The sequence below is a fragment of the Pan paniscus genome, chromosome 6 (genome assembly GCF_029289425.2).
Source record: "Pan paniscus chromosome 6, NHGRI_mPanPan1-v2.0_pri, whole genome shotgun sequence".
NCBI classification, from domain to species: Eukaryota; Metazoa; Chordata; class Mammalia; order Primates; family Hominidae; genus Pan; species Pan paniscus.
The window spans coordinates 155574625-156151340 of record NC_073255.2 but is presented as its reverse complement, the minus strand read 5'-3'; the positions used below and the strand labels follow the sequence as shown (position 1 = coordinate 156151340).

The following is a 576716-nucleotide window of genomic DNA, read 5'->3' as shown; positions in this document are numbered from 1 at the left end:
TTTTAACAAATTGATTACATAAGAATGAAGTAAAATTTGTATAAGATCTTTACATTTAAACTACACACTACTTCTCAAAGAAACTAAAGATAACCTAAATAAATGAAAAAAACAATGGATTTGAAGACCTAATATTGGCCATGATATAGAGAAGATTACCTGTATGGACAGTTGCAACTCATTTCCAGGATATTCCTAATGGATACCAGTGAAGGAAAACCCTCTCTGTGGGCAGGACCCTGAGACGTGCAAATGAAGTACAGCAATAGGTTCATACTCATGGAGTTCACTGTCCTTTTCGTGTTCCTCATTATTCTGAAACAGCTGACTTGATAGAATAGTGGTACGGCCTTGTGAAGACTAACTTACATTGCTGTGTAAGTGGTGATACTTTGCAGGGTGGGAAAAAGTCCTTCAGGAGTTTGTATATGACCCAAATCAGCACCCAATCTATAATGCTATTTACTTTCCCTCAAATCCAGGATTTACAGGTTCATTCAAGGGGCAAAAAGGGGAGTGCCATTAGCCCTAGATATCCACTTGCAAAATTCTGCTTAGATTCAAAGAAAAAGAAATATTCCACCAGGAGACACAGCAATAATTGTATTGAACGAAAAGTTAAAACTGCTGCCATGCCACTTCGTGCTTCCCATGCCTCTGAATCAACAGACAAAGAAGTGGGTTACTGTACTGACTGGGGTGATTTATACTGATTGCCAGTGGGAAATAATGCCCCTACTACACAGTGGAGGTAAGAAAGAGTATGCGTGGGATACAGGAGATACCTTAGGATATTTCTTAGTCCTACCGTGTCTTATGATTAAAGTCAATGAAAACCTATAACAACGTAGTTCAGGCAGGACGACACCAGTGGTCCAGACTCCTCAGGAATGCATATTTAGGTCACCTCACAAGGCAAAGAACCATGAACAGTAGCTTGCTAAGAGCAAAAGAAATATGAAATTGATAGTATATTTTACCTCAATTAAAAATTGAATTTCAAGTTTTATGAATCAAAGACATTCATATTTATATATTCAAGGTATTTTAGTCCAATTTTCTACATAAAATCAGCAGTTAATTGTTATTATCTTCCTACCTCTGAACCTAACTCACCGATCTCTTTTAACACTCCCTGACTACCCAACCACTCCCTTCCTGGAACTTGCTGTTGTTGGGAAATGTCAGCACTCCTCACTTTAGGGCCATTACTCCTTTTCTATTTGTCTGGAAAGCTCTAGGTTAATTCCCATAGCTCTATAAAGGTTTTACTCCAATTTCACTTAATCATCTCAATTTTACCCTGTAATTGGCCCTCATCCCCAGGTATCAGATGATTCACAGATGATTACTGTACTGACTGACTGACTACTTTCTTCCTTAGCTCTAGGCAGTCTCAAAAGTAGTTGCAATTCCATTCTGTTCCCATTGGTGGCTGCCAGGCAATTGGCTTCACCATAATTATGGTCTGTTGGTTTTTATGGCTACTATAGGGCTAGACAGGGTAATATGGGAATAGAACAAATTAAAACATCATGAAGCTGTCTGTTCTTACCAAAACTCGGCTGTTTTTTTGTGTGTGTTTGAATAAACACTCCCTGAATGGCTGCAAACCTTTGACAAATTTTCTAGAGTTCTGAAGAAGTTAATTCTAATATTTTATTTTGTCAGTTTTAGTAATGCTTTTGTAAAAGAATTTCCAGAAGTCCTTACTCTACCATTTACCCTAATGATTCATGAAAATTAGTTTTTAAATTGCTTTGCTTCCCCCCTTTTATTTATTCATGTGATTGACCTTTATGTCTTTTTTTAAAAAAAAATAATTTAACTTGTTAATTTTTTTTTCAGATAGTTTTTCTTTTAAAAAAAATTGTGTTCCTGGTGGCAAGAATCAAGACTGACAAACAACTTCAGCCACTAATGTATTTCAAAGGGAATAAACATGAACTAGGAAGATAGTCAAAATTTCACAGCTCTAAAAAACCATTTTTTGTCAGCTTCTGATAATCACCCTTACAAGGGAGTATGCCTTGATAGATGTTTAGTAGGTCTACTTGACATTTATGCAAATGCAATGAAAGCACGTGTTAGTATTTTACTTTTATCTATTTCTGTTTAGATAAAATGATCAAGCTGGATAATTATAGATATCAACAATGTATTAAGCATGTTTCTGAATACATGTACACCAGACATGGAAGCCAGGGGAAAAGTGACTTTGATAAATATGCCTTTTTAGAATTTTATGAATAAAAACTAGATTTGTTTGTAGTCTTAAAAAGAAAAAGCCAACTTTCTGAGAAAAGAGTAAAATGACAAAATTAACATATATTTAGTATTCTGTATATTATAATACTTCGGCCAGTGTCTGTTTCCTAATTCCCTAATAAATATTTTACTCCCTTCCCACAAACAGGCTATAAATTTGAGTAGAATTAAAGACTATGGGCATATTAAATTATAGTCATGACAACACTGACAACAGCAATTATATGTAACATAGCTTAGGAATTGGTTTGCCTAGGATAGGTCTTGTTCCTAGTCTGCACTTACATCTTCAGTTAGTTCATAATTTTATCACCCTTCATGTTCAAAAACACATACAATTTGTGTTTCATAGGAGAACAGTGTTACATAGTTTCGAATATAAATATAGAGAAAAAATTACCCACACTCCTTTGATATCTAATATCTGCTTACCTCTGCAGTCTCTTCTTATGTCACTCTGAACATATTCACCCTAGTCATTGACAACCTTTGTGAGCTTTATGTAAATACTCTCTGATGTCAGCTTTCTTCTCTGTAAGAAAGACCATTCCATCTATGCACTGGCCAGTGTCTACTCATCTATCAGATTATTTGAAATATTATTTCCTCTTCACTGCCCAATTGTCACCCGGTCTAAACGATTAGTTTCCTTTTAAATATTCTCATAATCTCTGCTCTTTTCCTACTAAAACTTACTTTTAATCCCTATTATCAATAAATTTGACAATCCTGATATTCCTGCAATAAACAAGCCTTTTATTTCATTCCATTGTTAATGCAATGTCAGTTACTTAGGGTACTAGTGGTATAACAGAAATACATTTACTGAAAAGCAGTTAGGCATTTAATTTTTCTACATTACATTAGTATAAACACAACAACTCTTATCTATCTATCTATCATCTATCTATATCTATCTATCTGCATCTAGATATCTATACATATATACACACATTTGTGGCATTACATATATTTATTACACACATACAAATATATATTATTGTTTTATTTTTTCCTTTTTCTCCAAAACTAGCAGTTTATCCATTGAGCTAATGATTAACAGTATGTTATCTAAATTTTAATAGAAAATTTGTAATCACATTTTAAAACCTGAAGGTTTTTTTTATTTGCTCAGAAGAAACACTTGAGTAAATGATATCTGTCAACAAACAACTGTTGGCATGTAACTAAAGTTTTAAAACAATATGGATAAAACAATAAACATGGTAGCATTTAAAATGATGCTTTATGAGATGGGTAGATTGCAAACATTTTCTCCCATTCTGTAGGTTGCCTGTTCACTCTGATGGTAGTTTCCTTTGCTGTGCAGAAGCTCTTTAGTTTAATTAGATCCCATTTGTCAATTTTGGCTTTTGTTGCCATTGCTTTTGGTGTTTTAGACATGAAGTCCTTGCCCATGCCTATGTCCTGAATGGTATTGCCTAGGTTTTCTTCTAGGGTTCTTATGGTTTTAGGTCTGACATTTAAGTCTTTAATACATCTTGAATTAATTTTTGTATAAGGTGTAAGGTAGGGATCCAGTTTCAGCTTTCTACATATGGCTAACCAGTTTTCCCAGCACCATCTATTAAATAGGGAATTGTCTCCCCATTTCTTGTTTTTGTCAGGTTTGTCAAAGATCAGATGGTTGTAGATGTGTCGTGTTATCTCTGAGGCCTCTGTTCTGTTCCATTGGTCTACTTCTCTGTTTTGGTACCAGTACCATGCTGTTTTGGTTACTGTAGCCTTGTAGTATAGTTTGACGTCAGGTAGCGTGATGCCTCCAGCTTTGTTCTTTTGGCTTAGGATTGTCTTGGCAATGCGGGCTCTTTTTTGGTTCCATATGAAGTTTAAAGTAGTTTTTTCCAATTCTGTGAAGAAAGTCATTGGTAGCTTGATGGGGATGGCATTGAATCTATAAATTACCTTGGGCAGTATGGCCATTTTCACAATATTGATTCTTCCTGTCCATGAGCATGGAATGTTCTTCCATTTGTTGGTGTCCTCTTTTATTTCGTCGAGCAGTGGTTTGTAATTCTCCTTGAAGAGGTCCTTCACATCCCTTGTAAGTTGGATTCCTAGGTATTTTATTCTCTTTGAAGCAATTGTGAATGGGAGTTCACTCATGATTTGGCTCTCTGTTTGTCTGTTATTGGTGTGTATAGGAATGCTTGTGATTTTTGCACATTTGATTTTGTATCCTGAGACTTTGCTGAAGATGCCTATCAGCTTAAGGAGATTTTGAGCTGAGACGATGGGGTTTTCCAAATATACAGTCATGTTATCTGCAAACAGAGACAATTTGACTTCCTCTTTTCCTCATTGAATACACTTTATTTCTTTCTCCTGCCTGATTGCTCTGGCCAGAACTTCCAACACTATGTTGAATTGGAGTAGCGAGAGACAGCATCCCTGTCTTCTACCAGTTTTCAAAGGGAATGCTTCCAGTTTTTGCCCATTCAGTATGATATTGGTTGTGGGTTTGTCATAAATAGCTCTTATTATTTTGACATATGTCCCATCAATACCTAATTTATTGAGAGTTTTTAGCATGAAGGGCTGTTGAATTTTGTCGAAGGCCTTTTCTGCATCAATTGAGATAATCACGTGGTTTTTGTCTTTGGTTCTGTTAATATGATGGATTACATTTATTGATTTGCATACGTTGAACCAGCCTTGCATCCCAGGGATGAAGCCCACTTAAGCAAAGTGGGCAAAGGATGTGAACAGACACTTCTCAAAAGAAGACATTTATGCAGCCAACAGACACATGAAAAAATGCTCATCATCACTGGCCATCAGAGAAATGCAAATCAAAACCACAATGAGATACCATCTCACACCAGTTAGAATGGCGATCATTAAAAAGTCAGGAAACAACAGGTGCTGGAGAGGATGTGAAGAAACAGGAACACTTTTACACTGTTGGTGGGACTGTAAACTAGTTCAACCATTGTGGAAGACAGTGTGGCGATTCCTCAAGGATCTAGAACTAGAAATACCATTGGACTCAGCCTTCGCATTACTGGGTATATACCCAAAGGATTATAAATCATGCTGCTATAAAGACACATGCACACGTAAGTTTATTGTGGCACTATTCACAATAGCAAAGACTTGGAACCAATCCAAATGTCCATCAATGATAGACTGGATTAAGAAAATGTGGCACATATACACCATGAAATACTATGCAGCCATAAAAAAGGAGGAGTTCATGTCTTTTGTACGGACATGGATGAAGCTGGAAACCATCATTCTCAGCAAACTATTGCAAGGACAGAAAACCAATCACCGCATATTCTCACTCATAGGTGGGAATTGAATAATGAGAACACTTGGACACAGGGTGGGGAACACCACACACCGGGGCGTGTCATGGGGTTGGGGGAATGGGGAGGGATAGCATTAGGAGATATACCTAATGTAAATGACCAGTTAATGGATGCAGCACACCAACATGGCACATGTATACATATGTAACAAACCTGCACGTTGTGCACGTGTTCCCTAGAACTTAAAGTATAATAAAAAAAGAAAAAAAGAAAAAATAAATAAATAAAATGACAATTTAGCATCTGAGGGTAAGATTTAAAATTTCTGTGAGGTTTAAAACCATATCTTCTTTAACAAAAGCTGTTCCTCCTCCTTCTTAGTCACATTTATCCGATCAAGAAAAACAAATGATTTTAAAGCAATATATTGTGCTTTTAGAGATATTATGTAAAGAAAAATGTCATTTGAAACTTTATGAGATAGTATATATAGATATGCTATAGCCTATAACAACTAATAGACATTCATATTCAAAGTTAAACTAGAGTTTAATAAAACTACTGTTTACATTAAAGTAAAGCAAATATTCTCAAGTTGGTGGTGTGGAGATTTCAAGAACGTTTCAGTTGTTTGAAACTGCCTTTTTTTTTCAGTGAACAATAGTCTTCCAGAAGCTACACAAAAATGACAATGTGATTAGGCCACTGCTTTTACAGCTAGTGTAATGTATGCATGCATATTTTTATAAAATTTCTCTGCTTTAATTCCTAATGTGATAAATATTGATAGATATCAACCCTATCAACAAAAGCCCTTTTTGCTCCACAATAATTTATTTACAGAGTAAAGTGATTTGGAGACTAAAAAGCTTGAAAACCATTTGTTTAAAATACTATGTATGTGTAAGTTCATATTTGTGTTAAGTGAAAGATGTATGTAAGGTTGTTTCCTGAAAATTGACTTGCTTTTTAACTTTAATTTTACTTGGAACAATGAAAGTATTTTAATTATAATTAGTGATGACAAAAGTTATTAAATGATCTTAGTCTTTCTCAAGAAGAGAAGAAAATCAATTAGACAATTTCAGACATATAGAAATATACATTCTTATTTTGCAAAAAAAAAAAGTTTCTAACAACAAATAGGTAATTTACATAATAAGCCCTGGAAGCATATGCTTAGGTATGTATATATTTTTAAATGGTGAAATTAATGAATTTTAAGGAAAAATAAGTTTATCATAATTTCAATAATTACATATAAAATGGCTCAGATACAATCGTGTATGTCATTCATTAGAGATCCAGTATTTTTGTAAAAGCTATGCTAAATTAAAATGGAATACCCAGTGGATACCATTTAAAAAGCAACTGAAGTTTTATTCTAAACAGTAGTAATTGATCCTACAGCGAGATTTATTCTGTAATCATGGAAGTCAATGGCATTTACAACTAGAATAAATTAAGGTAAATGAAGAGGAAAATTGTATTCTGTGTAACATTTAGTTCATTATAGGCTTAAACGACTATGTCAATCCATGTTCATCAATAGAAGTTATGGTGCTTGCAGACATAATTGAATGAAAATATTATCTCCAAGAAACAGCTAATGTTACACAAGCATAGAAATCATTGTTTTTTTAAACTGCTCTTCTTTTCAAGTTCTTACTAAAATGGATCAAAAATGTGAGCGATTTGTAAAGCTTTTGCATACTCTCTCTTTTGAATTTTAATATGAAGAGAGAAATTAAAATTGTTCTTTGGAGCTACAGGAGAACTTGTTCTTTTAAGATTGTTGTTTTCTTTTTAGAAATTATATTATGCTTATTTCTACTAGTTGGATTAATTAGAATCTCCGTGTTTAATTCAAGAGCTTGAACATATATTCTTGAAGAAACTATACAATTGAGATTTATACATTCTAATTCTGAATTCAAGAGTATTATTTACTAATAGGTGAACATTACGTTTACCAGGAGTTAATAACAGTAATAATACTAGTAGAAATAGTCAATTATCTGAAAGATCTCCCATGAATGAAGCAGAATTCTACTCCTATCTACTTTATGAGAATGAGAGAGTCTCTTCTTTAAGACAAATCACGATGAGATAATAAGCACTGAGCTGGGCATTACTCTACCATTACGTTATGATTATATATATATTCATATATGTGTATATATATGTATATACATATATTCTGAATAAATATATATTCATATATATGTGTATATATGTGTGTGTGTATATATATATTCTGTCTTTACTAGGTGGCTTTGTACATCTGAGTGGTTAGTATTCTAAAGCATATTGGGAGTTTTCCTGCCTATCCACCCATGTTCCCTCTTCATTTAAAGAACATACTCCTTTCATTTTTTCTTTTGATTTCTAGAAGTTAAATTTGATTCTTTATTAGATGTGTTTGATCATCCTATATAGGCCCCCATTCCATGTGAATGCATTTAAGCATGTCTTTTTCTACATTATATGTAATGAGTCTTCATTCCTGGCAAGAGACCAGGCTGAATAAGACTGAGAGTGGAAAGAAAAGTGTTGTTTCTTCGAGGCCCTCTAAGCTGACAGAGCAGAGGCATGTATGTGTGTATAATAACTCATGTACAGAAATATATCTATAAATATTTCTGTATGTAAACATTTTTACCTATATTAATCTGAACATTCCATACTGGTTTCTTCAGCTCTAATTCATTAAGGCATTGATAATTATAGCGTTTTCAATCTGCTCAAGTCTAACCTCCAATTCCAACAGTGAGAAACCTAATTCTCTCTATCTGGCATCCATTCCCATACTTGCTTAATTTCAGTATGCATATATAGTGCTTTCAAAACTGCTCAGCTTTGCCCTTAGGAAAAACAACTTTATCGTGAATGGACGCGGTGGCTCATGCCTGTAATCCCAGCACTTTGGGAGGCCGAGGAGGGCGGATCACGAGGTCAGGAGATGGAGACCATCCCGGCCAACATGGTGAAACTTCATCTCTACTAAAAACACCGAAAAAAAAAAAAAAAGAAAAAAGAAGCTGGGCGGGGTGGAACGCACTTGTAGTTCCAGCCACTCGGGAGGCTGAGGCAGGAGAATCACTTGAACCCGGGAGGAAGGGGTTGCAGTGAGCCCAGATCTAGCCACTGTACTCCAGCCTGGGAGACACAGCAAGACTCCGTCTCAAAAAAAAAAAAAAAAAGAAAGAAAGAAAGAAAAAGAAAAAAAAAAAAAAGAAAAGCAACTTTATCAAGTAGAGTGCTATGTATAGTTATTTTTACCTTTCATTTTACAATCACTACTCATTTCTAAGTTTTCTTAGATTAGCACCTTCTTCCCATCGCATTTATAAATTTGTAATACATTTAGAGCCTTTTTCATATTCCGTATTCATCTTGAGATCTCCAGCTACACAAATGACATGTTAAATGTGAATACAGTAAGGTTTACGTTTGGGGGCTATAAAGTTTTAGATTTAATAAATGCTTAATATCTTTTCTTTACCATTACAGTATAATACAGAATAGTTTCACCAGCCTATGAAAAATCTATGCTTCACCTATTCAATGTTCCTTCAACCCCACACCACTAGCCACTGACAATCACTGTTAATTATACTATTTCTATGTTTTGCCTTTTCTATAATGTCCTGTCATTACAACCATAGTATGCAGTTTTTAGACTGGCTGCTTTCATTTAGCATCATGCATTCAAGATTCATCTATGCTTTTTAATGATTGATAGCACAGTATTTTTTATTGAAAAATAATACACCATTGTATGGATGAACTGTGGTTAATTTAGACTTTCTCTTATTGAAGGACATCTTTGTTGCCTCCAGTTTTTGTTGTTTATGAGTAATGCTGCTTTAAATGTTAACATGCAGACTTTCGCATGGATATAATTTTTAAATCAGATGGGTAATTTCCTAGGAGCACAATGACAAGATTGTATGGTAAAAACTGTCAAACTGTTTTTCAAAGTGGTTGTATCATTTTACATTTTCAACAGCTATGAATAAGAGACTCTGTTGCTATGCATAATGGCATGGTTAGATTTTTTTTTTCATTGTGATAGGTATGTAGTAGTATCTCATTTTGGTTTTAATTTGCATTTGTCTAATGACTAATAATGTGGAGCATCTTTTCCTATGCTTATCTATAGTTTGTATATATTATCCATTTAGGTATCAGAATTTTGCCCATTTTTTATTTTTAATTATTGAATTTTAAAATTTATCTATTTTGGATACAAATCTTTTATCAGATATGTTTTGCAAGTATTTTCTCCTACAGTGTAGCTGGTTTTTAATTCTCTTTACAGTTTCACAGTGCAGTAGTTAGTAATTTTAATAAAGTTTACCTATCATCGTTTTGTTCTTTCATGCAGCATATTATTGGTGTTGTATCTACAAGTTAATTGACAAATCCAAAATCATGTCAAATTTTTACCGATTTTTATTTAAAATGGTACAGCTTTGCATTATGCATTTAGGTCTGTAATTGATTTTGAGTTAATTTCTGTGTAAGGTGTAAGTTCTGTGTCCAGATATGTTTGTTTGTTTTTCATATGGATGTCCAAATATCCCAGAACAACTTATTACAAAGTTTACCTTTCTTTATTAATTTTGTCTTCTCTTTTGTTGAATAGTTGTCTATGTTTGTATCATTCTAAATATAGACTTTATGATCATTTACTATGATATATGTTTCTTCTTTCGCCAATGCACATAAATTTACAGTGAGCTTTGAAATGGAATAGTTTCAGTACTCCAGTCTTCTTCTTTTTTTTTGACGGAGTCTTGCTCAGTCGCCCAGGCTGGAGTGCAGTGGCACGATGACAGCTCACTGCAAGCTCTGCCTCCCGGGTTAACGCCATTCTCCTGCCTCTGCCTCCTGAGTAGCTGGGACTACAGGCATCCGCCACCACGCCTGGCTAATTTTTTTTTTTTTTTTGTATTTTTAGTAGAGACGGGGTTTCACCGTGTTAGCCAGGATGGTCTCGATCTCCTGACCTCGTGATCCACCCTTCTCGGCCTCCCAAAGTGCTGGGATTACAAGCATGAGCCACCGCGCCTGGCCCAGTCTTCTTTAGTATTTGTTGGTCATTCTAGGCCTTTTGCCTCTCCATATAAACTTTAGAATTAGTTCACTGATTCTCACAATATAATTTTCTGGATTATGTGTTGGTATTGCATTGATGGTACACATCAAGTTGGGAAAAATTGCCATCATAAAAGTATTGAGGGGCGCAGTGGCTCATGCCTGTAATCCCAGCACTTTGGGAGGCTGAGGCGGGCGGGTCAAGAGGTCAGGAGTTCAAGACCAGCCTGGCCAACATGGTGAAACCATGTCTGTACTGAAAATACAAAAATTAGCCAGGCGTGGTGGCAGGCGCCTGTAATCCCAGCTACTCTGGAGGCTGAGGCAGGAGATTTGCTTGAACCCGGGAGGCAGAGGTTGCAGTGAGCCAAGATAGGGCCACTGCACTCCAGCCTGGGCAACAAAGCAAGACCCTGCCTCGAAAACAAACAAACAAACAAACAACAACAACAACAAATATAGTGCATTTATATATATAGTGCATTCATATATATAGTGCATGCATATATATATACATTTATATACATAGATATATCTATATATATATAGATAGAGAGAGCAAGAGTATTCCGATCTATGAACATGAAAGGTATCTCCAAATATTTAGAACTTTGAATTTTTATTATTATTTTATAGTTTCTCACATAGCCCCTGTACATATTTAGTTAGATTTGGACCTGAATACTCTATTTTAAGTTAGTTGGAGTGGTGGATTCCATTAATTGAGTTTTGAATTATTAACTGGTCTTGCATGCCAGAAATAATCCTACGTGGCATGATGTATAATTCTTCTATATATTGGTGAATTTATTGTTATTTTGTTGAACATATAAGTCTATGTTCTTGAGGTATATTGTTCTATAGTTTTCTGTTATTTAAACACTGTTATCTGTTTTTGGTATTAGGTTAAGGCAGAACTCATATAATGAGTTAGAAGTGTCCTCTAAGCTTCTAATTTCCAGAAAAAAAAATTCATAGTGTTTACTTTATAATTATTTCAAAGAATCACTGGTGAACGCATCTGGACCTGGCACTATTCGTCAGGTTATTGTTTGGGTTTTGCTGCTTTTTGTCATTGAAGGAATTGATCCATTTCACCTAAATTATCAACTATATTAGCATAAAATTGTTTATAGTATACTCATATTATCCTACGAATGTCATGAATTATTAGTAATGACATCTCTTTCATTTCTGAAATAGGAATTTTAAATAATTCTTCTCTTCCCACTCCTCCTCTCCCTTCTCTACCTTTTTCTTTCCTCATTTTCTTCTCCTTCTTCTTCTTTTCCTTCTTCCTTCATTAGCCTCACAGGAAGTACATCAGTTTTATTTACCTGTTTAAGGAACCAACATTTGGTTTTATTGATTTTCTCTATTGCTTTCCTGTTTTCAATTTCATTCATTTCTGCTTTAATTTTAAAAAATTAATTTTATTTTAGATTTAGGGGGTACTCATGAGGTTTGTTACATGGGTATGCTATGTGATACTGAGGTTTGGAGTATGGATGATACCATGTCCAGGTAGTGAGCATAGAATCCAATAGGTCATTGTTCAGCTGACACCCCTTTTTCTCCCCTTCCTCTCTAGTAGTCCCCAGGGTCTATTGTACCCATCTTCACATCTATGTATGCTTAATGCTTAGCTCTCACTTATAAGTGAGAATATGCAGCATTTGGTTTTCTATTCCCATGTTAATTTTTATGATTTATTTTCCCCTATATTCTTTAAGTTTAAATTTTTCTTTGATTTTGTGTGGTAAAAGTTTAAATTATTGATTTCAAATCTTTATTTATTTCTAAAGTATGCACTTAAGACTACAAATTTGACCCTGTGTAATATATTTGTTACACTAACAAATATTGGTAAGTTAATTTTTATTTTTATCTACTTTATTTTCCGTGAGACTTCTTTTCTATCCCATGTGTTATTTAGATGTGTGTTAATTTCCAAATACTTGAGGGTTTTCTAGCTCTTCTTCTGTTATTGATTTACTGTTTAATACTATCATGTTCTGACAGCATACTTTGTATGATTTCTTCTCTTTTAAATGTGTTTAAGTGCATTATATGGGTCAGAATGTGGTTATCTTCATATGTGATCTGCATGAGCTTCAGAAAAATGTGTATTATGCTATTGTTAAATGGAGTATCCTACAAAGGCCCAGGAGAAGTTGACAGTGGTGTTCAGGTCAATTGTTTTTTTAAATCTGCTTTATCTATCAAGAAAGATGTTGAAGTCTTTGATTATAATAATTGATTTGTCTACTTCTTCTTTATTTATTTATTTTGAGGCAGAGTCTGGCTCTGTCGCCCAGACTGGAGTGCAGGGGCACGATCTTGGCTCACTGCAACCTCCACCTCCCAGGCTCAAGTGATTCTCTTGCCTCAGCCTCCTGAGTAGCTGGGGATTACAGGCATGTGCCCGGATAATTTTTGTATTTTTAGTAGAGATGGGGTTTCACTATGTTGGTCAGGCTGGTCTCGAACTCCTGACCTCAGGAACCGCCCGCCTCGGCCTCCCAAAGTGCTGGGATTACAAGAATGAGCTGCCGCGCCCGGCCTTCTTCTATTATTTCTAAAATATTTTGATGGTATACTGTTAGTTACACACACACCTACAATCGTATTGGATTCTTGAAAATCAATTCCTTTATCTTTCGTAAAGCTGCTTATTATCTCTAATTAGTTTTTTGTTTCTGAAGTCAGTATAGTTTGTCTGAAACTAATAAAAATACTTCAGCTTTAAAAGTAGTGTTAGCATGGTGCATCTTTCTTCATCCTTTTACTTTTAATCTGTAGTTGTTGGGTAGAATGTCCTGTAAGTGTCTGTTACAGTCATATTTTTAATCACTCCTCCCCTAAAATATAAGTTCCATGAGGACAGGAAATTTTGCCTCTTGCCAATCTTGTTTTTTGCTTTATCTCGAGCACACAAAATAATGACTGGAGCACAGTAGGGGCTCCATAACAATTCTGGAACATAGAAGGAGCTCAGTAATATAAATGAATGCTATAATTTCAGACTCTGCAAATAAATGATTTGGGGAAGATTAGTCCCTGAGGCATAGGAGGAAGTATAATCCCCATTATTTTTTTATAAGACATAGATAAATTTTCATTCAACAATAAAAACCCACTGAATTTTTTACTTTAAGAAATGTTTAATTAAAAAAACCCCAGCAATCTCTATAAGCTTTTTTTCTTCCCCATTGTTTAATGGTAAGTCCTGTTTGTTATGAAAACAGTTAATTTAATCATTTCAAACATAAATAAAGTCAAAAGTAAAATGCATTTTCTGGCATGTACTCCACTAACCCTTTGATCTGAACCAGCTGTTTCTCGCTCCTTGGAAATAATCATATTAAGAATCTGAATGACAGAATTGTGGCTATTTTCTAGGCACACACAATTTGTGCTTTGAAACTTGATTTTTAACTCCGCTATCCTCAAAAGTTTTCCATCTTTGATCTCATTCTCTTAAAAACTGTATGTCATCGGTGAAACCCCGTCTCTACTAAAAATACAAAAATTTAGCCGGGCGCAGTGGCGGGTGCCTGTGGTCCCAGCTACTCGGGAGGCTGAGGCAGGAGAATGGCGTGAACCCGGAAGGCGGAGCTTCCAGTGAGCTGAGATAGCGCCACTGCACTCCTGCATGGGAGAAAGAGCGAGACTCCGTCTCAAAAAACAAAACAAAACAAAACAAAACAAAAACTGTGTGTCATTCCTCAAATTTAATACAGCCAATCATAATTTATTTAAACAGCTCTTGTGCCAGTTTTCAAGGGGAATGCTTCCAGCGTTTGCCCATTCAGTATAATATTGGCTGTGCGTTTGTCATACATGTCCCTTATTATTTTGAAGTATGTCCCTGTCCTTTAAATACCTAGTTAATTGAGGCTTTTTTCTTTTTTTTTTTTTTTTGAGACGGAGTTTTTGTTGCCCAGGCTGTAGTGCAATGGCGTGATCTTGGCTCACCACAACCTCCACCTCCTGTGTTCAAGCGATTGTCTTGCCTCAGCCTCCCGAGAGGCTGGGATTACAGGCATGCACCACTACACCTGGATGATTTTTTGTATTTTTAGTAAAGATGGGGTTTCTCCATGTTTGTCAGGCTGGTCTCGAACTCCCGACTTCAGATGATCCTCCTGCCTTGGTCTCCCAAAGTGTTGGGATTACAGGCGTGAACCACCGTGCACTGCCTAATTGAGACTTTTTAACCTGAAGGGATGTTGATTTTTATCGAAGGTCTTTTCTGCATTTACTGAGATAACCATGTAGTTTTTCTCTTTAGTTCTACTTATGTGATGAATCACATTTATTGATTTGCATATATCGAACCAACGTTGCATGAAGACAACTTGATCATGGTGGATAAACTTTTGGATATGCTGCTGGATTCAGTTCGCAGGTATTTTGTTGAGAATTTTTGCATCAATATTCATCAAGGATATTGGTCTGAACTTTTGTTTTATCTCTGCCAGGTTTTGGTATCAGGATGATGCTGGCTTTATAGAGTGAATTAGGGAGGAATCCCTCCTTTTCAATTGCTTGGAATAGTTTCAGTAAGAATGGTATCAGTTCTTCTTTGTACCTCTGGTAGAACGCAGCTGTGAATCCATCTGACCTTAGTTTTTCTTAATTAGTTGGTTGGCTATTTATCACTGCCTCAATTTCAGAATTCATTATTGGTCTATTCAGGGATTTGATTTCTTCCTGGTTCAGTTTTGGGAGGGTATATGTGTACATGAATTTATCCATCTCTTCTAGATTTTCTAGTTTATGCAAGTAGAGATGTTAATATTATTCTCTAATAGTTGTTTGTAGTTCTGTGGGGTCAAGGATGCCTTCTTTCACCAGTCCTATTTAATATAGTATTGGAAGCTCTGGCTAGGGTAATTAGACAAGAGAAAAAAAAGTTATTCCAATAGGAAGAAGGGAAGTCAAACTAACTTTGTTTGCAGATGACATGATCCTATATGTAGAAAACCCCATCATCTCAGGACAAAAGCCTTTTAAGCTGATAAGCAACATCAGCAAAGTCTCAGGATACAAAATCAATGTGCACAAATCGCTAGCATTCCCATTTGCAATTGCCACAAAAAGAATAAAATACCTAGGAATCCAGCTTAGAAGGGAAGAAAAGAAACTCTTCAAGGAGAACTACATACCACTGCTCAAAGAAATCAGAGATAACACAATCAAATAGAAAAAAACATTCCATGCTCATGGATAGGAAGAATTAACATTGTGAAAATGGCCATACAGACCAAAGTAATTTAGAGACTTAATGCTATTCCCATTAAACTACCATTGACGTTCTTCACAGGATTAGAAAACCTATTTTAAAATTCATATGGAACAAAAATTAGCCCAAATAGCCAAGGTGATCCTAAGCAAAAAGAACAAAACTGGAGGCATTACCGTATCTGACTTCAAACTATATTAATGGACTACAGTAACCAAAACAGCATGGTACTGTTATGAGAACAAGCACATAAACAAATAAGAAATAAGAACACAGAGATAAGACTACACGCCAAGAACTATTTGATCTTCAACAAAACTGACAAAAACAAGCACTGGGGAAAAGATTCCCTATTAAATAAATGGTGCTGGGAGAACTGGCTAGTCATATGAAGAAAACTAAAATTGGAACCCTTCCTTAAACCATATACAAAAATCAGCTGAAAGTGGGTTAAAGACATAAATGTAAAGTGCAAAGCTATAAAACTCCTAGAAGAAAACCTGGGCACTACCATTCAGCACTTAGGCATGGGCAAAGACTTCATGATGAAGATGACAAAAGCAATTGAAATAAAAGCAAAATTTGATAATTGGGCTCGAATTAAACTAAAAAGCTTCTGCATAGCAAAAGAAACTATCAACAAAGTATAGAGACAACCTATAGAATGGTAGACAATTTTGGCAATCTATCCACCTGACAAAGGTCTAATATCCAGCATCTATAAGGAACTTAAACAAATTTACAATAACCTCATTAAAAAGTAGACAAAGGATATGAACAGACACTTCTCAAAAGACGACATAATGGGGCCAACAAATAACTGAAAAAAAAGCTCAACATCACTGATCATTAGAGAAATGCATAGCAAAATCACAATGAGATACCATCTTACTCCAGTCAGAATGGCTACAATTAAAAAGTCAGAAACAACAGAACAGATGCTGGCAAGATTGTGGAGAAAAAGGAACACTTTTACACTGGGTGTGTAAATCAGTTCAACCATTGTGGAAGACAGTGTGGCAATTCCTCAAAGATCTAGAACCAGAAATATCATTTGATGCAGCAATTCCAATATATATATATATACCCTCAAAGGAATATACCCAAAGGAAAATAAAATCATTCAATTAGAAAGATACACTGCAGCACTATTCATAATAGCAAAGACATGGAATCAACCCAATTTCTCATCAATAATAGACTGGATAAAAAAATGGTACAGCCAGGCGCGGTGACTCACGCCTGTAATCCTAGCACTTTGGGAGGCCGAAGTGGGTGGATCACGAGGTCAGGAGATCAAGACCATCCTGGCTAACACAGTGAAACCACGTCTCTAGTAAAAATACAAAAAAAAATTAGCCAGGCATGGTGGCACGTGCCTGTAATCCCAGCTACTTGGGAGGCTGAGGCAGGAGAATGGTGTGAACCCGGGAGGTGGAGCTTGCAGTGAGCCAAGATCGCACCACTGCACTCCAGCCAGGGCAACAGAGAGAGACTCCGTCAAAAAAAAAAAAAAAAACCATATAAAACATGGGATACTATACAGCCATAAAAAGGAATGAGATCATGTCCTTTGAAGGGACACAGATGGAGCTGGAAGCCATTATCCTCAGCAAACTAATGCAGCAATAGAAAACAAAACACCGCATGTTCTTGCTTATAAGTGGAACTGAATAATGAGAACACAAGGACACATGGTGGAAGACAACACACACTGGGGCTTGTCACAGGGTAGGGGTTGGGTAGTAGTGGGGAGAGTATGAGGAAGAATAGCTAATGGATGCCGGGCTTAATATCTAGGTGATGGGGTGATCTGTGCAGCAAACCACCGTCGCACACGTTTACCCATGTAACAAGGCTGCACATCCTGCATAGGTATCTCTGAACTTAAAATAAAAGTTGGAAATAAAAAGTTAAATTAAATTAAAAAAATAGACAGCTCTTATGGAATATTAGGGTGTTTTCATTTTTTTTTACTCATTTTTATTAGTGGAATTAATGTTTCAGTATCATCCATTTCTAATGAATGAATGTTAAAATGGCATCCCTGTGTGAGTTAACCTTTAAGATAAATATTAGTATTAGAATTGTGGAGCCATAAGATTAGCCCTTCTGTTAAATACTGCAAATGTCTAGATATGCTAATATATAAATGTTTTCTTTTGTGTGTTTATCATATTTCATAAGGTAGTGTAGGTTGAATTATGTCCACCAAAAAGATGTTCTCACTCTAAGTACCTCAGAATGTGACCTCTTTGAGAAATGGGGTATTTACAGGGATAGACAACCTAAAATCAGGTTGCTAGACTGGTCCCTAAATCTAATGTAACTGTAATCCTTATAAGAAGAAATAATTTAGACACAGATACAGATATGTCCACCAGGAAAAATAAAAGCAGAGATCAGAGTGTTAAATTACAAGTCAAAGAACACCACAGATTGCTGGAAAAGCACCAGCATTTAGAAGAGAGGCATGAAACAGACTCTCCATCACAACCTGATTTGGTTTGAATGTGCATCCCCTCCAAATCAAATGTTGATGTGTGATCCCTACTGTTAAAGGTGGCACCTGGGGGAAAGTGTTTACGTCATGGGGGAAGAGCCCTCATGAATGTCTTGGTGCCTTCCCCATGGTCTGAGTGAATTTTTGCTCAGTTCACATGAAATCTGATTGTTTAAAAGAATCAAATTTAAACAATTGGGATCTCTCTTTCTCCCTCTCTCACCATGTGACACACCTGCTGCTCCTTCAACTTCCACCATGAGTAAAACATTTTTGAGGCCTCAGTAGAAGCCTAGCAAATGCTGGTAGCATGCTTATACGCCCTGCAGAAGCCTGAACCAAATAAACTTATTTTCTTTCTAAATCACCTAGCCTCAGGTATTAGCAATGCAAAATGAATTAAAACACAACCCTAAGAAGAAATCAACCCTGCTAACACTTTGATCTCACACTTCTAACTTCCAGATCTCTAAGATAATAATTTTCCATTGTTCAAGTCACTCAATTTGTGATACTTTTTTGCAGCCCTAGGGAACTAATGCATGCATCTATAGATATAAAATTATTCACTTATATTTCCTTCTGGAACTATGGAGATAAATTTTAACACTTTTATGTTATATGCATATGGCAGTAAAGAAAGTAATCTTGTCAGAGAACATTTTCGATTTTTCTTTTACAGTGAGAGATGAATATTAAACATGTGGTTTTATAAGGTTACAGAAGAAAACAGATGCTAACTCAATCTGTGTAATTTCAGCACCGTATAATAGAGTTTATTTATTTATAATTGTTTGGGAAGAATGTAAATAAACCAAGATGAAAGAACATAGTTACACCAAAGGTAGCAACTGCGATCCAGATAATATGATCTTTAAAGTACAGTCAAGAAGGAAATGAACTGGGCCACAATTTGAGACATAAAATCTTAACTTCTGAGGGGGGCATTCTGAAACACATTCTTGGGTCCATTTATGATTTTAAGAAAGTTGGAATGGTGAAAAATACACTTTATGCTATGATATGGCAATTTGTAGGAGCAATAATACTTCTAAGGTCTTAAATACCTTTGCCAAGAAAGTTTCAGAGACTAGACAGGTGGTCTTTCTACACAGAACAGCCATAGACATAATACCATATTTCTATGCCTGATCCAATGCTGATTTCAGTAAAGAATATTATTCCTATTTCCCAACAGATTGTCTGAGATTTTTAAATGTGTATTAGTTTCCTAGGGCTCCTGTAACAAATTACAACAAACTTGATGACTTCAAACAACAGAAATTTATTCTCTCAGAGTTCGGCAGGTCAGAAGTCGCAAACCAAGGTGGGTGTAGGGTACTCCCTAAAGACACTCTTGGGGAAAATCTGTCTCATGCCGCTTACAGCTTCTGGTGGTTGTTAACTTGTTCGGCTTATGGCCACAGCCTCCAATTTATGCCTCTGTCTTCATATCACTTTCTTTTGTGTGTGTGTCTACCTTTTTCTCTGCTTATCTCTTAAAAGGTCAATGATTATTAAATTTGAAGTCCACTTGGATAATCTAGGAAAATGTCTCCATATCAAAATCCTCAATTTAATAACATCTTCAAAGACTGTTTATTTAAATAAAGTAAGATTCATAGGTTCCATGGATTAGAATACGGAAATAATTTTGATGGCACCACCAATTTACACCACTACATAATGTTACTAAATATATTTGGATTAATAGATACTGGAAAATTAGCAATTAGGCTGACATACTCATATCTGATACTGCAGGGTGTACAGATTAAGGATTGAATGTATTCCCTTGATCTTAGTTGTTTATCTTTGGCCACTGGCTTATAAATGCATTATAAGTTCTAAATATTATAAGTGTTTTTTGCAATGTATCATTCAAATGTGAGTTCTTCAAAGTCTTTAATTATGCTATTTTGGCTTTGGACCTCCAAGCTAATCCAGTAAAAGATGATTGAACACAACGACTATCTAAAGCTGGTTGAAACATATGGCCATAGATAATTTTACCAGTAGTGCTTATCTGAACTAAACATTGCCAATAAAATGCAGTGTATTTTCCAGCCATGGCTTACCAATGATCAATGGGGACAACAGGAAAGCTAAAGAAATGCAATGGGGAAAGGATCTCCTATTCAGTAAATGGTGCTGGGAAAACTAACTAGCCATATACAGAAAACTGAAACTGGACCCCTTCTTTACACCTTGTACAAAAATTAACTCAAAATGGATTAAAGACTTAAATGTAAAACCCAAAACTGTAAAAACCCTAGAAGAAAACCTAGGCAATACCATTCAGGACATAGGCATGGGCAAAGACTTCATGATGAAGATGCCAAAAGCAATTGCAACAAAAGTCAAATTTGACAAATGGGAGCTAATTAAACTAAAGAGATTCTGCACATCAAAAGAAACTATCATCAGACTGAACAGGCAACCTACAGAGTGGGAGAAAATTTTTGCAATCTACCCATCTGACAAAGGTTTAATATCCAGAATTTACAAGGAACTTAAACATATTTATAAGAAAAAAAAATAACCCCATCAAAAAGTGGACAAATGTTATGGACAGACATTTCTCAAAAGAAGACATTTACGCAGCCAACAAATACAGGAAATAAAAAAAAAACGCAACATCACGGATCATCAAAGAAATGCAAATCAAAACCACTATGAGATACCATCTCATGCCAGTCAGAAAGGCATTAAGTCAAGAAACTATAGATGCTGGCAAGGCTGTGAAGAAATAGGAACACTTTTACACTGTTGGTGGGAATGTAAATTAGTTCAACCATTGTAAAAGACAGTATGGTGATTTCTCAAGGATCTAGAGCCAGAAATACCATTTGACCCAGCAATCCCATTACTGGGTCAAATGGAATATAAATAATTCTATTATAAAGACACATGCACACGTATTTTTATTGCAACACAATTTAAAATAGCAAGGACATGGAACCAACCCAAATGCCCCTCAATGATAGACTGGATAAAGAAAATGTAGTACATATACACCATCGAATACTATGCAGCCATAAAAAGGAATGAGATCATGTCCTTTGCAAGGATATGGATGAAGCTGGAAGCCATCATCTTCAGCAAACTAAAACAGGAACAGAAAACCAAACACCTCATGTTTTCACTCATAAGTGGGAGATGAACATTGAGAACACTTGGACACCGAGAGAGGAATAACACATACCTGGGCCTGTTGGGGGTTGGGAAGTGAAGGGAGGGAACTTAGAGTATGGGTTAGTAGATGCAGCAAACCACCATGGAACACGTGTACCTATGTAACAAACCTGCACGTTCTGCACATGTATCCCATTATTTTTAGAAGAAATAAAGAAAGGGAAAAAGAGAAAAATGTAGACAAACTGCCAAAGTTTATTTCAGCAACCACTTTCAAAGACTCAGGGATAATTCAATATTTCCCAAAGACACAAATTCATTTTCCATTCTAATGGCATATTCTAATATATGACAAATTTATACATTAGCAACAGAAAATGGATTTTAGACGACATTTCTTTAGTTTCCATTGTGTATTTGAAATTTGCTTTCTGGAAATATAGGGGGAACGAGACTATATCTGTATAAAGATGTATAGCCTGTGATCCACAGTTGCATAACAGTACATTCAATTATTGAATTCAGTATACTAAACAAAAATTAATTAATATTATTTTGTATTTAAGGTTATCTCATAAGCAATGGTATTCTATTATCTATTGAAAGTCTAGATTTAAACAGCCTGTTCTAAACATCAGCAGGAGGCCAGAAACACTTGAACTAATATAGAGAAAAAAGTCAATAATTCCAAGGGACTGGAATATGTATTGGATATATCATGCTCCTTCCTCTCTCCCAACTAAATCATGAAGCCATCCTATGAAACTCTCCATTCGTTAAAGTCTTGAAAGCTAGATTGGTGAGTAAAACACCACATTATCTAGAAACAGTTTGATTCACATTTTATTTTGGAATGGGAATGTTGGTAGGAGTAGGAGCAGAATCCCAGTAGATTTCCAATCATACTGAGATGGTGGTAGATACAATTAAATTCATTATGCTATTAGTTGATTTTCATTAGGGAGGAAAAATATCTTAGTCTTTTCAACAAAGACCTAACTTCAGCCTCTTAAAAATAAAACAAAGCAAAACACAAAACAAAAATAGTTTATGTCCTCCTGCCAGGTCACAGACATGAATTAGTTCTTAATCTAGATATCCTTGAATAAAATGAGGGCTGGGAAACTTTGGGGAAACAGCTTTCCATAACCAACAAACTTGTTCACTTGATCTCTCCTAAGATGAATTGCTGCCATTTTCTAAGGCAACTCTGCACTATGCAAAATGAATGATCCAAATATTTATGAGCTACTGTATACTGACTCTAACCTGGATCACATTCTGAAGAATCTTTCTGGCCAAGCGGTAGTCTTGGGGGCTATGACAATTACATGGTTAAGAAAACATTGGCTAGAAACTTACTATATTACTGATTCCCATAGCATCCCTATTCAAATTTATAAATAGCAAAATTTAATGAGATGACATTGCCATACAATAAAATTAACCAGGTGTTAATATCTTCTGAAGTAACCACTACAGATGGATTCCTCTTTCTAGTAAAGTTATAGACCCTAGTACCTGGTATGCAGTTATGGCCCTGGAAAATGGCTTTTCTCTGTTCTAATAAACTGTAACCCGTACCTCCTTACCCATTAGATTGTTTTCACCACTCCAGAATAGTAATACATCTTTGTCTATCTTCTTAGTAGAAGGCACATTATTTGCATCGTAAAATGTGCATTACGGGGATTCATTCCTTTAATTAATAAATAAGAACAATTTCGTACCAAATATTCTTTTAGCATCTTGTGATACATTCAAGAATAAATAAGCTGCTTCCATGGAGCTTACATCCTAGTGAGGAGAGGCCAACTACGAATAGGAGACATAAAAAGTAAATTACTAGTTTACTAAATGATAATATCACATATTAAATTAAAAAAATAGAAAGAAGGTGGAGGGGCTGGAGGGTGCCTGATATATTGAAACACATATTAAATTAAAAAAAATAGAAAGAAGGTGGAGGGGCTGGAGGGTGCCTGATATATTTAAACACACACACACACACACACACACACACACACACACACACACACACACAGAGAGAGAGAGAGAGAGAGAAAGAAAGAGGGAGAGAGAGAGAACAAAGAGGCTAGGATAGCTAGCTGCGATGAATTAGTAAAAGAACAGAAGGAACTACCGATGACCCAGATGATGCTGCGTATTGCAAAGCCTTTGGGAGAATTTTTGCTCTTACTTTGAAAGAAATGGGAAGTTATGGGAATGTTTTGAGCAGAGAAGTGACAAGATATCATTCATGTATTCAAAGGGTCACTTTAGTTTCTGTTTTGTAAATAGTCTATAATGAAGAAAGAGAAGAGCAGGGAAATTATTGGAATATAATTTGTTTTTCTGCCTGGATGGCAGCAGAATAACTGGTGAGAAAGTTGTGAATTCCTGGATATAATTCACAGGTAGAGCCTATGGATTTACTAACAGGGTGAATGTCTCTGACTGAATGTGAGAGAAAGAGAGTAGTCAGGAAAGAGTCTACGTGTTGATTTTTTTTTCCCTAAACGATCAAAGTATAAAATTATAAAGACGGGAAATATGATAAAAAGAGCATTTGAACAAGCATAGTCATCCAAGTACAGTTTTAATAGAGTAGAAAGCTGGGGACATGGGATTGGAATTCAAGGGAAGATTAATGCTAATGATAGGAATTTGGAGAAATTGCCATCTTATAGGTGGACAGTTACATCTCATTCTGGTCTTAATTTACATACTTATTCTCAATTAGGCTTAACATATTTTCAAATGTTTACAAGCCATCAATTTTCTCTTTTCTTTCACTTATTTGTCTATTTTATATATTTATATATGTATACACACACACACATTATATATATACACATATATCTTCTCCTATAGTTTCTTACAAACTTGGATTTTTCTGTGATATGTGTTTCAAACATATTTTCTATGTGTATCAAATATCTTTCCCCAGTTGTTAACTTTGTTTTTGTCCACATTCTTTGTTGTGTTTTTTGATGAATAGAGATGCCTAATTTTTAATCTAGTCAAATTCATCAATATTTCCTTGTAAGTGTTTTTCTACCTCTTGGGCTTTCCATAATTCTCCATTTAAACTTCATACTTAAAACATTTTCTATGTTTTGGTTAGTCATTGTAGGTGATTTGTCAGTGGGAATCACATCCTACTCTATATAACCTGTCATATTATTGGAAATAAATCCAAATTTACCTACTTTTGAAAGTAAATACTTGAACATGTTTGCAAGCTGAGAAAAAGCATAGATTACATAAACATAATAAAAATAAAATTTTTATAGTTTATGACAAAGTTAAATAAATATTTGTTAGAACTGTTATAAAAAATGTATCAGAATTTTAACCAATCACAAAAAGATTACAAGTCTATGCTGCACAAATTATGAAACTTTAGTGAATCATAGAATATACTGTAATTAAGATAAAATGAAGTGAAATTATTAATACTAAGCAAAACATACTTGGTTACTGTATATTGTGCATAAATGATTTGTTTAAATGTACATGAAAACATTAGGATCTCATATAGTAATTAGAAAAATTAAATGAAAAGTTCACTTCAAGCAAAAAGTAATGAACAAACATATGGGAAAATGCCATTCTAATAGTAAGCAAAGAAATTCAAATTAAAGTTGCAATGTTTTGCTTAATATATAAGCAAGTGATTCAGATTAAGAAATAGTAAGGCTTAAAGAAGACATTCAAATACTATGATGATATACTTTGATATAGCCTATTGAAAACAACATGGTAGTACAAATCAAAAAACATAAAAATGCCCATAATGTAAAATGAATACATTCTAGAGATCTGCTGTATGATATTGTTCCTATTGTTCACAATACTCTATTTTACACTTAGAAACTTAAGAGGTTAGATCTCATGTTAAATGTTCTTACTACAATGTAAGTTCACATATGAGCTACACAATTTCACATAAGTTTAAGCTGACATAAAAGATACCTGATTTTTTTAAAAAAAATTATCATATGCATTACTAGGCTCATATAACTAATAATCCAACTTCTATGGATTTATTTTGAAATAAATAATTTGTTATGGTTTGAAACACTAGAATAATTATTCCAATCAGATGTGGTAGTTTTAACTGTCCAAATAAAAAAAACAGAAAATATGTATATATTAAGTAAAATGAATGGTCCTAACAATGGACCAATGGGTGAATGTCATATACATTTTTATGCACATAAATTTTCTTGTATGTTGGAGGTGGAGAAGGAGCAATCTATAAGTTCTCACTTCCATGTCTTGCTTCTGTGTGAGCACATCCTGATGAAAAGGAAATTCTAGGCCAAATCAATCCCTCAGTGGGGGAAAAAAGCACAGTCATTTATAAGCAAAGGAACAAAGTCATTCAACTTGTTTAACCTAACAGCACTTATAGAGAAATTGCTCTTTCTGCCATCTAATTGAGTGATACCAACGTTGTTACTTATGGCCTCCAATACACTGACAAGAACATTGTAGAAAAATCTTCCTCTCGAGCAGATGGAAGAATACACATCCACAGGGTTGAGATTGCATTGTGGATTCTCTGAGAAGTAGAAAGATGCTTGACCAACAGACTACTGTCTTTGAGGTTTGAGCTCTTGTTTAAATGGTTGGATTGCTGAATTCTTAGACATCATCATGTAAAGACAATTGGTTTTGTTATACCACTACTAACCAGGCATATATGAAAACAGTATTATATTCACAATCAAAATGTGTTTTGAAATTCATTAAGCTAATTTGACAGCAATATAATATAACAGACAATGATACTCATAATAATCATTAGCTACCCTTCAATTTACCAATTTAGATTAGAATATTGTACAGAGCTATCTATACTCAAACTATACTAATTGGTAAAATTTCATAGTAAATCAGCATGGATTCATAACTAGGTATATGACTATTTTAAAGTATTAAATAGTTTATATTATGTGTGTGTATATTGTGTTAACCATGAGAGTCTGAATTTCTTCTATTATTTTAAGTGAAAAGGCAAAATGTAACAGGTAAACTATGATTATTAATTATGATAATTATATCAATTATACAATCATATAAATAGGTTATTGAGTACATCCTGCTATACCAGTCAGGAAAGTAATAATTATTTAGAAGAAAAATTATTTTATTGCAATGTGTTTTAGCATTTGCCTGGTTTTACTGAATTTAATTTTTCATATCATTGGTTAACATGATCAGTTATTTGGCTGTGTCTTTAGAAATATAAAACTGGTAAAATAATTAAAAATAATGAGACCTTAAACAGGAAAGTAAATGCACCAAATAGGTACATATACATGTTGTCATAATCTTAAGAGTGAGGTCATTTTCAAAGAAAGTATCTGTAGTTGTTCATTTTTCCCTGATTTCATAATCTTTGAAACATAATGCTTCCCAAGATTAAGTTAACTGAAATATCAGATTAGGGATACAGTGAATGACAGGTTTTTGTTCAGTCAAAATTGCATGCAGAGCATACCAATAGTTTTACCATTGACAAGAAATAATTTATGAACTTCTTTTCCACCTACAACATTATTCCTTTTCTTGACTTAATTCCTTGTTGACTTTTCCACCATAAATCTGACTAGCAACAAGATTTATTTGACACTCCCTATTAAATCATTACTTTGTATACAGATAAACAATTGCACTGTCAAAGATTGGTGCTAATTATTTTAGAAAGTAATCAACTTGTTTTCTGTATGTTCTGAATATACAGAACAAATGGAAGAAAATTAAATGTTATTATTTATAAAACTTCCATTAAGAATAAATATCCAAATAAAAGAATGCTGAGAAATACACTATACATATGGATATTCATTACCAATCTGTGAGATAAATATATATACATGTATATTTATGTAAACTAATTATGTTAATTACAAATGATCATATCACAGAAAACATTCAAATACTAGTATTTTCATGTAATTCTAAAAATAGAAAATAGATCAATGTATTGAGCATATGCAGTTTCTTTTAGTAAAATATCTTGAACATGGTCTTTTCACTTTGTTTAAATATAAAATTTTAGAGAGAGTGGTGTCCTAGTATCTCAATCTTAGACTTCCAACTCTATGATTAAATATGTGCTACACATAATTAAAATTATCTAAGATTAGAGTCTACATAGTTAATTTAACAATAGAAAGTTCATATAAATGGCTTCTCAAACTCTGTTTTGAAAATGTCAAGGATCACTTTAAACATTTTGTGAGAAGAAAGGCAACCAACTAAGGCTGTAGGATTTTTATTTTATACTCACAGTTTTTAGTGCCCTTAATTCTTTATAAACTAAATAAGATTTATCATTTATTGTATGAAAAAACATATCCCTCCCATTCTTAGTTGAATAAAGTAGAAATTTAGAATTGTCAAATTTCTCTTTCTTCATTTTTTGTTAGAAATGATTTTCATTTAAGAACATTTAAAGGAAAACTTGTTTTACTATAAATTAAAAATTCATATTGTCAAATATGTTGGTTTTAATAAATGTTAAATTAAATGATATTTAAATTGTAGTGAGCAACACTATTTCACCACTTATGTATATTGTGTTTGTTCATTTCAGTGGTAACATAATATAACTCATTGTGGAGAATTAAGGACACTATACAATTTTTCTAATGGCAGAATTATTTATAAAACATTGATCCAAAATATGTTTTATTTTTGTTTTTATCAAACACATAATTAGATAGCGCTGGTCTAAATATGGTTAGAAATTTTTTTGTTTTAATTTATTTTATTATTTATAATCACTATCTGAGTTTACTTTAAATATAAAAATATTTTGTAAATTGTTTGGCAAAGTGTGTTTTGAAATGTCGAAAAGATTTTAACAAACATGTTATGTTTTTACATGATAATTTTCTGTTGCCTCCCTTAAGTTTCCTTATTTCAATTCTCGTTTTTAAATCAAGTATTTCTTTAACAGATATTTAAATGCCTATATTTAAAGTGCACAGCATATATAAGTACAGCGAAAAAACAAATTCAGGTTCCTGGCTTGTTCTTAGGAATGTCTAAAAGTTCAAGTGCTGGAGACATATACACGACATTTCATTAAACCTATCATCAGTATAAAATGAATTATTCCAAAATGCCTAAAAAAACTTTAAAAAATCTCAATTTAGCTATATGAGTTACTTTATTTTTTTTAATTAATTAATTAATTTTATTTATTTATTTATTTTTGAGTCAGGGTCTTGCTCTGTCACCCAGGCTGAAGTGCAGTGGTGCGATCTCAGCTCACGGCAATCTCCGTCTTCCGGGTTTAAGCAATTCTTCTACCTCAGCCTCCGGAGTAGCTGGGATCACAGGCATGTGCCACCATGTCTGCCTAATTTTTGTATTTTTAGTAGAGACGGGGTTTCGTCATGTTGGCAAGGTTGGCCTCGAGCTCCTGACCTCAGGTGATCCATCCACCTCGGCCGGCCAATGTACTGGGATTACAGGCGTGAGCCACCGCGTCCGGCCTTATTTTATACTTATTGAAAAATTCCTTTATCATTTGGACAAACACTTTTTATCAGAAAGCATTCACGTGTGTACATTTAAAGAAACACATAATAGGAAATATCAAATAACATATACCTGCCACCAGATCTAAAGCAACCATAAAATACATATCATTTTAGAGATGTTAACTTGTGAAAAAATGTGAAGAAATATAGAAAATGACCCAATATGATTAAGTGAAAGAGAAAGAGATGGGAAAGCCAATAAGTACAAGTTAAAATTGAACCTACCTAAGTTTTTAACCTCCAAAAATAATTTTGATATTACTATCCAAATATTACCTCCTGCATTTAAAAATATTATTGTGATTATATGTAAATATAAAAATACTATTTGTTTATATTATCAATAAAATTATAGAAAAGATATGGAACATATGCATACATACTCCATAAATTTTCTAAAATATTTCCTATTAGTATAAATAAATACTATCATTCAAAAAATTTGTAGTGAAACAGTTAGCCCAGGGAATTAAAATATATCATAAATAAAATGTTGCTCTATGAAAAAATTTATCATAAGATTATTTTTATAGGAGATGCAGAGTCAGTGAAGTGATTTATTTAATTATCACTTGATATACACAATATTTTATTAACTGGACATTTTGTAAAAGTCATATATTCATACTTAAAATATCACTATTATTTTTGTATGTTCTTCATAAATGACTTTAAATTCCAAAAATTGAGGCCAAGATATTAGGTTTATTGCAATTTACCAAGGCTCTCATGACTTTCTTATGTATAGATACGCACTTAATCTTCATTCATATAGTATTTTAAAGAATTGACTGCAAGCCGAACATTCTGTTAGAAGAAAGGAACATGGAAATAAAATATAGACTATTATTGCCAAAATTTCATAGTCAGGTGTTGAAGAAAGACAAGTAAATGTACAACTATAATTCATTAGGTGTTAAGTCATACCTTACAAATATACAGGAAGTATGACAACTAAAATAGTAGTAGTTAAGCCTGGAGGAAATAAAAGGGTAAGGAAACAATATCTGAAAAAGATGGTATTGAAACAAACCTCAAGGATATGTAGAATTTTATTAAATAAAGGGACATGTCACATATTTTTATAGAAAGTAGATTCTGGCTATTAAGTAGATAATATTAAGGGTAGTGGAAGCACGAGATTTGAGGGGAGAGTGATTAGGAGGACACTGTAATAATCCCAGTGAGAAAATAAAAATGAAATAATTCTTGAAGATAGTGTGAATGTAAATGAGTTAAATATTGAGCCTATGATTTACCAGCAGGGCAATTTATGACAAATTGCTTAATTTTAAGATCTCAGGTTTCTTACATATAATATAGAAATACTATAGCTATTGCTCAGTGTTGTTTGAACATTACATAAAATAAACCTTGAAAAAAACCTGTTCACACAGTAATTTAACAAAAAGTAGCAGATTTATATTCATGAATTTTTTTAAATTAATTGCCATATACATTGTATTGCCTAACTCCTAATCAAGTATAAGTTGAACACTTACATATATATGAAGAATGTGACCTTTATTAATTGTATTAAGTGAAAAATTTAATTTTCCACACATTCAATTTATTCTTTCAAGCAGTCATATTTTCTTTGAAACTTACACTCAATTATTACCTCTAATCCATTTAGGACTTAAAATATGAAGAAACAGCACATGATAGACAAATAGGTCGTTTTGGAGAGACATGGTATACATTTAGATTTTAAAAAGGTGATTAAATATTGATCTTATATAGAAGTTAAAGGGGAAGTGCCTCCAGGAAATGCAAGTAAAACTGTCTCAAGCAATTGTGATGCTCAGCACAGTCATTATAGAGATGATGGGAGAAAAAGCAGCAAAATAAGACCGCCAACAAGAAAAGTTCTTCACTGCTAATTTGAAGAAGAATCAAAATGTCATATTAATATAGAAAAAAAGAATCTAAAATTATGAGGGAAAATGCATTCTAATGAAAAAACATCTCTTCATAAAATGATTAACACTTTATAATATCGTGTGCATATATGTGTATAGATAATCAAGTCAGTTTGATAAATATTACACGTTTGGAACAAGTATTTTCATTATACTCTTGTTACATGCCATTATTACTTTTTAACAATCAGGGGAATAATAAACATCTACTCTTAAAATAATCAAATTACCCAATGATAAGAAATAATAGATCAAATATACATCCACTACTTCCAAACAAAAATATGGTACCAAAAGAACAGTTCAGAACAATACAGATTACCAACAAAAAAGTCATTGAAATTTACTTTTTATAAATCAATGTAAAAACTGCACTGAAGCATAAGCCCTCTATAATACCTCAATTTTTATGTATTAGGTAGATACAAATGTAATTATGTATTATGCATTAGGTTGATACAAAAGTAACTGTGGTTTTTGCCATTAGAAGTAATGGCAAAGTAAATAGTATCTAAGTTGTTTGATTTACATGGTCATATTTCTGTGATCAAATAGTTTATATCAATCAACGAGCTATATACAAAAAATGTTGCAGGTTTATTGTATTTTGCTCACTAACTCATATATTTCAACTTCTATATAACTTGAAGGAAAAGTGAAATAACTAATAGAATGAGAGACAGAAAGACTGAGAGGAATAATTAAAAGAAGGAAAGAGGCCAGGCATGGTGGCTCACACCCGTAATCCCATCACTTTGGGAGGTCGAGGTGGGTGGATCATCTGGGGTCAAGAGTTCAAGACCATCCTGGCCAACGTGGTGAAACCCTGTCTCTACTAAAAATACAAAAATTAGCCAGGTGTGGTGCTGGGCGCCTGTAATCCCAGTTACTCTAGGGGCTGAGGCAGGAGGATCACTTGAACCTGGGAGGTGGAGGTTGTAGCCATAAAACTGAGTCCTACTAAGCTAATCAAATTCTCAACTACTTTATATGGGGGAACAATTGGCAAAACAACGTAATGGTTACTTATGAAATGCCTCAAACTGTATTCAAATAAAAGGGTCTCAGATTTATTATTATTATCAGAGTTTCATTGGCCACAGACACAGCCTCAGAAAGGGAACAAAACATGTTTCAAGCCACTTCAAAGTATTAAAAACTATACTGCATAAGTTATACACCTTGACTCATTCAATTACACAACAATAATTTGATATTTGCATGTTTTTCATTTTACAGATAAGAAGCAAGCAATGTATAGAATTTAAGTTGCCCAAAGTGTCACAACTAGACAGAAGAAGACTATCCCTCACCATCACCAATCTTGGGATCAAAATTCAAAAGACAATTTTTCTGCCGCAGACAATCTAGTCACCGTGGTCTAGGCTGTGCCACTCACCACTGTATGTTCAGAGATGTCCTAGGCTCAGTTGTTGGCTCAGTTGGTAAATAGATGAAAGATGTCCTAGGCTCAGTTGGTAAATAGATGAAAGAAAAAAATAAACTCAACAATTTAATAAAATTATAATAAATGGCATATTCAACTTCAATCTTGACAAAATGTGACATTTGATACCTTCAATAACATATAAGAATTCATAAAATCAACTACTTAAACTTGAAATCCCTATTCTCCCTTGGGTCCAGGCTTGTTATCTGATGTGCTATTAACTAGAGTTACCAAGCATTAATGTCAAGGCAAATAAAAACCCTAATAGAAATATCTGTAAATAGAGTTGATGAATATATGATTATGGAACATTTAAATACAGAAAAGGAAAAACTATATTTAAGCATGAGAATTTTCAAGCTATTTTGTCAACATGACAACTTGCTTGAAAGTTTTTATAAGAAAATAATACATGGATCCTACCCTAAAACACACATATTACACACTTTTGTACCATTTATACAAACCACCAAGGACTGTGAAAAGCTCATATTATTTGTAATCCATGAAAATAAATGTTTTACTCCTTTCTAGAGTTTCTTCAGTGCTTAAGTACTATTTTTAATACACATATTCCAAATTCTCATTTTTCCTTTCATAAAGATGAAAAGAAAGATTTATCTACAGTACATACATACACATTCATGTACACACAGACACACACACACATACATATGGAGGGGTAGATTATGTAATTAGAAAACAGTATATGAATGCCTAAGACTATTTCCCCAAACTTCTGAATTTTATTTTGTAAAATTGCCTAGCAAAATCCCATATAATGCAGCAGATGGAATACCAACGAACTTGGTTTTATTCCCAGACTGCCACCAGTTTGCAGCAAGTCTTGAAGAAATGAATTATTTTGTCTGTACCATTTATGAAATGTAGAAAATTTCATTGTTTTCCAGTTCCTGGAGATGATGTCAAGGTTAATTATAAAAATATTTAAAATTTAAATTTCAAAATGTATGCCTAACTAATTGAAATTTGAGAAGTATATTCAAGTAATTATTTTATTAGCATTGAAAAATATTATTATGAAGACCTCCACTACAGGGTACATTATATCAAGTTACAGAATCTCAATGTTCCTGATGCAATTAATAGAAAAGGATAGATTATTCTTTTTAATTTCCACTTTAATTTTAAATCATTTGACAGCTGTAGGAACAACGTAAACTACATGAATTGGGATTACACATGGTTAGGAGGATCTTCTCAAGGTGAGTTTATAATAAGTGGTCTTTCCTTCTTTGGGTATTGATATGGTTTGAATGTTGTCCCCGCTACCCAAATCTCATGTTGAAATGTGACTCCCAATGTTGAAGTGGGATCTATTAGGAGGTATTGTGTCCTGGGGGGTGGATACCTCATGAATGGCTTGCTGCTATCCCATAGTAATGAGTAGTAATGAGTTCTCTTGAGAGCGGACTATTTAAAAGGAGCCTGGCAGTTCCTCCACTCTGGCTGTCTCCCTCTCTTGATATGTGACAGGCCTGCTCCTCTTCTCCTTCCATCATAAGTAAAAGCTTCCTGAATGCTGGTGCCATGCTTGTACAACCTGCAGAACTACCAGCCAAATCAAACTATTTCATTTACAAATTACCCAGCCTTGGGTATTCATTTACAGCAAGGCACCATGAACTAACACAGAGACACTTGCCATATTTTGGCGGAGTAAGTATCAAATTTTGCCTACACACAAGGATATCAATAGGAGAAGGAAAAATCAGTCCTCTGGTCTTGAGCATGGTAACAATTTTTTAAACATTGCAGAAAAAATCCACCAGTATAAAAAAAAGATAAATAATACTTTATTAAAATTAAGAACTGCTCATCCACTTACAACATTAAGAAAGTATGTAAGCAAGTCACAGATGGTGAGAACATGTTTCCAATATGTACATCCAACAAAGTCCTCCTATTCAGAACATATATAAAGCACTCTAGAAAATAAAAAAATAGTTTTTAAAATAAGATTGTTCAAAATATATAAAAGACATAAACACTCACCAAAGTGGATACCCAAATGACCAATGGACATATATATGCAAATATTCCCAAAATTATTATTCATCCTAAAAATCTAAATTCAAATTACAAGTTATTCTAATCCCTCATCAGAATGGTTACAATTAAAAGGACTAAACATACAAATGATGGGTGAAGATATGGACTAATTAGAAGTCTCACACATTGCTGGTGAAAATATAACTGGTACAACCACATCAAAAAGCTGCATGTATTTAAAGCCAACTTTTTAACCTATATATTATCTATTTTATTTCTGATTCTATATTAAACAAATGTATGTGCTTAGGTCCACAAAAATACAAACACAAGAATGTTTATAGCAATGTTATTAATACTAGCCCCAAATTGAAAACAATCCAAATGTGTTGAGAATTGATAAGTACGTTATATACTACCTTGCAATAAAGACATTCATAAATTGCTACATAAAACAATATGGATACATTTCACAATGTTAAGTTAAAAAAGTCAAACTCAAAAAGTATATATACTATATGTTTCCACTTATATGAGTTTCAAAAATAAGCAAAACTAATATTTGATAACAGAGATGAGGAGATCAATTATCATTGAGTGGAAATATCAACTGTGCAACGTCATGAGGGGTTTGCTGGAGTTTTGGAAATAGCCTACTTATAAACTTGTAAGATATTGTCTTATTATAGTAGAATAAGATAGTATTTCATATATATGTATAAATTTACTAGGTTTATACTTAAAATATGCATGTTTTGCTCAATGTAATTTATACCTCAATATATAGAGAAAGAACTAAAACAAACAAAAAAGTCAGATACAAAATAAAGTTTTATTCTTTCTTATAATGCCACCAAAACTATAGCTCAAACTAAGCTACTGGGTTCAAAGAAGAGAAACATTAAATATCTGGTGGGGAAATATTATTGTAGTCAATTTTAAACAAATACTGTTCATTAAAATATCAGGCTTTGTGATACAAATAAAATATTCCTGAATAACTTAACAGAAAATGTCATATCACTGTATAAATTAAGCATGTAAGTCAGAGTTGTAAAAAGTGTATTTGTTCAGGAATAGTAAATAAATCTCATTTAGATGGTTGTTCAGACAAACAGCTTATAGAAAATATATTCAGGCGTATGTTTTATGTAAACTATAGTCTACTATCAAAAACAAAGTGGAGACTGTTATGTCTCTATTGTTTATTCATAAAATTAGAAGTACTGCAGAGAAAATTTCATTTTTTTTTAGTAAACATTGTCAATGTATTTCCGAAATTACTTTTCAAAGTTTTCACTTGAAAATATTTGTTTCTCTTATCTCTTCCCTCAACTGCTGCATTTTAGTTGTAGTTCACCAACTACTATTTCCTGAGGGTTTTATATCCATTTCTTTCTCCTTTATGAGACTTACTAGATCTTTGTAGAGAGTTTCTCCACAGTGAAAAAGGTATTATAGTAAGTGAAAGGAATTATTTACATGGGAACTCATGTGATAGAACTACAAGGCAGAACCCTGAGTAGCCATATTTTTACATCTTTTTAAGACTACGTTAAAGTTAAAAGCGCAGCTTCTTTGGAATATAATAATTTTAGTGCTGTCTGTGTTACCGGAGACAAAGCACAAAACCAATTTGAGAAATATATTCTAAAATAATAATCTAAGCATTCATTATTTACATATTATATTCACTGTATTTCTTAGTTACAGTAAGATAAAATTGGCATTAAGGCAATGTAGAAAGAAAAGCATTTAATTGAATTATTATATTGCACAAATAGAGCTTGAGGTAAAGACAGACATTAATTCAATATGCTCATAATAAACGTTTTATTGCTGTTACCTTAATATATGTATCAAGTCAGAGGCTTCGTTCATGAGCTCTGTGACATTGTAACATAAAACCTTTCTAGTGCATACACAATTGCCAGTCATTCTGTCACCATTTACTGATTAGGTATTGAACTTTCACTGTGTGACAAGCACTATTTTAGGCAATGAGGAAATAGCAGTAAAGGGAAACTTTCAACTCTCATGGAACTCCCATGATGGGGTAAAGAAAACAGATATTTAAAAATAAAAATAAACACAAGGGACAATATATACTATAAAAAGTAAAGATGGCACAGAATGATCTGGAATAGAGATGATTTGATTGTTTTTAAAGGTCTGTGTAATATATATATAAAAATTTACAGCACAGTTCCAAAAGGAGTAAGAGGGTAGTCATGTGACTGGAGGGAAACATTGGTGTTTTAATAAACAGTGACTATGAGTAGGTTCTGAGGTGGGAGAAAAAAGTGCAGTTTGGCTCAAGTTAAGAGATTGAGGATAAATGGTAGTTATGACTTGAGAAATTTAACGGTTATTCTGACAAGTGGAGTGCTATCTTATAAACTAAATAGTATTTTCAACTTTCAAATAATGTGGGTAAGATCAATATAATTTTTTCTACAAACCATTCAGATGGAAGTTTTGGCCAGGACAGTCAGGCAAGAGAAAGAAATAAAGGGTATTCAAACAGGAGACAAAGAAGTCAAATTGTCTCTGTTTGCAGATGACATGATTGTATATTTAGAAAACCCCATCGCCCCAGCCCAAAATTTCCTTAAGCTGATAAGCAACTACAGCAAAGTCTCAGGATACAAAATCAATGTGCAAAAATTACAAGCATTACTATACACCAATAATAGACAGAGAGCCAAATTATCAGTGAATTCCCATTCACAATTGCTACAAAGAGAATAAAATATCTAGGAATACAATTTACAAGGGATGTCAAGGACCTCTTCAAGGAGAAGTACAAACCACTGCTCAGGGAAATAGTGGAGGACACAAACAAATGGAAAAACATTCCATGCTCATGGATAGAAAGAATCAATATCATGAAAATGGCCATACTGCCCAAAGTAATTTATAGATTCAATGCTATCCCCATAAGGCTGCTATTGACTTTCTTCACAGAATTAGAAAAAAACTACTTTAAATTTCATATGGAACCAAAAAAGAGCCTGTATAGCCAAGATAATCCTAAGCAAAAAGAACAAAGCTGGAGGTATCATGCTACCTGAGTTCAAACTATACTATAAGGCTACAGTAACCAAAACAGCATGGTACTGGCACCAAAACAGATACATAGACCAATGGAACAGAACAGAGGTCTCAGAAATATTGAATTTTTAATAAAGAAGCTTAAGTTACTGGTTGTATATTTTCCTTCTTTTGTAGTGATTAATATTTATTTGTAAAAATCGTGTGTATATATATACTCCACTTAACTATCAATTATTTATCATAGTGAATTCAGAACTCTATACATTGCTTAATTAGGGAAATAATAAATTTCTGGTAGTAGCATAGAACATTTTGAGGAAAATGAAGGTAGAAAAGAAAAGCTTAAGTGCCTTGTAAAAACAAAACCATCTAAAATATACGAGATTGAAAAAAATGAAAACCAGGTTTTAGGTTTCTCCATGTTTTCTGTGGGAAAAAATGAAGAGGTGATGGAGAAAAGAAAATAAGAAACAAGCATCTTCTTAATGTGATTGAAAAAGGATAGAGGAACATCTCTTAAATATCACATAAGGCAGATGCTCGAATAGACAAAGCATTTGTCTCCGAATCACCTGAGGCCTAGTTAAAAACACAGAGAGCTGGGTCCCACTCCAAGCCTACTGAAACAGAAGCTTTAAATTTTTGGCCTAAAATCCACATTTAATCAAGATCTCTGTGTGTTTTATACGCACATTAAATTTGAGTAGCAGTCCTTTAGACAGACATTTGTCAGAGAAGCCATTTCACAAAGAAAGATTTCGTCGCCTTTCAAGAGATTATTTGGTAGGGACCTGGCTGTTAATTCAATTGAGATCCACCCTAGAGACATATTTGAAGTAATTTAAATCCTGCTAACTAAGGAGTTTGATGTGTGCTACAGATCAGCACATGGATTCAATTTATTTTGAATACTATCAGGACAAAAAGGCACAGAACTAATCAGAAAAAAAATTTGGTATTTTCCTAAAACTCGCTGAGTTGAAATAGTGTTATTTCTCTTCAGAATAAGATAGAGGCTAGAGGAATTTTGTTCTACTTTAACATACAGTAATGAACTAAGTGTATCCATTAAATAGTAATTTGGCTTGCAGGTTGCATTAAGAAATACAAATAAGAGGGTATGATAAGATATGGAATGTGAGATAAGATCATCACTTTCCTAATTTTGAAACTCGTTTAAAGCCCCAGCACCTCTCAGTCCAGCCTAAGTTTCTTTTATTTTTCTTTTCTTTCACCAGTCCAGAAATGATTTAACTTCCCACCAGATTACTCTATAACACAGTATGGTGTGGAGAGATCAACTGGACTCCTAAACCCACCCTCTTCTGCCAAATTTGAATAAATTCAGTCTTATTTTTAAACATGAGTAACTATAAGGGACTTCTGAAAGTTTAACAAAAATAACACATGATTGACAATGTAGAGAACTATGAGAACTCTTGAAAATGCCAGGATTTTTTCTTTCTAAATATCACCCAATTTAAAGAAAATTAGAATTTTTCTCCATCTCTAAACTAATTTTATTGTCCTTGATTTCACAAATATTCACTCAGTAGGCAGAAGAATGATTTATTAAGGTTCTATTAGTAGTTTGTTCCTCTGCATATTTCTACACTTCCAAATATGCTTCATTTAGAGCAGGTAGCCATATTTTGTACTGGCTCAGTGAAAGGAATATAACAAGTAGAAAATAAAATAAGAGTTTCTAAAAAAAACTTTCCCTCTAGGATACCTGTTACTATTATTTTTGAGATCTCGGAGTGAGAATTTGTTCTAAAGTAGAAGACAGTGAGGGGAAAAAAAAAACAGAAAGACAGAGGAAAAGACATCCCTATATTAGGAAGGAAAAAGGAGGTCCATAAATCCTATGATTATTACTCCTACGTGTCTCTGTCTATAGAAGGTGAGCTGGTAAAGAGAAATGAATAATCCATAGTGGTCCTATAAGTGGCTCCTGGTTTTCCACTTCAGCATCATAGGACTCTCATATCTAAGTAATTCAAAGTTTTCTGTGTGCTAATGCCCCAAGATTATCAGAGGAAAGACATGTGAACCAAACTTGGAGGCATCAGCCTTTATTTATTTTGGCTATACAGATTGTTGAGGAATATTGAGTTGGTAAAGGTAGAAAGGAAGCTCTTTTAAAGATTTTGTAATACACTTCTAGGTGATCCAGTATTATTAGAGCTTTTTCATTTATTTAGTAAGAAATTTAACATTTTTAAAATTTTACTTTAAGTTCTGGGATACATGTGCAGAATTTGCAGGTTTGCTACATAAGTTTACTTGTACTATGGTGGTTTGTGCATCTATACACTGCAAAAAATGGTTAAAATTCCAAACCTTCTATTTCATAATTATTCAAATTACTCTGTATGGTAATACAAAGCATAGTAGTCCTGGAGGACACAGAAAGATTGCAGAACAGAAGCCTACATCATTTATGCCTCCATCAAGAACACCACATTTTAACAACTATCAGCACACAGAAAACACTGTCAAAATCATCAAAAATCAGGTAAGCAATCACAGTACCTGGTTTTAACTTCATATCACTGAAAGAGCTATTGAAGGGGCTAAGAAATAGAATCTTAAATCACCAATAGCACCCTTTCCCCATCCCCTGGTAGCAGCCATGTGGTGGAGAGAAGAATCTGTACTTGGGGGAGGGAGAGCACAGTGACTGGGGGGTTTTGCATTGAACTCAGTGCTGCTCTGTCACAGCAGACAGCAAAGATGTGCTGGGCTTAACCAGTGCCCACACATGGAGGGGACATTTAGGCCATATCTAGCCAGATGAGAATTGAATGTCAATGGTTGGAACTTGAATGTCTTGGCACTGAGGGCCAAAGTGCTCTAGTGTCCTAGGTAAACTTGAAAAGCAGTCTAGGACATAAGGACTACAATTCATAGGCAACTGCTAGTGCTGGGCTTGGCTCAGAGTGAGTGGATTAGAGTGGCATGTGACCTAGGGAGACAATAGCAAAGGCAGCTAAGGGAGTTTTCCCATTACCACTCCTGCAACCCCAGGCAGTGTATCCCACTGCAATGAAAGTGACTCCTTACTTCTGCTTAAACAGAAGAGAACAAAGAGTATCCAGTAAAAATATTCTTTAAGTATGAATAAGAAATAAAGATATTCCTAGACAGACAAAACCTGAAAGATTTCATCAACACTATACTAGTTTTACAAGAAATGCTAAAGGGAGTTCTTCAATCTGTTAAAAAAAAAAAAAAGTATGTTAGCGAGCAAGCAGAAATTATCTGAAGGTACGAAACTCACTGGTAATTGCAAGCACACAGAAAAAACCAGAATATTATTATATAGTACATGTAGTATGTAAACTATTCTGAAGTAGAAAGACTAAAAGATAAACCAAAAAAAATTCTATGACAACTTTACAAGACATGGACAGTGCAATAAAACAGAGAGAAGAAACGAAAAGTTAAAGACTGGGGAGATAAAGTTGAAGTGTAGAATTTTTATTAGTTCTCTTATCACGTGTTTGTTAGTATGTTTATGCAGTCAGTGATAAATTGTCATCACTTTAAAAAATGGGTTATAAGATAGCATTCATAAACTTCATGGTAACCTCAAAGTGAAAAAGATACAATAGATACACAGAAAATAAAAAGTAAGAAATTAAATCCTACCATCAGAGAAATATTCACTAAAAGGAAGACACGAAGGAAGGACTAAATGAAGAGAAGGCCACAAAACAACAAAAAATAACAAAATGACAGAAGTAAGTCCATACATATCAATAATAGTATTTAATGTAAATGGACTAAACTCTACAATAAAAATACAAAGAGTGGCTAAATGGATAAAAAATACAAAAGTCAATGATCGTTTTTCTACAAGAAATACACTTCACATACAAACACAAACACACACTGAAAATAGAGGGATGGAAAAAGATATCCCATAACACCGGAAGTAAAAAACAAAACAAAACAAAACAAAACCAGGAGTTGCTATACTTATATCAAACAAAATAGATTCTGAGAAATAAAAAAAAGTAAGAAACAAAGGAAGTCATTATATAATGATAAAGTAGTCAGTTGAGCAAGAGGATATAACAATTTTAAATATATATGCACCCAACACGGTAGCACCCAGATGTGTAAACATTATTAGAGCAAAAGACAGAGAGAAACTTCAATACATTAATAACTGGAGACATCAACCCCCTACCATTAGCACTGAACAGATCTCCTAGACAACAAAAATCAACAAAGAAACATCTGACTTAATATGCATGATAGAATAAATGGACCTAATAGACATTTATAGAACATTTCATCCAATGGCTGAAGAGTACACCTTCTTCTCCTCAGCAGACGGATCATTAGCAAGGGTAGACCATACATTAAATCACAAAACAAGTCTTAAACATTTTAAAAATTGAAATAATATTAAGCATCTTTTCTAACCACAATGGAATAAAACTAGAAATTAATAAGACAAGGAATTTTGAAAAGTATACAAACATATGAAAATTTGAAAACATGCTCCTGAATAACCAGTGGGTTAATGAAGACATAAGAAAATGGGAAATTTCTTGAAACAAATGATAAGGGAAACATAACATACTGAACCCTATGAGATTCAGGGAAAGCAATACTAGGAGGGAAATTTATAGCTCTAAGTGCCTATGTCAAAAAAGAACTTCAAATAAATAACCTTGATGCATCTTAAAAAATTAGAAAAGCAAGAGCAAAATAAACCCAAAATTAGTAGAAGAAAAGAAATAATAAGAGGCAAAATTAATGAATTATAAATGAAATCAATACCAAGATTCAATTTAAAAAAAAACCTGTTTTTTAAAAAGGTAAACAAAATTGGCAAACCTTTAGTTGACTAATAAAGAAAACAAGGGAGAAGACCAAAATAATAAGGTATCGGAGATGATAAAGAAGACATTACAACTGACACCACAGAAATTCCAAGGATCATTAGTGGGTACTGTGAGCAAAGATATGTCAATAAATTGGAAAATCTGGAGGAAATGGATAAATTCCTAGACAGATGCAACCTACCAATATCGAACCATGTAGAAATCCAAAATCTTGAGAGACCAATAACTAATAATGAGATCAAGGCTGTAATAAAAGTTCTCCGAGTAAAGAAAAGCCTGGGACCTGATGGCTTCGCCATTGAATTCTAACAAATATTTTAAAAAGAACTAATACCAATCCTACTCAAACTATTTCAAATAATAAAGAAGGAAATATTTCCGAACAAATTCTATGAGGCCAGTATTACTCTGATACCAAAACCAGACAAAGACACATCAATAGAAAATACTACATGTTAATGTTCCTGGTGAACTTTGATGTACAAATCCTCAACACAATGCTAGTAGCAAAGCAAATTCAACAACTCATTAAAAAGATCATTCATCAAGACCAAGTGGCATTCATCTCAGTGATGCAAGGATAGTTCAACATAGGCAAATCAATGTGATACATCATATCAACAGAATGAAGAAGAAAATCCATATGATCATTTCAACTGATGCTGAAAATTCATTTGATAAAATTTAACATCCCTTCACTATAAAATCCCTCAAAATTGGCATAGAAGAAACATACCTCAAGATAAGAAGTCATATATTATATACCCACAGCTAGTATCATACTGAATGGGGAAAACCTGAATATTTTTTTCTAAAACCTGAAAAATGACAAGGATGCCCACGTTCACCACTGCTATTCAAAACAGTGCTGGAAGTCCTAGCTAGAGCAATCAAAAAAGAGAAAGAAAACAAGGCCATCCAAATAGAAAAGAAAGAAGTAAAATTATCTTTGTTTGCAGATGATATGATCTTATATTTGGAAAAACATAAATGTTCCACTAAAAAAAATACTATTATAATTGCTAAATGAATTCACTAAAGTTGCAAGGGACAAAACAACATACAGAAATCAGAAGCATTACTACATGCCAACAGTAAACAATATGAAAATCATATAAAAATTAATACCATTTATAATAGTTAAACATAAAATTAAATACTTAGAAATTAATTTAACCAAAGAAGTGAAAGATCTCTATAATGAAAACTGAAAAACACTGATGAAAGAAATGGAAGAGAACACAAAATAATGGAAAAATATTTCATATTCACATGTTAGAATGAAGTAATATTGCTAAAATTTCCAAACTACCCAAAGCAATCTACAGATTCAATGCAATCCCTATCAAAATACCACAAGAGTCTCAGAATAGCTAAAACAATCTTGAGCAGTAACAACAACAAACAGAACTGGAGGATTCACATAACCTGACTTTAAATTGTACTACAGACCTACAGAATTCAAAATAGCATGGTACTGACATACAAACAGACACACAGACCAATGGAACATAATAGCCAAGAAACAAATCCACACATTCACAGTGAACTTGTTTTCGATAAAAGTGCCAAGAACATACACTGGGGAAAGGAAAGTCTCTTCAATAAATGGTGCTGGGACAACTGGATGAGCAGAAGAATGAAACTAGAACGCTATCTCTTACCATATACAAAAATATAATCAAAATGGATTAAAGACTTAAATCTAAGACCTTGAACTATGAAACTACTACAAGAAAACATTGAGGAAACTCTCTAGGAAATTGGTCTGGGCAAAAATTTCTTGAATAGTACTCACAAGCACAAGCAACCAAGGCAAAAATGGACAAATGGGATTATATCAAAAGTTTCTGCACAGCAAAGGAAACAATCAAGAAAGTGAAGAGACAAGCAACAGAATGGGAGAAATCATTTGCCAATTACCAATCTGACTAGGGATTAATTTCAGAGGGTATAAGGAGTTCAAACAACTCTATAGAAAACAAATCTAATAGTCTGATTTTAAAATGGGCAAATGCTTTGATTAGACATTTCTCAAAAGAAGGCATGCAAATGACAAACAGGCATATGAAAAGGTGCTCAATATCATGAATTATCAGAGAAATGCAAATCAAAACTACAGGGGGATATCATCTTATCCCAGTTGAAATGACTTTTATTCAAAAGACAGGCAATAACAAATGCTGGAGAAAATATGGAAAAAAGGAAAGCCTCAAACACTGTTGGTAGGAATGTAAATTACTATAACCATTATGGAGAACAGTTTGGAGATTCCTCAAAAAACTAAAAATAGAACTACCACATGTTCCAGCAATCCTGCTGCTGAGTATATACCCAAAAGAAAGGAAATCTGTATATTGAGGAGGTATCTGCACTCCCATGATTTTTGCAGCACTATTCAGAGGAGCAAAGATTGGAAGCAAGTTAAGCATCCATCAACAGATGAATGAATGAAGATAATGTGGTACTTATACATAATGGAGTATAATTCAGCCATAAAAAATGAATGAGACCCTGTCAGTTCCAACAACATGCATGAAACTGGAGGTAATTATGCTAAGTGAAATAAGCCAAACACAAAACGACAAATATCACATGTTCTTATTTGTGGAGATAGAGAGTAAGAAGGATCATTACCAAAGGATGGGAAGGGTAGTAGGATATGGAGTAGGGGGAGAATTAGGGATAGTTAATGGGTACAAAAGACTAGAAAGAATGAATAAAAGCTAGGGTTTGTAACATAACAGAGTGACTATAGTCAATAATAATTTAATTGTACATTTAATTGTACATTTTAAAAATAACTAGAAGAGTATAATTGGATTGTAACACAAAGGTTAAATGCTTGAAAGAATGTATACCCCATTTTCATGACATGATTATTATGCTTTGCATGCTTGTATCAAAAGATCTCATGTACACCATAAATATACACACTTACTGTGTACTCAAATAAACTTTTTGAAAATATAAATAAGTGAAAAAATAAGCATCATCCTCATTCTCAAATAATTTACATAAATGAATAAATGTGCTTCACCATTGTAAGTATTATAAAATATGAACAAAATGCTATAGGATCATAGCCAGTAAAGAATTGCAGATATAGTTTTATTGAGTAACATGCTTTTGGTTTTGGGAGTGCACGTTTCCACAACTTTGTGGGAGCTTAAAAAATAAACAATTCTTCATGGGAAACATCAAATTGGTTAAATGAGGCTCAACTACATTTTGAAGATTATTTAAACTGAGATTAAAATACCATTTCGTTTTTTTAAGAGAATGATTTTCACAATGTTAGAAAAAGGAAGAATGTTCATCCCCTTGTGAAACTTGTTATCTAATCTATTCTTCAAATAGATTTTCCCAGATTTTGACATCATTATCATTACAACATTTCCATTACCACTTCTACCTTAGTCAGCACCCCAATACTACTATTCCCACCACCACTAATGACATAATCATCACTACCAGCATTGTTACAACTTTTACCATCATCACTGTCACTACCATCACCATCCCAAAACTACACCAACTACCTGACTGCAGACTATTCTGTATTCTATGCTTAAAATAATCTAGAAGTCTTAGATCCTATCATGGCTTTTATTTCCAGTATCCAAAAACCTTGTAGTCTGAAAATTCTTCGTTTTGCCGCAATATTTTTACTATTAATCTAATTTAGCCCAAATTAATTGTTTCTACAACTTAGCACATCTGGAGAATGATCCCCTCCCTTGTTCAGTCATACCTTAGTATAGTCAGTAGTTGACTGTTAATAATTGGTTATTTATGTAGCTGTAATAATGTTCTGCATTTATTAGCACACAAAATTCAGATATCAAAAAATACTTTATGTAACTTCTACATTTGACTACAATAGATATGACTGTATTGGAATACTCCCTGCAGAAAAACAACTGAAATATAATATAAAAACAGTTACCTGAAAGTATAGTAAGTCCTTTATAGCATTGATATGTTCTTGGAAACTGTGAATTAAAAAGGAACGATGTATAAGGAATCAAATTTTACCCTATACTAATAGATATAAAAAACTATTAAGTTCCTATGGCATATTTCTGGTCACAACAATCACCAAACTTCTACATAAAGATAAAAGTCACTTCTAATATTAAACATGAAATAAATGTGAGCTATCTATGCATTTGAGAAAGATTAATGAAAACAAATAAAATAAGAATTGACCCAATTTTTGGTGAATTAGTAAGTGATGGTGGTCATAGTGGTGGTGGGTTAAATCAAGCAATAAATATTTGCAAGGTGAAAATTGTAAGCAGCATGTCCTACTTCCAAGCAGTTCAAAAACCATAACAAAACACGGTGGTTCAATGAAAGTTTTTAGACCACATTGTTTATTATCATGCATTTGTATGATTATTGTTTACGGCAAATATTTATTTTACAATTATTCTTTTTTATTCAGTCATTCACTTTCCAACATGCTTAGTCCAGTTCAGGGTTGTGAGTGGCAAGTGCCTATAGCATCTCAGGGCTCTGAGTGGAAACCACCCTGGCCAAGGCTGTATTTAATCACAGCAGCACTCATACACAAAAATACATTCACACAGACTGGAACAATGAAGACACACCAATTCATCTAATATGCACATCTTTGGCAGTTGGGAGGAAACCAGAGTACCTGAAGGAAACTCACATACACACAGGGAGAACATGCGAACTCCAGGCAGACAGTGGCCCTAGCTAGAAATGACATTTTTTTTCTCATCAACATTATAATAAAACAACATTGAATGAAAATGATGTCATCGAGGACTCATTGTACTGGAAAAGGAACAGAAGAAGACAGTGCCCTTTGGGGACTGAGTATGTGAAGGAGAGCATATAGAGAACTATATATCTAAGGACTCCTCCCATTTAAGATTTTAGCCTGTAGCTAGCAGTTCACGATGCATGCAAAAATGTGTTGGAGACACTTGTGGAAATAATCATCCTTGCATGGGGAAAGAAAAGATTGTATACCATGAACACTGAAAAGAGTGGAGGAACCCTGGAAGGGAAAGGGCCAGAGAGGATAACATCAAACTCAGCCAAGAACATGTGATGAACCACATATTTCAACTAAATTGCAAGGATTTAAAAGAATCTGTTATAACTATGTGCAATACATGAAAATAAAGCATGATTAATAAAAATCTCAACAGATAAATAGATTTGAGCTGAGAGTTAGAAACAATGAAAATGGAAAATCTAGAACTGGGCAATGCAGTTTCTGGGGAAAAAGATGAAATTTTATAGCCAAATAAAATGGCAGAATAAAGAGAAAGTATATTGAAGATAGATTAATATTAAGGATCCAAGTAAATAGCAAACAGGAAAAATATAAAAAATAAAGACCTGTTAGATTATAGCAAATGGTCCTTGGACATTGCATAATTAGGGTATCACAAAGAAAACAGTTTTAACAAATGGAGCAAAAACAAGGTGAAGATACTATTCTCTACATGTTTTCCAAATTTGGCAAGATATGGAAATTTCTAAATCCAAGATATTGAGCAAATACCAACCATAATAAACAGAAGGAAGCGCAAGCTCAGGAACATCATATTCAGACTGCTGAATGCCAGAGATAAAGAACAAATATTGAAAGTGACAAATGAAAAATGACATGTTAGATATACAGGAACAACAATCTGCTTAATTGCTAACTTTTCATCAAAATTCATGAAGAAGGGAAGAGAGTGGAACATCTCCAGCTTTCTTTTTTTTTAAAAAAAAATCTGTAATTAAAGAATCCTATATTCACCTAAAATATCATTCAAGAAAGAGGAGTTCTTATAGATATTTTCAGATAAAGAAAAGTAAGAGAATCAATTTTCATCAGACCTGAACTGTAGGAAACAATGCAGGAAGGCGTCTAAGAACAGAAGAAAAACATGTGTGAAATGGAAACCACTCCTCAGAAAAGAAAGAAGAGTTTTACAATAAAAAATATCTGAGTAAATGGAAAATAATATGTTTGACTTTTTCTCTATTAATAATATCTTAGTTCCTGATAAGCATATGCTATTAAAAAAAAAGTAACACTATCTTATGTTGTTTATAATATACGTAGGAGAAATAGATGGAAAAATGTATAAAGCTTTCTAAGTAATTCAATCAGAAAAGAGGTTTTCTATAAATTGTATGGAATAACTGAATAGACAATAATCAACAATGACTCTCTTCAAACCATATACAAAAATCTAACTCAAAGTTTCTTTTACCTAAATGTAAAAACTAAAACTATCAAAATTCCAGGAGAAAATAGGAATAAATATTTGTGATATTTGGTGAAGCAAAGTTATTTTTATTTTAAAACTAGGCAACATAAATCCTATGTATAGAGAGAAAAAAAGGTAAAATAGACCTTAGGTTTATAATCTTTTGTCCTTCAAAAGGCATAGTTACAAAAACCAAACAAATTGACCAGCTGCAGAGTGGGAGAAACTTTTTCACAAACATGTATCTTTTAATTGACTTGTATACAGACATCTAAGGAACTAATATTATTTAATAATAAAAGACAAACAACCCAATTAACACACACCAAAAAGCCCAAAAGATTTGACCATTTTTCCAAAGAAGCTATGCAAATGGCCAATAATCACATTAAAAAAAGCCAACATCACTAGTTATCATATAATTGCAAATTCAAAAATCAAAATTATATGTCACTACATATTCACTACAATGGCTAACATTAAAAAAAAACGGTATCAAGTACTGGCAAAGAAGTAGACCAAATTAAACTTCCAAATGCTGCTGATGGGAATACAAACTGGTACAGACACTTTGGAAATACTTTAGCAGTATCTTAATTTAAATATGAATTTAATATGCTACCTGGCATTTTTGCTTATTGGAAGTTATCCAAGACAAATGAAAACACAAATCCACCCAAATATGTACGAAAAATATTGTTAGCTGCTTTATAGATCATATCCCCAAAGCTATAAATAACACACCGTTCCAACACTAGGAATGAATAAACACACTATTCTGTGTTCATCACAAAAATCATATGAGATAAATGTCATTTTCCCATGTATGGGTTGCATTGTTTCTCCAAATTCAAATGTTGAAGCCCTAATGCCCAATACATAATGATGTGGCTGTATTTGGAGATAGGGTCTTTGAAGAGGTAACTAAGTTAAAATGGGGTCATTAGCACGGGCCCTAATCCAATATGACTTGTGTCCTTTTCTTATGCAGAGGGTATTAGGATACAGACAACAGAGACAAATAAACCATATGGGGAAAAAGGGAAAGGTTGGCAATATAAAAGTCAAAGAGGGAGGCCTCAGAGAAAAGTAAACCTGCTGACACCTTAATCTTGGATTTTTAGCCTCCAGATTTGTGAGAAAATAAATTTCAGTTGTTTAAGCTACCCAGGCTGTGCTATTATGTTATGGCACTCTTAATAATATAATATACCCCCATTTATAGTAGAACAAGTGGAAGAAACATACAACAACCTCTCAAGTTGATGTGTTCAGAAACGTCTAATTTCACATTCAAATCCACATCTGAAATTTCAAATATCATTTTTATTTTACTACACTGTACTGCTACCTTTCTTTGTCTCTTTCTTTCATAATAAATAGTACTATTAAAATTGTAGTTTTCCTTCAAGATTATAGATTTGAGGCTTTTAGCATGTCTCAGCTAATTGGAAATAGCGTGATAGTCCATAAAGATAAACTCTGTGAGCTTTAAGTCAAAAAGGAAAATGGGAATCCACTAGATTTTTGAAGGAAACTCCAGGTCATGGGGAGAAGACCATGGGTAAACAGCCTCCGTAAGTGTCTGGCCGAGTGAGTAAAGCCCAGGAGACAGGCAGAGACCCTCCGGCTGTGACTCACTTTTCCAGTGGGGATCCAAGCAACTCAGGCCAAGGGAGAGCATGTTGTTTCTTTCAAGCCCTGGAGCTAACTTGCAGAGAGGCTTGGAGACACTGTGAGGAAAAGGCACCTGGAAGAGCTGCAGACATTTTCCCAGACGCAGGATCAAGAGCAGCACACCATTTTAAATTCAGGCACATACACAATTACACATCTTTTGGTGACTCGGCAGCATGGCTGCTCAGTCATTTCAGTCTTGGGCCAGAGATTGGAGTACCTAATCTGGAGCAGGGTAGAGACTTACACAGCCAGACCTGTGGAAAGCGCATCGGGAAATGTAAGTGCTGAAATTGTGCTCTCCCCCGTCACAGGCCTGAGGCAGGAGAGCTGCTACAGTGGTAGTTTCTCCTGGGCAATGACACTTGTAGCCAGCGTCAGGTAGGCAACCTGCAACCAGTCTGTGTGTGCCACTGCAGGGCACCCCAGCCGGCTCTCCTGAGACAGTGATGCAGCAGGGCCCTCTCTAGTCCACCTGCAAGCAGAAATCCAGGCACTTGGAGTAACTTCTTGCCTGGATCAGCAGTCTGAGATGCCCTACTCCTCGTGGAAACAGACTGTGGGACAGTCAGGACCTCGCCCCTCCACACCCAGGCATTCAGAGCAAATGTTTGCCTGGCTCAGCAGCCTGAGATGCCCCACCCTTCCTGGGCATAGATCGTTGTGTAGTGGGGCTCTCTCCACTCCACACCTAGGCAGATCTCCAGGCATTCAGAGAACCTACTTGCCTGGTTCAGCAACCTGAGTCACCACATTTCTCCTGTACAGAGATCCTGGTGCAGAGAAGTTCTCTACACTCCACACCCAGGAAGGTTTTCAGATATTCAGAACACACGTTCACCTGGTTCAGCAAGATGGGCTAACCCACCCTTCATGTGCAGAGATCTTGGTGCAGGAAGGCCTTCTCTGCTTCATGCCCAGGCAGATCTCCAGGAATTCGGAGCACTAGTTCACTTGGACCAGCAGCCTGAGTGGCCTACCTCTCCTGTGCAAAGATCTTGGTGCAGAGGGCCACTTAACATTTGACGCTCAGGAAGATCTCCAGGCACCTGAAACAATCTCAAAGACTAGTAGTTTAGGCTGCCCCATTCCTATGCAGAGACCCTGGGGCTGAGAAGGCTTCCCAGCTCTACTCTTAGACAATCCTCTGGGGGCTTGGTGGCTACTTTGGATTCTCCCTTGGTGTTGGTGATTTTGCCTGCCATCGGGGGACCTGTAGGCAGACCTGCCAGGTCTAGGCCCTCATCGTGGGCCTTGCCCTCCTAAGGATGAGAAGGGAACTCAGACCACTGTGCATTCCACGAAACAGCCCATTGCTTGAGGCAAAAGAGGGTTACTCACAGTAAACAAGAATAAAGTATATACCCATCTACAGCAACAAAGCCGGCTCTTACCTATATGCGCCATCTGCTGGCTGGTGGGTCAAACTGCACAGCCCAATATAAAACCTACTGACAGAAGTGCACAGGGCTGCAGAAGCAAAGCCAAAATAATCTACTCAGCATTCTCTACAGTCACACCCCATAGGTAGGGATGGAAAGGGAAAGGGAAAAAATATATATAGAGATATTAGTACAGGGGAAAAAGTAAAAAAAGATTCTACCAGTATGATAATAATTACATATTTAGGAAGGAACCAGTGCAATAATACTGGCACCATGAAAAATCCAAATGCAACGACGTCATCAAAGAATGGCATTAGTTATCCAGCAACGGTCCCTAACTAACATGGAAACTCATAAATAACAGAAAAGAATTCAAAGCATAGATTACAAAAAAGCTCAATGAGATCCAAGAAAAGTTTGAAAATCAATACAAAGAAACTTCTAAAGAAATCCAGAAAATGAAGAAAAAGATAAAAATCTTAAAATCACCAGACATTTTTAAATTGAGAAACTTACAAAATTTCAAAACACACTTGAAAGCTTTAACAACAGATTGGATCAGGCAGAAGAAATAACTTCAGAGCTTGAACACCAGAGTTTCAAACTAACACAGATAAAAATAAACAAAAAATTGAACAGAATCTTACAGGAATATAGGATTATGTAATGTGGCTAAATCTACAAATTACTGGCATACCTGTGAGAGAAGGGAAAAAATAAACAACCAAGGAAACTGGATATTTGAGGAAAGAATTCAAGATAATTGATGGGATAATTCATGAAAATTTCCCTAATCTTGCTATAGAGGTAGACATCCAGATAGAAAAAAATCCACAGAACACTTGCAAGAAACTATACAAAGTAAACATCACCAAGGCATATAGTCACCAAGGTCAACATTCAAGAAAAATTTTTCAATGCAGCTAGAGAAAAAGACCAGATCACATACAGCAGGCTAATAGCAGGCTTCACAGCAGAAACGTTAGAAGCCAGAAAAGACTAGGGACCATTTATTAGCATTCTAAAGAAAAGAAATTGCAATAAAAAATTTAACATCCCACCAAACTAAGCTTCATCAGCAAAGGAGAAATAAAATCTTTTCCAGATAAGCAAGCACCAAGGCAATCCATTACCACAAGATCAGCCTTATAAGAGATCCTTATGGGAGTTTTAAACATAGAAGCAAATGAACAATACCTGCTACCACCAAAAACACACTTATATGCATAGCCCACCACAGTACCTATATAGTAACCACAAAATAGAAACTACAAAGCAACCAGCTAACAACTTCACAATAGGATCAAAACTTCACATATTAATGTTAACTTTGAAGGTAAATGGTCTAAACTCCCCATTTGAAAGGTATAGACTGGCAAGTTGGATTAAAATAACAAGACTCGTTCTGTGCTGTCTTCAAGAGAACCAACTCATATGTAATGACAATCCTAGGCTCAAAGTAAAGAGTTATAGAAAAATGCAGATGTCTGTCTTCTTATAGTACATAAAACATACTTTAAGATAACAACAGTAAAAAATGACAAAAAAACTGCATTACATAAAGAAAAAGGGCTCAAATTCAACAAGAGGAATTAACTATCAAAAATATACATACACTCAACATGAGAGTACCTAGATTCATAAAACAAGTACTTCTAGACCCAAGAAAAGAATTAGCAAGTCACACAGTAATAGCACAGGATTTCAGCACTGACAGCATTAGATAGATCTAGCAAAAAATTAACAAATAATTTCTGGACATAAATTAGACACTTGACCAACTGGACCTAATAGACATCTGCAGAACACTCTATCCACCAACCACAGAATATATATTCTTCTCATCTGCACACAGAAAATACTCCAAAACTGACCATATACTCATAAAGCAAGTCTCAATAAATTCAAAAAAATCAAAATCATACCAACCATACTCTTGGACTAAGGTGAAATAAAATTAGAAATTAATATCAAGAAGATCTCTCAAAACCACACAGTTACATGGAAATTAAACAAGTTGGTCCTGAATGACTTTTGGGTAAACCACAAAATTAAGGCAAGAATCAAAAACTTATCTGAAATGAATAACAAAGACACAACATACCAAAATCCCTGGGATACAGCAAAAGCAGAGTTGAGAAGAAAGTTTAAAGCACTAAATGGATACCTCAAAAAATTAGAAAAATATCATATTAACAATCAATTATCACACCTGGAGGGGCTAGAAAAGAAAGAACAAAAGAACCCCAAAGCAAACAGAAGAAAATAAATTGCTAAAATTACAGCAGAAATGAACTAAATTGAGACCAAAAATCCATACAAAGAATCAAGGTTACCAAAAGTTGGGTCTTTGAAAAAATAAACAAGATTAATTGATCACCTACTGGAATAATAAAGAAAAAAAGGAAAAAAAGATCCAAATAAGCAGAAATAACAAAGATGACATTATAACTGATCGCACAGAAATACAAAAGGTGCTCAGAGACAATTAGGTACACCAACTAGAAAATCTAGAGGAAATGGACATACTCCTGTTATATGGCCTGGGTCTGTTTAACCACCCAAATCTCATCTCAAATTGTAATCCCCATGTGTTGAGAAAGGGACTTGGTGGGAGGTGATTGCATAACGGGAGCAGTTTCTGCCATGCTGTTCTCATGATAGTGAGTGAGTTCTCACGAGAGCTGATGGTTTTAAAATGTGACAATTCACCCCTCACACTCTCTCTCTCTCCTGCCACCTTGTGAAGAAGGTGATTGCTTCTCCTTTGCTTTCCAGCATGATTGTTAAGTTTCCAGAGTTCTCCCCAACCATATGGAACTGTGAGTCAATTAAACCTCCTTTATTTATAAATTATCCAGTCTCTGATATTTATGTATAGCAGTGTGAGAATAGGCTAATACAGACAATTGGTACCAGAAGTGGAGGTATTGCTATAAAGACCTGAAAACGTAGAAGCCACTTCGGAAGTAGCTAACTGGCAAAGGTTGAACCGTTTGGAGGGATTAGAAAAAGACAGGAAGAGGTGGGAAAGTCTGGAACTTCCTACAGTCTTGTTGAATGGTTTTGCCCAAAATGCTGATAGTGATATGGACAATGAAGTCCAGGCTGAAATGGTCTCAGATGGATATTGAGAAATTATTGGGAACTGCAGCAAAGGTCACTCTTGCTATGCCTTAGCAAACAGACTGGCAGCATTTTGCCCCTGCCCTAGAGATCTGTGGAACTTTGAACCTGAGAGAGATTATTTGGGTATCTGGCAAAGGAAATATCTAAGCAGCAAAGCATTCAAAAGGTGACCTGGCTTTTTCTGAAAACATGCATTTATATGCATTCACCAAGAGACGGTTTGAATTTGGAGCTTATGTTTAAAAGAGAAGCAGATATAAAGGTTTGGAAAATTTACAGCCTGACCATGTGGTAGAAGAAAAACAATTCTGGAGGAAGAAATTCAAGCTGGCTGCAGAAATTTGCATAAGTATTGAGAAGCCAAATGTTAATTGCTGAGACAATGAGAAAAATGTATTCAGGGCATCTCCAGAGATCTTTACAGCAGCCCCTCTCATCACAGGCCTGGAAGCCTAGGAGGGAAAAATGGTTTCATGGGCCAAACCCAGGACCCTACTGCTCTTTGCAGCCTCAGGACATGGCACCCTATGTCCCAGCCACTCTATCTCCAGCCATGGCTAAAAGGTGACAAGGTACATCTTGGGCCTTTGCTTCAGATGGTGCAAGCCCCAAGCCTTTGTGGCTTCCCCATCGTGTTGGGCCTGAGGGTATGCAGAAGACAAGTGTTGAGGTTTGGGGACCTCTGCCTAGATTTCAGAGGATGTATGAAAATGCCTGAATGTCTAGGCAGAAGTCTGATGCAGGAATGGAGTCCTTACGGAGAACTTCTACTAGGGCAATGCAGAGGGGAAATGTGGGGTTGGAGGTACAACACAGAGTCCCCACTGAGGCACTTTCTAGGAGAGCTGTGAGAAGATGGCCACCATCCTCCAGACCCCAGAATGGTAGACCCACCAACAGCTTACACCATATGCCTGGAAAAGCAGCAGGCACTCAAAGTCAGCCTGTAAAAGCAGCTGTGGGCCCTGTACCCTGCAGAGCCAGAGAGAGAGAGGCAGAGCTGCCCAGTGCCTTGGGAGTTTACCCCTTGCATCAGTGTGAACTGGAAGTGACACACAGAGGCAAAGGAGATTATTTTGGAGATTTGATATTTAATGACTGCCTTGCCAGGTTTCAACTTGCATGGGTCCTGTGGTGCCTATATTCTGGCCAATTTCTGCCACTTAAAATAGGAACATTTACTCAATGCCTGTACCCCCATTGTGTTTTGGAGGTAACTAACTTGTTTTCTATTTTAGAAGTTCATAGGCAGAATGGGATTGCCTTGTCTCAGATGACATTTTGGACTTGAATTTGTGAGTTATTGCTGGAATGAGCTAAGAGTTTGGGGGACTGTTGGGGAGGCATGATTTGTTTTGAAATGTGAAAAGTATATGAGTGTTGGGAGGGTTTGGGGCAGAATGATATGGTTTGGCTCTGTGTCCCAACACAAACCTCATCTTAAATTGTAATCTCCACAGGTCAAGAGAGGGACCTGGTAGGAGGTCATTGGATCATGGGGGTGGTTACCCTCATTCTGTTCTCATGATAGTGAGTGAGTTCTCACAAGAGTTGATGATTTTAAAGTGTGGCATTTCCCCTCTTGCATTCTCTCTCTCTCCTCCTGCCTTGTAAAGAAGGTGCTTGCTTCTCCTTTGCCTTCTGCCATAACTGTAAGTTCCCTGAGGCCTCCCTAGGAATTGTGAGTCGATTAAACCTCTTTTATTTATAAATTACTTATTCGTGGGTAGTTCTTTATAGAGGTGTGAGAACAAAGTAATACATACTGGAAACACACAATCTCCTAATTGATTCAGGGAGAAATTGAAACCCTAACAGACCAATATCAAGAGCTGAAATTGAATTAGTAATAAAAACCTAGAAACCAATAAAAGCCTTGGACCAGATGGATTCATAGCCAAATTACAAATAAGATCTGGTGCCAATTCAATGAAACTATTCAAAAAACTGAGAAAAGATTCCTTTCTAACTCTTTTCTGAAACCAGCATCACACCCTAATACCAAAATCTGACAAGTAAACAATAAAAGATAAAACTACAGACCAACATCATTGATGAACATAGACACAACAATTCTCAACAAAATACTAGCAAACAAAATCCAGCAGCACAACAAAAAGTTAATTTATCATTAACAATTAGTCTTCATTCTGGGGATGCAAGTTGGATTCAACATATGCAAATCAACACATATAAATCACAACATAAACAGAATTAAAAATAAAAACCACATGATCATTTAAATAGATTTGGAAAAAGTTCTCAGTAATATTCATCATGGCTTCATCATAAAGTTCCTCAATAATCAAGGCACCAAACAAAAATACCTCAAAATACTAAGAGCCATCTGTAACAAACTCAGCCATCCAACATCATACTGGACCAGCAAAAAGTGGAACTGTTCCTTCTGAGAACTGGAACAAGACAAAGATGCTCACCCTCACCATTCCTATTCAATATAATACTGAAAGTGTTAGCCAGAATGATCAGTCAAGAGAAAAAAATAAAAGACATCTAAATAGGAAGAAAATGTCAAAAATCTCTCTGTTCTGATGTTAAGATTCTATGCAAAGAAAGCCCTAAAGGCTCTGTCAAAAGGCACCAGTAACTGATAAATAATTTCAGTTAGTGTCAGGATACTATATAAAAAAATCAGTAGCATTTATTCATACCAATCTGAAAGCCAAAGCAAGGATGCAGTCCCATTTACAATAGCCAAAAACAAAATAAAATACACAGGAATAGTACCAAGACAGTGAAAGAGCTCTACAAGGAGAACTCTAAAACACTACTAAAAGAAATCATAGATGACCGAAGCAAATAGAAAAACTTTTCATGCTCATAGATTGGAACAATCAATACCTTTAAAATAGCCATCTGCCCAAAGCAATCTGCAGATTCAACAATATTCCCTTCATCTACCAATGCCATTTTTCACAGAATTAGAAAAAAAAGACTCTAAAAATCATGTGGAATCATAAAAGAATCTGAATACCTGAAGCAATCCTAAGCAAATAACAAAGCTGAAGACACTACCTTACCTGACTTCAAACTATACTATATGGCTACAGTAACTAAAACAGCATGGTTTTGGCACAAGACAGACACATAGAGCAATGGAACACAATAGAAAACCTAGAAATAAAACTGCACACCTGCAGCCAATTAATCTTCAATAAAGTCGCCAAAAATAACCAATGAGGAATGAAATTCTTATTTAAATGGTGCTGGAATAGCTATCTAGACATATACAGAAGAAATAAACATACAAATGACCAACATACATATAAAAAATCCTCAGAACTCATCATCAGATAAATACCAATCAAAACCACAGCAAGATACCATCTCATATAAGTCAGAATAGTTACTAAAAAGTCAAATAAACAACAGATGCTGGTGAAGCTGCAGAGAAAAGAGAACATTTACATACCATTGATAGGAATGTAAATTAGTTCAACCACTGTGGAAAGCAGTTTGAAGATTTCTCAAAAAAAAAATAAATAAATAAAAACAGAACCACCATTTGACCAAGCAATCCCATTACTGAGTATATATGCAAAACAAATTGTTCTACCAAAGAGACAAATCTATTCACATATTTAACAGACACTATTTACAATATCAAAGACATGGAATCAACCTAGGTGCACATCATAGGTGGATTAAAAAAAAAGAAAATGTAGTACATGTATACCATACTGTATACAATGCAGACACAAAAATAATTGTGTTCCTTGCAGCATCATGAATGTAGCTAGATGCCCTTATCCTAATTAATGCAGAAAGAGAAAACCAAATACTGCATGTTCTCACTTATATATGGGAGCTAAACATTGAGTACACATGGATATAAAAATAGATACAATAGAAACTGGGGACTACTAGAGGGGGGTGGGAGGAAGAGGGCAAAAGTTGAAAATGAAACTATTGGGAACTGTAGTCAGTTCCTGGATGATGTGGTCATTCATACTCCAAATCTCAGCATCAGGCAAAATATCCATGTAAAAAACCTGCACATGTACCTCCTGAATCTAAAATAAAAGTTGGAAAAAATAAGATAAATAAACAATTAAAATTCTACATTTCTCTGTGCAAGTCTTTGATCAGTGTGAATGGTAAAACGTTTAGATGCCCCTTTCTATCCACATACGCTTTTGCTTTCTTCATGCTAGACAATGGGACAAATCGTATGTGGTAGAATGATAACTGATAAATTAATTTTGATTTGTTCCCATTGCTCTGGGTGTATGGAAGGATGAAGAGATGAACTTCTATCTTCTTTCCTCAAAGATGTGTTAATGTCTTTAATCCAAGGAAGACACTTTCTACCCTAAGATATTAATGTCTTTTTTAAAGACAAACTTTGGCAGAATTTGCACAAGCAGGAGGATGGGTGTCTAAAAAGTGTCCAACAGGAACTAGGAAGAGAATTAAGACTTTATGGGTCATACCCTTTCTTGAGTCCCCAGGAATGACTGTGGTGCTGTCTCCTGGAGACAGCACTCAGGTTGTCCCAGCCTTCAGCTCTAAAATAATCACTGAATTTAAGCTAGAGTCAAAGAGATGAGAGAAGCTATCTCAAGGTACACTGGATCAATAAACACATAATTCCAGACTTGGTGTGGTGGACTGAAGAAGAGTCTTTCTTCTAGAGTCTTAAGTAGGATTATAAAAAAATAGGAATCTTCCTCATTTCAACCATTGTTCACGACTGAGAATGAATTTTATTCCATCCTTAAGAATAGTTGCATGGGAGAGCTTGAATTCGGTTTCAAAAATAAGTGGACATGGTATTTTTTTGCACCCCAGTATATTTATTGCACATATACTTACTGCACAATTAAACTTTAATTCTTCTGTCAGACCCACTGAGGTGGCGTTGTTCAGTATTGCTGTGGAGAGAAAGTAGAAGTCAGTAGAATGAAATGTGGTTTGTTTATATCGCCTTTCCCTTCACCCTTTGCAAGAAGTGAGATAGATGCTTCTGTTTAAGTGGTGACCAGCAACCAAGTGGGCCATTCACAGCAGATCAGAACATAAATGAGGAAACAAGAGGCTGAGGTACAACTTCTGAGCAGATCACATAGAAGTTATTTAAAAGAGAATATTTGTTTTCCATTTTTAATGTAGAAGAGAGGATGTTGACTTAAGAAAGTATGTGTGAGGGAGTTGGTGGCATTATTTTGAGAGATATATAGATGAGTCTTATTACTATTGAAAGACTTTTAATCAGTATGCCTAATTCCCTGGCCATGAAGCATAGCGGTTTACCCTACATATTTAGATTTAGAGTGTCTTAAAAACAACAACTACAAAACTTTCTGAGTTTCGTTGCACAACAGAATTATGTGGTGATATATTGGCTACTCAGAAATAGGTATTGCTTTGAGGACCAGGTTCAAAGTTTCTAATACATGTTTTTTTCCTATTTGAGCACTTGGAAAATGTATAGTTGTCCATTAAAACATTAAGGACAGATATTTGAATACAAGGTGTTTTCTATTAGCCCACCTATTACTTAATTAGAGAAATGTAACATTTGGCCAATTAAGAGAAAAAATAATAAAATAAAATGTTTAATTTCATTAGCTGTAACTTAATTACAGAATTTAGAAATCATTTTTATATTTCTACAAATGTACTGGGTTTTTATTTCATAATAACAAAAATGCATTGACTCACATCAATTAGAGCTAGTAAAGTCTATTTCAATTATTTAGTATAATTCTCTCATTTTTACAGTCACAGACATTGAAACACAATAATTAGTGAGGTATTTTCAATCAACAATATAAGATATTTTCATTATGGTAAATTCTTCATATGTCATCTATTTTAATAAAAAAGCATATTGAACATTTTTGGAAAGAGTTTGGATACTATTACAAATTAGTTTTATAAGTTAGAAAGATGTTTAATCAGAAATACGAGAGGATCTAATACTTTTTACTGTATTTAAAAGTTAAGTTTTTAAGGAAACAGATTTTTGAACCACAAACACTTCTGAGATTTTTTTCTGAGATCTTTTCTGAGCAAAATATTTCTGAGTTAAAATAGAGTTTTCCTTTTACTGACAGGAAGAAAGGTGGAGGAAAGGTAAAGGAGGCTGGATAAGAAGTTTCAGAGCCTCCACTCGCATTCTACAAAACATAGATGCATAGATAAGGACATCGATAGATTCATAGAGTACAATACTGTTTATCAATTTCTTATAACAGTTTTTAGCTTGAATTTTTGGCCTTTAACTCCTGTTTTATTGTTTTCTATGATGAATATTCTTCTCCATATCTTTTTGTGAAATTTAACATCTAACAGATTTCACAGAGGCTTACAATCAAGGCAAAAATTCTCAGTTCTTCTTTGTCCTTTTTATTTTCATAAACACCTGCATTGTTTCATTTTTTAAAATTTCATTATAATTTTGATCATATGGTGTTAATAAGAAAAGTTGCTAGCTATTCCCAAAGCAAGCCATTTACTTTCTTGCTTGTGTGTTTAGTTGTGCTCTTTCCTTTTCCTATAATTTCCTTCCATGTTTCTATGTAATACAGTTATCTCCTTCACCATAATTTTCCCAATACTTTCGCATGTAAATACCCATTCCTTTATTGGATATTCCTGGTTTCCTTGCACTCAGCCTAAACATAACATTAAGTTACCCTACTGTGTAATGAAGTGATTCATAGCACAGTATGTGGCACAAAGACATAAAAACATACTAATAATTATTCTAACATTTGTTGCTATTTCAAATGCAGAAACTGTTTGCTGCCCTACTGTAGATTTTTTAAATTGTGTTGTCTTTTCTATGTTGATAATTTTGTTTGGAAGCTAAAAGAACAAATTAAACGTATTAAGTACATGAAATAAATATGTATTTAAAAGTAACAGAAATTAAGAAAATGGGAAATAGAAAATAATCAAAATAGTCGCTTTAACAAAAATAAGCATCAAGAGTAATCAAGAAAAATGAATAATAACATGAACAGTATAAGTAATAATACTTATGTCATCACTAGTTGATCATGGCCATCAGGAAAAGTAATTCTGGTAATACATAATTTGAGAAGGGAGATTATATTAGTTACTCCCATGTTTCTCTGAACATTCTCTTGCTCTTCTTCAACTCACTTCTAACCAGAAAGAGAAAAGTGCCACAGTCACAGCCTGAGAAGTGATCATGGGCTGAGACTCATTACTGATTCGGGTAAGAATCACTACATTGCCGGGCGCGGTGGTTCACTCCTGTAATACCAGCACTTTGGGAGGCTGAGGTGGGCGGATCACAAGGTCAAGAGATCGAGACCATCCTGGCCAATATGGTGAAACCCCATCTCTACTAAAAATACAAAAATTAGCTGGGCGTGGTGACACGCACCTGTAGTCCCAGCTACTCCGGAGGTTGAGGCAGGAGAATCACTTGAACCTGGGAGTCGGAGGTTGCAGTGAGCCAAGATCGCGCCACTGTGCCACTGCACTCCAGCCTGGCGATACAGCAAGATTCCGTCTCAAGAAAAAAAAAAAAAGAATCACTACGTTAGGTAAACCACATCATCTCAGGGGCTGTTTCCTAGAAAACCAGACTTTATTCCACCAAAGCACTTAATGAAACATTGTGTCGTCTTTGAACACCTGCTGAGCCTACAGAATGTCAACACCTCAAGATGATGGTACTATATTCAAGAAGTGTCTTTGTAATTACACCCCCATTTTCTTCTCAGTTGCCCAAGTACAATCCTGAAATTAGCAAATGTAGAGAATAAAGTTGAATTTCCATAAACAAATTTATGTTTTCTAATTAGAAAGTTCTCTCTTTTACTATTGCTGTAAATGATCCTAAAGTACTCCAGAACAATGAACACGATTTTGTAAGTTTGGCTTATGCTAAAAAACTTGGTAATTATATACCGAGAATATTCTGTGGGCCACTGTGACCAGAGGACCTTTCACAATATGACCAGTGAGATCATAGACCCTTTGGTATCCAACCCGTGCAGACATAACAAGGAAATCTTCAGAGAAAGGAAAATAATCAAATTATACTTTTTGCATCAAGTGCTCAACTTGTTCAATCTTGTGGATGTACACATGAAAATAAAACAAAGTAGTGACAGTGTTTGCAAAAATTATACTAGTCTCTTTGCAGAGACACTGATTTCTATGTACTTTATTTGTTCTTGCCCAATTACTGAATTTGGTAAGTAGAAATGACTTTCAACACGCTTCAGTAGTGAAGAACGACTGGCCACGTTTTTAAACTACACTGATAAAAATATATAGATAGATAATGGATTTTCAAAGCCAAATTGTGTAGAAAAGGAACAGGAGCTGGCAGTGCTCTGGGAAATGAGACCTGCTCAGAGCTTTTTAAGTGACTTTTATCATGAAAAAATTATTCAGGAAAAGCTATTTAATTCTCTCACATAATATATTCTTCAGGTTTGGAGAATTATGACTATCTTAATACTTCACATGACATATTTCTAAGGCTTAAAGAAACAAAATGATATGAAATATTTATTGATAACCCACAAGGCAAGATATACTGAGGTGGTATTAAGTTCTTCTGAAGTCCAGAAACACATACTGGCATGATAATTGTGACTCTTAACTGCATGCTAAAGTAGACTCTGAAAGAAAAAGTAAATTCAGATTAATGACTAATAATGGAGAAGATCGTTCTCTGTTAAACACAAGGTAAACTCTTTTGTTCATGGGTTTATAAAAGAGTCATATGTAAATAATCAACTTAAGGAAGATTAGTCATACTAACATTTTTATCTCACATATTTTTTCTTCTTTGATTTTCTCATATTAAAAAGGGGATGGGTCTCCAGTGAGGCCCCACCTTCAGTCCAGGGAGGGCCTGAAAGCTAGGGACCAGGCTGCCAGTAACACAGACTGGAATAGGGACTGTGGTGCCTTTTACAGGCTTGCCCATGGAAAACTGGCAGGGCTTCCTGCCTCTCCAGGGCCTCCTCTCTGCTGAGAGCTGAACACTTGAAGGGATGACTTGCCTATAGAGAGGAGCTACCCACCTGCAGGTCTCCTCTGAGCTTTTCTAACACTCAGCAAAGCTCCTCTTCATCTTGCTTTCCCTCCACTTGTCTGCGTACCTCATTCTTCCTGGGTGGAGGACAAGAACTCGGGAAAAGGCACCGTCGGCCACAGAGGTTTCTGGCCAGAAAAGCAACACCCAAAGATCCCAAAACAATACCAACATTTTTATCTCAAGTACTTTTTCTTACTTCTTTGATTTTCTCATATTAAAAAGGCATTTGCTAATTGTGGACATGAAGAATGAGAAAAGGAATGAGGGTTATCTTAGTGTTAACACAAATCCTATTCTGTTAGTTGAGTAAAATGGATTTGACAACAGAATATTTTAAACCAAATACATGAGGTTGTCCAACAAATCCCCATTTTCTATGTGTTTTATGGGGAAATATAATTATTTGCTGTAAAAACCATCTGCTTTTCTTGCCAACAACTTCACTTTTAATCATTGTTTCAAGAGAATGAATAATAAAGAGACATAAAAGCAAATAAAGGGAAGAGCCTTATTTGTATTTACAATCTCAGAACCAACAACGCCTTACACTTACACTTTGTTTCCGAGAACATGAAATCTAAAACAAAAGTCAATCCCAAATAGGTTGCTCACTAATAACTTTATATGTGCTTTCTTCAAATCCAAAATAAATTTAAAATACCTAATATTTTATTTATGATACACTATAGTTAAAATTACAAAGTAATAATATCAACTACTTCATAAATCTGTTTTTAATCCATTTTGCTGGCTTTATAGGCAGAACCCAGTAAAGTTAAGGAAGATAAATACTAAGTACTGCAGGTGTTTAATCAACACAGTCCCTTTTGTATTCTATGATTTGGCTCTTCTTTTCATGATATATCATCATAAAATATGGATTTTGTTCAAAGCTTTCCATTAAGAATCCAAGATCATTACTGAAGGTGAGGATAGAAACGAAGAGTTTTTCTCCGGACAATCCTCAGCTCTGGTATACTCTTGCCTTTCCACCTCATCAGCTCTACCAAGTCTGAATTTCCTGACTTTTAAGGCACTATGCCAGCTCCATCTGTTTACTCACCTAATATGAGTTAAATTTGTTTAAGGATGAGTTTACCTACTAAGGGATTATCTTTTATTTGCTTATTATTAGTAGCAGGAAACAGTGTGTAGTTTTGTCCATGTTCTGTATATATGTGGGTTCAGAGGTTTAAATGATGGGAAATGGAATATATGCTTTTTTTAAAAAAGCAATATAATTTACATTAATTAATTTAACATACGGTCTTGGGTCCAGCCAAAGCCAGGGTTCCACTGTACAGTACATTTTCTCCCTAAAGCCAAGGAAGGAAATGAGAAAATCTGTCTTTGTGTGTCTTGCCAGCTTTTTTGTTCTTTTAAAAGTGTTATTATACCTTAGTAAGAAGCAAGCTTCATGTTTTATGTTTATCTCTTTTTCATTCATAATCATGTTTTCATATATTAGAAATACTTTGTCTTTTATCAGTAAGTCTATATTGTGAAATAATTTACTCAGCTCTTAATATTGACATCTACTTCAGGGATGACTGTACAATTTTTGACATAATATCAAATTCTTGCACTCATACACACACACAAATCCTCCAAATTTTTACAATATTAAAGTTTTAAAATTATTTTAAATACATTAGTATGGAGAAAATATAAGCATAAAATTATAAAATACTAAATGAAAGGCTCTCATGACAACAGTACCATCACTGCATTGTTCCCAAAGTAAAACTGATGGTCAGATGGCAAAGTGCCATCAGCATTAGTGTTATGTAACAGTTGCAAAGCTACCAACATGAAAAGGTTCACTTTGGACACTTAGATTTCACTGTTTGTTATAATATAAGTGAGAGGTCTCCAAAATATTAAAGATGAGCATGTTAATTAGACAGTAAGATGTTAAATATTTTATTTTCTATAGATTTGAAAATGTGTTACTGTTAAAACAAAAGAAGCAATCATTAATCAGGCTGGTTTAGAAGCCTTCAATAATATGATGTAATATAACCTAATTATTTTATAATTATAATTTATGTCCTAATCATTGCACTTCCAAATACAAAATTATGCTGTTTTTGTTTTCATTTTTCTCCCCTTGTAGAGCTTGAAACCTGTAAAATGCTAAGCTAATGATATTTTCCTTTTAAATGTTAAAAATATAGCTATTTATACTGGTTCAAAGTAAAATTTAAAAGCCTAAAATATTTTATCAACTATGAAATATTTTAATTAAATCATATTTATATTATTATGTGAATTAAATATTTCCATTATAAATATCATAAGTATATTTATACATTTCCATTATAAATTTTATAAATATATTTACATAGGCTTACTTTGGATATATTTTTGTCAGTTTTTCAGATGATCTGATATGACAGAATCATTTACTTTTCAAATAAACATGATGCAGCATTTCAAATGCACATTACTAATAATTCACTCTTTAGTTGATGGGTCTTTTATTGTATTTATTTCCAAAATCCCAGTTTCTTCTATTATCTTTTCCTTAGAAAGTAGATACATTTGAAAAAACATGGTTATAAAAGTAAATTTAAATCTCCCATTTCTCCAAAGATAGGAGAGAAAAACAATCAACCGTTTGTCCATGGAGAGAAAAATTTTCCATTCCAAGGATATAAACACCTTCATGAAGATTAATATTTTCTACCTAGTATTTAAAATTTCAGCATTGGTATTAGGGGTAAGACAGACTATTTGTTAGATCACTCTTGAATTAAAAAAATAATAATTGCTGTGAATCCAAGTAACACAAGCCTGCCTGACAAACAGAATGACATTTCATATTCTAAAATATGTCACAATTATATTTGAATCTAATTTAATTTTTCTCCTACCAGCAGGACATCTTAAAACAGATGCTTTTAAGAATGTCATACACATCTACTCTGTTTATCTCACACTGCTTTGCTTCCTTTTTGTTTTTAATTGATTCTCTCTATGTAGCAGCAGTCTTATAATTCCTGACTGTTTCAGTAACCCCATGACTCATCACATAAATTACTCTGTAAAATTGCTTGCACAATCTATACCCTACCTAGATATTTCACATGTTAGGGCTGACAAATAGAGACTATCACAGAATTAAACTTAGGACTGTGAACCAAAGTTAAAACTCAACTAAGTAAAACTGTATTTTGTGAACTGAGCTTAGGCGAGCTGAGGTTATTAATTTAATATTTCTCAGTGCACTTCCTATCTGCAAAATGGGAGGATTAGATGAAATATTAGTTAAGTTCTGAGTAAGAAGTTTGAATCTGGATTCTAGTCACTTAAAAGTTAGAATAAGATGACTTTGTCTATTCAAAAATACATTTATATAATTAATTTTCAAAAATTTTACTTTTATAGTCTTATCTTTAATACTTATGTATCTTTATGTTTAAAAATATTTTAATATGTGACTATATCTGAAGACCAAATAATTTGGTATCATCACCAATAGAAGTGCATCCTTCTGTGTTCAGACAAGAGCACTGAATTGAATCAGCTTTGTCTTTATAAGGGCCACCGGGTAAAAGTCTTACTTCACAATTAATCTCTGAAATTTTAGGGAAAGTTTTTATTCTTTATCTATTTAATGAAGAATTTGTTAAAACTGATTCTTTATAAGAAATTTATTTAGTCTCCTTTCTAGTTACAAATCTAAAGACTGAATATAGCAGAAAGTCATATATGTTCCAACTATGTAAGAAAACATACAAATGAATAATTTTTTCAAAGCATAACTCAGAACTAGGGTTAAATTTGAACCAGGTGAGTCAGTCTTAATAATATCCACTTATTATCATTTCTTAAAACCCTATACTGAAGGCAATCAGAAACCAGAAATATACTAGTTAAACTTGCATCAGTGCCTTTGAGACAGTAATTTCATTTTTATCAGTTTAACTTAAGTGCCTTTCTCAAATATGATAGAGTTTAAACATCCTTAAATGAAAGAACTCTGTATACAGTGTTTAAACAAAAATCATGGGCAAAATAAAGCAAATCCAGACTTATTCTGGTGTTTCGTTTGTTTGTTTACAGTCATTGAATTTTCTAGCAGCATTTATTTTACCGCCACTCTACCTTGGTAGTATCAGAAGCAATACAAAGCAGACATTTCCCACCGGGGAGATTAGGGTATCTGTAAGCATCAGCACTGCAGAACTCATCTGAAAATGCACATCTTTATTGTAATGTTATGTGTACACAAGTGTATGTTCAGTCATATGTATTTTAGGTATACTATTTGTGTGTTTTATAATTGTCTTTTCACTGAATTTTTATTACCACTTACCACTCTCAAAATAAATTACGGGGAAAATTTCAAATGGCAATTTTACAATGATGGCGTAATGTTCTTAAGGTATATATCATATAAGAAAAGCAATAATGCTCACAATTATTTGTTTTTAATTCAGTTAATTAAATTGAGAAACCAATGCAACAAGTGATAGAAATAATTGCTAACATGATGGTTTAAAAATGAATTTATTTGTGTGTTTAAAGAATACTTTGGTAAATGAATGGCAAAGAAGAGATAAATCTTTCTTACAAAATAATTCCAAATAATATAAGCAGATATTTCTTATTCCACAAGGTAGTACACAATTCCTATCTCCCCACTCTCCACTTTTGATGTTAGAGTAAACTTAATGATTCACTTCCAAAGAGAAGGCTAGAAAAGCAACAAATAGCAACTTAAAGAAGAAATACCTAGCAAGCACTATTTTTAACCAGGTGATGAAACACTACTGGGGCCATCAAGTAGATACTATAATAGGCCATGGTAAGATTACATCACCTATGTGGTATTCTGTCCAAGACCTCATAACTCCCATCTAATTATAAAAAAACAAATAAGCAAACAAATAAAACACTGAGGAAACTCAGATTGAGGCATTCTACAGGATACTTGGCCATTTTACCCCAAGACTATCAAAGTAAAAGGAAAAATAAAAAGGACAGAACTGAGAAACTGTCACAAACCACAGGAGACTGGGGAGACACAGTAACTAAATGCAAATAAATCCAATACTCTAGACTGCATTTTGGAGAAGAAACAGTGCAATAATGGAAAAGTAATTAGTAATAAAACTCAAATAAATCTTGGAGCATGGTTAATCAATAGTGCACCAGTATTAGTTTCTTAGTTTTGATAACTGTGCCACAGATATGCAAGTTGTTAATAATAGAGGAAACTAGGCAAGATGTGTACAGTAATTCTGAACTGTCTTTGAAACTTTTCCATAAATATCATATTATTCAAAAAAATAAATGTATTGAAATATAAAACAGAACCAAAACAGTATTTCGGTCACGGTACAATGTAACACATACAATCAATGGAAGCTCTCTTAGCTAAATATATCTTAATTTTCTATTTAGATTAAATCGTGTTGTTTATCCTCAGTCAAAACATATGCCCAGAAGCCTATGCCACGAGAACTCAGAACGAAGAAGATTTTCTGTCTCCCACCAGTGAAGTCTATGAAAATTCAATTTTGTTTGGCACCAAAACTTTATCCTACTTATATTTGTTTTTAAGTTTGCATAATCAAATTAACTACCAATAGCTTTGAGCTTCAGGAGCATTAATATTTTGAGAGCTATGTATTTTGTAAAGGCACCAACAAGGTGAAGGTGAAATACCTAAATTTTGCTGTTAAATTAATACCAACACTACCACTTTTCCATGGGAGAAAATTCTAAAAATCCAGGTTTATCTACTAATATTACTTCACAGTTTTTTTTTAAGTTCTTGTTATCCTTCAAATGAAATAGACCAGAAGGTAAGAGATCATATTTCAGGTGACACATAGCAAATATAGTGCCTAAGTAGAAAATTCATATTTAGGTCCAAGGTGAGGTCAAATTTTGTTTGCCACCGTCTAGCTGTGCAATCTTAAATAATTTTAAAGCTCTTTCTATTATTCACTATCTTCACCTATAAAATAATCGAACCAAACTCCTTGAGTTCTTGTGAAGATTAGATGTGTTAATATATGAATAATACGTAAACTAGTACAAAAGAACATAAATTCCATATAAGTCTTAGATATATTAATTTATTCAAAAAGACATAGTAGAACACCAATAAGCAGACTCATTCTCAAAAAACAGCCTCCATTTAAACCAACTGGTCAAATTCAGTTCAGACTACAAAGAATAAGAGGGTAATTTTGTGATAAATAATAGCTATAGAAAACTTGGCAATTCTAATGTATATCAATGTGACCAAAATATACTAGCCCATGGATCTGTCAATTATATTAATCTTACAAATATTAGTATTATTCCAAAATATTTTAATAGTATCAATACATAAATAACTTTTACAATTTAAAATATGCAGCAATGAGAAAGTGTGAAGCTATGCAAAATAAGTCACAATTGAAATATCTACTTTGGTATTGAAGTTAGCTAAATGGGTCTGCTTGTTCTGAAGCGCTGGTAAGAGTTTCACTAGTTTTTGGTCATAGATTACAAATTGATTCCATGATCAGGCTTTTCATACTGTTAAAGAAAAATTATTCAATGACACTCGTTAAAGCAAATAGTAAGGTAAATTTTAATCAGGACTACTGCATAGTATCGGATTTTGCAGTAGAGGAGAGATTGGGTTCAACTCAGAATACAGCATACACAACTGGAAATTTACAATCAAGGAGCAGGGGGTGGTAAGGGATGTCAGTGCATGGAAAATTACTAAGCATGAACCTTAAGAGTTAGTGGAATTCTAGCTGAACCGACCTAATAGGATTTGTATTGAAGGCAAGCCACAGTCATGAGACATCATCTGAGGGATACTGAAGGATAAGAAGCTTGATCAGATAGGCAGGATGATCAGATATCAAATGTTGGGAAGTTCTTGCCAAAGTGACCTGGCAGTGTTATTCTTCAAACTAAATTTTACAAGGAGGTGCAGAGATGGGCCTAAGAGAAAATTCAGGAGTATGACTGAAGTTTGATAAGCCAAGAGTCTTTGTGAATATCCCCTTACTGGTCAATGAAGCATGAATGGAGCTAAAGGAAGTTCTACCTACTACTGAAAAAATAAGATTAAACACCTGTTTTACTATCATTGATCATATTTATCATCTTCAAATAAGAAATCATCTGACATGTATAAAATCTACAATGCATTATAGTGTTGCCTAATCAAAATAGGCAGAATCTATTTTTCAATGTAACTTATCCCTGAAAGTATATGATAAAATGAGCAATAAAGAGTCATTTTCTCAAAGAAAAATATGCCATCAGTTACCTCTTCTCAATATATTTTACATAAAGTCATGTTAAACAAACCTGTATTAGGTATTTGATAGATTTTTCTTTGAATTTCAAAGAGTTGTTATCATATCTAGTGAGTTTTAATGTATAAGCAGAGGCTTACAAACATGGATGTTAGATGATAGCACAAACACATACACATTCTCACATATACACCTAAAATGTATATGAGATAGTAGAATTATTGTAAATTGCTCAAAGGTCTGCAAAGTGTTTTACTCCAAGTCCTATTGTATTAAAATACATACTGATTGTAAGAGATCACCTGATGCAGTTCAATGTGTACACAAAGAATTTTAGAAAATAACGTCAAAAAGAATAGAGACTTGAACAATATATGTATGAGTCAGGCTGAGTCCTTAAATTTAATAGGGCAAAAGATAAGAAGTGAAAAACAGCTTAAAAGATTAAGTAGTAAAACATATAGTCTCAGAATAAAATGTTTATATTATGCTAGGAAAAAATTAAAATTATCAGATGATATTTAACACATTTAATACCATTAGGAATAATCAAGTCAATGGATAATGCATGGTGAAATCAGGTTTCTCATTGTTGGACAGGAAATTTATAGATAATCAAGGGGAAGAGGCTAGAATCATACATTTATTAATGGCTTAGAGTTGAGACATTAGTAAGAAATCATGGGTAGGATAATAAAATTAAAGATGGTTACATATAGAAATATTTATAAATATGTAAATACATGGATTACTATATGCATATATATTTATACAGCATGAATATGTATATATGCTGTGTAAGTGAGTAAGTCTTCAGTGGCAATGAGCACACTTAGTGTAAAATTTTGGTTGTTAATATGATTATCTAATAAAGATCTAATAAAGGGATCTTTGGAGAAAAGATGGTTCTAGGACTTATGCAGGAACTATACATGATGAGATTGAAATACTTTAATACAAAGTAAGTACAAAAAGTAAATTTTTTAAAAGCCTACATCTTGGAACAGAAAACGACATTAGGTAAAAAATAAATCTGAATAAAATGTGAGCTATTTTTAGTAATACCAAATCAACATTTGTTAATTAATTGTGACAAATGTATCTTGTTAATGTAAGATGTTGACAATAGGGGAAACTATGTGCTATTTGGGCATTTTCTATATGGAAACTGTCTCATCCATTCTTATGTAAATATAAAGCTGCTTTAAAAATAAAGTCTATTATAAAACAATAAACCTTCTCTTACATTAAAAATAAACTTACAACACTTACATTACAAAGAAACTCCTCTCACCTTTATATTCTATGTCTCTAATTACTTTTCTCTAAGTTTAAATTGAATAAATTAAGAATGTTGATTATGAAAGTTCCCCAATAATAAACACATATCTGATACAACCATAGAAATAGAGACTTGAACTAAAGTTATGTTCGATAACAAACCAAAATTATTGCCAAAAGCTCTACTTAAGAACTACCTGGATTTATATAAGTAACTAGTGCTATTCTAGATTGTCATAAATTTATACTTTGTATCTTTGATCCCTATATATGTATATTTGGGAAAAAGTTAAATACCCTACTATAAAAAGTATGAATATGTGGCAATTATATATGCATAAAGGTAAAGAAAATATTTGAATGAAAGTGTGATATATAAGCTGTATCAACACTTAGCATAATGTAATGAAAAATTGATTTCAAATATGACCTTGGATTCCACTAGGGAAATTAACTCATGTGAAAAGTAATTTTTCAGTCTGATTCTGAGCAAATTAGTCAACATATAATAAGAGAGAAAAGGCCAAGTGTCCTCCAGAGTGAGGAAGACAAATGTCATAATATATTTTAGGTATTTTTGTTATTAAATTAAGGTTTCCATTTTATTTATTATCAAAAAGTGCATTCTTTCATTTTATAATCATTTACAATATATTTTTCCCTAAACTTAGCTTTTTAAAAATTTGAGTGGTCATACTATATAGCAACATTTTGTTGTCCTCCCTTTCCTTTCAAAGGATGCACAAATATTCCAAATTACTTTTGTTGCCTGATCACAGAGAAAAACAAAACAAACAAAACAAAACAGTTGCCAATTTGTTACATAAAATCCTTGGGGAAAAAAATGCACCCAGAGCAATACTGGCTTGCAGAACAAAAGGAAAATACTCTGTCTTTTCCATAATTTAAACTCTTTATTAAACAATAAATAGTTTAATATTAAACAATGAAGAGTTTAATATCCACATCAGTTCTCTTCTTAATTTATTAGTTTCTGCAGTCATTTAACTTTTGAATGATCCCTCAAATCTTAAAGAAGAGTCAGTGAGCTGAAGTTTATCTAAATAAATCAAGAATGTATATGACAAAGTTAGTCCTTGAGAGTCTCTAAAAATAAGAGACTACTTCTGCCATTCTGAGACTAGAAGGAAGCTAAACATATGCACAACTTAAGCAATTTAACAAAGTAACCCTCAGAGCAATATTTTTTATATAAATAATGTTGACTGAAGCTATAAGGCTAGCATTTAAATCACTGTGAGTACAGAAATAGGCAAATATATATCATAGTAAGGAGAACTTTAGAAGAAAATTGTCAGGATACAACAAAGAACCACCAGAAAGCACCCACTTACTGATAATCTCTCATCTTGCATAGCCTAGTCATTGAGTCATTGCTAGGTAGATAATTGGATCCTGCATGTGCCTGCATCACCAACACAATGCATTATGTAACACTATGGATAGTCTAAGGTCTCTGCTTCATGTTTCCTTTCTTCCTCTCCATCCCCTCTTTGAATAGATGTTTCTATGGCCAAGATTCTCAGCATTAGGAGTCTGAATCTCTCAGATTCTTCTCCCATCTTGCTTATCTCAGAGAATCTACAAAATACTGAGAACTTCCCTTGTTTAACAAGGGGACTTATGAATATATACATGACAGATTATTACATTATTAAGCTAAAATAGGACAGTCCTCTGATATCACATCAAAACTTAACAAAATATTTAAAATCTCAAATTAATCTAAAACATGAGTTAATCCCATGTAAAATATGTTTTTTGTATTGAAATTAAATTAAACTAAATTAAATATTTAGAAAATAAAGATTTAAAATAAATTTATTTTATTCAACATGGCTCATTGAAAATAGTATAGGAAAAATATGTCTTTAAATAAATTCAGTATGGATAGAAGAATGTATATTAATTTGCCCAAAAAATGTCTGCATCATTAAAATAATGCCAATGCAGAAAAATTAGTCAGTACGAGAATGCCATGTGAGAGCCAACAACAGTTTTTTAACATTACTTTTAGTTGCATTTAGATACCTTACAAATTTGGTATGTGATGTGACAAAACATGATGAAACTAACTTTCTGATCTTTGACAAGGGTGTCAAAAACACACAATTGTAAAATGGTAGTCTCTTAAACAATTGGTGCTGGTAAAACTGGGTATGAGTAAGAATGAAATTAGACTCCCATTTTACTCCATACACCAAGATAAACGAAAAATGCATTAAAGATTTAAGTGTAAGACCTGAAACTGTAAACTCTTTGAAGAAAACATAAAGAAAAATCTTGGCATTGGTCTCGGCAATGATTTCTTGGTTTTGACACCAAAAGCATAGACAACAAAAGCAAAAATAGACAAGTGGGCTACATCAAACTAAAAACCTTCTGCACAGCAAAAGAATCAGCAGAGTAAAAAGGCAACCTACTAAGTAGGAGAAAATACATTCAAGCAATAAATTGTCTATTAAAAATGGATAAAGGGCTGAAACAGACATTTTTCCAATGAAGACACACAAATGGCCACCAGTTATATGAATGGGTGCTCAACCTAACTGTTAGAGAAAGGTATATCAAAACTACCATGAATATCACCTCATACCTCTCAGGATGGCTGTCGTTAAATGAAAACAAGATACTTGATGGTAAGGATGTGGGGAGAATAAAACCCTTATACACTTTTGGTGGGAATGTATAATAGTGCAACCACTATGAAAAAAATAGGGAGGGTCCTCATTAATTAAGAAAAGACTTACCATATGATGCAGCAATCTCATTTCTAGGTACATATCCAAAATGATTAAAATGGGAATCTCAAAGAGCTATGTGCACCTCCCATTTTTTATTGCAGCATTATTCACAATAGCCAAGAGGTAGAAACCAGGTATATGACCGTTGATAGGTGAATTGACAAAGCACATGTGGTATATATGAACAATGGAATGTCATTCAGTCTTAATAGGGAAAAGATCCTATGATTTTTTGACAATACAAATGAACATAGGTGACATTATGCTATGTAAAATCAGTCAGTCACAGAAGGACAAATACTACATGGCTTCACTTATATAAGGTATTTAAAATAGTCAAACTCATAGTAACAGAAAGCATAATGATGGTAGCTCACTTTTCTAGAAAAGGAACAGAACATAAATCCTAAATAAAGATGTAAGAGATGAATAAATACAACAGAAGATAAAGAGAAAGCAAACATCAAAATATAGAAAATCATCAATGTAAATTATTTATTTGAAAAGTCTAATAATATTAATAAAATTCTAGGAAGACAGATCAAGGAAAAAATACAGAAGAAAGTATACACCAGTGCCAACAATGGAAAAATTAAAGAGTCTAAATATGTAAATAAGACAGTATATTTTGAAAAAGAATAAAACTTTTCTCCAAAATAATTGGCAAAATATTTGGAAGATACAAATTTATTGAAAAATATTACTTAGAACAGCTCTCTATTTTAAAGAAGCTGAATCTAGTTTAAAAATCTCATGAAGAAAAGTCTAACCTCAATTAACTTCATTGTTGAATTATCACAAAATTCTAAGGAAGAAATAATATCAATTGTACGTACTTATTTCCTGGGAGAAGGAAAGGAATAAATGTGTACCATCTAATTTTATATGATCAGTAACTGTTTTATATGACCAAAAAAAAAAAACGCAAAGAAAAATGATAGGTCAATCTCTTTCATAAATATTAGCAAACAATCCTAATAAATTAGTATATTAGTTTCAGTGATATGTAAATAGCATGCCATTGATTTATTCTAGAAAGGCAAATTTCATTAAGTGCTCAATAGTCAATGTGCACATCAAGTAAAAATAGAGGAAAAATCATATGATTGAGGAGGCACAGCATAAACATTTCTGTTTTAAGAAGTCTAAACTAGAGTATTTACAAAACAAACAGTATTAATAATACAGCAAATATCATACCTAATGGATTATTGAAATATTTTTTCTCTGAGGTTGGGAGGGAGATAAAGATGACTGCTACTACTTCCATTTAAAAAAATAAAAGCAGCCTTTACTTGACCTAAAGGTAAAAATAAATTTAAGAAAACATGCAAATACATACAGCAAAGACATAGCAATAAATAAAACTATCATCAGGCATGCCATAGAATTGTAAATAAAGATAATCCGAGTAACCACAAACAAATTTATAAATGAATTTATAAATGAACTTATCAGTTTGAAAAGACCACTAGATAAACAGTAAATACGCAATAAATCAAATTTTAATTTTATAATAACAAAAAAGATAAACCTTTGAGTAGTACTGAAATATCACAAAATATCTGGAAACTTTTTTTAAAAAGTTGTGCAAAACCTCCCAACTGAGGCATAATTTTTAAAAGTAAAATAAAAAGACAGAGAGGGTTACACAATGACTACAGTTTGAAGAATTCAACATGGAAAGATGTCAGATTTAAAATAATCACAAAGGAAATTCCATCAGCACAAAAATAGAGAAGGTTATTTAAAGAACAAAGCTGAAGGATTTGAACTAACAGATAGCATAATCCACTGTTACTAAGACAGTGTAGGTGCAAGAATAGTCATACTGACCAAGTACCCAGAATAAAGTAGAGGAACAGATGCACATATACATAGTTAATTTACGCCAAAGGTGACACTACGGTGTAGTTGTAAAAAAATAGAACTTCAACATATGTTAGTGGCTCAATTGTATAGTCATCTGTGAAAGAGTATGTATCTGGATCTTTATTTTACCCTCTTAAAATACACACACACACACACACACACACACACACACACACACACACGAACTGAAGATCTTAATATGAAGAAAAACAATAAAGGAAAAACATGGGAGTGTCTTTGTGAGGATAGAGTAGACAAGCTTTCTGAAAAGGGGTCAGAAAGCACCAATGATAAGAAAAAATTATAACTTAAATGAAATTAAACTATGTTCAAATGAAAAACTTCTCTCTAAACTCTTAACAGAGTGAAAGGACATCCAGGAAGTTGGAGAAGATACTTGTAACAAATTTTTCAGCAAGAGATTTAAGTAGTATACTGCAAGTCTTCCCTTAACATTGTAGACAGGTCCTTAGAAACTGTAACTTTAAGTGAAATAAAGTCTAGCAGACCCTCTAAAACAGTAATTTTATTATAATACTGATGAGAAATAAAACTTTTTTTAAAAAAAAATCAGTTTTCTTAAATGTATAGTTTCAAAGAAGTTATGGGTGATATTAAGTGAGGTTTTGCTATATATATATATATAAAGAAAAAAATAGAACAACCCAGTAAAAATGGTAAAAATTTGAGCTTGCACTCCGTTGATGAGAATATGCAAATAATCAATAAATATTTGAAAATATTACCAAGTTAAATAGATATTATTAAAAGAAATGCAAAATAACAATGCAAAATCCCTTTCTACCCACCAAAATGGCTGAAATGAAACAAACAATTACATCAAATTTTGAATTTGTGACGAAATTGGAACTGCAAATGCTTTAGAAAACTTTTCAATGATATCCGCTAAAAGTAAGCATTTGCGAATCCTCTGGTCCAGCAATTCCATAGGATACACCCCCAGTAAATGTGTTCACATAGTTTCTTAAAGATGCATACTATGCTCTAAAAAATAGTCTCTTGAAAAAGATATATACTATAATGTTTAAAGCAAAATTATTTTTAATGGATTCAAACTGGAAATACCCAAGTGTCCATCAACAGAAGAATGATAAATGTGTTGTGCTATATTCACACAAAGAAATACTGTGTAGCAAGGAGAATAAATGATCTATAATTACACATAGTTATGTGGCTAAATCTTATGATACAATGTTAAATGAAAAAAGCCAAATGCAAAACAGTACATTATGTTAGTATTTTTTTGTATCAAGTAAAAAAAATGGATGGAAAGGTGAGCTTCTGTGTGCTAAGTTTCTATTCCTTGATCCAGTTACTAGTTACATGAGTGCATTCCATTTCTGAAAATCAATTGAGTTGTATGCAATTAAACATGGAATTTTTCATATACCTTACAGTTCTGTAAGTATTATATAGGAAAACAAAGGAAATATAGGGCCATAATCAACTAATGTTGAGGAAAACTCTTGCCTTAGCACCTATGCATTCCAAGGATGTCAGCTCAGTAAAAACACCCTACTGTGGGATATTGGGTTGGAGATGGGTGGATGGAATTGTTAAAATCACTCCTTTATTCACAATATCCTTACAAATAGAACTTTTCTCTTATTATTGTGGTATAAAAAGTACTTATGAATTCAAACAAGTATTCTGACAATTAGGTCACATTATAAAACATTCCGCATTAAGCAATTCTAAGATAAATATGGTACCTATTGAAAGGAGGTAAGAGAAATCTTGGAAGGCCTGTTCAGTTACGTTAGTCCAAGATGAAGCCTTTAGAAGGTCAGAAGATGACCGGGAGAAGGCATTTTTCCTCTCTCTTAGAAGAGTTCTTTTGTGAAGAGAAAGGGCAAGCCGACCTTAAGTACATGAACTCCTATTAGACATGTGAAGGGATTGCTGTTGTAAAGATACTGTATAAAATATATAATAATAAGTACAGAAGGAAAAAATAGGAGAATTCTGTGAGTTTATGTTTTTTTATATGTTCTCCCAATTTCTTACGTTCTCATACATTGGGTATTTTAGAACCCCAGACTCACTGTAAGAAACCCAACATTATCTCCAAAATACCAAAACACACACACACACACACACACACACTTTTTACCTCTTAGCCTTCATTTGTTTTGATGCCTTTATATTACTGTACTCTAAAAAGGTCTAATTTATACATCCTAGGGTGAAACATGTACAATGACTAAGACTCAGGGAACTGAATGGTGAGCAGATGTAAAGGAAAGAAACAGGACGCAGTGTTTTGTGCAAAAACCATGGGGGTCATTTGAATAATGATAAGGTAGAAGACGGTTTAGGTGCTATTGCATGTTTGGCCAGGTAGTTTGCCTCTTAGATTAGGAAACAGACTGGGAGCAAGGAAGGCATTTAGTTACCTATGGGTATAGAAGTTCAGAAAATGGATGTTACTCACTGTAAGTTTACATGATACAGATACAACTCTCAGGGACTAAGACAGCTGTCCAATAGTATATCCAGCAGTTGCTCAGTCAACCAGGGAATCCATTAGTGATGTTTTACAATTAATATATTCTGAAAAGCTAAGGCTAGAGTCTGACCTTCTGAAAAATGTCCTTGATATGTTTCTGTTCTTAATATATTTGAAAAGTAATAATCTCAGATTGTCAAAATCTGGGAATTTTAGTATTTTTGCCCCAAACTCTAATATTAATTCATCTATCACACAAATAATTGAAATTTAGCAGATACTTACCACAGAAGACAACATTAATGAACATTTCCAATTTATCAGTGTGACCAATGTGGTTTATTAGTAATAGGTTTTTTTCTATGCTTCCTATAAATATTTATACTTGTAATACAATTGTATTAAAATATGATTTATTAGATAATTTCCTGATTATTTTACTTATGATTTATTTTCTACAATAACCTGATTGTTGGTATGTATTAATGTGTAGGATATATATTACCCTTTAAACTTTCTTTCATAAAAATAGTCTGAGTGCAGTGGCTCACACCTGTAATCTCAACAGTCTGGGAGGCCATGGTAGGAGGGTCACTTGAGCCGAGTTAGAGACCAGCCTGAGCAATACAGCAACACCTCATCTTTACCAAAACAAACAAACTAAAAATTAAGAATATTAGCTAGGCATGTTGGTGAGCACCTGTAACCCTAGTTACTTGGGAGGCTGAGGTGGAAGAACCCCTTGAACCCAGGAGCTCCAGGATGCAGTGAGCTATGACCACACCACTGTACTCCAGCCTAAGTAGCAGAGCGAGACCTTGTTTCTAAACCAAAACAGACAAACAAAAACTTTAGTCCATAAACGGCATTAATTAATTAGGTTTGCCTATGTTATTTATTGTATGCTGGCAGCAGAAAGTATAGTCAAAAATATCATATCACTTCTATGGGTTAAGAACCACCTACGTGATTAACTAAATTATTACTTTAAAAAATACAGTAACAGGTTATGAGCTATTTATATGGAAATATATTGTAGTATATGTTATGTGTATGTGTATGTATACACACATATACACAAATGTGATTTATACCTGTGTATATGCAGGTGTCTATCTGTTCTATTTTTTTGCTCTTGTCCTTTCACTCTCAAATTTCTCCTGATATTTTATTATGTACCCATGGTTGTCAAATCATTTCTGCCTGCTTGTTACTGATTTGGATCAGAGTACTTGTTCCTTCATTTGGGGTCCTCTCAATATCTATTTGCAATGGTTAAAATTTTGCTTTGAAATAACAAGTTTTTACCAAGAGTATTCCTGAAGAAATGTATGCCAATACGTTCTACAAATGCCACATGCCCATCTATCACCCTTGGCACAGCCATTTTTTATGGTTTCTTTAATTTGAGCTCTATATCCCTAGAACTTTGTGTGTGTAGACTTTGCACTCAGTAACACCCCTACTACACCCCAAGTTTTCTCTGCTTGACAGCAGATTAGTCAAGAAAGCAATGTGCTGTGGATTGAAAAGGTAACGTTTGTGGAAAGTTTTCAATCTGCCATGTACTGTTCTAAGTGTTTAATAGCGTTAGCTTATTTAATCCTCAAAGAACCCAATGATCAATTAACATTATTATTTCCATTTTACTAATTGGGGCATAGATCGATGTATCCCAGGCAGACCCTGCCTATGCAAGCAGCAGCCTTCCTTTGGAGCATATGCTCTGAGTCTGGCTGTGCTATGCAGCTTCAAATAACTTCCTGATTTGGTTTCCTAGCCACTAACCCAATTGAACACATTATTAGGTACTTTTGGTTGTATTCTCTCATGGGACTTTTACATGAAAAAAAAAACTCCTTCTGAATTTTTTCCTTGGCATAAAATCAAACAAAACCAAAAACTTCCCTTTCTACCTCGTGCTCCATCAGCCCCTAAGACTTCTATCCGTTTAGTCTATTGTTTTGTAATTGTGATTTATGCTTCCCATTTCTCACCTAGCCTACACACTTTGTCATGCTTTTGAAAATTCAGTCTATGCTTCCCTATGATTTTTTTAATGGTGTGTCTTCATATTGCTCTCAAAATAAACCCAAACTTTCCAGAAGGAATAATTTCTATATCCCCTTAGAAACAACAGCAGTAAACTATTTTTAAGTAAATTATTTCTTTATAACAACACCACTTAATTGAAGATGATTTAAGTAAACATATTTGTCTAGAATATTTATTTTCTTATAAAACAAAATTATACACATAGATAAGCTTTTGCAAATATTTAATTAAATTCCATGATGATTCAGTTCTATTTTTCATCTTGGTAGAAAATGGACCATTGATTTTAATTAAAACATCGAAGAAGTAGTAGACATAAAATAGTAATAGTTTATTCACTCACATGTTTTCATGTTTGTTAGGGGAAAAACAATCTGAATATTTCTTTGTTGATAGAACCTAAGTGTCTTTGGTCAAAATGTTTATAAAATGTTAAAAAATTCTAACATATGTAATTGCTTGATAAAAATGTATTCCCAAAACGATGACATTTAGCTGCTCTGTGTTAAAAATGAATAATTTGATAAATCTTATTAATATTATTGTTCACTAGCTTTTTTTAATTTTTACTACATGGAGTAACATGTATTCCTGATTCACATAGTGTTCATGCTGCCCTGAAGTTTCCCCTTCATTTGAAATATTCTGGGATAAACCTGTAAATATAAATCTATTTGGCTCATGCTGTGCTATGGAGGCTATATATACTGTGTATTTTTAGGGAGGAACTATTTGTTATTTTGCACATAAATAAGTTTAGATTTCAATTGAAACAAACTATTATTCAGTAGAGTCCCACCAACTCCCTTTGCATTTTTATAAAGTGAATATGACTAAATTATAACAAAAGTATTTCAGTAACTGGCTACAAAGTTTCATGAAACTATGTACTAGAATCTCAAAGATAATGGTTCATGAGTTTCCCTTTGAGAGTCTAATGTGCAGCCCATTTCATAAATGTTTATAGCTATGGATCTTTTTTATTCCAAAGATGCTATTCTTTTCTTATCCATGTGCGTATATGGTTTCAATATATATGTATATATGTACAGACATATACAGACATTTACTTTCATGCACTTCTAACAAGTATAAGTTAGATTTCTTTATAAGTTATTCATAAGAAAGAAGGCAAAAGTCATGTGGTTTATATTTTATTGCTACCATCACAACTGGTAATATTCTGCTGATATTTTTACACTTACTGTAAATAAATACTTTATATTGATTAGATATATTATTTTTATGATATTTATTATATCTTTTATCATACAAGTAATTATACAATTATCCCGATACCAGTTTTCTTTTGTTTACACAAAAAGAGATTTTTTAAATTTTAATTCAATATTTTTAAACGCACATATTAATTATGTTAATTAGTGATTTGAAGTTGGGCTGAAAAAACCAAAACTACTACCATAGCTGGGATTGATCAGATGATTAGATCATCAGTAAAGGTTTTAAGATGTCCAAAACAACTTCCCAATGTATGTGGGCAAAATATTTCAAATTCAAATTTGATTGAAGATCTACATGAAGTTATATAACTGCAATCCTTAGTCTAGGAAAGAGAACGTGTGTATGTGTGCATGCACGTACATGTGCATATGTGTATATTATACATAAATTTATATAATCTCTATATAACTATATATATTTGATCTCAAAATACATATGAAATTAGTGCAGCATGTATTCCCAACCTATTATTTTCCACCACCAGAGGAGTAGTAACAAAATAAACTTATTTACTACAATAGTAACAAGGACCAGATATTACATGAGTATAGTTTTAATTTATATTTATTTTTGTGCATGGTTGTTGATATGGTTTGGCTGTGTCTCCACCCAATCTCATCTTGAATTGTAGTTCCCACAATTCCCAGCTGCCGTGAGAGGGGCCAGGTGGGAGGTGATTGAATCATGGGGGCAGGTCTTTCTTGTTCTGTTCTTGTGATAGTGAACATCATGACATATGATGGTTTCATAACGGGGAGTTTCCCTGCACAAATTATTTCCTGCCTGCCACCATGTAAGAGTGCCTTTTGCCTACTGCCATGACTGTGAGGCCTCCCCAGCCATGTGGAACTGTGAGTCCATTAAATTTCTTTTTCTTTATAAATAACCCAGTATCCTGTATGTCTTTATCAGCAGCGTGAAAACGGACTGATACAGTTGTGTAATAGTTCTGTTAGCAGATTATCACAATAAATCCTCACAGAAATTCAATGTGGTAGATATTATTCTTATTTTTAAAATGACAAAATAGATGCTTTGTTATACTAGATGATTTTCCAAAGACAGAAACAAGAATCCACATAACTTCAACTATGCCATGATGCTTTTGCTCCTACCATTTTAACTCCATTATTTCATACGTTTCTCTTATAACTTACACATTAGAAATACAGACCCAAAACGTAAGATACTAGATTCCCAGATCATTTACTATAGTAGCATTAATTAGTACATCCCACCACAGGTGATAAAGGGAGTATGCACACATGAGTAATGTACATCCTCTTCAGAAGTCAAAATTGCATCAATAGATTTCATATTACTGCCTGAACTCCGCCTCCTGTCAGTTCAGCAAGGGCATTAGCTTCTCACAGGAGCATAAATCCTATTATGACCTGCATACAGGAGGGATCTAGGTTGTGCAGCTCCTTATGAGAATCTAATGCTTGATGATCTGAGTTGAAACAGTTTCATCCCCAACCCATCCCACTGACCCTGTCAATGGAAAAATTGTCTTCCATGAAATCAGTCCCTGGTGCCAAAAATTTGGGAACTGCTGTCTTAAACATTTCACATGCAACTATAATAATTCAACAACACTCAGGTCCTATTTCACTGAGAGAATTGGGCAAAAAAGACTTTTTTCAATTGTCAACCTCATATCTATCCATGTGCTGTCATCTATCTCTTACATTCTACCTTCCTGTTTCCATAAATATACTTTTCATGTTCTTATTCATGCTTTAATCCCCATTTGCTTAATCAAGGAAATCTTTCCAGAAACTATTTTCTCTTCCTTTTACATCAGTATTTTTACTATTACCCTATGCCCAACAACAAAATATGCTATTTTTTTCACATTTTATATTAAATGAGTAAAACAAGTTATTAATGGCACTTCTGCCAGTGAGTACTCAATTATTCCTCCCGCGGTTTTCAGCAAACTTCCTAAACAGTGTTTCCTATATCCATTGGTTACAATTCTTATCCTCTCCTTCTTCCTTAATCTGCCTTCAGACCGGACACTTTGCCTCATCAAGTCCCATCCTAGTTTTTTGCTAGATCACCAATAATGTTCACATTATGTGACCTGTGGTAAGCTTAATAATGGCACCCCAAAATATCCATACCTCGATCCTTGGAACCTGTAAATATTTTACCTGACATGGTAAAAAAATAAAAATGACTTTGCAGGTGTGATTATGGAAAGGGTCTTGAGATGGGAAGATTATCCTGGATTATATTTTGAGGTTAAAGATAATCACAAGGGCCTTTATAAGAGAAGTATTAAAGTCAGAAGGAGAGAATTTAAGAGTGGAAGCAGGGACCAGACACAAGAGAAGATAGAAGATGTTGCACTGCTTTTTCTAGAGATGGAGGAAGGAGTAATGAGCTAAGGAATGCTACTGTTCTTTAGAGGCTGAAAAACTCAAGGATACAGATTCCTTGCTTTAGACTCCAGAAGCATCAGCTTGTGGAAAACTTGATTTTATTCCAGCAAAACTGATTTCAAACTTCTGACTTCAGAAATGTAAAAAAATAAATTTGTGTTGTTTTATGCCAGTAAATTGGTGGTAATGTTTTATAGCAGTAATAGAACATTAATATGTAACTAAACAAGCAGTCCTCACCTATCAAATGAATTATGGGATAGATGACAATCATGAGGAGAGAGAAAGAATCAATCAGCAACAAAACTTACTTGAAAAGACTTTACATCATTCATATAATTTCATCTCCTGCTTTCTTGGATACCACATTCCTTACCTTTGCAATTAATGCACTCCATTTTATTGTTAATTATTCTACATTTCTTTGGCTATTTCAATTAGCAGAAACGTTCAGAAAATAAAAATCTGAGAAAAAATTATGCATAAAATTATCCAAGAGAATTTAATAACTTAGAAACCAATATAGCCTATCTATATCCTAATCTAATATTACACAAACAGTAACTTTTTAAATAATACAATTTAAAATTAAATTTACACTTAGTGTATCATAGCCAGTCATTGTAATAATAATTCCATTATTCAATTAATACATAATATTTGAGAAAAAATATTACTTTAGTTCCAAGATTTAGTTTGCTGTTGTTTTTATACTGAATCTAGTTTATAACTTTGAAAACTAAAAAATTTATACAGTCATCCAATATCATTTAGAAAAAAGCAATTAAATTTATTTAAGAAGATTTTGTTAGGAGGTAAATAGATACAAGTATAGCTGTAATTTAGATACAAGTATAGGTAGATTTTTAAAGAGATTTTGAGATATTGTAATAGATGCAAACAAATTGGCTTCAAAATTACTAATAGGTAGTTTAAAGTGAAAAATTGGTTTGCTTTTTCTTTTTAAATTAACAACAGTTAATGAAAGAATAATGAGATTTCAACTGAGACGCTTTACCATCTACCTACAAAGGCCTTTGCAAAATCTATTTTTATAAGAGAAAAATGCTAAACTGACAAGAGTAAAGTTCTTTTGATCTCATACAAATATTAAAATTAATATAATAAAAATAACAATTTGATTTATAAAAATAATGATCACATAAAGCACAGTAGGGGGTGAATAAAATCAATTTAAATATATTAGATTATCATTCTATAAAACTAAAATTGTAAGGGTGTGGTATTGGTGCAAGACACAAAAGTTGTTCAAAATGCAGAGCACAGAGATATTGCTGTGTATTAAGACCTGCATATAGGCCAGGCGCAGTGGCTCACACCTGTAATCCCAAGCACTTTGGGAGGCCAAGGCAGGCAGATCACTTGAGGTCAGGAGCCTGACGCCAGCCTGGCCAAAAGGGTAAAACCCCCTCTCTATTGTAAATACAAGACTTAGCCAGACATGATGGAACGTGCCTGTAATCCCTGCCACCCTAGAGACTGAGACAGGAGAATCACTGGAACCTGGCAGGTGGAGGTTGCAGTGAGCCAAGATCGTACCACTGCATTTCAGCCTGGGCAACACAGCAAGGCTCCATATATCAAAAAAAGTATAAACAAATTTTAAAAACTGTATATAAAATGTAAAACTATAAGTTAACAGAGAAAAGATATAACTGATTATCTTCATAATATAGAGACACTTCATAAGGTAAATCAAATGTTGGATTTGATTACTTCAAACTTCAAGAATTTTATTCCATAAAGGAAACATAGAAAAAATAGCAGAAAGATAATGCAATGATAGAGGACCTTTTCAACATTGAAATTATAAAACATATTTGGATCTCTTAAAAAACTATAAGACAGCTACTACAGCTGAGCACAAGACACAGAAGCAACTTAAAGAAGGGAAAACTCAAAGGCTAACAATCATAGGATGAGAAATTCAAACCCACTAGCAGTCAGAGAAACTGAATTCAAAACAACAAAATAAATGTCTTTACATCTATCAGAATGTGAATTATTAGGTAGCGGTATGCTATGAACTGTTGTCCAGGTATGAGGATTTGGAAATCTTTGTGCACTGCTGATAGAAATTTCTATGTGTGCAAACATTTTGGAGAGCAATCTGGATTTACAGAGTCAAAACTCATAAACTTAGTCCTAAAGTATCAGAAATTCTGCTCAAAGGTATATTTCAAAGAAACCAAGTGAAATACTGGGGAAGAGGAGGTTTGGAGACAACCTGGGATTTTAGTTTCTACTAGATATTAAACGTCATTGATGCAAATTACCATGGAGTGCTAACAGCAGATAAAGGAAAGGATAAGCAATAGACATAGGAACATGGATGTCACTTGAAAATACAGTGCTGAGTACAAACAAAAACAAAGAATAAGAAATATAGTCATAATTATAGCATAAAATTATGAAAATTAATATATGGTGTACACAGACTGAGAGAACATACATCCTAAGAACACATATAAACAAAAATAAACAAATACATGCATTAAAATTGGTACCTATGGAGTGGAGGGATACAAGACATGGGTTGAAGGAAAAATAAAAGGAATGAAAAAGAACAAATAAATCAATTTAAAACATTCCTTGAAAAATTGGTGATGCATCACACATTCACACACACGTACACATATAATACATACAAGAACATATATGTGTATGTTTACGATCAAATCTCTATAACTTATGACCAAAAGAAAGACCTAAATTATGTTTTTATCACAGAATTTTAAACAATTATGTTTATGGAATATTGTTTCTGAATACATTTCTCAAGCCCACTTTTACTTCTATACTACAAAATGTTGAAATTTGTAGTAAGAAAAAAATATTAAAGTTATCAAGTGATGATTGGACTTTGGGGATAAAAATGGCCTCCCATTGTTTAAGTTGAATGAAAATCTGTGCCAAGAAGCCATACAATAATTTAATATTGCTTATCATTTTTCAATAAGGGAAAGAAATAACTTTGATAATCATAGTACATAAGCTCATAACTCAGGAAATACACGGTGTCAGAACTAAAATATGTCCCAATGACACAGGTCCAACCTGGTAAGTAAAAATTAGGGAGAAGTTAATGCTAAAAATACACTTCCTGGGATAGTTCTCTAGGTTGCTCGGTCTCTTCCTTTGATTATATTGGCATTTACATCAAAAGATTCACTACATACGGAAACAAATTTCCTTTCTTCATATGTATTAATTTTGCGACAGATAAACCAAATGTTGCCACATGATTATAAATTCTGCAGCTGCTAACCTAGAAGGAGCACACCTGTAGTTACATGTTTTTGCAAATTTCTGGCCATGATTGATTGCCTCATAAATACCATTTTATGATTCATTTCATGTCCTTTTTAAAAAGGATCAAGCAGAAGAATAAAGAGGATTCAGAAAAATAGAGAAAAAAGAAGGAAACATTTTAAATATTGGAAAATTTATAAGGAAACTTTAAAGGTATTAGGTTTATGCGGACTAGAAGAGGGGAGTAAAATACATTTTTCACTGAACTGAGGAGGTAACCAATGATATTTTTTTTCTAAGGAGAAAACAAAATAATTTCAGTTGCAGTGGCACAATAAATCATTAGGCATTTCCCCATTGGACAAAAGAAAGAAAAAAATCCTCAAAGATGTAAGCAGAGTTAGCGGAAGTGTCTACCTAGAGTTCCACTGCATTTTCACTGTTAATGAATTTTCCTGATTCATCAGTAGAACACATGAACTTTTAAGACTAGAACCTTGTTTGGGTATTCTAATTGCTGACACATTATGTATGCACTGATGTTTCAATATAAAATGCCTTTATTTTACTATTTCCTTGAATTCCTCTAATTTAGTCCATCACAAGAGAAATACCATGTTCTACTGAAAACACAGAAAGTACTGGGGAAAAAATGATGGAAAATTCACGTGTCAAGAATTTGCTGTAACAGGTATTTTTTCTTCCCCTCTCAACATTCATTGTGAGTTTTATTATGTATTTTAATATCATCTTCTAAGATATGTTTCCCATGAAGAGCTACTCAGCTCACAAAGAAATACTTTGTAACCACTCTTCTTTCTGTATGCTAATAATTAATTTTGCTGAAACTTGGTCTAAATATGCAACAGCCACCTAGGTAACATTTAGCTACCAGGTGTAATTTCTACAAGTGGAAATTAGTCCTTGGGAACTTGGCAATGCTGGTATACTTGGCAAGGACAACGAGCCCAGAGTTATCATTTTTCTCCACACATATGTGCCTATTGCTTAATATTTACTATCATCCTCCAGTGAACTCCAAGATGCTGTGAGAGAAAAACTGCATGCCAAGTTATGACTTTTTTTAGGCTGGACATAACCAATATAATGAAAAGAAAGTAATTCAGCTTTTAGCTCCCCGCCTCATCTTCTATCCCCACTGCTTCCAACTAGAGCCTTCCAGGCATCAAAATCTGGCCTCAAGAAATAATCAATTTCCAGTCATTTTTGCTCTAGCTTAAACATGTAACTGTGTTTCCTCTCCCAAGAATACTAGTGTTTTAAGTCGTATTTCCAATTATACAATTAAATATCTTTTTATTGTCAAAATGATAGCAAACAATAGGAATATTATTATAAGAATAAGGCCATAGAGATTTACTTTGTTGTGGTTTAATTGCTTGTATATCAGGAGACATTAAAGAAACTATAGCTAAAATCATTAGAAATTTATTCTCATTTACAGCTTGAAACAATCAGATTCAAGTAGATTCATTTCATGTAAATTCTTATTTCTTACTAAAGTACTAATCCTTTAAAAACATTCCTTGACATTTTCTTTTTAGTATACATTAACTTCTACTTATCTCTACTTATTTCACATGAAATTTTTATTGTTCAACTGTAATATATTTACTGAGGAATTAGGAAGTTGGTTTTACATGTATGGTACTGAAAATGGTACTAGGTCCAGAGTAGAAGCTTGATAAATAATTAACAACTTCACTACCTTATTTCATCCTCCAACAGTAAAAGGCTATAGTAACCAAAACAGCACGGTACTGGTACCAAAACAGAGATATTGATCAATGGAACAGAACAGAACCCTCAGAAATAATACCACACATCTACAACTATCTGATCTTTGACAAACCTGACAAAAACAAGAAATGGGGAAAGGATTCCCTATTTAATAAATGGTGCTGGGAAAACTGGCTAACCATATGTAGAAAACTGAAACTGATCCCTTCCTTACACCTTATACAAAAATTAATTCAAGATGGATTACAGACTTAAATGTTAGACCTAAAACCATAAAAACCCTAGAAGAAAACCTAGGCATTACCATTCAAGACATAGGCATGGGCAAGGACTTCACGTCTAAAACACCAAAAGCAATGGCAACAAAAGCCAAAATTGACAAATGGGATCTAATTAAACTAAAGAGCTTCTGCACAGCAAAAGAAACTACCATCAGAGTGAACAGGCAACCTACAGAATGGGAGAAAATTTTTGCAATCTACTCATCTGACAAAGGGCTAATATCCAGAATCTACAATGAACTCAAACAAATTTACAAGAAAAAAAACAAACAACCCCATCAAAAAGTGGGCAAAGGATATGAACAGACACTTCTCAAAAGAAGACATTTATGCAGCCAAAAGACACATGAAAAAATGCTCATCATCACTGGCCATCAGAGAAATGGAAATTAAAACCACAATGAGATACCATCTCACACCAGTTAGAACGGCGATCATTAAAAAGTCAGGAAACAACAGGTGGTGGAGAGGATGTGGAGAAATAGGAACACTTTTACACTGTTGGTGGGACTGTAAACTAGTTCAACCATTGTGGAAGACAGTGTGGCAATTCCTCAGGGATCTAGAACTAGAAATGCCATTTGACCCAGCCATCCCATTGCTGGGTATATACCCAAAGGATTATAAAACATGCTGCTATAAAGACACATGCACACGTATGTTCATTGTGGCACTATTCACAATAGCAAAGACTTGGAACCAACCCAAATGTCCAACAATGATAGACTGCATTAAGAAAATGTGGCACATATACACCATGGAATACTATGCAGCCATAAAAAAGGATGAGTTCATGTCCTTTATAGGGACATGGATGAAGCTGGAAACCATCATTCTCAGCAAACTATCTCAAGGACAAAAAACCAAACACTGCATGTTCTCACTCATAGGTGGGAATTGAACAATGAGAACACATGGACACAGGAAGGGGAACATCACACACTGGGGCCTGTTGTGGGGTTGGGGGAGGGGGGAGGGATAGCATTAGGAGATATACCTAATGTTAAATGATGAGTTAATGGGTGCAGCACACCAACATGGCACATGTATACATATGTAACAAATCTGCACTTTGTGCACATGTACCCTAAAACTTAAGGTATAATAAAAAAAATTTCCAACATCTTTTTCCTGAAATACTAAATTGCATCCTACGATGAAAAATATGATAATACGTATCAAGATATCTAGTGACTGCTCTGCCTATGGAGCACTCTTTTATTACTTTGCTTTCTTAATAAACTTGCTTTCACTTTTTTAAAACATAAGATATTTAACAAGACACACTACCTCAATGGCTACATAATTCTAGCAAATAATTGTAAAATTACACTTTAGCTATGTCTGCAAAAAGATTACATGTTTGTGAAAAGTGAAACATCAGAAGACACTAAATATGTGTCTATATGATGTCCTTCAAAAATTCCCTGTGGCATTTGTAAATATCTTGTCCAATTAATAATTTTAGTCAAGATTATAAAAAGGTAAAGCTGAAGTCATACTGTATTAGCGAGTAATTCTGTTGAAGATATGGTTTGGCTGTGGTCCTACTCAAATCTCATCTCAAATTGTAGCTCCCACAATTCCCACGTGTTGTGGGAGAGACCTGGTCGGAAGTAATTGAATCATGGGGGCGGGTCTTTCTCATGCTATTCTCATGATAGTGAATAAGTCTCACAAGATCTGATTGTTTCAAAAAGGGTAGTTTCCCTGCACAAGCTCTCTTCTCTTGTCTGCCGCCACGTGAGATGTGCCTTTCACCTCCCACCATGATTGTGAGACTTCCCCAGCCATGTGGAACAGTGAGTCTGTTAAACCACCTTCTTTTGTATATTGCCCAGTCTCAGGTATGTGTTTATTGGCAGCAGGAAAACAGACTAATACATCTGTACTGAACATTATGCGTAGAGGAAGGATTTAAAGACATTACCCTAGGTCACCTAAAAAATAGTCTGTTTATCATAATCTAGAAATAACAAGAAACATCAAATTTGCACAACTGGATATACTGATCTTTTACTATGCCTATATGCATAAATGTTTATATACATACATATATTTACATTGTCTGTAGATAAACATATACATGCATATATGCGTATGTATGTATAGTAGTGCATGTATATATAAGCATGTGCATATATGTATATAGACACTCACATAGCCATTCACTACCTAATGATATTTTCGTCAACAATGGACCACATATTGAGCAGTGATCCCGTAACATTATTATATTGTATTTTTACTATACTTTTCTATGTTTAGATACATAAATACTTACAATTATGTTATAATTATCTACTCTATTCATTACAGTAACATGTTGCACTGGTTTACAGCCTAGGAGAATTAGGCTATACCATATAGCCTAGGTGTGTAGCAGGCTTTACCATCTAGATTTGTAAGTACACTCTATGATGTATGCTCAGTGATGAAATCACCTTACAGTGCATTTCTCAGAATGGATCCTGGTTGTTAAGCAACATATGACTGTGTGTCTGCTATATTTTACTCTATGGTGGGGTGGGTGCATGTGGGTGTTTCCTGACATGCAATTACTGGTCAAATTGTTTATGTTGATAAGAGAAACCACATTCAGAACTACTGCATGTTGTGGTGAGAGGAGAAAGCTAACTATGAATACTGGGTGCTGACTCTGCTGTCTTATCTTGGTAAACACGTGGCCTCAGTGAGCTAGATTTCTCCAGGAATCAGGAGGTTACTATGTCTAAAAACATTTTTTTTTTAATGAAGAATTAGGCTTATAGATTGTTTGACTGTATCTTTTATGAATAATTATTTAGGCCCTAAAAATCAAAGAATGTAACGAACCATAAAATGATGCTTCTCAGAACTCTCTAGGCCCCATCTTGCAAGGAGAGTGTCAGTGGTAGCTGTGAGCTCCTGTTCTGGACTTGGTGGCTTCTAAGGAGAGTATGGTGTAATTGGCTTCACCTATTTCTGCACAGTGTGGCCACTCGCTCCAGCCAGATTTATGTACACTTTGTTAAATGAATGCAGAACATTACCTAACTTTACAGTGTGGCACATACAAGTGTATGTGTGGAAGGGATCTCTTCCCAACAAGCCATAGTCCTTCCCCCTAAGTCACTGCAGTGAAATAGAGGTACTCTTCGTTCTATTACAGGATAGGGTTTAGGGAGAACTTGGAGTAAATCAGTGAGCAAGTGAGCATCATAATTAGTTATAGTTTCAGGCCTATTACATTTATGCATATGGATGTTACATAGCATCTGTAATGATTCTGCTGGCCCTTTGAACTTTGTTTACTTGGGGATGCACACATCTGAGGGAACAACAACAAAAACTAATGAGGAAAATTACAACCAACACAGTGGTTCTGAGAACCTTCTTTGTTATACCTGCTGCCTCAAGACAAAGAATTGTCTACTTGCTTGAGAAAGTTTGCTGTAATCCTCAATTTAAGATACTGGGATACATTGATTTAAAGAAAGCAGCAAAGTTTTTTGGCATAGGGTCATACAGTAAATGTAGGTTTTGTGAGCCATATGAGTTTTGTCACAACTATTCAACTTTGCTATTGTAGTAGGAAAGCAGAGGTGTAAAAACATATGCAAATGCATATTTATTTACAAACACAAGCACGTGACCACATTTGACCCATAGGCTATAGTTTGTCATCTGCTGGTTTAAAGCAAGTTAGGAAAGACTGGGGTATCATAGACAGAATGTAGGTCGGAAACGAGAAGATACAACAAGCAAAATGGCTGGGCACTGTGGCTCACGCCTGTAATCCCAGGACTTAGGGAGGCTGAAGTGCGCAGATCACTTGAGGTCAGGAGTTCAATACCAGCCTGGCCAACATGGTGAAAACCTGTCTCTACTAAAAATACAAAAATTAGCCGGGCATACTGCTATGTGCCTGTAATCCCAGCTACTTAGGAGGCTGAGGTAGGAGAATTGCTTGAACCCCAGGAGGAGGAGGTTGCAATAGGCTGAGATTGTACTACTGCACTCCAGCCTGGGCGCCAGAGCGAGACTCCGTCTGAGAGAAAAAAAAAAAAAAGCAAGTAAAATCATTACTGCTGTTTATGCTATTTACTGAAAAACCCCTATGTTTGGGTTAAACTGGGTTTCCATTTGAAAAAAAAAAATGTTATTACTGCTTAAATTAAGACACACTGAGTGACCTACTTAACCTGTTTTTTCAGGCCCAGTACATGGACTGGAAGTCAAGTTAACTAGGAAATATCATGGTTGCCCTTTCATATAGAGAACTTTAGAGAAGAATTGTAGCACAGAGAGCATCAGAGTAGAGTTCAGTTCTAATTCTGACCCTTAATAGCAAGACATTTAACCTGTCTGATTCTCAGTTTTCTAATCTTAAAAATGGGTATATATATGTGTATCTCTAAGAACTTCTATAATATTAGATAGTAAGTGTAAACTTCCTAATACAAAGTACTCAATAAATAACAGGAAGCATTTAATCCACAAAGTCCTTGTTTTATGATAGTAAGTAGTACTACAACTTAAACAACTGAATAGATAAAATGTTAAGGTCAAAGTTGTTTTGATTATAATCATTGGCATAAAAGGTATTGCTCTAAATCTGGGCCCAACTGTGGTTAAGGTCAGTTATTGTATACATGATCAATTTTAAGTCTAACAATATTTTTGAAGAACCAAATTAGAGCCTAGTAATTTTCTCTAGTTTTTATATTTATTTGAATAATTTATGTCCTATTCAAATAATTTCTATTTATTTAAGTAATTTCTATATTATTTTCTTCTTTTTACTTAATTAGCTTTTATTTTATTATTTTAATATTTCTATACTTTTTTCCTTTTACTTAATTAGCTTTTATTTTCTAGTTTTTTTAGGTAGAACTTCCAATTATTAATTTTAAATTTCTTTTCTAACAGCATTTAAATGTACTATAAATTATTGCACTAAGCATGGTTTTACCTGTATCACATACATTTTGATATGTTACATACTATCAAGTCCAAAATATATCTAATTTTTAAATATCTAAAAACCATTTCTGTCACCCAAAAATTATTTAGCAATGGACTAATTACGTTCCAAATATTTTCATTATCTATTTTCCCTGATCCTCTCCCTCCTCTCACCTTCCAACCTCTGAGAGCTCCAGTGTGTTGTTCCCATCTATGTGTCCATGTGTTCTAACCATTTAGCTCCCACTTACAAGTGAGAACATGCATAATTCGGTTTTCTGTTCCTGCATTAGTTTGCTAAGGATAATGGCCTCCATCTCCATCCATGTCCCTGCAAAGGACATGATCTTGTCCTTTTTTATGGCTGCATAATATTCCATGGTGTATAACTCTTTGATGAAGTAATCTGTACAACAAACCCCTAGACACGTTTACCTGTGTAACAAAGCTGCACATATACCCCTCAACCTAAAAGTTAAAACAAAAGTAATAAATTCCAAATGTTTCGTGAGATCATTGATTTTTATTTACCAATAATTCCCATCTTATTTAATAAGGATTTCAAATTCAATTCCACTGTGGTCAGAGAACATTTTCTGAAATTTATATATGTCCTTTAGAATTTCAGATACTATAGTTTTCAGTCAAAAATTTCTATTTTATTTTTGTGTCCTTTTCCTTTTGTTTTTACATCTCTTTATTGATGATATGCATCCTTTGTTTTAAATTGTCTGATACAAATTTATTTGTCAGTTTTATTTTTGAAATACAGCATCTGAGACCACAGGGTCTATTTATATGCTTTTTTAAAAAATTATGAGTTATATTCCCTGATTCTTTGCATATATAATGTTTCTGGTTAATTTTATGCCAACTGTTGTGGACTATACATTGTAGAGAACTGGTATTAACATTACTTTCCTTTAAAAAGCATTGCATTTTGCTTTGAGACACAGTTAAAATAGTGGAGGTCACTACTAGTAATGTCATGCTTGATTTTATGTTTTGCTAGAGCAAGTCTATTTTAATTTTGTGCTCATTCCTAGGATTTGGCAAATACTCTAGAACAAGAGTAGGCAAACTAAAGTCTGCAGGCCAAATAATCTGATTTTTATATGTTTAGTTTTGCTTTAAAATATATTTTTCAACATACCAATGCCTATTTGCTTATGAATTGTCTGTAGCATCTTTGCCAGTAAGATTGAAAAGCTGAGTAGTTGGTATGGAGATCATATGGCCATGAAAACCTAAAATAATTGCTAGCTGGCCTTTTATGTAAAAGCTCTGTGAATCTATGCTTCTAAACCACAGACTTGCTTTCTCATTAGAATATAGAATATCTTGAAGAGAATATCTCTACTCCATATGGCTTGGAAGTCTAGAATTTCCAACACCATGAAATCTCTAGTATATTTATTTAGCAGTTGGTCCTGCGGTAACTCTTTTTCTTTTTCTTTAAGCCTCATAACACATAGCCAAGCTTTCAATGAGGTCTCTAGAAGAAACAACAGACGTTTTGGAGACCTCTCTGGGTGTAGCTCTCTCCTTTTTGGTATAATGCTTGACAAATTCCAAAGTTCAGCACCCTCAAACTTCTATTTCTACTTCCTCAGCTTCTCAAGAGAGCTGTTTTCCAATTGGCCTTCACACCCTTGTTCTGCAGCCAGAAAATGCTGTAGGATGAAACCTCAGACATGTTTCCGTTCTCTCAAAAATCTAAGACCTGTGCTAACTATTGTAGAAAGCCTGAAAAATGTCATCTTTCATATCTGTTCAGTGCTATCATTGTTTACAACAATAAGGTAAACCCAGCACAATTATCCCGCTGTATCTAGAAGTGAAGCTAATAATAATAATTCACTATTGATTTATACAATGAAAATGTGATAAATTTCTCTTACAGTTAATAGTGAGATTTGGAGTATGTCGTAGAAAAATTGTGTGGTTACCTACCACGTTTAAACTTGCTAGACAATCTGTCAATGAACAGATAATCAAATTTTGAATATAGTCTACAACTCTGTAGGAATTAGAAACAGAAGTTATAGAGAAGATAATGAAAGTATAATTTTTTAATTAACAGAGAAAGTTTCTCAGTATTTATTTTATTTTATTTTATTTCATTTTATTTTAGATACTGAGTCTTGCTCTGTTGCCCAGGCTGGAGCACAGTTGCACAATCATGGTTAATAGCAGCCTTGAAATCCTAGTTTCAAGCAATCCTCCCACCTCAGCCTCCTGACTAGCTAGGACTACAGGTGCATGCCACTGCACTCAGTTAGTTTTTTAATTATTTATTGTTGAGACAGGGGGTTGCTATGCTGTTCATGTTGGTCTGAAAGTCCTGAACTCAAGCAATACTCCCACCTCAGCTTATCAATCAATTTGCTGGGATTACAGGCATGAGCCACCATCACCAACCCAAGATACTTACTTTAAACTAAATACATACAATAGCATAGTAGCTCAGTCCTGTGTCTTCTAAAAACTATGTCTTAATTATTAAATGAAGAAGTATATATGTATGATTTATAGATTAATTGAAGATACTTAACTTGACAGTTCTAATGTTTATATTAACAACCAGTTTAAATATAATGAATGCCAACAATACTAATAATAATTACATATAAAAAAGCATTGTTAATTTGCTAAAAAATTGTTAACATGGAAAATTACAGCTAAAGGAAATAGTTGCAGAATTTAGTCCTAGATTAAAATGACAGAATTGTGCTTTATATTAGGAGGGTCACATTTTCAACTGAACAGATGTAATCTTCAATTTGAGATCACTATACTTAGCCAACTTTTTCCAACACTCATCCATCTCAATTAAGCAAATTATATATGTAATTATCTTATTGAATTAGCCTTAATCATGTGCATTATAATCTTCAAAATGTCAAAGTACTAAAAATTAATAGTGTCTATATTTTAAGACTCATTAAAGTATTTTAAGATCCCAGAATTATTAGCTAATAAAAGGTTCCAAGCCATATAAGCACTAATCCAAATGTTTGAAGAATTTGTACCTTTATTTCTGAACAGAAATTGTACTGAATTTATAAAACCAATTGTAGATAATTAGTGAGTATTATTTGACCAGTTCTGGTAAGAGCTGAGAAAAGTATGTATGTAGGTAGGTAGGTAGGTAGGTAGGTAGGTAGGTAGGTAGGTATGTATGTATGTATTTTTGACAACATGCTTCTTTGGTTTAGAAACAGTCAAACTGGAGCTAGAGGCTATTATCCTTAGCAGACTAAGGCAAGAACAGAAAATCAACTACCATGTGTTCTCACTTATAAGTGGTACCTAAATGATAAGAACTTATGATCATAAAGAAGGAAACAACAAACATTATTAGGGTCTATTGACATGGGAGGGTGGGAGCAGGGAGGGGAGAAGAAAAGATAACTGTTGTTTACTGGGCTTAATACCCAGGTGATGAAATAATATATACAACAAACCCGCTTGACACGTGTTTAACTATGTAACAAACCTTCACATCTACCCCCAAACCTAAAATAAAAGTTTAAAAAATAATTAAGAAGATAAAAGAGAGAGACAGAGAGAAAGCTAATAGTAATTACATTGTTAAAGAAGCTAATAAGTAGCATACCAACTACTGACTGCTTATCATAATATAGTTTGCATTTTAGTGTCTATATTTTACTGTTTTACATTAATATCTACCTTTTCTTCTTTATTATCTTCCAAAATAGAAATAAGTCACACAAATCTTAAATGTATTTTTATAAACACACCAGGCAGGATATTTTGCTTAGCTTTAAGTAACTGGAAGTAATCTGTGGTACTAATTATGGACAAAAATGACAAGGCGGGCCATGTGAGAGACAATTTTTTTAATATATTGGCTTTCTGCAAGAATTATATAGGCGAAATACTTTCAAAGCTGTAGATAACACTGGCTTCAAAAGTGTAGAAAATGAAAACAAATGAACAAAAATATACACAACCTCAAACGATGGCATTGCTGGCTTTGGAGTCTCAATCACGGGATGCAAATACTTTCTAACAAAGCTGAATATGTTAAAATTTATTATGGAAAAAATTTAAATACCTACTTATCCCTCTCATTCAGTGCATAATAACAAAAAATGTTTGGTCTGGAGTCAGGTACAGCATGGAACAAAATAACCATTACTTACATTAAAATATAAAGTTAATTATATGAGTATTTTTAGCTCTGGGCATTAACAAGTACCAAAAATATTTGAATGCAACTTTAGGTGTAAATTATATATTTGATTATCATATTTAGGACTGATGTAAGTAAAATCCATATCGATCTGTATTTCTAAATAGGAAAAATTGGCTATGTGTCAATTAATTAATATTTTCTAATTATATTCATGACTGAGCTTATAAAGGGCATTCAGGAGAAAAGAATACATTAAAATCCTATATAGATTATTTCTAACTAACATTCTAATTATTTAAAAATCTGGTTGAAGAATACAATATAAAAATACTTTATTCATACATGATGCTGTTAAAAGAAATAAATATTCATTAAGAATGTTGAAGCCGGGCGTGGTGGCCCATGCCTGTAATCCCAGCACTTTGGGAGGCTGAGGCCGGCAGATCACGAGGTCAGGAGATCAAGACCGTCCTGTCTAACACGGTGAAACCCCGTCTCCACTAAAAAAAAAAAAAAAAAAAAAAAAAAAATAGCAGGGCATGGTGGTGGGCACCTGTAGTCCCAGCTACTCGGGAGGCTGAGGCAGGAGAATGGCATGAACCCAGGAGGCGGAGCTTTCAGTGAGCCGAGATCACTCCACTGCACTCCAGCCTGGGCGACAGCCTGGGCGACAGAGCGAGACTCCGTCTCAAAAAAGAAAAAAGAATGTTGAATATGGGTTCCCAATCTTTTCTGGCTTATACGGTTCCTACTGAAAAGTCTAATGTTAGCCTGATGGGGTTCTCTTTGTAGGTAACTAGCCCCTTCTCTGTAGATGCCTTTACATTTTTTTCTTTTACTTTGATCTTGGAGAATCTGATGATCATGTGTCTTGAGGATGATCTTCTTATGTAGTATCTTCGAGGAGTTCTCTGCATTTCCTTAATTAGAATGTTGGCCTCCCTAATGAGGCTGGAGGAATTTTCATGGACAATATCCTGAAACATGTTTTTCAAGTTGCGTGCTTTCTCCCCATCTCTTTCAGGGATGCTAATGAGTTGTAGTCAATAGGAGCTGGATATAGTAAGATTGACAAATAGGATTTCCCAGTGCTCTTCTCCTTGCAGTAATATCAAGTTAAAAAATTATCTGTGAACAGAAATACCATACAAGAGCTAAGGAAACAAAGTGAGAAATTACAGCAACTGACTGTAGCACAGAAACAAGAAAAAAAAAAAACATTAAAGGGAGTCAGTAGGATAATTTTACAATATTTTTGTTATCACTCTCCCAACCCCAGGTGGCAAAGTTTAGAAAGACATACCTTCCATGTGGGAAAGGAGAGGAAAATGAGCACCGGACTTTACCTCACACACTCACACTACGTCTGCCCAAGTAAAACTTAGTGTTGGGAAGACCCCCACAGACCCAGACAATGGCTACAGTCTACAGCTCTAGGCCCACCCAGTGTCAATCAGAATCCCACAGGCCCAGTCTCCAGGTGTGATAGGTAATATTGAGTGTCAACTTGATTGGATTGAAGGACGCAAAGTATTGTTCCTGGGTGTGTCTGTGAGGGAGCTGCCAAAGGAGATTAACATTTGAGTCAGTGGACTAGGAGAGGCAGACCCATGCTCAGTTTGGGGGCGGAGGGGCACCATCTAATCAGCTGTCAGTATGGCTAGAATACAGCAGGCAGAAGAATGTGGAAGGACTAGACTGGCTGAGTCTCCTGCCCTTCATCTTTCTCCCTTGCTCGACACTTCCTGCCCTCGAACATCAGACTCCAAGTTCTTCAGCTTTTGGACTCCTGGACTTACATCAGTGGTTTGCAGGGGCTCTCAGGCCTTCGGCCACAGATTGAAGGCTTTACTGTCAGTTTCCCTACTTTTGAGATTTTGAGACTTGGACTGGCTTCCTTGCTCCTCAGCTTTCAGATGGCCTATTATAGGACTTCACCTTGTGATCCTGTGAGTCAATAATCCTTAATAAACTCTTCTTCATATATACATCTATGCTATTAGTTCTGTACCTCTAGAGAACCCTGACTAATAGATCAGGCCTGTCAGCCTCTGTCTCTAGGACTGCCCTCAATCAGACCAACCCCAGTGCATCCGGGCTCCACGCTGGCCCCAGCTTTAGGTAAGCTCCAATCCAATGCCACTGAACTTTGGTCCCAACCCAGGACCAGGCCACCCCCAACAGACTCAGGCCCCAGGGGTAGTCCCAGGATTCTAGACTCCAGGTTAGTACCCATTACCCCAGGCTCCAAACTGCTCACAGCACAAGGCTGGCTGCATAGGCCTGGTCTAGAACCCGGTTGGCCACAAATTTCTAGTCATGAGGCCAGCACTCACAGACCTAACCCTCCGGTCAGCCCCTATGGATGCAGATTTCAGGCCTACCCAACCACAAGTAATCCCTTAGGCTCTAGGCCCACCCAGCAGTTATAAACCAACCCAGAGCCAAATCAGCTCACAGAGACCCAGGCTTCAATCCCATACCACCTCCAACTTGATATGTCTGATCTCAGACACCAGGCCAGTTCCATAGATACAGATTATAGGCCTGCTAAATGGAAGACTGCCCCACCTTCTAGGCCTGGCCCAGCTGTTCCATGTTCTAGTAGACCCAGATTCAGGCTCATCCCAGTAGTCCCTAAGCACTGAATTGGCACCTAAAGACATAGGCTCCAGTGCATACAATCCAAGGCCCCAGGCCAGGCCACATGGCTTCAGGCTCAAGTCTAACAGCTGCAATCCCAGTTTCCATATCTGCTCCCACAAACTCAGTTTCAGTGCCTGCCTAGAACCAGCCTGGCCTCATAATTTTATCCTGGTCCATGTGGCCCCTAGCTTTAGTGAACCCAGGGTCATGGTCAAGGTCCAGGCCTGCCCTAGCAGAGCCAGCACCTAGACCCACTCCTGTTACCCATGGTTCCACCAGCCTCCACAGAAAGAGGCTACAAGACCACCCCTGCAAACTCAGGCTTCAGGCCCTTCCCTACAGACTCAAGCTCCAGGCCCACCCCAATGTCAGGCCTGCCCCTGGGGACTCATGTTCTAAACCCATCATGGAGGATGTGGGCACCAGGGCTATCCCAGTATCTGGACAGCATCTGTATATTCATGCTCAGGGTCTACCTCAATGACAGATCAGTGTCTGTGAACCGTGGCTATGAATACAAGCTCCATTCCTATCCACACAGACTTAGGTTCCAGGTTCATCTACTCAGACCCAATTGGTCCAAAGCAGTCAGTTTATACTCCAGGCATAACTCCATTAACCTAGATGCCAGGCCTATCTACCTGCTGGCCCAGGAACCAGGGAAGACTACCTGAAGACTCTAAACCAAGTCTACATACTAGCTACTCCAGATGACTTCCCCAGAATTTTTGAATGAGTTGACTGGTCAAGAACTGTCTCAAACAAAACCAGGACACAAAGAGTGGAATAAGTTTCTACTTCTTCATATATACAGACATCAATGTAAGACAACGAGAAACACAAAAAACCGAGGAGATATAATACAACTAAAAGAACACAATAATCTCCCAAACTGACCTCAAGGAAATGAAACTATATAAATTACCTGACAAAAACTTCAACATAATTGTTCTAAGAAAATTCAACAAAATTTAAGAAAATAAAGAAAAGCAATTTCATGAAATCAGGAAAACAATAAACAAACAAAACAATAAGTTTAACAGAGATATTGAAGTTTTTATAAAGAAATCAAACAGAAATTATGGAGAGAACTGCATACAAAAGTATTTAAAAGTCAAAAAACAATAGATGTTGACATGAATGTGGTGAAAAGGAAATGCTTATACACTGCTGGTAGGAGTGTAAATTAGTACAACCTCTATGGAAAACAGTATGAAGATTTATCAAAGAACCAAAACTAGACCTACCATTTGATCCAGTAATCCCACAACTGGGTACCTTCCCAAAGTAAAGGAAGTCCCTATATCAAAAAGACACCTGCATGCATATGTTCATTGCAGCACAATTCACAATTTCAAAGATATGAAATCAACCTAAGTGTCCATCAAGTGATGAGTAGATAAAGAAAGTGTGATACACACGCACACACACACACACACACAATATATCATTGTGGTTTTAATTTGTATTTCCATGATTAGTGATGTAGTTACTGCCATAATTTTTTTAAATAACTTTAATATTCTCTGCTAAAGATATTGTCTTGGTTATTGTTTTTTGATTACACACACACAAACACATACATGCACACCATGGAATCCTACTCAGTCATAAGAAAGAATAAAATAATGTATACTGTAGCAATTTTGATGGAACTACAAGCCATTATTCTAGGTGAAGTGTCTCAGAAATTAAAAACCCAATACTACATATTCTCACTTATAAGTGGTATCTAAGTTATGGTTACACAAAGGCATACAGATTGGTATACTGGACACTGAACAATCAGAAGTGGAGAGGCTGGAAAGGAGGTGAAAGATAAAAAACTGCATATTATGTACAATGTTCACTCAAATCCCAGACTTCATCACTGTATTAGCCGGGGTTCCCTAGAGGGTCAGAACTAATAGGATAGGTAGATAGATAGATAGATAGATAGATAGATAGATAGATAGACAGACAGACAGATAGATACATAGATATAGATATAGATATCTATATCTATATCTATCTATAGATATATAGACATATATATCTATATATATCTATATATATCTATATATCTATATATCTAGAGATACCTATATCTATAGATAGATCTAGGACTTTGGGCAGCTCTGACCATGTAGTTTTGCAGGGTACAACTCCTCTCTTGGCTGCTTTCATGGCTGACATTGACTGTCTGCAGCTTTTCCCGACTCATGGTGCAAGCTGTCAGTGGATCTACCGTTCTGGAGTCTGGAGGAGGCTGGCCCTTTTCTCACAGCTCTACTGGGCAGTGTCCCAGTGGGGACACTCTGTGGGGGTCCAACCCCAAATTTCCCTTTCGCACTGCCCTAGCAGAGGTTCTCAAAAGAGTGTTCTGCCCTTTGCAGCATACCCCTGCTTGGACATCCAGGCCTTCCCATCCATCCTTTGAAATCTAGGTGGAGGTTCTCAAGCCTCAATTCTTCTCTTCTCTGTACCCACAGGACAAACACCAAGTGGAAGCTGCCAAGGCTTGGGGCTTACACCCTCTGAAGCCATAGCCCCAGTTGTAACTTGACCCTTTTTAGCCATAGCTGGACTAGCTAGGACACAGGACACCAATTCCCCAGGCTGCACACAGCAGGAGTGCCTGGACCCAGCCCAGGAAACCATGTTTTTTCTCCAAGGCCTTGAGGCTTGTGATGGGAAGGGCTGCTGTGAAGGTCTCTGACATTCCCTGGAGACATTTTCCCCATTGTCTTGGCAATTAATATTTGCCTCCTCATTACTTATGCAAATTTCTGCAGCAGGCTTGAATTTATCCTTAGAAAATGGGTTTTTCTTTTCTATTGCATCATCAGGCTGCAAATTTTCCAAACTTTTATGTTCTGTCAGCTCTTGAATGCTTTGGAATTGAACAATGAGAACACATAGAAATTTCTTCTGCCAGGTACCTTAAATCATCTCTCAAGTTTACAGTTCCACACCTCTCTAGGGCAGGGGCTAAATGCTGACAGTCTCTTTGCTAAAGCATAACAAGAGTCACCTTTGCTCCAGTTCCCAACAAGTTCCTCACCTCCATCTGAGACTACCTCACCCTGGACTTATTGTCCATATTAATATCAGCATTTTGGTCAAAGCCATTCAACAAGTCTAGGAAATTCCAACCTTTCCCACATTTTCTCGTCTTCTTCTGAGCCCTCCAAACTGTTCCTACCTCTGCCTATTACCCAATTCCAAAATCACTTCACATTTTTGGGTATCTTTACAACAGCACCCCCACACATGGTGCCAATTTACTATATTAGTTCATTCTGATGCTGCTATTAAAGACATACCAGAGACTGGGTAATTTATAAAGGAAAGAGGTTTAATTGACCACAGTTCAGCATGACTGGGGAGGCCTCAGGAAACTCACACTCATGGCAGAAGGGTAAGCAAACACATCCTTCTTTACATAGCAGCAGCAATGAGAAGTGCCAAGGGAATGGGGGAAAATCCTCTTATAAAAACATCAGATTGCATGAGAACTCACTATCATGAGACCAGCATAGAGGTATCCACCCCTATTATCCAATTACCTCCCCCTGGGTCCTTTACAGAACACGTGGAGATTATTGGAACTACAGTTCAAGATGAGACTTGGGTAGGAACATAGCCAAACCATATCATTGATTTCAAAATGTATTACAAAGCAATTATAATCAAAACAACATGGTATTGGCAAAAAAATCCTCTTCCCCCCAATAAAAACAGACACATTAACCAATAGAACAGAATATAAAGCCAAAAGATAAAGCTACACATCAATGGTCAATTAATTTTTGTAAAAGTGCCAAGGACGCACGGGAAAAGGACAGAATGTTCAAAAATGTGAAATAACTGGACATCTACATGCAAAAAAATAAAATTGGACCTTACTTCACGCCATATAAAAAAGTCAACTCAAAATCAATTGCAATACTTGAACGTAAGACCAGAAACTTTAAAACTACTAGAAGAAAATTTAGGAGTAAAGCTCCATTATGTTGATCTCAGTAATCTTATTTAAAATTTTATTTGATTTGTATAACTTTATGAGGTACAAGTATTATTTTGTTATATTGATATATTGCAAAGCATTGAAGTTGGGGCTTTTAGTGTCTATCTATCAGCGATTAGCATACATTATAGACATTAAGTAATTTCTCATCACCCACCCTCTTCTAAGTCTCCACTGTCTGTTATTTCACACACTACCTGTATGTGTACACATTACTAAGCTCTCAATTATAAGTGATAACGTGTTGTCTCTGTGTGTATTTCAATTAAAATAATGACTTCCAGTTTCACCTATGTTGCTGCAAAAGACATAATTTCATTTTTATGGCTGCATAGTGTTTCATTGTGTATCCTTTGCCCACTCATCATTTGATGGGCACTTAGATTGGTTCCATATCTTCGCAATTGTGAATTGTCCTACAATAAGTACGTAGATGCAGTTGTCTTTTTATATAATGATTTATTTTCCTTTAGATAGATAGCTAGTTGTGAGATTGCTTGATTGAATTCAGTTCTATTTTTAGTTCTTTGTAAAATCTCCAAAAATTTTCCATAGATGTTGTACTAATTTACTCTTCCACTAACAGTGTATAAGTGCTTTCTTTTCTCCACATCCTCACTAACCACTGTTATTTTTTCTGTTTAAGAATAGCCATTCTTACTGGGTAAGATGATATTTCACTGTGGTTTTAATTTCTATTTCACTAATGATTAGTGATGATACAAACTTTTTTTCATATTCTTGTTGGACTTTTGTGACTTTTTTTTAAAACAAATTCCTACCGTGTCCTTAGACCATTTTTTAATGGGATTCTTTTGTTGTTGTTGTTGTTGTTGACTTGTATGAGATCCTTGCATATTCTGGATATTAGTCTTCTATTGGATGAATAGTGTGCAAGTATTTTTTCCCATTCTGAGGATTGTCTCTTTACCCTGTTGATTATTTATTTGCTGCACAAAAGATTTTTAGTTTAATTAAATTCCATTTATTTTTGTTTCCATTGCCTGTGCATTTGAGGTCTTAGTCCTGTATTCCTTGCCTGGACCACTGTTCAAAATAATTTTCTCTAGATTTCTTCTGGTAATTTATAGTCTTAGGTCATATATTTAATTATTTAAAATACGTCTTAGTTGATTGTTGTATATGATAAAAGACAGAGGCCTCATTTTATTTTTCTGCATATAGAAATCCATTTTTCCCAGCATGATTATTGAAAATATTGTCCTTTCCCCAGTGTGTGTTCTTGTTGACTTTGTTCAAACTTCAGCCGACTATAAGTATGTGGCCCTATTTCTGGTTTCTCTATTCTGTTCCATTGATCTATATATCTATTTTTGTACCAGCACAATGCGGTTTTGGTTACTGTAACTTTGTAGTATCATTTTATATCAGGTAATGTGATGCCTCCAGCCTGCTTTATGCTTAGTTTTGCTTTGGATATCTGAGTCCTTTTCTGGCTCCATATACATTTTAGGATTATTTTTCTACTTCTGTGAAATGTGATGTTAGCATAATGATAGCAATCACATTAAATCTGTGGATTGCTTTGGGCATTGTGGTCATTTTAAAGATATTAGCTCTTCTGATCCATGAGCATGTGATTATTTTTCATTTGTGTCATTTACTACTTCTTTCATCAGTGTTTTGTAGTTTTCCTCTTGGTTAAATATATTCCTTGTTATTATTTTTGCATCTATTGTAAATTGTATTGCATTCTTGATTTAGTGCTCAGCTAGATTGTTGTTGGTGTATAGAAATACTACTGATTTTGCATGTTCATTATGTATGCTGAAACTTTACTAATTCATTCATCAAAATCTAGGAGGTTTTTGGTGGAATGGTTAGGGTTTTCAAGACATAAGACCATATCATCAGTGAACAGGGATAATTTGAGGCCCAGTTCTCCAATTTGGATACGTTTTATTTCTTTTCTTTGCCTGATTCTTCTGGATAGGACTTTCAATACTATGCTTAATAGGAGCGATGCAAATGAGCATCCTTGCCTTGTTTCAGCTTCTAAAGGGAATGCTTTCAACTTTCCCTTTTCAGCATGATTTTGGCTGTGAGTTCACCATATATGGTCTTTATTATTTCTATGCCAGTTTGTTGAGGGATTTTTTATGATGAATAAGTGCTGAATTTTATCAATTTTATGTATCTATTGGGATTATATAGTTTTTGTCTTTAATTCTGTTTATGTGGTGCATCACATTTATTGATTTGCATTATTGAACCATCCTTGCATCCCTGGTATAAAACCCAGTTGATCATAGTGTATCATCTTTTGGAAGTGCTGTTGGGTTCAGTTTGCTCGTATTTTGTTGAGAAATTTAGCATTGATGTTCATTGGGGATATTGGTCAGTAGTTTCCTTTTATGGTTTTGTATTGGTCTGAATTTAGTATCAAGACCATTTACTGGATATGAAGCCATTTCAGTGTACACATATTTCAGAACATCGTCCTGTGTACAATAAAGATAAATAATTTTATGTCAATTAAAATTAATAAATAATTCAGAAAAATAAATATTTTGAACTATATTGAAGAGTACTTATAGTAAAAAGTAAATACATAATGTAAATATTTTCAATAAATATGTAAATTCAATTTTAACAGAACAAAACAATTTTTAAAGGATAGAAGATAGATAAAGTGAAAATTTTGACAAAAAATTCATTCAAAATTAAATCCACTGGAATATACTCTAATTTTTAAAATTTATTTTTGGTAATTCCCTGACTTGCATGAACTGGCAGGAATCTACAGGTTGGTGTGTGGATGGGCTGTTCAGTCTTGAATTATCTTGGCACTATTGGTTGTGTGTGTATTGTGAATAAAAATTATGGCTGCCTCAATAATGGCCTTCCAGTGTGATACTCACTAGACACAAGCAGCCGTTTCCATAACCTCTGATAATTTAATTCTACTACAGGGTCTTAAGAAACTGTCATGGGGTAGGTACTAGTCATGTGCACATGGTTATCCACTTCTCATGTTTCAAGCAGGATTTTAGCCTTGAGTTGACAGTCTGGAATCAATAATATACCCTGCATTTAAATAAATGTCTCAACATTTTCTAGACAGTAACCCCCAAACAGCCCAATTCATGCAAAAAGTAAAAGTGTGTGATATTCAACCAATCAAATGCTCAGAAAAATAAAGTGACCTTTTTAAATTAGAAAAACTATAATTTCCTACTCAAGGTGAATGAATACAGTGACTAGAAAATCATTTTTTCTTTACGCCTGCATGTAGTAATTACAGCTTCAATTTGCACAACTTTTTTTCCTTGTTCAGAAAAGGTACATGTTATATTATATCCCACATGCATTCTTATTCTCTCTAGAGCAATTATGTAGCTTTATTTAAAGGGCAAATAAAGCATAAAATTATACCCTTAAAAAGTAGTTTGAACTAACAGTTAAATTTTGGCTTAGAATTTTACCAGTGTATTAAATAGAAATGGAAGACAAAAATAATAACTTGTAGGATGCCGTAATCACTGGGAAAGTGGGAGAAAGGTCTTATAAAATCACGTACTGAAACAATTGAAATGGTTGATGTAATGAGAACTGAGCATGAGAGTTTCCAACAGCCAACTTCACAGCCTTTCTATCTAGTAATATCAATATCATATATGTATTTTGTTTACGATTTTACAAAGAAAAAAAGCAAATATTTTAGATATAGTTAAAAGGGACTTGGAAATAATTGGGTGAGAAAATATATGTCAAGAAAAGTCTAAAGACTTTCCTAAGTTCATACTAGTAATTATTTAAACAATAAAAACTAAATCCCAATATTCTGATTCTCAATTGAAAATACTCTCCAATAAAAAGAAAATCAATAAATTTATTGTAACTTAAATATTAATTATCAATAAAGATAATACAATCATCTGAAAGTATATTAAGTCTTCTTTTTTTTTTTTTTTTTTTTTTTTTTTTTTTGTTGAGACAGAGTCTCATTCTGGCGCCTAGGCTGGAGTGCAGTGGTGCGATCTTGGCTCACTGCAACCTCCACCTCCCTGGTTCAAGCAATTCCCCTGCCTCAGTCTCCTGAGTAGCTGGGATTACAGGTACATGCCACCACACTCAGCTAATTTTTTTTTTTTTTAATTTTTAGTAGAGACAGGGTTTCACCATACTGGCCAGACTGGTCTCGAACTCCTGACCTCAGGCAATCCGCCCGCCTCTGCCTCCCAAAATGCTGGGATTACAGGCATGAGCCACTGCGCCCAGCCTATTAAGTCTTTTTTTTTTCCTTTTTTCAGCCACAATTTCCTCTAGCTTTAATCAAATCAAGGATCCCAAGTAGTTTTGCTAAAGATTTCTCTCCAAATGAACTGTAAAAAGTCAAGTTGCTGCCCAGGACAAATAGACTAGGAAGCAGACAAATGTATTTGTCAAGGTTAGAACCCTTACAGAATTATTACATGATTATGGATAGTTGAGGTTTTGTTGTAAGCATACTTCAATTTCCAAAATATTTTATTCATGTCTTGATATTAATAACATATAGGATTAGATGATCTTTGAGATCCCTTCCATTATTGACATTTTAAGAAATGTGAGTATTTTAGTGTTACTTATCATATACGGAAATATGATTTGCCTTTCATTATTTTTAAACATGCCAAAAAAATGACTGTTCTGAAAAAGAATAAAACACTATTCAATATTTAAAGTCCCAACCAATGTCAATTTACCTTGTTACCTTCTGTAGAAGCAATTGCATCTATTAGCATTTTCCTGGAGTATGCTTTCACCTCTCTGGAGGCACTTAACATTTCATTCTGTATCATGGCTATTTATTTTCATGTCTCTCCCCTACTAGTTTTTAAACTCCTTAAGGGCAGAGTCTGTATTTTATTCATTTTATATACCTCTAGAACCACTATGGTGTCATACATATAGGAGGCATGCCCTGTGAAATTAATGAATGAATGCCGTTAAAAAGTCTGTACATCAAAACACACAGAATACAAAGATAAATCAACCTGTCATATATGCAATTCTAGAATAGCATTATCTTTTCTATAGCAGTTCTTATATGTGATGAATCATGATATAAAACTGGACATGCTTTGAAGAACATTACCTCATTGTTCATTTATTCATTAAGCTATAAATTTTTATAAGAATGAAACTAAATATAATCCCTAAAGTAGTCAAAAAGAAAATATGATCATGATGTATTGTTCTAGTAAAACAGCCTTGATACACTAGCTAAATCAATATACAATATGCTTTATTTTCCATTCTAACATAAGAAGAAAAAATGAAGCTTACACAAATTATGGATAATTAATGATCATTTATATTATGGTACTGTTGCACAATATACTTGGGAGAGTAAGTTTGTATAGTATGTTTGAATGCCTGTTTAACAAAACCAGAAACATTTGTGCATTATTTGGTTCCTTGGCTTTATATATAGAAAGCTATATAAGACAACAATTAGCATGAAAATCTAAATGTTTTATTTGCGGTATTCTTTATTACAGTAATAAAAATAAAAATGACCCATAGGTCCAGCAATGAAAAATGTTTTAAAAATCATGATAATTTTATAAAATGAATACCTATGTAGTTACCTAAAAATATTTATGTAAAAGAATATTTAATGATGTACAAAGATGTTTAAAACTTAATGCTTTAAAAAATGAAATTATAAAGTAGCATGTTTAAAAAAATCATATGTAAAATCTTAACAAAACAAAATGCTAAAAATTTAATTAATTACTTTATAAGAATATAGTAATAACCTTTTATTTAATTCACTCACCTTCATGTCTACTATTAATTCCTATGTCATTGTTGTTCACCAAAGTTCTGATGTAATATGATTCAGGAAGTATAATTATTTAGTCAAGATAGTGAATAATAGTATGTCCTAGTAAGCTTAGAATAGAAAATAAAATACAAAATTAAATCTCTCCTCCATGTTTGATATAATGTGTGCCTTCTTGTTCCAGTGTGACTCAAATACATTAATGAATGTAATATATATAGAAGGGAAATTTCTGTTTCATATCTTCTTTATGAACATCAATATGTGATCTATTTTGTATCCACTAGTAAATATTTAGTCAGCATCTACTCCTTTCTTTGAATGCTAGGCCAACTGATGCTGATAATAAAAAAAATCAAGAGTATAAGTAAGAGTTTCTGTGAGAAGGAAAAGTTGCTAACAAAATATCATGTCGAAGGAAAGCTACTAGAATGTACAATTAAGTGGTCCTTTGTATGTGTGTTTTAGGGGAGAAGTGTCCCTTGACATTGATCAAAGTTGCTCATTTCTATTCCCACTATTTGCTCCTCAAGTCTTCAAAGGCTTCCAGAGCATGAGACTAGATTGCTCATTCATCACATTTTAGAATTTCTGAAGCAGGCTGCTCAGAAAATCCCCACAATATTCAGAAATATTTTAAGAGACTTAATCTGCCCTTTGATGTTCTCTTTATTCAGATTTAATTGCTTTGAAATCAAAAGTACATCAAACATCAAAAAAAGTCCTGTATTCCTGCCCAAGTCTACATGTATTTAACAGTGGGTGAGGAGGGGACAGTCATTTCTGGATTTATAGAAACTAGAAACCATGTAACTCATGTTAACAACTTTTCCCCTTTTTAATGGAATTTTCATGGCTTAGCACCAAAAATCTGTGTTCTGAAAAACTCCTCAGTCCAAAGAAATGTGTATTCTTGGACATTCTAATTTTACCTGGACATAAGAGGAGGCATAATAAACTAATTTAAGTGTTTGATTCAAAACTAGTATCATCCATGGCTGAGAAACTTCAGTCATATATACTAAGAGATCTTTGAAATAAGTTTTCTAGTTATGCTTTATGTTACAAAATTGTTACAGTTGTTTAGGATTGCTACAGTCTAATGATAGTGTGCTAACACACTTGATGTGTGTTTATTATGACCAGTATCATGATGAATTTTGTGCACTTTTAAAGTTGTACTCTCAAACCCCTCAAGGACTGTACAAATAAAAACCTAAGAATACTAATGCTTCACTATGCATTATAGTTGCATAAATAAAGAAGTAACCTTTGGACTAGTATCCACATATACAAGAAACTCAATTCAAGAACATCAACAAGATGAAACAAATGATTCCATTAGAAAGTGGGCAACACACATGAATAGATATGTTTTCAAAAGAAGAAACAATAATGGGCAAAAGGTATATGAAAAAAATGGTCCACATTACTAATAATCAGATAAATGCATATTAAAACCACAATGAGATATCTCACTCTAGTCAGAATGGCTGTTACTAAAAAAGTCTGGTTTCAGTTCTCTGCATATGGCTAGCCAGCTATCGCAGCACCATTAAAATAGGAATTCCATTCTCCACTGTTTATTTTTGTCAACTTTGTCGAAGATCAGATGGCTGTAGGTGTGCAGCTTTATTTCTGGGTTCTTTATTCTGTTGCATTTGTTTATGTTTCTGTTTTTGTACAAACACCATGACGTTTTGGTTACTGTAGCCTTCTAGTATAGTCTGAAGTCAGGTAATATGATCTCTCCAACTTTGTTCTTTTTTTTTTTTTCCTGAGACAGAGTTTTGCTCTCTTGCCCAGGCTGGTGTGCAGTGGCGTGATCTCAGCTCACTGCAACCTCTGCCTCCCAGGTTCAAGCAATTCTCCTGCCTCAGCCTCCTGAGTAGTTAGGATTACAGGTGTGTGCCACCACGCCCAGCTAATTTTTGTATTTTTAGTAGACACGGGGTTTCACCATGTTGGCCAGGCTGGTCTCGAACTCCTGACCTCATGATCCACCTGCTTCAGCCTCCCAAAGTGCTGGGATTACAGTCATGAGCCACCTTGCCCAGGCAACTTTGTTCTTTTTGTTTAGGATTGCTTTGGCTAGTTGGGCTCTGTTATTTCTTCCACATAAATTTTAGAATAGTTTTTTGTTTTTTTCAAATGTAGTGAAGAGAGATATTTAACTTATTATTTTCCTATTTGGATGTCTTTCATTTCTTTCTCTTGCCTGATTGCTCTGGTTAAGTCTTCTAGCACTATATTGAATAGGAGTGGTGAGAGTGGGCATGCTTGTCTTGTTCCTATTGTTAAGGGGAATGCTTCTAGCATTTGCCCATTCAGTATGATGTTGTCTGTGGGTTTGTCACCGACATATCTAATTATTTTGATGTATGTTCATTTGATACCTAGTTTGTTGAGAATTTTTATCATGAAGGGATATTCCATCAAACACTTTTATGCATCTATTAAGATGATCATATGATTTTTGTTTTAATTCTGTTCACATGGTTAATCACATTTATTGATTTGCATATGTTGAACCACCCTTGCATCATCCCAGGAATAAAGGCTAACTGATCGTGGTAAATTAACTTTTTCATGTGCTATTAGATTTGGTTTGACATTATTTTGTTGAAGATTGTTATGGCATCAAGGACATTGTTCTGTAGTTTGTTCTTTTTGTTATGTGTTTGCAGGCTTTAGTGTCAGGGTAATGCTGGTTTCCTTGAATGACTTAGGGAGGAGTATTTCCTCCTCAATTTTTTAGAATAGCTTGAATAGAAATGCTAACAGCTCTTTGCGTATCTGGTAGAATTTGAATGCAAATCTACCTGCTTCAAGGCTTTTATGGATTGGTATGTTTTTCATTAATGATTCAATTTTGCAATTTGATATAGCTCTATTCAGAAATTCAATTTCTCCCTGATTCAATCTTCAGAGGTTATGTGCTTACAGAGATTTATCCATTTCCTCTAGACTTTCTAGTTTGTGTGCATAGAGTTATTAATAAAAGTCTCTGATAATCTGTATCTGTGGGATGAGTTGTAACGTTACCATTGTTTCTGATTGTGCATATTTGAAACTTCTTTTTGTTTTGTTTTTGTTAATCTAGCTAGTGGTCATTCAATATTGTTCATCCTTTCAAAGAACCAATGTTTGGTGTTAGTTTGTTCTTGTTTATATAGTTCCTCTAGGTATGATATTATTAATTTGAGATCTTTCTAACTTCTGAGATAGGTGTTTAGTGCAATATATACGTTCCCCATTACATTGCTTTTGCTGCATCCCAGAAATTTCAGTATGTTGTGTCTCTGTTTTCATCGATTTCAAAGATTTTTGTATTTCTACCTTAATTTTGTTGCTTTGCCAAAAGTCATTCAAGAGCAAGTTGTTCAATTCCTATGTAATTGTGGGGCTTGGGGAGATCTTCTTGGTATTAATTTCTGTTTTTATTCCACTGTGATCTGACAGTACAAGTGATATGATTTTCTTTTTTTTTTCAGCTTATTGACACTTGATTTGTGTCTGAGCATGAGTCCAACCTTGTAGTATGTTCCATGTGTAGATGAGAAGATTATATATTCTGTGGTTGATGGGTGAAGGGTTCTGTTTATTAGGTTTATTATTATTTGCTGTTTATTAGGTAGGTCCAATTGGTCAAGTGTAAATTTTCTTTCCAAAACTCAGTTTTTAGTTTTCTACCTAGATGATCTACCTAATGCTCTCAGTGGGGTTTGAAGTTTCCCACTATTATTACGTGGATATCTTAGTCTTTCCCTAAGTCTCAAAGTACTTGTTTTATCAATGGTGTTGCTCTAATGGTGGATGCTCTAAATAGGTTAACTATCTCATTTAAGTATGGGATCTTCATGTTGAATTGAACTTTCATCAATATGTAATGCTGTTCTTTGTCTTTTTTTTGCAGTTTTTGGTGTAAAGTCTATTGTGTTCAGTATAAGCATAGTGACCCATGGTCTTTTTAAATGTCCATTTGTGAGATAGCTGTTTCTCCAAACCTTTACTTTGATCCAATGAGTGGCATTATGTGTGAGGTCTCTTGAAAACAGCAGATGGAGAGGTCTTGTTTTTTACTCAACTTGGAACTATGCCTCTTAAGTGGGGTGTTTACACTGTTTAGTTTCAAGGTTAGTATTTATATGTGAGTTTTTGTTCCTACCATGGAGTTGTTAGATGTTTCCTTTGTAGCTTCCATTGTGTGGTTATTTTATAAGGTCTGTGGGATAGGTAATCAAGTATGTTTTTGTGTTAGCAGGTATCATTCTTTCACTTTAATGTTTAGAATTCCCTTAAAGATCTTTTGTAAGGCTGGTGTTATAATAAATTCTCTTCGTTATTGCTTGTTTGGAAAAAGGTTTTATTTCACCTTTGCTTACGAAGCTTATATTAGTGGAATATGAAATTCTTGAGTGGAATTTCCTTTCTTTAAAAATGCTTAAAATAAGCCACCAATCTCTCTTGGTTAGCAAGGATTCTGATAAAAAGTCTGCTATTAGCCTGATGTAGTTCCCTTTGTATGTGATTTAATCTTTTCTTTTTAAAGATTAGTCTTTAACATTGACCTTGGACAGTCTTGTGACTATATGCCTTGGTGATGTTCATTTTGTATAGTATGTCACAGATGCCATATTTATTTCTTGTGTCAGGATGTCTACTTCTCTAAAAAAAGAGAAATTTTCTGGTATTATTCCGTCAAATAGGTTTTCCTGGCTATTTACTATTTGTTCTCTCTCTCAGGAATGCCAGTAATTCATATGTTGTCACTTTACACATTCCCATATTTCTCAAAGACTTTGTTCACTTTTTAAAATTCTTTTTTTCCTTCATTTTTGTCTGACTGGGTTATTTTGGAAGACTGGTCTTCAAGCTCTAAAGTTATTTATTTTGCTAGGTCCAGTCCTTAGATAAAGCTTTCAATTGTATTTTGAAATTCTTTTAGTGAGGTTTCTCCTTCTATAAGTTCTGACTGATTTCTTTTCAAGATGTTTATCTTTTCTTCCTTACCTGCATTGCTTTAGAAGTTTCTTTGTGTTGATTTTCAACCTTGTCTTGGATATTGTTGAATTTCCTTGCAATCCATGCACTGAATTCTTTATATTCATTTCTGAGTTTCTATTATGGTTAGGGATCATTGCTGGAGAGCCAGTATGATCCTCTGGTGTCATCACTTTTACGTTTTTCATGGTGTCAGTATTCTTTCACTGGTTCCTTCTAATCCAAAGATACTAGCGCTTTTAAATTTTGTAATTATTTTCATGCAGGTAAGATTTTTTTCTTACTTTCTCTATAATATTAGTTGTTTCCCTTTCCCTGTACCTGCCTCCTAGAGGGGTGTGACTGTAGAGAGTGCTGGGTAGGGGTCTTTTCACTTTGCCTCTGCAGCCCTATGCACTTCTGTCAATAGGTTTTATATTGGGCTTGCAGTTTGACCCGCAAGCCAGTAGATGGCGCGGATAGGTAAGAGCCGGTTTTGGCTGGTGTGGCTGCGAATATACTTCATTCTTGTTTACTTTGAGAAGTTCTCTGTTGCCTCAAGCAATGAGCTCATCTGTGGAGTACACATAGTTTCACCTCCCTGATCAGCCTCCGGGAGTTGGGATGGGAAAGATGACGGGGGCCAGGCTGGGCAGATCCTCCTACAGGTCCCCTATTAGCAGGCAGAAGCATCCAGTGTTTGACCACCAGGTGCCCAGAGGTTTGCCTAGGCACGGACCTTGGAAACCTCTTTGGCCTCAAGTTTTCTGCACTGAGGGTGGGAGTGGCATAAATTTCTAATTCAAGAGAATAGGTACTCTAGATGTCTAGCAATTAGCCTGGGTATGGAGTGTAGGGCTACGCCCTACAGCACAATCCCTGCACAAGAAGGGTACTGCAACTCAGGCTGGTAATCCAGGTAAATTTGTGCTCAAAATGCCGAGAGATTTTCCTGGGCATGGACCGGAGAGGGCCCCGCTACACTACGATCTTTACATAGGAAGGATGGGGTAGCTCAGGATGCTGAGCCAAGAAAGTAGGTGCTCTGAATGCCTGGAAGTCAGCCTGGGTTTGAATTAGAGAGGTACAGGATTTCTGCACAGGAAGGGCATGGCAGCTCAAGCTGGGCAAGCAGGTCCTTTGAATACCTGGAGTTTTGCCTGGGCATGAAGCAGAGATGTCCACCTGCACCACAATCACTGTGCAGGAAGGGTAGGATCATTCAGGCTGCTGATCCAGGCGAGCAGGTACTCCAAATGCCTGGAGAGCTGCCTGTGTGTGGAGTGAAAAGGGCCTCACTGTACCACCATCCATTCCCAGGATGTGTGGCGTGTCTGAAGCTGCTTAACCAGGCAAACAGTTGCTCTGAATGTCTCTAGATCTGCCTGGGCATGAAGTGGAGAAGGTCAGCTTGCCCCAGGATCTCTGCATAGTAATAGTGGGGCACCTCAGTTTGCTAATCCATACAAATGGGTGCTCCAAATTTGTAGACCTGCCTGGTTGTGGAACAGAGAGGGTCTCACTGCATCACAATCTATGCAGAAGGAAGATGAACAGATGTTCTGAATGCCTGGAGTTTTGCCTGGGTGTAGAGAGGAGAGGGTCCTGCTGTACTATGATCTCTGCTTCATGAAGGGTGGGGTGCCTCAGATTGCTGGTCCATGGGAGTGAGTGCTCTTAGGTGGAGCAGAGAGAATCCCACTACAACATAATCTCAGGGAAGCAGACTGGGGCATGCAGCAAGGGCACACAAACACCATTTCCAGGTCACCAAGCTGGCCCTGGATGCAAGTCTTGTTGCCCAGAGGAAACTGTCACTGTGACAGCTTTCCTCTCACCCCAGGCCTGTGGCAGGAGAGAGCACAATTTCAGTGCCTACTGCTGGGGTGCTTGCCACAGTTCTGGCTGTAGAAGTTTCTAACCCATTCTAGAGCAAGCACTCCAATCTCTGGCCCAAGACTGAAATGCTTGCATGGATGGCCATACTGCTAGGTCTCCAAAGAATAGCTTTATATGCCACTGGATTAAAAATGGCTTCATATGCACCTGGAATAAAAGGCTTCCTGCTGTCAGTCCCAGATCTGGGAAAATGCCTGCTACTTTTCCCAGTGTCTTTTCTTCCCATACCTCCAAGCCTCTCCACATGTTAGTTACAGTGCATGGGAGAAACAGAGTGCTCTGCTTCAGCCTGGTTGCTCATAACCCCTGTGGAAAGTTGAGTCACAGAATGAAGCTCTCTGCCTCTCTCATGTATTATGGTTTCACTCACTTTTATCAGCTGGACACTCACATGGGGCTGTTTACCCTCATTCTCTTCCCCAGGATCTGAAATGTCCTTCATGATTTCAGTGGATTCCCATTTTTCTTCTTGTGTTAAAGCTAACAGAGTTTATCTTAATGCATTATCTTGGTATTTACAAGTGGCTGAGGCATGTTAAAAGCCTCTAATCTTCTATCTTGGAAAAAAAATGGCTATTATTAAAAAGACTAAAAATATCCCATTGGTGAGAAAATGGAGGAAATGGTGGAGGAAAGAATACACTTACACACTGATGGTGGGAATTTAAATTAGTACAAACTCTATACAAAACAGTATAGAGATTTCTCAAAGAACTAAATATAGTACTACTATTCAATCCACTACAGAGTATCTATCCAAAGGAAATCAATATATCAAAAATATATCACACCTGTGCTCTATGTTTACCACAACATTATTTGTGATAGCAAATATATGGAAAATTCAGTGTCTATCCATGGATAATTGGATAAAGAAAATGTGGTATATATACACAACGAAGTAGTATTCAGCCTTAAAAAAGAATGAAATCATGTCTTTTGTAGCAACATGGATGGAACTAGCAGTTATTAACTGAAACAAACCAGGCACAGAAAGCCAAACACTGCATGTTCTCATTCATAAATGTGAGCTAAGAAATGCGTACACATGGACATAGAGAGAGGGATGTTAGACAATGGAGACTTAGAAGGGTGATAGGTTGGGAGAGATGTGGATGATTACTTAATGATATCTTTTCAGTAGCAGCTCTTCTTTGGTTTCTGACTTGAAGTCTTCTAAATACTAGTGAAATAATCCTAATCGTTTGAACAGCAACACTTAGCCCATTCATAGACTCTAAAGGAAAAACATTAGTTCTTCAAATGAAGAGTCACTATTCTTAGGAATTTCTATGTGTTTGTATACTTTTCAAAATTTCTAAAACCTGGTAATTATCACATAAGAATCCAGTATTAGATAATTCTTTTTTTTTTTTTTTTTTTTTTGAGATGGATACTCTGTCACCCAGTCTGGAGTGCAGTTCCATGATCTTGGCTCATTGTAACCTCTGCTTCCTGGGTTCAAGCAATTCTCCTGCCTCAGCCTCAGCCTTGCAAGTAGCTGGGATTACAGGCACATGCCACCATGCCCAGCTAAATTTTGTATTTTTAGTAGAGACAGGGTTTCACCATGTGGCCAGGCTGGTCTCGAACTCCTGACCTCAAGTGATCCACCTGCCTCAGCCCCCCAGAGTGCTGGGATTACAGGTGTGAGCCACCGCACCTGACTCAGTATTAGATAATTTTAATTATCTAACTTATAACTGCCAACTAAATATAACTTCAACAAAGTCTGTCTCTGAAACACCCCATTGAGCCATCTAAATTGTCTCACTTACTAGCTCCTCTATTATTAATGGACCCTAGCCTGGCACTCATATTGTATATGACATTGTCCAATAACTTTCTGGCTGGCCAATATAAGGAAATACAATATTTTTTCTGTATGGTTAATTTGAAATATTGTGACTTATAAAAACAGAACCTCAAGACTCCACCATCACCACAAAGTGCATTCAACTATTGTGTTTTTCACTCTTGAATCAAAGAGTGAAATCAAATTCTTTTCTATAAATAGTAAAGTTTATTTTTTCTTCATCTGTTGAAATATCATTTGTCATCTGTACAGTTCTAGACTAGTGCATTGAAAATTACTTCTCACCTTAATTCACTTACACCCTTCAGCCATAGTAAAGAAAAAAAATTATATCCGTTCTTATAAAACTTCATGGTGTATCAAAATCAGCTTGAGAAATTGATAAAAATGTTGAATCTTCTCTCACCCTTATCCCCAAAGATTTAAAATATCAAATGGTACATTCTGAATATGTATATTTTTATCAAGTTTCCCACCTGATTCTTAAGCACATAAACCCATACAAATGTCAGAAAAACATCAGCAATTTTAACAAGTCTATGATGTGTAATATAGATTTCTTTGGATTTAATCTTATTTTAAAATGTCTTTGTAGCAATTAAAAATCTTCTTATTAGTTTGAATTCTTATAGTTTCTATTAATAATGAATGCACAATTTAGTAAGAATTAAGCAATAATATAGTATTAAAAGATGGGAATAATATAGAAGTCATTGAGTTCATATTTTAACTAAAATTTTTTTTCAAAAAATTCTGTATGTAGGTTTTATAACTAAGTCTTAGGTATTTTCCTTCAATTAACAAGGGGTTGGTAGCTTGTTGTTGGGAACTGTTGTGCTTATTTTTTTTTTCAATAAACAACTCTGCTACCATTAAATCAATATTCTGAATTTTATCAATAAAAATACACTGTATTCTGTTCTCTATACATGTCGGTCAGCATCAGGGGATTGTTACTGAATACAGAGAAAAACCAAAAATTACATATATACCGTTAGGGAAGTTAGAGTCTTTAGTAAGAGAGAAAGCTTAGGTCCATGAATATACTGCTAACTACCAGATGTTACCATAATTGATACAAATGATATCAATTATGTGGCTCTAAAAGTTTTCATTTTCTTTCATTAAGAGATACAAATGAAATGCTAAAAAGGATGATAAAAAATAGAAGTTATTTACGAGTGGAATATATTAGAAAGCAACTTCAGAAATAATAGTTTTATACTTAAGCTAGCACTAGATTGCTGGAAAATTTGACTGCAAGAGGTATGAACTTCCATGACTGTATATTATGCTTCACATAACTAATGAATTAAATCTGTTTCTTTGCACAATTTGTGTTTTATCATCACCGTGATCTAATCTTAAACCTCATCCCATACAGCTTACATAACCATAAGCTCATATTTTTGTTAAAAATTTTATTACAAATATAGTTGCATGGATTTACAAAGATATCTCAAAACATGGTATTTTTCCAAATTCTATTTCTTGTTTTCTACAGTTTTACTACACTTTACCTTCATTAACTGTCCTATTTTATAGTATATTTCTACAGTTTTACATACACTTTAACTTCATTAACTGTCATACTTTATAGTATATAGTTTAAAATGTTTTTTAGACTTTTTTCTCCAACAGTTCTAAAAAGCCTTTAATGATCAATTCTACATATCTCCTGCCAAAACACAATACTGATGGTCAAAACATGCACTTGATCTTTGGATTTCATTATATTTTGTGGTGCAATTCACTTATTGTATTTATTTATTTATAAATTCACTTGAATACATTCAAAGACGACAAGTTCAATACAATAAGATTTTATAATTCTTAATGTTATAGTGGTTTCATCTTTATTGTTTTCATCTATTATAAAAACTTTTCATTCTATTTAAAAAACAAAAAACATTGAAAGCATTTTATTTGCTTATGTATTTAAATCTAAGTAATAGCAATGATATCAATAATATCAATTATGTGGCTCATATAATTTGCATAAGTTATCTCTCATTGTATCCACTATGAACTTTTGATTTATTTCTCCCATAATTTCAATTCTTCCACAAAGATTTTAGTTTGGAGACTATTATTTCTACTTGCATTTTTGCCTGGTAACAAAACCCTAATTTTTTTTTTTTCTGGTATAGACACAGATCTTTTGATTTCATGAAATAAAAATCCAGTCCCTGGCAAAGGAAGAAGCTGTGACTCAGTGTTGGCCAATGAGAAATAAAGTGAAGTTTGTTGGAAATTTTTGGTAAAGATTTTTATTTCCTATTGACTCATCTGAGGGAGAAGTAACAAGATCTACCTTATAGTTTTTCTGTAAGGATTAAATGCGAAAAAAAAATTATCTATTTTAAAAGAAAAGGTTGGCACAGAGTAAGTGCTAATTGCAGGTTGAGTATAAAGGGTACTAAAATACAAATTGAGGTATTATAAGATGGTGACCTAGAGTTATGACAACACTTAACCATTAAACCTTTGCTAGCAAATTCTGTCCTCCAGATGTTTTATGAACTGAGAAGACTAAATCTCAATTATTAAGGCATTATTAGTTTAGTGCTTACCTGTTAGTAAAAGCACACTTAACATAGTACAATGGCCTGAAAATCTATATGCTGGAATCCTCAACCACAGTATGATGTTATTAGGAAATAACACCCTTGAGAGGCAATTACATAATTGGTAAGGTTCCCTCATGAATGGGATTAGTACCTTTTTAAAGTGGCCCAAGGGACCTTGCCACCATGGGAGGACAGAATTCAGAAGGTGCCATCTATGAACCAGAAAGTAGGCCTTACCAGACATCAAATTCTCTGGCACCTTTTTCTTAAACTCCCCAGCCTCTAAAAGAGTGAGAAATGATTTCTTTTTTATTTATAATCTACCCAAATTTTACAGCATTTTGTTATAGCAGTCACAATGGGCCAAAAGACATAGCAAACATCTTCGAGTTTTATAGCTATTCTACCTGTCCCTTCCTGTACTTTTTTTTTCTGAGATCAGCTCCTGAAAAGGTGGTAACTCTTGGAAAGATGTTGGAACTCCAGCTCCCTCTCATACACCCAGTACGCCAGACAAAAAGTAGGTAAAGACAGTCTGAAGGTAAAGCATGAAGAATAGCATGAGAACTCTTAGAAACCTTTTTCAGTATAGTGAATTTGACTGGCATGATTAATAAGTTTAAGCAAATCCAAAGGATATTTTTTGGAGAAGATTGAAATGCAAACACAACTCTAGAAAAACTTCTTCAATATAAGAGAAAGAAGATAGCAAACAAAAAAACTAAATAAAACAAGTTTAGTCAAAACAGAATATATATGTAGAGACATATGCATTGTGCATATAAATATATGTGTATATATACGTGTGTGTGCACATATACACACATTTATGTGGACATGCACACAATTATATGTCAGTGTAATTTGCAAACCTAGACAAAATGAATACGCTCTTCTGGAAAAATTTAAAATGCCAAAGTTAGCATAGTAGACATATAAAGAAGCATGACAGTAACTGAAATGCTACTTAGAGACTTCTCATTGCCCACCACTGCCACACCCAACACCCATCCACACATGCTTTATGCCCATACAAGATTGTATTACAGAAATGTTCTACCAAATTATCAAGGAAAACTCTATTTTATACAACTTTCACAGGAAAAATAAAACATGAGAAAAAATGCCTCACTTATTTGTCAAAGTTAGAATATACTTGTATTAGAGTTCTTTAAAGGTACAGAACGAATTGGAAAGATAAATATATGTAGGGGAGTTTATTAGGAGAATTGACTCCAATAATCACAAAGTGAAGTCCCACTATAGGCCATCTGCAAGTTAAAGAACAAGGAAGCCAGTCCGAGTCCCAGAACTTCAATAGTTGGGAAGCCGACAGTGCAGCATTTAGTCTGGGGCTGAAGGCCTGAGAGCCCCTAGCAAATCACTGGTGTAAGTCCAGGAGTCCAAAAGCTGGAAAACTTGGAGTCTGATGTTTGAGAACAGGAAGTATCCAGCAAAGGAAAATGATTGAGGCCACAAGACTCAGCCAGTCTAGTCTTTCCATGTTCTTCTGACTCCTTTTATTCTAGTCGCACTGGCAGCTGATTAGATTGTGCCCATCAAGGTTGAGGGTAGGTCTGCCTCTGCCAGTCTACTGACTCAAATGTTAATCCACTTTGGCTACACCCTCACAGACACACCCAGAACAAATACTTTGCATTCTCCAATTTAATCAAGTTGATACTCAATATTAACCATCACAAGTCTACCTTTGTCAACTTGAACCCATACACATCTCCTGAAATCATACATACTCTTCAAATAAAGACAATGATGAAGTACACCTAATATAATGCAGCTCTTCTTCATACTAGCAGAAAATCACCAATCCCCGACCCAAATGCTATTACATAAACTTAACAACACTTAAATGTTGATATGAAGTCAGTAAATCTTATGTCGTATAAGGGAAAAAGAAAGGAAATAAAATGAAGATATTCTCTTCCTGCAAGTGTGTATATGCACAACCATGTTCTTAACAAAATAAGGAGGAAATACTAATGACAATTACAGCTCCCATTTCTACAACTGGTCATGTGGTCATAGCTGGTATTGATAACTACCTTCTTCTATTATCCATTTTGTATTCCCTTTGCCTTCAGCAAGCACCTCTGCAGATTATGGTTTTTTACCTGGTTGAGTGACCTAAACCTTTATTCCTGAAGGGTCTGGGCTCTTTGTAGTCCTGCCTGGATTGGGTTGTTGTATTTTTCCATTGACCTTAATCACAGGGAATGGTAACATTAAGAGATACCCTAAGGGATACTCCTGTATTCCACACATACTCTACCTTACCTCCATTGTGGAGTAGTAGACTGATTTCATCTTGATAGTCTGGGTCAGTCAACCCAGCCAACACTGTGACTCCCTTCTTAGTCTGTTGACTTAGAGGTAGGAGGAGCCCAAAGTGTCCAGGTGGCAATCTTAATTTCCAGTTTAATGGAACCATTGCTGTGTTTCCTGGTGACAGCATTCCTCCATCTGGAACTAAAAACCTCTAGGCCAGCAGAACATAATGTTGCGGGAACAGGAAGCAAAACTTTTGCTAGTGGATCACTAGGGGTGATGGTGAGTGATGCCACTTCTACTTCCACCCCTTGATTCCTGGACCTGTGAATCCTGGCTATGGGAGAAACAGTATCATATATTGGATGCTGATTCAGAGCATACACAACCTTCTGGAGAAATTTGTCCCAGCCCCGCAAAGTGTTGTCATCTAGCTGGCATTGTACTTGTGACTTCAAAAGGCAATTCCACTGTTTTATCAATCTAGCTGCTTCAGGATGACAGGGAACATAGTAAGATGAGTGAGTTCAATGAGCGTGAGTTCACTGCTGCGCTTCTTTAGCCGTAAAGTAAGTGCCTTGGTCAGAGGCAATGCTGTGTGGAATACCATGATGGTGGATGGTGGATAAGGCATTCCATGAGTCCATGGATGGTAGTCTTGGCCGAAGCTTTGTTTGCAGGATAGGCAAACCCATGCCTGGAGTAAGTGTCTATTCCAGTGAGGGTAAACCACAGCCCTTTCCATAATAAAAGTGGTCCAATACAATCAACTTGCCACCAAGTAGCTGGCTGATCACCCCAAGGAATGGTGCCATATCAAGGGCTCAGTGTTGCTCTCTGCTGTGGCAAATTAGGCACTCCGCGGTGGCTGTAGCCAGGGCAGCCTTGGTGAGTGGAAGTCCAAGTTGCTGAGCCTATGCATAACAACCATCCCTGTCACCATGGCCACTTTATTCATGGGACCATTGGGTGATGACAGGGGTGCTGGGGAAAGAGGTTGAGTGGTGTCCACAGAATGAATCATTCTATCCATGCAATTATGAAAATTCTCCTCTGTGCAGGTCACTCTTTGGTGAGCACTCACATGACATCCAAATATCTAAATATCTTCACGGGTTTTTTTGTTTGTTTGTTTGTTTGTTTGTTTGTTTTTGAGATGGAGTCTCGCTCTGTCGCCCAGGCTGGAGTGCAGTGGTGTGATCTTGGCTCACCGCAAGCTCCGCCTCCTGAGTTCACGCCATTCTCTTGCCTCAGCCTTCCGAGTAGCTGGGATTACAGGCACCCGCCACCACACCCGGCTAATTTACAGGTGTGAGCCACAGCACCCGGCCCTCTTCACAGTTTTTGACCACTCAGTTAGGTCCATCCACTTATTTCTTCCCCAAATTTCTTTGTCACCAATTTTCCAATCATGCTTCTTCCAAGTCCCTGACTATCCAGACAAACCATTAGCTGCAGCCCATGAATCAGTATATAATCACACATCCAGCCATTTCTCCCTCTAAGCAGAGTGCATAATGAGGTACCCTGCTTGAAGTTCTGCCCACTGAGAAGATTTCCCTTCACCACTGTCCTTCAGTGATGTCCTAGAAAGGGGCTGTAGTGCTGCAGCTGTCCATGTTCAAGTGGTGCCTGAATATCGTGCAGAGCTATCAGAATACTAGGCCCTTGCTTTCCCTTTCTCTGTCAACTGATTATAGGGAACTCCCTATGAGGCCATCGGTGTAGGCTGGGGGAGAGAAGGCAGGGTGGCAGGAGTGGAGACCATGTGCATTTGACCTACTTTCTCATGTAACTTACTTGTCCCCTCAGAACCTGCTATAGCCTGACCATGTTTATACCACTGCCATTTGATGATGGAATGCTCCTGTGCATGCTCCAATTTTTGGCTAGATGGGTCAGAAAGCACCCACTTCATGATAGGCAGTTCAGGTCACATGGTGACTTGATGACCCTCGGTGAAATGTTTAGTTTCTACCAAAGCCCTGTAACAGGCCAAGAGCTGTCTCTCAAAAGGACAGTAGTTATCTGCAGAAGATGACAGGGCCTTGCTCCAAAATCCTAGAGGTCTCCTACGTGATTCGCCTATGGGGGTCTGCCAAGGCTCCAAATAGCATCCCTATCTGCCACTGACACCCAAAGCACCATTGGATCTTCTGGGTCATATGACTCAAGTGGCAGAGTAGCTGGCACAGCAACCTGAACCAGTTGCATAGCCTTTTTCTGGACTCCACTCAAAACTGTCAACCTTTCAGGTCACTCGATAAATGCGTCAAAGTAACATATCCAAATAAGGAATGTGTTGCCTCCTAAATCCAAATAGGCTCACTAGACTTTGTGCCTCTTTCTTGGTTGTGGGAGGGGTTAAATGCAGCAACTTATCCTTCCCCTTAGAAGGAATATCTTGACAAGCCCCACACCACTGGACCACTAGAAATTTTACTAAAGTAGAAAGTCTTTGAATTTTAGTAGGATTTATTTTTCTTGTCTGATATGCAAATGTCTCACCAATAAGTCCAGTGTGTTTGCTACTTCTCACTCATTAGATTCAATCAGCTTATGTCATCAATGTAATGGACCAACATGTTATCTTGTGGAAGGGAAAAGAGATCAAGATCTCTCCAAACAAGATTATGACACAAACCCAGAGAGTTGATATATGCCTGAGATAGGACAGTAAAGGTGTATTTCTGGCCTTGCCAGCTGAAGGCAAATTGCTTCTGGAGGGGCTTATGGACTGGAATGGAGCAAAAGGCATTTGCCAAATTAATGCCTGCATACTAGATACCAGGAGATATGTTAACTTGCTCAAGCAATGAAACTACGTCTGGTACCACAGCTGCAATTGGAGTCACCAGTTGGTTAAGCTTACGATAATCCACGGTCATTCTCCAAGATCCACCTGTCTTGCTCACAGGACAAATGAAAGGGTTGAATGGAGATGTGATAGGAATCACCACCCCTGCATCTTTCAAGTTCTTGATGGTGGCACTAATCTCTGCAATCCCTCCAGGGATGTGATATTGTTTTTGATTTACTATTTTTCTAGGTAGAGGCAGCTCTAATGGTTTCCATTTGGCCTTCCCCACCATAGTAGCCCCAACCCATAATAGCTACCAGTCAGGGAGTCAATGTGGGAGTTCTGCCAGCTGCTAAGTATGTCTATGTCAAATATGCATTCCAGCACTGGAGAAATGACCACAGGATAAGTAGGGGGAACCACTGGCCCCACTGTAAGTCTGACCTGAGCTAAAATTCTATTATCTGACCTCCATAATCCCCTCTTTTAACTGGAGGACCACAAAGATATTTTGCATCCCCTGGAATCAACAACATCAGCTCAGAGCCAGGGTCCAGTGGTACCCTAAAGGTCTGATCATTTTCCTTTCCCCAATGCACAGTTACCCTGGTAAAAGGCTGAAGGTCTCTTTGGGGAAGGATAAGAGAAAGATAAACATCATAAATTGTCGGTAGTGTAGTGAGGTTCTGCCTCAAGGGGACCCAACCTTCCCTTCATTAAAGGGGTTCTGGATCTATAAACAGGTCAAGTCTGGAAATTGATTTAGGGGCCATGATTCTGTTTTTATAATCGAAATTAGCCTTTTGTCCACTCAATCTGGAAGTTTTCTGCTTATATAAATTGAGTAACAGTGTAGCAGGCTTCCTGTCAATTTCACTTCTAGGAACACCATCATTAATTAGCCAATGTCAGAGTTCTTCATGACTCAGACTATTCTGATTGTTGCTTTGCCTCTGCTGTCCATTACAGTAACTACACCCACCTTGCCTTTGATGGTTGAGTGCCACCACTTAGCCTCTGCCACCTTGGGATCCAATTAGTCCCAGTGCATTTGAATTTTGCAGTTGAGTGACTGTAGCTCACCATGTAAGACATGACATACAGAGAAGCACAATCACAGCACTCTTCAAGGATGCAGGTGCTGCCCTCACAAATCCACTTCACAAAATATTGGTGAAGGGTATGTCTTCTAGACCCTCCCAGCTGGGATGAGTAGGTCTAAAGTGACTAATCCACTCTAGCATCCCAGTCTCCTTAAGCCTTTGGATCCCTTCATCTACATTAAACCAAGGGAGATTATGCATTTCTAGCTGGCTCACAGTGGGCCATCTTTTGATCCGTATTTCAACTAACCAAGCCAATAAACTATTACAACTTTTTTAACTTCTCAAGCTCTAACTGCTACGTTAAATGCAGAATCCCTACTTAGTAGGCCCAAATCAATAAATTCAGCCTGATCCAACTTTATGTTCCTTCCACCATTATCCCACACCCTTAGTATCCATTCCCATGTGTGTTCTCCAAATTTCTGCTTATATAAATCAGAAAACTCAAGTAATTCTTTTGGAGTGTAGTGCACCTCTTCATGGTTCACACTCTGACCCTAACCTCTAGGGGCCTGCCAGGACTTGAGTCTTGTTATATGTCTAGAAGCAAACAGGGGTGTTGTGGGTTGGTCCTGAGGAAAGTCAACATTGTCTTTCCTGGCAACTGTCTCAGGGGAGGCCGTTATTCTTGCCTCAGGCAGTGCAGGGTTATTCTCAAACAAAAGTGGAAAGGCTAATGGCAGGGAGGGTCAGGGTGGGAATTTTGCCACCACTGTGGTAGGGAAGCTGTTTCCTCTGGCAAAAAAAAAAAAAAGACTCATCAGAGTTATCAGAGTTTACAAGCTCAGTGTCCTCAGCTTCATCAGTGTCCTCCCACACATCCCCCAGTTCAAGTTGCAGAGTCCCATTTTTTTTTTTCCAATCAATGCCCTCACTTTAACAATAGACACCTGGTGAGGCTGTGCATGCCCCTTTTGTTGCAGGTCAGCCACTTGCATTATAAGAGCTGGTGTCTGATTTTCCACAATTTTAGCTCTTTCTTTACAGGAGACAAGACTCTCACTCAGGGCAATCTTAGAAGATTTGAGGCTCAGTATGTGCTTCTGAAGCCGGGAATTAGGGCTTCTGAAGCCCTGAGTTCACTGTTTTCCTTCATCACTTTGTCCAACCAACTGAGGAGTAACCAACCAACTTCATTATATTCCTTTGTTCTCCACCTATCATCACAGATATTATGTATAGAGTCACTAAACTCCTTGCCTCTCATGAGTAGTGGATCAGGAGTATCAAATGCATTTATTTTGCTTAACTCTAAACAGTTCATACCAAGGACTCTCAGTGTTCTGCACACTATTAGAAGTAGAGTCCTTAGCATTTTTGGGTCTAATCATACTAAGCAGCCAACTCCAGAAACCCCAAAATCAACTAAAGAAATCCATCCTTGAAATTCTGTTCCTCTAGAACCACTCCTGGTACCAAAATCTGTATTAGTCAAGGTTCTCTAAAGGGACAGAACTAATAGGACAGATAAATACATGAAGGAGAGTTTATTAGAATTGACTTACAGGGTCACGTGGTGAAGTTCCACAGTAGGCTGTCTGCAAGCTGAGGAACCAGGAAGGCAGTCTGAGTCCCAAAACCTCAAAAGTATAGGGAAGCTGATGGTGCAGCCTTCAGCCTGTGGCTGATGGACAGAGAGCCCCCGGAAAATCAATGGTGTAAGTCCAAGAGTCCAAAAGCTGAAGAACTTGAAGTCCGATGGTCGAGGGCAGGAAGCATTCAGGATGGAAGAAAGATGAAGAACAGAAGACTTTGCCAGTCCAGTCCTTCCACATTCTTCTTTCTGCATTTATTCTAGCTGTCCTGGCAGCTGATTAGATTGTCCCCACCCAGGTTGAGGGTGGGTCTGCCTTTCCCAGTCCAGTGACTCAAATGTTAATCTCCTTTGGCAACATCCTCACAGACACACCCAGGAACAATACTTTGCATCTTTCAATCCAATCAAGTTGACATGCAATAATAATCATCACAATAATTAATTTCAAAATTAGTTAAGATGACATGAAAACAGAAAAGTCATTTCTCTTGTGCTCATCCACACCACAATTCTAAATGACTGTATTATCTGAGTCTATCTTTATATTTTTACAGTGGATCATAATTATGAAAGGTTTTGCCCAGATATTCGAATGTTATCTTAATAACAGGAACTTTTGTCAACGTATTTTACCATTAATTAGTTAAGACATGAATTGTAAATTAATGTCCCAAATATATTTGATCAATTTCAATGTCTAAAATATTTAATAATGCTCAGAATTAGTAATTTTGAGTAGGAATTCTCTTTATCTAATATAGCTACCAACATAATATAGAAACATCAGAGATAACTATACATGTGATCCCTTTTCAAATCAGTAACAACCCTGGAATGTTTACTATTCAACATGAACAGAACATGATAACAAGATGACATACAATTGTTCAATATAATCTCAGAGGAAGAAAAATGAGAGAAGTAGAAGCATAATTCTAAGGGAAATAAAATGTCTTAGGAAAAGCAAGAGTATTAGTCTACAACAAACAAAGCATTCAACACACTCTCCAGATACAAACTCAACTAACAAAAATCAATAGTATTAATAGTAATATATATTACCAATAATTTCCTAGAAAACATAGTAGAAAGCAGAATACTATCCATAATAACAATACACACTTTGAGGTATTATGAGTCTGTTTAAGAATATAAAGAAATGCTAGGATAAATGCCAAGTTAATAGAATGGACTACTTACTATTGTAAGGCTGCCAATTTTTCCCAACATAATATAGAATCCACTGCAAGCCTAATTATATTCATAGAAAGACTTTTAAGAAGTTTATTTAATATAGGATTTAGTTAATTTCCAGAATTTATATGGGTTGGAAAACTGAACATTTTTTCTTTCTCCTCCTAGAAATCACTCAAAAGTATAAGAATGTGAAAGATAAAAAACCCAAGATTTTTTTTTATGAAACCATAATACATTAATGACTGTCAAAAGCAAGCATATTTATTCAAAATACACATGTACTGAATAGGAGAAAAACTGAGGATAGTTTCCTGATGCTGAACTTAGCTAAAGTAGATGACAAAATATAACTTCTGAGGAGAGAATATGGCCTAAAGGCAAAAGAGTTGCAAGATGTAGAAAATATAAAGCATGCAGGATATTGGCAGGAGCTCTTCCAGCCCAGTTAATTTCAGATAAATAAAGGCAGTAAGATTTACATAGATAAGATTCACACAACAAGCCATATTTGCAGGAAGCAGTGTGTGTTTGTGGTTACTGAGAAAGAAAGGACTTTGGCATTCTGAAAATGAGCTATCTAGATATGTTTAACTTACCAGTTCATAATAATAAAAGAAACTTAGAAAACATCTGGATGAGAAAAAACAAGTTCATTCAATAAAAAATTTTAAGGAAAGAAAGAACTAGCACAGGATCTATAAAAATATACTACAAAGAAAACAACAAAAACACTAGAAAAATGAATTACCTCACAAATAAAAATTATCAGAAAAATGTTGCTATATTGTGTTATGTGTGTATGTAATTACAGACACAAAATTCAATGTATATGTAATGAATACACTGTAATGGGCTTCACAGATCCCCCTTTATAAAAATCTTACTGCCCTAGCTAGTGAGATTGCTTCCAGAAGATAACTTTCAATGTTCAATTCCTTTGCAAAGTACCTCATTTGAAAAACAATTGATTTGCCCAAAGCCATGTCTATTCCATCAGAAGCCTACATCCAGTGACTAATTAAGGTAGCAGTATACAATAACAGCCTCTTTTCTCCAACTCAGAATAACTTTAAAAGGCTCTGGAAGATCCAGAGTTCCTCATCAGGTAGTCTAAGCCCTTCATTTGGGCTGCCTAGTAACACTTTTCCTCCTGTCCAAACCTGCTTCCTTCATCCCCATTCTATAGCTGTCAATTATCCAATAAAATATTGCATATTTATTATCATCTACTTACTGGACACCATCATTTTGGCAAGTATTACCAAAAATGGAGTCATTAAAAACAGCAGAAGCTAATATTGGATTTTGTGTCTGGATCATTTTCCATCCTGATGGCAATGAAGATTCAATCACCTGTAGTAGATGGACCACAGGTAGCTTCTGGCATAAGACAGTGAAACAATTTTTACAACATTTGTCAATGTAATCTGGGATGGTATCAGTCTACAACAAATAAAGCATTCAACACACTCTCCAGATACAAACTCAAATAACAAAAATCGATAGTATTAATACTATTATCATATATCAGCAATAATTTCCTAGAAAACATAGCAGAAAGCAGAATACTATCCATAATAACAATACACACTTTGAGATATTATGATTCTGTGTAAGAATATACAGAAATGCTAGGATAAATGCCAAGTTAATAGAATGGACTAGTTACTATCGTAAGGCTGCCAATTTTTCCCAACATAATTTAAAATCCACTGCAAACCTAATTATATTTGTAGAAAGTATATATACTCTTCAAGTATATATACTCTTTAAAGTACACTCTTGGAAAGGAATGTACTGGCTGGTGCATTTTAGACAAATGGAGGAAATATTAAGTAGACAACTATATTTTATAACAACGGCATGCCATCTGCAGCAGAGAATTGCACAAGTTTTGAAAAGCAGTTACTGGTATGTTACTGGATACAGGTAGAGAAAGACCTCTTGACATGAAACACTAAGGAACAACATAGAAAGTAGTACTCATCACGAACTGGATTTTCTTAAACTCATGGAGTTATAAAATTGAGTAGGACAGCAATACTCCATCATAAGGTAAAAGAGTACATTTTTGGAACAAACATTAACAAGACTGGAAAACATAAAACACAAGCAAGCCACATGAGCCAGTAGCCTAAATGTCCATGATATTCACCAGTATCGCACAAGTTATTGCACCAATATAGCAATATGGCATCTTGGGGACATCATTTGTGACCAGATAACAGAGAGGGAAAATCTCCAACTGTGTTTTTGAGTAAGGTGGCTTAGTAAGTGAGCTGTAACTATACTAAATTCCCACTCAAAAGTGGCCTTTAAAGATAGTGGTGAAGCAAAAAATTCCCAGTAAGTAAAATTCACAGTAACCTGGTTACCCATTTTGAATGGCAACTCAACTTGTGAATGTTAGCAAATTCATTAGCCAGCTAGTCAAAGGCCTGTAAGGAGGAAGAATTAAAGAACTGAAATGTGGAAGACTGGAATTGAGGCACCTAACTGTGTTTCTGAACTGCTGCTACCAAATGTACAACTTGCCAACAGAAAGCAATGATGATCCCCAGTACTGTACTTCCATTAAGAATCTTTTGGTCAAGTGGTAACATAGATTACATTGAAGCCCTCATTTACAAAGAAGAGAAGCAAATTACTTAGATAAATTCACATTTTTGTGCAATTGCACTTTTCTTTCATGCTTGTACGGCCTCAGCCAGCACCACTACCAAAGGTTTTACGAAAAATTTAATACATGCATACAGGATACTGCATAATATCACTACATAAGATCACTACAGTAGATCTACTTTATAGCTGAAGAAGACCAAGAGTGGTTTCATGACCATGAGATTGACTTGCCATATTACATAGCATAGAAGCCCAAACTTGCCAATAAGGTAAAATAATGATATAGCCTGTTGAATGCATATAGAAAGGTTTCTTAGGTGCAGACAATGCTGTGTATCTTGATAAGCTTGGGAGTAACATAGGTGTGTTAACTTTGCAAAAGTGTGTCTAGCTTCACTTTTGAGATTTGAGCACGTTCCTGTTGTATTTTATACTTAAATCTAAAAGTGTGCTAAACGTTAGGCAAGAGATGTAATTTGAATACCAAACAGGTTAACAGAATTTCAGGCCAGGAAAAATTAAACAAAAAAAGTATAACACTTTTATAATACTGAAAATGCAACTCATAATTGTGAGGTAACAAAACTTACAAACATCAAATTTTACATGTCAAAGGAAGCAATTTCTTTAAAAAATACAAAGAGAAATAGAAACCCGCTAGTAGTAAGATTTACTTTATCTCTCTCAGTTCATGATGAGTTAGACGGGGTCCCCCCTCAAAAAAGTATATGAAATATGTAAGGATATATATCACTTAATAGGGTAGGCCTAATTGTTACATGCATACGCACACGCACACACATAAATAAATGGAGAGAAATAGTACATTACATATTTATCTCATCTACTTATTAAATACTCCAAATTACCATATCCTAAGCCAAAATAAAAGTTCAGGCTTGCCACATTCCCTCTAGAAAGACCTCCACATAAGAAGTCTGTCCCTGCTAGAAAGAGAAATCACATAGAGAAAGGTTTAAAGCCATCTTTGATATATTACTTGAACTGATTATACTATATTGATTTATTTTCTTGGAACTATTTTCTTCTATGTATATTTTTTAAATTTTATTTTAAATTTCTAAAATACTTCACAAATCAAATAACAAAAAAATTTCAAAAAGCCACATAGTGAAGTGTTTCTCCAAGCTCTGCTCCTCATTAATGTTGTAAACCCAAAAGGAAACCATTGTGGTTAAATTGTCTTGATGATCACATAGATAGATAGATAGATAGATAGATAGATAGATAGATAGATAGATAGATAGATAGATAGATATAGAGATAGATAATTCTTTAGGCAATACTTTCTGAAGGTGAATTTGTACATTTTTATTGTTTTACTTAAACATATATCTTAGAAATATTTCTTAAAAGTGTATTGCTGGGGAAACAGACTTGAATGTTTAAAGAAAACAGCAGGGCGTTGCATAAGAAACTGCATACAATTCATGCCACAGCAAGGTAGAAAGAAAAAAAATTAAAATGAAAGTTGAAGACTGGAATTACAAAGACAGAAAAGAAAACACACACACACACACAGACACACACACACACACATTGTAATTTTGACAGCAGGCATGCTGACTTCCAATAAGAATCTGGCTCTGACACACGGATAAATTTTAGGGCGAAGTTTACATGACAACAACGGCTGTCAGATGATTCCAGTTCTGCTAGAGGTGATGATGATCTTAATTTCCTAACAAACATTATTACTTCAGCTTTTTCATTCTCAAAATGCAGTATTTTGTGAAATTTAATACAGAAAAATAGAACCTTTGTAGTTCTATTTGTAGTTCTGGTATCTAGAAATACACATGACAGTGAAATGCATCTTGGAACAAGAGCAGATATACAGGCCTGTTGAAAAGAACACAGTTTTGAAATTAAAGTAGTGACATGAAAACTGTCTGGAGAAAATCTATCAGCCTTGTGTTAAGACCAGTCAGAGAGAATGCACTCAACTAACATGCAGATTCTTTAATGCGTATTGCCTTCAGATGTCTACAGGTAAGTTAGATATGTAAGTTCCTGTTACGTTCTTCAAAACCTGTGCCATAGAAAGACCAGAATTCCTATTAATGCTTGCAAAATACCATCAGAGGAAGTTTTACCATGGAAACCTGACTTTCTGACCTCAGTGGCTGAATTTCTTTTATGATGCTAAAATCTTAATGAATAGAACAGTAGAAACAGCTCCACAAATTGAATAAAAATCTAAAAGATGATTCTCTTTTTTCAAACCTAGTAGATAAAAAACGTATTTGTCTTTTTTAAACTATTTAAGAACTCAGTTCCTTAGAATGATAGCTCTATCTTACTCTGAACCATATGAATAAATATATCCCCTTTGCTTTGAGCAATGTCAAAAAACAAAAATAACAACAACAAAAAATATTTCATTTGTGATTATGTAAATCAATGGTAGCTGAGATTAGTTTCCAGGCACAAATGGTGATTCTTAGATACATGATACTTGAGTCTGGACTCTGAGAAGCTGACACCAGATAGAGTACAACTGATTTTCTGTGTATATGTGGACATTGCTCAGTGCAGAATCCAGTGAAGTATATTAAATGGAGATTACAGTAACCAAAAGACATGTGATCTCAGATTTGGGAGTCAACTTGGTCTTCTACCCATAACACCAAATATTAAGATAAAATAAATCTAGAGGGAATAGTGCTTTCCCTGTAACCAGACACTGCACAGATAAGGAGATTCTTGAACAAATTAATAGTGTATATTACATCTGTTTTGAATGTAATGCCTGAGATGTATAACTGAATAAACAACCTGAATATTACATGAAAACTTTTAGCTTCCTAGCAAGTGGTATAAAAAACTTTAAATTAAAATACAATTTTGGAGATGAAGAAAATTCATCTGGAATATAGAATTGGTTTTACTAATATCTGCTTTAAGTAGCTTGGTGCCATTAGCTTATAGAATTTTATATTGATTTGATTACCAAGTAAAAGTAAAAAGTACTACTTAGTAGGATGATACTTGTAGGATATGATGATGGATCTTAAAGTGTTGAGGGGGATTTTCCCAGCAGAAAAATAAAAATCTGAATTTATATACTGCTCAATTTAAACATGTTACAGTATTGAATTAGTTGCTGTTTTTGATTTGCTTCCGTGCTCCAAATGGCAAAAATTTGAAAGATTTGGGGTGCTGAACACTAAATTGCACATTTCTTTTGAAATGAGAATAATGTACTACATGTTTTTGTATATAAAATTGCATATATATATATATAATTTGAAACACTGATTTATAAAACAACAGAGCTAAAATACATAGTTTGAACACCAGAATAAGGTTTTCATTTATTTTAGTGTTAGTAAATTTCAAGTAATAATATTTGCTCTGTTTCTAATGTTTAAACTCCAGCCAACTACATGTTATTTTTGTCCATACATAATAAGCTTCAGGTAACAGCAATACTTCTAATATGTTCATTCAATGGACAAGGCAGATATAAATGGGAAACTCTACCAGAAGAAGCAACCCTCAGAGTAAACTATATTCAAGTAGACTTCTAAAAAGAGATATTTATTAAATATTTTGTGAATCTAGAGCAATTGTCAATAAAACTTATGATAGAGAAACTCATCAGTGATTCTCAAACTTTGGCATGCATCAGAATCACCTAGAAATGCTCTGAAAATACAGATTACTGGGCCCACTTCTCAAAATGTCTCATCTAGGAGATCTTGGTTGGGGCCTGACCTCAGTGGCTGAGGTCAGGACACAACCTGACTTAGTGAGTTCCTGGGTGATAGTGACGCTGCTGATCCCAAGACCACACTTTGAGAAAAGCTGTTTTAATAGACTATGGCTGGACACAGAAAAGATTCCGACATACTAAACAACTCTTAGAATTTATCAGAATCTGTTTATATATATGTGTGTATATATATATATACATATATATATATTCATAAAATTAGTTACACTGGGTCTAAGTTCAGACACAGTCTTTCAAATAAGGCAATTCTAGTAGAGAAAATATTGGGTTGGTGATATCAATTTTCATGAACTTGGTGAGTTAAATCTGGAGATTCCTGAAAATCCTAAAGATCTTTATTTTTCTAGTCAAAAATATAACCAAGAATATTCCAGTCTATTTTTTCCTAATGATGTGTGTCTTATTAAAATGAAAGCTTATTTTATTTTATAGAAATCCTTACTGTTGATGCTAGTCCTTCTCCTGTTTCCACTTCTTTTTCAGTTGTGGAAATAATAAACATTTTATACCATCATATTAATTTCTTGTAATGAACAGTATATTATTTAAAACATTATGTAATACTTTCCACTATTTCCCATATGCCAAAATATTTGATATCTACATCTGCCTGTCTACGTAGGTATCCATCCACCTGTGATCTTTCCAGATTTCATACACTTTCCATCGTAAACGTTGGCATGTCAGTTATTGCTTTCTTACCTCTCAGCTCCAAATTCATTTTTCATGGCTTTTCTGAACTCTATTGTTTCAATTAAAAACATTTTAAAAATATACTTTTCTCCTATGCCAGCTGGCAAGACGCTTAAGGTTTGTCAGTAGATGGCGCTGGTGAGACACAAGAGTAGAAAAGGACTTGATTCCAGTGTGCTTGTTTCCTTTTTTCTCCTACTGTGTGTTAGCTGCATGCAGGAAAGGCAGCCAGCGGCATTTGCTCCAGCCAGTTCCAGTAGCTTCCCAGTCATTTCCGCAGGAGCCTCACAGGACACCTCTGCTTGCTTGAGGCACCTTAGCAAATTCTGTCACCCAGAGCCAGAGTTGTGCTCTCTGTCATGAGGCCTGAATGGCCAGGCCACTGAAGGAAGGGAATCCTCCAGATTTATTGCTTCCTTGGGGGTTCTGACTCCACCCTAGCAACAGTGACTGTTGTCTATAATTCTTTATTCTTTAGAATAAATCCCTTCCTGCTTTTAAATAATTCTCATATTGCATTTTCATTTATTCCAATTGCTGCATATTTTCTGTCCTGTGGTTGAACCCTAATACAGTTGGTTCCTGTATTCCTTAACAGTAGTGTTATTCTTTAACAATAAAGTGTGCATAGTGTGTGATTTTTCCATGTATTATAGGGCAACATTTTTAATGAGTATATTATACTTTAATATGGAATAAATACATATTTTACTTGTTAAATTTCTATATTTACAAACATTTAAAATACTTAAACTAATCATATGATGTACAAATTTCAGAATCTGTGATAATTTGAGTTAAATCCATGTCCTTTTCAGCGTGTGCAGTTTTTAAAAATACACAATTTAGCCAAAAATGGCAAATGCTCAACTATATTACCTATTTTGATATTAAAAACTGAGATGACTGATATGTTCATTTGTTTCACTATAAAAATCATTTTAACATATTTGTATTTTATAACATTGTACTGTACACCTTAAATATACACAATAAAATGTATTTTTTAAAAAAGACAACAAAAATAAATAAATACATAAATGCATTATCTAAAATGTTAAGGAAAGTAAAACAATATGATTATAAACATTCAAATTTTCCAATAACTCTTATGAATCATACATTCTGAAAAAACAATCACTTTTACTCCCTCAGTTGTGTAATGGCTTAATTAAATAATTTGGACTGAGTAGGGTGAAAATACAACTCTCCTTATCTTCCCTACTAATGACCATTTATGTCTTCTCTCTGGATTCCTCCTTTCCTGCTGCTGGATTAAATGTTGGAATGTTTCCATAATCTTTTCAATCTTTTTAAGCCTACAACCGTAAAATGAATGAGTTCATGTCCTTTGCAGGGACATGGGTGAAGCTGGAAACCATCATCCTCAGCAAACTAACACAGGAACAGAAAACCAGACACTGCATGTTCTCACTCATAAGTGGGAGTTAAACAATGAGAACACATGGACATGGGGAGGGGAACATCACATACTGGGGCCTCTTAGAGGGTGGGGGGAAAGAGGAGAGAGGGCATTAGGACAAATACCTAATGTATGCGGGTCTTAAAACCTAGATGACGGGTTGACGGGTTGATGCGCCACCATGGCACATGTATACCTATGTAACAAACCTGCATGTTCAGCGCATGTATCCCAGAACTTAAAGTAAAATTTAAAATAAATAAATAAAAATAAATGGAAAAAAAATCTCTTAAGCCACATAACACTCATATTTAAGTGATCAATAGAATCCACAATATTATCAAAACTTCCAGCTTTTTTCTTGTTAAAGCTTTCCTCTCCACACAGCTTCAACATTTGCTTGAAAAATTATGGCAAGATTGCTAAGCTGACCCTTTCTCTTCTTATTGTACTTAATCCTTTGCTCATAGACTACTGTTTCTGACTCTTCCAATGTCTGGGTGTGGGATGGAGTTGGGGTTGGGGAGGGAATTTGAGGCAGGGTCCAGTCTTGTGTTCATATGCGGTGGCTGTGCTCCATTTGGTGAGTCACTTGTGGAGATTTCTCTGCTATCTCCAGCTGAAAATATCTGAATGTATTTGCTTTGGAGCAGATAATGTCTCTTGGTCCTCTGCTATAGACACTTAGGATTCTTTTCTTAACCTCTGGGGTTTCAGTCATCCACCCTTCCACTGGTAATCTTTTAGGTATTCTCTTGAATGAGATCCTTCTAAGATGAGCCACTCTTGTCTCTGCCTTCTCTCTGCAGGGACTAGCCCCTAGAGACATGCACCTTGGTCCACGAATGGAAATCCAACAAACAGGTACATTTTTTTTTTTCATTCTTCCTGCAGACAGAGGTAGATCTAACCATAGCTTCTGACTGTTTAAGTCTTCATACTTCAGTCAAACATGATACCTTTTGTTCTTCAAGCTCTAGGGTACACATGTCAAACTTTGTGAGTACATGTATTTCCTTTGAAGCATCTTTCTGATGAGTTTCAAATTGAGGAGAAGGGTGGGCATTATTTCTTTCCTCATTGAGGGAGAGAAACTAGCACATTAACATTCTCTCTAAGGAGAACTCTACTAGACTATTCAACCGTTTTTATAAGCTGAAAGGGGTTATTAACTAATCTTAGTAGAACCAATTTTCTTCAGCTCCTTCATAAGTTCTTAAAGAATGAGATGGATCTCCATCTCATTTTATATTATGGAGTGCCTTGTAACCTATTACTTTGTTCTCCATATTTGAAACTTCTCCCAACATTGAGAAAAGAAGGAGAATAACATTTAATAAGCTGTTATATTTGCATAATAAGAATGACTTTATATTTCTGTGACTATCTTGTTGGATCTAAAAATTCTGCATATGAACAAAGATAAAAATTCTGCATATGAACAAAGATAAAAGAGTTATTTCAACTTCCTGGCACTACATATTTTCCTATAACTCAATCCATAAACTTTTTTCACAGACAACTTTGTAGAACATGACTTATTTATTAAGGAATATGTCTATAGTCTCTATGGGAAGGGCTGTAATTTGGAAGTGGCAAAATTCTGTCATATTTCTGAACAGTAAAAATACATTGTTTGATGGTCACTGCTCAATGGGTGAAATTTACCACTATAAATGAGCCAGACTCTTAAATATGCAGTAGTCCCACAACACTTTCTTCAAGTTTTAGGGACAATGTATTAACAACCAATGATACTAGAATCCAACACTCTCCTGTCTGTTTTTGATTATCCCACTGTAAGATAAGGGTATTATTAAGGTCTGTATTTCTGTTCCTTGTGTTCACTCAAAAATATAAAATTGTAACTTAGCAAAAAACTTTGAAATATCTTGCTGTGAATATTTATGAACTTGCTTTTACTAGAGTTGAGAATATTTCTGAGAACCAAACTCATTAATTTCTTAGTAATTTAAAGGTGAATCGTGGTTTATTTTATACAATGAAATATATGAATGGTATGAAATTTTAAATTAGCATTATTATGCACTTAGTATGTGCAAGGTATAGCCATCTACTAGTAAACAGTCTACAAGGAATAATTAACATATAAATACATCAACAGCAAGTTAGATTATTAAATATCTTAACATAAGTACACATGAAGAGCAACCAATAATAAGAAAAATTATCTCTGTCATAGGGATTCAGGAAATCTTCATGAAGTACATTTTGCTTTTGTGTGTTTCTTGAGCAATGAAACTGCTAGCTCCATGACAGCAGGGGTCAAGTCTGTTTTCTCCATCTTTTTACATACTGCATTTGGCATAGGCCATAAAACAATTAATTTTTATTGAGTTTTTTATTGTAATGATGTTTTACTATTTACAAATGTTAAAATGGTATACTCTACAGAAGGTATCCTAGAGCAACGCAACATAAAGCCTGGAAAATTATTAGGGTTGGAGGTATGGACATGAAAACCCAAAAATCATTTTTATAGAAAAATGACTGTTTTAGTCCCCTATCTTATTCTGTAAGAGATAAGTTACTCACCCTAAAATTATCTGACATATATTTTAGGACTATAGGGGGGCCCATAAATGACAAAACAGAGGACATAAAACAAGGTGGTATATTTTTCTTCTCTATCAATCCTGGAAGCACTGTTGCTAGAAGGCAGGTGAAATGTCTGGGGAGTACATTAGAGTGCCAAAAGTGCTGTAATATTCATAGAGCTATAGCAGACAGTTTTGAACGTGGTGCCTTCTGGATTTGAAAGATAAACGAGGAGGCAATTCTTTGGGGCCGTGAGTGTGTATGTTTCTGTATTTCTCTGTGCTTCTCCGTTAGAAATGTGCCTGTGATACAGAGCCCTGAACAGAGCCTGTCACAATCAAATCCCCCATAAATGTTTGTTGACTGAAGATTTACACCTCCAAAACCAAAACCTAGTAAACAAAAATGTATTTCCTCATTTTCTCTCAATTTTTTGTCTCCGTTCTTTGTTTCAACTATTTCCTATCACCAAATTTTAAAACAAGTTTTTAATTCCTTCACTTTATACTTCAGTTTTTACTGTCATAAAATTGCTCTCTTTATGCTTACCAATTTGACAGATTTTTGGAACTAAATTTGACAAAGTTTTTGGAATATTTGTTCTATGCAAAGCATATTCTCATCAATAATGAAGTAGACTTTTTCTGAATCTTGCATATGTTTTCTCCTCTTTGGAGCATGTTGCATGACTGATCCTTTAAATTGAAGCATATGGATTCTTTGACCCTGCCAAAATTTCATGGTTTATTTTCTTTCCTGTCTCTCTCTTTCTTTTTATGCCCAATCTTTTCTTCTCCTCTATTCAGTGTAACTTTTCCTTAAAAGCTGGAATATGTCCTGTTCTCCCCTTAATTGACTGTTTCCATTGTCAACTCACATGTTGACAGGGCAGATCTAATTTTACATCTGCACAGAATATTTTTAAATGACTCTCTAGTCTTTCCTTTGGACTCCATATATTTTTTCACTTTAAATACTGATAAATCACTTATATACAATAATGATAATAATAATAATCATAATAATTACAAGCTGATATTTCCTTGACATTGTGCCAGTGCTGAAAACCTAGCACATACAAATAGAACATATCTTTGCTTTAACTCATCACATCCCATTAAACTCTTCTAAAGAATTGGCATCTATTGGCTGGGCGCCCTGGCTCATGCCTGTAATCCCAGCACTTTGGGAGGCCAAAGAGGGTGGATCACAAGGTCAGGAGATTGAGACCATGCTGGCTAACATGGTGAAACCCCGTCTCCACTAAAAATACAAAAAATTAGCCGGGCGTGGTGGCGGGCACCTGTAGTCCCAGCTACTTGGGAGGCTGAGGCAGGAGAATGGTGTGAACCCGGGAGGCAGAGCTTGCAGTGAGCCGAGATCATGCTACTGCACTCCAGCCTGGGTGACAGAGCGAGACTTTGTCTCAAAAAAATAAAAATAAAAAAAAAGAATTGACATCTACTCTCCTAGATATATTCTTTTATATCTTATCTGCTATTGCAAATTTTTTCAATTTTATTACTATTGGCATTTAGAGTACAAACTTTTTCAAGGTATGTGACTATCCCGCACATTTAACATTCTTGATTTATTTCTCATTCTTGTGGTAAAGAAACACCTAACATGAGATCCACCCACCTAACAACTGTTTTAAGTGCCCAGTTTTAACTATAAGCACAATGCTGTACAGCAGAGCCCTACAAGGTTTTAATCTTGTTAGACTGAAGCTCTGTACCTATTAAGTGACAAACCCTCATTTTCTCTCCCCTCCATGCCCTGATAATCACTGTTCTACTTTCTGCTTCTATAAATTTGACTGTTCAATATACCTCACAGGGGTGTAATCATGCCATATTTGTCCTTGTGTGACTGGCTTATTTCACTTAGCATAATGCCCTCAAGATCCAGCAATGTTGTAACATAGGATAGAATTTTCCTCCTTTTTGATGGTTGAATTATATTCCATGGTATATATGTAAATACACAAAATTTAATTCTAATTATCTGCCAATGGAAATTCAGGTTTTTTCTTTCTCTTGGCTGTTTTGAATAATGCTGCTGCTATGAGTTTGGGAGTATAAATATCTCTTTGAGGTCCTGATTTCAGTTCTTTTGGATAGAGACCTAGAAATGGGCCTTCTGGATCATATAGTAGTTTTATTTTTAATTTTTGAGGGAAACTCCATACTGTTTTCCATAGTGGCTGCACCCCACAGCACAGACAACAAAAGTGAAAATAGATAAGTAGTACTGTACCCAAAACTTCTGCACAGCAAAGGGTAATGAACAGAGTGGAAAAGCTACCTACTCGATGTGACATAATATTTGCAAATCATATATCTTGCAAGGGGTAAATAGCCAAAATATATAAAGAGCTTCTACAGCTCAATAACATAAAAAAAGAAAATAACCCAATTAAAGAATGGACAAAGGTCTTGAAAAGGCATTTCTTCAAAGAAGACATACAAATGGCATATAAAAAGTTGCTTAATATCACTAATCATCAGGGAAATGAAAGTCAAAGCCACAGTAAGGTATCACCTCTCACCTGTTATGTTGCGGGAGTCAGGGACCCCGAACAGAGGGACCAGCAGAAGCCATGGAAGAAGAACATAAATTGTGAAGATTTCATGGACATTAGTTCCCCAAATTAATACTTTTATAATTTCTTATGACTGTCTTTACTGCAATCTCAACATAAATTGTGAATATTTCATGGACACTTATCACTTCCACAGTCAATACTCTTGGGATTTCCTATGCCTGTCTTTAATCTCTTAATCCCATCATCTTCTTAAGCTGAGAAGAACATCACCTCAGGACCCTGTGATGATTGCATTAACTGCACAAATTGTTTGTAGAGCATGTGTATTTGAACAACATGAAATCTGGGCACCTTAAGAAAAGGATAACAGCGATTTTCAGGGAACAAGGGAGATAACCTTAAAGTTTGGATGCCTGTGGGCCGGGCAGAACAGAGCCATATTTCTCTTCTTTCAAAAGAAAATAGGAGAAATATTGCTGAATTCTTTTTCTCAGCAATGAACATCCCTGAGAAAGAGAATGCGTTCCCAAGGGGAGGTCTCTGAAATGGCCGCTTGGGGAACGTCTGTCTTTTACAGTTGTAGATAAGGGATGAAATAAGCCCCGGTCTCCCGTAGTGCTCCCAGGCTTATTAGGACAAGGAAATTCCTGCCTAATAAATTTTGGTCAGACTGGTTGTCTGCTTTCAAACCCTGTCTCCTGATAAGATGTCATCAATGACAATGCGTGCCCGAAACTTCATTAGCAATTTTAATTTCGCCCTGGTCCTGTGATCTCACCCTGCCTCCATTTGTCTTGTGATATTTTATTACCTTGTGAAGCATGGATCTCTGTGACCCACACCCTATTCGTACACTCCCTCCCCTTTTGAAAATCACTAATAAAAACTTGCTGGATTTGCAGCTTGGGGGGCATCACGGAACCTGCCAACAGGTAATGTCTCCCCCAGACACCCAGCTTTAAAATTTCTCTCTTTTGTATTCTTTCTCTTCATTTCTCAGACCAGCTGATGCTTAGGGAAAATAGAAAAGCACCCACGTTGAATATCAGGGGCTGGTTTTCCCTGATACTGTTAGAAAGGCCATTTGAAAAAAAAAAAAAAAAAAAGGAAATGTTTCATTAAGGATGTGGGGAAATATTGAAATACTGAAACCCTTGTGCCCTGTTGGTGAGAAAGTTGGTTTCAATTTCTCTACACCCTCACTAAAATATTTCATTTTATATTTTTATAATTGCCTTCCTAACAGGTGTGAGGTGCTATCTTACACTTTTCCAAATACATCCCAGGGGAGTGATACCAACCCCAGTTGAGGATCACTGGTACAGACAGCACTGCCATTTTAAAAAATTATAACTTTACCTTGAAGATAATATACATAGATTGATGGTTTAATTGATGCGAAAGCATGATAATTTAGTTTGACAAAAACTCACTTTGGCTCATTCATGGGGAAATGGCTTCAAAGAGTTTTCCTGAGTTAGGCATTCATTTGCTAGTTATCATAGTAATCCAGGTAAGAGGTGATGTGGTAGTCTGTGGTAGAAGTATTGAAAGTGGGAAGATTCAAGAGGCACTAAGAATTTAAAAATAACAATAAATGAATTTTGATGTTATATAGACCTGAAGGAGACGGTGGACTTGAAGATTATTCCAGATTCCTGGCTTGGGTATGGGTAGAGAGAATGACCATTCTCTATTTAAGAGATACAAATTCTGGTGGGGTAATTCCTAGCAGAGTAGGAAGCAGATACACAAAGACACCACGTTTACCCTATGGTCATTGTTACTTCATTCATTTATTGGAATTATTTTATGATGCTCCCAATATTTCCCAGCATAATATAAGTTCTCAGAATTACTCACTGAAGTTTTAAAACATAAACATGTCAGAGAAATTAGAGCATGAAAATGTAAGATGAGATCTGTGTTTGAGGAAGCTTTTTAAAGAAGGAAGAAAATACCGAAGAAGGCAGAGGAAGGATTGATAAAAGTAGGAGAGGAAGAGGAAGAATAGAATAGAATAGAATAGAATAGAATAGAGAGAGATTATCTGCTTTGTAGATGGCATAGGAAGGTAGTTATAGATACACTTTTTTTATATCCTCATAAAATGTTCCTACTGTGGTGAAAATAAGCTCTACAGAAGGGGACCTCATAGTTTAACTTCCTGTCTTTGATTTTACAATTTGTAATTGATAATTACACTTTGCAATCTGCACACTCTATAAATAAATAAAATATGTCAAACAGCAAAGCCACATTGTTGAAATGAAAAGTGGTATGTCTTGAAATGTATTTTGACCACATGATCAGAATTTATTCTGGATGATCTAACACAACATGAAATCTTCATTGGTAAAATATCTGAATCTCTTTTTTCTTTGACATTTTCTTGAATTCTTATATAATTATTAAAATTAAAAGTAAAAATAATATTTGTTATGCAGCACTAGGTATATATAACATGAATTCCTTTGTAATGAAAACATAAAAGAATTATCAATATAATAGACTTTCATATATGTCATATATATGGATATATATTAAAATAAATAGATACATGACATTTTAACTTCATATATATAATATAGGAGCAGAGAACTATTTGAATGTAGGCCTAGTGTAATATTCATGGGAAATAATACCTTAAGAGTAATGTGAAATTCAGATGAGTTTTTATTCCTTTTTTATTCCTTTTTTAGTACATTCTCAGAGGACATTTATTATTTAACATACATTATTTGTTACACCAAAAGCAATTAATTCCACAGGTAACAGAGTTTTATCTTTTATCTTTGAAAACAAAGTGACATAAAATCAAAGCAAACATATGTTTCTAATTTTACAAGTATTATCTGATAAGCAATTCAGAAAAATTCTACCTAATGTAAGTTGAACCTAGAAAAACCTCTGGGATTTTTAAACATTTGTAAAAATTCATCTTGCCAAAATTAAGAATACATAATGAAGGAGTGATCTCAGGAACATTTGACTTCAGGCTGTTTCGATTTTTTAAATGCATGAGCTAATGGCTGTATTTTTTGCTAATTTTTTAAATCACCAAAACTACTTTTCAAGGAATTTCCCGATTCAACTTAAGAGCAAAGAAACAGAAACTGTATGCATATTTTGTCAAGGAATCATATCATAGAAGTAATCTTAATATCCAAAAGTTGTTACCTTTGGAAAATGTAATTAAGATTACTGAATCGTAAACATGCATTTATAAAAAGATGTACATCACAAATTCTGGTCTGGCAAAAAGTGTAATAGAATTTGGAGTCACTTATATGTTATCACAACTCTGTAGTTGCTTAATTTAGAAAAGTTATTTAATTTCGCTAAAACTTATTCTCCTTGTCTGTGACAGGTTTATCAACGAGACTACATATATTTGGAATAAAGATTAAACAAAGATAAAACCATGTGGAGAATAAAACAAGGACCTTAAATCCTGACTGGCAGGCTTCTAATACAGGCTCTATCACTTAGCAGCTATGTTAACTCATTCAACTTAGCTTCTCCACATTTAATTTTCCTCTTCCAAAAAAATGAAAGTAATAATAGTACTCAAACCATAGGACTGACCTGTGTATTAAAAGAATTAAGGGGCTCTAGATGGCTGACTAGAGAGAGACATCAGACACTTGCCTTCTCCAGAAAAAAGAGCCAGAATGATAAATAATCACATCTTGAATACAACATCTAGGATAGAATGCTAGAGTCCAATAGAGAAGTCACGGGAAACACCTATGACACAGAAGAATATGAAAGTGAGTGACTGTCTTGGCTGAGATTGGCTGTGAGCCCAGAGGGATTCACTATTGCAGGAAAAAGTAAGTGAGAGACCCTCAGTGGTCCACATCCCTACTATGGGCTGCTGCAATCTGAACCATGGAAGAGCCTTTCTACTCACATGAACCCCGACGCTAGAGTGGGCAATGATCTGGAGACCCCATGAGGGTATTGAACTAGGAAGGGAACTTGCTTTGGGTCACTCACACCTCTGAGACATAAGCAGCTGCAGCACTGTACCACTGTGTGAGTACAGCTGTCATGGGACTGCATCCTGCCCTGGGAACAACAACTCCTATATCTCCACATGCTAGGAGTCTCCACTAATATCTCCCAGTGTCCACCCAGAGGGCTACAGCAGCACAGTGCTGGCTGAACCCAGTGATGCTGTGGAGTCCCCAGTACTCTAGAACACAAGGAATACTAATTCCCAGGGAAAGGATGGTGCAGCTCACCAAAAATGTGGCCCCTGGGAAAAAGGAAACCTAAGTGCATGCTTTCCAGAGCCTGAAGGCTCCTTGTTTATGGCTGTGAGAAGTGACTCCACTCCCAGTAGTAGTGTAAACCCTGTACTCCAACTCACAAGCTGAGCATGAGGTTCCTTTCCTACTTTGCACACTGCAGCAGCAGTTGCTGCTACCGGGAATCCAGCTGGGTGAATCTGAGAACTGACTATCTGGGGCTGTGGACAGTGATGCCATCCCCACTAGTGAGGCAATTGCTGGGCTTGGGCTTGTGCATAGAGAACAAAAATACATCTCCCCCTCTGCACACCACTACAGCTGCAGCCTCTGCAGATGCAGGCAAAGGCTGGGATGGATGAGTCAGAGGTCTGCCTGTTTGGGGCTGCTAGTGGCAAGCATGTGCTCACTAGGGTTGGGGGCAGAGTGGCCTCCATTATCAGGCTTGCATGTGAAGGTCAGCGTCCCTCCCTCCTTTTGTATGGCACTGTTCTCACAAATAACAGGTGAATCTGAAAGCTGCATGTCTTGATCTATGGGTGGTGATCCCACATTGCAGCCACTGCCAACAACAGTACCCACTGCTTCAGACCCAGAGGGTCACCCTGCCACTACTACTGTCATTGACCACACCATGCTGGATGCCCAGTGACCCAAAAACCCACTAACTTGGTTTGCCCATCACTGGTACTACCAGCATCTGAGAAAGCCACCTGAATGTCCAAGAGTTGGTTCACCTGGCCCTGCTAACACCTGTTCCAGTGAATGCTGCCTTGAGGCCTAAGAACAGGTACGCTCAGCCCAACACTGCCATTCCTGGGGCCCAAACACTGGCTCACCTGGCTTTCTTGTGCCTAGCAAAGCTTTACCCTAGCCTCCACTAATAACCGCACTCTAAACCACTGAGAAAATCACAGATATTACTGATACTGTTTACAGCAGAAAAATCATGCAGAGACTATACCATTGCAGCCACCAGAATCAAATCCGAAGGGCCTTACTCAACCAATACAATTGATACAGCATAAGAAAAATGTCCTCCTCTATGAAAACAAACTCAAATAATCAAAAGAGTTCATTATTAAACCAGATGCGCAGATATCAATGAAAGAACACAGTAAACATTAAAAAGAAAGAAAATTTGACACCTCTAAAGGAACACAATAATTCCCTAGCAACAGATCCCAGTTTTTAACAATCCACAAAAATCGCAGAAAAAATAATTAAAATTATGTGACTAAAAAAGCTCAATGAGATACAAGAACGTTCTGAAGAATAATCCAAAGAAAATTTTAAAAATTAGGATATGAATAATATATTAACCAAAGAGGTAGGTATCATAAAGAAAGAACCAAATGGTAATTCTGGAACTGAAGAGTTTACTGAATGAAATACGAAATACACTTGAAAGCTTTAATAATAGAGTAGATGAAGCAGAATAAAAGAATCTCAGAACATAAAGACAAGCCTTTACAAATAATCCAGTTAGACAAAAATAAATAAAAAAGAACAATGAACAAGGCCTTTGTGATATATAGGACATATAAAGTGACCAAATGTATGAATTGTTGCTATCCCCCAAGGTGAAGAAAGAATAACCTATTAAACAAAATAACAAATGAAAACTTCTCAATTCAGGTACAAGAGTCCCTGCATTTCACAGATACAATGCAATAAGGTCTTTTTCACAGCACATTATAGTCACTGTATAAAGTCAATGATAAAAAGAAAATTCTAGAAACTGCAATGGAAAAACATTTAGTCACCTATTTTTTAAAGTCCTTATCAAAGTAGAAGTGAACTTCTCAGCAGAAATTTCACAGTCCGGGAGAGAATGGGATGATGTATAAACAGGACTGAAATTAAAATAAAAGAATAAAATGGTCACCCAAGAATAATATAGCCAGGAAAAAACTTTTTATAAATGGAGAAGTAGTCTTTTCCAGAGAAGCAAATGCTGAAGGAATTCACCACCACTAAAACAGGCCTAATAAGAAATGCTCAAGGGAGTCCTAAACCTGGAGGTGAAAGGATGACAGTATAATCACGAAAGCACACTAAACTATAAAAGTCACTGGTAATTCAAATGCACAAATGAGGAAAAGAAAGGGCTCCATTGGTTCCATGACAGAAAACCAGCAAACCAAACAGATAAACAATAAGAGAGAGAAAACAAAACCAACAAATAATATACCAAACAACTACAAAATAATTAACAATATAATATGAATAAAATGTCACATAGGTATAAATACCTTAAATGTAAACAGATTAAATTTTCCACCTAAATAATATAGAATAGGTGAGTGGATTAAAGAAAAAATATATATCTACAAAGAAACACACTTTACTTATAAATATACATAAAGACTGAAAGCAAAGAAATGGAAAAATATATTCCATGCAAAGGAAAACCAAAAGCAAGCAGGAGTAGCTATGTATGTATAAACTGAATCATATTTTAAGTCAAAGTAGTAAAAAAGAACAAAAAAGATCATTATATCATTATATAATGATAAAGAAATTGCTACATCAAGCATATTAAAATTCAAAATATACATGCACCCCATACTGGAGCACCCAAATCCATAAGGCAAATATTACTAGATTTAAAGAAATGGATAAACTCCAATTCAATAATAGTGAGAGACTTCAATACCCCACTCTCAGCATTAGACAGGTCATTTAGAATAAAATCAACAAAGAAATATTGGACTTAAACAGTGATTTCCAAATGGACCTGACAGACTTTTGCAGAACATTTTATCAAACAACTGCAGGATACACCTTTTTCTCATTATTATATAGAACATTGTACATAATTGACAAAATGTTAGGCCACAAAAGAATTCTGAACCAATTAAAAAACTAAAATCATATTAAGTATCCTCTCAGATCACAATGGAATAAAACGAAAAATCAATATCAACAGAAACTTTGGAAACTATACAAATACATGGAAATACAACATGCTCCTCAATGACCAATGGGTCCATGAAGAAATTAAAATGGATATCAAACAATTTGTGGAGACAAATGAAAATAGATATAAAACATACCAAAGCCTATGAGAAACAGCAAAAGCAGTGCTAAGAAGGAATGTAATAGCAATGCCTACATCGAAAAAACAGAAATGTTTCAAATGTATAATCCAATGCACTTCAAGGAACTAGAAAAACAAGAACAAACCAAACCCAAACTAGTAAAAGAGGAGAGATAATAAAGATCAGTGCAAAAATAAATGAAATAGAGAATAACAACAACAAAATTACAAAGAATCAATGAAATAAAAAGCTGGTTCTTCAAAAGATAAACAAAATTGATAAACTGCTAACTGGCGTAACAAAGAAAATAAGAGAAAATATCCAAATAAATAAAATCATAATTGAAAAATAAGACATCATAACTTGGCCGGGCATGGTGGCTCAGGCCTGTAATCCCAGCGCTTTGAGAGGCTAAGGAGGGTGGATCACATTATGTCAGGAGTTTGAGACCAGCCTGGCCAACATGGGAAACCCCATCTCTACTAAAAAAATACAAAAATTAGCTGAACATGGTGGCACGTACCTGTAGTCCCAGCTACTTGGGAGGCTGAGGCATGAGAACTGCTTGAACCTGGGAGGTGGAGGTGACAGTGTGCCAAGATTGTGCCACTGCAATCCAGCCTGGGAGACGATATAAAACTGTCAAAAAAAAAAAGACATTATAACTGATACAACAGAGATTAAAAAAAACAATTTTAACAAACAAATATATGCTTACAAATTAGAAAAGGAATAAATTCCTGGAAAAATATGATCTATTAATATTGAATCAAGAAGAAATTAAACACTGTGACCAATACGAAATAGCAAGATTAAATCAGTATTCAAAAGCCCTTCAATGAAAAAAAAAAGTGCAGAAATGGGTGGATTCAAAGCCAAATTCTACTAAACATATAAACAGAAACTAATATCAATCCTCCCAAAAGCATTCCGAAAAATTAAAATGGAGAGAACTATTCCTAACTTATCCTACAAAACCAGCATTACCCTGACAGAAAACCAGACAAGGATACAAACACAAAAGACAACTACAGACAAATAGCCATCATGAACATGGACACACACAAAAAATCCTCAAAAAGATACTAGCAAATCAAATTCAACAGCACACCCAAAAGATAATACACCACTTATAAGCAGGATTAATCTCTCAGATGAAAGAATGGTTCAACATATGCCAACTGATCAATGTAACACATCACATCAATAGAATGAAGGACAAAAACTCTATGATCTCTCAATAGACACAGAAAAAGCATTTGACAAAATTTACACCACTTAATGATAAAAACTCTCAACAAACTAAACATAGAAGATACACACCATAAAATACTAAAAGTTATATATGACAAACCCACAGTTAACAATATATTGACTGAGGAAAAGTTGAAAGCCTTTCATCTAAGAACTGCAACAAGAAAAGAACACCCACTTTCACCACTTCTATTCAACACAGTACTAAAAGTCCTAGCCAGAGAGATCAGGCAAGAAAAAGAAATAAAAGGCATTCAAATTGGAAAAAAAAGACAGATTTCCCATATTTGCAGATGACATGAAATTATATTTAGAAAAAACAAACACTCTACCAAAAACCTCTTAGAACTGATTAAAGAAATAGGTGAAGTTGCAGGATACAAAATCAATATACAAAAATACTAACATTACTATAAACTGATAATAATATAGCTAAAACAGAAATTAAGAAGGTAATCCCACTTACAATAGCTACCAAAAAATAATACCTAGGAATAAATTTAACCCAGGAAATGAGAGATCTCTGCAAGAAAAACTACGAAACACTGATGAAGGTAAAGGAAGAGGACACAAAACAATGAAAAGCCAATCCTCTCTTAATGGAGTGCATGAATCAATATTGTTAAAATGAACAACTGTCCAAAGCATTAGACAGATTCAATGCAATTCCTAGCAAAATACCAACATTATTTTTTAAAGAAAGAGAAAAAAAATTCTAAAATTCATATGGCCCCAAAAATGATCTTGAATGGCCGAAGCTGTCCTGAGCAAAAAGAAAAACTAGAAACATCACATCATGTGACTTTAAGCCATATTACAAGGCTATAGTAACTAAAACAGCACAGCATAATATCTGTATAACAATAGACACATAAACTAATGGAACAAAATAAGGAACATCAAAATATAGTCATCGATCTTCAACAAAGCTTCCAAGGACATACACTGCAGAAAAAAAACACACTTTTTAATAAATGATGCTGGAAAGACCAGATAACCTTAGACAGTAGAATGAGACTGGATCCCTACCTGCCACCATATACAAAAGTCAATTCAAATGGGTTAAAAACTAAAATGTAGGACCCAAAACTACAAAACTACCGGATTAAAATAAGGAAAACTCTTCAGTACAAGGGTCTAGGCAAATATTTTTATGTTTAAGACCGAAAAAGGCACAGGCAACCAGGCAAAAAATAGACAAACAGTAGTATATGAAAATAAAAAAGCTTTGCATGCCAAAAGAAACAATCAACTGAGTGAAGAGACAACCTTATGAATGGGAGAAAATATTTGAAAATTACTCATCTGAAAGGGTAGTAATATCTATAATATGCAAGGAATTCAAAAAATTCGACACTAAAACAAAACAAAACAAAACATAATGTTTCTATTAAAAATGGGCAAAGAACATGAGTAGACATTGCCCCCTGAAAAAAGACATCCAAATACCCAGCATGCATATGAAAAAATTTTCAACATCACTAATTATCAGGAAAGTGCAAATCAAAAACCACCATGAGATATTATCTTACCTCTGGATGGTTATTATAAAGCTAAAAAAAAAAAAAAAAAAAAAAAAAAAACCCAACCACTGTCAAGGATGCAGAAAAAAGGAACCCATACATTGTTGGTATAAATTAGTGCATCCACTATGGAAAAAAGTGTTTAGATTTCTAAAAAAAGAAAATGAAAATAAAACTACCGTATGATCCAGCAATCTAACTACTAGGTATCTTCTACCCAAAGGAAAAGACATCAGTGTATCAAAATTATAACCTGCATTTTCATGTGTATCACAGCATTATTCACAATAGCCAAGATAGAGAATCACACTAAGTATCTTACCAATACATGAACGGATAAATAAAATTTGATATGTATATATACACAATGGAATATTATTTGGCCATGTAAAAGAATGAAATAATGTTGGCCAGGTGCAGTGTCTAACAAATGTAATCCTAGCACTATGGGAGGCCAAGAAGGGCAGATGGCTTGAGCCCAGGAGGTTGAGACCAGTCTGGGCAACATGGTGAAACCCCATCTGTACAAAAATAAAATAAAATAAAATAAAAATGAAAATAATAACCAGGCATAGTGATGCACACCTGCAGTCCCAGCTACTCAGGAGGCTGAGATGGGAGAATCCCTGTAGCCTGGAAGGTAGAGGCTGCAGTGAGCCACAAATGTGCCACTGCTCTCCAGCATGTGCAACAGAGCAAGACAAGACCCTATCTCAAAAAAAAAAAAAAAAAGAGAAAAGAAAAGAAATGACGAAAAGAAATCACGTCATTTGCAACTGCACAGAGGGCATCAGAGGTCATTCTGTTAAGTCAAATAAGCCAGGAACAGACGTAAAAGTATTTTATGCTCTTACTCATTGTGTAAGCTAAAAATCTTGACCTCATGGACATAGAAAATAGAATAACAGATACCAGAGAGTGAGAAGGGTGGGTGAAGGCAAGTGTAAGGATAAAGAGAGGTTCATTATAAGTAGAAATAGAGAATTAAACAGAAAAATGAATTCTAATATTTGACAGCAGAATAGAGTGACTATACTTAGCAACAATATTATGTATATTTGTAAAGAACTGAAAGAGAGGAGGACTTGAAATGACATAAACATATAAAAATGATACTTAAAATAATGGATATTCCAAATGCCTTGACTTGATCATTATGCATTCTACATATGTAAGAAAGACTCACATGTACTCAATAAATATGTAAAACTACTACGTATCAATAAAGGGGAAAAGAGTTAATATCTTTACTGAATTAAGAACAAATCTTTGTACATAGTGAACACATTATATATGTAAACTTATTCTAGTAGTAAGTGATATAGTGAAATTGCATTCATTTATTTAATAGATCTTTAGGGATTAGGAAATTAAAATCTATTATGTAGAATTCAATGTTCTTGTGCGTTTAGTTAATTGTTTAATGTATAGGCATACCTTGTTTTATTGTAATTTACTGTATTTTAAATTTGCAGATATTGCTTTTTTTTTTTTAATAAATGGAAAGTTGGTGGCAGCCCTCCATTCATCAAGTCTACTGGCATCATCTTTTCAATAGCATGTGTTCACTTTGTGTCTCTGTGTCACATTTTGATAATTATTGCAATATTTCCAACATTTTTTGTCTGTTATAATTATCTGTGATCTGTGATATTTAATGTTACTATTGTAATTGTTATGGGGTGTCATGAACAGCACCATATAATATGGCAAAAATACTCTATAAATGAGTGTGTTCTGATTGTTCCTCTGGCTAGCCATTATTTTGTATCCCTTCCTTTCCTCAGGTGTCCCTATTCCCTGAAAAAAAAAAATTAAAATTTGACAAAATCCAGCATCCCTTTAAGATTAAAACTCTCAGCAAAATCAGCATACAAGGGACATACATTAATGTAATAAAAGCCACCTATGACAAACCCACAACCAACATAATACTGAATGGGGAAAACCTGAAAGCATTCCCTCTGAGAACTGGAACAAGATAAGAATGTTCACTGTCATCACTCCTCTTCAACATAGTACTAGAAGTCCTAGCCAGAGCAATAGGACAAGAGAAAAAAATAAATGGCATATAAATTGGTAAAGAGGAAGTCAAATTGTCACTGTTTCCTGACAATATGATCGTTTACCTTGAAAATCCTAAGGACTCCTCCAGAAAGCTCCTAGAACTGATAAAAGAATTCAGCAAAGTTTCCAGATACAAGATTAATGTACACAAATCTGTCGGTCTTCTATGAACCAACAGTGTCCAAGCAGATAATCAAGAACTCAACCCCTTTTACAATAGCTACAAAACAAAAAAATACTTAGAAATATACCTAACAAAGGAGTTGAAAGTCCTCTACAAGGAATACTGCAAATTCCTAAAGAAATCATAGATGACAAAAACAAACAAATGGAAACACATCTCATGCTCATGGAAGGGTAGAATCAATATTGTGAAAATGACCGCACTGACAAAAGCAATCTACAAATTCAATGCAAGTCCCATCAAAATACCACCATCATTCTTCACAGAATTAGAAAAAAAAATTCTAAAATTCATACAGAACTAAAAAATAGCCTACATAGGCAAAACAAGTCTAAGCAAAACGAATAAATCTGGAGGCATCACACTACCTGATTTCAAACTATACTATAAGGCCATAGTCATCAAAACAGCATGGTGCTAGTATAAAAATAGGCACATAGACCAATGCAAAAGAATATAGAACCCAGAAATAAAGCCAAATACTTACAGTCAACTGATCTTCGACAAAGCAAACCAAATCATTAAGTGGGGAAAGGACACCCTTTTCAACAAATGGTGCTGGGATAATTGGCTAGTCACCTGTAGGAAAATGAAACTGGATCCTCATCTCTCACCTTATATAAAAATCAACTCCAGATAGATTAAGGACTTAAACCTAAGACTTGAAACTGTAAAAATTCTGGAAGGTAACATTGGAAAAACCCTTCTAGACATTGGCTTAGGCAAGGATTTCATGACCAAGAACCCAAAAGCAAATGCAATAAAAATAAAGATAAGTAGCTTGTACCTAATTAAACTAAAGAGCTTTTCCACAGCAAAAGGCACAGTCAGCAAACAGAAAACCCAAAGAGTAGGAGAAAATCTTCACAATTTGTATATCCAACAAAGTACTAATATCCAGAATCTACAACAAACTCAAACAAACCAGTAAGAAAAATACAATCCCATCAAAAAGTGGGCTAAGAACATGAATAGGCAATTATCAAAAGAAGATATACAAATGGCCAAAAAACATGAAAAACGCTCAATATCACTAATGATCAGGGAAATGCAAATCAAAACCACAATGTGACACCATCTTACTCCTGCAAGAATGGCCATAATCAAAAAATCAAAAAACAGTAAATGTTGATGTGGATGTGGTGAACAGGGAACACTTCTACACTGCTAGTGGGAATGTAAAATAGTACAGCCACTATGGAAAACAGTGTGGAGATTCTCTAAAGAACTAAAAGTGGAACTATCATTTGATCCAGCAATCCCACTACTGGGTATCTACCCAGAGGAAAAGCAGTCATTATTTGAAAAAGATACTTGCACATGTATGTTTATAGCAGCACAATTCACAATTGCAAAATTCTGGAACCAACCCAAATGCCCATCAATTAAAGAGTGGATAAAGAAACTGTGATATGTGTGTGTGTGTGTGTGTATGTGTGTATACATACACCCAATGGAGTACTATGCAGCCATAAAAAGGAATGAATTAACAGCATTTGCAGTGACTTGGATGAGATTGGAGACTATTATTTTAAGTGAAGTAACTCAGGAACGGAAAACCTAATATCATATGTTCTCACTGGTATGTGGGAGCTAAGCTATGAGGACCCAAAGACATAAGAATGATGCAATCAACTTTGGGGACTTAGGGGGAAGAATGGGAGGCAGGTGAGGTATAAGACTACAAATATGGTGCAATGTATACTTCTTGGGTGATAATTGTACCCAAATCTCACAAATCACCACTGAAGTAACCAAATACCATCTGTACCCCAATAACTTATGGAAAAAAATAGGCTAATTAGTAACAATACAATGGTTTGTAAGGAGGGAAGGAAGGAAGATTTCCATGTTTCACTTTAAATTAAAAATTACAAATGATTGAGCTTATTGAGGAAGGTATGTTGAAAGCCAAGATAGGTTGAAAGCTAGGTCTCTTGTGAGAAATAGTAAGCCAAGTTGTAAATGCAAAGGAAAGTTATTGAAGGAAATTAAAAGTGCTACACAAGTGACACACACATGACAAGAAAACAAAATTGATCGCTGATATGAAGAATGTTTTACTGGTCTGAATAGAAGACCAAAAAAGTTACAGCATTCTCTTGAGTCAAAGCCTAATTCAGAACAAGGCTTTTAACTCTATGAAGGGTGAGAGAGGTACGAAAGCTGCGGAAAAAAAGTGTGTGAAGTTACCAGAAGTATATTTATAGGGTTAAGCAAAGAAACCATCTCCATAACACAAACAGCGAGTGCTGACATAGAAGCAGCAGGAAGTTACCCAGAAGTCTAGCTAAGATCATTCACGAGCATGGCTACAGTAAACAACCTATTTTTAATGTAGATGATGCAGCCTTCTATTTGACGAAGAAGATGCCATCTAGGACTTTCTTAGCTAGACAGTAGAAGTCAATGCCTGGCTTCAAAGTTTCAAAGGACAGCCTAACTCACGTGTTAGTAGCTAATGCAGTTGGTGACTTCAATTATTAAAATTGTGCAAATTCTACTCTGACTGCGCTCCAGAAATGGAATAACAAAACCTGGATAACAGCACATCTGTTTACAGCATGGTTTACTGAATATTCTGAGTGCAATGTTGAAATCTGTGTGTCAGAAACAGATTTCTTTCTAAACTATTACTGCTCATTGACCGTGTACCTAGTCATCTAAGACCTCTGATGGAGATGTTCAAGGAGATGATGTTGTTTTCATGCCTGCTAATACAACATTCACTCTGTAGCCCACGAATCAAGAGAAATTTGAATTTTTAAGTCTTACTATTTAAAAAATACATTTCATGAGGCTACTGCTGCTACCTTAAATAATGATTCCCCTGACATATCTGGGCAAAATAAGTTGCAAACCTTCCGGAAAAAAATTCACCATTTGATATGCCATCAAGAACATTTGTGATTTATGAGAGGTCAAAATACCCACATTAACAAGAATTTGGAAAAAGTTGCGTCTAAACTTCATGGATGACTTTGAGGGGTTCACGACTTCAGTGGAGGAAGTAACTGCAGATTTGGGGGAACTAGCAAGATAACCAGTATTAGAAGTGTACTGAATTGTTACAGTCTTATGATAAAACTTGAATGAATGAGCAGTTATTACTTATTGATGAGAAGAAAAATTGGTTTCTTGAGAAGGAATCTACTCCTGGTGAAGATGCTGTGAAAATTGTTAAAATGACAAAAAAAAAAAGATTTAGAACACTACATAAACTTAGTTGATAAAGCAGTGGCAATCAGTTTTGCTTTCTTGTCATTTGTGTGTTCATTGGTGTAGCACTTTTAATTACCTTCAGTAACTTTTCATTTCATTTACAACGTGGCTTGCTGTTTGGCACAAAAAGACCTAGCTTTCAGCCTATGAGATATGGACACGTTTTGATTCTCAAAATACTATCAAACAGTTTTACATGCTCCAGAGATATCTTTAATGGAAAAGTCAATTGATGTGGCCCACTTCATTGCTGTTTTATTTTAAGAAATTGACACAGCCACCTCAAATTACAGAAATGACCACATTGGTCAGTCAGCAGCCATCAGCCTTGAGGCAAGACTCTAGCAGCAAAATTGTTATGACACTTCCAAGGCTCAGGCAATTATTTACTATTTTCTTTTAGCAATAAAGTATTGTTAAATGAAAGTTTATACATTGTTTTTATAGACATTATGCTATTTAACACTTAATAGACTACAGTATATTGTAAGCATAACTTTGATATGCATTGGGTAACCAAAAAAGTTGTGTGACTCACTTTATTGTGATATTTCTTTATCAAGGTTGTCTAGAACTTAATCCACAGTGTTTTTGTGGCATACCTATAATTTTTGAGTTGGGCCGCTTTGACAAAGTGCTGTTTTTCAAATATAGTAAACCCCAATTAAAAATAAAAATCACAAAATTTAAAACAAAATCACTGTTATAGAAGTCAAGATTCTGGTATCCACATTATACAGAAGCCAGTAAACCAGCCTTTTGCATTCTCTTGAGGCTTAATTCTAAGCTGTTATATTACACCTGATGCTGGGATAACTCTCCCTTAGAATAGGACCTAGCAATCTGATGGAAATCTAGCAAACTGCAATTATAGAAAAACAAAAAGAGCTAATTAAAGTGTAAAGTATGCATATTTTACATACTTATGAATGTCAAAACTAAAGCTCAGGACTCTAGAGAATAGGAAATAGGAACACCTTTTTAATTTACTTTTTAAACTTTCTCTGTTTATGAATGAAGATGGGGAAATGATATATGTTATATAATACAAGGCATATTAAATGAGTTTATTTAAAATGATACATTGTATAAAATTATTATGCTCAACCTGAGTTCTATACAATAATAACTCCCAAACCTGGATATACATTAGAATCAACTTGAGAATTTGGTTTCTTTGGTCCTCTTTTAAAATATTTTTTAAACTTTTTGAGGGTTACATTTGCAGATTTGTTAGACAGGTAAACTTGTGTCCTGGGGGTTTGTTGTACAGATTATTTTATTAGTTAGGTATTAAGCCTAGTACCCATTAGTTTTTTTTTCTTATCCTCTTTCTCCTCCCACCCTCCACTCTGAGAGGCCCCAGTGTGTGTTGTTTCCCTCTACATGTCCATGTGTTCTCATCATTTAGCTCCCATTTATAAGTGAGAACATGTGGTATTTGGTTTTCTGTTCCTGCCTTATTTTGCTAAGGATAATGGTCTCCAGCTCCATTCATGTCTCTGCAAAGGACATGATTTCATTCGTTTTCATCGCTGTATAGTATTTCATGGTGTATATGTACCACATTTTCTTTATCTGGTCTACCACTGATGGGCACTGAGGTTGATTACATGTCATTGCTATTGTGAATAGTGCTGCAATGAACGTACGTGTGCATACATTTGTCTTTATAATAATTTATATTCATTTGGATATATACGTGGCAATTAGATCACTGGGTCAGATGTTATTTCTGTCTTTAGGTTTTTGAGGAGTTGCCACACTGCCTTCTACAATGGTTAAAGTAATTTACACTCCCACCAACAGTGTATAAGTGTTTCTTTTTCTCTGCAACCTCACAGCAACATCTGTTATTTCTTCACTTTTAAATAATAACCATTCTGACTGGTGTGAGATGGTATCTCATTGTGGTTTTGACTTGCATTTCTCTAATAATCAGTGATGTTAAGCTTTTTTTACATATGATTGTTGGCTGCATGTTTGTCTTTTAAAAAGTGTCTGTTTATATCCTTTGCTCACTTTTTAATGCGGTTGTTTGCTTTTTCTCATAAATTTGTTTCACAATTCCTGGGGGATGTCTCTTCTTAACTTAATCAGAATATCTGGGATGGGACCAGGTGTTGGTAGGTTTTAAAATTTCTCATATAATTCTATTTTTCTTTTAATGTTGAGAACTATTGGTGTATATTATCACATCGATGCAGCAAATTAGTATAATAGGTTAATGGAAGTGAAAACACTGGAGAAAATTTAAAAACATATAGCACAAGAACTCACATTTTCCTACTATTGAATTTTCTAAAAAATCTATATATGACAATATGCAAATATTATAATCAAATATAATTGGAGGATATAGCTCATAGACTGTTATTCCAGTAGGATATTCAGTGAAAATAATAAAGTTGACTTTATTTTATTAGACTATATTTGTAATATAAAAGAAAGATGCACTTTTTCTGTATGATCAGAAATATATGCTCTGCTATTTTTCCTTTTCTTCTCTTTACTTTATAGGTCAAATAAAGGATGCAAAATATTATTTTTAATTGCATTAAAGCATACAATGTGAGTCTAGACAATCATTTGTTTCTTACATAAAACAAAATCCTAGAGATTCTAACAGCAATCCAAATTAATTCATTGGAAAAGAAATCCATTATTTTTCTTTCAAAAACTTATTGCAAATAGTCATTATTACCCAAGTGTTGAATAATGGAGATTCATCTGATTTTGATGTAGTGAACAGGAAATAAATACTTGTAATACTTAAGGCATTTATGCAGTCAAAAATTGTGCTAACTCCTGAAATTAATCTATTATCTTTCAGGAATTGCACAGGAATATAACTTTTACATATTTCACTTTATTAATTATATATTACATGATTTCATGTATATCACAATATGAATGAAATTATTACAAATTTTGAATAGCAGAAATTTCATACTATAAGTGCTAGAAATCTCATCTTAAATCACTATAAGATCTTGGAAATCTAAAGTAAAATGGTTACAATAGGTTCACACATGTCAATTTATTTCTTCATAAATGTATGTATGAAACACACCTGATTATATGGGACATTTTACTATGATAGCGTTTTCTCTATGGGTTCAGTTTGAAAGTCTAACCAATCAGATGCAAGTAGCCATGATTAGAGATTTACCAACACTTCATAAATACTCAGAGTTTTCCATAACAAACATTTTAATGTATTAAATTAATTTCAGTCTTACTGGAACTTAGAAAAGCTCTATGAAAAACAAAAACCAATAGGTATCAATAAAAGCAATTTTCCAGCTTTCTACTGTAAAATTCTACCTGTGGAAGAGACCAACACTTTCTCAATGTTAATGCCTCAAGTAAAAATAAGGATGGGTTCTCATATCCAGATACTCAAAATAGCCTTTAAAGAAAATTGTATTACATTAAGTGAGCCCTTTGGCACGGTGTCAAAGTTCTTCCCTCAAAGCCTCTATTAGGATGTTCTCTCCTATTGGTCCAAACAAGTCATCTTCAAAATCCCACATACCATAAGATTCTGTAAATTGCTCTTGTACGTTTCTCTAAGAGGAATGTTTACTTTCAGAACTTTTATTTGGACTACTGACTTATATCTACCTAGAGAATAGGATTTTATTATTAATCAAGTGCGAGCATCATCTCAGAATCTTTCAACAATTTGAATTGAAATATGCAGTTAGTAGATGATTCCACTTCACACAAGATAAACATGTGAATGTGTAGGATCCACATATAGTGGTATCTTACAAAATTACTCTGTTAAAAAAACTTTTTTTTCTCTCTAAACGTCTCACTTCCAAGTATTTTTATCCCTTCTGCAAATTAGACTGGGCAAGAAAGTCAGTCTGTGGTAAAATGATTCTATGTGAAAACACACCACATCGTGCACTGAAGCTGTCCATTAGGGAATCATTAGTAGGAAGACAATGAATGTTTCCCAGCCTGGAGCCTGTTAATTTTAACTTCATACATATGCTACTGGGTATCTGTAGTAGATTAAATATTATGTAATGCTGTATTTACATCATCTCTTAGGGCACCTTTGTCTTGTTTTTCATTTACTACGCAGGGCTATCACTGATATTTTTCTGTTGCTCAGTTTTACCTACCAAAAAAATTTTGGTCAATGCAATGCTGGGGGAAAATCAACATGTTTAATAGAAATGTTTTGTCATTACTAAAACTTTACCGTGTTGAAAACTGTAGAAATCTCAGCTCTTTCCTACTCTTTAAGGATTTTCAGTGTGCTTCTGCTTGACTATTAAGCAAAACCTGTATTGAACACTTAGTTCATCCTTGAAGAAACACACTGAGTTTGAAGTTATTTAGCGCTACCATATAAATTTCTATTTGAAGATATTTCCAGTTTCATTATGAGTGTATAAAATAATGGGGCAGAGCCAGCAGCATGATTTAATGTCTTTCTCCAGAAACAGCTCTGCCTCTAGCAGAAAAACTGGATTTTTAAAAAAGGAAAAGAGAAAAAGATTACTAAAGCATCCTTACTCATTGCAAGCTCTCACAACAGAGGGCAGATTTTTTGTAAAACAAAGTCCAGATAAATAAAATATTTAAATGCTTTTATAGTATTATCCCTTAAGATGTTTTCTTGATTTTTTTTCTGTAAATTATTTGTTTTGACAATAAGACTTGTTCTTGCCCTTAAAGTAGTTTAAGCTTGCCAATTTAACAATTTTTTTAGAGTAGCCAAATTGTTTTATTCTTAATTCACAAGAGCAATTCAGAAAGAATTATTATATACTGTACAGATATCTTAAAGTTCACTTTGTTGATTTCACTAATAAGCCTGGGCTCATGATCGTTTTACTGTCTTAACTAAAAAGGTAGCCTTGGCTGGGTGCGGTGGCTCATGCCTGTAATCCCAGCAATTTGGGAGGCCGAGGCAGGCAGATCACCTGAGGTCAGGAGTTCAAGACCAGCCTGGCTAACATGGTGAAAACCCATCTCTACTAAAAATACAAAAAATTAGCCAGGTGTGGTGGCACATGCCTGTAATCCCAGCCACTGATGAGGCTGAGGCAGGAGAACCACTTGAACTGGGAGGTGGAGGTTTCAGTGAGCTGAGATTGCACTCTAGCCTGGGCGACAGAGTGAGACATAAAATGTGCGTGTGTGTGTGTGTGCGTGCACACGTGTCTATGTGCATATATACATATATATACATATGTGTGTGCATGTACATATACACATATATATGAATCAATACTGAAACATGCTTTTTTTGGGAGACTGAAACCAAATATCTAAGAATGTTCTTTTATTTAGGTTTTCTGTTTTTTTATTAATATATGGGTGTATATATATACATATATACACACATATACATATATATATACACGCATATATATATTCCAAATAAACCCTTTAAATTAGGTTAGAGGATAAAGGGTTCCAGAAGAGCAAGCACAGGTTGTATCCTATCTTCTCCTAAAGGGAAGCATTATGGGTCAAATGTCAGTAAATGTCAGCAAAATGATGTCTAACAAAATGTCTGAATTTGTCTGAGCACAGGAACTTTATTGTATAAGGGATCCCTTGAGAAAAGACAGCACTTATAACATATAAGCATTCATTAAGAAATGTATTTTTATTTCAATGGCACGCATGATAGTGTATTTTGCCATTTTTTCTGATTTCTAAGAATTATACTTATTAGCAATGCTGCTGATGTGTTTCATTTTAGAAGACAGGAAAACCAAAATTGAGGATAATTGAAAACAAAGAACTTGAAATGGTTCTTCAAACAGTTCTTGAAACCATTTTTCTAATTACGTTTGCAATTATATTCTAGTCTTAATGTCAAGATTATTCCATGGTTTCAGAAGATAAAAAGACTATACAATTCATTCAGCAAGTCTTCTTTTATATCCTTTTCCCCTGGGGACACTATACTAGCTGCACACACTTTTTACACTGTATGTTCTCAGATTTGCCCAATGACTAAAGTTACTGTCTCTCCATAGAATTCTGTCTGTAAAAGAATATGAAACAAAATGAATCAATGTTGAAACATGCTTTTTTTGGGAGACTGAAACCAAATATCTAAGGATGATCTTTTGTTTATTTAGGTTTTCTGTTTTGTTTTTGTTTTTGTTTTTATCAAAAGAGACTTTTAAACAACTCTGGACTAACAAAGACTCAATTATACTGGGTTGCCTGAATTTCCTTCATTCTTAAATTTTGGGACAACATACAAACAGTAAAATACACAAATGTTAAGTATACATTCCAAAGAATAAATACACACATATGTATGTGTATGCATGTGTGTACGTAGCAGCACTAATTATATCCACATAGAGAATATTTCCAATATTCCTCCCAGTCATACTCTCCCATAAGTAACCACTATTTGGACTTCTATTATCTTAGATTAGTTTTGTCTGTTGACAATTTTATATAAGTTGCATCATATAGACATATTTTTTGACTTCTGTTATTTATTATGGTATTTGATGTAACAGTAGTATTTTTCTTATTATTCACATGTAGTATTGCATTAAAAAATTCTTTATATATTCTATTTTTGATAGGCATTTGGTTTATTCCAAATTTTGTCCCCCATGACCAAAGTTCTCTGAAGTTTCTTGTAAATATCTTTTGGTAGAAATATAAATTTATAAATTTGAGGCATACACCCAGGAGTGGAATCATTTTCAGTAGATACTCAGTTGGCATAAGTATCATAGATATTGACAGATAGTCTTCCAAAGTGATTATTTCATCTGGATATTCCTAAATAGATGGTAAAATGGTATCACTGTGACTTCTTCTACATTAGAATCTCTATATTACTATGTTTACTGGAAGTAGTATCACCATTATATTACGCATTTTGGAAGTAGATAACACTTCACTCTGTATCATAGTCTTTCCAGGTAAAGTAAGTCACAAAGCCATGGGACAGGTCTAGTAGTAATACCAGAGGGGAAGAAGGATCTGCAAAGGACTGTGATAAACAGCAAGTGGTTTCTAATTATTTGGTGCTCATACAGGGCTACACCATGTTCTAGAGTAGTCAGCACTCTTTTTCTGTAACAGGCTAGAATAGAAACTGTTAGCTTTGTGGTTTCTGTCACAACCACTCAATTTTATGAATTTTGTAAAACATTAATGTGTCAGAAAATATCATTCCACTTTTGAATTTTGTACAACTATTCAAAATTGTGAAAACAATTCATAGCTCAAAAGCCATTCATGAAGGTGTGGCTGACTAGGTTTGACCCATGGGCTATAGTTGGTGACATGGAACAAGGAATCTTTTTAAACAACTCTGAGCTAACAAAGACTTCCCTCCTGAACTATGCTATCTTACTTTCCTTCATATTTTAAAGTGAATAACAATATACACTGTTCTCGCTGAAAAAAGATATGTGAGATACCATATATGCTATTAATAGTTCAATTGAGCTGTTCCACAATGTATACATTATTTCAAAACAACATGTTCTACCTAATACATAAATATAATTTTATATGTCAGTTAAATAAGTAAATAAATATACAAAGAGAAAGAAATAATATAGTTTTTCTTAGACTTTTGAAGTCACTAGGTATAACTCAATTTAAGGAGCAGGAAGTTACACTCAACCTTTTTGAGAGTAAAATATCTATTATAAATAAATCATTTTGAATTATTCTGCATGAGAGATATCTTTATTAATAAAATGAAAATAAAATAAAATAATTACATAATTTTAAAAGATAAATGTTGGTGAGGATGTGGAGAAAGGGAAACTTTTATTTACTGTTACTGAGAATGTAAATTTCTATAGCCTTGATAGAAAACAGTATGGAGTCTCTACAAAAAATTTAAAAATAAGTATCAAATGTTCCAGCAATCTAACTCCTGGGTATATATCCAAAGAAATTAAAATCAGTATGTTGAAGAGATATCTGTACTCCCATGTTCACTGCAGCATTATTTACAATAATCAAGACATGGCAACAACCTGAGTATCTATTGAGAGATGACTGGCTAAAGAAAATGTGGCATAGATGTATACAATGGAATATTATCATCCATAAAATAGAAGAAAATTCTGCCATTTTTGACACATGTAAGAACCTTAAAGACATCATACAAAGTAAAGTAAGTCACAAAAATGACAAATACTGTATGTTCTCACTTATACAAGTTATCTCAAGAGGTGGAAACTATAGAAACAGAGAGTAATTGCAGTTGCGAGGGTTTGGGAGGTGGTAGAGATGAGATGATGTTGGTTAAAGGGTACAAACTTTCATTTATAAGATGAATATTTTAAGAGGATCTAATCTTCATAATAGTTACCATAGTTAATAATACTATTGTATACTTGAAATTTGCTAAGAGAATAGATCTTAAATGCTATCACACACACACACAGACACACACACACATACTCGCATTAAATATGTGAGGATGTGATAATTAGCTTAATTATTTCACAATGTATACATTTTATACTTTATACACTCCAAAAACATACAATTTTGTTAGTTATACCTTAATAAAGTTGAAAGCAAAAAGATGTATGCTTCAGGTAGGCCTGTGTAGCCCCTATCAGACTAATTCCCATGCAGAGTTTCTGGATAATTTAGGAATGTGGGCAGATAGCAGAGGGAATTTAACACTTTAAAGAAGGAAACATTATAAGATCAATACCCTATTTTTTATGGCTTCTCACCCTATGGAATGATGGTCTACACTCTGCAGATGACTGAAATTCTATATAAAAACACACTTGCTAGCTTAAAAGAAATACCATAGGAAAATGTCCAGGGAATCCATGCCCACATCTACCGGAAGTTAAGGGGCTAAATTTTAGAAAGAAGAGAGCCAGAGAAGGAGAACCTAAATCCCATTTAAACTCTTTCTGAGTCTATGGGTAACATCTGAACTACACAAACACAAAGCAGAAACCCATGCATTTTAAATCCTTTCTGGAATTTTGCCTACTGTACTGAGTACATATTAACTGTAGGCAAATTATTCCTTGAAAAATGGGAAATCTAATTTTAACTCTGCCAATAAGAAGCAAAAATGGTTTACATTTTCAGAGTCCAATTGTGCTAGAGTGAATAATTCATAGCGCCTCAAAGTAAGAGATAAGACAGATAATTCATCCAATTCACCCTAAAATGCCCCCTAGCTCTTAGATGGTGTGGTACATGCACATTCCTTCCTGCCACCTGAAGTCACATTATTGTGACAATTATTGGATATCACATAGGACATGAGTTATTTTTTGTAGTAAGCTGAATTATGGCTCTGGGTTTTTTATAACATTTTTGTTAGATTGAGGCTTTAGAATTAAAATTTTTAACTTAATCTCCTCTCATTAAAAATTTAAAATAAATTGTAAACTGCAACTGGATTAAACTAATGCCTTGTGGTAGACTTTAGTACTGATCTATAGCATTTCTATTTCTCTTCCTCCTTGATATAAACTAAAACTGCATTTCACTCTTATAGCTAATGAAAGATGAACATAAATGACATATAAAATCACTGGAGTATAGCCTTGAAGAGTTAATGCACATTTTTTTCTGTCTTCCCCTATTTCTATAGTAATTAGTGGTATTTCACATGGTAGTTACTTTTGACTCCCTGAGAGACGATAACACAGAAACAGGAAAAATATTTAAAAAGAGGAAAGCATATTATGTATCTCCATGCAAACATGCAATGGACAAGTACCGCCACCCACCCCCCAAAGTAGGATGGAGGGGGAAAAGAATGTAGGTTATTGAAAAAAAGAGTAAGCCAGAAATAAAGAAGATGAGGTGGTATATTTGGTGGGTATTGACTGAGCACTGCTAATTAAACAGGAATTCTTGTCGAGACTCCCCATCCCTGATTCTGAGCCAGAAAATATTCAATGGACTTTATGAAGGTGTCTCTTTATATAAACACATATACTTGTCAATTTTAAAATGACTTTCTAGAACTTTCAATCATGTAGAATGATTAATAACTCATTTGTCAACCAAAACATGAAAACTAAAAAAAGCATCACCTTTCAGGATGGTTGCATATTATTTCAATATCTGAAAACTAGAGAAATGCACCACTACACAGTAGCTATAGCATGTAGAGAAGAATTCTATACTTGGCATTTTGAAAGGCAAAGACCCTCTCAACCAACTTTGTTACACAGCCCTCCACCACACATGGCATAAAATGAAAACCCAAGATATAGAAGAAATTAATATGCATTTAACTTGACTGTAAACTATTTTGGATGGTAGAATATTCACAATACTGTCTCTCTTTTATTTCCAGGAAAAAAATGAAGTGCTCAGGATAGCACAGAAAAATCAACAAATATTTTGATATGTTTCTCCAAAACAGGGCAGAAAATGATTTTCTAAGTTCAAAGAAAAATGAAAGTCACTGGTGGTCTCTAAATAATTCAGACTCCATATGCAAAATAGATCCTCAATGGGCTCATACTAGAAAATGAACAACTCTAAATGTAAAAGAGCTCTGATAATACAAACTGAAGCAGTCCTACTTCACGGAATCTGGAACTAAGTAAACATAAAAACTGGTAATATGTGAGAAATAAATATAGCAAGGAAAAATATGCCCAGAAGTTCCTTAAATTTTTCAATTATTCATCTTATATTTTCATTTTGTGTGTGTGAGGGAAGAGATCTTGAGTATAAAATTCTAAAATATGTGAGCATTTTATTCTCTTCCTACCTGTTTGACTGCTCACCCATATAATGGAATGTGACAGAAAAGTTATTTTTGTAAACATATTTAGCTTAGCTAGACATACACAGAGCATAATTTTCTATTTTCTTATGGGCCAACAAGCGGCATTCTTATATATCAGAATTCTACAAGAACACAAGTCTTCACTTCTAGTAAAAATGCATCTATTCCCTTGCTGCTCTATCAAGTTTAGTTACTCAAATACTATTGAATGAAGCTGGACTCCTAGACTCCCTGTGTAGTCCAGCCTGCTAATAGTGCATCTGTAAAAGTCTTCTAAAGATTCCCGTGGAAATGTTTCAATAAATATAATAACTAAAAAAAAAAAACCGAAGAGCTAAAAAGGAAAGGTTATCAAGTGGAACAAATATCAACAACTTGGAAAAACAGATGCTTGAATCCTTTCCACCTGAAAAGTATTTATTAAGCCTGTTATTTGCGTGGCCCTGTTTCAGGCACTAAATGATATTAATTAATGTTGCTGACTTGAATTTTGCCTTTAAATATTCATATAAAAGAAATAAAGTATTCCAATATGTGCTTTAGATATTGACAACAAAAACACCCAAAGGAAAAATAACGACGAAAGTTTGTTGAAAATATCAACTTTCAGCATTTGAGTCATTGCATGATTAAAACACTGCATTAAAATTTGAGAGACACATAAATGTTATAATTCAATTATAGTACAACTTGGATTTAAGTACATTTTGTAGTTGAGATACAACACATGACCTCTGGGAACACATAAGAAAACTCAGTGCATAATTTACGTTTCTACAAAACTTATAGAGGATGTTAAATTTAAGTCAAATACAGTATTAATATGTAAATATATGACAGATGAATATGATTTTGACTGGAGAAAAAAATGGGATATATTAGAAAGATTAAAATAGCATAGCTTAAGAGGATAAGATGCAACTTGGATATGGCTTTGAAGAAATGATTCATTCTGATTGAAAGTAAGGGAAATTTAAGAATGTAAAGTATAAAAATGTGGCCAGGCACAGTGGCTTAAGCCTGTAATCTCAACACTTTGGGAGGCAGAGGCAGGCGGATCACCTGAAGTCAGGAGTTCCAGCCCAGCCTGGCCAACATGGTGAAACCCTGTCTCTACTAAAAATACAAAAATTAGCTGGACGTGGTGGCAGGAGCTTGTTATCCCAGCTACACGTGAGGCTAAGACAGGAGAATCGCTTGAACCTGGAGGTGAAGGTTGCAGTGAGCTAAGATCACGCCACTGCGTTCCAGCCTGAGCAACAAGAGTGAAACTCCATCTCAAAAAAAAAAAATATGAAAATGCATATTGAATATAGAACATAGCAACTATTATCACATATATATTTAATAAAATATACATATATTTATACTTAGACAAAATGTGTCCTTTTGACTTTTTTCCAGAAGATTATAATATGTTTATTTTTATTTATTTATTTTTTAGAGACAAGTTCTCCCTCTATCACCCAGGCTGGAGTGTAGTGGCATGATCATGATCATAGCTCACTGCAGCCTTGAATTCTTGGGCTCAAGTGATCTTCCTACCTCAGCCTCGCCCAGTTAATTATTTAAAAATAAAAAAAAAATTTAAAAAAATTGGAGAGATGGGCACTTGCTATTTTGCCTAGGCTGACCTTGAACTCCTGGCCCCAAGTGACCCTTTGGCCTTGGCCTCTCAAAGTGCTGGGAGTCACTGCACCCAGCCAAAATATGTTTTAGAAAGCAACTCTGAAAATAGTATAAAAGAGAAACTAGAGAGATAAGAGTTAATGAGCACTGTTTTAATCAGTCATTCATGTATCTGTTTTGGCACAACAATTACTTTAAGGTTTTTGGCAGAACCCCAATTCCTTGAGATGTTAAGAAATGTTACATTAGAAGAAAACATCTGAGATAAAATAAAAGAGTGTTAAGGAGTGTTACGGAACAAAATAAATAATTTTTGGGGTCAAATAAATTTGGAAATACTGATTGGAGAGTTAAGCAAAAATATTCACTAGAGGTAATAGGATATATTAGAACATGTTAATTTATTTTCAGGTGGAGACTATTTCATGCAGAATTTCTAAAATATTTACATTTCCATTTTTTTTAGGAGTGTTTCAAGGGAGTGGTATGCCAACTAATACATTTCTGAAGGACAGCTTTTAAATTACTAATTTATATTACCTAAAACTTCCTATAAATGCTAAAGTCAAAGTGATGGGTCTAACTAAAGAAAGGGGCTAAAGTGGAAATTGAGGGCCATATGATGTTTCTGCCTCACTTTTCACCCTACTTCAGTAATGTCACAAATGGCTATCCTAATTCCTAAATATTTTAGGAAGCTTCTGTAGCCCATATGCTTTAACTCAAAAAATCTTCTTCAGAGTCCATTGAAATCCATATTATTTACAGCATATAGTGATTAATCTGTAAAACCCACTGGCAGCTACTGTTGCCTTGGGTTTGTATTTTATTATCATGCTTACAGGTTTTTGATGGCATAATAATATATGAAGTGTGACAGACTAGAGAATCTATTACATTTCTTTCCACACAAAGAGGGTTTAATATGCCTCTTCTTTATTGTAAAACACTGACAACTAAATATGGCAAAGAAAACGCAGAAGAGAAACAACAACAAAAAAGAAAAACAAAAACAGAAACAAAGGGCATTGAGATAAGAAAGAAAATGGAATAATTAGAAAATGTCTCAGTTCCACATCTACCGCAGGAGTCCAGCATTTGTAGAACATAATGGGGGCAAAGGGAAAGGCTGAAACATAGAAATTGACCAATAGAGGCTGGGCGCAGTGTCTCATGCCTGTAATCTCAGCACTTTGGGAGGCCAAGGCAACTGGATCCCTTGAGCTCAAGTGACAGAGACCAGCCTGGCAACGTGGTGAAAACACATGTCTACTAAAAAATACAAAAATAGGCATGGTGGCAGTTACTAGGAAGGCTGAGGTGGGGGGAATCTCTTGAGCCCAGGCTGTGGAGGTTGAAGGGAGCCAAGATCATGCCACCACACCTCAACCTCCTAGCCTGGGTGACAGAATGAGACCCGGTCTCAAAAAAAAAAAAAAAAAAAAACATGGCACATGTACATATATGTAACAAACCTGCACGTTGTGCACATGTACCCTAGAACTTAAGGTATGATAAAAATATATATATGTAAGAAATTAAGAAATTGACTGATAGAGACCTTCTTGTATTAAAATATTAAAATACAATTTTTATTTTCCTTCTTTCCAGTGCCTCGAGTATACTGTACTCCTTCCCTGTTTGTATCACTTTGCACACAGGCCTCTATGCTAGATAAATCTTATCTTTCTGTTCAAATTCTGAAAGCATCATCATTTTCAGGGAACTGTGTCAATAAATATGATTTTTTTTTGTCTGCTATTATTTAAGCTGTCATAATGAGAATTTGATCCACTGGACAGGATGAAGTAGATAACCCTTGGATGGGATCATGCTTTGTGGGTGCTCAGTGAGCACATGAAAAACGATAGTTACTTTGACGTTTCCTTGGGGAAGTCATGGTTATGATCAGAGTTGCTAATATTTTACTCAGATTATTAAAAGCATGTATAATTTATTTATTTGGAAATGTTTCTTTTGTGACCCAACGCTTCTCTTCACCTATTCTGAGGAAAGGTTTCATTTTCCTCTCACAGGAGCTACATTTGAAAATAGAATAACAAAGTCTTCAGGAATTCACTGTAGAGGGAAAACCCACATTCCCCATGACTCTCCCATACTGGGCCTTTCACTCCCTAAAGAATTTTACCTACATGTTAAATCTGAGATAATAGAGTGACCTGAAAAAAGGGAAATTGTACAAAAAGCAGGTAAGACTAATTCAAAGATGCACAAAGCATAACTGAAGCAATGTGCCATCTATGTCAATGGCAGGGAGAAGCAGCAGGAGGCTAAGATAGAAGAAAACAAACGGCAGAAGAATGACTCAATTTGAAGAAAAACATGGTTTGCTGCAAGGGTAAGTAGCAGCCTTCCTGAGGACAGAGAAAATCTCTATTGGCAGAGTCCAAAGTAATAATTTGTCAAATAGCTCACAAGGATGTCAGAACAGAAGGGGCAGCTGGTCACTGTGTATTTTATCACAGTCACAGATATGGTGCATAATAATAGCAACCAGAACCACTAGTTTGAAGGACAAATACATGATTATAATATAAATAAAATACACATTTATATAAAGGGACATTAAATCATCAGCCCTAGTTATCTCAGTTGATTTCCCTAGATTTCTATTCTATGACATACATTTATATAATATGATGAACATAATGTGATGCTGTGTGATATAATTGTAATATAATGTTACCTTGCACTAGACAAATTAACCCTGTAAGTTCCAGGTCTATGACTTTTTACCTAACTACAGATGTGTTCAATTAATATGAATTAAATGAGTAAATATTGACTCATACATTTTTAACTCTCAGGCAATTCCACATTCAGAGGTCAGAATAAACTCAAGAGCAAATAAATCTTTACTTAATTTGCCTTTCTCCCCCTTCCTTACCTTTATTTTATATGAAAATTATAATGATTATAGAACAAATTTAGTATAGGAGGGTTTTTTTATTTTTATTTTTTTGAGTCAGAGTCTTGCTTTGTCACCCAGGCTTAGGTGCAGTGGCACGATCTCGGCTCACTGCAAGCTCAGCCTCACGGGTTAAAGTGATTCTCCTGCCTCAGCCTCCTGACTAGCTGGGACTACAGGTACGTGCAACTGCGCTCAGCTAATTTTTGTAATTTTAGTAGAGATGGGGTTTCACCATGTTGGCCAGAATGATCTAGAACTCCTGACCTCAGGTAATCCACCCACCTCAGCCTCCCAAAATGTTGAGATTACAGGCATGAGCCACTGCACTTGGCTGAGAAGTTATTTTCCTTAAAATAAAATTAAAAAGATGTCAGTGTTACTTTTGCTTATGAGTATGGTGGAGTGTTGTCAGACACTATGTAAATGGTGTCAAGTCCATTGGTATTAATAGTGAAGAAAACAACTATATATCTGGGCAAAATCCAAGACATATAAGAAAAACTGTTATGTTTCTCAGTTGGATTTTTTCGTTTTTGCTTTTTATTTCTGTTTTTGTTTCTTTAAGTCATGCCAGGGAGATGCTAAACAAATTGTACTAGGAGATACAACATTTGAGAGAAGGGAAAATACAGAGATGTTAGCTGTCAGTCCACAATCAACATTCTGGGCACAGGGTAAGTAGGTTTGAATTCAGAATTTGCTAGTTCACAGAGATGCTGTTGAAGAATACAGAAAAAACAAGCAGAACGTCTGGTGGTCTCAAGGGATTAGACAGAAAAAATTAGAGACTTCAAAGACAAGATGATATCAGGTTGTTGCAAAAGTTATTGCGGTTTTTGCCACTAAAAGCAATGGCAAAAACCGCAGTTACTTTTGCACCAACATAACTAGTAAAAAGCAGTGAACTGAGTGAGACACACTGCTAGTTTTCCCTTCAAGGCAAAATCTGAAGCAACTTAATTTAGGAGGTTAAAAAAACCTTCCTACTTATTCCAATAAGCAAATCAGAGTATTCAGAAATTCTACTTCGCTAAAGAGAAAATAACATATTTCAGAACTTATAAGGACTACTGTAGGATTATAACCATGGTTGTGACCATTATCAAAAAGAGAAGAGATAAAAAGTGTTGGCAAGAATGTGGAGAAAAGGGAGACTTTGTGCACTGTTGGTGGAAATATAAATTGGTACAAACCTTATGGAAAGCAGTATGGAAGTACCTCAAAAAAAACTTAAAATAGAACTACCATATGATCCAGCAGTCCCGCTTGGAACATACCCAGGTACACAAAATTGATGTTGATACCCTGGCCACATCATATAAGAATTCTACTCCAGTTAAATAATAGTTTCATAGGCAATGCCATTTTACAAAATGTAACTGTCCTGTGTGCTTATAATTTATATGCTTTTCTAAATTCATAAAAGTATTTCCCTTAAGACTATCTTGTCCTATTTCCTTTCAGTGCTTTCAATGAATATAAATTATCTTTAAATTTTCTCTCAGATTATAGAAAATCATGTCTGTAATAATGTGAAGTAATATTTTCTGATTATTAAATTATTGCACTTTCATTGTAGAAAATTAATTTCACTATATTTATATGACTTTTGTATACTTTATTATGTAGTTGAGTTAAAAGTACAAGCTGATTTTAAAGCAGAACTAATTAAGCTGTAGTTAATGATCCCAGAAGGAAGAAGATTTAACTACTGCTTGGTGATTTTATGATAAATATCTGCCACTGCATTTATTAGTTTGCTAATCTTCCCCAATTAGAAATATGGGTTGAGACATTTAACATTAGTTTCAAAGATGCAAACTAAGATGGCTAAAATTTCTTGGCAAAGAAAACAGCCATTCTGTTGTAGCATTGCTTTTCAGTTTTACTATATCATGTTACTTTTTATGTTAACTAGTTTTCTAATCACATTTTAGCTCGCCTATAACTTGTTGATATTTTCTTAACTTCATTTTTGTTACAAATGTCAAATTTTAAAAATTTGATTATATAAAGTTATAAAGACATTTGAAAACATACAATGGGTGTGAATCAAATAAGCATTAAAAATTCATAAAAATCATCACAAATCTCACACCTAGTCATTAATCCATTAACACGAGGATATATAGTCATACAGATGACTGTCATTGATATGGTTTGGCTCTGTGTCCCCACATCTTGAATTGTAATCCTCATAATTCCCAGGTGTAGAGGGAGGGGCCAGATGGGAGGTGATTGGATCACGGGGGCGGTTTTACCTAAGCTGTTCTGGTGATAGTGAATGAGTCTCACAAGATCTGATGGTTTTAAAAGTGGCAATTTTTCCCGTGTTTGCATTAATTTTCTTCCTTGCCACCTTGTGAAGAAGGTGCCTGCTTTCCCTCTCCTATGATGGTAAGTTTCCTGAGGCTTTCCTAGCCATGTTTCCTGTTAAGCCTATGGAACTGGGAGTCAAATAAACCACTTTCCTTTATAATTACCCAGTCTCGTGTAGTATCCTTCATAGCAGTGTGAAAAGTAGCTAATAAAGTCATTTCCTAAATAAACTTATTTATAAATACCAAGTTCTCAAGATCATACCCAGCACACAAATCAACTATTTTTTAAGTAATGGATTTATTGTGATATAATATACAAACCATAAAATTTACTTTCAAATTTGTACAATTCAGTAGTTTTTAGTATATTCATACAGTTGTACAATTATCATGACTATTTAATTTTAGAACAGTTTCTCACTCTAAAAAGGAAACAACTCACTCTTCTCTTCTTCCCAAGCCCCTGGAATACACAAATCTACCTGCTGTCTCTGTGCATTTGCCTATTCTGCAGATTTTACACAAATTGATTTATTTAATATGTGGCCTTTTAAAGGTATCTGGCTTTTAAAAATTTGTTATAATGTTTTTAAGCTTCATTTATGCTACCACATGTATCTATACTTCATTCCTCTTTATTGCCAAATACTATTCCATATTATGACTATGCTACATAGTCATAATTTATGTGTTATAGTTTATGCGTTAGCCAGTTGTTCAACTTTTGGGTCATATCTGAATTTTTGCTAATATGAAGAATGATGCTAGAAAAATGACATGTTTTAATGTGGACATATGTTTTTAATTATCTTGAGTATATGCTATATATATCATTTTTTGAAACTTTCAAACTGTTTTTCAAAGGGTCTGCACCATTTTACAAATCCACCAATATTTTAGAATAATTCTGATTTCTCCAAATTCTTGGCAACACTTGTAATTGTGTTTCTATTTTTTTATGCTAGCCCTCCTACTGGGTACAAAGTAATATCGCATCAAGGATTTGATTTGAATTTGTCTAATGACTAATAGTGTTGAGCATCTTCTCATGTGCTTATTGACCAATGTATATTTTCTTTAGAGAATTGTTCATTAAAATAATTTTCACCTTTTAACTAAGTTATTCACATTTTTACTAGTGAGTTATAAGTGGTATTTATATTTTCTAGGTACAAGTATCTTATCAGGTATATAAATTTCAAATGTTGCTATGATTATATGTGTTGAGTTTCCCTATCTGAATGATGTCCTTTGAAGCACAAAAGTTTTTAATTCGATGAAGTCAAATCAATGCACTCTTTCTCATTTTGCTTTCTTATCTTGCTTCATATCCAAGAAACATTATTTACAGAACTCTTGCTCCTATATTTTCTTATAAGAATTTTATAATTTTAGCTTTAATATTTAGGTCTATAATCATCTTGATTTGATTTTTGTATATGTTGTCAGGTAGGGCTCAACTATCATTGTTTTGCATGTTAATATACTTTTGTCTCAGTAAGATTTGTTATAAATATTGTTTCCCTATTTAATTACTTGGTAACCTTCTCTAAAATCAGTTGACCATAAAAAGGAATTTATTTTCAACTTTTATTACATCCAATTTATCTACAAGTTTATCCATATGCAATACCATATTGTACTGACTACTGAAACTTTGTAGTAAATAATAGAAATCTGGAAGAGTGAGCCCAAACTTTGTTGTTCTTTTCAAGTTGTATTGGCTAATCTCGTTTCTTTGCATTTTCATATAAATTGAACAGTCAGTTGTGATTTTATAGAAAAAAGTAGCTGAGGTTTGAGAGCAATTGTATTGATTTAGTAGATCATTATAGATTATTGATATTTTAAGTTTTGCCTTCCAATTCATTAGTGTGGGATGTCAGTTTTCAATTCTTTAGGCCTTCTGTAATTTCTGTCAACAATGTGTGTAATTGTTAATGTACAAATCTTAAACTTTTTAAAAATGTATTGTTTTCTTTATTTTCATGCTATTGTAAATGGAATTGTTTTTGAAATTTATTTTTTGATTTTGCCATTGTATAGAAATGAAATACATTTGTATTTTAACCTGGTATTCTGCAAAGTTGATAAACTTGTATATTAGTTCAAATAGTTTTGCATGTATGTGTATGTATGGATTCCTCAGGATTTTCTATATATAAGATTATTTCACCTGCCAATAGAGAGAGCTTTTCTTGTCTTCAAATCTAAATGGCTTTTATTTCTTATCCTTGTCTACTTATCCTGGCTAGAACTTCCAGTACCATGTTGAATGGAAGTGGTGAGAGCAGACATTGTTGTTCTGTTTGTTATCATAGGGGAAAAATATTTAGTCTTTCATTAAGTATTATATAAATAAGTATGAGTATATAATCCAATGCTTTATCAGATTCAGAGAGTTCTCTTCTAATCATAGGTTATTGTGTGATTTTATCATGAATGTGCATTGGATTTTATGAAGTGTATTTTCTGTTTCTATTGAGACAACAATTTTTTTATCCTTTATTCTATTAATATGATGTCTTACACTGATCCCAATAAATCATGTTTTATAATTCTCTATATGTTCCTAAATTCAGTTTTTAAATATTTTGTGGAGGGTTATCATGTTAATGTTGAGAAAATATAATTTGTTATTTTATGTGATGTCTTTGGTTGTATCAGGGTATTTCTGGCCTCATAGAATGATTTGGAAAGTGAATTTCTAATTTTTTTTAAGTGTTTTGAAGGACTGGTATTAATTCTTCTTTAATCACTTTGTAAAATTCATCAGCTTCACTGGCACCTAGGCTTTTCTTCCATGATTTTAAGTTTTTAATTTAATGTAATACCTGATACAGATGTACTTTATGATGTGGAATACAGGGGAATCCACTTGAACACAGTTTAGGCAAATTATATGGTGATGTCTTTGCAGATGTGATTAAATGAAAGATCTTGAGATGAGTAGATTATCCTGGTTATTCAGATGGGCCCTAATTGAGAGCACAAGTGTCCTACTAAGATAAGGGGTAAGAGAGATTTGACGCAGATAAAGAGGGGACTGCATACTCACACAAGAGGAGGCTGTAAGAAAATAGAACCAAGTGATTTAAAGATGTTGGCCTAGAAAGATCAGCATAATGTAGCCACAAGCCAAGGAAAGCTGACATCCACAAGCACCTGGAGGAGACAAGGAATGATTCTCATCTAAAGCCTTTAGAGAATATGAAGCCCTGCTAACACCTTTGTTTTGGCTCAGCGATACTGATTTTGGATTAGTGGCATCCAGAACTCTAAGAACATAAATTTCTGTTGTTTTAAGCCACCACGTTCGTGATACTTTGTTTTTATTTTTTCTTTTCACCATTTTTATAATAAAGTGTACATATTTATGGTGTAACATGTTTTGAAATATATATATACACACACACATAAATATATATCACAAATATATACGCATTGTGGAATGGCTAAATCAAGCTAATTAACATATCTACTTACATCACATACTTTGTGTGTGTGTGTATGTGTGTGTTTGGTCAGAACACTTAAAATCTATTCTCTAGTATTTTGCTATAGTAGTTACAGAAAACTAATTCATAGATCTTTATTCAGATTTTTAAAAATTTTTACTGAAGTCAGCTTTGTAGTCTGTGACTTTTCAAAATATTTATCCTTTTTTTTTTTTTTTTTTTTGAGATGGGTCTGGCTCTGTTGCCCAGGCTGGAGTGCAGTGGTGTGATCTCAGCTCACTGCAACCTCTGCCTCCCAGGTTCAAACAATTCTACCTGCATCAGCCTCCTGAGTAGTTGGGATTACAGGTGCCTACCACCATGCCTGGCTTGTTTTTGTATTTTTTTTTTAGTAGAGATGGGGTTTCACCATGTTGGTCAGATGGGTCTCAAACTCCTGACCTCAGGTGATCCACCTGCCTCAGCCTCCCAAAGTGCTGGGATTACAGGCATGAGCCACTATGCCTGGCCAATATTTATATATTTTATCATTTAAATAATTAGTTGGGATTGAATTGTTAAGGTTCTGCCTTGTAATTCTTTATATTTGTGTATGGTTAGTGTTAATTTTCTCCTTTTTCATTCTAGATTTTTTGTAATTTGATGGCTTCACTCTGTTTTCCAGGCCAAGTAACTTAAAATTTGTCAGCTTTATAGATCAAAACATCAGCTTTGGTTTTGCTGATTTTCTTTATGACTAGTGTCCTTTATTTCTGCTGTAATCTTCATTATTTTCTTCCTAGTGCTTGCTTTAGGTTTAATTCTTTTTCTAGTGTTATAAGGTATTATAAAGTTCTCATATAGCACTGTTTTAGCTACATCCTATATTTTTTGTATGCTGTATTTTTATTTTCATTTCTTATTATAGCATGTCTAATTTCCTTGGGATTTATTCTGTGTCTCCCTAGTTACTTAGAAGTGTGTTTAATTGGTACATATTTGTATCAACAGAAACAGATGTACTTACATGCTGGCATGACTTAAGCTCTCTCTCTTCTCTTACAACTCATCTTTCTCAACCAAACTTTTTATAATGGTTGTCACCAAGACCCAGTGCCTCCGCTTCTCCTCCTTTCATTCTACACTGTGGTTCTCACTCCTCACTGCACTTTGTGTTACATGGAGAGCTTCCCCTGCCCTCACCACCACCCCGATCCTGCAGCACTGACCTTCTCTAGAGCCAGGCTCTTCATTGTCCCAAGTTAATGTTACCTTTGCCCAGAGAGCTCTTCTCTGGGCTCTCTGTTACATCACCTTTATCACGTCTTGGATGAAGTGTCAATTCTTTAGGAACTTTTAGCCGTTCTATCCAGGTCAGGTTAACTTAACCTAGGTTATTTATTCATTGGCATTCTGTCCACTTTCTTCATAGAACTTATTAAAACTGTGACTGTATTATCCTTGGTATTAGTTGAGTAGGCTGCCATTACAAATTATCACAGACTGGGTGTCTTAAACAAACAAACAATTATTTTCTCTCAGTTTTGGAGGTCAGAAGTCCAAGTTGTCAGGAGTTTGGTTCCTTCTAAGAGTCATGAGGGAAAGAGCTATTCCAGGCCTGTCTCTTGGCTTAGAGATGAATCAAATAGTTGGCGTATTTGTGCCCTTCAAATGTCATTTTGAAATTTGATCCCCAATATTGGAGGTGGGGCCTAGAGGGAGAAATTTGATCATGGGGGGCAGATCCCTCATGAGTGGCTTGGTGACCTCCTCAAGATAATGAGTGAGTACCCCATCTGAGTTCACCAGAACTGGTTGTTTGAAAGAGCGTGACACCTCCCACCTCTGTGTCTCACTCCTGCTCTCACCATGTGATGTGCTGGCTACCCCTTAGTCTTATACCCTGAGTAGAAGCGTACTAAGGTCCTCAACAGCAGCATTTGTTTGTGCCATGCTTGACAGCCTGCAGAACTGTGATCCAATTAAATATCTTTTCTTTATGAATTACCTAGTCTCAGATAGTTCCTTTATAGCAATGTAAAAACAGCCTAACACAATGACCATGTTCTCCCTATCTTCACATCATTTTTCCTCTGTATGTCTCAGGGTCCAAATATTCTCTTTTTAGAAAGACTGTCATGTTGAATTTGGGCCACCTTAATGATGTCATTTTAATTTAATTACTTCTTTAAAGATCCTGTCTCCAAATATGGCCACATCCTGAGGTCCTGGGGGTTAGGATTTCAACATAGAAATTTGGTGGTAGGATGGGGCAAAAAGACAAAATTCAGTCCATAACACAATCATAATCAGCAGCCCTGACTGTCTAGTTCAATGTTTTATCTGTGTTACTATGGTACAGATAGATAACTTTATATCCTAAAATCTATATACACATCAGAGTTTACCTGGCCCTCAGAGAGATGCATGTACATTCTAAGAGTTTAGAGTGAAATCCTGGAATCCTTCCCATTCTGTCTCCAAGGGGTGAAAATTTTGTCTCTTTTTAAGAAGAGGAAGGTCAACAGCCATTTTTTCCTATATATAAGCAGAGGCAATCCCTTTTGTTCCATCCCTCTCTCATGGAAATTCTGGTCACTCATGTAGAAAACGTTTTCATCTGGCTTTCATCGTAACACCCCAGGGTGAGCACTGGGAAAAGGGAACACAGTTATCTTTATGTGAATAATCTCTCACTTATAAATAATAATGTATATATTGTTGATACAATTATTAAAGATGAATAGTAAAAACACAAATTGAGTATCTTTTCACACACGAATTAACCATTTAGAATCCTAATTTTGAAAGTGCCTGCCAAGTATTTTGCTCAATTTTGTATTAGGTTCAAGTCAATTTCAACTATAGGTTTTAGTTATGAAGTTAGGAATTTAATAACAAGAGGGGAATTCATGGGAAAGAGAACAAAGGAGATAGGAACATAAAGGAAAGAATCCCTCTGTGAATTATTTTTTTCAAGTTCCATGTTTATTAAAAGATGTCAGTAACAGCTAGTGACTCTTTCTTGTTTATGAATTTTGGAAAAGAATGATGATTTGAAAGTTTAAAGCTATTATTGGAAAGTTCTGTTCTTTTTATAGACAACCAGTGATTTTCCATACAATTAGAGAATAACTGATGTTTTTGATTATCAATGAATTAAAAGTCATAAAAGGCAGTGAATGGGGAATATTTCTGTGATGCTAGAGATTAATTTGCAGTTTGTTTCTTACAAAGTCTCATTCTTTACATTTAGGATCCCTTATGATGGATTAAATAAAGTTGGTCATGTCTTAAATCTGCTTTAAATCTGTTATTTGTAGTAGGAAGTCTTAAGACATTTTTTAAAGTACAAGTGCTTTTGTTATGTGAGATTCACTGTGCTGTTGCAATTTCATCTTTCTGAGGAGAAAAAAAAAATAGTCCTGCTGTTTTTTTTTTTAGGACAGAGGCTGCAAATAAACTGAAGTGATGGTAATTCCCAAGACAGCAAGTATTTCAATAGTAAACTTTAACAGCATGATTGAAAAAGAGTGAACTGGCCCATTAAATTTGTTTTATGACTGTAAAATCTTTCACTCCAAAGAGAAGCAGTTGCTGCTATTCCCTGCACTGTGATGCAGTCTTATCTAAGTAATTGCCTCTTCCTCACTGGGCAGAATTATGAACTCAACTTTTATTGCATAGAGCTACTTATAGCAAAAATCAGCTAGACAGTTGACACTGTTCAAATAATGCATCTGGTGATCCTTTTCCTGCTGTGTACTATATGATTATCTTCTGTAAACTGCATTCAACTTTATTACTTTATTTGGGAATTTTGAAATTTTCAAATAATCCTATTATTTTGCCCATTTAAAAACAACTGGGCTCTCTGTTATTTTATAGTTAATTTGAACATTCTTTATATATTCATTTATACTTTTATTAGATACAAAAAGCATATATCCTTGTCTTATTGTCTTTTCTCTATTAATAGTGTTTGATAAATAAAATTCCTTAATTTTAATGAATTCTAATTTATAAATCTTTTAAAAGGTAATTAGTACTTTTTGTATCTTGTAGAAGACATCTTTTCCTATCTTAAATTATAGAGTTTTTTCTAGAAGCATTTTTGTTTCATCTTTCATATTTAGGTAAATGATCCGGCTTAAATTAATTTTTGTGTTTGGTGTGAGGTAGAATTCAAGGTATTTTTTTCTTTTCTGTTGATGCTTATATTGTTGTTTTTTTATATAGCTATCCAGTTAACCAACAACCACTCTTAGAGAAGTTTACCCTTTCAACTTTGATATGTTCAGCTTTCCTTACACCATCAGTCTGCTAAAGAAAGCAAAATATTAGATGACTTGATAAGATATTAAACTTATTATGAACCCACTTACCAATATGAGTATTGTTAAAATTGTATTGTTTGTATTGGATTAGAATTACATAATTTTCAACTCTACAATAATTAGTTAAGCTGTATATTTTTTTCACATTTTTTATACCTTTCCAATGAAAAACTTGTTAAAATAAAAGGTATTATTAATACTGGAAAAACTTATAATTGAGTTGGTACAGATATTTAACAACATTTAACAAGACGATTACAACATATTCAAACGAGTTTGACAACGCAGGTAGATTATTCATCTGTGCTATGGCTTGCAAGTGTCACCCAGAATTTGTGCTGGAAATAATGCCCAAAGCAATAGTGTTAAGAGGTAAAACCTTTAAGAGGTGATTTGATCATGAAGGCTCTATTCTTATTGTATAATGTATTCACATTAATGCCCTTATTACAAAAGTCAGGTATAGCTGGAATCTGGCCTCCATTTTTATATTTATTTTTCTCTTTTATGCTCCTTTTCTCTTCTGCCTTCTGCCATGGGATGATGTAGCACAAAACCCCTTGCCAGAGATGGGCTCCCTGATCTTGGCCTTCCTGGCCTTCAAGACTATAAGAAATAAATCTCTGTTCATTACAAATTACTCAGTCTCAGATATTCTAATAAAGCCGCACAAAACAGGCTAAGGCAACATGCAAAATTGAAGAATAAAAACAAAATAAAATGATGGTTCAAAATTAGCTTTAATCTATCCTTAAAATAACACCATTATTAAAACCTATGAATGACTGATTAGAAAGTTTAGTGAAGTAGTATTAATGAACATGCATACTTGAATTGTAACAATACTCAACAATTCACACATTTTATCTGGAAGCAAGCTAGTATTTCTAATAAGATAAAATATTGTATTTGTTGAGTCAAAACAAACTCTCAAAATATTGCTAATTAGGAATAGGTCATTTTTCAATATTCTATTTAACTAATTTTCTAATGTGTGGCCAGAAAGCCATTGGAGAATAAGGGTACATTCAGAAAAACCTCATCTACATAGAGTTATATTATGTTATACTTTTATTCTCTAATATCACAGATATCTCTCTTATCTATTCAGTTATTTAATCAATCAGCCAATATTGAGTAACCACTATATGCCAGGGACATTTATGATTCAATGTTTAAAATCTTCGAGAAAATAAACTTTTGACCCCTAAACAATTTTCACATTAAATTTTAGGTATTATTCTTCTTTTTCTCCTCCTCCTCTTCTTCCTTCTTCCTCTTTTTCTCCTAGTTATGGATATTTTTGTTGTTTGTTTATAAAGTAAATCTTATATTCTAAGGACATTTTCTCTTTTTTTTAACTTTTAAGTTAGTGGGTACAAGTGCAGGTTGGTTTTACAGGTAAACTCATGTCATGGGGGGTTGTTTTACAGATTATTTTATCACCCAGGTATTAAGCCTAGTACCTACTAGTTATTTTTTTCTTGATCCTCTCTCTCCTCCCAACTTCCACCCTCAATTGGGTCCTAGTATTTGCTGTTCCCTCTATAATGTTTTCATGATTTGGCTCCCATTTATAAGTGAGAACATGTGGTATTTGGTATTCTGTTCCTCCATTAGTTTGCTAAGGATAACAGCCTCCAGCTCCATCCATGTTTCTCCAAAGGATGCAGCCTTTTTTTTTTATAGCTGCATAGAATTTCATGCTGTATATGTACTACATTTTCTTTATCCCGTCTACCACTGATGGGCATTTAGGTTGATTCCATCTCTTTCCTCCTGTCAATACTACTGCAGTGAACACACGCATTCATGTGTCTTTATGACAGAATGACTCATATTATTTTGGGTATATATCAAATAATGGGATTTCTGAGTTGAATGGTAGTTCTGTTTTTAGGTCTTTGAGGAATCACCACACTGTTTTCCACAATGATTGAACTAATTTACACACCCACCAACAGTGCATAATTGTACTTTTTTCTCTGCAACTTTACCAGCAACTGTTATTTTTTGACTTTTTAATAATAGCCTTTCCGACTGGTGTGAGATGGTATCTCTTTGTGGTTTTGAATTGCATGTCTCTAATAATCGTTGATGTTGAACTTTTTTCCATATATTTGTTGGCAGCATGTATGTCTTCTTTTCAAAAGTGTCCGTTCATGTCCTTTGCTCACTTTTTAACGGGGTGGTTTATCTTTCTTGTAAATTTGTTTAAGTTCCATATAGATGCTTGACATTAGACCTTTGTCATGTGCATAGCTTACAAAAATTCTAAGGACGTTTTCAAGAGAAATAAGATGTCTTATTAAATCCCCACAATAAATCTAATAAACAAATGTGAAAATTCAGAGGAAAGTTTAAAAATTTAACTAAGAGATTACACTAGTGAAATTGAAATAAGAAAATGAGTTTATTTGACTATAGTGTACTGCACTATAACCTTTCAAACATATTTAAGTGAATGAAATAATTAGGAAGTGAAATAATGAAATGATTAGGAAGTAAGAACCTCATTTTCTTAGATTATATTATCATAGGTTTCTTTCCTTGTTCAAAATTTTCACACTATAGACTATTTTTAAATAGACCAGCTGTAATCTCAAAGAAGATTGAGATGGACCACACCAAACTGCTGAGTAAAGTGTCTTACACATTAATAAATAAGCAGCTAAATAGTAATAACACTAATGCTAATAATAGTTGAGAACTTACCATATGTCAGGCGGTTTGATATTCATCTAACAAACTTTCATAACTCTATAATGTAGATGACATTGTTATCCTTGTTTTACACATGAAGAAACTGAGACATAAAGTGTTTAACGACCTCCCCAAGATCACAAAGCTACTAAGTGACAGCAGGATTCTGATTCAGGCAGTTTGGATCCTGAGTCCACACTTACAACTCAAACAGCCTGTTGGCTCTCTAAAACATGCCTATAATATATATTTAATATATGTTTCTTTATATGACCTTACCCTTTGCAACCTAGATTTCAGAAACATATAGTTTATTTAGGATTTATCTTATTGTATTATAAATTAAACCAATCACCATTTTTGGTTGAATATTTTACTTCAGATGGCCAATAAAAAATGTGACTCGCCCTGACTTTGCTTCCAGTAATATGATCACAAATGCCTAACATGAAAGCAATTGATATAACATTATTTCTGTTTTAACCATTATAAAATTATATTCATGGAAGAGAAAAAAGTGCAGAAAATAATACATGTCAGAGCTATGACCAAATCTAAGATGTTCTGAATGCTAGAATCACCACCTCCTACAACAACACTTTTTGCAGAGAACGCTATGAATCTTTTATGTTAGCTATGCAAAATTGCTATTTTCCCCAAGGAAGTGGTGCCTATGGCAAGGCAGGTGCACTTTCTCTAACATGTACCATGAAATGACATCTGATTAACTCATTTTTGTTCTGCAGTCTCAGCTGTTGCATGTAAATAACAATTATGCAAAGATTTGAAATGAAATGGATGTCCTTTCCAATGGACCCCATTTGGTAATTCCCAACTCTATAAAGATAATGTTTTATAGATATTCATCTGTGCAGATGTCTAAGGTGGAGGTCATAAACTCTAAAATTATTGACATTCTGTTTGCAAAGCAAAGGTCTGTTAAATCTGTTCAAGGAGGGCATCATTTTGAATGTTCCCATTGACAAATGCATGTAGTAACATTTGAGGCATTTATTCTACTGCCATTTTTGAAAACTAAAAGGGAAAGGACTGACAAGCATGTGCCATATTCCTAGAAATTATGCACATATCCATTTCATTATTCTGGTTAATTTCACGTTTCTTAAAAACCAAATTATATTTGAAATAGAGACATGTTGAATAAATTAGACAACTATGATGTAAATATTAGCAAATTAAAGCAGATAGCCATAAAACAATAGGGGAATTTTGAATCATATAAATGAAAGCATTGAAAGGATTTTCTAGAGTACCAAACAAAGTTTGCTGAATAAGCATATAGAAGTAAGATGTGGTTCTTTATATGGTCTATTATATGTACCACTTCAGCTGAGCAAAAACAAACAAAAATGTGTTCTTTTTTCTCTTTTTGGACAATTTATTTCTACCGTTAAGAAGAATTTCATTGCAATTCATACGTAAGTAACACTAATTTAAATAAAGCATGATTACATAAATCTATTGTAAATTACCAAATCACACAAAAATGTTTGGACTCACTGAAAATTAAAGGTAAGGAGTACTGCTTAAACCATCTTTACTAACAGAGGTATACTTTGAAATCTAGTTTAATGCAAGTATATACTTAAGAAAATTTTATACAGACTTTTTGAGGGAAATCAAAATGACCCCAGACAGCAGGAAACACAAAGTTATCTTCTTCTTTCAGGCAATTACAGAATCCACATGAAAGAATTTTAGCCATGTAACATAGATTACATTTTTATAAATAAGTTAATTGGCATATTTCACCATTCTTGTTTTCAATCCCATAAGGACAGAGAATACTACCCCATTTTTTCATGCCAATGACAATATTAGTAGTGTTTCTAAAACTGTGTAACACATGCTTTCAAAGCCTGGCTTTAAAATAATTTTTATAATCTGAAAATTCTTAATTAATATGGATCATATATCCTCCACCTTCCTATATCCTATATAGTAGAGAAGGTATTTACCTGCTGACATATATAAACTAGAGGCAATTTCCATATTCACATAAAGATCAAAATATCATTAGCAAAAACTCAGGAAAAGTGATTTTTAACATATTTATCTAATTATAGATGAAAAATATTTCTTTTACCTAATTATTCTTCCCCTCTTGAAAAAATTACAGGGTTTTGAAAGTGGATGTAGACTCAGGATTAGTATCCTTGGATGTTACAGATACCCTGTCTGCTCCCAAATCCATAATGGACTTTGCACAAGTCAAATGATATTTATAAAAATGACTCTCTTGTTGGGTTCCATAACTTAAAACAGGTCAGCACAGCCAAGTGGGTACACTTATCTAAAGATCTTTGCCCATTACTTGATCAAAAGAGAGATTTCAACATAGGCCACTGAACACCATTTCAGAATGCAAAAGGTAATCTCACTATTTCATTAAACATACTTGGTTTTAGGAATTTTAAATTTATATAGCTGTAGAATAAGAAAATTTCCTCCATCCTGAGTGCCCTCATATGCTACAAAACATTATGTCACCTGGGCTATGTAAGAATCCATTTCACGTTTTCCGACTTCAATTCTGAAGACATCTTGACGTGTTCCACAGACTAGGACTCATCCATCATGGTGAAATGAAAAAAATGAATCAAGAAAATGTGTTGTTTTACCCTTTGAATGAAGCAGTGGTGATATTTAGGATAGAAGTCAGGCTTCAGAGAGAGAAAAAAATGTGCTCCTTGTATTTCTGCAAGGATCATTTGCATTTCTATATGGATGTGCATTTAAATGAAGCTTTTTTCATATAATGCAAATTTTGGTAACACATTTATTTCCTCAGCTGTTCCTTTTGAATTTTTAAAAAAGAATTTGACCAGGTAGAGCTCACCTATTTCCATTCAATTTATAAAACAAACAGAAAGAGAGTTCCATTATATATGAAAAGTTTAACATGCAAAAAGTACAAATGAATGGTAGATTTTAAAGTTACACAATACCATACAAACTAAATAGATAAGACTCAGAGTCTAGATGGAGAACTTATTCTAATCTCAGCCCTTTTTTTCCTAGCTTTGGCTGAGTCACTTAACATTGCTAAGAATGAGGTATGTCATCTAGACAACAAAGGAATAAACCTCATACAAAGTTTCATTCTAGCTTTTTTATTTCTTACGCTATTCTCAATATGTAAGATTACTAGTCCTTCAAGATATTCCTCCTCAAATCAGTTTCATAATCAAATTCATTTGAGAATTGTCACATTTCTTCATTCTAAGTACATTTACATAATAACTTATGGTGCTATGGCCTAGGACTACAAGGAGTCAGAAAACATGTATTGTCAAGAAGACAGGCATTAATATGGTAATCATACATGCCAAAAATAGCAACTATAATATGTCATACAATTAAAGGAACTTGATAATATGAGGATTTGAATAAGATGGTTTGATCTAACCTGGGAAGTCTACAAAGTCTTCCTTCAGAAAGTGACAACTGAAATGAGATCTGATAAACGTGTACCTATAAGGAGACAGAAAGGCAATAAAAAATACATAAATGTCTCTTAACAGTAGAGAAGATAGCACTGTATACAAAACTTTTTAAAAAATTTATTCCTTAAGTGAAGGAAACCTGCCAAATAGAAGTATGTAAGATCAGCCTGTGTAAAGCCTTACAGGCCAATTTTAAAATGTGTCTTTAGCTAAGAAAGGAAGTCATTCAGGAGATTTCAAAATTGAATATCTGTGCTTCAAAAATATTAATACATTAGGTGCTAAGGAAATATTGGAATGAAACCAGGGCTTTTGTGGATAAACAGTTTGATGATTTCTACAAAGGTTATACTAATAGTAGTTTTTGATTGTCTCAGAGTAATAATGGTAGAAATTGAGTAGCGGAGATGCCTTTGTGAGATACTCAAATAATGAATTAGCAATGGAGATTGGGGGAAGAAAGTGGCAAGCTCTAAGGTCTAAGCCTTCCAAAGGTAGGTAGAAATGGTGAAGAGTGTTGAAATAGGAGAACCAGAAAAATGCAAGAAGGGCAGAAGATTATGAAGTTAGTTTTTGATATATTGAATTTAAGTTCATTTGGAATTTCCAAAAAGATATACATGTTTGAAAACTCAAATAAGAAATCTGGCTTGGTTGCATTAAAATTAGAATTTAGCCTTTTTTGTAAGTAGCAATTGACATTTGCCAGGATAATGTTACATTAATTAGTACTCATAAATGGTATCTATTTAATATTTTCTAAATTAATAGAGGACTAAGGTATTAGTCCTTATGATTATAAAATAATTCACTTAGAACAAAATATGGAAACCGTTTGCAGTATCAGAAGAAACATAATTTCTCTCTCTTTCACTCACACACACACACACACACACAGAGAGAAAAGGGAAACAGATTATACATTAAGAGTCTTATTTAAAATACATAATTCAAAACAAAGGAAAAAAACCTGTCATTCACTCCATTAACGTAATATTTCAGAGTGAATTACCAAGCAAACTCCTACTCTATACCACATACAAAAAAAAAAAAAAAAAGCGGATAAATTCAGAAGTTAAATATAAGAGTATGGACAGATGTATAGCAAGAAAGAAAGGAAGGCGGGTAGAAAGGAAGGAATGGAAAGAAAGTAGAAAGGAAGGCAGAGAGAGAGAAAAAAGGAAGAAAGAAACAGAAGACCATGATCGTAGAATCAAAGAAAGTAAATTTCAGTCAAAAAAGCATTAAAAAGGTAAGAAAGAACAATTTACAATGCTAAAGAGTATCATTCAAAAGTAAATTTAACTATTATTAATATGTATGCACCAAACACATAGAAGCACATTCATAAAACAGTACTTAAAGAAGATACATAGAGAAGGGGATTGAAAGTGCTAGAAGTCAGAGATCTTTACTCACCTAATGCTACAAGAGTCAGATAAAATAAGATAAATAAGAAAAAGCTATTGATGTAGAAGAAATAAATACCATAATACATTATTTAAACTAGGTCATATATGTATGTATAAGTGTATGTATATAAATATATAAATAAAAATATGTCTATGTGTATTTATACACACATATAACATTCAACATCGGTAAAGAAAATGCAAATGACTTCACAGAACACAGAATGTATATTAAACACAAAGGAAGTTCAATAATGTAAAAAAAGTAGCAGGTACAATCTGCATCTTCTCATCTGAACATATTGAAATGGGAAAAGTTCCCTTACTGCCTTTTCAGGGTGTGAGATGGGGGTGTGGCTCACTTCTTTGGTGTTCCAATGCTCAAACCCCTGGGGAACATGATGACAGGCAGATGGTGGGGAGTGTGGGCACTGACCCCATGGCAGCATTCAGGGTTGAGTGTTTACAGCTCCTGAACCCCCAATGGGCATGTGTTACAATGCTCCCTTTTAGCTTAGCTGTCCAACAGCAGCTTGTGTTAATTAGCTCAGTTAGACCCTCTGCCTTATCACAAGGACAGAAGGCTTTCTGTATCCTAGGTTCTTGCCTTGGTGTACCAGAGAAACAGATCACACATGGGCTTGAAGAATGAATGCAAGGTTTTATTGAGTGGAGGTAGCTCTCAGCAGATGGATGGGGAGCCAGCAGGGGGATGGAGTAGGAAGGTGCTCTTGCCCTGGAGACTCTCTTCTGACTGGCTCCAGCCAAATTCCACGTCATCCGTGTCATTCTGCCATCGATGGCCTGCCAGAGTCTGTTGGTGTGTTCCTCTGCCACTGTGTTCCTCTCGACGTCCAGCCATTTGTGTGTCAGCCTGCTAGGGTCTCAGGGTTTTTATAGGCACCACAGAATGGGGGTGTGTTGGGCCAGGATGGTCTTGGAAAATGCAACATTCGGGCATGAAAACAGGAGTGCCTATCCTCACCTAGGTCCATGGGCACAGGCCTGAGGACAAAACCCTGGCCAAGGGCCCCACCTTTCTCTAGCCAGCACTTCCCCGCCTGTATCAATATCAATATATAATTAGCAATAATATCAGAAAGCAAAAGGATCCTCTCCCCTGGAAACTCAAAAACTAATTTTTAAAATCTCCTGAGACAAATAAAATACAAGTAAAACTTTTAGGTTATCTAGAAAATAATGATAACGTTTTTATTTTTTTTCAGATAGTTTTTTGTTTATTTGTTTGCTTAAACAACAGAAATTTATTTTCTCACAGTTCTGGAAGCTAAAAGTCCAGTAACAAGGCAGTGGCAGGGCGGATTCCTCTGAGGCCTCTCTCCTTGGCTTGCAGATGGCTGCCCTCTTGCTGCCTCTTCACATGGCCATCCCTCTGTACACCTGCACCACTGGTGTCTCTTCTTATAAGGACACCATTCATGTTGGATATATTTGATATACTGGATATATTGAATCATTTTGTTTTTTCTCCATATGCTTGTAGTCTCAGCTGAAAATGTTTGAATAGCAAAGAATACACAAACAGCTCAAAGCTAGAATCATCCAGAGGCTTCTTCATGCACATGTCTGGTGCCTAGGCAGGGATGACTTGAAGGCTGGGGTGCAGCTGGGACTTTAACAAAAGTGCTTTGTGTAGTCTCTCCATGTGATTTGGGCTTATTCAAGCATGGACCCTGGGTGAATCTGGATGTATTATGTGGTAGGCTAAAACTCCAAGAGCAGGTGTTGCAGCCCCACAGGAGAAGCTGCATGACCTTTTATGACCTAGTCTTGGAAATTACATACCATCACTTCCACTAATCTCTATTTGTCAACACAGTCACAGCTCACCCAGATTTAAGTGGAAGGGACATATACACCATCTTTCAATAGAAGAATATCAAATAACCTACGGCCATGCTTTAAAACCACCATAGTCAGGCACTCTAACCAATAAAGGTCTAATAGTAAAGCTAGAAAATGTTACTCAAAAAGAGAATAAGTTCTTGCTGGAAGTAACAGCTTTTCTCCAAGAACACAATCAAGGCCTCTCCAAGAACACAGGAGGCCTGTTCCAGGGTCTTAAATAGCCTGAATTCAGCACCCTGATTAACCACAGATCAGACACAATGCATCACTGATCCACCACGAAGTGGCAGAACTGGTAGGACCTCCTGGAGAGTTTCGTCAGCTGTGGTACTCCCTCAAAGCTGACAGCTTTATGAATTATACTTGGTTCTTGATTAATTTCAAAAGAACAAATTTCACTTCTGATACATATAGTCACTTTATATCTGAAAGAAAGATATCTGAAAGTCACTTATTCTGAAATAAATAGAACCATTATTCATTTCAGAAAAAAAATTGTTGTGAAAACAACCACTATCTCAATATTCTTGCCAACTGACAACATGTTAGTTGATGAAACATCTAGAATTTTGAGGTTGATATGTCAAATAATATACTTAGGTCTGGCTACCAAACTACTTCACTCTTTAAATTGAATTATTTATTCTATTTTTTTTTTTTAACAAACCTGCACATTGTGCACATGTACCCTAGAACTTAAAGTATAAAAAAAAGAGAAAATAATGATAAAGCTTTTCACTAAATAAAATTATATTATTGTCTATTAAAATAAATTTATTTTATTACAGTTTGGAACTGATATAATGCAGGTGAAACAATGCCTGCAGAAAAATTTGTAGTTTAAAATGCTTATGCTAATGACAAATATTCAGTCAATAAATAGTTAAAGCATTCATCTCACAAAGTTACCAGGAGACAAAGTATCCTAAATAAAAGAAGGAGCAAATTAATATGATAAAAGCAGAGACCAACAGGTAAGAAAGATTTAAAAATAGATTTAATAAAGATTGCTAAAAATTATACCTTTCAAACCTATAAAAACAACAGATAAATTAGTAGCTGTTATAACTATTGAAAAAAAAGACTACAAATGCTTAAAATGTTGAGGAAATAAATAACTACAGAAAAAATAAAATAAATTTGCTCAGTTCTTTGCTAACATATTTTAAGCTTTCATGAAGTGGATAATGCTCAGAAAAATATGATTTACCAAAATTTGCACAAGGAAAGATATGTAATCTAATCACTTGACTTCCAAATAGATAATATAGAAATTATTCCAAGAGTTGCATCCCAGAAAAGCACAATCTCCAACTGTTTTCCCAGTACCCAAATCAAATCATTAAGGGGCAGGTTATTCTAATGTTATCTAAGTAATGTCAGAACTTAACTTATAATTTAATTGTCCAATTTTATGAAGCAAATATAACATTGATATTAACATGTGTCTAAAATTATATAACAAAATAAAATTACAAAGAAGCTTCACTTAAAGCCTTCAGTGAAAAAATCCTAAATCTAATGTTAACATCAGCAACTATAAACACATTAGAAGAAAAACACATCATGAGAAAGAGGGGCACAAAGTAGAGAACAACCCTGGAAAAGGTATTACTTAACATTTGTTAAATTCTCTTTGCCAGACTGTGTAGAAATAAGCACTTTTTTACTAATGTTTGATATAATTCCGTATGGTTGACAATTTGGTAATATCTATCAGAATTATGAATGCAATAACTTTATATTCAGAAATTCTATTTTGGTAAAATTATCCCTAATGTATACTAACACATGTGGAGTGATTTATGAACAAGGTGGCTGCACTTTTATAGTAATAGCACACTGGGAAAAAAACTTAAACATCTATCAATATAGAGTAGATTCAATAAATTGTTATATCCAAAGAAGAAAATATTGATCTATAAGAACAAAATGTCTATTTCTGTACAGATAAGGGAATAACTTGAAAGTATTTTTGTTTGCTTAGTCGAACATCAGTTGTCTGTAAGTATTTGGGTTTATTTCTGGGTTCTCTATTCTGCTCCATTGGTCTATTTGCCTATTCTTATACCAGTACCATGCTGTTTTGGTGATCATGGCCTTATAGTATAGTTTGAAGTCAGGTAATGTGATGCCTCATATTTCTTCTTTTTGCTTAGTCTTGCTTTCGCTATGTGGGCTATTTTTTCATTCCGTATTAATTTTACGATTGTCTTTTCTAGTTCTGTGAAGAATGATGGTGGTATTTTGATGGAAATTGTATCAAATTTGTAGATTGCTTTTGGCAGTATGGTCATTTTCACAATATTGATTATATCCATCCATGAGCATGGGATGTGCTTCCATTTGTTTGTGTCATCTATGATTTCTTTTAGCAGTGTTTTGTAGTTCTCCTTGTAGACGTCTTTCACCTACTTGGTTAGGTATATTCCTAAGTTTTGTTTTTTTTTTTTTTTTTGGCTGCTATCGTAAAAGGGTTTGAGTTCTTGAATTGATTCTCAGCTTGATTTCTGTTGGTGTGTAGCAGAACTACTGATTTGTGTATATTTATTTTGTATCCTGACACAACATCACATGTACTCACTCATAAGTGGGAGCTAAGCTATAAGGATGTAAATTCATAAGAATGATAAAATGGAATTTGGGGACTTAGGGGAAAGGGTGGGAGGGTGGTGAGGGATAAAAGACTACAAATTAGGTACTGTTTATACTGCTTATTGAAGGGCACAAAAAAATCTCACAAATCACCACTAAAGAACTGACTCGTGTAATCAAACACCATTTGTTCCCCCAAAAACCTATGGAAATAAAAATATATTGAAATAAATAAATAAATAACTTGATTTTTGAAAAATAACATAAGCAGCCAACAATATTATACACTGCTGGGAATCCTAGTAAACTGTATAATGAGAAGTGTGAAATATTTTCATTGTCACTGATACATTGGTGACATATGTGAATGCATATATCAGAGTTTGAGAAGTCCTGCAGTATTAAAATCCATACAAAAAGTTTTATTCATAGTTTTTCATATTTACTTGATCATTTGTTCCTTCTCAAATAGCACATATTCAGTGAAAATAGAATTAGCATTCAGTAAAATGCATTTTTGAAACATAAAATTGTAAAAATTGTTCCATAAAATTGAAGGAAAATACCAAATTTCTGAGTACTATATCAGGCACTGAAAATTACCGCCTTAAACATTTCATAATCTGCTAGACATGTAGGGCATGTGTCTCTAACCATTCACTTATAAATGCTTTCATGAGACTTACATATAATTTTAGAACCACTGCAAACAATGGTTTGCAATAGAGTAAGATAAAAGACTTCTGGATATGGGTGAGCTTGAAATTACTTCCTGCTGAACTAGCACCATTAGTCCTTTGAATGACCTATATTTTTAATTTGGCATGAAACCATTTCAAGCTATGTAGTGAAACTAATGAGGCTGCTACAACTGTGCAAAGCAATAATCAACATTACTTTATTGTGGGGAGTTTATTAAGTCCATGCATGAGGTGAACTAAGACAGCTTCTCTTTAAGAAAGGAGACATGTGTTTATGTTGTTTTTCTGAATAAAAATAAATATTCCAAAAGTGTAAGATGCCTGGAAGAAGTCCAAGATCATTAGTTATTTTAAGACAAATGTGCAGCTCGGAGTATCACTCAGTGCAATGATTACAGAGACAGTTTTAGTGTTTCTTGGAATGTTTCTTCAACTATTAAGGAAACAATGGCCCTGTGAGAAAACTAACGATGTTAAAAGACTAAAGCAGCTGCCCTGGCTTTGGCTTTGGATTGGGTAAAAACATGCACTTTATATAAGCACTTTTCTCCAGCCAAAAGAGCCTTCTTAATAAAGGGATGTGTTTTTTTCTATAACAATTATGATCAATGACAGTAAATCTAAATATGTTACCCTAAAACATACAAAAATCACCCTAATAGCTAAACATGAGCTATTCATCCAAGTGCTGTGGTATGACAGGAAAAACAACAACAAGAAAAATAAATATGAGAATAATCCTGATTAATCTCATTTTTAAAATATATGTTCTTTTTTCATTATGTAAACAAAATCAAATTAAATGCTTCTTCTTGCCACTTCATTGAATGTTGATATTTCTTATACACAAAGATGATCAGCCATACATGCTTTCTTTCATTCATTCAACATCCACCAGCCACCAAACCATTCACTGATTTCTCCAACAAATACTGAATGTAATGTGGCCTCAGTGCTGGGAATGCTTATACAGCTAAGCCACAGCTCATGTAAGGAGCTCACAGCCTGATGCAGGAGGAAGCATATTCCTACTACTAGGCATCCTTACCTTAGGAGCAGTAGTGGAAGTGGTGTGTCTAACTCAAATGGGGGACATGGGAGGGCATCTTGCAGTATTGACACTGAACAAACCCTTGAAGATTAGCTGAGAGTCAGCCAGGTTAAAAGGGCAGGTAAAGCTCTGCCAAGGCCAAGGGCAAAGGCACAGAGGAAGAAAGTGTCAGATGCATACAGGAAATGAGAAGGATCCCATTGTTAGGATCAAGGCAATGTCAAGACTTGAGGGTAAAGGGGCAGAAAGAGATAAACAAAAAGTGTATTTGAATTTAATGGTTTTAGAAATAACTATGCGATTATAGAGATCCTCAAAGTAAATGATGTGGAAAGTAACAAAAATGTCCTGAAAAATATCTTTAAAGCATAGCATTTGAAGCACTTTCAGTCATACCTGATGTTTAAATTTGTATATAACTGTTAGTCTCAATCATTGAAGATGTAGTGTCTCCTGTCTCTTTTATTAGGTTAAATGATGCTTTAAAAATCACAATTTAAAACTCATGAGTAAAATGATACTGGCTGATAAAAATAAGTACTGTATCTTGTATGACTAAGAAAAGTCTTGGATAATCAGATTTGAAAGGGCAAGTAGCACCACATCTGGAAGGTTGTTTCCATTATTTAGTTTTGCATGAAGGTCATAAAATTGATTTAATCCATTGTTTTTTGTCACATAGAAATAATGGTCTTTGACTAAGAGAATTAGAACATTATAATGCTTAGCTTCATGTATCTCCATGGATACATCTTTCTTGGTCATATACTATATATTTCATAGGTCTAATTATTTATAGAAAATTTTACATACGTATATAGAAAATTTTATATATGTATATATAAGATTTGCCTCACAGTCAAGTACTGACATTTATTGACATTTATACTAAATTATTATTTAATTGTACTAAACCCCTAACCTATACTATTTAAAGCACTGAGCGACTAGGTCACACAATTTTGAAGAAGATAACTTTATAATGTACTCTACATGTACACAGAAATGCTGGGCATCTCTACCCCACCCGTTATCTATAGACAATTCTATCAAGCTTGGTATCAATACTAAAGAATATTTAGAATCATAAAAAGAGTATAAATGTAAAATAGAAACAAAAAGTTCTCAGAAATCCTGTAGTATGCAGCAAGTCAACAAGTCAATAAACAGCATGTAGGGATGTAGCAAACAAATTAATCAACTCAACAGCTTTAATGCACAGATTTATGGGTCGCTCTAAGTACACCTTAGATAATTCACTTTCATTTGCCAACTATTATCTACAACTGCTAAGGTTTCCTAATTAAAAAGATGACCCTGTAACTGTGTAATCTATATTCTATTATTTTCTCTATTTATTACAAAACCTATTTCTCTTAAACATGGTTCTGAACTTTTTTAAGCTTACAGTAATTTTTATTGTGGCAATTTTGAATATCTAGTGTATTTCAGGAACATTAGTTTTAAACTTAAATATCACCCTAAAGAAATCATCTTTCTAAATGTAGAGCCATAGTGGCATCATGACAAAGATAAATGATATAAACTGTAAATAAAAGTAAAAAATGGTTATTGATATTTACTGAAAATGGCATCTATTGTTTTCTTCAGCAAGATTTTTCATTTTTCTATATTTATAAGCTTCAGTTGATCAATATTTATATGTTTGTGCAAGGCCTAAATTGTAAGATTTTACTCCAGTGATTTTTTTTTTTGGTAGCAGTTGAAAATTTGGGATAAGTAAAATATCCAGAGCTCTGCTGTTTGACACGGGAGCTACTAGACTCATGTGGCTACTGAGTACATGAAATAGAGTTGATCTAACTTACATGTCCTGTAAATGTAAAACATGCACTAGATTTCCTAAGTTAGTAAGAATAATAAATGGAAATTGTCTTAGTGATTTTATGTTGAATACATAAGAATAATAATTTCACATACTGGTTTATAGAAATATATTAATTTTAACAATATATGCTTATTTTCACTTTTTCAATGTGACTACTATAAAGTTTTAAATCACATATGTAGTTCATATTTGTGTCTTGCCTTTATATTTCTATTGGACAGTGCTGATCCAGAGATTCATGGAAGACAATAAATTTTAGTAAAATTACTCTCAGAGTTTACGGGTTTGCAGTGGTGTCTAGAATGCATGTGACTCTTTGTTATGAGTAGGTAAAACACAAATGAACGACATTTCCTCTACTAAGCGTATACAATTTTTAAATGTTCCTCAGTTATTTTCATGAAATAAGATGGATTCAAATAAAGCATCTACTTGTTCATTCTCTTTGATTAACTCCTTTGACTAATTGTATAATTCTCCAGTTGTTATTTAAAAACTAGTCTACTTTATAAAGAAAAATAAAGTTAATCTCTCTTGGGTAGTCTGTGTTTTTCTCATGGGAAACATGAAAACTCCTTCTAGAGTACTATATCATTTTCACTTCACAGCCAGGAGTATATTTTACATGGAGCATTTTCCCCCAAAAGTTAAAGGATGCAACTTTCAATCTATTGAGAATGACACTGATTTTGTTTATCTTTACAATTTATCTTGGGGATGGAGAAAGACAGCAGAATAGAAGGCTCTACTGATTATCCCCGCCACCCCCTTAAGGGACACCAGGTTAATAACTATCTATACAGGAAAAAAAAAAAAAAAACACTTTCATAAGAGCCAAAAATCAGGTGAGGACTCATAGTACCTGGTTGTAACTTCATATTGCTGAAAGAAGCATTGAAGAATAACAGTCCCAAATCAGGGATGCCAACACTCCCCCACCCACCATAGCAGCAGAATGGTGAAGAGAGAGTCTCTGAGCACTGAGATAGGGAGAACACGGCAATTGTGAGGCACTGACCTCAGTGCTGTCCTGTTAGAGCAGAAAGGAAAACCAGACCAAACTCAGCTGTTGCCTGTCCACGGAGGGTGCATTTAAACCAGCCCTAGCCAGAGGGGAATCGCCAATCCCAGGGATCAGAATTTCTGTTCCCAAAAACCTCACCACAACAGGCTACAGCACTGCGTCTCCAAGTAAATTTAAAAGGAAGTCTAAGCCATAAGAACTGCAACTCTTGGATGAGTCCTAGTGCTGAATTAGGCCCAGAGACAGTGGACTTGGGGATGGTGGTGTGGCACATGTGGCATATTGTGACACCAGCTGGGGTAGCAAAGCAAGCGCTGGCATCACCCCTCCCCTAACCCCAGGCTGCATAGCTCATGGCTTCAAAACAAGGTGCCTTCCTTCTGCTTCAGGAGAGGAGAGGGAAGACTGGGGAGAACTTTGTCTTGCATGTAGGATACCAGCCCAGCCACAGCAGGATAGGGCACCTGTCAGAGTCCATGAAGCCCCTATTCCAGACCCTAGATCTCCAATTCTAGATATACCCTGGGCCAGAAGGAAATCTGCTACCTTGAAAGAAAGGACCCAATCCTGGCAGCATTCATCACCTGCTAACTGAAGAGCCACTGGGCCATGAATAACCAGCAGCAATACCTAGGTACTACATCAAGGACCTTGGTGAGCCTCTGAGACTTACTGGCTTCAGGTGAGACTCAACACATAAACAGCTATCATGGCTAGGAGGCAAAACTCCTTCTGTTTGAGAAAAGGAGAGGTAAAAGTAAAGGGGACTCTGTCATGCACTTTAGGAACAAGTACAGCCACAAAGGGGTACAACACCAAGCAGGCTCTTGAGGTCTCTGATTACAGGACTTGACTCTTGGAAGCCATTTCTGGACCTGCCCTGGGCCAGAGAGTAGCCCAACGCCCTGATGGGTGAGGCCAAGGCCAAGCAGTATTCACCAGAAGCTGACTTAAAAGACCCTGGGATTTAAGGGAAGATCAGTTGTAGTCTGGCAGTATTCCTCTTGACCTGACATGTTGATGGCTATGGGGTAAGGCTCCTTTGCCTTTGGAAAGGGGAGGGAAAAGTGGGAAATACTGTGTTGTATGGTTTGAATGCCAGCTCAGCCAGAATATATCAGAACACCAGACTGACTTCTAAGGTTTTTGACTTTAGTCCCTGACTCCCAGATAGCACTTCTGGACCCAGCTAGGGCTTTGGGGACCTTGCCACCCTAAAGGGAATGACACAGGTCTGGCTGGCTTTTGCCACCTGCTGATTGTAGAGCCCCAAGGCCTTCAGCAACTATAGACAGTAGCCAGGGAGTGGCTATAGCAGGCCTTGGGTGAGACCCAGTGCTAATCTGGCTTCAGATCTGACTCAGCGAAGTTACAGTGGTGGTGGCCACAGGGCCACTTGTGTCACTCCACCCTCAGATTTAGGTGGCTCAGAATGGAGAAAGAGAGTCTATATCTTTGTTAGAAAGTAACAGAAGGGTACAAGGGACTGCCTGATAATCCAGAAAACTCTCTCAGATCTTGTCCAAGATCATCAAGGTTAGGTATCTTTATGAATTTGCAAGAACCACAGTTACTGGGCTTGGGGTGCCCGCTAAAGCAGATACACCTTAGATTACAACACCCAACTCCATTCAAATATCTGAAAAGCCTTCCCAAAAAGAAAGGCTACAAATAAGCCTAGACAGTGAAGACTGCAATAAATACCAAGCTCTTTAATGCCCAGACACCAAAAGACATCTACTAGCATCAACACCATCTAGGAAAACATTACCTGGCCAAATAAAATAAGCCACCAGGGAACAATTCTGAAGACACAGAGATAAGTGACTTTTTAGAGAAAGAATTCAAAATAGCTACGGTGATGAAACACAAATAAATTCAAGATAACACAGAAAAGGAATTCAGCGTTCTATCAGATATATTAACAAAAAGACTAAAATACGAAGAATCAAGTAGAAATTTTGGAGCTGAAAAATGCAACTGGCATACTAAAAATGCGTAAGGGTCCTTTAACAGCAGAGTAAATCAAGCAGAAGACAGAATGAGTGAGCTTGAAGACAGGCTATGTGAAAATACACAGAGGAGAAAAAAAGATTTTCTAAAAATGAAGCACACCTGCAGGATCTAGAAAATAGTCTCAAAAAGGCAAATCGAAAAGTTATTGAGTTTAAAGATGAGGTAGAGAAATAGATAGGGGTAGAAAGTTTATTCAAAAAATAATAACACAGAACTTCCCAAACCTAGAGGAAGACATCAATATTCAAGTATAAGAAGTTTAGAGAACACTAAGCAGATTTAACCCAAAGAATAATCAAATTCCCAAAGGTCCAGCCAAAGTTCCAGGATAAAGAAAGAATCCTAAAAGCAGCAAGAGAAAAGAAATAAATAACATGCAATGGAGCTCCAATCTGTCTGGCAGCAGGCTATTCAGTGGAAACCTTATACACCAGGAGAGAGCCATTTGACATATTTAAAGATCAAAGGATAAAAAACACTTTCACCTCAGAAGTTTATCTGGTGAAAATATCCTTCAAACATGAAGGAGAAATAAAGACTTTCCCAGACAACAAAAGCTGAGAGATTTCATCATTGCAAGACCTGTCCTATAAGAAATCCTAAAGGATTTCAATCAGAGAGAAAAGCATATTAATGAGCAATAAATAATCACTTGAGGTTACAAAAGTCACTGGTAATAGTAAGAGCACAGAAAAGCACAGAATAATATAACACTGTAACTGTGTGGTGTGTAATCTACTCTTACCTTAAATAGAAAGATTAAAAAATTAACTACAACTACTTTTTAAGGCATAGTCAATACAACAAGATAAACAGAAATAACAAAATTTAAAAAGCAGGGAGACAAAATTAAGGCATAGGGTTTTTATTAGTTTTTTTTTTTTTTTTGCTTGTTTGTGTGTTTATGCAAGTAGTTTTAAATTATTATTAGGTTGAAATAATGGGTCATAAGATAGTATTTGCAAGCCTCCTGGTAACCTCAAACCAAAAAACCTACAATGGATACACAAAACATAAGAAGCAAGAAACTAAATCATATTACCAGAGATAATCACCTTCACTAGAGAAAAACAGGAAGGAAAAAACAATGAAGAGAAAACTACAAAAAGATCAGAAAATAAATGTAAAAAGGCAGTAGTAACTCTTTACTTATCAATAATAACACTGAAAGTAAATGGATTAAACTCTCCAATTAAAAGACATAGACTGGCTGGATAGATGAAAAAACAAAACTAATTGACCTGTTGCCTACAAGAAACACACTTCACCTATAAAGACACCCACAGACTGAGAATAAAGGAATGGAAAAGGGAATTCCATGACAATGAAAACAAAAAAAGAGCAGGAGTTGCTATCCTTATATTGGACAAAATAGATTTCAAGACAAAGAAGATCACTATATAATGATAAAGGGGTCAATTCAGCAAGAGGATATAACAATTTTAAATATATATGCACCCAACACTGGAGCACCCAAATATATAAAGAAACTATTATTAGAACTAAAGAGAGAGATAGGCTTCTATACAATAATGGCTGGAGAGTTCAACACCTCACTTTCAGCATTGAACAGATCTTCCAGACAGAAAATCAACAAAGAAACATCAGACTTAATCTACACTATAAACCAAATGGATCTAATAGGTATTTACAAAACATTTCATCCAACCCTACAGACTATGCATTCTTTTCCTCAGTATATGAATCATTCTCAAGGATACACCATATGTTAGGTCACAAAACACATCTTAAAACATTCAAAAAATTATATAATATCAAGCATCTTCTCTGAATGCAATGGAATAAAACTAGAAATTAATAATGAAACTAAATTTGGAAATTATACAAATACATGAAAATTAACAATATGATACTTAATTACCAATGAGTCAATAAAGAAATTAAAAAGGAAATTGAAAATTTTCTTGAAACAAATGATGATGGAAACACAACATACCAGAACCAATCAGATACAGCAAAAACTGTACTCAGGGAATTTTATAACTATAAGTGCCTACATAAAAAAGAAAAACTTGAAATAAACAATCTAACAATGCATCTTAAAGAACTAGAAAAACAAGAGCAAACCAAACTCAATATTAGCAGAAAAAAATATAGATCAGAGCCAAAATAAATGAAATTGAAATGAAAATGCAAAAGATTAATAAAACAAAATTTGGTTTTTGAAAAGTTAAACAATACTGACAAACTTTTAGACAGACTATGAAAAAAGAGAGAGAAGTTCCAAATAAAATCAAAAATGAAAAAGGAGACATTACAACTGATACTGCAGAAGTTCAAAGGATAATTAGTGACTACTATGAGCAACTATAGGCCAACAGAAGAAATGAAAAAAATTCTAGAAACATACAACCTACCAAGATTGAGCCAGAAAGAAATCCAAAACCTGAACAGGCTAATGACAAGTAATGAGATCAAAGCTGTAATAAAAACTGTCCTAGTAAAGAAAAGCCCAGGACCCAGTGACTTCACTGCTGAATTCTATCAAATGTTTAAAGAACTAATATCAATCATACTCAAAATTCTCAGAACAAATACAGGAGGAGGGAATACTTCCAAACGTATTCTACAAAGCCAGTATTACACTGATGCCAAAACCACCCAAGGAGACATCAAAAAAAAGAAAACTGTTGGCCAATATCTTTGATGAATATTGACGTAAAAATCCTCAGCAAAGTATTAGTAAACTGAATTTAACAATACAGTAGAGAGATTATTCATTATGACCTGGTAGAATTTATCTCTGGAATGCAAGGATAGTTCAACATATGCAAATCAATCAATGTGATGCATTTTATCAACAGAATGAAGAATAAAAACATAAAGGATCATTTCAATCGATGCTGAAAAATCATTTGCTATCCCCTCATAATAAAAATCCTAAAAAACTGGAGATAGAAGGAACATATCCCAACATAATAAATATACAACATAATATATGACAGACCCACAGCTGGTATCACACTAAATGGGGAAAAACTGAAAGTCTTTCCTCTAGGATCTGGAACACTACAAGGATGTTGACTGTCACCACTGTTATTCCTCATAGTGCCAGAAATCTGAGCTAGAGCAATCAGACAAGAGAAAGGTATAAAGGATATCCAAATTGGAAAGAAAGATATCAAATTATCCACGTTTGCTGATGATATGATCTTATACTTGGAAAAACCTGGACTCCAAAGAAAACTATGAGAACTGATAAACAAATTCAGTAAAGTTGCAGGACACAAAATTGGCATACAAAAATCAATAGCATTTCTATATGCCAACAGTGACAAATGTGAAAAATAAATAAAAAAGTAATCTCATTTACAATAGCCACACATAAAATTAAATACTTGAGAATTAACCAAAGGAGTGAAATTTCTCTCTAATGAAAACTAAAAAAAAACACTGATGAAGGAGATTGAAGAGGACACCAAAAAATGAAAAAAATATATATTGCTTGTTCATATACTGGAAGAATCAATATTGTTAAAGTATCCATACTACTCAAAGCAACCTACAGATTCAAAGCAATACCTATTAAAACATCAATGTTTTCTTTCCAGCAATAGAAAAAAAAATCCTAAAATTTATATGGAACCACAAAAGACCCAGAATAGCTAAAGCTATCCTATGTAAAAAGAACACAACTAGAGGAATCAAATTCCCTGACTTCACATTATAATGCAGAGCTATAGTAACCAAAGCAGCATGGTACTGGCATAAAACAGACACAAAGACCAGTGGAACAGAATAGAAAACCCAGAAACCAATTCACACACCTACAGTGAACTAATTTCTGATAAACATTCCAAGAACATACATTGGGGAAAAGATAGTCTCTTCAATAAATATTGCTGGGAAATTGGATATATATATGCAGAAGAATGAAACCAGACCTCTATCTCTTACCACATACAAAAATAAAATCAAAATGGATTAAAGACTTAAATCTAAGACCTCAAACTATAAAACTACTACAAGAAAACATTTGAGGATCTCTCCAGGACATTGGTCTGGACAAGGACTTCTTGAGCAATAGGCCACCAGCACAGACAGCCAAAGCAAAAATGGACAAATGGGATCACATCAAGTAAAAGGATACAATAAAAAATAAAGAGACAACCCACAGAATGGGAGAAAATTTTGCAAGGTATCCATTTGATAAAGGACGAATAACCAGAATATATAAGGAGCTCAAACAACTCCATAGGAAAAAGATCTAATAATCCAATTCAAAATGGGCAAAAGATTTGAATAGACATTTCTTAAAAGAAGACATACAAATGGCAAATAGGCATATGAAAAGGTGCTCAACATCATTGAAAACTCATTGATCATCAGAGAAATGAAAACCAAAATTGCAAAGAGATATCATCTCACCCCAGTTAAAATGGCTTATATCCAAAAGACAGGCAATAACAAATGTTGGTGAGGATGTGAAGAAAAAGAAACCCTTGTACACTGTTGCTGGGAATGTGAGTACAAACACTACAAATAACAGTTTGGAAGTTCCTCAAAAAGCTAAAACTTAAGCTACTGTAGGATCTGGTAATCTCACTGCTGGGTATATACCCAAAAGAAAGGAAATCAGCATATCGAAGAGATACCTGCACTCCTATGTTTGTTGCAGCACTGTTTACAATAGCTGAGATTTGGAAACAACCTAAGTGTTCGTCAACAGATGAATGGATAAATAAAAATGTGGAAAATACACACAATGGAGTACTATTCAGCTATTGAAAAGAATGAGATCCAGTCATTTGCAACGACATGAATGCAACTTGAGATCATTATGTTAAGTAAAATAAGGCAGACACAGAAAGACAAATATCACATGTTCTCACTTATTTCGGGGATGTAAAAATCTAATCCTTTGAATTCATGTACACAGAGACTAGACAGATGGTTACCAAAGGCAGGGAAGGGTTGTTGGTGGGTGGGTAGGGGGAGGTGGGGATGGTTGATGGGTACAAAATATAGAAAGAATAAATAAGACCTACTATTTGGCATCACAATAGAGTGACTATAGTCTGTAATAACTTAATTGTGTATTTTAAAATAACTTAAAGAATGTAATTGGATTGCTTGTAACTCAAAGGGTAAATTGTTGAGGGGATAGATACCCCATTCTCCATGATGTGCTTATTTCACATTGCATGCCTGCATCAAAACATCACATACACCATATACATATATATATATATATATACTATGTACCTACAATTTTTAAAAATTAGAGTTTTAAAGATATAAAATTTATGTCTTTCAAATTTGCATAAAAAGAGGAATTCCTATAATTTTATTTTTAAAGATGAGAAATGCTACCTATACTAGCATCTTTTAGATGATGACCAAATAGACATGTTTACTTTCGTTATTCTAAATATAATTTCCAAATGTGCACCCTGTAAGAAAAACTGCAATGAAGGAAGCTTGTAGTAGCTGCATGGATTTGAATAAAATTGAATACCCTTAAAAATTAGGAAGAAAATTCAGTTAGATGATAGTACTACTTGTGTGTTGGAGGCAGGATGTGTCATTTGGACAGAAAACTTACTGGGGATAGGGGTGGGTTGCAGTTCACTCTAAAACTAACTTTAGGAACAGAACAGGAGATGCTTTCTAGAATGCTTTAGGAAAATATGCATGTCTTTGACAGGTTTGAAGGTAGGTGAGGATCACACTGAATAAGGAATCAAGAGATAATTCAAGAAAGTGAGGAAAAGAGAAAAGCTGTCATAGATGTGAGGACCAGGCTAAAGGGTATAAAGGGTCTTTGATAGAGACATTTTTAGGGGAGGTTTCCAAGTGCCCAGAGAGAAGAGTGAACTACACTCAATTTGTTTAGGGTCAGGGAGGAACTCATTCTCAACTCCTGGTTCTCAGAGAGTTACATTTTCAAATAAATCACTAACATGAAACATTAACAAAAGCAAATTACAAGTAAAAGAAAGCCAACTCTACAAATATTGACAGAGTATAAATTTAAAGCAGCCTGCCACACCAGCACAAAACTCCTGGAAGATTTCAAAACCATCTGTATCCTATTTTTTGTCTAATTCCACTTTGTAACACTTATTCTTCTTCAAAATGTCCATTGATTTCAAGCACACCTTTAAACTTGTCCAATGTGCAAAAAATCATGTTTATCTTTGCCAAGTCCATTAACTATCTATATGGGCACATAATATAATAAATATAAACTTGAAGCCAGGAAAGAACTTGAAAAAGGCTTTTGGAACATTTAGTTCAGAACCCTAAAGTGAGAACCGGTGAAGAATTGCAGGACCTCAGAACAGCTTTCAGAAATCTAGTGAAATTTTTATATTCTTCACTGAGTTTCATTAGTAACTAAGAATATAAACTAAATAGTTTGGTTTCTGGTGCCATTTATCTTAAGTACCAAACCCTTAATTCTAATAACAATGGATTAACTATGAATTTTTTCATCGGTAATTGACTGCGTACATAACAGTGTTACAATTTTTAATTAATACATTAAAATTTGATATGAACTACATTTTAGAAGGAGGTTAGAAAGCTATTTTGATAGTTTGTTTTCTAATAGCATACATGTATCTGACATTCATAAGAGCAGGAAAACAAGATATATATTATGTATAAAAAGCATAAATTTACTACCATTCTAAAGTTGCACTATGGCCCATCAACTGATAAAAACATGGTTTTAACTGCTGCAATCCATTCCTAAAAAAACACTGCCATATTTAAATAGTGGATTTTCCCATCTGTCTCTAAGTGCCTAAATATTTTCTCTTTTCATCAATTTCCATGTAGGCTGACCTCTACCATATTCTTTTTAGAATCATCAACCCATGACACTGTGCTTGGAACAATGTAAATGCTCAAATGTTGGTTAAAATGACTTCACTACTTCATTTATCAAGTTAGTGCCACAGGTTATAACCAGGGCTTTCTATGGTGCTACAAATCTATCTCACTCCACTGTCCTTTACCTACTATGAAAGTTGCATTGATGGCTCCTAGTCTTACCAATGATGACTGTAAATTTCAGTTTTCACTTCCAATCTTTTTTGAATTTCCTCTCCAAAATCCCAGCTGCAGCTTTGTTCTCAGGTCCAATAGAGATAAAATATAAAAGTTGTCAAATTACCTCAAGAATAGGGGCTGGCTTGATATACCTCTTGTAATTCTGGTGGGCAGCATTTTAGCACAAATGCAAATATTCAAATACTCATCTGTATCATTTTCTAAATAACTTAATATTTGAGAATATTGGCCTATAACTCTTTTGCAACATTAGGCTGCTTTAAAAATCATAATTATAGCAGATTTTATGTTTTCAAATAGTTTATGTCAACAATTTGGATTCTACTCTGAGATATGGAATATTCAGACAATGGCCAGACCATAAATGAAACTGGAACTCTGACCTACAGCCTCTACAGCAACCAGTCCAGGAAGCCAAACCTCTGCAGCAGTTGGCTGGAGCAATTAGGATTTAGTTGATTACTTCCAGCTTTCCTAATTTTTGCCTCTGCTACCAACTCAAACCAAACAGAAACTAAATAAATAAGCTCTCCAAACTAATTATATAAGATGTGATCGTGATTTGCCCACTTTCAAGTACCAAATGCCAACAACCTTCAATCAGAGCATACCAAACATACCTGAAGGCTTTCATTTTCTTCACTATGACACTTTGTCACTCCCTCAGTTGCCTGAGTCTCTGACAAATGCAAATGATCATTTCTGACACCCATCCTATGACACAGTTCGAATAACTAGCCTGTTTGTTCTTTTGGGGGTTATTTTCATTTATTTTTACTGCCCTAAAGTGATCTATGTTTTGAATGTTCCAGGGCAGACTGAGAATTCAGATTGGCTTCTGGCTATTTTTCTTACAAGCTGAAGATTATCAAACAATTTTTTCTCCTTAATTTAATTTTTAAATATTTTCCCACATTACACTACTTGTTTTAAAAAGTAATAGTGCATTGCTTAATATGATCATCTTCATTGATTCAGTGATTTATGTAGTATTCTACATAAGTTTAGGATTATTATGAAACAAAAAGTTGTCATTATTTCTGTTATCCTCCTCATCAATAGGGTAACTAAGTAGCAGAATTTCTTCTAATCAAATATGATCCATAAAAACTGTACAATAAACTTTTTGCAAATATTTTACAAATCATAGAATTAAACAAGAAAAATACTGGATCAAAATTTGAGATAAATTACTTTCAAAAGGTTCATAAAATCAGTGACTTTGAATAATTAGCAAATACCTGTGATGCATATCTGATCTTAATTTGCAGATACTCCAGGAAAAGAAAATATAGACTGTGAAAATATAAGATTTACTTCTGTTTAAATCTACTCATGAACTTAAGTTTTATGTGATTAATTGTGGGTCACTTTTTAATGCAGATTGAATAGTAGATCTGCTAGGAGAGAAACTCAGCTCAGTTAAGGAACATTTCCTCTGCTGAATGCTTCACCTTTATTTTCCCTCTCACATCCCTCCTTCCACAGTACCTGCGCTGAACACTCATGAAATTGCTCCCAAGTTGTAGCTGAAGATTAAACTGCAAAGTTCAATGAGTATATGTAGCAATTAAAAATGGATTAATTTAGAAATCATGGCTGCTTTTGATTACATGGCAGGGGAAAGAAACACCTAAAACTAGCTAAAATTGAATTTTCAAATTTTAACAAGCAAATAAATCATCCTGGGATGGGGGGCTGGGTCTTGTTAAAAATACAGATTCTTAATCAGCTTTTTTTTTTTTTTTGAAAGAAAGTCTTCTTTTCTAACATGCTTCCAGGTGATGTCAATGATTCAGATAGGATTTTGAGTATCAAGGGCCTGGAGATGTTCATTTTGGGAGTAATGGCTGTACATGTAATTATGCCTTACACAGATTAGATACATGATTTAAGAATAAAGTGAAAACTCAGTCTCTTCTACATTTGTAGAAATTCTTGTCATTACTCATAGGGCTGACTGTAAAAATTTGAGGAGAACAATTATTTTAAAGTGTTTGTCTCAATATCTGGTAAACACTAAATACATGATAAATGTCTGCTATCACTGTGGCCCAGCTATTGAACAGAATCTTAATATCTAACATTAACTTCAAGTTTAGTGTTAGATACTGTTGTGTGTTTTATATGCATTCTTCAAAATAGAAACTATTCCTAACCTTATTCTCACGCATAGAAACATCAATCACTTGGAGGTGAGGTAGCTTGCCCAGAGCCCACAGGTAAACGTTGGGGAAAAAAGGATTCAAATCCAAGCAATCTCACACTAAAGCCAAAAATCTAGAGCTCATTCACAAAATGACATTGTCAGATTCACACAGAACAGAGTTCAGATTCACATAGAACAGAGTTCTAAATTACTATAAAGCTTTGCTAAATAACGTCAAGGACACAGGCAATTAAAGGACTCAGACAAGGTAGAGAGACTCCAAGGGCTGCTCCCACGGTTCTTCTTGGGTTAGATAAGCTTCTCTGGTCCAGAATCCATGAGGTGTTTCAGTGAGGTTCACAGGATTACCTCACAGAAGTCTAGCTTGTCAAGTATTACACATGACCGTTTTATAGTACAGAGACTTGTATCACCTATGTGATGTTTTCCAGGAAGCATGCTAGTAGACCTGAGTAGTCCTTAGCTAGGGACATCCAGCTAAGAATATTTAAGAGACAAACTCTCTTCCTCCTGGGCAAACATCATTAGTCTATTTACCCAGAGGTCAAGTTAACAAGAAGGGTAGCCCAGATGACCTGCTTTTCCCCACACACTGACTTCCTCAAACTTTACACCCCACCCAACAGGGAGAGGGATGAGTGGATCAGTGGCCAGATGCTTTAACTTCCTTTATTCTGTAACTAATAGGCAATCACTCAAAGTAGATAGTATATCTATTATACTTAGACACAAACAGAGCCCCTATAAACAATAATGATAATTAGAAAGTGAGCAGCAATATTCAGATTTATTTATTTATCTGGAAAACTCCCACTGAGAAAGAAAGACAGGAATTAGGTAGATGGACAACAATACAAAGAGATCAAATGCCAAAGTGCAGAGAAGGGCATATGGTTTATCATGAGGAAGAGCAGGAACATATATTGCAAAGAGCATATATTCCAAAGAGTTCAAAAGTACAAGACAGAAGGCAATAGCCAAGAAGGACACAGGAGAAAAGAGACCAATCAGAGGAAAACAATAAGTACCTTTATAATAATATGAAAACTGCAGCAACTCTTTGGCCCAGGCCCAGGCTTTCTAAATCATTTCTGATGAAAACAGTGGCTAATCTGAGTGTGCTTTACCTAGCTCTTGCAGGTGGAAAGAGCTAACTGGTAGCAGCTGTCTAGAAGCAACATGCCCAACCCAGGGAAAGGAGCAGCTCCAGGCCAGTAGATTAGCCTAACAGATCTGGGAGAAGGATAAATTGGGGCCATTCCTGAGCTTAATCAAAGTTGCATAATTGTCAAAGGAAAACCAATCTCATAATTTCATTCTGATTAACTATTTCATTTCTACGTTTTAATTCTGTCAAAAATTTTGGCTGAAATAGTAAATTCTGTTTCATTATCGCTTCATTTAACCTAAAGTGCTTTTTTGAATGCTCATTTGCCAGAAAGGAATTGTGCAGACATCCAGGATAAAACCCTTGAGTTGAAGAATACAGCATGCCAAGAAATTACTCTCTTATGTGGTGATTAATATAAATTTAAGACTTTTGGCTGAATCAGCACATTTGAAATCATACTCTGCACTTGCAAAGATGCACAACACTTCTGTTTGTTTGTTCTGATATGATGAGAAAGGAATGAGGTGTGATTGATATTAAAAGCTAAGTTTGTCTGGAGATTTGTCAGGAACCAGCACCAAGGGAGATAATATTGTGTCTTATTGAGATTGAAGAAGAGTAAGCTCAAAGAATTGCACAAATATGTTTTTGAAATGTGAAGATTAATAAGAATTGTTTAAAAAATGGTGACAAAGTTTTCATTCAAAATACCTCTCATAAAATGCAGTAGCAAATCTCATCATAAAATGTGCAGAATTCTGTTGCCTTCACCAGGTTGTCACCTCTAATATCACTGGGTGATGGATGAAAAAACATTCACGTTTGCTATTGATTTAGGACTCTGAGCTGCTTTCCAAGTCATTCAGCATTTTGTGTGATAAATTATATCTAAAGTTCCCCCAAATAGTTTGTTTTATTGTTCTTTTTAGGCGATCACCTACCAGATATTTGAAGAGCTCCTACTCTAGTAAATGAGATTGAAATTGCTTGCCTCAAACAATCCATTTTCTAATTTTGATTGTTGCAAATTTCTAAAAGTACTGAGTCCTTGTTGTGGATCAACCATTTCTCTTCCTGTGACTTTATGTAAGACAATTCTGTGTGTGTCATTTTCCTATGCTCTAAAAATGGCCACAATTTCTTGTCCTGCAAATCTTACAAATGTGTGAAGCATGAAAATGTGTGAAGCACAAAAATGTGTCTGATTGAAGAAAAAATCATTGAAAAACTTAAAAGCAGTCTGAACATTAAACTTTTATAGTTATGAAAATTATGTTTGCTCCATGATTATTTTTTGTTATCTGGGCATTTTTACTAATGACAGCCTGCTCTACTTTAACTTCAGCTTAGCTATGTCACTAAGCTGAAGGAATATGATCAGTACTTCATAGAAACTATATTTATGTGCTCAAATTCCTGTGATACAAAAACAATACAAGGCAAAAATGAGATAGTCTATGAGTTATTTTAAGCCCATCTCTATTTACTTTTCATTACTCCTAGAGATTTTTTTCAGAGTCCCCTATATCTCCCATCTTTGATCAAAACCTATGCCTACGTGTGCTGTCACGTTCTTCTATTACTGGCAGTTTTAAAATGCAAATATCCCCTGCAAGGTTATGTGGTGTGCTTTATTTAACCTTTGTTCTTAAGGTTTAAAATGTTAAGAAAATAAGTCAATAGTAGAACAAATGCAAAAATACATTTTCTTAGGGGATGTGTGTGGGGAAAAGAAAGAGAGATCAAACTGTTACTGTGTCTATGTAGAAAGAGGTAGACATGAGAGACTCCATTTTGTTCTGTACTAAGAAAAATTATTTTGCCTTGAGATGCTGTTAATCTGTAACCCTACCCCAAACCCTGTGCTCACAGAAACATGTGCTGTGTTGACTCAAGGTTTAATGGATTAAGGGCTATGCAGGATGTGCTTTGTTAAACAAATGCTTGAAGGCAGCATGCTTGTTAAAAGTCATCACCACTCCCTAATCTCAAGTACCCAGGGACACAAAACACTGCGGAAGGCTGCAGGGACCTCTGCCTAGGAAAGCTAGGTATTGTCCAAGTTTTCTCCCCATGTGATAGGCTGAAATATGGCCTCGTGGGAAGGGAAACACCTGACTGTCCCCCAGCCTGACACCCATAAAGGGTCTGTGCTGAGGAGGCTTAGTAAAAGAGGAAGGCCTCTTTGCAGTTGAGATAAGAGGAAGGCATCTGTCTCCTGCTGGTCCATGGGCAATGGAATGTCTGGGTGTAAAACCGGATTGTATATTCCATCTACTAAGATAGGAGAAAACCGCCTTAGGGCTGGAGGTGAGACAGGCTGGAGGCAATACTGCTCTTTAAGGCATTGAGATGTTTATGTACATCAAAAGCACAGCACTTTTTCCTTCACTTTGTTTATGATGTAGGACATTTGTTCACATGTTTTCCTGCTGACCCTCTCTCCACTATTACCCTATTGTCCTGCCACATCTCCCTCCCCGAGAAACCCCAGATAATGATCAATAAATACTGAGGGAACTCAGAGACTGGGGCCGGTGCGGGTCCTCTGTATGCTGAGCACCTGTCCCCTGGGCCCACTTTTCTTTCTCTATACTTTGTCTCTGTGTCTCTTTCTTTTCTCAAGTCTCTCGTTCCACCTGACGAGAAACGCCCACAGGTGTGAAGGGGCAGGCCACCCCTTCAATGTGAACAGAAAACACGATGCGTGATGCAAAGATTTTTCCAGCCCTCTTTGGCCTGACATGCATTATTGGTTCATGTAGAGAGGGCTGTACCAGTATTTTTACTAAGTAAGCAATCTCCTTTTTGCAGAGCTGCTAACACCTACATAAACTATATTCAGTAACTGAACCAGATACCATAATCAATGGGGGAGGGGAAAAGACATTTGATTTCAGAGAAATCCAATGCACCAAGAAAACACCATATTTTTGTTGTATAATTGTTTAGAAAAAAAGAATATCTACTTATAATACCTGACATAGGCAAGAGGAAGAATCATGAAACCTTGGTGTGGCGTGGGGGGGAAGAGAGCAGTGCCCCAATAGCTTGGCTCCATGTAGACTCTACAGAGAAGCTGGCTAAAAACAAATACCTTGCCTCCTTGTCTCACACACTGAATCAGAACTTTACAGAGGAAACCAAGAAATTCTATATTAAAATTGACTCTAATGTAACTTCTGTATAGCTAGATATTTAGAGATGAGTGCCAAATCATATAGTTCAACTCTTATTAGTGACTAGGGTGTTGAAGCTCAAAGATTGATTTGGCTACCCAGATTCCCAAAGCACATCATAGCAAACAGAACTTCAGTCTCTCACACTCTTTCCTCTCTATGGGCTGTTTCCATACACTCAAGAGCTTATGAAGATACTCTTTTTACCCACAATACCCATATTGGATTGTCACTGGAAAAATCAAGACATTAAACAAATTTACCTCAGGTTTCATTTCTGTGTCCTTTTTTCCTATAACTAACACTCCATTCTTTATTAAGTAAGACTTTGCTTTCACTTCTCACTATAAAAAGTAAACAAGCAAGTAAATCTTTCCTCAGTAAGTGACTTGGGATATAAGCTCTACAAGTAGACATCTGGCTGTAGTAGTATGAAGAAGCTTACTAATCCTCTCCCTAAATAATAAGTCTAAAACTATTTAAAATTATCTTTAACAACCATTTTGAAGGCTGCAGAAATCAATCAAAGAAAAACAAGAAGTTGAGAAGCATTTATTCATAAAAACTGCTGCAGTTTTGTATAATACCAATGAGAATCTGTGGCCTTTTCACCATGCTGCCATCCTCCTAACTCAGTTGGTGAGCATAAATTTTACCAGTGTAGAAAAAGGTGAGAAAACAGCAACACTGTTGGCAGGGGGTGGACTTATTTTTAAGTAAGGGATATAAACTGATGGAAATATTGTCAGAAGGAGTGAAGAAATACAAATAATGTTTTTTATCACAGAGAATTCCATTAAAGTGAACAGCAGAAAGAAAATTGGGAACACCAAATTATTTGAAAATTAAGCAGAACAATTCTATGTAACTCAGGAGTAAATGAAGAAATCAAAGAGGAAGTTAGAAAATATCTTAAACCTAAATGAAAAAGAAAGTCATATTATATAGAAACATTGTCACATGTAGTTACAGCAGTGCCGACAGGGAAGTTCACAGAATACTTAATCATAAAAAGGAAAAAAAAATCTAAAATAAAAAATTAAGTTTTCATCTCAAGAGGTCAGAAGACCAAGGCAAAGCTAAATAGAAGTAAGGAAGTAAGAAAAAATGGAGTGAAAATCCATGAAGTAGAAAACACAAGAGTAGAAAAATGAATGAAGTCAAGAGTTGCCTTTTTGCAAAGGGGAGTTACTAATCAATGAGAATAAAGTTTTAGTTAAGAAAGATGTGCACAAGCAACTCAACAGCAAGAAAACAAAGTGACTAAAAAATGGGCATAGGAACTGAATGGACATTTCTCAAAAGAAGACATACGAAAGACTAACAGCCATATGACAAGGCACTCAACAACACCAATCATCACAAAAATAAAAATTGAAACCACAATCACATATTACCTCATACCTCTAAATATGAAGTTTAACAAAAAGATAGAAGATAAGCAGTGTTGAGGATGTAAAGAAACGAGACACCTTGTATACTGTAGGAGAGAATGTACACTAGTACAGGCACTGTGGAAAACATTATAGAGGTACTTCCAAAAATTAAAACTAGAAGTACCATATTATCCAGCAATCCCATTTGGGGATATATATCCAAAGGAAATGAAATCAGTATGTCAAAGAGATACCTGGACACCCATATTCATTGCAGCACTATTCACAATAGACAAGATTTGAAATTAACCTAAGTTTCTATCAGTGGATGAATAGAATAAGAAAATGTATATATACAAATTGGAATACTATTCAGCTTTAAAAAGAAGGAAATCCTGTTATTTGTGACAACATAGATTAACAGGCAGGACATAAAATAAGTCAGGCACAGAAAAATACATATCTTCTGATCTCACTTATATGTGAAATCTGAAACAACTAAACTCATAGAAGTAAATAACACAATGATGATTACCAGAAACCAGGGTTGGGGAGAGGAGGCAGAATCAGGGGATGTTGGTTAAAGTGTTCAAAATCCCACTCAGGCAGGTGGAATAAGTTTTGGAGATAAATTGTGCAGCATAGTAACTACAATTAATTATAATGTATAGTGTACTTAACAAATATCAACAATTTTTGAATGTTTTAAATATCCTCACCACAAATATGATAGATATGTGAGGTGACAGATACGTTAATCAGGTCAGTTGAATCATTCCACTATGCATTCATCAAAACATCATGTTGTACATCATATATATACATAATTTGTCACTTGCCGATTTTAAAACACAAATAAAAATAATAAATAACTGATATCTGCTGTACAACATTGAACCTATGGTCACCAAAAATAATGTATTGTATACTTAAAATGTTGTCAAAAGGGTAGATCTCAGGTTTAGTATTCTTACCAAAATAAAATTTAGAAAAATAACTAAAAAATAAAGATCATTTATCAACAAAGTTGATAAACCTTTGGTTAGACTAAAAGAAAGAGAAAGAGAGAGAGAGAGAAAGACAGAAAGACAGAAAGAAAGAGAGAAAGAGAAAAAGAGAGAGAGAAAGAAAGAGAGGAAAAGGAAAGGAAAAGAAAGAGAAAGAGAAAGAGAAGGACATTACTAAAGTTAGAACTACATGGTCTCATCATTAGAGGTGTTAGAAATTAAAAGTTACAGGCAAATATTGTGAAAAAACTTTTTTTTTTTTTTTTGGTGACAGTCTTATCCTGTCACTGTCACTGATGTGGTTTGGCTGTGTCCCTACCCAAAGCTCATCTTGCATTTTAGCTCTCATAACTCCCATGTGTTGTGGGGGGGACCTGGTAGGAGGTAAATGAATCATAGGGGGGTAGCTTTTCCCATGCTGTTCTAGTGACAGTGAATAAGTCTCATGAGATCTGATGGTTTTATAAAGAGGAGATCCCCTGCACATGTTCTCTTGTCTGCTGCCATGTAAGACGTGACTTTACTCTTCATTTGCCTTCCACCGTGATTGTGAGACCTCCCCAGCCATGTGGAACTGTGAGTCAATTACACCTCCTTCCATTATAAATTATCCAGTATTAGGAACATCTTTATTACCAGCATGAGAACAGATTAATAGAGTAAATTGCTACCAGGATTGGGGTATTGCTATAAAGATACCAGAAAATGTGCAAGCAACTTTGGAACTGGGTAACAGGTAGAGGTTGGAACAGTTTGGAGGGCACAGAGAAAGATAGGAAAACGTGAGAAAGTTTGAAACTTCCTACAGACTTGTTGAATGGCTTTGGCAAAATGTTGATAGTGATATGGACAATAATGTCCAGGTTGATATGGGTCACATGAAGAGGAGAAACTTGTTGGGAACTGAAGCAGAGGTGACTCTTGCTGTGCTTTAGCAAAGACTCTGGCAGCTTTTTGCCCCTGCCCTAGAGATCCGTGGAACTTTGAACTTGAGAGAGATGATTTGGGGTATTCTCGTGGAAGAAATTTCTAAGTGTCAAAGCATTCAAGAGGAAGCAGAGCATAGAAGTTTGGTAAATTTCCAGCCTGGTGTTGCAATAGAAAATAAAAACCCATTGTCTGGGAAGAAACTCAAGCCCACCACATAAATTTGCATATGTAACAAGGAGCCACATGTTAATCACCAAGACAGTGAGGAAAATGTCTCCTGGGCATGTGAGATAACTTCACAGCAGTCCGTCCCGTTACAGGCCTGGAGGCCAAGGAGGGAAAAATGGATTCCTGGTCAGGGTCCAGGGCCCCCCTGCTGTATGCAGCCTAGGGACTTGGAGCCCTGTGTCCCAGCTGCTCCAGCCATGGCTAAAAGGGGCCAAGGTAGAGCTCAGGCCATGGCTTCAGAGGGTGCAAGCCCCAAGTCTTGGTAGCTTCCACATTTTATCGAGCCTATGGGTGCACAAAAGTCAAGAATTGAGGTTTCCATACATCCTTGCAGAGGATATATGAAAATACCTGGATGTCCAGACAGAAGTCCAATGCAAGGGCAGAGCCCATATGGAGAACCTCTAGTAGGGCAGTGTAGGAAGGAAATGTGGGGTTGGAGTCTCACACAGAGTTGTCACTGGGACACTACCTAGTGGAATTGTGAGAAGAAGACCACTATCCTCCAGAATCCAGTATTGTAGATCCACTGACAGCTTGCACCAAGTGCCTGGAAAAGCTGCAGAAACTCAATACCAACCAATGAAAGCAGCAAGGAAGGAGGCTATATCCTGCAAAGCCACAGAGGCAGAGATGCCCAAGACCATGGGAACACACTTCTTGCATTATTAGCATGACATGGATGTGAGACATAGAGTCAAACGAGATCATTTTGGAGCTTTAAGATTTGACTCCCCCACTAGATTTCAGACTTGTGAGGCCTCCCCAGCCATGTGGAGCTGTGAGTCTATTAAATGTCTTTCTCTTTATAAATTACCCAGTCTTGCGTATGTCTTTATTAGCAGTGTGAAAACAAACTAATACGGTAGCCCAGGCTGGAGTGCAGTGGCATGGTCTGTGCTCACTGTGGCCTCTGCCTCCCAGGTTCAAGCGATTCTCATACCTCTGCCTCCTGAGTAGCTGGGGTTATAGACATGTGCCACCACACCCAGTTAATTTTTGTATTTTTAGTAGAGATGGAGTTTCACCATGTTGGCAAGGCCCCACCTCAGGTGATCTGCCCACCTTGACCTCCCAAAGCACTGGGATTACAACTATAAGCCACTGCGTCCAGGCTGAAAAAAAGTTTATGGCAACAAATTATGCAACTTTGAAAAAGTGGACATATGCCTAAAAAACACAGAAAATACCCTACTGACTCAGGAAGTATTAGAAAATCTTAAAGACCGCTAAACATAAATGAATTCAATTAACAAGTAAACGTGTTTTCACAAATAAAATTTAATTCCCAGATTTCTTCACAGATAAATTCTATCAAATGTTTAAGGAATAAATACCATTATTGGATGAAGAATTGCAGATAATAGAGGAAATTATCTGATTTGGCTAGTGTTGGTTTGATACCTAAGCCAGATAATGAATGCATAAAAAATCTATAGACCAATGTCTCTTATAAACCTAGATGCAAAAATCCATAAGATAATATTGGGAAATGAAATTCAGTGACACATAAAATAATTTACATACCATGGCCAAAAGGAATATATCTCAGGAATACAAAAATAGATTTAACATTCGAAAATCAATTAATGTAATATGCCATATTAACTGAATAAGGAATAACTACATGATTATATCAATAAATACACAAAAATAATTTGATAAATTTTAAAATCTTATGATAAAAATTATCATCAAACTACTAATAGAGGAAAATGCCTTTAACCTAATCAAAGGAATCTAGAAAAAATTATTTAGCTAACATCATATCTAAAAAGAAATAAAAAGCAAAGAATAAAAAAGAAAGCTATAATTAAACAATAAAGAAGGAAGGAAAGAAGAAACAGCCTGAAAATAATTGCAACTATGCTTTAAAACCCTGTTTCCTAGTCTATTCTCTCTCATAAGAATTTTCTTACCCTGAAAAAAATAAATTATAATAATTGCATTCCTGTTTACATATTAAGCAAATAATGAGGGAGTATTTAGAGATAACAGAGAATTTCTTCCCAATTTTGATTATATAATATCCCCACATAGATTTTATGGTTCAGAAAATGGGCAGAAGTGAGTTATCTTTTTGGTGTTTGTTTTGTCATTCATCCAATCATTTGTTTACTCTAAAATTTTCATTCAACAACTATGACAGTTCAGCCACTATGCTACTTTGATTAGTGTTGGTGACACAAAAGGAAATTTAATAATTGTTCTTAACTTTTATTGTTCACAAACTATGAGGAAATAAAAGAGAAGAAGGGAAGTTGAAAGAAGGAAAAGCAGCATAAGGGAATAAAAGGAAAGAAAAACACAAAAATTTATTGACAATTTACTACATTCCAAGTTCTATATGCTGTACATTCACACACTTTATTTAACTTAATTTGATTTATTTAATTCCCACTATCTTCCTATAAACTGCCTTATATATTTTTAATTTTAGACTGGTGGAAGCAGTCTCAGAGAGATTATGAAATGAGACCTTCGTTGTTCAGCTGGTAAGAGACAGATGCTACCACTCTTTGCAAGATAAAAGGCAGTTTTCCTAGGCATAAATGGTGCCCTGTAAATATAGAGAAAACCTTCCAAATGCTGTGTTTATTAATACAAAGCATATGTAGAAGTGCTGTGGAGCTACAGAGAACAAAGCCTCTAATTCTGCATCAGGACCCAGTGGAGGGATGCTCTGTAAGAACTTAGAGAAGGATTCCCTGATCGCCAGGCTCAGCTGGAGTTTACTGAGAGCAAAACAGAGAATTTGTCTCAACAGATACTTTTTCCATACTAAGAAGAAGTACTATATTAGATACTGAGAAGAGAGTGGTGGATAAGACATATACAGTTCTTGTCCTTACGGAGTTTGGAACTCATAGTGTATCATTTTTTTAAACTTTTATTTTAATTTCAGGGATACATGTACATGTTTGTTACATAAGTAAACATGTGCTATGAGGGTTTACTGTACAGATTATTTCATCATCCAGGTAATAAGCCTAGCACTCATTAGTTATTTTTCCTGATCCTTTTCCTCCTCCCACCTTCCACCCTCTGACAGGCCCCAGTGTGTTTTGTTCCACTCTACGAGCCCACATGTTCTCATCATTTAGCTCCCACTTATAAGTGAGAACATGCGGCATTTTATTTTCTGTTCCTGAATTAGTTTGCTAATGATAATGCCTCCAGCTCCATTTATGACCCTGCAAAGGGCATAATCTTATTATTTTTTATGGCTGCATTGTATTTCATGGTGTATATGTACCACATTTTCTTTATCTAGCCTATCATTGATTGGGTCTCACTCTGTCACCTAGGCTGGAATGCAGTGGCTCTACAACCACCATCTCCCAGGCTCAAGTGATCCTCCAATCTCAGTCTCTGGAGTTGCTGAGACCATAGGCATGGGACACCATGCCCAGCTAATTTTTCATATTTTGGTAGAGATGGGGTTTCACCATGGTGCCTAGGCTGGTCTCAAATGCCTGACCTCAAGTGATCTGCTCACCTTGGCCTCCCAAAATGCTGGGATTACAGGCATGAGCTGCATGGTTTCTTTTAGTCTATAGTTATGATAACTGGCACCAAAAAAAAAAAAATGAAAAAATTAGTTTGTGTAAGACGCTCTTGAGGTATGTGGCTTTAGTCCAATTTAAGGGGATTAGGAAAATTTTTGTGACAGAAACAAAGCTTGCCTTAGTCTCCAGGGATTAGCAAGAATTAGTCAAGGAGAGAGGACCTGAAGTATCGGTTAAAAAGGATATTCCAGGCCAAAAGAAGAGCAAGTGGAAAGTCAGGGAAGAAACAGACATAAAAATATAATAAACATTTAGAATGAAACCCATATTAACAATATTATATGTATATATATCAGATATATTTGAACCATAATACTCTACAATAATTTGTGCTATGTAGTGTGGTAGTTGCTCTAAAATCATTTCATTTCTAACACGATCCTTTGAAGAAAATATGCTATGTTAGTATTTATGATTTTTGAGGAATTCTAATTATCTTCTGCATTATGTAGGGCTCAGTATCAAATTGAAGAAGCAATCTTACATATCAAGAGAAAATTAATAAAAAAGGTTGGGTAAAGCAAGAGCAGTAGCGTTAATGGTGACAAACTAAAATTATAAATAACACTTTTCTTCTACCTAAATAATCATTGGGGATTTCATTATTTACTAAAAAATATTCAATGCCTGGGGCAAATACATCTGGATGCTCATTGACTTTGCATTCTAATCCAACCTCTTAATACCTTGTTTTTTTGTTTTGTTTTTAATCTCTTTAACGAGTATTGGTTTCACCTACCTCAAAAAGTTATTCTATGTGAAATACAATGTTTAATTTCTGCTGCCATTTTCCTAGTTTAGAGCTTCATCATTCCAATCCTGGGTAACTGCAATGACCTTCCTTTTTTATATATATTCTTTCTCCTTCTAATTTAAACTCTATTAGAAAACTTCCTAAATATTTATCTTATCAACTTATTTTATCTTTCAAAATCCTATATTGGATTTCCATTGTGAGTAGAGTTATGCTTACATAGTTCTTTCTATATTTCAGTCTGTCCCTTTGTATCCAAGGAACCACTGTTCCACACCCAACCAGAGGTCTTTTTATTACCCAAAGTGTTTCATCACACTACTGAGAACATACCATCAACATGACTGTACTCACCAAAACACTGGCCTTGTCCTTATCATCATATAAACCTTATCCATTCTTTAATATATAACTTCTGTCAACCTTTTTATAACCTTCATGACAATTTTTGAAAACTACTACAATCCACATTAATCTATACTTTCTTTGAAGGCCAAGTCTATTGATTGTTTAATACATTTGATTAAATTAGTTTAAATAACAGTTTCTTTGATTTCCTGTGCTGTACCCTCAGTACATTTTAAGCTCCTTAAGGGCAAAGTCATGTCATGCTCTTCTTCTAAATCATCTACAATTACAACTACCAACCATTTATAAAATCAATAAATATTCAGAGAATTATATTAAGCAAAATAGTTTTGTGCTAGAGTAAGTTAGGAAACATGATACTATGACCTTCTCTCTGGAATGGATCATACAGTTCTGTAGGCCCAAAGGAAGAGAAGGGCATAGCTATCATAACCAAGTCTTTTCTTTCAATGGCTAAAAGTATTTCTCTAATGTCCTGTGTTATTAGTATTCAGAGTAAACTAATATTCAGGATTTGTGATTTTTTTAAAGAAGCACAAACCTTGATCAAAAGCAGTTAAGAGATCTTTTTAAAATATCTCCTCTCTCAAGAAGGCAAGCCATAAATTAAATATATAGAAAATTTTCCATACATTTTGCCCTTTATGACAAGCTCAAATTTTTAAAATCAGCTGAAGAAAAAAGGTTGTTTTCCTCTTCAAGACCTGCTGCATACCACAGTACTATCTGTGAAAGAAGTGTCCCACAGAGTTTTCGCTGTCATGGCAAATGAAAGAAATTTTGCTCTTGTCATCGTCTGATTCAGGGAGTTTGATCAAATACTCTGAACTAGCCTTTAGAATATCTTACATGTTTCCTTCAAAAAGAATGTAAATAGAAGTATAACAATCACTATATCATGTCATATCATATACTATTATAGCAATTATTAAATTTTGATAAGATTACCACCTGGCAAATAAAAACCAATATAAATTTCAAGATGCATATATTCAGAATCTGACTTTAAAAAACATAGAGGAAAAGCCCTATGACATCGATCTAGGTAATTGGTTTATGAATATGACCCTAAAAATACACACAACAAAACCAAAAATAAATAGGATTATGTCAAATAAAAAACTTTTGCATAGCAAAGGAAACAACTAACAGTGAAGAAATAATACATGGATTGGGGAAAAACATTTGCAAACCATATATCCAATAAGGAACTAATATCAAAAATGTATAAAAATCTCAATTCAATCAAAAAAATCCTGATTTTAAAATGGACAAAGGGCCTGAACTGATATTTCTTAAAAGAAGACATATAGTCAACAGCTATATGATAAAATGCTCAACATCACTAATCATCAGGGAAGTGCTGGCTAACACCACAATGAGATACCACTGCAGACCTGTTGGAATGATTATTATCAAAAAAAATCACCAGAATATATCAAATATTGTCAAGAACACAGAGAAAAAGGAACCCTTGCACACTGTTGATCATGTAAATTGGTACAGCCATTATGGAAAAAAATATGAAGATTACTCAAAAAAACTAAAATACTATATAAACTAGCAATTCCACTTCTGGATATGTATCCAAAGGAATTAAAATCAGTATGTTACAAACATATTTGCCCTCCTACGTTTTTGAGGCATTATTCACAATAGGCAAGAAATGGAAGCAAACTAAGGTCTATCAGTGAATGACTGGATAAAGAAAATATGGTATACATGCACAATAGAATACTATACAGCCTTATAAAAGAAGAAAATTGATTATTTCTGAAAACATAGATGAATCTGGGGGACATTATGCTAAGTGAAATAAGCAAGACAGAGAAAGATAAGTAGTATAAAATCTCACTTGTATGTAAAATCTAAAAATGTCAAACTCATAGAAGCAGGTTGTTACCAGAGTATGAAGGCGAAAGGTTGAAGAAAGAGGAGATGTTGGTAAAAGGGTACAAAGTTTCAGTTAGAGAGGAGGTGTGTTTTAGTGACCTACTGAACAGCATGGCGACTATAGTTAATAATAATGTATTGTATATTTGAAGGTTGGTTAAAATTTGATTTTAATTGTCCTCATCACAAAATAATAGTAAGTATATGAGGTGATGGACATGTTCATAAGCTTGATTTAATTATCACACAATGTGTAAATATATCAAGATATTACATTGTGCCCCATAAATATGTACAATTAATATTTGTTAATTAAAATAAAATCTAAAACAGAGGTTTATTGTTGACTTTTTATTTTTCTAAAACCATAAATTGGCTTTATCTGTTACCTTATTTAATCTTTCCATGGAAACTGGTAGGTGGGCATGATTACTTCAATTTTTTTTTTTTTTTTGAGACAGAGTCTCACTCTGTTGCCCAGGCTGGAGTGCAGTGGTGCAATCTCAGCTCCCTGAAATCTCTGCCTCCCAGGTTCAAGTGATCATATTTTTAGACTATTAACTGAAGTTTAGATTTGATATGAAACTTGTCCAAATTCATGATATTAGAAAAAAGACTCAAACACAGATCCTCTTCCCCAAGTATATTATTTTTATTATACCAGTTGATAACATGCAAACAATTATTACTACAATGACATCACTTCATATACTTACTGTAAATTAATAACATCCAGTATCATATTTAATCTACTAACTACACACATTTCTTAAACTTTACTGAATCCAAGATATTATATTTGAAACAAACATAATCTAGGAAGTGTTTCTTCTTCTTTGACACACTTGATTTTCATTAAAATCTTCCCCAAAATGTGTTGGTTACAAAAACACTTAATCATAACCAGACACACATATTTGGTATTTTTATTGTAGTATTTCTTTTTTTTATGGTGGCAGAACTTTCATTAGCATTCCTATAGCTCACAAATATATAATCTAAAAATATTGGAACTTTGTCAGAAATATTTAAAAGAATTTTACGGTCTCTAATATTTAAAAAAATCTGACTACAAAACATAAATACATTTCTTTATTTTATAAACAGAAATCCTAATGGCTTGTGTATAGACTAGTTAGAAGAGGAGATGTGATTTGTTTCAGCAAGGAAATTATACACTACTCTCTTATGATTAATGTTGAGTTGTCTCCTTGGTGATTTTGAACTATTTTTTATGAGTTTGGTTTTAAAACTGAGATCACAACCTTTGTAGAACTGAATCCTCCAACTTTGTCGATTACCAGTAAAGTCCAAATCACATGCATTTTTGTACTTCAATGTTCTACAAAAACACTCAGCACTTGATTATGCCTTCATTTCTTATAAGAATCAGCAGATGTACTGATGCTACGTGAGGGAATTTTAGGTTCATCTGCACCAAGGATTCATATCAAGACTTACAATATAAGACTAGAACACAGTGGAAACAATCAGTTTACGCGTTTGGGTGCAAAAATAGATAAGATGTACAAAACTACGTGATTCTATTTTGAAGGAGCAAATGGTAGGAAGATGTAACCGTTTAAGAAGTATAGTGAATTTAATGGTGCCCCCCCCAAAAAAATATATTTTCCCTGGAAACTGTGAACATGATCTTACTTGGTAAAAAGGGCTTAAAAGATGTAATTAAGTTAGTAATCTCAATATTCCATTAGCCACCCTTCACTGTTTATGCTTACATGGGAAACAAGTACATTTTAAGGTAATAAGCATACTAATAAATATTGTATGTATTATTATGAATAATAATTCTGCTATACTGCAATAGTCTGAAAGTGTGTGTCTGCCGACCCTAATCCCAATGTGATGGTATTTGAAAGTGGGGCCTTTGGGAGGTAATTACGTAATGAGAGTGGAGTCCTCCTTGATAGAATTAGTGCTCTTATAACAAGAGGCCAGAGACCTAACTAGCCCTCTTTCTGCCATGGGATGATACAATGGGAAGTCAGCAGTTAGCAACCTAGAAATGGGCCCCCATCAACCAACCATACTAGCACTCTGATATCACACTTACAGACTCCAGAACTGTGAGAAATAAATTCCAGTGGTTTATAAGCCACCCTGTCTATGGCATTTTCTTATAGGAGACTGAACTAAGACCTTCCCTGATTTCATTTAATGCTCACAGTAACTGACAAGCCAATATTATTATCACTTCTTCACAACAGAGGAAATTGAGGAAAAGATATAATGACTGCCTAAGGCCATACAACTGGAAAAGGGAAAAAATCAGGATTTGAATGTTGGTGTATGTTTTTCCACTGTCTGTGCTTTTAACTATTTCACACTGCTGCTTGTAGAAATAACACATAATTAAGGACTAACTACCAATTCCCAATAAGTAATACATTTTACTAATCTGTCCATTTATCAGTTGATATCCAGAATTCCACAAACATCACAAGTGATGAGCACTTTTAAATATAGCAGGATAAACCTGGTTTTATCTAAATTATAAATTATTAGCCAAAGGGAAGATAACTGAAATTTAATAAGACACTTTGGACTTGATGTTCAGTATACCCATTAGTTATTATTACACAGATCATATGGAGTATATATATTTTCAAAACAGCAAAGATATTTCATTTGATGATTTTCAATAGATTTTTATGAAACACATTTTATTGGGCTAAATAAATGAAACACTATCTCTGTGGTATTTCTGCATATACATATTCTTTTCTTTACAGGTTTTGAATTTTTGCAAAAATGGCATACAAACAGATGGTGGGTTTCGAAACTTTTGCCTCATGCAGTAAATGTACCTTTGTCCAGATGGACATCAGGCTTCAGTGCCAATATTGTACCTCTAACATATGGACAAGAACATTTATGGCAGAATACACTATGTTCATCTTTGTACTTCAACGCAGAAAATGTTTGATTAATTGTTATCCATCATTAGTTTCTGTGGTCAGGGAATCAGAGAGCAAAAGATAGTTAAATAAAATATCAGAAACACTAACTTCAAGTCATTTAACCATGTGTATTTAGCAAAATCTTTCTTACCACATTATAAATTTCATTCTATGAATGTGCTTTTTAAAAGTTTTATTTATATAAAAGTTATATAGGCTGGGTACAGTAGCTCACGCCTGTGATCCCAGCATTTTGGGAGGCCAAGGCAGGCAGACAATGACATCAAGAAATCGAGACCATCCTGGCCAACATTGTGAAACCCCATCTCTACTAAAAATATAAAAATTAGCTGGGCATGGTCACGCACACCTGTAGTTCTAGCTACTTGGGAGGCTGAGTCAGGAGAATCACTTGAACCCGGGAGGAGGTTGCAGTAAGCTGAGATCACACCTGTTGCGGGAAGTCAGGGACCCCAAACAGAGGGACCGGCTGAAACCATGGCAGAAGAACATGGATTGTGAAGATTTTATGGACATTTATTAGTTTCCTGAATTAATACTTTTGTAATTTCTTATGCCAGTCTTTACTGCAATCTCTAAACATAAATTGTAAAGATTTCATGGACACTTATCAGTTCCCCAATCAATACCCTTGTGATCTCCTATGCCTGTCTTTAATTTAATCTCTCAATCCTGTCAGTTGAGGAGGATGTATATCATCTCAGGACCCTATAATAATTGCATTAACTACACAAATTGTACAGCATGTGTGTTTGAGCAATATGAAATATGGGCACCCTGAAAAAAGAACAGGATAACAGCAATTGTTCAGGGAATAAGACAGATAACCTTAAACTCTGACCGCCTGTGAGCTGGGCAGAACAGAGCCATACTTCTCTTCTTTCAAAAGCAAATGGGAGAAATATCACTGAATTCTTTTTCTCAGCATGGAACGTCCCTGAGAAAGAGAATGTGCACCTAGGGGTAGGTCTCTAAACTGGCCCCCCTGGGCGTGGTAGTCTCTTATGGTCGAGACTGCAGAGGCGAAATAGACTCCAGTCTCCCATAATGCTCCCAGCCTTATTAGGAAGAGGAAATTCCCACCTAATAAATTTTGGTCAGACCAGTTGCTCTCAAAACCCTCTCTCCTGAAAAGATGTTATCAATGACAATGGTGCCCGAAACTTCATTAGCAATTTTAATTTCGCCTTGGAGTTGTGGTCCTGTGATCTCGCCCTGCCTCCACTTGCCTTTCGATATTCTATTACCCTGTTAAGTACTTGATGTCTGTCACTCACACCTATTCGCACACTCCCTCCCTTTTTGAAACTCCCTAATAAAACTTGCTGGTTTTTGCGGCTTATGGGGCATCATGGATCCTACCAACGTGTGATGTCTCCCCGAGACGCCCAGCTTTAAAATTTCTCTCTTTTGTACTCTGTCCCTTTATTTCTCAAGCCAGCCGACGCTTAGGAAAATAGAAAAGAACCTATGTGATTTTCGGGGCAGGTCCCCCGAAACACACCACTGCACTCCAGCCTGGCAACAGAGTGAGACTCCGTCTCAAAAAACAAAAAGCTATATATTTTTTAAAGTTCTATAAAAGTTATATATAATTTACTGATTAGAAGTCAACCTTTTTAGAGAGATAGTTTTACAAGTTTTGACAAGTAATATCATCATATAACCACCATCAATATAAAGATATAGAACATATCCACCACCCAAAATAGTTTGCTTATGTCATTTGTTAATATAATGAATTACATTATTTGATTTTCAAATTTTAGACCAACGTGGTTTTGGGGGATAAATCACACCTGGTCTTGAGATGTTGTACTTTCTCTATAGTGCTGTGCTGAATTTAATTTACTTAAATATTTAGAATTTCTGCATCTATGGTCATATAGGGATTACTCTGTAGTATTCTTTTTATGCAATGTCTTTGTCTTATTTCAGGATCAGCCAATGAGGCCTCATAGAATAAATTGAAGAACGTCACATATCTTTTTCATTTGTGGCAAAGGTTCATGGGGAAATGGTATTTTCTCCCTTAAAAACATTTGTAACAGAGATATAGACCAATGGAACAGAACAGAGCCCTCAAAAATAATGGCACATATCTACAACTACCTGATCTTTGACAAACCTGACAAAAAAAAGAAATGGGGAAAGGATTCCCTATTTAATAAATGGTGCTTGGAAAACTGGCTAGCCATATGTAGAAAGCTGAAACTGGATCCCTTCCTTACACCTTATACAAAAATTAATTCAAGATGGATTAAAGACTTAAATGTTAGACCCAAAACCATAAAAACCCTAGAAGAAAACCTAGGCAATACCATTCAGGACATAGGCATGGGCAAGGACTTCATGTCTAAAACACCAAAAGCAATGGCAACAAAAGCCAAAATTGACAAATGGAATCTAATTAAACTAAAGAGCTTCTGCACAGCAAAAGAAACTACCATCAGAGTGAACAGGCAACCTATAGAATGGGAGAAAATTTTTGCAATCTACTCATCTGACAAAGGCCTAATATCCAGAATCTACAATGAACTCAAACAAATTTACAAGAAAAAAACAAACAACCCCATCAAAAAGTGAGTGAAGGATATGAACAGACACTTCTCAAAAGAAGACATTTATGCAGCCAAAAGACACATGAAAAAATGCTCATCATCACTGGCCATCAGAGAAATGCAAATCAAAACCACAATGAGATACCATCTCACACCAGTTAGAATGGTGATCATTAAAAAGTCAGGAAACAACAGGTGCTGGAGAGGATGTGGAGAAATAGGAAGACTTTTACACTGTTGGTGGGACTGTAAACTAGTTCAACAATTGTGGAAGTCGGTGTGGCGATTCCTCACGGATCTAGAAACTAGAAATACCATTTGACCCAGTCATCCCATTACTGGGTATATACCCAAAGGATTATAAATCGTGCTGCTATAAAGACACATGCATATGTATGTTTATTGCAGCACTATTCACAATAGCAAAGACTTGGAACCAACCCAAATGTCCAACAGTGATAGACTGGATTAAGAAAATGTGGCACATATACACCATGGAATACTATGCAGCCACAAAAAATGATGAGTTCATGTCCTTTTTAGGGACATGGATGAAGCTGGAAACCATCATTCTCAGTAAACTATCTCAAGGACAAAAAACCAAACACTGCATGTTCTCACTCATAGCTGGGAATTGAACAATGAGAACACATGGACACAGGAAGGGGTACATCACACACCGGGGACTGTTGTGGGGTGGGGGAAGGAGGGAGGGATAGCATTAGGAGATATACCTAATGCTAAATGACAAGTTAATGGGTGCAGCACACCAACATGGCACATGTATATATATGTAACAAACCTGCACGTTGTGCACATACATGTACCCTAAAACTTAAAGTACAATAATAATAAAATTTTAAAAAAAGAAAAAAAAGAAAATATTAAAGCAAAAGCAAAAACAAACAAAAAAAAACATTTGAAGTATTCACCAGAAAAAAGTTTCTAATTATACGTACTATGTCTTTAATAAATAAAAGACTATTTGAGTTATCTATTTATGTGTTGGCTTTGATCATTTGTTTCTTTTGTGAAAAGAAATTAAATTTTGGGACCCCAAACTTATTTAGCCAAAGGGAAAAGTCAAGCTGGGAACTGAGTCACGCAAACTTGACTCCATCTTTTGGTTCCTACATAAAATGGTTAGGAGATTAAAAGCTACCCACCTTCCCCATTTTTTCCAACAAAGAAATTCCTGGTGAGCTGTTAAAACTTAGCTGTTAAAACTTCTCCATGACAAGACTAATTGATAGTTTATCTTTACAGGTGGAGTAACCTCAGCCTGGCAGACACAAGTGTACATCATATTGTTCCCCTCCCCCATTTTGTCTGTATTATCTTATGTAAAATGGAGATTCCCCACATTTTTCCTTTGCTCCTTTTGTTTAAGTGAAAACTGTGAGCTTCTCAATATCCCACCCTTTCCCCTTTAAATTTGGAGCCCTCAAAATCATCTTCAGAAAAAGGCATAGACCTGTCTCCTGGATGAGTACTTAACTTTGGCAAATAAATCTCCAAAAATGATTGAGACTTGTCTCGTCATTTTCTTTGATTGACACTTTCAAAGAATTTGGCTATTTCATCAACGTTGTAAAATTTATTGGTTTGACAATTTTATAACATTCCCCATTATCCTTTCAGTAGTTATAAAATTTATACTGATGTCATCTCTCTCAATACTGATATTGATATTTTGTGTTTTCTCTTTCCCACCAACTCATGATCAGTCTGGCTGGAGGTTTTTCAACTTTGTTGATCTCAAAGAACTAGCTTTGGTTTAATTGATTATATATACATATACAATATAATATACATATATTATATATGTAATATATAATATATACTTTTAAGGTGTAAATTGAAGTTAATTTGAGATCTTTTTTATTTATATATGCATTTAGAACAAGATTTTTCTCTGTAAGTACCGCTCAAGAATAATCCCAAACATTTTGATGTTTTTTAATTCATTTTAATTTAGTTTTGAAATACTTTTAAATTTCCACTTCCAAATTTTTTGACACTAAGGATTACTATGATTCCAAATGGATATATACATTTAATAATTAGAAACTAAATAGCACAATGGCCAGATCTTTAAAACTACGTAACACAGTTTTTAAATTTCCAACCATTACTATTTGGAATTTCAATATCCATCTCTCAATAATTAACAGAACAATTAGACAGAAAATTACTAAGAATAGGGAAGATTTGAACAACACTGTCAATCAATTTGACCCCACTAACATTTATAGAACACTAATCATCAGCTAAATACACGTTTTTGTGTGCTAAATAGCACTGAAAAATTAAATTTGCTATTTAGTTTCCTCGATTTTGGATTGTTCCAGAGATTATTCTGTTATTGATTTCTAATTAAATATCATTTTGCTCAAAGAACATACCATATTTGGCTGAAAATTTGTTAAATTAATTGATATTGTATTGCGCAGAATATAGTCTTATTTGTGCAATGAACAAGATATTTAGCTGTTACAGGGTGGTGTGTTCTATAAATGTCAATTGGGGCCAAGCGTGGTGGCTCATGCCTGTAATCCCGGCACTTTGGGAGGCCGAGGCAGGTGAATCACCTGGAGGTCAGGATTTGAGACTAGCCTGGCCAACATGGTGAAACCCTATCTCTACTAAAAATACAAAAATTAGCTGGGTGTGGTGGTGGGCACCTGTAATCCCAGCTACTCAGGAGGCTGAGGCAGGAGAATTGCTTGAACCCAGGAGGCAGAGGTTGCAGTGAGCCGAGATCATGCCATGCATTCCAGCCTGGGCAACAAGAGCGAAACTCTTTCTCAAAAAATAAAAGTCAATTGGATCAAATTGGTTGATAGTGTTGTTCAAATCTTTATGTCTACTTGTTCTATTAATAATTGACAGAAATGTGTTAAAATTTCAAATAATATTGGTGCTTTTAAATTTATTCTTGAATTTCAATCAGTTTTTGCTTCATATACCTGGATCTATTACTAGGTGCAAAAATTTTAGGGTCATTAGACATTCTTGATGAATTATTCACTTTATCATTATGAAATTCGTTTCTTTAGCCTGGTTGTATTTTTTTCTTCTGAAATACACTTTGTCTAATATTAAAAAAGCCACTTCAACTCACTTTTCATAGTGGTTGAATCTTAATTTTTAGTACAATCTGACAATCTCTGACAATTTTGTAACCGTTTATATATTATTTATACTTAATTTGATTATGGATATGGTTAATTTTAAATCTATCATCAGGATATTTGTTTTATAGTTATACTTCCCTTTTGTTTTTTCCTCTTTTTTTGTCATCTGAATTAATTGAATTTTGTGTTGCATTTTATTTCATTTGTTGCCATATTATAATTCATTGTTTTATTAATTTTGATGTTACCTTAAGATTTACAATATGTATTTTTAATTTGTCAGTCTACCTTTATGATGTTCACATATAGTTGAAGAAACATAAAATACATACTTCTACTTCTCTGCCAAATTTGTGCTATTGTTATGCATTTTATCATTAGATATCTTTGAAGCATCCTATTATACTGTTAATATTTTTTTATTGAAGTAGTAACTTATGTTTTCAAGAGATGTAAATAAGAATAATTATGATTTTTACTTATGTAGTTTCCATTTCCAGTGGTCTTCTTTTATAAAAATTAAATGCATACAGCCTTATGGTGTTAATTTTTTGATGCCCAAATAACTTTTTAAAACCTTTCTTGAATTATGGCTACTAGAGATATATTCTTTATGATTTTATACCTCTAAAAAATTTCATTTACTCTTTGTTTTCGAAATATATGTTTACTGGTCATAGTATTCTAAAATGATAGTTTATTTTTTCTTTACTACTTATAAAATGTTTCTCCATTGTCTTCACACTTGCATGGTTTCAATGAGACATTTACCTTTATTGTTGTCTCTGTTCTGTATCTAACACTGTCTACTCTGGCTGTTTTTAAATTTTTCCAATTTGATTATTATATGATTTGATGTGATTATCTTTTTCTTATATTTTAGAGTTCATTGAACTTTTTGGTTCTTGGGCTTATAGTTTTAATCTAATTTGTAAGATCTTTGGCAGGTATTTCTTCAAAATATATACTTTTTTGTTTCCTCTCTTTCTTCTCTCCTTCTGGGACTATGATTACATGTATATTAAGCAACTCAAAATTTTTCTACATCTCACTGATACTATACTCATTGTTTTTATTACTGTTTTATCTCTTTTTTCATTTTTGATATTTTCTATTGCTATGATATCCAGTTTACTAACTTTTCTTCTGTAATATCTGATTGGTCATTAATTTTGTCCACTGTATTTTTATTTTCAAACTTAAGAGTTTTTATTGCTAGAGCTTCAATTTTCATCATTTTATGTGCTTATGTCTCTACATTTTGAATACAGTTATTATAACTAATTTAATTTTCTTGTATGCTAATTATGATACCTATGTTAGTTCTGGATTAGTTTTGATCAGTTAATATACATTCCCTTTTTAGGTCATATTTTCCTGCATTATTGTAGATCTGTAGTTTTTGTTTCTGGATTCCTATTTATTTTGCTAGCTATACAGCATGTTTGTGTTTTCATAAATATTATTGAACTTTGCTCTGTGATGTAGTTAAGTTAATTAAAAACAGTTTAATCCTTTTGACTGACTTGCAATTTGCTAGTTCTGAGTTGAGCCCAAAAGCTTGGGGCTAATCATTCTCCACTGAGTTAAAATCTCTCTATAAACTCTATCTAGTGCTCCACAAATCTTGAGATTTTACAGTTGACTTGTGGAATAGGCACGATTCCAGCTTAGTTTGAATACCTGGCGCTGTTGTCTCTAGTTCTATCACATAGTTCTTTCTCTTACCCAAATGGTTTATTCACACACGTGTGTTCATTAGTACTCAGGAAAATACTCAAGGGCTAATCTCTACACAAATATACAGGTCTCTATCCATCTAATCTAGTGCTGCATCCTGCATACTCTAGATTACTAGGTTTTCCTAGAATCTCATTTTAATCTCCTGGACTAACGGAATGCACTGGAGTCTATCTGGATTCTTTCCTCTCACACCACACACAAGGGCCATTTTTATAGCAATCCATTAGAACTATTATAGCCTTCATCTTATTTGTTTTCTCTATGTATCTCTGAAATTATTGTCATTTTTCTCTTATTTCCTCAAATTGACCATGTTAATTTTTTGTAAAAAAAAAAAAAAGCTATTGATGTCTAGTAAATTTTATGCAGAATATAGGCACAGAAACACTCACAAATGATTTAAATCAGAAAAACAAAAAAACTAATGAAGTAACTGTTTCAAGTTACTGGAAATCTCCTATAACCTACATGTGTATTTTTGGTGCAATTAAGATTTTCTATAAGAAAGGAATAAATTATTCACCATTGGTTTCAACTTACTTTTTTCAAAGGGATATATAGAAAAGTTTGTTGTTTATAGGTACTTGTTTTTTTCTGAGAAAAAATTTCACATTTATCATGGCATTTTTTTAAGTTTAGAAATACGTATTTGTTTATAATCTGAAAGATTTTTCAAATGTTCTATAAGGGGGACCTTTTGTTTCTAGTTAAATATAAAAGTTCCATCCAGATCATCTCTGTTAAAAAAGATGTCACATTGATTATAGAAAGAGCAAAGCCTGTATCAATTATGATAACCCATCCTCTTAAGGCTTATGGTATGAGGTAGAATTATTATACTTTAGGTTACTCTAGATTATTTGAATGTACATGTTATTTGATTTTTTTTAAAAAAACTTATCAATAGAGCTATTGTAAAGAGTTTTGAGGAGCATTATCTCAATAACATAACTCAAATGAAAATATTTTACATTTGAAATAGTAATAAATGTTTAGTAAATGATCATGGAACATTGAGACTTAAGAAATTCTTAAAATTTGCTTTTGATTGTGTTGATTTCTCATTTAACAAAGTATTCTAACTTCCTTTAGCAAGCTTTCTTATAAGTCATACATTAAGAAGTAACCTACTGAATGGAATAATGAGTGATATAATAGATTTGGAAGAAAATTAAGGAGGTGAACAGGAAGACTGTAAGCCAAAGGAAGTATGACACATTCATAAGATAACCTAAACCATAATTTTGTACCCAACTCTGACATCATCATAATTAGTGTTTATGTGGATTATTCTGCATTCTACATCCTATAACGTACTTTGGATCAGTAGATGCTAAATTATTTTCAGCAAGGTATTGGTGTTAATGGTTGTATCTTGCACCATTTTGCAACACGAATAGCTATTCCCTGATTTTGTTAAGGCAGAAAATTGCCCATTCCAAAGGAATAGACCATATGTTAAGACATGGTACTCCAGCAGCCAATTTCAGTAATTATTTAAAATAAGGACATTATATAAGGCACAGGACAATATGACATACAAGAATGCTATAGGCTTCTGGGAAAGTCATTTCATTTATGATAAGGAATAGAAATATGTGACGTGAAGGGTCTCTTGCTAACAACTCTTTTCTTCCTTCTTTGAAGACGGATGTTTTAAGGAGGTATGGTGTTTTATGCTGAAGCAGCCATAGGGTAACCATAATGGGATAGTCAACCAAAGCACTGAAAATGGCAGAGGGGCAAGGCTAAAGGATTCTGGACCCTTGATAACACTGATAATCATAATGCCCACCTCTAAACTCTTTCTTAAAGCACATTATCATGAGTATTCTCATTAATTCAGGCCACAGACCTTTGGATTTTTCTCCTAAATAATAAAATTATACGTAATTTTTATATTTTGAAAACTAGTAATGCCTGTGTATTAAAGAAGGAAACTAAGCATATACCAGAGTAGTTGATTAACTAGAATGTCTTATTCCCTCTACTTTCTATAGAAAATAATTTTGAATTCTCTTTCCTTTTACTCTTGGTGCTCAAAAGATTCTGTGGATTTTTTTTTTCTAAAACTGACTAATACTAAAATAATTTATTTCTTAAATTTAAGGATAACAAAGCCATTTCAGTTGAGTTACTAATTAGGCTCAGATTAGGATCCATGAATCTGTATTTTAAGAAACTTTCAAACAGAAATGTTTGTAACAGGAACTTGAGAGACATGAGTCTATTATAAAGCAACACCTCTTTATCTGTAGGATCTCAGATTAATGTGGGTTCCTTAAGAGCTGGGTACTAAGCTCCATTCCCTTGGGAGTATAGACAAAGGCTTTTTAGCCAACTATAATATTTTGAAAAGCCTGAGGAGCTATGTAATTTTGAGTAGATTACTCAAATTTGCGCAAGATGCAGACACATGGTGACAGCTATGGACAGAAGACTATTAGGTTCCTATAGCTGTCTGGGCAGGTAAATCCGATTTCTCCTCTATAAGTCAAAAGGAGGAGAGAAAGCCCTGAAGTTTTCAGATATTGGTTTTTCTAACTTTGCCATCTAGGAAATTGTCAGGCTTAATAAAAATGATGTATTTTTATTATTGTAATCAAATTATAAAAAATTTCAAAATAAAATGTGTCATTATGCATTTTGCATATTGCATGGAGTGCATTTGTGTACTTAAAAAAAAGTAATATAGAATCAAGTTGGGTCCAACATCACACAAAGTAAGCAAATTGGCCTTTATAATATGCATGTTTATATGAATCCACTGTCCTCTATCCAAAACCTGTGGAGTCCAGTGAGTTCAAAACCCCAAGTTTAGAATTTGGACCATGTAATCTATATTATATAATATCTCCATCTGGAACTGGAACATCAGTTCATAATTACATATACTACTGTTGCTGCAGTGAAACATACAATTATTCAAAGTAAACGGGAAAGTTACCCTATAAATATTTTCATGTCAGTTTAAATCATGTTCTCTTGGTTTTCTTTCCCCAAAATAAGTTACAACGTGTCATTTACTTCCTTTCTAGAGCCTTTTGGACATTGGGGTTTTTCATAAGGGATTATGGACCTGTATCTGTGTCAATCAGGACTCTGTTACAAAATCTACTAACAATATAATATTTTTACTGGTTACTTAATGTACTCTACCTATTTTATAAGAAAATAGGACAGTGATCAGATTAATAAAATATAGATCAGTCTGCATAAAATGTATGGCATATATTAGTAGAGGAAGGGATAAAAAAACATAATTAAGGATTAGCACATACTAATGGGAAAGGGATAGAGCTCGATTCTGAGAAAGGGAAACCTGAGCCAATGTTTCTGACCCCTTGCTTTATATCAGGATATCCTAGTTAAATTCCTCAGGAAACCAGTTCTATCCTATTGGAGCCAACCCTTGGATCCTGTGAGATAGCATTAATAAAGCTGTTATCCTGAGAATTCCTGAAAAAGTTCCAGGTATAATAATGCCTGCTTGCGCCTCCAATTAAAGCTTGGTTGCTTAATACAGTGGTCCCCAACCTTTTTAGCACCAGGGACTGGTTTTATGGAAGACAAATTTTTCATAGACAGGGAGCAGGAGGGATGATTTCTGGATGATTTAAGTGCATTACATTTATTGTGCACTTTATTTCTATTATTATTACATTGTAATATATAATGAAATAATTATACATCTCCCCATAATGTAGAATCAGTGGGAGCCCTGAACTTGTTTTCCTGCAATTAGATGGTCCCTTCTGGGGGGTGATGGGAGACAGCGAGAGATTATCAGGCATTCAATTCTTATAAGGAACATGCAACCAAATCCCTCTGACATGCAATTCACAATAGGGTTCACAGTCCAATAAGACTCTAATGCCATAGCCAATCTGATAGGAGGCAGAGCTCAGGCAGTAATGTGAGCAATAGGGAATGGCTGTAAATACACATGAAACTTTGCTAATTCACCCACTGCTCACCTCTTGCTGTGCAGCCCAGTTTCTAGGTTTCTAACAGGCCATGGACCAGTACCCGGGGTTGGGGACGCCTGGCTTAGCATGTTATTCTTTGTTTTGCAGATTCTGAGAGGATACCAACAAATCCACATTTTCAAGGGTATGTGACATGGGGGGGATGAAGGTGACATCACAATTATCTCTAGGAATAGGGAAAAGATAACCCTCTAGCCACCTAATGCAAATAGTTCTGAAAGTGGCTGGCTCTTCTTGTTCATCAAGGGAGCATTAACAGCAATTTGCAGTGTAGGTCTTAGACAATGATTCTCCAAGTGTGGTCTTCAGACCAGCAGCTTTGGCATCACTTGGTGACTTACAAGAAATGTACATTCTTGGACCCTACTCTAGACCCTCTGATTTAGAAACTCCAGGATGTGGCTAGCAATCACTTTTGGCAAGCCTTCTAGTCAATGATATTCTATCCCTGTTTACATTTGAGAAAGCCAGCAACTTGTTCTTTCTCTCTCCTTCACACATGCACCAGAGGTGAAAGGCCCAGCCAGCCAGTCTAATGTTTTCTAGGCCGTGATTCTTTCTACCTCTTGTGAAACTACCACTGCCATAGAAACTCTGAATAACCTGGCTTGCATAAATTTTGAGAGACGTTTGCTTGTGAAAACAAGTAAGCAGGGGAAGATCACAAGTCATTTAAGAAGGATATAGGCAATGAAAAGAGAAATCAAGATGATCTGGAACAGGTGGAAACCATAAGGACATAATTAATTGGGGTAAACCATAGAAGAAAAATAATACAATATGAACTGTTAAACATGACTAAAATCACATATACAGCATTTTTGTAACTGGAAAACACATTTTCTAAATATTGATTATTACAATAAATTGATCATGAGATTGGGTCCTATTGAAACTATATGCACTTGAGTCAAAATATGGCCCCATCATATACACTTGTAAACCAAGACCCTCTATTCAAATATTTCCTAATCATTTTGCAACGAATTTTAATTGCTAGTGTATATTCTTGATCTTGTGCAATATGACAGAAATTTCACAAACAACTTATATTTGGAAAGGTCACCAATGAGACTGTGATTGTTGCATAAAATATTTCCACTTTGTTGAACTAGAAAAGAATAAGCTAGGTCAGTTCCTTAAAATTTCATGTGATCTTAAATTTGAATTATTTAAAAAATAGATGTCTACTTTGAAATTAATGAAAAAAAGGTTTGAGGATTTAAAATTCCATTTTAAATTAATATTGAATTTATAAATTTATATTGGAAAAAGTGGACTTTTTTTAAAAGCATAACCAAAAACAAGACATCAACAATTTTATTCATAACAAAAGATGTTTACCAAAGTTTAGCTGAAAAGTGAACATTTTAAAATTCTCTCAGCCCAGTAGGGAGCAGACATTCTCAAATAGTGAGACTGTCGTAGTCCTAAGTATAAAGGCAAGACCACTAAGGAAAATTTTCTTTTTAAAGAAATTTGAGGATTAAAAATCATACCAAAATAACAAAAAACCAAAACTAAAAAAAAAAAAGGAAGTAGTACTTATAAATAGCATTTTACTGGAAAATAATGTTATTCTAAAAGAGTTTTCTCTCATATTCTATTGCTCTCATTTTGTTCATAATGCTTCTGCTGAAAGTCTAGTTTGATTGAAGGTCAAAATTTGTGCAAGTCAAGTTACTCAGTTATATGCACAACTCATCATTTATCCATCATTATCCAGGAACGGAGATTTCAAAGTTAAATTCTCCAGAGTCCCAACACTTTAAACAACCACAGGTAAAATATTTCTAAAACATTTTTCATGCACGATAACGTTGGCTAATGCCTTACAATTATTTCTCTTTTATGTAATATGACAATGCCTTTGAAAAAAGTCTGGCCGATGAATCAGTTTGCTGAATGTTAAACTAAGTCGGTATGCTGTGGTTTTTAGGCCTCTTATCATGATTTTAAACCTTTTCTATTTTGTCCTTTGTTGAGCTATCATTATTAACTCTAATTCATTGCCAAAAATAGATAACAACTTTATAGGAATTAGTAAAATGTATATTTTCATTATAGGTTTTGAGTGTTTACTTGAAACTAAAGCATATAGACTTTTTATAATAACTCTGAAGTTTTCATTTTAGTGTTTTGAAGGATACTCAAAGTATTTCCACTTATTTCCACATTATTCTCTTTTTATGAGAAGTTTAGGGTACTGGAAAGCTTTTGGATAAGTAAATGTTAAAGTATTTCAAAGGCCCCAAATGAATTACATAAATACTTCCTAGAAATTTTAGTAATAATCAAGAAATAATCAATTTGGAATACTAATATGTCAGTAATAGTCTAGAAAATATATATTCAAATGCTTTCCCATTTAAATAATTTACTATATCCTGAAACTCACAGTAAATCCATGACACAAAGTGAAGTAAAATTAGAAATATATACAAACCAGCAAAAAATAAATAAAAAATCCAAGTATCCATAACATGTCAGTTCTTCAATTCCCTTAAAAGGGTAGCTGAAAAGAGTTTTTATGTGATATTTCACTTGAGTTTGGGAGGCACCGATATGGTTTGGATGTAGGACTCCTCCAAATCTTACCTTGAAATGAACCCTCCAGTGTTGAAAATGGACCTAGTGGGAGTTGTTTGGGTCATAGGAGCAGATCCCTCATGAATGGTTTGGTGTTGTCCTTCCCTTTGTAATGAGTGAGTTCTCAGTCTGTTAGTTCACATGAGAACTGGTTGTTTAAAGGAGACTGGCACACCCTCCTCTCTGTTTCTCTCTCTTGCTCTTTCTCTATGTGACGCACCTGCTCACTCTTTGCCTCCCATGGTAAGTAAAAGCTTCCTGAGGTCCTGACCAGAAACAGATGCTGGTGCCATGCTTCTGCTATAGCCTACAGAACTGTGAGCCCCAAAAAACTATTTTTAAAGTAAATTACCCAGCCTCAGGTATTTCTTTACTGCAATGCAAAACAAACTAACACAAGCCCCAAAACTTCTCAGGCTTAAGACACAGGCTTTCTAAAAGATTGGCACCTAATTATAGGATTATATAATGCTTCCTCTCAAACGTTACCACTGAATCAATAGGAAATCTGTACTTTACTCAATTTTTCTGTAAACCTAGAACCGCACTAAAGAATAAGGTATATTAATTTTATCAAAGGAAACAAAGCACCATACACTTTAATCCAGAATTTATTTAGAACACAGAAAAAGGATCTATAAGAAGAGCAGAGCTGTGAACATAATATATAGCATAATATGTACGCTAGCATTAACGTAACATTTAGAGGGAGTGCTCTACATGACACACATATTGCATCTTATGGCTCCTGTACATGCAGCCCGTGGGTTAACAAAGAACATTACTTTGTACTTTTAATGCATTTTGTTGCTCAATAGCTGTAAAGAAGAGTGCATAAAAATCATTTTTTCTCTGTTTGAAGACAAGAAGTTTGGAACTGTAAGCTAAAATGAGGTTTAGTAATTATTTGGAGATTTGGATGTTTATATTCTCTGTCTCCAGTGAATAAAATATATATGTTTTAGTGCTCTAAATAATGAAAATGTTAAGTTTTTTGTTGTTTGTCTTTTGTTATTTTGCATGAGAAACACTCTTATTTAAAAGCCAGGTAGCAGACAATTATAGAACTTCCATATTTAAACCAAAATATTCAGGCACTAGTACCTTTCATAAATCTGTTTATTTTCATGCAGAATAGCTTTAGCCAGAACTCCATGTAAATAAATACTATGAAAGCACATATGCTTTGGATTGAAAAAAAGAAAACTACAATAAAACACATTTCCTTAAGAGTTACCACTATCTTCAGATTTAAAAATTGTTATATTTATTCACTTACAGGAAAGAAAAGAGAAACAGGACAGAATACAAACAAACAAAAAGAATTCCCTGATCCTTAATTTGACACAGACAAATAACTTTTACAATTGTTTGGGGGATATTATATCCATTCATTACTGCAAAATAAAATTGGTTCTTTAGGAAAAATGAATTGTGCTCAAAACCTTGACAATCCTATTTAACACCATGAAAAACTTCATATTAAACCTGTTCGGGTCTTTCCAAAGAAACGGAGAAAAATAGTGTGAAGTCTTAACTATTTATTTGTGGTGCTCCTAGAAAAGGAAAGAGGACGTTTGCTGGTCACAATCACGACTGACGGTTGTTTCTTAGCTCAGCAGTAAATGAGCTAAAATGATTACCAAAGAGCAAATATCCCACAGAAACCACTGGGTTTAAGGTGCAGACATGAGGAGAGAGGTAGAACATCTTAAATGGAGACAGAAGGTTTAAATCAGCAGAGCATTTGGTCCCATCAAATACTAATTTAAGGTATGAATCTAAAACGTTTATAAGACAAAGGTCAACCCTAAAATTTTGCAATATAGAAGGAAAGAAAATGCTATCTATATTCCAGGTAACACTTGGGCTTTGAAGAGTCTAATTTAGCTTTTTAAGTGGCTGCTGAAAAATATCTCCATCTATCTAGATTATTCCCTTTGTTCTGAGACATGACAGTACTGGATAAACTTAAGAAAAATAAGATGTTGAAACATTTCAAAAGCCCCAAAATGTATTAGACGAATATCTCCTAGATATTTCAAAAATGGTCAAGATATAATAAAAATTTGCAATCATCTTGGCTCATCCAAAACAAAGGACAATATTAAAATATGAATTACCCAATAAAACTAAGAAAAAATAAAGACAAAATTTTAAGAATCTATTGACTTTCTTAGAGTTTATTTACATTTGAGTAAAGTAGCCTGAGGGAGAGTGAGTGAGGGACAACAAATGATAGGCCTACTTAATGTTAGAGTCCCATAATATGGAATGCTCCAGTGTGCCCAGAGAGAATTTGGTCCACTACCGGGGTCTCAAATGCTCTTTCATTCCTTATTTACACACGTACACACAACACACAACACACGCACGCACACACACACACACTGATGCTTCATTATCTATTTGAAGGCCATATCTGCACCTAATGACCTTACTCTATTACTTGTTCTATTATATCTTCTATAAAAATTTGCTATGTTTATAAATGTGCCAGCAAAATGATTGTGTAAAATCAGATTTAGTGTTCATTTCATAAAACCACAGATTAAAAATTTATGTTTATCTTATCAAGTACTTTTTCTTCTGATTGTGTTCTAATATAAAGAGAAGTTGGCCAGACTCACTCTAATTAATGGCTGAAGTTAATCAAGACAAGTTTTCTAAGACCTTTAGTCACCACAAGAAAAAGAAAGGTATGTTTGACAAATGAAAGTTATATTAACTTCTCAAATCCCTCATTTTTCAGACTTTTTATAGGATTAGTAATCTTGCAAATGATCTTATTTTATTTTGCCTTACTTCCAGCTGTTCTGGGGGGAAAATACCTAAGTGTCTATGATTATAGACAGCAAATATTTTATTGGTCTAATTTTTATTTATAGAAATACAAAGAAAGCACTCTGCTTATTACAATATTCTCTTTAAGCAAGGTTGCATGTAATTAAAACTGAATGTTGTGTGTTGCCTTTCCAAACAGATCTTGCAATTTAGAACTAATTTCAACTAATGAAGCCTCTACTCATGTATCGAATATGACTGAAATGGGCCCCTCATTAAAATGTTTTCTCTCAGCTAGGCTTTAGCTTTTGTATGGCAAAATATCCTTAAATAAATGAACAACTAAATAAGCATCCTATATTCTTATGTACAAATGTTCAAAATAACGAAAAAAATAGAGAATCAAAAACATTGGTATAAGTAATGGATGAGTAAAACTACAGCCTCAGTTAGTTTGATATAAAACAACAACAAAAAATTACTATTATTTTACTGTCTAGGAAAAGTCAATTGGGTGAAGTGTAGAAGATAAACAGGTGTCAGGCAAATCTAAGTTTGAATCTCAGCTCTACTTTGGGCTTTAGCAATGTTACTTTCTCACTTGGATCCTGTCTCCTTGGTCATCAAATGACTATATAATCTAGCTCTTGTGAGGGGCAGAGGAGATAGCAAACAGAATCAAAATTATACCAGTAAACAACTAATCAGAAACAAAACTAAGTAAAATGTATTAGACACCACAGGATGTTGAACTGCTGACAGAGAAGAAAATTTTGAATCAATCACAGTAAATACAAAAGATAAAAAACTGAATAGTGGAGAAGGTGATTTCTCTGTAGCACAAATAGAGATAAACCCAAAGGATAACTAGACAGGCAGAGACAGAAAATTTAACAAATAATACAGAAAAAGTATTCAATGCTGTAATGCAGATTTTCATGATGCATAAGTACTATGTTTTTAGATGAAAAAAGTACAATGTGTTTCGGAAAATGATGCAATTAAAATCTATAGTGAAGTAATTATATTTTAAATAGGATAAAAGAGAGTCAGAATTCTCAATAGCAAAATTAAATTTCAGAAGACAATACAACCATATATAGATATCAAAGAAAAATAAGTATAATCCTAGAATACTAGAACAAGGCACATTTGCATTTCAGTTAAAAATAATGAGGAAAAGCTGGGCACCATGGCTCACACCTGTAATCCCAGCACTTTAGAAGGCCAAGGAAGGCAGATCACAAGATCAAGAGATCCAGACCATCCTGGCCAACATGGTGAAACCCTCCCTGTCTCTACCAAAAATACAAAAATTAGCTGGGTGTGGTGGCGCGTGCCTGTAGTCCCAGTTTCTCAGGAGGCTGTGGCAGGAGACTCACTTGAACTGAGGAAGGGGAAGTTGCAGTAAGCTGAGATTGCGCCACTGCACTCCAGCCTGGTGACAGAGTGAGACTCTGTCTCAAAAAAATTAAATAAAATAAAAAAAAATAATAATCAGGGGGTCAAATTTCCTGGGCAAACAATAGAGAACACAGAATCTACAATCACTCAAAAAATGATTTGATAGGACCAGGCGCGGTGGCTCACGCCTGTAATCCCAGCATTTTGGGAGGCTGAAGTGGGCAGATCACGAGGTCAGGAGATCAAGACCATCCTGGCTAACACGATGAAAACCCGTCTCTACTAAAAATACAAAAAATTAGCCGGGCATGGTGGCACATGCCTGTAGTCCCAGAGAAAGGAGAATCGCTTGAACCTGGGAGGCGGAGGTTGCAGTGAGCCAATATAGTGCCACTGCACTCCAACCTGGGCAAGAGAGTGAGACTCCATCTAAAACAAAACAAGACAACAAAACAAAACAAACAAAACAAACTTGATAATGAAATCTATCCAAACAGGCAAGATTCAAAATTTAGCACTGGGAAATGGAAATGATATACTTAAAAAGCAGGTGTCATCCTTTTGATACATGTAAAATAAAAAATTAAGTGTAAGTGCCTATGGTGATTATTTTCTTAGCAGAAATCTAAATGTTATACATCCAAAGAATTTCAAATGTTAACTTATTTGAATAGTAAGTTTAAAAATATAATCAGGAAAGAAGATGAGAGAATGTAGCCAATTTATAATTTTCACAATCTTCCATACTATCTAAATGTAAACTAGTAATTCAAATATTACTAACATAAATTTCAAAATTATTTCTATAACTTGAGAGGTTAATTAGAAAAAAGATATATTAGGAAAAATAATATTCTTTACATTAAAAGAACCATTTATAAGCATATCAACTGTTTCTTTTACCTCGTTCAATCCATTAATATTTTCACTTTTAAAAAATTAAACATAGCAAATATGTTCTCCTATTCAAATAGCATCTTATCTTCTTCGCATATTGCATAGATATTTTAGATAATATTTACATAATGTTAATAATAGTTATTTTGTGTTCTGTCACTCTGGATGACTTTTATTCGTGTCTTCTACCTTGGCTGTATTGTCTCAATTGCTTTTAACGAATGTATTGTTTTCACTAAAACTCTTTAAATGACCAGTTTTCTTTTAAAAGTATTTTAAAAGCCCCATCCACACAAAAAGATAATGTAATAATTTATTACTGTGTCAGACATTTAGCCATTTATAAATAGAAACAAATATTAGTATATTCTAATATTAGTAATTGTTTTGACTAGTATCACTCTGTTTTCTTCATATAGATATTTTAACATATCATGCTGAATTATTGGCTTTTTAAATACTTGACTACTTTATTAGATTGTCAGCTATCAGAGGAAAGATATTTTATTTCTGTATCCTGAAAATTTAGCACAATGTCTGTCCAAAGAGACTTTTATTTAAAAAAAGCAACAACTAAACCATGCATTAAAAACACAGAAACGGAGAAGAAAGAAGTGGGAATAAAAATGATAATATATTTTAAAATAAAAGTCCTATTTTTTAAACACTAGGTAAAGTAGGGGACACCTTCAGCTCAGAACGCAGCCTTAAATATATCTAGTACACCTGTTTGTCCAACCCTATTCAATTATGCACCATCTGTTCCAGAAATACTTATTGTGAACACAACCCATTTTCTGCACTGTGCTATATGACGAAATCAAAGTGCTTCCCAAGAGTCTATGTTTATGGCTGTTTAATAAATTTTTTTTTAGAATTATACTATTCAGTATAGCATACTCTACTTGCACATCTGAACATATAGTAAAATGAAGCATTGGTAGGGTTTTTCATTACCAAAAACTGAAAGCACTGACATTTTTATTTCCAAATCCAGTGCTCACCCTGGTATTAACAGATTGTTTCACCTTTCTCCAAATGCTGTGAGTTAACAAACAAAAAAATAAACACACAAAGTTTGCTTACATTATACAATAGTGAATTAAATCTGGAAGAAAATATAAGGGAAAGGAAAAAGATGAAGAATTTACACAGAGTAAAGAGAAGTACTGGAACCAAAGATAATCTGAATAGATAATATTTAATGATAAATATGAACTATAAAAATATATATTAACTGAAGACAGATTTAAATGTTTAAGTACAAATTTTATTTAAATTGCAGCAATTTCTGCACATAGTCTACAAGCACCAAGGATAGGTGATTGATGACAATGCATTTCTTTCTCGTTACTTCCTTCAGGGTCCTTCTCAGAAAGGACTTCACATTTTTTTTCATGAGTTAAATGTGATGCAGAAGCAATGTCTTCCCCCATGAACTTGTCCTGGGTGCAGCTTACTCTCTCAAATCTAAGCAGTTTGTGGGAGGCTTATACCTCTAGAGACTGAGTGGTCCCACCTGCTCTGCAGAGGTATTGTCTGTCATCTGGCAGCTGAAGAACATCTGTGGCTCAGCTGTGAGACCTACAGGGAGTTATTCTGTGAGCTGAAGTTTTTCAAAATAAAGAAAAGGCAACTTTTCAGACTTAAAATAAGTCTCCCAAACTTCAGGAAGTCTTAGGGTGGGAGAATGGAGTACAGAGAAAGAAACAGAACAAGAAATAGATAAGCTAAGCAAGGAATGAGAAAAGTGACATAGTCAAGCAAAACAAAGTCACAGCAAACACAATGGAAAACTAGAAGGTAGAAAGAGCAACACATAATGAAGGAAAACTTAGGTGGCAGGCCAAGACTTTTTCTTTTAAATCCCTGACTACAGCCATCAGTGTGTTTTTAAGTAGAGAAAGGCAATGTTCTTTTTCCAGCTCTGCAGGCCTATTTTCAGAGCTTCACACTAAATTGACTCTAAGCATTCAATTTAAAAGACACATAAGAACGCTTGGAGTCCGAATTCAAAGATGAACCAAAAGGGCCATCTCTTTATTTTAAAAAACATGAAGTTCTCCAAATTTGAGAGCAATAGGTAAGTCTGTTTAGGTCACTTTACCTCTCTCACTAGAAGGCTATTTGTTAGAACGCTTGATTTTCTGATTTTTTTTACCCAGGAAAATAGAGTTCAGCCAGTGAAAAGCATTATGATGTTAAAAAAAAAGTACAATGTTGCTTTAAATTCTTCAAATGCTCATGAGAAACTATACAAATTCATTTTGCAGACATGTTTTTATCTCTTTGCAATAGAAATGGAAAATTGCACTGAGCTACTTAAAAACAGCCCCACTGAATGGAACTTGTTATATAATAGAGCTACTTTCAAAGGTACCTTTGTATAGTTTATGGCTACCAACAGTGGTTAGTGTTGTAGATAGCATAGATAGAATTGAAGGCCAGTATATATTTAAGGATAAATATATATATAAGGATATAATTAGATATATCTAAAGATATTTAAGAATATAGTTATTGAGTAGCAATTACAAGCGAAACTCTGCTCATTACTAAGAATGAAAAGAAGGAATATAAATACTGTCCTTGGTCTTAAGACATTTGAAATAGAATTGCTTTACATCTATCATGATATATCACTACAATTACTTTATTTAGAAGGTACTGAAGAAATTAAAATAAAAAAGAATAAATGCTTTATTGTTTAGCATTAGAAAGATTCCACAATATATTGGCCAACGTGTATAATAGAATCTCTGCTTCTTAAACCATAAAAAATAGATTAATGTATATTTAGAATCACTCTGTTATATTTCTTTTTCTCCAATTTTTTAATTGTGGTATTATATACATATTACCATCTTACTTTATTTTTCTTTTCTTTTCTGAAATGGAGTCTCACTCTGTCGTCCAGACTGGAGTGCAATGGCATGATCTCAGCTCACTGCAACCTCCGCCTCCTGGGTTCAAGCAATTCCCCTGCCTCAGCCTCCTAAGTAGTTGGGATTACAGGTGCACACCACCACACTTAGTTAATTTTTCTATTTTTAGTAGAGATGGGGTTTCACCATGTTGGTCAGGTTCATGTCGAACTCCTGACCTCGTGATCTGCCCACCTAGGCCTCCCAAAGTGCTGGGATTACAGGCGTGAACCACTGGGCCTGGCCCCCATCTTTCCCATTTTAAGCATACAGTTCAGCAATATTATTCACACAATATTCATAATGTCATAGAACCATCACTACCATCCATCTCCATAACAATTTCATCTTGTAAAACTGAAACTCTCTACCTTTTAAACAATAACTCCCCATTTTTCCCTTCCCCCAGTCTCTGACAGCTACTATTCTGTCTTTATGACTTTTACTACTTTATTAACTCATATAAGTGAAATCATATAGTATTTGTCTTCTTGTGTCTGACTTATTTCACTTAGCATTAATGTCCTAAAGGTTCATTCATGTGGTAGTGTATGCCAGAGTTTCCTTCCTTTTAAGGCAAAGAATAGTCTGTTGTATGTGTATTTCACATTTTCCTTTCCATTCATACCTCCATTGACACTTGGACTATTTCTATATTTTTAGGTATTGTAAATAATTCTGCTATAAACATGGATGTACAACTATCTTAAAGACCTTGTTTTCCATTTTGGGGGGGTATATAACTAGAAGTGAAATTGCTGGTTATTATAGCGATTCTATTCTTACTTTTTTGAGAATCTACCATAATGTTTTTCATAGAGGTTGTGCCATTTTACATTCTACCAACAGTGCTAAGGGGTCCAGTTTCTCCATATTCTCAGCAACACTTGTTACCTTCTGTTTTTTGATTGTTTGTTTTTTATAGTGGGCATCCTAATGGGTGTCAGGTGATATCACATCGAAGTTTTGACTTGCATTTTCCTAAGGATTAGTGATGTTGAGCATCTTTCCATGTGGTTCTTGGTCATTCTTATATATTTTTTTGGAGATAAGAGCATGGGTTTAAATTACATAGGGAAATTCAAAACCTATTTGTCACTTCTCATCCCTATGTTTTGAAATCAATCTCCCTAAACTCCATGTCCCCCAAATGTGAACAGAGTGTGTTCACTTTGTCTCAGAGAGTTGCCACAAGTGTTCCATGAAATAAAGCATTTATTACTATGCTTGACTATAAATATTTATTGAATTTGAATGAATGATATCTATTTTTAATCATGTCTACAAGACTCTAAAGTCTAGATTCAAAATATTAGCTTCATAATATTTAATTATAGAGTGCTATATTTTTCATTTTGATAGATGTAATTTATCTAAGAAGGGTATATTAAATAATATTTGGGGGATAAAGGGTTAAAATGAACTTAAAAGAAATTTCCTCTTGTTAAATCTTTCAAATATGTTCTTTTTTTCCAAAAACAAAAACCAAGCTGGAAATTGTGATTTTGATCCAATTTCTAATATAAATTGTTATCACAGAAGCAAAACTTATGAAATTAAAGATTACTTGTTCTTCTATTACACAGGCATAAAACATTGAAGTTGTTTTGTTAATTACTATATAATAACTAGTACAAATCCAGTATACTAAAACCTAAAGTACACAGAAAGACAGTAAAACATGGAAAAGTAATAAAATAATTAGAGATTAAGTGGTAAAAAAGATTGCTGTTATAATCTGCTAATAATGGATGATCCCTCTTTTTTTCTTAAAGGTAAGAACCAGGAACTTGATCTTTCTGTTCCTCGTGTTTCTCACAATGTTTGCACTTGGACCTTGATCAGTGTTTCTTGGATGCGACAATGAAATCATTTCCATAATGTCAACTCTTAATTTAATAGAATACCTTAGACTAGATAATAACTATATCCATAACTTTCACGTTTTGGTCTAAAATAACACATATGTTATTATTTGAATGGGCATAATTATCTGCCACTTATATATCTTACTTAAAAACACAGAAACTGCTACAATGATGCAGATACACTTGAAATTCAGGTATACTCTCTGTTAACAAATATGATAATTACAATCAAAATAATTAAAGACAGATTGAGGAATAAGATAATGATATTACTCCTTATAAAATTATATTGTTTTCCTTTTAGTCCCATATACATTTTGTTCTATTGATTTTGAAATCATACTTTCTTTATAACAATTTATATTATCTTTAGTGATTAGTATTGAAGTTTTACTGTGCATATTTCTGACTACAACTGTTGCTCAAGAGGGTTTTGCTATTAGTTTAATTGTCATTCCTTTTTAATTGAAGTATGTTTAATCTCTGGCTCCCATCAAGATGTTTAGGTCCTTGAACATCTTTACAGTGTGGACTTGTTTTATTTATTTATATTTTAGAACTGCTCTATCAAAATATAATCTACATATAAAAAGCTATACCTATGTAATCTATACAACTTGATGAATTTGGGGATAAGCATATAACCATGGAACCATTATTATGAACTATGCTATAAATACATCCATAACCTCCAAATGTTTCCTCCTGTGAAAGAAAAATAACTCTTGGGGCCCCCAAATTTCCCTTAAGCTAAAGGGAAAAGTCACGCTGGGAACTGTTTAAGACCATCCTGCCTCTCATTCTATTATTCAAAGTCACCCCTCTGCTAACTGAGTCAAATGCATATATGATTACTTCCTTTGGAGAGGCTAATCAAAAACTCAAAAGAATGCAACCAGAGATGCAATTCGTCTCTTATCTACCTATGACCTGGAAGTCCCCTCCCCGCTTTGAGTCTTCCTGCCTTTGCTTTGAGTTGTCCCCCCCTTCCAGACTGAAGCAATGTTAATCTTGAATGTGTTGATTGATGTGTCATGTCTCCCTAGAATGCATAAAACCAAACTGTGCTCTGACCACCTGGGGCACATGTCATAAGGACTTCCTGAGGCCGTGTCACAGGCATAAGTCCTCAACTTTGGCAAAATAAACTTTCTAAATTAACTGAGACATGCCTCAGATTTTCAGAGTTCACATTTTGGTAACCATAGGGGGATTCTGAGTGGAGATACCCCTGATTTTGACAAATATCCTAACAGTGCTTGATACCAGCATGAGCTGACTTTATAGCTCAAACCAATAAGATAATTTGCTGAGGTCTAACAGCACCCCCTCCAGAGAATCTCTGATTTCCGAAAATTTGGTCAAGATCTAAAGTTTATTTTGCTGTATAACTCCTCTTTTCCTGGAGTTTTACTTGCTTCCAACAAAGAAGGCAATATTTCCTGTTTTCATGACAATAGAAGGTAAATTACTCCTTTATGGAGTTTGAGCACTTCCAACAGGGAAAATGAGTTTTTTTTTTCTTTTTTTTCCTGCTTCTAGAATGGTAGAGAGCATTCTACAGCCTGAGACCCATCCCTAGGTAAGTAACTGAATTGGGGTTTGTCTTGGCTAAAGTGAATATTAACAACCAAATGGTTTTAATTTCTCCTTACCATTAGAGCACTCAGTAATCATATAAGTTGTGCAATCATTTGTTTTTGCTTAACTGTTTTTTGTTGTTTGTTTCTGTTGTTGTTTCAGTCTTTTTCCCATTGGGTTTGACCAACTCTATCTGACTTGATCAAATCCAAAGGAAAGTTCCAAATTATGGGGAACTAGGCCTCTAAAGTGGCTAAATTCCCTCCACCCCCAAAATAAAAGGTGCTATGGTGGAGGGAGAAAAAAAGCCTGCAAAAAAAAAAAAAAAATATATATATATATATATACACATATATATATATATATATACACATATATATATATACACACACACATATATATATACACACATATATATACACACACACATATATATATACACACACATATATATATATACACACTTTTTTTTTTTGACTACTTAGGGGGCTTTATTTACGTAACAGGCCATCTTTCTGCTAGCCAGGCCAAACTGAAAGAGCAATGTCTACAACCCCATGCTAAGGTCTATAGCTAAGGTCCTGCTTCGTTTTTTCACCACAACAGCTTAAGTTTGATTCCTAAAGCTCTTTCTGGTTTGACACTTGGTACTTCTGAAAGAGCAGGAATTTGTCCTAGCTAAAATATGGTAATGACATTTAAAAGGATTTTTTTAAGCAGTTCAATGGTTAAAAGCCAGGATAATTAGTAGGCTCATATCCAAGATGTGTGTGTATATGTGCCTGTGCGCACATTTGTATTTAAAAGACTTTCATGTTTTTTTCCTCTCCTACGACCTTGTCTTTTTTTTTTTTAGCAAAATATTTTTTTCTTCTCAGTTGAGTGAACTCTGTTTTTACCTGATTTTTTGACTAAAATAGTTATTGCAACAGAGGCTACTCTTGGGTTTTTAAGTAGGAGTGTAGCTTATACACTTTGAAATGTCCTTGTTTAAACAGTATATTTTAATTGCACTGTAAAAGCATCACATGCTCTAGCCTCATAATAACTCTCCCTTTTTGGAGACCCAGGATTCAGTGTGGGCTCTGCCCAGAGATCAGAGATCCAGTTAAAAAAATAGGTAGTCCCTATCTAAATAAACTTGCTCTCCTTATACAATCCTATGATACATTTTTATAATTTTATGTTTGATTTGACATCCTCTTTAATCTCCCTCTAGCATCACCAAACATTTTCTCTGTGTACCTTGAGATGTAAATTTTGCTATCTAATTTTTCATCTAAGAGTTGTTTCCTTTAATATGCAAATCTAAGGCTGTTTAGCTCACAACTGCCTAGGGTAGGATAGAAAAAAAAAAGGAAAAATAGAAAGTCTTTATCAATCTATTAAGATGTACTTCTATCAGCGTGCCCAATATGTCTATATATTTATGTGTTGTATATGCAATGTTTTGCTACTAAAAATATATAAAAGAGCTCAAATTAATTGGGTTACAAATCATAAAAGTGCTTAAATCAGACACTAAAGAAAGACTAGTCAAATGCTTTTCAAGTTCACATGACTTAAGTAAAATCTTAATAAGCTGGCTTTAAAATCATTGATAAAATAATATTAGAAATGTCTTAAGAATTTACCAGCATACATTTTTGTTTGCATTTATTAATCAAGCAATTTCATACTTAACCCTAGCAAGTACTGCAAGGTGTCAAAATTTGGCAGAGGGGTTACAAAACTAAAACTCAGCCTGAAACAGGATGATATTTGCTTGTGTAATTTTTAATAAATAAGACATTATATTGGTTTAATAAAAAATAGGTACATCTAAAATGTAGTAATATTACCATAACTTTAACCCTGTGGATTTTGGTGGTCTAGTCCACAGGCAGTAAGGTTTGTTACTGCCTTTGTTTCAAAGGTAACTATGCACTAAGTTCCTCCAAAAGTTAGTTTGGCCTACACCCAGGAATGAACAAGGACAGCTTGGAGGTTAAAAGCAAAATGCAGTCAGTGAGGTCAAATCTTTTTCACTGTCTCAGTTATAATTTTGCAATGGCAGTTTTATAACTTTTAATCACTACCATCACACTTTTCATAAATAATGTAGGTAAACAATTAAAATAATATAATTAGGTAAATGTAATGGGATCAATACTTGTAGACAGGCTTGTCATAATTTAGAATATAAAGTTAAATTAAATAATAAATATTTCATTATTTGTGTATTTTCCAATACAAATATATTTTAGGAAGACATTCTTTCTAAAAACAAAGTCCTTTTTAAAAGAGTGGACAATTTTTGTCTACCTCAAAGCTTATTTAAAGGTTACACATAAAACAAGGCAAAAGGAACCAGGAAATAAGAGAAGTTTAAAAAGAGGTAAGTGGAAATAAAGAGGTAATTTTTTTGGTAAGAAAGCTTAACAAGAAATGATTTTATATGAGAAAGAATTGTGTATGGTATTTTAGTGCTAGCATAAAATGACTAGTTGTTAAGAGAGAGGGATGTTCAGGACAAACCAGAAAGTCCAAGCATGTCATGAATGGTGTGTGTAAATCACAATAAAAGGATTTAAAAAAAATAACCTACATGATCAAGTTGTCTATAATTAAAGGGAAATTATAATGGTTTTTAGAGATTGGGTTTGATGTAGAAAACACACATATACTAAACGTTGTTTAGAACAATAAAATTTTCTTAAGAGATTGATTTACTCTTAATAAATTATAAAAGATTTTATTTTCTAATCCAAAGTTCAACTTTTATTGCATCTTTCCATTTTCGGTTTTCTCTCCCCTTTAAAAGGGCATGAAATGGTAATGCTCTCCAATAAATTTTCAGCTCACATAATTTTTTTTCTGGAGTCCTGTTGTAGTGACCTGATATTAATAATATTTTCTTAAAGGCCTAAAGGAAATACTTTCTTCCAACTTAATCTTCTGTGCAGTGCAGAAGGTCGTTTCTTTTGCCTTTTGCTAACTGGCCTAAAAGATTTATGTTTTGTCAAAAAAATTCCTATGCCATTATTATTAAGTCTTAGTTTGCTTAGAAAAAACTGACATGAAATTTTTTATTTTAATTAACATTATTACATCCATGTATCTTTCTGTATGTGCTTTTAAAGTTCTTTTGACATTGAGTTACAGGACTTTAACTCCTGGGTCTAAAAAGGACATCAAGTCCTGCCAAATCTGAAACCTTGACAGCAACTGAAGCCTCATCTTTATGCCCAGCAGAAAATGCCAATTGGAATAAACTGCATTCCTAAGACACAAGGCCAGAAATTTAAGCTAGTCAACTCCTCAAGGCACAGTGGGTATCGCAGAAGAGGTGGGCAAGTGAGAATATAAGGGCCAATTTTTGAAAGATAACATAGATTCAGTTTCTCAATAAATTAATCATGAATGTCAAAGGCACACTGATGCAAGACCAGCATATGAGCTCCTGCGTCAGATTAACTAGATTTTATTGAAGCATTAACTGACTTCTTAATAAAGGCTATAGGGTTATAAAAGGTTAATGAAAGTTATATCTTATGGCCAAGATTAAAATTTTACACATTGTTAAAAAATTTTGAAAAATAAATGTAATTGGGCTTATGCTGTTTTTATTAGGGTTTATTGTTTGGAAAATAAGACTCCTCTCTCAAAGAATGAAGGTTTTTCCCTTTTTTTTTTTAAATCCTTGGGTTATCACTTTGGTTAAATGAATGACTGATTTTACAATGACCTCTGATCCTATTTTGTGATATCAAATGTTTTAAACCTTTGATATTTGACAAACTTTCCAAAATCAAATTATAAATTATGTCTCTTTCTGACCTAATTAATCCTTTAAAATATGAGATTTCTTAAAGTCCAAAAATGACATCATTTGGCTTATTTTGTAGAAATATTATACAGGAAGCATTGTCAAATATGAAATGGTGTTTGGTTTTCTTTGGGTTGTATTTGTATAAATATGTTATTGGTATGTGTTCCAAAATCATGGAAAACTCCTATAATTCTGATGACTTGATGTATACAATTAGGAATAATTATAATTGTTATATTAAATTATTGTGTTCCACAGAGGTAACAAATTTCCTTGTCAATTGTGTCTTTTTTGTGGCTGCCCTAAAACCTTTTGTCATCCTGGACAATTGTCTTGTTTTGGTCTTCCTTAGAAGGTGGTTTTATAATCAGCTATAAAACTCTAACATGTGTTCCTAAATTCAGGTTTCTGATAACTTTGGAGACTATGACATCAGAATAGAGGAAAAAAAATTCAGCACTCTTATAGAGAGCTGAAATGTTCATGAATATCAAGCAGAACAGCAGTTAATTGCATAAACTAAACTGGTAGAAGACTAAAGCAATCTTTTTAACTTTTTTGCTTAGAATATTGCTGATCCTTTGTTTAGTTTTTCAGAGTCAGGAAAACTTTTCTTTTAAGCTATTTACAGCTTTTAGCAGTTAAGTAAGGTATATTCTTAAGAACAAAATTTGGAGCATACTTGTTTCTCTCTACCTGATTTCTCCAAGATTTGAAAACTATTTGTGAGTATTCTTAACTTCTAACAATACAGTTACTTGCACAAGTGCAATCTGTTTTCACTTGTAACAGGACACAATTGAAGAAACTGGTTATTTTACCAAGACTTTGACTGAAATAAGGCACCATCCTTTAAATAATCAAACTTGATTTATAGAGCCAATTAAAGCCCCACATGGAAAAAAAAAAAAAAAAAAACTGGCCTCACACCTTTGCCTACACAGCCCCTGTACAGGGTTCCTGACCTGTGGTAGGTAATGAATGTCACTTTATCACAGGCCCAGGAGCCTCAAGATTATCTTGGAACCTCAAGAGGAGATCACCCAAGTCACAGGTATTTGATGGCACAAATCCATGACTGGGTTTGTCTTTTAAAAAGTCTTACCTGCACACGGTTCCATGAAAGCCAATTGAAATGCCAATGTAAAAAATAATTTTCTTGTCACACCATATACAAATAATTAGGCTAAATCTGATAAAGCAAACCAGATCTACCATAATTTGTTTTTAGTAAAAATGTGAAACTGGGGAGGGAAATATTATGTTTCAAAACTATAGGTCACTCGTTGTTAGAGTCTAGCATTTTCTAATGATTTTCAATTTTTATTATTTTTTACAGTTTGAGCTGAATTCTAGTTTTTCCTGTATACAAGTCTCTAAAAAAATTTTCTTATTTTTCTTCTTTATTTTCCTGAAAATAAACCTCATTTTTCCTAATGTGAAATCACTGAAAACTAAGCTATACTTTTATAAAGCCCTGGCTAGACAACTTAAACTTCCGAAGAAAATAACAACAACCTATTTACATACATAACCCACTTTCATACCTGCCTACTGATGTATGGACTTCACAGTAATGTGGCCTATATCAATTTTCCAGGATTGTTCTTATGTTTGTTATTTTTCTCCTTTCCTCACCCTATTTTCTCTTCATAGGACATGAGACTTCACAACCTGCTAAAAATGAGCTTTCCTAATTAGTGGGTACCTAACCATTTAGGATTAAACCATTCTAGCCATGAGAGATTATATGAAACCTGAGACTGGAGACTCATTTTCTTCTAAGATATTTTCCTCAAAAGATTTTTAAAAAGAAAAGCAGGGAAATGTGAAAGAAAAATAAATCTTGGGGCCTCCAAATCACTACTGCTTAGGGCCAGCCTGCCTCCCATTCTATTCAAAGTCACCCCTCTGCTCACTGAGATAAATGCATATCTAATTGCCTCCTTTGAAGAGGCTAATCAAAAACTCAGAAGAATAAAACCATTTGTCTCTTAACTACCTGTGACCTGGAAGTCCCTTCCCTGCTTCGAGACTTCCCTCCTTTGCTTCAAAGTTGTCCTGCTGTTCCAGACCAAACTAATGATCATCTTGCATATATTGATTGATGTGTGATGTCTCCCTAAAATGTAAAAAACCAAAATGTGCTCTGACCATCTTGGGCACATGTCATCAGGACCTCCTGAGACTATGTCACAGGCGCATGTCCTCAATCTCAGCAAAATAACTTTATAAATTACCTGAGACCAGTCTCAGATTTTCAGGATTCACACTCTTCTTTTTACTATTATTATTATTTGTGATAAGAACATTAAACATTATATCTATCCTCTAAGAAAATTTTTAAGTATACAATACAGTATAAATGCCATTATGTGCAGATTTCTAGGATGTATTCATCTTTACTAACTGAAACTTTGTACCCTCTTTAAAAAATTTGTCTTGATTGGTACATTCTATGCTTCCTGTGTTTGTGGAATCATTACTTTAATCAGTTCTGGAAATTCTTGGACATCACCTCTACGAATATTGCTTCTACTCAATTTTCTCTAATCTCTTCCTCCTAGACTCTGATTATGAGCTTATACATTTTCATGTTCATGTATTTTATCACTTTTGCATTGTCCATTCCCTTGTCTCTCTATGCAGCTTTCTGTGTTACTTCTTTGCGTATATACATGTAAACCAAAAATAAAATTCTAAGGAAACCCCAACCATCTGAATGGACTTCTTCCTCAGCCAGGGCTCTTAAAACTTAACATGAAAGACTGGTTCAGGCCATGAAGGGAAGTGGGGCTCGAACATGTCTCATTATACCTCTCCAGCATTAACATCAACAGAGACTTTAAGTCTGCTAAGAAACATTTTGCAATATATTATCTCTGAAGTCTGCTAGCTAAAAGCTTCATCTGCATAGTAAAACTTTGGTCTCCACAATCTCTTATTACAAACCTAGACATTCCTTTCTATTGATCCCAGGTCTTTAGAAAAACCCAACCAATTGCCAACCAGAAAATGTTTAAATTTACCTATAGCCTGGAACCCTTCCCTCCCTTCGAGTTGTCCTGTCTTTCTGGACCAAACCAATGCATTTCCTAAATGTATTTCTTTGATGTCTCATGCCTCCCTAAAATGTATAAAACCAAGCTGCACCCGGACTATCTTGGGGACATGTTCTTGGGACCTCCTGAGGGCTGTGTCATGGGCCATGGTCACTCATATTTGGCTCAGAGTAGATCTCTTCAAATATTTTACAGAGTTTGACTCATTTCATCAAAATATTATTCAACAATTCTCTTTAAAATGATGTCAAATGTGTAATTTCATCTATCTAGTGGCAGATTTCTTGTACTTTTCATATATTTCATATTTATACTTCTTATTTCAGGAATGTTTTCTTTCCATCTGTCTGTTCATTCTGATTATTACTCAGTATATGCTTATATTTTAATGCAGCCAGTATGTCTTTAAACATTTTGTATGCAGCTATTGTATATATTTAAAATAGGATTTTCCAGCATATACAGACTGTTGTGGCTAAATCTGTTACTTGTACATTTCATTGATTCTCCTTATGACTGCTGGCCTTTTAGCTGTCTGAATATTTTTCTGTTTGCTCATTTCTTTATGTTCATTTCTGTATTATATTATGAGATTTATATAGGAACAATTAACTGCATGAGTTTATTACAATAATAATAGTAACTTGAGGATAACCTCAATCCAGAACCATTATAGTTCATTTGAGAGTTTTGCTTCAAGAAAGAAGTTCAAGTTCAGAAGTTCAGGAACCCTACAGCTGGAATTCACTCCCCAGCACCTCCACCCTACTCAGTGTCTGCTGGACTCTCTGGCTCCCATCTGTTCTGGCTACCTGCCTCTGTGGTCCTGATTGCCAGGTACTAATGATCAGGCTCTGGAAACCAAACCCAACTCCTGATCTTACAGATTCCAATGTTGTTTCACAATGCCCCTAACTCATATTAGTTCTTTGTGCTTTTAATTAATTAACTGACTTTTGTATAGTGAGGGTGTTTACTGGATAATTTTTTTAGATTTTTTTTCAGAGCAGCAAGTGTATTAGATTTTTTTCTCCAGAAAAAAAGAAACAATAAAGGACAATAGGGAAGATCTATCTATCTGTACAGCAAAGGAAACAATCAAGAGAGTGAAGAGACAACCTACAGAATGGGAGGACATATGTGATAAGAGGTTAATTTTCAAAAGATATAAAGAACTCAAACAACTCAACAGCAAGAAAACAAATAACCCTATTTGAAAATGTGCAAATGACCTGAACAGATATTTCTCAAAAGAAGACATGCAAATGGCAAACAGGTAAATGAAAAAATGCTCATTATCACTAAATATTAGGAAAATGCAAATCAAAAACACATTAAGCTATCATCACACACCTGTTAGAATAGCTATTTTGAAAAAGACAAAGATAACAAAAATTAGGAAGGATGTGGAAAAATGGAAACCATTCATAATGGTGGTATGTAAACTAGTACCACCATTATAAAAAGCAGTATGAAAATACCTATAAAAATTAAAAATAAAACTATCACATAATCTAGTAATCCTACTACCAAATATATATCCAAAGGAAATAAAATTAATATGGCAAACAGACATCTGCACTCCCATGTTTATTGCAGCACTATCCACAATAGCCAAGATAATGATCAAACTAAGTGCCCATTAATGGAGGAATAGTATTTAAGACATAAAAATAATAAAATATTGTCATTTGCAACAGCATGAATTAATCCGAAGAACATTATGTTAAGTGAAATAAACAAGAAAAAGAATGACAAATATCCCATGATCTCACTCATATATGGAATCAAAAATGTTGATCTCATAGAAGTAGAGAGCAGAATGGTGGTTACTATTGGTTTGGGTGGTTAGGGAGGATGTCCTTGGTGAGGGGTTATGTAGAGATGTTGGTCAAAGGATATATAATTATAGTTTGATAGAAGAAATATATTTTGATGTCCAGAACAGGCAAATGAATGGAGACAGAAAGTAGATAAATGATTGCCTGGAGTAAGAAGGGGTAGGAGGTATACATGGTGGGGGTGGTGGGTGGGGAATGACTATTAATGGCTATGAAGTTTTTTGGGGAATGATGAAAATGTTCTATAATTGATGGTGGTAATGGTTACATAACTCTGTAAACAAACTAAAAACCATTAGATTTTATACCTTACATGAGTGAATTGTATAATATGAGAATTATATTTTAATAAAGCTATTTTAAAAATTTATCTATTTACCCATTCATTTGAGATAACAGAGATAGATTTTTCAATGAAGTAGTTTACCCATTTATAGCAATTGGAAATTCTGAAATGTGGGTCAGGCTGTCAGGCTGGAAATTCAAGGGACAGTTGATGTTACGGTCTTTAGTCTGAAATTCACAGAACAGGCCAGCAGGCTGGGAACTCAGTCAGGGTTTCTATGTTGCACTCTTGAGGCAGAATTTCTTTTTTATCAGGCGACCTCAGTCTTTTTCTTAAGGTCTTCAACTGATTTGATGAGGCCCACCCACATTATGGAGATCAATCTGCTTTAAAGTCTACTTATTCTAAGTATTAATTACATCTAACTAAATACCTTCACAACAACATCTAGACTAATGTTCGACCAAACAACCCAGCACCATAGCCTATGCAACTTGATGCATAAAATTGGCCATCATAGCAAGTCTTCAAAAACTGTGTCTAATTCATGTCTAATTTTTATCAAGTAGAGGTTCCCTCTAAAATTCTGCTCAATTATGACACTAAAATTAAAAATTCTAAATAGATATTTTTATTAAAATTATCACTTAAGACACAGAGTATAGAAAAAAAATATATGGGCAGGGGAGTGTAAATGACATTTTCCCAAAAATTCTCTTGATCTTTTCTTCCTCTCATTTCACTCTCTGTTGTAACTGAATTTAAGAGTGTATTTCTAGTGCTTCATTTTTTTTAACAACTCCACTTCTGCCTGAAAATACGGCTTTATAAGAAGATCTGATAGGCAGAAGTACCTAGGTGTGGGAAAATTACCCAAAATAGCCACTAAAGAAAAGTGATTCTCTCTAAATAGTTGCATAACATTTGTTAATAAACCTACAGGATGGAAAACACAGAAAAAAATGTGATATCACTTTTTTTCCAGTTATTATTTTTATCCTAGACATGGCGTGGGGGCAGCCAGCCAACTCCCAAGGAAAATCTATTGTACAGCATCCAGTAAATCAGCCCATTCAGGAGAAGGCATTTTCTGCCATAAGTATTCACTCAGCCACCATTGTAGACTTACAAATGTTCATGATATACTCATGGGATAAATCTTGTTATGCATTTTACTCTGTTCCCAAGCTGAGACAGTAACCCCCTATCATCTAATTCCTATTTGTTCACATATACTGATTACACTCTACTGCATGGACTTCACCAAAGCCTACACTATGACATTTGTAGGCCACTTAACTTTACAGCTATGTTGATATAAAGCTGAGTAGATTAATATATTAAACTATTTTCTCCAAAATAAAATATGCTTTTCTGATAAACAAATAAATTAAAACATTTTCTGTACTCTCTAGAAGTTTCATGAGCTCTGGACACACTGTGCCCACTGTGTCTAATAGAGAAATTATCTTTGGCTTCATTTTCTTCCTAGTTTCCAACTTTCATTACTCTCCAAGCAAAAATGTTTACCTTTCTAACTTTGAGAGAAAAATAAAATGCCCAGTTTTAGAAACAATTACAGAAAAAGAAAACTCTTTCACTCGAGTAAAAATATACTTCTTTGAGTTCTAAGTGATAATTTAAAGGATCAGACTTTTTATATGACTAGCAAAGATCCTCTGGAGGTGGAAATATAAGAAAAATTAATGTTTATATTAATAACCCACATTATCATACAATCAAGATTTTACCATGAGGCTTTATATTTAATCATTTAATTTTGGAATGCTAATTTTATGTAATAAAAATGAAGATATTTTAAATAAATCAAGTCTAAGGGTAGGGGAAATAAAAAGACTGTTGAGGTACAATATTGGATAATTGTAAATATTAAGAAATATCATTTTTTTAATCAGGAAAAGCTATCATTTACTCTAAACTTTGATTAGAATACTTAGGAAAAAACTATTAACAGTCACTTTTGTGTCTTTGATTTCTTGAATTATTGCTTCTCACAGAATGTTTTTCATGTAGTTCTCAACAAATCATTTATAGATTCCCTTTCTTTAATAGTATGTTTAAATCATCCTGGTCAAGTACCCACATTTAATAGAAATAACCCAGAAGCATATCTGTAATTTAAACTAAATTTGGCATGGCAAATAAATTTACAAGAATTCCAAAGAATACCCAGATTTGTAAGAACATACATGTATGTGTCTCTATGTGTATATAGACAGAAATGTGTAATACATGTATGTGTACATATACACTTGAAATATAGTATACAATTGAAAAATATATGTAAAAATATTAAAAATATGAATATGGATTCATAAATCCATATTCATAAATATGGATTATCACATATGTACTTGAAGTATAGGTTATGTTTGAAATGAAATGCAATATAATTTAGGTGCACCAAATAACAATGTGTATATATACATACATTCATATATCAATATATAAAATATATTAATATAATATATCAATGTATTGTATATTTATATATAGACATATGTATCAATAAATATATTAATATAGAGATGATATATTGTGTATAAAATATTAATATATAAACAACATAATATATTTAGACTATAGCTTATACATATGAAATATATATGAGACATAATAGTTTGTATTTGAAGCATAGCTTAATATAATTTGGGAATACAAAATATCTATGCCCTCATTGTATATGTATAATGCTCATCTTAAATATGTGTCTGTATCTACTTACTCATGTATTTGTAGTGATACTGACATAAAAACACCTACTGCACCACCAGTCATAAAAGTCTGGCACATACAATTATTTGTAAATAATATAAGTACATAATACTTGATAATGATAGTAAACAACTATGTTAACGGTTTATGTATTTACTATACTGTAATTTTATTATTTGATAGTTTACTCCTTCTATTTATTAAAATAAATATATTTACTATAAAACTGTATGTTGTGTTAGGCTTGCAGCAGCCTCATACATCTTGGGCTACCATATCTCCTGACTGCATCAGTTTCTCTGCGCTTGATTTAATTTCTTGGTATTTTGTTCGTCATGACCCCTAAGCATACAAAGTCACTGTTAATGTTGCCAGTAAGAAGCCACATCAAGTGATTGAACTGGAAACAAAATTAAAAGTGATTAAGGACTAGGAAACTGGAAAATCAGTGATGGTTATTGTTCATCAGTCAAGCATGTCCCATTCCACCATAGCTACAATCTCAAAGAACAAGGTGACAGAAGCTGTTAAAAGATCTGCTTTAGTGAAGAAACTAGACCAACAAAAATTTAGGTAGGGCTTTATCAGATATGCATAAATTTCTATGGGTCTGGATTGAAGACAAGATGCAGATGTTTAACCCTCTCAGCACCATGATAGCCAAAGCAAAATGTTGGTTTGTGATGTTGTAAGTAGAGGCTGGACCCAACTATGATGTTGAATTTACTGGCAGCTCTGGGTGGCTTAAAGGTTTCAAGAACTGTTAATTAGATAATGTGAAGTTGAGTGGTGAGTCTGAAAGTGCTGATAGGAAGGCAGCTGAAGAATTTTTGGAAACTCTAGATAAGCTGATTGTGGAGGAAAATTACTTGCAAGAGAAAATTTTATTTTTGTTTTTTTGTCTTTTTTTTTGAGACAGAGTCTGGCTCTGTCGCTCAGGCTGGAGTGCAGTGGCGCGATCTCGGCTCGCTGCAAGCTCCGCCTCCCGGGTTCACGCCATTCTCCTGCCTCAGCCTCCCGAGTAGCTGGGACTACAGGCGCCTGCCACCACGCCCAGCTAATTTTTTGTATTTTTAGTAGAGATGGGGGTTTCACTGTGTTAGCCAGGATGGCCTCGATCTCCTGACCTCGCGATCCGCCCGCCTTGGCCTCCCAAAGTGCTGGGATTACAGGCATGAGCCACCGCACCCAGCTGAAAAATCTTCAATATGGATGAAACATCCATATTCTAGAAATAATTTCCTGAAAAGACTTTCATCCCAAAGGAGGCAAATGAATGCCAGGTTTCAAGGCCTTTAAGGACAAGGTAACAGTCTTCCTTGGGGGCAATGTTGTAACTGTAAATTGCAACTGTTTGTGATCTGACACAGTGCGAATTCCAGGATCTTTCAGAGTATCAGTAAACACACTGCCAATATACTCCAAGACCAATAAGCAGTCGTGAATGGTGAACTCCTCTTCCAAGATGCCCTCCTAAATTTCCTATGCCAGCAAAATAGAGAAATACTATTTGGAGAATAACTTATCTTTCAAGATTTTGTTTATTGTTAGCAATGCTGCTGCACATTCTTCTTTCATTCATGACCATTGTCCCAATATCAAAGTATGTTGCTTTCTTCAAGCACCACCTCTTTGATCCAAACAATGGGTTGTAACCCTTTCAAGTCTGGCCAAAAACATGAGAAGCAAGGAGTAGTGAAAAGAAAGGAGCTTTAACCAAATGCTAGCAGATGGGAGATAGCTGGACTCACATCTCCAAGAAACTATCTCAGCCTTCTGAGCTTACTGAGAAGGTTTACGAAGGAAAACTTGGTGTGAAAATATGTGGGAGTGGTGCAGGAGGGTGTACGTCTGTGTGTCTTGTCCCAATAGTTATCTTGAGTAATTGCCTATCCAGAGCTTCCGTTTGTGTCATCATGACATCGGCCTGGTAGTGGTGGACTAACTCTTCATAACAACCCCTAAGCAGGAAAATTCTTCAGCTGGGTCTCTATGCCTGGTTTGTTTCAAAATTAGCCCCCAGAATTTCTAAGTGAGCATATAATCAGATAAATGTGGATGGTGCAAGGGGGTGTCTGGTGGGAAATGGAGAGAAACAAAGTTTTAAACATATGTTTCAAAGCTGAAAGCAAAAAAGGAAAAACAAAGTTTTAAAGTGCATTTTGAAGCTAAACTATTTGATTACAGGTAGGAGGTATAGCAGCTTTTAAGGCCTACTACTGGAGGAAGACCTTTCCCCAAGATATTGCTGCAATTAAGGAAGATTCTGAGAAGACACATGAAATCTTGGAAGGATTACAACATCTATGACTGTATTAAGAAAATTCTTTGGGCTTGGGGCGATGTTACCAAGGAGTGTATGAATGGCATCTGGTAAAAGATACTCCAGAGGTTTATCCATGAATTTGAAGGATTTGCCAAGGATGCGAAGGTTGCAAACATTAACAAGATTGTGGTTAAAATGGAAAACAACTTTAACCTGGTGTGGATGAGGATGACATTGATGAGTTCCTAGAGGTGGTTCCTGAGGAAATGACTAGTAAGGAGTGGTTGAAACTGAAAAAAGAATGCAACTGCTGAAGAAGAGGCAAGAGAAGTGGAAACTGCAGAAGATAAAGAACACCCTCCATGAACATTCACAGTGAAGGGTTTAGCAGAAGCTTTTAGAGACCTCAACAAGCTCCTTAAAAAGTGTAAAAACATGGACCCCAACATCAAAAGGTTTTCATTAATAGAGAGGAATGTTAGTGAAGCATTATCTGCTTTTAAGCAAATCTATGATAGAAAAAAGAAACAAACCAAGCAAACCACAATGGATATATTTCTGAAAAAAAGTGACAACTCTAAGTGCCTCAGACAGGTCCTTCAGGAGGTTTTCCAGAAGAAAGAATTGTTGTCATAGAAGATGACAGCTCCATGCATGTTATTGCCCCTGAAGACCGTCTAGTGGGACAAGATATGGAGGTGGAGACAGTGATTGATAATCTTGATCCATTGTAGGCTTAGGCTAATGTGTGTGTTTGTCTTAGTTTTTTTTTAAAGTTTTAAAATTAAAAAATTAAAAATATTAAAAATGTTAAAAGTTTATAGAATATAAATGAAAATATTTTTATACAATGTATGATGTGTTTGTATTTTAAGCTAAGTATCATTACAAAAGACTCAAAATTTGAAAAAGTTTATAAAGGAAAGAAAAAGTTACAATAAGGTAAGTTTATTTTTGAAGAAAAATCATGTTTTTATAAATGTAATATAGTCTAAGTGTTCAGTGTTCATAAAGTCTACAGTACTATACATTGATGTCCTCCCCCTTCCCATTCACTTACCACTCACATCCAGAGCAACTTCGAGCCCTGTAAGCTTTATTTATGGTTAAGTGCCCTATACAGGTATACTGTTTTTATTTCTTACATTATATTTTTCCTGTACCTTTTCTAAGTTTAAATATGTTTAGATACACAAATACCATTGTGTTACAATTGCCTACAGAATTCAGTATAACAGCATTCTGCACAGGTTTTCAGCCAAAAAAAAGTAGGCTATACCATATAGCCTTAGGTGTGAGTAGGCTATACCACCTAGATTTGTGTAAGTACACTCTATGATGTTCACACAATGGTGAAATTGCCTAACAATGCATTTCTCAGAATACATTCCAATCATTAAGCAACACATGAATGTCTCCATATGTGTGTGTATATACACACACAGATACTAGCTAGCAAGGTGTATATATAGCAAGGTATATAGAGAAAGCAAATATACATATATATATATACACACACACACACATATACACACACACACACACCTTGCTTTTCTAAAATTATTTCAAATGTGGCCACAATTTAAATTGCATATAAATTGCATTTAAATTGTGGCCACATTTGAAATAATTTTAGAAAAGCAAGGTATCACAAACTCTTTCTTTATGAGTATTAGTGAAAAATGGTAGTTTTCGAATCATCATACTAATTTTAAATTTTGAAAATAAAACTTTACAGGATGCTGGACATGTGCTTATTCATTAGAAATGAAGCCTCTTAACTTACGACTTGTTTTCTTGTTTAAAGAGTAACTGTTAAATCTTCCTGCCATGTTAATTGCTCACTGCTTTCTTGTCTAGAAGAAAATGACACAAAATCAGTGATGTGTTTATTTTAGTTTCTAAAGCCTAGTATGAGCAAAAAAAAATCTACTCTGCATGAAAAGATATTTTTTTTCCTATTTGTAAAAAATAAAACATGGAGTTTTGGTGTCTCAGTTCTTGCTAATATGATTATGAAAATAAGCTATAAAACCTGAATAAAATGAATTTATGAAACAAACATGAAAAGAAGAATATTTTTAAACTTATAAATTATCATTTCCTAGAGAATTTAAATATAGGTGAAACTTGAAAAGTTATATTTATGATATTCAAACTAAATTATTTTAAATGTCTTTTATGAGGAGAAAATAAAAACTGAATATCCATTATGTTGATAACATGTTGAGAATTACAAAACGTAACTTAGGAGAATAACATACCCTTGAAAAAAATCTATGTAACAGAAATAATAAGAAATAAAGTTGAGAAGCAAATTTCCAACAGAAATACTGTACTTTTGAGTGCTGAGATTTTAAGCAGTTATAAAGCAAGCAAAATATCATCAAAAACAAATGGCAATGTTCTGATATTTACTGAAACTGCACAATCACAGAATTTCATTGTAGAATAATTTAGAATTCAACTCTTTTCATCTTAACCCCACCTTATTTTACTTTCCTTTTGCTCTAAGGGCTTTTAAACATGAACAATTTAGGAAAAAACACTTGCTTTCAAATTTATGTAATTGATATATTTTTACAGCTCATGATTACTTTTAAACAAAATATATACAGATTGACCTATTTTATGCCAGTCTCTGTACCACATATCCACCAAAACTTGAGTAACTGAATTTGAAATTATTTGATTTGTTTAGATGCAGGACTCACAATAATAAACAAAATTTTTTAAAAATGTGATTTCATCATCTCTATATTAACATATTGTGATGAATAATACTTCAATTCAAAATAAATTTTTATTTATATAACCTTAATCCTACCTAAACAAACTTTCAGTTTGAACCCAGACCTAGTTCTTAAAAATTAAAGTGATAAAGAATATGCAGAAATAGGTTTTACAAATTTATTGTTATACAATACAAACCCCTACAGAAAATAACAATTAAAATAAGAAGAAAATTAATGATTGGATAAATTAGCAACAAATACAGTGATACAGATCACAATTGAGCCCAGCTAAACAATTTCTGAATGAAATAAAAATAAGCCCAATAGTAGCCCAGAAGGTACGCTGTGACTAGGTGGTTTTGCTTGGGGTGATTTGGGAAGAGTAAATCTAACTTGACAAACAATAGCAGTTCCTGGAAAATATTAGATGAAGCATTTAAAAATTATACATCTCTACTTCTAAGTTTATATATTTGGGAACTATTCAAAAAACTTACAGGCACTTTTTAAAAATCATGATAATTATATTGGCAAAATAATGATAGTGATCATCACTTTTCTCAGGTAGTCAGAATCGCTTCCCTCTATTTTGAATATTTCTAGTGTCAAACAAAGATTCTCTCAATCAGGAATAACCCTATTTATAATGCTTCTTAATTTCCTACTAAATTTTTGGGGAAGGTTATAGGGAAATAATTATTAACTTCATTTGAATTGTGCTCATTTTTCTTACCAAAAATAGTCTTTATACAGCTATAAAAACCTATCTTGGAGCTAATCTTTGGAGAATTCCTTTCTATATTTCCATTTACTTGTTAAGGTAATAAAATTCAATTTCTGTGTATAGCTACACCTCTATGGTAGAGTCTTCACTTAATATGAGAGAAAAGTAGGGAGGTATGTGGGTAAAAGAGGGGAGAGAGAACAGGCAATGGGTGTAGGATAGATGGACATGGGAAGCTAGGATTATATACCTGCTTCACTGTCTTAGGCAAGTTTCTGTTGTTTATAATAGAGTACCTAAAGCAGGATAATTTATAAACAAATTCTACTTGTATCATTTTGGAGGCTGGAAAGGCCAAAGTTAAGGGGCACATCTGGTGAGGACCTTTTTGCTGATAGGAACTCTGCACAGTTGAGAGGTGGCTCAGGGCATCACATAGAGAGGGGCTGAGTGTGCTAAATCAGGTACCTCTTTCTTCTCTGATAAAGCCACTAATGCCACTCCTGGGATAATCTGTTTCCCAATTATTTATTTTAAATTTTTTATTTTATTTTAAGTTCTGGGATACATGTGCAGAATGTGCAGGTTTCTTACATAGGTAAATGTGTGCCATGGTGGTTTGCCCAACATTTCTCCATTATTTATTAATCCATGAACAGATTAATTCATTCATAACCCAGTCACCTCTTAAAAGCCCCATCTCTCAATATTGCCACCCTTGGGATTAAACTTCAACATGAGTTTTTGAGGAAACACTCAAACTATAGCATTCTGCCCCTGGCCTCCCAAAACTCATGACCTTTTCACATACAAATACATTTATTCAATCCCCATTGCCCCAGTGTCTCAATTAATTCCAGCACCAAATCAAAAGTCTGAAGTTCAGAGTCTCATCTGTGTACCTTATCTCATCTTTAATCTGTGTAATTAAAGCAAGTTATCTATTCCCAGTATACAATGGTGGTACAGGCATAAAACAAATATTCCCATTTCAAAAGGGAGAAATAAGCAAAAATAAAGAAAATCTGGAACCCAGAAGGACAGGCATTAAATCTTATAGCTGGAAAATAATATATTTTGACTCCATGTACCACTTCCTGGACAGAATGGGGTGGGAATTTGGCTCCCAAGGCCTCAGTCAGCACAATCTCTATTCCTTTACTGGGTTCAACTCATATGGCTGCCCATACAGGTTGGAGTCCAGTGCCTGAAGCTTTCCCAGGTGAGTGTTGCATGATTCCAGTGACTCCACAGTACTGGGGTTACAGTGGGCATGTCTGTTCCTACAGTTCCTTTAGGCATTACTCTAGTTGGAACTCTTTGGAGGTCTTATTTTGTTGGTTCTCTTAGGCATTGCCCTGGTGGGCACTATGTAACAGCTCCATTACCACAATACTTGGCTCTTTGGAGGCTTTGCAGTGGCATCACCCCTGCAACAAGTCTCTGTCTGGGGCCCCAGGCTTTCAGTGACATTCTTTGAAATCTTGGTGGAGGCTGCAAAACCTACATAGTAGCACCACCTGAATGCTGCCAAGGCTTATGGCTTGGATCTTTCTGAGTGATGGGTTGATCTATACCAAGCACTGCTTGAGCCATAACTGGGGTAGTCAAGAAGTACAGCACTAGAATTTGGAGAGCAGAATCTGGAGGCAGTCCTGAGCAGCAAACCTGTGGAGCATATCTTGGGCCTCTCCTCCTAAATCATTGTTCCCTTGTAGGCCACTGGGCCCATAATGGGAGGGGCAGTCTAGAAGATCTCTAAAATGCTTTCTGGGTCTTCCATTTTCTTGAGAAGTAGCATCTGGTTCCCTTCTATTTATGTTAATCTGTTAATCTCTTTACCAAAATGTCACTGTGCTACATCCTTCGTTTTCTCTCCTAAACATACTTTTTCACTCTCTTGGTCAGGATGACAGCTTTCCAAATCTCTTTGCTCTGCTTCCCTTTTGATTATAAATTATGTCTTTAAATTATTCCTTTGTTATCAAATCTCAGTAAGTGGCCAAAAGTAACCATGCAGCTCCTCCTACATTTTGTTTAGAAATTTCTTCTGCCAGATACCCTAGTTCATCATGCACAAGTTGGGTCTTCCACAAAGCCCTTGGGTATAGACACAGTTTAGTCAAGTTAATTGCCAACTTATAACAAGAATAGCCTTTACTTTAGTTTCTAGAAAATGTCCTTTACTTTTTCCTCAGTTTATCTGAATCCTTGTCAGAATAACTTTAACTGTCTATATTTTTATCAGTGTTCTGGTCATGACTACTTAATCAAGCTCTAAGGAGTTCTAAACTTTCCCAATCCTTATTGTCTTCTAAAACCTATTCAGAGTCTAGAACCTTTCTAGCCCACTTCTCCAATTCTTTCCACCTCTGCCCATTACCCAGTCCTAAAACTGCTCTGACATTTTGAGGTGTTTATTATCAGCAACATCCCACTCCCAGTACCAATTTTCTATCTTCATTGATTTTCTGTTGCTTAAAACAGACTACCTGAAACTTTATAATTTATAAAGAAATTTATTTCTTACAGTTCTACAGGCTGGGAAGTTCAAGGTCAATGGGGAACATCTAGTGATGGTCTTCTTGCTGGTGACTCTGCAGAGTCCAGAGGTGGCACAGAGCATCACATGGCAAGAGAGATACACATGCTAGCCCAGGTCTCTGTTTCTTCTTTTATAAAACCACTAATTCTACTCCTGTGAAAACCCATTAATCTATGTATAAATTAATAAATTCATAAGGACAAAGCTCTCATGATCCAATCACCTCTTAAAGACTCCCACCTTATTTCTACATGAGTTTTTGAAGGAATAAACATTCAAACCATAGCACCCATAAAACACACAGTTATCATATTTAGTAGATTGAAATACTCAAGGTAAAATTTGCATTTATATGTAAGACTGGCTTTAGCAACTTTCTTTGAAAATGTAAACACCGCTGAGAGGTTTAGTAGTTCAAATGAACACTGAGTTTTAAACACTTCAACGTTCACTGGTTGGTTAGCATCTTCTTTTTCCTTTAGGTGACATCAGTGTTATGAACTGTCAGTGTTAGGAGAAACAGAAAGGCTAGGTATGGAAGGTGGTCACTGCAGAGAATGAACAAGTAGGAATGGAATACCATAGTGACAGGAGAATCAACAGAAAGCCAATGAAAGATAGGAGATAAAAGCAAAGTAGCCTTAGACGGTTCACTCATTGTGTGTTTTTTCTCCTGGATATTTAGTCTTGTGCTAAGGGTTGTCAAAGCCACAGCATAAATATAGCTCATCATCATAAAGCATTGATTATATCCCAGCTTTTGGAGGTAGAGGTCAATAATTTAACCAAGTAATTTAAATATCTATATGTTAAATATCTATATGTTAAATCAGAATGAATATATTATTTACAAGAAGACATATATCATGTGTTGTTTTAGGTTAAAATAGGAATTTCAAAACATCTTGAGGCTTTAGGGTAGCTATTCTAAATTAAATCCCAGCTCTGTGGATAGACAAATTTTATTAGATGAAAAGTTTGAAAAGCACTACTATCTAATCTTGCCTGGTCTATACCTAACTTACATAATTATTATGCATAGAAAACAGTCTGACACTGGTAAAGCTGTTCAAAAGAGTATGTAACTTAACAACATAGACTTTTTAAAAAGTGATAAATAAAAATGAAGAGATGTAATGCTTCTTTATGTAAAAGGAACGTATTATACTATACTTGTGGGAGGATTTGTCTCAGCAATAATATGATACCATCAAACATCTTAACAGAGATGAAAAAGAAATAAAATGAATAAGCTGCTTGACAAAGGAAGTCATTAAAAATTTTTGGCTCCTCAAAGTCTCCTCTGAGGCACCATCATTTAAGGCCTTTCTAGATATTGTATCCTTTTTTTTTTTAAAGTCATATTTCTTGACTATATTCAAAATAAGAATACCAGAATACTCCATACACCTGAAAATATAGATATTTTATTAATTTTGGATGTACATGATGCTTGATCTATTCATTATAGCCACTTTTCAAGAGCACCTGTGCACAGCTCTCATGGAGAGGACAAGAAAGGGCTGGCGAACACTGACCCTGCAGGTCGATCATCTGATAAATCACGTTGGGATACTTTAGGGCTGTGGGGGAGCACATACAGCAGAGAGGAAGGAAGCTGGGCACCAGCCTGTCTGGGCTCAGATTTTCCCAATAACCCCATGGCTTTCTAATTATTTTTATGATCATTTTACAGATGAAGAGAGGAGAGTTTTTTAAAAGGTTACACAATTTGATAAAGTCACACAAGTTGTGAGTTGTAGAGCCAGGATTCATCCACATGAAATCTGGTTCCAGAGTTTGTACTTGTAACCACTATGCTATATCCTTTCTCCAATTAACTCAGAGAATAAACTAATAGTTTTCCTATATAAGATTTTTTTCCTTATGCACATTTCTGTTTTTCTTTGTGGATTTCTAGATCCAAGCAAGTCTCCTTAGACATCCATAAACACAAGAACTTAAAAACAAAAAAAAGCTTAATAAATATGTAAGTTGAAATAGCTATAAAACTAAACTAGTATTTTTGTAAACTAAATGAAATTCAGATAATTTCACAAGCCATCGAAATTCTAGCTACTCAGGTGCAGTGACTTGCATCATTACCTGGCCAGCTTTTCTCAGAGCCTTTACATGGTGCTAAGGGAACTGTTAGCTTGGCCTAAAAGTGTTCATTTGTTGCCCAGTGATGACAATTACCTGTCTCCTCCTCTTTCACAGACTCTTAATCTCCAGATGGAAAGTGCTGCCAGCCAAATTTATAGATATCCTCATTTGAGGCAAGGACATCAAATTCAGAGATTATGTTGAGCAGTATGTATGTTGGCAAACCAAGCCCATAGCATCAAAAGTGTATAACACAGAACATTGCCCAACAGGCAGCAAAGTCAAGTGATGACTGCCAAGTAGTGGTTGTTTGGTCAAAGGCAGTGGGCCAGGTTTCCAGGATCAGGTTAGAATTAAATGATTAACTCACAGGGTTGGAAGAGCTCACAGGATACCAAGCAGAATCCCAGTGCCCTAGAGGGATCCCCACAGACTGAAGCAGCTGCTGCTTCTGCTATAAGCCTAGATGCCAGTAATACAAGAACTAAATTCTCTTCTATTTCCTCAGCTTTCTAATGGTATGAAACACATGCCATGTTTTCACCCCATGTTTCATCAAAACATACTTGGATTAGATTGCTTCTTTTTATTATAAAGTTTCGTTGTTAATATGTTTCAGAATTTCTCAATATGATGCTATCAACAGCCTGCCTGTCTCAACTCAAGTGGAGTAGACTTGAAGATAGTACATTTTGGCCACCTTCTTCACAGGGTATTTCAGGCAGTAACATTACGACTTTGTGGAAGAGCAGGGACGTCACAGCATATGACCTGCTTTTCTTTCCCAAGTTCCACTTGTCAGGGTCTGTCTTATGCTGCTCCACCCTGCTCTAAAAGCTTTAAAACAAGATTGCATTCCCGGCCTATACCACAGTATAAGCACAATATAAATAGTGGTTAGCAGTTTTCAAAGTGGTATCACCTTATTTTCTCATTTCTGCTTTAAATTCTCCTTTAAATTTAAATCCACTTCAGATTGTAGAGTGATTGTTATTGTCACTGTAGAGATGAGAAAAGGAGGCTCAGAAGATTGAAAGTTGGCCGGGCGTGGTGGCTCACGTCTGTAATTCCAGCACTTTGGGAGGCCGAGGTGGGCAGATCACGAGGTCAGGAGATCGAGACCATCCTAGCTAACACAGTGAAAACCCGTCTTTACTAAAAATATGAAAAACTAGCCAGGCGTGACGGTGGGCACTTGTAGTCCCAGCTACTCGTGAGGCTGAGGCAAGAGAATGGCGTGAACCTGGGAGGCGGCGCTTGCAATGAGCGGAGATAGCGCCACTGCACTCCAGCCTGAGCGACAGAGCAAGACTCCGCCTCAAAAAAAAAAAAAAAAAAAAAGATTGAAAGACTTCCTCAAGGGTACATAGTTAATAAGAGAAAAGCAATTCTCGACCCCATGTCTGTCATTTGCACCTCCCAACTTTCCTTGTTGCTTGGTGTAGTTATAGTGTGTCCTTCTCCAGAATATAAGCTAGGATGCTCTGCATCACCTCTGGCACTTAATTCAGTAAGATACACATAATACGTAATCAACAATCTGTATAGTATCTGAATTACCAATCCCAAAATACTATCATACAAATGGAAAATTCATTTCTTAAGATCAACAAATATAAAATTTAACTGTAAGCAATATAAGTGACTTTGATTAGAGAAAACCACAATATTAGTGTCAGAGAAACAGAGACAAGTTTTCCTTTTCCTTTTAAATTGAAAATGTAATACATCATTGATGCCCTGAACCTTAGTTGTCTGAAAAACAAAATAACATGAAGAGAGTATCTCTATATTCATTAATTCGGCTGGCATTTATCAAGAACCTACCTGGGAAAGGCACCACTTAGGCCGATACAGGACACGTATTTGTATGGGTAGAAGATACAAGGAAGAAGAAGTTCTACTCCCCTCTCTTGAGGGGCATAAACTACCTTGTGAGCAAAAACTCAAAACATAACTAGCACATTTTATATACCTACTGTGTGCAAGGTATGTTGTTGAATACTTAATAGGCCTTTCTTTATTTTACAGATCAGTAATCTGAGCACAAAAATTAAATCAAACAGTAAACCCAGTTGCCTTGTACGGAAGTCAGAATGAGTTTAAATCGAAATACACTTAAGGCAAAAGAAAATAACCTGATGAAGCACAACTTACTGGCCCCTTGTCCCAAGTTATTCGCTTCTTACGTATTTTCTTCAGTTTATATTCCCCCCCCATTTTTTTTTTTTTTTTTTTTTTTGAGATAGAGTCTCACTCTGTGACCCAGGCTAGAGTGCAGTGGTGCAAACTCTGCTTGCAGCAACCTCCGCCTCCCAGGTTCAAGGGATTCTCCTGCTTCAGCATCCCCAGTAGCTGGGACTACAGGCACCCACCACCATGCCTGGCTAATTTTTGTATTTTTAGTAGAGATAGGGTTTTGCCATGTAGACCAGGCTGTTCTCGAATTTCTGACTTCAAGTGATCTTTCCGCGTCGGCCTTTGAAAGTGCTGGGATTACAGGCGTGAGCCACTGCACCTGACACTACGTTTATTTTCTACCCAATCAATCATAAAGCCCCCAAATATTTTACAAATAAACTGGTAAGGGTCACCAAACCAGGAGAACAAGAAATAGTCCCCCAAATAAGTATGAATAAGAGATTCTTTTAACAGCTGTGTTTGTCATTCTTAAACAGAGAGAGCAAAACTGAATCTGATTCACTAAATAAAATACTATATGACAAAGATAAAAGGAAAATATTCATTACCCAATATATCCTGTGTGTGCAGAATGAGGATCATTACAGCAGGGAATGTAGGAACTAGGATGGAGATTAGAGCAAGAAGAGTTCTAAAGATCTTTACAGGGATAATTATGCTAGAGAACAAGGACAAACAAGTAGCATCATCCCCAGGACTTCTATATCCCATTGTCACAACACAGTACCCTTGTCCTGACAGCATCAATAGTTGTGTAGTTGCCACATAGAAGCCACTATAAATATAGCCATACCTCATTAATCAGTAAGAATATCTGCACCTATTACTCATGCAGGGAATAATGATTTAGCAGCTGTGCATGCTAGAATAAGGTATGTGTGAGAGTTAGAAAAATAGGGATAATGCTTATATCATTTTGACAGAGACTCAAAGTTTTATGATTTATTCTATACCCTATAGGAATAAATACAAATGATCTCTCCAGAAGAAAGTAAATAATTGCTTTTTTCCTTAAAAAAAAAAAGCGCGAGGCTGTTAATAATTGCTTTTTACCTTAAAAAAATGCACAGGGCTGTTAACATTTTGGTGGCATATATTTTGTTAATCAATAAAATAACTATAAAATAAATTGCTTCATTGCTGTAGTTTCATTTAAAGGTTTTCGCTGGCTTCAAAGTGTACATCAGTTCAATGGATTTTTTAAATAATGCAACTTTTCTGTGATTAAATCTCCAGTGATCTCCATTGTCTTATTGAGGATCAATGTTCTGTGGTACTGAAAAAAAGACAAGAGCCAGACTGCTCGAGGTCAAACTGTAGTTCTGCAATTCATAGCTGTGGGACTTTTCTTTATTTCACTGAAATTTTTCTGTTCAACATGAAGAGAGTGACTTTTTTTTCATTCATTCAGCAGGCATTTATCAAGAACCTACTTGATATAAGCACAACTAAAGCCTGTACATGACACATATTTCTTTTTTTGTTTGTTATTTTATTATTTTATTTTATTATTATTATACTTTAAGTTTTAGGGTACATGTGCACAACACGCAGGTTTGTTACATATGTATACATATGCCATGTTGGTGTGCTGCACCCATTAACTCGTCATTTAGCATTAGGTATATCTTCTAATGCTATCCCTCCCCCCTCTCCCCACCCCACAACAGTCCCCAGTGTGTGATGTTCCCCTTCCTGTGTCCATGTGTTTTCATTGTTCAATTCCCACCTATGAGTAAGAACATGTGGTGTTTAGATTCAATGAAGAACAAGTCCTACTGCCCTCTTTGACTTTCTCATTCCTCAGTTCCTTCACTTCAGTATTTTAAAGTTGTCCACTTTCTCTCTTCAGTAAATAAAACTCATTCCTGCCCCAATTCATGGGACTATGCTCTCCATCTCTCCAGATTAATTCACAGCCAGACTTCCTGAGTGATCTGTGCTCATTATTCTTCTTCCTCCGGACCTTCCCAATCCTACTTAGGCAAACCTGGTTTCTGCCACCAACATTTCACTGAATATATTCTTACACTTGTCCACAAAACCTCTAGGTAAATTATCCAATGGACATTTTTTATTCCTCACCTTATTTTTCATGTGTCACCATTTGGCAAAATGTTCTATTTCTTGCATTCTTACTCTCTCAATTTCCATGACAATATGTTCTTTCAGTTTTTCTCCAAAATTCATTTGTTGTGTTTTTCTCCTTCAGTTCCTTATTAATATATTATTGTCTTAGATCACTCATAGCTAAAGTTCTTTAGAAGAAGACACTGAGATGAAGACTGGAATGATGTGCTATTTAGGGATCCTTGCCTGTGATAAGAAGGGAAGAATGCAGCATTGTGTAGATGGGTAGAAAAGGAATGGCTATAAAAACTATTAATGCATACAGACATTGGGGGGGTGGTGTTAAGATGACATACTACAAGCAGCTCATGTGCATAGCTCTCATGGAGGGGAAACAGAAGGGCTAATGAACACTGACCCTGCAGGCGGATCATCTGAGAAACCATGTCGGGATTTATTAGGGAAGCAGGGGAGCACATAGCACAGAGATAAATGACAGAAAGGAGGAGGAACTCTTTCTTAACTAATTCTATGAATCTGGTATCATTCTGATAGCAAAAAATGGCAGAGACACAATAAAAATAGAAAATTTCAGGCCAATACCCTTGATAAACACAGATGCAAAAATCCTCAACAAAATACTAGCAAACCAGATCCAGCAACAGATCAGATCAAAAAGCTAATCCACCACAATCAAGTAGGCTTTATACCTGCAATGCAATGTTGGTTCAACATACACAAATTAATAAATATGAACTAAAAACAAAACCTACATGATCATCTCAATGGATGCAGAAAATAATTTTATAAAATTAAATGTTCCTTCATGTTAAAATCTCTCAATAAATTAGACACTGAAGGAACATACTTCAAAATAATAAGAGCCATCTGTGACAAACCCACAGCCAACGTCATACTGAATGGACAAAAGCTGGAAGCATTCCCCCTGAAAACCAGAACAAGATAAGACTGCCCTCTCGTACCACTCCTGTTCAACCTAAGTACTGGAAGCCCTAGCCAGAACAATTAGGTACAAGAAAGAAACAAAAGTCATCCAAACAGGAAGAGAGGAAGTCAAACTATCCCTGCTTGCAGAAGATATGATTCTGTATCTAGAAAACCACATAATCTCTACCCAAAAGCTCCTTGATCTGATAAACAAATTCATCAAAGTTATAGAATAAAGAATCAGTGCACAAGCAAAAGAAACTATCATTAGGGTGAACAGGCAACCTACAGAATGGGAGAAAAATTTTGCAATCTATCCATCTGACAAAGGGCTAATATCCAGAATCTACAAGGTACTTAAATAAATTTACAAGAAAAAAATGAACAACTCCATCAAAAAGTGGACAAAGGGTATGAACAGATAAATCTTAAAAGAAGACATATATGCAGCCAATAAACATATGAAAAAAACTTCATCATCACTGATCATTAGAGAAATGCAAATCAAAACCACAATGAGATAACATCTCATGGCAGTTAGAATGGCAATCATTAAAAAAGTCAGGAAACAACAGATGCTGGAGAGGATGTGGAGAAATAGGAATGCTTTTACACTGTTGGTGGGAGTGTAAATTAGTTCAACCATTGTGGAAGACAGTGTGGTGATTCCTCAAGGATCTAAATCCGGAAATACCATTTGACCCAGCAATTTCATCACTGGGTGCATACCCAAAGGATTATAAATCATTCTACTATAAAGACACATGCACACGTATGTTTATTGCAGCACTGTTCACAATAACAAAGACTTGGAACCAACCCAAATGCCAATCAATCATAGACCGTATAAAGAAAATGTGGCACACATACACCATGGAATACTATGCAGCCATAAAAAAGGACAAGTTCATGTCCTTTTCAGGGACATGGATGAAGCTGGAAACCATCATTCACAGCAAACTAATGCAAGAACAGAAAACCAAACACCACATGATCTCACTCACAAGTCGGAGTTAAACAATGAGAACATATGGGCATAGAGAAGGGAGCATCACACATTGGGGCCTGTTGGGGGTTGGGGGGCAAGGAGAGGGATAGCATTAGGAGAAATACCTAATGTAGATGAAGGGTTGATGCGTGCAGCAAACCACCATAGCACATGTATACCTAAGTAACAAACCTGCACATTCTGCACATGTATCCGAGAACTTAAAGTATAAAAAAAAATAAAAACTAAAAAAAATCAGTGTATGAAAACTAGTAACATTTCTATACACAGACAACATCCAAGCTGAGAGCCTAATCAAAACACAATCCCCTTCAGAATAGCCACAAAAAGAAAATACCTAGGAATATAGTTGATCAAAAGACCTCTACAATGAGAATTACAAAATACGCTGAAAGAAATCAGAGGTGACCACATTTTCCATGACTGGTTGAAGACATTATTTGCCTTTTGATTGCCAATGACTTAAATGACAAGATTGAACTTCCTTTCCCACTGGCTGTCAAACATAACAAATTCCAAACTACTCTGTTTAACATAGTTGCTTGAAAGAAAGCTATATATCTTCTAGTTTCTTGAAAGAAAGCCATATATCTTCTCATGTCTAGAGGACATGAGAGTTTTCTTTACAAATAAATTTGTAACATAGTTGCAATCATAGTTTAATTAAGTAGAAGATAAATTTTCTGGAAAACTTATCAGGATGATTCTTTCCTTTCTTCTTTGTAATAAACTGTATTGCACCAGCAAGCACATTTATCTCTTTGTAGAAAAAAAAAATGCAGAAATTTAAAAAAGGAGAAAAATAGTATTTATTGAATGACCTAATGTGAAATATCTTTTACATTGGTGCTACAAAATCACATATTAAAAACATGCTTCAGTCAATTGTATTGTTTAAAATAGTTTATCTTCTAATGGGCCTTATTCAATAATAAAGTACAACTTACAGAACATTCAACACCTCCTAGAGCCTAAAAATGGTTATGTATTTAGCCAGTATAATTTCTTCTGAGGTATATAATTTATTGTAAATTTCAGGGTTTCATAAAGGGAGAATCAATTATACTTGTAAATCCTACATATTACACAAAGTAAATGGTTGACAAAGAACATAAAATAGAAAATTTTGTAAGTCCAAAATTATCTAATATTTTTTCATTGGTCACAAATGTCTGGCTCTCTGAAAGTATTTTCAAAACAAACTTAATGTACATACACATCCAAATCACTACCACCAGACGTAAGCACTACAGTTGCCTCCAAAATATTATAATCCCATCAGTTATCAAATGTCTGCATATATGTGTACATTTTTATGGAAATAATTGACAAAGAATTATAAAATGAATGAATCTATATTAAATGAATATGTAGAATGCTGAAAAAAAAAAAAAAAAAACTCAAAGTTTTCTTTTGGCTTATAGTAAGTCATTACCAAACCGTTGTAAGGTACACTGGTAGAAAAAAGAAAATAATTTGTATCTTAGAAAAAGCACATAAAATGTGGCATGTTGGTACAACTTGTAAATAACTTTTACAATTTTAAAATCTTAAGAATACACCCCTCCACCATAACAAATAAATAACATGCTTCCAACAACGTAACTGAAATTGCTTACAAAATTTATAGATAATTGAGGTTTCAGAAAATGTGTTTGACTACCTCTCTTAAGAAAACCACCATTTTCAAAGAAAATAATATCTTTTTGGATATATAATATAATCTATGCATACTACATATTATAACTATATGCAAGGTAACATATATTTGGATTATATATGTATATATTTTTATCAGCCCTACATTTTAATGCACTAAATCTTTAATAATTCAAACTAAAATTGTGTAAAATGAAGACCATTTATTGCATTCTTAAATAGCTATAAATCATTTACATTTCTACCTGTACTATATACATTACAAAATAACTAAGTAAATATAATTCAAATAATATCACAGCAGACTACGAAATTTTATCCCAGCAGACTACAAAACCTGAATTAAAAGATGTTGACAGACTATATGTTCTAATAGCAAAGGAAATTGACAATTAGGATAATTGCTTGATTGAAAGAAAACAGATAAATGTGATCTGAGATAATGTACTGAGTATAATTTATTTTTATCTTAATCAGATAAAGACAAGTATTTTCATAGAACATAATAACAACGTAATTTCAATGCTGCAAATGTAATTTAAACAATAAAACAGGCCATATAGTAATTCATTGGATTTTAAGATTTTACATTTTTAAGTGTAATTTTAGCTTCACAGCAACATCGAGAGGAAAGTACAGAGATAACCCACATAGTCCTTCCTCACATATGCAAACCTCCTTATTATCAACCTCCCCCACTAGAGTGGTACATTTGTTACAATTTATGAACTTAAAGTAAAACATCATTATCATCCAAAGTCTATAGTTTTTATTAGGGCTCACTCTGGTTGTTCTACTTTCTGTGAGTTTGGACATGTTCTTAATAATGTTTATCCACCATTATAGAATTATATAGAGTATTTTAATTTCCCTGAAGATTCTCTATGCTTTACCTATTTATTCCTCCTTTCCCCCAACCCTTGGTAACCACTGATACTTTAGGTGTATTTGCCTTTTCCATAATGTCATATAGTTGGACTCATACTATGTAGCCTTTTCAGATGCACTTTTTTCACTATATGCCTATGGCTATATGCATTTAAGTTTCCTCCGTGTCTTTTCATGACTTGATAGCTCATTTATTTTTAGCACTGAATAATATTCCATTGTTGGGATGTACCACAGTTTATTTATCCATTCACCTATTGAAGGACATCTTGGTTGCTTCCAAGTTTAGTAATTGTAAATAAAATTACCATAAACATCTGTGTGCAGGGTTTGTGCGGAAATTCCTCCAATATCTAAAGTACATGAAGGAATCCATACATACTCCTGATCCATGTATATGCTACGCACAAATTTTTTCTTTCCCCTTTTCACAGTTTCACAGATAGAAGACTCATTCTTACTATAGATCTTTGCAACTTCAACATGAAATTATTTTTCCTTACTGTGTAGAATACTTTCACCTTTTTACTTAAAACACTTTACAGCATTGTTTTCACATATCTCAATTGTCAGCATCACTACTCTTAAGTTTTGGGGGCTTTATTAAGTAAAATAAAGGTTTCTTGAACACAAGCACTGCAATGCCAAAGCAGTCGACCTAACAACTCAAATGGCTATTAACTGGCAGGTAGCAAATATAATGTGGGTACACTGGACTAAGGGATAGTTCAGGTCCCAGGCCGAATAAAGTGGGATAGCATCACACTACTCAGAATGACTCACAATTTACAGCTTATAAATTATTTCAAAAAGTTGTCATTTAATATTTTCAGACTGAGACTTAGCTGAACTGAACCACAGAAAGTAACACTGCAGATAAGGGGGAACTGCTTTACCTTGTTTTAATTTTCATTTTAATTTCACATTAAAGATGTGGAGTATCTTTCATATACTTGGTGCCATCTGTATATCTTATTTGGTTAAGTGTCTGTTTAGGTTTTTGGCTCATATTTTAATCAGGTTGTTTTCTTAGGGTTGGGTTTTAAATGTTCTTTGTATGTTTTGGATAATAGTCCTTTATATGTCTTTGCGAATATTTTCTCCCAGTCTGTGGTTCATGTTTTATTATCTTGACAATGTCTTATGCAGTGCAAAATCTTTTCAACAAAGTCCAGCTTATCTATTTTTTATCTTATGGAGTGTGCTTTTGTGTTGGAGCTAAAAAGTCACGGGCAACCATAGGTCATCTAAGTTTTCTCCTATGTTATTTTCTAGTGGGTTTTGGTTTTGAAATTTACATTTACATATGTGATTTATTCCAAGTTAATCTTTGTGAAAGTGTAAAACTTGTATCTAGATTCAGGCTTTGTGTGTGTGTGTGTGTGTGTGTGTGTGTGTGTGTGTGGATAGATGTCTAATTGTTCCAGCACCATTTGTTGAAAAGATTATCTTTGCTCCATCATATGCCTTTGCATAGTCACGATAAATTGAGTATATTTATGTGACTGTACTTTAGGGCTCTGTATTCTATTATATTGATCTATTTGTCTATTCTTTTACCAATACCCCACTATTTTGATTATTCTAGCATTTTTGTAAATCTTGAATTTAGGTAGTGTCAATCCTCCAACTTTATTCTACTCTTTTAATATTGTTTGGCTATTCTTGGTCTCTTGTCTTTCCATATAAAGCGTAGAATGAATTTGTTGATATCAATGAAGTAAATTGCTGGTATTTTTATTGGGATTGCATTATATTTATCGGTAAGTTAGGCAGACCTTACATCTTGACAATATTAAGTCTTCCCATTCATGAATGAGAATTATTTATTTAGTTATGATTTCTTTCATTACAGTTTTTATATATTTTGTCAGATTTATCCCTAAGTATTTAATTTTTGTGGTGCTAATGTAAATGGCATTATATTTTAAATTTCAAATTCTATTTGTTCTTTTCTGGCATATAAGCAAGTGATTTGCTTTTGTATATTAACATTATATCATGAAAATTTGCTGTAATTGTTTAGGCTTGTTTTATTTTTCAAATTTTTTTATTAAAAATATAGACTAGTGTTTCTTCCTTTTATAAATTATACTCTAAAAAGACACTTCCAGCTGCCCAATAGACTTTTAGTTTCAAGCTAATATATTTCTAGACTTTAAATCATTTTTCTTAAAACAAGAAAGAGATTAAACATCCCTTGTCTTGATATAAAGGGCTCCAAATTAAAGATGACATAAAATGATCGATAAATAAAAGAGTTCATATTTTAGGGATTTAAGGGAATGAACAAGGAAAGTATATAAACATGTAACCATAAATGTTCTTCTCAACATTGGTTACAACAATAAAAAATGTAATGCAATTCAATTGTCAACACTAGAAGACTGATAAAACAAATTATTTCAATACCCAAAAGGGGTTAATATATGCTAATAAATACTTACAAAGGTAAATATATTCACATTTTATTTAAAGTATACTTTATCAGTTTGAAGAGTGTTGAAAAGCAATGTTTAAAATATAGTGATTCTAAAGGCTTGACCCAGGAAGCACACCAAAGTTGGCACCACAAGCATGAAGCAAGGCTTAGGCAAATGACTCTATTATATATATCTAGCAATAATATTAGTTACTTTCAGAGATAACCAAAAAACATATCAAAACATTAATTATTAACTGTTAAGCAAATACGCCATATTTTGCTTGTACATGGAAGGGATAAATTATAACATATGTTTCTAATTTATTTGATCTTTGTTTATTGAAAGCACACCTCTACTTTTTCTGAAGGTTATTTTCATAAATAGATTTTGTGGAAGCACCTTATAAGAGATTGTCACCCAATGATTCATTATGCTATTCTGCTAGAAAAACTGATTCACTTAATCTGTGTTTTCTCCTTTGTGACCATGAACCAGAGATAATTACTATTTTTTGCAAATGAAGTTTAGTTCTAAAAGAGGAATAGTCTTCCCAAAGGCAGAGAAACTTTCAGAGTGCAACATTCACCATTCTGGCTGTGAACGTCACCCTCTATAAGCAAATCTGACAAATAAACCTGGTCTCCAAGCTATCTACTTTCCTGACCATCTGTTTGTATGGCATGGTGCCCTCACTCAAAGGGCACTGCCAATTTTGTTTTGAAAAATAAAATACAGTCAAGTTAAGGTGACTAAAACTGCCTCTGCAGAAGCAGGACCTGCATTGCATAGATATGCATACTTGGTTTTCATTTTGGTTTTGTTATTTTTACTCTTGCATTTCCTTTACTAGAGAGGAGAGGAGAGGATATGCTAAATGAATACTCAGATAACATGGGGACAAAAAAAGACTTGGAACGAAATAAACTATTACTTTCTCAATAAAACCAGCAATGTGTGAAATTACATGTATCAGTATATCAATGCGATGGTCATTCTCAACAGCATCATCCACATTTACCAACTCATACCCTTTATTAAAAACAAACAAAAAAAAAACACCTTAAAGAAATAAATTAATGAGAGTGAGATAAAGAGAGCCCAAGCCTCGCTTCACAAAACACTTTACAATTAGAGATTAGGCAATTGAAGAACACATTGGTAGTGTGCCTATGAGATATTGGAGTCAATCAGCAGGTACTTCACTCAAATTAAGTCCCTTGAAAGACATCACCATATAATCTAACATTCACAGAGAAATAAAAGTGATTTTGACCATATACCTTTTATAATATTGTTTTGACTTCACAATTTTTTTCCAAGAAGTTCAAGTACCTGGTTAATACGCAATAAAACTACAAACCTTAGTAGATCATTAAATTTAATTGAGTTTGATTTGTTTCTTTACTCTTTTAGTATATCTGTTTGTCTTATTCCAAAAATACAATCACATTAAACTCAAATACATGCTTTATAAAGGTTTTCTGTTTCTACTTATACTATGCTTACAGAATATTGGCATTATACACTTTTATTAATGAGAAACAGGACAAATAACTTCCCACTAGTCTTTCTTCTCAGAGGTGTGGAAGGTTGTAGGCCAGTCTTTACAGATCTGTCATTCATATGCTACCTATAATAAAATGCATAACGGCTTTTTCTCAAGAATCTCAAGAATCTATATTGCATGAGAACACATGGACACAGGGAGGGGAAAAACACACACCCAGTCTTGTCAGTGGTGGGAGGGGTTAGGGGAGTGAGCGCATCAGGACAAATAGCTAATGCATGCGGGGCTTACAACCTAGGTGATGGGTTGATAGGTGCAGCAAACCACCATGACACATGTATACCTATGTAACAAACCTGTAAGTTCTGAACCTGTTTCTTGGATCTTAAAGTAAAAAAATAAAAAAATAAATTTAAAAAGGCCATCCTAAAACAAACAAATAATCTATATCGTAAATAGGAAAAAATTTCTTGCTAAATGTTGCTTTGTTCATAATGTTTACTTTTTGATATAGGCTCCTTATTTCCCTCAAGGTATATATCTTGTGTTATATCTCATTTAGAGACACTCGGAGATAGAATTTTTCACTCTGTACCACTTAACCCATCCATTTATCCATCCATCTATCCATGTGTCCATCCACCACTTCACATTTCTTTAAGCCCTACTGCCATGGACTGTGGAGAACACCCTGATAATAAGCAGCCCTTGTTAAATGCTGATGAGAATGATGCAGTAATAGGCCGCTGACCCAAGAGAGTTCAGGAAGATTGTTAAAAGTAACTAGGCTGGGTGTGGTGGCTCATACCTGTAATCCCAATACTTTGGGAGGCAAAGGTGGGCAGATTACCTGAGATCAGGAGTCTGAGACCAGCTTGGCCAACATGGTGAAATCTCTACTAAAAATACAAAAAATTAGCTGGACCTGGTGGTGCACACCTGTAATCCCAGCTATGCAGGAGGCTGAGGTAGGATAGTCACTTGAACTCAGGAGGCAGAGGTTGCAGTGAGCCGAGATTGTGCCACTGCACTCCAGCCTGGGTGACAGGGTGAGACTCCATCTCAAAAAAAAAAGTATCTAAATTCCTGAGAAGGTTAATATGGATGTTTTTCAGAATTAAGAACCAATATCTTCATTGTAAAAAGAGGAAAAGAAGTGACGATAGCACAAACAATTGTTGGATTACCTGTTTGACTATGGAAAGTTAGGGAAACAGTTCTCTAATACCTTCTATTTGTTCAATGAAGAATGATTGAAGGCCATCAACTAAAATTCACATAGGACAAGAGATGAGTGGAAAATTGGAATCAAGGTGTGAAAAAGTGTTGTGAAATAAGGCAGAGTGAATTTACTACAGAAAAACAAAAGGGATCTCAGGGAAGTACTGAGGACCCATTTGAGTTACCAGAATAAAGTCAGTACCACCCACCTTTCTGGTTATGTGTTTTTCTGTAGCAACAATTAGCTACTTGGACAGCTGGTTAAACCAAGCTTAGGTTTTCTCAAGTAAATGCAACAGAGTTCAGAATATTTGTGGAAGAGTTACAATAATTATCAATAGGGAATCGAGGCTAGATTAGAAGGGAATACAATGAAGGCAACAAAGGAGTTAGTCTGGTGAACCTTGTGTAACATTTGCAATGCCCATAAAACATAGTAGACATTGAATAATAATGTAAAATGCATCCTTTTATAGTTGTTTCTGCATTAAGTTCAGTTTTGGTTTTTGTCTGTATTAATGAGCAATATGGGCATACTCAAAGGCAAAGATTCAATTGCCTGTCCGCACTCTGGGAGTTTTGAGAAGCTATAGGTAGCTATACGAACCCATGTATGTATGTGAGCATGTACTACACAGCATTATACACACGTGTAGTATTTACATAATTGGTATGCCTCAGCACACATGCTAGACTAATATTAAAAAAAACCCACAGCTGTTCATAATTCAATATTCATTAAATTACATATTTTCTTTTTTGCCATTTAGGTATTTTTATTATTTTAATTTACACATAATAATTGTACATATTCATAAGCTACAGTGTAATATTTTGATACAAGTATGCATTGTGTAATGATCAAATAAAGGTATTCAACATATCCATCACATCAAACATTTATCATTTCTTTGTGGTGGAAACATACAAAATCCTCTCTTCTAGCTATTTTGAGATATACGCTATCTTATCAATTACCATAGTTACCCCACTGTGCATTAGGACATCAGAACTTATCTTTTTAAATTAAAACTCATACCTGTTAATCATCCTCTCCACATTCTCCTCTCAAACTTCCCTCCCATTCTCTGGTAATCACTGTTTTATTAACCACTGCTATGAGATTAACATTTTAGATTCCACATATAAGTGAGAATATGTGGTATTTGGCTTTCTGTATCTTGCTTATTTTACTTAATATACTTAATAAAATGTCCTCCAGGTTCTTCCCTGCTGTTGGCAATGACAGGATGTCTTTCTTTTTATGGATGGATAGTATTCCATTGTGTATATATACTATATTTTCTATAACCATTTATTTGTTGTTAAAAATAAATCTCCATTCATCTGTTTTTGAAGATTAATTACTTAGGCTGATATCTTGGCTATTATTAATAGTGTTGCCAAAAACACAGAAGTGCAGATATATCTTTGACATACGGATTTCACTTCCTTTGGCCATATACCCAGTAATGGGGTTGCTGCATCATGTGGTAGTTCTAGCTTTAATATATGAGAAACCTTTATTTCTTGTAAGGTCATTCAAGTGGTCCTGGATTCCTTAAGCTTTTGCTGGTTTGAAAGTACTTTATTTCTCCTCCATGTCTGAAAAATGACTATGCTGGATACAGTATTCTTGGTGAATAGGTTTTTTGTTGTTGTTTACTTGTTTGTTTTCCTTTCAGCCCTTTGAATGTATGTTCAGCAATTTGAATGTATGTTCTCCTAGCCTACAAAGTTTCTGCTGAGAAATCTGATGCTAGTCCAATGAGGATTCCATTATTGGCTTTAGCGTTTTATTTTGCTTCTTTAGCATTCTCTCTGTCTTTGACCTCTGGCAATTTGATTATAATTTGCCTCTGAGAAGACCTTTTGGGATTGAATATATTTGGAGATCTTTGAGCTACTGGGATCTAGATGTCTACATATCTCTCCAGACTTGTGTAGTTTTCCACTATTATATTTTAAATATGTTCTCTTTACCTTTCTCCATCTCTTCTCCTTTTCAAATATTAATAATACAAATGTTTGTTTGCTTATTGATGTCCAATAAGTCTAGCAGGCTTTCTTTATTCTTTGTTATTCTTTTTCCTCCCTCTGTCTAGGTCATTTCAAAAGACTAGTCCTCAAATTCAAAAATTATTTCCTCTGCTTAATCTAGTCTGCTGTTGAAGCTGTCAACGCATTTTTATTTCACTTATTGAATTCTTCAGTTCCAAGATTTCTCTTTGCGTTCTTATAAAATAATATCTATCTCTTTGCTGAATTTCTCATTCAGGTCATAAATTGTTTCCCTGATTTTGTCATTTACTTGTACTCTATTCTATCTGGCTGAGATTTCTTAAGATCATTATTTAGAATTCTTTGTGGGCATATTCTAAGTTTCCTTTCTTCATGACCTTTTGAATAATTACAGTATTGTGTTTCTTTGGAACTATTCTTTTTTTGTTGTTGTTTTATGTTTTTTGTGTCCCTCCATTGACATCTGCACAAGTGGTCAAATAGTCATCTCTTCCAATTTTATGGAACAACTTTTGGTAAGAAAATGTTTTCCTGATGTTAGGTTCTAGGGTGCCAGTTGGGTAGGATGTATTGACTTTGGTTCTATGTGGATGCATTATTGAAGTTACTGTGTAGTTTCTTTAGCTATAGTTCACATCAGTGATGGCTATGTATGCCTCAGTGGTGTAAGCTTTAGGAGCATCTGGTGGCAGTGTTGCAGCTTCATTGGGGGCAGTATACTGGGCTGGTCCTCAGGCCAGAGCTGTATACACATTATTGTGCACCCATAACCCGGGCCTGAAAAACATCCTAGTGTCCTACCACCAGCAATCCAGTCCTCAAGTGCCAGCAGTTAACACTATGTTTATCATTGCCATTTGTTACAAATATTTGTTCCTCCTTCCCACTCCATCCCGCCAAAAAATTTTTCATGCCAAATTCCTAAACCCCAGTGTGACTATATTTGAAGAACAGGCCTTTAAGATATTAATAATAATTTCAGTTAAATGAGGTTGCAAGGGTGGGACCCTGATCCTGTAGAATTAGTTTCCAGCTTGAGCTTGTGCTTGAGGACTGGTTTGCTGGGGATGGGGAGACTGGGCTGTTTTTCAGGCTAGGATTATGGGTGCACAACAATTCAGCAGGCCCAGGTTTGGCTTTCCTGCTGTGTAGAACCATCTATTCCTTGGGGTATAGAGCACTGCATGGTCTCAGGCACAAACATCACAGCCATTCCACTGAACCAAAGTTCTGAACAGCCAGAATCATGGCACTGCAACTACCTGTGTGAGCATGGTTGAATGACGATGGAGCCTCAGGGATAAAGAGACACAGTAGATACTGGCCTCAGAATAGTGTGCAATCCAGAAGTGGCTTAAAATGTCACCATGTTTTAGCATTTTGGGTCAAGGAGTTTGCGGGGGTAGTGCACAATGTGGGTTACTATTCTGGAGCAATGCAGTCATGTAAATTCCATGCAGCTCCCCAAACTGGGCTCAAGCCTCTAAGGACTGCAGGATTCTCCTGTACCACAAACTGAAAGTGTTTGCAGTGGCAATGGGAGCTGACAAGGGCTTCCTTTTTACCTTTTCTCCACAAGAGAAAGTCCCTGGAGGCCCTAAGCAGATCACAGTAGGGGAGATAAGGTGTGGCAAAGGCTAGATGCTTCACTCCTTTCTCTATGTTGCAATCCTGAGTTTCTGTTCTTCACAGGGTTTTTACTACTCCATTGTTGTGCTCAAATACCCTCTTTCAGAAACTGTAATCAAATTTTAGTTGTTTGTTTGCTGTTTTGGTCTTTGTTTTTCTTTTGGAGGAGTAGGTATGTGAGCACCAGGCATCTGTAGTCAGCCATCTTGCTGATGTCTCTCTTTAGAATCTCTGTATTTTCTCTTATAAAGTTTACAAATCGTTTTTAGTAAGCAACCCCCAATTTTTTTGCACATAAATTTGATGAATGATCTATTATGAAGCCCTGTGTAGATGTCCCTTATGAAACTGAACATTTATAAAACTATTCCCCAACAATTCCACAAATACAACTGTGAAACTAATGATCCAAAAATTACGTCGTATGTGACAAAAATAAATTTAGTAAAATTTATCCCTTTAACATGAATTTATTATCGCAAAAATCTTTCCATTTATTGTAATGATTTAATAATTTTGCATATTATGATAAAAAATCCCCAAATATATGAAGGTGAATACAAATATAAAAGGAGACAGAGTGCTATTTTTCTCTATTGAAAAGCAGCTTCCCTAAACAGAAATATCGTAGCTCATCAGAATCTGCAGATTAAGACTTCATATAACTCCTCACAGAATTCACTTGATGTATTTATTTTATAAAAATGGATTTCTCTCAACAATACATGTTTAGTCTATTACAAAAAAATACTGCTGCTAAATTGCAGTTTAGCTTATATAAAGAAGCTTTCTATAGGAAGAAAAAACTGTCTAATAAGAAAATAGTAAATACTTTAATAGATTATTTATTTTTAGTTCGGAAATCATTTGGAAAACAACCAAAAACCTAGATACAACTATATTTACAACATTATTATACTGATACCCATACCTTATCTACTACCTTAAAGTTAACAATGAATTATCTTCTTCTACTAAAACTAACTTCTGGTGACCACAAAAATAATCAGTGTAGTATATAATAAACCTACAGAACTTTAATCATGAAATACTTGATTTTCATAGAAATTCTTGAATTTATAATGACCAAAATATCTGTTTTAGTCTGCCTTTTTTTAGACTTTAAACATTCCCTCTTTATGAAAAGAGAAATTTAATGTGTAAAGTGAATATAAACTCAAATAATCAAATAATTTCTTTGAATATTATACCTTTCAGATAACTAGCACTCTGTAATGTACAAAAAATATATCAAGAGTAGTAAAGTTTACTTCTTAGAAAAAATTGATCTTTCTGTGTTTGCAGTTTACATAGATTTAAACATTGAGGAAAGGAAAGATGTCAGAAATACTTCTAAAAATTGGGAATTAAATATAAAATCTGCTAAAAAATTAATTCAATTATATGCATAAGATATTATCACAAATATGTTACTAATGCTAAAATAAATTAATATGTTAGCAGTAGCTCTACTTTTAATTATGAATACAACCTGAGAGTTTATTCTTTGTCTGTAAGCAATATATGCTATAAGCAACAACTTTTACCAATAGAATCTAGCTAAAGGAAATGTATTTGGATCTGAACAACACAACAGTATCTGTACCCATTAGCCTCTACACATGTATAAGTATCAAGTAGAAACCTTCTCAGAGTTATCTCCATTTGCTCCCACTCTTTGCAGCAACTTCTTGCATCCCTATATCCTAATCTTCTCTGAGACTTTATCTAGAAACAACGAGTTTGAGGTCAAAACATTAAGATATAATATTGAAGCCAATTTTATAGATGCAACAAGAACACCTAAGTAGTTCGATCAGAACATAAATGCTTTATTGTGGTGAATTAACTCTTTAATGTGCTGTTGGATTCACTTTGCTTGTATTTTGTTGAGAATTTTTGCATCTATCTTTATCAGGGATATTGGCTGGTAGTGTGTGTGTGTGTGTGTATCTGTGTGTCTGTGTGCCATGCTTGCCAGATTTTAGTATCAGGATGAACTGGTTTCACAGAATAAGTTAGGGAGGAGTGACTCTTCCTCAGTTTTTTAGCATAGTTACCATAGGATTAGTACCAGCTCTTGTGGTAGAATTCAGCTGTAAATCCATCCAGTCCAGGGCTTATTTTATTGGTAGGTTGTTTATTACTGATTCAGATTTGTTACTAGTTATTGGTATGTTCATGGTTTCAATTTCTTCCTGGTTTAATCTTTGGAGGTTCTGTGTTTCTAGCAATGTATCCATTTCCCCTAGATTATCTAATTTGTGTGCACAGAGATACATAATAATTTCTGAGGATTTTTTATATTTTCATGTGATTGGTTGTGATGGCACTTTTATTACTTCTGATTGGGCTTATTTGAATCTTCTTTCTTCTTTTATTTGTTATTTTACCTAGCAATGTATCAATCTTGTGTGTTCTTTCAAATAACCAATTTGCCATTTCATTGGTCCTTTGTGTATGTTCATCACAGCAATACTCACAGTAGGAAAGACATGGAATTGACTTCAGTGCCCAGAAATGGTATATTAGATAAAGAAAATGTGGTACATACACACCATAGAATACTACACAAGCATAATAAAGAATAAAATCATGTGTTTTTTTGCAGCAACATGAATGCAGCTGGAGGTGGTTATCCTAAGCGAACTAATGCAAAAATAGGAAGCCAAATACTACATGTTTTCACGTTTACATGGGAGCTAAATCTTGGGTTCAAATCAGCATAAAATTGGGAGTTATAGACACTGGGGACTCCAAAAGTAGGGAGAGAAGGAGTGAGGCTTGAGCTGAAAAACTTACTACTGGATACGATGTTCACTATAGGTTAATGAGAGCAATAGAAGCCCCAACCTCAGCACCATACAATATACCCTTGTAAGAAACTTGCACATATACCCCTTGAATCTAAAACAAAAATGGAATTATAAAACATAAATTTAAAAATGTGATTAAGAAAAAAATCATGAAAGCTGAGAGAAATACCTGTGGAGACAGAAGACAATCAGATCCATTTTGTGGGAAAGAGAAGCCTAACACGGAAGAGACTGGATTTCTAGGTAGATGGCAACATAGAATTAACTTTTTTAATGTTCCTTTGACTGTTTTATTACCTTGGAGGGGTCACTTTCTATCATATTTGATATGGGGAAGGAAAACAGTAGTACCTGTCTCTCGGTCACTGTCAGCTATGAAGTAGCATCAAAATTGTACCAGAGCTAGGGTCTGTTGGCAAGGAGATAATGAACAGAAACACAATTGGCTAAACATACTCTCTTCCATCCCTGCACGCCACACTGTCCTATAACTAGTTTTGATGATTTCAACCATGGAGAATCATTCTTAGAACATGTGTAATTTCTACATATGTAGGTAGAGGAAAAGTCTCTGAGGATCAAGAGGGGGAAAAGTCTATCGCCTTATCCATAGCAAGTTTTTTTTCTTCTTCACCCAAGATCTCTCTCCCTTGTTGGCTGAATATTCACAGGCTAGACTCTGGTATTTCACCCCTCCCACTAACTCACATTATCTCACAAAGAAGCTGCCATTTTTAGGGAATCATGCATTTCCTGGGATAAACAACACAATATTTGGGGACCACAACTACCATGGAAGAGACAACTCACTGACCAAGTTATGTTAATGTTCCCTTCAGCTTGACTGAACATTAGATAGACTTCTCCCTGACTCTAGGCCCGTGAGATTCCTTTTCTTAGAGCAATTACTTTAAGAAACTTTCATTGGAAAATCTTTCTCTGTCCCTTTGAGATGTATTCTGTTTAAAAGCGTCCTGCCAGTTTTACAACCCAAGAACTTTCATCTTAAGGACATAGAAGCTGTTTATTTGAAATGTGATCAAAAGGAAGACAGTGTCCCAATTTCCCAGTTTCTGTGGGAGAGTGGGAGCCTCTCCCACAGAAACTGCGAAATTAAAGTACTTAAGCAGGTACCTTGTTCCAAGTTCTAAACTACTTCCTGTCATAAAGATATATTAAAGTATATTTTCCTTTGTATTAATCCAATTAACAAACAAAAGTAGCTTACGACATCCCTCTCATTCCAGCTATTAATAAATCCTACTACTATTATTTTAAAAGAGTTGAGTTCAGAGTAATATTCTGGTCTCTCTCTCCCCTACTATAATAGGCTTGAATAGAGTCTCCCTTGCCTAATTAACATTGTCTGGTGCAATTTTTGCTTCGACACAATGCATGAAAAAATAAGCAGAATTGATGGCCTAGAGTGAATTATAATTTAAATAAACATAAAAGTAAATTTAATGGGATAAAAATGTTACGAGATACACAAAGCAAAAACAATGCCGTAAAAGTGACCAATTAGAGTCATTGGGTATGAAAATATAATAATTGAAATAAATTATTCAATAGAGAGATTAAATAGCAAAATAGATACTGCCTTAGGGCAAATGAAAGAGCAAAAAATGAAGATCAAGAAATTCAACCAGAACAATATCAGGAAGAAGTAGAGTGGAAAACATAAAATAAAACTTGAGATATAAAATGCAAGGCTCAAAGGTAGGACAATAGAGAATTATAACACAATATAATTAGGAATCCATAGGCAAATAACAGCTTAAAATGTCATAGGCTTAAAAATTAACAAAACAAATTATAACAATACAAAGATAAATGTGAACCCATGAGAAAAATGTGTGAAATAAATATATACAAAATAAGTTATATCAAAAATTTATGCAACTTGTTAATGCAGTAGTGAGAAGGGAATTAGAGCTTTAAATATATTATTAATTTAAAAAACAGAAATAAATCTTGAATATATTATTTATCACAAAGTACATAGAAAGAGTTATACATTTAACCCAACAACCAGAATAATGGCAAAAGGAATATCAAAGAAATGTGAAAAGATAACAATGTATGAGATGGTATATATATTAAAGTAAAAACAAAACAAATTTAGAAAACAAATGATGGTAATATAAAATACTATATAATTTTTAAAATTTCTGGCAAGATTCATAATAGCAATAGAGTGAAAATGCAAATATAGAATGAAAAATATTAAATAGCTAAAGACAAACATACTTTCAACAACAAAGTAACCAAATTTCTTGAAAAACGTAAGATGTCAAAATACATAACAATGAACTAAAATAGATGAAAAATAGATACTGAAAAAAATGGTTATGGTAGTCATAATCTACCTTACTAAAATAAACATAATGTCTGCATGATATTTTTAGGTGATTTCTAGCAGTGTTTCAAATATTTAATCCAATTTATATGAGTTGACACAGATAATAAAAGAAATAAGTAAAAGAAAATATGAGGGAGATATGTCCACTTTGGAGTGTGTGGCCAGTATACATTTAAAAAAATGTAGAAAAACTATAGGCCGAATGAATATGTAAATATACATGATAAAACAGATAAACAGAACTCTTGCTAATTCTATGCACCAATGCATCAGAAATTATAGATTATGATCAAGTAGGGCATCACTATCATCTCTTGCCTGCAAAATTGTGAAATTCTCCTAGTTGGTCTTCTTACTTCCACCCTCCACCTCCATATAGTCTCTTCTCTATCTGGCAGAGCTCTTTGTAAAGCAGGCCTAAGTTCATGCCACTCCTCTCCTTAAAACCTTTATTATCTTCACATCTTATTCATAGCAAGAGCCAAAATCCTTCCTAGGCTTATAAGATACTGCACCATATACTCCTTCCCCCTTTACATGCCTATCTTCACCTCCTCCCACCACTACTCAGCTTGTTGGTCACTCTGTGTCAGTCTCACTTGTCACTCTGCTCAAACTCCCAAAGCCTGTTCCAGCCTTGTCACCCATTCCTTCTGCCTGAAATGCTCTTCCTCCAGCTACTCTATTGGCTTATTCTTCTATTTATGTAAGTTTCTTCTTAAATATCACACCAGAATCATCTTCTGTAACAAATGTAGAGAAGTGTAGGTCCCTACGCACCTTGGCATTGCCTATTATCTTTTTTTCTCCCACAGCACCAGTCAAAGTATACTTCTATGAGATCAGGTACTTTGTTTTGTCCACTGACATATGTCAGTATCAGTAGAGAAAACAGGCAAAAAGTAAAAATGGAAAATACATAAAAATCCAAATGGGTAAGAAGTACGTGAAAGGTGGTTAGGAACACATACCCTAGAAACAAAGAGCTCAGTTTGAATCTCATTTCTACCATTGATTAGCCATGTGATGAAGAACAGATTGCTTAACTTCTCCATGCCTCAGTTTCCAGTTATATGTAATTGAGATAACAGTACTTAGCTCATAGGTGAGTTATTATGGGCTGTAGTGAATGCTCACTAAAAAAAAAATTAAGGGCTTAGAAGGATACCTGAAATATAGTAATTGCTCTGTTTATTAAATAAACACAAAATATGCTTGAAATCACAAGGAGTCAGAGAATTTCTAATTTATATCAAAACTATCATCAGAAAATAGAAAGCTCGATCATATGAAATATTGATCCAGATGTAAGAAAATGGAAACCAGAATGTAAGTAGTACAGTTTGGAAATACCTGTGGCAATACTCAGGGAAGTTGAATATGCCTGTACTCCATGACCTAGAAATGTTACTGCTAGGTTTAAACACCCCTCAACACTCATATACATATTTGGCAGTCGTCCTTGTATATATATATACACACACATACACATATACATACACACACACACATGCATATACACACATATATATACACACACATATTATATATATATTATATATAGAGATGTTTACTGTAGTATCGCTTGAAATTACAGTAATTTTGAAGCAAAATAGGGATATGTATCAATAGCCAAAACAATATGTAAAATGCAGTGATGTATGATATATATTGTAGAACATTAAGTAGAAATCAGAAATGTAAAAACACCCCAGGAGAGAAAATTTTAAGAGCACAGATTCCTAGAGATACCCTAATATTAATCACATTTGAGTAAATGAATATGGTATGAGAAAGAATGGGATTTGTGATGGGTATAAAAAATTTAAGAAAACAGATTTTTCATTAACAAAGAAGAAATTAGATTTTATATTCTAATGTCAGAAACATTTTGAAAAAATGAGGACACTGTGGCCCTCCTTAAAACATACTCTGCAGGTTTTTCCTGAAGCCTTCCATGTAAGGTCAGTCTGGAACATTGTGGATCTCTAGATAATTAAAGCATTTATTGAAGATGAACATGATCCTTTTGGCAAGAGTAGCAAAAACAGAAGACACTCACAATTGTGACAGGTGGAGATTTTATATTGATTCTCTTATTCATTGCTGTTTAGTAATTTCTAATTTAAACCCTAATACTTAAAGCTCAGAATTAATGAGCACTTACAGGACCAAAAAAAAAAATGCAAAATGAGCCCTCTAGATATTGGAGATATGTTATTGGATCCAGATATGTTATTGGATAAAGACAAATGGTATTCAAGAGCAATCAGAAATATTTTTATTGAAATCACATTGCTACTATGTAAGAAATTAAATATAAACTTTTATATAGAATTTGAAATGCTTCCATTCAACAAACATTTATTGATCTTTTCTGGAGTTCCAAGCACCATGCTATATTGGGAAAAATAAGGCCTGGCTTTTGATTTTGGAGACTCCAATTTTTAGTCACTGTTAAATAAACAGTTAAATACTCTCTAAAGTGACTACCTGGATACAATTTAATACTCTTTTTTCTTTTAGATGAATCATTTCTTAGTGATTAAGTTTTACAGTACTCAAATTTGAAATTACTGAAAACAATTTCATATATATTGTGATTGGATCAATATTTGATAACTAAAATCCTTATTTAAAACATATTTTGGTTATGATTTATAGTATATTTCTTACAAATTTTTCTTTTTTTCCACTGAAATAAACAGGTGCAAAACAATAATAAGAGCTTTTTTAGACTAAGTGGGGTAAATGCTAGGCTAAATAAAAGTATGGATTATGAATTATTTTACAAAGAAAGTCATTGCTGTCCTTTCAGCTATATATAGTCACTTGAACTTAGCTCCCCAAGAATTCTCACTACTGGAAAAGGAATAAGATGGGAAAGCAGAGAAGGAATACCAGCCCATCAGGTAGGGAAATAAGAACTTGGTCTCTTCTCTGCTAATGAATGGCTGGTAGTGCTCATATTGACTTATCTCCCTGGTAACATACATTTATTCAGCAATTTGTAGACATTTCTACATTCTAGGTGCTTTGGATAAATCAAGAAGAAAACAAAGTTCTTTCACTCCTGGAGATTCTTGCAGTGGGTAAAGCAGTCAATTAACAAGTAAAAATAGAAATAAAAGATCTTAGAGTGTTAATTACTCTAAGAGAAAAATAAAAGCAGGTACAGAGATGTAAAATGACAGGCATGCTGTTTTAGAAATTGTGTCTGGTAACGATTTCTGGAAATGAGGTGGCAGAAATTGTGTTCTCTAAGGGGTCCAGTTTAAATCTTCTGCATGTGTTCTCTGAGGAAGTGGCATTTGAGTAAAGTCCTGAATGAAATAACGAGGTGTGAAATGCAAGCATATAGGAAAATACTATTCCTCCCAGAGGAAATGGCATTTATCTCCTTTTTTTGTTTTCACTTTTATCTTAAGTTCAGGATACAAGGGCAGGTTTGTTACATAGGAAAACATGTGTCCTGGGGATGTGCTGTACAGATTATTTATCACCCAGGTATTAAGCCTAGTACCCATTAGATATTTTTTGTGATCCTCTCCCTCCTCCCAACCTCCACCCTCTGAAAGTCCCATGTTTGTTGTTCCCTTCTATGAGTCCATGTGTTATCATTTAGCTCCCACTTATTAGTGAGAAGATGTGGTATTTTTGTTCCTGTGTTAGTTTGCTAAAGATAATGGCCTCCAGCTTCATCCATGTCCCTGAAAAGTACACGATCTCATTATTTTGTATGGCTACATAGTATTCCATCGTACATATGTACCCACATTTTCTTTATCCAGTCAATCACTGACGGACATTTAGGTTGATTCCATGTCTTTGCTATTGTGAATAGTGCTGCAATGAACATATACATGCATGCGTCTTTATAATAGAGTGATTTATGTTCCTTGGGGAACATATACACCCAGTAATGGGATTGCTAGATCAAATGGTATTTCTGTCCCTAGGTATTTGAGGAATCACCACACTGTCTTCCACAATGGATGAACTAATTTACACTCCCACCAACAGTGTATAAGCTTACCTTTACCTCCACAACATTGCCACTATCTGTTATTTTTTGACTTTTTAATAATAGCGATTCTGATTGGTACGAAATGGTATCTCATTGTGGTTTTGACTTGCATTTCTCTAATGATAAGTGACGTTTAGCTTTTTTGTATATGCTTGTTGGCCACATGTGTACCTTCTATTGAGAAGTGTCTGTTCATGTCCTTTGCCCACATTTTTATGAAGTTGATTTTTCTTGTAAGTTTAATTTACTTCTAGATGCTGCGTATTATTAGGCTTTTGTCAGATGCTTAGTTTGCAAAAACATTCTCCCATTCTGTAGGTTGTCTGTTCACACTATTGAGTTTCTTTCTGTGTGCAGAAGCTCTTTAATTATATCCCACTTGCCAGTTTTTTGTTGTCGCAATTGCTTTTGGTATCTTCATGAAATCTTTACCCATGCCTATTTCCTGAATGGCATTGCCTAGGTTGTCTTCCAGGATTTTTACACTGTCGGATTTTACATTTAAGTCGTTAATTTATCTTGAGTTAATCTTTGTATATGGCGTAAGGAAGGAGTCCAGCTTAAATCTTCTGCATATGGCTAGAGAGTTATCTCAGCACCATTTATTGAATAGGAAATCATTTCCCCATTGCCTTGTTTTTGTCAGGTTTGTGGAGATTAGATAGTTGTAAGTGTACAGTTTTTGAAACAGCATTTCAGGAAAGATAATAACAAAGTATAAGGTCTTGAGGTAGAAATGACCTTTGTGATTTGAGAAAATGGCAGGAAGCCAAGTGGCTTGAGTTCATTGGTCAATTGGATGAGTGATGAGGAAATGAAGTGAGACAAATAGCCAGGAGGCAGATCCTGGAGACCAAAGGTCCCCAAATCCCAGGCCATGGACCATTACCCATCTGTGGCATGTTGGAAACCAGGCTGCACAGCAGGAGATGAGCAACAGGTGAGCAAGCATTACTGCCTGAGCTCTGCCTCATGTCAGATCAACATCAGCATTAGATTCTTACAGGAGTCTGAACTCTATTGTGAACCATGCATGAGGGTGATCTAGGTTGTACACTCCTTATGAAAATCTAACTAATGCCTAATAATCCTGAAACCACCCCCCACCTTCATTTGTGGAAAAATTGTCATCCACAAAAGTGACCCCCAGTGCCAAAAACATTGGGTATCACTTCTATAGACCCTGCAGCCATAAAATTTATATTTCATTGGTTGTTACCAGGTCATTAGGAAAATAAAGCCTGCAAGAAATCTACTCCTAAAGGATAGTGATGGCTAATTCTCGGGTAGTAGGAGTAGCTGTTGTGTAGCACGGCAAGACTTAGGATTATTGTAGAGCAGAGTGGGAAAATTGTGCTAAGGATTTGAATGTGGTTTATGAGGGAAAGAGAAGAGCAAAGATGACATCAGTGTTTGGGTCTTGAGCACTTTGGTAGATGGTGAAACAATTTATTGAGATAGACAACTGGTATGAGAGTGATAGAAAAGAAAGAGTGACTTGGAACAAGTTAAATTTAAAATATTCATTTGTATTTGCAATCCAAGAAGAAATATTGAGTGGAAAACTGAATATATTTTTCTGGATTTCAGGTGCAAAGGTGTAACTAGAGATACATGTTTGGGAGTCAAATTTTCTCATTTCTCAATGGAGGGTACTAAAGTCAGAAGCTGAAGGCTCATAATATTTAAGAGAGCTATATATCTACTTATAATTGGCATGTTTATGTACAAGTATGTATCTCTACGGGAATATAAAAAGAAAAAATAGCTCACTATGAAGAACTTGAGATAGAGACAGTTATTACTAAAGAAAAGCATTTTTATAAATCATCTGCTATAGATACAGAAGATATATTAAAGTTGTTATAAAACTATAATAAGGGTAATTATTTCATAAGTGCATTCTAAAGAATTGAAAATTGTACATCAATTAAAAAGTATAAACATTAAGTATTTGATTTAAAATAACTAAATATATAGCACTACATACTCTTAAATATTTCACCTAAAAAATGACATATTTATAATTTGCTAGATATGTCAGTGATGATATTCTAGAGCTCATCATTAAAATATAAGCAAAATGGAATATTCTTGATGAATGCAAAAACACTTGATACCATAAAATATTAAGGTAAAGATCAATTCTTAATGCACCATCAGAATAATTAGTTGGTGAACATGTAGTAATTACTTTAGTGATGGTGGAAAGCAATGCGAAAATAAATGCTAGATTAGTGAATATCATAAAAGCTTTAGCTGAACTATGTTCAAGTAATCATTGTTAAGTGAATAAGCAATAGTATTTGAAAAGAGTTCAGTATTTTTCAAAACAGAAGTGGATAATTCCATAAAAAGTTTAAGCTTTATTAACTTGGTTATTTTAACGGCTAATATTTCAGAATTCTTATAATTCTTATAATAATGAGAATTCTAATGCTACTGGCAATAAATCTCAATATTTGCTTTGCCACACAGACATGCATAGGCTAGGCTTCCAGAGGCAAAGTGATGGCATAATATTTCAGATAAAATAAGTTGCTTTACTAATGTAACAACACTATTAGCTAAACATCACTCAAATATATCATAGTTTAGCCACCTGGAAAACGTCCCAGGTATTTTTAATTTAATTGCAATTCGATTTGCCAACAGAGGGTCAAAAGAATATTCTGCTTAATAGATAAATTGAAAGAATATTTGGATTTAACATGAAAAACAAATTATAATTATTTGGAAATTTGAGAAAATGACAGCAAATACATATTCAGGTTTAAAATTTTTAGGTTTTTTTTTAAATTCATCTTTTCAGCTGTCAGAAAGTAAAATTTGCTTTTGTTTTGGTTTTGAGACAATCTTGTTGGAGTGCAGTGGTGTGGTCGCGGCTGACTGCAACCTCCGCGTCCTGGGTTCAAGCAATTCTCCTGCCTTAGCCTCCCTAGTAGTTAGGACTACAGGTGCCCACCACCATGCCCAGCTAATTTTCATATTTTTAGTAGGGACAGGATTTCGCCATGTTGGCCAGGCTGGTCTAGAACTCCTGACCAAGTAATCTGCCTGTCTTGGCCTTCCAAAGTGCTGGAATTACAGGTGTGAGCCACCGCGCCCACCCAAAATTCACTTTTTTGATGTACAGTTCTATGAATGTTAACATTTAGCTTAATGTTCTATCAATAGAATTAGAAACAGTTTAACAACCTCTCCCAACCAAAAATATTTCCCTCATGCTAACATTTGTAACCAAACCCTTTCCCTAGCCCCATATCCTAACCCCTAGAAATTACTGAACAGTTGTCAGCCACTGTAAAATTGAATTTTAAAGAGTGGGTTTCTTTCCTTTTAGAATATATGTAATTGGGGCTGTATGTTTGAGATATTGTCTATTGTTATCTTAAATTTATAGTAAATAATGTTCAGTTTTCTTCTATTCCATGGAAGCATTTTCCTGAAATGTTTGTAACCTACAATCTTATTTTTTCCTGTTTCTTGGGCATGTGTGTGTATACCTATCAATCTCTTTCTCTTTATACATATATATGTAATTCCCTTTTGATTACTAATTTTTTGAATGATTATTTAAAATGGGATAATATGTTCTTCTGGAAAAGAAATAAAAAGCCTGGGTTCCAGGCTTACGGTAGATGTCTTATTTTATTTAGTCTTTATGTCTTCCCCAGCTAATAAAGGTAAGAAACTGAGGTTTCTCAAAAAGAAATATTTTCTTCTTATCTCTCATGAAAATAGACTGCTATTTGCAAATATGGCTTATTTTTGTGATTCCATATTTACATTTAACAGCTCATTTCTTGGAGTTAAATAGTTCCTATAGCCATCCCTGCACCCTATCCAGATTTTTTAAAACATGAGATTTAGGCTTCCCACCTCAGGTTATGTCAATCCCCTTCTTAGAGCATACTTTGTTAGGTTTTTTTGGAGAGGCTACTGTGGAATCTTTTCTCTGCTCCCAACCACAGGAACCTCATCATTCTCCACAGCCACAGCCAGCCCTTCTGCTTACCTGTGGATTTGGGAAATTTGTGATCTAGCTTCTGCAGAAAGAGAGTTTTGGTGTGGGTTTTTTCTTGTCTTTTTATATTTTGGATACTTTTTTTTTAAAAAAAGATGAAGTATAGGTTAACTTTATGCCCCAGCATTCATACTGAAAAGAACAGATGCATCATTTCTCCAAACAGCTTCTCTCAGCTTCCAAAGTCCCCTCACAAGGGAACTAGAACTCACAAAAATATCATCCACATGATGTAGTCTGACAGATCTTGGTTACAACACAATTCTTTCATATTTTTGGCTCATATTGCTCTTCAGGAAGAATATGCACAATATAAGCATTTCCATTTAATAGAATTTTGCCAACACCAGGCTCCCATGTTTTGTTTTGGTTTTAATCATATCCAGAACTAAGGAAAAAGCAGAGTGAATGCAGAGATGTCCCTTTTCTCTTGCTAATCTGAAAGTACTGTATCAAATTCAATTTTCTTAGACATATGTTTCAAAAACACTTAGAGATCTGTTACAAATATACTGTGTAAAGCCCCATCTGAAGTATTTTATCACAATTAGATCTCCTATTACACTATGTAGATAATGGCTGAATATTCAGATAACTTTTTAATTAAAAAATGACTATAAGTGATATATAATAAGCTATCAGTTGACACATAGTAATTACATTGTTATCATCATTTTCCCCAAGATTTTTATGCTGGGAGATGCTGGAAAGTCTCAAGAACCTACTTTGTAACAGTATATGCAATAAGAACTAATTCAAATTAATAGAGATCACCACAGCAATTTCTTTTGAGGGGAATTATATGGTCTTTTAGTTAACATATGTAGAAATCTGTAATTATACTAAATTTTCTCTCTGCACAAGTCAATGATGACTTGGAGCAATCATCTGTTAGAAGACTTCAGAAAGATGTTAAGGAAATTTTTAGGTCATTTGCAAAATTACAAAGTTCAGTGGTTTTCATAAGCAGTGGCCTCAAATATTCTTTTATGACGGTTCTGAAAAAACTCATCCTGCTACCTTCAACACAAATAGATGTATGTATGTACACATAAACTTGCTCACATATGTGCACACATATGAAAATACATATTCATACACACATGAGTATGTGTTACAAAACTAACAGATTTCTAACTCATTTATATAAAGTGATGTAAGCACTCTACATAAATAAAAATAGTTTCTAATTTCAATATAAAATTCTATCATATAAAATACTGAGAGTTGAGAAATGTGATTATATTCTGTTTTGTTAAGTTAAAAGTATATATATCCAGTGATTTAGTACACTGGCACCTCATGGGATGGATTTTAAAAGTTTAAATCTTTCATTGATACTAAACTGTTAAGAGTTATCCATTCTCAACTCCAACACTGGTATAATTTTATTCAACTGTTAATTTAATCAGGTCTTTCCATGGTTACATATATCTAAAGCATCCTCCATGCTATTTTCTATGCAAAGCACTTCACCAAAAGTTTTCCTCTTATCTTGCCAACCTCCTCTCTCATTTCTTCCTCCTCACATCTCATCTCTAAACTCAACTCTGTCCTAAATCATTTTCAAAGAGTTCCATGACCCACCAACCTCTATGGTGTTTCCCCTCTTGAATTACTTTAATATTTACAGTTTTGCAACTCATTGACACACTTTATGTATACATATACATATTTTTAAATTATTTTTGAGACAAGGTCTTGCTCTGTCACCCAGGCTGGAGTGCAGTGGTACAAACATGGCTCACTGCAGCCTCAACCTCCTAGACTCAAACGATCCTCCTGCCTCAGCCTCCCAGGTACCTGGGACCACAGGCTCATATCACATCACCATACCTGGCTATTTTTTAAATGTTTTATTACATATGAGGTCTCAATATGTTTCCCTGGTTGGGCTTGTACTCCTGAGATCAAGCAGTATTCCCATCTCAGCCTCTCAAAGTGTTGGGATTACAGGTGTGAGCTACCATGCCTCATATATCCCCAGCCCCTCAAATATTTTTGTACCATTATATTTTCATATGGTACATTTACGACTCCCAAATATATTTTAATTGTATACAAAGCAGAAATGGACTTGCTTATGTTTTAGTAATAAAATATTCAGTGCGTTCCTTTTATTAAATACTGTTGACTGTGAACTTTTTTTCACACATTACTTAACTGATGATAAATCGTTAATGATGACATTTAAGTTAAAACTCTGGGTGAAACCATTTGGTCATGAAACCTTTTCCTTTAGTCTTATATTCAATGATATATCTATGCATATAATTAATCCTATACATAACTTAAAATATCCATTATAATAATAGATATTATTCCAGGAATGTATTTGATGTTAAGCTTTTTGTTGACATTATTTTTAGTCTGAAAAATGTAAGACTTAGAAATATTTCTTTTAACATTCTAAGAATGCTTAAGCAGACAGTGCTTAACATTCTAAGAGTGCTTGGCCATTGGCTAAGAGGAAAGGTTTAGAGAAAAAGAGCCATGAATTTCTTACTCATTTGCTGCATGACCATGGCAAATCTCTACATTTATTTATAGTTAGTTAGCTCAGAATGCTATAACAAAAGTACCATAAACTGGGTGGCTTAAGCAACAGACATTTATTTCTCATAGTTGTGGAGGATGAGAAGTCCAAGATGAAGGTTCCAGCAGATTCAGTTCCCGGTGAGTGCCCATTTCTTGGCTTGCAGATATCTACCTTCTTGCCATGTCCTCAAACAGTGATGAAAGAGAAAACCCTGGTTTCTCCTCTTCTCATAAGGTCACTATCCTATCATTGGGACCCCACATTTATGGTCTCATCTAAACCTAATTATCTCCCAACAACTCTGTGTCCAAATACTACAACATTGTGAGTGAGGGGTTCAACATATGATTTTTGGGAAAATATAAATATTAAGCCCATACCGATACTCATTGGTTAAATTAAAATATTGGGAATCTTCAATAGAATTATTAAATAAGACTTGAGACTTTCAGGTACAAACCTTGCCCAAGTCTCCATTCCATGTACTGTCTGTCACTCTTTCCTCTGATCAGTCTACTGTAGCCACAGTGGTCTCCTTTCAATTCTCTTAAAACAATTTTACTCTTGTTGTTCTCTCTGCCAGGAAGTTTCTACCCCAGGTCTTTAGCGAGAGCTTCTCTTGCCAATGCTACTAAAATACATTCTAGATACTTTATTATCTAGACCAATTCTTTATTATTTTTTTATCTTCTACTTTCTGAAATGTTTTTATTTTCATTACCTTCATACATTTTACTATTTGAAATTTTCCTGGTCATGCATTTATTTACTTCTGAATTGTCTCCACTAATAAAAGTTAACATTATAAAAGCAGAGACTTTGTATTTTTATTGCTGAATCCCCAGTCTTTAAATTGCATATGGTATAGCATAAGCATGCAGTAAATACTTCTGGAAGAATTAGTCAGTGAATTAGGAAATTAGAATTTAGTATCTCACATGAAAACATTCAATAAATAGTACCTGTATTAACATATATAGAATAGAATAATATAGTTAATAGTTTCAAGTTTAAAAATAATCAAAATATCCGTGTTTTAATATGTAAGCTTAAGAAATATAATGAAAACTTGGAAATAAGATATTTTATATGATTCTACTTGGTTCTTTGCATATTTTCAAATTGTTTCCTATATTTGTTACACACATATCCTACCATAAAACAAGGCTTCATCAATTTAAAACTGTTGAAATAATATAAAGTATACTTTTCTACCACAGTGATAAAATTAGACACTGATAACAGAAATAAACTTTACAAATTCACAAAATGTGGAAATTATGTGGTCAATGGATTCAAGAAAAAGACAACAAGGAAATTAGAGATAAAAACAAAAACACATCAAATTAAAATTATGGAATGCAGTAAAAACAGTGCTCATGGGGAAATGTATAGTTATAAACATTTGTTTAAAAAAAGAGGAAAAAAAAACACTCAAATCAGTAACCCAACTTTCTACTTAAAGACAATGTGAAAAAGAGGAAAATAAACATAAAACTGAAAGAAAAACAAAATAATGGTTAGAGTGGAAATAAATAAAATCAAGAATAGGAAAAACTATAGAGGAAATCAAAATCAAAAGTCGATTCTTGGAAAGATTCAGCAAAGTTAACAAACCAACCTAGACTAACCAATAGAAAAAGAGAGAAGATTAAAGTTACTAAAAATAGCAATAAGATGAGGCCATAACTTCTAGTCTTACAGAAATAAAAATTATTGGAATATAATATTTGCCAATAAATTAAATAACTTAGATGAAATAGGCAAATGTGTACAAACTACCAAAACTGACTCAAGAAGAAACAGGAAATCTGTATACACCTATAACAAGCAAAGACATTGAATTGGTAATCAAAAATCTACCCACAAAGAAAAGCCCAATGCCCAGAAGACTTCACTGGTGAGTTCTACCAGCAACTAAGGAATAATTAATACCAATTATTCATAAACTTTCCCAAAAATTAAAAAAGCAGTGAATATTTCCTAATTCATGCTATGAGGACAGTATTACCTTAATACCAAAACCAGGCAAAAATATTACAAAAAGAAAACTACACATTCTGTCTAATGACAATAGCTACAAACATCCTAAACAAAATTTAAATATCCAACATGTTAAAAAAAAGATTATTCAATATGACCAAGTATTTTTCCCAGGAATGGAAGGATGCCTTAATATTAGAAAACCAATTACTATATGGTACTATATCAATAAAATAAAGGCAAACTACATGATCATCTCAACAGATACAGAAAAAGCATTCAACAAAACCCAATACTGCTTCCTAACAAAAAGACTCATAAAGTCAGAATAGAAGGGAAATTCTCCAACTTGATGAAAACCATCTGGAAAAACCTGTAGCAAACATCACCCTCAACGAAGAAAGACTAAGTTTCTGCCCAAGGTCAAGACAAGACAAGGATGTCTGTTCTCACCACTTATATTCAACATTGCACGGCAGAGACAAGGTGGTGCAATTAGGCAAGAAAATAAAATAAAGGACAAGGACATACAGATTAAAAAAAAGAAGCAGTAAAAAATATCTCTATTAGTAGGTAGCAAGATGGACATAAAATCCTAAAGGATCTACTAAAAACCTATAAGAAATAATAAAAAATTTCATCAACGTTGCAGGATAAAATATTATATAAAAATCAATCTCATTTATATATTTGCAATGAATCTGAAAATGAAATTAAGAAAATAATTTTGTCTATAACAGCATCAAAACATATACTTGGAAAAAAATTAACAAAATAAATGTAAGGCTTTTATTCTGTGCTATGATCTAATTGCTTTTGTTACCCCCAAATGTGGTAAGTTGAAATCGTAACCTGCCAGGTATTAGGACATGGGGCCTTTGGGAAGTGATTAGGCCTTAAGGGCAGAGCCCTTATGATTGGGATTAGTACTTTTATAAAAGAGGCCCCAGAGACTAAGTAGCCCTTTCCACTAACTGAGAAGGCAGCAAGAAAACACCATCTATGAGCCAAAAGATGAAGCAGCACCAGACATGAAATCTGTCTTGATCTTGGACTTCCCATCTTCTACAAATATGAGAAATGAATTTGTTGTAAATAACCTATTCATAATTCAACATAATAATTACCAAATTTCCAACTGTTTTATTTGTAGTCATTGACTGATATTAAAATTCATACAGAAGTCTGAGTGACCATAATAATCAAAGAATCCTGAAGAAAAGGAACAAAGTTAAAGCATTCTAAATATTTCCCAACTTCAAATATTACTCTGAAGCTTCATTTATCAAGACAGTATGATACTGGCATGAGGACTGCTATATCAACTTTTTCTCTTATTTAAAATTTCAGGAATATCAACTTCAGTTAGCATAGACATTGGATATTTAGAAACAACATTAAAATAGTAAACAATAAAGTAAATTTGCCTTCCAAGTACAAAAAGATGTTCTGGAAACAAACTAAATTGACAGGAATCATCAGAAAAAATATAATAAAACTGAGGAAAATGTTTCAGTTAAATTTATTTTTACTCTTTCATCATTATTTGAAATATATTAGAACACTTGTAATTAAAAGTAATAGCAGGACACAAATTTTTATTTAATTTTTGATAAATCAAATCTTGTAATATCTTGGGATAATCTTTCTAAATTTCATTATATTTAAATCCTTTTAATTCCTTATAATGCTACTCCCTCCAGGGCCAATGCAGAAGATTTATCTGAAGGGGTAGAGATATAGGTAAGTACCAAGCAGGATAATTATATTATGCCTCAGAAACACCTGGAGGAGGGCTTGTTATAACACAATCACTAGAATTTCTTATCTGGGGTATATCCCAAGAATATACATGCCTCATAAGTTTCCAGGTGATGCCGATGCTCTCAATCCAGGCAATAAAACCTGAGAACAACTAGACTAGGTTATTATTTGAACTCTGAGCCTCCAAGAGAAGAAGCCAGATAGATATCTGCCTGTGAACCCACACTGAATACTTCAGATAAACCCTGGATAAATATAGCTCACAGGGTTGTATTTCACAACCCTGCCAGCTGTATTTTATCCAGTGTTCTCAGTCCATATCATATGGAAGAAAAGCATCATGAGGCTGAGCCAGGTCCCGAATTCCTGACCCACAAAGCTATAAAATGTAAGAGTGTGGTATCTGTTTTAAGCCCTAAGTTTTGTGGTCAGTTGTTACACAGCAATAGATAGCCTGAATATCTAAGTATCTACATATGAGGACAGGCTCCATCTTTCTGATACACTAAAATTTCAGCAGGTATCAACATTTTTGAGAGAAGTCCGGTAAGTGCTATGGGACATGATGTAAGAAGACCCAGAATCCTACTTGAGGCTCTGGCTAACTTGTCAGATTTTCTGTTTCTTGTACCAAGGTCCTGCCAACAGCTCCCTGGATAAAGAATAAGCCACAGAGTAGCAATATTTTTACTAATCATAATGGTACTTTTATTTAATGATAATTTAGCTCTTTAGTTATGGGTAGGGGTGAAATGAAAAAACAATCCAGATAAACTTGGCAGTTTTATGTTTTGCTTTGTTTTATTTTTTTCCAAGGAAGAATCAGAGAAATAAGTTTAGATGACTGGCCCAAGTTGAGATTTAAACTCAGTACTTAATTTTATTTAGCACATTTACCTATATTAATATAACTAAAATCATATTTTTTACAATATTATCTGTTTTTTCCTTATGTATAGGATAATTATGCTTCTCTTGTCTGCTTTCATATGAAACTTAAGTACATTTTCTATAGGAAAGATATTGTACTCGGACATGCAAATATAATAAGAACAACATCTGATATCTAAACTAAACACTAAGTTCTAATAAGCAAAAGCGAATTCTATATCAGTAATTATGTAGGGAGAGAAAGACTAGCAGCACTATGGAAGGTCATTAATTTCTTATTGAATAAAGGCCTCTGGAGAGATCAGTTTACCAACCTAACCTTGAAGGCTGGAGCTGTGTGTGTGTGTGTGTGTGTGTTTGTGTGTGTACCCACGCGTGTGCACCCATGCACATGTGTGATGCTTTCTAGGAGTAATTTCTTCTGTAAGTCAGCCACAACTACCATGTTCTACATATAGAGAGACCAGTTAAAGCCCTTCAATTAGTAAAGACTTGCATTCTTCAAAACAAAACTCAATAGTTTTTGTTTCTGTTTTTCATTTCCCAGCTTTTAGTCTGGACTCAAACTGCATCAGTGAGAACAGGGTCCCTAGTGAGTGGCAGGCTGGCAGCTCTGAATGACACATTGCCAAAGGTAGCCAACTGTCAGGATAATAAATACATACCATAAGCATCTACTTAGTCTCTTGATAATATTTTCCATTTTGTAAAATTATTTATAGCTCATTTGAACAAAAGGAATAAATACAAGATGCATATTCCTCACCATACTGACGCTGCTCTCTCCAACAACATAACCAGATATTATAAACACATATCAATAATAGCTTATTCACGTAATACACATGTTTGATCTAAGATCTTGAGAGGAACAGCTATAACATTTGAAGTCAGATACAGATTATGACAGGGTTTAAATACCAGCTGAGAAATCATATGGTTAGTCATGGAATCACGAGTCTGCTGTGAAACATCAACTTCCAAATTCTGATAATTTCTTTTCTATAGCTTTGTTTGTACTAAGTTTGATTTTTCTTGTTTATGTTCATGTCAGATGTCCAAAAATGTTCTGATAATTTTAAGTGTCAGTGCCTGCAAAAAGTCTTACCAAAATTGTTCCTTTTTCTTTAATGACTCGAAGTGGCAGAGTTAACAGTCTTAGCATTTCAGAACTATGATGTTGTTGTTTATCTTTTAGATACCAGATACAGCTGGCCTTTTGATCATTTCACACTTTCCTTAACTTTGAATCTAAAAACTTTGACTTTCTTTACTGTTTGCCATTTACTTTTTTCTGTTATTCAGATCCGTCATTCTTCTGACATGTGATTCTCCTTGGATATGACTCAAAGTATGTCAACATATGTACAATGTCTTAATTTCAATCTTAAGTAAGCTCTTTTCCTGAAATCTAACCTCTAATGCCCAACCCTAACTGCAAATTTGGCACTGAAAGAGTCAGGTAAGAGTGAAAATGATCAAACAGGAAGATCCTGGTATACACTGATAATTACTCTAGCTGCTTTACATATGCCATCTCATTAATTCTTACACGGCAACTTCCACATAACAATGTTCATGTATTTTACACATAAGGAAAGCCTCACTGTAACTAAATAATATTAAATGATTGAATATAGAAAAGCTTTCTCGGCCAGGCGTGGTGGCTCACGCCTGTAATCCCAGCACTTTGGGAGGCCGAGGCGGGCGGATCACGAGGTCAGGCGATCGAGACCATCCTGGCTAACATGGTGAAACCCCGTCTCTAGTAAAAATACAGAAAATTAGCCGAGCGTGTTGGCGGGCGCCTGTAGTCCCAGCTACTCGGGAGGCTGAGGCAGGAGAATGGCGTGAACCCGGGAGGCGGAGCTGGCAGTGAGCCGAGATCGCTGCCAGTGCACTCCAGGCACTCCAGCCTGGGCGACAGAGCAAGACTCCGTCTCAAAAAAAAAAAAAAAAAAAAAAAAGAAAAGCTTTCTCAAAGGAGCAAAAACTCCATTTCATTGGTGGTCCACTTCTGGGAACTTTCACATTTTGTATAAAGGTAAATATAGAAGAATAACGGAAACAGTAGTACTTACTTATTAAATACTAAAATGTAAATCAATGTAACTTAATAAAACAGGTATTTTAATCATCACAGACTAATGCATGAAATCTTATTTTTCATACCTGATATTCTATATTTATGGAGTTAATATGTGAAATTATCCTACAAAGTTATCAAAGGTAATCACTGAAGACTAGGACTATAACATCCCAAGAGATAAGTAGAGAGTGTCATTCCACTTTTCTCATGTGGAAAAGCAATATAAAATTCCACACAACTTGCATGTATATGGCATTGATTTATTAGCTTTTGACTAGTATTAAGTTAATTGCAATGTAGAAATAAAGTATTATTACATTACTATAATAATTCATTATGAATATGGCATTCAAATGCAAGATTTAGGTATACAATTTTCACGAATAATGATCATTTTCATTCCTGAATATATATTCATTCAGTGGTGTGTGTAAGAGCCAGTGTATACTGACATATAAATGGTAATTGCTAGGTTCAGAATTTAAAAAGTATTGTTAAATACAACTGTTATTAAAAGTTAAATTATATAAACATACATAAATTTTACTAACTTTAAAAATAATCGATATTAAAAGATCATTTCCTGATTATTTTAACAGTCATAAATTACATATATGCTTGAGATTTATATATATTGCACCTGTATGGCAGAAATACTATATAATGGTGTACTTCTGTACTTCTTTGTCTTACTTTGATCAGTGATATTACATTTATAACTTGAAATTGGCCAAGGGAGGAATATGTCAGCAAACACAAAGTCAGCAAACACTATGGATTGAAGCTACTTTTCCTTGAGACTCAATTGTACACCACTGTATATAGTTATATGATTATTTTCATTGATTCTCAATGACCATCATGTCAGTAACATCAACATAGCTGATATACAAGTCAGGCAGATGGAGATAAAAATATGACCTTTATTAATGATGAAGCTATTTGCAGAAGCTGCTTTAGAGTCTGCAGCCAAATGTGCTTTCTAGTTTTTTAATGCATAATTAGGTAGATTTACTCCTGCTTTCCAACCCAGCTGACATCTGCAAGCTCCCTTGAGAAATCAGTTCTGAATGCAGCCAGTCTTTGGGCAGACAATTCTAGGGATCTGGAACAGAGAGAAGATAGGCTGAGCCAAACATGCTCTGTAACTTCTCTCCAAGTCAGGGTATCAATTAGTTTATGTTTGACTACTTGACACTGAAAAAAGCCAAAATAACAATGGGTAAACAAGATAGAGCCCATGTCATGGCAGTTTGGAGGTATGCATTCTATGAGTGCTAGGCTCTGTTTAACTTGCTGTTCTGTCATCCTGAAAAAGTCACTTCCTGGTCCAAAGTGACTGCAGGAGCACCATCTCATATGCATTCAGCCAGCAGGAAAGAAGAAAGAAAGAGAACTCATCCTTCCTCTTAATGGGACTTTCTTAAATGCCATACAATTTTTTTCCTTCTCATCAGTGAAAACTTAGTCACATGGCCACGACTGGCTGCAATGAAAACTAGTCAAGAGAGTCTTCAGTTAGAGATATGGAAGCTCAGAATAAATTTTATATTTGATACTAAAAATGAGAAAGGGAATATCGTATGGAGAATCTTTGCCATACTCACTAATTACATGATTAATTGAATGGGAAAAGAGGCTAGATATGTCAATGCAGCTGAATACTAACCTAGAAATATAGGGCAAGGTAAATGTGTTCTACCACAGCATCTGCTATTTCACAACTTGAATCTATTACAATGAAGATAATGGAAAACTCACTCATAAGAGTGCATGTAAAATCCAAAGCAACTGCAAGTGACTCCACAAAAATAAAGGACTATATACATAAACTAAAGAATTCTGCACACCTATAATCCCAGCACTTTGGGAGGCCAAGGTGGACAGATCACGAGGTCAGGAGTTCGAGACCAGCCTGACCAACACGCTGAAACCCTGTCTCCACTAAAAATACAAAAAAAAAAAAAAAAAAAAAAAATTAGCTGGGCGTGATGGCACACACCTGTAATCCCAGCTACTCAGGAGGCTGAGGCAGGAGAATTGCTTGAACCTGGGAGGCAGAGGTTGCAGTGAGCAGAGATCGAGCCACTGCACTCCAGCCTGGGTAACAGAAGAAGGATTCTGATAACTTGGTTTGTAACATAGAGGGGAGAAATTACATATTCCCACAAAGTATACCATATATATAATTTAACAGTTAATATTTTTAATATGTAATTATGACTCTAATTGTCACAAGTTTGGAAGAAAAAATATATTACAAGAAGGTTAAAATATGGTTTATTATAAAGAAAAACACAATTTGATTATACTACATTATCAACTATCTGCAAAATCAGATTAAAAGAACATGATACATCTCCAAGAGTGGGCCATAATAAGTGGATAAAAATAACCTAAAAACAAATGACTTTGAACTAAAACTGATTTTCTGAAGAAGTTTAGGGTATTTAAAGTGTATCTTCCCAAGTAGCTCATTCATTATATTACACATTTGTGTATCACACAGTTTCTTTATAGAGAATATAAGTTTTATCATCAGTTTAATACTTGTCTAAATTTTGGCACATTCTGAAATACTGATGTCTGGATTAATGAGATTTTACTCTAAATTCTAATTTTTGCAAGGACACAGAAAGTTTCACAATCAGTAAAATACTTTTCCATCCTTGATGAAATACCTGAAATAAGTACTGTGTCATTATAAAGTAATTCCAACTAGAAGAGAATATTGAATGTTTCTTAATATTCCTTGGTAATGAGACTTTGCAGTACTTTTGTAAGCATCATTGCAGAAACACTTAACATTATGTGATTAAGTTAGCATGTTTAAAACATTTATGTTTATGCAAGTAGAAATAAATCAGTATGTTTGATGCTGCTGAGGAAGTGTAATCTTCATCTACAGAACAGAAGTTTTAACATGTGCCTAACATAATGCCCTTGCTCTAGGATTTCATTTGTGTTCAACTCCAACATATGAATCATTTTTAATCGGAGAAAATAAGCATGATAATCAAATGCAAAGCAGCATAGGCTGATAGTGAATGGTTGTTCTAATGAGAACTTAACTTCTGCTTATGTCAGATAATTTAGCTTTCAAAAATATAACTGACTAATAAGCCAAGGAAAAGTCTAAGCAAATCTCTAATAAATTACTCCAGGAAGTTAGAAAAACTCCCCTATAACCTTTGTGCATTTCACCATCATTAGAGAGGTCACAGTTCTCTGGTGCCACAAGTACAGCCACAACATATGCCTCATCAATTTTCAATCTGTGTGTATCCCTTCAATTAATATCTAGGATAATGTTAAAAACACTAACAAAAATTCACTTGATCTAGCTTGGCTCATTTGTTGAGCCTGCAAGGTTAAATAAGTTTAATTAAACATGGTGGTGAATTTTAAATGACTTTTGCATCCATTCTTCTATCCTCCAGACATTGTTCAAAAGACCTGAATGTTAACAGTCTCTAGGCTCATTTTCAATTACATAAACCATGCATAGGTTGACTCAGCTCATGCAAGGAAAAAAAATCTAGGCAAATTATGTACTATGAGAAATAATTTATTTTTGTTTTTTTTCTTTCGAGCAGGAGAACAGATAAGCTTTTGAGGGTTGCTAACTGAAGTTTTCTCTTAGTTTTCAGAACCTAAAAAATAATACTTCAAATCAGGTATGGTTATGGAAAAAAGACTGATGGGTTTTAAAATATTATTAAATGTCTATGATTTACTTTTACTGTTAAGTAGATTTAGACTGTAATGATGAAAATGGTAAAGTCAGATCTCAAAGAAAAGAATATGACATGAAGTTGGGAATCATTTTTGAATTTTGCTGAATTAAAATTGTCAGATCAGCCACTTTCTTACTTCTCATTTAGAATAATCGTGGGATCCTCAGACACTAAATTTAGACAAAATTCCTGAGTGTTTGGTGCGGACGTAGGGATGATACTAAATTGATACCATAGTTGCACAGTTGAATATGAAAGATAGAGAAAACATAATATCAAAAGTCAGGTACAGACTCCTGGCTTCCACTTAAGTTATAGAAAGCAGAAAATATTGCTCCCAATATAAAGAAGAAAAAACTCAGTAATATATAAAACCACAATGTTTTGGAGTCTTTCTGAGAGCTGAGATTGCAGGTCAACCAATTAGCTTAAAATCTAAGGAAACAAAAGCTCCTCCAGGAAGAGATAGCACATGAACATAGACTCATATAGAGCAAAGAATGGGAGGAAGACTAGGCCACCGCACCAGAAGTTAAGAATTCATCTTTTTTTTTTTTTAACAAATTGCTAAAAGTCAAGTGTGAATTAGTGTGGTAGCATGGAAACACTTGTATCTGAATACAAAAGTGTAATTATTAACCCAATCATAGGCTCTTCTCCAAGGAATACCATTGGGTACTTAGGAAAAAGAATATGGGCAGGTGGGTAATGGACAAAGCCTCCATCAGTGATGCTGGATTGTGGCGAAGGGAGTGGTCACTACTCAAGAAAGAATAAAGCCCTGCAGAAAGTCCTTCCTAGATTAATACTTCCACAGAATAAAACCATTAAGCTGCTATGGAAAGGAAAACATATCTGTTGTATCCCAAGACAGATGGTAAGACCCACTGTGGCCAGGAGAAGAGAAAGTGGCATGCCAAATTCCAATGAAACAGCATCATGGAAACACCCTTGTCCAGACCACAGATCACTTCCCATTAGGGGAAACTGCGAAAGCCCTACTCCAAAGAACTAGAAACCCAGAGACTGCCTGTGTCCGCCTCTGGATCACAGCAAAGAACATTCTCATTCTAGCATAGGCTCCCAAGTGTTAATGATCTTCTCCTGGGGGGAGCACAAAAGCATAGAGACAGACTCTTTGAGAAAATAGTGAGAAAAGTCCTAAAGAAGAGAGCAGAAAAGCATGAAAAACCCTTCAACAATCCAGCCCTCACTTTATGCACTAGTTAACACTTAGTAAATTATAAAGACAGTTATATACAGTAAATTATAAAGATAACCTAAGTAATAGCAACACCCAAATTTAGGTCAACTTCTGGCTACATAAATTCAATTCCCTGGTAAAGTCTTAGAAGACAAGAAGTCATGCCCATACTCAAGCAACTAAAAGACTACCTCGGTCTCTACATTCCAATATGCAATGTCCAAGTTTTAACAGAACATTGTAAGACATGCAGGAAAGCAAGTAAAAAATGAGCCTTCAACAAGGGACAAAGTACTTAACAGATTCAGACTTAGCTATGACACAATTGTTGGAACTACTAAAGAATTTAGAAAAAATATAATTACCATATTTAATAAATTGAAAAAAATAGGTAAAATGTATATGAACAGATAAAAATACAGACGGGAAATTGAAATTATAAGAAAAAAATAAAATGCTAGAAAAAATAATCCACATTAATAGATATGAACAATGTCTTTAAAGGATTCACTGTGTTACTTAAACAGACAACAGGAGAATCAGTAACCTTAAGGACAGGTCAGCAGAAATTTTCCAAACTAAAACACAAACTGAAAAATAATAGCTAAAAATACATTTTAAAATCCAAAAACAATAGCAATGAAGAGTTGTTGGAGACAATATCAAATAGTTTAACATATGTATAATTGTTCTCCATGAGAGAAGAGAGAGAAAATAGGTCATAAGTACTATTAAATGAGATAATGGCTTGGAATTTTTCAAAAATACTACAATATATTAATCTGTAGAACTAAGAATATCAGTGACCCTAATCAGGATAGATAACACCACCCTCCCACACCAAATTTAAAAGCCCTAGATGCGTGATATCTAATTTCTAAATATCAAAGATAAAGATAAAATATTAAAGGCAACCAGAGATAAAGGCACACAATATACAGAAGAACTATGATTAAAATTTTATCAGATGTCATATTAAAAATATGAAAGTCAGATGACAATGAAGTGACATCATTAGAGTATTTTTTAAAAAATCTACCCACTTAGAATTCTATATTCTGTGAAAATATCATTCAAAAATGAAAGAGTCATAATATTAGTTTCAGACAAACAAAACCTCCTACTATAGTTTGTTACTAGCAGTCTTGCTATTCAGGGAATAAAATTCAGGCATAGGATTATTATTAACAGCATCTACATGAAGAAATGAAGATCTTCATGAACACTTAAAATCAATGTAAACATGTTAGGCTTGTTTTTTATTATTTTTTTCACCAAGCAATTATTTTCTGACTATAGAAAAATTAGGAGGAAAAATGTGAGTATATATCATTCCAAATTTAAATATTTTACAAAAAGTTACAAAAAAATGGGAAAAAAAGAAGTATGTGCCTACTGATGTAGGATTCTTATACTACATATAAAGTATAATTTTGTTTGAAGAGAGATAAAAATTAGTCAATATAACTTAATATGTTAAACATAACCATTAAAATATAAAAAAGAAATATAAATAGCGACCATAAAAAGAGTAAATGTGAATATTTCAAAAAATCAAAATCAGGCAGAATAAAGGGAAAATGTAATAGAGAACTAATAGAACAAATAGATTTTAATCCAACAATGACTGCATTGAGTGTAATTGATCTAAACACAGAATGTCAAATTTGTACAAAGTACCAAGACTCAACTATATACTCGATAGAAGAAATTACTTTAAATTTAAAGAAAACTGGTAAAAAATTAAAAATGAAGTGACTATGTGAGTATAAGGCAAAATAGATTTCACCAGAAATAAAGAGCAACATTGCATCATGATAAGGAGACAATATACCATGAACATGTAACAATTGTAAAGTGTATGGATCTAAATAGAGCTTTAAATTCATAAACACACACACACACACACACACACACACAAACTTGATAGAACTCAAAGGAGACATTAAAAAATGCAATTATCATTGGAGCTGCAACACTTCTACCACAGTAATAGAAAATGTAGATATAAAAATCAGCAAGGATTTAAAGGCCTGAATAATACTACCAAAAATCGACTTAATAGACAATTAATAACCCTGTGCAAAATAACAAGCAAAATAGATATTTTCTCAATAGTACATGCAACATAAACAGAAACAGACAATATTCTGGGCCGTCAAAAAAAATTCCCCAAAATAATACAAGACATACTATCTGACCATACCAGAATTAAATTAGAAATCAAAACCAGAAATATAGCTAGAATATTAACAAACATTTTGAAATTAAACACTTCCAGATAACTTATGATTCACAAAAGCATCAAAATGAAAATTAGAAAACATTTAAATTGAATGAAAACTAAACATAACATTCAAATATGAGGGATGCAGTTAACAGTGCTTAAAAGAAACAGCATTAAATATTTATGTTGTGCATATATTAGTAAATAAGAAAGGCCTCAAATCAGTTATCTAAGTTTTAGCTTAGAAAACTTTCAAAACAATAACAAATCTAATCCAAAGCAAATAGCAGGAAAAAAAAAAATGAAGAAATCTATGCATTTGAAAGAAATCTAAATAGAGAAAATCAATATAATCAAAAGCTGATCCTTTGAAAAAAAAGAAAAGTGATAAAACATCACAATTAAAAAAAGACAAAAGAAAAGTCACCAATGTCAAGAAATAAAGATTCTACATTCACTGAAAACTCTACAATCATTTAAATTATAATACAGACATTTATAGCCAAATAAATAGCAAATAACAAACACAATCACAAAAAAAGTATGCCTCAAATTTTCACAATTTTGATGAGATGGACAGATTCCTCAAAAGAAACAATCCACTAAACTTACTTATGGATCAACTGAACAGTACCATATCTCTTAAATTAAATTTGTAGTTTGAAAACTTTAAAATAAATTTCCAGATCATTTCTTCACAGTGGTACTTAAAATTTCCCCAGGTCAATTCAATGCACATTCAGATTTTAAAATTCCTGCACTTGGCTCTACATCAAGAGGTGGTGGGAGTTATTGGTGAGCCACAAGATGATTGTGAGGATTAATTAAAAATTCTGGAGCAGCTGGGCTGTTTCATTAATCTCAAATAATGAAAAGTCAAGGCATTTGTTTAGGGTAGAAATTGCAGGCTGAATTGACAAGTGAGGAAAACCCAGGATATTTCCCTGGATCAATGCCTCTCAGCCAAAGTTGCAAATGAGTAAGAAACACTGGGGGTGAGACACAGGCATCAGTAATGTTTCAGCTTTCCAGGTGTTATCAATATAAGCCAATTTTGAGAACCATGAGGCTGACAGGTGGAGATTCTTAATGAGATTAGTGTTACATCTTTATAAACACAGATGAGTAAAGTGTTTTAAAGAGCAGTATTTTGTATCAGAAAGCTGTCTTTACCTCAGTTAGGAAAGAAATCAACTTGTCTAAATGCTTTGCACATATTAAGAAGGGAAGCCTGTCTGTCTAAATATACAGTCTGATTATCTTTGTACCATTCTAGAAATCTCTTCATGTGATTCTTGCCATGGATACTCTATAAATATTGTAGAAGAGGCAAAATTTTACCTCTACCTTCTGGGTGTTTTTAACTAGGCCTGACAATTAAATTGACAGGAAACACAAACAAAAGAAAAACATACACATTTATTGAATATCAGTTTTATGTGACATGAAAGCATGCATAAGAAAATGCAGACTCAAAGACAGAGTTTAATGCTTATATATTGTATTGGACAAAGAGTAGTAAGTTGTGAAAAAATAACTAGTTTAAGTGGAGCGGCTAGAAGATAAGTTATTTTAATAGGTTCTGTACAAAATTCTTCTGGGCTAAACTTCCATTGTTATTTTCATTCTAGTATAGGGAGAACAACTCTCATATGGAACTTATAACTCATGCTTTAAAGAAATAGTAAGAAGGTCAAAGTGATCTTATACCTGTTATTTTTCAATTGCCTTTAACTCAAAATAGTCAATATGCCAGAGTTACATATTTGGGGGTATTTGGGACATATGTGAAGGATATTCTTAGCTGCTTCAACATCAGTGATTCCATATCAGATAAAATCAATTAAAAAAAGATAGCAATGCAGTTGTATGAACAGACAAAACAGATGATCTTGCAGGTAAAAAAAAATGCAGAGAAAAAACAACATGCAAATATTCTAATCTGCATTTTCAAAATAGTTTGTATTGAACATAAAACCATAAACAAGTAATTCAAGTAATTGGAAATGAGCAAGATCCACACGTTGTAAACTACATGATTACAGAGAGAAATGGAAGACTAAATAAATGAAGATACATACTATGCCTATAAGTCAGAAAACTCAATAATATGTAAATTTAAATTCACCTCCAATTTGCTTTATAGGTTGAATGTTATCCTAGTATAAATCCTAATAGACACTTTTTGTAGAAATTGATTCTAAATTTTTTATGAGATGCAAAGGACCTAGAGTTGGCAAAATGACTGTGAAAGAGAACATTATTGTAAAGCACTGATTTCAATATGTACTAAGAAGCTACAGTAATCAGCACAATGTCGTGTTGATATAAAGACAGATTAATTGAAGAAAATAGTGATACATACAAATTTGAGTAAGATTTAGTGCGTAACAAATATTTTATTGTATTAGAGACAGGGTCTCACTCCTGTCACCCAGGCTAGAGTGCATTAGTGTGATCCTAGCTCATTGTAACCTCTAACTCCAGGGCTCAAGTGATTCTCCCATCAGCCTCCTGAGTAGATAGGACTACAGGCACATGCCACCATGCTGGGCTAATGTTTTATTTCTATAGAGACAGGGTCTCACTGTGTTGCCCAGGCTGATCTGGAACTCCTGTCCTCAAGTGATCCCCCCACCTCAACTCGCCAAAGCGCTGAGATTACAAACATAAGCCACTATGCTGGGACCATGAATAATATTTTCAACAAACGGTGTTGGAACAATTGTGCATCCATATTATACCTTCCCTGGAAAAGAAATTATCAATGTGTATTTCTTGTTTATGCAAAAATGAAATGAAAATGGATCCTAGGGTCAAATGTAAAATCTATAAAATATCTGAAAGAAAACATAGAATAAAATATTTATGACTTAGAGTTAGGCAAAGATTTCTTGTATATAAAATATAATTCATCAAAGACAATATGGATTAAATGAACTTTATCAAAATTTAAAACTTCTACTCTTTAAAAGGCATCATAAAAAATCAAATGGACAAGCTAAAGACTGAGAGAAAACATTTGGAAATCATGTATTTGATAAAGAACTTGCAGTCAAAGATCTCTTTAACATAGGGAAGTGATGAATGTTTGGAGTAATGGGTACCCTGGGTGCCCTGGTTTGATGTTTGCACATCGTATGAACTGTGTTGGGACATCACATGTGCCCCATAATAATTTTTAGAAAGACAAAAAAATTGATTTTTTAATGGATACAAATTTTGAAATGATACTTTACCAAAGAAGAGATATTAATACCAAATACATAAAAACTATGCTCAAGAAGGGGCTTAAGAGACTTGTGGGGATATGGACAGGTTCATTCTCCTGATTACCGCAGTGGTTTCTTGGTTGCATATATATGTCAAACTTACCTAATTGTAAAAATGCCACTTTGTAGGGACTAATTTTGTAGAAAAATATAAATAGATGAGGTGTTTAAATAACTTTTTTATTATCTTGAACCATAATAGAAGTAATCATTTGATGTTAGTTATTGTGTCTAATACCTGACATCTGAGATTGTTCATGTAAATTCTCTTAATCATTTTATTTAATTATATTTAATGGGAAAAACAGAATTTGGAGAAAACAAGCTACTGGAAGCAATAAATGTGTGAAAGATTCATTTGGTGCATGAGAGTGTCCTTGATAATATCATCATAGAAAGAAGTATAAGTTAGAAAATCTCTGAAAAGTATGATCATGCTAAACTCATGTCAATTATAAGCAAACGTTCCTCCCTAGTAGATATTCTACAGGAGAGTATCTAGAAATATAAAGAAGTTTTGGTTGAAGATGTTACATAATTTGCATCAAGAAAATAGAGCCAATACAATTTGTGTCAATTATAACCTTATAAGAAAGTGAGTAAAATGTAGACAATTTATCACTAAACTTTTAACCAGCCAACTCTTCTCTCTACACCCTCATAAAAATGGCGTTAACAAAATAATATAAAAACAAAGGAAAACCCCTACACAGTACAAAAATTGGACACCTATCTTAAGAAATTTTCTACAGCTTATAACAGCAAATATTTAGATTTTTTGATAACTACTTTAAAAGCATCTCAGAAAGTTTCTCATTCTACTCATGAAATGAGGTTGAAAATACAAATAACGTTATTCTTTATTTTTTCTCTCCTGAAAGTCTTCAAATAATATAAACTCTGAATTTAGTCTCTTTGGTAAGTTTATTTCTATAGCTAACTTTGAGAGTAAAAACTATTCTCTTCTGACGGGTGCTTTGTTAATTTGTTAAATTTGGAATGGAACATCTTTACTGTTTCAAACTCTCAAAATAATTGTACTTTCTACTTAAGAAATTGTTCAGACAACTTCTCAGGGCATTTGTCCCTCAGCTAGATAGAAGTTATTGTTATCTAAATCACCAGATATCTAATTTTAACATTTTGGCAGATGTAATATCCTAAGATTGTGAAGTAAAAGTGACGACTAAAATTTGTATGTTCTGTTTTTTTATCTTGTCTATAGTTAATTAAATATTTCTTTGTATTCCATACAAGTCAAATTCTAATGTAGTGAAGGAAATTTTCTTAAAAGTTTTCACATATAGAAGATTTATTTGTCTTTGCTATCCGTGATTCACTAAGTCAGATAAACCCAGGCTTATTTAGGTTGTGGCTAAACCTGCAAAAAATAGTATATCTTAAAAAACATTAAAACAGAATTTTTCTTTTCAAAATAGCTTGACACAGTCTGCATGCCTACATTACACTGCAGTCTTAGATGCTTACATTTGAAATGTAATTTTCAAATTCCTGAGAAAAGGGATTTGAAATATTCAAGATGACATTTTATCATTAAAAAGCGGATGTCACTTGCACCCCTTACATTTATATGAATAAAAAAGTAAATGTTAACAAAAAAGCATCACTTTTTACCAAAAAAAACCAAAAAAGTTTTTACCAGATGAATGAGCATCCGTTTTTAAGTTCTTATTTAGAACAATAATATTTATGTTCCATGTGAACAATTATTTCTTTAATGTTAGAAATGGCATTTTATTAATTTTTTAATGCACAGGTAAATAGCATAAATAATGTGAGAGCTTTAATGCAACCAACCTTAATTGTATTACACCTCCAGTAATCATTAAACCATTAACTGATATTAAGAATACATTTATTATACAAAACAACCCTGTAATAATATATGTAATAAGTATTTTACAATACAAATTAAATGCAGAGACAAATCAGAGCTTCCCTATGCTTATATTTCTGAATCCCATGAGAGAATTAGTGAGAGTAGGATAAAGACTGAAGAAATATTCTGTTGAGCCAAATTATTCATTCAACAAATATTGTTGCCATACTTTTTTTAGATGCTGAGATATATCAATAACATGTGCCCTCATGGATGGTATATTCTAGTAGAGATACATTTGGAATACAGTATTAATTAGGGTTGTAAAACACTGTAGAGAATACAGTTTTAGGAGCATAAGCAGGCATTTGGTTTGAGATTTGTTACATTGATAAAACCTATCAGTCATCAAACTGGAGTTGTTTAGTAAATATTTGTGTCTGGAGACCAAGTTTCAGGCAACGCAAGAAGTATACATTTGAGAGTCACTCTGGTGGATGAATAAAATTTTAAGTCATGAGATTGGATGAAATAAGGGAATGAGTGTAAATAGAAACTATGGTCTGAGGATCATGCTCCATGGCACTCCACGATAAGAAATCAGGGAGGTATGGCAAAACTAGTAAAAGTGACTGGAAAAGCATAGCCAGAGACATTTAAGGCTGACTGTATTAGTCCGTTTTCATGTTGCTGATAAAGATATTCCAGAGAGTGGGTAATTTATATTAAAAAAAAAAAAGGTTTAACGGACTCACAGTTCCATGCGGCTGGGGAGGCCTCACGATCATGGTGGAAGGCAAAAAGCACATCTTACATGGCAGCAGGCGAGAGAGAATAAAAGCCAAGAGAAAAGGGAAATCCATTATAGTACCGTCAGATCTCGTGAGAGTTATTCACTACCAGGAGAACAGAATGAGGGAAATTGCCCCCATGATTCAATTATCTCCCACCAGGCCCCTCCCACAACAGGTGGGAACTATGAGCGCTATAATTCAAGATGAGAGTTAGGTGGGGACACAGCTGAATCGTATCACTGACTATTCCCAAACAGTTTAAAAATTACCGTTTCTCCACTAAATTGTCTTTGCGTCTTTACCAAAACTCAGTTATCATATAAGTTTGGGTCTTCCTATAGGTGGATCTGTTTCCAGACCCTCTATTGTTTCATTTGTCAATATTTCCATCTTGTTGGGAACCACACTTTGATTACTGCAGCTTTTAGTGATAACTGATTTCAGATCTTACAACTTTGCTCTTTTTTAAAGTTGTATTAGCTATTCCAGGACATTTCCATTTCCATATGAATAAGAATCAGCTTGCCAATTTCTACTAAAAATAAAATTTTTATTGGAATTAATTTAAATCTGTAGACCAATTTGGAGAAAATTAACATCTTAATATTAAATCTTCCAATGAATGAATATAGTGTGTCTCTTTATTTAGATATTCTTTAATCCATTCTCAGCAATACTTAATAAGTTTTACCATGTAGGTGTTGTACATCATGTATAACATATACCACAAAGTATTGAATATTTTATGCTATTGTGAATTTTTTTAAATTTAAGTTCAATATCTAATTTTTATTGTTTACACACAATACTTTTGTTTAATTATCCTGTGCTATACAAACTTGATAAACTTGCTACAAGATTTCTAGTAGAGTCCGTGAAATTGCCTGCATAGATAAATATGCCATCTGCAAGTAGTAAGAATTTTACTTTTTTCCTTTCAATATTGAGGGCTTTTGTTTATATTTTTAAAGAACCAGAATTTGTCTTTATTGAATTTCTCTACTGATATTTTTCTTTACTATGTTATTGGTTTTTCCTGTTATCTTTATTATTTTATTCTTTCTCTTCTTTTGAATTTTATTTGCTCTTCATTTTCTATTTCCACAATAGAGTAGTTGAAGTATTTAGTGTGATAAATTTCCCTCTAAGTACTGCTTTTGATGTATCTCACATATTATAACATATTGTATTTTTTTATTTGCTTATTTAAAAATTATTTCTTCTTCCTCTCTAAATTCTTTAACTTTGGTGTTATTTAGAAGTATCTTACTTAGTTTTTGGCTGGGCGCGGTGGCTTGCGCCTGTAATCCCAGCACTTTGGGAGCCGAGGTGGGCGAATCACTTGAGTTCAGGAGTTCAAGACCAGCCTGGCCAACATAGTGAAACCCCTGTCTCTACTAAAAATACAAAAATTAATCGGGCGTGGTGGCAGATGCCTGTAATCCCAGCTACTCAGGAGGCTGAGGCAAGAGAATCACTTGAACCCAGGAGGCAGAGGTTGCAGTGAGCTGAGATCACACCACTGTACTCCAGCTTGGGTGACAGAGCAAAATTCTGTCTCAAAAAAGAAAAAAAAAAAAGTAGTATCTTATTTAGTTTTAAATTCTCTGATTGAAAGAACAAGTAAACAGAAAGAACAGAATATTTTGAGTATATTTTTCTTACTAATTTTTTGTTTAATTGTATTGTAGTGACAGAATATGCTCTGTATAAAATAAATCCCTTAAAATGTATTGCAAATTTTATGGCCCAGAGTCTTAGCTATCTTTAAATATTTTATATTCACATTTAAATGATATATATTCTGCTTAAATTGGGTAGAATATTCTAGAAATTATAATTGTTTGGTAATGTTGTTCAGGTCTCTTACAAATATTAACTTTGTGTCTACCTGTTCTATCAATAATGAAGAGAAAGGTGGTAAAATTTCCAACTATTGTTGGGGATTTGTCTAATTCCCTTTGTCTGTGAGGTTTTGCTTTGCGTATATTGGAGCTCTATTAGATGGTTTGTAAACGTTTATCATAGTTATGTTCTCTATCCCTTGTAATAATTTGTAGTCTAAAATGCTTTGTATAACATGAGTATAGCCATTCCATCTTTTTTTTATTTTAACATGGTATATCTTTTCAATACTTTTATTTTCAACATATTTGTTCTTAATTTTTAAATCAGTTTCTTATAAGCCTCATGTATTTAGACCTTATTTTTTAAATTATATTGAAAATGTCTTTTAATTGTGATTTTAGATTTCTATTTAATATGATTATATTGTGTTAAAATCTTGTTGATATTTTTTCTATATATTTCTTTTTTTATCCTTTTTTCTCACACTTTTGAATTAATTTTATGATATCATTTTAACTCTATTATTGACTTATTAGTTATAAGCTCCTCCCATTTTTCTATTTTAGTGCTTAACTTAGGGCTTATGAAGTACATGTTTAACTTATTAAAATCTACCATCAAGCAATACTATGCTTATGCATATATTGTATGATAATCTTACTATAGTACACTTTCAATTTTTTCTCTTTCAGCTTTTGCATAATTACTGTCGTACATTTTATCTTGACTTGTAATTTGTCAAATATAGTGTACTGCCTTTGCTTTAAACATACATATAGCTTACAAAGATTTGTTTAATAGTAAGTAAAGGTATACCTTGTTTTTACTCACATATTTATTGTTTCTGGTTCTCTTCACTCCTTCATTTAAATCCAGAGTTCCATCTGACATTTTCCTTTTTCTAAAGGAAGTTTCTAAGTTATTTGTACTATAACATTTCTTATAGTATAAATCTGCTAGTGATGAAATTTGTCAGCTTTTATATATGCAGAATGGTCTTCATTTCACCTTCATTTTTGACATATACTTTTGCTGAGTTGATTATTTTTTCTTTCAATACTTTGAAGAAAATTTTTCAGTGTTTTCTAGCTGTATCCTTTATAATGAGAAATTAGCTGTCTTTCTTTTGTTTCTCAGTTTTTATTTTTTATTGGTAATTTTAAGTTTATTTTTTGTGGCTGGTTTTAAGCAATTTGATTATGATATGCCTTTGATCTCCTCCTGCTCTTCTTCCTCCTCCCCCCCCCCTTCTTCCTTCTCCTAGGGTTTATTTAGTTGTTTGGATCTGTAAGTTTATGGTGTTTATTCAATTTGGACAATTTCAGCCATTGTTTCTTTAAATATTTTTTTTCTACCTTTTTCTCCTCTCCTTTGCGGTCTTAAATTACATGTATATCTGGCTACAGTTGTCCAACAGTTTACTGATGCTGTTAATTTTTTCAGTCTGTTTTCTTCATGAGTTTGACAGTTGATAGTTTCTCTTACTGTCTTCAAGTTCACATATCTTTTCTTCTGCAGGGTCTAATATGACATTTTTCTCATCCATTATATTTTTCTTTTAACATATTGTACTTTTTATCTCACAGACTTTGGGTTATGGTGATATTTTACATATCTCTGTTTAACATGCTCAATCTTTTCTATCTATACTCTTGAACATATGTAAGACAGAAGTAATCATCTGTGTCATTTATGTGTTTGTTTTCATTGAATGCATTTTCTCCTCATAATATGTGTTCCAACTTTTTAATGCTAAACCTTTTTTTTTTTTTGGATAGCAGAAATTGTAAATTTCACCACATTGTGTGTAGGATATTTTTGCTGTAAATAGTCTCATGCTTTTTTTTTTTTTTTTTTTTTTTTAGAATAGAGTTTAGTTACCGGGAAGCAATTTGAATTTATATTTTGTTCAACAGGAGCAAAGAGACCTTTAGGACTAATTTTGCCACAATATTGATGCAAAAAATAAATAAGTAAAATAAAAAAAACTTCTATGAATGTTACCCAATGTCCCATAAATTATAATGTTGATCTGTTGGTTAGAAGCCTGGCCCTGGCCTTGTGTGATTGTAAGCACTATTTATTTTTCCTCCTGCTCCTTTTGAGTAATTTTTCCTTGCCTTGTATACATTTCTTACATACGTACACTGAGAGTACTTAGTTGAAAACTCAAGAGTGGTCTTTGGCAGATACCCACTTTGGAGCACTCTCTCTCGAGCTCTTTCCTTTTCAATACCCTGCCATGTCAACTCTAAGTGCTTTGGTCATCTATGTCTTTTAACTGTTTCCTCAATTGAGGACAGCTGTCTCCATCCCCAATATTCCCTCTGCTATCACCTGAAAACTCTCTCGTCTGTAAACTGTGGTAATTTTAGGATTCATTTTATTTGTTTCCCTTCTCTCAGAGATCACTTTTCTGCACTGCTTGATATCCAAAGTCTGAAAACCATTTGACATATTTGTAGTTGTTTCACTTTCAGGATAAACTGATATAAGAAATAAACTCCTCATTCACCTTTCAGTAACTTACCTATAGTTATTTTTTAATTTTTATTTCCAAGGAGTGCTTTTCATATTTTTGCACTAAATGTGAGCTTTGTCTCTTTCGGGTTATTTTACTTCAAACTTGAGCCTTTTTTCCCTTCTTTTCTCTTCTCTATGGTTTTCATTTTACTTCAGACTCTACCTTGCGCTTCACAAGGTTTTGAAGTGAGAAGGAAAAATATTTTGGCTTTAAATGCTGTTTATTTTTGTGTACTGCTGATAATTTGAAATTTGTAGAGTTCTCTTTTAGTTACGCTGAATGCATTAGATTTATATGGATTTGTTTATGCTTCCTATTCGGTATAGTTTTGGAGGGTTGGAGGATGTTTTGCGACATTCTGTTTTGTGTGGAACTAATATCTCAGCTACACCGGAAGTCTTTATTACTTTTTTTAAAAATATGTGACTGTAGAAACAATATGAAAGACACATAGAGAAACAACAGATTTGTTTAATGTTAAAAGAATGTCCAAGTGTCTGAGCATTTTAGAATAATTAAATATTCAATTAAAGTTAAGATATATAGTTGCATAGTTCCACATTTTGATTTCAAACCCAACAATATGTATAAAATGGGAAAGTCATGACTAGGAAAAGACATATTTAAAAAGATATTTACAGCTTTATTTGGCTACAGACTCATTCAAAATGGTTATTATAAGACAATGAGATATATACTTAACATTGATATAATAACATCATTTAGAGAATGTATCTCCCAAGTATAAAAGCATCAGCATTTAAAGATAAATTCAAGGATGTTTATTTAAAACATACTTCTAAATTCAAAAGGCATGAAAAAGAATAAAAACTACCAAATTGCATATCTATAAGAGAAATACATTTGACTAAATATCAATATATCATACCATAAAATTTTATACAACTATAAAGTGAATCACGTCTGCATTTTAGTAATTTTTTGAGAGAACCTCAAGTTGAAAATTAAAATGGAATGTCTGCTATATGTGTCAGCTTTTATTTTATAAGAATAATTGATTTTATTCATGTTTATTTATGTGAAGAAAGTTAAATATGTGGAGAAAGTTAAAGATCAATCCTCAACAGGACATTGACATTAACATTAATTACATATCTGCAGAAAATTAAAGATTAATACTCAATAGGCCATTGACATTAAGTCCAGCAGTAAGATTGGACCTTAGAGGAAACCATATATGCTGTTTTATTGTTTCACCTGCTAAAAAGTAAGTGGATATTATGTTAGAATTTTTCAAAATATATAAAAAGTAAAGAAAGGGACATGCATTAAAAAGTTACATCTCACAACAAATATTAGCCTACGAAAATCAAAACATAAGGAAAGTATTATCGACAACATGTCCAGGACTCCTATTTGTTCAAAAGCTGTATTAAGTAGCTCATTTGAAAGAAAAAACGTTTGCCCCCAAAGATTGGCACTAGAATATGTCTACAGCTTTTTGCCTTTTACAACACTATGAGTGTGTGCACTTTCTCATTTTGAATCATACCTTATAATTGAAGGGATTTATAAAAATCTTAAAGGAATCATTTCAGGAAGAAAACTATTGCAAATGAGAAAAATTGAAAAGATTTAGAGCTGGTAAGCTTTGAAATAAACAGACAGAAAAGGAACTTAATGAGTTTCCACAAATATTTAAAGAGTGATTAGAATTGTAATTACAAATTTTTATTACTTTTCATAGAGAAAGAAGCAAGAGAAAGTAATACTAAAACCACCAATTGTTTGGTTAGAATTTAAGTAGGATTTCTTCCCTGGAAAGGCAATTAACAAATGAAAGATGCTAATTAGAAACTTGATTAAATCATTACTCATAATAATAAACTACACAATCCTTTATGTTCATACAACTTAATATTTGTCTTACACACGTATATATTACATTTTATTTTTGTTTGCTGTTTAATCTTCAGAAATACTCTATGTAATAAAAAAGACATTATCTCCATATTTATCTATAAATATTTCTGTGTTGAAGGAGGTACACTATGTCATATAACCTCTTTTGGTAACAAAACACGTTTGTATATAGATCATCAATTACATATTTTATACAAAACTACAAGCATATTACAAAAGTACAAGCATACTTTCCAAGAGTGAGATACTTGATTCTTCAAGAGCCAGCACATATTTTAAAAGGACCCTCAGCAGAGCTTCAATAAATACACAGTAAAAAGACAGTATGTTTTAAAATAAAATTTTTGGAGTCTCTTCCCATTCTCTGATCCTAATTATGAAATAATCTATTTTAAAAGAGAAGCATTATTGAAAGAGATAAAATGTCTTTCTTATAGAATATATCTTTCCTGCACAGTACAAAGTTTGCTATGAGCATTCAGTATTTCAGTACATTTCCATTTCATTATTTCTCACCACAGAAAGAAGGTCTCTTGAACCTACATTTTAAGGAATTTCTTCTATTATTTGAAATTCAATGACATTGACTCAAATTCTTAAAATATTTGAATCTGGGTAAAATAATTTTAAAATTATGTTTTGAAAAGAATACAAATTTTCATATGTTTACTTAAGGTGAATTTAAATGTCCAAATTTTATGTCGCCACAATAATTATCTATAAAAATTGTGAATTATCTAATTAAGTCCTATCATATATATAGAAGATACATTAATTCAAGAAAATTAGACATGTGTTTGCTTTAGATTGCTGAAGTGTATCACACGTGCACATTTTTAAAACTATGATAGCAGTTTAGAGAAAATAATATTGTCCCAGAATGGGTTCTCCAGGAAGCAACATTTGAAATTAAATTCAATGTGCAGAAGGTCTATTAGGGCAGGGTCTTGGGATCAACAGCTACTTACAGCAGAAGCAGCAGCAGATTTGAGTAGCTGGAGAAGTGAAAGGGTAATGCCAACTGGGTAAAAGCCTCCTCCGATTCAGTGGTAGGATCTGGAGCAAATACGGCTCATTGGAGTTGTCCTGGGCTAGTCTGAAATGGCTAAGACTTTGTAACCTCTCCTGTAAGTCATTAGAGGTGGACTGCTTAGGGAACGGAATGACTTTGAGCAAAGTAATCCTTGGCATGAGGTAGTCCCTGAAAGGGACTGACAACTGAATGACATCTAATGCTCCCAGCAGTTGGTACAATAAGCCCTTCCAGGAAGATACATATGAGTTGAGCTTTACCATGTCAACCACAATCAGTTGTAAGGTGTACAATCTGAGTTATAAAACACAATTGTACTTGCAGAAAATTATTCCACACTCAAATATTAATGAGAGATCATTTATTTTACCACTGGAGGTTATTTTAAATGATATTGGTTTTGATGCATAATGTTGTGATGGTATATGGATTTTTAAATTTTGATTCTATTTTGCTTGGTCCTGAAGGGATGGGTCCTATCTGTTGTCATTTTAGCTTTGTTTTGGTTTTTCTCCTGTAACAACCCCCTTTATTCAACATGTGAGTTATGTAATAGCAGAAGAAAATTAAATGAGAGACGTTTTTTCAAAGATTCTGAAATTTTTATGTTAAAAATAACTAAGTAATACTCCCAGATTTTTATGCTGTGAGTTTTTTAAGTGGAATTTTAATGGCTTGGAGATAATTATTCACTAAAGAAGTATCACATATGTTTTGTATTGTTAGTTTTAATAATACCCAGGAAAATCTACATTAAAAATATCCTTTTATGAGATTTCTTCCTGATGCATATTAACATAAATCAATTTGATGATTCACACTTATTAGGTTCCTTTTAGTTGGAGGTAGGTAATAAATACAGGCCTTCTAACTGACAACATTTTTATCAGGTATAATATTACAATAATTGTAATTTTCAGGAGGAAACCTACTATATGTATCTTTATGGGCAAACAGATCCAAAATACTTTGATAGCACCGGTTCTCCATTCTCACTGTAGTCACAGATCTTTGTTCTTTGGGTAGAACGATGCCACCTTATATGAAAGATTCATTCAAAGCAGGTGCAGCCATATTTTAGAGATACAATTTAGCTCAACTTTTACAGATTCATGTAACAAAACATGTTACTGGACACAAACCTATTTGGAATCATAAACTTAAGATATTATTTCCAATGGAGTAGGTTATAGGGCTGGATACATTCTTAAAACTGTTGTTTCAAGGGCACATTCTTATACAGTAGTTTAACAATTCACACCTTATGAAAACCACTTACTTTATCAATAAAAAAGTCATTTCTATGATATATTAGACTAGCACACTCTAAGATGTTGAGTAGATACCATGTTAAAAGAAATACTTAATAGTAGCTTACTATTAAGCTGCATTGCGGGCTTCTAAATAAAAATCACTTAAACCAGGTACCCCTGGGCCACACACCTATACTTGCATTTTCTTCAGTTCCAAATTTACAATCCTCCAGGAGGGTCTCAATGAACAGCCAGTTATATGTAATTTATATACTGAAGAGCTCCTTGTTAACACTCAGTATTCTCACCAAACAGTCAGCATCGGTTTCCAGTGTTAAACAGAGCATGCTGTGCGTGCAGCATCCATGTTTGCCCTCTCCCCTGCTATAAGCCAGGCAGGACACAGAGGGCTTGGGACCTAGTAAGTATGAATCTACTGAGCTATGGAGTCAATGTGGAATTTTGATTCTACTCTGCAGTATGTCAGCAACCTCTATCTGTTTTCAGTCATCCTTTTTGATACCTACTAAGGTAGTAAAGAATGTAAAATACAAAAAGGCTAAGGTTGTCCTATGAAATTATATTAAAGTACAACTTTTATCTGATATTTTTACATATTTTAGATAATATTTTGCTTTAGGTAATATTTTAGATAATAATATATTATGAATCCTCCTATTTGTATTGCTTCCTCCAAATTATAACACATTTTGCTAAAGACCATAATAAAATGAAAATATAGTATATCCATGCCATTTTCCTAGTAATGATACTTGAAAGAACATGACAGAACTCATGCAACTTCTTAGTGAGTCTGTGTAATGGGATATGGGGTAAGCAAAATAAGAACATCAAGATGTCAGATTATTGCTAGCTATGTGAGTTTAGATTAGTATCACATTTTCTTCATTCGTAAAGTGAAGATAATAATGTAGTTATATCATAGACTTTTGTGATAAATAAGTTAGTAGCTATCACCACCTCTATCAATTTGCTGATTGCTCTCAGTATTCAGAAAACCATTTGTCTAAAAATTTACTCTGGAATTTTACAAAGGATCAATATTAAGGTTACCATCATATTATCCCCAGACCGAACATTTGAAAAATAGAAACTTAAACAAAAATAGTCATCTTTCTCCAAACTTTAACTCCTCTCTCAATTTTGATTCATGAGAGATTACAAAAGTAGATACAAAACCACTTCTGGCTAGGCACTGTGGCTCAGGCCTATAATCCCAGCACTTTGGGAGGACAAGGCAGACGGATCATGAGGTCAGGAGATTGAGACCATCCTGGTCAACATGGTGAAACCCCATCTCTACTAAAATACATTAAAAAAAATAAAAAAAAAAAATTAGCCAGGCGTGGTGGCACACACACCTATCGTCTCAGCTGATTGGGAGGCTGAGGCAGGGGAATCACTTGAACTGAGGCGGAGGTTTCACTGAGCCGAGATCGTGCCACTGCACTCCAGCCTGGTGACAGAGTGAGACTCCATCTCAAAAACACACACACACACACAAAAGAAACAAACAAACAAACAAAAAACACATCATACTTTAATAGCTTAGAACTCTAAAAAATCATTTGTCTTAATGTATGCCACGAGTTGGCAAACTTTGTCTATAAAGGGCCAGAGGTTAAATATCTCTCACTTTGCAGACTCTACCATCTCTATCTCAGCCAATCAACTCTGCCTATAGCACAAAAGCAGATATGGATAATATATATGTGAATGAGAATGGCTGTGAAACAATAAAGCTTTATTTACAAAAGCAGGCAGCTGGCTGGATTTGGCTTGCAGACCGTAGTTTGCCAACTCCTTGGCTGTGATTTTGAACTCACTTAAAAATAGCAATTTGCATTCATATTTTCTGTTCTGTTTTAGCATGCATATGTAACACTTTCATATTTGAACAGTGATATACTTGGCAGAAAAGGAAGAATATAGAAATTATAAATTTCTGCCTTTAATCGAATAAATCTGATTGTATTGACACATCCTTTCTTTTTCCATCTTATACTGTTCCTTAGGCTTTACATACACTTTGTTGCTTGTAGTCAACTTTTTAAAACTCAATCTGTATTTTAGGCTTCCCAAGGATATTCTTAAAGAGTCACAACAATGCACAATGTTTTTCAACATTGATATACATTGCCCTTTCTGAAATTTGAGTATTTTCTTTCACAATTTGAGATTAAAATATAGTGTTAATAATTTCTTTAGATAAATGTCTTTTTTCCTCCTCATTGAAATTGTTCTCAATTGCAGAGTTGGAACTGTATTTTAGAAACTCTCATTATCCTTCACCTGTGACGCCTTAACAATTTTTTTTTAAAAAGAGTTTATTGAAATATAAGCTATATATGAATGTGAGCAAGTCATAAGTGTATGGCTTAATCAATTCTCACCAAGTAAGTATACCGTATAACCTTCTCCAGGTCAAAAAGTTAAAAAAGAGAGAGACAGAGATCTAGAAATAGTGAAATTCCTAGTCTATACGTGCCCTAAAAGCAAATGTTATCCTTAATTATGATACCATATGGTAGATTTATCTGCTTTTGTATTTTATATAAATGAAATAACACATTATATATTGCCTTCTCTTGTTCTTCATTATATCTGTGATTCATTCGTTATGATAGAAGTCGCAGTAGTAATCCTTTCATTCTCATTGAGGTATTTGGTTTTATTTTTAATACAGCACTGGTTATTTATCCTATGTAATTTTGATGAACATTTACATGATTTTCAGTTTGTTACTATTTCATATAGTTCTGTGAACATTCTTGTACATTTCTTTTGGTAAACACATAGATAAATTCTGTTGAGTTATGCCTAGGAGAGGAATTGCTGGATAATAGGTTATACCTATGTTCAGGTATAGCCAACCTGTTTTCCAAAGTGATTGTACCAATTCCCATTCCTCCCTGCAATAGATGACACTTCTAGCTTCTCCACATCGTCACTCAAAATTGGTTTTATTAATAATAATAATAATTGGAAAAACCCTCATGCATGCTTAATGAAAAATAGAAACAGGGCAGTTTCTTTCTTTCTTTTCTTTCTTTTTTTTTTTCACTCACCGATGTCTTGACACTGCATTTGATTTATTTCCACACTGAAAGTCGTTTTCCACCTGGCTTTTTTGAATGATTGCTTATGGCAAGACAGGTGCCTGCTCTTCGAGCTCTTACCCCTTGGGGTCTAGCAGGAAAGCTGGTGTGCATTTGCAGCATGCATAGTAGGTATCACCTGAGGCAATGAACCGATCAGACAGGTCATTATGTTTCCATACTGTCTGAGTATTGCTATCTGTTGGAATCATCCACTAATTAGCCACTGTTCTGGATCACAGTCACACACAGAGTTATCTACACATAACAAAAAACCTCAGTCCACCCAGATCCAAGCAAGTCCAAGCTGTTGTGACATACAGTGAATAATTTGACTTCTCAGAGCTTAAATTTTCTTACCCATAAAATAGAAATCATACTGATCTCCCACAGTATCTGGGGGAAGAAAACATATATTAAGCATGTGATTAAGCATTCAGTGTTTTATATCTACTAAATAGTAGTTACTTTATTGTTGTTTCATCTAACTTTCCTCAGTGTTCTTTATTGACTTTGTGGAAAAATCTTCAAGGCCAGACTGAATTTTGGGGTATATATACCCTTGTGTTTACTAAATTCCAGGCAGTCTTAGGGCAAGAGAAGTTAATTTTGTTTCCCTCTTCCACAGAGCTGAATCTAGGATTTCAGAGGAAAATAAATTTGTCTTCTGCATTCTCAGTATCATCCCTATTCTACATGCTTTCCATGAGACTATTTAGTCTTTCTCTTTTGCTGCTAAATACACATACCATGTTTTGTTCATATTTTGGGATACATGGTGAACAGGGCAAAACTGTCTACAAATTTTTTCACAGTTCTTCTGGAAAATACACCACATCACCCAGCAGTATCCAGTGGGCCACTTTTAAGTTACTTCTGTTGTAACTATGTCAGAAGCACTTAACTTCATTGAGATTCTTCTCTACCTCTTTCTTTATCAAACACACTGGAACACAGAAAATCGACAAATAGAGAGCAAATGGCTTTCCTGACTCTGTGACACTGATAGCTTTCTAGCCATTCAAATGAAACAAGCAGAGCCTTTTATTTTCACTTTAGGCTGTCAGCATTAAGTGCAACACATACTGGGCTAAACACCCACTAAACATTTAATTCACTTACAATCTTGGACACTTGCTTATCTTGCTTAAGTTTGTTAAGGTGTGGTGTCTCAAGGACATTAGCCAATTCATATATCCCTTCTTTTGCCTACACTCTCTAATACAGGAATAAGCTGGTCAGCAAGTATTTCTTGTGGATTATATAATGAATTGTTTAATAAAATGAAAGGCATACAAATATTCAGGCACAATTTATATTATACCTCAATAATGTATCCTTGAATATAGTTAATGCTTTTTACTTAGACAATATTCTCAATGCATTTTTGCTTATCTTCAACTACAGTACTTCTATATTTTCATTGAATAATAACCTGCTATCTTTATGGAAATGTTTCACTAATATACCCAGAACCATTGCTAGTATTTATTTATTTGCTCATTTTAAAGATACTGTCTCACTATGTTGCTCAGGCTGGCCTCAAACTCCTGAGTTCAAGGCATCTTCCCATCTCAGCCTCCAGAGTAGCTGGGACTACAGATGTGTGCCACCTCGCCCAGTTTGCTAACATTTATTGAGCATTGTTTACCTGTCAGAACCTCTTTTGTGTTTCATGTGTATTGTTCATTAACCCTCACAACATCTCTGTGAGATTGGAATTATCATTACAGATGGAGAAATTAAGTCTTTTAAATAACTTACCAGAGATCACTCTGGTATTTAGTGGCAATGACTAAGATATGAACTACCTTGTTATGCTGATTACTGATCCAGTGTATCCCAAAATATTTGAATATATAAAATACACTGTTAGAATGCTCCTTTCAAAAAGAAATATTGTCTACCTTACTGAAATATTATTAATAATATTGCTGCATACCACCCCCACAATAGCATTCTTTTAAAAAGCAATAAGAAAACCCTAGAAGAGCTTGGTTATTTGTTGTTACTTCATAACTATCTCTAGCTTAAAAATCCCTCATCCAAGGCTATACCAAAGTATCTGACAGAAAATCCACTGACTGTTAGAGACAGTGGGCTTTTTGTTTTGTTTCTTTTTTAAACATGCCTGTGAATTTGTCTTTCTCCGACTCTGATTTAATCAAAAGTCATGCTCCCTGAATCAAAGATGTTGAACAATCAGCAAAGCCTGGAAACACGGATGCTCCAAGCCTACCTAAGGAAGGAGATGGGAGGAAAGGGGATATTCCCAATGGAGTTCTTCCACGTGCTCTACAGTCTTGCCAAAGTGTCCCCTGTGTACTAGTAGTATCAGCATCACCAAGGAGTTTGTTGGAAATGTAGAATCTCAGGCCCTACCTCACACATACTATGAGAGAATCAATTTCAAGATGATCCGTGAGATTTCCTCCTCTTGGTACAGACACTCTCTGTGAGTGTCTCCCCATGATTGCGAGTACGACTTGTCAACATGACGGGATTTATTCCAATAATTTGGTTATATTACATGGCAAAGGTAAAAGGACTTTGGTGATATGCTAAAATGTCCTAATTAGTTGACTTTAATTCATTCCAGGGGGAGATTATCCTGGGTGGGCCTTGCCTAATTGGATGAGTCCCTTAAATGAGAGTCTACAGGTTATTCAGGGAGATTTGAAGCAGGAGAGATACACTCTTGTTTGTTGTGAAGGAAGAAACTGCCTTATGCAGATGACCACATAGCAGGAAATGGTGGGATGCCCTATGAACTGAAGTTCTTGGTTCTACAACCATAAGGAAATATATGTTGCCAACAATCAATGAACTTAAGGGGGGATGTGAGATCGCAGCCCCGGGCAACAGCGTGGCTCTAGCCTGCTGAGAGGCTGAGCAGAGGAGCCAGATAACTTGTACCTGCAATCCTGACCCAGTGGAAATGATAAGATAATAAATGTGTGTTGTTCTAAAGCATTTAGTCTGTGGTATTTTGTTTATAGCAATAGAAACATACACATGCTAAACCAGAATCTGCATTTTTAATAAGAATCCCAATTGATTCTTATTCCCATTAAAGTTTGAAGCATTTCCCTATAGTCTACAGCAGAAGTAACACTGTCAACATCACCTCCACAGGAAGAAATTACATATAACAGAGATCACAGGAATTATTTATGATTAAACTTAAAAGTTAAAAATTAGCATACATGCTTAGTATTTGAATATTTATTTATTTATAAATTAGGCACAGCTATGATTGTAAAATATATTTTGCAAATTATAAAATATACACACAATAGAAATTTTAAAAGTTGAAATAACATTTGACAATATTTTATTTTGTATTTGAAAATACTTTTTCTCATTGAATATTAACAATATTAATATATCTATTTATATATTTATATTACATGATCATGGTGGCAATTTACTCCAATGCTCAGGGGATTTTCTAAAAATTTTTAGATCACATTATCATTTAGAAATTCAAATGTAAGCAATTAAGTTCAGATGTACACTTAATTTTTATATGTGTGATAGCTATTCAATTAATATGTTTACATATAATGTAATATGTTATAATATTGGCCAGGAACAAAAAGCACATAGAGTGCACAAATTTTGCTTTCTACAAATACTATTCTCCAATATGAGGAAGAGGGAATAAATGGCCCATTTTAGGACTGGGCAGAACATATAAAAGATAAGCTTGGAGGTTTTTCTAGGCTAGAAAAAAAGAGAAATGCTCAAAAAACAAAATAAAACAAAGAAACAAAAGAAAATGTACGGACATATTCCTAACGGATACAAGAGCCAATTTTGTCTTTTTACCAATGGCCAATGCTGGAAAAATTTTTGCAACAAAATAAATAAAGCAGTACTGGAGTATAACCCAAAGTATGAAATAAATATCCCTGAGTCCATACTAACATAAATAAACATGAGATAAATAAATAAATAACTAAATGGGACATATAAGACAAATCTCCACTGCAGAATAAATCTCCACTCCTCAGGTATGAGCTGCACATACAGAGACTTCCTTCCACAGACTTGAGTATGGAAATGGGGGGAAAGAGTGACTTCGCAATATGGAGTGACCTGACAGACACCACTTCAACTAGGGAATCACGGTTAAGACACACAGTGATGTCATGTTGATAGATTTTATCCTTGATACAACGTGATGAAAACGGCAACTTTCCCTGTGTTCTTCTTCACTAAACCCCTTATCTCCAGTATTATCATGAGAAAATAATAATAGACAAATCCCAATTGAAGATTCCATAAAATACCTTACCAGTACTCCTTAAAATGTTCAAGTACTGCTTGAAAATATAGAAGAAATGTAGTATCAAATATATGAAAACTCTCTGTACTATCTTTTTGATTTTTCTTTAAACTTAAAACTATCCTAAAATAGAATATTATTTTAAAAAATTGAGATGAGAAGTAGATACTAGTCAAAAAACTGATGTATGGGCAGTGAGAGGAGTCTAGTCCTCAGGACATATGAGACAGTAGAAGGAGGAGGTCAGGTCAGCACCTGAAGTTTCTTGTTAGAGAAATAAATGACCTATTACCTGGCATTATTGGTGAAATATATTGGTCCTAATTCTAAGGTAAGTCATCAATCAATCTAGCTATAATTTGTTTTTGTCTCTGCAGATAAGCAAAGCAAAGTTCTAAGCCAGACCACATATAATAGAAACTCAATTTACATTTGTGGTAAAACAGTAGAAATTCCACAGTCCTTTCCCATGGCAGCATCAAACTTTGTTAAGGGGACAAAGCAAATATATTCAGAAATAAAGTAATCAAGGAAGCCAATAATAGTGTCAATTTATAGAACGTCTCCTCTCATGTGTCGAGAAGAATTTTAGCTGCTTTGCATACCAAATCAAATATCAGTTTTGTAAACTGGATATTATTATTCTTATTTTAGCTGTAACTGGGACCCAGAAGGATTAAGCAATCTATGTTCAAGTTTGTGTCTTCACAAGGGCTAAGTGGCAAACTTGTGTGAACCCAGGAAGCGGGAGAAACCTTGCTCTTAATCATCAGTGTACCTATATAAAATTAACTGCCCACACAAAATTGACTGTCAAATAAGGGACACAGAAAACAAATGCTTTGAGAATTATGCTGTGAAAGTGCTTTTTTCTTATATAGGGAAATGTGAGCATTATCTATCTGGTAAGCAGACAAAAATTTCTAATATATGTTCAAAGGCTACTTAAAGTTCTACTTTGTTCTTGCTCTTGAGGAGGCACAAAGATGAGATCTTGAACAGCTAGAAGTTGATAATCAATTTTGGATTGCTATGAACCACTAGATTCAATGGCTCTACTTTCCTTTACTTCCTAATGTGTTCAAGGATAAATTTAAATGATCTATGACAAATGCTGGCATAAATTCTCCAGAAACTATTCAGTTATTCCAAAATTTCTTACCTCTAGAGCATAGGTTTCCTCACCTCACTTCCCTCTCTTATTGTCATCTACCAACTATTATATTTATTTGTCGTTATCCTTCACCATTAGAAAAACACAACAAAATAGAACGAGTTTGTTGAATTCTCTTCTGATTTCCATATGGTTGATGTGTCTGAGAATTCCAGTAAATTAATAGATATATGCTGCTAAACAGCTACTTTGCTTTGCCCCTACAAGATGATACTAGGATCCATGTAGAAAGTTGTATATAATTTACACATTATCCAATCAGATTTTTAAAATATTTCTTCTCATCAATCGTAATTTAAATTATTGAATCCTTATTGAAAATAATGATAAATTATAAGAGCAACAACTACATAATAAGAAACAAAATATGGCTGCATGTTTGTACTTTATGGCGTATTGCTCTTAGGTTGTGAGCTCTACAGCATCTTCAAGTTAGGTTTTAAAAACTAGTTTTAACAGTGCTCTTTGTAAACGCAGCAAGACTAAAGGCAATTCAGTTATGTGGAATATTTTGTGCTGTTTAAGCATTATATTTTTCGATGAATTAAAGTGCCATAAAATAAATTATTAAAGATATTTGGAAACCGAACCATATAACAAATAATGAAGAACTAAGGGCAGGTCTATTTAGTTTGGAAAAGCGAAAATGTAGGAGAGCACTAACAGCCTTCTTTAAACATTTGAATGCCACTTCCATTTACTTCAATCTGTATGCAAATTATAATTATCTGTGAGACTCATTCTCTGCTTTCGTGTTAGGCTTTCATACTCCTGCCTGCACTGAAGATAGCTGGTCTAGTCAGAAGTCTTTTCCTCTTTGAAGGCTTTTTTGATATCCAACCTCACTGGTGAGTCAGGAGTTCTTTTATTCAGCTTCTGTAAGATCTTTGCCTGTACTTTCTTCATAGGATTAATCGTATTAGCTGACTGTGTATTTGACTTGTTCACTTTTCAAGGATAGAGATTTCTAATGTGCATTTCTATATTCAAGATCTGATAGAAACTTTGGCTATTAGCTACATGATGGATGAATGAGCAGATGAATGAATAAATGAATAGCATAAAGAAAGAAGAGTAGACATACTTTCTGTTGCTTTTATAAGCCTTTCACTGGCTAGAATTTATAGAGATGCAGAATTAGGGTCAAATAAAAACAGTATGACTTTCAGAACTGACAAGCAGGGTACAGACATCTTTACAAGGCATTAAGCTGATAGCCTTGTGCGTTTGCACGTAAAATCCATGTCTGAGGAGCTCTGGAAAGGATCACTGCATTTGGAGGAATTCGGAGTAGCTACTCTCCAAAATACCTTTTAGTTACTTGTGAGTCAATTCTTATTTAGCAGGACATTTTGATAAATGTCTGTATCATATGAACTTACACATTTTGAGTAAATGTATCTCACATTCTAATTTTCATCTATATTCAAGTAGTTATTTTAAATATAAAAAGGATAACTCTCTGCCAATCACATATCTGTCAGCTTCTTTTTAAAAACTTAAGGTAAAGTACACTATATAAAATCAAATTAAACTTTTTAAAATTTATCTTCAACTTAATCGGAAGTACTTAATTATACCTTTGCTGCTGTTCTGAATATCAGAATACTCTTACATAAGTCATGTTGATGCTGCATCTTAACTATGAAGGAAACACCATCATCTCCCTCACCAGGGTAACTGGTGCATTGTCTGATTAATTTTTTAAAGTTATTCAAAATGTGCTATGATATGTAAAATGCGAAGGCGTCAATACTATTACAATCCTGTTGAGATACACCATTAAAGTCCTTCTTAACATGTCTTAACTTTTTAAAGTGAAATATGTTTTCAGAATAGATTAATAAGTTCTAAGAATTTAACAACAACAACAACAAAAAACTAGTATCAATAAACTATTGTCCATGGAGAGATAACAGTAATGAAATCATGACATCAAATAATATGACAGGATTACGTAAAATTTTAATTAGCTACCACACCATACTTAATTTTATTTAAAAATGAATAACAGAAACATAGACGGGAAATATTGAAATCACATGCTGCTTCAGAACTCTAATGTAAATGTGATTTGATCTATAAATAAACAGAGATAAAGAAATTTAAATGCCATTAAACATATTAGTTGACATTAATTTGATGTAAGTTTCATATTGGCATGTGAAATTGCAAATAGCAACAATTTTTCACCCTGAAAATGTTCATTTTAATTCCATAAAATACAACAAAAATAAAAGTTACTTTATTAAAAATTTACATAAGAAATATGCCCTGTTATTTTTGTTTTTCAGAAAACATGATTTTCTTTAGAAAATTTAGCATTATATCTAAATTCAGAACAATAAGTGAGGTTCCCAAGCATATTATGGTCTTTAAAATTGTTCTGAAAATAGAGAGGATAATAGTACAGTGCCCACCTGAGAACACCTACTAAATCAATATGAGTTTATAAAGAGAAAAAAGAGAAATTAAGATTTTATCTTACTGGATTAAGAAATTAACATTTCAGCTTACCAATATAGATATATTATGTGTAAAATACAACCACACCTCTCCTGTTCCATTAACTTGTGTTCATGAAGCACTTGCCATGTGACACGCAGGATTTAAAACACATTAGTCTATTTAATCTTTTTTGTTTGTTTGTTTTTTGTTTTTTGAGACGGAGTCTCCCTCTGTAGCCCAGGCTGGAGTGCAGTGGTGCAATCTTGGCTCACTGCAATCTCCGCTTCCCGGGTTCAAGTGATTTTCCTGCCTCCGCCTCCTGTGTAGCTGGGACTACAGGCATGCACCACCACGCCCGGCTAATTTTTGTATTTTCAGTAGAGACTCACACTGTGGACTTTTGTTCCACGTACCACCACACGTGTGTACCAGAAAAACTGAAAGAATTCACAGATCTTTAGAAAGAAATGGCAGGCCACTGTCAATTCTGGAAGACAGCACAAAACTGTGAATTCCCAAAGTGTGAGAAGAGGGGAAACCTGCTTCCAGACACACGTCCCCACCGGGGAACCTGAAAATCCATATTACATGTTAGCCAGGATGGTCTTGATCTCCTGACCTCGTGATCTGCCCACATTGGCCTCCCAAAGTGCTGGGATTACAGGCATGAGCCACCACGCCCAGCCAATCTATTCAATCTTAAGAATGATTCTATAATTATTCTACTTACACAAGAATAAACTGAAAGTACAGGCATAAGTAATTGAACATAAGTAAAAAAACTGAGAAATAGAACCTGAGGAATTTATAGTTTCAGTCCTCAGAACAATCCCTTCTAGTCACTCTACTACCTCTCTGTGTAGAAAGCTATTGATAAGGAAGTTTCATTATAACTGCCAGAACAAATAATAGTGGGTCTCCCTATAATTTTAATTTTAGTTAAAATTAATAACAAATTGATAGATTTTTGGCATTCATTTAAGACAAAAAAACACAAGAAGGAACTACATTAATACCAAATGACAAGAAGATAAATAATCTAGAAAATTATAAACTTTCTTGAGCTCATCAGAGAGGTGAGGTCACAGGCTAACCAACTAACCTGAACTCTCTAAAGAAAGAACTTCCCAGAAGAGGCAGGACTTAATCACTGATATACCTATGGTAGAGGGTGTCTACCATAAAATACAGGTAAATAATGAAACTAGACCCCCACCTCTCATGCTGTACAAAACTCAACTCAAAATAGATTAAAGACCTTAATGTAAAACCCAAAAATATAAAACTACTAGTAGAAAACATAGGGGAAATACTTTAGGACACTGGCCAGAAAAAATATTTTATAAATAAGAACTCAAAAGCATAGTCAGGGAAGGTGGTGGATAGTAGACAAGGCTGGCATGCAGCTCCCACTTGGACAAACAGAAAAGTGTGTAGAGACTCACACCGTGGACTTTTGCTCCAAGAACCACCAAAGGTGTGTACTAGGAAAACTGAAAGAATTCTCAGATCTTTAGAAAGAAACGGCAGGCCACTGCCAATTCTGGAAGACAGGCACAAAATATGTGAATTCCCAAAGTGTGAGAAGGGGGGAAACCTGCTTCCAGACACACGTCTCCACCAGGGAACCTGAAAATCCATACTACAGGAGAAGAAGTTAACCGTACCTGGAGCTGAAACAGATTTACTGTGAAATGTAAAATTAGAAGCAGCAGTGGGAAGAGCCTTGTAAGAACTCCATTTCTCCAGCTGGAGCCCAGGGAAGCCATTCCTGATTATATCTCAAAGTGACCCTCGGGGAAGGCAGCTGGCGAAATTTGGGAGGGGACACAGGGTGAAAGAGCTTCCAACAGAAGTTTGTAATAGTTTTTACTGATGCAAACTCTCTAGAGCAGAAGCTAAGGGGAACGAGAACTGCTGCAGAAAGAAAAGCAGGACTCGCCTCCAACAGTATGAGCAGACAAGGAGGGGCATAGCCTGAAAGCTGTGCTTGCTTTTTCAGCAAGTAAAGTTACAGCCTGAGGTTAGGTCTGAGTCCAGCACACAAGCTGCCTGGAGATAAACTGGGTGCTGTTAGCAGGGCACGATGGGAGTGATACTGGCCTCGCCAACTGCATGGAAGCTGGGTGAAGCCTATCGCTACTGGCTTTCTCCCACTTCCCTGGCAACAGAAGCAGCCATAATCCCCTCTGGAACGTAACCCCATTAGCCTGAGAACTACCTGCAAGCCCCAACAGTGGCTGTGGCAAGCTGCACCCAAGGAGAGTCTGAGTTCAGACCTGCCTAACCCTGTTCCCATGTGATGGTATTTTTCCACCCACCCCAATAGTCAATCACAAAAGACCAACTCTTGGGACCTTTATGACCTCGTTCATCACCTGAGAAACCCAAATACTAATCCTGGCCGTCTTAAGGCAAGCGTATGTCCCCCTTCTATTATTGCAGCTGATGCTCTCTTGAAATTGCCACCTCCTGGCTGGAAGCCAACCAACTTAAAACATTATAGCAACTCATGACAGAATAAGTCTGCTCCAAGAAAGAGGAAAATAACAGCTTATTCCACTGCCCGCAACATCATGGCTAACCAGTGGTCCTGAGTCTGTCCATGTGACAACTTCACAGCTAGCATAACCAGCATTCAAGAAAGTTAGCACACTAAACATATCTACAACCAAGGACTCTCACAGAGTCTACTTCGCATCCCTGCCACCTCCCTGGAGCAAATGCTGGTATTCACATCTGGGAGATCTGAAGATAGATTGCATCACAGGACTCTTTGAAGACATTCCCAGCAGCAGGCCAGAGCATAGTAGCCCTGCTGCGTGGCTAGACCTAGAAGGGCAACAATTACTGCAGTCTGGCTTGCAGGAAGCCCTATCCCTAGGGGGAGTGGGAGTGTACCACATTAAGGGACCATCCTGTGGGACAAAAGAATTTGAACAGCAACCCTTGAGTTCCAGATTTTTCCACTAAAATAGTCTACCCAAATGAGAAGGAATCAGAAGAGTAATTCTGGTATTATGACAAAACAAGGTTCTATAACACCCCCACAAAAGACCAAACTAGATCCTTAGAACTGGATCCAAACCAGGAAGAAATCACTGAATTGCCAGGTAAAAAAATTCATAAAGTTGATTATTAAACAACTCAAGGAGATACAAGAGAAAAATGAAAACCAACTTAAATAAATTTTGAAAAATACAGAATATGGATGAAAATGCTCCAGAAAAATAGATACCATAAAGAAAAAAAAAATCACAATGCCTGGAATGAAAGACACACTTACAGAAATACAAAAAAAAAAATGCACTGGAAATTGTCAAAAATAGAATTGAACAAATAGAAGAGAGAACTTCAGAGCTGGAAGAAAAGGCTTTTAAATTAACCAAATCATAGAAAGATAAAGAGAAAAGAATTTAAAAAATGAACAAAGCCTCCAGGAAATTTGAGGTTAGATTAAATGGACAAACCTAAGAAAAATTAGTATTCCTGAGGAAGAAGAGAAATCTAAAAGTTTGGAAAACATATTTGAGGGTATACTCAAGGAAAACTTCCGGGCCCTCACTTGAGATCTAGAAACCCAAATCAAAGAAGCTCAAAGAATACCTGGGAAATTCATCAAAAACAGATCATCACCCAGGCACACAGTCATCTGATTATCTAAAGTCAAGACAAAGGGAAGAATCTTAAGAGCTGTGAGGCAAAAGCATTAGGTAACCTATAAGGAAAAACCTATCATATTAACAGCAGATTTCTCAGCAGAAACCCTACAAGCCAGGGGTCCTATCTTTAGCATCCTCAAGCAACATAATTGCCAGCCAAAAATTTTGTATCCAGACAAACTTAACTTCATAAATGAAGGAGAGATAGTCTTACTCAGACAAACAAATACTGAGAGCATTCACCACTACCAAGCCAGCACTACAAGAAATGCTAAAAGGAGTTCTAAATCTGGAAACTGGGGGTTTTCTCTTTGTTTGAACCCCCGCTCCCTCTGTCTCTGTCAGAGGGAGCTGTTTTCTCCTTCCTTCCTCCCTTCCTTCTTTCTTGGCTATAAAACTTTTTGATCCTTAAAAGGAAAAAACAAAAAATCTTGAAACAAAACCTCAAAATACTCCAAAATAGAACGTCCTTAAAGCATAAATCTCACAGAGTATATAAAACAATAACACACACACACACACACACACACAGAGTATTCAGGCAAAAACTGGCATGATGAATAAAATAGTACCTCACATCTCAATACTAACATTGAAATGTTCCACTTAAAAAATACAGAATGGTAGAATGAAAAAAATCCACCAAACAAGAATCTGTTGTCTTCAAGAGACTCACTTAATACATAAGGTAAAAGGATACAAAAAGATATTCCATGCAAATAGACACCAAAAGCAAGCAGGAGTGGCTAGCTATTCTTTTTTTTTTTTTTTTTTTGAGACAGAGTTGCACTCTGTCTCCCAGACTGGAGTGCAGTGGTGCAATCTCCACTCACTGCAACCTCCACCTCCCGGGTTTAAGAGATTCTTCTGCCATAGCTGCCCAAGCAGCTGGGGTTATAGGCACATGTCACCACACCCGGCTAATTTTTGTATTTTTAGTAGAGACTGGGTTTCACCATATTGGCCAGGATGGTCTCGATTTCCTGATCTCTTACTGTGCCTGCCTCGGCCTCCCAAAGTGCTGGGATTAGAGGTATGAGCCACCCCACCTGGCAGGAGTAGCTAGGTATTCTTATATTAGCAAAACAGACTTTAAAGCAAACACCGTTAAGAAAGACAAAGAGTGACATTACATAATAATAAAAGAAAAAGACCAACAGGAAAATATCTCAATAATAAATATACTTGAACCTAACATGAAAACTCCCATATTTATAAAACAATTATTACGAGACATGAGAAGAGATAGATGGCAACAAAATAATAATGAGGGATTTCAATACTCCACTGACAACACTAGAGAGGTCATCAAGACAGAAAGTCAACAAAGAAAACAATGGACTTGAACTATACCCTAGAACAAATAAATTTAACAGATATTTATGGAACATTCTACCCAACAACTGCAGAATATACATTATTTTCATCAGCAGATGGAATATTCTAAAAGATAGACCATATGATAAGCCACAAAACAAGTCTCAATAAATTTAAGAAAGTCAAAATTATTTCAAGTACCTTCTCAAACCACAGTGAAATAAAATAAAAAAAAAAAGTTCCAAAAGGAACCCTCAAAACTATGCAAACACATGGAAATTAAATGTTCTGCTCTTGAATAATTTTTGGGTCAAGAATAAAATCAAGATGGAAATTAAAACATTCTTTGAATTAAACATAATAGTAACACAACTTATGAAAACCTCTGAAACATAGCAAAAGCAGTGTAAGAGGAAAGCTCATAGTATTAAATGCCTACATTGAAAAGTCTGAAAGAGCACACATAGAAATTCTAAGATCACACCTTATGGAACTACAGAAACAAGAACAAACTTAACCCAAATCCAGCAGAAGAAAATAAATAATAACCAAGGTCAGATCAGAGTTAAATAAAATTTAAACAAAAATATACAAAAAGTAAATAAAACAAAAATCTGTATTTTTGAAAAGAGAAGCAAAATTGATAGACTATTAGCAAGATTAACCAAGAAAAGAGAATATCCAAATAAGCTTAATTCGAAACAAAACAGGAGATATTAAAACTGATACCACAGAAATACAAGATAGTTCAAGGCTACTGTGAACACGTTTTCACACACAAACTAGAAAATTTGGAAGAGATAGATAAATTCCAGGAAATACACAACCCTTCTATATTAAATCACACACAAACTAGAAAATTTGGAAGAGATGGATAAATTCCTGGAAATACACAACCCTTCTATATTAAATCACGAAGAAATAAAAACTCAGAACAGATTAATAACAAGTAGTGAGATTGAAACTGTAATAAAAAATTGCCAAAAAAAGAAGTCCAGGACCAGATGGATTCATAGCTGAATTATATCAGGCATTCAAAGAATAATTTTTACCAATCTTACTGAAACTATTTCAGAAGATAGAGAAAGAGGAAATCCTCCATAAATCATTCCATGATGCTAGTATCACTTTAATACCAAGGCCAGGAAATAACATAACAAAAAAAGAAAACTATAGACCAATATCCCTGAACATAAATGCAAAAATCCTCAGCAAAATACTAGGTAACAGAATTCAACAGCCTATCAAAAAGATAATACACCATAATCAATTTGGGCTTAAATCAGTGATGCAGGGATGGTTTAACATATGCAAGTCTATAATGTGATGCATCACATGAACAGAAGTAAAAACAAAAATCATGTGATTATCTCAATAGATGCAGAAAAAGCATTTGACAATCCAGCATCCCTTTATGATTAAAACTCTCAGCAAAATCAGCATAGAAGGGGCATAGAAAGTAATAAAATTATCTATTACAAACCCACAGCCAACATTATACTTAACCAGGAAAAGTTGAAAGCATTCCCCCTGAGAACTGGAACAAGACAAGGATGTGTACTTTCGCCCCTTCTATTCTACATAGTACTGGAAGTGCTAGTCAGAGCAATCAGACAACAGACAGAAATAAAGGGCATCCAAATGGTAAAGAGGAAGTCAAACTGTCGCTGTTCACTGATGATATGATTGTAAACCTAGAAAGCCCTAAAGACTCATCCAAAAAGCTCCTGGATCTGAAAAATGAATTCAGTAACGTTTCAGGATATGGAATCAATGTAAACAAACTAGTAGCACTGCTATACACCAACAATGACAAATCTGAGAATCAATTCAAGAACTCAAGCCCTTTTACAACAGCTGCAAAAAATAAAATAAAATACTTAGGAATATACCTAAACACGGAGGTGAAAGACCTCTAAAAGGAAAACTGCAAAAGATTGCTGAAAGGAATCATAGATGACACAAAGAAACAAATGGAAACAATCCCATGCTCATGAATGGATAGAATCAATATTGTGAAAATGACCATACTGCCAAAAGCAATCTACAAATTAAATTCAATTCCCACAAAAACACTATCATCATTCTTCACAGAACTAGAAAAAACAATCCTAAAATTCATGTGCAACCAAAAAAAAAAAAAAAAAGAGTCTGCATAGCCAAAGCAAGACTAAGCAAAAATAACAAATCTGTTGGCATCACATTACCCACTTCAAACTATATTACAAGGCTACAGTTACCAAAACAGCATGATATTGGTACAAAAATCGGCACATAGACCAATGGAACAGAATAGAGAACACAGAAATAAAGCCAAATTTTTACAGCCAACTTATCTTTGAAAAAGCAAACAAAAACATAAAGTGGGAAAGGACACCCTATTCAACAAATGGTGCTGGGATAATTGGCAAGCCACATGTAGAAGAATGAAACTGGATCCTCATCTCTCACATTATACAAAAACCAACCCCAAGATGGATCAAAGACTTAAATCTCAGACCTGGAGTCATAAAAATATCTAAAAGATAACAACAGAAAAGCTCTTCCAGACATTGGCAAGTCTTCACGACTTCATGACCAAGAATCCAAAAGCAAATGCAACAAAAACAAAGATAAATAGATGGCACCTACTTAACTAAAAAGCTTCTGCACAGCCAAAGAAACAATCAGCAGAGTAAAGAGACAACCTATAGTGTGGAAGAAAATACTTGCAAACAGTGCATCTGACAAAGAACTAATATCCACAATCTATAAGGAATTCAAACACATTGCCCAGAAAAAAAATAATTCCATCAAAAATGGGCAAAGGGCCAGGTGTGGTGTCTCATGCCTTTAATCCCAGCACTTTGGGAGGCCGAGGCAGGTGGATCATGAGGTCAAGAGATCAAGATCATCCTGGCCAACATGGTGAAACCCTGTCTCTACTAAGAATACAAAAATTAGCTGGTAGTGGTGGCACATGCCTGTAGTCCCAGCTACTCAGGAGGCTGAGGCAGAAGAATTGCTTGAACACAGGAGGGGGAGGTTGCAGTGAGCCAAGATTGTGCCATTGCACTCTAGCCTGGTGACAGAGTGAGACTCCATCTCAAAAAAAAAAAAAGACAGAAAAGAAAATGGGCAAAGGACATGAACAGACATTCTCAAAAGAAGATATACAAATGGCCAACAAACATAGGAAAACAATGCTCAACATCACTAACTGTCAGGGAAATGCAAATTAAAAGTACAATGAGACACCACCTTACTTACTCCTGCAAGAAGGGCAAGAATGGCCATAATTTAAAAAATCAAAAATAGCTGATGTCATAGATGTGGTGAAAAGGAAACACTTTTACACTGCTGGCGAGAATGTAAACTAGTACAAATACTATAGAAAACAGTATGGAGATTCCTTAAAGAACTAAAAGTAGAACTGTCATTTGATCCAGCAATCCCACTACTGGGTATCTTCTGCTGTACAGGGCAGAAGGTAGAAACTTCTCTGTCAACTTTGTTGTGCCTCAGTCTTAGGTAGGCCCTGTGTCCCATGGTGCCTGGGGTAAGGCTTTCTCAGTTACCCTGCCCCTGCTGAAGTAGCCAAATGTTGCCTTGTGCCTTTGGAGGCTCAGTGATAAAGGCTCTTTATCATTAATGTCTTTCAGTAATGTAAAGACATTATTGTTTATTGAAAGATGTGTGGAAGACAAAACATACCATTATAGATCAATTCATGTTCTACTTAATTAAATCCTAAAGGTATTCTTGTATTTTGGCTACAAAATTATTGTAAATTGTTTAAATTAAAATAAGGAAAATATTACTTTTACCCAATCAATCTTGATGAATTTTTCCACTTCCACCCTAAATTCTGATTATAGAAATAAACTTTATGCTAAGTTTGAAATTATTTTTTACTTTCCAGCTACACATCAAACTCTATTTTGCATCTTATTACTTTCAGAAATAGAGTTTTCTAACAATTATGAATAATCCCTGCTTTACTTGGTGTTACACTCTATAAAATGTCAAGGGTGTGCTTGTTCACATCTCAGTTTCTCCTTAGGCAAAATCTTAAAGTCAACTACTCCAAATTGAATCTTGTGCTGTGCATTTACTTATGACATTTGCCATATTTTTGGACCCTGTCTGTATTATGATCTATAAAAAGGATCAAGGAGTCCTTCCAGAAATAAGAAATGAACAACTAGAATATATATCGTCCCCAGTGGGATGATCGTCAATGTGTGGTACTCTGTGAACGGTGAGAGGCTGGGCACCCACGTGGACCATACAGCAGCTGTGTGCTGCATGGACAGTGACTGGGACACCAAGCATGTCCTCCCTGGCTCAGCTGACAACAGCTGTCGTCTCTGGGACAGGGAAGCAGTTGGCCCTACTCAAAACTGATTTAGCTGTCCAGACCTGTGGCAAGGACTTTGGGAACAATATCACTATATTCTCTACAGACAAGTAGATGGGCTACCAGTGCTTTGTGAGCTTCTTTTATCTGCAGGACCTAAGGCAGATTGACAGCAATGAGACATACATGAAAATCCTTTACAATGACTATAATATCACCAGTGCTTTTTGAGGACCCCCCAGGGGAGTACATCATCACAGACCATAAGAGTGGAGTGTCCAACCAGTATAATGCCACATCTGGAGAGGTATTGGTGAGTGTTAAATAGCACTCCCAGAAGATCAGTAACATAAAGTTATCCAAGGACATGATCATGTTTGTCACTGCAACCAAGGACAACACAGCCAAGTTCTTTGATTCTACAACTCTTGAACATCAAGAGACTTTCTGGACAGAACATCTCATCAACTCAGATGCCCTTTCCCCAGTTATAATGACCATGTGATACTGGGTGACAGAGAGAAAGCCATGGATGTAACCACAACCTCCAACAGGACTGACAGGTTTGAGCCCAGGTTCTTCCATTTGGCCTTTGAAAAATAGTTTGGAAGAGTCAAGAGTTACTTCACAACTGTCAACAGGGTTGCCTTCCCTTCAAATGGCAAGAGTTACAGCAGCGGCGGTGAAGATGGTTATGTCCATATTCACTGTTTAGGCCCACGGTACTTGGAATTTGAGCTTGAGGATTAAGAAGCTGGATCTCCTCGGGAGACTGAGGCGGGTGGATCACGAGTTCAGGAGATCGAGACCATCCTGGCTAACACAGTGAAACCCCGTCTCTACTAAAAATACAAAAAATTAGCCAGGCAAGGTGGTGGGCACCTGTAGTCCCAGCTACTCGGGAGGCTGAGGCAGGAGAATGGCATGAACCCAAGAGGCAGAGCTTGCAGTGAGCCGAGATGACGCCACTGCACTCCAGCCTGGGCAATAGAGCAAGACTCTGACTCAAAAAAAAAAAAAAAAAAAAAAAGAAGCTGGATCTACATACAGACCAGGAAGTCATCTTAAGAAAGTTTTGAACCCTAAGAAATAAATTAGTTTGGTAATAAAAAGTGATGAAATTTATAGTGCTTTTCATTTTGGACATGGGACTGGTTATAAAAGTATATGATATAAGAAAAAATCTGTCATCTCTATATTTGAAAACAAATTTATTCTGCTCAATTGCAAGTAAACGCAAAAGCTCAGTAATTACTGTGCAAACACATGTTTATGTCTCATCTTCATCCAATTATTTTCTCTTGATTTATGATCCCCATACCTTGTATATATTTCAGGAAATTATGAGTATAAAAACCTACATAACCCGAAATTTTTTAAACTGGAAAATATCAAAAATTGCAATTTTTCTTTGTTTTCCTTTTACAGCATCAATACATCTTCATGATTAAATCTGTGTTCAAACTAATTACCTAACAAAGTTTGTAGAGTATCTCTGGAATACTCTGGAATATTTTGCATAGCTATCTTAAGTTCCTGTCTTTAAAAACAAATTTTGAGAATTTTAAATAATTATTACTAACATTTAAATGTTTTATTTTTCAGTGAGTGTGGTTGTTAACAACAGGAAAATGGTAAAGAGTTTAAAATAAGAAGCAAAGTGATCAGGCACAGTAGCTCATGCCCATAATCCCAGCATTTCAGGAAGCTAAAGCAGGAGGATCACTTGATCTCAGGAGTTCCAAACCAGCCTGGGCAACAAGGGAGACCCCCATCTCTACACAAAATTTAAAAATCAGCTGTGCAGGAGGTGCATGCCTGTTGTCTCAGCTACCAGGAAAGCTGAGGTAGGAGGGTCACTTGAGCCTGGGAGTTTGAGACTGCAGTGAGCTGTGACTGAGCACTGCACTCCAACATGAGTAAGCCCTGACTCATAAATAAATACATAAATAAGAATTAAAAGGACACAAGTTTTATTAAATAGGAAAAGCAAGTCTTAAAGGATTTACTACTTTTTCTTTACATTATATATTTCTAACAAAGAACTGAAAGGAAATATATAGCGGTCTTCAGGAATGCTGATTTACATTTTATTTACATAGCACATCATAGTACTGCAAATGCTTGTAGAACAAATTTTTTTAAGTGAATGAAAGTGTCAAAAGTGTTATATTGGCACAAAATTGTTCTGAGTTAACTCTGCCCTAAATTTTCTGAACACACACTGAATACCACTGAAAATGCTGCAGTCTCCTAAAGCAGCTTGCTGTAAACTCTAATTAGAATATACCCCCTGAGATTTACTTTAATATGATTTTTCATGACCACTTGATAGACAACTGTAAGAACTGTGATTGCCCTTTCATAATAACACTCCTTCAAACTCATGGTCATAAGTAGAGTCATGGAAATACTGCATATATTGCAAAAAATGTATAGAAATATTAATTTCCCAAAATATTTGGAAGTATGAATTCTCTTGAAAAAAAAAGGGAACTGAACTTGAGGCTTCTGTTTAACCAATGATTGATATACTGGTCAAGATTTTCACCAGCCTTTATGATTGAAAGATTGAACACTGATTTGAAAGATGCCACCTATGTGTCTCTCAGTGGGTGCCTACAATGGCTTACTTTGTGTTTCAGAGTTATATCTTTTTCAGATTAACTGGATTATTCAGATTAACTAGATTTTTGAGATTATCTAGAACATGGTCTTCAAATCAATGTGAGAAGCTGAAGCACATTCACTTGTCAATCAGGTATCAAAAGAACCAGCAGATTATAAGCAGCAAAACGTCTGATAACAGCAAAAGCTATCAGAAAAAAAGAATATGAAATAAATTATAAACACTTAAAGACCATAAAGTAGACACCATTGTTGATGGTGACATGGCATCCTGGTTTCACAGCCCTGATTAGCAATTCACATCTCTAATAGAAGAACCAAACCATCAATATATGTTCTATATACTACTTTTAAAGAGACATGGAGGTACATAATTCACTTTAGATAGACTTAAATTAAATTACAATTGTAAAATGTCTATAAATATTTTGAATTAGGAAAATTATATTTATGTAGAAAATTTACTTTATGTATTAAAATTTATAATTTCAGAAAAATTCTGTATACAATTTCATCTTAATGTTTATAGTAGTTATACTTCAACAAGCTATGCTTTAACAATTTCTGATGTTTAAAGATAAAGACATTTTCAAAAATCTTATAATCAAGCTGACTAAAAATTTTCTCATGTCAAATCGCTTTTACACATACTGTCTCTTTGATACAGTATGAAACTATTCAAACATATTTCCCATAGGTATGCTCCAAAAGTTAATCACTACTTTCATAAAACTCAATATATTAATAACTTGCCTATCTTAAGTTTCCTGAGCCTAGAATGTGTTGCATTTTTAAGAAAACTTACTTTAGTATGCTTCAATAATTTGTTCTTGCAGTAATATGCAATCCTTGGCTTATAAGTGTAATTTTTCCATTTCTTCTATAAATGAAGGTCTCCTCTAAAACAAACTCATTAGTAGCAATAGATATCAGAATGAAGTTTTTCATGTAATAAACACTTTTAATAAAGAGCAGAAGCATTCAACACCCCGAAAAAATTTCTCTATATCAAGCTTTCCTCCCTGAAATGCAAAAGCATCTTAAATGTTTTTTTCTATTTTACTTTAGCATTATATTATATACTCATTTATTTAATTCAAATAAAATGTCACTTGTGCCTGCATTCTGAAAATACCCACTTGCTCTAATCAATTATTTAATATTTATTATATTCTTCAAAAACCATTATAGGTTCAATTTTTGTACAGCAAATAAATAAAATGATATTTTAAATTTTGAAAGCATGCCAAGTACATAAAATGGTCCCAGTTTATTTATTTCTTCCACTAACATTTCTATATGCTACAGTAACCATAATATGAGTGTTTTTTTTTTTTCTCAAAAACATCTTAAGACCTAGCAATATACTGCTTCATATATCCCCTGAAAACCTCTCATTCCTTTTGGTAATATTTTTAAAATAATTTTTAACACAGTTAAACCTAGATATTTACCCAACTGATTTAAAAACTTATATCCACATAAAAGCTCCCCATGAATATTTACAGCAGCTTTATTCATAATTGCCAAAAACTGAAACAAACAGAGATGGTGTTAAAAAGGTCAATAGACAAATCAGTTGAGATATACCCATATTATGAAAAATTATTCAACATTAAAAAAGGTTACCAAGCCACATAAAGACATGGAGGAATCTTAGAAGCCATTCTGAAAGTGCACATGCTGTATAATTTCAATTATATGAAATTTTAGACAATTCACTACTAAAAACATTATAAACAGATGATTGCCATGGGTGCATAAGAGGGAGAAAAGATGACTAGGTGAAACACAGGGAAATTTTTAGGGCAAGAAAATTATTCTAAATAATACTGCAATGGTAAATACACGAAACTGAAAAAAATTCATGCCTAATGGATACAAATTTTAAAACGTCATTTACAAGGCCACAGAATCCTAGATAGAATAGAGTTTGTGACAAAGTAACCTAACTGTATTATAAATGTATGAGACAATCTCACTAAAGGAAATAGGAGAAAAAACTGCTGAGCTAAGTAACTTTGGAAATGAGTAAAGACTTTAAGACTAAAGGGAAAGGAGCTGTGCGTCAGCACTGTATGTACCTGATAAAGTTGTTTCCCATGGGGGTATAAGTGAACAACTCTGATATTATCATGCATATATACTGGAATTAAACAGTAAGTCGATGACCGGTAGTGGTGAAACGGGAAAAGTTCCCTTGTCCCCTCACAGGGCGTGGTATGCAGGTGTGGCTTGCTTCTTCAGTGTCCCGCTGCTCAAACCTCTAGGGGAGGATACAGATGGACAGACTGTGGGGTTCCGACCCCAAAGCAGTGTCTACGGGTGAATGTTTACAGCTGAAGCCCCCAGTGGGTGGTTACAGTGTGCTCTTTTAGCTTAGCTGACAATAGGCAGCTTGCGTTAGCCAGCTCAATTAGACCCCTGCCTTGTCGCAAGGACAAAGGGCTTTCTGTATCCCTGGGTTCTTGCCTTGGTGCACTGGAAGAATTGGATCACACGTGGACTTGGAGAATGAGTACAATATTTTATTGAGTGGAAATAGCTCTCAGTGTGTGGGAGAGGCAGAAGGGAGACGGTTTTCCCCTGGAACTGGGTGGCTCCGCAGCCCGGGCTCTCCTGTGACTGCCCCACCCGAACTCTGAGACATTTTGCTGGTCAGTGGCCTGCTGGTGTGCCGGTGCCTGCTGATGTGCTCCCCTCGACGTCCAGCCACCTGAATGTCTGTCTGTCTGGGTTTCAGGGGTTTTATAGGCACAGGACGGGGGCATGGCAGGCCAGGGTGGTCTTGGGAAATGCAACATATTGGCAGGAAAACAAGAATGCCTGTCCTCATCTAGGTCCCCTGGTAAGGGCCTGGGGGTGGAGCCTTAGCCAGGGACCATGCCCTCCTCAACCCAGCACTCCCCTTCTCCCTTCCATATCGTTTAAAGGGACTACACCCTTCTGTATCACTTAAAGGGACTACACCCTTCCCTTCCGAGCACTTCCCTTCCATGTCAGTGGGAGCCCAGTTTCTCATTATTTGTGTGAGTTGTTACAGATAAGCAAGCAGAGGAGGTTGGAATTCTCCATGTAGATTAGGGTTGGATATATCAGCATAAACATGTTTTGATTAAAACAGATACAAATGAATGCATAGATGAATATTTATAGATACGGATTTATTTTCATGTTATTATACATGCATGTATCTCCTTGCTCTACCTCCTGAGAGGGCTTAGAAGCAAAGTCACCCCAATAGCAAGGACCACACTTAGCACATAGATCCTTCTTTCTAATAGCATTCTCCAGTAAAAGACACCAGAGATCCTTAAGAAACAACTAATTCTAGGACTGAGACATGAAGTACACAAGAGAAGGCTAGAGCATTTTGTAATGCCAGAATGTAAGAGAGTACTAAAAAAACAAAACGAAACAAATTTTAACATTCACCTGCATTTTTTTATTTTATTTTATTTTTTTGAAACGGAGTTTTGCACTTGTTGCCCAGGCTAGAGTGCAGTGGCGTGATCTCGGCTCACCGCAACCTCCGCCTCCCAGGTTCAAGCAATTCTCCTTCCTCAGCCTCCTGAGTAGGTGGGATTAGAGGCTTGCATCACCTTGCCTGGCTAATTTTGTGTTTTAGTAGAGATGGGGTTTCTCCATGTTGGTCAGCCTGGCATCGACCTCCCGACCTCACGTGATCCGCCCACCGCAGTATCCCAAAGTGTTGGGATTACAGGTGTGAGCCACTGTGCCTGGCCCATATTTTTAATTAAAGGAGATTATGAGTTTTTTTTCACAACACCCAAATAGTTCATGCAGATAGAATATATCTAATAATGCTGTCAGCTTATTCAATGATCTTGCATTTCAGTTGAGGTTTATTGAATGAATAGCATGCTTTAAACCAATATCTTACCATATGTTGAATATTTATTATTAGTTGAAATGACTATTTTGTTAATGCAGTAAATACATTTGAACCGTGACAATGATTTACATCAAAATATTCATATTAACTTAGTTAAGACAATCTGAAAGAACATTAGTTACTTCAAGGTGACGTCATTGACAATTACATATTTTCAATCTAGGTAGCGATGCCCAAAATGAGCCCTTCTTTTAAAAGCCTAATTTTAAAAAAGTCTGTCAATAGGTTCACGTTGTTTAAAAATTTTTTAATTTTTTTAGTTTTAAAAATATTACTTCACAGAAGATGTTACAAAACTATGCAGTCATGCAGTCATTTATTTTAACCACAGAAACAGTCCAAGGATAACTATCTAAATACTTATGGATACACTCATATATATCAGCACAAAGGCTAGCTAGCCATATATATTTACACTGGTGCACTCCAGAAAAATTCTATATTCTGTGAGGCTGAAAATACAGCAGTTTGAAGCTCAACACGTATCATATTTTCAGGACTCTCTTAGTGAATGTAATTCTTAGACACTAAAGCCAGGTTGTCATTGATGAGAGCCAACTTTCTTCACTATCATTTGACAGATGTATTTGGACAAGTAATGTCTAGATTTGTTATTAAACAGATTATAAAGGAAAAAATCTAGATAAGATTTATAGGTATTATTTGAGGATTCTAAAATAAACGTTTAACGTGAAGCTTTCTCTACTACCACTCATCTCTACTCCTGACTATAATAACTGAACTCTTCCATTTGTATTGCTTGTTCTATTAATTATAATATGCTATATCCATAATTTTTTGTACACAGTACTTTTTTCTATGCTGACATGATTTACAATTGGAGAAGGCAGTTTATAATAATATTCTGTAACCAGCAGCTTAAACATAAGTTGCAGTTTGTAAAAGTAATGCTTTTATTTTATATATTGGAAGAATAAGTGGATGACTACAGAAACTTAGAAATAATTTATCTATTAATTCATATGCTCTAAAACAAAAATTTTCATGCCATACAATGCAAACTACATTTGTTATCCACTGACTAATGTTTTACAAAAAATTTTATTGTAAATCAAGAGTTTAAAATCAAAATTAAATCAAAATAAAATCTTTTTTTTGTAAATCAGATTTGTCATTAATGGATATCTTCTTAATAAATGCTACTGAAATCATAATCTTGTTCTTGAGGCGTTATTACATTTCCACAATGAACCATTTCACAAAACACAAAATGTGCTAAGTGGCTAAGTGACTCTTTATATCCTTGCTTCCTATGCCACACTGGTTTTATTCAGAGTCTTTCTTAGATTATGACAACCTGTAACATAACAGAAAGTTAACTTCTCTGTAAAACATAAATTTTTGAATAGTTATTACATTTTTATTGAAAAATAAAAAGTATGCTTCTTGGAACAACTTCCAAAGGATACTCTCCTTGTTGTAAAAATAAAATTTACCTCCTGACAGCTGTGCTCATTCAGATCAATCACATCAATGTCAGCAGTCTGGACTACTGACAGTATCTCTTCAAGATAACCCAAAGATGCTCCAGATAGAGAATGAGCTCATCTTTGCAATATTGTAAAATGAAAAGACTTATTGCACTCCTTCTTAGACATGTTTCTAATTTGAGTACACTAAAAGAATTTTATGAATAAAATTATTTGATCTGTTAACTTATATATCCACAGACATTTTATCTATACTTATCACTAATATTGTACAGCAACATCTGCTAACAATTTCTTATGAAGTTTATTTAGTGCTCAAACATTTTACTAAAAATGTAATTATCTGTTTTCAACACTCTCTTAGGCCAATTAGGAGAACATATTAAAGAACTGCACAGTGAATACTTTCAGAAAAATATCTAGTACTTGTATTCTATTAACTTTTTTTTTGTAAATCAGATTTCTTTAAATGAAGCATGTTGTGGTCCCTAAATGGAAGTAAATTTATTCTCAGACCATTGGTCAACCTAGAAATTTTTAGAATATTTTCAATATTTAGTTTATGCATTTATAGGAGATGTTCTAAATAATTTTTAATGAACAATAGTAAATATCACACGGAATTGTAACCAGGAATTGTGTTTATTCTTTCCACAAGTACTTATTGACTGTCTTCTCTATTTGACACTATGGAGTTCTGCTATAGAAACAAAGATGAACAAACTAAGAATGATTTTTGTTCTTAGATGCTTACATTGAAATAGGCAAAGGAAAAAAACAGGTAAATTAATTAGCAAAGTTACTTTATTATACCAGAGAATGAATTTAAGCAATTATTCTAGAAAACAACTTGTCAGTATTAGATAAATAAGATGCATCTGTAATTACACACAATTAACAGGGAGTCGAATAACTTAGGTGTCCCTCATTAGTATATATCATCAGTAAAATGTGGTGGAACTTATCAGAAAAATACAATGCAGCAGTCAGATGCCACATAGAACTATTCTAAATGTATGTTGCCTCAAAGAATTAGGAAACACAATAAAAGTTATAGCACAATACCACTTATGTACTTAGGCAAATGAAAATATATACTTAATCAAAACTGCATTGCATATGTCCTAATAAAATACCCATACTTAACTACACATACTAAATATCAAGGCAGAGTCTCTGATGAATCAAGCATGGAATGATAGCAGAGATATAAAGACAAAAACAAAAAGTCATAGAAATAGCAAAAAATGAAACAAGAGGGAAATAACACACAATATTGCTGATAATTTCCAATGGATTGAAAATATTTCTAACCAACACTCTGTGTCTGAGATTTAGAAAATGTATAAAGGACAAAATCAGATGACTATATGATCAGAAAATTTGCTGAAAAGTAATACAAATGGGGATCAACAGCATCATATGTAATCAGGAAATAGAATGTAAAGCAACGATAGGTTACTTATTTCTTCCTTTATGGTGGCAAAAATGATAAAGTTTGTTAATATCCAGTATTAATGAAAATGGAGGAAATAATAAATTCTGTAAAATGTTGAAGGAAGTATAAGACTGAGCAATATTCTTTCAGGGCAAGAATTTTAAAGGTACATGCTTAATGACTAGCTATTTAAATTCTAGAAATACATCATAAAAGTAAACATACTAGCATGGCTTTAAAGAAGAATGCCACATTTCTGCTTCTGGTATGGCTGTATTACTCTCTTAAGTACAGGCTATTCTGATAACAGCTAAAATTCCAGATAAAATTGGAAATTTTATTTTTTAAAAAGGCAACTTTCTGGAAATTCTGTAGTGTAAACATAAAGAGGCAGATTGTTGAGGGGAGTCAAAAATTGGATAAGTGATTGCCAATTAGTTTCCTGTAATTTCTTTTTGATAGATTTTTTCAGAGAGAAAGTCTAAGTCATGAAGCAGTATAAAAGGTTAAAACTATGATACAAACTCTGATGCCCTTTTGGATGGGGGAAATAGAGAAAAAAGTCTAGGAAATCTTGGTGAAGTAAATACATGGATAAAAGGATCCCTTATTCTATGCATGAACACCACAGGTATACATGTAACAGACTAAGGGAAGCATTGCAAAGGCTTAAGGCATTGAACTGAGATTTTAAAAGAGATCATATACAGTAGGAGAAATAGTGCTTAAAGATTGAGCAAAATGTACACATTAAATATAATTATAACATTATAATTAGGTAAATAGATGCATACATATGTGTTAATAGTGTAGTGAAATATAAAATATACCATATTTAATTTAAAAATATATATCTCTCCCTAAAAATGCACACACATTACTTAAGACTAACAATCTCCAGGAAATGAATAGAAAATATGCTATACCAATGGAAAATCTATAAATTCAGGATAAAACTAAAACTTTTCAAGACTTCTCCCTATTAATGGTGTAGGACTGTATAGCATGTCTATAAAGGATACATGGTACATAAACAATTAAATGGCTACTCTTTTCATATCTCTTTTGGGCCACAGCTCTTCTCTATATATCATGAATCCCTTAATTCTATATAAAGATTTTTCCCCTTCCTACACATCACCTTGCACATGGCCAAATATAATTACTCTAGCCCCTACACGTTGTATCAAGTTTCATCCATGGGTTCCCACCTATAGAGTATCAGGATATAATTTTGTAAGTGAGAATCAGATTGTCCTTTACCCGCCTAAGATTGAACTGTTCTTGATTTGTCCACATTGATCCAGGCAGATGTGACCAAAGAAAAAGTCATGTTTTACAATGCTAAACTGGCTCTTCAGTATTCACTGTTGAGGGGCATTTATTCAGGGAAATGGTCTGGACTAACTGCGAACTTCAGTCTATGGCTCCTTCATCATCTGAAGAAGATACTAAGTAGAAAATTTTATCCTCCAAAGGCATATGAGCAAAATTTACTATTGTTTAAAAGGTAAACTGAGACACAGTACAATTATAAGAGTTTATTTGGGAAAAGGGGATTCATGAATCAGATGGCTGCAAACAAGAAGTGGTTCAGAAGCTCCACCAGGAGGTTTTTATAGAATGAACATGGAAGTAAAGTAAAGAAAATATTTGATTGATTTGCAATTAGAAAGTTGCCCTACTTAGTCCATTCCACTGGAAATTCTCTAGTTATATATTTATAACTTAGTTGACCATTTCTGGTTGGTTGATCTTACATCCTGCTTTTTTCTTTAACATCAGAATTTACAAGAAATAGCTCAAGTTACATTTTGCTTATGTTTGCAAATCAAGCAACACTGAGGTCACTTATGAGACCTAATTGGCTTTGTTTGCTCGGGGATTCTTCTAGTTTTGCCTCCCTTCTAATATAATTTATCACCAATTACGTTCTCATCTCTCATTTTCTTTACAAATACATTCATTCTTACTATGAATCCCTAACAGACACCCTTATACTCAATGATTAAAACTTTTCTTTCACTGACTTCTTCCTTTTAAATTTGTCACCTATTTCTTGACATTGTTCTCAATTACAATCTTTCAGTATCTAGAAGGGATTGGTACCAGGAACTCCCCCAGATACCAAAATGCAAAGATGCTCAAATCCCTTGTATGAAATGGTGTAGCATTTGCATATAACCTACACACATCTGTCTGTATACATTAAATCATCTGTAGATGACTTATAATACCCAATCAAATGTAAATGCTATATAGTCATTATATTGTATGTTTTGTTTGTATTTTTGTTATTGCTGTATTTTTTATTAATTTTTTTAAATTTTACTTTCAAATAATTTCTATCCACAGTTGACTGAATCCACAGACGCAGGAACTATGGATTTGGAGGGCTGACAATATTGATCAATGCTTTTTTTAGGTACCTTGCCTCCTATTGTTAGTAGTCGTATCCTTTAAACAAACAAAATATATTATTCCCAACCACTAATGCTTATAAACTTACAGTGTGCAGACAATTGAAAGGAGATGGATTTTATACTAGCAAAGCTCTAGTAAATTGGATTACAAACAACCAAGTGTGCCAAGAGCTGTCAGATCTAAAAGCAATTATCTTGTAAAGTACTTTTACTTTGTCTAATTCAATGCAGTATATCATGCTACCTCAATGGTGCCAAATAACATGCAGACCCTACACAGGATAGAATACTCCTGTAATATACAGATGTGTTTCTAATTATAAGCTAAAAAACATCAGACTTTACAATGATAGCCTCTTCAAGTAGCATTGGGTGCAAAATCTGAGATAAACTTGACTAAATTCTCACCGTGGCTTAAAATTAAAGCAAGAAAAATGTAAAGAATGTGAAAAATGAAGACAAATTATGATTAAAGATGTCTAAAATTTTTCAAGTTTATTTGTAAGTTGTAGGTATTTTTATAGCATCATTTTCTAAAATAAACAAAAATTATCTCTTTAAATAAAGTAGATTATGTATTTGTATAACTAATTTGTCAATTGTTATTTTACAGCATTATATCCTCAGATACATAGTGTAGGGAAAAAACTGAACTTAAAAACATTTTATATCCATTTGAAGCAACTTCATATTTGCATAAATGGCATAATGATTCAACTGAATCTGTTGTATAGCAATACTATTAAATAATCTACATGTGATTTATAAAGTCAAGATAGCATTTCCATTTTTAAAATTATTTATAAAATTTTCATGACTAATGTATTTTGCTTTCTTGGTCTATGGCAGTTAATATGGAAATGAACTAAAAACAACCATATTTATGATGGAATCATATAATTGTTAAATATGACATTATTAATATTAGTTTTAGGGATTCTATTAGCTTTACATTAGCTTTAAGGATTATAATTCATATCTTATACCATTATTATTTGATTTCCAATGTTTTAGTTGTCCTTTAAAACTGATTAGTATTAATGTAGCTGTTTCATGTGGCCAATACAGAGATAAAGGCAAACATGGTTTTTTAAAATTCTTCCAGTTGTGTGGCTAGATCTGGACTGGATCTTACACAATTAGCATTTTGGGCAATGTAATAGAACAATATAACAGACATGATAGTGAAAATTCTCTAGAAAAAGTCTGGCAGGCCATACACAGGCATTTATTATCTTCAATAAAAGCATGTACATATTTTTATTAAATAGTCTTCTACCACCACGCTATATACTCTCAATATTAGGTACAGTTTCTCTATATCCTTTCCCATGACACTGTTGACTCTCACGTCACACTTTGTCACAGGTGGTAAGTTAGCCTGTCCCCTTTGTGCTCCTTGCCTCAGCACTTCTTGGAGTAGAGTACTGAGAGCATTTTCCTAATAAGTTATCTCCATTAGAGCCAAAGCATTGCATTTCTTATAGTCTGAACGCTCTGATAGGGCTCACCCTTCCCACCAGGAACACCACACTTCAAAATACTTATTTAATATATATTAAAACATATAATAGTAAACTTTATTGCTGAAACTGGATTGAACTTACCAGTTGCAACAGATAATCCTTAATTAAATGTTTGTGGCTTAACACAGGCAAGCAGAAAAACTCCATTAGGCTTTCTATGAAATATTAGAGATCACTACGAGACAATCATTTTAAGAATATTTGTGAGAATCATAATCTTGGCTTCTTTCAAGGAAGTCCACTTTCTTCTTGAGATTCCAGTCAAATAACTACAAATAATAAATTAACCAGCATGTTTCTCATATTTTATTATATATTTATATACATATGTATACAAATATAAATATACATTGCCTTTGGTTGAGATGTATTATGATAAAAAGCTAGTTGTTATTTGTTTTCATTTTCATTTTTAATATACAGTTTTTTTGCTTTGTTTTCATATTAATAAGCATTTAGCCCTTTAAGTTTTATTTTATTTTTATTGACACATAAAATTTTACATATTTATGGGGCACAATGTGATGCTTCAGTAATTTCATATGTGGTGTATTTTTCTCTAAAATGTAGCATCAACAATTTTGGTAGAGAAAAAAATGGAAATTTTGACTAACTCTCATGTGCCTTAACATTCCATTTTGAATGCATTGTAATAGTTTCAAGGAAGAGCAGAGCCTAAGGTCATAAAAACTCTGAAAACTCCGCAAGATGATTCCAGTCATAGTGATCCCTTTATTGTATTCAAAATTTCTTTATTCGTGAACATTCACATGTCACTAGCAATAATTACTTTTTAAAACTAAATATTTAAAATTATTATATATTACACAATAAGTATAATTACAAGGGTACCTTTGCTTTCTTCTCAAACATAGAATATGTTAGAAGAACACTTCTTGTTTCTGTCAGCCTTTGTTATTGCACAAATGATGCACTCTGTGCTAAAAACACAGTGTACAGTGATTTTAGAGGTAAACTTTAATACACAGAAAGTTACCTTGACCATCTTAAATTCAGCTCTTTTTCATTTTCTACAAGGACAGTAGCAATTCTGCTATTCTTTTAAAGCATGTAATTATAGGAACAGGACACATCTGAGGGACTACTAATAAATACCTCTCCTCTAAGAGAGAGCCACATGGAAATCGTTACAGAAAGTGAAATATCCCCTCCTTTTAAAAACATAAAACAGGGCTTCTACAAACTCTTTAAAAACTCTAACTTCTAGAGATTCAATCATTCTCTGTCCTAGCACCCATCTTTAATGTCATTGTTTGTCTAATTTTTTATTCCATTTCAACACATAATATTTTCATTTTAAAGAGTTGTATTTTAACTCTTCCTAGCCAAATGATTCTAGTTCATTCTAGTTCATCTGTCATTTTGCTTGAGAAACTAATTCATAAATTAATTTAATATTAGTCTTTTGAGTGACTTAATTTTGCCAATTTCTAGGAACTATAGAACATACAAAAAATTGCCTATGGGAAATTAACACTCTTATGGAGGACAGTATGTATACTACATAAAAAGCAATGAAAGATTTTTAAAAACCTATAGAAGCCAATACAATCAATTTCTAAATATATATATAAAAGAAAATAATCTGTAGGAAGAGTCAGGAATGTGAGAAGAAATTTGTTGTTAGCAATTACTGAGACTTGTTTCTTGAAACATTTAGAACTAGAAATAATTCTTCATTAACCAGTACACAATGTCTAAGTGAAGAGGAGGAAAGGATAACATTCTATGTGTGAGAAGAAAGCAGAGGTACACCTGTAAATCTGAAGAGATGAGTGATCATTTATTTCCATTCATAAATCAGCATCTGTAGAATGTTACCTAGCAGTTGAAGTGCAGTAGAACAGCTTCAGAAAAAGGGAATTTAATATGATGAGGATGTAAAGTTTGAATTTGATCTCATAGGAAATGAAAGCTAATGGCAGGGATTTAAATGAGAAAGTCACTTCTATAGCAAGAATTTTGGCATCACTTTATAGACTTCATTTTAAATAATTTTCATGTAATTACAGTTAAACTGTAGCTTTTATTAAGTTTTGGTTATGGAAAAATACTCCCAAAAGGAAAATCAATTTCTTTTTCAATTATCCTTTTAGTGATATCTAAATCAAGTATACTTGCAAAAGATGAAAGATATATGTTTCTATGCCAATTAATCTAGCACATAATCTTGTAAAAAAAAGTTAAAGTTCAGGATATACAGGATTACATTTTCCTTAAAATTGATAGAAAATTTGAAAAAGTATAAGTATGAATGGTAGTAAGCAGGAGAAGTAGAAGTATGATAAACAAAATGTATCTACAGGAGCTTCCTAAAGAGGAAGAACTGTTTCCTTCAGAAAAGTTGTATAAAGCATGCAGTAGATAAAAATTATTTTGAATTGTCTTTGGACATTACTGCTATGCCTCTCGGACTATGGATTTTTTATTTAGAAATTATTTTAATAGAATGATAAGTTTTTAGTACTACAGACAATTTTGGAGCTTTGTGTTATTTTTGCTCCTTTTGCAAAACTATGGTCACATATTTTCTGTCATTATTTTAATCAAGCAATTTATTATTCATTTAAGTACTTTAAATGACAGAAAGCCTATTAACAAAAACATATTTATATAGATATAACACACATATATTGACATATTTCTAAATGGCTCAAAAGAAGCATGTTTCTATTGAATCCTTTCTTAAGGTATAGTCCTAAGACTAGCAACATTCACCTCTCTTGGAAACTACTGAATAAGAAACTCAGGGGACTGCACCCATCAGTCTGTTTTTCCTGCCCTCAGGATGCTTCTGGTGGAAGTTATGGGAACAACTTAGATTAATGCAGTGTATTTATATGTTGCTAAATAAGACACTCATATTTTTGCATGTAATGATATTTTATCTTTTTCCGAATATTTATTATAATGTACTTGTAACCTATTCTTCCTTTTTTTATAATAATGCATATTATGTGCTACACAAATAACTTTTATAACAAATTTAGAATGATGTAGCACATATTTCTTCTAAAATTAAATGAACAATAACATTAAAGTAAAACAAAAGTAAGAAAAATATGTAAGATATAAATAATATAAAAATATATTTCCTATATAGAAATGTATGATTCTATTTTATAGTAGCAGATAAAATTTAGCTTAAGACAGCATATATATTTGTTAATTTTTATTTTTTTAGAAAACATCTGTTCTTTTTCTACTGTAAAACAAATATTAAAAAATATGTGAGTGTAAATTACCCTTTCAGAATTTACAAGAGATAATATCAAATTCCCTTTTGCTTCTCTCATCAGCGAGCTGCTAGAAAGCTATCAGGATTTCTACTTCCACTTTTTCACTCTTCAATTTTGTCTTTTAACAAAATAGAACTTTTAAGATCTGAAAAATAAAGTGAACTTTTAAAAATAAGAACATACCTATCTATAGTCTTTGACACTATACTTTTTATTTAGCTTATTTTTTTTATGAATGTGAAAAAAGCCCCATCTCACATTTCCCCTACAATAGTTCTGGTTTACGATAGTTTGCAAAATTATCACTAATAGTTGTGTTTCTGTACTGTTATTATGTGTGTCTTAATACTAGAGATGCCTGAGAAACAATAAACATATTATACAGTCTACATTAATTTAACATTTGTCACTTTCCTCCGTTACCATTTTTCCCAAAGTTTCTATATTCTGAATTATCTCCCCCAGCTTTGCTCTCATAACTAGCATATTTTCTTATAAGCGTTAAAACAGTGTGCTTAGTGGGATGCTGAAACATATAATGTAAATAATACACACTATTTTGTATTATATTACAAAACAATAAAAATATCTTCATGTTATGAAGGAGCTTTACACACAAATATGTATTATAAAAATAAAAAGTATTGTTGTGTTTGCTTTTATTCATTAAAGATGAACTATCAGAAATTCCTCTTGTAAAATAATTAGAAAATCCTCCAAATATACAAAATACCTATATTTAGCCATTGAAAGATGGGCATTACAGGACTATGGTCTGTGATAATATGGAACATTACGTGAGCCTTGCAACTGTCCCCCTGCCCCATTACCGCAAGAGGCAGTTTCCAAATTGCAAAGTAGGGAGTTGAAACCCAAAAAGAGGCCAGTGATATCTCTGATGGAAGGAAACAGAGTCAATGTTTGAAGAGATTGAGGTGGTTAGAATTTGTAGAGCAGAATACCAAAGAGGAAGCTGCAAAAAGTGGGGAATCCTATACATCCGCAAAGGTGTCTCCTCAAAATTTCAGCTGAAAGATTATTTGTACTTGTATGGAGAAAACCTCAGTGGGACTGAGAGAAACAGAAGACAATAGACAGTGGGTGTCTCTGAGCTCACACAGGACCAAGAAGAGGTTGCAGCCCCATCGGCTGGAGGATGGACCTTGTGATACACGGGGCAGTTGTTAGAGTTCTAAATTAACTTTAGACTAAAGGGTCCTCTGTCTCTGACATAATCCTTGATTTTAAGGCTATTTGTGTATCTTCCTTTTCAGTTCTGCTTAGAGTAATAATTTATTTATTTTCAGAGTCTTTGGGGACTTCTGCATGGTAAGACTCATTCAGCACATATTGTTACAAAGGTAAATTTACCGCTAGAAAATTCAAAACACAATTCAACAAATACTAACAGAATTACTAAAGCTTAGACAAGGCATTTTCCAAGAACTCGATGTATTAAGCCAACTAGTTTTAATTGTAATTAGTTACCAAGGAAGTAATAGAGCTGAAGCCTGCATAAATATCTAAGTACCAGATTGCATTTATCTATTATGTTTTGTCCTGTTAGACATTTGAGGAAAGTTCTTGAAATGTTACAGTCAGAATATAGTAAAGAGAGGTATTCAGAGGGCTTTTCAATCAATGTACTCTCCTTAATTACATGAAATAAATATGCCCAAATTCTTTCTGGAATCCACCGTTTTAAATATCTTATTAAGTGCCAGTGACAAGCTAATATACTTTCTAAATTCAGATTTGCATCATTTTTTAATGAAGTTGGGAGTTGGGAGGTTTTTAAAACTTATGTGGCTATTTGGGTATATTTATCTTCAAAGTATGGCAACTGAACTTATATGAAATGAACCCTAAAATTTATTCCATATTAATTAATCATAATGCTGTGTGAGTGTATTTGTGTAGGGAAAGAGAAAAACCCAGATTTTTCATTAGTTAACTTTATGGAAAGTATATCATTGTTTACCCCAATATCAAAAACACAATAGAATTATTATAAACAACCATTGTTAAATATTTTAAATTATTCTAATAAACCATGAACAGCTAAAATATCTTGTTGGCAAGTAAACAAAAGACAAGAACAAGTAGTATGTGTTATCATTCCTTTTTTTAACTAAATTGAATAATTTGGCCTCATGTTTAAGTTTACAAGTTTTTAATTTTATGATAGACATTTTACCTGTAACCCTAACCATCAGGAAAAATTGTGAAATACTTTGAAATAGGCATAGTGATAAATGAGTGTTCTGGCTTCCTTCCTTACATTTTCAGGTTACTTGTTTCAACAGAAGCCTTAAAATATAGCTAATGCAAATTATTCTTTCCACAGAAATGCAAATAATTATGTCAGCTGGTGATCCAGTTGGCAATTGTCTTGTGGATACGGACAACAGTTTCTTGTTCGTTTGTAAATTCACTTCAGTGTTCATGATTGCCTGTATGTGTGGGTGAGCGTGTTTGAATTATTTGAAATAGTTGTAACATCTCACTGGTTCTCTCATAAACTAATGAGTTAAATAATATCTCTGACGTGTTCATTTTATGTGTGTATGAGAGTTTTATTTTAGATTTTTAAAATATATTTTTAGCATCATAAGAAACTCACTTACCAATAGAAAGTAAGGGATCCTGGGTCCTGATTCTTTCCTAATTCCCTGGAGGAGAAATATTCTTTTGCTCATGAATTAGTAATTTTCAGAAATTAATGGTCTTGAGTAGTTATTTCTCTTACATAGATATTTGACAGAGGTGGCATGCACTTTTTTTCACAGTTACAAAAAGAAAAAATTCTACTTTTGACCCCCAGTGCTTTTCAGACATTAATGTGAATGAGTTATCTCGGGGTCTTGTTAAGAAGCAGATTCTCAGAATCTGCATTTCTGAAGTGTTTCCACACAATGCCAATGCTTCTGCCACTGATGAATCATATTTTAGCAAGAAACAGACTATCCCTCTCTCGCTCCCTGGATATTTCTCTACTCCTTCCACAATTCGTGGAAGGGCAATGGAGATGTGTTTCTGATACAATTCATTCAAAACTCATAAGGCAATGCCTTTCCTTCAAATGTCATAACATTATTTTAAATAAAATTTAAATAGTATCATTATAAGCATATTTCAAAGACGTGAGTTTTAATAGGCATTCGTTGACTCTTTGAGATTTATCATTCAGAGCTCTAATTTTATGGAAAGAAAAGCTACAATTTTAAAACAGCAAATTTAATGAACTTTTGGAATAATGCCCATTTATAAATTTAGAGTTGTCTATAATTTATAAATCCCAATAAACAATAAAGACAGAAATGGGTAATACTACCATGAAACCTACATTGAAACAGGTAAAATTCTCTGATAAAGGGTAAACATACTTGGAAATAAACTACAAACCTACTTACAATAAATTATCATATACAATGAAATAATTATGGCAAATAATGAAAACAACAATTGATAATTGAATTGTAAAATAAACCACTAACAAAGCTGGAGTGTATAAAATAAAATTAATATCACTATACAAATATATCACATTTCAATGCATATTTTATAAGTTACGTTGATAGACATAAATAGATATGAGTATGTCATAAATATTGGAAATCAAGACATCTAGACAATGGGGATAAAATATAAAGACACATCTCAGAAACCCTAGAAATACACCAGAAGAAAAAATTTTCACAGACAATATTAAGCAATGTAAAAATGTTCTCTGATCTATATGTGTAAAGTATTATGTGACTATGTATATAGAAATGAGATATTCTGTTTCTAAAAGTCAGAGATGGCCTCACAGTGGAAGCAAGGCATAAATAAGACGATGAAAAATAACGTGGTTTCCTTAACTGAAGATGGGAAAATATTTCCAAAAACACAGAGGCTGGAAGAAAGTTTGTCATCTTTAGGAATTCAGGAGTAAGCCAGTGAGCCCACATTGCCAGGCACCTGGAATGGGCTGTTCTGTAGGCAGGGACTGGGGACATGTGTGGAACCCTAATCAGGAAAAAGATAGGCCAGGATAGGAAGTTTAGACTTGAAATTCTTCATCAGGACTGTCCAATAGAACTTCTGAAGCAATAAAAATTTCTATATCTGCACTTTGCCAAATGTATAATCCAATAGTCACATGTGGTTATTGGGTATTGAAATGTAACTAGTTTAGTAAAGAAAATAATTTTTAAATTTTATTTAATTTTCTGTGGTCCCATGTAACTAATAGCTACTGTTTTAGACAGATCAGCTCTAGACCAATCATTTTACACTAGAAAATGTATTCAGATGTACCGAACTTCTTCCCAAAGGGGCATACATGCAACTGAACCAATGCCATATATATATTTTTTTCTTGAGACTGCTGGTTCTCCTGTCTCACTCCATAAAAGAAACTCTTTGCACTCATCCAGATATTACTATTGTACCTAGCCCCAGGGAATAAATAATCTGCATCATGTTTGTTGATGCTACAATGAGTCTAATAGCTAATCGACACTTGTTTTTAGAAAATAATGTCATTTATGTATAATTGTTTCCAACAATTTTAAAGAAAATCTGATTGATTGTACTTGATAGACAATGAAAATATACTTGTGACCACTTTATTGAAATGTTTCACCTAACAAAAAATCACCAAAGTGTGCAATTCAATGGATTTTGGTAATTTAGAGAGTTGTGGCAATAATCAGCACAATTTTAAAACTTTTTATCACTCCAAAAATAAACCCCATGCCAGCAGTCACACCCTATTTCATCCAATACACCCAGCCCCAGGAAAACACCGAGATACTCTCTGCCTCTATAAATGTTCTTATTACTGGCATTTCATATCAGTGAAATCATATAATACATGATCTTTTATGACCATTGTCTTTCACTTAGTCTAATGTTTTCAAGGTTCATCCATATTGTATCAATTATCAATAATTCATTCCTTTGTATTTGTAAGAATAGTCCATGTTTTATTTATTCACTTATCTTTTGATGAGCATTTAGCTAGTTTCCAATTTTGGCTATTATATATGATACTGCTGCAAATATTTGTATACAAATTTTTGTATGGACAAATGTTCGCATTTTCTTAGATATATACCTAGGGGTAGAATTGCTAGGTCATAATGTAACTAACTCTATGTTTAATTTTTTTGAGGAGCTGTTAAACTAACAACTGATTAGCATATCCTTTCTGAAAATGATGTGTTTTCTTAATGTGTTCACTTTCAACAATATTGAGAGATAATCTAATTGACTAACAGGCCATTAAAATATATTTTATGGCATATCATGATGTGATTTTTGGTATATGAGCTCAAATAATATTTTAAGTAATGTTGCTGGGCAAAAAGAAAATAAACATACTCATCAGCATTTAAGAGAAATAATATTTTTACAAATAAGATTAATGCAATGAATTATTAATAAAAAAATCAAAATCTTTAAAAAAGAAACTATTCTTTAACAGCTATATAAAACCATATTGGAACATGAAGCCAAAGACATGAGATCTCCCCAGAAATCTGAAGCAGTTACTTTTACTTTCTGTACTTTATATTGTAATATAATTATTTCTGTAATATCAATACTTTTTTTAATTCTTTAACCAGGATGTAACCTAAGCCTATTGCACAACCTAGACCATATGTGGAGTGTCCTGTTTGAATTTATATGGAGCCAAGCTTTACAAAGTCCTGCAGAAAAAGTGGCCTAACGTTGGGTGTAGAGAATCCTACTCTTACAGGTGGTAAGGGAGGTCAATTGTAGGCAGACTAGAAAATTTAGAAAATTATGGAGGTCTCATGAAGGGCATAATTCACCCACATTTACAAGTACTGCATTTAAAATCTGGTGGAGAAGGTTTCCTGAAGGGTTTCCTATCAGCCCGATAAAAGAGCTAATAATAGAGGCTTTGTAAGTTCCATATAGGATTCCTTATGAAAGCTTCCAGACAGAAATTTGTCCTGTGGCCTTAGAATAAATAGCTTCTGGATCTATCTTTGCAACACAAACTCAAGAGCTACATTGATACTAAATGTACTGCATTAATGAAATAATAGATAAAAATGAGTGTGGCCTTTTTTGTAATAAAATAATTGTTCCAAATAATGTATTGTGTCAAGGGGAAGGGCATTGCTGGGAAAATTTGCCCAATCTTTGGTAAAAAACAAAAGAGATTACCGGGTGTTCTTTCAGTGTAGTTCTGGTAATCTAGCAGATGCTCTTGGTATTAACAGATTGTATAGAAAATGGGCACTCTGTTGCTCATTTGCTTAAATAAATAATAAAATTGATCAGTCAACACCTGTGTTGACAAGGCTATTTTAAATCTCTGCTATTTTTTAAATGTCTAATTCCAGTTATTCATTGCTGGCATATAAAAAAATAAATTTTGTATATTGGCCTTTGAATCTAAAACCTTGCTATACTTTCTTATTACTTTCAATAGTTTCTCTGAAGATAGTTTTCTACATAGACAATCATGCCCTTTGCCTGTAAAGATAGTTTTATTTTTTCATTTCCAATCTGTATTATTTTTAAACTTCTTCACTCTGTTATTTACTTCTTGTTTACTTTCTGATCTGACAGAATACTTTGTATGATTTCAATTTTTCTAACGTGTTGAGGTGTGTTTCATGGCTTAGATTATGGCTTATCTTGGTGAATATCTCATATGAGCTTGAAAAATTTGTGTATCCTGCCCTCATTGAATGATGTATTCAATAAATGCCATTTAAATCAAGTTGATGGCTGGTGTTCAAGTTAACTATATCGTTACTGAGTATGTTCCTGCTGCATTTGTCAATTACTGATAGATGTTGAAGTCTTCTACAATACTGTGACAAAATTTTTAACACACTCTTTTGTGCCTTTATCACTTTCCTCATCAAATGCGTATCTTGCTTTAGTTTATACAGTCTGTACACAGAATTGTTTCTCTAATATCTAGTAGTTTTTAGCTTGTAGTGACTTTAATTTCTAGTGAAAATGCTAGAAAGTAATTTTGAATTGTTTTGTATCCGTATTTGTGGATAAAAACCATTTGTAAGGTGATTTTCTTTTTGTAAGGGTTAGAGTGGGAGTACATTCTTATTCTGGAATGTGCTGTTTACAGGAGAAAAAAAAAACCTAATCTTTTCTAGGAACTACATGTTTCCTTAAAGTCTTAGTTTGATTATGACACATTTAGTATGAGTGACTCCATTTTGGTTTGGTCTGATCTTTTGGGGCCTAGTGCATGAGCTCAGTCCAAAACAATGGCCTCGTAATTTTGTTTAAAACTTCCCCTGTTTCGGTCATGTTCTCACTTAGGTGAGAGTATGACCAAAACTTAGGGTCTTAGTGCCACTCTCAGTTACCATCACTTTGGGTTTCTGGTTTCAGCATATCATTCACAGGTTATGGTTCCCTCATAGTCACACATTTCTTTCAGCTCTTGTCATTCCAGTTGAAGAGAGAACATCTGACATTCTAGAGACGGCTGAGTGCAAACATTTAAAACTTTCAAGAGGATACATGCAAAGGGAGACTACTACTGTGACTACCAGGAAGATAATACCAAGAGTCTGGAGTATGCTCATACTCCAGGGTCCCCATAAAATAAACCAACTAAAATCAAATAGATCCAAGAATTAGCTAAAGAGCCTACTCGCTTTAACCAAGCAGTCTTTTAATCAGTGCCCTACAACTAAATCTTTCTAATACCCAATGTAATGTGTTTCTCCATGGACAACAAGAAGTGCCAGCAGCTGCCAGATACATCTCTGTTTAGCTAGTAAGTAATCTAGAGCAATTCTATTATTTAGCATAACTTTCACAAGAAAATTTGAAGTCTGTTGTGTAACCATAGACTTTAGAGTATAATCTGCTATACAGCCTAATATAAGGGATAAATTCCTAATCATTACCTCATTTAATCCAAACTATAGAAAAAAGGATCTCACAAATGATGCCCTTTTAGAAGAGTGAAGACCTCTCAACAATGTTCTCTTTAACCCTTGGTATAGATTAAGAAGGGTGGACCAATGTTCTGATTCAGACTATGAGGCATTATATGTACCATTAAAATTTCTCACCTACATTGAGCCTTCATATTCCATTGATTAAGGGATGAGGTTATCCTTGTATAAGGCTGACTGCAAAAACCCTTCACAAATATATGTATAACCCATGAGTGAAAAAAACAGACCTCCTCTTCACTTCTATATTTCATAGAGGTATAAGCCATGAAAAAAAAATTAAAGATAAGAGTGTCATTATAGTAGAGAAGTCTTGATCTGTGATTTTGAGCAAAAGCTGACCACATCAAGGATGCTGTCTTCTTCTGGGGAGAAACTTCCCTGGTTAGCTTTACCTTAATGGTTCCAATGGGTGTACAGTTCAAAAAGTATGGAGGGAGCCTTCTGAGTTGTGAGATTACTAACCCAAGGTTCAAGGTCCTGAAGTTGTACTGCAGTGTGGCTAACAAGGGCAGTGTTTCTCTGATGTTCTCAGAAGATCCAAGCTTGGGGTTCTAGATTGTGAAGGGGTTAATTGTCCTCAGTCAGTGAACCAGAGAAAGCTTCCTTTACCTGGTGATAATATACTGTGGCATAATGATCTACTGTTGTAACATTAGCCCTCTAGCATGGAAAAGCTTTTATACAACCAGAAAACATGAATTAAACATGACAACTGAATGAAATCCCTCTATAAATGTTTAAATGGCCCATCAAGTAGCCGAATATACCTAAAGTTTTGACTGTCTTCCCAGGAATATGTGTTTGACAAAGCAAACATTGGCCATAAACTATTTTAGCAATTTAGAAGTTACCACACTAATATATACATTTAATTTGGATAATTTTATCTTTTCCATGAAGAATCATGGAATGCAGAACTTTTAATAATAAAAGTTTTAATGACTCAGGAAAACACTAATCGTAAACTCTTTTAGTAATTTAGAAGTTATCACACTAATATATATATTTAATTTGGATATTTTTTTCTTTTCCATGAAGAATCATGGAATGCAGAACTTTTAATAACAAAAGGTTTAAGGACTCAGGAAGGGCAAGGTGGTCATCCTGGTTCTTCATGAGTTCATGCTTAACACTGAACTTATGTCCTTTTGAATACTGGTTGTTTCTCCAATTTAGGTGCATAGCACTTATAATTGATGGGTTATCATAGGTAATTTTACTGAGATCTTGTTGTTCATTGAAATTGTATATATAAACAATTTCAGTATTGGCTGATTTAGCAGGAAAATCTGGCAAAGTATTTTCCTGGTATTCTATTAATTTTTGTCTTGCTTGGGATAGCAGTTTACAAACCAGTTAATCTCTTCATTCAAGTTTCAGGAATTCTTAAAGTCCAAATAATATAATTCTAATGTGATCAAAAACCCATATTCTGGAGCGTTTCTCAGGGTCTTTTTCATCCATTCATAAATGGACTTCCTCAAATACCCCATATTCTAGGATTTTGTGTGCTTGCAAAGTTTTCAGAAACTGCAACAGAGAGAAGCAATTAACTGTGGAAATGACTTTAAGTAGTCACAGTTAAAGACACAGTTGGCAAGGAAATTTGGTTATTTCTGTGGTCTACAATAACTTAATATAATAACCATAATTATGATTGATAGCATATATTCAAACATATCAGAATTTTAGAAATCCCATTCAATTTTGGAAAGTACATTAATAAATTCATTAAAATATAATCTGAAGAAAGTTAAACATTATTTCACATTTGACAATGCACCCCATGTAAATTAATATGTCAAATAATCCTGTTTACCTCTCTTTTAAATGCTTCATGGGCCCTCTGTAACATCCCGAAGTTAGAGGTCGACAAAGACTTAGTTATGAAGAAGAAATTTGATTTTGGGAAGCCTTTCAAATGTGTTAAAGGCTTAAAGCATTAGACCAAAATAGTATCACAAATCATCATAAAACAACAGTCATTCATTCAACCAGAGTGATAATTAAAATATTTGTAAAAGCAAATACCTATAAGCTTTGATAAAGGACACTCCGTTTTCCAATCAGAAGACTTAAGACAGCATAAAATAGAATCTATCTATACTTCTTTCCTCTCTTTCTTCTTCATCTTTTTGCAGTTTACTCAAAAGACAAAAATATTTTACTGTGCCTTGTTAATACTAAAGAAAATTTTGTTCAAAACAGAAAACTAGATTTTAATGTCATATTAGTGTGTCAATACTAAAACTAATTTTAATAAGACTTCATCAATAAATTTATCAAATATGTCATCTTTTGAAAACAAAATTTCCATACGACTTTTGTTTTACATGTTTCCCTGACTTTCTATAGTCATTTTGATTTATTTTTTATTTCTTCCATTTGAAAACTTTAAATAACTTCAAACCAAAGTTTTTAACACACACTTTTGTTCTTTAATAAATTTATTCATCAAAAACATATATTGCTTTTGTTTATAGACTCTGTATACAGAATTGTTTCTTTAATATCTAGTATTTTTTAAATCTTAGTAATCCTAGTATGTAGTGAAAACCCTAGAAAGCAATTTTGAACTGTTTTATATCAGTATTTGTGGAAAAAAATATTTATAATTTTTTTAGAAAAATAGTTCTTCAAATTATTAACAGACCTATACATATTTAGCTTTTCTATACCATATAAAAGTAATATCAAAATACATAGATTTACTCACGTTTAATAATTAATATTTCAGTATCTTAACTTACAGATGAGTCAGATATTTTATGATTATTTATTACTTAACCTTTTTCCCATTTAGAAAAAAGAAGCACAGCTTGCTTGTAGTGCTCATTTAATTTTACCAAAACATGCTCCTTGAAGCTGAAGCAAATCTAACTGATTTTCAACATGACAATAAAATATAAAAACTGTTTTTGGAGTTCTTTCTAAACAGATCTAACATCAGAATCATCTGAATCATCAGAATGGTCTATTTTGGAAAAATTGGATTCATCAAATTAATCTTTGTCTAACAACTGTGCAAGAATGATGTTAACGTTACATGTAGTAATGCTACGTTTTCTAGGATTTGACATTTTCAGCAATTGAGAATTACTATATTTTGTATATGGAAATACCACTACTAAAAACAGAATGCTATAAATAGAATGATTTTTTTATTTGCAAAGTCAATATGCTTGAGAAATTTGAAAATAGTAACAAAAGTGAGATATTTCATGGCAAAATTATCTCGGGGTAAATGCTCCAGCTACAAGCACCACTGGTGAGTATACTTGGGGCAAATGGGAAAAAGGTTAATTTAACATAACATAATTCTAAGATTTTAAATTACTGAAAAGAATGTTGATACTATGACACGGGTAGCCTCCCTAATGTCTTTCTCCAGTCATTGTACGTTTCAAGTAACCACGTGGCACCCAGGAGGACTATGAAAGTCAGGACTATAAGAACAGAAGCTATGAGATATCATCTCACACCAGTTAGAATGGCAATCATTAAAAAGTCAGGAAACAACAGGTGCTGGAGAGGATGTGGAGAAATAGGAACACTTTTACACTGTTGGTGGGACTGTAAACTAGTTCAACCATTGTGGAAGTCAGTGTGGCGATTCCTCAGGGATCTAGAACTAGAAATACCATTTGACCCAGCCATCCCATTACTGGGTATATACCCAAATGACTATAAATCATGCTGCTATAAAGACACATGCACACATATGTTTATTGCGGCATTATTCACAATAGCAAAGACTTGGAACCAACCCAAATGTCCAACAATGATAGACTGGATTAAGAAAATGTGGCACATATACACCATGGAATACTATGCAGCCATAAAAAATGATGAGTTCATGTCCTTTGTAGGGACATGGATGAAACTGGAAACCATCATTCTCAGTAAACTATCGCAAGAACAAAAAACCAAACACCGCATATTCTCACTCATAGGTGGGAATTGAACAATGAGATCACATGGACACAGGAAGGGGAATATCACACTCTGGGGACTGTGGTGGGGAGGGGGGAGGGGGGAGGGATAGCATTGGGCGATATACCTGATGCTAGATGACGAGTTAGTGGGTGCAGCGCACCAGCATGGCACATGTATACATATGTAACTAACCTGCACAATGTGCACATGTACCCTAAAACTTAAAGTATAATAAAAAAAAAAAAAAGAACAGAAGCTGTGAAGACTATATCTGGAGGATACAACCCCTTTCAAAATAGCTAGGAGGTGAAATCAGAAAAGCAGAGGAAGAAAGGGCTAAATTTGGCTCGATTCTGGCTTATAACTGCTGGTCTAGGCACTAAGAACATGTCTCCAGATTTCGTTATGGCCACCTATCCAGAACCCTGAATCCAGCGACTGTAAACCAAAGACGAAAGTTCACAGTCAAATCAAGCAAGTATCTAATTACAATTAACTAATAATTTTGAAGCCATTTATATTGTACCAATAATTTTAAAACTAGCTTTATTAACCAACTATCACATACATATAATACATAGAGACATACAAACACACAGAAGCAGATCTCATAGCTCTCATAAAGGATTTCCATTTACCAGCTTTTAAATATTTTTTTTCTTTTCCCCATTCGGTCTATCAATCTTCCAGTTACCTGTTTCATTGCCATAAGCAATTGCTAACTAGGCAACAAATTTGCATTTCTAAAAGAAAAACTTTTAGACGGAACAAAAAATTTTATATTTTGTAAGCACAGACCTAAGATTTCAGGCCTAAATATTGTATCATCATTTGCTCAAACCAAGAGGAAAAAAACTGCTCAAGTAAAAGCTCACTTAAGACAAGATGGCCAGAAAAGCACCTTAAAGAAACATATGACTTAATATGTAAATTTAAAAGACTGGTAAGATTTTTGAATATGCAATAGCAGATAGCCGTAAAATTGGAGATTTCCTTGATAAATGTGAATTTCTTTTGCAAAAGAGTTTCAAGATAGCCAATTAACTTTCAGAAAGGTGTATTTTAGTTTAGTAGGGTATTTTAGTTTAGTAGGGTATTCTTTTTTAACTTAGATACCGTTTCTTAGCTAAAATTACTAAGTTCACTATGCAGCCCTTCAATTAGGGACAGGAAAGCATTCTTAAGGCCTCAGGATGGATGTATCTATAAAAGAAGCAAGCCTATTCTACCTGTGAGCCTACCTTTTATAAACACCTTATCTAGGATAGCTTTCTTTCCACCTTTGGGGTGGGATACCAACTCAGCCAAAAGGTTAGTAGTTTTAATTTTTCTTATCAATTAGTTGCTTAAGCTTGTTATTTGCTTTTCATAAAGTCTTTAAATAAAAATAAAATACTTAATAAAAAATGAAATGCTTTTTGAAACTTCTGCATATCGATACAAATCTCTAGCTGAGAATAATTTGGGAGTCTTCATTTTCAAATGTACTTCTTCAGTGCTGTGTTGCTTATTTGGAATGTTCCATTGTAAGTTTATATTTTAGTAAGATTTTACTGTTTCTGTAAGACTTGCTGCTTCTGGGGGCCTAATAATTATGCATGTATAAGCTAGAAGGAATTCAGATCTTCAGAAATTATGCATCCCATTTTTACTTCAAATATTGGCTTTGTCTCTCGGGTTCCCTTGATCAACTTAGCCAATGATATTTTTTTCCTTACCTAAGTGATATGGTTTGACTGTGTCCCCACCCAAATCTCAACTTGAATTGTAGCTCCCAGAATTCCCATGTGTTGTGGGAGGGATCCAGGGGGAGGTAATTGAATCATGGGGGCCGGTATTTCCCATGCTTTTCTCAAGATAGTGCATAAGTCTCACAAGATCTGATGAGGTTATCAAGGGTTCCCACTTTTGCTTTTTACTCATTTTTCTCTTGCTGCCAGCATGTAAGAAGTTCCTTTCACCTCCTGCCATGATTCTGAGGCCTTCCCAGTCATGTGGAAATATAGGTCCAATTAATCCTCTTCTTCCCAGTTTCCAGTATGTCTTTATCAGCATCTTGAAAACAGACTAATACACTAAGCATGCAATAAAAATAAACAAATGGATAGAATACAAAAATCCCTGCAAATTTTCAAAAGACAATACTTATACCATCTGCAATATTTTCACTTACTGTCAGTTTATTTCTGATCCATTCAGATGTAAGAGACCTCTAACTGAATCCAAGCTAATTAATTATCAGATCCAGTCCAATCTTGAGCCCACTCCTATTTCTGTCATTACTTCCAAACCCAATTTGGATCAGAGATTTGCTCAAAGAAACTTGGAGAGCTCAAAACACAAATCTATGAAGCTTCAGAATCCAAAAGAGCACTTATCACAATCCTCAGTTGCTCTGAGAAAACAATGGACACAATGGGTCTGATGGGTACCTCACTTTGTCACTTGGCACTCCTGAGGGTTGCTAAAAGCTCTACTTTGTATCCCACTTCTGACACCATTTGTTCAACAAAAAAAAAACTGTAGCTGAATTAAATTTAAAAGAGCTTAATTGAGCAAAGAGCAATTTGTCAATTGGGCAGCCTCCCAAGCCAGAGTAGGCTCAGCGACTACAGCACAACCACATGATGGAAAAAGATTTATGGACAGAAAAAGGAAAATGAGGTACAGAAAATAGAAGTGAGGTACAGAAACAGCTGGATTGGTTACAACTCATCATTTGCCTTATTTGAACATAGTTTGAACAGTTGGCCACCTTTGATTGACCAAATCTCAGTGATTGGCACAAGATAGGCTATAGTCTGCTTATACCTCCACTGAGGTTATAGTTCATGATGTAAAGAGAAACCTTTAGGCCAAACTCCAGTATAGTCCTTAACATACTAATCATAACTTTTTAAATACCCTGTCTCATATCTGAATTCTGTGTCATAATTGAGTTGGGTTCTCATGACTTCTTTGTATCTTCAGCTTATGTTTTATTTTTTTCTCATTTTTGACATGTCTTTCACATGCTATATTACCCATACATATGGGTAATAGGGACTGAGATAGATTGTGAATAGCAGGATCTATGTTAATCTGGCTGTGGGTTGTTCTGTACTTAATGTTTCTTGTGGCTATAGGTGCCAGAGGCTTCAAGTTCTGTAGTGTGTTTGTTCTTGTCAACATTTTTGTCTCTGGGCTTCCCTTTGTACCTCTCCTCATAAACAGAGTCTGAATCTTACAGTTCTTTAAGCTGTTATGCTGGAGCCCAGGTGGTATTAAGTTTGGGGGAGGAAATGCATTCTAAAATCATCTGAATGAATCTGTCTTTCATTGTGCCTGTGTCTTGAGCTTGTGAGTTTCTCAAGTATTTGTTCGAAGGTATTGCATTATTTTCTCCCAACCTCCTACTCCTTTCAGTGGCTGCAGCTTTCTTGATTTATTTTCTTGAAGAAAGACCTGACCTCTATGCACTATGATTTTATTCCTTTGGGAAGGAATCCCCTTCTCAAATTGGGAATAAGTGTTAAAATTAAGCTCTGGTAGAGTCTTATTTTCCAGAGAGTAGGAATTTCTCTGTGGAAGAGGTTCTTCATCTGTATTTCAATGGATATTCTTCCTGACAAGCATAATGACTACTTTAGAGACCCCTAAAAGGTTTTGTAGATACCTTTTAAGTTCTTAAAAAACTGAAGGAAATGTCCATTGTTCAGTCTTCAGCATCACACAAAAATTAACAATTTAGTATAAGTTCTCACACCTGCCTCACATAAGACTTTGAGCTCCTCAAAACCAAAGATTTTCTTGTTTTTCTTTTTCATAGTCACACAACTAGTACCTATCATAATGCTTGGTATAGAACTCGTGCTTTATAAATATTTTTTTCTGAGCCATACTAATAAATAAGCACCTGATTTATTTTATGCTGCTTTGGCAAGTAAATATCTATATGTGGTCACATATAGTACAGTAGAATGCAATAAGAATAAACACAAAAACTAAAGGAGCAGAAAGAAAGTTTTAAGTATAAAAAAATAAGTTTTAAGTACTGAAAGGGTTCATTCCATATCTTATTGATGTTAAAGTCAAAATTTCTTTATATAAAAATATGTCTGTCTATGAAATCTACCAAAATTACAGAAGAGTAGATAAAATTCCAGGGATTCTCAAGGTTATTAAAAATGTAAATCATGTTGAATTTGGTCTTTACTGGCATTTTGGCAGTTTACTATTATTTACGAAACATTGCAACCTCTGACATTTTGATTCATAAATAATTTAATGTTCTTTATAAGATTAAATTTTTTCTTAAATGTAATTGCAAAATTAAACAGGTCATTTATTAAATTTATATATTATAACACTGTAGTAGAACCTGTCACACTTTTAATACAGGCCTGGATAACTAACTAATAATCTTAATATGCAAGACCAATAATTGAAGATTATATATGGACATAGAGTGTTTAAATCACTCGATATTATATAATGCATTGCTAAAATAATCTTTGGCTTATAGATTTGCTATATGGACTATAAAACAAAGTGTTAGAGTGCCATCTCCTGGAAAGTATGATGATCTGGAAGAGAAGGTGTGATTGAATATGAATTATTTATTTAATAGGTTGTTCAGTTTAATCAAAACAATGAGGAAGTTTAAAGAGAAGGATAAGCTTGTAGATTTCTCTTCTGAGGATAATAACAGTGTTTTAATATAGAGTAATAGAATATTAAATATTTTACTCATATATGTAACATCATTATTTCTTTACCTTCCAGAAGGTTACATCAACATACACCACTACTTTGATGTTAATATTCAGGACATGTGCTGAGCTTACAAAGCACGTAAGATAAATCATCTCAGTTCATTAAATTAACTTCCTGTTTAAAATAAGTTAGGACTCTCACTTTATAGGGGCCCCTCACTCATTTTCCTAATCTTATGACCATTATAAGAAATTGTTAAAATATGAGTGGCTATACAAGGTATTCAAGTCATTTAGGGAAAGACTGTAAGTTTATTGAGAATACATTTCTGTTCCTCCATATCAATCCCAACCTTAAACTCTGTTTTCTTCATTTTTTTGATTTATAACAAAAAGCCTTCAATGATTTAAATTTATTTTAGCATATTTCCTATTAGAAAAGTCACTATTGCGCTACTGAGTCCCTTATGCTCAATATTTAACCCATTTCATCTTAAATTTCTATCAATGGAATTATTATTTATAAATACATTTTATTTTTTACTTTTCATGTTTGTATGATTTTAGTTATTTTATGTTAAATTTCTAAATATTTTAAATTATTTTCAAAAATATTTTATTGAACTATAAACAAATACAGAACAAAATTTTGTCTCACAAATTACTATTAGGTTTCATGCTCATTTATTTTTTAATAGTCAGTGTATTACTCATATTATTCTTGTGGCATTTTTGTAATATTAAATGGGAAATATTACTTTAAAAGTTGTACCTTAAACTTAACAAAATATCATATTAATGATAAGACTTACTGATTCACTATGAGTTACTAGTTGACACTCTTAAAGCTACAGATAAATATACTGTAAAAATACAATAAAATACAATGCACAAAAAAATTATCCCTATTTTTAACATAAACTATCCAGCAAACAACCGTAAATGTCAAAAACTACACTCTTATTAGTTTTTTTTTTAATATATATACCAGTTTCTATGTTGAGAAACCATGGCAATGATCACCATGTAAGAATTAGTGGAATTTAATATTTTTTGTTTTAAATCTTTCTTTAAAACTTTATCAAATTCATTGTAGAATTATACACAACATAATGCATCCATTTAAAGTAGACAATTCAATGAGTTTTGACAGCTGTGTACACCATTGTAACCATCAGCAAATTGACGATAGAGAACAGCTCTCCAACCCCAGTCTATCACTTGATTTAGGCAACAATTATTGGCAATTTTATCATCATAATTCTTTGCATTTTTATATAAATGTAATCTTGCAATATGTAATGTTTTTTCTCGGTTATTTTATTCAACATATTAATTCTGGCACTCCCCTATGTGTTTGCATTTACCAGCAAAGTTTGCTATTTTTATTGTTTATTTATAGTACCTAATTTACTTACTGTTAATAAAATTTTCCCCTAATTTTAGACTTGGATGATATAGCTGCTGTAAATAGTAGTGTATATATCAGTTTTCACTTTTTCTTGGATAAATATCCAGGGGTACAATGGATATATCATAAAGTACATTTACGTTTAATGTAACTGCAAAGTCTTTCTTGGATATATCAGCAAAAAGACCCTTCTTTTCCTCCATGAACTCTCATGGCCTGCCTTATATATCTGATTTCTGAAATAATCACATCATCTTGTGGATTACCTACATGTACACATGCTTTCTTTACTGCTAGAAACCACATGAAGACAGAGACTTTTTCTCATTTTTCTATTTTCAAATACAATACTCTCTCCATCAAAGAAGGTGTTTAACAAATATGTGTTTCAAAAATGAAAAATCTTAATTTTAATACAGAAACCTTTTCATATATTTCACTTTGGTCCCACTCCCCTCGACATGAGGTACTCACCAGTGTACCTCCTGCTATATTCAATACCTATTATTATTGTTTTAAAAGATAATTCAGTATTGCTTTTAAGGACATGTGAATGGTAAGAGTGCAGTCAAGTTGTTTTTCCTATGAGAGAAATGAGATTATGACATGTGATCAAATCACAGGAGTACTAAAAGCCCATAGAGACACAGGGGGAACATCACACTCTGGGGACTGTTGTGGGGTTGGGGGAGTGGGGAGGGATAGCTTTAGAAGATATACCTAATGCTAAATGACGAGTTAATGGGTGCAGCACACCAGCATGGCACATGTATACATATGTAACTAACCTGCACATTGTGCACATGTACCCTAAAACTTAAAGTACAATAATAATAAAATAAAATTAAAATAAAAATAAAATAAAATAAAATAATAAATAAATAAATAAATAAACTTGATACTTGGAGAAAACCTCTTAAAGGCCTATTTGAAATGACTGATATGTAGCAGATTTAGTTCTAAGTGAGACAGGAATGAAGTTTAAAAAGGGGTTCTTGCCTGGTGTAAACTATCAGCGAACTTCAACATTGATTATTCTTACTGCCTTCTTTGAAGGTCAAGATTGCATGCTGACCAACAAGAGAGAAAGGTAAGAAGACAAGAACTTAGACACCAGAAATGAGATTAAATGTGATTTCATGAATGTGAAATACCTTTTAAAAAGTCAATGTGCTAATTAAAAGTGCTCTTGGACACGAATAAGCCAGATATCTCAGCAATATTTATAGATACAGTCACTGCTTTAGACAAGCCAAATGATACATCCAATACACTAAGAACTTTCCTCATCAGACATGATGAGTAGTAATTATCCACCTCCTTTAGAAAATGTATTCCTCATGTTTGATAGAAAGATTCTGAATCCACAAGAGTGTTTTAAAGATCTTTTGAGAGAAAAGATACTACCATAAAAATTTACTATGGTTTGAAGAGTGAGCACAGGGACGCAATCATTGGCTACAAATATTTTAATCATAAAATTAATTTAAAAATAAATTCAGTTTTACTGTTTTAAATAGCTCTTTGTTTTAAATCATTTTAGTGGAATGATTAAAAATTAGTTGAAGATTGTTCAAAGTCTGTGTCATAAAGTATGTTAAATTTAGAAGTCAAATAGGTAATTACATGTGGAATATTAAATATGTACTACAGAGGTGGCATTATCAAAAAGAAATAGATAACTGATTTTAAAAGATTATTTCTAAGAAAAAAATGAGAAAAATGATCAATCTGTAAATTCAATATTTCATAGCATTGATTTAGATTAAGGTAAATAATTTTAAAAGGCAAATTTTCCTGTAGTATTTTAATTAGACTTAATTTTATTCTATCAGTCATTTACATCTTATTGTAAATTAGTTCTACCACAAATCACCTTACTCTTTATCTATTGTATTTACATGTTTTTCTCCTATTCTATCGAAACTTACACTTTTCTAAGGAGCATGTCCTGGCTTGAAATGTACACCAACCCCTAACTAAATAAAATTATGAAGCTTTCAGGTTTACCTCTTGACAAGACTCCTGCTCCCATTTGTGATTTCATGAATGTGAAATACCTTTTCACCATTTCTGTTCAAGCTTAAAGTCAAAACGAATAAAGCCTAGGAGATAGCAGTTCAAAGCTTGATCTGAATACTTCCTAACAATGTGATCTTTGATAAATTACTTAGCCTTTTTTTATTGATATATAATAATCATACATTTTTGGGGGGCACATGTAATAATATATTTTGATATACAACATATAATTTGTATATATAATATAATATGTTGACACATGTGTATAATGTGTAATGATTAAATCAGGGTAATTACAATATTCATTACTTCAAACATTTACTATTTGTTTGTGTTAGTAACATTCCTAATCTTCTAGCAATTTTGAAATGTGCAATATTGTTAATTATTGTCATGCTACTGTGGTATCCGTAAATATAATTTATTGTATATTATACAGTATCAAACACTACAGGTTATTCCTTCTAATCTTATTTTTGCACCCGTTAACCAGTCTCTCTTCATCCACCCACCCCCCCCTTTACCCTTTCCAGCTTCTGGTAACCATCAGTCTACTATCCCCTTTCATGAGAGCAATGTTTTTAGCCTCCACATATGAGTATGGACATGTAATACTTGTCTGTCTGTGTCTGGCTTATTTCACTTAACATAATATCCTTCAGTTTTATCCATGTTGCTGCAAATGGATTTTGAGCCACAGTTTCTATATTTGTAAAATGGGACCAGTAACTATTTCTTTGCATATTTTTTTGACAATTATAGAATATTTATTTAAAAACCCTGAAACCCAGTAATGGTCCCATTAATAATAGTTATTGTATAATCAGACACTTCTAACTTGTAATTAAAAGTCTCTAATGTCTTTCAAAACTGCTGAATGTTTATTTTATATGTCAGAAAATTTTCATGATTTATCCATTGTACTCAATGTCTACTCAAGCTTCCTCCAAGATTTATGTAATCAATTTGAGGCTTAAAGGCATAGTTAGAGACACACCCTTGTGAATTGCTTTGAAAAAAGTGTGGTGAAGCAACACAGCATGTCATATACTGTTTGGACAGTCTCATCAATTTGCCTCTGCAAATTAAATTGTGTGGCAGCCCCTGGACACAGTAAGCAGAAGTACTCTGGAAATCTTTATGGATTATCTAGATTTCCACATATTTAAATCATGTATCTTAATTTCTTCATTATGGCTTTTTCCCATCTAATTAAAATATAAACTATTGCGATAGTTCTGTCTTTTCTCCTTAATTTAATTTAAAATAAACTTGACATATTTCTCCATTTTTCTTATTTTTGGTTTAAGCAACAAAATATTGACTTAGGCAATCATGTTAGCCCATTAGGGTCAGAGTATATTGAAAATCAATGGGGTTGTAATGCCAAAATATAAATACATAAATATGTATTGTAGATTGTTGTATATTAATTGAGACATAAATAGTAAACAATAAGATTGAACTGTTAAATTAATAAGGGCAAATGGGTGTCTTTTAATGTCTACATATAGTCATTAATGTATAACTGGATGTTTTTATCCAGCATGTAAATTTTGCTATGTGCCTAACAGGTGTAAGACACAATAATAGGAACTTGATATATATAAAGTTTAATAAAGTTATTTAACTTTTAGGAGCCCGTAACATGACAGAATAAATTGAGATCTCAATAAATAATAAAAAATAAATAAGAATAAAGATCCATGTTATAAAGTGAAATGCATAAGAAAAATTCTCACATAAATCTCAGAGACAAACCACATGCAATAAATCAAGTCAAAAATCTGAAAGAAAACTATAGAAGAGGACATTTTTGAGACCCTTGATTATGCATTTAAGTTAGGTTTTATGCAGTAGGTAATAAGAAAAATTCAAAAGGTTGTGCAAACAAGGATAAAATGGTCAAAACTGTATTTTAAATCATTAGTCTTCTAAAATAATGAAGTTGATCCTGATTTGAGAGAGGAGACAGGAGTAGAGATCAAACACAAGGGGATAATTAGAGGTTTGTCAGAATGAGAAGCAGTTATGGACTAATTCGATGATAGAGCAGTGCAAATCAATAGAAAGAGATATATTTGAGAGATGACAAGAAGGTAAAATTGAGAAGTGTTGAAAAGTAGCTATATACTGGCTATTAACAAAAACCTTAATTTTATAATAAAAATTAATTATGAAAATATTAAATAGTGAAGTTATACCCTTAAAAGGGCAAAGTAGTTGCAGATACTTATTATAGAAACTAAGCTAAGTTTACTCTAGAGGAAGGAGTACATTCTCATAACGCGATTTTAGGATTGCATTTACTTTCATGAATTAACACACTACCTCTATATAGAAGATTCTTTTAAACTATTGTTTTAATTTTTAATTTTTATGGATAGATAGTAGGTTTATATAATTTGGGAGTAAATAAGATATTTTGGTACAGGTATGCAATACATAATAATCACATCATGAAAAATTATGCAGTTCATCCCCTTCAAGCTTTATCCTTTGTGTTACAAACAATCCAATTATACCTTTTTAGTTATCTGTAAATGTATAATTAAATTATATTTGACTATAGTTATCCTGTTGTGCTATTAAATACCAGGTCTTATTCATTCTTCTAACTATTTTTTGTACCCATTAACCTTCCCCACTTCACCCCTGCCCTCACCCCACTACCCATCCTAGTCTCTGGTGACCATCCTTCAATTCTCTATCTCTATGAGCTCAATTGTTTTGATGTTTAGATACACAAATAAATGAGAACATGCAATGTTTATCTTTCTGTGTCTGGTTTATTTTACTTAACATAATGACCTCCATTTCCATCCATCTTGTTGCAAATGAGCAAATCTTATTTTTTTATGCCTGAATAGTACTTCATAGTGTACAAATGGCACAATTTTCTTGATCCATTCATCTGTTGATGGACACTTAAGGTTGCTTCCAAATCTTGGCCAATATGAACAGTGATGCAACAGACATGGGAGTGCAGGTATATCTTCTCTGTTGATTTCCATTATTTGAGGTATAAACCCAGCAACGGGATTGCTGGATCATTTATTAGCATATTTTTTTGTTTTTTGAGGAACCTCCAAACCATTCTCCATAGTGGTTGTACTAATTTACTTTCCCACCAACAGAGTATGAGGGATCTCTTTTCCCCATATCTTTGCCAGCATTTGTTATTGTCTGTCTTTGGGTATAAGGCATTTTATCTGCGGTGAGATGATATTTCAGACAATTCTTACACACTCAAAAATGCCCAACATCTAGAGTTTCCTAATTATTTTCCTGACATTCTAAATTTCACAAGCCCCAATTTAGCTTTACATTTCCCTGCAATCAGTTCTTATTTCTGCGCTCTCTAGCCCAGTTAATGGCTTCACTATAAATCTGCTTCCCACACATACGCAAATTAAAAAAAAAAAACCTTCTTGTCATGAGTGATGATTATTACAGTGTTCTCTTGGACTTTGTCTTCCTTTTAAATAACTCTGAAGGGTCTGAAAATTACCATACTTTCAACGTAACTGAAGTCATGTTTCATGCAAACCTTCATGTCAACAGGAGACATTAGACTCCTGAGTTAGAGGGAAGAACTGTTGTTTCTTATATCAAGGGAAGCAGCATGAGCTTCGTGTTCACATTTTTGGCCCTTGCCTTCCCAACACAACAGGGGCCACGTGGAGTGGTCCAGTTGAAAACCACACACACAGTGAGTTTGTATCACAGCTGAGAAACTCCAAACTTAGAAAATCCTAGTGTTATTAAAGGAGCTACTAGCAAACCCAACTGATCTTTGTCTTTGAGGACGATGTTATCTTTATTATTATGGACAGGAATCATATCTGCCCTCTTCCCTGAAGGGAAATCATCTCTCCATTTTCCAAAGCTGCTTGTTATACAAACATCCTTGACAAGATAGTCCAGAAAGCTGACACGGAAATGCTATGGAGAATTGTCTCCTGAAACTCATTATCTGTCACATCTGGCTCCCAATCTTACCCCCAAACCCTTGGGAGCCACCATTCTACTCTGTTTCCGTGAGTTGAACTCTTTTTAGATTCCACATGTATGTGAGATTATACAGTTTCCCTTTCTCTGTCTGGGTTATTTCTATTAATCTAATGTCCTCCAGGTTTATCCATGTTGTCACAAATGGCAGGATTTTATTTCTTGTCTATGACTGAATAAAATTCCATTGTATATATATCTATATTTATAAATACCTATGTCTAGATATATCTCCAATTTTTATCTGTTGATGGACACTTAGATTGTTCAGACATCTTTGCTAATGTGAATAATGCTGAAATAAACAGGTGGTACAGATATCTCTTTGAGATATGAATTTTATTTTCTTTGGATATATGCCAAGAAATGAGATTGATCATATGTTCCTTTTTTAATTATTTTATTTATTTATTTTTTAAATTTTTAGAGGAAACTCCATACTGTTTTCAGAACTCTCTCATTAGATTGTTCATTCAGTCCTACACATATTGAACAACACATTTTTTCTTTATAATATTTTATGTTTCTATTAAGGCAAGTTTCCACTTATTGCAACCTTTTCCAAAATTTGTATAGCATTTGTCCCTTAATTTTTAAAATAATCATTTTGGTGACAGCCTATATTTTATCTTGGGAAGGAATATTAACCTAAAACACCACAGAATTCCCAGGTGCTATATTTTTATGCATGAAAATATAGTTCTTCCTCCAGAGACCATCTTTAAATCAATAAGCCATCTGTGCCTGATATGAGAGTCCTGTTTAAAGATGCTATAATGAATCATGTCTCAGGCTGGAACAGGGAATATGGAGCCATTTAAGAATTTTTTTATTGAATATGGGGTTAATGTACACAAAGAAGCCCCTCTTGTAATGATGTAATATGAAATTACAATGGAAGTTTCTAATATAATAAAATGCTGGACAAAAAAGACACAGTATATACAGTAAGATCTTTTAATAACTTCAGTGTTTAATAGTTGCCAGTGGAAGCTTTGAAGTGATGACCTTGTTGGAGTTCTGGAAATGCTGGACTCTTCACAAACTGAGACATGTCAAGGATTTGAGCTCCCCTCCCAAGGTTAAAAGCAGTTTAGCCTCAAGCTCAAAAGATGATAACCAGATTGAATGCCAATCACATTTTATTTTGACTTTTAGAAAAATTCTGCCAAGATGAACTATAAAAATAAACACAAATGGGGTTTATGGTAGTTTCAAGGAGGTGCCTTGGGCCAACTTTCAAGATCAATGAATGTGTTTTGACTCTAATGCTTAGAATGACTCCATTATATACCTTGGAGTAAATAGCTTATCTAATGTTATTCTTTTGGAAAATGCAATAAATGGAAGTTTCCTCATCAAAACTAAGTGTTTATTATTAGAATCAAGTTAAAGTTATGGATTCTTCTATACAAAGTTGTTATAAATCCTGAAATAGATTTTTATACTGAATTGTGTAGGTCACAGAGGACTTCTTTCTGGAAACACCGTATATCTATTTCTCCACTGGAGCATAATATCTAGAAATAAACTTTTACGAACCAGAAGGAAATGACAGAGGCTACACAATCTAACAAAGGAATAGTAAATTGCAGCAGTTTAGAATCACTCAAAGGAGAAAAAAAGCAAATGTCACAATCCATTTTCATGTAACAGAAGATTTCTAAAATGCTTACAAGCTCAATGAAAAAGGCCAAACTTACAGAAAAAATAATTCTAGGGGCATAGAATTAAAATAAACACTTATTCATACATGATTATTAACACACATATATTACCACCACACTCTTTGCTACTAGGGCATATTAGCATAAAACCCAAATACACTGTTCTACATATCAAATATGTGAACTCAGTAGGAAATGGACTTGGTATTCTTTATAGATTATTAAACCATTGGCAAGAAGATATCAATGATACATTTATAAATCTGTTCACTTATAGTAGAGGAAATTACTAATATAATGCCTTAGAGCAAACAACGTGAAAATGTCAGGGTTTCATTGGAAATAAAATGTATTTATTTATTCACTGTTTAATAAACAGGCATTTTGTACCATTATGCTCCCAGACACTGTGCTGGTCGTATTTATGAAAAGATCCATGAGAATTTGTCTTAAAAAAGACCTCACAGTCCAGGATAGACTGATGGTGAAGCTTATACTACTGAGAGACAAGATTGTTTAATTTTCAAATGCATTGGGAATATTTATTTATTTACAAAAGCAAAATTAACCTCGATAAACTCAAAATCATAGTACTGAAAACTGAAAGCAACATCAAAGGTCACTTTACATAGGATAAAACTGACAGATCACATAATGGGTTGGAGATATGAAACTAGTATGCGGTCCATCAGACTAGACTTGTATTCTTTTAACTATTCCTTCTGGAGGTTCCTAAGGTCCAGTCAGTAGAGCATGTCCAGTTAATTCCAAACAGTACGTTTAGTCTCAGTCATGAAAACGAACCTTTCAGACATTTTGTGATAAACTTTTTATCAACATTAAAATTTTGTTTGTACTAATATTGAAACTTTGTTGTTGCTAATATTGAAAATACAGGCCAGGTGGGGTGGCTCACACCTATAATCCCAGCATTTCACGAGGCAGAGGCAGAAGGATCACTTTAGCTCAGGAGTTTGAGACCAGCCTGGGGAATATAAGGAGAACCTGTCTCTATAAAAAATTTCAAAATTCGCCAGGCATGACGGTGCACACCTGTAGTCCCAGCTACTGGGGAAGCTGACGTGAGAGGTTCACTTGAGCCCAAGAGGCGGACGTTGCAGTAAGCTAAGATACCGATATTGTGTCATTGCACTCCAGCCCGGGCTACAGAGTGAGACCCTGTTTCATAAAATAAAAGAAAGTATATGTTGTCATAGTAAAATAAAAAATATTAAGCAAACCATCACTTAATGTAGAAGAGCATAGTATTATAGAAGAGGATACAACTTTCTGTGAATAAAAATAATAAGAGGCAAATGTAGAGAAATAGTTTTCAGTCTCTTTGGCAAATTTATCTTATAAACTAGGTGGTAAAATGCTGAGTGGGAATTTTTATGCCATCACAGAATTTCTGCCAAGAACAAAAGCTTAGGGCAGGGGTCACAAGTTATCTGCATGTTCTAAAGAGAATGACAAGAAGTTGCCAGACACTCCCACAGGCACTTAGTAAAGGTATATTTTCACAACCTTCAGGTAGACAAAAAGTACAAAAGAAAGAAAGACAAATCAATAAATTGGATAATTTCAAGTTTAAAAATTTTGGCTCTTCAAAATATACCAAGATAGATTAGTGAGATGATCAACATGTTAATTAATTTCATTTAATCATTTCACTTGGTATACATAAATCAAAACATCACATTGTATCTAATAAATGTATGCAATTGTGACTTGTCAACTATAAATAATGTTAATAAAAATATATGAAAAACACAACAATAAAACATAAAAAGGAAAGCCATAGCCAGGAGAAAATATTCTCTATAGTGTTAGTAAGAAGGAAAATTGTTGCAACTACTTTGGGAGCTCATTTTCTACAAATGTGATCATACACTTACTACGTGACCTAGCTATTCCACTTCTTCATATTTGTCCAAGGTAGTGAGAAGTAGGTATACACAAAGACTTGTAAATGAGTATCCATACCAATTTTATTCACAGGAGTCCCAAACAAAAACAATTCAAATTCAAAATATGAATAGGTAAACTAAACCTAGTCAATTCATACCAAAAGATACAATAGAATCAAACCAAACTACATCAAAACAAACAAAACAAAAAGAATACTAATGCACATAATAGCACGGATGAATCTCAAAATAATGTTTTGGGTAAAAGAAACCAGACACAGTATTATTCTACTTACATAGAATTTTAGAACCCATAAAACTAATAAACAGTGAGTGAAAGCAGATCAGTGTGTGCTTGAGATAGGGTGTAGGGGAGAGTGACCAAAAAAAAAAAAAAGATAGGAGGGGTCTTTTGGGATAATGGAAATATTTGATATCTTGAAGAGGTTACATAGTTTTATACATTTGTCAAAACTCATTGAAGTATAAATATGAAGTCCATGCATTTTATTCTACGGAAATTATGCTTCAATATCATCTGATGGGGAAGAAAATATACTTGGAGATAACAAACTATTAACACCTTGAAGTGAATGAGTTTACAAAATACCTGAAGTTCCATGTGACTCTATGAGTGGAGGAGTTCATTATTTAACCCTAACAAACATAGATGATATTATCTTCTTGTTCTAGAATATCCTATTATCCTGAGGGCTAGTTTTGGCTCTGAGAATGTGATCAACTTAATCACTAATAAAGAGGTTTTTAGAAGGGAAAGCTGACATATAATTGCTAATTACTAAGTGTAGTTTAACTGTTTGTCTACATAATATTTAAATTAAGTAAAAACTATATAGGTCATTCTATGATTTTTTTGTATGTACATGTATCTATATGACACACAGCCTGACTGATAAACTATTAAATGGAACATTTTTGGAATCTTTATCTAATATTGATATTTACTTTCTGATCTAATCACAAATAAATTGCAGTGTGTTTTAGTCTCTTACTGTGAGTCAGTATTTCTAACAAAATGTAAAACTATAATACTACCTCCTATATACCTCAAAACTATTGAAAATGTCATATATAGCAACAAAATAATAATAATAATAAACATTAGTTGGAGGGCTTGGTATGTGTCAGGCACCATTCTAAGATTTTATATATTTTCCCTCATTTAATCATCATGACAACCCTCTGAGAAAAGCATTACTATCATTTCCTAGTTCAGTGAACGAGAAAACATATGCTTATCATGGTAAGTAACTTTATTCAAGGTATTTTTAGTAATAAAGAACTAATTTAATATAGTAATTTGGTTTCTTAAGTTTGAAGTATGTGTTATTCAGGATAATCCTCTGAGACAAGAAACTGATAACTGTTCTGTAAAAGATATTTTAAAAGATGTTTATACAATATCTACCTTGGCTACCTAATCAAGCAGCTTATCAGATATAAAAGTGGAATTCACAACATGGCACTTTAATGATCTGTCTCCTAAAATTTTGCCCCCGGTGCTTTTACCCCTTAGGAAACATGCAGTTGATTAGTTCTTTCTTTAGGACCCCTGGGAAACAACATTCAACTGAGGAGCCTTCCCAGCAGGGCAAAAGAGCTCTAGTTCAATCTTTCATTTCAACATTAACTCTGAGGAGTCTGCTCTCTACAGTTTTAGTATGACCCCAACCTAGGAATGAGAAAATTGGAATAAGTTATGCAAAATAAAAATATCTACATAACAGGAAATAATTTGCAAATTTCAATGTGGCCTCCAACTCTTCGATACATTTACTGTGATACAGATAGCATGAATGTAATATTGAGAAATCCAATTTAAAAATATTTAGCAACTTTTACTTTGGGATTTTATTGGAAGAAAAAATATCTAAGTAGTTACCGTTTTTAAAAAACTAAGAATGCTATGCAAAACTATGCTATAGATGTATTTGGTTTTTGCTCTTGATTTATTTGTTATTATTTTTCCTCATGAAATCATCATTAATTGTGTCTATATTTTGGAATGTAAATGAAGTAGCATAGGTTCAATCAATTTAAAAATGCTATCCCCTATTCGGACTGAGCTTTGGAGCAACAACTATGTGCCAAACACATTTTAGGTGATTTTTCATACATATGTAATCTACAGGGATTTTCTTTTCTCTTTTAAGTATTCAAATTCCCAGTTTATGATCTGTTTCCGAAGGAATAGACAGTAGGCCTGCTCTAAAATAATTGTTAAAGAAAGTTGTTTGGACAGCAGATAAATAATACCAGAAAGAAACCTGTAGTATCAATTGGTAAAAATAGAGATAAATATAACATAATAGTTTTATTCTCTTGAGTTCTTTAAAATATGGTTAAAAGTTGAGGGCAACAATTATAAAATTTCTGAAATTATTTTAATGTATGCACATGTAATATATGACAACTATAGCATAAGATTTAAAGACGATTTATATGGTGGTAAGATTTCTACATTCAAATTGAGGTGCTTAAATCATGATTCTAAATAGACTGAGTACAATAATATATATATTTTGTAATTCCTTGAGAAAACACTAAAAACATTCAATTAAATATAGTCAAAATTACTATAGCTAAATTAAAATGAGATAATAAATCATGTACAAATAACCCAAAAGAAAGATGAAAGGGTAGGTGGACTAGAAACAGAGACAACAAATAGAAAACAAAGAAAATGTGTACCCAAATTCAAGCATTATCAGTGATAATAAATGTAACTGGTTTCATCACACCAATTAAAAGATAGATATTTTAGGAATAAATTAAAAATATGACCCAATTATGTGAGTTTTCAAGAAACTCATTCGAAGTAAAATTAAATGGAGAGGTTGAAAGAATAAAATAATGTAGAAAAGCTATTTTATGTTACACAAATAAAAAGAAGTAGTGGCTATACAAATATACCAGAACTGTAAAATTGGAAATTGCAATAAATATACCACTTAAAATAGTTTTGATATCAAATAAATTCTTAGATACAAATCTAACAAAACATGTACAGGACACCTTTGCTGAAAACTATAAAACACTGATGAAAGAAAATTTTAAAGAGCTCTAAATAAAATGAGAAGCATTCCATGTTCATTAATAGAAACACAAAATATGAATCATGTGACTTATCCATAAGTCTATATTCCAAATCTTTTTCATAAATTGATCTATAGACTTCATCCAATACCAATCAAACTTTGAGCATATTTTATGTGTATGTAGACAATTGGTTCTAAAATCTATTTCAGTACAGGAACTACACAGGTAAAGTTAGATAAATCTGAAAAATAAAAGAACTAAAGTAGCTAACACATTTTGACAAAAATAAATTTTGTTTAAATGAGTAATACTACCAAATTCTAAGAATCACTCTAAAGCTATATTAATATTGTGTGATATTGGTGAAAGGATATATATGTAGATCAAAGTAACAGAATATAGAGTTCAGAAATAAACCCACACACATATGGTCATTTGGTTTTTGATCAACACATAAAAGAAATTCAAAAAATAAAGGCTCATCTTTTCAATCAATAGTGTTGGATCAACCGATCAGCTATAAGTTAAAAAAAAATGAATCTCAAACCAAACCTGCTACTTTTATTAGAATTAACTCAAAATGAATGATTGCTCTAAATATAAAACAGAAAACTATAAAACATTTAGAGGAAAATGTAAGAGAAAACCTTCATGACAGGAGATTATATGAGTGAGGAGTTCTGAGACACGATAACATAAAAGTAAAAATGTCAAAAATATGAATTAATTGGACTTTAGCAAACTTAAAACTTTTTCTCTTTAAAATATTCTGTAAAGAGATAACAAACTTTACACTGGGAAAAGATATTTGACAAGAACTTCTCTCCAGTATACATAAAGAATGTTCAAAATGCAATAATAAAAAGCCAAATTAATCACTGTGCAAAGTCTTGAACAAAAACTTCACCTAAGAAAATACAAGATGAGTAAATCAGATAAAAAGATATTTAACATCATTAGTCATTAGGAAAACACAAATTAAAACCATAATAAGATATCACTACTCATCTATTAGAATGGCTGCAATTTAAAAATATGAACAATATCAAGCACTGGGGAGGATGCAGAGCAACTGGATTGCTCATCTGTTGCTGATAGGAACATAAAATGTTATAGACACTCTGGAAAATGATTTGGAATTCTTTCATAAGTTAGTTCTTATTATATGGCCCAGTGATGTATCTCTTAGATATTTATCCTAGATAAATCTTCAGACAAAAATCTCAAAAACAAATTTTCAAAGAAGCTTTACTTGTAATAGTTCAAAACTGGGAAGAACTCAAATGTCCTTCAGCAGGTAAAGAGATAAACACTAGTACAACCATACAATAGGATATTACTCAGAAATGGAAAGAAATGAAATATTAATACAACAGCCTGATACATTTCAAAAGCAGGTGCTAAATGATAAAAGCCAATCTCAAATATTACATGCCATATTATTATATAATATTCCTGAAATGGAAAATATAAAGACAAAGAACAAATCCACCTTTGCCAAAGATTTGTGTTGGTGGGAGGGTGGAAAATGGGGTGCAAGTATAAAGGGGTATGATGGGGAAGTTTCTTTGGGCTAACAGTTTTGCATCCTGATAATGCATGGTTACATGTTTTAAAATTCACAGAAATGCATACCAAGATTTTTTAAAGTTATTTTTACTATATGAAAATGTTAAAACAAAATTAGAAAAATGAAATGGGGAATTGCTGAGTAAAGATGACTCAGGAAAAATAGAGGTCTCGCACAGGCTGATTCTTGTTCAACATTGCAAAGAACTCAGCAATATCTGTTATGGGGCCAGTCACACAGTAGTCATTTTAAGTTTGAATTGCAAAGATGTATGACCAAGACTAAATTTGAAATGGTCCCCAAGTGTAATAATTGAAAACTCAAAAACACAGGTACATATTTTGTCATTTCAATCGATTAAATATAAATTATGCTAAAATATTTATTAAAATGGCATAATTAATATATTTTTCTGAAATGAGACAAAAATAAATTTTAGAAAACAAACATAAAATGGTTTTTAAGATATCTTTATACTTACATGAACAACACTAGCCTATAAAGGAAAACTGAGGCATGCACAATAATAATTAAACACATCCTATTTTAAAAATATTTTGCTAACCTGCAGCTACATAAAGACCATAGTTCTACATATATTTTATTTGGTCTTTATGAACGCATATTTGTCAAATTGAGAATGCATAGCACCATGTGAGTCAGCTTTCACTGCGGTAATGCAATTTCACAAACAACTCTAAAATTTCAGTGACTTTATAAAAAGATTTATTTTTACTCACATTACAAATTACAGCTGCAAATTGGCTGTAGCTCTACAGCTCTGCTCTAGGCTGCGGATGAACTGTGAGTCTGTTGCTATGTGTTCTCATTGTCAAGAGTAGTTGTACATCTAAGAATAAGTTTTTTTTCTGATAAAAATCTAGAATGCAGTGACATTTTATTTTTTTTTTAGTCAGCCCTAGAAATCTCTTAATTGGGAATTGTACATGTTTTGGGAAATACCTTAAATATCTCTCTGGGGTAAGCGATCAGAATAACATAGCAAAAAACCTAAGCCCCTTGCCAATGTACTAGAAAAGAAAGCTAAATTGTTCTGAGGTTTTCTGTTGTTGTTGTTTTGTTTTGTTTTGTTTTGAATTAGGGGATGTGGGAGGGGAATAAATGGAAAAAAAGGAGGGAAATGGATAGAGGAGCCATTGAGATAATATAAGACTGAGTACTGTTAGAATAAAGTTGGCACAAAAAATATTCCAAAATTAGAGGAATTTAACAGTCGTCAGGTTGATGATATATTGTTACACAATAAATACTCTGCAGTCTTCTTAATTCCTCAGTAAAATCTTCTAAACTCAAATGCCTCATGGAGAGAGTATTTTGGTGAGGAAGGTGGTGAGTTTCACTTTATAGTCAAACTGGCTTGAAAGAGAAACAGCAGCCACAGGATGGAAGACATCCCTTATCCTGAACAAACTTGCTGGGACACGTGTTTGATACCAGAAGTGACCATGGCATCATCGGGCAATCTTAACAAGTCACAAATGGCAGGGAGGGACACTCCAGTTCCATTAGAGAAATAATTGACCATGTTTTTTCTAATGTGATCACAGCCATTAAAATCATGGCTCACTTGTGGCAAACATGTGGCACATTAGTTTTTATATTTTAAATCCCATTCTTGGTTCTACCTTACAATGCTATCATAGGTTATCATTTTGCTTATGTTCCACTCTTTATTATTACTTCTTTTTTATAACTTAGGCTTGTGCTAACCCTCCTAAAATAGTGCTTGGAATATGATGAGGAAGGGAGGGAAGAAGGAAAGAAGAGAGGAAGAAACTAGCAGGTTTCCAAAAATGTTGGCCTTACTGTACCTGAATTTTTTCTGTTATTTTACTTGCTCTTCATCAGGTAACCATCAGTAGTTCTTTACCATCTCCATACTCCTTGTAATATGCATATGTAAAATATAATTCTTATGATAAATGAATTCACATATATCTATTCATAAGATGATGTAACAAATCTGCCATATAAGTGGGATCAATTTTCTCTGATTGCTCGACACTCCACTACCCTTCTGGCAAACAAGAGCATACATTGACATGATCCCTTCCAGGATTTAAAGTTCACTTTTTAGTAAGAAACCCAAAAATTCTGTCAACTAGATTGGGAATAAATTAATGACTTTATAATCAGAGTAACAATCTAATCAAGGAAAATCATTATTCTTACATTGTTCAGAGAAGTGCTGGGTAAAGGTTAGTATTACTGTTTTCTGTCTTTTCCCTTTGAATATCTCTTCAACTTTTTGGTAGCCTAGATATTGTTTATTTTTCTGGTTTTCTTCTCACCTCAGAATAACTAGGTACCCAGTGACCCCAAATGTTTAGTCTTCCCCAGCCTTGGTGCTTCCTTGTAGACCTTATCTCTACTGGACTTCCCCCCTGTCACCCTCCCCACTGACAACACCTGTTCATCTCATATTTTAAGGAACTAATTTCATTCCATTATAAAATAGAGAAGAAAATTAGAAACCTGTATAGCTTTAAAAGGGAATGAGGTATATGAGACATATTAGTAATGTTCTCCCATACCCAGTAATTTCTTTTCTTTTATTTCTTGAGATGGAGTCTCGCTCTGCCACCTAGGCTGGAGTAATTTTTGTATTTTTAGTAGAGACGGGGTTTCACCATGTTGGCCAGGCTGATCTCGAACTCCTGACCTCAGGTGATCCGACTGCCTTGGCCTCCCAAAGTGCTGGGATTACAGGTGTGAGCCACCATGCCCAGCCCCACACTCAATACTTTTCCAATTTAAATTTGATTCCAGTAGAAACAAAGCATAAACTAGATAATGACATATAGGGCTTTTACCCTTCCACCCCCATCCCCAGCCAAAAACAAAAAAAACAACGACTTATTGAGGAAATTGCAATCATTCTCTCTTTGCTTTGCATCAGGAATTTCCACCAAGAACTACAAAGGGAGTCCACAGGTGGTGTAGCCCAGGTGTTGAAAGGATAATAAGGTCCTATAAGCAATAATACCCTTGTAGAGCTTTGCAGAAGAAAAGAAAGCAAAGAAAGGTGGCTAAATAAGAGAAAGGATTAGACATAGAGATATCATCGTACATGAATGGTGAGCCTAGAAGCCTGGTGGCTGTCTAGCTTCGAGTTATTAGAAACCCAGACAACTTATCTTACCCTTGGGTTCTATTTCCATCAATCTAATAGAAGCTCTAATAGAAGCCGTTGAAGAATGGTCTAGAGTAAAACTTCCCTTTCTGTGCAATTAAAATAACTTTGACTGGAAAATGATAATAAATGATCCCTAGGTTCCATTAGCATCTGCCCCATTTTGCTTTCATAATATCCAGGTCTACATTAGTATTCGTCACCTTGTAATTATTAGTTGGCATTCTCACTTCTCCACCAGACAGTTCAGAGCACTGAGAGCGTCTGTCATGTTGGTATTAGTACCAATGCTAACATTTTACCTATAGCTAAAAATAATTGTTTAATTGATTAATGGAAAATGATTCCATTTAAAAAATAGAACCCATTTCTCTCTATCCTCTTATCCCACCAACTTGAGGAAAAAAGAGCAGAATCATAACAATACAAGGTCAGTCACATCAATGGAGAAAGGAGATAAAATGAGATTGCAGTAAAAGTAAGGAGAAGGAAAATAATTTTAACTCCCGTCGTGGTTTGAGGGAATGTTTAAAGGGATGCAGGTGGGAAAAGAAGACACCAGAAGAGAAGCTTTCATTTGTTATCTGCCTAGTAGCACTGATATTTTAATAAACCAAATGGCATATTTCCTAATAAAATAAATTCAGGCATTAACTGGATTTAGACACACCCCTCTCTTCACCTGCAGGCCGTGGTAGTTCCAAAACCTCAATTCCACTCTTCTCATTTTGGTGCAAAGCATAGTAGAAGAACAAGAATCTTCAAAGGGAGCAGGGCTTGCAATTACGGCCGCAGAAGGATCTCTTTCTTTTGTTTAAATAGAAATTATCCAGTGCTATCAGTAATTCAAGGGTGAAACAGGTTGTAATCTATGTCTCTTGACCCTCTCAGGACCCAGGACATCAAGCTTTGGCAACTGGGTTGGGTGGCAGACTAGAGAGGGGCGAGTATAGTCCTCAGAGTTGTCACGGGAGATATAAAAACACCTAGAAATCTGAAGGCACTTTGACTGCCAAGACTTGAAATTCCCTTTACTCAGTAGAATTTCCATCATCTTTAACAAAGTTTCTCAGATTTTTTTTCTCAGTAATGTAACATCTGCATTATTATCTTTTGACATCCTACAAAGGTCTCCATAAATATGCATTTTCCATTGAATTTATGATACAACAACACTGAGTGCATCCTTGACATCATGTCACTTCCTTAGTCATGCATTGACATTATAATGTTATTTACTACAGAGTAGCATTGACAGCATCTTGAGAACACTGTGACAGCATTTTAGCTGCCATGAAAGTGAATATTGAAAGGGCATTTGAACACAAATCATTTGGATGAAAAAAAAAAAAGAACCTAAAGGTAGTGATCATAGTTTCCTAAAACAATTTTACAACCTAGATACTTGTTGGAAATCTACTCTAGTTCGGTGATAGATGAGAGACTAAATGTTGCTCCTTTTTGATTATCTTAAACATACTTTATGCCAAATGTTATTAATTTGCCTCAACTGTATTACCACAGTGACAGGCACAAATTTATTAGCCCTCTAATACTGTGCTTCAAAACAGATTATTAGAGCAAGGGAGGATGCAATGCTTCTTAGAAGCCTTGTGGGTAGACTGAGAACCAGGGAAATATGGACATCTGGGCAAAAGTCCCTCTAGATAAATACCAGAGATAACAGTAGCTGTCAGGTAATCTGTGCAAATTTATTTAATGGTTGATAGAACTTAAATGTGTTATATTTTAGTACAATTGTTACAGTTTGCTGATGACATAATCATACATATAGAAACCCCTAAAGGCGTCACAAAAAAACTATTAAAACTGATAAACAAATACAGTAAATTTCCAGCATACAACATCAATACGTAAAAATCAGTAACAGTTTTATACACTTAACAACAAACTATTCCCCCAAAAATAAAAAAAATCAATTTATGATAGCAATATAAAAAATGAAATTCTTAGGAATTAACGCAACTAAGGAGGTGAAGAATCCATACATTGAAAATTACAAATCTTTAATAAAATAAATTCAAGAAGAGACAAATATAAGGATATCTTCTGTTTATAATTTGGAAGAATTAATATTGTTTAAATGTCCATACTGTCCAAAGTGATCTACAAATCAGTGTAATCTTTAACAAAATTTCAATATCCTTTATCACAGAAATAGATAAAAGTGATCCTAAAATGTATATGGAACCACACAACACCATGAGTAGCCAAGCCAATCTTTAGTAAACAGAACAAAGCTGGAGACATCACATTGCCTGGCTTCAAATTATATTACAAAGCTATAGTCATTAAAACACTATGGTTCCAAATTATTTACTTACCATTAGTCAATATAGTTATCAGGATCTTCCATGCACAGTGAAATCTTATCAAATAGCATTCAAATGCCGTTCAGGATATCAATATATTTTTTAGTTAAAATGCGTTGTGTAGAGAGCATCATTGAGTAATGTTGGAACTTTTAAAATCTAACTTCCACTTTATCAGGACAACAGATAGATAATTCAATTTATTTCTGATTCTTTTATTTGGCCCTATGATGTGAATTAACTCATTCCACCATTGAAACTATGGCATACACTCAATGATGTCTTAAGGCAATTTTTTGAGAGAATATTTCCATATATACAAAATCGTACTCTCACTGTTGAAATCAAATTGCCTTAAAACTTTCACTCCTAGATAGCTACTCTCCAAAAAAATCACTTAACAAAATTCCTTTTTCAATCATGCACTTAGTAAGTGGAATAAAATGTGTGTTTCCTGAGGACTTTTAACTAAATGGATTTGTCTGTTAATCTTCAAATAATTCCTAGACATAGGAGCTGGATGTTTTTCAACATAATCAAACTGCTAGCTTGTTGTCTGCAGTTTAAAAAATGTTTAGCTTAAATAATTATATTGAAGGTGACTACTACTTGAATCTTTGAATCCACTATTAAGAATTATTCCTGGAGATTTTGCCTTTTATTTGATGTATAATGTAGGAAGCATATAATTTTGTTTTGTTTTGATGATAGATTGTGCCTCCAACAAGTTATTATCTATATTGGTAGACCAGACCAAAACATGAACACACACACTGTTTCTAGTAATGCCCTATACTCTAGTAATTTTCTGATTCATTAGATTTTTTTCTAAAATATCAAAGTAATACATGAACATGGGTGTATTAAAGTTATTAAAGTTATTAAAGGGTTTTTAAAGAGTAAAATTATATTGAAATGTTTATAATGAAGAACAATAAATTCCTACCTCAATCTTTTTCTTTCCACCCCCAGACTAATCCCTTTTCTTCTTTCTTCACCATCAACTTCTTTCAATCTTTGCTTTTTTAGTTCATTTTGTTACTAACTCCACATCTCTAAATAATATTCTATGGTCTGTCAACTTTAGATATTGCTTACTGACTTTCTGATATAGTAGGTAAGATTATATCTCATACCATTCACGTACTCCCTCCGAAAATATTGCTTTACCACTAATCTGACTTTACAACTCTAAAATTTCCAATAATATATTCAAGCCCCCATTTCCTTTGCTATTAAATACAGTATGAAGACATGAGAAGATACAGGTTTATTACATTTTTGTTAACTCTTCTTAAATCATTGGATGTGTTGATTTGAAATTTCAAAACCAATATAATATTTAAACTATCATGGTTACATTTTTAAAATATTATTCTCTGCAAAGGGAAGTTGTATGTTGGAATTACATTTTCTACTCTTAAGTTCTATGTTAGCCATGTACTACAGAAAGGAAATGTTCATAATATAAAGTTTAAATTGACTCTCCATTTTGTTCTCTACCAAGTAGTTTTATTATATTTTGGATTTATGAAGTTGTTCATCATATTATATGTTCTATTGAATTCCTTTTATGTCTCATATCTCTATTCTCCTAGTGAATCCAAGCTGTCCTGGGACTTCTAAATCCTCTCAATGTTTTCTTGATCCCTTGTAGTCCTCTTTTTTGATCTATAATTTTTCTTCACTGAAGTACAAGCAGCTTTCAGTTTTATGTGGCATCAGTAATTACACGTCTGAAAATTGATGTGTTCTTCCTTCACACTTGTTTTTATTTTGTCTAGGTTTAGAATTCTAAATTAAACATCATTATTTCCCTCTACCCTCTCAAAACTCGGTTAGGTTGTTTTCAGCACCTATTGTTGCTGGTGGAAGATCTAATCCCCCTGTAACTTAGTGCTCTCTAGGTGGCCTATTTCTGATTTTTGAAAGTCATTGGGATCTTACATTTATGTCTGGCATTCTGAGATTTCACAAACTATGGCCCTTTATTTGGATCTTTATTTTTTGAATTGATTCATTGTTCTGTAAGTAGTAGTGTCATCAATTTGGAAACACTCTTCAGGGTTGCTAAACTAACTTCTATTATTACCTGATAAATGTATATTTTAAGAAAACATGAATATTAGTGAGAATGAAAATATTTGCAGAAATATTAGACTACAGATCAAAACACAGTGAAAATAATACTCAACCAGAGAACAGATAAAACAAAATTATCAAGTTAGTAATATAAATTATCAGCAGGAAATTATCTAGGTAATAATAAAAGATAGTTTGGGAATTCTGAAGTGTAAATGTCTCCAAATTGATGACACTACTACTTACAGCACATTGAATCAATAATAAAAAAAAGATCCAAATACAGGATCATGTTCTCTTGAATAATACATTCTACTTCTTTAGAGAAAGCCTCCCCCAACCAACCCTATGTGGCAATTTGGCATGCAGGATAAGGAAAAGTATCAAGCCTTTTTTTTCATATGGACTTTGTATATTTCCTTGTCTGCAGCATCTCTTTCTCTTCCTTCCCATACAGTGCCAACTTTCCAGAATTCAGAGCCTCTCTGAAATTCTTACTCTCTATGGCAGATCAGCTCCCTTCTAATTCACCTGGACCAGAAACACTGCATAGGTTGTGGCTTTTTCAGCTGTTATCTCTTTTTCAATCCACTCTCATCTCCCAGAAATGTGTTTAAATCTTTTGTCTGTTGATTATTAAATTCTAGTTATTTTATTTGTTAAGAGTTTGTGTCTTTAAAAACATATATATTTCATCATGTTTATGATTTATCATGAAAGAAAATAATTTATATATGTATCAAGTCTGCCATCTTGAATGAAAAATTTTAAAATCATTTCTAATCTAATCAAGAATTTATACTTTTAATTATTAATTTTAACTATATAATGTAGCAATCTTGTGAAGATTGTAGAATTTACTAAACATCTTTGTATATTGTACCAGTTAGATGCACCAAAGTATATATACATAATTTAAAGGACTTTACCATATAAAGTTGGCATAAATATTCCTCAGATTAGTGTTATAGTGCGAGTATTTTGGGATTTTTTTCTTTTTATATAAGCCTACATATGTTGGCAGAAGTGTAGAACGAATGGAGCAATAGACTTGGAGTTTAAAGATGTATATGCTAGTCTTGTTATGTCATTATCTGGCTATGAAATGTTAAATTATATCTTGAAATTCATCTATTTAGTAGTTGAACACATTAAACATTAAGGACATTTTAAGTTCTAAATTTCAATATGCAATCGTACATTTCTTCACTGAGTTTTACAGGTTCTTAAAAAATAATTAAGCTTCACTTGCAAAAACTTTAATTTTTCATCACCTAAATAAAATTAAAACAAAATGTAATTTTTTTCAGCATTATGGGGTTTCTTCTAAACTGGTAATAGTAATTGTAATGCTTTTCATTTTCACATCCTTTACAAAAAAATTATTTAATTAACAAGTTGATCAAGGTTACAGAGAAAGCCTAGGAGATTTATTACCTCTCTGAGCCAGGCTGGAGTACATGTTCTGAACCTTGTTAGACTTTGCCAGTCTTGCCATTATTAATTAGGCTAGCGAATAGCAACTGACTTAAGGAAAGACAACATGTAGCCCGGCCAGCACTGACACTCTGACCAAATATGTTTAGGTAATTAGATAACACATAAAGATTTTCTCTTTTGACAGTTTCAAGAGAGAAATATGAAAAGTTGGTATATGGACTACAGGCTTAAATTATACATATGGAAAGCTCATGAAGCAACAGTGTGTTATATTGAGCCATGAGTAAAGTTCATTTTGAGAGTGAATAGAAGCAGGTAATTAAGGGAAATGAAGCAGCTACATGAAACGTGTTATAGGTAATAATTACAAAATCCTACAAAATAAATTTTAGAAAATCAACTACCTACAGGCATTTAAAAGTGGCCAAATCAAGACATAAAACAAATTAGATTTTATTTTTGAACCACCCATCTGCAAAGTAAAGAGTTGTGAATTTGTGGCTTTCTTGCTTGGGTTGATTTTCCAACCCACATGCATGATTACAACAGTTGCAAAACTACAGAATTTTCAATTTAAGGTGATAGAGGAGAGAATTTGGGGCTGGAAAATTAATTGAAAACTTAAGTGAGAAATATTTAAAGCAAAAAGGCAACAGGAATGAGACACAAAACATGAGTAAAAATACTGCCCAAATTCCCACATTAATAACTAAAATATATATGTGTAGAGGTGGCACCAGGGGTTCCATGAAAAAGAAGGCATGTCCGGAGTGGAAACTAATCCTGAAAGAGATTGACAAAAGATGAGGTTTCTGAGTTTCCTATGTATGTTTTTAAACTGTATGCACTCCCCTACCCATTCTCATATCAAGCAGCAGAACATTAAACATTATTGGCTTCAGGTGTCAAAAGATTGAAACGTTCAAGGCTTGCAGAACAACTGGTAATTTAAATAAGTATCCAAAGCAAGGAATAGATAGGTAATCCTCCTTCCAAAATCTAATCATAAAACCTCCCCAAATTATTGGGTAATTATCAAACCAAACAGTCACAGCAACGATCCATAGGGCCAGGATAAAACAGCAGCAGCTGGAATCTATCTGTACTCTGGGAGAGAAGAAATTCAAGTGCAAGCAAGTTAACTGACTATGGATCAAACAACAACAACAAAAAAAAGTCATCAAAATCATATAACAAAATCCAGGGTCGACACAATGTATTATCTAAAATGTCATGTTTTCAAACAAAAATTACTATGGATGAAAGACATGAAAGTAGGACCTATACTCAGAAAAATATATCAGTTAAGAGAAATTGATGATAAGCAGTTGAATTTAATGTACTATGACTTTAAAACAACTACTGTAAATAATTTTCAAGAATATTAAAAGTTGTTTTCAAACAACTAAAAAACAAAATAATCCTACTGTGAATAGATAAGATATATTAATAGATGATTTACAACTATACAAAATGGAAATTCTAGAACTAAAAACTAATACTGAAATTAAAAATTCAGTAGGTGCCATAAACAGCATACTAGAAATGGCAGAAGAAAAGATTAATAATTGAAAATATGAATATAGGTTACTCAATCTGAAATATGCAGAAAAAGAAGATTTTTAAAAAATTAACAGTTACTTATATGTAGAAAACTATCAAGAAGTTTAACGTAAATGTAAATTTAGTCATAGAAAGAAGAAAGAGAATGAAAATGAGTAGCAAAAAATATTTGAAGTGACTATCAAACACTTTCATAATTAGATAAACAATACTAACTTACAGGTCCAAGAAACAAAAAGAAGTATAAATGTGAAAGAAAATTCTTTAGTCTAAGCAAAATGTCGTCAGATACTACCTTGAATATGTTGGAAGAAATGAAGAGCATCAGAAATGGTAAATATGTGAGTAAATTAAAAGTATACATATATATTTTTTACTTCTCTAAATATTTTTAAGAGAATATATGTTTATTTAAGGTAAGCCTTATAATAATTTATGTAATAATATATAATAAGTAATAATATATAATAATTTGTATTATAATGTGTAATGACACAATATATATGTCAATAGTAGCTCTAGGTATAGTGAGTAAATGAAAACATATTTTTGTGAGGTTCCTATACTGTACCTGGATTAGCACAATATTAACTTGAACTAGATTGTGATAAGATAAATACAGTAATATCCAAGGCAACCACTAAAAATAATACAATGGGATATAGCTAAAAAATTAATATATATGTTTTGAAAAAATGCTAAAATTTCCTCATTCATTGAAATTTTATCACGAGATTTATCCTGAGATTGCAACAATTAAGTCTCCTCTTTAGGCTCCACTTCTGATTTTAGTTCTCTTGGTATTTCCAATACATCTGCAGTTGCATCCTTCACCATAGTCTTGAACACCTCAAAATCATTCATGAGAGTTGAAATCAACTTCTTTCAGACTCCTGTTAATGTCAATATAATATTTTAATTTATTTCACCTTACTTTTAAGTTTTTAAATGTTTTATTGTTGTGGGTACATAGTAGGTGTATATCTTTTTGAGGTATATAGTATATTGTGATACATGCATATAATGTCTAAAAATTGTGTCAGGGTAAATGGGGTATCCATCACCTCAAGCATTTATCCTTTGTGTTGCAAACTATCCAATTATATTATGTTAGTTGTTTTTAAATGTAAAGTTAAATTATTATTAACTATAGTCACCATGTTGTGCTATCAAATACTAGATCTTATTCAATCTAACTATATTTGTGTATCCACTTACCATCCCCATTTCCCTGCCACTACCCCCACTATCCTTACCGGCCTCTTGTTACCATTATTCTACTCTCTATCTCCATAAGTTCAACTGTTTTAATTTTTAGTGCACACAAATAAGTGAGAATATGTAAAGTTTGTCTTTCTGCGCCTGGCTTTTTTCATTTAAAATAATGACCTCCAGTTCCATCCGTGTTGTTGCAAATGACAGGATCTAATTCTTTTTATGGCTGAATAATAATCCATTGTGTATAAGTACCACACTTTATTTATTTATTTATCTATTGAGGGACACTTGGGTTGCTTCCAAATCTTGGCTATTGTGAATAGTGCTGGAATAAACATGAAAGTGCAGTATCTCTTTGATGTACTAATTTCCTTTATTTTAGGTATACACTTAGCATTGGAATAGCTGGATCATATGGTTGGTCTATTTTTCGTTCTTGAGGGACCTCCAAACTGTTCTCCATAGTGGCTGTACTAATTTACATTCCCACCAACAGTGTACAGGGGTCCCCTTTTCCCCACCTCCTCACCAACATTTGTTATTGCCTGTCTTTTGGATAATATCTACTTTATCTGGGTGAGGTGATATCTCATCGTAGATTTGATGTGCATTTCTCTTATGATCAGTGATGTTGAGCACCTTTTCATATACCTATTTGCCATTTTTATGTCTATTCAGACTTTTTGCCCATTGTTAATTGGATTATTAGATTTTTTCCCATAGAGTTGTTTGAGCTCCTTATATATTCTAGATATTAATCCTTTGTCAGATGGGTAGTTTGCAAATGATTTCTCCTATTCTGTGGGTTGTTGCTTCACTTCTTTGATTTTATCCTCTGCTGCACAGAAGCTTTTTAATTGGATGTGACTCCATTTGTCCATTTTTGCTTTGATTGCTAGTGCTTGTGGAGTATTACTCAAGAAATCTTTCCCTCATCCAATTTCCTGGAGAGATTCCCCAATTTGTGTGTGTGTGTGTGTGTGTGTGTGTGTGTGTGTGTGTGTGTGTGTGTGTGTGTGGTAGTTTCATGGTTTGGGGTCTTAGCTTTAAGACTTTAATCCATTTTGATTTTATTTTTGTGTATGGTAAGAGATACGGGATCTAGTTTTATTCTGCTGCATATGGACATCTGGTTTCCCCAGCACCATTTATTGAAGAGACTATCCTTTGCACAATTTACGTTTTTGGTTGCTTTGTCAAATATTAGTGTAATATAGATGTATGGATTTGTTTCTGGGTTCACTGTTCTCTTCCATTGATCTGTGTGTCTGCTTTTATGCCAATACCATGTTGCTTCAGTTAGTATACTCCATAATATTAATATAATTTGAAGTCAGGTAGTGTGATTCCACCAGGATTTTTCTTTGACTGGGGATAGCTTAAGCTATTCTGGGTCTTTTGTGGCTCCATATAAAATTTAAGATTTTTTTTTCTATTTCTGTGAAGGATATCTTTGGAATTTTGACAGGCATTTCATTCAATCTGTAGATTGTTTTGGGTGGTACAGGCATTTTAACAGTATTGATTCTTCCAATTCATAACCATTATTTTTCCCTTTTTATGTTTTCTTCAATTTCTTTCATGAATGTTTTATAGTTTTCATTGTAGAGATCTTTCACTTCTTTGGTAAGTTTATTCCTAGGTATTTAATTTTATTTGTGCTATTGTAAATGGCATTACTTTCTTGATTTCTTTTCAGATTGTTCGCTTTCGACATACAAAAATATTACTGATTTTGTATGTTGATTTTTTATCCTGCACCTGTACTAAACTTGTTTATCAATTCTAAGAGTATTTGGTGGAGATTTTAGGGTTTTCAAAATATAAGATCATATAATCTGTAAACAAGGATAATTTGACTTCCCTTCCTATTTTGATGCCCTTTATTCATTATCTGAGTACTCCAACTAGGACTTCCATACTATGTTGAATGATAGTGGTGAAAGTGGGCATCCTTGTTGTGTTCTGGATCTCACAGGAAAGACTTTCAGTGTTTCTCCATTCAGCCTAATACTAGCTATGGGTCTGTCGTATATGGGTTTCATTATGTTGAGATATATTCCTTTTTTTTTTTTTTTTTTTTTTTTTGAGACGAAGTCTTTCTCTGTCACCAGGCTGGAGTGCAGTGGCTTGATCTGGGCTCACTGCAACCTCCGCCTCCCAGGTTCAAGTGATTCTCCTGCCTCAGCCTCCTAAGTAGCTGGGACTACAGGCATGCACCACCACGCCTGGCGAATTTTTGTGGGCTTTTTGTGTTTTTAGTAGAGACGAGGTTTCACCATGTTGGCCAGGATAGTCTCAATCTCTTGACCTTATGATCTGCCCGCCTCAGCCTCCCAAAGTGCTGGGATTACAGGCGTGAGCCACCACGCCCAGCTGAGATATGTTCCTGAGGATTTTTGTCATTAAGCAGTGTTGAATTTTATCAAATTCTGTTTTAACATCAATTGAAATTATCATATGATTTTTATCTTTCATTCTGTTGATATAATGTATCACACTGATGGATTTGTGTATGTTGAACCATATTTGTATCTCAAGAATAAATATAATTTTCTCATGATGAATTAATTTTTAATGTATTGTTGAATTCAATTTGCCAGTATGTTGTTGAGAATTTTGCATTTTTGCATCAGTGTTAATCAGAGATAATGGCCTGTGAGTTTAGGTGGGTGGTGATGTTGTTTTTGATGAAGATGATGTGTCTTTGACTGGTTTTGGTATCAGGGTAATAATACTGGCCTTATAGAATGAGTTTGGGAGTGTTCTCTCTATCTCTCTTTTTTTGGGGGGGGGTGGTGGGTATAGTTTGAGTAGGATTGGCATTAGTTCTTCTTCGAATGTTTGGTAAAATTCAGCAGTGAGGCCACCAGCTCCCAGGATTTTCGTTGCTAGGGAAATTTTTTATTGCAGCTTCAATCTCATCATTATTAATCTATTCATATTTTGGATATCTTCATGGTTCAATCTTAGTAGGTTTTATGTGTCTAGGCATTTATCCATCTCTTCTAGATTTTCCAACGTATTGGCATATAGTTATTGATAGTAGCCACTGATGATCCTTCAAATTTCTGTTGTATCAGTTGCAATGTTTCCTTTTTCATCTGATTGTATTTATTTGGGTCTTCTCTCTCTTTTTTTTTTGTCTGGCTAAGAGTTTTCCAATTTTTGATATCTTTTCAAAAAACCTTTTTATTTCATTTATCTTTTGTACTATTTTCTTTGTTTCAATATTATTTATTTCTACTCTGATGTGTTTCTACTAACGTTGGGTTTGGTTTGCTCTTGCGTTTCTAATTCTTTAAGATGCATCATTAGGTTGTTTTTTGAAGTGGTTATTCTTTTTTGATATAGGCACCTATGGCTTTACACTTTCCTCTTGTTACTGCTTTTGCTGTATCCCATAGGTTTTGGTATGTTTGGTTTCCATTATCATTTGTTTCAAGAAAGTTTTCAATTTCTTTCTTAATCTCTTTGTTGACCCACTGGTCATCCAGAAGCATAGTTCAATTTTCATGTATTTGGATACTTTCAAAAAGTATTCTTCTTGTTGATTTTTAGTTGTTATTTCATTATAGTCAGAGAAGGTACCTGAAATGATTTCAACTTTTTAAAGTGTTTTAAGACATATTTTGTGGCCTAACATATAGTCTATCCTTCAATGACCCATGTGCTGTAGAGAAGAATGTGTATTCTTCAGCCACGGAATGAAATGTTCTATAAATATATATTCGTTCCATTTGGTCTCTAGTGTAGATTAAGTCCAGTGTTTTCTTGATTATTTTCTGTCTGGATGATCTGTACAATGCCAAAAGTGGGGTTTTGAAGTCTCTGGTGATTATTGTATATGGGTATATCTCTTTAGCCCTAAGAATATTTACTTTGCATAGCTGGGTGTTTCAGTGTTGAGTATGTGTATACATTTACAATTATTATATCCTCTTGCTGAATTGACCCCTTTATCATTACATAATGACCGTCTTTGTCTCTTTTTATAGTTTTTCTCTTGAAATATATTTTGTCTGATGTAAGCATAGCAACTCCTGCTCTTTTTTTGCTTCCATTTACATGGAATATCTTTTTCCATCTCTTTATTTTTAGTCTATGTGTGTTTTATAAGTGATGGATATTTCTTGTAGGCAACAGGTTTTTTGGATCTTATTTTTATCCATTTAGCCACAATCTATATCTTTTGAATGAACAGTTTGGTCTATTTATTATACATTCACTGTTACTATTGATAAATAAGAACTTACTTCTACCATTTTGATTATGTTTTATGTCTTTTTTGTGGTCTCCTCTTCCTTCCTTCCTTCATTCTTTCCTTCTTCTCTTTCTTTTAGTGAAGGTAAATTTTTTCTCTTGGTATATTTTAATTTCTTGCTTTTATTTTCTGGGTATCCATTGCAGTTTTAAAATTTGAGTTTACTATGAGGCTTGTAAATAATATCTTATAACCCATTATTTTAACCTGATGGGAACAATACTGATTTCATAAACAAACATACTAATAAACAAGCAAAAAGAAAACTAACAAAAATTCTATGCTTTAACTTCACCTCCTTGCTTTTTAAATTTTTGTGGCTTCTATTTCTATCTTAGTGTTCTGTCTATGTCTTAAAAAGTTGTTGCAGTTATTACTTTGGATCAGTTATTTTTTTCATTTTTTGCTGAAGATATGAGTAGTTTACATACCACAATTACAGTGTTATAATAGTGTGGGTTCTGGGGTGGGGGGGAGTTGTTTGTTTATTTATTTATTAGTTTTTGAGACACAGTCTCACTCTGTTGCCAAGGCTGGAGTGCAGTAGTGCAACCTCTGCCTCCCAGGTTCAAGTATTTATCCTGCCTCAGCCTCCTGGGTATCTGGGGTTATAGGCACTCACCACTGCATCAGGCTAATTTTTGTGTTTTTGGTAGAGATGGGTTTTCACCATGTTGGCCAGGATGGTCTCAAACTCCTGACCTCAAGTGCCACCTCAGCCTTCTAAACTGCTGGAATTACAGGCATGAGCCACTGTGCCTGACCTAGCCTGTTTTTTGTGTACTTACTATTACCATTGAGTTTGGTGCCTTCAGGTGATTTCTGATTGCTCATTAATGTTCTTTTTTCTTTCTGAATTAATTTTCATGAATTTCTCAAAATTCCCTTCAGCATTTCTTGTAGGACATGTTTGGGGTTGACAAAAGGCCTCAGCTTTTGTTTGTCTAGAAAGTCTTGCTTCTCCTCCATGTTTGAAAGATATTTTCACTGAATATATTGTTCTGGGGTAAAAGTTTTTTCTCCTTCAGTGCTTTAAATATATATCATTCCACTCTCTCCTGGCCTGTAAGGTTTTCACTGAGAAATCTCCTGCCAGACATAAGGGACATCCATTGTTTATTATTTGTTTTTTTTTCTCTTGCTACTATTAGAAATCTTTGTTTATCCTTGACCTTTGGGAGTTTAATTATTAAATACCTTGAGATAGTCTTGTATGTTTTACTTGAATATTGATATCTTTGTCTAGTTTTGGAAAGCTGTTATTATCCCTTTGAATAAACTTTCTACCACTGTCTCTCTTTTTACCTTCTCTTTAAGGCCAATAATCGTTAGATCTGCCCTTTTGGACCTATTTCCTTAGATATTGTGGGCATGCTTCATTGCTTTCTATTATTTTGTTATTTTGTCTCCTCTGACTGTGTATTTTCATAGCCAGTCTTCAAGCTCACTAATTCATTCTTCTGTTTGTTCAATTCTGCTATTAAGAAACTCTGATACATTCTTTAGTAGGGCCATTGCATTTTTGAACTTGAGAATTTCTGCTTGATTCATTTTAATTACTTCAATTTTTTGTTAAATTTGTCTGATAGGAATCTAAATTTCTTCTCTGTTATCTTGAATTTCTTTGAGTTTCTGCAACAAAGATATTTTTATTTTCCCATCTGAAAGGTCATATATATCTCTCTCTCCAGGATTGTCCCCTGGTGCCTTTAGTTCATTTCCTCAGGCAATATTTTCCTGGATGGTCATGCTTGTGGATATACAACAGTGTCTGAGCATTGAAGACTTAGGAATTCCTTGTAGTCTTCGCACTCTGCTTTTATTTTTAATCATCTTGCTTGGGAAGGCTTTCCAGGTATTTAAAGGGAGTTAGGTGTTGTGATATAAGGCTTTGGTCACTGCAGCCATATCAATATTAGGGGCCACCCCAAGCCCAGTGAAACTGTAGTTCTTTCAGACTTTTTGGTGGTCTTGGATATGATCTGGAAAATTTTTCTGGGTTACTATTCAGAAACTCTTGCTCTCTTCACTTACTTTCTCCCAAACAAATGGAGTATCTCTCTCTGCTGAGCTTCCTGGAGCTCAGGGAGGAGTGACATAAGCAGTCTCTGTTGCCTAGACAGCCTTTTAGGTTTATTTAGAACCCCAGATTACTTTAGCCTGAGGTGGTGAGGCTTAAAGAAATTTAGCTTTCAACTGTTGGTAAGGGCACTTCCCCGCTGGCTAGGGCTGGTCTAAATGCACCCTTCGTAGGCACCAGCTGAGTTCTTCCCAGGGTTGGCAGCATTCAGTTTCAATACAAAGTCCCCCGATCACTGTGCTCTCCCTCGCCCAAAGCGCACAAATTCTCTCTCAACGCCATGCAGCCACAGCTGGGGGATGGGTAAGGGGTGTTTTCAGCAATTCAAAAATGTCTTTTCTACCTTCTTCAGTGCTTTTTTCAGCAATAAGAAGTCAAAACCGGGCATGTGATTGCTTACATGCTGTTAGATTCTTATGAAAGTGCTTTTTGTGTAGATAGTTGTCAAGTATGATGTTCCTGCGGGGAGGATGATCAGTGAAAGCTTCTATTTGGCCATTTTGCTCGGACTCCTCATTCAAAGTTCACATTTTGACCTCCTCCCATGAATCACAAATATTGTTAATGGAAATCTAAAATGGTAAATCATTTTCAGGAGGTTTCCACTTTACTTTACACAGACCCATAAGAGGAATTACTGTCTATGGCAGCCTGACAAAATATATTTCTTGATGAGTAAGACTTAAAAGTCAAAATTACTCCTTGATCCACCAGATGCAGGCAGGATGTGTTAGCAGGCATGACAGCAATATTAATTTCCTTGTACAACTCTATCAGAGCTCTTGAGTTTCTAGGTGCATCGCCAGTGTGCAGTAATATTTTGAAATGGACCTTTTTTTCTGATCAGTAAGTCTTAACAATGAACTTGAAGTAGTCAGTAAACCATGCTTTAAACAGATGTAAGGTCATCCAGGCTTTGCTGTTCCATTTATAGCACATAGGCAAGGTAGACTTAGCATAATTCTTAAAGGCTCTAGGATTTTCAGAATTGTAAATGAGCATTGGCTTTGAAGTTCACAGTTACATTAATCCCTCACAAGAGAGTCCACCTGTCCTTTAAAACTTTGAAGCCAGGCATTAGCTTCTCTCAAGTTATGAAAATCCCAGACGGCATCTTCTTCCAATAGGAGGCTGTTTTGCCTACACTGAAAAGCTGTTTAGTGCAGCCACTTCCATCCATGATCTCACCTAGATCTTCGGAATAACTTGCTGCAGGTTCTATATTATTTAGCACTTGCTGCTTCACCTTTCACTTTTATGTTATGGGGGTGGCTTTTATCCTTAAACTTCATAAAGCCACCTCTGTGAGCTTCACATTTTCCTTCTGTAGTTTCCTTCCCTTTCTCAGCCTTCATAGAATTTAAGAGCATTAGGGCCTTGCTCTGGATTAAGCTTTGGCTTAAAGAAATCTTGTGGCTGGTTTTATCTTTTATCCAATCTGCTAAAATTTTCTTTATATCAGCAATAAATCTATTTCAACTTTCTTATTATTTGTGTGTTCACTGGAACTTTTGTTTTCTTCACAAACTTTCTCTTTGCATTCACTACTTGGTTGTTTGGTGCAAGAGGCCTAGCTTTCAGTCTATCTCTTCTTTCAATGTGCTTTCCTCAATAAACTGAATCACTAGTAGCTTTTGATTTACAGTGAAATATGTGTAACTCTTTCTTTCACTTGAACACTTAGAGACCATTGTAAGGTTATTAATTAGCCTAATTAAAATATTGTTATGTTGCAAGGGAGAAGGAGTCCTGAGGTAAGGAAGAGAGAAGGGGGGAATGACTGGTAAATGGTGCACTTAGGACACACACAAAGTGAATTAATTAAATTCATCATCCTCTATGGGAGCTTTTTGTGGCACTTCAGAACAATTACAACAGTAACATCAAAAATCACTGGCCAGTGGCCAATTTATAGTATGTGGCTTAGTATGGAAACGCCTGGGCCAAGACACACAGGCCTGAGCATCCTGAAGCCATTGACTTTGATCTCTGGTCTCCAGGATACATCACTGATGTATTCAAGGAGGTTTGTGAGAGTCTAGCCCCGCCACTGCTTCTCCCTTCCCTTGTTCCCCCTTCACACACTTCTTAGGAGGGTCATCTGCTACTTCCCCAGAGTGGCACCACTTACAAAAAGGCCTGGAAGCTTAATGTGCACCTGTAATCACATGGGGAAGAAACCATTTGTTTATGACTGTGAAGGGTGTGGCAAGACCCACCTCAAGAGACTAACATCTGAGTTGTCATGTCCTGATCATACTGCAGACAAGCCATATGTTTGTGCAGCTAGTAGCTGTGATCTAAAAATTCAACAAAAAATCAAACTTGAAGAGACATTTTACAGGCAAACATGAAAACCAGCAAAAAATATATATATATACATATGCAATTTTGGAGGTTGGAAGAAGACCTTTACAAACAGCAGCAGCTGAAAAACCATCACTGCCAGCATACCAATGAACCACTATTCAACTGTACCCAGGAAAGATGTGGGAAGCATTTTTCCCCATCCATCCAGCAAGCGGCAAGGCCCATGAGGGCTCTATATGTCAAAAAGCGTGTTCTTTTGTGGTGAAAGCATGAACAGAAGTTTTGAAACATGTGAGAGAAACTTATAAAAAGGAAACAACATATGAAGCAGGCCAGAAAACATTTAAACATTATCTTAAGCAACATATGAACACTCATGCCCCAGAAAGGGATATTTTTGACATACAAGAGAAGTCTCTGGAAGAACCTACACAACTGTGTTTACTCTACAAATCCATATCCTTTCCATGAGAAAAAAGGTGCCATTTTGCATGTGAACATGTTGGCTGTGGCAAAACATTTGCAATGAAACAAAGTCTTTCTAGACATGCTGTTGTACGTATTCCGACAAGAAGAAAATGAAGCTCAGAGTAATAGCTAGAAGAATGGATTCTGAATGTTCTTCACACAAAAATAATAAGTGTCAGAGGTGATAGATATGCTGATTACCCTGATTATACAAATTGTATACACGTATCAAAATATCACACTTTACCCCATACATATGCAGAATGTATTCATGCAGAATGAATGTAGTATGTGTCAATTAAAAAATAATAAAAGCAAAAAATAAATTTCATTAAAAACCTAGCTTGACCTCTCATCTCAGTGGATATATCCCTCCTAAAATAAGAGCAAGACTTATTTTTGTCTCCAAGTGGAAGGCCTCCGAACCGTATGGAAGACAGGGTGGGCTCCACAGTCGGGATACTACCACAAGTATCATATTGCTTTATTCAAAGGACTACAGACCAATGAGCTTAGCTGTTTTCCCTCAGAAGCATATTTTTCTTTATTAAAATTTTTGATGCAGAAAAAGGAAGATGAATAATCACAGATCATCATAACAGATATGATAATAATTAACAAGTTTAAATATTGTGAGAATTACCATGTAACAGAGAGACATGAAGCAAGCACATGCTGTTGAAAAAAACGGAGCTGATAAGCTTGCTAGATGTAAGGTTCCACAAACCTTCAGTTTGTAAAAAATGTAATATTGTGAAGTGCACAAAAGCAAGGCACAATGAAAAAAAAAAAAGTCATGCCTGTATGTCACAGTTGATATTTACTTAATCCCAACATAGTGCTAAGACTGGCCGAAGACATTGGTTCACAAGAGCCATTTTATTTTTTAATTTTCAGGATTTTTTTCAAGCAGATTTTTAAACTATCGATAGTTTGAATATGGTGATGAGGTAGTTCCTTATACTATGGAGGCCTGCAAATTCTTCAAACCAGATTCCCTCCCTGAGGCCAGTTCTTAGACATTCGCAGCACATCACTACTTAAAACTTAAAAACTTAATTCATAGTTGATACGGTTTGGCTATGTCCAAACCCAAATCTCATATTGAATTCCCACTTGTTGTGGGAAGGACCTGGGGGGAGGTAATTGAATCATGGGGGCAGGCCTTTCCCATGTTGTTCTCATGATAGTGGATAAGTCTCATGAGATCTGATGGTTTTATAAGGGGGAGTTTCCCTGCACAAGCTCTCTTCTCTTCTCTGCCACCATGTGAGACATGCCTTTCACCTTCTGCCATAATTGTGAGGCCTTCCCAGACATGCCTTTCACCTTCTGCCATAATTGTGAGGCCTTCCCAGCCACGTCGAACTGTGAGTCCATTAAACCTCTTTATTTTTTTATTTTTTGCTGTTATTTCACTATTGTTTTTTTTTTTTTAATTATTATTATACTTTAAGTTTTAGGGTACAATTTTGTAAATTGCCCAATCTTGGGTATGTCTTTATCAGCAACATGAAAACAGACTAATACAATAGTATTACTGCAAATGTTGACATTAGTGCCAGTAAAACTAGGTTATCTACAACCAGCTCTCTTTTACTTTAATGCATGTAAATTTTACATTAAAATGCGGTTTTATTCTTAATCACAAGTGAAGTTCATGAATATATTGTGAGACAAAGTAGCAAATGTTACAAACCACGTTTGCTCCTTTCTGCTTGCTAGCAAAATTTCACAAACCCCTGACTTTGTTACCATCTGCAGCTCTCTCAAGGGAGGCTTTGGAAATAAAACAGGATAGCGTGCAGAGCCCCCAGTGTCTCTTGTCTGAGCTACTACTATATTTTTCTTACAAGATAAAGGACCCTAGTCCTTGCCTTTCCCTGCACATAAGATAACTTCTGACAGGGGCAGTGATTATGTTTCTGTAATCTATAACCAAATGTACCCTTACACCCAAAGCTTGATGTGATTCTGCTTTAATGTAACTCCTGAGCAAGTCTGATGTGATTTTGCACATACTGAACCCCCACCACTTGTATATAAGCAGTGGCTGAAACACTAAGCAGGAGCAGTCTGGCAGAACTGCCCTAGGGCTACAGGCTTCAGTCTATAGTCTTCAGTAAGACTTCTGAATAACACTAACTTTAATCCTTCCAAAGCTTGATTATGTTTTCTTTAGTAAACAATATTTATATATTTTTGTTATAATTCACAAAATGTTATATTGATAAAAAGCGTAGACTCTGTAGTTTCAAAGTAAACAAAAATATTATAACAAATATTACAATTTAAAGAATATAGTATTAATATAGCAACACTACATTGTTAAAACATCAGTCAGAATACAGAATATACTATATGATCCAGAATGACTCGAGGCTTCCAAAGAGAAGAGCAGCAATATTTTGTTTGATCCCATTTGTTTTTCAGTGAAGTAATAAAGTGGGCAAACAATCATCAACACAGCAATGATTCAGAAAATAAAAATCTAGCATTTTCATGCATATTTAGAAAACCAATCCGTAAAGTTATCCACTGAATCCAACATATCATTTTTATAAAAGTAGTTTGACAATAACATAATTTACTTTCTTAGGAAAAAGCTTTTTTCTAAGACCTTGAAATCAAAAGCAATTCACTATAGATGAAGAACAGGACCTGCTAAGAGGAATGTGGGAATAACATTGATTGAGCATGCTATGTGACAAGCAATATGTTAGGCTCTTTTCACAATCCGTGTAGCAATTTTTAAAAGAATATTGTAGCTTTATTGCCTTGAAGAGAAAAGGACTTGAAATTTTATGGAATATTTTTAGTTTTAAATATTAAGTAGTTTGTTTTAAAATGTGCTTATTTGGATAAATGAAATAATTAGTTACAAATTTAGTAGAAATTTACTTACTAGTACAATAATAAAAAAAACTTTCACCCAAAAGTTGTAAGTAAAATACTCTCAGCACTTACTATCTATTTAGAAAATCTTTGAAACTACCCCCAAACACTCAGTATTTCCTAGACAGGATCCTTGGCAGAGAAGACCTGAGTTTTGTATTGTCTTGATCTCAAGAGAAGTTAATAATATACCAGCAATGGCCATCCAGAGGCAAATACTCAGGCCTTGAACCTCTCCTGCTTTTGATGAAGGGTGAGAGAATATGGGAAAACACCAGTCCCAGCTCATTTTCGTGTCTAAAACATCCAATAAATCTACCCCTTTCCTTCCTCCCTTCCCTTCCTTTCCCTTCCCTTTTTCCTTTCCTTTCCTTTTTCCTTTATCTTCCACTTCCCCGTCCCCTTCCTCTTCTTTCCTTTCCCCTCCCCTTCCCCCTCCTTTTCTCCTTCTTCCTCTCCCCCTCCCCTTTTCCTTCTTCCCCTTCCCCTCCCCTTTTCCTTCTTCCCCTTCCCCTTCTTCCCCTTCCCCCTGCCCTTCCCCTTCTTCCTCTTCCCCCTCCTCTTTCCTTTCCCCTCTCCCCTTCCCCTTCCCCTTCTTCCCCATCCCTTTCCCTTTCCCTTTTCTTTTTTTTTGAGACAGTCTCTCTCTGTCGCCAGGCTAGAGTGCAGTGGTGAGATCTCAGCTCACTACAACCTCTGCCTCCTGGGTTCAAGCAATTCTCCTGCTTCAGCCTCCTGTGTAGCTGGGACTACAGGCTTGCACCACCATGCCCAGCTAATTTTTGTATTTTTTTTTTTTTTTTTTTTTTAGTAGAGATGAGGTTTCACCACGTTGGCCAGGATGGTCTTGATCTGTTGACCTCGTGATCCACCCAACTCGGCCTCCTAAAGTGCTGGGATTACAGGTGTGAGCTACCATGCCTGGCCTCCTTTCCTTTTTTAAAAATATAAACATAAGAAGGCTGAACTAACTTGTCAAAGTGATAGTGTGATAGTCTAAGTAAAGGGCAAAACCAGCAAGATATGGAACTCATGAAAGCCTAACTCCAAAAGTCATGTTCTAACAGTCCCTGGTAAACTTGAATAGCACAGAAAATTATAATGAGACTATTTAAATAAGGAACAAATGTTTTCCTTTCTCCTGTCATCTTGCTGAGTTTGTTATGTTACTCTTCATTTACACTTAATCTTATATTCTGTTGTATTGCATACAATTTTTAAAAAATATGTAGCATTCATTCAAATTATTCTATGGTCAAATTCCCCAAAGGAGAGCTTTCTCTGTGTCCATGGCTTCTTTTGAACTCACTCTAAGTCTTGAGAGAGGAAATGGCAGAAGATAATTTCCCTGTGGGACTAAATTAAAATGTCAAGACCTACGCATGAGCAAAGATAGAGAAAAACTAGACTAGGAATAATATGATGATAAATATCTCTATTTTCTGAAAAGCATTGCTTCTAATAAGTTCCAAGTACTAAACCTTCTATACATTAGATATTACATTACAGAAGAATGGCAAGTGCTTTAAAATTGATCACTCATCACATTATGAAAAATGAATGCTATAGTATGCATCATAAAGTTGTGCATTCCAGTATTAAATACTGAAAGCTTGTTCCAAAGAAAAGGGAAGAAAAAAATATTAAGCAGTGCAAAAATGGCAAGAAAAGGCATGGCATTTAAAAAATATATCCAAGGATATATCAATCTCCTGGAGTCAGGGATAATGGAATTTTATAGTAAATCTTCATCCATATCTGGTATACTTAATTCAGGTTTTAAATTTAAACCCTGGATTTATGCCTACAGAACTGACAAAAATCTGATTGCTCTTCTACACCACATTCGTCTTGGCTACAAAAACACAGTGATATTAAAGACAAGATGCAAAAGTCATATTCAAGAAAATTGATTTTCTCTGTTGAGCAATGTTGACTTTGAACAAGTGAAAATGCAAAGATCACTTATTTTGCCTTTTTGTTTAGAATTAATTGTGCAAATGTCATTACAGACACGATTAATTGTTAAAAGTCTCATGAGCTATTTCCCTTCTGGGGCTTATAACTGACTGACACAAACCCAAGACTATCCATCAGAGATTATTCCAAAAGTTAGGAGATTCTGCCCTACTGTCTTCCTGAAGAGAAGACAAGCTCATTATTTTGTAATTCTATGCAATAATGCTCAAAAGTGTAAATTTCTAACATATAAATATTATTTTCCTATTATATTTCATGCTGATAAGAAAAAAACTCTCTTTTTTTGTTTAAATGTGACTAACCACATCACATTAAAATAATTGAGAACAAAGTTTTAAATAAATACCAATGTCTTAAAGAGTCTATATATTAAATACTTAAATTTACCACTTCCTTTTTGATCATCCAAACTGTGTCTTAAAAGATATTTGATAAAAATGGGTGAGGAACTTGTTTAATTTTTGTAGAAACCATGCAAGAAGTGGCCATCAAATTATAATACAAAAATGCAGTACTCTAAGGCTAAGCATTTATTGTTGAGATTCTAAATCTGCTTAGACATTATTTATAATTTTTGAAGCTTTATTAAAATAAAATAAAATTTGTGAGAGAAGCTAACTTTTTGTACATTTATTTGTTTTCCTTCATTTGTGATAGCAATACAGGTTGAGTGTCTCTTATCCAAAACACTTAGGGCAAGAAGTGTTTCTGTTTTTATCTGTCTATTTATTTATTTATTTATTTATTTATTTATTTATTTATTTATTTTCGAGTTTGGAGTATTTGCATATACCGAATGATATATCTTGGGAACAGGACCCAAATCTAAACACAAAATTTATTTATATTTTTACTTACCTTATACACATAGCCTGAGGGTAATTTTTATAAAATATTTCTGACAATTTAGCACATAAAGTTTTGGCTGCATTTTGACTGCAGCCTGTCACATGAGGTTAGATGTGAAAGTTTTCACTTGTAGAGTCATGTCAGCACTCAAAAAGTTTCAGATTTTGGAGTATTTTGGATTTCATATTTTTGGACTTGAGATGCTGTATTTTCATTAGCAATCTAAGAATCCTAAATCAACTGTGAATTGTATTTAATTAGCTTCATTTTGAAATCACCAGCTTAGCTTAGTTAACAAAGGGAATCTCTTTTATACAAAATTATTTTTATGTTTCTGAAAATTAAAATTATTATAAATTATTTAATTTAGAAAATATAAGTGACTTAAAAAGGTTCAATCAAAATATAGGCTACTTTATTTAGACTTTTTTTAAATACAAAAACTACTAATTATTTAATTTTAGAAAAATAGATATTATTTTTATTTTCTACACATATATCTGTCAGGAGCTCAGCTGGGCTGGGAGAGACAGAACTGAGCTGTCTGGTGTCAAAGTCACCAATCAAAGAAACAAGCCATAAATAAAGAGTTCAGTCTTTAGTCCCTTACTGTGATGGTGTAAGCAAGAGTCTAAAATCAGAAGAAATGCTCACTTCCCCTGCTCCATTTTCCCCCATAGAATGTCACATAGAGTGAGAGTCAGGAGGATTAAAGCAAACATAGGGATTGTCTCACCCTTCAGGGATCTACAAACAAAAGTATTTGTCAGTTTTTTGGATTTGAGTGGGGCTAGAGGGAAGGTGGGAAGGGGGTGAGTTTGAAGCTAGGAATGGAAAAGTACTGATTACTGAATCAGTCTGGGAAAGTATCCTTAAGGTTTCTCCCTTCTCCCCTAAAAAGAGACCCCTGGAAACACCTGAAGAGTACCTTTGCTAATGGCCTCAGATGAAGCATTAAACTAAAAATGCAAATATGTGAAAGATTATGACCAGCAAAGAGAGCCTGTATTCTTGACTGCAACTCCCTTCAGAGAATGCAGTACCCTTGACTGGGCACCGTGTCTGGTGTGGGTAGGGCAGTTTCCCTGGTGAGGCCTGTCAAATAAAGTCTTTGTAGCTGCATCTGGTCAGGCCTAAAAATCACACATAGGTTTTTAATCAGAAGCAGAACTCCTCAATATCCTCCTACTAAAATTTGATATGGACAATAGCCACACTAAAATATCTGCTAGTTTATCATATCTACATGACTAACAAAATAGATTATTTCTACAAATCGACTTTGAAGCATCTCTGTATTGATAAACCCATGGATATGTGGCATATAAGAAAAACATACATGTAGTTGAGGTAATTGCTTTATTCACCAGGTAGGAGGCTACTGTGTTGTATAGACTCTCTCTCTTCCATGCTCCTTTTATTAAATTCTCACTTCTCCAAACTCAGATAGGATAAATAATCATTAAAAGGAGACTTAGTCTGATGTCAGTGAACATCCATTCGCTGGGAATTGGATATACTTTTCCTGCCTTCTGACTGTGGATATATTAATAACAAAAATAAATGCAATCATTAAGTCTAAAAAGTAACAATAGAAAAAACAGAAAGAATCAAGAGCTTGAAGAGTCATGAAATAAAATCAGCAATGTATTTTGAAGAAATTCCTCTTAGAGAGTTCTGTGAAAAGACTGCATGGAAGTTGGTGGCTGGAATCAAATTTCAAAGCCCAAAAGTCACAAAATACAGATTTGGGTTGAATCCGAATCAGAAAAAAAAAAAAAAAATCAGATAAACACTACTTGCAACTACTCAAAGTGAGGTGAAAGCAATGGGCAGCTGGATATTGACCAGTGAAAGAAGCAAAAAGGAAGTCAAGGTGGGTGAATAAATATTTGGCTGTAACAGAAACAAGGGTGTATTGTGAAACACATGTGGCAAGGTCAGCCAGGTAGGAAGAAGATAAACGTCTGACACACTGTGAAAGAAGATGGTTATTTGAAGACTGGCTGTTCAGCTGGCAGGACTTAACAAGCTGCCTGTGAGTCACAACATGCCCAGAAAATGGATATTCCTCATCGAGCCATTTCAGGAATTCTTGCTTAAGAATATTTACTTATCTCTTTGATATACTGATTTCCTCTCTTTTGGGTATATATCCAGCAGTGACATATAAATTTCTTACGTAAATGCTAACCAAATTCTAAATGACACCTATAACAGCCAAAAAGTCAAAAATAAATAAACAAAAACCTAACCCAGTAGGAGGCTTTCATTACTTAGCAGCAAACACATTACATCAATTAATTTCTAAAAGTATTCATCAAAAAGGTTAGAGATAGCATGGAAAAGTTATGCAAAGGTTGCATAGATAATAATAATTTGTCCTTTATACTTTTTTCATAGCCCTCCTACTAAGCTTTATATGGCTAATCGTTTAAATATTATATAAGTAATGGTAATAAAACATTAATGTTTATTTCTCCCTTTCTACATACCAGAAACTGTGCAAGGTGATTAATATGAAATTATTTTTAAGAGATGAAAACTAACTTTAATCACCCCACTGAAACTGAAAGACAATAATTTGTAGCAATTCATGATGCAAGAGAAACCTGTGCACTAGGGGATAAACTGCTTGTTGTGACCGTGCTGGGTGTGCCTGCCTATCAGACACCCGATCTTGCAAGACTGTCATTAAAAGTCTCACTTTCACTGTTCTTTAAGTCCATTCTTTCAGTTTGGATGGGTGATTTTGTTTCTCACAATATATATGCTCTCAACTCTGGCAAACTCTATATTCATTATGCACAAAATCCCTGCTCTTATCTTAGATGCATTTAAGCTATCACTTCTTAGCAGCCAAACATAAGTCAGGAATGTAAAAAACAAATTAGTTTAGATTGGACTAACTAGTCATGAACTGACATTAATTAAATTACTTAGTTTTGTATCATCTTAGCAAAACCATGGGGAGTAATGCAGTTAAACGCAGCAAGAGAATAAGCTATGATTGAAATGGATAATAAGTATCATCATCTATAACCAACGAAAATTGTCTGCAGCAATTATGACCAGCTTTTCGTCACAAAATTAACCTTTTAAAGGCCTTGCCCGACTGGGTCCTCCGGATCTAATCCTGAATATTTTCTCATTTGATCCCTGGGCCTCTGCAGAAATGCACAGGGAGTCTCTTTTTCTTGTTGGATCTCGAATGCTTTCGAGACATTCTGTGTCCTAGGAGTGGACTCTTTATTTCCTCTAATTATTATTAGCTCCTTAAGATCTTGCATTTAGACCCAATCTCTGGGGTTATTGTTATCCCAACTGGGATTTGCATTTGGGAATTTCTGCTCAGCTGGCAGGACTCTTTGCCCCAGAAGATGCTATCTCCCTCAAATGGTCACAGCTGCCCTATTATAATCATTCCCCTCTCTCCCCCAGTAAACAGAACATTCATGATTGACATTGTCTCAGCCCAAGTATAAAAATTGGGTCCTAAAAATTGATCTAGCTGCTAAACTGAGGGGTTTTTCCAAGAGTGGCCTCATTTTGTTTTTAAAATTCCTAACCTTGGTACTTGTTAAAGGCACACTCACAAATCCAACTTCTCCCTGCCCCATAGGGACTTCTCTAAGAGCGTACATGTTAGACAGACAGCTGCTGTTTAGAAGGAATAGGGAAATTCTCAATGTCCTTCTTACATTGTTTTAATTCTTTCCTCAAGTTTGGATAAGTATTTAAGGCAAGACTGGGTTCAGCTCCTTCATGACCCCCAGATTCCTTTTCCTCCGGCCTTCCTGTTGCCCCCTGATCTACCTGTCCTCTACTTTGTGAGATGTATGTGCAGTGAGGGGGTACCATGTTAGGGGATCCCAGGGCTTTTCACTGGACAAGGGCTCCTTACTCTGCTTTTTCTTCCTCTTTAAGGGGGAATATGGGGCTAGTTCACTAATCCAACAAACCAACAAACAGCATAACCCATCTCCTCTTGTGAGAATGGAGTTTTATCATTGACATAGAGAATTAAAGCTTCGCACACCCAATCTTCATCTGAGCCAAACTTAGGCCAAAAGACCAAAGGCTGATAAATGGGCTTTCTGAGTTAGATAAAACAGCAATACTTCATCATCTTTTGATTTTCCTTGTCCCTGGTTTGAGGATTATACCTTCAAGCCTGCAACATTCTCCCCAACAGACTACCTGGGAGAATGTCAGAGGGGGTCTTTTTACTTAACCCCTTTCATTTGTTCCTCAGGCCTAAAATTTCTGTTTCCCATTTTCGGTTAGTCTCTGTGTCTGAGCTTTTTCCCTGTGTACTCAACCCCCTCTACTGGAGGTTTCTTACACATCCTGAGACCTCTGAAAATGCCCAACCACCAAGGCAGCACTTAGAATCCACTTTTCTTACCTTGGCTCATGCACTAGGTTGCCTGGTTGCCACAGTGCCTGCTTTTCTCCGTGTGTCACTTCTGCTGCCTCCTGAATAAAAGTTTCAGGTTTGGCCAAGGCTTCTGCAGGGAGCTAGGATACCCAGAGAGGGTGGGTCACTTAAATCTGGTAGAACGCATCTCCCCTCTTGGCTGGAGTCTCACTCCACGCAGGCACATAGATCCTCATAAGGGCCACCAGGTTGTGAGAAACAAACTCACCAGTCCAAGCCCAAAGAAGGGACTCAGAGACCCAGAGAACAGTGAAAGTGACACTTTTTTTTTCTTTTTCTTTTTCTTTTTTTTTTTTGACAGAGTCTCACTTTGTCACCAGGCTGGAGTGCAGTGGCAGAATCCTGGCTCATTGAAACCTCCATCTCCCAGGTTCAAGTGATTCTTCTGCCTCAGCCTCCCGAGAAGCTGGGACTACAGGCACGTGCCACCATGCCCAGTTAATCTTTGTATTTTCAGTAGAGACAGGTTTCACCATGTTGGCCAAGATGCTCTCTATCTCCTGACCTCATGATCCTCCTGCCTCAGCCTCCCAAAGTGCTGGAATTACAGGCATGAGCCACCGCACGTGGCCAAAAATTGAGACTTTTAATGACGGTCTTGCAAGATAGGGTGTCTGATAGGCAGGAACACCCAGCAAAGTCACAACAAGCAATTTATTCCCTAGTGCAGAGGTCTCTCCCCCTTTCCTCATAGGCTGGGTACTATGGGGTCACAATCTTCCTGGACATCGCCTATTGATTATTGAGTAGGGGATTTAGGTGTTTTCTTTAGGGTTGTCTTGCTGCATTTTGTTGCAGCCCACAATGCATTTCAATCCTAGTTAGATTATGAGCTCTTTAAGTATTTGACTTATGATCTAAGCAGCTGGGCAGGCTGATAAGAACAGACAAAGTGAGCTATTTTGCAGGCTAGTAAACTTTCATTTTAGACTAAACTTTTTTGGTTTGGGTGAAGACAACTAAGGCAGGAAGAAGGGAGTGAAAAGAGGGAAGCTGACAAGCAGGTGTCAGCTGTCTAAGCAGGGGCCTAGTATATCCTGTTTCTTCTGTAGTTTGCTGACCTAAGCTGATTCAAGGCACTTTGTCTTGGAAATGGGCCACTATATACATTATTTCCTTCATAAATACAGAGACTTTTTACCTATCAGTTAACCAACTCAGTTCACATAACCTGTTTGTGAATATAAAAGACTTTCATCCTCAGCTATTTAAATACGTGTAGCTGTGCATATTTGAGTTGTAGTCTGCAACCCATAGCCATTTTCCCTTACTTCACTTTATTTGCTGTGATAACAAGAGTTCCTTCATGACTATATGCTCTGTTGTTGTTATTTTCCTTTTTTAAGGAATAAACTTTATCTGCAGATGAGAATAGTGAATCAGAAACTAGGGTTTATTAATCTTATATTTCACTGAGTCACTTATATAATGCATATCTTGAAAGTTATTATATATGTTTATTTATTTATACAATATATATAACAATGTCTTACAATAATGTTGGGAAACAAGTTTTCTTCTTCATCTTTTTACCAGAGATTATTTTTTAAGTGAATTCTACATAATTTGTTTATATAGCAAGAGGGCAAAATAAAATATTTCTTGAAGCCACAAAATTATAGAGAATAGATTTCAAGGTAGGCAGCACATAAGAATCAAAATAAACTATGTGGCTTATATCATTTGGGAGATAGCTCATTTCTCTCTCTCAAGTACCTTATTTTAACATCAGAGATCCTTTGTATTTCAGTTATTTACATTGTAAATTCCCTGCCTTCAACCAAGAGGAACAAAAAATACAGGATGACATCTCATAATACTTCCTTAAAGTTTATGCTTAGCAGAACCCTTTGTCCTGAAGTCAACTAAAAATAATTGTTGATAAAAAGAAGGAACTGAGGCTAAGGTCAACATTCACTGAATTAGTGATTTTGGCTTTTAGGATTATCTGAATGCTTTCTGAATTATCTTTCTTTCTGTCTGTCTTTCTTTCTTTCCTTTCTTCCATCCTTTATTTCATTTTTCTTTTTTGAAAATGGCTTTGATAGACCTCTGAATATGGTCAGTTTCTGCCATTGGTATCTCAAGTATGGCCAAAGCTTCATGTTGAAAGACAAGGTAAAACAAAGAGAAAAAATGACCTGCATAATTAAGAGAAGAAATTTGAATTTCTGAGAATAGACCAAGAGGGAGGAGAGATTAGCTCAGTAGAACCAAAATAAGTCCCTGAAATACGTTGAGATAAGAGGGGTATTCTAAGGGATATGACAAATGACAAATGGCTTCTTTGGAGTAAAAAAAAAAATTGCTAAGAATAGTGGTTAAAGATTAATTTAAATACTGTTTTCTGGAACTCTTTTATCGCCAAAACTTCAATAATATTCTGCCAGACATGACAACCTTGGGAATATACTGTGGAAAATAAGAATGTGTTGGGATACATGAGTGCAGAGGCACTAAACAACTTATTGTTCTGAACTATCTTTCTAAGGATGTTTGTATAGCTCACAGCCTTGAAGACAGAAATAATGTCTCTCTCTATGTAGAGGGCAGGTTTGTTTGCTGTTTGGTGTAATAAAGACAATGCTGCTCTCTGGGGGCAAATATTCTCTTCTTTTCTTACAGCGTATTGAAGAGTTTGGGATTTTCTAAACTCAGGGTTCTTTTCTATAATCCACTCTATTTGTTATGTGGCATTATAGGAATCAAAGCTTAGGAAAATGACAAAATGTTGATTATTTGGCCATGACATTGGTAAGGGACAATGCTTTGTAAGGGATAACGCTTTGTCATTTGTCTCTGACCCAGGAGTCTCACGTTGCCTGTTAGAGTTCATGAAACTGTGGCAAGCTAACCTGTTAGTTTGCAAATAGGGTAAATTCTAAATCTCTTCACAGCCCTATACAAGGGTGATGTTCAACATGGGACGCAATTGGCCAATAAGACATGACAGCAAGTAGCAGGTGCTCAGAGTTATAGGTAAGAAAGAGGAGGAGGGAAAAAATGACTGACATATATGAAATGTGACCTCTACTCCATGTTACTCAAGTGCCAAAGATATTAAGGAGGATACAAAAAGGATTCCTCATGTAAGTGTTGTGGATGTGGATATATTCTATTTGGATCTTAAAGGAAAAGGTGGCCTGAATAAATTAAGAGGGGTAGGACATATTGGAAAAATCACATCTACATCTTTCTTCCCTACCTAATTGTTTATTTTTCAGCAGCAACGACTATTTCAAACATCTATTTGGCTATAAGAAAGAATTTTGGCTGAAAACTTTCATTATGACAACATATGCTGCTTTGAACAAATTACATTAATATACTATGTAATTAAAGAGAACATTTCCAAATCTTAATACATATTTGTCATATTTCATTATTTAATAGATTACTTTCTCCAGAATAAATACTGGAGTGTAGTATAGATAATACCTATATTAATGAGAACTAACCACAATTATAAAAATATAATTATGGATCATAGTTTTTCTAATTTTACAAGTTTGGAATTTGTGGTAACTTGAAAAAGGGTGTGAACCAACGTTTACATTGGTCATGATAATCATAAAGAGTTGGTAAGAAATCAGCATTGAAATAAAAATTAAGAAATGTCATTTCTTACAAAACCAGTTCCAGGCATCAAGGAAATATTTTGGATATTGCAAATTCAAAAATATTCCTGCAGTAGGAATTGAAACTTGATTTTATGGGTTGATAGCTTAATATACTGCTTCATGAATCATTTCTATCTACTAATAAATAAAGACATTTAATAAAACATATTAAGTTAATCTGAGTAATTGTATGAATTTAAAGTGAACAAAGCTTCCATTCATTGGATGCTTTTTGGAATTCAATATTTTCATTCATTTGAACCAAAGTTCTAACAGTTATCTTTCCTAGCAAGCCTCTATAAATATTTTCAGATTTGAAGCATCTTTATTTTTAGTATAATGATCACTCTCAACTTTTGTCCCCTGTTTTTCAAAAGAACTCCCAGGTAACAGCACATCTGGAAATCAAGAAAACAGTAAGCTATCATCTATTAGCACTCTGTGAAGGTTTCATTTCCATTATAGTCATCAAAAAATTCACCCATTAATATCTTCCTTTGGTTACCAAATGAGTCTCTCAGAATAATAGCTTCTGGAAGTAGTGTTCAGCTTTTCTACTTATTACATCTAACTTGATGTGATAGGAGTGGAAGGGATGTTCCTTGGTGGCATTCATTTATTTTCTCAGAACACAATCCTTTTGATGTGAATTTGATTAGAATTAATAAGTGTTACTAAGCTTTTTAAATTCTCTTTAAGAAATCAAAAAAGACAATGGTTGCTTAACTTATGTTTTTTGGGGTTTTTTGTTTGTTTCCTAGGAGCTATAAGATAAGATGGCTAATCACCTACCCCTTAAAGCCTTCAGTAAAATTGATTATTATTAGTGTCATCTACCACACAGGGATAACCAGATAAGGGTGCAAGAGACCTATTCACAGCACAACAATGTGCACTTTGTCACCCAGTGGAATGGGAAGCTCTAAGGCTATTCTATTCAAAATATTGGGGAATACTTTGCTTTTGATGTATGCATTTCCTTAAATCTCTGAAATAAATTAATCTAAAAGCAAACTCCACATTATTCCTTCTTTTAATTTCAGCATTTTTCTTATTTAATAGCATTATCTGGAAACAAATAAATCACATACATGAAATATTATCCACTCCTTTAGTTTGGTTAATCCCATCTTACTAAGGAAATGTTGGTAGTATAATTGGTAGAATAAACACGTACACATATACAAAGACTTACTATGGGAGATCTTAATGTATACAATTTTTTAAAAAACCAAGACGAAGTGGCAAATCTACTGGAGGATTACTAAGTTTACATGATAGTAACTAACCCTAAATAAATATTGCTTTAAATCACGAGTCTTCATGAATATCTAGCCAAAATAGGTATGACACAAAAAGGAATATAAAATGCTAATTCCAAGCCAATAATTAGGCTTTTAATTCATTCTATCTTATGGATTAAGTTCCAAATTTCTGTATATTTTCTTTCGTCAACAGAAAAAACCTTGCTTCAACCAGTGTTAAATGCCACAGATTTCAGTCAATACATGAACTCACCAAATTTACTGGTTTCTTATCATTCTAATTCTATCTTATAAATACATACATACATAATTCTATCTTATCAATTGTCCCCCATGCCAGCATTTAAGAAGCAGGTGATTGATGGAAGAAAGCGAGAACCATGGTAGAGCAAGAAATGTAGAGAAGGGATCAGGAATTGAGGGACCTATTAATAAAATTAAAATGAACTATAAATAAATGTGGGTATTCTAAAATATCTATGGCAATATTGTTAATATTTATGAATATGTTATATAGTTATATAAATATATGCAATTATGAAGTTCCTAAAAGTATTTTCATGACAGCCTAGTGTGGTAGCTCATGCCTGTAATCCCAGCACTTTGAGAGGTCGAAGTGGATGGATCACTTCAGGTCAGGAGTTTGAGACCAGCCTAGCCGACATGGTGAAACCCCATCTCTACTAAAAAGACAAAAATTAGCCAGGCGTGGGAGGCGGGTGCCTGTAAACTCAGCTACTGGGGAAGCTGAGACATGAGAATCGCTTGAACTCGGGAGGCAGAGGCTGCAGTGAGCCGATATCATGCCACTGTACTCCAGCCTGGGTGACAGAGTGAGACTCTGTCTCTCTCAAATAAAAGGAACATTTTTATAACAATTTATTCACTAAAAGATAAATTTTACCTAATGTGTTAATGTTCTCTTTTAGATAAATATATCAATAATATTTTAATATATAATAAAAATATGTTCAATGTATTTATAAAGACTATATTGACAAGAATTCTCTGTATCCAAAAACATGTTCCTCTGCTCTACAATCTTTCTTTTTCTCCCTTCCTTGGTCTCTAGACACAGCAACATGGATAGGAATCAGAAGCACCTTAAAAACTTTTGAAGATTTTATGTAGAAAAAAGGAAAACTGGTCAACTAAAACTAAAATATTTAAAAGAAACAAGTGAACTGGTCATTGGGTGAATTGACTTTTGGCTAATTGAACTAGAGCCCAGTTCTGCTTAAGCCTGGATCTTCTAAAGAGATGATAGCCAATACTTCATTTGAAGCTAGCTGGAGCCTAGCCACGATAAGTTTACATAGAAAATGGTCTTCCCATCTGTTCCCTATTACACTGTGTCTCAAACATAATCCTCATTTGTATCAGTTTAGCTGTTCAATCTACTTTTCTGCCCAGTTTCTTTCTTGTTATCAACATTTTCAGAAAGCCACCGCCCCCTAAGAAATCATGTACATCTAAATCAAATAAACAGAATGCACCCATTAAGCATACAGATCTTTGTTTAGAGATTTAAAATTTGTTTTGTTTAACATTTAAACTTTTCTCGTAAGTCATGTTCTATTCCCAGGTTGCTGAATATTTGCTTCTTAATGGCCCATTTCATTATTCTGCAGAAATTCTGCTGAATCTTCATTGCACATAATATTTTATTATAGCCATTTGCACATTTATATATATCCATCTTCATTTCTTCATCTCTGAAATTCATGATCAGTACACTGTATCCAATTGCCCTAAAATAAATGCTGTGGGATTCCATTAAAGCAGCTCCTTTTAAACTTAAATATACTATATTAATAAAAACATATTATTTTGATTCTTCAACTAATTTGCATTTGTATTATATTTTTCCCCAAGATTTTAGGTGCCATATATTTTTTTAAGTGCTTGAAAGTGTAATAGCCCATGTATGTCTGTTATAAGAAAAAACCCAGTATGCAGATCAGGGTTTTTTTACAGCACAACCATGATGTTCACAATAGTGAAAAAAATAAACAAAGCATTTCTACATTATAAATAAGTTCTGCATTTTCACCTAAAATATATTTTATCAATAAATATATGAAATTCATAACTTTAAATATTTCTACTATTCTAATAGAGTTAAATTTTAAAGCACAACTTGATATGTCACAGTTTTAATATTGTGTTTTATAAGGTACTTGAAATGTCTATATATCATCAAAGTAGCATAAATATCTTATCAAATCAGAGGACTTAGAACAACTGTTTGCAAGAAAACATTACAGAATTTATCAGAATTATTCAAACTGGACTCCCATTCATTCTTGCGCTTCATTTTTAACAGACTGAAGAGTCAGTGCTTTAAAAAGATCCTGTATTAATGAAATTTTGTTCTAATTAAATAAGTCATTTGTATTTATAAATATTAATAGTTTCTCTATTTAAATTTAATGCCCTTTGGATTGTTAAGTGCACCACGCACCACATCTGTTCACTTTCCAATGTGATAAGTTGCCAGCTTATATTAAAACAATACAAATGGAGTAATACCAGGAAAGGGCATGTGGGGAGGCAAGCAGTAGATATAATTACTTTCATGTAATTTTTAAATCTCTTTGTCAAACGCCTCCTGGAAATTTTGTAGAGATACTTCTTTTCACCTGGGGAACTATTGTTGGACCATGTGTTCATCATGATATGGTGTAAGTCTCTGCTCATAATAACAGAGGCAGAGAGAAAACCACAGACAGGAATAAGAACAAGACCTAAGGCAGGTCTGAACCTACAAATGTAAGATGCTAGGCAGGCTTCCCTCCTAACCAATATTCTTTAAATATTTTGTTCAATCTTTGTTAATGGGAGCAAGTAGAAAACTGATTTTCCATTTATTAAAACTATACACTTCTTTATATTCAAAATAACAGTTCTGTCATATGTACTGAATGCAATATTCCATTTTAACTTACTATATATTTGGAATTAGGTTTCCATAATTGTTTTCCATTGTTCATAAAGTGGATGGCATAGTCACTGAGGCTCATGGTTTACATTAACAGGCATTTACTTGCTTTCAAACCTCTAGAATGGTCAGAATTATGAAATTAAAAAAATAGAATGGCCAATTAAATTTGAATTTCTCAATAAACAGAAAATAATGTTTTGTAGTGGTAAATCCTAACTATTGCCCATCCCATATTTTAATATAAGTATTATATGTCTTAATTTTTGAGACATATTTAGACTTTAGATTCATTATCTCAAATTCAGATTTAACTGGATATTGTTTGTTTGTTTTAATTTTTCTGGCAACCCCATCATGCACACTTTTGAACTAAAGAACTCAATTTTAGTTAAACTATGATAGCCAAACGTGATTATGCCCAAAACTCTTCATGAAATATACATTTTTAAAAGGACGAGTTTCCTGGGCAAAGAATGCTTCTGAGTAGATGCAGCTGGAGTGTGGAGGCTGTTATGTATTCCAGACAGGAGGTGAAGGAGACTCGCACTAAGAAGATAAAAGAAAAGCTAGAGGAAAGCTGATAGAATTATAGAATATGAAAGTGATAAAATCAATAGGGAAGGCTATATGTCTAAACTAAAGGAAGCTAAAGCTTTAGGGTGCTAATGTAACAAGGCTGTTTTCTGGAAAAAACTGGCAGTATCTAACCAGTCCACCTGCATCACTCTAGCCCCCTACTGTCAGTTTTCACATAGTAGCCAAAAGCAAATATGATTTTGTCACTTCCAAGCTTAAAATCCTTCAGTGGCTTCCTATTGTTGTTAGGACACACAAAGATCACTTCTTACGGTGTCCTTGTCTCATTCCCCAGCTACACCTACTACTCTGCTAGCCTTCCAGCCACACTGGCTCCCTTTGTCCCTCAGATATGGTATGGGTCCCTCTGCAGTAGGGCTCCAAATGGGTATAGGGATCTGTTCTCCATACTCCCATTCATTCTTCCAGTCTAATGTTGCATCACTTCCTGTCAGAGGCCATTCCTGACTTCCCTGACTTCATGAAATCCCTCTATTATGTGCTGTCAGCAAACTGGCTGCCTTTCCTCTGTACCACCTGTCAGAGTAGAATTTTCATGTTTATAACGTTTTTAACAGAAAATATCAAAGATATACATAAATAGAAGAGCATGATGAAGCCTTATTTACCCATCTGAGATCCAGTGCTGTGGTCTGAGTGTGTCCCCTCAAATTTATATGTTGAAATCCTAATTCCTCAAGGTGATGATATTAGGAGGTGGCCTCTGGAAATTGATTAGATCATCAGGGCCTAGTAAACAGAACTACTGCCCTTATAAAGAAGGCCTTAGAGAACTCTTTTGCCCTTTACGCTACGTAAAGACACACTGAAGAGATGACTGTCTATAAACCAGGGCTTTCATCAGAAACCAAATCTACCAGCACCTTGATTTTGGGCTTTCCACTCAGCCTCCAGAACTGTGAGAAGAAAATTCTCATTGTTTCTAAGCCACCTAGTTTATGGTATTTTGTGACAGCAGCATGAAAGGTCTAAGACATCACTGTGGTCTTAATGTTGTGTCCTCCCCAGACTTCTATGTTGAAATCTTAACCACCAAGGTAATGGTATCAAGAGGTAGGGCCTTTAGAAGGTGCCTAGGTCCTGAGGCTGAAGCCCTCGCGATTGAGATTAGTGTCTTTATACAAGAGATCACAGAGAACTAGGTAGCTCCTTCCACCATGTGAGGACACAGTGAGAAGGTACCATGGATGATGAAGTTGGCCCTCATCAGACACTGAATCTGCTAGTGCCTCCATCTAGGACTTTCCACCTCAAAAATGTGAGAAATAAAGTTTTGTTGTTTATAAGCCACACAGTTTATGGTATTTTGCTATACCAGCTCTAATGGACTAATAATGAAAAACCAGCGATTCACGGTAGTCTTATTTCATTATGCCATCACCCATTCCCCATCCAGATTATTTTGAGACAATTCCCTTTTCATCTCAAATAATTCAACATGTATCTCTAAAAGATAGATACCCTTTTTAAAAAATTTATATCAGAGCTGAAATTTTAAATATATTTGCGTGACTATTTGGATTTTTGGATTAATGCCAGTTCCCCCCACTGGATGGCAAATTTCAAGAGGATTGAGATCGCATTTGTCTTTAATTCTCATCGTATCACAATATCTAATAAAATTTTGAGAACATAATGTTTTTTCCAGCGTATGAAGAGATGTTTATTAAATTTTTTTATATTTGTTGCTTTATCTTATTCTTTTTAGTCTACATTTTTCATTTATATTATTTCTATTTTTATTATATTTTGCATCTAGAACAGGAATTACTAATATAGAGCAGTGTCAGTTAGTACCTCAGAGGGTTTATTAGCATGCCAGACAAATTTGCCAGTGCTGATCAAATTGTAGCTTAAAAATTTTTCACAAGAGAAGGGTGATAGATGAACATGTAATACAATGTTACCTGAGATGCAGTGGAGTTCAGGGAGACGGTTTCCTCAAGTGCTGAAATAACATACAAAATTTGTGGAGTTCAGGAAGACGGTTTCCTCAAATGCTGAAATAACATACAAAATTTGTGGAGTGAATATTTAAACAAAACACAACCTAACAAAATAGAATAAAAACGTAATGTCCTACACATCATTAATAATTACTTCATAATTTCCAATAGAGACCACGGTTTAACAAGAGCTTTTATGAAAGAGAATGAAGTGTTTTCTCTACATGTGCTTCACTAAAATGTAAAAGCCCACTGCTCACTCCTTGTTTACCTGCAACTGAAGCCTTGTACTCAGTAGACATTCATTAAATATTTGCTGAATGCACAAGTGAATTAATAAGTGAAGTGTCAGTTCTAGCTGCTACAAGACATCATCTAAAGCTTAGGCTGCATTAACAGAATTACAGGCAATAGAACAAGGGAGGAGACAGTCTTTTTCTGCTCTCTATAGCCAAACCACAGCTATAGTAAGATTGAGTCGAGTTCTGAATAACAAACTTAAAATGAATTTATAATGCTAGACTATTCAGAGTTCAAGCACAAGGCAGGAAAACCCTGGCCAAAGGTATTACAGGGTGATTAAGAACTTGGGATAAATTATCAGACTAGAAATTTTTAAGATTCCTTCAACTCTTAATCTTTTAAATATTTTTAAAGATAATGTCAAAAGGGAAACATGTACTTAAATACCTCAGAAACCAAATGGCAACGCAGAAAAGACAGTGCCTCATGAAGCCAAGATTAGCTATGTTAAACTACAATACTGTAATTGAGAGGTGACATCGTGCTAGCAGCCCTCGCTCGCTCTTAGCACCTCTTTAGGCCACAGCGTCCACTCTGGCAGTGCTTGAGGAGCCCCTCAGCCCGCTGCTGCGCTGTGGGAGCCCCCTTCTGGGCTGGCTGAGGCCGGAGCCGGCTCCCTCTGCTTGCAGGGAGGTGTGGAGGGAGAGGCACGGGCGGGAGCTGGGGCTGCGCGCCGCGCTCGCGAGCCAGCGCCAGTTCCGGGTGGGCGCAGGCTCAGCGGGGCTTAGCACCGGGGCCAGCAGCTGTGGAGGGTGCGCCGGGTCCCCCAGCACTGCCAGCCCGCCCGCGCCGCGCTTTAATTCTCAACAGGCCTCAGCCGCCTGCCCCCAGGGGAGGGCTCAGGAGTGCAGCCCGCCATGCCCAAGCCCCGCCCCCCGCCACTGCGGTGGGCTCCCGGGCATCCGGGCCTCCGTGACGTGCGCCGCCCCCTGTTTGGCAGCACCCGGTTCCATTGACCGCCCAAGGGCTGAGGAGTGCGGGAAAGCGCGCGCGCGCGCGCGCGGGACTGGCGGGCAGCTCCGCCCGCGTCCCCGCGGCGGGATCCACTACGTGAAGCCAGCTGGGCTCCTGAGTCAGGTAAGGACTTGGAGAACTTTTATGTCTAGCTGGAGGATTCTAAATGCACCGATCAGCACTCTGGGTCTAGCTCAGGGTTTAAGGATGCACCAACCAGCACTCTGTATCTAGCTAATCTGGTGGGGACTTGGAGAACCTTTATGTCTAGCTAAAGGATTGTAAACACACCAATCAGCACTCTGGGTCTAGCTCAAGGTTTCTAAACGCACCAATCAGCACCCTGTATCTAGCTCAAAGTTTGTAAACGCACCAATCAGTGCTCTGTGTCTAGTTAATTTTGTGGGTACTTGGAGAACTTTTACATCTAGCTAGAGGATTGTAAATACACCAGTCAGCACTCTGTGTCTAGTTCAAGGATTGTAAACGCACCAATCGGCACCGTATCAAAACAGACCAATCAGCTCTCTGTAAAGTGGACCAATCAGCTCTCTGTAAAATGGGACAATCAGCAGGATGTGGGTGGGGTTAGATAAGGGAATAAAAGCACGCTGCCCGAGCTAGTGGCGGCAACCTGCTCTGGTCCCCTTCCACGTTGTGGAAGCTTTGTTCTTTCCTTCTTTGCAATAAATCTTGCTGCTTCTCACTCTTGGAGTCTGCACTGCCTTTATGAACTGTAACACTCACTGTGAAGGTCTGCAGCTTCACTCCTGAGGCCAGTGGGACCAGGAACTCACCAGGAGGAATGAACAACTCCGGACGCACTGCCTTGGGAGCTGTAACGCTCACCGCAAAGGTCTGCAGCTTCACTCCTGAAGCCAGCGAGACCACGAACCCACCAGAAGGAAGAAACTCCGAACACGTCCGAACATCAGAAGGAACAAACTCAGGACACACCATCTTTAAGAACTGTAACACTCACTGTGAGGGTCCGCGGCTTCATTCTTGAAGTCAGTGAGACCAAGAACCCACCAATTTCGGACACATAATGATGCAATTTTATTTTTATTTTCACATGTACCTTTTAGAAAGAAATTTAGACTCTTACAGATAATTGTGATTAATAAGAAGAGTAATAAAAACAAAATTTCAAATGTAAATAGAAGAGGGATTTTAACATTTAAGAGGTAATCTAGTTGTGTGTTTTTTTTTTTTTTTTTTTGAGACAGAGTCTCACTCTGTCACCCAGGCTGGAGTGCAGTGGCATGATCTCGGCTCACTGCAAGCTCTGCTTCCTGGGTTCACGCCATTCTGCCTCAGCCTCGCGAGTAGCTGGGACTACAGGCACCTGCCACCACTCCTGGCTAATTTTTTTTTTTTTTTTTTTTTTTTGTATTTTTAATAGAGACAGGGTTTCACCATGTTAGCCAGGATGGTCTTGATCTCCCGACCTCATGATCCACCTGCCTCAGTCTCCAAGAGTGCTGGGATTACAGGCTTGAGCCACGGCGACCGGCCTAGATTAATTCTTTATGAAAGTTCATGAAAGTGTCTTTTTAGCCTCTCACTGAACACTTGCAGGACTGAGAAATACATTCTCGAAAGAAGTAACAATCCTTTTTGAGATGTGTTCTAGTTATTGGAAATTATTTTATGTTAAGTTAAATTTTTCTTCCCCATCATTTCCACCTTTTACTCTAGTCCTATCCTCCAGAACTTCTCAAAATGAATCCAGACTTTCCTACACATATGAATCTTTAAATAATCAAAAAGAGCTATCAAGTTCCTCATACTTTTCTTCTCCAAATGAAACATTCTCAGCTCTTGCAGGTAGCTTCTCATGTCGTGATTTACAGTGAGCAGCAATGTTCTCACTGTTTGTACTAGAACATTCTTCAATATGATTAAAAGACCTCCAAAAGTGAGCTTTCCAGAAGAAAACACAGTACCCTAATGAGGTCTTCCCAGTGCAGAGTAGAGAAGCCCCATCCTAACCTCACTTCTATTAGTGCAAGAGCACAGGACACCATTGGCTTGTATTGAGCTTATTAACAGTGAAAGCTAAAATCCTCTCACTAGTTAATGTGAATTAGTATGTTAACAAGCAGTGGCATTGTCTAGCAAACAAGCAAAATTTGTATGTAAATACTATGAAGTTCCTAGATATCCTTTTGGGAAATAAACATAGTATAACTCAATCAATAAATAATGGGGATTAGATTTTCTTATTCCCACTTTATAAATGGGAAAATGAAACACCTTAAATCACATGTTCAGACTTATAACCGAGGAGCAACAAAAATTAGCCTAGAGCTACCCAAGCCTGATGCATTGCATATTGTGCTATACCATGCTACCCTCTAGTAAGTATTTTCCATCATTTTTACGTAGAGCAGTATTTATAACAAAGTTCTTAAAAATAGTAATATGGAGAGTAATAAATAAATGGAAATGTATATTCTTCATTGCTTTTTATCTCCCTCTGTACATTTAAAAATATGTGAACAAAAGGTTTGTGGTTGTTTAGTACTTTTGAACGAGAGGTTTTTCTTAAAATATTTTTGAAAAACTACTTTTAATTCAAGCTGACAGGTAATTTTTCTTTAGGGCCTAGAATCACGAGCATAGCATTTTATGCCAAGACTCGAGACAGTAAACAAAATAAGAATTATGTGCTTAAACCAAAACTTAAGAACTACGGATTCAAAATTTATTAGCATGGACCTAAAAGCCATTTTAAACATTGAAAATGATACAGTTTTCATCAGCTTTTCAGTTCCTGTCCAGCAGTGAATTGAACAAATCCATTAGAGCTACAAACATAATTTCAGCAGAGAGAGTTCAGATGGGATCCTGCCTAAAAGAATGTAGCTGATTCTCCGGAAGCACCAAGGAGGTCCTTAAACTGGGGTACCTAAAGATACTTAATATGTGTAATTTATGTTACATCACTCAGTAGCCCTGGTGAATCTTTTCTTCCTTTTATTTCCAGAGACATGTAGATGCATCTGCAATTAATTGTTTCCACAAATTGCTGTGATATATCATAGAACGTCACAAGGGCTATTTAACTGAGAAGTGCATTTTCTCTAAATTCACTGGGCGTTCTGAATGTCTTTCCAGTACAGCTTGGGGAAGATAAGGTGAAAGTTTGTCATCTGCAACTACTAATTATCTCCCAAGAATGGGGACATCCTGGTCTGACTACATCAGGGAAATGATCACAGCTGTACAAACAATGCTCATTTGGTAACATGGCCAACTACAACAACTAAATCTCCCATCTTTCCTGGTGGTAAACACTCTTCATGACTATATGAAGGTCTGCCCTGTTATCCTGTCATAATTTACTGCAATCTCTTGCCTCTTGCTTTCTGGAGCCTCATTAGGCCCCGTTTGGCTGGAATCACACCCTACAACCTGAGAAAGTTTTCCCGTATAAAGTATTCATTAGATCATGGAACAAAATGTTTCCTTCATTCAAGGACAATTAAGAGAGAATTTCTCTTCTCCTCTTGGGAAATTCAATCACTTATCTTTCATCTAAAGACATGAGGCTTGCAGCAACTGCAGTAATTCATTTATTACTTATTTTCAATCTATTGTGGATTATTATGAAATCATGAAAATAGCACCAGGTTTAAAGATTTGCTATTGAATCTAGGCAATGCCATTTATTAGGGCATTACTTCTCTGAGTTTGAGTTTCCTCACAGGAAATAATGAGACGTCCATCTCCAAAAGGTATTTTGATGATAAAATTAGGCAAAATATGTGAAAACCCCTGGCCCAATACCTACCATTTAGTAGGGATGCTACATTCTTGTAAAATCATAAGCAAATGATTCAAATAGTATGATACTTTTCTTACCCAGATACATAATTATTTAGACAAAGACTGTTCTCTAGGCCCCAACTGTATTGTATGAATGCATCAAACAAATAAAAATTGTTAAACAGGGATGCAAGATATATTATGGTAACAGAGGTGATAAAATCTCTACAAAGTAAATTAAATGTGTGCTGCTAACTACACTTTACATATCGACAGCATCATTAAAAAAAAATAACCCAGGAGTATTATTACGGCACAGATTTTATTTTCATAACAGCCCACAGCTTTATTTTCAAAGTGATATGCTTTACATTCTTAGTTTTCTAATTTCATGTCAGAAATAAAGACTGAAAATCTGTAGTAATCGAAAAGACTTCAGTGGAATTTCACACATGTATGTCACAGAAATCTGAAATTTGATTCAGAGAAACTCTCTCAGCTCTTGCTCCCTCTTCCACACACCATTCTTTCCTTAGTGGTAACCCTTACCATAATTGGTTCTTGATAGATATAAAACAGCACAACAAGATTAAATTTTTGAAAAGTTGGCTATATTTTGAATATAGAAATGGAATGTTTTTGAAGTCAAGAAATGTCTGCTTTAGCTTTCTCCAAGTGTTAAGATTTTCTGCAATTATGCCACTAAGGATAACTGGTTGAAAATGTTTAGATAACTTTTAGATAATGCTCATTTATTCACTTCAATTAATAAAGCTTCTATTGCAACAATACAGTGACCACTTTAAAAAATGTGACTATAGGGTTTATGTAATTAGATCCATAGATATCTTTTAGCACTTCTGTAACACAGTAAAAAAGTAATTTCTAGAAGCTGACACTAAGTTCATGGATATAATATGTTTCATGAGAGAATATAAATGAAGGCAGTTCTTGGGCCTAGTTTTATCAGTTTTCAGAGAAGTCACAAATTCCTCTTGACAGTGGACCATTTAATAGAAATGTAATATATAGATAATAATAATACATGATATATGTAAAACACAATATAAGAATAACCTTCTTTGCATATACGTTTATATAAAAGAAGACTAGTTTGGAGGGCTTTTTACGGATCAAAGCACATTTATAAAAAAAACATTTTGTCAAGGTTGGGGGAAAATTTTGCATTATTTCCATAAACTGTCTTCAGGATAAATTATCATCTTTCTGAAAAAAGATAAGCAAAAACTACTGAAAACTTCCAAATCTCCTACAGGTCAAACATGAAGTTTGATACCTGCTAGGATTTATATTTTAAAGAGTCCAGGATGATTTTCTCAAATACTCTCACACCTTTTGATAAGTGTGAGGGTGACAGGAAACTGAAGTCCTAAGGAGACCTAGAATGTGTTAGCTCTGAGAAACTTCCAATGCAAACCCTGTTATGTCATTAATCTGGTCTTCTAAGCCATCAGGAAACCCGAATTACCATAAATCCAGTCAAATTCCCACAAAACAATGATGCTTTCACTCAAATTTAAAAGTAATTGTTTTGACCCCTAAAGTGTCATTACCTCTTTCACTATATGCTACCTAGAGAGTTGTATCACTTACCAAAAGAGTCTACAACCTGTTGACAACTGACTTTGCTGAAAACTGACTTTGACGAAAACTGACTTTGACACATCCAGTGTACATTAACAGCTCCTCACCACAATGAGTCTCTTTCTCTCCTTCTTAACATATTTCAGCTTAAATAATGCAACTATATGCAGTCTACTTTCTTCTAATTTACTGTAACTCATATGTATCTCATTCTTATGTGTAATTTGATGCAGTTATTTGCTGTCTGTAGTTTCCTCACTGTGCTATGCCTTTTCCTCAAATTTTAGTACACCCTTATTGTCTATTACACGCCATCAAAACATCCACAGGGAAGAATGACATCACACGTCTCTCATATTCAAGGGAAATGAGTTGGTGAACATGATTTACTGAAACTCATGATAGGTTTGAATACCATTTAATTGTATCTGTTGACATAATACTTTTAGCATTATATTTTATTCATTATTAAAAGCTTTATCGTAACAGTTTGGAACAATTTTCTGATGCAATGAAAGGTTTTGATAGTAAAATTGATGAATCGTGTTTCATGTCTGCTCAAATTTTATAAAAAGAAATAGAATCCATTTAAAATCCCCTTCTGGAAAATTTCTTATTTCTAACAATAGCATGATTTCCCAGACAGTGGATTTTTTTCCATTTACTAGGTTGTTTCTTTTAGGGAACTCTTACATCTGGCCATTTCAATTTTTGTCAGTTCAAATAACAAAAATGTAGTTTGATATAGCAAATTTTGGTCACATGCAACTGGAAAATTTGAAAGGAGGAAAACAAAAATCAGCATTTCATGATGATATCCATGAAGATATTTTTCTTTTAGCTATGTAAAGCCCAGGGTATAACTAAAACCCAAATCAAAAAAAAAAATCTATTTGTAAGTATTTTAATAACAAACCTCCATAATATGCCCAGTAGACAATATAGATTATTGGGAACAATTAACATCTCTTGAAACATTTATATAGATCATTCAATTTCCCAGGATGTTATAAAATCATATAAATATAAATATAAATGCTCCTGTTATAAAATGAGCATATATAAAAACATATGAACATATATAAATTGTATTTTTATATATACATCAATAATAAGGGTAATGGGGAGTGCCATTATTTCCCTCCCCCTTATTTTTCTTTAGTTTCTCCTGTGTTCAAATATTTCTGATGTTGTCTTTGAGTTGTATATGCATATATTTCCAACTACCAATGCTTTTGAATAACAAATTTAGAAAATGAATAAACAAATGTATGAACCCATACATACAAACTTGAGGGCCAAAACATTGTTTAAAGTAGTAAAAAAATGACCCCAGCTGTCATCTAGACTTGAGAATCTCAAGTTCATCAGATTACTTGAAGAATTTTTTTTCCTCCTCCACTCAGTAAAAGGCACAGAAGGATTAGGTAGACCAAGGTGGGCAGACTTTATCTGTAAAGGTCCAGTAGTGAATATTTTAGGATGCGTAGGCTACAAACAGTTTGTCAAATAATTTTGTGTTCGTTTAAACTCTTTAAATATTTAAAACAACATTCTTGTTTTGTTTTGTTTTAGAAGGGGTTGTATTAACAGCACAAAAGCAGTTTTCTTATAAATTATAGAAATTTGTAATGCTCTTGATAATTATTAAGCATTTTACTTTTTAAAAAAGGAGAAAATAAATTTTATTTTCAAATTTATTTTTGGACAGCGTTATTAAGATATAATTGATATACAAATAACTAAGCATATTAAGTATGTACAGTTTGAAGTGTGGACATATGCATCCACCTGTGAAACCATCACCATAATCAAGGTAACAGACATATCCATCACCTCCAAAAGTTTCCTTGCATCTTTTTTTATTGGTGGTAAGAACATTTTATATAAGATCTATACTCTTAACTGGTTTTTGTATTATTATACGTAAGTTCTGGAATACATGTGAAGAACGTATGGGTTTGTTATAGTTATACACGCACCATGGTGGTTTACCGCACCCATCAACCTGTCATCTACATTAGGTATTTCTCCTAATGCTGTCCCTTCTCTAGCCCCTCACCCACTGACAGGCCCTGATGTGTGATGTTCTCCTCCCTGTGCCCATATGTTCTCATTGTTCAATTCCCATTTGTGAGTGAGAACACGCGGTGTTTGGTTTTCTGTTTCTGTATTAGTTTGCTGAGAATAATGGTTTTCAGCTTCATCCATGTCCCTGTAAAGGACATGAACTCATCCTTTTTTATGGCTGCATAGTATTCCATGGTGTATATATGCCACATTTTCTTTATCCAGTCTATCATTGGTTGGCATTTGGGTTGGTTCCAAGTCTTTGCTATTGTGAATAGTGCTGCAATAAACATGTCTGTGCGTATGAAACACCATTCTTAGCTGACAGTTGTATAAAAATAGTCCTTGGCCTACTTTGTCCAGCAGACATTATTTTGTGAAACTCTGAGGACAATGCTAAGATACTTTGGAGCTGCTTCTTTCTCCCTCAAGGCTGCCTCACCCTAGAACAGCGCATTAATTCTCTAGAAGCTTGGTGTCCTGACTTGATCCTCTCTCTGACAATCTAGTGGGAGATTAAGCTAAAATTCCCAGTAGCTCCTCTCTGAAATGCCCCCTGAGCAGCATTCTGTAAGCTGTTGCTATGAGACGGACGTGGAAATGATGACAACTTGTAAAAGCCAGTGTCGCATGGCCAAGGCTATTTCTTTGTCTCAGCAGCTGGCCAGCTCAATTATACTTAATCAGAACCTTTTATGCTCACTGAATTCATCATCTGTTAACACTTATTCAGGCACACCTATTTGTTAGGGCACTAAGTCAAAATCCCAGAGCATGGCACTAAGGAAATCTACCTAAAAGGATGTTCTAGAAGCCTCACACTCACCCACCTAAGACTACCTCTTCCCTAAACTAATCCTAAAAACGCTTGGTTTGAATATGCAAACGTAGGGAGATTTTGTCAAAATAGTACTCAACATAATGTCAACAACTGATAATTTATGACTTTGCAAGAAATAATATCATAACATTGTATTTGTATCAGATTAACAGAAAGTTGTATTTAATTTAAACTATCTTTAATGTAATTTTACGCCTTCTTAGATTATTTCTCTTGAAGCATGGTCATCAAATGTTACAAAGAAGGTCACATGCTGTTAAGATTAGAGCAATAGCATCTAGATCAAAAAAAAAGCTATAAAAAAACCCTACTTCTTTCTGAAATTTCACTTCCCTTATTATTGCAAACATACTTGGTTTTTACCTCAAATTATTAGTTTCCAAGCCTACAAAGAAATCCTTTTGTGCTGAAATTCCTGGCAGCTGGTCTAAAATGGTACTAACAACAAGTGTTAATGATGTTAGAAAATACCAGATTCTTTCTTCAAACATAAGACACAATGTGCTTCACAAGTCTCTCCAGTTATATGTTAGCAAAATTCTTCATCATGTCTCTTTGCTTTTTTACTACATAATCAATTAATCAATGTTTCATTTATGGAGCCCTCAGTATTGTACTAGGCCAGGAAATTTCAACCCTGACTTTTGCATTTGCATCTCCTCTAGGAATCTTTTAATATTATATAGATTTCAGGGCTCTGTGCTAGATTTCCTGTGGAGTATAACTTTGTCATATTTTTATGATTACTTTCATATATGATTCTGATATGCATGTGGGATTGAGAAACTCTGTGCTTGGCCTTGTGGGAACACAGAAGGGCAAATAAAAGAGACTAGTTAGGAATAACCTAATAAATGTTAGTCTTTTGATGAGTTATTGTGTTATTATTTAATTCTCATTACTATTCTATAAAGGATTCAATTTTTCTCCTAGTATCAAAAATTATCCAGGAAAACAAAATTGCTTTTAAGATGAAGTCATTTCTCCCAAAGCCCATAACCTTTCCATTAGGCAAAGAAGCAAGCCTGCAGCTAAATTGAGGCAATGAAGCAGTCAGCAACTACCAGAATCCTTTTGGCTTGATCCTTGCCCAGATCATGGGGTGCCTAGTGTCTTGGTTGCTATACTGGCTCCACTCAGCTGCAAGTACTTAAGAACATAACTTGCAGATTCAAGTCCACCCAGGGTTAATTTGTTCCTGCCTGACTAAGCCTTACAGAAGTAAAGAAAGTCTTATTCTCTAAGTGAGGTATAAAATACATTTTTTTTCTCTCAAGCTTGGTATGTCTGGAAGAAGGCTCATAACACCTTTGATTATAAATATTAAATAAGATATTCTTTGTAAAATATCCAGCAAAGCGCTTGACATAGATAAGTATTTTAACGGACATACCCTTCCTCTTCCTACTACCCTCTACCCTGAAGAGGAAAAATACAAAACAAAACAAAAATACTTCGAGGCTTGCTAAATGCCAGACCATTAGACTGAGACACTGATGCCTTATTTACTTCCACAGGCTGGTGTCCTGTCCTATATGTATGACCGCAATCATCAGTTCTGTCTTGAAATTCCAACTACCGCATCACAGCCCAGGATTAGCTTCCCTATATGAATATTAACCACTACGATAGAGCCTGGTTAGCCTCTCTTCCTTGCATATAATGATTTAAATGTTTGGCTATTTATTTGCAGAGCTATCCTATAGGATTAGAAGCCTTGCCCTGACCCTAACCACCCATCTTTCTCATGTAACTTCTCCTAGTCACATTATGCCACACTTCCATGTTTTGGATTTTGTAAATTATAAAGCTATGAGAAGAAGGAAAACTCCTGATTTGTTTACATTTTTACCAACTTCCTTTAAAGGTCAAGATAAAATATCCATTTTATAGAACACTGGCATGAACTGGCATTAGTACTACTCAATGCTGGACCTGATATTAATGCTTCATGTTCAACACGTATGGTAAGAAAAAAAAATTTGAAAAAACAGGCTTTTTTTGTTTTCTTTTTTCTTTTTTTCTTTTTTTTTTTTTTTTGCTTAAAATGGTTTCCAGACCCCAAATTCCAGTGAAACAGCTGATGCCAACCAGTCTGAAGACCTCTTTACAGAGGAAGAAATCAGCATGAGAAAACAGTTTCTTCAGCCTTCTATCCTATGACTTCCCCCTACTCTTCAACCAATCAATGATTTCCACTCTTCAACCAAGTCTAAAACCCCTAAAACCCCTCTCTCCAAACTCCTTGAGGAGATGGAGTTGAGGTTTCCTCTGTATCCTAATCCAGCATCCCTACAATTAATCTTTTCTCTGCTGTTGTCTCTACATATTGATTTCCCATGTGCTTCAGGCAAGGAACCTATTAAGGTTACAAAATGAGTATGAAAATCAGTGTAGAGGAAGTCACAGAGGAAAAAAAAACACTAGGTTGTTGTATGATGTAGTCTAGGGAGAGAATGTGGAGAAGAAAAAAAGTCTCAAAATTGACACTTCAGGTGTTCCACCCTTAATGATTAGTAGAAGAGGAGCCAGTAGTGGAATCTAGAAGGCAAGGCCATTCAATAGGAGAATTAAAAAGTCAGAGAAGTGAATAACAGAAACTAAATGAAAAAGTTGTTCTGGGAGGGAAGGATGAGCTAACTCTCAGATATGAGAAGCTTCAAGAAGGAAGCCTTCAGATAAGGAAAAATGATGTTACATAAACGATCACAGTCTTTTTCCTTTCTTCTCTTTTTCCTTCTTATTTAAATTAGAATTTCAGAGCTCATTCTCAGAAATTTTAATTCAAAATGTTTGCAGCAGGATCTCCAGACCACAGATGATTCTTATTCAAGTGATCTGAACCCCACTTTTAGAAACATTGTCAGAGAATTATTAGAAAATAAATTGTTCCTTGCAAGGAAAAAAAAAACATTAATTTTCTTTAATCCCTAGGCCATTCATCTGCTTGTTAAATTTTCTAGAATTCCATGGAAAAGATAACCCAACAGAAAATAGAAAAGAGGAGTCAACCCTTGGTGTTCACCTTTTAAAGGTTTTATTCTCTGATATAAAAGAAAGGAGCTCATATGTATGGACAAAGAGATAGTAAAACATTTGACGAGTAAAAGCAAGTCTTCCTATTTGTAAGAATAGAATAGACTTTCTAGGGTAAGTGAGAAGGAAAGCAGAGAGGGTGCAATTTTTGAGGGCTGAGATGAGGAAACCAGACCTGAAAGCACCATGTGGTGTGGTAGGAAATTGAGATAGCACTCACTATTTCCAGCCCTTACTCCAGTGAGCACATTCTGTTGCTAGCCACCAAGAACTTTGTGCAAACTCAGTTAGGACCAACAGGCCATCTAGCCTTCCTTTAAAAATATCATTTATTATCTATGCCATGTATCATCTGAACTTCCAATTGTGATTCACCAAAGCTCTTCCTCTGACAATGGCAACATACTAACAAGTATCCCATGACTTTCTGATGGGAGTGATGCTCTGTGGCCTTGAAGTTCATTGGTACCTGCTCTGATTGGTCTCAGACAACCTCCAATTTGACAACCCTGGGAATTTTTAGCTCTTGAAGACTAAAGGAAGGCTATGGAAATCCATAAATGAGGCTGTAAGAAAGGAAAAGCTACCCACACATGCCTGAGAGGAATTAAGTGGAATTAGCTAGAAACTTACACTCCCCCAATCTGGGAGAGTACAAAAGCTGTCCACTGCATATTCAATTACACCATTTAATCATTCAACACATATTTATTGAGTTCTCACAATCCAGCAGACACTGTTCTGATCTACTCAGAGTGAGAGGAGAAGCCATAGCTGATCCCTGAGCAGACAACTAACAAGGTTGGCCTTACTTTAAGTGAGATTTTCCTGCACTCTATGTTGAGACAAAAACAAAGGCAGGGCTAGGACCAGCTGTTTGGATATCGTCACCATCCAACCAAGAGATGATTGAACTTTGACCACGGTGGCAAAGCTCACTATCTCTATTAGGTATAGAGAGGTTGTTGGATACTGGATTTTTGTAGGATGGTAAATATTAATGAAATGAGGGAGGCTAAATAGGTATGAGAGGAGTTGGCAAGACAAGTTAGATCTAAGCAGACACGCTTAGGATGTTCTAGCTGCCTTCAGCCTTGGCACAGAAATTGCCTAGCCCATTTCCTTGGGGTCTTTGACCAAAAAACAATCTCTTCACCTTTTCCCAACTATCTGGACTCATGATAATTGAACAGATCACTCTCATTTTTATCTATGCAGGGTCCTATATCCTAAAGAAAAGAGCCATGAGTGAACAAATATGTAGATATAAATGCTAGAATGTGTCGTACTGACTGTGTGAGAGAAGCAAAGAATTTAAAGAAAGTTTGAACATGATAATCAAGTGTTTCATGGGAAAAGTGATCTTGGTCAGGGTTACGAAGGAAGCATAATTTATGAGGTGGGGGAGGAGGAGAAGTTCTGTAGTTGCTCAACAGACAGACTAAAACCTCTGAGGCATGAATGGCTAGGTCAAGTTCACTGGACAATCTGCCCTGCCTTAAGATACAAAATCTTATATGACTTTAGAAGAGTAAATTTAAGGAGAGTAGGAAATGGGGCTTTTAATGGGCAAATCTTCTTCAAGAGAGAATATAAAAATTTCTGTCAAAGATATATAAATTGGAAAAGAAATCTATCAAACACATATACTCAAGAGACACATATAAAGCTATTGTTTCTTACGATTTCTGAAGAGGTACAGTGGATTAGGCTACAGAATTAAGGGACTTAGTTTCTATAATTAAAAGAACATGCTTATTCAATTGTTTATCAAAGGTGACATTATACAAAACAATGAAGGATACATCACTTTTAATTTGTTAAGCCACTGTTAATACTACCCTGCTAGACACTTTACACGTGATGAGAAAATTGAGTCTATATGAGATTAAATAACTTGTCCAGGATATAAATCTTAGATTCTAACCTAGCTCTGTCTTAGGATATTTTTCATTGTTAATGCTTTTCACAACAGGCCTGGGTCTGTCAGCATTTATGTAAGATCTTGTTCTCCAGTTTTATTTGCTGCTTTAAAAAATAGATAAATGGACTTATCCTTTCAACTGAAAAAAAAAAAAAAACAAGGACCTCTCCCTTAAAAACAAACAGAAAGAACACATATATTACATAACAATAGACACTAGACATTGGGAATGAACAGACATCAGGCAACATTCCCTAGGAAATGATAAACAAACAAAGTGAGCCATATGCTTATCCTAGCTTACTGTCTTGAGAGAGTTTTTAGGCAATGGCTCAAGTTTGGAAAATTTATTGAGTTGAAGGTGCAGAGTTGAGATTCCAGGGAGGCAAAGGAGAAGGTAGAGATCATAGGACCGACTATCAGAGAAGAGGAAACTGCACACAGAAAGAACTCCAGAAACCTGAGGAGGAAACAGTAGCCAGCACACATACATGTCTGGGAATTGTGATGTTCTAATTATTCAGACTGCAAAACCTCACAAGCCACAAGGCATTAGGTAGATTACAAAGAGGATATTGTCTCAGTGTCAGGAAATAACTAACCTTAGACTGAGTAGTGCTCTGGTCCCATTGAACAATAGGTGAAAACAAGATGTGACAGGATGAAACTGCTTTTAAGTAACATAAATGAGCCTCAGAAAAACTTAAGAAAATGTATAGGCATACAAAAATATCTAGCACCCAACATGGTAAAATTCACAATGAAGGACATTCAATATGACATGCAAGGAAAGTAGGACAATGTGACCCAAAATGAAGAAAAAAAGCTCAATTAATTGAAAACTAATAAGAACTGATAGAAATGTTAGAATTAGCAGACAAGAACATTGAAATAGTAAGTATAATTGTACTCCAAAGGATCAAAAATTTAAAGAGTCCTGAAAGGTAAAAAAAAATGCAAATATAAATTCTAGATATAAGTTGTAATAACTACAATATATGAGATGGTAAATATACTGACTGAAATAAAGACAGAGTAGATGTTGCCAAAAAATGAATAGTGTACATGAAGATATAACTATAGAAACTATACAAAATAAAACTCAAAGAATTAAAAGGCATCAGAAAGCTGTGCAGTAACTTTAAGTAGCTTAATATACTTAATGTGAAAGAGATATGAGAAAGAGTTGCAGAACAAATATTTAACAAAATAATATGCATTTTTCTCCAAATTTGATGAAAACTGTAAATCCACAGATCCGAGTAATACAAGAAAGCTCAAGTGCAGAAATACAAAGAAAACTAATTAAAGGCACATTCTAATTAGATAGCAAAAGTCAGTGAAAAAAAAAATTACTAAAGTTTCTGGGAAAACAAAAGACACATGATCTACAGATGAATAAATAGTAGATAAATGATAGCAGAGTTCTTACCAGACAAAGATGTAAGAAGTCAGTAGAGCAACATTTTAAAAATACTGAAATAAAAGAATCTACAAACCAAGAATTCAATGTCTAGTAAAAATACCTTTCAAAAATAAATGTAAAATAAGGTTGTAATTATTAGATGTATAACAGCTTAACAAATTTATTATCAGCACACCTACACTACAAGGAATATTAAGGGCAATCATCTCAGAGGAAGGAAATTGACACCAAGTCAAATATGGATCTACCCAAAGGAAAGAAGAACATGAGAAATGGTAGCCCATCAGTAAAAATATAAGGGTTTATAGTTTTATTTAAATATCTATATTTAAATATTTTAATGTAATTTTTAAAAATATTTTTATGTAAATATAAAATATTTTTATTTAAATATTTTAATGTAAATATATTTTTATTTATCTTTAAAATATTACTCGCTGTTTATAAACAAAAAGATGTAAATAGTGTGGAACTTTTAACATGAAAGTAAAACATTCAGGAGAGGAAAAATTTTAGTGTACCATTTTAAGGTTCTTACCTAATGTTAGTACAGTGTCACTTATCGTTAGACTGTGGTAGATAACTACAAATCAGAAAACATCAGGTAAAATAAAAAGAGAGAGAGAAAATGACAATAAGTCAATGAGAGAAAAATGAGACCCTAAAATAGTTAATAAATCTAAAAGGAGAACAGGAAGAATGGAAAAAAACCCAAAAACCTATAGAGACAAATATTTTTAAAAAAAGCAATATTTATACCTAATTATTTGGATAAATCTCACTAAATATAAATAGTGTCTATGTACAAATTAAAGAGGAGGTTATATTGAATAAAAACAGCAAAACTCAACCACATGCTGTCTACAAAAATGTATTACAAATATAAAGTAACAAATAGGTTAAAAGAGTATTATTAAAAAACATACTGTACTAACACTAATAAAAAGAAAACAATGGTGACTACATTAACAACAAAGTAGATTTCAAATCAAAGAGTATTACTAAGAACCAAAAATAAGGTAACATGGAATTAATAAAAAGGCCAATTCAAAAAATAACGTACCAATCCTAAATGCTTTCTGGAGTTTCAAATTATGTAAAGAAACACTGATAGAACTTCAACAAGAAATGAACAAACAAATAAATACAGGCCAAGATTTTAATACCTCTTTCTCAATAATTGATGGAAAAAGTAGGCAGAAAATCAGTACAAATATAAAAGATGTGAGGAACAGTACCCACCAAGTTGATCTAAATAAACTTTTTGGAATATTATCCCCAAAGACAGTAGAATACAGATTCCTTACTAGCGCGCAAAAAATTTACCATGACAGAGCATATTCTGGGTCATAAAATAATTCACAATACAAAGAATGTTCTCTGACCACAGTGAAATTATTAATATAATAGACTATCAATAACAAAAAGAAAAAAGTATATCAAAATATACTTACAGTGGCAAAAGTATTTATTTATAACAATAAATACTTACAGTGGCAAAAGCAAGAGCTCTCGAATAAATAACCTTGGTTTTCACCTTAAGAAACTAGAAAATAAGTCCTGAAAGTCCTAGCCAGAGTAATTAGGCAAGGAAAAAGATAAAAAGCATTCAAATTGAAAAGGAAGAAGTTAAATTGTACCTGTTTGCAGATGGCATGTTCTTCTATAAAGAAGACCCTAAAGACTGCATTAAAAAACTGTTAGAAGTAATAAATGAATTTAAAAAGTTACCAAATACAAAGTCAACATCCCCAAATCAACAGCGTTTCTATAAACAAATAGCAAACTGTCTGCAAATTCAATCAAGAAAATAATTTGATTTAAAATAGCTACAAAAATATAATCCCTATCAAAATATCAACGTCATTTTTTTCAAAGAAATAGAAAAACAATCCTGAAATTGATATGTAACCAAAAAGCTCACAAATAGCCAAAGCAATGTATAACAAAAAGGTGGGGGCATCACATTACCAGGCATCAAAATATGCTACAAAGCTATAGTAACCAAAACAGCATAATATTGGCATTAAACCAACATATAGAACAATAGAATAGAATAGGAAGCACAGAAACAAATCCGTGCATTTACAGCCAACTGATTTTGGACAAAGTAGTCAAGAACACAAAATGGGGAAAGGACAATCTCTTCAATAAATGGCTTTAGGAAAACTGAATACCAACATGCAGAGAATGAAATTGGACCATACAAAAATAAACTCAAAATGGATTAAAAACTTTAATGTAAGTCCTGAAGCTATAAAAATACTGGTAGAAAATACAAGGGGAAAGTTCCGTGGTATTGGCCTGAACGATAATATTTTTGGATATGACCCCGAAAGCACAGGCCACAATAGCCAAAATAGATAAATGGGATTACACCAAACTATAAAGCTTCTGTTCAGCAAAAGAAACAGTCATCAGTGAAAAGACAACTTGCAAAATGAGAGAAAATATTTGTAAACCATATATTGTATAATGAGTTAACATTCAAAATATATAAGGAACTAAAACAATTCAATAGCAAGAACACAACTTGTTTTTGTTTGTTTGTTTTTTGTGAGACAAAGTCTCGCTCTGTCGCTCAGACTGGAGTGCAGTGGCGCTATCCTGGCTCACTGCAAACTCTGCCTCCCGGATTCACGCCATTCTCCTGCCTCAGCCTCCCGAGCAGCTGGGACTACAGGCGCCCACCACCACGCCCGGCTAAGTTTTTGTATTTTTAGTAGAGACAGGGTTTCCTCGCGTTAGCCAGGATGGTCTCAATCTCCTGACCTCGTGATCCGCCCGCCTCAGCCTCCCAACGTGCTGGGATTACAGGCATGAGCCACCGCTCCAGGCCACAACTTGATTTTCAAAATGAGCAAAGACCTGAATAGATATTTTTCAAAAGAAGACATACAAATGGCCAAGAAGTATATGAAAAGATGCTTAACATCACTAATCACCAGAGAAATGCAAATTAAAACCACATTGAGAAAGGACCTCACACCTATTAAAATGGCCATTATCAAAAAGAAAAAAGTAAATGTTGGTGAGGTTGTGGACAAAAGAGAACCTTTGCACACCGTTGGTGGGAATGTAAATTAGTATAGCTATTATGGAAAATGGAAAGGAGGCTTCTCAAAAAATTAAAAATGGACTTTTTCTATTATCCAGCAATTCCAGCAATCCCACCACTGGCTATGTATATCCAAAGGAAATAAAATCAGCATGTTAAAGAGATACCTGTACTCTCATATTTATTTCAGCATTATTCACAATATTAGGACATGAAATCTACTTAAGTGTCCATCAGTCTATTAAAGAATAAAGAAAATGTGGTATCTATACATAATGGAATACTATTCAGCTATCAAAAAAGAGTAAAATTTTGTCATTTAAAACAACATTGATAAACCTGGAGGACATTATATTAAGTGAAATAAACCAGGCACAAAAAAACAAATGCTGCATGATCTCACCCATATGTAGAATCTAAAAATGTTGATCTTACAGAAGCAGAGAATAGAATGGTGGTTACCAGGGACTGGGGCAATGGTGTGATATGGGGCTGTGAAGATATTGGTAGAAGGTTACAAAACTTCATTTAGATAGGAGGAATAAGTTCTACTGTATGACATGGTGACTATAGTAAATAATGATATACTGTGATCTTGAAATATGTTTAAGAGACTATATTTTAAGTGTCCTTACCACAAAAAAAGACAACTTTTTGAGGTAATACTTATGTTAATAAGCTTGATTTAGTCATTCCACAATGTGTGTATATATATATATATTTCAAAACAACATGTTATACATGATAAACATATACAATTTTATGTCAATTGAAAAAATTAGGCCAGTCATGGTGGCTCAGTTTCAGAGGCTGAGGCAGGTGATCACTTGAGCCCAAGTATTAGAGATCAGCCTGGGCAACATGTTGAAACCCTGTCTCTACCAAAAAAAAAAAAAAAATTTAAATTAGCCGGATGTGATGGTGTATGCCTGTGTTCCCATCCGCTCAGGAGGCTGAGGTAGGGGTGTTGCAAGTGGGCCAGTTCAGGTTCTTGATTTGGCTGCACAAAATAATTTGAGAGTGAGTCCAAAGTGAAAGTCATTAAAGACGTTTATTGCAAAGTGGAAGTGCACTCTGAGAGCTTATCAGAGCAGGCTGCTCAAAGCAGGTGCAACTGGTGAGACAGCACCATATGGCACTGAAGAACGTCCCTTTATGGGAATTTTACATGATGATTCATAAAGGGATGGGAAAGGGTGTTGCTATTCAGCATGTTATTGGTGGTTTCTTAAACCTGCATGCACAGATGCTGTATGTGCTGGTATATACATCACATGTCTCATTAGCATCTAAAATCTCCACCGTGGGTGTGTTTTTACTATTATAATGAGCACAGGTCAGCCCAAGGACACTAATCGTAGGTTTCTGCACTTGCAAAAATTTGGGAATTTTTCCTTCTGCTCTTCTACTTCTTTGCTGCAGAGCATTCTAACCATGAGTCCATGATGCTGTTTGTACGTTATTGGGCAGTTTGTTTTATCCATCCATTTGGCATGTGTTTTCCCCTTTAAGTAAGGCTGTATGACCACTCTGTCCAATCTACCTCAGGAGGATCACTTGAACCTGGAAGGTTGAGGCTGCAGCACACCATTATCACACCACAACACTCCAGCCTGGGCAACAGAGCAATACTCTTGTTTAAAGAAAATAAATAAATAAAAATTCAAAAAGAAACTATTAAAATAAAAATAAGACTCAACGTAAGGAGAGTTGAAATAATAAATATTTGAAAATAAACCAGTAAAATAGAACTCAAACAATAATAGAGAAAATCAATGAAACCCATTACAGAAAATTAATAAAATTGTTAATCTTTTATTTAGATTGGCTGGAAAAAGATAGAAACACAAATTATCAATTTATTTTCCAGTGGCACCAAAAGCTTAATAGGGAGACATTATGAACAATAGGGAGATATTATTGGAACAATAAATTTAGTAACTTAAACAAAATCGACCAACTTATTGAAAGATACCAACTACTAAAGGTTACTCATGGAGAAATAGGTATAATGAACACCCTCATATCTCTTTTTAAAAAATGACCTTGCATTTAAAAGCCATTTCAGAGAGAAAACTTGAGAAACAAATGGCTTCACTAGTGATTTCTATCAGACATTCAAACAAAAAACCATACCAATGCTACAAAAATTGTTCCAGAATATAAAAATACAGAAAATACTTCCCAATTCTTATGGGACTAGAATTAATGTACTACCAAAACGATATAGATATTACAAGAAAAGAAAAAAAAGACCATATGTCTCATGAACAGAAATTTTTTAAAAAACCCTAAACAATACTTTAGCAAGTTGAATACAATACGAATAATAAAGACAATATATCAGAGTCAGCAATGCAAGGTTGGCCTAACATTAAATAATCAATCATTATAATTCATCATTTTAACAATCTAAAAAAAACTTAAGAATATCTCAATAGATGCAGCACAATCATTTGACAAAATCCAGTATTCACTGGACAGACTTTTGTCACAAACAATTTTCTGCTCTGTGGGCCCAGCAGACCTTGTCCTAGGCCATTGTGTGTTCTCCAAGTCCACTTATTTCCCCCTAAAATTCATTTTGTGTTTCTCAAATTGCCACATTTTCCCCATTTCCCCTTCTGCCATGAAGAAGGGTACATAAACATCTATATTCCACTGGGAAGTTGGGTAATCGTTCTCCTGTGTACTTCTGTGCTGTGAACATTAAAATAAAATGTATATGTCTTTTTCCTATTAATCTGCATTTTGTCAGTTGATGTTTAGCAAACCTTCAAAGGATGAAGGGGAAGTTTTCATGTGGCCGTATAGTTTGCATAGGAAAAAAATGTACTGTATAAGTATTGGTATTATCTGTAGGTTTGGGCATACACTGGAGGTCTTAGAATTTATCCCCCATGAATAAGAGGGAATTATTGTATCTTGAATGAATATTGTCAGGCTAGAAACAAAATGATCATTCAGGTGCTGTAATATTGTAAGGAAGTTTTCTCACAGCAGTACAGGATCCTTATTCTGAAATTATGTATATACCAGAATTCAAAAAATAAGTAAAGATAATATAGATAATGAGAGTCAGGTTTCTCACTGCTAGAAAAAAATTATAAATAGGAAAAGGTGAAGGCTAAAATGAACTATAAAGAACTGCATTGGAATGACAGGCATCAGTGTAAACTTTTAGTTTTATGTATATATTATACCATATGTGTATAATTATTTTATTTTATTTTATTTTATTTTATTTTATTTTATTTTATTTTATTTTATTTTATTTACATGGAGTCTTGCTCTGTTGCCCAGACTGGAGTGCAATGGCATGACCTCAGCTCACTGCAACCTTTGTCTCCCAGAGTCAAGCAATTCTCCAGCCTCAGCCTCCCAAGTAGCTGAGATTACAGGCATGTGCCACCATACCCAGCTAATTTTTGTATTTTTAGTAGAGACAGGATTTAGCCATGTTGGCCAGGCTGGTCTCGAACACCTGACCTCAGATGATCTGCCAGCCTTGGCCTCTCAACGTGCTGGGATTATATTTTACATAATATATAAGTCAGAGTTAATATGTAAGAAAGTTAGTAAACATGCATATATTCCTTAGCTCTGGTAACTAAGCGGGCATAACAGCAATGACACTACAATAGCACTGAACACACAGTTGAAAGTCACGCTGATTCAGACTGCGCCCAGGTAGGCTAGACTACAAACCGCAGATTGGGCACTGATTTGCTCTCAACATCTCTCATTTTACTTGAACAAGTGGATTAGTCAGGACATCTTCTCATAATGAAAGCAAAAGCAGAAGAGAGAATATATACTCCATAAAGACATTAAGAGCCTGATTTGTATGACATCTGTTAGCATTACATTGACCAAGGCAACTTGGGTCTCAATGTCAAGGGACAGAAAATTACACTCTTCCCATTGTGGTAGGAGCTGGAACATCACGTGGAAAAGGGCTTGAACACAGAAAGGTTTTTAAACAATTGGGACAAATAATTCAATGTACTACAAAATCATTTCTTGGGGGGTATTTTTGGAATACTTCGAAAGGAGTAATTCTAAAAGTCAGTAAATGCATAGAATTCCTGTCCAGGAATATATCTACTTGTATGAGGTATAACCTGAGATTTTGAAAGTAGAAGTACAGTCTTCGTGCTAATGAAAATTACATCCTAACTTGAGGTCTATTGAAATACAAGATATCCAGGAAAAAGAAAAAAAGATTGTATTGCTTTACCTGGAGGTTGCCAACCATTAAAAAAATATTGTATTGCTTTACCTGGAGGTTGTCAACCATTAAAATATTTCCAAATGGTGTAACATGAGATAATAGAATCTATGTGAAGCTGTTATTTGGTAACTCCCAAGGAGTGTGATGGTGGCACACCACTATTTGGCGTATATAAATTCCTAATTTATACACCATTAGGATTTTTTTCTCCTTCAGTCAAAAGAAAATGCTAATGGCTAAGACTATTAGATTCTAACATGACACCAAACTATCATGAAAACTAGGGTTAAGATAATATGTTTCACACCACATAACAAAAATTTTACTTTGAAGCAAATTACCTGGCAGAGGACTGCTCATGGATTTGTCTATATCAAACAGAGAGATATGACTATTCCAAATGTATAAAGAATTCTGTGCCCCAGAGCAAGCAAATTTATCAGTAGTACCTAAAGATAGCTTGGAAGAGTAGATCAGAAAGAAAGTTAAGTAATTCAAATAGTTTTTTAAAAAACACCTTTTCTATAGAAAAATAAATGCAAATGTATGATGGAGAAGCAAAATTAGCACCACTTTTCATCACATGTAAATGTAGCATGATATAAATTGCAAAGTTCAGTGAGAGGAAATTGAACTTCAGAATTTACCCTGAGACTTCTTGGGTAAAATTTATTCACTAGCCTTTGACAATACTTCAGTAAAAATGTTTGCATGTTACTTTGTAAAGTTTATCAATATAAAGGAATTGGAAACTTTACCAATAAGTATTGAGGTTTCACATATATATATATATATATATATATATATATATACATGTCATTTTTAGCATGCCTGCAGAACTATGCAAATATAATCACTAACTAATTTTAGAAGATTTTCTATAGTTTCATAAAGGGACCCTATACTCATTAGCAGTCACTCTTCATTGTCCCTCCCCAAGCTTCTGGCAACCACTAATCTACTTTCTGTATTGGTTGGCCTATTGTGGATACTGTATATATACATACAACATGTGTTCTACCTTGACTGGCTTCCTTTACTTTACCTAATGTTTTCAAGACTCATGTATATTATAACATAACACTTCATTCCTTTTTATTGCCAAATATATTCTGCTGCATGGAAATGCTACATTTTTTTTTGTCTACTCATCAGGTGATGTACTACATTTGCAGTTTCCATTTTTTTATTATGAATATGCTGCTATATATATTCATAAAAATGTCTTATGGGAAGTATAATTGCTAGGTCTATGGTAACTATATAATATTTTAAGAAAATATAAAATTGTTTTTCACTGGAGCTCTAGAATTTTGCAATCCCACCAGCTTTTTGATTATTCTGATTCCCCTATATTCTTGAAGACACTTTTTATAATCTGACAATGTTTTTTAATTGTCATATTAAAGACAGAGTTTCACTCTGTCACTCAAGCTGGAGTGCCGTGGTCAATCATAGCTTACTGCTGCCTCAAACTCCTGGGCTAATGTGATTCTTCCACCTCGGCTTCCCAAGTAGCTGAGACAAAAAGCATGCATCACCACACCTGGCTAATTTTTAAGATTTTTTTTTTATACAGATCGGAGTCTTACCATGTTACCCAGGCTGGTATCGAACTCCTGGCCTCATGCAATCCTCCTGCCTCAGCCTTCCAAAGTGCTGAGATTACAAACATGAACCCCCATGCCCAGCCTCATCTGACAATTTTTTTAAAGTTATACTCATTTTAGTGGGTTTTATGGGTATATCATTATGATTTTTTTTGCCTTTCTGTAATGATTATTATGTTGACTATCCTTTTTATGTGTCTTTTGACCATTTATGTATCTTCCTTGCTGGAATGTACAATTAGATCTTTTGTCAAATTGATACAAGAATCTAATCAGATATATAATTTGCCAATATTTCCTCCAATTCTGGGGCTCGTTTTTTACTGTACTGATGGCAACTTCTGAGGCAAAAAATAAAAAAGTTTAAATTTTAAAGAAATCCAATCTGTTTTTCTCTTGGTGGTTTTGACATAATATTTAAGAAATAATTGACTTACTGAAAGTCATAAAAATTCACTCCTGAGCTTTTTTCTAACAGGAATTTTTGTGTTTTATCTCTTACCTGTAGATCTATGACTTATTTTCATTTAATTATTTTAAATGGTTTTGGGGAAAGGTCCCATTTTTCATTTGTACATTGATATTCCATTGTCCCATCACTATTTTTTTTAAAGATTTTTATTTCCCCAACTGAATTTCCTCTGCCCTTTTTAAAAAATGAATTTATTTTATCATTATAAATACAAGTTATTAACTTTTAATCTATTGATTTATATAGCTATCCTCATGCTAGCACCATGATGTCTGATTACTGTAGCTTTGTAGATAGACTTGAAATAAGAATGTATTTCCTCCTTTGTTTTTCTTTTTCATAATTGTTTTTGCCTCTTTTGGGTTCCTTGCATTTCCACATAAATTTTAAAGTCAGTTTGTCCATTTCTGAAAGAAGAAATCTGAGACTTTGATAAAGATTGTGTTGAATCTGTATATCGATTTGGAGAATATTCCTATCTTAACAATATTAAATATTCCATCTGTGAATATCAAGTGTCTTTCCATTTATTCATCTCCTTTAATTTCTGTCAACATAGTTTTTGTTGTTTCTAGTGTACAAATCTGATATTTCTTTTGTTATTTCTATGTATTGTGTTCTTTTTGTGGCAAATGTAAATTAACTTTTTTATTAATTTAATTTTAAAAATTCTTTTTGCTGGTGTATAGAAACACAGTTGATCTTTTTATATTGATCTTTTATCCTGCACCCTTACTAAAAATCACTTATTAATTCCAACAAATTGTAGTAGAGCCTTTAGATTTTCTATGTACTAAATCTAGGTTTTCTAAGTATAGATTGCTTTATTTACTCTTTTCCAACATGATTTTTCTTGTTTTTTTCTTACTTAATTGTTTATCTAGACCCTCCAGTACAGTATTGAACACAAGAGGTAAGAACAGACATATGTGTCTGCTTTTTTATCTTAAGGGAAAAACATTCTGTCATTCAGCTAATATGATATTAAGTGGGCTTTTTTCTTATGCTTTGCTTAGGTTGGGAGAGCTGCCCTCTATTTCTAGTTGGCTGAGTGTTTCTATCATGAAATGAAATTGCATTTGTCACATGACATTCTATTAAGATTATCATGTACTTGTTGTCTGATTTTTGAACATTAAACCAACCTTGCCTTCCTGGGGTGAATTCCACTTGGTCTTGGTGTTCAGTCCTCTTTGTTAGTTGTTGTATTCAGTTTGCTGGTATATAATTGGGATTTTTTGCATCATACTTATAAGGAAAATTGTTTTTTGTTTTCTTTTTGTGTGATGACTCTCTGGTTTGAGTATCAGAGTTACTTGACCCATAAATGAGTTTGAAGTGTTCCCTCCTCTTCTAATTTTTAAAAAGTCTTTGAAGTATTGGTATAAATTTTTCAAACATGTGGTAGAATCTACCAATAAAGCCATCTACCCAGTAACTTTTTTGAGAGTGGTTGTTGATTGTGAATTAAATCTCTGTTTTCTTATGAATAAATTCAGATTTTCTATTCCTTACTGAGTGAGTTTTGGTAGTTTGTACCTTTCTAGAAATCCATTCAAATGAATACAATTACTAAGGTAGGAATTTCATTTGCTATTTTGCTATTCATTTTCTATATGTCTATGTCTTATTCATTGTTGCTCTCTTTTCTTAATTACCATATTTTTGTACTAAATAGATATCTTTAGTGTTTCAAGAGCCATTTTAATTATATATTTTTTCTTTAATATTTACTTTTAAAATTTTTGTCAGTGGTTTCTTTGGTAATTATAATAAAGAAATTAATACAATATACTTTGAATTAACATCATGTGAATTGATATTAAAATTTCAATAATATAGGAAATATTAATTTTAATATTAATATTTAAATAATATATGAAAACTTTGCTCCAATATATATGAAAACTTTGCTCCAATATAAGCTTCCTAACAATACCCTAATTGTGCTTAACAATACCCTACTTGTGCTATTATTATTATGCAGGCTGCATTATTATATAAATTCACCACCATAATGTTACAATTGGTTATATACACAGGTGGATTTTAAATAAGATATAAGAAAAGTTTTACAAACAAAAATTTATTTATACTAACTATATATTATGTATTTATATATACCAGATATAAATACTATATAAAAATATAAGTATATTTACTTATAGGTGCCTTTTCTGGTACCCTTTATTACTTTATATTGATTCAAGTTACTGTTATATTGATTCAGGTTACTTTTTAATGTTCTTTCATTCAGACTGAATGACTCCTTTTAGGATTGTTTTGTAGGTTCCCTAGAGACAAGTTCTTCAATTTTTGTTTATCTGAGAATATCTTAATTTCTACATTTTTAAAGAGAGTTTAGCTGTATGTAGAATTCTTGATTGACATTTTTCTCTTTTAGCACTTTAAATATATTATTCCATTTCCCTCTGCACTCAGTAATATCTAACAGAAAGTCAGCTATTAACTTATTAAGAATCCCATGTACATGATAAGTCACTTTTTCTTTCTCCATTCAAGATTCTCTCTCTGTCTTTATCGTTTGAAAGCTTTAGTATGTGTATACGTGTGGTTGTCTTTGAGATTATCTTACTTGAACTTAGCTGATCTTGGATGTATAAATTGATATTTTATCAAATTTGGGAATTATCAGCCACAATTTTTTCAAACATTCCCTCTGTTCTATCATCTCCTCTTCATCTTGGAGTCAATTACATGTGTTAATATATTGGTACAATTAACAAAGTTCCACAGGTCCTCTGAGGACTTGTTCATTTTCACCATTCTGTTGTCTTTCTGGCTCTCAGATAAGATAACCTCATTTGATTTACGTTAAATTATGTTGATTTTTTTCCTTTGGCCACTTAAATCGGTTGTTGAACTCCTCTAGTGAAAATTTCATTTTAGTTACTATCCTTTTCAACTCTACAATTTCTATTTTGTTTTTACAATTTCTTTCTTTTTATTGATATCCTATATTTGTCAATACATGTCCTCACACTTTAACTTTTTACACCTGGGTAATGGGATTGACCCACCAATCCCATTACTGGGTGTATACCCAAAGGATTATAAATCATTCTGCTATAAAGATACATGCACACATATGTTTATTGCAGCACTGTTCACAATAGCAAAGATGTGGAACAAACCCAAATGACTATCAATGATAGACTGGATAAAGAAAATGTGGCACATATATACCATGGAATACTATGAGGCCATAAAACAGGATGTGTTCATGTCCTTTGCAGGGAATGGATGAAGCTGGAAATCATCATTCTCAGCAAACTAACACAGGAACAGAAAACCAAACACCACATTTTCTCACTCATAAGTGGGAGTTGAATAATGAGAACACATGGACACAGGGAGGAGAAAAAAAGTGTAAAAGTGTAAAAGTGTAAAAAAAGTGTAAAAAAAACTTTTTACACGTTTGTCTTTTAGTGGATAAACAGATTTATCCACTAAAACTAGCACCTGATTTTTCTAAGGAAAAGTCTCTATTGACCATGCTCTCCCTGCCATGTAGACCATTCTTTTATGTTTTTTTTTTTTTGCATGTGTAATTTTTTTCTGTCAATGGAAAATGACTTTAAATAATATAAACCAAGTTTGGAAATCAAATCCCCTTCTACGCATAGTTTGATTTTGTTGATATTCATTATTGTTGGTGGTTTTATTGCTGCTGCTTTTTTATTTGTTAGTAATTTTCTTTACTAATTATATATTTATATTCCTTGCTGTGTAAACACTGTAAGCTCTGCTCAGGCATTTTGGCAGTCACCTAATATTTGACAATAAAATTTATCTTCCTAATTGCTTTGAACAAGTAAGTCTCCCACTTTTGGCTGACAAGCACTGCTTATGTGCTGAGCCGTTTAATACCCCAGTGGTTTCAATTCCGCCTTAAAAACTTCACTCTCTACTTGGCCAGTACCTTAGGGTCAACTAGAGGCATGAGATTATGGTTTTCCCAGGTATTTTCTAGGCATGAATACAGTCCTGTATATGTGCATAGCTTTTTAGTTTTCCAGAACTGTATGGCAACTTTTTAAAACCTACTGTAGATATAAATTTAATAAATGTTATATATTTTAGACCTCATTGTATATAGTCATTTTATCTTTAACATAACTTTGGAAAAAGAAAGATCCTAAAAATTATTTTTCAATATATTACAATGGTTTTCTATTATTTTTAGATAATAAGTGATTTTGATTATTTTTATAATACATTTGATTATTTAAAATAATAAATGCGTCTATCTGTCACTAAAACTGAATTTCAAAATTATAACTGCTTGAGAAAGCAGAGGATGTTAAAAGTAAATATATGCTCATATTAAATATTTAAGAGTGATAATTCAAACACTAGCAAAATAAACTAATATTCAAATGCAGTTGAAGAAAAATACCTTTTCACTCAAAAGTTATGACTATACCTACAGAAATTCTACTTCTAAAATAAAACAAATAGGAAAATGTGACAGACTGAGCTCACAGTGAAATATGTTATTGATAACATTTGGCATCTTTTGTATTTAGTCTATGTGTATTATTAACAGGTTATTTTTCATGTTTTATTTTACTTCTCAGTAGGTAAAAAGACATGAAAACTGGTAAAACGTTAATATGCTCATTTTCCTATCAAAATTAATACATATTTTAAATATTTTTAATTTTAGAGTAAAATGATGTTTTTAAAAAGTTGTAAAATATAGTAAAGAGAGTTCATATATACCCTTTACCCAGTTTCTCCTGCTATTCACACATCAAAATACTATGGAATATTTGTCACCATTAATGAACCAATATTGATACTTTATTATTAGCTAAAGGTCAGAATTTATTCTAATTTCTTTAATTTTGGCCTAATTCCTTTCTGTGTTCTAGGATTCCAATAAAGCTATTACGTTTCAATTAGTCATCCTGTCTCTCCTGGCTTTTCTTGGTGTGAGAGTTTCTCATAATTCCTTGTTTTTAATGGCCATGACAGTTTTGATGAATATTGATTATGTATTTTGCAGACTTTCTATCAATTGGAATTGATCTGATTTTTTGTTTGTAATAGACTGGAATTGTAAATTATAAGGAAGATCAACAATGTGTGGTGCCATTTCATCATACTAGTGAAGAGTACATATGATCAACATGTATTACCACTGTTGATATTACACTTGATTAACTGGCCGAGTTAGTTTTTATCAGGTGATGCATGTGTTCTTAATTGATTGTACCTTTAAAAAATTATCAGGGTTTTCTTTTGTAAATTTTGCTTTATAATCACTTCCTTTTCCTTGTGTTGCAAAGAAGTCAGAAACCACATTTCCAAAATTTCCTTTCCTTCTGTGATTCCAGGTATGAGTTTTCAATAAAATGTCTTCAATGATATTTCAAAGGTTGAAGAGAAGGAAATGTTCTCATTCTTTCAAAGCAAGCAGCAGCATGGGTAGCTAGCCAATGTGAGATTTGAAGTACTTGTATTAGGACTGCAAATGACAGAGTTCCTTCAACCTCACAGAAATCCTTGAGATTTGCATAGACTTCTTTTCAACTCTTTAGAATCAAAGCTTTGTTACTGCAGATAGAGATAGGTAATGGCTTTCCCACCCTTCCTTATCATGACCTTCCAGTGATTTTGCACACCAGTATTTTCCTGTATAAAAGCCCTTCCTACTTGCAATACAAGGAGTGACTTCCATTTTCCTGATCAACCCTTACCGACATATCAGTTTTATATCTTTTAGCATTCTAAGGTTTCCTTAAATTCTTTTTCATCATGCTTAACAATACCATTTTAGGAATTACCTAAAACAAATAATTTAAGTTTCCCTTTACGTTCATTTTGTTTATATATTGCATTCTGTATAATATTACTTTGGACACATCTTGGTATTTTTATCTACAGAGTGAGATCTAGTCTATTTAATTACATTTATTCACTTAAAATTTTAGATTGTCCTTGCCACTTTATTTTATATTTTGTTATTAACATGTTTTTAATCACTTTTTTGAAATGTTTAACATTATTTTGTTTTTCCCCTATTCATTTAAAATTACATATTGTCTATTCTTCTAGTAGTTATGCTAAAACTTGGCAAAAATATTATAATTACATGCTCTTTCACCTTTAATATTCTATATCAATTTTGACAAGAACTCTGATGTGTGTTTATCTCCTTTCCCTTCCTTCACTTATTTCATCACTCATATTAAAATTTCTTTTTTACCACATTTACACTACCATTCTAAAAAATCATTTTATACAATTATATTGAATTTCAGAGGTTTATGATCAATCATTTTTAGACAAATATGCATCTTATGACATGTTATAATACCTTTTTGTGTGTGTTTCACTTCATTTGTTCTTATTTAATTTGCTTTCCTAGAATGTGTCCTGAAATAATATTTGTTCTGTCTTTTCTGCAATCTTCTTTCTTCCCCTCCTTTCTCTTATTTCTAACATTGGGTATATCGGCTTATTATCTCTGAATCTTTGCTTTTAAAAAATTTTTTTATTATACTTTAAGTTCTGGGATACATGTGCAGAATGTGCAGGTTTGTTACATAGGTATACATGTACCATAGTGGTTTGCTGCACCCATCAACCCGTCACCTACATTAGGTATTTATCCTAATGCTATCCCTCCCCTTGCCCCCCACCCCCTGACAGGTCCTGGTGTGCAATGTTCCCCTCCCTGTGTCCATGTGTTCTCATTATTCAACTCCCAGTTATGAGTGAGAAAATGTGGTGTTTGGTTTTCTGTTCCTGTGTTAGTTTGCTGAGAATGATGGTTTCCAGCTTCATCCATTCCCTGCAAAGGACATGAACTCATCCTGTTTTATGGTCTCATAGTATTCCATGGTATATATGTGCCACATTTTCTTTATCCAGTCTATCATTGATAGTCATTTGGGTTTGTTCCACGTCTTTGCTATTGTGAACAGTGCTGCAAAAAACATATGTGTGCATGTATCTTTATAGCAGAATGATTTATAATCCTTTGGGTATACACCCAATAATGGGATTGGTGGGTCAAATGGTATTTCTGGTTCTAGATCCTTGAGGAATCGCTACACTGTCATCCACAATGGTTGAACTAATTTACACTCCCCTCAATAGTGTAAAAGCATTCCTGTTTTTCCACATCCTCTCCAGGATCTGTTGTTTCCTGAATTTTGCTCTTTTGTCTGCATGATAGTCATGTTGGACATAGGTTCAAATCTTTTCCCTTAAAATTTAGTATAAATTATGCCATTATCTCCCAGAATTTAGAATCAAGGTCAGAATTCTAATTATAGTTATTTATATTTTTTGTAGATTATATTTCTTCCCTTGTTCTCATTCTCTTTCTCTTTCATACTCTCTTTCCCTATCTTTCACATATGCTGCATCTCTATTTTCTTTACCTTCTGGCTGATTTTCTATCCTTCATACTCTGGATTTTGAATTCAGTCTTCGGTTATGCCTATACAACTCTGCAGTACCACTATTAATGTATTTAACTTCCAGCAGTGATGTTTGATTTCTGAGATTTCCTTATTATTTTATTTTTAATGCAAAATCTTAATCTTGAACTTTTTGTTTATACAGTCACTTGTATTTCATTCTTTCTCTCTTTTAATCCACAAGATGCTTCTCTATTTTTTTATTTTTCCCAAATATCTAATGATGTTTCATTGTCTAAGCATAATTACAAATTGTTGCTGATGTAGAATCTTGTGGCAATTTTAAAATGAGTCTTTGTTCATGGAATCTCATCCCTCAAATGGATAATTTTCTAGAGATAATTGTGCAGGATGTTCAAACTGGCAAACTTCCTTTCAGAATGAGGGGGGAGAACATAGGCAAATTTATGGTTTATTTTGTAATAGAAGGAAAAAAGTCTTCTTGGTTTATATTGCACCCTTTCCTCCACTCTGTGTGTATGATGGAAGTTCAATAAATAATTCTGCTTGCATTCTCTGTGTGGTCCTGACATTATCATCAAATGTCTCCATTTCCAACACTTTCTGGGCTGGTGAATCTCAAACTTGACTGCAAATTGAAAACATCTGGGGAGCTTTAACAATTATTGCTGCCTGTATCCCACCCACAGAGGTAATTATTCATTCATAGCTATGACTGAAAATCAATGTTCACAGAAGATCACTCAGTTTTTATTTTTCAGTTATTTTATGCATTCTGCTGCTGTTTTTACATAAGGCAGACAATATTTTAGATTAGTGTGCAGCTCAGCTGGCCCGAAGTTTTTTGGTAATTCTGGTAATTTGGTAATTCTCACAGCTTTCCTGTTACTCCTGAGAGTCTCAATGCTAGCTGTACATTAAAATGATCCAAGGAGAGTTTAAGTCATATCTGCATTAGACCAATTCAGTCAGATCTTTAGGGATAAAGAAAAGTGATCGGCTGCTAAAAGTTCTCCAAGTGAGTCTATTGCTAAGCTAAGAATAACCGTGCTTGTATTACAGTGCCCTAGGACAGGGCTTCTCAAACTTACACTGTGCATAAGAATCACCTGGAGATTTTGTAAAAATGCATTCAGATTACTTAGGTGCACCGTGGGGTCTGAGAATTTCCATTCTAACAAACTCTCTGGCTATGTCAATGCTGCTGGTCTGCTGACCACTATGAGAACAAGTCCTTAGGACTTAATCGAGGAGAAAACGTTTTATGCCAGTAGTTTTGTTTTATTGTCATTAATCTGAAGCCCAACTGCTATATATTGCCCCAAATTCCCTAAACTTTTTGTGTTTAGGGAACATTTCCCCCATGTTTTTTAGTTATATGGCTTTATTATTTATTTTCATTAAAAAACCAAAACGAAAACTCTTCTATCTTTTTAATTGCATTTGGGAAGGGGAGAAGGCAAATGTCTGTGTTTGGTTGGTCAACCATTTTGAAATAGAACACACATTTTTTAAGATAAATATCCACTTTCCTTCCTAAATAATCTTTCAAAACATATGTGTGTTACAGTAGGAAGTCAGTCAGACATGAGCAGGGTGGGAGAGGGCCCCTACCAAGGAATGATAGGCAATCATTAGGTGATAGGAGGCAGTTGTTAAAACTATCTCTGTAAAACAATAATTGGTTGCAGCCAGTGCCAGGGAAAAGCAGTCTCCCAATACACAGAAAAAAACCCTGAACCTGGTGATCAGCAGCTTCCTGATAAGATCTCAGGAGCTGGGGGAGTGGGCTCAAGCATGCACACACACTAAGAGGAAAATTGATGGTGTTCAACTGTCATATGACATTCTGGGAACATTTGACTCGTAAGGTAAGAACACCTCAAGTGAGCATGTCTACACTCCAGTAAACACCTGTGCATGTGACCCCTCCCAAGTGTTGGCAGGCCACTGTGCATGCTGACCGCCCAGCCCAAGGAAGAATCAGGGGAGAAGATGCAGACCCTGGAAGAATGCCAAAGTATAAAACTCCAAGTCAAAAGTCAAACTGTGCACTTGATCTCTCAAGTTGCCATTTGGCCCTCTTCCAAGTGTACTTCCTTTATTCCTGCTCTAAACATTTTAATAAACGTTCACTCCTGCTCTAAAACTTGCCTCAGTCTCTCACTCTACCTTGTGCCCCTAGGTTGAATTGTTTCTTCTGAGGAGGCAAGAATTGAGGTTGCTACAGACCCATATGGATTCCCAGCTCCTAACATACTTTGGTGCCGTGTGACTCAGATACATTCCCTAGTGGTAACATGTACTTGTCTACAAAATTTTTAAGAGTCTTAAATAGTATTTTTAAATAGTGACTATTAGCATAAAGGTGAGAGGCTTAGAGAGCCAAGAAAGGATAATGTGTCCATAAGAAAAACAAAGAGATAGAAAAGACATATCTATGGGTATTATCTTACATATTAAATACTTAATTACTGTTCTAAAGTGTCCACGAAATGTTCCTACTACATAAAATAAAGTAGTGTATATATACACATTACTCTAATGAGCTAATTCAGTAAAGAAATCAGAGTATTATTTCTACCTCCTGGGGATGTTTTATTTGCAAATTAGATGTACTCGGTTAAAAATAAAATGGAATACATTAATTGATACAGATGTCTATACAACTTAGAATGTGGTTGTAAAATTGTGGAGGAATACCTAAATCCTTTGAGATAAAGATGATGATCTCAGTATTATTTGTTAATAAAGTAAAAAAAAGTTAAAAAGCACAGTAACTTTTAAATAATATTTTCCTTTGTTTGGCAAGGCATTAGTTTTTCAGTTTAGAGAGCATGTCATCAACTGTCAACAGAGCAAGACAGAATTGATGTGATACTCCATTATGGACCCAAAGACATGATGGATCACAACTTCATGCATCATTATAACATTTGCCATGGAAGCCTGGATTTCTTGGCTCATATAACAGACATTAGACTTCCTATCAAATGTATCTCTGCCGTGTGCAAATGAAGAGGCACACATTGCATCTTCCTTAACCATTTTTTCTGACCCTGAACAGCCTATTTGTCCAACTGCCCACCTAAAGACAGAATTCTTGTTCTAATAATTGGACCTTCTGGCTGACCCTCCGTCTTCCAATTGCCTCATTTGACTGATAACTAATTAATATGCCAGGAACTAGTCTTACTGATTTTATAATCTTAGACATGGAAGGGATCTTAGCATGCATTAATTTCATGGTTTTCAACCTGGACTCTGAGGGGCTCTGAGAAGTCCTCTCTGAGGCTATTGGCCACTGGGGAGGATGGCTAAGCAGACAGTGCTCTGGGTCCCATTCCTAATTCATCAAGACTGCTCAGCTCTTGGGGTTCCATGGACTACTCTAGTTGAGCAAAGAAGTTCATACCTTGTATTCTAGTTCATGTCCCTAATTTTACATCGAGGCCTAGAAACTTAAAATAATATTTTCCATCTGGCTTTATTACTAAGTGACAGAAGTAGAATTCATATTTTAAGAGTCCAAGAATAGCTTTCTTTCCAAGAACTGGTGATTTCTACATTTAATTCCCTATCTGACTCACCTGGGGAATCCATCGAAACTCAGATTTATGACTCTTACTTCAGACCTACTGAGTCAGGATTCTTGGGTGTCATTCCAAAGAGTCTGCACTTTAAAAAAATCTTTCTTGAAGATTTGGATTAATTGTAAGTTTGGCCAGGCACGGTGGCTCACACCTGTAATCCCAGCACTTTGGGAGGCCAAGGTGGGCAGATCACAAGGTCAAGAGTTCGAGACCAGCCTGGCCAACATGGTGAAACCCCATCTCTACTAAGAATACAAAAATTAGCTGGGCGTGGTGGCGCGTGCCTGTAATCCCAGCTACTCAGGAGGCTGAGGCAGGAGAATTACTTGAACCCAGGAAGTGGAGATTGCAGTGAGCCGAGATCGCACCACTGCACTCCAGCCTGGGTGAAAGAGTAAGACTCCATCTCGGGAAAAAAACAAACAATTGTACATTTGTAAGTACTAGCTAAAATCCTGTTTTCAGCCAGGCATGGTGGCTCATGCCTGTAATTTTAGCAGTTTGGGATGCTGAGGCGGGAGGATTGTTTGAGCTCAAGAGATTGAGATCAGCTTGGGTAAAATAGTGAGATCCTGTCTCTAAATAATATTAATGAATAAAATAAAATCCTGGTTTTGTCTCACCTCCTTCTCTGCATGATATTTCTCTATTATCTATATTGTCAATTTTGTTTCATCAAATAATTTTCAGTTTCTTTACAACCTTATTCCTCTATATTGATTATTACAGTGTCTTATGAAGCCTGAAACATCTTAAATCAGCCATATCATCTCTGTGTTTGATAGGAAGTTTATACCCATTTTCAGGGATTCCTTAAATAAATAAATATGGGTGTTTGAGTTCCATCTAAATATGCTCGTTTCTTTCTAGTCCCCACCACTTCTGATATGTTTACTTCCAAAGGGTCTTTGTACCTCCTACCTCAGGCATCTTTGAAATACAACCTGCAGCAGTCCCAGCATCTTACTGATTTCTGTGTTTCCAGCTGAAATTGTCTCAGGAAACTTTACTTTGTACTCTCTCTTTTATTTTTTTTTTGTCACTATACTTATGTATCACATTTGGTAGTATGCCATGTCATCCAAGAAATCAAGTTCAGTGGCCTCTGATGTGAATGTAAGATAGGCAGCCTCTCTAGTAAAGGGACTGACAGTGACATCTAAAGGGGCTAAGAGTGACATGTGAGGCATTTTGAACTAAAAAGGCCTGGATTCAAATCACTTGCTGTAAGCAACAAATCTCACTTCCTCCACTGAAGAAATGAAGGTCAATAATCTCCTAAATTGTGTCAAAACAACAACAGTTATTTAATCTACTTTTATCTAGTCACTAAGCTAAAATCAACCCTCTTCTTTCTATGCATGTTTTTCAACTTTTTATTTTTATTTTTAGCTAAAGGACTTTTTTATTGGCACAGTTCATTTCTACACTTTTTCTATTCTAGTATATCACATGTGTCAAATGCTCAAAAATTCTCAAGAGTTTTTGTGAGAAATCATTAAAAAGCAGCTAGCAGTGATCTAAATGTGGCCTTAAGTCAATATTATTAAGAGATTCTTTATAAGGACTATACAAGTGCACCAGCAATAAATATTAACGAAAGGACTTTCTCTTCGCTATTGACCATCTCCACACGCCCACGTATACACGAATACTTTAGATAGATGTGGGAACTGCTCTCAAGCCTGGCTGATCACTTGCCACTGTGGAGCTTTTAAATACATAACTTGTTGAATACTCTATCCTAGAGATTCTGATTTAGTGGACTGGGACTAGGATCTAGGAATATCAGTGCTTTTAAAACTCTACATGTAATTCTGAAATTTGGTCAGGTTTTGTAATAGATGACAGTAACGACGCGCAGGACATGAATACATAGATTCTAAAAGTTACTATTCTACTGCTGATACAATTTTTTTGTTGGGAGGATTATCTGGAAAAGAAAATATTGTTATTGTTATATGACTATGACTATTATGACATTTTCTTTTGCTAGAGCAACCAAATTTGACAAGAAAGTTCAAGGCTTATTAAATATAAAACACAAAATAATTGACTCAGAGATTACTGTTGGGATCTATAACTCTTAGTAATTTTTAAAAATAAATTTTTTATTCTTTCCCAATAGAGACATAAATTTAAATATAAAATTTTGTTTGCTTACACTTCACAATTGAATTTATGAGTAAAAGACTAAACATTCATAAAAAAATTAAATATATTGAATAGGTCATCATAATTCAAATTATTTTCTTTTGTATTCTTTGAATGTAAAATGAACTGGCACATTTAAATTAAAGGATTTTCAGAGAAAATAACTATACTATTATAAAACCCTTTACTATTTTAAAATACAAAATAAGAATATTTATTGAAAGGGTGACAGAAACATACATGATTTGTAAGTTGATTAAATAAAGCATTGCAAATTGAACAGCATTTGTAACTTCTCTCACTAACATAACAGCCAAATGAATCTGTATTAGTCTGTTCTCACACTGCTAATAAAAACATACCCAAGACTGGGTAATTTATAAAGAAAAAGAGGGTTAATGAACTCATAGTTTCACATGGGCACGGAGGCCTCATCATCGTGGCAGAAAGCTAAGGAGGAGCAAAGGCACATCTTACATGGTAGCAGGCAAAGAGAGAATGAGAAACAAGCAAAAAGGGTTTCCTAAAACTATCAGTTCTCCTGAGACTTATTCACTACCACAAGAACAATATGGGGGAAACCACCCCCATGATTCTGTTATCTCCCACCAGGTCCCTCCCACAACATGTGGGAATTATGGGAGCTACAGTTCAAGATGAGATTTGGGTGGAGACACAGCCAAAGCATACCAGAGTCCATACTCATATTCAGAAAATTCTAATTTTAAGGTAAATCCTTCATGAAATACATTTCCTTTATTTTAATCCATACTGAAGAAGAAAAACAGGGCTGTAATGTATTCAATATAACTTTTTGAATTAGTGAAAACTGCTATTTAACTCTCCTGTTAAGGTAAACCATCAGATATTGGGCATAATCCTCTATAATGGATCACACTGATTTTGAGTACATTGTAGCATTACAAGGTAAACTACTAAACCAGGCATACTTCCCATCTCTCCTCTTTTAACCATGGAAAACATGAATAATTAAATATTAAACTTTCCTACTGAATCTGAACTCGACCTCAAAATCCTTCTAGAGGCAGCAGCACTCTGGCCACTGCCAATGATCAGTGATCATCCTGTTTTAAAACCTTTGTTTGTATGTGTTATTTAAATATCAGGGATAATATTCACACTTAAAAATTTTTTTTTGCAATGTGCAACGTGTAGCTCACATTTTCCAGATATATCCAAATTAGGATGTGTGCAGTTTGCACTAATAAGCAGAAACCAACAAGAGTACACAAATTTTTAAAATCCTAGTACAACTCTGTAATATATGGAACACTAATACTACAAGATTATAATACATCTCAAATTATTTGCTTTGTTGCTTCTGTTATTATGGCATTCACCTGTAGTATTTTAGGCATGTTCATGGAATTAATTAATACCCTTTTGTGTCATTCTTTCCACAGTATTTAAACATCTTTATTTTTATCTGTTTGGGGGCTTCCATCAGATCCCTATTTGTTCTTCCCTTAATTTTTCTACAATCTTCATATTCTTCAACTACTTTAGTTTTATTAAAATGTGTTTTTATTCATTCACTCTTCATTTAATATAGTTTTACCTCAGCTTTCCTTCTCTCATATATTTCAAATAGCATTTCTATCTCAGTGGGTTTTACACCCTTAATAAACTTGCTCCCCACACATCAGCTAGACCACAGGTACCCAGTTCAAGAAATCTACCCTGGCTCAGTTTCTTTCCTGCTGTTTTGATCTCTCTTCATTGGAATCTATGTCTTCTCAGACACACATTCTTGCCTCACATTAGAATTTAGTCTCTCTGCTTGGCTCCTTCCATACCAAAGTCTCAATGATACTTTGTGCCTGACCATTTTGCCTTTGACTCTCTTTTAGTCTATCCAGTACAACTCTGATAATAGTTTGGTTCCATCCATGTCGAACTGAAGCACTGATGAGTTCAGACTAAATTTAGTATCTGACATTCCCATTTGTTCAGAATGAGAAGTAAGAAAGTGAATGTTGATAGTTCTTATGTCAGCAAGATGATAAACTGATTTCCAACTTCATGTCCTACTCATCGGTATCTGATTTTCTAATTTTCCATTATCGTTATCTCAGTTCACTTAAAGTATGCATTACATAATTTTTCATAATATTAAAAAACTTGACTTTTGTCTAATATTTCTTGATATAACCACAAATATGCTGAAGCATTTTTTTCAAGATTTTGAAAATCTAGTAAGGACACATTATTCTAGTGGTCCTTAATATATTAAGGCAACCAAATATTTTCTGTTTTCAAGCTTAAGAAAACAAATTCTTCATCATATCACATAGTTAGCCTAGTTCTACTTTTTAAATAAAGCATCTCACATTAATGTTTATGCCACTAAAAGAGAGCATGCAGATGGTGTTAACATTTAGTTCTTTTGAAGAATGTGTGATAAATAGAAAAACAGAGCCAAAATCATTAAAAAATATATTAACATCTTAATTAGGCTGGTTTAACCTTGAAGTCTCCACAAATGAGCCAAGCTATATCGAGTTAGTTTTTGTGTTTTCGTCATGACTCTTGATAAAAATTTAAGTGCAAAATCTGAGATCCAAAGGGATGGATGATTTAGGTGAGCTTGAACTTCTGAAGAAATTATGACCTCATTAATTATGAGAAAGTTATATAAATAATATAGGGAAATTTCTGTCTTGCTTCCTGGAGAAATTTGTGAACAGCTTTATTAAAGGTACTTTTCATTGCTGTATAACAAATTATCACAAACTTAGCAGCTTAAAACAACACATTTATTATCCATAGTTTCAGTGGGTCATAAATCTGGTCACAGCATAGTTGGGTGCTCTGTTTAGGGTCTCCTAAGGCTGCAATTAAAATGCCATCCAGAACTGGGTTCTCATCAGATGCTTGATTGGGAAATGATCCACATTTACACTCTCTTCGTTGTCAGCAGCTTCCAGTTCCTTGTGGCTATAGGATTCGTGGAACTGTGCTTCTTTCACTTAACACAGTATTTTGAAGTCAGTCTATGTTGTAATATGTATCCATATTACATTTCTTTATATTGTAAGATAGTATTAAATTGTATGAATACACTACCACATCTTGTTTAACAATTCGCATTGGCATTTGGGTTTATTCCCTGCTTTCTGGCTACTGCAAATAGTGTTTCTGTGAATATGCACATACAAGTCTCTGTGGACATGTTTTCATTTCTCTTGTGCAGATATTTTCTGGAGAAACTTAACACAGATTCGTTTGGACTTTTTTTTTTTGGCTTAGTAGTTCTAACATTGCATGCTAGATACCTGATGTAACCAAAAGTTAAGCCCTCATTAGAGGAAACATTCACCATGGGACTATGCTGCTTTGCATTTGATTTCCATGGTTGATTTTCTCTGATTAAAAGTGAGTCATATGTCAAATTTGAATGGAAATGGGAACCTGTAGTGAGAGAGTTATTTTCAGAAAAATGTGAAAATTTCTCTTCTTTGAAAGTTACCGCTGTTCAGCAGCATCAGAAACATGCTGATTTATGGCAACTTCCACAAAGATGCTAGAAATGTTATGACATGCAAACTTAATCATATGATGTTAAGTGTTTCTGCGTCTGTGCTTACAAAAGAAATGAAAAATCACATTAAGAAGAAATATTAAAGTACATTCTATTTGGAATTGTGTTAAAATGACACCATACTTACATAAAGCATTTAAGAATTGCCTTATTTATTTATTTTATTTATTTAAGAATTACTGATGAGGAAGCTTTCTCAATCTTTATGAATTAAGTAATAGAGATTAGAGCAAAATCTAATTAATTCAGACTTCAGTGATCAGAACTTATAACAATCTACGTAAAGGTTAGAATAAGAATTATACTTGTAATGCTTATAAAGAAAAGCTTTGAAATATAAATACATTTCTTAATAATGATTAAACTACTAGTTGTATACTGCATGTCTGTATCCCCCAGAAATTTATATAAAATTTATACCCCCAAATATGATGGTATTTGCAGGTAGAGGCTTTGGGAAATAGTTAGGTTTAGATGAGATCTTGAAGGTGGGGCTCCCATAAAAGGATTAGTGGCCTTTTAAGAAGCAGAAGAGAGATCAGAGCTCATTCTTTGTCCACCATGTTAGGCCATAGTGAGTAGATCACCTCCTGCAACCCAAAGGGAGAGCCCTCGCCTGACATGGACACTTCTGTCACTTTGATCTGAACTTCCTAGCCTCTGAAACTGTGAGAAACAAATGTCTGTTTAAACCACATAGTCTATGGTAATTTGCTATAGTAGACTTAGAAGAATAAAGCACCACCTCAGGAGGAAAATATTTTTAGTCTCCCCACGAATTTCAGAAACTTGCATTTAGTTAAAGGTAATCTGTTTGCTAATTATAGATTATTTTAGTTTATACATTGGAGAGAATCATTAATATAGTACATAGGTTATAATCTTATGATTTTAGGGGCCATTGGTAATATATTTTGATCAAGTGCATTTACATTATCATATTCTATAATGTCAACTCTCCATAATACTAACTTGTCATTCTCCAAATTCTTCTGAACAACTGAAGTTTGTTATAGTTGTTTCTTTCATTAAAATATAAGATGTTTTGTAGGGAAACAACTTTTTTCCTCTTGATAGATGAGATCAGCATATTTTTATATGCTCATGATAAGACACACTTTTTATAATCTTTCAGAATATCTTCTGATATGGTTTCCTTCCAAGTTGCTTTTGCAGTTATTTTATAAGTACTTCAGTGAGTGCAATTCTGTATCAAACAACTATATACAAACATTGTTTTTTATATACAATATTATACTCTTATTGATTCATAATGACTTATCTTTGTACATTTCAATTTATTTAATACAAACCAAAACTTAATTAAACAAGGTTATGAGTAGGAAGATTGTATGGAATTGTATTTATTTTATAAAAGAGCAAGGGGGAATCACTTTTCTAGATTTATTCTTATGGTCCCATTTGTCATCAATTACATGTAATTACTTCCTAGGATAATTCCACACATTAGTTCTATGAATACAGGGTTCCAAGTTTGAAGACAAATAGTATTGTAAGCAGTGCATTGTAATAATTGAAATGAAATGTGTGTTTTATTAATCTACATCCAAAATTCTCAACTTTGATACTATTGACATTTTGAACTAGATAATTGCATTAGTTCGTTCTCACATTGCTATAAAGAATTACCTGAGGCAGACTAATTACTAAAGAAAAGAGGTTTAATTGCTTCACAGTTCTGCAGGGTGTACAGGTAAATGGCTAGGGAGGCCTCAGGAAACTTACAATTATAGCGAATGTCAGAGAGGAAGCAAGCACCATCCTCACATGGCAGAGCAGGAGAGAGAGAGAGCCAAGGGGAAGTGCTACACACTTTCAAAAAAACAGATCTCATTAGAACTCACTTACTATCAGAAGAACAGCAAGGGGGAAATCTGCCCCCATGATCCAGTCACCTCCCATCAAGTCCCTCCCCCTACATTTGTGATTACAATTCAACATGAGATTTGGCTGGGGACACAGAGTCAACCACGTCAATGATTCTTTGTTCTGGAGCCATTTTCTGTGGATTGGAGAAAGTTTAACAGTATCCTTGGCATCTATCTATAGAATAGATAACTGTATCATTCCTCCCACCTCCTGTGACAACCCAAAATAACTCCAGACATTGCCAAATGTCCCCTGGGGATGGGGTAAATCACCACTGGTTGAGAACCACTGATATAAATGGAATGTTTTCTATTTTTAATAGTTGAATAATAGATATTCAATTTTTTTCATATCTACCTTTACTTTGGAAGAAGTATGTTTACAATTTCCTAACTTTTATGAGGCTCAGTTTTCTTATTTGTAAAGCACATGTACAGTAATACATTGGATTATGTAGAATAATGAGATTAAATATATAAATCAGCTAGAGTAATAATTTATACATGCTAGAAACTTCATTTCTTTTATTCCTTCTTACCTGACTTTCATAAGGAAAATTTTGAAATTCAGGTGTTAGAGATCAGTTAGAGTTTTCTTAGTAGAGGTATTAAAAATTTCAACAAAGTTTATAAAACCCTGGAGTTGTATTAAAAGAAAATCAAACCTTAAAAAGTGAAGAATCTAAACCTCAGGTCAAAACAGATAACAAGGAATTGGATAAACTGCAAGCATAACTAAAGGCTTTTAGCCCTGGAAGTACATCAGTGAAGAACCAAGAGTTAAATTGGGTCTGGTTCCTGAGAGGTGAACTGTTGTACTGATATTTTATACCTTTGACTTAGGATCGTTGGCTCTGTTAGTCTTAGTAATCATGAAAACTGAAATGCTGCCTGGCTGAATCTTAGGGCAAATACTGACACCTGTACCTAGCGAGGAAATTCCTAAACAGTTGACAGGGATATAAAATAGGAAAAATCTATCTGATTAAGAATTAGAATATAGAAGAGTGGTTAACATCAGAGTTAGAAGGCTGGTATTCCAAACTGCAGTCTTGATCCCATGACTTGACATAACTTTTCAGCTAGCATTGGAAACTTTACCAGTGACATTTTGATTCCAATTTAAGGAATGTGAATAATATATCAGATAGATGTTGGACTTCTTTAAATTCAAGCTACATTTGGCATATGTTTCATAAATTCTGGTTATGTTGTTAGCATAAGCACTCTCAGTGTTGCAAGTAAGTTGCATTTCAAATTCTTTCATTTTAGTTTAGGTGGACCGCTGCCCTCAAAGGAGAACCTTGTGGAGAAATTCAGTTGCTGAGAGGTTGTAGTCATCTAGCCACTGGCTACCAACTCCAGAAATGATATTCAAATGTGCTGGCCTTCCTTTTAAAGTTGACAGTTTCCAGGGGCAGTCTTTGCACTGTGTTGCTATGAAACTAAAAATATAAGCAAATTTTTACCACCTGAAGGCATTATTTGATCTATTCTCAAGTAGAGAATAATGTCTGTGGCTATCTTACATAAGAATCTAAGAGTAGAAGCATCACATACATGGTATTCAAAGTAAATTTGCAAGCTAAACTCTCTAGGGTCTTTTGGTTAATAATAAACATAAAACCATGTATAGTAAATGAGCCTGTATATCATGAATCTCTACATTAATCCTGCTTTAGCAGTTGGTACAGGAATCCTTTGCTTTTTCTCATCTAGCATTGAGTTCAGATATTAGTCACAATTTTCTTTCTTCTATTTGTATAACAATGTGCAGCAACCTTTCCATAGGCAACATACTGAAGTGTATATTATGGTCTAGGGAATTTCTATAAAACCATAGCTTAATATTGGCATGGCATTTAAAAATATGACAATATTATTCCAGTAAACTTTAGGTTTTGATGATTTTAATATAGATAGAAATGCTAAATAAAAGAGTGATGAATTTAAATTTGAGCACTCACTACAGCTTCATTATTTTTCTATTTTTCCTTTAAAAATAACTGAGGTATGTTTATGTGAAATACCTTTATACTTTTTACAAAATATTCTTTTTGGATGGGTTTGGATTGCATCATTGCTATAAAAACTTAGTTTTCTTGTATTTTTAAAATCTTACAACACAGGATTTATTCAACCAACTTTACTATTTGGCTTTTCTTGTATCCTTTTTCTTTTAATTCAGTAAAACGTTATAAAACCAAAACCAAATTAGCATTACAAATGGTAAAACGCTTTGTAAACTCTATCTTGTTTATTTCCCCAGCGGCTGTTGATAGGGCCCCTGCCCTGGAACAAGAAGACCAGGCCCATCATAAAATATTTTACATTATCTCCCAGAAACCTGAGCGTGTTTGACTTTTTAAATGCTGATACATGTTAAATATTCGGTATATCAGAAAGATATGACTTGCCTTCAGACATTTAGATGTTCTAGCTATCATTGCTGTGCGTCAGCTTACTCTCAACTCTGGGGACTAAAAAACACCTACCATATTGTTATACACTATCTTTTGGTGCATCAAGAAAGTGGTGATTTGTTACACTGTAATAGATATCTAATATGTCACTTAAAAATAGTTCTTCATTGAGCTATATAATATCATCTGCAAGGAGTCTTGTCAATGAAGTTTGAATCTAGAATATTGATCTTCATTTAGAGAATGCTTCTACTTTTATTTACTGTTTCGGATCTGTCTAGATTTCTGACATTATTAACCCCCAGAGATTAGAGCTATGTGTATGATTTCTGCAGAGTGCCACAAATGTGAGAAGATAGCCAAAACATATGATTTGGTATAAATGATACTTGAAAATGAATATAACATCTCAAATCACTTAAAGTTTGTACAAATTGAGTAAGTTTAAACATGCAAAATGTAATGACTATAAAAATATTGTGACAATGGAGTAATTCTTGAATAATGTGTTTGCATGAATTCCCAGAGTTATTTTAAACTAAATGCTAAATTTATATTATGACATATATTTACAAATTTGAAAGTGTTATTATTCATATGAAAACATTTTTTTTTACCCAAAGAATCCTCGGAAGCCAATAAGAAAACGTGACATCTTCACAAGACATAGAGTTCTCACTGACTTATATTTGTAAAAATTCATCTGTGAAATGCATATTTAATATGTGATCTTGCATCTGGCTTTCCAAATGAAAATTATAAAGTTTCTATTAGTTATTTTCAAATATATTAAACACACTAATGGCATCTTTCAGAAAATTATTTTACATTATTTCGAGAAAGGACTTGCCTGAATACTGACCAGGTTTAACTAGAAAATTGACGTGAAACAAACAGTAACATAAATTCCCTTCTACTATTTAAATGGAGTTTAAAAAAAAGATATACAAAGTTTTAAGTTTTACAATAGAAGTGCCATAAATGTTTAAACCATATAAATGAATGTCTAATTAATTTTGCCTCAGGAAGAGGTATATCTCAGTCTCATGAGGTACTTATGAGAGGAGATAAAATTGAGGTGAGTTTATAAGAGTCAGTAGAACTGCTTTGATAGAAAAAAAGGGAGACTAGGATGTTGTAGGTAATCAGACATGTGCATGATGTGAAAATTTATAACTTGTTAGGGGATATGAAGGAGAACTGTTCAAAGTCAAGAACTGATGTAGGAAAATAGTAGAAGATAAAGAGGGACAAGTTGGAGGATGACTTTTTAGATAATTCAGCTCAGTTCTACAAAAATGTATTACATCTAACTACGTTCCAGGTATTATAAATCTGGCAAGAGAAGAGGCTGTTACTGAAGTCCAGTAGGAAGATATTGAGGATGTAGATTGAGATGATAGTGTCTCAGTGCTCTTTACTTTTTATCTTAGTTTATTATCAATGTTATTGTAAGCTATGGATTGTGACAAGGAGCAAAAAGCTGAACAAACAAATGCTAATCTTTGGACTAACAATTTCTTAGATAGGAATTTTGTCAAAATGCAAGCCAATAGCATCTGTTAATGACTAGATATAGGCAGAGAAAATTGGGACATACTAGTCTCCCATGTTTCTAGTTTTTGAAAACAGAAAAATAATGGGATCGATTGGAAGAATGATACATCTATGGAATCAGAAAAAGGAAGTTAGAAGTTCCAGGTGTGGAATAAATAATGAGATCAGTTTGGGAGTTTTCTGAGTTCTAAGTAACAATAGGCTACATTACTGGATACATACAAATACATGGTTTTACCTTGATATTAAATCCAAACACAGACATTACAAGAAAAGAAAATTTTATGACAATAGCCCTCAGAGATGCAACTGTCTTTCACAAATATTAACAATCAAATCCAGCATTATATAAAAATAATATATGACATAGTCAATGTAGTTTATCTCAGAATACCAAGTGAGTTTAACATTTGAAAATCAATTAATGTACTATAACACATTAATAAAATATCAGGACAAAAAACATGATCTCCTGAATAGATGCAAACAAGGCATTTGATAAAATTCAATATCTTTCAAACAAACTTGGAATAGATAATAGTATGCACAATTTGATAAAAAGATACCCACAAGAAATCTGTGGCTAATGTCATTTTTAGTAGCGAAAGGCTGAATGCTTGCATCAAGCAGTATTATAACTTCTGGCAGCTGCACCGTTGGATTTTACCACTTGTTTGCCCCTGAGATTGCAACTGTCTTCTACAATGTCCTGGACATAAGGATTTACCCTACTCTACTCAAATCAAATCAGATCTCTCTGGCTGCAGAACAGCTACTAATTGCAGCTAACCCTGTCAGGGAGAACTACCAAACTAGAGAAATGTATACACATACAAATTCCAAAAGAGTAATATGAACCTCAAGAATCAAAGGATTATGTGGTAGCCAGGAATTGAGCTTTGAGTTCTGGACAGAGTTTACCTAAAGTCAATAGTATTTCTGCTAGCTCCAGAGCCCCTGTCAGGGACTTTCCTTGCCTAAAGAAACATTGGGAAATATAACATCTGGGACTTTCAATCAAGAATACAGTAACATAAAAATTGTCTATCATCATTTTTAAGAAGTTATCTAAAATTAACAAGAACACTACAAAACAGGTAATTCTGACTTTATAGAAACCAGGATATCACTATACCACCAAATTAACAAATAAATACTATAATGGTCTCCCAAATCTATGGAAAAAAAACAAGGATGGCTGTGAGAGAAAGCTGAGAGTTACCATGGTAACTAATATCAGGAAAAGACAAAGAAATAAATTTCTCTGAGATGATCGGCATAAGACATGAAACCTAAATTCATGTTCACAAAAGTAAGAATGGTCTGCATGTGCCACAGCCAGGATGTATCTTAGGCCGTATTAATATATGATAAGCAGGAAAAAGAGAATTTGACCAGGTGGCATATGCGATTTGATTTAACTCAGGTTACATGCAATTACATACTCACAAAAATTGTTTTTTTCCATGTCTTGGCTATTGATAATAATGCTACAAGAGACATGGAAGTGTAGATATCTCTTCTAGCTACCGATTATATTTCCTTTAGACTACATACCTAGTAGTGGGATTACTGAATCAGGCGGTAGTTTTATTTTTAATGTTTTCAAGTACCTCCCATACTCTGTTCTATGACGGCTGTACCAATTTACATTCCCACCAACAGTGTATAGGGTTTCCTTTCCTCCACATCTCACCAACACTTGTTGTTTTTCATCTTTGGTATTATAGCCATGCTAACAGGCTGGGGTGATATATCATTGAGGTTTAAATTTACATTTCTCTGATTATTAGTGATACAGATCACTTTTTCTTATACCCATTAGCCATGTGTATGTCTTCTTTGGAGAAATGTCTATTCAGATTGTTTACTAGTTTTTTAACTGAAGTATTTGTTTTTTGTTTTGTTTGTTGATTTTTGCTATTGAGTTGAATTAGTTCCTTATATATTTTGGATGTTAAATCTTTATGAGATACATGGTTTTAAAATGTTTTCTCCTGTTCTATAGATTATCTTTTCATTTTCTTGTTTTGTTTGCTGTACAGAAGCTTTTTAGTTTGATGCAGCCCCACTTATTTATTTTTGCTGTTGTTACTTGTGCTCTTGATGCTATGTTCAAAAAGAAAATTACTGTCAAGACCAAAGTCAAGGAGCATTTTCCTTATGTTTTCTTCTAGTTTTATGAATTCAGATCTTACATGTAAGTGTTTAATCCATTTTGAGTTAATTTTTGTGAGTGGCATAAGTATCCAATATCTTTTTATTTTTTTGCATGTAGATACTCAGTTTTCCCAACACCATTTATGAAGGAGATTGTCCTTTCCCCATTGTTTATTCTTGACAATTTTGTCAAATGTTGGCTGGCAGTAAACATATGCATTTATTTCTGTGCTTTCTATTATGTTTTGTAAATCTGTGTGTCTGTTTTATGCTAGTCCCATGTGTTTTGGTTATTATAGCTTATTATAGCTTTGTAGTATACTTTAAAGTCATGTAATGTGATGGCTTCAGCTTTGTTCTTTTTGCTCAAGACTGTTTTGGCTCTTTGGGGTCTTTTGTGGTCCCATTAGAAATTCAAATTTTTTTCTATTTTATGAAAAAAAATGAGTATTTTGATAGGGGTTACATTAAATCTGTAGATCACTTTGGGTAGCATGGACATTTTAACAAACACCAGCTGCCAGTCTTTTTGTTGTAAAAAAAAAAAAAAAAAAAAAAAAAAAGTCCAGATGAATGCAAACCCTTTTACTGGATTAGTTTCATCAATGCTTTGTCCCTGAAATCAGGAAGCACCTTGTCTGTAAGAGACTGCCTTTTAAAGTTCTTTTGATATTGGACCAGGCCCCTGACCACCAGAACACCATGAGTTTCACACTGAAGGTGTTAAAGTGGTCTGCTTGCCCCCAAACAGAGAGTTTCTAATTCAACGTCTAGATAATTGTGTCATATGGACCTTTAGGTTCATTACACACAGAACTATACAGAAAAGATTGTCAACACTATGAAACAGAGCCCTGATAAAATATTATTAAACTCTGGAAGGTTTACACCATTGAAAATGCCATTGTTGTTACAGAAAAAGCCACCAAGCCCCAAACAGTAAATTCCTGCCAGAGAAGTTCAAAATATAGATCTTAATGGAATTCAGGAGATTACTTAATAGAGGTGAGTGCTTCTGAACCAGTGCTCGATGATGAAGAAGAAGATGTAGAATAAGCAGTGCCAGGAAACAAATTGACATTAAACAATCTGGGAAAAGGGTTCAGATTATTAGAGACTTCTTCTGACTTCTTTTACAACATGATCCCTTCTATGATACAAGCACTAAAACTAAAGCAAACAGTGGAAGAAGCATCGGTACTTTATAGAAACATTTTGTGAGAAAAAAAATGTCAGATGGAAACTATATTTCCATAAAATTATCCCGAGTGTGCCTGCCTCTCCTCTCTCCCCTTCCACCTCCTCCGTCTCTTTAGTCTCTGCCACCAGAGACAGCAAGACCAATCTCTCCTCTTCCTCCTCGGCCTACTCAATGTGAAGATGACTAGGATGAAGACCTTTGTGATGATCCACTTCCACTTAATGAATAGTAAATGTATTTTCTCCTTCTTATAATTTTCCTAAGAACACTTCTTTTCTCTGGCTTACTTTGTTGGAAAAAATATAGTATATAATACATATAACACACAAAATATGTGTTAATCGACTGTTCATGTTATCAGCAGGGGTTCCAGTCAACATTAAGTTATTAGTAGTTTATGGGAGATCTAAAGTTATATGTGGATTTTTGATTGCACAGTGGGTCAGCGCCCCTAACTTCACAATTGTTCAAGGGTCAAATATATAAATAAATATATATATATATATTTATATATGTAATATAAATAACACACAGAGATAAATGTGGTGTGTTATTCATATACATTTATTTATAAGTCCACATGTAAGTTTATAACATTTATATATGGACTTAATGTAGAAAACATGAAACAAGAAATTACTGATAGTATTTAAAGTATTATTCAGCCTCAGGTTTTTATTTATCTTCTGTATTTTATTTGTATTGTTAATGATGATAAATTCATAAACATCAAAAATGAGAAGATATAAATGTTTAAAGTTTTCTAGATGAAATAGAAGTAGCTGATGTTTTGTTTGCATGTCGGGATGCACATAATTGCATTTCTTTGACGTTCACAATTCTTATTTATCTTTTCTCCTTTTGGTGTCTGGGATTTATCAGGCAAGAGTAATGTATCAGTTTTCCTATTACCAAATGAGACATTTTAAAAAGTCACAGACACTTCAATATATGTATCAATTATGTACTCCAAGTTTCAAAAAAGGCACTTACATTTCACTTTACATGATAAATTCACTTTCAATTTATATATTTTGGCTTTAAGCAAGGTGGTATTGTGATTCTGTTTTGAAAATCAAATTTATTCAACTTATTAAAAACATCTGTAGCTTATTCTAGTTGTCGCAGCTATGATATATTTAAGAAATATTTTGCTATTGAAATGTTTAAATAAAAAAATAATTTATTTATTTTGAAAAACACCAGCACCCTGCTTCTGCAAGTTTAACCTCTTAACTTTCCTATGAAAAAAATAAATTCTTGAATTCATTGCAAGTAAACAATAATTCTGAAATATCTGCAAAAAAATGGCCTTAAGCCCGACATAGCCACAAATATATAGAGAATTATATTCATTTGTCTTAAAATATACTGCAATGTTTTAATCAATTTGTGTTCCTTCACATAACAATTATTTGAACATAATTTAGCAAAACCCTTTATAATATCTACTAATCCTGCAATTTTCCTCATCATTGTATTTTGACCATTGCTAAAGAAATCACTACATTTTCCCCAAATCTTGTACTAGTATGTTAAAATTAATCTAAACTCTTAATTTACTCTATTTGGTTCCCAGAATTTACTTGAAAAAAATATTTTTTCTTATCTTTTCATGATGAGATCTAAACTGCCCCTGCTTTTGCCCAGTCAATTTTTAAACATTTAATATAATTTTAGCTTTCAAATACAAAACAAATTGTCAAATATTCTTGAAAGATATATATACATAACTTTACATATAAAATGATAATATATAAAGATATATATACATCTTTAGATATATAAAATAATAATCCTTATTTTTTCATGATCTTGTCCATATTTCATACTCATTTCTGTGTCTATAGTAGAAGATATATGACTTGTTTTCCTCCAATAACAAATGCCTCTCTCAAGTTCATTATAGCTTTTTCTCTTAATATTACTTTAAACATATAACCTACATCAACAAATCAATCATAAGTAGTCATTTGTTTCCCTTAAAGTTTATCCAGCCTCTAGCTCCTTTCTTCTGCATTCTCAATTAAGAAATAGGAATATTTGACTCTCAAATTTTTAGATCCAGCTACCTACTCACACCTAAACTCCAGACTTTTATGAAACTGTTTACTGAAGATCTTCACTTAAATGTCAAATTAACCATTCAACTTAATCTGTTCTGAACCACATCATTCCCCTATTCCTAAAACACCTTTTTTTTTTTTTTTTTTTGAGACGGAGTCTCACTCTGCTGCCCAGGCTGGAGTGCAGTGGCGTGATCTCGGCTCACTGCAAGATCTGCCTCCCAGGTTCAGGCCATTCTCCTGCCTCAGCCTCCCAAGTAGCTGTGACTGCAGGCGCCCCCCACCCACCACACCTGGCTAATTTTTTGTGTTTTTAGTAGAGATGGGGTTTCACAGTGTTAGCCAGGATGGTCTCGATCTCCTGACCTCGTGATCCGCCCGCCTCAGCCTCCCGAAGTGCTGGGATTACAGGCGTGAGCCACCATGCCCGGCCCATAACATCATTTTTTGTGTTCATTTCAAAGTTACACTTCTAGTCATCAAGGTTGTTCAACCCCCAAACCAGAACTCCATCTTTGACTCTCTCCTATGACATGCCACATCCAAAACCTCCAGCCAATACTTCCTATTTTAGTTTCCGTAAAATCCCAGATGTGAGCATGCCTTACAACACCCACTGCTAATACCGTTTTCTCCTTACAATAACTACTCTCTGATGTCCTTCCTGCATCCCATCTCCAACAGTATCTTATCATAGAGCAGACCTTCCTCAAACCAATTAAATTGTTCCCTACCGCATTCCAATGAAAGGCAATGTTTACTTACTGACTTCGGCAATCTACATGATCTGTTCCATTTAATTTTCTATCACTGTTACTCATTGAGCTCAAGCCATGTGACGCTTATCAAACACTTTAGGGATTTTTTGCATCTGACCCCATCTATTAGCTATTCCTGGTTTCTGAAATACCATTCCTTGTGTTGCAGACAGTGTTTTGGAATGCCATATTCCCACATTACATTCAGATCTCAGCTTAAATGTCACCTCCTCAGAGAAGGCTTCCTGCAATTCTTTTTCTAAGGTACAAATGTTATTCCATATTTTCTTTCCCTGCTTCTCCTTCCTTAATATATATATGTTTAACTGATCTTTTATATAGGGTTATTTCTTTATCATTTATTGTTGTCTCCTACACTGGAAGGAAGCCCCAGAATAGCAGGATGTCTGTTTTGTTTCTTGATTTTCTGCAAACACCTAGAACAGTGCCTGGCATAGAGAAAGTGCTCCAAATAAATTTGTGGCATAATGAATGTATGAGAGAGACAAATTGATTAACCAAACTCTTATTTTCCCCACAGCTGGACCAGTGCTCTTTCTCTGCTTATGCATATTTCGTTTCTCAAGTAGCCAACATTCTCTCAGAATTGATTTCAGTTTATTGTGCATGCCTGAAAAGATAGTAACAACATTTATCACAAATCATTTATCATTTAGATTGTTTCACTAATTTGCCTTGACATTGTGCCCTGCATTGTCTGAAACCACTCTGGTTATAGATTTCTCCCTGTTTCTTTTCTTAAAATAAAACAAATGGTAAGCTGACATCCTGCAAAATAAAATCTAAGAAATAGGTGACCTTAAAATGTATTTTTATTGTATTCACAACCAGATTCTACCAGGTGTAAAAAGAAGAGCTGGTAACAATCTTATGAAAACTATCCCAAATAATCAAGGAAGTGGGATTCCTGCCTAATTCCTTCTACTAAACCAGCATCATCTTGATATCAAAATCTCATCAGGATACAACAATAAAAAAAGAAAAGTACAGGTCAATATCCCTAATGAAAATAGATGCAAAAATCCTCAACAAATTTCTAGCAAACCAAATCCAACAGCACATCAGGAAGATAATTCATTATAATCAAATGGGTTTTATTCCAGGGATACAAGAATGGTTCAACATTTGCAAGTCAATAAATGTGATTCACTGTATAAGCAGAACTAAAACAAAAACCATATGATCATCTCACTAGATGCAGAAAAATAATTAATCAAAATCTAACATCCCTTCATGATAAAATCCCTCCATAAACTAGCCATCAAAGAACATACCTCAAAATAATAGGAGCCATATATGACAAACCCACTTCCAATATCATACTGAATGAAGAAATGTTGAAAGCATTCCTCTGAGAATTGGAATATATCAAGGATGGCCACTCTTATCATTCTTATCCAACATATTTCTGGAAGTCTTAGCCAGAGCTATCAGGTAAGAGAAAGAAATAAAAGCCATCCAAACTGGAAAAGAGAGAGCCATCAAACTATCTCTGTTCACTGATGACATGATTTTTTTTTTTTTTTGAGATGGAGTTTTGCTCTTGTTGCCCAGGCTGGAGTGCAATGCCATGATCTTGGCTCACTGCAACCTCCCGGCTCCAGGTTCAAGCGATTCTCCTGCCTCAGCCTACTGAGTAGCTGGGATTACAGGCATGGACCATCATGCCCAGCTAATTTTGTATTTTTTAGTAGAGACGGGATTTGTCCATGTTGGTCAGGCTGGTCTTGAACTCCTGATCTCAGGTGATCCACCTGCATCGGCCTGTCAAAGTGCTGGGTTTACAGGCATCAGCCACCACACCCGGCCTGACATAATCTTACACCTAGAAAATCCAACAGACTCCTCCAAAAAATGACTCTTAGATTTGATAAATGACTTTAATAGTTTCAGGATACAAAATCAATGTACACAAATCAGCAGCATTTCTACATAAAATAACATTCAAGTTGAGAACCAAATCAATTACTCAATCCCATTTACAATAGCCACACACACACAAACACAAACACACACACACACACAAAGGCTAAAAATACGTTTAACCAAGAAATAAAAGATCTCCACAAGGAGAACTACAAAACACTGATGAAAGAAATCATAGATAACACAAACAAATGGAAAAACATCCCATGCTCATGTATTAGAAGGATCAATGTCACTAAAATGACGATACTGCCCAAAGCAATCTACAGATTCAACACAATTTTTATCAAACTACTAACATTTTTCACAGAATTAGCAAGATATAATTCTAACATTCTTATGAAGAACGAACAAAGAGCCCAAATAGCCAAAGCAATGCTAAGTAAAAAAGACAAAGCCAGAGGCATCACATTATTGACTTCAAATTATACTACAAGGCTACGGTAAGTAAAACAGCATTTTACTGAAACAAAAATACCTCATAGATGAATGGAATAGATTAGATAACCCAGAAATAAAGCCATACATCTATAACCAAATGTTATTCAACAAATTTTTTAAAAATGGGAGAAGGATACCCTATTTAATAAATGGTGCTGGGAAAATTGGCTAGCCACAGGTAGAAAAAAAAAAACTGGACACCTATCTCTCATCATATACAATTTTCTAGATTTTTTTATTTGAGACAGAGTTTCACTTTGTCACTCAGGCTGGAGTGAAGTGGTGCAATCTCAGCTCACTGCAACCTCCGCCTTCTGGGCTCAAGTGATTCTCATTCCTCAGCTTCCCAAGTAGTTGGAATTATAGGCATGGGCCATCACTTCTGGCTATTTTTTTTTTTTTTGCATTTTTTAGTAGAGACAAGGTTTAACCATGTTTCCCAAGCTTGTCTTGAACTCCTGGCCTCAAGTGATCCTCTGGCCTTATAATCCCAAAGTGCTGGGATTACTGGTGTGAGTCACCGTGCCTGGTAAAATTTTTATTTTTTTAATATTTTTTATTTATTTATTTTTGAGCCAAGGTCTTGTTGTGTCACCTAGGCTGTGGTGCAATGGTATGAACATGGCTCACTACAGCCTTGACCCACTGGACTCAAGGGATTCTCCTGCCTGAGCATTCTGTGTAGCAGGGATTACAGGTGCACATCACTGCCAAGCGAATTTTTTTATTGTTTTAGAGATGGGTTCTCACTTTGTTGCCCAAGCTGGTCTCAAACTCCTGGACTCAAGCAATCCTCCCACCTTGGTCTTCCAAAGAGTTGGGACTTTAGGTGTGAGCTACCTACCACACCCAACCTCTTATACAAAAATTAACTCAAGATGAATTAAAGACATAAATGTAAGACCTGAAAGTATAAAAGTCCTAGAAAAAAAAAAAAAAAACTAGGAAAACCTCTTCTGGGCACTGGCCTACAAAAAGAATTTACAACTTAGACCCCCTAAAACAAACAAAGCAAAAGCAAAGTATACAAATGGGACTTGAACTAAAAAGCTTCTGCACAGCAAAAGAAATAATCAACAGAGTAAACAGACAACATAAAGAATGAGAGAACATATTTGCAAATTATGCCTCCAGCAGAGGACTAATATCCAGAATCTACCAGGAATTGAAAGAATCCAACAACAACAAAAAAATTAAACCCATTGAAAAGTGGACAAAGGACAGATATTTCTCAAAAGATGACATACAAGCAGCCAAAAAATACATGAAAAAATCTTCAACATTGCTAATCATCAGAGAAATGAAAATTAAAACCACAATGAGATATCATCTTATACCTCTAAGAGTGGTAATTATTAAAAAGTCAGAAAATAACAGATGTTGGCATGGATATGGAGAAAAGGGTACACTTATACATTGTTGGTGGGAATGTGAATTAGTACAACCTCTATGGAAAACAATGTGAAGATTTCTCAAATAACTAAAAATAGAACTACCATTTGACCCAATCATCCGGCTACCATCTACCCAAAAGAAAATAAATAATCATATAATGAAGACATCTGCATTAATATGTTGATCACAGCACTATTCACAATAGCAAAGTCATGGCATCAACCTAAGTGTCCATCAACAGTTGATGGGATAAAGAAAATGTGGTATGTGTATGCTGCAGAATACTATACAGCCATAAAAAAGAGCAAAATCATGTCCCTTGTAGCAACATAGATGAAGCTGGAGGCCATTATCCTAAGTAAACTAACTCAAACAAAAAATCAAATACTGCAGGTCCTTAACTTATAAGTGGGGGCTAAACAATGAGTTCACACGGACATAAAGATGGAAACAATAGATATGGGGACTCTAAAAGGGGGCAGCTTGGGATGGTGGTGAGGGTTTAAAAATTGCCTATTGGGTACAGTAGTCACTATTTGGGTGAGGGGTACACTAGGAGCCCAAACCCCACGATTATGAAATACATTCATATAACAAACCTGCACATGTATCTCCTGAATCTAAAATTTAGAATTTTAAAAAAAGATTTAAAACTTTATAAGAAGTAAAAAAATATATATTTTTATTTTTTGGTTAACTATCCCATTATGAAGTGATAATAGAAAATTATTTACACATAAAAATAATTAGATCATTAGATTCTAATATTGTAAAATACAAATAATAAAATAAAAGAACATTTTACTTAAATGTGAGGCACTAAAATAAAAGAATGTATTTGGTCCACATGGGTACTTGAGGAAATGTGGTAAACACTAGTTAGAAAGTGAGCTCTCTGAAATCAGAAGTCAGGCCTCATTTTCCTTATATTCCCAGCATAATGTTGCGCTTGGCACTAAGAACAAACTCAGAAAATGGAAGAATGTTGAAATTATACAAGATAATGTATTTATAATGCTAAAATAATAGTAATGACATTTTCACAAATTTAATGCTGAGTGTTATTGTCTTTATCCAATTGCTTTGTAAAGTCTTTCTAAAAGACTATTTGTTTTGTTTTGTTTTTCTTTTTTTCCCCCTGTAGGTCTTCCTAATTTCTGGTTTCCAAACATTTGGAATCAAATTAAAAATTGTTAGGCAGAGGCCAGGCGCGGTGGCTCACGCCTGTAATCCCAGCACTTTGGGAGGCTGAGGTGGGTGGATTACGAGGTCAAGAGATCGAGACCATCTTGGCCAACACGGTGAAACCGCACCTCTACTAAAAATACAAAAAAAAAAAAAATTAGCTGGGCATTGTGGCATGCACCTGTAGTCGCAGCTACTCAGGAGGCTGAGGCAGGAGAGTAACTTGAACCTGGGAGACGGAGGTTGCAGTGAGCAGAGATCGTGCCACTGCACTCCAGCCTGGTGACAGACCGAGACTCCGTTAAAAAAAAAAAAAGAAATTACTAGGCAGAAAAATAACAGGTAAAAGTAGAAGTATAAAATTCCAAAATGTCAAATATGTTAGTTTCTTACCTTTTTGTGTCTCCTACCAATGGCATTTTTAGTTTTTATAATACACTTTCAATCCTTTTATGACACCCACAATACTCAGGACTGGTATGTCATCTAGTGCTGTATGAAAGCTTCACCCAGTAATTTCTTAAGAGGGGGCCACAGGGCTTTAGTTACATCAAGATGTCTCCCCCATCAACCTGTTAAGAACTAAGTTTTTCTGTTCATTACAAACTAATTTATTTGGTTTTATTATATTTTCTTTTAACTGTATCACAAATGCCACTCACTTTCCCTCAAATGGCACCCTGGCTAATGTGTTTAATATAAAGAAATACCCAGGAAAATGTATGTATCCTTAAAATATTAGATATGGAGTTATGTATGATAATTTAATTCACATAAATTGCATTATGTCATTGATCATGCTGTATAATTACAGATATACAGAATTAGCTAAAGTTATATTTAAAATGTTCTCTTCTTTGTATATTTGTTATTTGGGTCTTATTTTATACACTATTTTTATCAAAGTTATGCCAGCCAGATTATCTTAGATGGACAGATATTCCTCACTCTTTTTTTTTGTTCTTTTTTTTCCTTCATATAAACTCATGTAAGAAGGATTGTTTACTTGACCATAACAGCATCTTAATCTGGGTACATTAAGATTACCATTTAAATTCTTTCAATATTTATTTTTTTTCTCATTTCAATTCATTCGCGTGCCAGTTTTGGTATTCTCTATTTTTTTGTTAATTAGCTCTTCTGTATGTTTATGCAGTTGTTGCTATTTTTATTTTATTTGTTAAATGCTTGCTTCTATTTTTCACATTTTCATTTTTTATATTGTTCATTTGTATCTTCTTTCTTTTTTCTCATTATAAGTCTTGCCAGAGATTTGTTGACCTTTGTTTTCTTTAGTGGCTCTGTTCTTAATTTCAACTTGTATTCTGCCTTTAACTTTATTGTTTCGTTCATTGTTGCTTGTGTTTTTCTTTGTTGCTTCTCTATTGCCTTTGCTTTCTATGCCTTTGCTGTTTTGTATTTCTTATTTCTGGGGAGCATTAAATGATGTTGCAAAATATACTCAAGATTAGATCTTTAGGGCTTTTGAGAATTATTTCTACTCTAGGCTAAAAAAATGTCTTTTGAAAGTATCAGTTTTATATTAGACAATATTTTTAGCCTGCAGAAAGGCTAGTCTTTTAAACTGAAAGACAACTAGTTTCTTATAATGGACTAAATATATGTTATTCAATATTAGAGAATGGAAACATTAACTGAGTTCTTTTAGAACTTAGCACAGTAGTGTTAATCTACAGATCCTGATGAGTTAACATGCTTTTCTCTAGAGCAGGTACTCCTTAGGAGTAATTAAACCAATACCATATTCTCTTCTATCAGTTTGTTTCAATGTATAAGCTTGAGAATTTTCTATCATGAAATGCAATGTCTCAATGGAAAATCATTAAATTATTACTATAAACTGTATAATTTTATGTGAGCCTAAATATGCAAACAAACAATGGACAGACCATATATGACAACAGAATTTGGCAGTAGCCAGCCCAGGAAGCCAAACCAAAACTCTGCAGCAATTGGCCCAGAACAATTAGGGCTTGACCAATAACTACCAGGTTCCTCCGTCACTTCATCCTCTCCTCCTCCTCTTCCTCCTCTCCCTTTCTTCTCCTTCCCCTTCTCCTTCTCCTCCTTCTTCTTCTTTCTTCTTCTTCTTCTTTTTCTTCTTCATCATTATTATTAGCCCTGATTCTAACTCAGGACCAAAGAAAGTAAATATCTCTCCTAAACCAATCATACAATATGCTCTATTTTTAGTTAACCCACTTGCAGCTTCCCCATGCTTACAACATCCCTTCAGAGAATACGTCAAGCTTTTGCATTTTTCATTTTCCATTATGAAGCTTTTCCACTGCTCTGTCTGCATTTAAAACTCTATCAGCCTTTAAAACTCTGTCAAATGTGAATTATGGTGGCTAATTGTCCTGATATAGCAAATTCTGAATAAATAGCCTGTGTTCTCATTTAATAGTGTGTGTTCATTTTCACATTTGCATGAGTCACTTCAAGTTAAAAGAATACATTTCAGTTAATTCATTTTTGTACATTTATAAAGTGATTTTAGATCATTTGTTTTGCAGTCCTCACATGTATGGAATTGATTACAGAGTAGTTTTACTAACAGAAATTGTAACATGATTGCCCCATAATACAGTTTCCCAATGAACCGATGGGTTATTCATGAACTTCATATTCAAAGTACATTAGAAATGCTGATTACAAATGACTTATAAACTTTACTTCATTGCAAAAATATGGGTTCACTAGTGTTTCATTATCACTAACCATTGTTTATTTGAATATCAGGCTGCCACATGTGCTGAGACACGACAATTGTGTGAGATAAACACAGAGTTCTACCTCCTGCAGACATGCAGTAGGTGAATAGAAAATCGAATTCTTGCCTCTGGGCATGTTCATATGGGTCTTTAAGATAGCCAAAAATCAATACTGATCTGAAAGAAGAAAAGAAGATTCTTTCTCCGTTAGAGCTGAATATACTTGAAAAAATATCCAAGCTTCTTTGTCAGACAGTCAGATAGTGGAACACAGATTAGTGAATCCACTTTTTCTAGTACAGAAAGTATCATAATGAAATTTTCAGGTGGCTCTTTATATTCTGCTGCAGGGAACTGCCACAAATCTATTCATAAAAAGATATTTGAGAAAGACAGAGTATTGCTTTCAATAAAGAGAAAAATTTCAGTAACTTGTGAAAATGTTGAATTTTACCTGAGCCCTAGGATCCTAGAAAACAAGGAAGGACAGTGATAAGAAACCCACCCCCTCTTTTTTGTTTCAAGAAAAGACAGCAAAGAAGCAGCCTTCCCCACATGCTTACATAAGACTTCTGGATAACCACTTGGTTTATCTATGGCAAATCCAGACACAAACGTGGACCCTCCAAATTCCCATGCTATGCCTCAAAAATAATTAGCTGAATTGTTTCTCTCCACTAACCAAATACCTCTGTTAAAAGAAAAACCTTAGACAAATTAAATTAAACAGAGTTTAATTGAGTAAAGAATGACAGGCAAATTGGGCAGCCCCCAAACCAGAATAGGTTTGCAGATTCTCTAGCACTAATACATGGTCAAAGAAGATTTATGATCAGAAAAAGGAAAGTGACATACAGAAAAATGGAAATGAGGTACAGAAACAGCTGGGTTGGTTACAGTTGGGAACTTACCTTATTTGAACAGGGTGTGAATGGTTGGCCATCTTTGATTGACTGAAACTCAGTGATTGGCATAAGAGTAGGTTACTATCTGTTTACACAACCAGCTAGGTTATATGGCTCACTACATAAATAGAACTAAAGACAAAAACCATATGATCATCTCAATATATACAGAAAGGCTTCTGATAAAATTCAACATCCCTTCATGTTAAAAACTCAATAAACTAGGTATTGAAGGAATGTAACTCAAAATAATAAAAGCCCTCTATGACAAACCCAATGCCAACATCATATTGATCGGGAAAAATCTGGAAACATTATCCTTGAAAACCCAAACAAGACAAGAATACCCTCTCTCACCACTCCTATTCAACATAGTATTGGAAGTTTAGCCAAGAGAAAGAAATTAAGGTCCCAAATAGGAAGAGAGGAAGTCAAACTATCCCTGTTTGTAGATGACATGATTCTATATCGAGAACTCTATAGAGTGTCATCCCAAAACTCCTTCAGCTGATAAACTTCAGCAGTTTCAGGGTATAAAATAAACATACAAAAATCACTAGCATTCCTATATACCAACAACAGCCAAGCCAAGAGCCAAATCAGGAAGGCAATTGCATTCACAATTGCCACACGTAAAAGAATGAAATACCTATGAATATGCAATACACCTAGGAATACAGCATATCAGAGAGGTGAAAGATCTCTACACCAAGGATTACTAAACACTTCTCAAAGAAATCAGATGACACAAACAAATGGAAGAATCAATATCATTAAAATGGGTATACTACCCAAAGTAATTTTCAGATTAAATACTATTCCTATCAAATCACCAATGACATTCTTCACAGAACTGGAAAAAAGAAAATTTTAAAATTCATATGGAACCAAAAGCGAGCCCAAATAGCCAGGGCAATCCTAAGCAAAAGAAACAAAGCTGAAGACATCATGTTACCCAACTTCAAACTATATTACAGGGCTATAGTAACCAAAACAGCATAATGCTAGTACAAAAACAAACACATAGAACAAAGGAACAGAATTGAGAGCCCAGAAATAAGGCCACAGACCTATGACCATCTGATCTTCAACAAAGCTGACAAAAAAGCAACAGGGAAAGGATTCTGTATTTAGTAAATTGTGCTGAGATAACTGACTAGCCATATGCAGATTGAAATTGGACCCCTTCCTTACACGATATACAAAAATCAGCTCAAGATGGATGAAAGATGGTTTAAAATGTAAAACCCAGAGCTATAAAAAGCCTGGAAGATAACCTATGCACTAATATTCTGGTCATAGGAACTGGTAAAGATTTTATGACAAAGATGCCAAAAGTAATCACACCAAAAACCAAATTTTAAATAAGCTTCTCTTCTCCCAGGCCCCTGAGCTTTGGCCCCTGCTCACCCTGAGCTAGCACACAGCCACTCCTCATTGTCTTCTGAGAATAGGATGACCTCAGGGCAAATAATTAAATGATCAACTGTCTAATCACACCACCCACTCCACACTTATTTTTTTCTAGACTTATTTATTCCATAAGAGTTCTTTTCTGCCTGACTTTTGATATACTTACAGTTCTTATGATTAAAGATTTCTCCCTTTTGCAATAGTCTCCCTCCAGCTATTGCAAATAGTTCCTTCCCTGTGCTGCAATAATCCTTTGAATAAAGTTTTTTTTCTTAGCTATGTCCAGATGTAGTTTTATTTGATAGTTAAATTTTTGAATTATTTCTCTAACCTGAACCAGCACAGTATGATTTATTTGCTCAATAATACATCATTAAATCTCTAGAATTGTTTCTTGGTTCTTTACAAAAGGAATACCACGATGTTGCATGGTATGTGGAGCAGAGTAGTTTACCTAATCTTTGTTCAGCATATGAGGGTACCCCTATGTGGGCTTGCTGCATCAAAGCTTACTTGATTTGTAGCCATGATAATTTTTTAAAATTAGCTTATTTATAATAGTTCAACTCAAGAATGATTCACATATGCTTAAAGGATATTTTCCTTTAACAGAATATATTTATAATTGGCCATAATTAGAAATTTTCAACATGTTCCAAATAATTTTATTCATTCTCCCTATGAGTGACACATCCTTCCGTGTTGCAGATTATTTTTTTTCACAATTAAGCCTAATGGATGGTTTGGGGCTTGAGGTAATCACCAGTAAGTGTTGGTTGCAGCAGGCTTGAACTCAGAAATAGAAGGGCCAGGAGGTATAGGATCACATTTTCTGGGCTGGGATTCAACTGGAAGCACCCTAGAGCATGGTCCAGTGGAAGGACTTTGACTCCTGAGTCTCTCCCTTTCTATATATTAAAATATTGTTATTATAACCAGAGGAATTATTCTATTTCTTTTTAAAATTCTATGATATTTTAATAGAATAAAGCATATGTATGCAAAATAAGTAATTGATTTCCAAGAAATTCTATTTCCATCTTTCTTTAGTCAGATTCAGATACTGTTTTATATGGCAAGTATAATAATGGTGAAATGAACATTTGTTTTGAGGTCCCAATTAGTTTCAAATTTGGTGCAACATGTTTCAGAGTGCTGAAAGATACAGCTGCCCAAAGCTTTCAGCCCCTAGTTTCATGGGAAAATGACATTGGATATAGCTCCCCTTGCTGGAGGGAGGAAAAAGCACTGACCTAGTCTAACTTCTAGGAGAGTTGTAAGCCTTCAAAACTTGTTATCCATGCTCCTTCTTGTTCATGACCTTCATCCTGAACTCTTCTGCCTCATCATTCTTAATAAATCTCAATTGCCCTACCAGTAACTGCCAAATCACACAAAAAATTCTTAGCATTCCAAGAAGTATTTTTGATGAAATAGTTTTGAAACTGTCAGAACGTGGGCTGATTCCTGTTAAAGTTCTATGAAATTTCTCCCCTTCTTTCCCAAGAAATGACTGAGGTGTTTTGAATAAAGGCTTATGCTGAAGCTTCTTTTTGCTTGATTTCCTTTTACAATATTCCCCAAATGCACACCCAAGTAATGGAATGCCATTGCCTTTTGTTTATAATTCCAGAGCCCAGTAAAAATGGGTGATATGGTTTGAATCTCTGTCCCTGCCCAAATCTCATGTGAAATTGTAACCCCCAATGTTGGAGGTGAAGCCTGATGGGAGGTGGTGTGATCATGGAGTTAGATCCTTCATAAATGGTTTAGCACTATCCCTGTGGGGCTGTTCTCATGAGATCTGTTTATTTAAAGGTGTGTGGCACAACCCCCTTCCTCCTGCTCCAGCAATGTAAGACATGCTTGCTCCGCCTTTGCCTTCTGCCATGATTGTAAGTTCCCTGAGGACTCCCCAAAAGCTGTTACCAGCATGCTTCCTGTACAGCCTGCAGAACCATGAGCCAATTAGACCTATTTTCTTTGTAAATTACCCAGTCTCTTGTATTGCTTTACAGCAGTGCAAGAATGAACTAATACAGAAAATTGGTACCAAGGAGTGAGGCATTGCTCTAAAGATACATGAAAATTAGGAAGTTACTTTGGAACTGGGTCATAGGCACATGTTGAAACAGTTTAGAGGGCTTAAAAGAAGATAGGAAGAGGAAGAAAAGTTTGGAACTTCCTAAACACTTGTTAAATGGTTATGCCTCAAATGAGGCATATAGACAATGAAGTCGAGGCTGATGAGGTCTCAGATAAAAATGAGGAACTTCTTGGGAACTGGAGTAAAGGTCACTTTTATTATGTGTTAACAAAGGAGTTGGCTATATTTTGCCCCTGCCCTAAGATCTATGGAACTTTGAACTTGAGAATGAAGTTGGCTGCATTTTGCCCTTGCCCTAGAGATCTATGGAATTTTGAACTTGAGAATGATGATTTAGGGTATCTTGCAAAAGAAATTTCTAAGCAGCAAAGCATTCAAGATGTAATCTGACTGCTTCTAACAACCTATGCTTATATAAGTGAGCAAAGAAATAACTTAAACTGGAACTTATATTAAAATGGGAAACAGAGCATAAAAGTTAGGGAATTTTTTTTTTTTTTTTGAGACAGAGTCGTTCTTTCGCCCAGGCTGGAGTGCAGTAGCACGATCTTGGCTCACTGCAAGCTCCGCCTCCCAGGTTCACACCATTCTCCTGCCTCAGCCTCCCAAGTAGCTGGGACCACAGGCACCCACCACCACGCCTGGCTAATTTTTTGTATTTTTAGTACAGACGGGGTTTCATCATGTTAGCCAGGATGTTCTCGATCTCCTGACCTTGTGATCCATCCACCTCGGCCTTCTAAAGTGTTGGGATCACAGGCATGAGCCACTGCGCCCGGCCAAGTTTGGGAAATTTGAAGCCTGACCATGTGGTAGAAAAGAAAAGCCCATTTTCTGGGGAGGAATCCAAACAGGCTGCATAAATTGCATAACTAAAAGGAAGATAAATGCTAATATCCAAGACAATAGGGAGAAAGCCTCAAAGACATTTTAAAGACCTTCCCTGTAACCCCTCCCATCACAGGCCCAGAGGTTTAGGAAAATTAAACGGTTTCCTGGGCCAGGCCCAGGGCCCAGCTGCCATGCCTTGGGACACTGCTTCCCATATCCCAGTCACTCCAGCTACAGCTGTGACTCAAAGGAGCCCCAGTACAGCTTAGGCTGCTGCTTCAGAGGGTGTAAACCATAAGCCTTGGTGGCTTTCATCTGGTGTTACGCCTGCTGGTGCACAGAATGAAAGAGTTGAGGCTTGAAAACCTCCACCTAGGTTTCAGAGGATGCATGGAATAGCCTGGATGCCCAGACAGAAACTTGCTGCTTTTCATGGAGATCCTTTACTACAGTGCAGAGAGAAAATGTGAGGTTAGAACCCTCACACAGAGTCCCCACTGGGGCACTACCTAGTGGAACTTCAGATGAGTACCATCATCCTCCAGACCCCAGATTGGTAGATCCACCAATAGCTTGCACCCTCAGTCTAGAAGAGCCACAGACACACAACACCAGACCTTGAGAGCAACTCTGGAGCCTGAAACCTGCAAAGCCACAGGGGTGGAGCTGCCCAAGGCCTTGGGAGCCTACCTTTTGCACCAGTATGCCCTGGATGTGAGAAATGGAGTCAAAGGAGGTAATTTTTTGGAGCTTTAAGATTTAATGACTGCACTGCTGGGTTTTGGACTTGCATGGGGCCCTTAGCCCCTATTCTTGGCCAATTTCTCCCTTTTGGAATGGGAGTATTTACCTAATGCCTATAGCCCCATTGTCTCTTGGAAGTAAATAGACTGTTTTTGATTTTACAGGCTCACAGGCAGAAGGGACTAGCCTTTTATCAGATGAGATTTGGACTTTTGAGTTAATGCTAGAATAAGTTAAGAATTTGGGGGACTCTTGAGAAGTCATGATTTTATTTTTAAGTATGATAAGAACATGAGATTTTGGAGGGGGCAGGGGAGGAATGATATGGTTTGAATTTGTGTCCCCAACCAAATCTCATGTTGAAATGTCATCCCCAATGTTGGAAGTGGGGCGTGCTGGAAGATGATTTGATCATGGGGGTAGATCCTTTATAAATGGTTTAGCACCATCACCTTGGTGCCATTCTCATGACAGAGTTCTCAGGAGATCTGGCTTTTTAAGAGTATGTGGAACCTCTCCCCTCTCTCTTCCTCCTACTCTGGCCAGGTAAGACATGCCTGCTCCTGCTTTGCCTTCCACCATGATTATAAGTTCCCTGAGGCCTCCCTGTAAGCTGATGTCACCGTGCTTCCTATGTAGCCTGCAAAACTGTGAGCTAATTAAACCTCTATTTTTTAAAATAAATTACCCAGTCTCAGGTATTTCTTTATAGCAGTGCAAGAATGTACTAATACAGTGGGGAAAATTAAAATCAATCAGGGTTGATGTATTAGTAGGCTCACTTGTATTTACTTTAAGAACCAAGTAGTAACGCATGCTCTATCAATTGCTTTGGGTCAGAGAGTAGAGCCTATTTGGTGCTGATAAACCATGAAGTTAATATTATGACTCTTACAGTTGTATCTGGTTTGTTAAATGCTGTTAGTCATCATTTTAAATAATTGTTAAGTGAACCCAATGTCTATCTGCATGGACTTAATAATCATATTTTCTAAGATCTTTTTTGGACTCAATATGTCACACTCTCCCTATTTTGTACTTTAGAAATATTTATTGACACTATATTGTTTAGTTGCTTCTGTCCTTCCCTTTCAGACTATGATCATTTTAAAGGAAGAGATCTGTTTTGTTTATCTTTGTAAACCAATACCTAATAAGGCACCATCACAGATAAACGACTAAACTAATGAATAAATGAATTAGGCTAGATAAACCAAACACAAGAGAAAGGTAGGAAATTCACATAAAAGTGGACATAAGAGTAATAGGACTTTATGAAGCCTCCTGTAGGAATAATTGTAATGAATGGTGGAGTGGGAGTGATAAGAAAATAAAGAATAAACATTAGGGATTATTTTTCTATGTTGAACTCTTGCAGAAAGGATGTGATTTTTCTTTTTGCCCTATTCTATTCTGAAGATATTTAAAAAAATCATTTAACAGCAGCCTACTGATTGCTCATTAACATATCTGGTTTCTAAATGTGTAATTCTCCATCCAATGATAAAACAAAGTTGTTTAAGTGTTGGGAAATAATGGCTAAAAGGAAGACAAAAGTGCCATTTTCTATCTTCAACTGCATCATTAACTCACCTTGTGAGTTGCACACATTATTTAATTCTCTTGCCTCAGTCAGCTCAGGTGTAAAACTGGGTGAAAACTATCACTGATGGTCCACATGAGTGGTTTGATTAAAGATGTCCAAGCAAATTAAGTGAGATTAAATTTAAAGTGCCTTCTGAGACTGAAATGAACTCAAACTAAACACTTCATAAAGTTGTTGAAGTCTATCTATAGTTATCAGAAAATTGCTCTATTTCTTTTGAAAGTTTCATGATACTTTAATAGGATAAAGCAAATTTATAGCAGGTAATTTGTTTACAAAAAGATGCTCTGCCTCCATTTTTCTCTAGGAAAATTTAGATCCTATGGACTTAAATATCATTGCAAATCTATTCAGACTTGCAAGCCCTTATTGGGTTCCCCTGTGATCTGAGTTTCTTCCTATCCTCCTCCTCCTCCTACCCCTCTTCCTCCTCCTATTCCTCTCCCTCCTCCACCTCTTTCTTCTTCTTCTCCTTATCCTCTTATCCTTCTCTTTCTTCCTCTCCTTCTTCTTCTCCTCCTTCACCTTCTTCTGCTCCTCCTTCACCTTCGTCTGCTCCTCCTCCTTCACTTCCTTCTACACCTCACTCTCCTACTCCATTTGCTACCACTGTATTTTTAACTGGAATGTTTTAATGGATATAGGTTGCCCATAAAAAGTTTCATTTGAATACTCTTATTTTACTGATGTGGACATTGAGGCAAAACTGAGTGAAAATTATTAGAATATTACTGTGAATTAGTAGGTAGAAGAGAGAACAAATTAAACAGTGTAAGTTTTGTATTACTTCTAAAAACTTAAAAAGAAAATGGTCGTCTAGATTTTTAAGAAGGAGGAATTATAAAACTAGAATTTTTGTATGAAGCATATTGTCTGCAATATAACTTACATTAAAGGGATAACATGAATACAAATTCTGGGTATCAAAGTGATTTAAAAGCACAAAATAACATAAAATTAGATAAATGACCCAGAAGACAGATTTAAAAAGCTCATTTCATAAGTTTAAAAAGTAGAGACTAATTTAATGTCACATATGTCTATTTTATTGAAAAACTAAGAATGGGTTTAAATTCAGCAAGTATATGTTTAGATAAACTTTCACACTTAGACACATCTTTTGAGGTAGAAATATGAATCTATTTTCATTTCATCAGTTACTAGAAACAAATACCACTAGAGAGTTGTAGTTATAAACAACTTTCCTATATTGACTAAAGTGAGTTCAAAAAAATGATTGTATGTTTAGATTTAACTTTCGACATCTTAGTATTTGAAGAGCTTACTTGAACTTTACTGGGTCTTTCTGCTGAACACAGTGAAGCACACAAGCTATTAAAATAACAATTTTAAATGAGATTTTTTTAATTGACATTTTTTATCATGCAGGCTAATTTTTTTTTTTTGCTTGTATTTCTACGCCTCATGCATCATTGTGTTTTCTGACACTGATTGATAGCCAACTTTGCAAATTTAATCTCACATACAAGTTTCAATGAAGTTTCATGTCTGGACTGATATAAATGCATTGGAAGTACAGCATATGTTGTGGCCCCAGGCCCCACAGATGCATCATGCAAGTCTTTTGTCCTTTAAAAATACTCTAATAAGTGTAATTTATGAAATATCAATCAGTACCATGATGGCTTCTGGAATGCCTGACACACCAGAAGTATGACTCTAGGCTCTACTCTCAGACTTAGAACAAATGTAGTCAAAATTAATAATAAGATATGAAGCAAAAAGTCAGCTTAGGGAAAATGTTCGGTTTATTTTATAACTTTACACTTGACTAACAAACATTTTACATCTTTTACATATGCTTGTTTATTTTTATTAGAAAATATTTTAGAAATTTATTTTTTTCTAACGTCTAAGTGAATCTTAGTACATCACTTAGTAACCCTTCTGATTCTCAGCAGCTGTCTGCAGATTCTGTGTTTGTCTTATAAACACTCATAGCAGTCTACACAGCTGACCATACCTTCCATTTTGCAGCCCTCCCTATCTCCCCGCCAACAGCTTTTAGCTTAAGGTGAAAATACACTGAGAGTTTTTTTTTCCCCCTGTTTCTTTAATCAATTATTCTTATTCTCCTTTCTCAGATATTCCCCTTCTAACCTCCCTTTAATTACGGGTATTTGCAAAGTCTTTTGTCCTCTCCCATCTCCCTGTTTGTGACTATCAATACTATGGTTCTTACCTGAAATATATATTCAAATGTATATTTTAAATCCAGCTGTTCCCTTACCATTTCAAATTTCCTGCTTGCTTTTCACTGTTGCATAGCCTACAAACATCCCAATCTTTTGATTTTTCTCTCTTTCTGAGGACAGCCAAATTCAGAGAGCTCTGGAGACTCATTTTCTCTCCTGTTTTAGGAGTTTAGCAAGTTTTGTTCAGCATATCTGAGCTATCACAAAGGAAGTCCAGACAACTGAGCTCCAGAGGTACCCATTATGAAGCCTTTTTCTTTATCAGCGAACTTACACTATTCAGTGGTCAAGAAAATGTTTCTTCAACCTCAATTACCTACGAATATGTAAAACAATGGGTAAGAGGGCCCCTTTGTTGGAAAATGCTGTTTAGTGAAGCAAGCTATACCTGATCCAAGCATGCAACTTAGAGGATAGTGAGAAGACAGGGACCCATGAAGTGTGTTTCTACTCTACTAGTAAATTTCTCCAGAAAACCTTATCTTACCCTTATATTACGGGTCCCCTGAACATGTAATCCTTCTTCCCAAATAAGCTTATTTGTTAGTAAATGGCACCCATTAATTACTAAATGTTTTAAGCTGTGGGTAAGGAGTCTCTCTTTTTTTTTAATTATACTTTAAGTTTTAGGGTACATGTGCACAACATGCAGGTTTCTTACATATGTATACATGTGCCATGTTGGTGTGCTGCACCCATTAACTTGTCATTTACATTAGGTATATCTCCTAATGCTATCCCTCCCCCCTCTTTATTTCTTCTTCTCCTTCACTTCCACATTCTATCAATTATCTTGTTTAATTAGCTTCCAAAATATATTTTAAATTTGTCCCCACATCTCCATCTCCAATGACCTTCCTCTAGCCACATTCACTATCAACTCTACTTTAATTGCTGAAAGAGTCTCCTAACTGGTTGTTTGGGACTTGCACTTACCACTCCAATCTATTCCCCAAAAGCAGCAAGCAGCAAAAGTGGTCAGTCCAAACATAAACTGGATTATTTCACTTCCCAGCTTAAAACCAGTGGCTTCCAGTGACTTAAGCTAGCATTCAGATTTCTTACCGAGGCATGTTGGACTTCAATACGGATCCTACTTTTCTCTTTAACCTCATTTCACATCCTTCTGGCCACCATTGAGCTTCAGTAACTTCTAGCTTTATTCTTTTCTTAGATCAGGTGATAGTCGTTTCTGCTCCACTACCTTTATGCATGCCATCTCCAATAATGGAGACTGCTTGCAAAAAGCACCTGCTCCTGGCCACCTTCCTGCCACTTATCTACTTCACACGCAAAATTATTTTTAATATTGTAGGTTTCAGAATAGATATTTCTTTCTCCAAAAAGCCATTTTAAATAATGCTATGTAAATTAGCACCCCTACTACTTTATTTCAACAGTTTTATAGTTTTGTTATTTTTTGTCATGTTGGTACTTAACATTAATTTAGAATATTCATGTTTAACATTTATGGGAGTAATATGGTTATATAATCTGAGTAGTATAGTGTACTTTATATGTATTGTATAGAGACAGTTAATCAATTCTCAACTTAACCTATCATTTCTTGATTTAAACAAAAATCCAGACATACTTGTTTGCAGATATCTGGGTTTTGTGGATTGTTGTTGAGATTTGGTGTCCATAATTAATAAAGCATAAGTCTAATCTTGTATTAACTGTTACCTTACCCAAACTGATTTCATTTTGATAACATGTATCTTACATGAAGCCATGTACAAGGGGATGGTTATCTTAATCACCTTTAGGAGAAAATATATCTTATAGTATGTTTTGATATGAACTAAAATTGAAAACAATATTAAAATGTGAGGTTTTGAATAAAAGTTTATTTCAAGTTATAGTTAAGTTCTTCTGGACTTTATTTTATTAGTCTTTATATTTCCTCCAAAAGCTGTCTTTGAATCAGAAATGTTTGAATACTAGAGTTTCTTTTGCTTTAAGAAAATTTCATGGCTTCTTTCATTATTTTTACTGAAGTAGACATCAGAAGACCTTATAGTTTGAATTTTTAAAGCCATCTTTGGCTTTTTGAGATTTCTTGGTAAAGAACAGAGCTTATTCTGTGCTGTGAAAATAGGCCGAGAAATGTTCTCATCTCTACTAAAAGTGTTCCTTTTGGAGAATGCCTCAGGAGTGATTCTGATGTTAATTCTGTACCCATCATCTCTCCACATAGGCTGCAGCTTCTGTAAGGGGAGCTATACAGGTTTAAACTCGAGAAAACTCTGAACTCAGGGAACCTGAGGGGGAGTGTGTCTTGGATGCTCTGGAGAACAGTGTAAGCAGAGACACAGCTGAGCACTGTTGTCGCAGTCTGAAAACTAAGGGAAAGCAGGTACAGGAGGAAAGGTGCTCATAGGAGCAATCTAATAAATTTGACTGGTTATTGACTTTGATTGGGTTCATTTTAAAAGGACTTTTTGTGATATTTGCTTTACAGTGTTTTAAAGACATTTAATATACTTGTTTTCTGTTGAATAGCATCATCTCTGGCATAGCTACCACATCTGAATGATTTAAAAATAAATTCTGAGGGCTCATATTCACAAAGAATATAGTTAGTAATATATTCCCTAGGGAACCTAGAAAACAGAAGTGGTTTATTAACCTGCATCTGTTGTGTGGGTGAGTGTATATACAAAAACACACAGAGTGAATATAAAGTACATATAGAATACATTTTAATACCAATGGCAGACATGACGAACTTGAACATACACTACAATTATTGTTCACATAGGGATACATACATATATGAGAGACACAGACATATATTTATATATGTATGTATATATACATATATGAGAGATACATATGTCTATGCATATACATGTGTATATACATACATATATGCATGTGTCTCGATGTGTATTTATATACGTGTATATATGTATCATATATGTAATATATGTATAGCTATAATATATACATATTAAGCTTATATATCTGTGTATAATATGTATACACATATGTGCATAATATATATGTGTATCTATATAAACTTAACCTGAGAGAAGCTACTCGAGGGAAGAAAAAGTGAGTTATCTTTGTATGCCAAAAACCTGAATCTCTTTTTTATGATTAAAAATGAAACAAACAACTCTTCACTATAGCTATATTTAAATATTCTCTTACACTGAAGAGAATATAGCTTTAGCTATATTTAAATATTTTCTTACACCGAAGATGTCTCCAGTGATTCAAGGAGGCATAACAGCTACTTCATGTGTCCATAAGGTATAAAGTCCAATTCATTTTGAGATGCTTAAATTTCTACAGCAAACTTATGTTTTTCATTTGAAGTTCATATTGTCATTACGCTATAGTCTCTAGTACTGATTATAGTGGCCTTTTAATGTTCTTTTTATTATTTCTTATTCTCTGTCTCCAAAAAATGACACTCTATTGCTATTTTTTTGCCATCTCATTTTTCCTTAACCAGATCATTTCAACCAGCCTGTTCTAAAAAGGCTTGTTAATAGAAGAAATTTTAAAAAACACATTAGTAAACAAAACCACAAGGAGAAAACCCCTCACACTCATTAGAATGGCTACTATATCAAAACAAATTATTCACAATGGTCAAATGATGGGAGAAACTCAAGTTTCCATGGGTGTGGATGAATTAACCAACAACATGTGTTGTATACATACAATGGAATATTATTCATCCCTAAAATGAAAGAAAATTCTGACATACTACAACACGGATGAACCTGCAGGACATCAAGCTAAAAGACATAAGTCAACCACAAAGGTACTCTATTTGTATGTGGTATTTAGGATAATCAAATTCATGGAGATAGAAAATAGAATGATGGTTACCAGGAGCCAGGGGTAGAATGTGGAGTTGTTTTTTAGTGGGTGTAGAGTTTCAGTTTTGCAAGATGCAAAGAGTTCAGGATATTGGTTTCACAACAATGTGAGTGTCCTTAGCATTACTGGACTATACACTTAAGAATGGTTAAAATGGTAAATTTTGTGTTTTGTGTATTTCACCATAATTGAAAATCTAAAAAGAAATGAACATTAGTGAAATCAAGCAATGGACTTAATTCAGAAGCTCTTGCATACATTCTATCAGGATGCTAAATTTTGTTTGCTTTTTCTTATGTAATTGTTTTCACTGTGACTAGCACTATGCTTTTATATTAGTATTTGGTGACTAGTTTGCAATAAGCTAAGTTAAAAGTTTCATTTGAAAATGTTTTTCATATCTTAGTATTATAATTATTTATTCCATGTAGAGGATAGACATTTTATACATTTGTTTTGTCATTTATGTCTAAATAAAATACATATAAATGCAAACTCTTTGTATTTAGTAGCATATAACATGGTGGTTGCAACTGGACTTTAAAGACTGGTAATAAGGAACATATGGATAGGCATGCATATATAGTTTATTGTCAGAATATTTTTGGAAAGACAAGGATTTACCAATGTAAATTTACTGGCTAATTATGATTTCACAAATAGGGCCTTTGTATACAATTTTTCAATCATATCCTTTGTGTAATGTCTATACACTGCAGTGTAGTGTCTACAAGGGGCGTGCATGATGTTCTCTTTATGAGTTTTTCAAGAATCAGGAGTAGAAAGCAGAATCCCAAATTCTGAAATAAATTATTTAAACCTCAAAGGAAATTATGCTGACCAAGTATATAGCCATTCAGAGGCACTAAGGAGGGTTGAGTTCTCTGAAAATTGAGCTTTATTATTGAATAAAGCTTATTGAAACAGAGAAATCATTTTAGATAGTACACTTGCCAGGGGTATTTTGAAGAAAATGACTTTGTTCATATGAAGCAATACTTTTCAGGGGTCGTTTGATAAATACTATTCTTAACTCATTTTCTCCTCTCTGCCTTATTCTGAACCACATTATTCTTCAGAGACATATATATGTCTACTAACACAATACAGCATATTACAAAGGAAGAAGAAAAGATTTATCCTTTAAAAGGTATAAATTTTTCTATAAACATTAGCATTTAATTAATAATAAATATGTGGTCACACTGGGTTGTAGTATTATTTACAAATAAAGGCCTCATTCTATACCAATTCTTTCAAAAGGCTTAACCAGAATAAGTTAAATATATCTTACCCCTACTGTGAAAAGGATTTCACTTTTTTTATTTAAAACATCAGCAATGAAAAAGGCTGTAATTTTCAAAGCTAATTGTGAAAAATATGTGTGGTTATTGGAACTTGATTGTGGAAAATAAAAATCTTAGCTAAAGAATTACACTGACTTACGCTGACTGTATTTCCAACTAATATCTGTAGAGTCAGAGTTGCTCCCTATAAAGAAGTGAACAAAATGCTGACTTTTTTTTTTTCTGGAAAATGATCTAATTGGCATAGGTGTCAATAATTAATCTAGTACTTTTGTTATATTACAGAAAAAAAGAACTTCCAAGGATAAAATGTTGATAAAACTAGAGAGGCCTTACTCCCTACTTCCTAACTGCACTTTCATTATTCTTTTAGCAAATGGTTACTGAGTGTTCCTGGTGTGTTATGCACTGCTTTAAGTTCTGGGAATATAAACGTGAGTAAGAAAAACAGACTGAATGCAGTGAGAAGAACTATGTGTCAAGTGACTGGAGATAGGATGTGAGGGGCTACTTGAACAGACTTACGTCAAGTAAGTGAGTTAGTGAGCCATTTGGACACTTGTAGGAGGTGCTCTAGACAGAAAGAATAACTTGTGCAAAAACTCTGAGTGAAAGCGTGTGTGTCATATTTGAGAAATAGCAATGGGACCAGTAGGACTGGAGCAGGATGGACAATTAACAGATTATACATATGGCGGTGACCATGGAAAAGTCTTTGGAATTTACCCTGAGAGGGGAAATCTGAAATGTTTTGAGAAGAGCAGTGAAATAATAATCTTAATTACGTTTTAACAAGGTTATTCTGGTTTGTGTCTTAATAGCAGACTGCTAAGGACAGAATAAGAGAAACAAGGTAGGAGATTATTGTAATAGTTTCCTGTGTGCCATAGTGACTTAGATCAGTCTGTTAGCAGTGAAGGGGGTGAGAAGGGTGGAGTTAAAGAGTTTACGGAAGGTAAAATTAACAGGGTTTACAGATAGATTAGCATGATAATAAGAGAAGAGACAAGGATGACAGCAAAATTTTGGCCTGAGCAAATGGAAATATTGAGTTCCCAAATATTAAGAAGAGAAAGATGAGAGAAAAGCAGATTTGGGAGGAAAATCAGGAAATTGGCTTTTGGCATAATGTATTTGTGATATAGTGTTAGGTCTACCAATCAAGATGTCAAGTAGGCAGTGGCTGATACAATTCTAGATTTCAGGGAAAATAGTGGTCCAACTGGGAGATATGCAGTGTAGCTATCAATAGATGCATAGTATTTAAGTTAGGAGTCTGGATGAGAACATACATAGTATTTAAGTTAGGAGACTGGATGAGAACATTTAGTGAATTAGTCTTAATAGAAAAGAGTAAAAGTCCTAAACTTGAGCCCGGGGATCATTTTGACACTTAGAGGTTAAGAAAGCAAGATGGCAGCAGGCAGTGAGGAAGAAGGAGAACTAAGAGAGACTGTTGTCTTTGGGGCTGCCTGGTACATTAGGCAGGTCAAATCTAATAAAAGCATGCCTGCTTAGGGGGCAAGTGGAGGCTGAATTCTAACAAGTGTCCTACCAACCAAGTCATAAGTTTTTACTCAGAGCTACATCTGCCTGAGGGAAGTGTATCTTTTACTAATTTAAACAGTTGTCTTATAAGCTAGCTGCCACTAAAGCAAAGTGAAGAGAGTATTTCAAGACAGATTCAGCATCACCATCAGATGTTGTATATTGCCAACAAGGTAATGTTTATCAACTGACCATTGCTCCACAACTTATGATGGGGTTCCATGCCAATAAAGCCATCATACGTCATAAATATTGTAAGACGAAAATGCATTTAATAATGACAACACAGCAGATAGACCCAAGTTATGATTGTCTGACTTAGGATTTATTGATTTGTATTTGGATACATGTAGGCCAATTGTGGCAGCCTGATTTGGTAAAATCAAAAGAAAAATTGCTTTTAATTTTAAAAAGGAGATAGTGGAAAGACAAATACATGAAAATATTTGGGAAAAATTTTGCTTTAAAAGGAAGCAAAGAAAATGATGGGATGCCTGGAGGCAGATATAGGGGTTAATGAAGAACAGAAATAATTTTGTTTATTAATGGGCAAGAAAAACATGATATAAAGTAGGGGACAATTACTATTCATCACTGCTCAACAGGTGATAGGTCTTGTACAATATTGGAGTGGTTGACTTCAGAAACAAAGATGAACATATCATCAAGAATAACATGAGCAAGATTAAAGTATGGCTGCAACTGTAGGAGGATAATGGATGTAGTTTGGGGAGCCTATGAAAAATATCTTTTGAATACTTTTATTTCTCAGAGAACTAGAAATCCAAAGCTTAATAATCTAAATAAGAAGGATTATGCATTTATGGAGGTTTTCTTAGAGATGAAATGTAAAAATATGTTCCTAGGAAAGTGGAAAGTAAATACAGTAGGTATATTTATGGGAGAAAGAAATTACTGGCTGTAGATTTAAAATGATTCCCCTATTGGCTTGGTTCTTCTCTAAAGACATATTCATCTGATTTGGTCCAGACAAAGTAGGTAGATCAGATTTAGCCAGGGAAATATAACAAAGGATATTTGTAATGGAATGAGTGTAAGAATGGGTTGTTGAATCTAAACAGCTATGTGAAGGGAGAAGTGGATGTGCAATGGAGGAGGCACAACGAGAAGACTGAAGGTCTCAATGAGGTCAAAGACTTTTGGGAGTTAAAGAATTAGAATGAGTGACACTTAAAATTTAGGGGGTAGTGGACAGAGACCTGGATGCTGGGAACTGAGGTTACCTTGGGAGTAGAGTTCTTGGTAGTTTTAGTTCTGGGCTCATTCGATTTACACTGGCCATGGAATGCACCTGTGGAGACAGAAAAGCAATCCGGAAGCAATCTGGAAGCAATCCGGAAAAAGATAGGAATCATCAGTATTTAAATGGGCAATGGATTTATACGGATAAATGAGATCGGGATTGTATTAGGGAACACAACTCCAAAGAATATCCTTATTTTGAGATTGCCTTGGAGGAGAATACTGATCAGACCTAGAAGGTATATTTACTATTTAAGAAAGCAGTACAGAGTATAGAAACCAAATTTTGTAAAACGCTTTTACATGAAAAATCAGGGCACACGGTTGTCTATTAGATTAAGGTATGAGGAGGATTTGAAGAATCAGCGAAGTAGTTGGGGCAAAATTAGTTTTTTAGCAGTTGGGGGAGTGGAAGAGAGGTAGGGAAGAAGAGGTCATGAATGCAACAACTGAATGCAAAACACTCGAGAAGTTTGGCTGTGAAGGGGTGAAGACATAGAACAAGGGAGTTGGCATGAGTTGTAGTTGGGAGAAGCATTTCTTTCCAGATTAATAAACTCGAACAGTTAATGAAATAATGTAATTAGCAAGAAAAGATTACAAAAAAAGAATGCAACTAGTAAGAAAAGTCCCAAGGAAAAAGAAGAGCCGCACACGTATCGCAGTGGTTGACTTGCAATTTGTGTGCTCTCGAGTCTAACTCCTGAGTCTGTGCTCTCAACCACATACCATAAAATCTAAACTGGAAATAAATACCATTAAACTATTAGAATGCAAAGAAATCACGTTACTTTAAAAATACCCCTTAAGTAGATGTGAATTCAGAATCAAGTTTCTCTGAGAAACTTTCCAAGAAACTACAGAAAACCAAACCAAAACAACAAAACATACACACAAATTGTTTTGTGGTTGTTATATTAATTTACAAAATGCATACCAACAAATATTAACAGACATTGCTCAAGTCAATATACTTGTGTCTTATGTCTCCAACTAGCAATAATTTGTATTACTTCATTAAGGGAAAATCATAAATCATATATGCTGGAGCTTTTGTTAGAATGATATATGCATTATCCCTGTCTTCCTAAATATTACACAAGTCTTATTCTAGCATGCACAGCTGCTAAATCATTATTCTCTGCATGAGTAATTGTTGCAGATGTTCATAGTGATTAATAGGGAACAGCTATATTTATGCTGATTTTAGCTTTGTGACTACACAATTATGATTGTTCTTAGCACAAAGTGCAACCAGATTGTGATGTTAGGATATGGGCTCCTGGTTGACTACCATTGTTCACTGCTTTAGACCTGCAGTGTTCTTCTCCAATCCTTATCTCTCCCAACCACTGACATGATCTTACCCTATCTATACACTTTAAGAGATATTTTATAGCAGAGATATTTTTGAATTACCTTTAAGCATACCAAATGTCATAAATTTTGCTCCCTCTTATTTTGAATGCAAATACAGCACCCAAAAAGAAGATCACCAAATGATTCTTTGGGGGTGTATTTCTTTATGTTTTCATTTGATAACTTTCATGTTTAGTTGTTGTATTTATGTTTTTTTAAGTGATTACTAGAAAATAAACCTTTAGTGAAAGATTGACCAGGTAAATAAACTGGGTCAAAGAGGCAGCATAAAATGCGCAGCAGAGCAGACCTTTTTTTTTGTATTTTGTCTGCCAGTTTTTAAATTTGATTCCTCTTCTGACTTTACCAGTTACAAGATGATTAACTTCCCAGCTTATCTGGAATAAAGGACTTTAAGATTTAAAACTGGGGCATTCCTGGGCATACAGGACAAGCTGATCACCCTATAGCTGGGTGAATTTGCCTTGTTGCTTAACCTTTTATGCTTCATACATTTTCTCACGTGTAAAATGAATTAACTTGGCAAATCACTGATTACAATAATGGTCAAATGGCACATGCGTATGTGATAGTTCCTTCTCTATTCCTCTTGTCGATTTCAAACTACCTTTAACAATAAAGAGTGCAGAGCAGGTATTTTTCTTTTTGAATCATTCTTCATTGTACACAGCATGCTGACACATAGGCCAGAATAATACTTGGCACCCAGACACTTAGTGGGTGCTTGACAAACACCTGCTGAATGAATGAAATCCTATGATTGATTTGGAGATATCTAACAATCAAAGCATTGTTATATTATTATTAGAAAAGGAAGAACTAAAGAACCCCTCTTCACTGTTTATTTTTTCACCAATATTGTAGCTTCCTCTAGGTCAGGGTTCAATGTTTTCATTGTCACACATCTAAGGAGAAAAATTAAATTAAATAAAATGCTTCCTAATAAGAAAAATTAAATACTAAGGAATACGATTTTAACAGATAGTGTTGAGCCACAAATCATTGTAGTACATACAATTTATTGTCTTCTTCCCCAAGAATTAATTTTACTTCACTGGAGACAATATGGCTCCTGTGGAGGAAAGTCACATGGGCCACTTTAACTAAATGTTATGCTTATTGATTTGCAGGGGTTACTTCAACTGTGTAATAGTATTTTAAGAATGGTAATTCATATACTCCACTGAGGATTATTGATCACATACTATCTATATCCTGCTGAATTAAGTACCAGAGTGAGATAGAGAGGCCTGTAACATATTCTGGAAGTGGAAACTAGTTCATTGGTGCAAACACCAGCCTAGAGGCCACAAATGGCTCTTCTACTATTAACTGTGTGTCCGTGAGCAAGTCTATTAACCTTTTGAGCCTCCTTTCTTCGTCTGTACAGTGAGAATGACAAGTAATTTACAGTATATTTAAATTAAAAGCAGACTTTATAGCATAACTGAAACAAAAAGGTGGTATCACTTTGAAAAATTCCAAGAACTGTGGAGGTTTATGCTATGTACAAGCCAGACATACAGTCCTGTTTTAGAGCACTATGGATGGTCAGAACAGTAGAACTTGGAGAAGAAAAACAGGGCATAGGCTGCAATGTCCCTGTTCTTCCAGAAGGTCTCCCTGGAGAGCTGGGAGCAAAAGGGCTTGTGGCAGGAATCTGGAGAACAGCCCAGGTAACTGCCTGAAATACTTTTGGAAGAAGGTAGCCTGGAAGGAAATCGATTCATTTCTACCACATATGGTAGAGAGATGGAGGCTAGTGACAGCATCATATTGAGAAAATATTGAGAATATTTAGGATGACATTTATAAACAAAGAAGAAATAATTTAGTTCAACTATATTTTTATAGAAACTGGATTAGAAAAGCATAATGTGTTTCATAGTGTTAATTAGGAAGCTAAGGAAATAGAAGTGAATTCAGCCTGTTTGTTGTTGTTGACAAGGTTTGTTGCAGAAGTAGCAGCTGCTTCAGTCTGTGGGGATTCCTTTAGGGCACAGAGGTTTAGCTGGAATCCCAGTGAGCACTTCCAACCCAGCAGTTTAATCATTTAATCCAAACCTGATCCTGAGAGCCTGGTCCATTGCCTTTGATCAAGCAACTATTGCTTGGCAGCCATCACTTGACCTTGCTGCCTGTTGGGCACCATCCCGTGTGTTATTTACTCTCTATGTTGTGGGCTTTGTTTGCTGACGTATTCACTGCTCAACATAATCTATGGATTTGATGCCCTTTCCTCAAATAAGGACATCTATAAAATTGGCTGACAATACTTCCCATTTGGAGATTAAGAATTTGAAAAGGGGGAGACAGGTAATTGTCATCACTGGGTAGCAAATGGCCACTTTTTGGCAAAGCTAACAGTTCCTTTGGCATCATGTAAAAGTTCTAGAAAAGCTGGCCAGGTAATAATGCAAGTCACTGCACCTGAGTAATTAAAATTTTGATGTCTTGTGAAATGCTTTATATTTCAATTTTTCCCAAAAATATTAGTTTGTGTTTATAGTCCTTGCTTAAAATTTTATTTTACTTTATCTTTTGTAAAGTAAAAAAAAAAAAAAAAAAAGCAGAAGAAAATGTTTAAGTCTTATAAAACCAAGGTTAAAAGCAGAAGAACTGAAAAGAAGGAAACACTTTGAGCATAATAGCATAAGCCCTTCCTAAAAGTGGGGAAATGCCGAACAGCATAGCTATCAGATAATTGACTCTGGAGATAGTTTCCTTAGGTTTGATCTCCAGCTGGCAACTTACTAGTTGTGTGAGCTTGCTCAATTACTCAACTTCTGTGTACTTTCTTTTCTTCATCCATAAAATGGTGATAATATTACTACCTACGTCATCATCATAAGGTTGCTGTATTATATTAATTTAATAAGGTTGTCATGAGGATTAAATTGGCTCATCTACATGAAGCTCTCATAAGAGTGCCTGGTACAGAATACCAGATTGATTATTCCTAATATTAACAAATTATCTATAATGTTAGGGTGGATGCATTTTCCGATATTCCTACTACACCAAATATAGTCAAGAAATGTCATTTTAAGGATAAGCAAGAATATCCCTTTAGTAAAATCCCGGGAATATTTTTAACTTATGTTATACTATTATATGCCATTAATATTACATTTTTATTGAGGTATAAAGACTTCCCTCTTATTTTGGATCAACACATTTTTGTGAAAGACTGAATTGTTACCATAATATCAGTGCAGATTTTGTAAGTTTAATTTTTAAGATACACCAGCATCTGTTCTGATTAGCAGTTAGACAATTCGCCTCAGTTGTTAAACAGGTTAAATATCACCCTGTATTAGTTAGCATTCTCAAGGACTGAATTTTAATCATTTAAATAGAAAATAAAACATGTGCTCTTTAAATTGATATGAAATGAATTCTTCAAAGATTAGCTCGCAGCACAAACTATCCCAGCTATCTAGGGACACATTCAATTTTAGGGAGAAATACCAAAGCAATTGACATCTAAAGGATTCAAATTATTCTCCCTTTTCTTCTAAACTTCTCCACAAAATCAGTCCACATCAGTCATTACTGATTAATGTAATCTGTGCCTGAGAATCAGAAATATTCAAAGTGTAAGGAAAATAGCTTTGACCATATGGAAAAAGTGCTGTTCAAAACCATTATTTTACCAATATAATACCCATTCTGGAAAAAAACAGTATACTTCACTAATTATTCTAAAGCTTTCAAACTTTAAATTGAGTTTATAATTGTAAAACAAATCATCTAACACCCTCTACTGATGGGGTTTGTTTCAACTCTTTAAGACTCTTGTTTAAGACTGGATGAATAATCTCAAACAAAAACACTTGGATACAGTGCACCTACTCTACTACAACTGTGCTTATCTATTATTTCATGAAGAAAGTTTTACAAATGGGCACAATTATATTCTGTCTCACTACCTGTGCTGATTCTGTACTTAGACCATTTATCTTCCTTTTGTTTTATTTATTTATTTTTCTTTAAAATTTTGTCTATATGGATGGATAAAAAGTTAGGTTTTCTAAGATATTTTCACATATTCTTACTTACACTATGATTTATTTTCTCTGGTAGCCCTGTGCTTAATGTTTAAGAGGTACATCAGCAACATTTGGTTAGTATGAAAAGTTCTTATTTTGAACTGAAATAACAGTCATCTCATTACATTAATGTACACATGGCTGAAAAATAGTGTTTTGAGAAACTGTGGTTCCAGCTAGGCAATTTGCATCTAAACAAATACCTGAAAAATCCAGTTTATCTCCTGGCATGTGAACTTCTAGCACAGTTTGTGGTAAATACATGCTTTAAAAATAGACATAGCTTTTCAACTCCCAAATAAGCATTTAGAAGCAATGTTTCATTTGAATTGTGCATGTTTTTGGGCTGCTAGAGAGAATAAAAGAGCATAAGGGTGAGTAAAGATGAAGAGCATTGGAATTTGACCTTATTTTACAAAAGTCGAAATAAAGAAATTGCTCAGCATGAGAAAAATTAGGAAGATGTGTAGTAAAAAAAAATCAACTTTATGTAAAAAGAGATCTGGTCTTCACCCTTGGCTCCTAGGAGGTGATCTTTAAGCCCTTGGAATGTCATGCCTGATAAAACCAATTTTGTTTACCTGGGACCATTGGGCCACATTAGATAGTTTAACAATGTGATTCAAAGTGGGGTATGGGAACTATGGTTAACCATATGAGTGATTAACCAGGCTTAGGGGACCCACACCCAATAAAACTCTCAACACGAAGGCTGTAGTGTGCTTCCCTGGATGGCAACATTCTGCATGCATTGTCATACAGCATTGCCAGGAAGTCACCACTATTCATGACCCACTGGGACAGAGCAGCTGGAAATTCATGTGGAACTTTTCTGGGCTCTGTCCCATCCATCTCTTCCATTGGCCTATTTTAATGTGTATCTTTTCACTGTAATAAACTGTAACCAGGAGTATAATCACTTTCCATAATCATCTAGAGTTCTCCTAGCAAATTATCAGACATGAGCATGAGGTTAGGGACCTTCTCCTGACTTGCAGTTAGTGTTAAAATTGAGGATGGCCTGGGTGACTGTTTTTTAGCTTTACAGATTTTTACAATGGTTGACAGCCTTTATTTACTAAAATCTTCAGGGCAGCACTGAAGTACAAAGCATTGTTTGCTTTTCTATTTTCTACTATTATGCCCATTGGAGATATTGATAGTAATTGATGGACTATGTCATAGTGAGTTACATTTTGTGTCTCTTAATATATAATCAAATGTAATAAATATTGAGGGTTTTTGGTTTTGTTTTACTTTTCCCTTATAAAGGAAATTTAAAAGTGTAGTCTTAGTTTGAATTAATTGAATTGGATTTATGAAATTTCAACAGTAAATAAGAGTTAAAAGTCCTCTTTCTAATAATTTTTATTGATGATTACTAGTTTATCAAAATATTATTTTCTATGTCTTTGTTTTAAGAATTTTTTACTGGCCGGGCGCAGTGGCTCACGCCCGTAATCCCAGCATTTTGGGAGGCCGAGGCAGGCGGATCACGAGGTCAGGAGATCGAGACCATCCTGGCTAACACGGTGAAACTCCGTCTGTACTAAAAATACAAAAAATTAGCCAGGTGTGGTGGCAGGCACCTGTAGTCTCAGCTACTCGGGAGGCTGAGGCAGGAGAATGGCATGAACCCAGAAGGCGGAGGTTGCAGTGAGCCAAGATCGTGTCACTGCACTCCAGCCTGGGTGACAGAGCAAGACTCCATCTCAAAAAAGAAAAAAGAAAAAAAAAAGAATTTTTTATTTAGCCTTCTGTATTGGCTATTTTTATGTTTGCAAGTACTTAGAAAGAAAATCCCATTGTTTTCTTCCTATAATCCAAATTTTCCTTTCATAGGCACATAACATGGCTTAAAAATAAAAGCTATTTGTTGTAAAAAGGACCAACTTCATGCTAAGTAGATTTTATTTCTTCACATTAGGCTTTTGGCAACAAAAACAAACACTTCATTGATTTTATGTCATCATCTCCCAGACAAGAAAACAATGAGCAAATAACAATGAAAGTAGCCTTAAAAGTGAGTTTTCTAAACAAGAAAGATAGTAATAAAACAATGAGATTTATTTTTTCTGAAGTAATGTATTTCAAGGCTTTTGTAGTTTTCTTGAATAATTAAAAAACTGATCTTTTAAAAATGACCTGTGCATAAAAAATTATAGAGTTTTTGATATTATGCTTCTCTGAATCTAGTATCTTAAATATAGCAGTGATTTATACCTCACTTGTGTATGTACGCATGTGTATTAATTTCCTGTGGCTGCTGTAACAAATTACCACAAATTTTATGGCTTAAAAAAACGGAAATTTATTACCTCACAGTTCAGATGCCAGCAGTCTGAAGTCACTCTTATTGTGCTAAGAGTTATTATCAGGGCTGCATTCGCTCTGGCGGTTCTAGGATGGAATCTATTCCTTGCCTCTTCTAGCTTCTAGTGGCTGTGGCACTCCAATTCTGGCTTCTTTGAGTGTATTACCATATTTGGCTTTGTTTATGTAAAATCCCCTTCTGCTTCACTATTACAAGAACACATGTGATTGCATTTAGGGCTCACCCATATACTCTAGGACAATTTACACATCTCAAGATTCTTACTTTAATCACATCTGTAAAGATTACTTTTATCCATAGAAGGTAACATTTATAGGTTGCCAGGATTAGGACATGATATATTTTAGAAGGACATTTTTCAGCCTACCACAGTGTATATCCTTATAACTCTGTGTGCTGCCAGGAATCCCAAATCTAGATTAAAATGACTGTATTAATTATTAACTTCTGTCTATTTAGGACTTGTAGTGATTTTGTTTGTTTTTATAAATCATGGCTCATCTTTGTGCTTAGGGATGCAGGAAGGGTTCTATATGTCCAGAAATATTTCACATATCTAAAGTAAGTAAAATATAAATATCAATAATTTTTTGAGATAGATCTGAGTCCCCAAATAATTCTTAATGAAAGTTATGTTTTACCTATGTAATCTAACGGTAGATAGATAGATAGATAGATCTCCATTAATTCAAAGGGGAAAATAATGGGAAACAAAAACCTTTTCAACATTTCCTGTAAGGGTGTTTAGTTAAGTTTTGAAAACATAATAGCTTTTCATCATAAGAGATGATATGGATATTTACCATTTTTTTTTCTCATTAGGCTTTAGCAACTTGGAGATGGAACCACAGAGGCAGGAAGTCAAAGCTGCAGGGAACTTTCCCAAACTAGCCAGCAGCTGGAGAATGGGGGTTGCCCTTTAGTTGGATTCCTTCTTAGTAGGCTAAACTTTGGATGAAAATACATGTGGGGAAGCTAAATGTTTTATTTATTACCTAATCTGTAATTCTCAAGGATACCAAAATGGTCTTAGGTTGGGGGTACCCTCAAGCTACTAACAGAATTTTTTTAAGTTCTTATTTTAAATTATTCCTGCAAGACTCCCATATAATAAAACTGAGCAATAAACTCATCAACACAGATTACCAAATACGCTATAAAGCATACCACAATGATAAGAGTTAATTAAAGCCAAAAGCAACAAGTTAAGCTCCAAGAAACTACAGAAGTTTCAGTAATCAGATAAAAAATAGAGTATCTACATATGCAATTAAGAAAAATACATCCTCATTAAAACATACACATGTATCAAGAAACTATCAAAATAAAGAGAAAAATTATTTACTTCCTGAAATAAAAAGTATAATTGTGAAATAAGAAATTCACTAGACATATTAATCCCCAACTTAAACATAGTTAAAGAAGAATTAGTGAATGGAAAGATGTATAGAAGAGAATACTAAGTGATAGGGAGGGTAGAATGAGACTTTCTAAATGCATTTCAACAGAGTAGAAGGAAAATAAAATAGAGCTAATGGCTGATAACTTTTTAGACCTGATGAGAGGAATGATTCTATAATCATTGGAAGTACAACATTTATCAGTCAGATAAATATGATAAATACACACTCTAATGATACTTCAGAACTGTAAAGACAAAATATCTTGAAGACAACTAGAGAAAACAATACATTTAAACTGTAATGGTAATTAGGCAAATAGAATAACATAGTTTAAAATCACCATCATATTGCTTGATATTTAATTATTTTGATTATAATTATGATATTTGCTATGGGCATACATGAAGCTTTTAAGTTTATCTCACTCATTAAAACAATTTTAAGATTTTTAAATAACATATATTCTTCACAGGTAATCACATTGTTTTAGAGAGCTAGACTCATATTGTAAAATGTAGATGAATAGCCTATAAGAATAAAACAGCCATTATCTTGAATTTAACTCATGTTTTGTTGAGTTATTACATAAATTGATTAATTTATACATTCAAAAAATGTTGCTTGCACAATTATTTTGTGCCAGGATTATGCTATGAATTGAAAATAAAAGCTGTAGTTCTTGCCCTTAATAATAATATAAAAATGAGTGTGTAAGTTATCATAGATTAAAATACAGTAAATCCAAATATAAATTTTATATTTCTACACATTATGGTTTATAAATTTCATATTTCTTAGATGACTTTGAATCTTGAACTTTTTGACTATGTACCTGAAAAATTATTGCATTATGTGTGTTTTAAAGTGCTACCTAGTACATATCGGAATTTCAAACTAGATATTTTAGTGTATTAATCCTTTTTAAAAGAATCTTATTCTGGAAAAAATTTTTGCACTAAGATGATTTCAGTTAGTAGAAATTGAGTTTAAATCAGAATTTTCTGCTTGATTCTTACACTCAAAATATAGACACATTTAAAATATTTGACATAGGGAAATTTGTTTTAAATTCATTTAACCTTTTACTTTTTTAAAATATGCTCAATATTTCTCCTTAGATGAACTGAATTTATCAAAATGAAATAGATCAAAATATCCCAAAATTATAATAACATCAGGGTAATCTTTATCTATAGGTGTTTATAATTTGAAATATCTACCAACCACCACACAAGTATTTACTGAGCACCTAATATGCGAAAGGATGTAAAGTGTAACAACTGCTTTATATGCATTACCTCAAGCAAAGTTCACAACAAACCTCTGAGACAAGTATTATCAAAGAACGTTGTTTCACATTTGAGGAAACTGAGGTTTGGGAGGCTGAGTAACTTGCTCTGAATCACTCATCTGGTGACAGTCAGGATTGGAATTTCACCGTCTCTGACCAAAGTTAATTCTTTTAAATATTATAATGTGGTATTATACCACAGTTATAATGTGGCAGTTTCTAGAATATATTTATTTTTATTTTCTAAGTAAGTCTTTAAAGGCGGTAAAGCCACCACATACAACAACCAGAATTTTACAGAATGTTTCCAAACAGTATGTAACAAAGTATTACCATTTCTTCCTTTCAATTTATTTCAACATCACAACCTGTAAAATTATATCTGTGCTGAATTTTATTGTAGGTAGAACAATTTTACTTTAAATACCTTGAGGCCAGGGATTGTGTTTATATTCACATATTTGCCTTAGTAGCTTTCACATTTTTGTGATGACAATAGATGCTCAGTAACTCTATTCTTAACTATCTTCAATGTATGATAGCAACTGATTACATGTATGCTGTGTACAAGGCTAAAGGCTGGTGACAGCTCTAAGGTATACAATTGTCCATTTAAAACTGGTTCTGTTATAAGACAAGTTCCATTCAACGGTTCTGCTTTTAAGTAGCTCACTGCAATTTTCAATTGCAATTGTGAACAGAAAAAGCATGTCTGCAAAATGAATTCGTGTCTTTTCTTATAAGCATCAGAACGATTTAAAGCAGAATTCTATGGTTGTTTATTGACAATACTTTCCACTGGCAATACATTTTTCTGGGCAGAGGATCAGAAAATCAAACATTCTAACTAACAAATAGCTTGAAGTGAGAGAAGCGAAGGAACCTAAAGCACCTTGCCTATCTCGCTCAAATTTGAAAGATTTGAACATATGTTGAAACTATGAGATGCCTATTTTTATTTTTCTTTGAATTTGCACTAAAAGTTTTCTTATTTGGCATTTGAACTGAATGCTTAATTTTTTGCAAAGTTTTCAAAATTCAGAACTGCAGAACCGAAAAAAAGAAAAGAATATTTTCTGTCTTTCAAACTGCTAAAGAGAGAAAAATCATAGCTGGATGCCTTTGTCTGTCCTTATATTGCATTGTTCTCTGTATTCCTTTCCATATTTCCAATATACATTTATTTGTTTATTATGACTTCCTTTCTGTAATACATTATAGCTTCTTTTGTGGAATGTGCATACATGCGAGTTCCCTGTGCTCATCTGGTCTTTATGTTACTCTTTTTATTTGTTCTTTTCTCCTTTTTAGATTTTTTTGATGTGTCCATTTCTTATTATTGATGTAACAAATTACCAGGAACTTTGTTCTAAAAACAACACAAATTTGTTATCTTAGGGTCCCGGAAGTCAGAAGTCCAAAATCAGTCTCACGGAGTGACAATCAAGTTGATGACAAGGCTGCTTTTCTTTCTGCAGACACTCGGAGAGAATCCATTTACTTGCCTTTTCCAGCTTCTAGAGGTCACTCACATTTCTTGTCTCTTGACCCTCTTACATCTTCAAAGCCAGCAATGGCCAGTTAAATCCTTCTCATGATGCTGTCCCTCTGGTTCTGGCACTTCTGCTTCCCTCTTCCTTGTTTAAGGGCCCTTGCAGTTACATTGGGCCCACAGGTAAATCAGGCATAATATTCTTACCTTAAAGTCAGTTAATTAGGAACCTTAATTTCATATGTAACTTTTCTTCCATTGGCCATTTAACATAACATATTCACAAGTCCAGGAGTCAAAATGTGAATATTCTGGGGGGATCATTGTTCTGCTTACCAACACTTGGAAATCAGAATTGCTTATTTAAGTCCAAGGTATTGTCTTTCCTTTATCTCAAAAAGGCTCCAACCCAAGACTGTTGGTCCCACAGCTGGTCCTCAGCTGCCTAATGGCAGCACCTTCACAGAACAAAAAGGTTGCCTTTGACTTCTGTATGCTTAAACCTTTATGCCCTTGAGGGATTCAGCTATATTCAGAGTTTTGCAAGTAGGACATTTCTTCTGTTTACTTATGAAATGCCAGTGCAGGGTGCTTTCTGAGTAAGGCCTGGGAAGAAATAAGAAAAACAATGAATTACAATCAAAAGGAAAAAAAGATAACACCCACACATTTGTCTTTAAAGTTATAGCTTGTGGGGCAGGAATAGCTGTAATCCCAGGAAAAATTGTATTGAATACATTACGTTTCTGTTCTGGGAATAGTGTGCTTTTAAGTTCATTTTCACCAGAAATCAGTTCCCATTGCAGAATATCTTCTATCCCAGTATTTCCGTTTTATTTATGATAATTTTCTTCTCCATTTTCATCTTTCCTCTTTCCTTTTTCCTTTTTTCTTCCACACTGACATGGTTTGGCTGTGTTCCCACCCTAATCTCACCTTAAATTTTAATAATCCCCAAGTGTCAAGGGAGAGACCAGGTGGAGATAATTGAATCACCAAGGTGGTTTCTCCCAAGCTCTTCTTATGATGGTTTTATAAGGGGCTTCTCCCTTCCCTCAACTTCTCTCACCTGTCACCATGTAAGATGTGCCTGTTTCATCTTCCACCATGATTATAAGTTTCCTGAGGATTCCTAGCCATGCAGAACTGTGAACCAATTAAACCTCTTTTCTTTATAAATTACCCAGTCTCAGGTATGTCTTCATAGCAGCATGAAAATGGACTAATACACACACTTACCCCATTATTACATTATTTGGGCAAGTCAATAAACTGAATCTTCTAAGAAAGGTGAAATCACCTATTATACTGAATTAAGTGTGGTTATGGGAATAAGAATGTTGATGTTTTCAGTTGCTGGTTAGAAATAGTCCTCCCAAGGTCTCCTTTCTCTAGGTGCTCAGGTGCACAAGTGGAACATGTAATCAGAAATATCTTTTTTAAAAAGCTACTATGAGAATAGATTTTGTGAAATACTTCAGTTTTCATATTGAGCACAGTGCTTAGAAGTTTTTAGAATGGCAGCAAATATTTGGTAAGCAGATGTTTAACGTTGTTCAACAAAAGAATAATATGCTAGATAAGTCCAAGGTCAATTTCTGAGATGAAGATGCCTCTTATATGTCCAAAGTACATTAGAAAAAACAGCTCAATTCATATTCTTATGCTGTATCTTTGTTATTCTTGTCTCTTTGCTCTTTCTTCATTCTCCATTTGTTTGTTTCTTGATCACATCCATTGTTTGTTCTCCCCGTTTGTAAAATACACACTCAATGAAAAAGTGTGATAAGCATTTTGCAAATTTCACAACACAGAGATGGCCAGCTCTCTGTCCTCATATTTTGCAGGGTATAAATCCAGCACATAAATCTAGTATTAGCTATATGACTAAGAAACATTGATAAATTGCTAGTCACATAGCTTAATTGGACATTACACAAGACTACCATTATCTGCATATGTAGAATGGCTTCTATATGTTAGACACAGTATTATCAATTTTTATCTTTTTCTTTAGTGAACTAGCCTCATTTATTTAAGAATGAGAACTTTCTCTGGTATGAGGCTTGATAATTATAAGAAATTAAATCAATATAGTTAAGTGAGAAAAAAAGTAGAAGTCATTCAGAATGCAACAACTCAGAATAACTCTTATTAACACCATGGCAATATTGTTTGAGATGTATATTAATAAAATATGTAGATATGATAGAAATGAATAGAATATTAAACATAGTACTCTTTAATATTTTTAAGTAACAAATTTATATTAATAGAATTAAATAGGATAAAATTAAAGAGAAGAAATGCTGAATTTCAGAGAAATGTTTATTTCAAAAGATATTGCTTCCTAACAGATTCCTTGAATGTAATGAAAAACTTTATGGGGTTTAATTAGTACCATTTTTTAACCATGTGTTTCACTTTTTCATACAATGAGAAGATATAAATTGTGCTCAAAATTGTCTTATCTACTTATGTGTCTGCCTCATGTGTTTGCACTTGTATTTATCTTTCTACCAGTTTGTCTCTGTTTCAGCTCCATATAGATTATCTTCTCTCTGACTCCTTTAGTTTGCTGTTTTTCTTTGCATTCACTCGATTATTTCAAGTTTTTCTTTTTAGCTGGCAATTCAATTTCCAATTGGGTCTGTTTGTATACAGAGAGCATACATATTTTTTCTTGTATTATTTTGGTTCTCCATATTCTAACTTATCCAGTTTTCAAAAGTTGTAGATGTTACATATTTTATAGCAGTGGAAATAGTCACAATGTAAGTAAACTCCCTAAGACCACAATGATGTTGTAAAAGAAATGGGATTCAGACTCCGATTTTCCTAGTAACAGCCTTCCTTCTCTAATTTTTGACAACCTATATCTAGCAACTTGAATTGTATAAATTTAATCTGTATAATATTTTTGAAGCTTTGAATCCATGCCAATATAAAGCTTTATTTTAGTTCATCTACTAGTTGTAACATGTGATTTCCTCAGCTATGTTTATAGAAAATAAGTAACTTAAATATTGACATGTAAGAAGAAAAACATACTCATTCAGTCTCATATTGTGATTTGTGCCTGAAATACTAAAGCAAAAGTTTATCAAGAGATAATATTTCATGAACTGTTTTCTATCATTTTTCTCATTTCAAATGAGTTAAAGTCCCAAGAATTGAAGGTTCTGTACTGCAAAGATCAGTGAGGAGACACTCACACATGGTTAAGCATCACTTTGGGAACCCCTGTCTAAAATGGGCAAACTCTATCAAATGGCATCTTCAACTTCTTTTAGAATTAATAAGCAGACCTTTTTGCTTTTCTGCAAAGATGAATTTCACAAAGAGGAACATTTCTGTTCAAATGCTGATACATGTTTGTTTTCAAACAATGAAAGGAATTAAAGCAAAGTAAAAATATTTCTAAGTACCTCAGAGTTGCTAGCAGAGTTGAGAAGAGACACAAACTTCTAGGGGAAGATCTGGAGCATCCATTCAAAAATCTCCAGTTCTGATAAGGAGACTAATGGAGAAGTCAGAGAATGAGTGACTTCAGCAGAAATTAATATGATGTCCCAAATTTTAACCTCTACATTTGGAGCTACTAAAACCCCTGGTAGGAGCCCAAGAGGCTCTAGAGTCCATAGCTCCCATCACTGAAGTGAGGAGCAGGCAGCCAAACCAAGAGATACTTGTGTTGCAACCTGGGAGCAAGATGATGTCCTCCTGGACCTCAGGCTCCCCCTACTGCTCAGCCTCTGTGCCCTCCTTGGTGTTCTGGCTTCTTGGAATCCTGCCCTCACAGCTCTCTGTGGGTATACTCTCATCTGGAATTTGAAATATCATGCTGCTTCACGGTTTTTTTTTTTTCAGAGATCTTTTAAAGCCATTTACACTTGGTTCAAAATATAATCCCACCATCATCAATTACATAACAATTCGTCATCTATTTGCACCAAAATTCACAGTGTATTTTTTCATTTGCTACAGTTTCTCCTGAGACGTATTTCTTAAATTCAAGAAGACAGAAGTTCACAGCTTCTATGAATGTGGAAGTGGGTCCTCACCAGACACTATATCTGCTGGCATCTTGATCTTGGACTTCCCAGCCTGCAGAATGACTTGTTCAGTCTGTTAGGAATCGACTATATGTAATATGTGAGAAACAGCTTGCAGAAACACTAGATTCACAGATGGAGGAGAAATGCCAACTCACTAACAAGTTTAGTGCTGCCAAAAAGGAGTTAGATGCTTACAAAAAGGTGAAGATAGAGCCCAACGCGAAGCTGATGGAGGCGTTCCCTGCCCTGGTTCAAGAATTGAAAGAAGAGAGGTTCAAACTGTCCCAACAACAAGGGAGGCTAGCAGAGATGCTAACAATGCTGTAGTCCTTAGAAGAGGCCATAAGAGTCACACCTGCACACAGAGCTTTGCCAAACCTGCCAGGAAGACAAGATCCAAGCCCTCTGCTCACTTCCCCAGGAGTGGGCCTGGGTCTTAAAGCAGTACTGTTCCCTCCCCTCCATTCAAGCCTCCCAAGCTGCCCAGCTGCATTCTCCCACCTGGATTCCATCAGAGGGTCGTTGAGGCAAGTGGATCCAGGGAAGCCTCTCTCTGAGCTGGAGTTCCTCTGCCTTCACATGCTGACACCGTGGCCAACTACTTCATGGTTGATTCCTCCAAATGTAAAGAATACAGGAGATCCTGGAACACACTAGGAAATGTGAGACTTTCTCTCTCTTCATAGAAAGATTAGATTCTCTCTCATTAGCAGTGAAAGAAATGCTGTAATTGAGAGCCTCATCTTTTATCATCACACTGCATTTCTTAAGACAATGGTCTATAAATATTTTTATATATTAATAAGTGGACAGTTTATCCTTTATTTTCTAAAAATTATTGTATTATACTTTGAAAATACATGATTTTCTCAATAACGCTTTGAGTACTCAATAGCAATGTTGTTTCTAGACTTATATTCCCAAGAACTATGAGTTAAAACATCATGTTTTGACTTCAGTACATAGTCATTGAAAATTATTTTGTTAAAAAGATTAATAGGTTTATTGTAGGATAAAGTGGAAAGTATTCTTAGAAAGAAAGTTTTATTATTGACTATTTATATTCTTCTATAACAATAGATATTTTTAATAAACAAATTTGATAAATTAAAAATAAATAAATAAATGCCATAGGAAACGTCATAGAAATCTGTGAAATAGTTTGAGTGGCCAACTTCTTCCTCTAAATATTGGAATGTCAGTAGTTAGAAAATATGTTTTTTAACCAGATTTAAGAGTATAAATCTTCTAACTCTGGGATTATGAATGGAACATTGTATCTAATTTTCCCTGAACATTATGTCTTGCACATTTACGAATTCAATAAAAGTTTGTGGAAGGAATGAAAGGAAGAGTTTTCTTAAGAGCAAACACTGGCCTGTATCCAAATGATACCCAGGAAACCAGGTTTGTGTGCATGTGCATACATGCGTATTTTTAAACAAGGAGAATAAAAATTATCTGAGCTCCTGCAGGTGGGCTCCACCATCCCTCGGTACCCTGTGGACCTTTTCACGTTTTTCATTGGCCCAGCCACACAAACAGGCAGACCTTCAATTTCCTTTCTCTCACTCTGCCAAGTCTAATTTTAATCAAAAGTATGAAGTAAAAATGTTAAAGTATAAATGCTTGGTCTTTAAAGAAGTTGGAAAACTTTATTCTTTCTAAGTGCTATTTTCTTCATATTATAATGCAATAATGCAGTAATGCAGTATTACAGAACGGATCATTTGGCTTGCTGAGAGTTTACAATAATATTTGAAACTAATATTTCACTGGAGCATATGTTCTGTTGATTTAAACCTTCTGTCTCCATGGGCAGGTGTCCTATTCTCTTTCCATATCTGTGTCTTACACCCCAGTAGCTTCTGTGGAATATTTACTACCTGTTAATTATATTTTAGCTCATTTACACTGAGCTCAGAAACAGGCTCGATTTGGGCTATGACCAGTAAGTGCCTTGTTTCCCTATCTTCAGTATGGGAAATAAATATTTAAGACTTCATATTCATCCCAGTTCTTTGGGGAGGACCACAACTGGTTTAATAAGCAGTTTTTCATTATGTTAAGTAGGATTGTCAAGCCTTTGAGCACAATTCATTTTGTCTAAAGAACCGATTTTATTTTGCAGTAATGAATGGATGTAATATCCCCAGACAAGTTTAAAAGCTCTTTGTCTATGCCAAATTGAGGATCAGGGGATTTTCCTTTGGTTTGTATTTTTTTTCTATATCTTTTTGTCTTTTTTATTTTTGTCCCCTTAGTAAATGCGGCAATTTTTAAATGTAGAAATAGCAGTGTGTCTTGAAGATGTGTATTATATTGCTTTCATTTTTTTAGAGCAAAGCAAACATGTTTTTGATAGAATTGATTCATCTAGAGCTTTGTGTAAACTTTGTCTACATAAACATGAACAGCCTGATAAATTCTGAAAGAGGACTAGTGCCTCAATATTTTTATTTAGATGTTTCCATTGAAGTTCTATAATTCTTTTGTATCACTTTTAAATTAAAGCATTTCTCATGCAAAATAGAAAAGGATGGGCTAAAATTAAATTCAATGTTTTCAACATTCTAGCAATTAATAAAAATGATTAATATTTAATGGAGACAAAAATCTGGGAAAATATTCTCTCTCAATAATTCCCAAATTCTTTTTTTTTTTTTTTTTTTAAGATTACAGTTCGAAGCTCTCATATTCCTCCGGAAGCAAGATGACTTTCATCACCCCCGATCTTTATAGAAAATGGTGAATCAAATTGCCAGAATGCTCTCTGAATTAAATTAGAAAAGTTATGCCCTTTGATAATTTCTGGGTTGCACAAACAAAAGCTTGAGAACAAGATATGATTGTATCAGCACAATACCACATGATATGGATTTGGGAATGTCCCATGTGCTAACTTGCAATAGTTAGTTCTGAAAATGTTTCAGTGCATCCTCAGCTATCAAATAACTTTTTGATATTTCAGACAGTTTGGGGAACATTTTGAACGTTCAAGCCAGACAAATTTAAAATCTATTTCAAACACTGCCACTTAATTGCTGTGTAAAAGCCAAGGGTCTTCAATGTTTCTCAGCTAATAAAATGTTGATAATTCATAGTGCTAAATACTGGCAACTCTCAACCTCTGCTAAGATATCTGTAAGGAGATGGCTGCACTGCAGTCAAGTATAGACCAACGTACACATCTGGCATAGCATGGCACAGAGGGTTTGGAGCACAGACGCACAATCCCATGCATGACATAATCACAGCTATGTAGCCATAACATGGGAGGGCTCATTACCTAGCTCTTGGCCACTATTGTTTGTAAGGTGCGTAAATGAAGCACCAAGTATGAGTGAGCTGCTGCTGAATAAAGCCACTGCCCACCTACCTGTGGTCTCTTGAGTGTTCTTTCAGCTGCCTGCCCCTCACTCACTGACTCCCCTGGAACCTAACCTATCATATAGCAATTCTCTTCTCAGTTGTTCTTCAAAGGTAGTGGAGAAAGAATTGGCAGGGTAAGCAAATCCTATGAGTGTTAGAAATGTTTCATTTTCCATTGGTGATATATCTGTATTTGTTTCTGATTTCACCACTGAAAGTGTCATGGATTTACACTGGAACCCCACAATATAGTAAGTTATGCTTATTAGAAAGTACTTAGAAAAAGATTTTCTAGATTATTGATAACATCTCTTTTCCATCTTTTGATTGTAACTTGATTATTATTAAAATCTCTAGGAGTTATTTGTGTAACCCACTTGGCGGACTTCCAAATAGTTTAAATGGTTTTATTTAGGCATTTTTTTTTGCCCTAACATTTTCTAATACCTCAGTTACTTATGTATTTTTTAAAATACCTAAAACAGATAAATATATTTTTAAGTATATATTTTTCAGGTATTTTAAGAATTTGAAAAGACATCCTAAAGCTCTTGTGAAAAAAAGCATGTATTTTATTCCCAATAAAAAGTATTATATTCCTCAGAAACTAAAATCAGAACATCCCTGGAGTTAGCTGTTCAACTTTTCTCCCAAATGGCACTTAATTGGAGCTAGACATTATACTTTAGGCCAAAGGAGACAGTGGAAAAGATTTAGGCACTTGTGTTTTGTTTTGTTTTGTTTTAGAATGATAGCATGCTGGCTTAGTTTAGTACACTGAAGAAGATTTTCATTTACTAGAGTAGTTTCTAAAGACAACATCATTTTATTTCCTAGTAAAATATCTGCAGACCTTTTTTACCAAGTTACATATGTAAAATATTTTTAAAGGATTTCTGTTGATAGTTTTAAAAACTGTGTTCAGACTTATTTTGCTTCTTTGGCCAGAAAATGTAACTTTGGGAATTCTAAGCTACTCTGCCAAAAATGGATTTTCAACTTGAGCATTATGTTTAGAATGAGAGTAATGCAAAAGAAATAAAAACTGTCTGAAAAGTCAAATTTTCCTATACAGACAATGAAAATTACTTTTGAAAAATGCTTTTGAAATATGACAGTTCCATGTTTTTGTTATTGTTTATTTTGCTTTATATGCCTCAATTATTATTATTATTATTTTCTTGTCTTGAGATGGAGTCTCGCTTTGTCGCCCAGGCTGGAGTGCAGTGGCATGATTCCGGCTCACTGCAACTTCCGCGTCCTGGGTTTAAGTGATTCTCCTGCCTTAGCCTCCTGAGTAGCTTGGATTACAGGCACCTGCCACCACGCCCAGCTAATTTTTGTATTTTTAGTAGAGAAGGGGTTTCACCATGTTGGCCAGGCTGGTCTTGAACTCCTGACCTCAAGTGATCTGCCCACCTCAGCCTCCCAAAGTGCTGGGATTACAGGCATAAGCCACCGCGCCCGGCCTATATGCCTCAAATTTTTAACAGCTATTTTAGTGTCTTAAGATACAAAACAAATAAAAATATTAATATGTATAATCAAGTATTGGTAAATCTCAAATATGCTCTTAAAAATACTTGTTAATAGAACTTTTTTCCTGCTTTTGCTTTTTAAATACATATTTTCCAAGATACAAATTCACAAATTCAGAAACTGATTTGAATTGATATTTTTAAAAAAATCTAAAAGCAATTTTGTGTAGTTAATTTAAAAATGTTAACATCTCCTTTTTTAAAACACTATATATATTAATAGAAGATTTTCAAAATTTTGGGTGGCAGATGTTTGTAATTATTTTGAGCAACTGACACACCACAAGTTCTTCTCTAGTTCACAATAAAAATAGTTTATACATCAATAATGGCTTCATGGTGAGCTTTCTGGAAATGCGTTGTGGAATTTCAGACTTGTTACCCAGTAGCAATAATGGAAACTATTAAACCAAAAATCATTAAAAGCATTGGAGGATGTTTAAATATTGAGGCTCAGTTTATGTTTATATGATACAGTCATATACCTAATAGAGTGATCTTTTAATGAGAATTGGTCTCATTTTCAATTTCTCTATTAATTCTTTATATTTAGGAATTGCGTTTGTTAGTTCCAGAGATGTTTTGAGAGTGTGGTCTTTAGCCCTTTAGAGTTCTTATACCTAAATTGACTTTTTAATGCTTTTTCTCCCATTAATTATTATGCCTCTATAATAGCCACCTGTTCTACCTCAGCTTAATTTCTATCTTGCCAGTAACTATGCCCACGTTAAATGGCTTATAATCTTCCTCTGCTTACTCACTTCCCCAGATAAAAGTTTCTCCACATCTGGCAGTTCAGGTTATTCAGGATTTATCTGGCAGTGGCAGCTCAACAATCATTGGAAGGCAGAAATCAAGTTGGCAAGCTGGGCCTCTCTTTTTATGGATTTTGGAGGGGATGAAATGATGGGGGTTAAAACATTTATGTTTTCAGGTGAAAATGGGAATGGTGATTGTTACTTTACCATACATCAGCATCACCTGGAGGGCTTGTTAAAAATAAAATACAGATTGTTGGGCCCCAAATCCTGATTGTTTGATTAAGTAGGTAGGGAGTAAATACCCAAAACTTGCATTTTAACAGGTTCCCAGGGGATGCTAATGCTGCTCTAAAGAACCACATGTTAAGAAACCTCACCTTAGCCCTACACTGCAAATCACCGTTGATGCTGCTGAGAGAATGTGAGTAGCTAGACTCTCTGTAACCTGCATGGACTCAGTGGCGCAAGTCTGTTCTCCCTATACTTAAAAGATAAGTCTGTTCTACCAGTTGACCCACTAACCAGTATATACACCCTTGAAAATATGTAACTGGTGGTATCCATCTCATAAATCACTCACCTAGATGTATGGTATATGCACCTGACAACAATGATTTAACTGAAGCAAACTCTGAGAATGACCCTATGGTCTAAGAGGAATGTGTATTTGGAATTCTGAACTAAGGAATTTGGAAATGGCCACCACAAGGTTTCATTCTTTATCTTTGAGGAACACTTAAATTCTCAGCCCGTCCCATGGAATGCAGGCTGTAGAATGGATGACGGCCCTGTTTCTGGGTTAAACAGAGGTTGCTAGGGGGGAGAAGGCTAAGTGAAAATGGTATATAAACTGTATTTCTATAAGTGGTTGCAGTTCTCCTATCCAGCCTGCCGCCACTGGACTGCCCTGTATTTAAGTCCCCTTAATAAACCCTCTGTCTTGTTTACTGTCTCCAGATCTCTTTTTTGGCCTCTTGAACACGGTACCATCCTTACTGAAGTCAGTAGTAGTCTAGCATGACACCAGCAACTGGATTTTAATTTGAAGCAAGCACCTTATATCTGAATCTTCAGAAGCTTTCAAAATAACAGTTTCATTCAGCTTTCTGATAGGTCACAAATTTAGCTCCAACTTGATAGATTGGTTTCCAGAGGAATATCTGCCAGAAGTCATGATAAAGAGAGAATCAGAAATGTTCACTCAGGTTGTTCAGATTTCCCTTTCTTCAGAATCTGGCTTTGCCTGTTTTCTATCACAACATGCTAATTTTCTTTAATACCTATTTCTTTCCAGAGTTTTGGCTTTCAACTGGGGGCAATTTTGCCCCTCAAGAGACATCTGGCAAAGTATGAGGACTTTCTGTTCATCACATTTGGGGGGATGCTTCTATAATCTAGTGGGTAGAGGTCAAGTATGTTGCTAAACTTGCTGCAATGTGCAGAACAGCTCCTCACAACAAAGAATTATCCATTCCAAGATGTCCATAATGCCGAGGTTGAGAAATCCTGCTCTAGAGCAGAGATTGGAAAACTATGGCTATGCGCCAAATCCAGCCTCTTGAATATTTTTTCTAAGTAAACATTTATTGGAATACAGTCATGATCATATGTCTACATATTGTCTATGTCTGCTTTTGAGCTACAATGGCGGAGTTGAGAAAGTTGTGAAAAATTCCTCCTATGCGTCATAAGCCTAAAATGTTTGATATCTTCTTTATAGACAAAGTTTGTAGACTATAGTGTGGTTGCTAAACTGATAGCATTATTATTATCACTTGGGCATTTGTTAAAATGCAAACTCCAGAGCCCTACCCCAGAGCTACTGACTCGGTAATTTTGGGGGTAGGCCCAACAATTCTGTATATAGATAAGACCGCCATGTAAGTCTGATTTAGGCCAAAGTTTGAGAATACTGCTGTAGAGTACTGTATTCTTATCACACAGACTAGCATATAGACCAGAATACAGTTCATCGTGTGATCATTATTCCTTTTCTTTTCTTTTGAGACAGGGTCTCACCCTGTCACCCAGACTGGAGAGCAGTGGTGTGAACATGCCTCACTGCAGATTCAATCTCCCAGACTCAAGCAATCCTCCTTCCTCAGCCTTCTATGCAGCTGGGACCACAAGCACATGCTAGCATGCTTGGCTAATTTTTTGTAGAGATGGAGTCTCACTTTGTTGCCCAGACTTCTCCTGAACTTCTGGGCTCCAGTGATCCTCCCACGTCAACCTCCCAAAGTGCTGGGATTACAGGTTACTGTGCCTGGCCAATTGCTTCTTTTATTATAACATAATATGGTACACTTAAGTTTTCAATAAACATATATTATTAGTAGATTTTACAATAAAGCAGGACTCAGGTTAATATAGTCCACAATTTCTTATCCCAAATGCAAAAGTCCAACATGCTCTGAATACTTTTTATAAAATTATTTGGTGGAAAAATATGAATTGACCTGAGCTGATTTATGGTCTTTATCCCTTTTCATGTGCATATTTAGATGTTTCACTATAACAATAATATTGTGTTTCTTTATGCCCTGCTCTTACAGATACCACCTGAATCTGAGGTCCTACCACAAATGTGGTACTGCTTTATAATAGGCTGAAGTACCAACAAACTGTAGAACGTGAAACTATTTTTCTTCCCAGTCTTAATAGAATACAGATTTCTGATTCCCACCTTGAACCTAATGAATAAAAATCTCTATTTTTATGATCTAGGCTGCAGTACTAAGTGGCACTTCACATGATTTGACATGAACAAGGTCCAGAAAGAAAATAATTTCTAGTGTCAAAAGAAGAGAAGTGGAAATTAAAATATTTATTTTTGGCTTTTTAATGTAGGAATCTGAAATAATCACACATTGTAATTAGTCAACTATCCTAGTAAATGGAAAATTCAGAGTTTTTAAAGGATTCCACAACATATAATATCATTTAAGATGAAAACCCACTAACTTTCAGAGGATTTAGCATTCATATGCTCCAATGCTAACTATATTAGTACTAAAATAAATGACACATAAATCATAACACATTGAAAATCTTTACCTACTTAATATGTTTATCTGCCTCAATCAGAAAAATAAAGCCAAGCTATTGAAACCATGCCCCAAAGAGTTAAGAAAACCATTTACTAAATTCTTAGGCTTACAGGTTAGTAAATTTTAAAAAATAAACAATTCACTGAAAAACGGAAACTCAGGCTGTGCACCAAAGAATAAGAAACCAATAACTAACAAAAAGTCTTCAGTTGGCAGGATAACAGACAAGAAACAACAACAACAATTTGCTGAGATGCTGAAACTCCCTTCCCTTGTGAGAGCAAGATAAAAGGACTGACATCAGTTGAAACCACTATGTTCCACTGGAGTTTGTGCAAAATGAGTTTGTTGATGTCACAGCCTGAATTCCACTGCATGTTTCATATTAACTCCCCCGTAAATTTGCACATGTGACCCATGAGTTTGCATGACTGTGCATGCCCCAAGGACTTCCAAACCTTCCACCAATCACCTGCCAATCCCAGTATCACCTGCTAAACCTTTACTAATAAAAATACTGCCTTAATGACAGTGCAGGAAGACAGGTTTGAGCTTGACACTCCTGCCTCCTTGTGACTCACCTTGCAGTATAAAGCTTTTTTTTTTCCCCCTAAAAAAAAAGAAGCTGTTGTCATAATACGGGCTTCTAGCACATCGGGCAGTGAGCCCTCATTGTCTCTGTGACACTAACATTGGAGAATCTCTCATCTTTATTGATTTTTTCTAATATTAAGCAATATATGATATGCCAGCACCGGCAGAAGTTTGCTTTTGCACTAAATCTTGAAGGGCTAATAGTTCCCTCATGGCCCACATCATCCCATTCTAACTTACCAGACAAGTTCATGGATAAGACATGGGAAACTGCCACACAATTATATTACTTCTCTGTTGCTACATAACACAATACCAAAACTTATCAACCTGAAACAACGCAAATGTATTATCTCATAGTTTCTGTAGGTTAGAAATTCATGCTTGGCATGATTGTTCAAGTTTTACCATGTGAAATCAAGGTGCTGGTCAGGTCTGAAGTTTTAATGAGATTCCTGGGGTTCTTTTCCTTGAAATTCACTGGTTGTGACAAACTTGAAATCCTGCAATTAGATGACAGAGGCCCACGTTTTCATGCTAGCTCTTGACCAGGTACTTCTCCCTTCTCCTAGATTCTTTCCACACTTTCTTGCCATGTGGCACCCATCAGCAGCTCAAAATCTGCGCATTTACTTTCTTTCAGGCCTACCTGAGTATATCTCTCTGATTTTCTATTCTTCTACTAGCTGGAGGAAACTCTCGGCTTTTAAGAAGTTTGTGGGATTAAATTGGGCCCATCCAGATTATATCCTTGTTTTAAAGGCAACTGGTTAGTAACCTGAATTATATGGGCAAAAACGCTTTTTATCATGTAAAGTCATTTAATTACAAGATTAATGCCCAGAAGCAAAAGCGGCTTTGAGAGCTGCTTTAGAATTCTGCTTACTACAACAATATATTAAAGCTACTTTATAATAGGCAAATATTAACAACGTCTTAAAATACATCTCTCTACCTCTTTTCCTAGAGTGATCCATTTTAACCATTCCTTATATTTTCTTGATGAAAATGTACCCATTCCTTATATTTTCTTGATTAAGATGTAGTCGGTTAATTTTTTTCTAAAAGAGTTCTACTAAATGCGGTGATAAAAGCAATAAGTGGAGGTTTTCCAATGGGCAAGAAGAAACAATAGCTGGAGTGACTTCTAAAAACTGGGGGTCTTTTCTAGTTTTATAAACTTTGGCTCCTGATTATTAACACATACATTAGCTATTCTTTATAGGCATAGGTAATGTTTATTGGTCCAAGGCAGCAAAAATAGTGTATTTGACTACTATCAATATGTGTTCATAATTGGCTCTATACTGTGCTAATCAATGTCAAGCTAATTGATCTCTCTTTTCACATGTACATATTGCATTATTTTATTTACAGATTCTTTTAAGGCATACAAACAGATGGCTTGATTTAGAAAGCTTTGCCTTATTCAGGAAAATTAGGATCTGTCCAGATGGAGTTGCAAGCTTCATTGCCAATATTATACCTTTACCATATGGACAGGAAGATTTATGGCAGGAGAAACTATGTTTCACTTCACACTTTAACACAGATAATGTTTGATTACTTGTTCATCCTCATTAATTCTTGTAGTTAGGGAACAAGGGAATGGGAATCCTATAAATAAAGTATTAAAATAGTTATTTCAAGATCCCTACACAGTTCATAATTAGGAATTGGCATATTAGCACTTTACCATTTTTTTCAAGCTTATAAAACTTGAAAAAAATTAAAACAAGTTAAAGATATAAAGATGGTTATCAACTTCTAAAAAACTGTACACAGAATTCTGATGCTTAACAATTTATAGAGTAGGAACACTCACCAATATGACCTAGAATTGATGATAACATAGTTAAGGCACAGTGTCAAATCACTTATAACCTGTAAAATCTCTTATAACCTGTAAATGAGTCCCTTGGGTAATTAAGTTATAAATTTGGTGTTACAAAGAGGAAAGAGCAAATTGTTTCTTGGTTACAATAATTGCTTTTTAAAAGAGAAATGGATTAAAAAATGCTTTCCTTAAATGTAACTCTCACCAATATTTTATATTTTAATAAATTTTTAAAAATTGTATTTGATTGAAATCAGAAGTGTCTCTAAGCAGCTCTTGTGGAGAGGAAAAGCCATTTTCTAGTTCATTGCAGATAATCTTTATTACATCATTATTGAAGGTCATCTGTGTCACAGATATGTCACACTGGTCATAAAAGAACAAAGCCTGTGCCATTTATTATAACTCATCCTCAAGTTAGGAAAAAAGTATTAAGACTTGAGTTCTTAGCAATTGGTCATAAGTATAATTTCAAGACAAATAAGCTTCAATGTGAAGTTCAATTTCGATTTGGGTTATTTGAACATATCACTTATTCAATTTATTATAAGGTTAAATTATTATTAAAGAGTTTGAAGAATCCAATATCAAGAACCACTTGTCTTCAAGAATAAAGCTAATACTAAAAAAATTATTTCAATAGTTTTGGGGGAACGGGTAGTTTTTGTTACGGGGATAAGTTCTTTAGTGATAATTTCTGAGATTTTCGTGTACCCATCGCTAGAGCAGTGTACACTGGACCCAATGTATAGTCTTTTATACCTCATTCCTCTTCCTACATCCCCCCAGTCCTGAAGTCCATTATATTGCTCTTATGCCTTTGTGTCCTCATAGCTTAGGTCCCATTTAAAAGTGAGAGAATACAACATTTGGTTTTCCATTCCTGTGTTATTTCACTTAGAATAATGGTCTCCAGTTCCATCCACGTTGCTGCAAATGCCATTATTTCATTCCTTTCTATAGCTCAGTAGTATTCCATGGTGTATGTATACCACATTTTCTTTATCCACTTGTTGGTTGATGGGAATTTAGGCTTGTTCCGTATTTTTGCAGTTGCAAATTGTGCTGCTATAAATGTGTGTGTGCAAGTGTGTTTTTCATATAATGACTTCCTTTCCTTTGGGTATATGTATATAAAATCAATTGATATGAGAAATTTCTGCAAACTATATGCATTTAATCATAATAATAATCCTAATGCAAATGCTAACTTTCAAAGACACTTGGACACTTACAGTGGCTCTAGATTGGATTCCTTAATTCATAAAGTTCTCGCAAATCCAGACTTCCCTGTCTTATTCCTGGTTGAGTTCACTTTTTATGGTTTCATGTTTTCCCACGGGCCTCTCCAATTCTTTTTGCAATCTGTGGAAATGATTCCTTTTCAGGATTAGGATTTAGAGTGGGATTTGGGGGTCTTTAAGAACTAGAAACTCTAAGAGATAACATTGCTGAAGTACCGTCTGATTTTTGTGACAAAATGTGAAAGGCAGAGGAAGAGATGCAGGAGGGGTCTTTGCTAAGACAATGGGATTGGGAAGAGAGTTTTGTTTGCTTGTTTTTTAAGAAAGAAAAAGGGATCTGTTCCTTCTTATCACTTCCCCAAGTGAATATGAGAGCCAGGAATGAGGGCAAACTAGGATTATTTAAAAGGCCCCTCTACCCAAGTAAACTATAACTACCTGTTACTATTACCTAAACTTTATAAAGACAGAAAACCTTGAACATGATATTTAAGAGAAAACGTCTCTAAAAAGGTGAACATATGGGAGAATTTAACATCTAAACAAATATATAACATCAGAATAGTTAATATCCTACCAGATCTGTTGCCCTTTTGATAAAAGGCCTGAAAGCCACCAGAGTATTGAATTGGAGAAAATGAATTTGATTAAAGTTGAAAAGAGAGCAAAACAGGAATGCCAGTGACTCAGAACAAATTTTCTTACTCTGAGCAATTTGGCTAATTATTGCATTATTTATCTTAATTTATGTGAAAAGGAAGGTTGAGTACCGAGGGTAAATAAAAGTCATATGTTTATAGACCTGTACACCTGTGCAGCTTAGAGGAGGCTACAGTTTACAACCAACCCACCTTTGACTGAAAACCTACCTTTAAACCAAGTTGATATAGCAGGACACAGATAGCCAACTTCTACTCCCTATGGTCCTTGCAAATATCCTTGGAAATGTGTAAGGCCTACATTTTGTAGGAAAAGCAAAACATTTTGATTCAAGGAGAATCCTTATTAAAGATTGGGAATGTAACTGTTGGACATCTTCTTTGGCAATGAGCCTGCTGATTAGGTCTTGTGCCAAGATGTGTAGGAGAAAGGCATTGGAGAGCCATGGTACAGTGTAGATAGGGGAAAAGAGTGGAATGGTTATCCCCAGGTTTAGCATATCAAGGAGGTTTGACCTCTTTATGAAAAATTTGGACTCTTTGAGATGTTGGCTGGGTTAGTGCTGCCTTGTGGGTAGAGGACCTCAACACCAACATGCTCTAGGGTTATACTCTATTTGTTAGAGCTGAAAAAAATGTGAAAATGTTGACTTGTAGCTGGAAATCCCTCATGACAATCTGTAAAATGGAAATACTTATAGAGCACTTCAAAGTATTCAAGCAAGAGCTACAGGAGAGAACAAGCTCACAGAGAAGGCGCCAAGGGTCAGCTGGGTTAGCCATAGAGGCAGTAACAACTGAGAAAAAGATTTAAGAACCAGTTAAGTGTAGTGCCACAAGTCCCTTTTCTCACCACACATCCTATTTCATTTTCACTGTAACACAGAAAAGGAAGTGGATTTCAATAAAGTAAAGCAGGTATCTGAGAACCAGAATCATTTCCCACTTCTGTCTCTGAACAGTCAGAATATCAACTTAAGACCTCTAGAAGGGTCAAAAGCAGATAGAATGTAATGAGTTTGAGCTTGCAATATTAACTGAATGGATCAAACAATGGTGAAAAATTGAGTTATCTGACTATTTAATATGGTATAATTTAAGGTAATGAGAGAAAATATAATCATTTTATATTAAAATTCTACTGAAGTATGTCTAATTAAAAACCAAATCAAAACAAAACAACAAAAAACCCAAAAAGTGTCACTTCAAACTCATGAGCTTATTTGTCAAAGACTTCTAGGCATGACTATCCAGCTTGAGAAACAGTCTAGAAGTCCAATTACCAAAGGTTAATTTGTATTTATTATTCCAATGCAGGTACACACCCTACGCCCTCAACTAAGCAGAAAATTTAATTTCATAGATTCTTCTTTTTTTCTAGAATTCTGTTTATTTGACATTTGAGGACATGATAAATATAGAAAAAATAATGATTATTTATTCCAGAGATTCATTTGTAATAAAGTTGAAGCCATTTGATTATATCGCCTAGTTTTCATAAAATCTATTTTAAAAACATTTAAAAATTATTAAGGTAATATTAGTACCTAGACCAATTGCTTCATTTATTTAAAAGGAGTATTTTGGAGGTAAGTCTAACAATTGCATTACATCAAAAGTACATATTAAGAATCATAAATATGTAATTATTAATTCAACAATTATATTATCTCTTTAATAATTTGATCTGTATTATCTTACTATATGTTTATTTTTACATCTTAGTTATTTTTGCACTTTAATTCAGAAGCTCCACTTTGGTGCAAAATGATATAATCATAAATTGTAAATCTTGATATGGACCCTTGGAGCAGCTGATTCCAAATTTTCCTCATGTAGTTTTAGTACATTGCTAATTCTAACAAAAGGTGATGACTTGAATGACTGTTGAGTATTTGCAGAGCGTGGGAGCACCAAAACAACTATGTTTTAGTGATTTAAATTTTATTTGTAATCGACAAATTTGGGAGAATAGCCTCTATAAAAATAATGCACTGGGTTTATTCTTATTTATTTATATTTTTGAAACAGGAGCTTGCTCTGTTGCCCAGGTTGGTGTGTATTGGCACAATCATAGCCCACTGTAACCTCCAAATCCTGGGCTCACTTGATCTTCTGACTCCAGCCTCCCTCCAGAGTAGATAGGACTACACGCACACGCCATCACCCTCAGCTTATTCTTTTATTTTTATTTTTTGGAGAGACGGAGTCTCACTTTGTTGCCCAGTTGCTCTTGAACTCCTGACTTGAAGGGATCCTCCTGCTTAGGGCTCTCAAAGTGCTGGGATAATAAGTATGAGCCACCCAGCTCAGCTGTACTTAATTTTAAAATACAACGGTGTTCAAGTATTAAAAAAAAAAAACAAAAAAACACCAAATAAACAATAGAACACTAATCAAAGGAAAGTGAGATTTCATGTGCTTGTTGAAACAGATCATATGTGTCCTCTTATCTAGTCACTGACTTTTTCAATGTAAGAAATGAAGAAAAGCTATTAATGATTTATAAAAAGTTAAAGGCAAATGTCAGAATCTTTAAAAAGTGTTTCAAATAATTTGGCGGGCAAATTTATGCCATTTTCAGAACACACAGTGATGAGATATAGATATACTCATCATAGTACTGACATCATAAAAGAAACAAAACCTGACAACAAATATCTTTTCCAGAAAGCTATGAAGTGTTTGTGAACAGTACATTTTTGAAGAGGATTATAATGAAAACTGAGATTGACAATTTAGAGGAAACATCTCCCAACACAGGTGAGTTTTAATAACTGTACCATAGATTCAAAAAATTTCAAAAATATGTAAAATTTTTAGATGATGTGCTTAAACATAACATCAATATAGTATCAATTTATTATAGCTTATAACTTAATATTAAGCTAATAGAAACTGTATTTATACATATGTGTTGTTACCGTTGTATAGTGAGAATGGTGGGCAGAGGAGCAAAGTTTAAAGTTGACTATTTAAATAAAATTATGAATATGACCTAGTCACAGATCTAATCTCTGTATCTGGCTTTTAATCTGCAAAGTAGAAGGGATAATGAAATTCATCCAGGTTTGTTGGGAGGATTAAATTAAATGGCATAATAGATATAATAAAAATTAACAGTCTTTGAAATATAGAAAGACACCAATAAACTTCTTTATATCAGAATCCTGTTATATGCACATTGTAAATACTCTTAGTTTTATTAGACTCCAGTTTTATTAAAGATCAATAATTGTTAATATATGCCGTATTTTCTAAAATATACATACACCATACCTATTCTTAGTAATGCCAGAACACAAGTTATTCTACAGGTGAGTTTGGGGTTTGAGGTTGAATACCTAGATCAGACAACACCACCAACAAAATCCCTCTAGCATTTGCTCTGATGAAAAAGAGCTTAAGTTAGGGAAATTTATGCAAACATCAGTTTACTTCTTTCACAATCAGTACTGCAGCATACTTCTGAACTGCACAAAATGATAACTTTTTCTTCTTCCACTTGTGTGTCATGAAAGGGCATAGCATGAGGCAATTTTCCCACGTCAAGGATGGCCTAATTCACACTAAGAAATAATATTATGGGGGAACACTGTAATACACACAAACACACACACACGCACAAACACACACACACACACATATCCAATAATGAAAGGCATGATCTTGTCTGTCTGCCAGTTATTCACCATTATGCCTGTGGCCTATAAAAATTGTATGACTCATTTCAAAGTGAAGGTCATTACACCCTATCTCCTAAATTATTCTGACACAAAATAATTTTTCTAAACATAATTCTCTGAATAGATTTTGATCTTCTATGGAGTCAGCACTTCTAACTATAGATGATTCATATGAAGTATATGACAAGACCCCTGACCTCAAGGGAAAACTGCAAAATACCCAACTAGAAATTGATATGTAAGTTAATTTAATCAAGTTGATTAGGTGATCAATGTTCTAGGCCATCAGAAAAAAAAATATTAGTGTTGATTCCAATAGCCTCAGAAAGCCCTCCTGGAAGACGGTTGATTAGAGTTGGATCTTGAACAATGGATACGATTTCTACTGAGGAGGACTAAGAAGGTCATTTAGGTCATTTAAAGAAGAAAGTATAACTACAGTAAGAGACCACAACATTAAAAGCGAGTTTTGGGGTTTGCAATAGAAAGACACAGAAAGTAATTTTGGGAAAACCCAGCTCACATCATGGTGGTGGAGGTTCTAGTAAGAGTATCATGATCTTAAAAAAAAATGGCTCATGGAGTGGAAAGAAACTTGGTCAGAAGAACATGGTTCTGATTGTCATGGAACAGTTGGGGGATGAGGGTAAATTGTTAACCTCTCAGATTTAGCTTTCTCTTCTGCAATATGCTGGGCTTGGGCTAGATGCTTTGACAGTCGTCCTCAAAGACCTGAGCAGAGAACAGCTGCAAAAGAATGACCTGTAAACCAGGGCTTCCTGATGTCTCTTCTGAGATTCTGATTCTTAAAGATCACAAGGTATTTATTTTGCTCAGGAGATTCTGACAAGAAGCCCAGATTTGGACACACTGGTGCTGGTGGCATAAGCATTCCAAGGTTGCTTGACCCTTGTCCTGGCTCATTTCAGGAAAAATAAGGAACATTTCTTCTTCCTTTGCTGAAGTATGCAGCATCAGTTATGGTGTTTACATGGTGCATTGAGCTTATCTGAAATCAGTAGTTTGTTTCTCCACTTCACCTGCTGATTGTGGTTCTTGGTTTAATCACTGGACATAGCATATGTTGGCAGAGCAACTCAGTAAAAAGATCCCTAACTTGATGATATTTGAGCATAGCTATCTCTGCATGGGAGAAGGATGGATATCAGCCCTAGCAAAATCTGAGAAAATTTCCTCATCAAGCATCATGATTTCTCCTTGCATCTCCTATGAATGCAGGTTTTTCCTCTGACCTACCACTGAATACTTTTTCAAATTCTGTACCTTGAAAGAAAAATGAGGAAATATAACAGAACCTTTCTGGGGATATACCAGTGTGCAATGCATTAGGGCTGCCCGTAAAATAAACACTTGTTGGAATACTCAGGACTGAAATAAAATTGAGTTTGAAAAATAAGCAGCTGCTTATAAATCAGAGGGTAGAAAACTATGACCAGTGGTCCAAGCCTGGCCCACTGCCTGTTATTCTAAATACACTTTTTTTTCTGAAACACAGACACATCAATTTGTTTACACAGTGTCTATGAAAGCTCTTCCATTACAACAACAGAGTTTAGTTGTTGCTGTAGACCGTGTGGTCCAGAAAGCCTCAAATATTTACTATCTGCCCCTTTACAGAAAATGTTTGCCAATCTTTGCTATAAACATTCTTTTGCCCCTGACATATTTTTGCTTCACAGGAAGTCTGTGGATAACACATGTCTGTAGTTGCTATCAAAACTCTTTATCTTCTCTTATTGTGGTAGCAAATAGAGTAAGACAAAAGTGAAGATGAGAAAGAATGTCATTGGTAAAAATTACAAACCATAATCATGAACTAAATGGAATTTTTGATGAGCAAAGTTACAAGAGAAGAAATGGATGAGCCACAGTGAAAATTCAGCATTTTTTGAAACTTGTGACTATAAGCATTATAAAAAAGAAGCAATTAATTATAACTTCTTTATAAGTATCAGAAATATCTCTTGGGCAATGGTCTCAAAAAATAAACAAAGATGTAAACATCCCTAGACTCTAGTAGACTGTTTATAACACAATGCCAAATAATCAGGAAGGCTACATGGTATGTTAAATCAATACCAATGTGTGTTTTGTTTTTGTTTGTTGCTTTTTTTCATCACCCAGTAGAATACAGATGATGATTTATTTGGTAAAGCCAACATCATCCTGCACATTTTCTGGTGAGATTTGCTGCTGGTTTTGTGAGAAAGGCTTGTCAACATTTTGTCAAACATTTTTATTAATCTGCACATTTCAGAATGTATTTGTGGAATTCCTGGAAATGCTGAGTTTCACTGTTCCTCAGTTTCAGTAAAATATAAGGTACCTCTCCCTGATATAGGTTCCTAACAATCTCCAGGCACACGTAGCCTTCAAAATCAATCCCATTTCATTCATTTTTCATCATATCTTACCAACAAGAAACACAGAGTCCCACCTGCTTTAACATTTCAGGTTATGATGTGAAATATGCTGCTACAATCAAACCACTAACCACTAGATGACAGAGCAATTCCGCCACATGCAGAGTAGTTCAACTTGATGGTACTGGTTTTATACAGGGTGAGTTCACAATTCTGCTCAGGCAACTGAGCACAATCAGAAAACTATTGGGTAAAGGGATGCCATAGGTAATAAAAATGACTGTGCCAAATAGTCGGCAAATTAGAATATTTAAATAAAGAAGTTAGTGGAAATGAAATTATAGAAAGTTTTTTCCTTAAACATTGTATAATTTTGGTTGATCTCAATAAAGACCCCAACTTTCTCTTCTTACAGAGCCTGTTGAACCCCAAATCTGCTTAGGCTTACAGCTGTTTACCCCAGACTAGATGCCTTGCTCCTAGGCAGCTGCTACCAATTAGAAGCTTCAGCCTGCAGCAAGGCCCAAGGCAAGGTTCATGGGGATTGACCTCCCCCTCATCAGAAATTATTGAAAACTTTTACATGATCCAAAGCACTGCTTCCGTTACTTTTTTGTTGTTGTTGTTGTTGTTTTGTTTTTTGAGATGGAGTCTTGCTCTGTCGCCCAGGCTGGAGTGCAGTAGCGTGATCTCAGCTCACAGCAAGCTACGCCTCCCGGGTTCACGTCATTCTCCTGCCTCAGCCTCCTGAGTAGCTGAGACTACAGGCGCCCACCACCACGCCCAGCTAATTTTTTGTGTTTTTTAGTAGAGATGGGGTTTCACCGTGTTAGCCAGGATGGCCTAGATCTCCCGACCTCGTGATCTGCCCGCCTCGGCCTCCCAAAGTGCTGGGATTACAGGCGTGAGCCACCGCGCCCGGCTGCTACCGTTTCTTAATACTGTTGTATATGATCATTTTGTTGCTGCCTTCTGATGACCCTTTTCTCCTGTGTGATACCTCCCGGCTTTGAGCCAGCACTGTGTGCCTTGCTCTCTGCTCTAGTGATTGGACCTTTGGTAGTGCCTTTTTCACCTAATCTATGACCTACTCCCTGTCCAAACTTTCCTGTCAGTGGAGGCTTTGTAGAAAAATAAAGGCACTCCAAATTGCTTAGTTCTTAAAGATTGGGAAGAAAATTAAAGCATCTGCCCTGTAATCCATTCACTTCTTGGTTAAGGAGAGAAGCATACAGAAAGCAAAAAAAAAAAAAGGTGACCTGAAGTAATCTCCAAGTCAATTCAATCCCCAAGCAAATAAACTAATATTTTTCAGGAAAAAGAGATCATATCTCTGAAATGTGCTTATTAAGATGTCCCTGGTTCAGTATTACCTAGAGTCAACAGAGCCCAATATCTGTGAGACATGGCTCTCTAGAGAATGTCATGTAGGTGACACTACTCTCTAAAGACATACAATGGAGATTTTTCATAATTTAAATGCTCTCCATGTCATAAGGTGCTCTTGGGAATTTCTCCTAGGGACACTTTTCTGGAGAAAATGGAGGAATCTTGGGAGAGGCCTTTGACATCCCTTTAATTCACCTGAGCCTTTGATTGCCTTAGCCTTGATACTTATTTAGTAATGCTTGATACTGGTATGATCTCTGAGTTGTTGGATTTGATAATTCAATACTATGCACTAGCACAGGATTCTGGCCCTTTTGTGAAACTACCTGGATTTGCTAGAAGAATCCTTGTCTTTCCCATTACTACCTGTGGGAGTTTGAGTGCATCAACTAATCCTAATCTTTCAGTCATGTAATTCCCCTATGCTTAAAATAGTGATGATGAATAGTTTCGATTTTGAATTAATTGATATAAACTTAAAACAATGATTGAGTCAATGTATTATTATTAATATTCAATTCAAGATGTTCTGCCTAGTACCATTTAACATGAATTATATACCCACTACATGCCAGACTCTGTTTTAAGCACTAAGAATCCTTTCTCCTCTAATAACCCTGTGAAGTAGAGAGCAGTATTTATACAAATACAGAAAAAGAGGCAGATACTGAAGTTTTCGCTATGTACTCTCAAACCATATATTTCATCTGCTATAAAATATAATTAGACATAATTTCTTTCATCCAAAATAAAGTAATCTCTAGTATCTTGCTACTCTAAATATGGTCTACAACATCTGTTTCTCCTGAGCCCCAGGAGAGGCCTTCTATATCCAAATCTGCATGTTTAATGAGATCTCTGTACAATATTCATGCACATTAAAGTTTGAAAAGTATTTCCAGGGCACAAACTCTGTCTCCTACCATGAAGCTTAGTGGGTCTTGTGTCTCCTTCCCCAAACTTCTGTCCTCCATCCCAGGGTTCAGCAAAGAGGAGGTCATATAACCCAAGATTGGACTCTTTATCTGTATTAATTAGTTTTGCTGTGAATTTACATGTTTATTTCTCATATCATTAAAAAAACTAGCCAGGCCTAGTGGCATGTGACTATAGTTCCAGTTACTTGGGAGGCTGAGGCAGGAAGATCACTTGAGTCCAGGAGTTCAAGTTTAGCATGAACAACATAGCGAGAACCTGCCTCAAAAACAAAACAAAACAAAACCCTGTACTTATTATGTGCCATAATTTATAATTAAATAGTAAATTTTTATTGACTATAAATTTTTATTAGGCTATAAGGTTTAATCTTTACCTACATGTCTGACATTCAGTCATTTCACTGATGATTAGTGGCAATACTAATAATGGAAGAATGTAAAAGAGAAAATAAAGGAGTCAGTTTAAGAAAAAGAATGCTTCTTAACTGAGCTATTTATCTAATAAATGAATTACCCAAATTTCACTGAAAATCAAATACATGAGACCCTTGTTTTCCATCTTTGTTATAGAAATGGGAAATGTAATAACTCCAAAGGAGAAAACATTATATTCACAAAATCCATAAAATTTTCTAGCATAACAGAGATCAGAGCATTCTGGGTAATGGATTAGCTTAAACTCAAGGAAAGACAAGTGCAACCAAGGATACAGGAATGGGAGCCTGGACTTACCCATGGTAGAGAATAGATTAAAATGGAATCTTAACAGAAGTAGGTAGAAAGAATTTTGCTAGCATTTTAAATAAATCACAAAAGGCTAAATGTGGTCCTACTTGGTAGCTGCAGATAGAAAAGGAGTTTGCACCCACTCACAAGGTCTTTTTCATAGATTACCACCAGATGTTCATGAGAAAGACTGTGAGCAGGGCGGGAGAATGCCAAACTTGGTGCTATACAACTGGAAGAGAGGAATAACTACTGCTGTAAGAAATACATGAAGCCTAACCAAGTGTCACCCACTCCAAGGAACAAAAATATTAACTTGCTGAAGGAGGTATAGCAAAATCTGCCCACCCCTGGTCAGAAATGAAGACCCAATGTGACCAGAAAAAATAAAAGGAATAAAATCCCCTGTTTCCTGGGCCCAGACAATTACAAGTCTCAGTTGAGGAAGGGGCTTGGGTCATTGACAAAACCTCACTCCTTAGACTGAGGGGCGTAAGGCTTACATAATACGGAGACTAAGTAAGTACGACAGAGAAACTTGCCTGTGCCCTCCACCCACCCTAGGATAACAAGCATCTCATAACAAGCAACAACAATCCATATCTGGAAGAGGGAAAGAACACATAGAGAAATGCGGAAAGAACATTGAGGAAAATCCTCTTTTGAATCTACTCGCAATGAACACAAAAATGATACTAGGAGAATTTGAAGTCAGTGATTTATTAGTGTACTGTTGTTGCTCTAGTTCTACAGAATCTTTTATTGTTTTAATTGACAAAGAGAAATTGTATGTATTTATGGCACACAGTATGATGTTTTGATATTTGTGTACATTGCAGAATGGCTAAATTAAGCTAGTTAACATATATATTACCTCACATACTTATCATCTTTTGGTGAAAACATTTAAAATCTACTTTTAACAATTTCTGAGTATATGATATATTGTTACTGACTATAGTCACCGTGATGTGCAATGGACCTCTTGGACTTACTCTTCTGGTCTAAATGAAATTTCGTATTCTTTGACCAAGACCTCCACAATCCCCCTAAACCCCTAACCTCTGGTAAGCCCCATTCTACTCTCTGCTTCTATGAGTTCAACATTTTTAGATTCCACATATCAATGAGATCATGTGGTTTTGATTATTTTTGTTTTATTTTTTTTGTGCTTGGCTAATTTTGTTTTTACTTTAATGTTCTCCAAATTCATTTATGTTGTTGCAAATAAGAGGATTCTCTTGTTTTATAAGGCTGAGTGGTATTCCATTGTGTGTATATACCACATTTTAAAAATCTATTAATGTTAACTGTAGTAACAACAAAAACAAATAAAGAACCCTCAAACTCAGCTTAACTGCTAAATAAATTGACACAACCACTTACACTGATATTCTAGTAGAAGTGTTTCTATTTCCAAGCATAAATAATATTTATCTCAGTTTTTACTATTCCACATATTATATACATCAATTAAAAAAATTATTGCCCAAAAAGCATATCACAGTTTGCATTGTCAAGGGACAATCCAATTCACACCTCCAGACTCAGAGATGATACAGATGTCGAAATTATCAAATAGGAAGTTGAAAATAACTATGATTAATGTGTTAAAGTTTCTAGAGATAAAGGTAGACACCATGTTATGGTTCTGCTCTGTGTCTCCACCCAAATCTCATCTTCAATTGTAATCCTCATGTGTCAAGGGAGGGACCTGGTGGGAGGTGATTGGATCATGGTGACAGTTTCACCAATGCTGGTCTCATGATAATGAATGAGTTCTCATGGGATCTGATGGTTTAGAAGTGTCACTTCCTGCTTCGTTCTCTCTCCCTCTCCTGCAGCCCTATGAAAAAGGTTCTTGCTTCCCTTTCTCCTTCCGCCATAATTGTAAGTTTCCCGAGGCCTCCCCAGCCATGTGGACCTGAGTCAATTAAACTTCTTTTATTATAAATTACCCAGTCTCAGGCAGTATCTTTATAGCAGTGTGAAAACAGACTAATACAGAAAATTGGTACTGGCCAAGTGGGGCACTACTATAAAGATAACCTGAAAATGTGGAAGTGACTTTGGAACTGGGTAATAGGCAGAGGTTGGAACAGTTTGGAGGACTCAGAAAAAGACAGGAAGATGTGGGACAATTTGGAATTTTCCTAGAGACTTGTTGAATGGTTTTGAGCAAAACGCTTACTAATACACACCATGCATAAAATAAACAGGGAAATTTAAAAAAAGAGAATGGAAATTGTAAGGAAGAGGGAAGTGTAAGAAATTTTAAGCAGCATGTCAGACATAAAGAATGTCTTCAACAGGCTAAACTTAAATATGAATCAGTAGAAATTATCTAATAGGAACACAAAAGTAAAAAATAAAATAAAGGAGAGTAAAAGGCAAAATGAGCAAGCCATACACGAGCTGTGGAATAGTATCAAATGGTTTATCATATGTACAGTTGTAATCTTAGAAAAATAAGAGAGAAATAATAAAGCAGAAGAAATACTTGAAAAGATATCAAGCATTTTTAAATATAAGAAGACATTAAATCAGAGATCCAAGAATCTCAAAGGACCCAAACAGAAGAAGTACTAAAATGCCCACACATGCATATTCACACACACACGCCCTCCAAAACATAACAAAACCATAGTCTAATTAGTGAAAACTAATGTTAAATTTAAAAAAGAAAGAAAATATTGAAAGTTGTTAGAGAAAAGGACATAATACATATAAAGGGACAAAGATAAAAACTACAGCAGACACCCTGGCAGAATCTATAAGGCAGAAGACATTGAGGTGATGTCTTTAAAGTGCTTAAAGAAAAAACAAATCAACCTAGAAAATCTACTCCATGAAAATATCTTTCAAACATGAAAGCCAAAGAAAGACTTTTTTCCCCTGAAACACAAACTTGTGTGAAGCTATTACCAATTCGCTTCAGATCTATACTATATAAGAAATGTTAAAGAAAGTTCTCCATGTAGAAGAGATATAATACCAAGCAAAAAAAAAATTGGCTATGCTATAAAAAGATTTCCAGAAATGGCTAAAATTTAAAAAAAAATAAAAGACATTTTTCTCATTTTAAACCTCTTAGAAAATAATTGACTGACTACAGCAAAAAGAGTAGCAAAGTATTCTGAGTTCGTAAAATAAGTCAAAGTAAAATATATGACAATAGCACAAAAAAAATGGATAGGTGAAATTCTTGGTATACCGTAGCAAGATCTTTATACTACAATTGAGTGGGTATACAATTACTTGAAAGTTGATTATGAATCATCTAATGTGTATGTTTTAAATGCTAGAGAAATCACTAAAATGATTTAAAAAGAGGAATAAGTAATAATTCCATGTTTGAAAATAATAAGGTCTCATTAAACTAATTAAATAATAAACCAGACAGAAAAGAAGACAAATAAAAAATACATGAAATAAATAGAACTATGAGTGTCAAGCATATGTATAAATGGCATCATAAAATTTATCCTTTACCATTGAAATGGTTTTCTAATCTCTTTATTTAATATATTTAATTTCAAATTTCAATATATTAAACCCTACAAATATTGCTGTATTTGTAGTAAATTATCAATGAAAACATTTATAATTCAAATTGAATAAAAGTAGGTTTCCATACATAATTATTATTGTTATCAGAAATAAGACTATAATTTATATAAGATAGTAGTTATGAAGTTCAGTAAAGGACATTAATATTTCATATTTTTTGAAAACTCCTCCAAGGATCTGCAAATTTTCCCTAATTTCCCTTTTTGGAATTAAAACAGCATTTCTCAAATTCTTCCTTGGCACAATAATATATAGGATAATGTGTACTCTTGCTGATAGTTTCAAACAAAACAAAGATGCAAAGTTGTTCACAAAATGAACAATATTATAAATAGACTACAATAACAATTTTGCTTAGTTTATATGTACACTTTAATTAGCACGAACATATTTGTAGTCCAAGATGTTATATCTTTTTAAAAATTCTTGTAATGCTGGTGCTCGCAATTACTTTTGCACTGACCTAATATTAATATTTTGGTATGCCACCTAGAGAAAAAAATTTAAAAAACACCTTCATAATGGCAAAATCCTTGATGCGACATTGTTGATGTTGCCTTGTCAGCATTAAAGTAATAATTAAAGTAATGCAAAACTGCAATTACTTTGCAGTTTTAAAACTCCTAATAAAACCCCTTAATTTACAAAAATTGTATTTAAATTGTATGTCTCCAGTGTTACAAAATCCTAGTTATCTGACTTTTAATTTAATGAATCAAGTTAATAGAGGTTCTCAAGCAGGCATGTTAAAATACCCGAGTGAAATGAGAGGCAAAGAGGCCAGATGAAGAAGTCTGGGTTTTGATGCCACAGGAATACACCTTCCAGCTTAGTCACTGACAAGTGTTCTGATGCTGAACAAGTCAGTTGAAACTTAGTGCCTCTGTTTTCTCATAGCAATTTTTAGTTTAATTAGTTTGTTGACTAGGGAAGAAAATTAGTATGAAAGCACTTGAGCATTGGATGAACTCACAGTTATTTGAAATAATGGAGAGAGAGAGAAGATACATCTTGTAAGTCTTCAATGTATAATGAATCAAGTCAGGTGATTTATCGGACAATAAAATACATGTGGTATTCATCTTTCTGTGCCTGGTGCCTAACTTACTTAACGTCCTCCAGGTTTATCCATGTTGCTGCAGAATGACAGGATGACAGGATTTCATTCTTTTTACAGTTGAATAGTATCACATGGTATATATATGTGATACACACACACACATATATATACACACACACACATATACATATACATACATACCACATTTTCCTTATCTATTTGTTTATGGACAATTAGGTGATTCCGTATCTTGGCTTTTGTGAACAGTGCTACAATAAACATGGGAGTGCAGATATCTCTTCACCATACTGATTTCCTTTTCTTTGAAAAAAAAATATATACAAATAAGAAATATATATTCAAAGAAAAATAGAATTATATATAGATATATATATATATACACACACACATATATATGGGGATACATATATATATACACACACACAGTAGTGAGATTTCTGGATCATATGCTAGTTCTATTTTTAACTCTTTGAGAAATGTCCATACTGTTTTTCATCGCTGTCCTAATTTACATTTCCAAGATGGTGTATGAGTTCCTTTTTATTCCCTTCCCCATAAGCATTTGTTATTTTTTGTCTTTTTGGTAATAGCCATTCTAACTGAGGTGAGATGATATCTCATTGTGGTTTTAATTTGAATTTTCCTAATGTTTAGTGATGTTAAGCATTTTCCCATATATTTGTTGGTCATCTGTATGTCTTCTTTTGAGAAATGTCTTTCAGGTCCTTTGCACATTTTCTAATCCGATTATTTTTTATTTTTTGCTATTGTTTGAGTTCCTCAAATAGGGATAATAATCTGTTATTGGGTGAATAGTGTGTAAAAATTTTCTCCCATTCTTCAAGTTGTCTCTTGTCTCTGTTGATTGTTTCCTTTGTTGTGCAGAATCTTTCTAGCTCATGTGATCTGACTTGTCCATTTTTGTTTTGGTTGCCTGTGCTTTTGAAGTCTTACTCAAGAAATCATTGTCCAGACCAATGTCCTGGAGTATCTCCCCAAGTTTTCTTCTAGTAGTTTCTTAGTTTTAGGTCTTATATTTAAGTCTTTAATTCACTTTTATTTGATTTTTGTGTAGTGGCAAATAGGGGTCCAGTTTCATTCTTCTGCATATGGATACCCAGTTTTTCCAACACCACTTATTGAAAAGGGTGTGCTTTCCCCAAAGTATGATTTTGGTGCATTTGTCAAAAATCTGTTGTCTTTAAATGTATGAATTTATTTCTGGGTATTTTCTTTGGCTTACTTGATCTATATGCCTGCCTTTATTCCATTACCATACTGTTTAGGTTACTATAACTTTATCATATATTTTAAAGACAGGTAATGTGATGCCCCAGCCTTGTTTTTTGCTCAGTATTACTTTGACTATTTAGGGTATTTTGTGATAGCATATAAATTTTAGGATTTTTTTCTATTACTATGAACATTGTTATTGGTATTTTGTTAGGTTTTGCATTGAATCTGTAGATCACTTTTGTTGTATGGTCTTTTTAACAATATTTATTCTTCTGATCAATGAGCATGGGATGTCTTTCCATTTTTGTGCATCCTCTTTGATTTCTTTCATCAGTGTTTATAGGTTGCATTGTAGAGACCTTTCACCTCCTTGGTTAAATTTATTTCTAGGTATTTTATTTAAAAATTTTTTGTAGCTAATATAAATGAAATTGCTTTCTTCATTTTCAGCTAGTTTGATTTTGCTGTATAGAAATGCTAGTGCTTTTTAATGTTGATTTTGCACCCTTAAACTTTACTGAATTCATTTATCAGTGCTAAAAGTTTTTTAGTGGAATGTTTAGGTTTTCCTATATGTAAGATCATGTTGCCTGTAAACAGACAATTTGACTTCCTGCCTTTCCAATTCAGATGCTTTTAATTTCTTTCTCCCACTTAATTGCTCTGGCTAGGACTTCCAGTACTATCTTGGCTAAGAGTGGTAGAAGTAAACATCCTTGTCTTGTGGTCAGTTCTAAGAGAGAAAGCCTTCAACTTTTCCTTGTTCAGTATGATGTTTGCTGTGGGTTTGTCTTATATGGCCTTTATTGTGTTTAGATATGTTACTTTTATATCTATTTATTGAGAATTTTTATTATGACAGGATGTTGGATTTTATCAAATGCTTGTTCTGAGTTTATTGAGAAGATCATATGATTTGTGTCCTTCATTATTCTGATGTGGTGATGTATCTTATT

General features: G+C 34.4%; 1 long non-coding RNA gene and 1 pseudogene across 1 annotated transcript; one reads left to right on the top strand and one right to left on the bottom strand.

Moving 5' to 3' along the window:
- Positions 1-149728: 149728 nt before the first annotated feature.
- On the bottom strand, positions 149729-453320 carry LOC129398349 (uncharacterized). The gene is made up of 3 exons (XR_008626034.1): positions 452804-453320; positions 452075-452167; positions 149729-153861 (listed from the first exon to the last, which is right to left on the bottom strand). It is a non-coding gene; the product is annotated as an uncharacterized LOC129398349 (long non-coding RNA).
- LOC100968879 (eukaryotic translation initiation factor 3 subunit I-like) lies at positions 361618-363085 on the top strand (annotated as a pseudogene).
- Positions 453321-576716: the final 123396 nt, after the last annotated feature.